Below are 560802 nucleotides of genomic sequence, written 5' to 3'. Positions count from 1 at the left end.
AAAAATCCCTCCCTTTAGTTCAACAGTCTGTCCTTTAGACCATGTTAAACTGTAAGCGAATACTAAAAAGTTTGTGATTAAACACTTCTACTGAGAAAGTGTCTATATTGGCAGAGCTCTACATCATAGCACCTGAAATATATGCAAGAGCGTATACATATATCTTATCAGTGTAGGATCTTTAGTATTTTGTTAATAGAAGTCCACTGTAATCTCCTTTAAGGCATCACACGTAACCCAAAACTCCGATTAGGATTTACGAAAAGAATGAGAGAGACCTCACAGTTCAAGAGGAATTTTAAAAGAATCAAACAAAACAGTGCTAGGAGAGCTAAAATAATAGAGGGTTAGGAAGCTTCTGAACAGTAACTTTCTTCACCACCGGACTAAAATGTGGTGGTTGGGGGCAGGGATAGAAGCTAAAAATAGTAGCATTAACCTGAACTAAAAAAGAAATACCTACTTTCAAATTGGTGTGCTTTTCCCCCTCTCCACAGGTTGTCTCTTCGTTTCCTCGGGCTTTCCACATTTCCCATTAGAAAGGGAGTCATCCTGCCTCAGCTTCAGGACCTGTACCTTATGAACGACTCCAGCGAGTCCACTCGCCCAGTCTCAGTGTCCGGTTTGCCCCAGCAGAGCTGAGTAGTGCACTGGAAACTTGTGTGTGCAAAATGGCAATGGGAACATGGTCGGAACGAAAGAAAAGGGGAACGTACTGCAGAAAATGCTGTGCTGGGTTTGGACGTGAGAGAGCCAAGTCTGGCTCCAGCACTTCTGCTAGAGGCCTCAGAAAGTCTGTCTCCAAGAGTCTCGATTTTCCGTCCCCGAAAACAGAGTGGACCTCACAAGGGCCGTGTGAGGAGCAAATAAGAAAACATAGATAAGAGTACTCTCTAAATTATGAGGTGAAATGCAAATATTAGTAAAAGATGGCGGGTTTTAGGTTTTTTATAGTAACATTCTCCCATGTATTATCCCAGACTTAATTAAAACAAACTCTCAAGCTCTATCCAATGGAATGCAGGAGGCAGCTGACTGATGCTGCTGTTTCTCTTTCTCTCTTTCTCTCTCTCTCTCTCTCTCTCTCTCCCCCTCTCTCTCTCTCTCTCTCCCTCCCTCCCTCTCCCTTCCTCTCTCTCCAAAATCAATAGAAACATTTTTTTAAATAAGATCTTGTCTTTTCATTCTCATAAGCCTAAGAATAATTTCTACCTCACTGTCTTTATACAAATCAGTATTTATTTCATTTAAAATACTCTCCTAGAACATAATTATTATGAGAAGATACCTTAGTTAATGAATTTCTTGGTTGTTACACTTACCTTAAAAAATAGATAGGCACTCACACTTTTAAATAAACATTGATTGTGTGCAGGGGGAAAGACTAAGTACAAAACATAATGGGTAAAAATGGCTGAAAGTCATCATTGAACTTGATCAACAACAGTTTCTCAACATCAAGTTTCCCCCTCAATCATCTGATCATATTTCTGCATTTCTGTATACTTTTTAGTTTGTGTTCTAGACATAAAAGCCATAACTAATTAACTGGAATACTAATATCCTTAGTCCACAAAATACCTTCCATAAATTGAAAAGGTTCCATTAAATAGTGAATCACATTACATCCTTGATCTTGAAAACACTATACTAACATTTAACACCATGGAAAGTTAAATATGTCTTCAGGGTTTCATTGCTAAACCCACACCCTACTCAAAAAGTATTAGCTATCTATATAAATAAAAGCCTAAGGAACCGAACAACCAAACAACCGAACGATAGGGCAACCGGTTGCTATGATGTGCACTGACCACCAGCAGGCAGATGCTCAATGCAGGAGCTGCCCCCTGGTGGTCAGTGTGCTCCCACAGCCAACCTCCCACAGTCCCTCCCCCTAGCCAGCCTGGTCCCGCAATCGGCCCCAATCGCCAGCCAGGCCAAGGGACCCCACCCGTGCACAGATTCATGCACTGGGCCACTAGTCTTATATAATAAAAGGATAACATGCAAATAGACTGAACGGCAGAACAACCAAACAACCAATCAAAGTGTAATCCTATATAATAAAGAGGTAATATGCAAATTAAACCTCATGCCCTCACAAGATGGCTGCCTACAACCAGACCGACAGGGGGGTTAGTGAGGGATGACCAAATGACTGAACAGCAGGCTGCGTGGGGCGACCAGGCCAGCGGGGGGAGCGGGGGGGACAATTGGGGTGATCAGGCCAGCAGGGGGGGCAGTTAGGGTGACCAGGTCAGCGGGGAGGGGGACAGGGGCAACCAGCCCAGCAGAGGGGTGCAGTTGGAGGCAACCAGGCCAGCAGGGGGGGGAAGCTGGGGGCTATTAGGCTGGCAGGGAGGGCAGTGAGGGGCTATTAGGCTGGCGGGGGGGCAGTTGGGGGCAACCAGGCCAGCAGGGGGGAGCATTAAAGGGTGACCAGGCTGGTGGGGGGTGGGGCAGTTAGGAGCAACCAGGCCAGCAGGGAGGGGCAGTTGGGGGTGACCTGGCTAGCAGTGGGGGGCAGTTAGGGGCGACCAGGAAGGCAGGCAGGTGAGAAATTAGGAGCCAGTGGTCCAGGATTGAGAGAGCCAGTGGTCCAGGATTTAGGCCCCCAGAATCGGGCCTACACCAGCAGTCGGACATCCCCCAAGGGGTCCTGGATTGGAGAGGGTGCAAGCTGGGCTGAGGGGAACCCTCCCCCCCCCCCCCGCACAAATTTCGTGCATCGGGCCTCTAGTGTGCTAATGATATGCTAAGGCTGCTCAACCGCTCACTATGACATGCACTGACCACCAGGGAGCAGATGCTTCGACTGGTAGGTTAGCTTGCTGCTGGGGTCCAGCCAATTGGGACTGAGCAAGATGGACCAGACATGCCCTGGAACCCTCCCATTGCCCCTCCCCAGCCCGATCGTGCACCAATAGGGTTCCTCAGCTGGGCCTGTGGGGATCTGGCCGAAATTGGTCTGGTGCATGGATTCATCCAGGGCATGTCCAGCTTGTCTCATCCAATCCCAATTGAGGCCAATCAGGGCCAGCCAGCCAGGGAGGGACCGCAGGAGGTTGGCCAGCCTGGGAGGGCTCCAGGACATGTCCAACCTGTCTCGCCCAGTCCTAGTAGGCCGGACCCCAGCAGCAAGCTAACCTACCAGTTGAAGTGTCTGCCCTCTGGTGGTCAGTGCATGCTATAGCAACTGGTCAATTGATCAACTGTCTGCCCTCTTGTGGTCAGTGTATGTTATAGCAAGTGGTTGGGTGGCCTTAGCATATCATTAGCATATTACATTTTGATTGCTTGAACGGCCAACAGGTCGACCAGACACTTAGCATATTTGGCTTTTATTATATAGGATGTTTGGAGTATTTGTTCTAGCTCTGTGAAATAGGCCATTGGTATTTAAATAGGGATTGCACTGAATTTATAGATTGCCTTGGGTAGTATGGACATTTTAATGATGTTGATTCTACCAACCCATGAACATAGTATATTCTTCCTCTTGTTTATATTTTCCTCTCTTTTTTCAACATCCTGTCATTTTTCAAGTACAGGTCTTTTGCCTCCTTATTCCTAAGTATCTTAATGTTTTTGTTGCAATGGTAAATAGGATTGTTTGCTTAGTTTCTCTTTTTGAGAATTCATCATTGGTGTATGTAAAAGCCATCAGTTTTGGGGTGTTGATTTTGTATCCTACTACATTGCCGAATTCATTTATTAAATCTAGTAGTTTTGATGGAGTCTTTAGGGTTTTCTATGTACAATATCATGTCATCTACGAATAATGAGAGTTTTACTTCCTCCTTTCCAATTTAGATGCCTTTTATTTCTCCTTCTTGTCTGATCTCTGTGGCTATGGCTTTCAGTACTATGTTGAATAAGAGTGGTGAGAGCAGACATCCCTGAATTGTTTCTGTTCTTAGGGAAAATGCTTTTAGTTTTTTCCCACTGAGTATGATGTTGGCTGTAGGTTTCTCATATATGGCCTTTATCATGTTGAGATATACTTCCTCTATTCCCACTTTGCTGAGAGTTTTTAATCAAAACTGGATGTTGAATTTTGTCAAATGATTTTTCTTCATCTATTGATATGATCATGTTTTTTTTGTCTTTCAATTTGTTTATGTGATGTATCATGTTTATTGATTTGTGAATATTGTACCAGCCTTGCATCCCTAGAATAAATCCCACTTGGTCATGGTGTATAATCTTCTTCATATATTGCTGGATGCAATTTGTTAATATTTTGTTCAGGATTTTAGCATCTTTGTTCATCAGGGATATTGGCCTGTAATTCTCTTTCTTTGTAGTGTATTTATCTGGTTTGGGAATTAGAATAATGCTTGGTTTCATAAAAAAAGAGTTTGGAAGTGTTCCTTCCTCTTGGATTATCTGAAATAGTTGAAGGAGTATAGGTGCTAGTTCTTTGAATGTTTGGTAAAACTCCCTTGTGAAGCCATTCAAATCTGGGCTTTTGTTTGCTGGGAGTTTTTTTTATTATTACTGCTTCTATTTCATCAGTAGTTATTGGCCTATTCAGGTTTTCTGATTCCTCCTGATTCAGTTTTGGGAGATTATATTTTTTCTAGGAATTTGTCCATTTCATCCAAGTTTGATGGCATATAGTTTTCCATAGTATTTTCTTACAATCCTTTGTGTTTCTGTGGTGTCAGTGATTACTTCTCCATTTTTGCTTCTGATTTTATTTGGGTTCTCTCTGTTTCTTAATGAGTCTGGTTAACAGTTTATCAATTTTATTTATCCTTTCAAAAAACCAGCTCTTGGTTTCATTGATTTTTTTTTGTATTCTTTTTTTAGTCTCTATGTTATTTATTTCTGCTCTAATCTTTATAATTTCCTTCCTTCTACTTGCTGTGGGCTTTTCTTGTTGTTCTCTTTTTAGTTCTTTAAGTTATAGGGTTAAATAGTTTATTGCTGATTTTTCTTGTTTTTTGAGGTAGGCCTGTAGTGCTATGAACTTCCCTCACACACAGGATGAGAGTGAAGGGATGGAAAAAAATTTTCCATATTTTTGCTGTGTCCTAGAGATTCTGGGTTGTTGTATGCTCATTTTCATTTCTTTCCAGAAATTTTTCTATTTCTTTCTTGATCTCACTGGTAACCCATTCATTGCTTAATAACATGCTATTTAGCCTCCATGTCTTTGAATATTTTGGGGTGTTTTTACTGTAGTTGATTTCTAATTTCATTTCACTGTGATCTGAGAAGTTGCTTGATATGATTTCAACATTCTTGAACTTGTAGATTCTTGTTTTGTGTCCTAACATGCAGTTTATTTCTGTGAATGATCCTTGTGCACTTGAGAAGAATGTATATTCTGCTGCATTGGGATGAAATGTTCTATAAATGTCAAATCCATCTGATCCAGTGTGACCATTAGAGTCACTGTTTCCTTGTTAAGTTTTTGTCTGGAAGATCTATCTAGTGAAGTCAGAAGGGTGCTAAAGTCCCTTACTATGACTATATTGTTGTCAATCTCTCCATTAAAGCCCTCTAGAAGTGTATGTGTGTGTGTGTGTGTGTATACATATATATTTAGGTGCTTCTATATTGGGTGCATATGTTTATCAAGTTTATATGCTCTTGTTGGATCAATCCCTTTGGTATTATGCAGTGACCTTTGTTGTCTCCTGTGATGGCCTTCATTTTAAAATCTACTTTATTGGATATGAGTATTGCTGCTCCAGCTTTTTTTTTCTTTTTCCATTTACATGGAAATTTTTTTCCATCTCTTCACTTTCATCCTGTGTGTGTCTTTTGTTTTGAGGTGGGTTTCTTGTAGACAGCATATAGTTGGGTCATGTTTTTGTATCCATTCAGCTACCCTCTGCCTTTTGATTAGAGCACTTAATCCATTTACATTTAGGGTTATTATTGATAGGTACTTATTTATTGCCATTTTAATTCTGTATGCCTAGGTTTCTCACTGTTTCTTCTCATTACAGCAATCTCTTTAGCATTTCTTGTAATGCTGGCTTGGTGGTGATGTACTCCTTTAGCTTTTTTGGCTGGGAAGCTCTTTATTTGATCATCTATTTTGAATGACAGCCTTGCTGGATATAGTAATCTTGTTTTCAGATCCTTGTTTGCCATTACCTTGAGTACTTCATGCCAGTCCCTTCTGGTCTGTAGAGTTTCTGATGAGAAATCAGGTGTCATCCTTATGGGAACTCCTTTGTAGGTAACAGTTTGCTTTTCTCTTGTTGCCTTCACAATTGTCTTTAATTTTTTGCATTTGAATTATGATGTGTCTGGGCATGGGCCTGTTTGGGTTCTTCTTGCTTGGGGTTCTCTGTGCTTCCTGAACTTGTGTGACTTTTTCCTTTACCCGGTTAGGGAAGTTTTCTGCCATTATTTCTTCAAACACATTCTCTATCCCTTTCTTCATTTCTGCTTTTTATTGCTATTTTAATATTGTTATGTTTCACATTGTCCCACAGCTTCCTTAAGCTGTCCTCCTGTTTTTTGTTTTTCTGGTTCACTGAGTGATTTTTTTCAACCCTGTCTTCTAATTTACTGATTCGATATTCAGCTTTCCCTAATCTGCTGTGTATTCCTTCCAATTTGTTTTTTGTTATGTCATTGTTTATTTCCAACTGTTCTTTTTTCATAGTTACTATATCTTTACTATATCTTTTTTCATGCTGTTAAGAATCTTTACCATCATTACTCTGAACTCTGTTTCAGATAAATTTCTTATCTCTGCTTCATTTATCTTTTCCTCTGGAGAATTCTCGTTCTTTCATTTGGGGGTTGTTTCTTTGTCTCTTCATTTTGGCTGTGTGAGTTTGTGACTGTGTATTAGGTAGATCCTCTACACCTCTCAATCTCTAGTGCAGGATAGTGTCAAATGCTGTTTCTGACTAATTAGATCAGGCAAAGACTCAAAGCCTCCAGAGTCCGCCTCTGCCTATAGACTGGTAAGATTCCAACTTGAATGGCCCCAGGCAATCGTCTTCACGTGTGGTGAGAGTTGTTGTTGTTGTTTTAATCTTTATTGTTCAGATTATTACAGGTGTCCCTCTTTTATCCCCCCAATAGCTCCCCTCCACCCGGATCCCACCCCATCCCAGGCCCTCGCCACCCCACTGTCCACATCCATAGGTATTGCATACATGCATATAAGATTTTTGTCCAATCTCTTCCTGCACCCTCCCACACCCCCTTCCCCCAAGAATTGTCAGTCCACTCCATTTCCATGCCCCTGATTCTATTATATTCACCAGTTTACTCTGTTCATCAGATTTTTTATTCATTTGATTTTTAGATTCACTTGTTGATAGATATGTATTTGTTGTCACTTTGTTGTTCATAATTTTTTATCTTTACATTTTTCTTCTTCTTCCTCTTCTTAAAGAATACCCTTCAGCATTTCATGTAATACTGGTTTGGTTGAGATGAACTCCTTTAGCTTTTTCTTGTCTCTGAAGCTCTTCATCTGACCTTCAATTCTAAATGCATTTTGGCTGCTTCCCAGTGTTTGTTTCTATGTATTGGGTAGCTGCTAAGTCTCCTTGAGTTGATCGAGTGGCCTTGTGTAGTAGGTGTCCTATAGGGCCCAGTGGTTCAGCCTCCCCAGTCACCTGCGGTGGACACTCTTGGTGCACCCCTGTGTGGGCTGTGTGCACAGTCTTGTTGCAGTTGAGTCTTGATTGCTGTTGGTATCACTAGGAGGAATTGACCTCCAGGACAACTGGCTATGAGAACCAGCTGTGTCTACAATGGAAGAGCTGCTGTGAAGGAGACAACCTTATGGAGCAGGACTTGCTTCAGTGGGGCTTTGGTGCTCACTGAGTCTGCCCCTTGAGTGTGTCACATGGATGTGAAGAGTTGTAATGTGTGCCGGGATCTACAAGGAGGTGCAAAGTCACCCACTGCTTGGGGCCACCCAGCAGGAGCTACAGAAGGATCTGCAGATTCCTCCTCTTTGTATTGGGTTTGGAAGTGACCAGACGAGGCCCAGCTATGAAACAAGGCAGGCTGCTGCTGGTGCTGGCCTTGGCCTTCTTTTGATAGCTTTGCGGTTCCCTGACCCAGCTGCAGCTTGTTTGACGGGTTTTAGGCTGAGAAAGAACAGTCCATTCATAAGCAAAAGCCACTGCACACAGCTTGGTTGGGGTTGTAAATTGGGTAGGGTGGGTTCTCAGGGAATCTCTAGGGTGGAGCAAACAGCAACGGCTGCCAGTTGGCCCTTCACCAGGGAGGTCCCAGCACAGGAACAAAAACCATTGCAAACACCTCCTTCTGTAAGAAAGCCACCCCTGTGTTCCTGCCCCTATGCCAGACAGTCCAGTTGCTCCCCGTATGTATCTGGGTACCCCAGAGTCTCACCTGGCACTGGAGCTCAAAGCAAGTGGGAGCTTGTATCTCCCTCCTGATTAAAAAAGTGGCACACCTGGGTGCCAGCCCATTCCGCACCTCCTACCAGTCTCAATGTGCTTTCTTCTTTACCTCTCCAGTTGTAGTAGTTCCACTCAGCCAAATTTCCCATGGTTCTGGATGATAGCTGTTCTGTATTTTAGTTGTAATTTTGATGTGGTTGTGGAAGGCAGCAAGTACAGGCATTTACCTATGCCCCCATCTTGGTTCTTTTTGAATTTTTTTTTCCCAACAGGGTGGGGCAGTTGCTTCTGCCTGGAGGCTGTTATTTTTTTAAAAATATATTTTATTGGTTTTTTACAGAGAGGAAGGGAGAGGGACAGAGAGCTAGAAACATTGATGAGAGAGAAACATCAATCAGCTGCCCCCTGCACACCCCCTACTGGGGATGTCCGCAGCCAACGTACATGCCCCTGACCGGAATCGAACCTGGGACCCCTGAGTCCACAGGCCGACGCTCCATCCACTAAGCCAAACCGGTTAGGGCTAACTGTTATTTTTAGTCTCTTAAGTTGCCTCAGGGCAAGGTGTTTTCCAATAAGGTGGGTCAACTGTCTTCTCCCCAGGCAAGGCAAATGTCTGTATGGGAAAGAAATCCTCCACTGTGTGAGGGGATGACTCAGCACAGGAAACTGAGGGTGTCTACCTTCTGAGCCCTAACACCGGAGTCCCCAATCCTGGCTTCTGTTCACACAGCTCCAGTCCACTCTGCCCTCCCTCTGCTGGAGCACAAGGTGGGTGGCTCCACAGGGAATTTTGTGCATTGGTCCTTTAAGAGGGTCCCTGAATTTTCAACTGTCACTCCCTGGCAGACAGCAACCCTGTTGCATTTCACAGCCAGATGTTATATGGGTACCCTCCTCAGTTTTGGTGGTCTCTGCTGGGAGGGGGGTGGGAGCTTGGGGATTAGATCCCCGAGTTCTCAGGGGCAACTCCCCACAGCTGAGATCTCTCTCCCAAACTTCAGTTGTCATCTATGGGTGCTGGGCCAGCCCTTTCATGCCTCCGCCCCTCCTACCAGTCTCTATGTGGTCTCCACTTTTGGTCCTCGAGTATCAGGGTTCTCTCCTGCAAGTCTTCTGTTGATTATTCCGGAAGTTTAGTTGTAATTCCAGTTTGTTTCTGGGAGCATGTCCATGCAGCATCCACTTACTCTGCCACCATTTTTAAGCTCTCCACCTTAGGTCTCCTTAAAAGGAAGTCAAAGCACTGAACCAATGAAGGTGGCAGGGTTTGGGTTCAGGCTTTTATAGTTTTATTACTGTCCAGGGTCATTTGTGAAGTAGGATCTGGTTGTGGGAACTCAGACTAAAGAGGCAACAGGCTCTGAAATCAACCATCAGAAGCTCTGGAGACTCAAGCTTCGGGTAACTTTCCCTTTCCAGGGTCTCCCCACACACGGGGGAACGCTGTCACTGCCCACACAAACACTATCTGGGCAGCCCCAGACCTATGCTTTTTGATGACTAAATATTTTGCTCTTCAGACTGAGAATCCACTAGAAAGCACAAATCTAATGGTGGACCAGAAGTATCTGTGTATCTCCTGTTATATCTTGAATTATTATACATGTATTAGGTACTGGAAGATAACTAAAGGATAACACATGTCCTACTGCAAGATAGCTTCAAGGAAACTATGTGATTTAACCAATGGAAAACAGATACAAATCTTTGGATGAATGACATGTACAATATCCGAGAAAAGTAGCTCTAAAAGGAACTGTTATATATAAAAGGCTTCTTTTTTAATATTTTTTATTGATTTCAGAGAGGAAGGAAGAGGGAGGAAGACAGAAACATCAATGATGAGAGAAAATCATTGATCAGCTGCTTCCTGCACACCCCACATTGGGGATTGAGCCCACAACCTGAGCATATGCCCTGACTGGGAATCGAACCATGACCTCCTGGTTCATAGGTCAATGCTCAATCACTGAGCATTATTTTCACATAATAATATGAACCCATAAATACCCTTATTCAAGAGTTACCAATGATGGATACTAAAAATTAAGTATTTTACCTCTCAACTAAAAGTTTAATCAAATAAGAACACCGAGGGTGCATGTAAGTTTTTTATTGAGGCACAACAAGGCATTATAACTTGCCTGAACTTGAGGCAGTCAGTTTAGTAAGCTGAACGTTAATACAGTTAAGGGTTAAGTGCAAACAAGATACATTCACAGCTTGACTAGCAAGGCTACATCACAATTTATAAAGTGCCAGATTAGTGCTAATTGTCATTCAGCTTCAAATTTTTCACTTTGGGGAGGAAAACAAAAATAAAGGCCTCCTCCTTCCTCTAGGAATGAGAACATTCCCCTAAACCAGTTAGTCACAAGGTCAAGTACTACCTTTCCTTTAACCCCACTAATATAGAACACCATTCTTTTGTTGTCAATTGTGCATTGACTTTCAATCTTGATAAAGAAGGTAGCCGGAAAATGTAGAGTATTTCCAACTACTTCCATAAATGGCTCCCCTGTGCAAACGTAACCAGATCTGGTCTCCCTGGAAGAGCTGAAGAATCGCGTGATTGCTAGCGGTTTCATGGTCTGGAGCCCCGTCATTGGCATAGGCAGACACCAAGACTTCTTCATTCTTCATGAGGTTAACGTACAGTGGCACATTCACTGCCAGCTTCAGCATGTGAAAGATGAAAACGTAAGTGCCATTCACCGGGCAATTAAATCTACCAAGCTGAAGATCAAACGTTTCTCCCAAGTTGTTCAGAAGAAGGTCAAACACAATAGGTTGGTCTAAAGTTCCAGGGGCGAGATTAGAGGTCCTGGCTGCTGAGAAGGCAACGCGCATCTGCTGAGGCAGGGGATAGACATGTACCGGCAGGATGGTGGCTGCTGGATTTGTCACGGGCACATCCACGGGGGTCATGCTGCGGGAGTCTCCTTGTCCGGAGTCACCGCTGTTAAAGGTTTCGTTGTCTCTTTCTGGGCTGCTCACCTGAGAAGAATCGCTCCACCCTGCTGTTTTATTAGCAACAGTGAATTTGTCATAATGAAGCAGTTAGCTTTGAACACAATATTTAACATTAGTCGGCTACTGAAACACAGAGAAGGACACATTTGCAGTAAATTCCAAAACAAAAGCAAGGAAGTATAGCTACAGTATGCTTCTCAAGGCTTTTCCATCACTAGGCTTTTATACCACTAAGATTAAAAAAAAATAAGGCTCCCAAAAGCTTGGATAATTTACCTAGTTAAGATTATTGGCAAAGTCTAAAGCCCAGGTTTGCACATTCTCTTTGCTTCTTTACCTTTCTCTCATAATTCTCATTGTTCTACATTCCTCAGTGATAAACCTACTCAAAGTTTCTGATGTAAAAACACTCAAGAAAACTGAGATTGCATAAGAGAACCAACTTTTAGAACTACTAGCCATTCAAGGATATTTTGGTATGATACCATGATGAATGCTTGCTTTTTATTTCCAAGTCAATGTGGTATTGTGAAATGTTTTAAGCACAGTACAAACACTGCTCACGTGTAAGGCAAAGGCAATGCAAATACTGGCTACTCTCTTTAAAAAAAAAAAATGTTTTCCTGTAACAAAGCCAGTTAATCTTTAGTAACTCTTGATTTCCTCAGTTACACTGAATCTTTAAATAGTACTGTCCACAATTTTTAAAGTATCACAAGTTTCCTGCTTTTGTTTCAAGTCTTAACTGTGTGTCTTAATTTTAAGTTGCTTATTTCCCATCTTTACTCCTATCTATCAATGTAGTGAAACTAGAGTATGTGCAAGTGCCCATTATTACAAGAACCACCTTCCTGAAACATTCCATGAAACAATCCATTCACAAGTCGGCATTGTGAATATAGAGAATGGGGCAGAAGTAACGTTTACAGTCGTTTGTATGGAAAATGATACAATAAAATACCAGAATAAAATCTGTGTTTCACATACTCACAACTGTAAACCTGTTTTTGCTCCATCCACCCTGTATATCTAAGGTTAAATTACGCTCTGGGGTCAAGAAAACTGAAACACACACACTTACACTTTTAATTAAACTGAAAACTGATTTCCACAGCCTAAGTAGTCTAATCTCTCTCTCAGGTCTCCAGCACGACGATGTAAGCAAACTGAAAGCCACAAGATAAATGCTGAAAACAGTGTATTGGGGGAGAACTTGAGGGAGGAAGAGGTAGGTTGGGCAAATAAACTACTCAGTTAATTGTCCTTACCTCTTGAATTTGCCCGAGGACCACCAGGTGTCCCTCCGCGCTTGTAACACTGCTGGAAATTATCCTAAAATGGCACCAAAAATATAAGACAATAATTAGTTATTACCCAGATGACTGGCTGGTCATTCTCTAAGATTAAAGTCCTCTTAGCCCTTTACTGGCCTTCTCCAGCAACTGAAGAGGCTCAGATGTCTCCAAACACAAAAAATATAAAAAATAACAAAAACAAAACAAAAACAATGGCAACAGTAGCAATACTTGCTTCATCTGTTAATGAACCTCACCAATTGGTTAAGTTAATACTTTTTTTAAAAAAAATTTTATTGACTTGGGGAGGGGGGGGGTGGAGAGAGAAACATCGATTTGTTGTTCCACTTATTTATGCATTCATTGGTTGATTCTTATATGTGCCCTGACCAGAGATCGAACCCACAACATTGGCATATTGGGACAACACTAACCAACTGAGCTACCCAGCCAGGACCTAGATAGGTTAATACTTTCAAAAACTATAAAGCATCTAGAGAACGCTGTTTAAAAGATACAATGCTACATAATGGAAGAAATTTAAAAATATGGCATGGTCTGCCCTGGCCGGTGTGGCTCAGTTGGTTGGGCATTGTCCTGTGCACCAAAAGGTTACTGGTTGAAGTCCTCGTCAGGGCACATGCCCAGGTTGTGGGCTCCATCCCCGGCTGGGGGCAATGCAGGGGCAGCCAATTGACGATTTGTTCTCACATCAATGTTGTTTTCTCTTTCTTCCTTCCTCTCTAAAAAATCTTTATTAAAAAAAAATATGGCATGATCCTCTGTCCCTCATCTCAAAAAAAAAAAAAAATAGAAGATAATAAAGCAAGAACACAGACTATTTAAATCTTGCTCAATTTATAAACCAAACTCTAAAGATAATTACAAAGTATGTTAGGGCTTTGTTTTGTCTTGACAGGTGAATTGATAAGAATTATATTGTGCCGAAACCGGTTTGGCTCAGTGGATAGAGCGTCGGCCTGCGGACTGAAAGGTCCCAGGTTCGATTCCGGTCAGGGGCATGTACCTTGGTTGCGGGCACATCCCCAGTGGGGAGTGTGCGGGAGGCAGCTGGTCGATGTTTCTCTCTCATCGATGTTTCTAACTCTCTATCTCTCTCCTTTCCTCTCTGTAAAAACTCAATAAAATATATTAAAAAAAAAAAAAAGAATTATATTGTACCCTGGAAATGTAATCTATTATCTTCAAGAAAAAATGTTCAAGAGCCAACATTTCAAACTACCTTCCAAGTATGGTAAAAGTCTGCCTCCATCTAACCCATAAGAAGCATACTTATGCCCTAGCTGGTTTGGCTCTGGTTGAGCATCGACCTATGAACTGAGAGATCATGGTTCGATTCCTGGTCAGGACACATGCCCAGGTTGGGGCTCAATCCCCAGTGTGTGTGTGTGGGGGGGGGGGGGGGGGGCAGCCAATCAATGATTCTCTCTCATCATTGATGTTTCTATCTCCCCCTTTCCCTTCCTCTAGGAAATCAATAAAAAAATATTTTAAAAAAAGACTTTGCTATACTTGATATCTAGAAAAGTTAAATTTAAGGCAATATAGTAAAGTTAAAATCATGGGCTCCAGAGTTAAGAAATTTGCATTCTAATCTTAGTTCTACTGTTTACTTGCTGAGTAACCTTAGATGGGTTATTTAACTTGTTTCTGAACCCCAGTTTCTCTCATAGGGTGGAAGAGTAAATGAGTTAATACAAACAACACGATTAATACATTCCTTCAAACCTTCTAGGTTGTCATTTATGGGTTATTAGAAAAGCTTCCAACTTTACTCTTCACAATACTTGCAAGTTAAAACTAAGAGTGCCTTATACAAAAAAGAATCATGACTACGCTATAATTTAATCACCAGCTTAGCATCAACAACTGTACTGCTATTCAACTATGACGACTATTCTTACCCTTTGGGAATAAGGTGTTCCAGGATACTCTCTAGCTTGGAATTGTAGCTGGCTATAATTTCCATTGGAAACCGAAGGAGGTCCTCTATAAGTATCAAAACCTAATAAATAAACAACTTACATAAAATTATGAGCAAAGTTACACTAAACTTTTAAGTAGTCTAACTGTATACCATTTTAAAAGTAAAGCTGATCCTATAATGCCAACATCAGATTTATGCCTTCATTATGCAAACTCTATTAATATTGCTTTCCACAATAAGACACACATTTATAAAACATTGCTGACTTCAAATTAGTCACCTGCAGAAATTTACTATTGCTAGAATGCCGGTGGGGGTGGGAAATAGTGGTAAGGCAAGTAGGTAGTTAAAGCTTCTGTGTAAAGTACTTTGCTAACACCAAGCGTGACTGGAATACTTGGAACTACATTTAAAACTAAAAAGAATATCACTATTACAGTCTCAAAGTTTATGTTTTTATCTGTGGCATACTGATACACAATCACTAGAAAATGGACTTTGTCTAATTATGACACATTTTGAATAATCAAGTCAATTAACAAATGAAAAATTTTTTTCAAATATGAAAATCAGAATAACAGGATGAATCTGCCTTTCATACAAAAAGCTCTCTGTTATAGAGAATAGGGGTATTAAATACTGTATTTTGCAGAAATAGGAACTTATTTACTACATTATAAATAACAACTACAAAAAGAAACAGGTAAAGTAAAAAATAGTTTGAGTCAAGTTAATACATAGACAAAGTAATTCAGTATCATTCAATGTTATCCAGAGCATACCTTTATAAGCTCCCGGGGACCGATATGTATTGGTTAGTAATCTCCCACCTCGAGTGCATCCTCTAACAGATCCCCGGCTATTGACGAATGGTTGAGAGGGCCTGGGAAACACATTCGTCTGTGCTGGGTAAAAGGCAAGGCTACCATTGCTTACTTGAATAGTTCCATCAGGATAACTTGCTGCTGAAAAAAACAGTTTTAAAGTCCAAGAGTTAAATTGTAATAAAGATTCAATATTCTTTATACTAAAAAGTCACTATATATCAAAATCTTTAATACAATGTCCTCCCTTTTAAAAAAATGCAGGTGCTATGTATGTGTGAAATCTCTCTATATATATAGGGTGGGGCAAAGGTAGGTGTACAGTTGTTCATATGGAAAATAATACAATAATCAATAAATAATAATACAAGAATAAATTCTGTTTCGTGTACTCACAACTGTATACCTACTTTTGCCCCACCCTATATCTACATATATAAAAGGCTAAGCAACCATCCGACCGTCCAACCGGTAGCTATGATGCATAATGACCACCAGGGGGCAGATGCTCCAACTGGTAGCTATGACGCACACTGACCACCAGGGAGCAGATACTCAATGCAGGAGCTGCCGAGCTGCGGTGACTTGGCAGCAGTGGTTCTCAGGTGACACACCCCAGAACCAGAGAGGAGGGAGCTGGGGGTGCGTCACCCAAGAACCACCCTGTCACAATCTGGGACCCCTCAGGGGATGTTGCAGAGCCAGTTTCAGCCCGATCCCTGCAGGCCAGGCCGAGGGACCCCACCTGATAGAGGGACCCTGCTCACTCCACAGATGCCCTTCGAGCCACAGTGCAGCCCCAGGTGCAGCCCGCCTGGGAGAGACCACAGAAGGTTGGCTCCAGGGCATGTCCAGCCCATCTCACCCAGTTCCACCCTGCCGGCCACCTTCTAATTAATTTCCATTTAATGTGCACAAATCTGTGCACCAGGGCACTAGTATTTATTTTTATTTTTTAAATATATTTTATTGATTTTTTACAGAGAGGAAGGGAGAGAGATAGAGAGTTAGAAACATCGATCAGCTGCCTCCTGCACATCTCCTACTGGGGATATGCCCGCAACCCAGGTACATGCCCTTGACCGGAATCGAACCTGGGACCCTTCAGTCCGCAGGCCGACGCTCTATCCACTGAGCCAAACCGGTTTCGGCAAGTATTTAAATAGAACATTATTCAGCCTTAGAAAGGAAGGAAATTCTGACACAAGCTACAACACAGAAGAACCTTGACATTATGCTGAATGAAACAGGCCAATCACAAAAGGACAACTATTGTGATAGCACTTACATAAGGTAAGTACCCAGAGTAGTCAAATTCATACAACAGAGTAGAATGGTGGTTGCCAGCATTTGGAGGGAAAGGGGAATGTGGAGTTAGTGTTAAATGAGTACAGAGTTTCAGTTGGAGAAGATGAAACTCCTAGATATAAAGGATGGTGATGGCTGCCCAACAATCTAAATGTACTTAATGCCACAGAACTCAATACATACAAATGGTTAAAATGATAAATGTTACGTTATATATATTTTACCACAGTTAAAAAAAAAAAAAAAAGGCTAACTATTCCAGATCAGGGAGTAAAAGAAAATGAATGTTCATCACTACTGTAATTGAGAAGGCATGTGACAAAAATATCCTTTCAGTAAATTATCTGCCCTACGTCTTCACAGTACAGGTGAGAACAGAATGAGGTCATTTGTGGCTAGGTCCAGGGATTTATATTTACTACCTCTGTGATAAACCAGGTCCCCAGAAAACACAGTTCATCTGATCAGGTTTAAGTTTTAGAAGACTCACTAGGGGTATGACGTACCAACACTAAAAATTTATAAGTACTTCTTAAAATAGTAAATAACTACAAAGTTGCTTATTTTTTCATGATTTACAATAGCATGAAAGATCAAAATAACCTCTCATCTCTAAGCAAACAGTGAAATAAGCATACTAAGTTATATTGTCTGATTAACCAATGCTTTTATTGTAAGACAAAAGGAGAGAGCAAAGGCCAAATAGCCATCTGTCTTTGCTAAAAGAGTTAACAGAATGGTTTCAAAACCTTCATAAAAGCAACTGGACAGTGCCCTATCTACCTCAACCACTGTCTATGGCAATCAACACAATCAGATTTAAAAATATGAGCTTATATATTCATCTAAGTCAACTAATTTCCACTTTTACAAAAGTTAAAATGGTGAACTTAACAGAGGAAAAAGCATCAAATATTTGTCAACATTGAACATGTAAAGAGATAATGCTTACTGCTCGGGAAAGAACTGCTAAAGTATCACTACAGAGTTGCTTTCCAATTAGCTGTCATCTAAGTCTTCAAATACCATACACCAAGATCTTACCAGTCTCTTGAGAAAGAACAGTTTGTTCCACGTGGATGGCTGGCAGTTGGCACTGGAGTGGTGTTTGTGTACTTGCTGTGGTAAAACTTTGATTGTAGCCAGGTGAATAGGTGGATTCTTTTATTTCTTGTTCTTTGCGTGGAGGCAGAGGTGCATTAACATTAAATACCTTAAAAGACAAGGGTATGCTGAGTCATTTGCGAAGTTTCATAAAAAATAATTAAGGGTGACATCCAGCAAAACTCGGCAACATTCAAAAACTTCTATTTGATGGCAAAGGACTTGAATAAACATTTCTCCAAAGAAGATTCATGACCAATAAGCACATAAAAAATGCTCAACATCATTAGTTATTAGGGAAATAGAAATCAAAATTACACTGAGATACTACTTCATCATACCCATTAGGGTGGCTATTGTTTTTAAAAAACAGAAAGTCCAAGTGTTGGCAAGGTTGTGGTCAAGTTGGCTCCATAAAATACCTGTTTTTTTAATGAATGAATGAGTCAGTGAATGAACAAACGAATACCAATTTGCACTAGATAGAATGCAAACAGGTGGAGAAAACAGATTGGCATGAGCAAAAAGGTATTGTGGCAAGAATGTACAAGGCAAGCACAGGGGACTAGTTTGACAGGTTATACCAGACTTCAGAAGTTATTGAGTTTCGGACAAAGGACTTTCCATTTTATTCTGTAATGGATCACTGTTTGCTTTTAATTAGGAATAGAAAAAAGTTAGCAAAACCAATGTGGCAATTCTGTGCAAGATGGGCTGACAGGGAAAGCAAAGGAACTAAGCTGTTCTAAATGGCCACGCAGGAAGTAATAAGATCAGTGAATTCAGGTCTGAGTTCACCATCCTATCTCCCTGCATTGTGCCTATTTTCCATTGCCACTCCACTAGCCCCACTACTGTCACTCAAAGAACCTGGAATGGGACATTAAGCACCATCAGGAAAGGTACTTACTGCCTCAGACTTTTTGTGGGTCTTTTCCTAAAACTGTTTTATACTATTCCATTTTTAAAGAACATAGAAACTTAGTTGTAATAGTACTCTAAAAATATTTAGATTACAATTTTGTGATCCAAAATACCACACATATCTGAATAATTCTCTAAAAACTTACACATGAGATCAAGATTAAATCAAATGAAAGTTTCAACAATGATAGAACACCCCGGTCTGTGTACTCTGTGTCTGGTTTTGATGCAATGGAACATCACTAGTGTGATATTAGAAATGGTTAGTATAGGCCCGGCTGGTGTTGCTCGATGGTTGAGCGTCCATCCATGAACAGGAGGTCATGGTGCGATTCCTGGTCAAGACAATGACCAGGGTGTGGGCTCCATCCCTAGGACAAGGCATGCAAGAGGCAGCCAATCAATGATTCTCTCTCTTCATTGATGTTTCTGTCTCTCTCTCCCTCTCCCTTCCTCCCTCTGAAATCAATAAAAACATTTTTAAATAAAAATAAAAATATATTTTAAAAAAAGAAATGGTTGGTATTATTTAGATGTTCATGCAAAATTATGTTCCTCACCCACACCGTTCATTTGTTTCCTAGGGGTCCTCAGCTTTGCCTGCTACTGATTTTCACACAGGGGGAAATGCTCCGATAAAATACCCATCAAAATTCTTGAGGTTTTACTCAACCAACACAAACAATATTTCCACCGGACAAATGTAAACTCTACCAGCCCGAATAAGAGTAACCCAATGGCAGATTTATTCACCTGGTAACCAATAACAGATGTAAGAGAAACAATGGCTTTTTAACAGGAATAATGAATTGCAATCATCATTCTCGGTTCATACTCACTGTCTGCATGGCTTGAAAGGGCGCTGTGCCAATGGTTACTGAACTACTACTTGCTGGAGGTGACGGGAAGCCCTGTTCAGGGCCCTTTGACATGGGAGAGTTTGGAGAAGCCAGTGAAGACGGCTGTTTGCTTGGGGGAACTGCTGCCTGGGGGGGAGAAATGCAGCATCAGCCAATCACCTCCCATACAGCAAGCAGTTCACGTTCCCTAAACCCAGACCAGCGTAAGTCAGCAAGTTCTACAGGACGACAGCTGGACACAGGAATGCAAAAGAATAGCTTCTGCTTACAACTCCAAACCTCATCTGCTGAGGATGCACACTAGTGTCTGCTTCACCCAGCTGGCTGACTAAGCGAGAGTCTCACCAATGATCAGTCTAACACAGTGGTCGGCAAACTGCGGCTCGGCAAACTGCAGCTCACGAGCCACATGCGGCTCTTTGGCCCCTTCAGTGTGGCTCTTCCACAAAATACCGACTTCTGCACATGGGCCATGAAGTTTCAATCGCACTGTACATGCACACCTGCACGTGGTATTTTGTGGAAGAGCCACATTCAAGGAGCCAAAGAGCCACATGTGGCTCGCGAGCCGCATGTGGCTCACGAGCCGTGGTTTGCAAACCACGGGTCTAACAGATGAGGGACTGGACTTTTCAGGAGTATCTAGTCCTTTTCAAACTGTGAAATGGTATTTTCCATTAAGTTAAAAGTCTAAATTATATCAAACCAATTCAGTAGAATTAGGCTTTAGAAAACCTTGGGTCACTTCCTGAGTTAGTGTTAACATTTTCCTATTTAAAAATCTTATGAGTGGACTTCTAAGTCAGCTGCCTAACAAAATCAAGCTTGATCTGATTTAAATAATTCTTATCTAAGAGAAGGCATAAAAAATTACCAAAATTCAATCCCAATGAGGTTATAAAGCAGACAGCTATGACTCGCTTGGTAACAAATACTTTGTCTTCTTAAAACGAGGAAACAAGTAATTTCAATTTAGACCACGTCAGTACCACAAAAACTAAAGTTCACCTATATTTTCTTATATTCTGTAAAAAATACACATTCTTATACAATAGTTAAAAAAAAAAAACCACATACACAATGAAACCTGAGTTGATATATTAATACCAAAAAAAAGCCCAAAATCATCCTATCTTGCTATATCTATTTAAGGATTTACTAGTACTGAAACTATTAGCAAAACAAAAAATCACTTTAGAATTGAAAGTACAAATATTGTAAGATACTTTTGACAAAATTAGGCAAAAAGAGAATGTAAATCATTCCAATTGAATAAATGCTAATAACAGCACTATAAAGTTATTGAGTATTCACAGTTATATGAATAAAAAGATTTTTCTTCTAAGAATTTCTTCAATATAAATATAGCAAGAAACTTGACCTAATCCTACCTAAAAATTTTCATTTTTTTTGACACTAGCAATTTGGACAAATTTATTGTATCTGATAAAGCAAGACTCTAGTAAGTCTACTTTATAGCAAAGCCACCATAAAGCTACCTGCATAAGTTCCAGGACCACAACACCTACAGAAAGCAATATGGTAGTACAGTATAAATGTCACATTGTTTAATGGATCGTGCATGTAATTCATAAAATGAATTGAGACAATCAAGTCTCTCATTATTACCTCTGGGGTCTCTGTGGGCATAAACTCTGTTTCAGATCCCGAAGAAGCCTGGTCAGTAGTAACCAAGCAAGCACTTGAGCTACTGGTAACTGGAGAAACAGCAGTCTGGACACAGGAAGACATGAAACTTTATAAAAGGCACATTTTGTTCACATTCTATTTCTTGGGCCTTGGGCTTCCTAATATGTTATTGTTATTGAGAGCTCACTAATGCTAAATACTTCACACACTCTAACATCTAATCCAACAGTAAGCTTTTAGTTTTGTTTGTTTACTGTTCTTTTAGAGGTCACCCAAGACTTTTAACATGAATCCTTGATTAAAAATTTAATAGGAATAAGTACTTTTCCCACTTCCTGGATAGTGTGAGGGCTTTGAACACTACTATCCTCATTTTATTGACAATCAGGCAGAGGAAAAGAAAGATTAAATCATTTACCCAAGATCACACAAAATTAAGTGGCAGAGCTGAGATTCAAACCCCAGCAGTCAGCTACATTGCCTTTCCAGGCCTGGTCGCCAAAGGGCACATCTAATCCCATCTTCACTTATCAAGATTCTTGGCACTGGAAACGTGGGGCTAGATTTTCACTCTGGCACTCAATAGCAATTCACTGGAAGATGAGCTCAGGGCGCATTTAACACTCCAGGCATAGCTCTGCCAGGGATCAGAGTAACTATGTTTTTACTCTGAGTACTCTCAGGATCTTAAAGAGGTAGGTAGAAATATAAATAGAGAGGATAAGCTCTGTATAAATCACAATGGCATCAAAATTCTAACAAAAACAATTAAAGCTAATAATAGTTATAAAATAAAAATTAGGAAAAAGCAGAGTAAGAACTAAGGCTGTGACAACTGTAACCAATAGAAAACTAAGAGAGAGCCCTAACCGGTCTGGCTCAGTGGACAGAGCGTCAGCCTGCGGACTCAAGGGTCCCAGGCTCGATTCCGGTCAAGAACATGTACCTTGGTTGCGGGCACATCCCCAGTAGGGGGTGTGCAGGAGGCAGCTGATTGATGCTTCTCACTCATCGATGTTTCTAACTCTCTATCCCTCTCCCTTCCTCTCTGTAAAAAAATCAATAAAATATATTTTTAAAAAAATAAAAATCATCATTCTCCCCTTAAAAAAAAAAAAACTAACTAAGAGAGTGGCTATGAATTCGATGGTACAACAGGTATTAGATATAATGGAGAGAGACCCACAAGGTCTTAAATATCAGTGAATCAACTCCTTTTACCTAAATGCATGGATTCGGTTCTCAGAAGCCCAAGCAATAAAACAGGTGAACTGGAAACTAATTAATGGTAACCAATATCAAACCAGTTATGGTTCAATGACCTTCTAAAAGGAGTCACCATGATATAACACTTCTTGGGAAGGAGATGGGGGCCAAGTTCACAAAAGGCCTTATGGAAAAAAGAAATTATATATACATATATATATATATATATATATATATATATATATATATCCTTTACATTTTATATAACTAAATAAATAGGTACAATTTGGATCTGACCAAAATATTAGAACTATTATGAGACTGGAGAGTTTCTAAAACGGGGCCTTTCTTCTGGCCCTCTCCTAGACAACTGCCCTAAAGAAGTGGGACTGGCTATGGTGGAGGCATACCGAGGCTCTAGTCACAGAAAGATTCACAGATGCTAAGTGAAGGCGACTCAGGCCATTCGATAGTTAAGATTTAAAAGACTTGAATTTTAGTTAAAAGGTTCACTTAACAAAAAGGATAAACGTTTTTGCATTAGTATTTATTTAGAAATGATGGCAATTCTTAATTCCAAATTATTGCTCTTTAAGTACACCAGCTAAAGGTCATTTTAAGTGTTGATGAGTAAACATAATGTTACAGACCAGAACTACTATACCAGGCCAGTGGCTTTCCAAAAAAAAATGTAATTAATTTGTCAATGGAACCCTAATAGCTAAACAGATAAAATGGAGCTCGTTAGTTACAGCAGTGACTGGAGTGAGAGACCTTGCCCAACAAACACAGTTTGAAAATGGAGCCAGACCTTATTAAAATAAATATAAACCAGTGTCACACTGTAAGCAAATGATATGATTTTCTCAGAAATTTTTGAAAAGAAAGATAATTATTGACCCACCTGGTTAAAATATTTAATATACTATCAAAGTAGCTACTATCAAGAAAATTGCCAATAAGGCTTTCAGAGGGATCCAGAGAAAATATTTTAAAAAGATAATGACCAGAAAACTTGAACTTACCATTGATGGAAATGCAATGTGGCATTTACAGACATCAATGATCTGGTCCCTTTATATCTCTAAGTTCTGTTAAAATTAGTTCCTCAGAATGTTAACTATTTGGGGGAGGGGGCAATGGCTAACCATGAATTTTAAAAAATCAGTTTCTTTCTTTAGACACTTTACTATGCTGCTATATTAAGTTACTTAGGTAGCTCAGTAGCAAAGGAAAATTCCCAGACAAGGTACCTCTGGATTCTTCAGGTGTGCTCTTTCCTTACTAAGTCACCTAGCTTCCTCCGTTATAATTTACATCTTCCCCATGGTCATTAGGGAATCTTTTGAGGACTGGTTGTACTGAATCTAAAAACTAGACATGTATATTAGAATCACTAAGTCTGGTCATTCTTGCCAAAGTAAGAGTTTTTTCCCCTAAATACCAAAGAAGAGTAAATGAAAGATTAATTTGGAGAAGTTACCTGTAATGGCTCTTGAAGAAAATCATTTTGACTGGTTAGATTTTGTTCTGTAGTTGCTGTAGAGAGTGAAATCAACAGTAAACCACTGAGCGAGGAGAAATGTTTATGCATATCAACTGGGTGGAAACTAAAGTTTATACTTTACAAAAAAAAAAATAGCTTAAAAGACTAGGTCTCAAGTCCATCATGAGTATTCTATTAGAGCGCTACAAAGAGTCAGAGAAAATGTAGAGGAGGAGGATACTAGTCCCATCTGTGATACATAATATTTCAAGGTTAAATGGGCAGAAGCAGCCTACAAAGGCCTCCAAAAGAACAGAAATAGGACTTTTAAAAATAACGGGTAAGCCCAGCCAGCGTGGTTCAGTGGTTGAGTATTGACCTGTGAACCAGGAGGTCATGGTTCAATTCGCTGTGGGTCAGTGCACATGCCCGGGTTGTAGGCTCGATCCCCAGTATGGGCATGCAGGAGGCAGTCCATCAATGATTCTCATCACTGATGTTTCCATCTCTCTCTCCCTCTCTCTTCCTCTCTGAAATCAATAAAATATATTTTTAAAAAAGAATGCTTATAAAAGATAAATTGCTGGGGTCCAACCCCAGCAGGTCCAGGGGTCCCCAAAGATGTGGACGGAGTCAGCGAAGAAGGAATGACACGGAGAGGGTGTTCAGATGATCATCATAGCGAGGTTCTCTAGCCAAGTTCTGGTCAGGATCTCCAGTGAAGTTCTGGTTAGGATCTCCAGCCAGGTTCTGTGTCCATGTTCTCTTGCTAGTTTCTCCAGCCAGGTTCTGTAGCCATGTTCCCTCGCTAGGTTCTCCAGCCAGCTTCTGTCTAGGTTCTCCAGCCAGGTTCAGTCACCAGGTTCTAGTCAGGTTCTCTTGCCATGTTCTATCCAGGTTCTGTAGCCAGGTTCTGTCTCTAGGTTCTTCAGCCAGGTTCTCTTGCTAGGTTCTGTCTCTAGGTTCTGTCTCCAGCTTCTGTCCAGGATCTTTTGCCATGTTCTCTCCAGCGAAGTTCTTCTGTCTCTAGGTTCTGTGTAGGTTCTGTGTGTAGGTTCTGTGTGTAGGTTCTGTGTCTAGGTTCTGTGTAGGTTCTGTCTTCTAAGTTCTGTCTTCTAAATTCTGTGTCTTGCTGTCTTGTTACATCTGTATTTATACCAGTTGATGATTCAATCCTATCAATCTCTATTCCAAAGGTTAGGGCGTTTCTAATCTCCATTCCAGGGAGTAAAGATTATGTAGCTTAAGCATGATTGTTCATAGTTAAAGTGATTAATTACCCACCTGGCACTTAGTTAAGGGGTTTTATTCCCTCCCTAACTTCAGGGGAAAATCCCTACCTGGGGAAACAACCTTTCTCAGAGAGGAGATCTTGGTTAAAACACATAGTGCCAAGAAGGTGAGCAAACATATTAAGAACAGTATGCCATATATGCCAGGTCCCTTGAAACAGCAAGGATGGACCGGCTCCCGGCAATAAATAAATAAAAATGATCGGTAGTAGTAATCTGAAAAGATAAAATCTGAGCTATCATGAATAGTAATTAATTTATTCATGTAAGTTTCAAAGTAAATCTTAGCTGGGTCCTCTGTCTCTTGAGGGTTTTTTCCCCTCTTTGATCATGCATATTAATGTTCTTTTCAGTTACCTGGTTTCAGTTTGGTTTTTCCTTGTTAATGTCCATCAGTTTTGTTAATTACTCTAGTTTTTCCTTACTTCAGCCAGGAATTGCTGTATAATCTTACTACAGCTGGGCTATGTCTTTGATTGCATCACCCTTCCCCTGAGATAAACTAGTATAGAGCAAAAGGCCTAAAGTTTGAAGCATCAGACCAGATTCAAATCTAGGCTCCATCATTAATTACTACGTTACTCAGTATACTAATTATCACTGAGGCAACTTCACTCATAGTCAGGATCCAAGAGCCTCAAGGCTAGATTTATACAGCTGAAAGGGGTCAAGCAAGTTCTACTCAGAATTCACTCCAAGAACAGAAAAAACTGCAAAAACAGCTATTGTGCATTTCCATTCACCCATCTGGAGACTTTCTCTAAAATGCAAATATCCTAATGGGAATTTACCAATATATAATTGATAATATACGGATACTTAGAAAAAATTAACGTATGGACATAGTTTAACCCTTACAATATCTAGAATAAAATTACTTGTAAAAGAATCAATTGCTAGACCTACAGCTCTTTGTTCCAAGTCTCAAGAATGATTACATACCTGCTGGGTTCCCTGGAGTAACAGAAGGCAGCTGTGAGGATGGAATTGCACTTGAAGGTTTGTCAAAATCCAGAATAGATTCCTAAAGCCAAGTTTTTAATAATGAATAGAAACAAAGGTTATTCATTTAAGAGCTATTGCCATTAAATGATTCATGATGTTGTCCATAGCTTATTAGGTATAGGAATCTAGCTAATAACTATCTCAAAAGGTTAATAACTTAAGACTTTACAGAAGCAGAAATTAAGAGTTAAAATGAAAAACTAAAGTAATTGTCAAACTTTAAGACTGTGTCAAGTTTTAAAACTACAATAGTAATTCTAAGGCCTGCCCTGGAAAAGAAAACAAAACTCCTGACTTGAGGTCTTAAACAATTAGGCATTAATCCTCGTAGAGACTGAACCCTCGTTTTTATTATACCCGAACAATGAGAGGGTCTAATTATCTTGTCTCAACCACTAAACTAGCTCATGGCACTAAATACTTTCATGAGGAGAAGCCATTCTCTTCTGCCATCTGCCTATCTTGGTTCTCCCAGAAATGTTTCCAACATTTTGAATACTTAAGCTACACACTTGTAGTGATCATTTTAGTTCTTTATCTTTAGATAATATGAAGGATAAGCAATTCCCCCATTGTACAAATAAGTAGAGGGGTGGAAGTGAAATAACTTGCCATAGATTCTACAGCTGGTAAACTGGTAGAAGTGGGATTAAAACAGGGACCTAATTCCAAGCTCAAGATCTTTTTACTACACATTTGTCTACTTCATCCCTCAGTAATATCACACTAATTCTGAAATTCTGCAAGAGTCTGTATGACACAATTTAACATTTAACTACTGGCTTAACACATGGACATAGTTTAACCCTTACAATATCTAGAATAAAATTACTAGAAAATTACTAGAATAAAATATCTAGAATAAAATTTTGCAGTTTTTTCACAATCTTATACAACTGGAATCTAAACTCCTTAAAGGCTATGAATGTCTTATAATTTTCTCTATACAAGGGCACTTACCAAAATACCAAGCATAGAGTAGGTTCTCACAATCTCAGTGAAAACTACTGGTGATCCATAGCTATAAAAAGCACTGTAAGCTTTTTACATGTTTAATTCATTTTGTTACAAGAAAAAGAAATAGAAACTATTACCCTAATTCTTAAAGGAAACCGAGGCAGTAGCTTGCCTAAACTCTCAGAGCTAGGAAGTGGCAGAGCCAGGAATTGTGCTCATTCTGGAATGCCAGAATCTATGCTCTTAACAACCTCATTATAATGCTTCAGGTCAGAAGCAAGTAGCCCCATGAATATAATTTAAGATTCATTCAACAATGACTTATACAATAATGACTCATACTTGCATAAAGTTACAGGTTCCTTGAATCTGGGTCATCAGATCCTGCAGTTTTTCTTTCCTCAATACTGGATCCTTTGGAAGAGGAGAGGAAGAACCTACAGGCTGATGCATGGGCTTAGGCACCTACAAGACAACCCGATAATGTATTAAGAGTAAAATTCAAGTTCGATAACCTAATTTAGGAATCTTGGCCTGTCATTACATCTAAATGAAATCAAAACACATAGCAATGCTCATTTATCATATTTATCTCAGGTAAAGAATTTCCACCTAAATGCATTTTCTAAATAATGTAATCAAACTTTAAATACTTTTCCCCCTTTCAGAATAACTTAATGGAAATCTTTCTAAAACATCCTCTTTTTAAAGAGAAGACCCAAGGCCTGGCCATGATGGCTCAGTGGTTGAGCATCAACCTGTGAACCAGGAGGTCACAGTTCGATTCTGGTCGAGGCACATGCCTGGGTTTCAGGCTCTATCCCCAGTGTGGGGCGTACAGGTGGCAGCCGATAAATGATTCTCTCTCATCACTGATGTCTCTATCTCTCTCCCCCTCTCCCTTCCTCTCTGAAATCAATAAAAATATTTAAAAATTAAAATAAAGAGAAGACCCAAAATAACAGGGCTTGAAAGGAAGTTCTTTCATTGTGGACTTCAATTACTGTATGTCTTCTAGGCCAAGATGCCACTGGCTCTGAGACACACCAATGAATTTTTTTTTCCTATGGAAAAAATTACTACTACTACATTAAATATACTTCCCATTTTTAAGATGTATCTTATTTCAGAAACATGAATAATGTAAAAATGTATACATATATCCTAGAATTGAAGAAATACACTATTATGTTTTGTTATAAAGTAAGTATACTTTGAGGGGCTAATGGTTTTTATAAGGTGGTTAGCCCTCATGCTAAGTTGCTTTAGATTGCTGCACACCCTGAATTAAACCTGTTTATAGTTACTTCTTACAGCTGTCAGCATGCCTCTCCCCTCCAGCACCTCTTCTCCAACTTTTAATGTACTAGTATTCAGTAGTCACACAGCTCAATTGATCAAAGTATCCCATAAAATAAGAGTTAATAGACCCTATGTGAATGAATGAAAAGCTCCTTTAGGAGAAAAGTATGAGCATTAGTGTTTAATTTCATGTTATCTAGTCTTTTGTGAACCCTATTTTGCCCTTGACTGTACTTACTCATGTTCTGACAGCTGAGCTTGCAAGACAGATAGAGAGACAAATATTGAATTATACACAAAGGTGTCCTGTCAGACACTGAGAGACCTTGCAACTTCAGTATAATGCTGTGCCATAAAGGCAAATTAAATCAGTTCTGACCTTTACAACTAAACACCCCTGATTTCAAATTATTCTGCAAATGTCATGGTATCAATATTCTGGTATGATAAAGGCTCAACACTGCTATACCCAGTGGAATTTTAAGCTGGGTGTTTTAAATCATCATTGAGGGTTTTTTTAAAAAATATATTTGTATTGATTTCAGAGAGGAAAGGGAGAGATAGAAACATCAGTGATGAGAGAGGATCATTGATCAGCTGCCTCCTGCACACCCCACACTGGGGATCGAGCCCACAACCCAGGCATGTGCCCTTGACCAGGAATCAAACCTGGACCTCCTGGTTCATAGGTTGACGCTCAACCATTGAGCCACACTGGCCCAGCAAAAACTGGGTTTTTAAATATAAGTTTCTCAAAATGATATATTACAATTACTATGGGTGATATCTGATTAGTGAAATAACACTATTTCACTGCAGGGTCCTGACACTGCAGGGTCAGGAAGAAGTGAAAATTAATATTAGCACCTGAAGAAAGAGGAATAGAGGAGAGCAGAAGGAGACAGTAAACTCTAAAATTCCCTTCAAGGGTAGGATGGAGGTAGGGGTAATCTATACTAATAATAGAGAAATATAGAGGAATATAGAGAACAACGTAAGACTGATGAACAGGGACAGATCCAAAGACAGAGAAACAGCGATCAGACTATCAATCCCCAGAGGGGAAGTAGGGGAGGGTGGGAGTAAGGGGAAGAGATCAACCAAAGGACTTGTATGCATGCATATAAGCCAAACCAATGGACACGGACAACAGGGGGATGAGAGCATGAGTGGGGGGAGAGGGAGAGATTGGGGGTTAATGGGGGATGAGGACACATTTGTAATACCTTAACCAATAAAGAAATTTAAAAAAAGAGGATAGGACGGAGGTAGGGGTAATCTATACTAATAATAGAGAAATATGTAAACTGACCATCTCTCTGCAACACCCACAGCCAATCAGGAGTATGCAAATTAATCTGACACATGCGTGCAGGCACCGAGCAGCCGGGGTCCCGGGGATGCCACTGGAGTGTCCGGTCCTGTCAGCCCGGACTGGGGGTGGCTGGACTTCTCAGTCCTTTTGGTTTCTGCAGCCCCTGGACCAGAAACGGAAGCCCGGAGTGCAGGGAGCACCAGGAATGCTAGAAATCGTAGTTCTGGTGGCAGACACATTGTGGGATCTCCTAGACCAGTGATGGTGAACCTATGACATGCATGTCAGAGGTGACACGCAAACTAATTTTTTTGGTTGATTTTTCTTTGTTAAATGGCATTTAAATATATAAAATAAATATCAAAAATATAAATCTTTGTTCTACTATGGTTGCAAATATCAAAAAATTTCTATATGTGACACGGCAGCAGAGTTAAGTTAGGGTTTTTCAAAACGCTGACACGCTGAGCTCAAAAGGTTCGCCATCACTGTCCTAGACACTAGAGCACAGTGGGCCTGGAGCAAGTTACTGTTGCGGTGGGGGATGGAGGGAAAGCAAAGGTGAACGACATAAGTAAAGTCAGAGTATCGAGGAAAAATTAAAAGGAAGATATCCTGCAACTTCTAGAAAATCTCCACCAATGGAGCAAAGAAAAAAAAAAGACCTCTATTATTCTGTGAGTACCAAACTAAACTGGGTTGGGGTCTCAGACAATTCGCTCATATGATTGCAAAGACAGACAGAAACTCCCGGATTGGAGAGGGCTCCCCTGAGGGCTCCCAGATTGGAGAGGGTGCAGGTAGGGCTGAGGGACCCACCCCCTTCGTGCACCGGGCCCCTAATTTATAAAATGCAATGCTTTGATTTCCCCAAGCAAAATGTTTTTCACACTGTTGGAGCACCAAAGGTTTATCCGAAAACTTTTGGCTAAAATGGCACGGAAGTGTAAGGAACATCACTAGAGAGAAAGAACACTGGGAGGATAAAACATTCACACTGCTTAGCAAACAAGGTGGGACCAAGTTTGCATTTAAATAATGGAACATAAATTACAATTTAATAAAAATATAACACTAACTAGCACTGTATAAAAGGGTTGTACATCATAAGTCTTCTTATTTTCCTTTTTCCAACTACAGGATATCTGCAACCACCATGTACCTTCTTCAAAGAGTACAGGCTAATCTGAGTGACTACGAATGAGTAAAAGAGAAGCAAGAGAAGACAGAAAAATATAACTTCTGTCAGAAAAAGTCACCCAGGGACCAGGTGAAAGATAACAAGTCTCCCACCTGGGACATGCATTTACATCTCTCACTTGTTCACATTATGGTCATGTCTCAACTATCCACTATTTTGACGTCATATCATGTCATTAAATTTTTGGCATTAAAACAGTATTTCCTCATTGTGGAAATTTCATCTCAGGTTAGGCTCAACAGACGGACTAGGTCTACTTCTAATTTTCAAGGGAAAACAATAAATTACACATTAAAGAGTTAAGTGAAATACTGTACACATTAATTTAACATGGGTTTTGTTGATTTCTTTCTTTTTTTTTTTTTTTTAAAAGAAAACTAAAGTTATCATTACCACAGCTCCTTATTTATGTCTACATTGCCAGGCACAGACTGATAGAGATCAACTCACATCTTTGGGTTCTGCATTAAACTTCCTGGGCAGCAGCTGGTCATTTGGTATGAGGCTTCCTGCAGCTACCCCCCAGGACTTTGGAGAAGTCTTTGATTGTGGTGTTAAAGGGTGTTTTGGATGCTCCACATTGTTGTCCCAGGATTTGGGAGTCTCTGCCTGCCTTGCATCCTGTTCTTCACACATGGGAGTGGCCCATGACTTGCTGAGGTCCTGTTCGCTCTGCAGGGAAGGTGTCCAAGACTTTGCAGTTTGCTTCTTTGGATTCTGTTCTTTCTGCAGTTGAACTGGCCAAGGCCTTGGTGTTTCCTGCTTCTTTTGTTCCTCTTGAACGCATCCTGCTTTGGGTTTGGGAGTTTCTTGCTTCCACTGGCTAGGAGTTAGCTTGGGCTTAGAGACATCCTGCTTCTTCTGCTCTTCCTGCAGAGTGGACCTGAGCTTGGCTATCTCTTGCTTCCTCTGTTCTGAGGAAACCGCAGGCCTTGCCAGCTCCTGCTGTTTAACAGAAGGCTCCCAGGACCTGAAGGATTCCTGTTTCTTCTCCTCACCAGCGGGTTCAGTAAACTTATCCCAACATTTGGGGAGATTTGGTTTTCTAGCATAATCTGCTTCCCAAGGTTGCTCTTCCTGCTGTTTGCTTGAATAATCTACTTCTGCTATGTAGCGTCTGTTAAGAAACTAGACCAGAGAAAAAAATGTGCTGAGTCACCAAATGTATAGAAGACCCTGAGGGGGATAGTGAACTCTCTTAGTATCCCTATGTCCATTGGTCTGAACCACTCTACTAACAGGAAATTTCCATTATTATTCTACTTGAAAAGACTGTCCTACTTTTTTGTCCATTCCTTTCCCCTCTCAATTAACAGGAATACAAACTTCGATATTTGAAAAGTAACAATCTATATTTGACTGTCAGAGTCAGAATAACCTTGATAAAAGAGCTTGAATCAAGTAAACGTGGCACCATGATGTGCAGTTCTTAGCAGTCTTAGGTGAGTCAAGTATAGATCGCTACTTTGGAAACATCAAAGTTTATATTTCTGACTACTCACCTGACACCCTTAAACATTAAGGCAGAGGACAGTCCAACCAAACAAAGTTATATTGCTTAACCTTAAGCCTTATGTTTTTTAAATTACCAGACTTTTCTTTATTTCCATTATATATCCGTCAATACTGTGATGTTGCCTCTCCCATTCTTTCCAGTTTCTATGAATTTCAATGTCAGTTTGAAAAGAACAAATACCCTCTTCTATTACTAATCTGAGTAAATTTTGGAGAGAGCAAAATTCTACCCATTTTTAAATTCTAATACAAAGGCCAACAACAATAACAGCTAACACAAGCAGTTATTGTGTGCCAGGCCAAACTCTAAGCAATGTAGAAATTAAGCTGCCTCCTGTAATCCTCACAATAACCACATGAGGCAGGCATTACTCTCATCCCATCTTATGCATAAGGATAACAGACATAGGTATCTTGCCCAAAGTCAGTAGGCTAGTAAACTGCAGAGCCAGAATTCAAGCTTAAGTAGTATACCTCCAGGGCAGGAATTTCCAACCACAACGCTACACAAAAGCTCAAAAGCCAAAATCAGCAAATGACCACTCAGTACCTTACCTCTTGTGGTTGTATCTCTGTCTGTGTAAATTCCATAAGAGACTCTGGGAAGATAAAAGAAATATAGGAAAACTATACATTTTCAGACTGATTACAACTAATTCATTCTAGCAACATATCTCAGAGGAGTTATAGAAAAAAAAAGATAGTAAAATTAAGTATATTCATAGCAGGAGTAATTCTATTGTTTGTTAGTCAAAAGCTTGTGGTCCGAGGCTAGCTGAAGCTAATGGCTCACCTCATGTAAAGTCAAGTTACAGTTAAAAACGGATTTCTGATGGAAAACAAGATTATCTCCTTTTACCCCAAACACAGCTTGTTTCAAGCTGGAATTACAGCTCCGGTATCCATGGGGTAATAATTAGTCATCTCAGCTTGAAATATAGCCCTTAAAGGCCTCTTACAAGCCAGTTTAAGATTGGGAGGAGGGTGAGGGAGTGAAGATACTAAAGCACTGGATTTCGTATTAGGAACTAAGAAGAAGTGGCTTCCAGAACCCTGCCTGGACTACCTCCTTAGAAGTGATATTTCATATATATATAGATAGATATGAAATATCTATATATATTTTTTAACTGATATTAGAGAGGAAGAGAGCGAGAGAAACAATAATGATGAGAGAGAATCATTGAGCGGTCACCTCCTGCCTGCCCCACACTGGGGATAGAGCCCGCAAGCCCGGCATGTGCCCTGACCAGGAATCAAACCGTGACCTCCCAGTTCATAGGTTGACGCTCAACCACTGAGCCACAGCAGCCAGGCAGAAGTGATATTTCTTAAATAAATCCAGCTTCAACAAACAAAAGCAAAAGTGCCATTTACTCAAAATATTTCTTTCCCAAGTAAAGTGGAATTTTGAAGAGCATATTTCCTTGATTGGAATTATTATATTTATTTGGGCACTTTTTTCCTTAATCAGTATGTTAATCTTAGGTTATTTACACTCTTATTCTACTCCAGTATTGGATTGTACTATAATTTACAATTTCAAATGAAATTATCCTACTACTAGTTTAACAAAGAGATTCAAACTCCATAATATCTCATTATAACAGCACACTCTCTTGTAACAAAGTGTAACTTAACATTTCTAGTAAGGTTCACTCTTAATAGAAGGTAAATCATGGTAATAAAGCCTAGTGATATTTCCTAAAGTGAGGTAAAGATTTCCTGCAACAGGTAAAAATTTCCATGCATGTACACACTACCAAATTAAAACATGGCAACCATTTCACAGTGATTTGTCTCACTATACAGAATTAAAAATGCAACCGCTATACAGAATTTCAGAAAGCACAACAAACCTGACTCTCTGACAGATTCCGTCTTCAATAACAGTTTTCTCTTCTCTGATTTTATTTCTTCCTCCAGTGATACTTCTTTTTCCTGAGCATTTTTTGGAACTGGGATACTTTCAAAATAGCCTGAGTTCAGCAATTTAGACAGTAGGTCTTTCATATGTTTGTCTAAGAAAAAGTGATGAAGATTAAGTTATCCTATAACCTAAAAGGTCATGGGAAATTATTTGGAATAGAAATCCTAACATAATTTTATCCTATAGTGTCATTACAACATTCTACCTTAGAGGGGATTCAAAGAACTAGTCAGTACCATGAAAAATAAATATGTAGCCCATCTTTATGTCAGGCTGAATCAATATGAATTTAAACAATCAGAATCCCAAAGTTTAGCAAGTCACTTAAGGCCTCCATTTCTACTATGTGAAAAATGACTAAAAATCAGAGATCCTTATCAAAGTCTCAAATATTTTACAAAAATACACATTATTCCCTGAGCTTAAGGAAGTCATTTCTCCCAACTGCTTCCAAGACATCATAACTAACAATTACTCTATCTTCCCCAAGTCATGAAGGCTTTATAGAAGTAAAAGCTCCTCAAACATAACTATTAGAAAACCCTATCTTGGACAATCTCTAAAAGATTTTTAAACTACAAAATTCCATGATTAAGACTTTACTCGAGTTATACTTTATGTCACTCATAGCATATCACCCTTTGATGATCAAGAAAAATCTTAAAATGATGCTAAAGTCACTGCACCATGAATAGGTTTAAAGTCTATTTCATTTTTAATATCTACTAAAACCGTAATTCCAAATTAAGCTGAGTTCCCACACTTGATTTGGGTCTATTATTCCTTTCATAGGCATACTATGACATAGATTTTTGTCTTTCTTTAAAAGAAAATCAACTTTGAGATATAATTTACAAACAAAAAAATTCATCCACTTGAAGTGCACAGAAAATCATGTTATTTCTGGTGTTACTTCCACCAGAAAGAGATACAGAACATTTTTATCAACTCAAAAAGTTCCTTCATATCCCTCTTGTAATCAATCCCCTTCCCCCTCTCCCTGGCAACCACTGACCTGCTCTCACTCTAGTTATGTCTTTTCTAGAATTTCATATAAATGAAATCATATAATATGTGCTCATTTTTTGTCTGGCTTATTTCACTCAACATAATTATTTTTAGATTCACCCATGCTGTTGCATATATGAATACTTCATTCCATTTCTTATTGCTGAGTAGATTCCACTATATGGATATACCACATTTTGTTTAACAATTATCAACTGATGTACATCTGGGCTGTGTTCAGTTTGGAGCTATTATGAATAAAGCTGGTATGAACATTCATGTACAAATACTTATGTGAACATATGTTTTCAGTTCTCTTGAGTGTTAGACGTATATCTGCTTTGTTATATAGTAAGTGTACGCTTAATTTTATTTTTAAAAACTGCCAAATGATTTGTATCATTTTGCATTCTAACCAAGAAATAAATTTCTGTGATCAAAACTTGAAAGGACTTAGAAAGTTCGTGACAGTTATACATACTTAGGGTATTTTAAAAAGGAAGCAACCACTATTAACAAAAATGTTTGCTAGCTTTAAATGAGTTTTCATTACCCTAAGCTAGTACACAAAACTATGTACTTCATGTCTGGCCTTTTGTACTTGGGCACTGGGCCAACATCTATTTAGGAAGCCAAAAGAACTCTTTCTCTCCAGCTCATTTCCAGATCAATAGACAACAATGCATCAGTAGACTATGTAGCCAAACCATTCATATATTTCTTAGGCAAATCTGGTAGATAAGTCTTGATATTAACAACGTGTGGATTTAAAACGCTTAAATAGCACCGGTACAACTATTCAGAATAGAGAACCGAACTCAAAAAGGGTCTCCATTTCTCTAGTGTTAAAGCTAGCCCTAGACCTTAGTTAGCCCTTGTCCCCAAATCACAGTGACTTTCCACTTGAAAACTCTCCCTAGGCTTCATTTTAATGAGTGCAATTATACAACAGCTGCTTTTAGCAGGACTAAACAAAGAGATCATTCTCCCGATGAAGATAGTATTGCAGACAAGTAAGTTCTGATGGACTGCCGCAGTTTCAGCCCTCAGTGTCGTTCTAAACTTCTAGGCATAAAGTTCAGTATTTGCTGCATAAGTCCAGAGTAGAGAAAACTCACATGTCGTTCCTACCACTGCTTTCTCACTGCCTTCCAAAAGGTCCCAAAAGTACAAGGATGACTGCTCCATCTGGTCTTCAACGCTGATAAGAAAAAGCAGCAGCAGAACAATGTGGCTTTAGAGATACATATATATCCTATATAATAAAGGGCTAATATGCAAATCGACCGAACGGTTGAATGACTGGTCACTATGACGCGCACTGACCACCAAAGGGCAGACGCTCAATGCAGGAGCTGCCCCTTGATGGTCAGTGTGCTCCCACAAGGGGAGCACCGCTCAGCCAGACGCTGGGCTCATGGCTAGCAAGCACAGCAGCGGTGGCAGGAGCCTCTCCAGCCTCCACGGCAGCATTAAGGACTCCTCAAGGGATGTCTGCCTGCCGGCTTAGGACTGCTCCCTGTGAGGAGCGGGCCTAAGCTGACAGGTGGACATCCCCTGAGGGGTCCTGGACTGCGAGAGGGCACAGGCCAGGCTGAGGGACACCACCACCCCCCAAGTGCACAAATGGCATGCACCAGCCTTCTAGTCTATATATATGGAGTAGTGCAATTTATACAATTAACCCATAAACAGTCTAGACATTCAATGTATCTTTTTACTCTTTGAAAAATGGAAATTTTACAAAAGATGACTAACTGCCCATTTATGGTTTTCTACTGTAAGCACTTTTCCTCAAAACAACCAAAATAAGGATTTTTACCAAATACAGCTATTAAGGAATAATCCAAAGAGAGCTTAAAACTGTCAATGACATAGCGTTCATTATCAAGCCTATGTCCTACATAAAAGAACATTGGAATGAAAATATTAAGAGCTGTATTTAACTTTAAAGAGAGAAGCTTATTTTTCAAATTATAATCACTTGCATTTCACATATTAAAGCTACATTCCCTGAACCCACCAAAGTGAAGTAGGAGAAAGAAGACAACAAACAGGTAATGATGATGGAGTAGACTATCAGAATAGGAATAAAAAAATATATATATGCAGCTGTCTATAGGTAATTGAGTTTTATTAGGTTTCCTGATACATGATTGATTTCCAATAGCAGTTGAAATCTAACCCTTAGTTAGATACAGGCTATTCCAATGTTGTGTCTAGCTAGCATAGCTAACAGACACAACATTGGAATTGCCTATATCTAACAAAGAAAGGCTTAGAGAGCTGTTCATTAGCTAACTTATTCCTTCAAAGCAAGAATAGAAAATGGATAACTGGGGGGGGGGGGGGGGGGGGTGCGGGGGTGCGGCATGCGGGATGGGCGGGGACTGAGCAGCCTCCATTTGCTGGTTTGGTATTTTTAATTATCAGATTTGTTTCTCAGTATTTATTCGCAGCACAAAAACACCAAATAATTCTCCCTTTAAAATGTTAATGATACTGGTCAAGTTAAATTTTATTTACCTCCACTTTAAGTACAGCAGTAAAAAGGCAAAGACTCTCAGGTAATATAACAGCCTGAGATAATTACAAAAAAAAAAAAAATTTAAGAATGTGCAGAATTAGTATTATGGTTAACACTTGCACAAGGTTAAAACTTGGTGATCAGTCATTACTTTTTAAAATCCGTGTTACGCCCTAACCGGTTTGGCTCAGTGGCTAGAGCGTTGGCCTGTGGACTGAAGGGTCCCAGGTTCGATTCCGGCCAAGGGTATGTACCTGGGTTGCGGGCACCTCCCCAGTAGGGGGTGTGCAGGAGGCAGCTGATCAATGTTTCTCTCTCATCGATGTTTCCAACTCTCTATCCCTCTCCCTTCCTCTCTGTAAAAAATCAATAAAATATAGTTTTAAAAAAATAAAATAAAATAAAATCCGTGCTACAATAAAGAAGTAGGTTAATGAGGTCATTCAAACTCACTTTCCTCCTAATAGTCTATCAACCCTGTCAGAGTCTAGGCAGGCCAACATTTCCCGTGTTGAATCAAATTAATGTTTTCCTAATTACTACACACATATATTTTGTATATTTACAAAAGCTAGACTAAAGTGTTATGTGTTCTATTTCAGAAAAATATTTTCATTGGCTTACCTCAGACTTTCATTTCTTTCAGGGCAGGTCAGTTTTGAAAATTTAATGAGGTAGTCAAGTTCTTTTAAAGGCAAACACACTGCACCATTCAAGCCCTCCTTCAAGTCCTTCTGTATATGTTCCTGTGTCAAGTTCTGTAATACATACTGAACCTGGAGGACGGTGCAAAGTTTTTTCTTCTCAGCCTCAAGTTTTAGCATGTGCTCCCTCCTCTGGGCCTTCTTCTGAGCTTTCAGTAGCTGTTAAAACAAATGCTAATTAAAATGGACAACTCTCACCACCGAGTATTAGCAGCACCATAGTCTAAAAAAGCCTAATCCCAGAGACTTGAGATTAGAAGATAAAACTCATATACAAGGTGGGCAAAAGTAAGTTTATAGTTGTGAGTACCCAAAACACAGAGTTTATGCTTGTATTGTGTATTTGTATTACAACTATAAACCTATTTGTACCCAGCCCTGGATGTAACACTGACTGTGAAACTGATACATTCATTTAACCCTGCTTCCTCCTTCAGCTGAAGAAGTCTCCGAGCAATAAACTGGTTTGTCTCCGGTAACCAGAGCCCAGGGAGTCCAGATTATCTGCCTCTAACTCCAGGCTCTATCTAGTACCTCCAACATCACCATAATGAGAAGCATAGCACCCACTGCTGATACTTGCATCAATCCAAGGTTTTACTCTTCCATATTTAGTATTATCAAGCCTTCTTAGACCAAATACTTTAAGAAAATGCTTCACTTTGTTTTGGGTTATTTTTTTAATCTCATGTTCCAGGAGAAGAATATTTAAACTATAATAGTCAGTTTTCAACCAACCAAAGACAACTGGCAAAAGCGTGAGGAATTGAAAACCAAAAAGAAATAAAATGCCTAATAAATGTAATGGGGGGAAAACAGCCATAGCCAACAGACTTGTTTTAAAAGTAAAAAGAGATATTTTCAGAATTGTGTGCCAGTCTTGATGGAGCTTGTATCTTCCAATATTTAGCTGACAAAACACACATGGAAAATTATTGTCTACTCTAAAGCTCAGAACTGCAACACCTTAAAGTCTGACATAATACATGGCTTCCTGTTAAAAAAAACAAAAAACAATAAAAAGTACTACCTATTTCCACTAAGAAACCTAGAAGTTCTTTTCTTCCCATAGTTGTTTTTCTGGTTGTAATGTTCGCTTCATGTTGGATATTTTCCAAGATATAAAGATCAAGAGAACAACAACAAAAGTCTAAACGCTTTTTCCTATAGGTGGGTTAAATTATTTTGATATAGCATCAGTATTTAAAACTCTACAAAAGAGATGTGTATGTTCATAAATCCTAACAGGTAAAGACTGAAGGAAAAAAACTCAGGAAAAATATTCATTATGGCATTATTAACTAACTTTCTAGATGTTATGAAAGCAACTTAATAAACTCGACTTGTGTTATTCTCAGGGACAGGAGACAAGGGATGAAGATAAAAGTTTGAGAATGAGGCACAGGCTGGTTGGGGGTTAATAGGTAAGCATATTTTCTTCAGGAGGACAAAGGCTCAGAAAATCTTTCCCAAGACTTCAATTTGGACTCACTGCAATACTAATTAACCAAACTACTACAGCAGTGTCTGTTTCTGCTTGAGAGGAGGAAAAAATATGAAGATGCAAGCCAAACTATCCAAGTGGGGTCCTCTGGGATGCAGTCTCATGATAGTGTAAAGAAAGGCAACTGATGCTAAGGGCATCTTCAACATGGTACCACAAGATAACCTCAGATCTCTAGTTAGCCATCTCCCAAGGTTGGATTAGGTGTTCTTATGGGCTCATGCTACCCTGAACTTCCTCTATCCAAGTATCTATTACATTAAATGGTTATCTTTTTATTTATTTGCCATTCCCCCCACCCCTTGGGCTTCAACTCCATGATGACAGAGACTATATGTCCGTTGTTCACCAATATATCACTAGTGCCCAGGACAGAGCTGGACACGACAGACTTCATACATTTGCTAAGTCAATCAAGTATCAAGTAAGAAAGCATGTTGTCTCCTAGATGATAATCAGATGCTCCTGTCATGAACATCACTGACAACAGCCTATTTCTCCTTATTTATATAGAAGCTAAGAAGTCAGGTTACATCATCTTCTCTTCTTCCAGTGGGGAACTGGTTGGCAATAAGAAGGTAAGAAGTATAAACTGCTATCAACCAACAGTCTTGAATAATCAAATTTATTTTCTGAACCATGATGCAAAATGATAAATCCCCAGCAAGGGACAGAGCTCCTATCATGCAGACTAAGAGAGGTGTGGCTGGGCTGAAGGGAAAGAAGAAAATGTTACACAAGCTGCAAAACTGGCTATCACAGAAGAGATTTGACAAAAGAAACAGCTTAGTAAAAGAAGAGCCCAATAATTATTGGGCTGGAAGGTAGTGACAAGCACTTCTAGGATCGTGGTTTATTAAGGCCCACTCCCAAGTACTTTTTAGTACCTCACCTATTGTGCAAATAAGGAAAAATAATCTCACACATAACAAAATCTGGTGGCTTGGAAGCTACCTCTAGACCATGGCAGTGGAAAAACATGTGAATATACAGGTACCATATCTATGGCATAAAATAAAGAAAACAGTTTTTAAGAGTGAAAAATATTAGAGCTCTACCTTCACTCTACCACTTCCTGGACACATGACTTTGAAGAAGTTCCTTTTGTTCTGAGCCTCAGATTCCTTATCTGAAAAATGGGGGCTAATTACATCTACTTCCTGGGTTGCTGTAAAAACAAGTGGATTTTTGTAGGTGCCTGGCACATGGAAAGTGTTTTTTAAAAAAGATTTATATCTTAAAACAAAAAAACATATATTGAAAAAATGAAGTCCTATATGGAAAATTAAAATTTGATAGGGTCTGAGTAGAGTGTCAATGGAGAATTTTTAAGTTTTAAAAGTATACTTCCAACCATCCAAACAGAAGGTAGATATGAATGATCTTTTTAGAGTAAAATGGACCAAAACTAAATAAACTTAACCTATTTGGGGGTGGGGGTGTAATGGAGAATTGATCATACAAGAAAACAAATTGACTTAAAAGTATTGTATCTAAAACAGACTATAAATATTTAATAACTGTGGAATTAACAGTAAGTACTAAAATAAAGTGACTCATGAGTAACAACGAATTAAAATATGTTGTGATTAATAAAAAGAGCTATCATCTTAGGCTTACATTAACAGAAATATCCAGACAACAGAAGGTGGTGGCTCTACACTAGTCTATTTTAGATTTACACACTACCTCTGAGAGTTAATGAAGGCAGACATCCAGAAGAGAGCAACTCCGGACTATGTTACAAGGATTAAGATGGTAGATATCTTCAGCCTAGAAAATATGCTTTGGGGTTTTGGCAGGGTTTTTTTGTTGTTGTTGGTTTTTTGTTTTTTTTTTTTTTTTTGGAGGGGCAAGGTATACCAGTGGTTGATGCCAGAGGAATGGAGAAGAGAATTTCAGTTCACTGTACAAGAAGAAAATAACCAAAAAGTAGAAGACACTATCTTATGAGGTATGCTACCCAACACAGAAATGAATTTACAAAAAAATTTGTTGTTAGAACAAGATCTTTCAAGGGCCTTCTAAGATTCTAAAACAGTGAAGAATACTTCATTAATGAATGCTTAAGATTTCACATTAATTACCGATTCAATTTGCCAGAGATTTAAGTTTAAATCGTCAACATAGAGAACCTAACAGGTGAGACCAGACTAATTCTAACATGAATCTTAAGTCTTTCTGGTAATAACTGCCCTGGTCTCCAGAAGAGTCTCCTAATTCCATGTTTCCTAATACATTACATAATGCTGACCTTAAAAGTCTATCATGTATAAGTGTACAGGCCTATATGCTAAAGTATATTTAATAAATGTACCCATAAACATAGTTTTTATTCCCTTCTCAGTGATTTCCTTGATTCCACAGTGAAATAATACACATTAATTAGATAACTAATACTTTATTCACAATGTCTCATATCCAGACATCATTTGTGTTCTCTGGAGCAGCGGTCGCCAACCTTTCGGACCTCACAGACCACCAGTGATCCATGGACCACCGGTTGGCAACCGCTGCTCTGGAGGCTCCAGAAATCTGCAAACACGAGTTCTGGAGTAGCTATGCTCAACCCCCATCCACAATAAAATATCAGCAGGAATGAGATGGATGGTAACCAAGTGTCATCAGCAGACCCTGACATTTTCTTCCAGATCAGTGGTGGAACTGGTTTTAAGGAAAGCATACTCACATCTTGGCTCAGCCCTGAGAAGGTTTTCTGAAGCTCCTTGGCAAATTCTAAGTTATGCAGCACTTCTTCATATTTCTCAACTGCTTCCTACCAAATAGGAGAAGAAAACACCAATTCTGTGAACTTCTGAGTACTCATATGTCAAAGTAAGTGCTCCTTAAAAACGTAGGAGGAGATTTAGGACTTTATGGATTAGACATTTACTATATCTAATTGAAAAAGTACAAAGAGTATTTAGAAGATATATAAAGTTAAATTTAAAAATTCGAATTTTATACTAGAAATCTGAGCCATAGTAATAATGTTGATGATATCTATAAAGTCAGAGAGGCCTTGGGTTTTTAAGAGCACTGAGCCAACAGGATTCCTGTCAATATTCATTTTACTACTCAAATATATTACACAAGTAGCAAAACTAGGATCACACAGATAAATAAGCAACTTTAAGAAATGTATATTATGGTAGAAGAGACTTGTAAACAATTACCTATGACAGGCAAAATTAAATAAGATTGTTACAGAAATACTGCAAATTAAGACACAATTCAATTTTTTAAAGGTTTCACAGATGAATAAAGATGATAATTAGAGGAGTAGGTTTTTCATAGGACTTAAACTTAAATCCATATGGAAAAACTAAGAGCCAGTATGAAACAGAACAAGAAATGTGTTCGACCAGAGAAAGATATATTACAAAGCCTCCATAATCAAAATAGCATAGTACTCCCTTTCTAGATATTTATCTAAAATAAATGAAGACATCATGTCCAGATAAAGACGTGTATGCAAATTTATATAGTAGCATTATTTATTATAGCCCAAAATAAAAATAATCCAAATATCCAGCAACTGGTAAATGAATAAACAAAAATGTGATATAAACCATACTAAGAAATACTTGTCAGCAATAATAAAAATTGAATTACTGATATAGGCTCTAACATGGATGAACCTTAAAAACATAATTCTAAGTCAAAGAAGCCAGATGTGAAAGAAATACCCAGAAAAGGTAAATTTATAGAGATAGAAAGCAAACAAGGGCACAAAAGGGAACTTGGAAGGGTTTATAAAAATGTTTTAACACTGGACTGTTGGGACAATTACATAGCTCTACAAATTTACTATGACTCATTGAATTCTACACTCACAATGGATTAATTTTCTGTTATGTATATGATACCTCAATAATGCTGTTTTTAAAAAAGTCTGATAATACTAAATCTTTATAAAGATATAGAGCAATAGGAACTCCAGTATTTGATTAAATGGTACAATAATTTTGGAAAACAGTTGGTCATTTTTACCTATGAAGTTCACTAAAGAGTCTGGCACCTGTGTCTCACTTCACATATATAAGATTCATCAAAGTAGCCCGGCCGCTGTTTCTAAATGGTTAGAGCATCAGCCCTTGCACCAAAGGGTCTTGGGTTTGATTCCTGGTAACGGGAGCATTCCTGGGTTGCAGGTTCAGTCCCCAGCCCTGGTTGGGGCGCCTGTGGGAGGCAGCCAATCAATGTGTCTCTCTCATATTGATGTTCTCTCTTTCTCTCATCTTCCTCCCTCCTTTCCTCCCTCCTTCCTCCCTGCCTTCCCACTCTCTCCTCTCTAAAAACCCGTGGTCCAAAGTTGAGCTCTGCATCCCACCATTCCAAAACATTCTTCTTTCCTAGTATTTCCAAGCCCAATACATAAAAGGTTTTGTCATCTATCCAACTGTTCAAGAACTTGCAAACCACGCTTGGCTCGTTCCTCTACTCATACATCCAGTTACCAAGCTATGTTGATTTTACCTCTCAAATCCCACTACTTTACTCAAACCCCTCTGCCACCACCTAGGAAACAGCTCTCATAAATCTCTGACTTAAACTACAGCCAACCCTTATCTGGTCTCCTTACATCCATCTTTACCATCTCCAAAACTTTCTTCACATAGAAAAGGAAAATTTTCAACTACAACATTAAAGATCCTTATAGTTATTCTCTGCTTCAAACACATCGATAATATTTCTGATGCCCTTAGGAAAAAAACAGTCTTTAAATGCCATAAAAGGATCTGCATAATGTGTCTTTCCTCGTCCAGGCTCATCCTTCCATCCATGTTGGCCTTCTTAGAAAGCCCTTTGTAAAGACATTATTTTCCTTCTCGGACCTTTACACATGTTAGCATTTGCCTGCACTGCTCTTTCTTTCTCCACTTTAACTGGCTAAGTAAGCCCTATTCAATTTTTAGGTGTTAACTAAAGCACTTCTTTTTTCAAAGAAGCTGTCCTCAACTCTCCAGACTAGGTTAGATTCCAGATTACACTCTACTGTCATTCTGTACTTTACCTTCACATCCACCACATGTATATTTGCTTATTTCGGGCCTCTCTTCCCCATCACATTATATCTATAAGGACAAGCATCAAATTTGTCCCTTAGGAATTACAACCCTAGCAATAAGCACAGTATCTCCCAGAGTAGGTACTTAATATATTTTTGTTGAATAAATAAAAAGTAGTTCAGAACATGATCTCAGACAGCCTCAAATATGCTAAAAATTCTGAACAGAATTTAAACTTTTCAGTAGACTCATATTGAGATTTCTTGAGACTGAGATTTCTGTTTCAAGAAAAGAACACTAGGAGAAGTAGAGCTGGTGAATTAGAACAGAAGGTCTCAAGACAAGGAGATTAATTAGGAAGCTTATATAACATTTAGGTGGCTTACCTTGACTAGGCCAATAGCAGTGAGACTATAGAAAAGATTCCACATTACTTAATGAGCTTAGCGTTATGCATTAAATATAAAGTAGGGTCAGAGTTTAGCAATAAGGGATGGGCACCAAATCCTAATTCTTTAACAATAAAAACTTTGGTGGAAATGAAAGCATCAAGTACCTCTCTCTTTTTGCTCAAGCATTTACTTGAATCTTGGTTCTCCACTTCAAATCCAGACAAAAACCAAAATCGATACTAAAGTTACAAATGGGACTCTAGAAAACATCATTAAGACATTCTTCTTACTATTTCAAAGGAGAAATCTAGGCTTGTGTGCAATCCTAGTGAAATCTTAGCAGTCTATAGCTTAGTCTTTATAGGTTTACTTAAGAGTTATATTATCAAAAGAGGTTACAACAGCCATGCAGATTATAGGAAGCTTTCCTTACTATATTACAAAAATTGTTGGATTAGAGGATTACAAACTAAAATTATAACATTTCTAGCCAAAAATATTGAAACTACAGTATCAAACCCATAATACACAGTGAAAGCAATACTTGAAGGAAAATTTACAGCCTTAAATACCAATCAGTGGGGGGGAAGAAAATGAATTAAGCACTCAACTCAGAAAATGAAGCAAATAAACCAAGATAAAAGGAAAAGAGAAAAATAAAATAAGTCTAAAATCTGGCTTAATTTTTTTTTTTATTGCTTAAAGTAATACAAAGGGTATTACATATGTGTCCATTTCCCCGCCCCTCCCCACCCCCCCCCGCCCTAGACAGTCCCCTAGCCTCCCCTATCCCCCAGTGTCTTATGTCCATTGGTTGTGCTTATATGCATTAAAATCTGGCTTAATTTTTTTAAACCACTAACTTAAGAGTGAACTGAGGGAAAACAACTACACAAAAAATTAGAAACAAACACAAAGTAACACAGAAACATAATTTTATTTTATTTTGATTTTTATGATTCAATTTTTGTTGTTGTTTACTCATCTTTATTTTTTTAAAGGTATGACTTTTTATTCATTTTTTAAATGTCTTTATTGTTGAAATTATTACATATGTCCCTTTTCCCCCATTGCCCTCTCCCCACCCCAGAATTTTACTTATGTTTTTATTACTTTGCCCCAGTCTTTGCAAATAAATTTTTGAAACTGAATGAAATAAGTAAATTTCAAGGAAAGTTTGGAAAAGTTGACTCCAAAAAAAATCTAAACATAACAATTTCCAAAGAAAAAGTAGAGAATATTACCAAAAAAAAAAAAAACAAAAAAAACTCAAGCCCCATGCCCACCCCCCAAAAAACAGGCTCAGATAGTTTCACAGAACAATTCAACCAAACTGTGAAGACCATGCATTGTGGAAACACTGACCTGATATTAAAAAGGGCGGATAAATAGGTAGAACACAGCGGATTTTTATGGCAGGGATATTTTGTACAATACTATAAGGGTGGGATACATGCCTTCATACATTTCCCCAAACCCATAGAAAGTACACCACCAAGAATGAACCCGAAACGTAAACTATGGGCTGGGAGTGATGATGATGTGTAAACATAGGTTGGCTTTGTGGGTTATTGTTTTTTAATCTTTATTGTTGAAAGTATTACAGATGTCCCCCTTTTTTTCCCCATTGACCTCCTCCACACTGCACCCCCCAGGCCTTTACCACACTGTCTGTGTCCATGGGATATGCATATATGCATAGAAGTTCTTTGGTTAATCTCTCCCCACCCACCCTCCAACCCCCACCTTCCCTCTGAATTTTTTTTAATGTTTTTTATTGATTTTTAGAGAGGGAGGGAGGGAGGGGAGTGAGAGAGAGAGAAACATCGATGTGAGAGAGAAACATGGATTGCTTGCCTCCTATAAGTGCCCTGACCAGGGATTGAACCCACAACCTGGCATATGCCCTGACCGGGAATCAAACCGACGAATGTTTTGGTGCACGAGATGACACTCAACCAATTGAGCCACACTGGCCAGGGCATAAACATAGGTTTAATTGTAATAAATTATAATGATAATAAATGCACCACTCTAGTAATGAAATGTTGATAGTGAAGGAGGTTGTGCAAACATGGAATAATGGGTATATGAATTTCTCTATACTTTCTAATCAATTTTATTATGAACCTGTAACTGCTCAAAAAATAGTCTATTTTTTTTTAAGGAAGAAGCAAAAATAAAGGCCCCCTAAGTATTTATATTAAACTAAGTTATATAGAAAATGGAAAAAGAGAAGGCAGGAAGAAGAATATGTGTTCGTTTATAGAGGCTTAAAGGAACTCTGAACAGATATATAAGAATCTATTAGCAATCATTATTTTGTAAAATGAAAACTGAACAGAGGAAAGACAGGGTGAATAAAAACTGTATCTTCTTTAATCTTTCCTAATTTCTGGGCTATGTAAATTAGTACCAATTTTAAAACCTAAACTTAGAGCTTCTTAATACTACACTATTGACAGCTATTTTCTGAGAGGTCAGATTATAGGTTTTTCTTCTTCTGACTTAAATGCATTTTCTAAATACCTTAAATATACAATGCTTGTATGAGATGTTATTTCTCAAAAGTAACACAAGCCATATGCTTAATCACATCTAGAAACCTAATATTCAATCATCTTATATTTAGTAAATTTATCCTATATAATAAAAGAGAAACATGTAAACTGACTGTCCCTCCACTATGCTCACCAGCCAATCAGGAGTGAGTATGCAAATTAACCTGCATACACAGGCGCTGGGCAGAGAGCAGAGCGGGAGAGCGGGAGAGCCAATGGAGAGTGGAGCAGCTTGGGGAAATTGGCTCCCCAAGCCACCAGATGGAGAGCAGAGAGGGAGAGCTGGCGGCTTGGAGGACTTGGCAGAGTGGGAGGCCGTGGGACAGAGACAGAGCAGGAAAGGAAAACCAAGATCACAGGGAGCACCAGGAATTCTGGGAATAGTAGTTTTGGTGGCAGCCCCAGGACTGGAAGCAGAAGCCCAGAGCACGGGGAGCACCAGGAATGCTGGGAATCGTAGTTCTGGTGGCAGACGGATCTCCTAGACCAGTGATGGTGAACCTATGACACGCATGTCAGAGGTGACATGCAAACTCATTGTTTTGGTTGATTTTTCTTTGTTAAATGGCATTTAAATATATAAAATAAATATCAAAAATATAAATCTTTGTTCTACTATGGTTGCAAATATCAAAAAATTTCTATATGTGACATGGCAGCAGAGTTAAGTTAGGGTTTTCCAAAACGCTGACACGCCGATCTCAAAAGGTTCGCCATCACTGTCCTAGACACTAGAGCAAAGTGGGCCTGGAGCAAGTTACTGTTGCGGTGGGGGATGGAGGGAAAGCAAAGGTGAGAGACGTAAGTAAAATCAGAGTGTCTAGGAAAAATTAAAGGGAAGATATCCTAAAACTTCGAGGAAATCTCCACCAATGAAGCAAAGAAAAAAAAAAATGCCTCCATTATTCTGTGAGCAATAAACCAAACTGAGTTGGGGTCTCAGACAATTCACTCATATGATTGCAAAGACAGACAGAAACTCCCGGATTGGAGAGGGCTCCCCTGAGGGCTCCCAGATTGAAGAGGGTGCAGATCGGACTGAGGGACCCCCACACCCCCCAGTGCACGAATGTCGTGCACCGGGCCTCTAGTCTTTAATAATAAAAGGGTAATATGCTAATTAGACCGATGTCTTCCAGATGTCATTCTGGACATCCTTCCTGACCAAGCCAGGGCCAGAGGGAAGCCAGCCCGGGTCCCAGGTGCCTGTGGGCTGCCCGAGGGAAGCCAGCCCATGTCCTGTGTGCCTGCCAGCGGCCGAAGGGTGGAAGCCCAGGTTCCGGGTGCCGGAGGGAAGCTGGTGCCAGCAGCTGGGGGAAGGAAGGCCTACTCTTGCACGGATTTCCACGTGTCGGGTCTCTGGTATGTAATAACTCACATGCTTACATGCCTACTATATACTGCACACTATTCTAAGTACTAGGAAAACAGCAGTGAACAAAATTTCTAATGGAAATTACACTGCAAGGGAAGGACAGACAGACAAAATTTTACAGCTTGTCAGAGAAGTGCTTCTATGAAGAAAATTTAAGAAATGAAAGTAGCGAAGGAACGTGAATGGGAAAACAGAGGTATTGTGTTGTCAAGACAGGCTTACTGGATGACCTTCCGACCAAAAGCAGGAGGAGGGTGGGAACTGAGCTCCCATCCTTAGCCCCGATATTTGGACATCTGGGGGGCGGGGGGTGATATCTCAGGCAGAAGGAACAACACATGCAAAAGCCCTGAGGCAGATGGGTGCCTGGGATGTTTGAGGAACAGCAAGAAGGCCAGTGGAACTGGGTTGACGGTAACAAGGGAGAGAAGGATAGGAAAGGCAGCAGATGTAAAAGGAAGCAGGGAGCCTATTTTATAGGGCTTTGCAGGCCACAGTAAGGACACGCTGCCACCCTGATGGGAACCAATGGGGACTTTTGAGCAGAGGAATGACCATCTGACCTGCATGTGAACGGGATTACTGAGGCTACGATATTGAGAATAGACTTGGAGAGGGCAGGACAGAAAAACCTGTGAGGAAGCTATTACAGTAATGCAGATGAAAGATGATGTGTGTCGAGTAAGACTCCCTCCACGTTCTGCGTGGAGTAGGGTTCGGTATCTGAAAGAGGAGCCGCACAACAAATGAGAGAAAAAGACACGAGATAATTTTGCAATATTGGGGGACCAGGCGGGCAAGTCCCGAAGGACTTCCTCTGTGCTCAGGCTGCTCCAATCTTTTATTGATCTGGAGTAGCCCTTAGGGTAAGGAGGTTTCAATGACACACAGATCAGCAGACAATTTCCAGGAATAGACAAAGTATCTGATTAGCCCATCAATAGATTTCTGGGAGTATCTGATTAACAATCAAGAAGGATCTACATAAGTATCTAAGGAATTAAGGGAACTAAGGTGGGGATGCTTCAACTATTATTACCTAAATTAACTGAGTGGTTCCTAGATTAACTGGGTGGTGCACAGCCCTGACCTTTGCTAGGACTTTCAAGGGCTACTAGCTTTTGGGGGGTCTCTGTCTAAACTCAGCTAGTGAAGACAATGAATGGACTCCAGCAGATGTGATTTGGGCCAGGATAACAGAAGCAGAATTTATGAAAAATGGTCAGTTCCTAAATTTATTTTGAAGAACTGATCAAACTTGCTAATGGGCTAGATGTAAAATCCTACATAATAAAAGGCTAATACACAAATCGACCAAAAGGCAGAAGGACTGGTCGCTATGATATGCACTGACCACCAGGGGGCAGACGCTCAATGCAGGAGCTGCCCCCTGGTGGTCAGTGCACTCCCACAGGGGGAACACCACTCAGCCAGAAGCTGGGCTCACGACTGTTGAGCACAGCTGTGGTGGGGGGAGCCTCTCCTGTCTCTGTGGCAGCGCTAAGGATGTCCAACTGCCAGCGGCGCCTAAGCCATCACTCGGACATCCCCCAAAGGCTTCCAGACTGCAAGAGGGTGCAGGCTGGGCTGAGGGACCCCCCAAATGCATGAATCTCGTGCACCAGGCCTCTAGTATAAAGAGAAACATGAAAAATTCTCCAAGGTTTTCTGCCAACTCCATCCTTCTAGTCCAGTGATTCTCAACCTTCCTAATGCCGCGACCCTTTAATACAGTTCCTCATGTTGTGGTGACCCCCAACCATAAAATTATTTTCGTTGCTACTTCATAACTGTAATTTTGCTACTGTTATGAATCATAATGTAAATATCTGATATGCAGGATGTATTTAGGCAACCCCTGTGAAAGGGTCGTTCGACCCCCAAAGGGGTCGCAACCCACAGGTTGAGAACCGCTGTTCTAGTCCATCAAGCCATTAACTGATATAGCTAAGATAAAGGGGATAAAGGTTTTGGCGGGTAGGGTAAAATCTGATGTCAAATAAGCAACTGGACAAAGAAATCTAGAGTTCACAAAATTAATCTATTGGCAAATATAAAATTGGCAGTTGGCAGTATATTTCTCAAAAGAGAAATCAAAGTTAATATTATAGAACAAGTGGTTATAAAGATGGTAAGAATTATTGCGATTAAAGTTTTTCTGGCTGGAGCTCTGAAATATAGCAATGTCCTTGATATATTTTAAAGAGCTATCATGAGAACCACCATCCTTACCCCCCAATATTTCCCCCAAATCAACAATACTACCTTATCAGAACACTTTCTTTAAGGATATTTATACAAAGAAAAGGTTTATCACTCTAAACATTATTGAACACTAGAGGCCCCGGTGCAATAAATTTGTGTACTGGGCGGGGGGGGGGGGGGGGTTGTCCCTCAGCCCGGCCTGCACCCTCTTGCAGTCCGGAAGCCCTCAAGGGATATCCAACTGACAGCTTAGGCCCACTTCACATGGGGAGCAGGCCTAAGCCAGCAGTCGGACATCCTTAGTGCTGCTGCAGAGGCTTATGGCTGAGCGGCACTCCCCCTGTGGGAGCACAATGACCAGCAGGGGGCATATCCTGCATTGAACATCTGCCCCCCGGTGGTCAGTGCACGTCATAGTGACCTGTGGTTCCACTGTTCGGTCGATTTGCATATTAGCCTTTTATTATATAGGATACTATGACTACTTAAACAAAGCCATGTTGAGATGTTGGATGTCCAGCTAAGTCCTCTCACAAGCTATGTGAGCACATCATTGTCAGAGCTCACACAATTCAAATCTGCGCCTCAGCAAAACTATAATCTACTACATCACAAAAATTCAAGCCAGTGAATGAGGCAGGGGGTCCCGCGGGGGTGAGGCTGACGGAGTCCTATCGAAGCATGCCCGACTCCGGAGACAGGTTCAAGACGCAGTCTGAACTTTATTGTTTAAGTACAGGGATATATATAACTTTCTGGACCAATCAGAAGTTTACACCATCCTTAGGGCAACCAATGGTAGGAAAGTTAGGGTACTGTGTAGGGGCTCTAGGGGGCTTACTCAGGCGGGCGCTGCCACTTCCCGGTGTGCCGAGGAAGCTTGTATAGGCGGAGTGTGCTCACGCCATTGCATCCGCCACTGCACTGAGGTAAATCTCCTGAGCTCTTCCCACAAGTGAAGAAGAGTCAATGTGGCCAGGGGAAGTCCCTGAATACCAGTATCTATGACACACAACCAAAAATCTTCGTTGAGACGATAAAAGACAACAGATGTATAAGCTAGATCAAATAACTTTTAGATTAATTTGTCCCTTATTAGCCAGGAGATGTGATCAAGTCAAAAAGGTAAACATCAATGAAACATTTTTTTTATTTCCATATTGCAAAAAGTCTCCTCCTCTATATTAGATAAAACTTGCAATTACCAGGTATACCATGGACAAGTTAAACAACATTTTTAAAAATTATAGTCTAATATTTATAGTTAGGTTCAAAAAAAAAAGCCAGATTTCACTGATCTTTTTTGGCCTATCAAATATTTGGTCTCATCTAGTCTATCTACAGTTTTAATAAGAAAAGGAAACCAGTAAGTCTGACCAAATTATCATAAAATCACTTACCAATTGGTCTGGATTAAGTTGCTCTCCATTTTTCAGGCGATCCTTGTAATCTTCCAATTTGAGCTACAAAAGAGAAACTTGCATCTATTACAGTCTGATATAAAATTCTCAAGCAAATAAATACTAGACTTTGTTTCTTATGAAAACAGTTACTAAAGTAATCCATCAATCTGCAAAAGTATCATTTTACTACAAAGCACTCAGCAACTGAGTACATGAGTTCTAGTCAGGGGAAAAAATATCACAAACAAATGAACATTTGTCTGGTATTACAAAAGTAATAAAATGGTTTTTTTTCTCTTAATAGCCTCTCTACATGTTTAGACTACAAAGACTTAACTAGTTAATCATATTCCCTTAACCAACTGGTGCCCAATCAGGGCAACATGTCCCCCAGGGATATCTGGCAATGTCTGGACATACTTTTGGTTATCACAACTTGGGGAATGGCAGACAGGTGGAGCATGCTACTGGCATTTTGTGGGTAGACACCAGAGATGTTGCTAAACATCCTACAATTCATAGGACAGCCCCACACAACAAAGTTTTATCCAGCCTCAAAAGTCATCAGTGCTGACCCTAGCTGGTTTGGCTCAGTGGATGGAGCATCAGCCTGTGGACTGAAGGGTCCCAGGTTCGATTTCAATCAGGGGCACATGCCCAGGTTATGGGCTCAATCCCCAGAGTGGGGTGTGCAGGAGGCAGTTGATCAATGATTCTCTCTCATCATGGATGTTTCTATCTCTCTCCCTCTCCCTTCCCCTTTGAAATCAATAAAAAAAATATTTTTTTTAAAAAAAAGTCAATAGTGCTGAGGCTGAGAAACCCTACTCGAACCTCATGCTTAAACCGTTAGTCACCTGTTGAGTTTTGTGGCATTTGTTGGATAAAAAACTTCCTAATGGAAGTACAGAAATGTAAAAGATTTCTTTTCTAGCATCAATAGTAGCCTCAAACTGAAGCTATTTTTATATTAAATTTGATATTTAAGTAAACACACAACAAATAAATTGCATTTATTGTCCCCATGAAAATTACATGGCCCATGATGGTATTCTGAAAGAACATTTAGACTCCTCCGCATTGGGCTTTACAGCTTTAAAATGTTTTCTCAGAAGCTTGAAACAAAAGCTTTGGTATTGTCAGATAGGTATTCAAAGAGATAGTATCATGAAGCCAGAGAGGATAAGTATACCTACACACATAGTTCCTCCATCAGTAGATCCTGCTTTGAATAGGTCCTGCCCTGACTAGTTTCCAACAGTGGCAGGGAATTTGTGCTGACCGAGGCACACTCACCTTATCACTCTGGTGATCAACTCTATGCATTCAAAAGACAACTGGCAAGAGCTAGCGCTACAGAGAAGCTACTCATAACTGGCCCTTCTTCACTATGTTCCTGGGTATATTTTTTAAAATTTAAAAAAAAAAAAAAACATTTTTAGAAGGAAAAGAAACAGTCAATCAGACTTTTTTTAAAAAAAATCTCTTCTCACTCCTCCATTACAAACAACTTTCCTAAGGTTTAACTAGGTCTTGGCATAAAAATATTGAAGCGTTCCTAGGTTGGAGGGTGAATGACTCACCTTATCATCACGAGCAAAGAGAATCGTGACACAACAAAGCAACGTGCAGCACTGTTCCACAGGCTACATGACTCAGGAAATGAGGACTGATGTGGAGATCTTTACATCAGCATCTACTGTAACCTTAGGCTGAGTATAACCTCAGAGTCCCTTTGCAAGGCTCTCTACAATGCTTCCACCCATCAATCTTAAAGGATCAGCTGGCAACCCAGAAATTAGTGCTGAAACATTTTCTGGCTCCACCATCATTAAAGCTTCCAATGACTGCAGCATCTATACTGCAATATCAACTGCTGCAGAAAGTCACACGGGAAACGAGCTAAAAAAAATCAGGCAATCTCTGAAAAGAAACATTACTACTACACTCAAGGAATTAACCTGACTTAAAGTAGCTAGCTCTTCAAACATTTCAACAGTAGCATGCATAAATGCTACTATGAAGAATATTTGTATTCAGTCATGCTGACAAATCAAACAGAACATGTTTATATATCCAATATTTAGCCTGCTTGTATGTTTTCAGCCAGCTAAATCCCAAGGTTAGTTAAATCTCTGGGAAGTAATCTATGAGCCCTGATAAAAAGCCAAAATGTCAGTTCCTTAACCCTTACCTAAAATGGTGCATATGCCTATATGCCTGGCTAGGAGAAAGGGAAGAAAAAAAAAAGTTACCTTCTTTTTCTCGATGTTTCTAATTTTGTGTTTAAGGCATATGAGTCCATTGTCAATGTAGGTCTCATATGCTTGAGAAGGAGAAGCCGCGGACCGGAGAGGAGACTGCAAGGGGCTCAGGGCCCGCTGGCTTTCCCCAAGGCTGTGGTTCACTTGGGGCTTGGCCGACTTCATAGTCCCCTCCCTTCCCTCCTCCGAATGGCCTGAAGGTGACTGGTAACCAAAATGCGATGAAGAGAACTGCACCATTGAAACAGCTGATCCTGAAGGAGGGAAGGGGGAAAAGTTCAGTATCAGAGTAAATTAGGACTAGAGGGGCCCATCCGGGGTTCCCCTTCCGGGAAACAGACCCACTCCCTCGAAATTCTCCTCCACAGAAGCGAGCTCAGCGCCCAGGGATGCTTCTGAGGCCGCGCCTCCATCTCCCTGCGCGCAAGGCAATCCGCGCCAAGGACTAGCACCTTTACCAGGCAAGACCGACAACACGGGAATGTTTCCAGAAACTCCGTTTTCCACACACGAGGAAGGACTGCTGCTCAAGCAATGGCTGCAGAGCTTTCTCATGACAGCAGTCTGCATTCTGAAGAATGTCTATGGTCCGCTGATGACACAAAGAAAATAAGCTTTCCCCTCTTTACACTATCCCTCACCACCAGCCTGAAGCCCAATCATTGACAACAACAGAAAGAAAGAAAGAAAGAAAGAAAGAAAGAAAGAAAGAAAGAAAGAAAGAAAGAAAGGAAGGAAGGAAGGAAGGAAGGAAGGAAGGAAGGAAGGAGAAAGAAAAGAACTAAAAAAACAAAACAAACAAACCAGAACACAATTTTTTCAGAACTCTCACTAACTGAAAAGTAGCTTCTTGAGCGAGGCTAACTTCCCTTTGCTCTGGGGCCAGCAAGGCAAGTCCGTCGCCACTGCACGTTTGTAGCGAGGAACTTACTCTCTCGGGCTACCAGCGCCCTAAGTTGGTTTTCTGTTTTGTTGAAACTAACCCATAACTACACCCAACCACTGGCTAAGGGGTCATCTTGGGGAGCCTGACACGGCCCCGGTGAGTGGCCTTCGCACACGCCTCGTCCCGCGCATCGGAGGTGTCCCTCCCACCCCCTCAGGAGCATCCCCAAACTAAGGGCAAGACCAGCCCCATGCGTGTCCGCGCTGATCCCCGCCTCCACCCGCCGCCACTAGGCGCCCCGGGGACACCGACCCCCGCCCTTCCCCCAGCCCTCGGGACGCCCAGGCACCAGCCCCGGCCACTTCTGCCGGCGCCCCAGAGGAGGCGCACCCCGAGAAAAACCCAGGACCACCGCCGGGAGGGCCCCGCCCGGGGGATGCCGAGCCGCCCCCTACCTCCCCGCGGCCGGGGCCGCCCAGCCCTGCCCACCCTGCCAGGCCAGCCGCCTCCTCCAGCCGCCGCAGCCCGGCTTCACCTCCGCAGGCCGCTGCGGGTGCCGCAGCCCGGGCCGGCCTCCGAAGTCGGGCGGGAGCCAGGAGAGCTCCGTCGGCGGACCGGCGCCACCCGCCCCGGCGTCTGCTCCCGGCTCCCTCCTCTCGGCTCCCGGGCCAGCTGGCGGCGTCTACGGCGCCCGGCGCTCGCCGACTCAGCGCTCCCTCCCAGGCCGGCGCGCTGAGCCGCGCGTGGCTTATATAGGCGCGCCCTCCCGCCCCCGCCCCCCACGCGCCCGCGCGCGCAGCCCCGTGCGGTCCGACACCGCCCCCTCCCGTGCCCCCGCCGCGGCCGCGGCAGCAGCAGCAGCCTGGCCCCGGGGGCGTTTGTTCCAGGTCCAGCCGAGGCGGGAACGCGATCGCGAGTGGGCGCGGTCTCCCCGCGTTTGCGCAGGTTTGAGGGCGCGAGGTAGAGCCGGTATGAAACCCAGAGCCGACCCGCCGTAGACCCCCAAGGTCCTGCGGGACCTTGCTGATTGCAAACCGGAATCATTGCATGTGCGACCTTGAACAGGTGATTTCGATCATTCGGTAAAGGCCACAGGCCCTTTGCGGAATTGCCAGTTAAACGGAGCTGGAGCCTCTGGTGGTGTAGGTGGGCACTCTTGAAATGCAAGGGTGCCTTTGCCCCCACCTCTGACCCCCCCCCCCCCACCCCCCACCCCCATCAGTCCATCCTTGACAGTAGAATGGGGAAAAGCCACGTGTCCAAAGAAAAGTCTCAGCCTCTAAGAGCAGAACGCCCCAATATTGCCATAAACGCGGAGGGGGAGGCCGTTTTATTTGCTGCTTTGAAACAGAGGAATTGGCACTCAGAGAAAAAAAACTGATAGAAATCTTGGTAAGGTTGCATAAAATTAAGAGAAAAGGCTGGAAATACATCAGTGTTTCTAAAGGAAGGGATGGTGTTTCTCATACCGAATGAATAAGAGGAGGAGGGAGGCAGTACCACCCAGCAATACTTGGGCCCCAATATGTGTCCAGCTATGACACCAAATAGAATTGTTTTGGTTCTGTCCCTGAGACTGATAAAAATTATTTAGACTGGCAAGAGAATAACAGAGAAAACTCAGAACTATAATCAAGGAAACAAAGGTCCAAGTTTCAAAAGTGTTGGCTGAGCCCACACAAAAATCATCACGATGTTTAACATTTCTTGATAGAGTATTTTTCCCGTGATTATCTGTGTTCGTTTCAGTCCCTAGTGATATAATGTACCTTAATGTTGCATTTTTGCTTTGAATCTCTGAATCCCAGATGTGTCCTTGAGGGCCAGGCAAATATTAGATTGTTGATTTGTTTCATTGTTTATAACCAGAGAAAGAAGTGAAGATACTGAGAATGAGGGCAGGAAAACTGTACTCTCACCCTTGAGGAAAATCAAAACAGTGGGCATAGCTTTAAAAAAAAAAAAATGTGAAGGACAACTTTCTCATCGATAAGCCCAAAGTCACAGCACAGGTTATACCTATTGTAGCCTGATTTAATAATGACTCTAAAGAAGGTATTTCAGTTATATTAATCATGAAATGTTTGCCTTCTGATTGACCCAAAAAAACTACCCCTTGGTTCATATAGATCTAGCCATAGACCCTAAATATTCCACTACATAGAATAATTCTGAATAAATCTATACAGATGTATTTCCAAACATAGATTCAGAAAATGAATCAAGAAAGAATGCAAAAGCATGCCTGGCCAGTGTGACTCAGTGATTGAGCATCAACCCTTGAACCAAGAGGTGCCCCAAATGATCCATGTTCTGATCAGGGCAGGTGCCCTGGTTATGGGCTGGATCCCCAGTAGGGGGCGTGCAGGAGGCAGCCAAACAATGTTTCTCTCTCATCGATGTTTCTATCTCTCCTTCTCTCTCGCTTCCTCTCTCTCTCTAAAAAATCAATAAAAACATATTTTTTTAAAAAAAAGAAAGAATGCACCTTTCACCGCCATCGAGGTGCACGCGTTCACTTCTCCTTCACCATGTCTTCCCAGAAGACTTTCAGGATCATGAGGTACCTGGCCAAGAAACAAAAGCAGAATCGGCCCATTCCCCAATGGATTTGGATGAAAACTGGTAATAAAATCAGGTACAACTCGAAGAGGAGACATTGGAGAAGAACCAAACTGGACCTATGAGAAATCACACATGAGAGATGACTCACATGCTGTATCCCGGTTGCCTACACCCTTAAGTGATTGAAAAGATGCTACTGTCTGGACAGTTGGGGCATTTTAATTAGAAGATTAATGAACTTGTGATTTTGCTCTGTTGATTTTTTTCCCCTGAAATAGGTTGGTTCAGTAATAAATGTGTGAGATCTTTAAAAAAAAAAGAAAGAAAGAAAGAATGCAAAAGCAAAAATAATTAAATTTCAAGCTCAATACGGTGAAGTCTGTATAAGCATAGCATAACATTTGTAGGAGATTGTGTCTCAGTAGATAATGTTGCTCTCCTTCCCCTTGTAACCATCCCCACAAAACTGAGGAAATCAAGGACTTTCTGCTCGCAGCCAAGCAAAAGGATGCCAAATCTGTTGAGATTAAGAAAAACAAGAATAATGTGAAGTTTAAAGCTGAATGCAGCAGGTCCTTTTATACCTTGGTCATCACAGAAAAGGAGAAGGCTGAGGAACTGAAGCATCCCTCCCTCTCTTCTCTCCCCACATCCCCCCAGGCAGTGAAGGAGCTGAGATGGGTCAGGCACGTTGCTTTGCACTATATCTCACACACACACACACACACACACACACACACACACCTTTTTATTTTAAAAAGCTGACAATGTCCTCTTTTTTCTTAAAAATAATTACTCATTTAATTTTAAAAGTACTTTTGAGTTAGATAAACATGCTTTTCCATGTTGCTTATATAGACCAATTTTTTCTTTCTAAGAATCTGATAAATTTAAAGTAGCGATTATTGTCCAGCCAGTGTGGCTCAGTAGTTAAGTGTCAACCTATGAACTAGGAGGTCATGGTTCAATTCCTGGTCAGGGCATATGCTAGGGCCATCGGCTCACTCCCCAGTGTGGGGTGTGCAGGAGGCAGCAGATCAATGGAAGCCTCATCATTGATGTTTCTCTCTAAATAACAAGGTGACATCTGCCCTGCTATATAATATGGTAAAATAGCAAATGAGAAAGTAGCACTAACTATGTATTTATTTCATGTACTAAATTACTTAATGCTCATGACCACTATGTATTAGTTACTATTGTTATCCCCATTTTATAGGAAAATAAATTAAGACTCACAGAGGTTAAATAATATCCCTATAGTCATACAGCTATTATGTGACGCCTATTGTTGTGTTTGTTGTTGTTGTTGTCTTATACACATGGCTTTTAAAAAACATCCATTCTGTCTTTGTAAATGCAACAGCTTTTTATCACTTTGAGACCACAAGTTATAGGTCTTCATTTTTCTGATCCCTCTATGTCTCCGTTTCCTTCAAAGCCTGTTATCTCTATGTTTTCCATGCCAAAGACTTTCCCCAAATGCCTGGCAAATCTTGCTTATTCATTTATATTTAAGAGTGAGGCACTGAAACCTAGTAAGAAGCCCTGTGTGTAGACTTGATTGCAGAATGATTGGGCAGCGGCCCAGCCCTTCCCTAGGAGACGCCTCCCACATCTCTGGGTGTTTTCCTGGGTGGTCATTTTCCCCGGGGAGAGATCTGCCTCCGTTCCTTGCCTCGGTGGGTGGCAACCTGGTTGCCAGCATTCTGGGAGCCACGTGAGGGACAGAGGCTCAGAATCTCACTTGGCGAGATATCGACTTCCACTTAATCCCCCACTTTCTGCAGCGCTCCCTGCCTTCTCCCTGTGCCTGACCTCGGAGTCCCTCAATTCAGCGCCCTCCCATGTTCCTCTGGCCTGTGGTGAGGAAAGCGATACAGGGCCCAACTTCTTCATTTACAGGATTTCAACCCATCTTTCTGGTTTCAGTCCGCCTTTAGCGATAACTGGCACCGCAATTCCTGAGATTCCCCAGTGCTCTAAAGCAGGGTTTTACTTCTTGGCTTCCTGTTTGGCAAGCAGTATGGTTTCAGCTTTCCCTGGTCTGCTCCATCAGTTAGCAACTGCCCATCTGCTATTTGGCTTCCAAAATTGATTGACATCTCTCAACGGCTCTTGTACTCTCTACTGTTGTCTGACCTCATGTTCTCTTCTTCCTCAGAGCTTTATGTTTCATCCCTGAATGAGACTCTGGGTGGAGATTCAAGAAAAAGCCGGGCTAAATGCAAGTATCCAGTCTGCCAGGTGGAGTGAGAAGCCTGGGCTTTGGCCTCGCTGCTGTGCTGCCTCTGTGCAGACGCCTGCATGCCTGTCCTCCACACACATGATTGTCCACGCCCCTAGGAAAATAAAACTAAATTAAAAAGTTCCCACACTCCTCAGGAAAGATGAAATGTTCCGTAGTTATGGCAACAAGGAATCACCAGAACCAGTTCTAAACTGGTTTGATGTATCAATGACAGCTTGCCTCGGTTTAATGAATCAGTGGCAACTTGCCTAAGGGAACACACTTCTGAAAGTCAGCCAATGCGCATCCTTCTCGTCTAAACAACCAGGTTTCCACAGCCGACCTCAACCCACTGCTGCCTCTGAACGTCCACCAACCGCTCCCCCAGCTCCGTACTTCCCAAATGCTAAGTAATCAGCTCCCTGCTCTCCTGGGGGAGACTGTGCTCCGGCTAAGTATTAAATTCCGCTTTTTGTAGAAGTATGGAGTGCTGGTCTTTCCCTTTGACAGAGCTCAGAACTACCACCTGTCTGGTGCATGGGAGAGACTCAGTGGGCAGAGCAGGGGAGGTGCCAGGGCAACTGCGCCTGAAATAAAAGGGCCTGGGCTGTTTGCCCGAGTGAGCCCTGTGCCAAGGTGCAAAGCAGGTTCGTACGACATTCACTCATCAGTCCAAATTTATGGGCACCTGAGAGATGAGGGATGTAGGTATCCGCTTGCAGAAGCATGTTCCCTGCCACTTTTGATTCTGTATGGTTAACGGTATGTCACCTAAATGATGACTAGGTTTTAGTCCTGGCCGGTTTGGCTCAGTGGATAGAGCGTCAGCCTAAGGACTGAAAGGTCCTAGGTTCGATTCCAGCCAGGGGCACATGCCCAGGTTGCGGGCTCAGTCCCCAGTAGGGGGGCATGCAGGAGGCAGGAAATCAATGATTCTCTCTCATCATTGATGTTTCTATCTCTCTCTCCCTCTCCCTTCCTCTCTGAAATCAATAAAAGTATTTTTTAATAAAACACAAAAAACAGTGACTAGGTTTGGGTTTGTTTGTTTGTTTGTTGGTTTTAGTACACTGTATTTTCAACCATGTTTTCTTTATCCTAAATTAAAGAAGGAAGGGAGAATCCTCCCTCAACAGAGATCACATTTTCAGTGGCCAAACTGATTCTAACAAATGCTATACAAAGAATACCCTCTACGGAACCCAGTTTATTGCAGGTGGAAACAATCCAAATGCTCATCAATGGAAACATGCTGAAGCATATTGTGGCACATACATATAATGGAATATAATGTAGTCATATAAAGTCAGGGAGTACGGATGCATGCTACACCTCGGATGAAATCTGCAAACATTATGCTAAGAAAAAAGCAGAGACAAAAGGTCTGCTTGAGTGAGGGATTCCTTTTTTTATGATATATCCAGAATAGGCACACCCACAGAGGCAAAAAGCTTAGTAGTGGTTATCAGGGGATGAGAGGAGGGAACGGTGAGTACTTAATGATGGATGTTTTTCTAGGGTGATAAAAAAGCATTGAAGTGCCCTAACCGGTTTGGCTCAGTGGATAGAGCATTGGCCTGCGGACTGAAAGATCCCAGGTTTGATTCCAGTCAAGGGCATGTATCTTGGTTGCAGGCACATCCCCAGTGGGGGGTGTGCAGGAGGCAGCTGATCGATGTTTCTAACTCTCTATCCCTCTCCCTTCCTCTCCATAAAAAAATCAATAAAATATATATTTTTTTAAAAAAGCATTAAAGCTAGAGAGAAGTGGTAGTTACACGACATTGTGAATACACTAAATGCCACTGACTTGTAGACTTTACAATGATTAATTCTGTTATATGTGAATTTCACCTTGATAAAAAAGAAATACATAACACAATACTACATATTGCCTTCTGCTTGGGAGATGTTACTTATGCAAACGTGTAAGCAGTTCGGATCTCATTTACTTATCTTAGCAATGAAACAGGGGTTTGGGTGCAATTTACAGCCAAACTTGCGGCATGAGCAAGTGTCTGTTTCAAAATGGGAAAGTGTTCTAACTCTTTTAATGACCTCTCTAGGGGCAAAAATTATGGGCTGTGGCAACACTGGGTTGTAATTCTAGTACTTGAGTGACACAGGGGAATAGGCCTGATGGGAGGGTTTTCTTCGACAGCAACATGAAATAACAAAAAAGAATGATTTCCGGATAAAGAACGATTTCTCTTAGATTTTTGGCAGAATTTACTTTGTTCTTATCTCGTTTTGCATATCTCCATATGCATGATTTGTCTTATAGAAGAAGAGACCGCGCACACCTTACCGGGTAAGGTACGTCAGGACTGATTTTCTGGGCTCCGTGATCTTTTCCCCCAGGTGGCATTAGACCCAGCCAGTGCTCTTCTGTTTCCAGCATTGCTCTTGTCCGGCACAGACACCCCCAAAGAAACCCTGCTAACCCTTTGAGGAGTGGAAGTTGGAGTTGTTTGCAGGGGTTTCCTGGTGTGTTCGTTAGTTTTTGCTGCATCCTAGACAACCCCAAAGCTCAATGGTTCAAAATAACACCCAGCCTTCAACCTGTGGATCAGCAGCTTGGGCTCCGTGGGCAATTCCTCTATGGCCCTACTCATGCCTTGGCAGTCAGCTGGTCTGCAGGGGGTTTGGCTGGTCCTCAGTGGCCTCACTTGCATGCCTGACAGGTAGCAGCTGGCTATGGGATAGGGCACCTCGGTCCTTCTCCAAACGTCTCTCATCTTCTGCCAGGCTAGCCCAGGCCTGCTCAGAGCTCACTTGGCATCACTTCAATCACATCCTTTTCAGCAAAGAGACTCATAAGACCAGCCCAGATTCAAGGGGTAGGGAAGAGATACTACCTCTTCGTAGTGGGAGATGAATTGTGACCATTTTTGCAATCTATCACAACTGCAGTCTCTGTTCCTGTTATAGTCACCCAGCACTCCCTATATTGTTGTCCCTAGACCCCCTCCCAGCTTTGCCAGCCTCCAGGCATGAGGCCCACTTGGTTACTGATTCTTTAAGATCACACACTTCCTTACTTTAGTCATGTTCTGGGTTACTAGTTCCCTCTCCCATAAGATTCCACATGCGTTCGGCCTCAGAAAATCCTCAGTGTCTGATCCACTGAGAATTGCTTTCTCTTTCTTTTTCTTTTCTAATTTTTTTTTTTAGCATGACACTGTGCACCTAGAGTAGTGTAACCATATGGTTTCTCATCTAAATTCGACGTTTGAGAATGAAATGGGGCACCGTGAATAATTATGTTGGCACAGCAGCATAAGCTGAGATGTCCCTGTCAAAGCCCCAGTGGTAAGAAACAATGTTCTTGGATCCGCCTTGCTTAGATTTGAATACCAGCTCTGACAATTATTTGTGTTACTAACAGTTTCCTCACCTATTCAAAGGAGATTACAATAGTACTTTCTTTATTGGGGTTTTGTGAGGTTTAAATTAGTTAACTTATATAAATACTTAACTTATTATTATATTACTAGCTGCCCAGTGCATGAAATTCGTGCATTGGTAGAATCCCTAGCGGCTGGCAGCAGCTGGCCAGGTACTCCCTCCCTTCCCCCGCCAGCCCCCCTCCTGCCCCCCCGCAAACTCCCGGAAGAACTCTTGGTCAAGGGGACAATTTGCATACTACGCTTTTATTATATAGGATTTGTAACCTCTGCCATGGATAGAGGGATTGCCATCTTCATTTAATGTTATATTTTACGCATGTGTTGTAAAATTATCTCAACATCTTTGTATCTTTCAGTGTGTGTTTTTAATTTTTCAATTGATTTTTTTTTTTGAGAGAGAGAGAAACATCTATTCCTTGTTCTACTTAGCTGTGCATTCATTGGTTGATTTTTGTATGTGCCCTGACTGGGAATTGAACCAGTGACCTCTTGGTACATAACCACTGAGCCACACTGACTGGGCTGTATCTATCAGTTTTAATGGCTATAATTTCATTGATAAATTTCTATAAATTACTTAAGATGTCCTGTATTATTAAATGTTTAGATAGTTTTTCATTTTCCGCTAATATAAATGATAAAACAAACTTTACTGTAGATAATTTTTGTAATAAATTATTTCCTTATATTAGTTCTAGAAGAAAAAAATGTTATACTAAAGAATATGAGTATTTTAAGAATATATTGTCAAATTGCTTTACCAAAGAATTACATTAATCAACACTTGTATTACCAACACCAGGAAGTGTTCACTTTAATACAACCTTACTAACATTGAGATTGTCAGTAAAAAATAAAATCTGTAAACTTGTTGTATTTGTTATGAACATATTCTAACAAACTTGTTTTCAGTGTCCCCAGCCTTCCCAACTTAAAACAAAAAATTAGAAGCAAGACACTGGAGGGTAGGGGAGGCCGGGGAAGGTCAAGGGGAGAAAAAAAAAAGGAGACATATGTAATACTCTTTATAAAAATAAATATTGTCAACCTCAAAAAAAAATTAGAAGCAAGGTAAGAATATTTTAAAAGATGCTTGGATATGTTTGAGGATAAGAGGAAAGACAAAAGTAAATAAATACAAGAAAAAAATCCTAGACATCCCAGATTATTTAATGGACAAACATGTTTTCAGACTTCAATAATCCATGATATTATTGTTTGTTGTAAGATATGGGTGAATGGAAAAATATCCTTGGGTGAGGATTAACAAAATAATAAAATCCTATATAATAAAAGCCTAATATTCCCTCTCCCTTCCTCTCTGAAATCAATAAAATTATATTTTTAAAAACAAAAACAGCCGTGACCGGTTTGACTCAGTGGATAGAGCCTCGACCTGCGGACTGAAAGGTCCCAGGTTCAATTCCGGTCAAGGGCATGTATCTTGGTTGCGGGCGCATCCCCAGTAGGGGGTGTGCAGGAGGCAGCTGATTGATATTTCTCTCTCATTGACGTTTCTAACTCTCTATCCCTCTCCTTTCCTCTCTGTAAAAAAATCAATAAAATATATTTTAAAACAAAAAACAAAAACAGATTCCTGGGAGCCTCATGCCAGAAGCTACCAAGGAGAATCTTCAGAAGAGGAACCAAAGGAATCTGTTGGTTTATTTGATAAAGCTCCCCCTGAGATCTTGGTGTTCAGCAGGTGTGGGGTCCACAGCCCCATATCACCCACAAATGTGCTGAGCACTAGTCAATGTCTCCTAAGGCCTGAACTGGTAGACTGACTGAAACCCAGAGGGCAATGTCCCCAGCTGAGTGAACCCCTTAGAATGCTAATTTTACTTGACTGGTGATGATGGCAATCTTTGGAGAATATCTGTATTGGACTCTTAGCCACATAAAAATGAGCACTTCTGTTAAGCAAGTTCTGACAATTCTAATAGACAAATTCTTAGATTTAGCCATGTATGCCACCAGAATATTTCCATGGCAGCAACATGATGACTTTTTTTTAATGGCCAAATGGAGCTATTGTGAGTTTCTCAGATTTATCCCTTAGAAATAGTTGTGTGTCTGCTTTTTAATCAGAATATCCTAGCAGTCGTGGATGAAAAGAGACCACATACTGAACCTGATAAGCTCAGGGGAGGCCTGCAAGGCGGCCTTACAAACTCGGAGACCTGAAATAACCAGGAAGAATGGTCTGAAATAAAAACTTTTTAACTAAAAGCAGTTTATGGTGGGTAGTCACGTACTAGGCTAGAATCTTCCCTGACAAAGGTCAATTTTCACCTTAAGCCTGTCTGTTATCTTTTTGCATCTAGGATAACATACCGGTGGAATGTCAAAGTTATTTCCTTTTTCCAGACCCCTCAAAGCACAGGCACCGAAACAGAGCAGAGACCACAAATCCCCTCATTGTTATTGAGTTGACTGTTGACTGTTAACGCTCCTGCACCCACCTAAGTTAAAGTTGTACATGTCTACTGTTAGGTCTGATCAAATCATTGAATCCCTCCCCTGGGAACTGACCTTTAGAACACTTCACCACCAACATTCCCTTTTGATTAGACCACATTCCACTTGCTCAAACCACATTCCACTTGCTAAGACCATTATCTCTCCCTTCCAAACCTGCCCAGAGAACTCTCCGTCCGCCCAGAAAAAGCCCACTTAGAGTCCTTTAAAATCTCTGACTCCCCATCCCTGGGTGCTGGTGCCATTTTGGGGCTCAGCCCATCTGGTATCCAGATGACCTAATAAATGTATCATTCCTTTTGGCCTTGTGTGTCCTCCTTAGGTGACCCTAACATCTATCATTTTACTTTTTATCCAATCCCCATCTTTGCTTTCTCTCACCTCCCTAATCTATCAATCTATCACCAATGGATTTCCTGTAACCCACTTACATCTTCTCTTTTTATTGTAATGTATAAAATAAGGTGCAAAACTGACATTCTCTGGAGCATTGGCTCAAATAAACTCACAAAAATTCTCTACAGGTTTGAATGTTTCTTACGTTGACACAGTATAACAAAATTGGTAGCGCATATGCTAATCAAAATTGTAATCAGTTAGATTTTCCCAGGTAGCTCTTTCTTTCTTGATATTCACCATAGGCTGGTTTTTACAAAATATTTTTTTTTTGGTAATAGTCTAAATATTCAGCAGAAAGCAGTACAATTATTTTCCCATTGCTTTTAAGTCTTTTATTAAGTAAAAAGCAGGGTTGCCACTTCAATGATCTCCAACTATAAGTTGGAGATTGGACAATGTTGGTTTAAATTGGGCAATTTCACCCTAGCTGGTTTGGCTTATTGGATAGAGCATCGGCCTGTGGACCAAAGGGTCCTGGGTTCAATTCTGGTCAAGGGCATGGTTAAGGGCAAGTACCTTGGTTGCAGGCTTCTCCCTGGCCCAGGCCAACCAATCGATGTGTTTCTCGCACATCAATGTTTCTTTCCCTCTCTTTTCCATTCTCTCTAAAAGATGAATGGAAAAATATCCTTGGGTGAGGATTAACAAAAAAATAACAATCCTATGTAATAAAAGCCTAATATGGTAAATGTCCAGTCTTCCGGTCAGCCATTCAACCAATCAAAGCATAATATGCTAATGATATGCTAAGGCCACTCAACTACTTGCTATAATGTACACTGACCACCAGGGGGCAGACACTCTGACCGGTAGGTTAGCTTGCTGCTGGGGTCTGGCCAATCAGGACTGAGCGAGATGGGCGGACATGCCCTGGAGCCCTCCCACGGTCCCTCCCCAGTTGGCCAACCTCCCACGTCCCTCCCCAACCCCCATCCTGTACTGGTGGGGTCCCTCGGCCTGGCCTGTGCCTTCTTGCAATCCGGGACCCCTTGGGGGATGTCGGAGAGCCAGTTTTGGCCCGATCCCTCAGGCCAGGCTGAGGGACCCCACTGGTGCACGAATTTGTGCACCAGGCCTCTAGTAATAAAATAAAAATAAACTGTGCAATTTCATCTCTTCTTCATTTCTGTGATGGCCTATCTTGGTTATGGGTCAAACTTCTTGCTAATGAACTTCTAAATTCTGTCCAATCTATTTAGTTGAAGTTTTGGCTTATTTTGGATTGCTACAAATGTAGAAAAATTGGCATGTGGGCTTTAACTCTGAACTGTGGTTGATTTAGAGAAGTTGGTTACTTTATAATTTGTAGATTGAGTATTGAACTCATTTCTGAAATTAGATAATAGTGAGCTATTAGTGACCCAAAAGGAAAAGCACACCCCATATTCATTAATAATATGTAAAACAGAATCTTATCATTCTACATGTGATGACGAAGAACACAAAAGCAATGTGAAAATTAACTTAATTGGAAATATTGTAAAATTATTTTCAACATCATTTGTTAAATTAAGGATTTGCTTAATAATAGAGGAAGCCAAAGTAGCCAGCCCAGTTAGAATTTGTGTAAGTGCTGTACAAATTGCTTATTTTCTAGTCCTGTCACAACACTTAATGATGCTACATTTCATAGGAAGACAGTTCAAGTTGAAGTAGATGACAGTTCAGTAGATGATTTCAGGAAAAACTACAGTTGTTTAAAAACATCTCAAAATGATACATCTTTTGTATCCAGAGAGCTAAAAATATATTCTCCAGGATCTAGTACTTTCCCCAGCACACAGTTGGCAGTCAGAATTTATGGAAGGAAGGAAGGAAGGAAGGAAGGAAGGAAGGAAGGAAGGAAGGAAGGAAGGGAGGGAGGAAGGGAGGAAAGAGGGAGGGAAGGAGAGAGGGAGAAAGATAAGGAGGGAGGGAGGGAGGGAGGGAGGGAGGGAGGGAGGGAGGGAGGGAGGGAGGAAGGAGTCATGGGAGAAAAGCTTTACATCTATTTTTTTCTTACCTCCTTTGTGGGGGGCGCCTGAGTAGACACTAATACTCCTTGGCACTGACTGAAGAAGCCTGGGTGCCAGAGAGAAGAAAACTGGAAATCAGATGTGATTCTTATTTTAGGATTAGCTCGTTCATCTTTCCATCTCTTCGGCCAGCCCAATCCGCCCCCAGGAAGTCTAGACTCCAGCTCATGACGCCTCCACTTCAGGCAGTGCTGCCAACTAGTTAAGACAGATGCCGAAATCAGACAGCCTAGGTTCAAATCTCTGTGCCCCACTGACTTCAGCTGTGTGGCCTCAGGCAACTCACTTTACTTACTGGCACCTCATCTGTGAAATGGAGACAATAATAGCATGTCTATCGTAAGGTGTGTTGTAAGGACTAAATTAAAACGTGCAGAGCATTTACTAGTAGAATAGTGCCTGCAGTAGGCAGCTTCTGACATAGTGATCCCCAACTCTTGCTATTCAGTTCTTGTGGTAATGCCTTCCCCTTGAGTGTGGGCTGGACCTAAAGACTTGTGTCTTGAAACAAATAAAATATGGCCAAAGTGGTTGACTATAACTTCTGTGATTAGGTTATAAAAGATTGACTCCTCTCTAGCCAGCACTCTCTACAGCCAGCTCCTGTGCTGTGAGATGCTGCTCCGTGGAGAGGCCCAGAGGCAGGGAACTGAGAGACACCTCTGGCTGAGAGTTTGTGAGGAGATAAAGCCCAGTCAAACAACCTGCAAGAAAATGAATTTTGCCAGCAAGCACCAGAATCAGCTGGGAAGAAAGTCCTTCCCAGTTGAGTCCTGAGACACCTGTAGCTGTATGAGAGCCCCTGAGCTGGAGGGCTCAGTTAAGCCATAACCAGATTCTTGACGCACAGACACTGTGAGAACATAAACATTCATTGTTTTAAGCCACCGTGTGCGGGATAAATTTGTTATGCAGCAATAGCTAACGAATACAGCCCTCAAGCACTCTATTAATGTAAGCTAATAATAGACATCTCAAATTTCCTCTCTCCTCCCCCAGTCCACCCATCCAAGCTGATCAAACCAAAATCCTACCCCCAAAAACCATCTTAATTCTTCTCTTTTTCTCAACTCCTTCTCCCTCAATAAACTAGCTTTATGAATATGTGAGTAAGAGTATCTTAGGAATAGAGTGTTCAAGGGTCTTAAGACAAAAATAAGCTTCTATTATTTTAAAACAGGGGAGTGGGGAGGTGAGAAAACCTATGTGGCTAAAGCTACCAGCAAGGGAGAGAATGATGTGAAATACAACTCGAGCGGAAAGCAAGGGGCCAGATCACTTAGGGAACTGAAGGTGGAAAGGAGGTTGGGCTTTTCTTTCGAGTGTAATGGGAAGGAAATAAAAGGTAGTAAGCAGAGCTATGACACAGTCTCCCCATTTAGTCCTATTCTTAGTCCGAGTAACACTCTTTGGTGGCTGTGTGGAATAATGACTATGAGAAGGCAAAAGTGAAGCACAAAGACAAATGAGCAAAATACTCTTGTGTTCTAGGTGAAGGATGATGATAAACCTTTAGACAGATTGTGAAAGCACCGATGATGAAGGGAAGTAAACGAACAGGGATATATTTTGGAGGAAAGGCCTATAAAACTGACTGAATAATTGGATGAAGAAAACAGAGCTACCAAGTGCTGATCAACTGAACGCTGTCTCCGTGTCATTCCTTCTTCACCAACTCCGTCCACACCTTTGGGGACCCCTGGACCCGCTGGGGTTGGACCCCGGCATATGGCGCCCGAACAGGGACCCCTAGGTAAGCGCCCCGCACTCGGGACGGATAGGACTCCACCGTAGGAAGAGGGTGGATAGTCTTTGCCCCACAATCGGGACGGATCGAACTCCACCATAGGAAGAGGGTGGATAGTCTTCGCCGACTCCGTCCACACCTTTGGGAACCCCTGGAACAGGATTCCCCTAGGTAAGCCCTCCCCATTGAGAACCCCACACTAGGGACGGATAGGACTCCACCAGGGTACTGCAGACCCCCCTATAGAGGATAAGTAGGGTAAGAAGGTGGATAGTACAGAACTTAGATTGAGAAGATGTGCCACACTGAGTCCAAAGAAAGAAGACTCTGTATTGATGTTTAGATTAAGAAGATGTGCCATACTGAGTCTAAAGAAAAAAGACTCTGTATTGATATTTTAACACATATGCTTGCTAGCAGAGGAATTAAGGTTACTCCCAGTCAGACAGAACGTTTTATACGAGAAGTATGTCCATGCTTTTCTGAGGAAGGAAAGGTAAATGTAAAGGCATGGGAGGAGGTAGGCCCAAGGAGCCTTATCCTTAACCCCACTGCATCCTTTCCACCCCGGGAAAGTGCAGGATTGGCAAGCTCTCCCTGGGGTGATAGATCAGGACTCAGGTAATAGCGGAAAGCGCCAATCCTACTCTTAAAATGGATACAAGAGAGCATTTCGGGTTTTTCTTTTTAATGCCTGCTTTTAAAAAATAAAAAAGGGGGAATTTGCCGGGAGCCGGTCCATCCTTGCTGTTTCAAGGGACCTGGCATATATGGCATACTGTTCTTAATATGTTTGCTCACCTTCTAGGCACTATGTGTTTTAACCAAGGTCTCTGAGAAAGGTTGTTTCCCCAGGTAGGGATTTTCCCCTGAAGTTAGGGAGGGAATAAAACCTCTTAACTAAGTGCCAGGTGGGTAATTAATCACTTTAACTACGAACAATCATGCTTAAGATACATAATCTTTACTCCCTGGAATGGAGATAAGAAACGCCCTAACCTTTGAAATAGAGATTGATAGGATTGGAATCAACTGGTATTAATACAGATGTAAGAAGACAGAACGAGAGAGACAGAAATTGGCACAGAACCTACACAGAACGTTCTCTAGAGACAGAAGAACTTCGCTGGAGAGAACATGGCAAAAGATCCTGGACAGAAACTGGCCTCAGAACCTAGAGACAGAACCTAGCGAGAGAACATGGCAAAAGATCCTGGACTGAACCTGACTACAGAAATTGGCAAGAGAAACTGACTAGGACCTGGTGACTGAACCTGGCTGGAGAACCTGGACGGAACCTGGCTGGAGAACCTAGCGAGAGACCATGTACACAGAACCTGGCTGGAGATCCTAAACAGAACTTCGCTGGAGATCCTGACCAGAACTTGGCTAGAGAACCCAACCATGCTGATCAACTGAACGCTGCCTCTGAGTCTTTCCCTCTTCGCTGACTCCATCCACACCTTTGGGGACCCCTGGACCCGCTGGGGTTGGACCCCAGCAACCAAGATGGCTCATGGGTGTTTAGCTTGACCCACTGAGGAAGACAGGAGGAGGAAAATGTCTAAGGTTAAAAATCAAGATTTGCAGAAACCGGTTTGGCTCAGTGGATAGAGCGTCAGCCTATGGACTGAAAGGTCCCAGGTTCGATTCCGGTCAAGGGCATATGCCTGGGTTCCGGGCATATCCCCAGTAGAAGATGTGCAGGAGGCAGCTGATCGATGTTTCTCTCTCATCGATATTTCTAACTCTCTATCTCTCTCCCTTCCTCTCTGTAAAAAATCAATAAAATATATTTTTAAAAAATCAAGATTTCTCTTTTGAATAGTAAGCCTGAGATGAAATTAGACATCTAGGTGGAAATGTCAAGATATACCCAACTGGAGTTCTGGAGAGAAGTTTTCCCTGAAGATTGGGGGAAATCAACGTAAAGATAATACTTAGCATTGCAGAGGAGGACGAAATATTTTTCATTCTTCCCAAGTTCTCGGCTGTGGCCTCTGTAATAAAAGACAGATTAACGGAAGTTTATTAGCATGTATATCTCATAGAAACATGAGAGAGACATGTGATAGTAACTCAAAGAGGTAGCTTAGAACTCTGACTTACAGAGCATCTTCAACAAAGAACAAAAAATTGGTAGAGAAATGACAGGACAAAGGAAAGTGATGTTAGGCTTCCGAGGCAGCATACAGGAGGACACTAATGGAGTAAGGTTTGCTTGCGATCCCTCTGCTGCTTCTCTGGCTGTAAGTCTACTCTAGACTAATGGTCTCCAGTGAAGGAAAACTTACATCCTGCCTTTAGGCAGAGAGGAGGACAGAGAGCGTTTCCTGCATTTGCCCATTCTTAATTGCCATTAGTTCAAAATAATTCTTATGTTAAAGAGGCATATTTTAGGGTGACATATTCTGGTTTCCTTCAGCATCCAAGAATTGCAAGAGATGATCTAGGGAGGGAGCGTACATGGGGAAGAGAGCCCTGGGCTAGGCCCAAAATGTAGGGTCTAGCAGAAGGGGAGGGGGGCAGCAAAGGAGGCTGAGAAGCAGTGTCCAGAGAAACCAGATGAGTAACCCTCACCCTGGAAAATGAACCTGAACAAACCCCATGGGGGTGGGAGCAGTAGCAAGCCCTAGAGATGACTGAAATTTAGCTTCAGTCTTGGGCAGAATTAGAGCTTAAAGTCAGGAATTTTCCTCTTATAGAAATTTTTTTTAACTTTTACCTCTTGTATACTTGAGTTTGGGGACTGAGATTCATACTCACTAATAATAATAATTACATACAGTTTTATACTGACATAATTAACTAGATTATTTATATGTGTTTACATAAATATTACAAAATAATTAGTGGTCTGAAGGCGAAGAGAAGACTGGGAAAAAGAAAGAGAAGGGGATCCCTTGAGATGGGCCTGCAGGCGAAGCCTCTGCAAAGAGAAGGAAGTTCAAAGAGTGGGTTCTAGTGATGGGAAAGGAAGGAAAAATTTTTGCTGAAGGATGAGAAAATAGAGAGAAAGCTATTGAAAGGATAACAGCCAGTTCAAAGCTTGAGAAACAGAAGGTATGTAAGAATGTCCAAAACCCCCTTGGTGAATTAATCATTGTTTGAAAAGGTGAAGAAACCCCAGCCCCTGCAAGCTCCGCTGGTTAGAGCATCATCCTGAGGTTTCAGGTTCAACCTGTGGTAAGGGCACATACAAGAATCAACCAATGAGTGCATGAATGAGTGGAACAACAAATCTCTCTCTCTCTCTCTCAAATCAATCAATAAATTTAAAAAATTTATTGAAAAAAAGTCAAAGATATAGGTACACTTCAGCTTTTCTCACCTGGAGTTCACCTGAACCTCAGAGCACAACACCTGATCTGAGGGGCTGTCCCTCAGTTCTCACCAGAAGGGTCAGAGCGGGTGGCACTGTTCTGGATGCAGTGGGGAGAAGTTAGTGAGTTCCATAGCGCTCTGGACCTTAACTGCTCTTAGAATCCTGGTGGAGAAAGGCCGCCGACAGGTAAAGGCATGTTTGAAACCCAGTGACAGTAACAGAAAACAAGAAAGAGAGCCTAACCATTAAAACTAAAGTGGAGAGCTCCCCCAGCGGAACCTCAGCCTGAGGTGTGAGAGCCATTCCTCACCCTGCACCCTGTCCTTCTGTGCTGACAGCCAATGGGCTCTCAGCTGCTCCTTCTGATCATTGCACCCACCTGCTTATGGCAATTGAGGTCAGCCACCAGCCTCTATTATTGCAGAACCCTATGCTCCCGGGTACTCTCAGCGAGCCCGGTCTGTAACAGCATCCCCCACCAGCAGCCCTGGCCTTCAGAGCTCCGGGCAGAAGCGGCCAGAGCTCCCCAGGGACACGGCCCCCTTCTCACAGGCCATCATGTCCACCAGGGCACATGGAGAGCCCTCTGTGTCCTGTGGGTTTTCTGGCCTACGGAGCATATTCACTCTGGCACACGCCCTTCTCCGGACATTTCCATTCCTTCTTTCATCGTTTGCCACGGCAGTGTTTCCAGTTCCACCTCCTTTAAGGTGAGCTGATACTTCTTTCAAGAGTCTAGGAGGCCACGTCCAGTGTATTGACGTCATCTCCTGGGCTGCTTGCCAAGGTGTAAATCCTGTACCATGAGAGAAGGCTCTCACATCAACAAGCTCTCCCTTCCCCGATGTTATCTTCTGTGCCCCCTGACTCAGCACCCTCAGGATCCTGTCCCAAACATACGCTCGCAGTTCCTGACAGACTGGGCCCTACAATTGCCTCTTGGCATAATCCCCTTCTGCCTCAGCCAACCCAGCACATCTCTGGCCGGATTAGGTCATGACCTGACCCTAGTTGGGGTCTGATGGCCTGGGGAGGAGTTGGGAATGCATCTGAGCAGGGCACGTGTTGTCTTGCAAGACAGGATCCTCTGCGTCAGCTGCAAATAAACAAGAGGCACTCACCTTTCACAGGGAGGGTGGGTCCCTTCCGCAGGCCCCGGGGCCCTTGGAAATCTGAGATTCCAGACTCATTAGTGCATCGACCCAGATGTCCCCATCCAAAGTCTTAGAGTCTGACTGCTTCCAAATTAGAGTCCTGACCTGGACACAAAGGACCAGCCAGAGTTGCTAAGCCAACATTCTCTGGATCGCCGCTGTGGGGTAATGCATAGATCTTCAGCTTTACTCCCACCAGACTCCAGGAGATGGGGATCTATTTATACACATCCTATCGGTAAGCAATCATCCTCAGCTTCTTATCGCCTCTCTCCAAAGCATCCACGGCCCCCAGCAGCAGCCAGCTCATTCCAAACATCTTACATGATTAATGTCTCCCCAAACTCTCAACCACTGAGATGCTGCACCTGCCATGCATTGCCTCCCATCAGTATACCATCCCGGTTAGCCGCCTGCAGAAGTTTTGTGTGTGTTTTTAATATATTTTATTGATTTTTTACAGAGAGGAAGGGAGAGGGATAGAGAGTTAGAAACATCGATGAGAGAGAAACATCGATCAGCTGCCTCCTGCACACCCCCTACTGGGGATGTGCCTGCAACCAAGGTACATACCCTTGACCGGAATCGAACCTGGGACCCTTGAGTCCGCAGGCTGACGCATTATCCACTGAGCCAAACCGGTTAGGGCTCTGTGGAAGTTTTGACAGCGGCTCTGGCCCGGCATGCCTGGGGCTACTCGTGTTCCCTGCCACCAGCCGCAGGGGCTGCTTCCCATCTGCCAGGACCAGCAACAAAAGCCCATTTTAGAGATGGGTCCTCGGGCGCCTGCAGGACCCGCTGTGGTCACCTGGGGTCACCGGGAAACAGGCCCTGAGACAGGGAGGTTTCCGTGCAGAGGTTACTTCCGTGCAAGCAAAAGGAGAACCTGTGAGTGGTGAAGGCAGAGACAGGGCGAGAAGACAAGTGCAGGTTCAGGTCTCAGGGGGTGGCTTGGGGAGCTCTGGACCTGGGATGCCCCTCCGAGATACCCCAGGTTGAGCCTTTGTGCCTCAGATGAAGCAGAGCTTGGCTACGCACTGTCCTGGGAAGGGAACACAGCCTTGGGCGAGGTTCTTCCTTTGGTGGAGGACAATTCCGGGGAGCACGCAGCTGAGGCGTCAGCCAACAACTGCCCTGGAGCTAGAGGAATAGGGAGCGCCTCAGTCCTGAGGGGGCCAGCGGCCCACCACAGCACCCACATGCTCTCAGCTCTGGGCACCTCACTTACTCTGCTGACACTGTTCCCTGACCTGCAACATAAGGGAATAACACCTACCTCCTGAGATACCCAAAAGAGCAAAGGAAAAAACAACACAAATGAGTGTGAGCAGTGTGTGAACTGTGAACAAGGTTATTCATTTCAGCCTGAATTCTGGAGCAACCTCAGCACCATCTTTCTCTTGTGCCCCACACCCACTTCTCAAGAACAGTCAGTACTTTACTTTTCTACCAAAATCTATCTTTAAATTTCATTTTATTGTGTCTCCAAAATGTTGCAATGATGGTGTTGAGACAGGGCTAATTTGTGTCTGATTTTTTTTAAGTATATTTTTATTTATTTCAGAGAGGAAGGGAGAGGAAGAGAGAGGTAGAAACATCAGTGATGAGGGAGAATCATTGATTGGCTGCCTCCTGCATGTCCCACACTGGGGACCGAGCTCAAAACCCAGGCAAGGGCCCTGGTTCGTAGGTCGATGCTCAACCACTGAGGCATGCTGGCTGGACTCTTTGAATTGTTTTTAATCATAAATTAATTTCTAAAATAAGCCCAATAAAAAAATCCATCAGTCTCTAATCAGGGGCTCTGTAAAAAATAAAATTCAAAGATTTGTGGTTTTAAAATTAAAAATTGTTCTCAAAAATTTGTACCAGGTCAGTTGCAGGCTCTATCCCCAGTGGGGGGCGTGCAGGAAGCAGCTGATAAATGATTCTCTCTCATCATTGATCTCTCTTTCTCTCTCTCTCTCTGCCTCTCTGAAATCAATAATATATATACGTATAAATTTTTTTACCAGTTCAAAGGAGATTCAGAAATGAACCATGCAATTTTAAATAATTTTCACTAGGGGGAGCTAGTTACAAATAAATACTTTTACATGGCCTCAGACACTGTGTATACTAATTGTGTCTAAATCTGGTCGATATGAGCATATTTTTTAAACTCAGAAATACTTTCAATAGACGATTAGACAAACAAAACCTAAAGTGAGCTTAAGAATATCTTGCCAAAACCGGTTTGGCTCAGTGGATAGAGCGTCAGCCTGCGGACTGAAAGGTCCCAGGTTCGATTCCGGTCAAGGGCATGTACCTGGGTTGCAGGCACATCCCAGTGGGAGATGTGCAGGAGGCAGCTGATCGATGTTTCTCTCTCATCGATGTTTCTAACTCTCTATCTCTTTCCCTTCCTCTCTGTAAAAAATCAATAAAATATATTTTTTTTAAAAAAAGAATATCTTACCTCTTTCCAAATATTTTCACATATATACATATATATATTGATTTTTAGAGAGAGAGGAAGGGAAAGGGAAAGAGAAAGAGAAACGTCTATGTGAGAGTGAAATATCAATTGACTGCCTCCTGCATGCCCCCCACCAGGGACGGAACCCACAACTCGCACATGTGCCCTGATTGAGAATCCAACTGGCAACATTTTCATGCACAGGACAACACCCAACCAACTGAGCCACACTGGCCAGGGCTAATCAAATAATATTAAATGCAGACAAAACTTGATGCATAAAGATATTCATGCAGATAATATTAATAATAGTAACACTTTGGAAACACAATATCCAGCTGCCGGGAGCTGGTCCATCCTTGCTGTTTCAAAGGACCTGGCATATATGGCATACTGTTCTTAATATGTTTGCTCACCTTCTTGGCACTATGGTTTTAACCAAGGTCACCTCTCTGAGAAAGGTTGTTTCCCCAGGTAGGGATTTTCCCCTGAAGTTAGGGAGGGAATAAAACTCTTAACTAAGTGCCAGGAGGGTAATTAATCACTTTAACTACGAACAATCATGCTTAAGCTACATAATCTTTACTCCCTGGAATGGAGATAAGAAACGCTCTAACCTTTGGAATAGAGATTGATAGGATTGGAATCAACTGGTATAAATACAGATGTAACAACACAACAGGACACAGAACCTAGACACAGAACCTACACAGAACCTAGAGACAGAACCTAGCGAGAAAACATGGCAAAAGATCCTGGACAGAAACTGGCCACAGAACCTGGAGGCAGAACCTAGCGAGAGAACCCGGCTGAAGAACCTAGAGACAGAACCTGGCTATAGAACCTGGATAGAACATGGCAAGAGAACCTGACTAGAACCTGGTGACTGAACCTGGCTGGAGGACCTAGCGAGGGAACATGGCTATAGAACCTGGCTAGAGGAACCTGGCTATGATGATCACCTGAACGCTTCCTCTATGTCATTCCTTCTTCACCGACTCCATCCACACCTATGGGGAACCCCTGGACCTGTTGGGGCTGGACCCCAACATCTGGCGCCCAACCTAGACAGAACTTCGCTGGAGATCCTGACCAGAACTTGGCTAGGCTGCTGATCAACTGAATGCTGGCTCTGTGTCATTCCTTCTTCGCTGACTCCGTCTACACCTTTGGGGACCCCTGGACCTGCTGGGGTTGGACCCCAGCATCCAGCAATGGAGCTGGTAAAGTATTATGGCATAGTTATACAATGGAATGTCCTTCATTGTGCTCAATTTTTCTGGTCATATGTTCATTAAGTGTTTTATATTATTTTGGAAATGCTTATGCCCTGGTGTTATGCGATAAGTAAAAATTGTTTATAATTATAATATTGAACATTTATAATGCACTAGGAAATGTTCCAAGTGCTTTATAATTATTAACTAACTTAATCCACAAAATAACCCTGTAAAGTAGATCACTAATATTACTCCATACTACAGCTAAGGGAACTGAGCTACGGAGATGGGAAGCACATTGCCCAGGTTACCACAATCAGGAAGTGGAGGAGCCAGGATTCAAACCTAGATTATCTGACATTGTCAAACACTATGCCATATGGCCTCTTACATGTTGTATCACAGTATCATGTGAAACATATATAATTTTCATATTTGTGTATATATTTATATGTATGGAAAAGATGAGACTAAAGCACACTAAAATATTAATGATTAGCTACCTCTGGATAATGGGTTATGTATATATGTAGCACATCAGATATGATCCTCTCCCCTGGCCAATGTGGCTCAGTTGTTTGGAGCATTGTTCCACGCACCAGAAGGTGACAGGTTCGATACCCAGTCATGGCACACACCCAGATTTCAGGTTCAAGCCCCGATAGGGGCATCTGTGGGAGGAAACTGATCCATGTTTCTCTCTCACATAAATGTTCCTCTCTCCCCCTCTCCCTCCCCTCCCTTCCTCTCTCTTTAAAAAGAAAGGAAGGAAGGAAGGAAGGAAGGAAGGAAGGAAGGAAGGAAGGAAGGAAGGAAGGGAAGGGAAGGGAAGGGAAGGGAAGGGAAGGGAAGAAATTAGCCTCTCAAGGAACTATTGGGACATGCTTCAATTCTAGTGGCAAGAAAGAACAACATAAGAACTCATTGATCTTGGAAGAACATTACCAAAATTGCTCCCTTTCAGTCTAAACACACTGCAAAATTATTTTGTGGAAGGTAGATTAAACTAGCCTGGTGCATGCATTGTATGCACAGTATAACAAGAATGACAAGAAATATTTTTAGTGTTTTGTTGAGTTTACAAATCTCATTCACATAGTTATTCACTTAATAAGCCAGCATATTTCTGCAATTAGCACCCTTCCCAGCTATTTATATCACTCTTGAGATTTCTGAAAAATGCCCTTTGTTAACTGGAACTGAACACAGACAAATCCTTCCCGGACGTGAGGTTGTACAACATTCACTGAGGAAAGCGACCAACTGTGTGTGTGTGTGTGTGTGAGTGTGTGTGTGTGTGTGTGTGTGTACAGAATGTGTTTAACAGAACTGAAATGTTTGAGTTGACTCTTTTCTCTCACTGGTAGTTATTTAAACTGGGTTCTTTTCAAGCTTTATTACACAGCCATGACAAAACTGCTGATGGGAAGCAACCAATCACAGATTCTGTAAAGGTGCAGTCACCTTCCCAGGTCCACAGGGCCACATTGCAAGGTCCCGTGGTTTGTGCACAGGACAATGAGAACGTTTGTGGATGAATTTGCCTCGCTAAGTATCTTAGCTACTCAGCTGTCCTCCGTAGACCTTCGTTAAAGGATATATATTTTCATTATTTCTTTTTTTTTAAGTTACTTAATGTCATTTTTAAGATATGTTTTTATTGATTTTTTTTTAGAGAGAGGGGAAAGGAGAGGGATAGAAACATTGATCAGCTGCCTCCTGCACGCCCCCTACTGGGGATCGAGCCTGCAACCCGGGCATGTGCCCTGACAGGGAATCAAACTGGTTCCTGGGTCCATGCTTAACCACTCAGGCACACCAGTGAGCTAAAATACCCAGGATTTAAAAAAAAAAAAAAATTATTGTATTTCAGAGAGGAAGGGAGAGGGAGAGATAGAAACATCAATGATGAGAGAGAATCATTGATAGGCTGCCCCCTGCATGCTCCCCACCGGGGATCGAGCCTGCAACCCAGGCATGTGCCCCTGACTGAAATCGAACCTGGGACCCTTCAGTGCGCAGGCCAACGCTCTATCCACCAACCCAAACCAGCTAGGGCTATTTTCATTATTTCTTGCCAAAATTTGCCCTAGCCGGTTTGGCTCAATGGATAGAGCATCGGCCTGGGTTCGATTCCGGTCAAGGGCATGTACCTTGGTTGCAGGCTCCTCCTTGGCCTGGGCCCTGGTCAGGGCTCCTGCAGGAGGCAACCAGTCAACCAGCAGATGTTTCTCTCACATCGATGTTTCTCTCTATCTTTCCTTCTCTCTTCTACTCTCCCTAAAAAAAAAAAAAAAAAAAAAAAAATCAATGGAAAAATATCCTTGGGTGAGGATTATTAACAAACAAAACAAAACAAAACAAATTTAAAGCAAGCACATTGTATTGCAAAAAAGTAATTTTCCCATGGGGTGGGGAAATGACTACCATAGCAACTATTATATGTCTTCCATTTACTTATTTAAGAAAAGATGAAAAGGCATTGCCAGGTGAGTAGAATGTTTTATTTTGAATCTCAATGACAAAGTAATCTTTTAGAGGGTGCATAATCCAAAAAAAGAAGGAAATATGGGTATTTTTCCAAGGGCTGAAGACGTGGTTATGTGCCTAGGGAAAAAGGAAAGAGGCAGTAATTTAAATTGCAGATCTAATGTCTTGAAAACAAAGAGCACAGTTGCGGAGGTGTCTGGTTGATGTAATGGGAAAACTAATAACCCGGGTTTCAAAGGAGTTTTTTGTTTGTTTTTTTATGCTTGAGTTATCCGGATTGCCTGATTTAACTCTAAATCACCATCTTTCCCCTTTATGTTAAAAAGTGGCCAAGGATCATAGCATGATGGAGAAAGCCTCCTGTGACCCAGAATGCTTTGCTGCAACTTTCATCAACGTGTGGAGTCTCTTTCCCCACCTGTTGGACCTGGACTGGCCTTGTGACTTACTTTGGATAACGGGACATGAGCAAATGTGACACAAGCAGAATCATGATAAGCATTTATGCAGTGGGTCTTCTCTTGCTGCTTTTGGAAGAAAGCTGTTGAATTGGGTTGAGATTTCCCTCCCATTGTGCTCAATCTTTCTGGTCAAAAAATTGGTTAACTAAAATGTTTTCTTAAAGCCCTGGCCGGCATGGCTGTTGGTTGAGCGTCATCCCATGCTCCCAGAGGTCACCAGTTTGATTCGAGTCTGTCAAGGCACATGCCCGGGTTGCAGGCTCAATCCAGTGGGAGGCATGCCGGAGGCAACCGATGAATGCTTCTCTCCCTGTCCCTTCTTCTCTCTCTAAAATCAATAAAAACATTTTAAAAGTTTTTTTTATAGAAGATATTTATATTTATTTGACAAGGAACTATGCAAGGAGATTGGTGAAAGTCATGACAATGAATACATTCCTGTTTATGTCCTGGAGGAAATAAAGTAAGTCAAAAAGAAATAAGGCAACAGCCTTAAATATTTACAAAAAGGTTCCAACTAACAAATAGTTTGTATTGTAACAGTTACTTGCAAGTCAGTTGTCTGAATCTTAGAATATGTATCCATGCACCTAACAGTGACTGGCACATGGCTGGTGCTCAGGAAATAGTTCTGAAATGAATGAATGACGAATGAATGGATGGATGAATGAATGATGAATGAATGGACGGATGGAAAGTATAGATGGCTATTATATTCCCTGACCTACAGCTAGTAAGAAACTGGATGTGCTTTGTGTTGGTTAGTTTTATATGTCAAATTGGCTAGGCCATAATCTAGGTGAAGGTATTTTTTTAGATATGGTTGACATTTACAATCAATTGGCTTTAAGTAAAGGAGATTATCCTTGAGAATCTGGGTGGACCTTGTCCAATCAGTTGAATGGTTTTAAGAGCAAAACTAAGAGGGCTGAATGGAGGGGGGCAAAATGGAGGGGGGGAGGAATGGGGGACATCTGTAATACTGTCAACAAATTTTTTTAAAAACAGCAAGAGAGAGAGAGCAAAATGTCACCAATTGGTGAATCAGTATGAAGGGAATATAGAAGTTTATTGCACTATTACTGCAACGTTTTGATGGTGTAAAATTTTTTTCAAAATAAAAAAAAATTTAAGTCAGGAGAAAGGTAAATGAAGTAAAATTGTTCAAAGTCCTCACACTATCCAGGAAGTGAGAAAAGTACTTACTCATATTAAAATTTTAATCAAGGAATCATGTTAAAAGTCTTGGGTGACCTCTAAAAGAATAGTAAACAAAGCTAAGGGATGGGGGGAGCAATGAAATAATAAAAAATGATTAATCCAAAAGAAAGCAAGAAAAGCTAGAAAAAAAGAACAGAACGCATGGGATAAAATAGAAGACGCTAGATTTAAATTAAATGCAAATACATTGGTGATGACATTAATTGTAAACAGATTAACTTAAAAGAAAATGATTGTGATACCAAATTTTTGGACTGGAACCCAGATTCTTTGTCCACCAGAATCGAAGAATGAATCCATGGACAGAAAGTGGTAGAGCAAAGATGGAGATTTATTGAAGAACAAGTACAGATTCCCATGTAGGGCGGGAGAAGAGTCCCACTGAGTTTCTTTTCCCTATGGCTTATAAAGGCTGCAGATCCTGTGTCCTGATATCCCCTCTGATTGGTCAATATTCCCCTTCGAATTGGTTACTATAGTGATTCCTAAGGCCCTCCTCCCTCCTAGTCCATCCATTCTTCTGGGCTTTCTTCTTTTCCATCTGAATGAAGGGCTTCCTTCTCTTTATTATAGACCTTTCCTGGCTACTTCCAGTTCCCTTGTCTTATGGAAATGCAACTGTTGCTGCTCCCTTGTCTTATGGAGATACAACTGCACCTGGCTTCCTTGTGTTATGGAAATGTACCTTCTCCCAGTCTGTGGGCCTGTGTTTTTTCCATGGACCCCAATTCTTAAAAAAATCCCTAAGCTTGCCTATATCCCCCTAAAATCCCTGCTTCAATTATCAGAGTGGATTAGAAATGATTGTTTTCATAACAAAAGACATTACTTGCCTTTTCACTCTGTTGACATTTGCACTGATGGTGGAAAAGCAATGGTGGGAAAACTGCTGGCACCTTAGACAAGTCCAGTCAGTGACTCCACACTGTAGAGCAGTTACTGTACTCTACAGCCAGGCACCAGCCCAAAACATCAGCTGCACTTACCAATGTCCTTGATGAAGCAGTAAAAGCTATTGATTTCAGGAATCTAATTCTCAAGTACAGTTCCCTTGTAATACAAAAGGAATCTTAACAGTCTTCCCTCCCATCCTGTTTTCATATACAAATCCTCTTCAGGATTCTAATAAATTGGCTTAAATGCTACAAGAATTAGGGAATGTGTTCCTTAGAATAGAGTTTAATGGGAGAGCATCTATTTCTGTTGTCATATTCCTGATGAGCCTCTTAGCACCCCCAGAGAACAGGTGCTCAGTCTGAGCAAAGCAAACAGTGCCCTCTCTGACCATGCTTGCTGCTGAAGGATTCCAGTCCTTAGAAAATGTTTGCTTAACGAAGTTGAAGATGAAGTTTGGTAGCAACCACCTCAGGTAGAAACTGTAGTTTAACTCTAACCCTGTTGTTTGGCTTAACAATAGAAAAGTTATTTTGATTTTCTGAATTGTATAAATCACCCCATTCGATTGAATGACTATCCCATTGATTGTTATCTTACTGGTTTTAGGAAGTACATTCTTCTGTACCTGGGAAACAGGACAGCACAACTGTCCCAAGGTCAGAGGGCTCCAGTTAACGTGTCCCTGTGGACTCAGTGCTCCAGAGACCCAAAACAAAAACTGTAATTTAGATAACATGCTTAAGTCTGACCAGATTCCTCATTCCAGACCCGAGGGCTCTATCTAGATAATGTGTCCTGGCAACTCAGTGGTCTCAAGACCCGAGGGCTCTCGATAATGTGTTCCTGGCAACTCTGTGATCCAGAGACCCAAAACTATAATTAACATGCTGCTTCTGCTTCTGTAAACTGCTTTTTTGCAAACCAGGTTCCTCATTCCAAACCTTGAGATGTAATCAATACCTTTGTGATCTTTGCCTATATAAGTCTGATTTTGCCACCATCTTATCACTATGAGATTTGGGGAATGGCCCCTCATAGTCCCGGATTGCAATAAATGTGACTCTTTAATTCGACTTCTTGAGGCGTCCTTCTGTGATTCATGGGGTACATTACAACAAAGATTTCATGAAAGTTATAAACCTGATAATAGTGAAAGGGCCAGGAGATTACCATGTTTAAGATAATCAAATCCACATATTGTGGATGTGTACATTTCGTTTAACCTTATAATAAACACATAAACCTGGCTGGTGTGGCTCAGTTGGTTGAGCGTCTTATGCACCTAAAGGTCGCTGGTTCAATTCCCGGCCTGGGTTGCAGGCTCTATCCCCAGTAGGAGGTGTGCAGGAGGCAGTTGATCTATGTTTCTATCATATCTATGTTTCTCTCTCCCTCTCCCTTTCTTTCTCTCTAAAATCAATAAAAACATTTTTTTAAAATAAACATAAAAATTAATAAACTACGATGGCTCACTCCACAGTTTACACACACACACACACACACACACACACACACATTTTAACACATCCCCTATATTTACTTTCAGAAACTATAATATGCACATCACTAATGCTAAGTATTGTGGAAAATAAGACTACATAAACAGTAACTGCCCTCAAGTAGAGCACGGTGCCTTTCCTATAGACTCATGGTCACTTTCACTCTGCCCATCACTGAGAAGTAAACTGACTTTCCTTTTCTGCCCAGAGACCATTGTGGCAAGGAAATACCAGCATCTTATAGAGAAAAATAAAAAACAACCAAAAGCAGCCAAGAATAGAACATCCGATACTCTATTTAGATAGACTTGGTATTAGCCACAAAGACTCGAGGAGTCAAATTGTATCCAATGGTCCTGAGGGTTACATTTTTGGAGAGAATATTTCTGACAAAGTTGCATTTCTTACATTCCAACGAATACCAAGGATGTCCAAGGCAAAAGCCTGCCTCACCAGCTTCTCTGGTGAATCTCAGTCATAGAGTGTGCCCCCACCTAAATGGGACATGCTCCGGTGTTCACATTCATCGTAAACAAGCGGTGGATATTTGCATTGCTTATTTTGTGTTGCATTTACCAAAAAGCATAAAAGATTACTAAAATCTCTGCTGTCCAGCTGCACCCATCAATATCCAATAGGTGCTTCCAGGTAGGAAAATGATGGGAATCACATCACAGAAGGTATTTTTTAAATGACTTCAAATAAACAGCCAATAAGCTTGGGAATGACAGAAAAAGTCTAGCCAATCTAATCTCTTAAAAAACTATAAAAGCTGCTAGGCCAGTGTGGCTCACTGGTTGAGCATCGACCCATGAACCAGGTCACAGTTTGATCCCCAGTCAGGGAACATGCCCAGCTTGCAGGTTCCATCCCCTGTGGTGGGCGTGCAGGAGGCAGCCTATCCATGATTCTCTCTCATCATTGATGTTTCTACCTCTCTCCCCCTCTCCCTTCCTCTCCGAAAACAATAAAAACGTATTAAAAAAAAAAAAATCAGAGGTGGAAGCTAAAAGTGTTAACAGCCAAAGCACTGACTCCTTAGAGCTGAAACAGCAAGTCCGTTTCTTAAAGGGCGATCTTTGTGTTGTGCCTCACGGCTGCCACAGTGAAGCAGGTTTTATTGTGATCCCGTTTTTCATAAAGAAAACCAAAGCACGGAGGTTATGCAAATCTTCCAAAGTCATACAACTAGTCAAGGGCGAATAAATGTCTCCTAGTTTCCTTGTGGCTGATCGCAAACATTATTTTATAATTTACTGGAGTTTTTAGAAATGTTCAACTTCCATCAGTCATTTTAAAATGCTTTAAAAATGTTGTTTCATATTGTTTGTACGCCGGCTAAATATACAAAAAGTTTTACTTTAAAATCAAAGTGTGGGAGAATATAAAATATTTAGCCTGTTTTCCTTTTCTCCCCAATCAAAAGGCGCTGTTGTTGTTAATGAAATCTCTGGGCTGCCGTCGGAGGTGCGAGGTTTCAGTGTGGAGGGAAGTTTTAAACATCTGAAAACTGGAATTGCAGGAAAGCGCTCGGAGACCCATAATTACAGTAGCATTCCCAGGTGCGGCCATAACAATTTTATTGTCAACCCGCCAGTCTCTTTGACTTCCTTCACTAGGGAGGTGTGACGGGCCCGAGGACATAGTCCAGCAGCAGGCGGTCGGTCTATCAGTTATAGGTACCGTTTGCCTAATGACATATTTTTACATCGATTTCTTTATTACCTGGAGACCCTTCCCTTTCCCCTTCAATGTTCATGTTCTCCTGACTCTGAGGAAAATGCACCTTTGGCCAGCCAGTCAAAGAGGTGCAGGTCTGCAAAACTTCCAGACTCATCCACTGGCCGGTTCTTGCACACAACTTAGTTATGGGAAAGAGAAAGGGGAAGGGGAGACCTGGGGAGGCAGATTTTAGAGCTAGAGTTAAAACCAACTTTGCCATGAAGAACACTCCTGTGGCTCTTGACCTTTGTTTTTAACATAACTTAAAAAATATATAACATAAGTTTATTGTGGAAAAATCAGAGAACAACAGGAGGCAAAATAAAACTGGCCCAGAACTATCTAAATTTTAGTGTATGCCCTTCCAGTCTCTCACTCTCTAGTGTATTTTGTTTATTAAAGAATGTTTTTATTGATTTTTAGAGAGAAAGGGAAAGAGAGAGAGAAACATCGATGTGAGAGTGAAATATCATTCGGCTTCTGAGTGCCCCCTACCAGGGGCTGAGCCCACAACCTGGGCATGTGCCCTGACTGGGAATTGAACTGGCTGCCTTTTGGTGCATGGGATGACTGACGCCCAGCCAACTGAGCCATACAGGCCAGGGCTGCTTTTGTTTTTGCTATAGTTTTCCAAATATAGGATCATTCCTTAAATATTATTTTATAATTGGTTTTTCTTTACTCAGTATCATGAACATCTTTTTAGATCAATAAATTAATTTCTACAAATTTGTACATATGGCTCTAGCACAATTCAAAGAGTAACCATCATTGAACACTTACGTTTTTTCTTTTTTTTATATTAAAAATAGCAATTGAGCCCTAACCAATTTGGCTCAGTGGATAGAGCATCAGTCTGCAGACTGAAGGGTCCCAGGTTCGATTCCGGTCAAGGGCATGTACCTTGGTTGCGGGCACATCCTCAGTAGGGGGTGTGCAGGAGGTAACTGATCGATGTTTCTCTCTCATTGATGTTTCTAACTCTCTATCTCTCTCCCTTTCTCTCTGTAAAAAAATCAATAAAATATAAAAAAATAGCAATTGATTGAGCAAACTTTGTAGCTAATTTTTTTGTCAATTTTTGAGAGAAAGTTTACAAAACAAAATTTATCACTTTAAGCATGTTAGAGTGTACAATTCAGAAGTTTTTAGTATTTCCACAAGGTTGTGTAACCATTGCCAGTATCTAATTCCTGAATAGTTCCATCACCCCAAAAAGAAACCCCATATTATTAGAAATCACTCCCAATTTCCCCTTATTGCCAATCCCCAAGAACCACTAATCTTCCTGTCTCTATGAATTTACCTATCCTGGACATTTTACATGAACGGAATTACACTACATGTGTCCTTTTATGTCTGGCTTCTTTCACATAGCAAAGTGTTTTCAAGATTCATCCATGTTGTGGCCTGTATCGGTACTTCATTCCTTTTTTATGGCTGGAGAATATTCAATTACATAGATATGCCACTTTTGCTTATCCATTCATCAACTGAGGACACCTGGGTTCTTTCTCCTTTCTACTATTGCGAATAGCGATACTATGAACATTTTTGTTCCCATTTTTGTGTGGGAATGTGTTTTTAATTCTCTTGGGTACAGTGTATACCTGGGAGTGGAATTGCTGGGTTATGTGGTAACGCTTTAACTTTATGAGGAACCACCAAACTGTTTTCACAGTGGTTGCACCATTTTACATTCCCACCAGCAATGTGTAAGGGTTCTAATTTCTCCATCCTCACCAACACTTGTTATTTTCCTTTTAAAAATGATTGTTATAGCTATCCTAGTAGGTGCCAAGTGGTATCTAATTGTGGTTTTGATTTACAATCTCCTAATGACTAATAAAGTTGAAGGTCTTTTCATGTGCTTACTGGTCATTTTTAGATCTTCTTCAAAGAAATGTCTCTTCAAATGCTTCACCCATTTTTAATTGGGCTGTCTGTCTTTTTACAGTCGGTTGTACAAGCTCTTTGTATATTCTGGATCCTACGCCCTTATCAGATATACTTTTGCAAATATTTCTCTCATTCTATATGCAGTGTTTTCACTTTCTCGACAGTGGCCTTTAATTTTTATGATGTCCAATTTATCTATTATTTTCTTTCATTACTTGTGCTTTTGGTGTCATATTTAAGAAACTGTTGCTAATCCAAGACCATGAAGATGTACACCTAGGCTTCCTTTTAAGAGTTTTAGCTCTTGCCGAAACCGGTTTGGCTCAGTGGATAGAGCGTCGGCTTGCGGACTGAAAGGTCCCAGGTTCGATTCCGGTCGGGGGCATGTACCTTGGTTGCGGGCACCTCCCCAGTAGGAGATGTGCAGGAGGCAGCTGATCGATGTTTCTCTCTCATCGATGTTTCTAACTCTCTATCTCTCTCCCTTCCTCTCTGTAAAAAATCAATAAAATATATTAAAAAAAAAAATTTAAGAGTTTTAGCTCTTACATTTAGGTCTTTGATCTACTTTGAGATCATTTTTGTATATGACACTATTTGTTTCCTCCACTGCCTATTAATGGAAAGCCTCCTTTTCCATATAAAGTCCATTTAACAGTATACCTATAACAAAGATTTCTTAAACAGGACATAAAAAAAAAAACATCACCCATAAAGAAAAAAGGTGATAAATTAGTATGAGTGAGTTCAAGAACATCTTGCCAGGCTGGTGTGGCTCAGTGGTTGAGGTAGACCCATGAACCAGGAGGTCATGGTTAGATTCTCAGTCAGGGCACATGCCTGGATTATAGGCTCAATCCCCAGTAGGGGGTCTGCAGGAGGCAGCTAATCAATGATTCTCTCTCACTGATGTTTCTCTCTCTCTTTCTCCCTCTCCCTTCCTTGCTCTAAAATCAATTTTTTTAAAAAACACATTTAAAATCAAGAACATCTGTGCCAATTAATTTGATTAAGGAATCTTTTCATAATACATATAAGTATTATGTTTATCAAGCCTTCACATTGTACACTTTAAATATTTTGTAATTTTATTTGTCAATTATACTGTATAATAAAGAGCTAATATGCTCATTAGACCAAACAGCAGAACGACCTTTCAGATGCCCTTCCGGACGAAGCTGGCGCTGCAAGGACCGGCTGGGACAGCCAGGGCTGCGAGGGCCGAGCCCTTTGCATGAATTTCATGCATAGGGCCTCTAGTCTATAATAATAAAAGTGTAATATGCTAATTAGACCAGATGTTCTTCCAGACGTCCTTTCAGATGACCTTCTGGACGAAGCCGGACTGTGAGGGAAGCCTGGGTCCCGGGTGCCTGCTGGCAGCCAGAGGGAAGCATGGGTCCTGGGTGCCAGAGGGAAGCCAGTGCCGGCAGTCAGGGAAGGAAGACCTACTCTTTTTTTTTTTTTTTTTAATTGTTTTATTGCTTAAAGTATTACAAAGAGTATTATATATGTCTCCTTTTTTTTCTCCCCTTGACCCTCCCCTAGCCTCCCATACCCCCCAGTGTCTTGTGTCCATTGGTTATGCTCATATGCATGGATACAAGTCCTTTGGTTGATCTTTTACCCCCCTCCCCAACCCTCGATGGCCTTCCCGCTGTAGTTTGACAGTCTGTTCGATGTTGCTCTGCCTCTGTATCTATTTTTGCTCATCAGTTTATAATGGTCTTCATTATCCATGAATGAGTGAGATCATGTGGTATTTTTCTTTCATTGACTGGCTTATTTCACTTAGCATAATGCTCTCCAGTTCCATCCATGCTGTTGCAAATGGTAAGAATTCCTTCTTTTTTACAGCAGCATAGTATTCCATCGTGTAGATGTACCACAGTTTTCTAATCCATTCATCTGCTGATGGGCACTTAGGCTGTTTCCAGATCTTAGCTATGGTGAATTGTGCTGCTATGAACATAGGGGTGCATATATCCTTTCTGATTGGTGCTTCTGGTTTCCTGGGATATATTCCTAGAAGTGGGATCACTGGGTGGAAGACCTACTCTTGCACGAATTTTGTGCATCAGGCCTCTAGTGTCAAATAAACCAAGAAAAAACAACATCAATCTCCACCCCAGGTATGTGTTTGAAAGTGTTTGGAATTATATGAAAACTCAGCAGTTCTCAGTTCCTCAAAACCTAGGGTTGACCAAGCCAGACACACCTCCCTACACACCAGCCAAAATTAAAATTAAGAAGATACTATTCAGAAGATGCTATTAAGAAATCTAAAAGGCAACCTACAGAGTGGGGAAAAACATTTGCCATTTATACATGTACACACACACACATCCCTCAAAGGACTCATAGCCAGAATACATATAAAACTCTTACAAATCAGTAAGACAATCTAATTACAATGGAGTATTACGCTGCAGTAAAAAAGGAGTTCTTACCATTTGCAACACCATGGATGGAACTAGAGAGCATTATGCTAAGCGAAATAAGCCAGTCAGAGAAAGATAAATATCACATGATCTCACTCATATATGGAATATAATGAATAACATAAACTGATGAAGAAAAACAGATCCAGAGACAGAGAGCATCAACCAGACCGTCAAACCTCAGAAGGAAGGTAGGGGAGGGTGGAGGTCAGGGGAAGAGTGTAGAGGGCTGGGAAGGCACATGGGCATTTCTTTAATAAATTGTCAGCTGAATCTAGGGCGGTAGGCAGAGCCACATCCTGGATACACATTTTGCCAAAAAGACAGAAGTGTTCTCAGCTTGACCTTCACTTTTGCCCAGGTGTCCGGGAGTATGTTTTATTATGTAAATCCAGCCAAGCACCAGGAATGAATAGGACTCGGTCCCACCCAGAACTGACGTTACTTCCTGGTATTGGAGGTATAAAATAAACACTCGGTTTCGGTGCTTGGTCCCTGTCTCTCCATCAGAAGAGGACGACAGTGGTCCCACCCGGTCCCAGCTTTTTTCTTCCATCTTCGTGTCTGTCTCTTTCTTTCATATTTCTCAAATTCCCAGCTGCCCCTACTCAAAGAACCGGACCACTCTCTTTCCATTCTGGAGGCATGGAAAAGAGAGACCCCTCCAGAAGAGATCAACCAAAGGACTTGTATGCATGCATATAAGCCTAACCAATGGACACAGACACCGGGGGGGGGGGGGGGGGGGGGTGAGGGCATGCGTGGGGGGGGGGGGCAATGGGCAATAAGGACACCTATGTAATACCTTAATCAATAAAGAAAAAATACATAAAAAATAAAATAAAATGTAAAAAATAAATGAATAAATAAACATGAAAAATTACTCAACTGATCAGTCATCAGGAATATTTGGATGAAAATTAAAATGTGGCCAGAATGGCTAAAATGAAGAGATGCACAATACCACATGCTAGCAAGGATGTGGCACAGTTGGACTCTCACTCACTGCTGGTAGAGTACGAAATGATACAGACACTTAGGAAAACCATTTCCCAATAACTCCTGAAACAGAACAAATGCATAGCCTATGATGCAATAAGTCCAGGAGGCAGATACCAAACAGAAATGCATCCATATGATCACCGTAAGACACGTGCTACTATGTTCATCGAAGCTACCCAAATATCTAAGAAAAAGGTATGGTATGTTCACATGATAAAATAACATACAGAAAGGAGAATGGTCTAAAACTATAAGCCACAATGTAGATGACTCTCACAAACAAGGGTTAGCAAAAAAAAAAAAAGGGGGGGGGGGCAGACAGAAAGAAGACGTGCTGTACAATTACATATACATAAAGTATGAAGAAGCAAAATTAATCTATATTTTAATATTTTAAATTTTATTTATTGATTTATTTTAGAGAGAGGGGAACAGGGAGAGAGAGAGAAACATTGTTGCTCCACTTACTTATGATTCATTGGTTGATACTTATACGTGCCCTAACCGAGGACCAAACCCACAACCCACTGGCATATTGGGATGATGCTCTAACCAACTGAGCTACTGGGCCAGGGCGAATCTTTAAAAGTCAGGGGAAGGAACAGAGGGAGCCTTCTGGCAAACTGGTGATGTTCCATTTCGTAAAATGGAAGTTAAATGTGTGCCCAGTTATTAAAATTCACTGAACTGTACATTTATGATCGTGCCTTTCTCTTCATGTATTATACTCGGATAAAAGGTTTGAAAATCGATTGACCCAGGGAAGCTTACATTTTCAATGACTACATTGTTTCTTTTATCTATAAACTAGAGGCCCAGCGCACAATTAAATCGTGCGCGTGTAGAGTCCTAGCCTGTCATCAGGGCCTGTCCGCCGGCCCGCGACGCCTCACACGCTCCGTGGATGCTGCTGGCGCCCCACGAGGCCCCCAGCTCACGCACTTCTCCCATGCACCGCCGCCCCCCCCCCCCCCCCCCCCCCCCCCCCGTGGCAGGAGCACCTCTGCTCGCCACCTGGGGACCCGCGCCACACTCCCCTCCCCCGCCCTCCCGGCACCTGCCTTGCTGAGCCCTCTTCACTGCACGCCCCCCCCCCCCGCCAGCCCCGTGCACCCCCACCAGCACCCCCCCCCCAACCAGTCCCACACAGGCCCCGCCAGCCCCGCGTGAGCCACGAGTCCTGGCCCACAAGAGGTGCTCCATGCACCTCCTGGTGACCGGTTGTTTGGACGTGACGCCGTTACGGCATTATGACCGCAGGCCTTTTATGATATAGACACTCTTTAAATTAGTTTCTATTTTCTTAGATTTGTACTTACAGAGATTCTTGGTATTGGCATCAAAATTGTTTCTTACTAGTTGGCTTTTCTGGGCCCCTGTTTTCTCATCTGTAAAATGAGGACAACCTTAGAGTCCATTAAAACCTTTAGTTTTAAAGTAGAGTCATTTTGCCCAGCTGGCATGGCTCAGTGATTGAGCATCTTATGAACCAGGAGGTCACTGTTCAATTCCTGTCGGGACATGTGCCCGGGTTGCAGGCTCGATCCTGAGTATGAGGCGTGCAGGAGGCAGCGGACCAATGATTCTCTCATCATTAATGTTTGACTCTCTCTCTCCCTCTCCCTTCCTCTCTGAAATCAATAAAAATATCTTGAAAACAATAATAATAATAAAGTAGAATAGTTTTAAAAAGCCAATGTCATTTTGTAAGTGCTGAGCACAGAGCCTGGAACAAAAAGACTCAGTAAATGTAACCTGGCATCTCCCCCTAAACCAGTGGGACTTGTTCAGAAGCGCTTCCCAGTGCTGACACCGCACCCTGCACTCACCCCGCTGAGCACGTCCTACTGTGCGTTCCAAGACTGCAAGGCACCCGAGAGCAGGGGTAGTGTGCAGTCCACCTGGTGTGGAATAAGAATTCAATCTTTATTAAACAGGTGGTTGAACAAATAAATAACTCTGCAACATACCGCCATATTATGGAATCATATTCCTTTTCCCTGAAACAAGTGTTCTCGGTTTCTGCCACCCACTAGCAATTTTTCCCAAAATGTTCTGACTTGATTGATTCTGCTCCGGGAGAACCTCTTTCTACTATTTCCTCGTAGTCTCCGTCGCCTATCCTGTTAGGGCAGGCATGTAGCTTCTTCTTACAACAGCTAAACCTAAATAACTTAGCCTTCCTTCCTTACAAAGCCCTGCAAGCAATTTTATCTGTCCCCACCCATTTCAGCACACGCAATAGTTTGGTCAGTTTGAGCATTCCTACTTATTTTCTATGGAGTTTCAACACGATTAAGAAAATACGATTTGGGGCTGAGAATCGTGGGCATCCAACTGAATGGGAGAGGAAAGGAAGAACCTAGAAGTCCCCAGGTAACAGCAGGGTGTCTTTTCTTTCCCATCAATGCCGAGGCTCGCTGAATAACTTGACTCCCGAGGGAGGACAGCCCTTTCTGAAAAGCACACCACTCCACGCGATGAAGGGGAGAGGAAACATGACCCTGTGGGAGAGGAAGCAGCCGCTCGATAAGCATGTAATATAAGACAGTTCTGGCCGCTGTCATCCTCCTTCCCTTCGGACCGAGGAGGAGAGGTCCGGAGGCCCACTTTCTCTAATATTTCACCAAAATGAGCTCCTGAAAACAAACAGCCCCCACTACCAACCCTCCACGGCTCTACGGCCTCTAGAGCAGCGATCTTCAGGTATTTTTAATGTAAGCTTCTCATTGACATGCTGTACACATACAGAGCAGGACACAACTGAGTACCAAAAATGAGTATCTACACTTAATTTTAAATAATATAGTATACACATATAGCACTATGCCAGTATTATTAAAACGTTAAAAATAAAAGAAAATAGGTCTTAAGAGTTTTCATCACAAGAAAAATATTTTTTGTAACTATGGTGACGAATGGTAACTAGATTTATTGTAGTCATGTTGCAATATATGCAAATATCAAATTATTGCTGTATAACCCAAACTAATATAACATTATGGGAATAGGAATAAAAAAAAGAAAAATAAACAGAAATAGGAGTTTTAATTTTTACTTGCTAATCCTCCATGGAACTAGCCTTGCTTACTACTTGGGAAACCACAGCGTCACAGATAGTAGCCACAGGCTACAGTCACAACCAGATCAATCAGGTCTCCAGGGGAGGGAATGGAGTGGGTGCTTGGTAACTTCTGGCCTCAATTGTAGGACATCAATTTAATCCCCAAAAACACAGAGGACAGACGTCCAGGCTGGCCCTCACCTTCAGGACTATGGCCACAGCATCTGTGATATCCAAGAACTGAGTCCCACAGAAGCATGTTTACCCACGATGGCAGTCTTCTGGAGTAAGGGCATTTCAAGGGGTACACCTGTATTTTCTTTCTGTTTTGTGAGCATTTAAAATTAACTGTGGAAAGCGATTAAGCGTTCACTTTAAGTTTGTATTAAAAACTAAAATTGCTGAAGCCGGTTTGGATCAGTGGATAGAGCGTCGGCTTGCGGACTGAAAGGTCCCGGGTTCGATTCCGGTCAAGGGCATGTACCTTGGTTGCGGGCACATCCCCAGTGGGAGATGTGCAGGAGGCAGCTGATCGATGTTTCTCTCTCATCAATGTTTCTAACTCTCTCTCTCCCTTCCTCTCTGTAGAAAATCAATAAAATATATTAAAAAAAAAAACACAAAAAAACCTAAAATTATCTTGGTGAGCCCTAACTGGTTTGGCTCCGTAGACAGGGCATCAGCCTGCAGACTGAAAGGTCCCAGGTTCGATTCCGGTCAAGGGCATGTACCTCGGTTGTGGGCACATCCCCAGTAGTGGGTGTGCAGGAGGCAGCTGATCGATGTTTCTCTCTATCCCTCTCCCTCTTTGTAAAAAATCAATAAAATATTTAAAAAAATTATCTTGGTGAAAAGGAAATAGAAATGGATTCTCTACTGAGCCAAACCGGTTTCAGCTCTCCAAACATTTTAAATGTTCCTAAGGCTTATACTTAAGTGAAAATAACTATTTAGCTGACTGTGGATAAAGCAATGGATTAACTTCAGTTTCAGCTCCACAACTAACTGGGTAGGTAAACTGAGGGTGCTAACCTGGAGGATCACAGTCTCAGAGTAGCATGTGTGAGTAGCGCCCCCTCGTGGACATTCATATCGTGATATGTATGTGTTAAGGGAAGCGACATGGAAAAGTTGATGTTTATTTAAATAATAGCAAAGGGCTTACTTAGTTCTTCTGACACTTTATATGGCAGCCTCCTCAATAATTCAATTTACTGGGAACATATGAAATGGTTTGAGTTCAGAAGAAAATGGGAATTATGTTGAACTATAACAGATTTCTTCGTTTTAACAACTGACAGATTGGCATCCCCAGGAGGTTCTCTATACAGCCAGATATTTCTGCTGCATCCTCATCACGGGCTTATTGGGAAAAGAAAATGTTACAGAGACCTGAAATCTGTCTAATGGCGAGTTTAAAAAGCAGAGTCTCATCGCCCCCTGCAATCGTGCGCCCCAGCGGCACAGTCTTAGGCGCCAGCCTCAGTGGAGGACGGGGCAGCATTCCTGCGACAAAGGGACTGGTGCTCCCTTGGAGTTGATCCAGGAGGCTAGGCTGGCCGGGTTTAAACTCTGGAGATTGGGGCCTTGAAGCTAAGAGGTATGTTGTGCTATTTCAGCACGCTTTATGAATTGGCTTCACGGTACTGTGACAGCACAGCCCAATTTCACCCTTCAGAGATCAGCCTGAGAGCCTGTGTGGGCCACTCCCTGGATTTCTGCACCCTTTTGTGTAGCTTAATTATACCTGGCATGGCTTCATGCCCTCTCTCCAAGTTCCCATTCCTGGGATTCATGTGCTGCCAGAGCATAATAATTCTATAGTGAATACATTTTCTCCTTTAAACACTGACGCTTCAGAAAGCTTTAGGGTTGTTTTTTTTCCCCCCGAGGGGTTATGTATCTGATGTGAACTGTATGAGACCTCTCCTGTGTCCGCCATAACTATAGATAATAAAAAGTTTTCATTCCCACTATGCCAATTAGACCTCAATGCTAGATTAAAAGAACAAATGTAACACAAATGTATCACTGGGGGCACCCAGCACGGGCCAGGTCCTTTATGATACATTTTCTCGTTTTATTCTTACCACAACTCTATTAATTTCCCCCAGTTTACAGGGAAAGAAATGAGCTCAGAGAAAAGGTATCATCAGAGATCATAAAGCCATGAAGTACCAGAGCCAAGATCTGAACTCAAGTCTTCTGACTCAAATTCATTGTTATTTCCTCTATGCCTTGGTGATATTAACAAGCTCACATGCCCAACATAAACCCCTACCCTCCATTCACATCTTTACTTCTGAATGGAAGCCACAGGGAAATCAAGAAAGTGTAAGTCAAATGCAATGAAATGGCAAGAATAAGCACACAACCTTAGTGAGCTAGGATTCTCAGAGGACTTAAGGATTACAGTTCTCAAGTGTCAGGGACTATTTAGACACTTAGTAGGGCCTTGGACATAGGTGCTCAATGAATACTTGAGTTCAAGGTTATTTTAAAAGTCTCACAATATCACCCCACAGACTATTGATTTACATATATATATATATATATATATGCCGGGAGCCGGTCCATCCTTGCTGTTTCAAGGGACCTGGCATATATGGCATACTGTTCTTAATATGTTTGCTCACCTTCTTGGCACTATGTGTTTTAACCAAGGTCTCTGAGAAAGGTTGTTTCCCCAGGTAGGGATTTTCCCCTGAAGTTAGGGAGGGAATAAAACCCCTTAACTAAGTGCCAGGTGGGTAATTAATCACTTTAACTACGAACAATCATGCTTAAGCTACATAATCTTTACTCCCTGGAATGGAGATAAGAAACGCCCTAACCTTTGTAATAGAGATTGATAGGATTGGAATCAACTGGTATAAATACAGATGTAACAAGACAACAGGACACAGAACCTAGACCGAACCTAGACACAGAACCTACACAGAACCTAGAGACAGAAGAACTTCGCTGGAGAGAACATGGCAAAAGATCCTGGACTGAACCTGACTACAGAAATTGGCAAGAGAACCTGACTAGAACTTGGTGACTGAACCTGGCTGGAGAACCTGGACAGAACCTGGCTGGAGAACCTAGCGAGGGAACATGGCTACAGAACCTGGCTGGACAACCTGGAGAACCTAGCAAGAGAACATGGACACAGAACCTGGCTGGAGATCCTAACTAGAACCTCGCTGGAGATCCTGACCAGAACTTGGCTAGAGATCCTGGCTAGGCTGTTGATCAACTGAATGCTGTCTCTGTGTCATTCCTTCTTCGCCGACTCCGTCCATACCTTTGGGGACCCCTGCACCTGCTGGGGTTGGACCCCAGCATATATGTACACTAATAAAAGGGTAATATGCAAATTGGTCACAACACCCTCACAGTCATGACCAGATATGCTAATTAGTCATGACCAGTATGCAAAGTGACCATCACTCCAACACACAAGATGGCCGCCACAAGATGGCCTTCAGGGGAGGGCAATTATGGGCGATCAGGCCAGCAGGGGAGGGCAGTTAGGGGTGACCAGGGCTGCAGAGGAGAGTAGTTGGGGGCAACTGGATCGGCAGGAGAGCAGTTAGGCGTCGATCAGGCTGGCAGGGGAGTGGTTAGGGGGCAATCAGGTAGGCAGGCAGGCTGCAGTCCTGGATTGTGAGAGGGATGTCTGACTGCCCATTTAGGCCTGATCTCACAGGAGAGGATACAGGCTGGGCTGAGGGATCCCCCACCCCCACCCCCCCGCACGAATTTCATGCACCGGGCCTCTAGAATATATATTTATATTCACTCTGGAATAGAAAGATCTAGCAGTCACCATCCCAACGCAGGGACCAATCTTAGCATCACCAAGAGTGGAGCAACTCAACATTGTGAGGCTCTTGATATGATGCAAGAGATGCACCACACAGCCTGTGTTTCATTCTTGCCAAAAAGTGTCATCCATATCTACTAAGAAAACAACCATAAAAAGTCCAGGATATGGAACACTATACAACTGAATCAGGATACTTCAAAATGTTCAATGTCATGGGGAAAAAAGGGAAGGGGGAAACAACTCTTCCAAATTAAGAGGAGAGACATAACCCACAGCATGCATGGACCTAGATTACATCCTGGATGAGAGAAAAGTTTCAAAAGACATTTTCAAACCATGGGGAAAGATGATCATCTATATATATAAAAGGCTAATATGCAAAGTGTCCCCTTGGGAGTTCAACCGGGAGACCGATCACTCACTATGACATGCACTGACCACCAGGGGGCGGCAAAGAATGAAGGAAGGCCCCGGCCGCAGCTGGCAGCCTGGGAAGGAAGGCCCTGGCTGGCAGCCAGAAGGCCCCAATCGGCCCTGATTGCCGGCCAGGCCTACGGACCCTACCCGTGCATGAATTTTGTGCACCGGGCCTCTAGTATTGAATATTACTGAGTTATTGTGGACATTGTGGGTTTATGTAGAATGTCCTTATTTTAAGGAGATGAATGCTTAAGTATTCAGGAAGTGTCATACTGTCACAACGTTGAGTCAAACAAATTAAACACATCAAATACATGTTGTAAAATGCTTCAAGTTAATGACTTAGGGAAAGGTTAAACCAGGGGTCCTCAAACTTTTTAAACAGGGGGCCAGTTCACTGTCCCTCAGACCATTGGAGGGCCGGACTATAGTTTAAAAAAAAAACTATGAACAAATTCCTATGCACACTGAACATATCTTATTTTGAAGAAAAAAAACAAAACGTGGAACAAATACAATATTTGTACTTGCATGTGGCCCGCGGACCGTAGTTTGAGGACCCCTGGGTTAGACTATTGTACCCTTCCATTTTTTTATATATGTAAAAAAAAATGTTCAAATATAAAACTTTAAAAATTTTTAAAATGCAACAAGCCCTTAGCATAAATTCAACTCTTCTATGAACATGACATCTGAGAATACAAAACTGTAATCAATCAGTGAGTTAATATTTATTATGCTCCTACTTACATACTAATAACCACTGGGCTAGATTCTGGGAGCGATAGTGGTGAAAAAAGAAATGGTCCTGATTTCATGGAACCTACTCAGCATAAAGTTTTATTTGGGGGAGAAGGGGGTATGGTGGTTGCTCTGAAGCCTTCCCAAGACACCTAAACTGAAGCCTAAAAAATAATAGGAGTTGCCAAGCCCTAGGGCAGAGCTGGCCAATCTGGAGACAGGAATATTTATCCCTAGTGTTTCCCCCAATATCCCACCCTTCTTATGTAGCCTGACTCCTGGTTCCATTAACCACTCCCCTCCCCCCCTCCCCCCCCCCCCTCCCGCCTCCATTCTCCAAACCTAATAGCACCTTGTATTACTAGCCCCAGTGTTACACTCCTGGGAACGGCACTCCCGTTGGGTTTCCCTGCACCCTTTGCACAGCTTTGTGAAGTCCCCACATTAAACTTCCCTCCAATTATCCAATCTCAGTAAGGCATCCATTTCTGCCAGCACCCTGCTAGACAAAAAGCCCTGGAGATAGACTTGGGAGACAGCTGCGTGTTCAGATGGTATGTGGGACAGTGCGAAGGGAGATGGTCGGGGAAAAGGGCTGGAGAGGAATCCTCCCTGGGCCACTGGCATCTGAGGTAGGAAACTGCAATGCTATCAGTCAAGAATATTTCAAGAAAGAAACTGTCAGTGGTACAAGCGCTGCTAAGAGGCTGGGGGAGTAAAATGAGGGATTGGATGTCTCGGTGAGAAAGCCAGCAGCCATCCTTGGAGCGGTAGGGGCAGGCAGAATCAACATTGGAAGGGACTGTACTAGTAAAAGTGGTTGGAGGCAAAGAATACACTTGTTACCTTAAAAAAGAAAAGAAAGAAAAAAAAAGACCTAATTGTTCAGGTTCCTATTTTAACTCTACCAGTGACTTGCTACAGAATCTTCAGATTTTTGAGTCTTTAATTTTTTTTTTTAAGATTGGTTTTCAATTGATTTTTATAGAGGAAGGGAAGGGGAAAGAGAAACCATACGAAAGCAAAACACTGATTAGCCGCCTCCTGCCCGCTCCCTACCGGGGACTGAGCCTGAAATCTGGGCTTGTGCCCTGACCAGGAATCAAACCGGCAACTCTTTGGTGCCCAGGACGACGTCCAACCAACTGAGCCACTCCAGCCAGGGCTTGAGCCCTTAAATTTGGAAAGTATAAACATACAACAACCACTCTTCCTTGCAGTTACAGAAAACCAATAGCTGGACAGTGTTACACTAATGTAAGTTATAGCAGTGTGGAGAATGTAGTTCTAAAACAGTCCATTACACCCCCTCCCTTTCAGACACGGAGACCACGGGCAGGCTTTGCCAACATCTGTTGTCTCTCTAAACGGAAAGATTAAGCTCTTTTACACCGAAGCCTGCAACTAAGTATGTCCAAGACCCCCTACGCCACATGCAATACGCAGTTTCTAACCAGGATGCAAGACATTTGAAACCTGAAGCATTCTCTCCAACACAATGCGTAACCAAACTCCACCCCTCGAGAAACTGTTAGGACCCTTAGATCCTGTCCTGTCTTTGAGAACATGAGCCTGTGAAATTATCTATCTTTGATCCAATCTGGCTTTCTCCTCCCTTCCCATTCACGGAATATCACACGGGATGGTTGCGGGGCACAATGATAGATGTGAAGCGTCAGGAAACTGTCCTAGGGACTCTGAACCGAGCGGCTCCCCGGGGCCTTCCCCTCCTCACTGCAGAGCTAGCACTCAGTCTGGCTACCTCCACTTACTTTTAGACTAAGCCCCCCGGAGACTATTTCCTCCACAGACAGTCTATAATGGGTGCTTTCAACATCAAAATTAAGAAACAAAATTTGATTAACTGACTTAGAGTCAAGGCCAAGCTCTCGGCAAGGGTAAAGCTTGCCTCTCATTGTCAGCCTTCGGAAGAGACCCAGGTAACCACCCCCAAGGGCAGGTAAGGGGGCGCCCACCACAGCTACCGCGGGGACAGGGTTCAGTTTGGAGCAAGAGCTTTGGGAAAGCGGACTTTATCTCAGTTGCATGACCTCCTTGCACTCCACTCACCTGCAAACAGGCTTTGTTTTGTTTTACTTTGCAAGGTTATTTAAACAATGTTTAAACTTGCCTGCCCATAGTAGGTGTTTGATCATAGGGGTGTTCTTTTTACTTGCTACACAAAGCACTTATATTTCAAGTAATTCAGTTTAAAAAAATGAGGTGCTGTGGCGGACACAGCTCTAAGGTGTTCCTGGTGACGCCCACATCCCCTCTCGGCGTTCATGCATAGTTCCCTCCACTTGAGTGTGGTCTGTACCCCAGAAGACGGTCTCCCTAGCAGACTAGCTCTGGGGACCTGCTAGCTCCATGCAGAAAATGGCCATGTTGGGAGATGGCAGGTGTCAAGTGAGTGTGGAAGTGGACGATTCCCAAGTCACCTAATCGGAGTGCAACCCAGCTGACACCTTGTTGCAGCCTTGTGAGACCCCAAGAAAAGGATCCAGCTACACTGTGCCTGGACGGAAACTGAGATCAATGTCCTTCAAACCACTGAACGTGTGGTAATTTATTACACAGCAGTAGATAATATAGGTAAGTCATCTTCCCACCACCCTAGGTTAACTTAGTAACTTCATAGTAACTAGATCCATAGCCGGCAAAACCACCTGACTATCCTAAAGCAAATTTAAACCCTGACTGGAGTATAAAAAGTTTGGCCCATAGGATCTACTTTTCCCAGGTCATAGACGATGTTTTCACAACTTTGATATGGGATGCACCCATTTGGATCCCTCAGAATTCAGTGACTCAAATAGCTAATGAGGGCCAGGGCCAGGAACTAGAGAACCCAATGCCAACATCCACCTTTCCCTGTATCCAATTTTATAATTTATCTCGTCTCAACGATGCCTCCCACTATGTCCTTAGACAATAAAGTCACATCAAAAACATTAGAACAGTGGAGGGAAGTGCAATATCACACAGCAATAAAAAAGGGTTAAATCTTGCCATATGCACCCTGGCTGGTTTGGCTCAGTGGATAGAGCTTTGGCCTGCAGACTGAAGGGTCCCGGGTTCGATTCCGCTCAAGGGCACATGCCTGGTAGTGGGCTTGATCGCCGGTAGGGGGCGTGTAGGAGGCAGCTGATCAGTGATTCTCTCTTTCTCTCTCCCTTCCTCTCTGAAATCAATAAAAATATATATATTTTAAAAATCTTGCCATATGCAACAACATGAATGGACCTAGAGGGTATTATGCTAAGTGAGGCAAGTCAGAGAAAAGACAAACACCATATGGTTTTACTTACATGTGTAATTTAAAATAAATCAACCAAACACACAAACAAAGCAACAATTAAGTTATAGATGTGTGGATAATGTAAGTTCTAAAACCTGGGCATGTGCCCTGACCAGGAGTCTAACCGGCAACCCTCAGAAATAGAGACCACAAGGATGGCTACCAGAGGGGAGAAAGTGGGGAGATGGGTGGAAAAGGTGAGGGTAATATAGTCAATAATATTATGTCAAGTTTGCAGTAACAGATGATTATTAGAATTAATGGGGTGATCACACTGTAAGGTATAAAAACATCAAATCACCAGACTGTCTACTTGGAACTAACATAACTAATGTATTATTGCATACCAACTATACAAACAAAGCCACAAAACAGCCTCTTTTATTTTCTATTAAGACTAAATTTATTCAATAACCTAGTAAAAGTTTTGAGTATAAGTATTCAACAGTATAAAAAGTACAAAACAGATTTGTAGATTTCTAATATATTAATACAAAGTGCATGACTACATACAGTACATCCTACAGGCAAAGAGAGGTGGAAGGGAAAAAGAAGACTGTGGTTGACTGTGGTCTAGTAATAAATAAATAAATACAGAAGTAGAGATGATCCATATTATAGTATATTCTACCACCGACACTGTAGCCAAAATGTACAAAATAAAAAAATAAAAAAAAGGACCATTTCAAAGTAACTCGGGAGGAAGAGGAGAATGGCTGAGACTCTTGCAGTACACCTTCGAGGCTGTGGGGGCGCTGCCCCAAACCACTGTATAGTCTGTACAGACGGTGGCTTGTAGTTTCTTCCCAAGGAATATAAAATTCTAAGTTTAGAATAAGAACTATAAAACTACAGGGTGACCATAAAAAGTAGCTCACTCCTTATTGTTATTCATACTATCCAATTTTTAAAATCAGGCTTTAAAAATAAGCACCGAGTCATTTTATTATAAAGATAAGGTCGGAAAATGATCCTCCCTCGTTCTGAAAAAGTGTGAACCGGTAATATTCTTCCTGAATTGATAGAAAAGAGGCAATGAGAGTACTTGGGTTTGAGTTCAAGGAACAGGCTTTTCATAAAAATTTTAGAACCGAAGGGCCCCACGTTCAGGATTTATCATCTAAAATCTCAATGTTCAGAAAACCTGACTACAAAAAGCCAAACCCACTCAGCATTAACACACCTCTTTTCTTTTACTAGCATTTTACTTTAATATAGTGGTGGGGGGAGACGCTAAAACCCTCATACATTAAAACAAGTTGAACAAACACTCTACACAGATAAAACCTTCACAAAGGTCAACTGAAGTAATCCAGAGCTAAAACTGAATTGTGTAGCTTTTCAATGAAGTCACCGGTAAGCAACACGAGCCAAAGTCAATTATTTACACACTCGGCGAGCCCTCTGAGAAGCGTGCCCCCAGAAGCATCAACCTTTGTTATTTTTATGCTATTCTGAAAGCCTGCACATTTTTCAGATATCTGAACATGTTTCATAGAGTGTGTTCTCTCCCATGTGGTAAAATAAAGCTTTGGTACTATCTATATTAAGATTGCTTATCCTGAAGACTTGCTTGACATTTCCCCAAGAGGAGCTTCAATTCTGCTTTAGAAGTTTCATATAAATTAAAATCTTCATCAAATAGCAATATGAAGGAGGTGACACAGGATACAACATATACAGTCCAGTTACCTCTTTGTATACTTAGAAATGACTCCTTCAAGGTATTTGTACCAGAGAGCTTATTCTGTCCTGCTTAATATTCAGTAGTACAGGTTTGAATCCTCAGAACCTTGGCAAGACCTTAATATTTTAAAATTATTAACAACTACCTCGAGGGGCAAGTCCAGGTTACTGGTTTATGACAAATTCATGATCATGAAGGAAAACAAGTGTAGTCAGCCATCTTTAAAAATGCCCCAACCACTGCTTCTCAATATAGAAAGACTAAAAACTACGTACGTTTATCATACAACAAATCCCATCTCTGTCCCCTGAAGTCCCCCTAATTTCATTCATGAGAAGGGGATTTAAAAGAAAAAGACTTAAAGAGCACTTTACAGCAGCATTCAGCTTTCCTATGAAATACTCAGCATCTTAAATATTATGTACATGTCTGTTTTTCCTTTTAGTAAGCTAGACACTGGCTTCAGAGTTGGTGGAACTTGTGGAAGTGGAGGAAAAAATAACCCATTCGGAACTATTCTAGAAATTGTCTTTTGGCAGAATAGCAGGTATCCAAGTGAAAAACAGGAAGGTCATTTTGTTGCTGTGTTTTGGGTTTTTTTCCCCCCTAAAATTTCAATCATTTCCTGTTCCCCTTCTACATACACCTCAGTCACCACTCCTGGGTGGAGATGGGCAGAGGCTCTGGGCTGGGCTCCTCCGGCTTCTCTGCAGCCGCCTTCTTGTTGCTGCAGCAAGGCTTGAAGAGGTGAGTGTCAATGAGGACTTCCCCAAAGCGGCCTTTATAGATAATCCCACAACATATTTTCTGTCTAAAAGAAAAATGGAGAGAACGAAATATATTAATAAGGCAGAAGAACAGGGATACAAAAAAAAACACAAAACACCAACTCATCATAATAGCTAGTACAACATGATCCGAAGGGTCTACTTCCACATTCCAAAAAAGGGCTCCCAAAGCCTGGCCAGTGTGGTTCAATGGTGGAGTGTTGACCTATGAACCAGGAGGTGGACTCATGCCCGGGGGATCCATCCCCAGTGTAGGGCATGCAGGAAGCAGCCAATCAATAATTTTCTCTCATCATTTATGTTTCTCTCCCTCTCCCTTCCTCTCTGAAATCAATAAAAAATACATTAAAAAGGTGAGGGGCCTCCTAGAGAAACCCCACTGGCTAGGTAATGGGAAGTACCCAGGTCCCATACATCCCACACTGGAATCTTACCCGATATTAAGGGGAAAGAAGGCATTCTGGGAGACAGCAGTCAGTTTCAAAGGCTGCTCCCAAACTTGTAAACTGTTTCCTCCAAAAATCACCAACTCTTGAAGAAAAATAGCCACCATAACCAGGCTGACACAGCTGGTAGTTCTATATTTAAATACTTAGTAGATATAAAATATATACGTAACGGCACTCAAAAAATGAGAACACATAACACCCACACCTCACATACTGTAATGAAAAAAAATGGTCACTTCCTGTGAAGCCCCCAGTTTGCCTGCCTCTAACCGCTTCCCACCCCACCTCATTCTCTCCTCGTTTTAGGTTTGGCACTCCTTTATTCTTTTTGTACTTCCTGGTTTACTGCGTTTGCATCTTTAAACATGTTGCTTAGTTATCTCATTCAGACATATGCATATTTTATGTGTATAAAATATAATGATCTCATATATAAAATCAGACATATACAGGGTGGGACAAGTAGGTTTACAGTTGTTATGGAAGATAATACAATAATGCATCCTCACAACTGTAAACCTACTTTTGCCACACCCTGTATATAAAATTAGATCACACTGACTTTATGCATAGTATTTATAGAATGTAGAAATATGGTATCACACGGTATGCCGTAATTTATTTTGCTCAGCATTAACTGAGGTTCATGCATAGTTAGGTAAAGCTTTAATTCATTTTAACTTAGTACAGTATCCCACCACGTGAATATACCACACTTTATCCATTCTCCTTTTTGTTATTACAAACATGCTGTACATTCTCAGTGCATATATCTAAAGGTTTTTTTCTAGGTGATGTTGTCAGGATATAAGAATGGGAATATGCTCAATTTTGCTCGAAAATGTCAATTTGGTTCCCTTTCGATTCCTATTTTGCTAAGTTTTATTTTAAGGAATGTTCAAATTTATCAAAGACCTTCAACCTATCACTAAGATGATAGGCATTTTTTTCCTGCTCATTTAGAAACTGTTGGTGTGGCAAATTATATTAGTTGACTTTCTAATGTTTAAAACAATCTTATATCTTTAGGATAATCTAATCTGATCAGGATATACTGTTTTGATGTCAAAGTTATGTCAGCGTCATAGAATGCTTGGGCCCTATGCCCTCTTTTATCTGTAATCTGGAAAAGCCAGTTGCAAGATCACTATCATTTGTTCCTGATGTGTTTGGGAGAACTTGCGTATCTGGGCATGGGATTGTTTGAGGGAAAACTTGTAACCACCGAGTCAATTTCCTTATTATGAGCTAGTCGGGTTTTTTATTTTTCCTTGAGACAGTTTTGGTAAGCTGTCTTTTTCTACTAATGTATATACTTCACATAAATGATCAAATTTATTGGCATGTAGTTGTTAATGTCTTTTTGGCTTTTAAATTTCTGCTTTAGCTAAGCTAAATCTCCCTTTTCTTAGCTAAAATACGTATGTGTAACACTGTCTCTTTTTCTTGATCTGCATTATCTCTAGTAATTTTTTTGGCCAGGTCATTTTCAGCAACCAGTTCTTAGCCTTATTGATCCTATCCACTGCATACTGGTTTTCTACTCCATTTATTTCTACTTGTTATCTTTAGGATTCCCTTGCTTTTATTTTTTCTTATATTGGGTTTCATTAACCTTTAAATTGGATATATATCACTTCATTTGCTTTTAGTCTTTCATTTATAAAAAGCATTAGGAGGATAACTTTACTTTTCTTTTTACCTTCTTTTATTTTTAATATATTTTTACTGATTTCAGAGAGGAAGGGAGAGGGAAAGACAGAAACACCAATGATGAGAGAGAATCACTGATCGGCTGCCTCCTGCATGCCTCCTATAGGGGAGTAAGCCCGCAACCTGGGCATGTGCCCTTGACCAGAATCAAATCTGGGACCCTTCAGTCTGCAGGCCACTGAGCCAAACCAAACCAGCTAGGGTGCTCTTTTACCTCTTTAATGTCATACCACCTGTTTTGATTTGTAGTATTTTTCATTTATTTTTTAGTTATGAAGATTTTCTATTTTATAATATACTTTCTTCTTTTTTAAAAAAAAAATGTATTTCATTGATTTTTTACAGAGAGGAAGGGAGAGGGATAGAGAATTAGAAACATCGATGAGAGAGAAACATTGATCAGCTGCCTCCTTGCACACCCCCTACTGGGATGTGTCCGCAACCAAGGTACATGCCCTTGACTGGAATCGAACCTGGGACCCTTCAGTCCACAGGCCGATGCTCTGTCCACTGAACCAAACCGGCCAGGGCTCCATTGGTTTTTTTACGAGTGGAAAGGATGGGGGTGGGGGAGAGAAAGAGAGAGAAACATGGTGTGACAGACACATTAATTGGTTGCCTCCCCCACACACCCAGACTCGGGGGAGAGGGGCTGGGATCAGAAATGCTGGGGAATCGAATCCATGACCCTCTGATGCAAAGGCTGCTGCTTTAAACACTGAGCCATGCTGGCCAGGGCTGTTCCACTATTTATGCATTCACTGCTTGCTTCTTGTATGTGCCCTGACCAGGAATCGAACCTGCCTTGGTATACCAGGACAATGCTCTAACCAACTGACCTGCCCAGCCATATTTGCTACTGTCTTTAATTTTCCTTCTCAATATTTCAATATAGGGTCTCTTTATTCTGCCTGCTCTGCTGCAGAATGTTCATTATTGAGGGTCAACTTGGCAGCCACTCTCAATTTTTTGCTAGTCAAAAAGTCTTATGCCCTTATTTAAAAAAGATATTTTTGCTACATGTATACAATTCTAGTTTGAGAGTCATTAACTCTTGGGCCACTGAAGAAAACAACGTATTGTTTTCCGGCTTCCTTCATTCATGTGGAGAGTTCAGCTTTGTGTTTGTTGTTCCTTTGAAAGTAATATCTGTTTTCTCTCTGCCTAAAGGTCTGTTTTGTCTTTCATGTTCTATAGTTTCACTATGATGTGTCTATGGATAAATTTTCTTTACTCATAAGACAATTGGTTATTTGCTTTTAATTTGTTAGTCTTCCTAAATCTGTGAACTAGAAAATCCTTAACCACTTTTCTCTTTGAATATTTTTCTCTTTTCTAGCCTATCATCTTCCTGACTTAGGAGTCCCACATTTACTTAGTATTGACCTGTTTATTCCTTATTAACTTGTCCACTTTTCAATGCCATTTTTAAAAAATTTAAAAATATGTATTTCAAGCCCTTTTACTTTTTTCAGTGAATGAGTTGGTCAGAATGAATACCTAAGTCTACTCCATTACGGGGAAAATTCAGGTTCCCTAACATGATTTTCATTTTAAGTCATTTGAAATAGGAAAAAACACAAAATCCCAACCCTCAGCTCAATTCTTGCTTAATCCACCTCCAAGCATGTGTGCTAACAGCCATTTAATTGCTAAGGAAGGAGGGACCTGTTGCCTGTAATTAAGAAGGCTTGTTGGTCAGAGAGGTATTTTCTATCGCATTTACCTTTTCCAGTACGTGAGATCTAAAAAGGAAAAAACTGGCGTTCTGCTGGAGCCCGAAGCCACCTCTGTGTCTGAGCCCTCATCTGACTGGTTACTGTAGCAAGGGGACTGGGCGGGGGAGGCACTTGAGGTGGTGCTGTGAGCGTCAGAATCTGCAAGGAAGAGAGAACAAATTATTCTTTCATTATATGCGACTGCAACTAAACCTCGGCATAAAACACTGTGAATGAGTTAGTAAAAATAAATAAACAAATAAATAAAAATTATTTTCTATTCACTACTGATACTTGAAGATATTTCTACTAACTAAAGTGTTTCTAAAACAATATGAGAACTTAAGTTTCCTGGAAGGTACGAGTAGACATACTTTGCCCTGTTCCTCCGGTTTTAATAAGAACAACTAAAAGCCGTGAACGTTACCTAAAAAATGAACCTAAAGACCCTGGAAGTTGTCAACAGCTAGAAAAGCTTGAGACCCAAGGAAGGTCATGGTAGTGAGTTCCCTAGTTATTATGGGCTTTCTTGTTGCCTCATAAATAGCCAACCCAGAAATACCTATGGATGCAGACAATTTTTTTTTTTAAGCCAACAAAAGCCTGCTCTCGCTATAGACCAGGAAAGGGGAAGCCTAGCAAGGCAGGAAACTTTTGTTAGACAATAGTTGCTCTACTCCTGGCACACCACAGAAAAAAACGGGCCCAACCCCACCCACCTTGGCCAAGGCCAAGCGGGGAGCCTAGGTTTCCATCCTCACAAGACTGTTCTGAGGCAGCCCAACATGTCCGCCAGCGTGTGTCATGGGAAGCCTATTGAAGAGTCAGGACTTTCACTATGGCCCACCGGAAATAGGGTCCCCCCACCATGTGGGAGCCTCAGTCCCCCACCACCTGGCAGCCATGGGGAGCTCCCACTTCAGATGTCAATGGACGAGGAGTGGAGAACTTGTAACACCACCAGGCAGGAACAAGGTGGCGTCCCTCCCCCACATCCCCTGCTGGAGGAGTATTTAAAAAAAAAAAAAAAAAAAAAAGCCAGTTAAAACAGAAGGTTGTAAATAAGATCCAATCTCAAAACATAATTCTTAAATTCCATGTTTCTATCAAAAATCATATCATATCCAGTACCTGGAAGATCTCACACTGAATGAAAAGGCAAGCAGATGTTAACACCAAAATGACAGAGATGACAAAATTATCTGATGAAAATTTTAAAGTAAACCATGACAAAAATGCTTCAACAAACCATTAGGAACATGCTTGAAACAAATGAAAACAGCCTCAGCAAATACCAGGTCTCAGTTTTTAAAAGATGACACTATAAAGAAAAACCAAGTGGAACTGAAATGTGAACTGAAAAAAATACAATAAATGAAATAAAAAGCTAATTGGATAGGCTCAACAGCAGAATGTAGAGGACAGAGAAAACAACCAGTGAACTGGAAGAACAAACAACAGAAATTACCCAACCTGAACAACACAGAGAAAACAAACGAACAGAGCTTTAGAGACCTGTGGGACTCTAACAAAAAACCAACATTCATGTCACTGTGGTCCTGGAAGGAAGGAGAAAGAGGGCGGAGGTGAAAAAATACTCAAAGAAATATAATGGCTGAAAACTTGCCAAACTTGGCAACAGACATAAACCTATAGGTTCAAGAAGTTGAGCACACCCTAAACAGGATATACCCAAAGAAATCAAAGCCAAGACACATAATTAGCCTTCTGAAAACTAAAGACACAGAAAAATGACGTTACAATAGACCCTGATTTAATAAGTAATAAAGGCAATTCATCAGATACAAACTAAATATGATTTAGTATTTTTGCCCTCAGAAGACTGCATATAAATTTCTGAAGTGGAAAGCAAATTGATAGTCACTGTGCTATAAGGATTATGCTGCTATTCCACAGCAGAGCAATGTCATAAACAGGGTTGAGCCTACCACACATCTTGCCTTTAGTTAAAGACTATCCCCCTCAAACGTGGGGGAGGGAGGGTGGGTGGGAGGTAATCAACCAAAGACCTTTTATGCATATTTGTACACATGCATATATGTATACAGTGGGGTGGTGAGGGCCTGGGGCAGGGTCGGGGGAGAAAGGGTTGAGGGGAGAAAAAAAGGGGACATATGTAATACTTTCAACAATAAAGATTTTATTCAATAAATAAAGACTATTCCCACCCACAGGTGGGTAGAGCAATCCTTCAATTCAAAGAACCAAGCAAATATTTACTAAGTACAGACAGTCCTCGGGTTACAACGGACTCCACATACATCGTTTTGTGGTTATGTCACCATCTCCCATTTATTTATTTTAAAAAAAGTTCCGTCATTTCGATGTATGTACATATGTGCTTTATGTTTTTTATTATTTATTTACCACAAGAAAAGGTCAGGAATCTTTCTTTTAAACTTTTTTTACTGTTTCACTTAATTACTGCTGTGTATGTGCTCCATGTGAGTGACATAGGTGCTTATGTAGGTGGGTTCCGACTTACGGCGAAAAATCACGTTATGTCGCGCTTTAGGAACGGATCTCCAACGTAACCCGGGGACCTACTGTATCTACTAGCCATCCAACCCTGTGTCATATCCTGCATGGAAAGAAATAGACTAAAAAAAACGTTTTTGAATAGAGCTCATAAGTGTTTTGTATTAACAAAAGTTTACATAAAATTAAGTAACTAAAATAAAGAAAGCACCATCAGTGTTCTAATATGCTGATTCATTTCTAATATATGAATAGTTTAACTTCATAAAAATAATTCTCACCTTGCCTGGCCAGTGTGGCTCAGTGGTTGAGCATCGACCTATGAATCAAGAGGTTACAATTGGATTCCCAGTCAAGGCACATGCCCAGATTGCAGGCTCAATCCCCAGTGTGGGGCGTGCAGGAGGCAGCCGATCAACGATTGATGTTTCTCTCTCTCTCTTTTCCTCTCCCTTCCTCTCTGAAATAGGTAAAAAGACATCTATACTAATAAAAGCCTAGGTGGCCCTTGTGCACAACGTTGCCACAAGATGGCCAAACACACAGCTTGGGGGTCCTGTGGCCCGTGGCTCTGTGTGGCACGGAGGAGGCGGGTCGTGGCAGGGGAGGGTAGTTGGGGGTGGTCGGGCTGGCAGGGGAGCAGTTAGGTGTCAATCAGGCCGGCAGGGGAGCAGTTAGGTAGGGGGTGATCAGGCTGGCAGGCAGAAGCGGTTAGGGGCAATCAGGCAGGTAGGCGAGCGGTTAGGAGCAAGAGGTCCCGGATTGTGAAAGGGTGCAGGCCAGGCTGAGGGACACCCCGCCCCACCTCCATGCACGAATTTCGTACACTGGGCCACTAGTCCTATCTAATAAAAGAGAAACATGGTAATTAGCGTACGACCGCTACCCTTCCCATTGGCTAATCAGGGCAACATGCAAATTAACTGCCAGCCAAGATGGCGGCCGGCAGCCAGGCAGCTGGAAGCAAACATGAGGCTTGCTTGCTTCAGTGACGGAGGACTCCAACGTTCCCCGCCTGCCGCTGCCAGCCTCTGAGCTGCAACTCTAAGCAACTATGTTACAAATATAGAAGCTAAACAAAACCCCAGAAACCTGCTTTAGTCCGCCGCCGGGCTTCAGCCAGCAGGATCGCAACATTGTTTCAAATACAGAAGGTAAACAAAGGCCAGAAACCTGCTTTCAGCAGCGGAGGCCTAAGAGCTGGAGCCAAGCCTGAGAGCTAAAACTGGCCCAGAATTTAAAAAGAAAAAGAAAAAAAGGAGCATTTGGGAGCTTCAGTCACCCACCAGCCTGAAAACAGCCCTCAGCCCCTCACCCAGACTGGCCAGGCACCCCAGTGGGGACCCCCACCCTGAAGGGTGTGTGACCAGCTGCAAACAGCCATCATCCCCTCACCCAGGATGGCCAGGCACCCCAGTGGGGACCCCCACCCTGATCCAGGACACCCTTCAGGGCAAATCAGCCAGCCCCCACCCATGCACCAGGCCTCTACCCTATATAGTAAAAGGGTAATATGCCTACCAACACCGGGATCAGCAGAGCCGCGAGGCCTCCCGGCACCGGGATCAGCGTGACAGGGTGCGGCGCCCCAACCCCCTGATCGGCCCTGCTCTGTGTGTGACGGGGTAGAGCCATAACCTCCCCATCGGCTCTGCCCTGAGTGTGAGAGTGGTGGCGCCCCAACCCCGATTGGCCCTGCTCTGTGGGTGATAGAGGGTGGCGCCCCAACCCCCTGATCCGCCCTGCTGTGTGTGTGACAGGGAATGGTGCCCCAACTCCCCTATTGGCCCTACTCTGTGAGTGACAGGGGGGAGCTCCTCAACCACCTGATGGGCCCTGCTCTGTGTGTGACAGGGTACGGAGCCCCAACCCCCCTGATGGGCCCTGCTCTGTGCGTGACAGGGGGCAGCGCCCCAACCCCGATTGGCCCTGCTCTGTGCGTGACAGGGGGTGGCGCCACAACCTCCCCATCAACCCTGCCTTGAGTGTGACAGGGGGCGGTGCCCCAACCCCCCAATCGGCCCTACCATGAGTGTGACTGAGGGTGGCATCGCAACCTCCCAATCTGCCCTGCTCTGTGCATGACAGGGGGTGGCGCCCCAACTCCCCAATCGGCCCTGCTCTGAGCCCGACCAGGGGCTGCACCTAGGGATTGGGCCTGCCCTCTGCCACCTGGGAGCAGGCCTAAGCCAGCAGGTCGTTATCTCCCGAGGGGGTCCCAGACTGTGAGAGGGCACAGGCCGGGTTGAGGGACCCCCTTCCCCCTGTGTGCACAAATTTTTGTGCACCGGGCCTCTAGTATTTATTTATTTTTAAAATATAGTTTATTGATTTTTTACAGAGAGGAAGGGAGAGAGATAGAGAGTTGGAAACATCGATCAGCTGCCTCCTGCACATCCCCCACTGGGGATGTGCCCACAACCCAGGTACATGCCCTTGACCGGAATCGAACCCGGGACCTTTCAGTCCGCAGGCTGACGCTCTATCCACTGAGCCAAACCGGTTTTGGCGGGCCTCTAGTATTTAAATAAAAACACAAAAAAGAAAACTCACTATATTAGGAAGTGCTCAATATCTATGAACCGTTTGAAAGTGCAGTTATTTGACCATTTCCAACCTATAAGAATGACAATTTCATATGGTTTAATCTAATACTTGTGATACTAGGATACAACTTAATTATATACAAACACATTTTGTAAGAAAAACTCTCTTCTAGAATGTAGTTCTAGAAATTCTTTAAAGAACTGCAATTTAAACAAAATTTTTAAACAGGGTTTGGAAAGGCACAAAAGAGTAATTGGATAGCATGGCATGGCGTAGGTAGGTGCAATGAGCAAACTGTGGAAGCAGAACACACTGCGCACATGGAGGCATCTACTCAGTCCAAACATTCTTCTGAAATAGAACCTTCAAGGACTTGTTAGGGATTTTCAACTTTATTCTGTAGCAATCAGAAATCATTGCAGATTTTAGAAAGAAGGATGACAAAAAAATAGCTAACATTTATAGAGGAATTTGTTGCATTTTTAAAAATCCTTTTCTCTAATTAGGAAATTGTGGTTACGTCAATGTTAAGTGACACCGGGGTCACATATTTGTAGGTGTCAAGAACTAGAACTCAGATCCAGAGTTTCCAGCAGCTTCAGGTCCAAAGCCTTTGGAAAGAATGCCTCAGGAAGAGGAATGCAGGTCAGGTACAGGCAGGATGCTCAGAAGCAAATACATAACCTGAGCAAGGAAACCATTCAGAGGGTGATGTATAAAAATTCAAATATGTCACAACTGTTTGGTATGTTGAATACAGGTGCTAGCAATTCACAATGCACCTGGGAAACCCAGTGTAAGTCTGAACCTCCAAAACCCACACATCTTTCCTTTTCAAAGGGACTTACTTTTCAGTTTCCAGCCCCAATCTAAAATTAACTGTGCATATTCTCTAAGTAAGGCAAACGTTAGTCACATGTCACTTTCCCTATAATTAAACAAAGGAGCAAGGAATATATGTATGTGTATAATCAATTCCTCTAACCACTGTCAAGTGGTATAATAAAATTACTATTTCCCAAATGTTTATTAAAACATCTACTGACGGAGGGAGTAGTTTATAGAAGGGGTCAATGAGGGTCGGGGGGGAGAGACATCTTTAATACTTTCAACAATAAAGATTTAAAAAATAAAAGTGGAGAGATTTCAAACAAACAAACAAAAACATCTAGTGAGAATGAAGGGTAGAGTTAGTCATTTTTTTCTCCTTGGAGATAGCTGGTGAAGAAGGGAATATATATAATTAAAACATACATACTTAATGTTAGCAAAATATTTTACTAGAAAGGTACTAAAATATTTTAGCCAAAGATTAAATACAGAGTAGGCAAAATTAGGTCTACAGTTGTTCTTATGGAAAATAAAAAAAAAATACAATATTAAACTGTAAAAATATCCAAGGTCCCAAAAAGCAGTCATTTGTGTGATTAATTTGGTACATCCAAAGCCCTCCTCATCAATGAAAATCTCATATACAGTAATTGAATTAACGTGAATTTTGAATATCTGGACCATTGCTTACATGTTAGTATTTCTTGCATTTTTAACCCCACATGGAGAACAAGCTGGGAAGTGAGGTGTTCAGGAAATCGTATGTGGCAGAGGTGGTGGGAAGAAGACAGTTGAGCTTTTTCCCACTGAGAAACTGCATTTTCCATCTTCCCAGGCAAAACAAATGGGTATTCTTCTCATACCATTTCAACGGTACCTTAGGAAAGTCTTGTCATTTAACAAATATGTCATACACTTAAGATTAATAGGAATGGTTTCATAAAATAGTGTGACTAAAGGAAATCACTATGCCAAACCCAGCAAATTGTTGAAAATGTTAAATGCCAGCATGTTCTAATTGGGACTCATAACTCTTATTTCCTACTGGCTTAGAGTATTTGATGTAAAGAATGGAGTGCAATGATAATGATATATTCCCACTTGGTCATATAGGACCAGCTTCATACTCAATATATTCACTAATGACTCAAACATCTGGCTATTAACATGCCCTAATTCCCCCCTCCCCCTTTTTTTGGTTAACTGCCATGGATCAAATGTTTCTTCTACACAACTGATTCATTTATTTTAATGGCTGCCTTTTAATTTTAGGCTTTTCTTGCTCACTGCCATTATCTATGTATGTAGTCAGTAGAAAACAAAATGTGACCATACTTTTTGGTGGAAAGACTTCACCTTAAAAGTGAAAATTTTGAGCCCTAACTGGTTTGGCTCAGTGGATAGAGTGTTGGCCTGTGGACTGAAGGGTCCCAGGTTCGATTTCAGTCAAGGGCATGTACCTTGGTTGTGGGCACATCCCCAGTAGGGGGTGTGCAGGAAGCAGCTGGTCAATGTTTCTCTCTCATCAATATTTCTAACTCTCTATCCCTCTCCCTTCCTCTCTGTAAAAAATCAATAAAATATGCTTTTAAAAAAGCGAACATTTTGAAAGTTGAAAGAAATAGCTTGGAATAATGCCACCAAAGGCTGAGTGGAAATTGCCCCTTTCAAAGGTGCCATTTTTATGAGATAAGAATTTAGGCCGAAACCGGTTTGGCTCAGTGGATAGAGCGTCAGCCTGCGGACTGAAAGGTCCCGGGTTCGATTCCGGTCAAGGGCATGTACCAGGGTTGTGGGCACATCCCCGGTGGGAGATGTGCAGGAGGCAGCTGATCGATGTTTCTCTCTCATCGATGTTTCTAACTCTCTATCTCTCTCCCTTCCTCTCTGTAAAAAATCAATAAAATATATTAAAAAAAAAAAAGAATTTAGTGTTTACTAGTTCATCTGGAAAGAATAATTCTATATAATAAAGAGGTAATATGCAAGTTGACCGTCACACCCTCACACAAGATAGCCGGCAAGGGAGAGCAGTTGGGTGACCAGGCCAAGAGGGAAGTTGGGGGCAACTTGGGCCTTCAAGGCAGGGCAGTTGGAGGCAACCGGGCTGGCAGGGGAGCAGTTAGGCATCAATCAGGCTGGCAGAGGAGTGGTTAAGGCAGGGGTGGGCAATCTTTTTGACTTGAGGGCCACAATGGGTTCTTAAACTGGACCGGAGGGCCGGAACAAAAGCATGGATGGAGTGTTTGTGTGAACTAATATAAATTCAAAGTAAACATCATTACATAAAACTGTACGGTCTTTTTTTTTTTTAGTTTTATTCATTTCAAATGGGCCGGATCTGGCCCGCGGGTCATAGTTTGCCCACAGCTGGTTAGGGGGTGATCAGGCTGGCAGGCAGAAGTGGTTAGAGGCAATCAGGCAGACAGGCAGGTGAGCAGTTGGGAGCCAGCAGTCCTGGATTGTTGAGAGAGGGGGATCGGGCCTAAACTGGCAGTCAGACATCCCCGAGAGGGTGCAGGCTGGGCCGAGGGACAACCCCTCCACACCCATGCATGAATTTCATGCACTGGGCTTCTAGTGTGTTGTATAATTTGAAATAAAGGTGTATAGTAGCCTTATGAAGAAGAGCATTATTACTGATACAAACCATTGTGAATGGGTGAAATTGTTAAATGGATAACATTGATAAAGTTTTCATGCACAGGCAAAATGTATTCACCAGGTTTCTAGGTAGCAGTCTGCTTTTACTTTGTAATTTGTAGTCCTCAAAAGACTTTAAAAAAAAATAAAGTCCAAAGAAATAAAAATAAAGTCCATCCTCATACTTAGGTTATATAGGTCAGTCTTCTTTATTTTTTTCTAAATTCCATGTTAATGTCCAGTGGTAACATATACATACATATATGTTATATATTGAGGCATCTCTACTATGTAAGCAAGAAATAATTGCTCTTTTCGTCCTAGCTCCCAAACTGTGAACACCTACACAGAATTCTAATGTAGCAGAAACTAAATGAACATTTCTAGAACCAAATCATTGCATGTTACTGCCATTCAAAGAGTACCCTGTTCTGTTATATACTGTTTTTAGTGAAAGAATATATAGTCTTCCAGAACTACATTATGATCTTTGTCTAATCATAGTTTTTTTCTTCATAATGACAAGGTAGTGTTTACTTACCACAATATTATTATAAATGGATAAGTCACCTGTGACAGTATAAAGAAAGGAAATGCTTTCTGAAAAGACTGGAGATGCTCATTTAGAATTTTAAGTGGTAATTTTGGAATTCATTTACCAATGCCAGCCTATGGTCTCAAACATAAAATTCTTTAAATTGATTTTTAGAGAGAGAGGAAGGGAGAGGGAGAAACATCAATATGAGAGCAGAATACTCTGTATAGGCCCCCCACCAGAAGGGATCATCAAGCAGCATCCTGGGCATGTGCCCTGACCAGGAATCAAACCAGCAACCCTTCAGTGCACAGGACAACTCCCAACCAACTGAGCCACACCGGCCAGGGCTATGTAATTCTTAATATAGATGTTAAAATTGTATTTGTATGATTGGATAAAATCATTTATTTCCCTAAGTTGGTGCCAGTTTCAAAGAATAAGTCTCTTAGATACCATAATTAAATTTGTGTTTACAGCTGATCATGAGTTTCTTAATCTTAATTATTCTGGAGTATTGACCTAGAGACATTTATTATGCTGTTCTTATGAAAACTCCAACAGGACATTTTGACAGAGCATAATGATGGTGATGACAGGAAATGCATGTGACTAAAAGATTTACTTCTAATTTCAGTGTTTTTCAAAGCTCATTGTCACCCTTCCCTAGGAAGCCTCTTCAGACTTCTCTAATAGCACCCCAATATATTTTATTATAGATTGGAAAAAGAAAATACAAAATTAATAAATACTAATATAAGAATAAACTGTCTCGCATCTCACATCTGTAAACCTAATTTTGCCCAACTCTGTAAACCATCAGAATAACTAAGGACTGGTAACACCTACTTACCCAAGAGCACAAAGTTAGCAGCAGATCTGGAAAGACTTTGGAGTTCTGAGGTATTGGTTATAGTGCCCCAGACCAGACAGCAGGATGGTATAGAAAGAGCACGAGGCTTTAAAGTTAGACAAACAGGAGGTCAAATTCATCTCTACCACTTACTAAGTGACCTGGGTCAAGGTTAACCCTTTGAGTGCCAACCAATATCCTAGGAACTATGCTAAAATTGCCAAGGCATTTTTGCTGATTTTACAGCAGTTTAGGAAGAAAATTATGAATTGCAAGTAAATGAAGTTACATATTCAAAAACTTAAGGAAACCTTTACTACATTGACATATTTAGCAATATCATCATCACTAATAAAAGCAGACTTAGATCTGGACGCCATTTCGAAGCTTTGATAGTGCTCCCGGCACTTTTGGTGAAAGACAGGAGGAGCGCGATCGCGCTCTCCGGCACTCTAGGGGTTAAATCACCACTGCAGTGCTAATCCCTATCACAGAAATCATGGCGATATCTGTGTATGTGAAGTGCTGGGTAGATATACCAAAGTGCTCGTGAGATGACAGCTATCCTTCCTTTCTCAGTCTACCTAGATCAGTAGATTTAACTGTTTTTCCATTGTTTCAAAACAAGCATTGATTGATAACATTTTGCCTATAGATTTTTTTTAATCCTGAAAACTCTAATACTGACCCACAACCCATGTCTACAATTCTGAAAAAGCTTTGAAAATGGAAAGTGTATTCCTAATCCATGTGGTCACTATATCTGGCTTGACCTGAACTATAATTAAGGAGCCAAACCTGACTAACCTATTTATAGTACAGTTTATTGATTCCAGTTACATGAACACTGTGTGCATATCTATTCCATCTATGTGAATACCGTTTCACTGCAGAAACACAAATGTGTTTGATTTAACAGCACTGCCTCATATCTTCCCCCACTCGGGGAGATGATACAAATGTCACATAATAGCATTATATGCCCTGCATTTCCTTTTCAAAATCTTAAATCTAAATTCCTGCAAACAGAAGTACCACTACAGGTGCCCTACATGCAACAACGACTTCCTATACGAGTTTATGAACTGGGTATTAATTGGTCATTCCTTTGCCCTTCCATCACTCTACACAATACACACACACACACACACACACACACTCCTAAATTCCAAAGTACTGAGGCTGAGTTCACTGCATTAGGTGAGTTATGATTTCTACTGTTACTTTCCAGGGCTTTGGTCTCAGATCATCCACTAATTATTTATGTTCCCTTCTACACATATTCAGGCCTCAATATCCTTATGCATAAAATATCAGGTAAACAAGCTTGAAAAATGTATCTTCTAGAAAATTAAGATGTCAGTAAAGAGAGCAAAGTGGCCTCAGCACAATATGAAGAAGTGGCTGGTTTGTGGAAGAATTTTCATGACATCAAAATCAAGGACAGTGTTCCAAGATTCCATAGAGATGATATCTCTACCAAGTCAACAATCCCCCTTCAAACACTCTTTTTTTAAAAAAGCAATAAAAGTAAAAAAAATGATCCATATACAGCATATGCCACCTCTGGGCAAAATAAAAACAAAACAACTATTCTTGAGTACTTGTGTTTCAGTTTCAAACTTACTATGACGTTTAAATTCCTTCTGTAGTTTGCTGATCTGGTTGCTTTTTATCCTGTTTCCAGATAGAGTTTTCACTTTCTTTGGTTTCAGTGTAGTCTTCAGGCTGGGTCCTGCCCTTGCATCTACCACCTGGAAGAAAATACTGAATATTTAATACCATTTTAAAAATGACACCTCTGTATTCCTTTGGTTCAGACAAATGCCTATTTGAAGGAGCCCAATTTCAGAACCACAGTTTTCTATTAGCGTGTTTGAGAGTCCGTGTGAACCTTTTTTTAATCATTACATGAAATTTAAAAATAGTTTACCTCTAACCATTATGCTGTACACCTGAAATTAATATAATATTGAATGAAAACTGTCATTGAAAAATAACATTTTAAAAAATAAACAAAAATTACAGCACATCAAGGAAAAGTAAAGAATAGTTTATATAGTGGGGGTTTGTTTGTTTGCTTTTTAAGTAGGTAATAGTAGGAGTCTGCTGGACAAAGACATTAAGTAGATTTATATATGGTGAGAATGGCCCATGGAGGTTAAGAAAAATCAAATTTAACAACTATCATTTCTATAGGATGTTTTGTAGTTTATAAAAAGCTTTCATATACTTTTGATTTTTACCTTCACCACAAAGCAGTAAGGGGGATATTTTTGTTACTCCAATTTTAGAGTGAAGGAAAACAAGAGAAATTAAATTATTTACTTCGCTTTATTTCACTAGGCTATTGAAAAGGGCAGAGTGAGTGGGAGGGGGACAAGACTCAAATCAAAGTGTTCAGACCTATGTTGTAAACTCTTTTCACTACCCACCCTTAACCCCTGAGGTCAGTTAAATGACGGCAATGGCATGTTCTCCCCCATCTAGCATGGACACGGGTTCAGCTCGTATGGTCCCATTTCTCATGCACTCACTCATATTTACTAGTTGCAGATTTCTACCCTTATGATGAAAGGTTGCCATCACCTTCGAAATCAAAATTTGGATCTCCTCCAGATGAGGCATTAAAGAAAAACTCCTTTTTTTAGTAAGTTAACAGACCCTCAGAAACCTACCATCATAATGTAAGTCACCAAAGGATAGTGTAAAGCAAGTATACGGAAAAAAGTAAAGAATAAATGACTGCCCGCTTAAAAACAAATAAGTTGTATAAATGTCATAAATCTTCTGAAAGCTAGCAAACAGAAGAATTAACTAAGACTCAGTGCTGTTCTGGTCAAATATATCTTATGAAAAATTCTAGTGAAATTATAAAGTGAAAGGTCAGAAGAACACACATTTATACACCAGTTTGATCTCAACTAGATTTAAACATAGAGGGTAACAACAGCTTTCATCTAATTGAATGATTACTATGTTATACTTTGTCTCATTCAGTTCTCACAACCGCTCTGAGACAGCTATTATCTATCTTTATGCTCTACAAATAAATGTAACTTGCACAAAATTCACAGCTAGGAGGTGATAAATCCAGGCCTGATTAAAAACCTACAGACTCATTAGTACCAACAGGAGTTAGGATAAATGTCATCCTGAGAGGTGAAAAAAAGGCTCATCTGATTAACTCTAGGAATTTCTGGGTTAAACCTAAAAATATGTGAAATGTACATTGTGAATTTCTGGGGGTAGTGGATACAGCCTTAGGGAAATGCCACACCAAGCTATTTTGCCTCCAAACAGACAAAATGTAAAGCAATTTTATCTAAGTGGCAAATGTTTTTCTTTATTCTTTTCATATTTTTCCATCCCAGGAACATTATTATTTCCTACATGGGGGGAAACTAATGTTACTTTAAATATAACAGGTATAATTGAGAAAGATGACAGATGCACTAACGTGATTCCAGTTTTTTTTGGATCCTGCTGGCAATTTCTTCCATCTTTTCACAAGCAGGACACAGGCATTACAGATGTCTCCTGAACGTGTCTCATGCAACCTGATAAGAAAACAACCAAGCCTTTATTGGTCTCCTTTACATTAAAAAATTCAAGCAAGTACATTCCTTTTAGAAAAAAAGTTCATAGATGCTATTTCTAATCATCCAGGATGATCCAATTCCATTGTTTCTGTAGTATATTTAGGAAATATAATTAACTTCCAGATCCAATGAACCAAATTTTTATACGTTGCAAAATAATGTTTTAAAATTTAATAATAGTAAACTTTAGACCTAGAAGAGATCCTGGTCACCAGAGTTTTAAACAATACTGTCCAATTAATCTTTCTTGAAATATGTATAGATGCTTCATAAGCAACAAAATGCCATCCTTTAAAATAACATGTGATGGCCCTGGCCGGGTGGCTCAGTTGGTTGAAGCGTTGTCCCATTCACCAGAAGGTTGCGGGCTGAATTCCAGTCAGGGCATGTGCCTAGGTTTCGGTTCGCATGTGGGTTGGGGCGAGTGCAGAAAGCAACCAATAGATGTTTCTCTCTCAACCTCTCTCACCTCTCTCTCCTCTCTCTCTCTCTCTCTCTCTCTCTCTCTCTCTCTCTCTCTCTCTCAAAATCAATAAAAAACATGTCCTTGGGTGAGAATTAAAGGAGGAAAAAAAGTAATAATAATAAAGGGGAAAAAATGTGTGATGGTATTCTAGTTTCACAACAAACAAAACCAGAGGCACTGTAATTTTTAAAAAGTTATTATGTACAATGGACACAAGACACTGGGGGGTAGGGGAGGCTGGGGGAAGGTCAAGAGGGAAAAAAAAGACAAATGTACTACTCTTTGTAATATTTTAAGCAATAAAACAAATTTCTTAGACAAAAAAAAGTTATTATGTCTGCATAAGGGAAAAAAAATCTATGAAACTAGTCACCAAGTTGTTACATCTCTGAGGAACTTTCATTTATTACATTTATCCTGAATTAAATACATCGGAAAAATACTGATAATATTTATTATGTAAACAATTGGAAATGAAGACATTAGGAGGAAAATGTAATTTAAAAAGGCAAAGTCAATGAACGCTTTTTGACAACCCTGAAATAAATACAAAGTCTAGGATCAATAATAAATAATCAACTAATGTTTGGTAAGAAAAGCAAAGCGGTGAAAGTAATTTCTAACATGGGAACTAGTTCAACATTATGTATTTTATTTTATCCGAGGGCTTGTTGGAAAGTAAATTCTACTTCATTAAGCAGTGAATTACTGTCAAAAGATACCGAAGAAAATTTATATAAAATAAATGCTAACATACCCTGAAAGGTTTCAGGGCAGAACATTAAGTCTTATTACTATCCTCAGCAGGTTAGGTTAAAATATATTCCTATAATTTAGAAAAACAATATACATGACAGAAAACTACTGGAGGATAGCAATTATAAGAGAAAATAAGGGTAATTTTTAAAATCTCTTTATACATGCTGAAATTAATGAACAAAGGGTTTGTTTAGTTACAACTTTGAAGTTGGTTCCAATTAATTCGGTAGATCCTCATAATCTGAAAAAAGGTAGGCTGTCAGTATGTTAGCTTGCCTTTAAGAGCAAGGGCCTTAAAACAGCCTAGATTAGAACATACGTGATTTTAAATATTAGCCACATTGCTCCAATCGCCTTGCTGGGAAATATTTCCATATGCTGTGACCTATTTCACGCTAAGAATGGTACAAACACCCGATGATCTTACCCAAAACAGCTCTGGAAATCCTTCTCATAGCGCTTACTGTCCGTGAATCGAGAACTGGAGGACTTAGCTCTGCAAATACAGCAGCCTTCTATACTTCGGTACATCTTTGGCTTGTGAAAACCAAACATCTTTTCTTCTAGGCAACAGTCTGCAAAGCCAAGGGAATTGACACAGCTTGGTTGAGGGCTAACAAGAAACCACTAAAGGAGAGAGAGCTCTCTGCTCCACCCCACCCCCAGCAACTTGGTATTACACAGCCAAGCCAGAAAGCGGGGCTCTGGGGAAGACCCCTAGCATCTTCCTCCATTCTTGGCACTAGCATGACAAGGGTATAAAACACACAGAACAGCTCAGCTATTTAACAAGGCCTCTACCATCTCCTCCTACCTTCCTGGCAAACACTCATTCTAAAAATAGGGGATGGGAGGCATTTTTTTAAAAATCAAGTTTTAAGTAGAATCTACACCTCTGTCCGCAATCCTATAAAAACGATGGAATCATACGCAAGGAAGGGTGTGCCTTAACATTTAAGCTAAGGCATCGCCCTTTATTTTGCATCTCTGCATTCGTGTGATTCCCCTCTGGGGAAGTTTTGAGCATTTACCATGACCACTAATTATTTGATCCTAAGCATACAAGTAACGCATCAACACACACAACTTCTGCCCTACGGGAGAGGAGAGGGGATTTCTTCTATGATAAATGGGAAGTCCTAAACAGGCAAGTGGGCCCTGAATTGAAACTACAGAAAGGAGGATGTAAAATTCACAAAAATCCAGGGTTGGACTATAAGAGCAATAATTTCATATATCATGAAGATGAATTAAGAATAAGCTCACTGGTCTGCCTCTCAGTTGTTACAGAGGTTTTTCGAGCTTTTACCAGGCTCTGTGCCTGAGCACAGTAACAGTGGGACTGGGCAGGTGTTCAAGAAATGTAGAGTCATATAAATTGTGATTCCGATGATCAAAAAAATCTTAACATCAAGTTAAGGAAGGAAGAAATAGCTCTAGGGCTAGATACAGCAAAAATGTAGCCGGCAATAGTAAATGTGCACCTTAGAAGTAATTTAAAATATCCAAACCAAGGGCCAGCTTTACCAGAACATCTGGACGAAAAGAGGTGATGAAAAGGCAATGAATATAGGAACTAAACCCCAATGGACAAGTCCAGAGGGTGTGGGTGTGTGTAAGAGACCAATTACAAATTATCACAAAAGCATCATATAAAATAAAGTATCAGTAAGAGAGATTATTAATACCAATTAGATTTGTGCCCATAGTTTTGAGACTTATAACCACTCCTCCTTTTAAAGTTCTTTTTAAAATGTGTAAAACAAAAAATTCAGTATTTGTCTTTGAATAATCTCTTGCCTGACCCCATTTCCATTCCAATCCTGGTAACTATACCAGAGCAAATATTTATGGAAGTGATTCAGAGAAATAACCAAATATCCAGGCATTTTGTTTGTGTGTGCATGAAATTGAGGGGTTCTGAAATACAGACAGAGGCTAAGAAAATATTTTATTAGCAATTCATTAGCTCAACACTGGAGCTTTCCTTTTAAGCAGAGACTACTGTTCATCAGAAGTTCATTAATGTTTTTGTTGGTGAGGGACACAGGGATGGAAGGGAGATGGGATGGGGCAGAAGGCCCCTGAGTCATTTCAGTAAGTCTAAACAGTTACTTCAATTTAAGAATTGTTAAAACAAGAAAACAAAATATTCTTAGCTGATTAAGTAAATAGTTGTTAAATGTAATACTTTGGAATTTTATTTTATTTTTTTAGAGGAAAAAAATGAGGAAGGTACTCTATACAAAGCAGGAAAAAGGTATAGTGAGGCCTGTGAAATAAGGCAGATATTTTTCTTCAAACTAACAACCAGGCTTCATGATAAATGAAAAGAAAATGCCCTCCTGAGGAAAACTATTGCTTTGGGGGAAAAAAACAATGTCAAATGACACAGGATCATAGAAATGTTTTAAAAAAAAGTGCTAAGAAAGTGTAAGTTAATGCTTCAACTTGCATATTCCGGTTTTGCAGCAAAAATGAAAACACAACTCTCTGATCCTCACACCAACCTGTGGGCTCTCAAAGTCCCCTAACCCTCCATTACCACCAAGAAGGTCAAAAGTCCACAGTTCCTCTTACGGTTGCCAGCTCCATCAATAGCCCTAGGAAACTTCAGCCTCCCTTCTCAGCAAGGACAAAGGAAGTCCAGCAGAAAGGCCAGTTCATTCCATTAACACACAGACCAAATCCTACTACAAAAGACAGATTCCTATCTCTACCCTCACAATCCCGTCCTCCCACAAATAAACATGCCATCAAAACTGTACAGCATTCAGATCATCTCCAATGTATGAACTACCTTCACCGAGGCTGGATCTGACCAAGAAGCCAGTCATCAGGCTGACACGCTGCTAAGGAATGCAATGGCTCTAGCCTTCTAGACTGAGGAAACACTGAGGTTTCCTTTTTATCATCTGCCTCGGTGAATCGGTGTGTTCGTTTCCAATGATTCCTTTTGTCAGGGGGAATCTCCACAAAATGTGCCCAACTGTTCCCCCCTGCAAGATATTTCATTCTTCAGTTTGAAAAGTCTTTTTCTTAAGACATCCGGGAACATAAAATAGCTTGATGTCTTCTGATTGGTAAACGTTTATGCAGCTCTGTGACCTTAGGTTTTTACTGACAAAATTTCTTCTGTCTAAACATCTGAGGGGAATCTAAATCTTAGAGTTCACCCTCTTCTAGGAAGTGCTAAATTCAGTAAAAGTGCCAGACACATGTCCTAATACAACAGACAAGTAGTGCAAGAACCTTTTAAAGGATGATTATTTAATAAACCCATTACAACTTTTCTGAGCTTATTTTAGTACTTGAGAGGCACCTGGGAATCTGCAGCGAATACACAGGGTTTCACTTTGGGCTTTGTTTACAGCAACCCCACTAAGTAATGGTTGGCTTTAACCACTGTGAGCGTTAGGGAGCCAGAGATTAAATGAAAAATTTTTCACAAAATCTATAGATGCACTAAAGCTTTTTTAAAAATTAAAAACAAAACAAAAAAAACCTTCTACCTAATCTGTGGAAGGAAACCAAGCACACAAAATGGCTCTGAAACCAAGTTACTTTGTGTGTGTCTGTGTATGTATGTATGCACACACCCGACAGATATAGATAGATAGATAGATAGATAGATAGATAGAAAGAAAGAAAGAAAGAAAGAAGGTGGGTGTGGTACAACTTGATTATAAATTTAGGATGTCTGTTATTTCAAAAAACCCATAGTTCTTTAGAATACTTCTTTCCGAGTCCTGCATTTATGTAATATTAAATGATTCCTCCAGAACAATCTATTTTATTCGTTCAAATGGCACTGTCAGCTACTAAACTTACTCATGACTTTTGCATCTTTCTCACAGCATCACGTCACTCAGCCCTATGTTTTACCAGTAATAGAAGAAAGCTAACACCATCTGCTTCCTAATTGATGAACAGTTACACATGAGAGTGGACCCATACAATCTCACCCTTATGTGTGTGCTTAGGCAAAGCAGAAGAAAATGAAGCTTTGAGATAAAGCCCCAAATAAGGAAAGACTTAAAAATGCTGATTAAAAACTGTCATTTGTCTTCTAAAATTCAGATAGTGGCGATGGGTACAAAATTCTGTGAACATACTAAAAGCCACTGAACTGTATGTACTCTTTTAGAGTAAATTTTATGTTATGGTATGTGAATTATTTCTCAATAAGCTTGTGTTTAAAAATAAAAATAGACCGGACTAGGAATTCTTCTGTCTTTATTCATCTTTGTAACCTCAGCATCTAGAATAGTGCCAGTCAGTAGATACTCAATTAACGTTTTTGAAAAGCTGTCCTTTGTATAATGTTCATGTTTTTTGAAAAACTTTCATTGACTTTTTTTTTTTTTTTTGGCTACTGTCATCTAAAGAGCCACAGAATTTTACAATACTATAACAGTTAAAGACAAATCAGCCACACTAAAATTGCTATTCTGTCCAATTTAGTTCAATCTCCCAAAGTTAAAAAGATTACATTTAATAGCTAAGTCAGAAAACACCTTATATTGACAAAAGTGAATTTTTAAAACGTAGCAATTAATTTGAAACATGTTTTGATTGATTCGTTGAGATTTCTTCCACTTTAAAGCTGTAATTTCATAAACATTTAATGATCAACTTAATGAAACTATGGGGAATGTAACCTTAGTGTTGAGACAGGAAAAGGTGTGGTGACTACAAAGATACAAAAGAGACAATTTGAAACAAATCTAATGAGATTATGAAGCCAAAGATCAGGGTCAATGTCGTATTTTACATTTAATGCAACACACATAAGGTGAGTTTACTGAGTGGAATATAACATAAATGGGAAAGAAAAGGAATCTTCACAGCAATAGCCAATACTGAAGGGATATTATTCAAGGAAAAGTCTTGTGATAAATAACTCTAAGCTCAAAGATGATCTCTTATAAACTTTCAGCCCTTAAAAAGAATGCAGTACACATCTACAACACGTGCAGGGAGGGAACTAGCCAGGATATTTTGTCCTGTGCAATAAGCAAGTTGAACCATAGTTATAAAGTATAATCCCATGGCGTGTTTTTTTTAAATGAGATCTCAAACTTTAAAAACCTGACATTTAAAAATGGATTTTTAAAAACTGGTAGCTAGTGGTTGCCTCTGAGGGGTATAAGAATGAAGGAAGTTTACTTTCACTTTACTCCCTTTCTATATTGCTTTTTTTTTTAATACTGCTTTTTTAAAATTCAAGAGTACCATGCCCCAAACCCTTAAGTTACCATCACACCTTGACTTAACTAAAGAGGAACCTGAAAAGGCTTAAACCAACTTCCTCAAAGACCCACAGATGAAGAGATACACATTAGCAAGTATATTGGGCAGGAGAGAATACAAAATAGACTAGTAAGACCAGAATAGACAGAGAGCAGAATGGGAAGGAAACTGCTGAGAAGAGACAAGCAAAAGATTTGTCAAGTGGGAAGGAAGCTGCGGTGAACAAAAAGACAAAAGGAACCAAGCAACCAAAGACAACTTAGAAGTGAAGGAGGCTCATTTCTTTAGGGCTGAACTTTAAATGACAGGATGATGGGAAAGGAAGAGAAATAAACATGAAAAAAACACCGATCAAAAGCTATGAGCAACCTTGAATTGCTGTAATTGACAATGCTACCCTTGACATCATTTTAGTCAATGGTATGCTATCCTTAATCACATAGAAGTACAAGATCCAATAAACACCAACAATGTAACTGGAGCAACACTGCACAAAGGGTCAAACAGGACTGCCGCGTTGTGTGTTCTCAGGCTGCTAGGCCACTTGGTTGCGGTATTCAACAAGGAGGCATGTTTCGTCAGAGCTTAAGGAAAGCCAAGGGGCAATCAAACACTATTGTCCCCTCTTACCTGCGCCTAGATACCAACCCACATCCCAGCATCAGTGGTTCTCAATTTATTTATTCTCTTTTCAGGGACAAATTTAAGTTTCCCTGGAGGCAAACTTAGACAGGGTGGTGAACCCCACTTGTTACCAAAAGCCTCTCCAAACATGTACCCAGTCCTTGAAAAATTATGTGGTAAAGTATGTATAACTGTGGCTGCCTATGGAACCCACACTTTGCAGAAGAGTCCAGAACTCATCCTACAGGAAAGGGGCTCAAACTCAGAAATAAGTCTTCAGCTGAAACAGCATAGGTTTCAAAACTTTCCTTTTTAAAGAACAGTTTATTGTTTTGTTTTGTTTTTTTGTTTTTTTGGGGGGGGGTGTTAGAGAGAGGAAGGAAGAAGAGAGAAATATGGATGGGCTGCATCCTGCCCAACCCTCAATGGGACGGAGCCCTGACTAGGAATCAAATCAGTAACCTCTCAGTGCACGGAACCACAGTGCCCAACCAACTGAGGCACACTGGCCAGGGCTAGATATAATTTTTTTTTTTTTTTTTAATTACAAATCCACCCTGGCCGGTGTGGCTCAGTTGGTTGGAGTGTGGTCTCATACACCAAAAGGTGGTGGTTTGATAACTGGGTCTGGGCGCATGTGGGAGACAATCAATGGATGTTTCTCACATCAATGTTTCTCTCTCACATCAATGTTCCTCTCTCTCTCTACCTCCTTCCCTCTCTAAAATTTTTCTTTTTTTTTTAAATATATTTTATTGATTTTTTACAGAGAGGAAGGGAGAGAGATAGAGAATTAGAAACATCGATAAGAGAGAAACATCGACCAGCTGCCTCCTGCACATGCCCCACTGGGGATATGCCCGCAACCCAGGTACATGTCCCCGACCGGCATCGAACCCGGGACCTTTCAGTCCGCAGGCCAACGCTCTATCCACTGAGCCAAACCGGTCTCGGCTAAAATTTTTATTTCTTAAATCACAAATCCAAGTCTGTGAGTTTTAGATAGTATATATATAAAAAATACTACATCCTCCCATTTTGGTAGTGCAAATACTGGGCCTCCCAGTTCTAGATTAAGAGCAATTCCAGTGGATAAGAAAATTGTAATGGTTGAAGAGGTGGTATTTGCTCTTTAAAATATATATATATATATATATATATATATATAGAAGGGAAAGGAGAGATGGAAACATCAATGATGAGAATCATTGATCGGCTGCCTCCTGCATGCCCTCCAACCCAGGCATGTGCCCTTGACCGGATTCGAGCCCAAGACCCTTCAGTCCACAAGCCAACGCTCCATGCACTGGGTCAAACCAACAAGGATACTTTTTTTTTTAATTCTTCACCAGAGGATGTTTTTATTGAGAGAAACATGGACTGGCTGCCTCCCATATATGTCCCAACTGGGGACTGAACCCACAACCTAGGTATGTGCTCTGACTGGAATCGAACCCAAAACCTTTTGGTGTATGGGAAGATGCTCCAACTGAGCCACCTGAGCAGGGCAGTATTTATTTGCTTTTAAGGGATCACTTAGGAAATGTAACTACAGTATTGTGAATCTGGTGAAAAGAGCACTGTAATTAGTGAATTTGGAATCTATTTCTGCTTTTATCTTTACAACTGAATAGAAAGTCACTTCTAATATTTTATTTGTCCCTTTTGTAATACTAAGGTGAAATCTCACTTCTACTTTCCAGGGATGCTGTGAAGCAAGAGTATGAAAATATCAGTCTATGTATACCACTTTATTTCCTTAAATTAGAGACTTGCACATTATAGAAATATAAACTCTATCTGTCCCAGGACATGCACAACAAATTAAACTGAAGGTAGAACATGATTTCTGAAGGCTTTCTTTTAAAGCCAAGGTCTATGGGAAAAGAGGAACTCAGCCTTTTCAGGGAGAGTTAAGGTCATGAAACTGGACCACACTCCTTCCTGTGAAGCTGTGCTCCCATTAAGACTGACAAAAATGTTAAGAAAGGGGGTATGGTAGCACACATCTGGTCTAACCTCAAGAAAGTTCCTTACGCTCTCTGACCATTCCATTTCTCTTTATAAAATAAGGATAAATCCCTACTCTTTTGAATAATATTTGTAACAAAGCACCAACACAAGGACTGCTAACCTTTAAATGCCCTAAATTATTGATTACCTAATCTTGTCTTCCAGGCGTGCTCTTCCTGTATTCACCTGTCTCAGCATCCATGCTGTCACACAAAAACTATGAACTCTTATATTACAACTGGACTCTCCCTTAGCATCCTGGTCATGGCCCCCCCCATCCACTATGGATGAAGTCCTTACAGATTCTGCTTCTTCACTTCTCTAGTTTCAGGTCCCTCCCACCCCTGCCTGTTTGTCCCCCATCATGGTGCTTGAACTCCTGTCAGAGCCTCATAACTAATTTCCCTGCATTCTTCAAACAGGTGGTATCTTACTCAAGTTCAAATATTAATCATCTCTTCCAAGGTACTAACACTGGCTTCAAGATAATATCTAAAATCCTTGGCAAGAAATTCAAAGCTTTGCAGGATCTGGTCCTGCCTTCCAGCTGCTCCCAATTTGGAATTCTGATATTCCAGGAGTGTCAAACCAACTTTACTAACTGGCCACACATCTCAGGCTGTTTCTTCTGTTTCAGATGGTTTCTCTTCCATCCCCTTAACCTGGGAAATTCTTTCTTTATTTATTTGGGGGGGGGGGTGTCTTTAAGAATTATTTCTTTTTATAAAACCTCTCCATTCCTTATTAGAATACCTAACACGCAGGATTTCACATATTTATTTACTGTATTATCTCCTCTACTCAGTGGTAAACTGTTGTAGGGCAGGAACTCAGGAACTAAGTCTTATATTACAACCAGGTGCTGACTATACACACCACAGAGAAACAGGTGAAACTTACTAACTGCCCTTCAAGTGGTGGAGCCAAAATGGATCTGAACTATGTATTTAAAGGCATGAATAAGGAAATGTGTCTACAATAAAGATGTGTATTAAGGGTGATGTTCTTTTCAGTTGTACACTTGAAACCTGTATTTTAAGAACCAATGTCAACCCAATAAATTCAATTAAAATTTAAAAACATGTGTATTTAAAAACTGATGTCTTTCTTAAAAATATACTTTTATTTATTTTAGAGAGTAAGGAAGAGGGAGGGAGAGAGAGAGATAAAAACATCAATGATGAGTCATTGATCGGCTGCCTCTTGCATGCTTCCTACTGGGATCAAGCCCACAACCCAGGCATGTGCCCTGACCGGGAATCAAACTGTGACCTCCTGGTTCATAGGCCGATGTCAAGCACTGAGCAGCAGCGGCTGGACTAAAAACTTATGTTTTGAGTGGAGTCATTTTTAACATTTAAGAAAACGTTGTAAGAAAAAATTGTTTTTGAGGCTTACAGACTTCCAGGAAATGTAAACCAAATCAATTACTTTAATTACAGAAGATTAGCAGTAAACAATTCAATGCTTTCCTAACAATTGGTAGAAAAAATATTTCTTGCTTATTTCAAGTAAGTATATGGGGAGGAAGAGGAGGCTAGGAGAATAATGTGGGAGAAATGAATCTCAAAATGAGAGCTATTTAAACTCAGCATACATTAGCATCAACCAAATTAAAATAACATTAAGCCAAATCAAACTTATAATAGGTGGAAACAACTAAATACAAGCTGGCAATCAGTTGTTTTAGTTCAATGGAAACTTTGGTCTTGAATATATAACAGTACATGTGCCTGTGACTTCTGTATTTTTAGTGCAAAAAGGAAATCTCCCTCCCTTGAAAACAAACTCCCTTCTTTTGAACGAGGTGCACTTCCAGATTATTTCCATAATACAGAAAACCTTAGTTGCTGATTCAATTAGAGGAGAAACTGGAGAATCAAAGAAAATATTTTCAATTTATAACCCCGAGTCAAAACTAAGTGTGGGAATTCCCGGACACTCTTGTGAACAAGAGAAAGCAGGAAGAAGTAAAATGGCATTTTCTAGATTTCCACAGGACTTTTGGATGTAAAATGGTTGAATCAGAACTGCATAGGGAACCAGGAGCTGAAGTGAAGGTAGTGTCTTCCCAGAACCAGTTCCTGAAGGTGGCGGGCAGGGGACTCATTGTTTCCACTCATCATTTACTGAGTTATTTCCTCAGTTTTGTCTTCTGTAAAATGTCTACTTCCCAAAGTTGAGAGAATAACAGCCAATATTTACCAAGCACCTTCCTTGCTTAATGATTTACAACCCTGTGAACCCCATCATTGCTAACTTTGCAGATGAGATAACTAGACCACAATGGGACTTATTTAGGAGGACAGGGCTTTGGAATTTAGGCATTTTAACCCCTGAGACTTCTGAACAACTAACCTAGTGCCTCCACAAATGTGCTCCCTTCCTTCTCAACCAATTATATTCCTAGCTTCTCTAAAGAAAAAAGGAAATGCCCTATTTTTAAAGCAACCTACCGTGTGCCTGGCATGGTAAATTAATGTCCTCATAACAGTTTAGAAAGTTGGTTTATATTTCAAATAAGAGTAAGCTCTCCCCAGTGAAAAATTTATTTTACATAGAAAATCATTCTCAAATGGCTTTCCTGACATAAATCTTCCTGAGTTTGAGCCTCATGAGCCAGGTTTTCCCAGGGCCTGACTCCCACTTTGGGGAAAAAGTGACTATCCAGGGTCCAGACCTACAGAATACTGAGCAACAGCAGCCTGAGGTTCTAGAATAAACCACCAATTAAACTTTTTATTTCCAACCTCCTGCAAAAGTAACGAAAAAAGGGAAGGCAGCAGAGACCTTGTCTGTGTGTCTTTCCCACTCAGCTCATTCACCTTGATAAACCAAATCTCTGTTGCACATATCCCTGATATTGAAAATATCTGCAATTTAATAGTTTTATTAAGGTCTATACATTGTATTTGAAATGTCCCAGGATATTGAAATCCTCGCCGGAACTTGACTATAAAATACTAATTAAGAAAAAACAAACAAAGAATCTCAGTGTATTTGCAAAGTACTTCTTGTGCATTTTAAGCACATGACCCCAGAAATAACTGCCCAAAGGAAGCCATCAAGTTATTAAATCCAAAGCTTTTCATTTTCTTGACATGCTCTTTGTATTCACTTCAGAAGTTTACTGTTACTGATACTGTTTGCCTTTGGGTATCTGCATTTGGTGAACCAAAACTTGGGAGAAATGTGATTGTTTAATAACAAAACAATGAAAAGCAGAAACTGGATTTCAATTTGTTCAGGTGTGGGGGCGTGGCCTCTGAGGATATTCTTTTCCGGTGATGATTACTTTTGGATTCTAACCCTTGCACGCCATCTAAATGCAGGCGTAATCAGCAAAGAAGCAACAGATACGGTGGCTGCTTATTGGATGTCTAGACTGCAGGCAAACCCCAAATACCAAAGAAGCATCCATGTGTCAAACCAGCATAATTTTTGAGCTATGCCTGGGGTCACATACCAAAAAAAAAGGGAAAGAAAAAAGTTAGCTTGAAAAGAAAATCTAAGAGGGGTAACCAGAAGGTCAACCACAATTCCCAGGAACGGGGAAGAGGCCAGCAGGGACAGCTCAGCTAGCCACAGTCATTCCCAGCAGCTTCCTCCCCAGCCCCCACACCAAATCTCCAAGGCCCAACTCCCTGTGCGCAGGCTTCTTCAAGGTCATCCCAAGATAACACAGCGAACAATCGCCAGACGTAGAGCCAAGCATACCGTAGGGCCAAGAATTATCCTCCTTCCCCAAATCACTATATAAATACTTCAGATGCCACCAGGCTTTCTCCAACTCCACCAGAAACGAACTCCCATACTTTAATTATTTAGACTGAGCAATTAATAAACGTGCTCGGTTTTGCAACATAAATTATTAAAAGGCTTTTCAAGTCTGGCGAATTCCAGCTCAAAAACAGGTGCTTACTGACAAGGTCAAATCCTTTTTCTTTTCTTTTCTTTTTTTTTTAACTATTCAAAGAAAAAGGGGAGAAAAGTGTTATTAACCTTCTTTAGGACAAGATGAGGAGTTGGGGGGATAGGATCGCGGAGGTAAAACTGTCTCCCCACGGGGACCATGCTTGGCTAAGCAGTAATTCTTAGCCTAGCAATCGGACGTTGGAGGAAGAAAATAAAAACAAAGAAACCTAGGGTCATAGTTACCAGGGCCAACTCTGCAGCGCCCTGCCACCCAAAGAAACCACCACCGCCATCCCAACCCAAACAAACCTCGCCCTCCCGGCTCCCCCTCCCACCCGCACACACAAAAGAAAACAGCAGCGCGCACCCGGAGCCCCGAAACTTCCCCACGGTGGCTTTTTTGCGTGTCGTCGGGGCTGGGTCCCCTGAACGTGCGAGCCGAGGCTCAGCTGCTGGGAATGGGGGTGCTGGCCGCACTCGCCTGTTTCCCAGAAAGCAGCAAATTGCCTCCCATGGCAATCGGGTCCCCCCACGGCCCTCGTGTATCCCCAAGCTGCCCCCCCCCCCTCCCCGCCTTGGGCATGCGGTGACCACCAAGCAAGAGGCACCGAGGTAGCACACAGAAAAGCTCCCCACTGGGTCTGTTGGTAAATAAAACAACGCGGGTCGGTTAGAAAGTTGCAGGGGAGAGCTGCTGGCAGGGGCGAGGGCAGCCCGAGGGGCACGGCGTCCCTCCGCCCTCACCTGCGCCGGAACAACGGGCCCCTCGCCGCCGGCGCCCGCCCGCCCGCCAGCCCAGCCCGGCGCCTCCCGCAGGCCGCGCCTCCCTCCCGCACGCCGAGCTGCTGGGGCTTGTTCCTCCTCATGGCTTTGCCCTGACGTAATTCAAACATGGCAACAGTTCGACTTCAAAGGCGAAGCCCCAGACCTCCCAGACGCAGGCTCCGGGCCGCGGGTAACGGGCCGAGAACTCGGGGCCACGCTCTCCCGGCCCCTTGGCCGTGGCCGCACCGGGCGCCGGGACCCCGAGACGCCGCCTCCCTCGCCCGCCCGCTCGCCCGGAGCGCGGAAGCCCGCCGCCTCCCCGCGCACCCGCATGGCACCCACCCGAGCCGCGCCGCCAAAGTTTCCCCGCGAGGGGCAGGGAGACAAAAGCCCCTCCCGAAAGTCGCCCGAACTTCAGGGGGCCCGGCCGGCGCGGCCCTCCGCCCGCAGCCGCCCCGAGCGCCGGCGGGGCCCGCAGGGGCACATGCAGCTCTTTGTTTTCTGTCCAGCCCGGCGCTGCCTACGTGCAGCCTCGGGATGTCGGATGGTGTCCCTGGGGCGACACCCTCGGCGATCACCCCGGGAAGGCTCGGGACCCCGCGCGTCCGGAGCCCCGTCCTCCCGACCTCCCCCCTCGGCTGCAGGCCCGTGTCACCCAAGTTTTGCCCCGTCCTGGATGAGAAACGCCCGGGCGACCCGCCCCGCACCGGCCGCGAGTTGGCGACTTTTCACTCTGCTTTTTAAACTGGCAGGACGCCATCATCCGCAAATCACATGGTCCTGCCGGGCTGCCGGACGCGACAGCGCCCGCATCTCCCTGCTGCCCTGGAGCCGGACACTCCGACGAAAACCAGGTCGCAGCTCCGAGCACGTGGTCTGTCATGTTCGGCACAAAAAAGCAATGTCCCGCGGAGTTCTCCCGCCCCGTGGGCGCGGGCAACGCGGCTGCCTCCATCCCCAGGTCCAGGGGCTCGGACTGGCCATCTTAAGCGTGTGCACACGCCGGCCCTGGAGAGCCCTGGCCGCGGCGCCCACCGCGACGCTACAGGTGACTACACGGCCAACTCCACTCGGGGCTCCCCAGGCACCGCGGGCGGCAGCGCCGCTGGGGCGCGGTCCGGAGGCGGCGAGGCGGGGGGAGCCCGGGCTGCGGGCGGGCGGCCGCGTGCTGCTCTCATTGTCGCATCCGTCTCCCTCCGGAGTTGGGCCAACAACGCCCCGCCGCGTGCACTTGGCCACCCCGGCACCGACCCAGAGGCCGCTTTAAACCCCCCTCCTGCCCGCCAGCTCGCGAGTGCACACGGCAACTTAAGTTTCTCCGCGAAGGGCGTTTAGGGTCCACCTTTCTCGCCCCACGCGCTGGGGGCTGCTGCCATGAACGGAGCCACGAGGTGCAGCCGCGGAGCCCGACCACTCCCGGGCGCGCGCCCACACCACCGCGCACCGGCCCGGGCGCCCCTCCGATATTGCCAGCGAGTCGTTTTCCTCTCGGGCCTTCCAGCCACGGGGCTGCTCGGCGCCCGAGAACGCGGCGGCTGACAAAAAGTCATTGTCACCTTTACCGCGGATGCCCCAACTCCAGCGACTCCGCGCTCGTTCCCAGGCTCCGCTCACTTCCCCCACCCCGAGACTTTCGGTTTGCCTCCGGTCCCCTCCCCAATGAAAAGGGACACACTAACCGCGCGCATACAAAAGGATCGGGGGTCTGGTGAATCACGAAAACAGCGCTCCCCGCAATGCCATCTCCAAGACAAAACTTCCTGTGCGTTTGTGTGTGTGTGTGGAAGGGCTGGGGGAGGTGGGGGCGATGAAATGAGAGAGGAAAAAAAAGAAGCCACTCTGAAATCAAAGCCTAGGGAGAGTTTTGCACCGGAGTAAAGGTTAGAGTCGCTCACCTTCCCAAAACAGCCGATCCACGCGCAGTAACGTTCCCGAGGCGCGGAGTGCACGCCAGGCCAGCCCCCCCGCCGCTCGCTCCCTCCTCCTCAACTGCCTTGTCTAGAAAGATTGTCTCCTGCAGTTCTGCAGTTGCTACCGCTGGCCGGGAAGGTGTAGATTCCGCTTTCCCTCTGCGCACGCGCGGCTCCCGGGACAAAATTCTCCTGAATCGAGCTCATTTGCATACGGGCGCGCGCGCGTCGAGGGCGGTGAGGCGAGGAGGCCCGGCGGCCGCGCGCGCTCCCGGCGCCTCTATTGTCCTTTTAAGGGGAGAAGCGCCGCGGCGCGGGAAACGCGGCGGCCGGAGGCACCCAGGGGCGGGGACTGCTTACTACGGATGACGTCACGTAAACAAACGCCTCCTGGATGGAGGCGGCGGCGAAGGGGGCGTGGCGGGTGGGAAAGGCGGAAAGGTTAGCCACCCGGGCGAACGCCCGCCTGCGGGACGTGCTGGTCACCCCGAAGTTCCCAGGTCGCGCGCAAAGAGAGTTCGCGTTGAAACGTCGTGTTGAAAGCTGTTTTGCAAACTGTTCAGATCACACCTGTGCCCAGGTTCCGGCCTGAGGTGACAGGGGAGGGTGGTCTTGCAAGCACCCAGACTGCATTGATAGGTCTCCTACGTTTCCTAAATTTTGTTTGAAGTTGGATTTTTGAAGCTTTTTTTTTTTAATCCTCTGGCGTCAGCAGAGGTTTATTTTTTCGTGCAGTTTTAATGAGTCGTTTAATAAAGCCCCATTTGATAGTCTATCCATTCACTAACTCCCACCTGCCCTCCTCAAACAGTAACCCAATCCATGAGAATCCAATTTTTCATCTCCACTTCGGCCTGAAGATGCCAAGCCTGTCCGAGTTAAAGGGTTGTTAATCTCCGTGGGACCCGTGTCACTTTCCTAAAAGACTAGTCGGTAGAAAGCCAGTGACCTGGGGCTGTGCACTCCTCCCCTAGCTCCTTGTTAAGGGCGTTTCACTCATCCAGAAATAATACCACTAACTGGTGGTCTTGGGAATTGCAAAAGTAGCCAGTGGAGTGCAGACTTTCCCTTATGGAATATATAAATAAACCAGCAATCTAAACGCTTCTTGCCCCGGGAGGGGGGAAAAAAAAGAAAAATGGAAGTAACTACTCTTCTCAGATTGATAAGTGAAAAGTGAAAAATGGAATTATTGTGAAATACCTTCATACTGAGAACACAACGCCAACGGGCTGGGGAGCTGGTTTAATGATAAATGGAGGGTGGGGAGAGAGGAAGGATGATTTGCCCAGAAACTTGATATTGGTCCCAAGCTACAAAAGTGTGCACATCAACCATAAAACTTAATCATCTGCTGACAAGTTTCACTGCTTTCACTGTAGTGTCAACAATATGGATTTAAATAGACACTTCTGAAAACGCCACTTTAATTCAACAGCCAATCCCTAGTATATACAACTCAAACCCACTTCTGAAACCTTCAGTTAATGCTTCTTTCTTTAGGTTCTGTAACATGCTATTTTTATATCTGTATATGAAAACTATATTTAATACCTGCAAAGGAGAAAAAACCGGACACCTCTCACTAAAATGCCAGCTCCCGAAGGGCAAAAATTTTATATTGTATTCCTTTTTGTGCATTCTAGTGCCTAACAGAGTGCACATCAAATAATAAACTCTAAGTAATTGCTTGTAAAATAATAATTCAATGGACATTTTCAAATTTATTATAGATTTATCTCAGTTCAAAACAACTTTAGAATTTTTGCACTTAATCTAAAATGAGTTTGGAAGTTATAGTGGTCATCTCGACTGATATAAATCCTGTCCTTATAATAAATAAAACAGAATAGGTTTAACAACTTTCTGGGCTTTCGTTGGTGGCCAATTGGCCCCTGAGTATAAACTCCTAATTTATTTTTGAAGAGAATTTTTTAAAGTTTCCTGGATTGTCTTAAGTATTTATTTGGTTTATGACAGATTCTCCAAAAGTAGTTTGAAATTAGTATATATTTTTGAAAGTATGAAAACGGCAAGTACTATAATTTTTTAAAACTACAATTATTGCTTACAGGATATGCCTATATATTTTATATAAATAAAAATACATACATTTACTAGTATATACATATTAAAATGTACCTCGAATGCCTTTTCTCTTTAAAGTTTATGTAGAGAATATATATTTTGTGATCCAGGGATGGAATAGGTTCAAATGTGCAAGCAATTACAGTATTTAGAATATATGGTTCCGGTAAGAAAGTACCTGGAGGCTTCAGAGCTAGCTACTGAGCAACACATCACGCAAGACTTCCTCTGCTCTCAAAGCAGAGGTCAAGAAGTAATCTGGATAATTTTGTAGGAAAGGTAGCAACAAAATCCCTGAAGAGAAATTTGAGTTCCTTAGCCTTTTTTTTTCTTTTTAAACCACCTGTGATTTTCTTAACATCCAGGTGCGTTCCACAGTTTCTTTTGTTCATTTTGTTGCTTGGACACATGGCTGGCTCTACCCAGGGCCAATAGCTCATTTATAGGCTATTTTAAAATAGTTACTTAAATAGCCCAAGTGAATTTTTCATTAGAAAGGAGGAAAGGAAGTAAGGGAGGGAGAGAGAGAAGGAGGGAAAGAAAGAGGAAGGAATTTATCATATAAATTTGGGTTATAGGAGATTGAATTACATCATGTTAGGAAAATATTTGAGTGTTTTTAGTGATTACAGTTTAACTCATACAGAGTTCTCAAAAATATTGAAGTTGAAAATATAGTAAAAATTGAAATTGAAAATAAATTGCCAGATATTCTGGTTAAGCCAATTACTTTGCTTATAACATGTCATCCCTGCTATGGAATTATCCCTAATGTTTGAATGTTCTCATTCATTTAACAAATATTTAATGATCATAACTATGTGCCAGATAGTAAAACCATTTCAGAAGTGGAGAGGCTCAAGTCCCACCTCCCCCTTCTAATTTATTTCTATATTATTTTATTTTATTGGCTACTTTTTCTTCTTGCAGCATTTGTTGCCTTTTGAGACATGTTGACAGCAACTTTACAATATATTATAATATTTTTGAAACAGAGGATAAATTACATATAAAGGACTGAAAAGGACAATTCTTGCTTTGTAATGAATGTTATTATCAGCAATTTAGTAATGTTGGTAATGACAACTCAAACTAATGGTTGTTTTTTAAATGAAGGCTGATACCCTCATCAGAGGCTGGTACCAACCACATCAAAACATTTTTTGCTGAGCCCAGGAAAGAGCTGATTATTATTACTAAACATTGGGTTTGGTTTCTTAGCAGGTAATAGCTATAAGAGTAAACTTTTCGGACCAAAACAAGAAGAGTATTTTGTTACTTATTTGTTTAAATCCCTTTGAAGTTCACCTAGCAAGTGGTCAGAGCAAGTGAGATCATTTTAAACTGTAAGTTATAAAATTGGTTATGTGATCTATGCAATCCTCCAACAACCGTTAACAGCTGCGAGAAAATGGTATCTATTACTTAATCAAAATAATATTTTCAAATTTCTGAATTTAAAGAACCATCACAAATTTATTCTTAGAAAAAGTAACCTCTGAATTTTAGAAATTTTAAGTCTTTTATTACTATTTTATGACATTTGAATAGCATACTTAGAAAAAAATAAAATTACTGATAACAAAAGTAATTTTATTTTAAGAAGGACCTTGACAAACTAAACTGATATCACAGGAGAGTAAACCAGAATGATGAAAGAAGTTGGAAACCACAATATAAAAGCAGTAATTAAAGGAGGGCTGTGTTTTGATTGAGCAGGAGAGCAGCCTTTGACTATCTGAGGGGCCATCATTAGAAGAACAAATGGGCTTATTCTTTTTTATGCTAAGGAACCAAATTAGTCTTGAAAATCACATGAAAGTAGATACTTGCTAAATATCAGAAAAACTAAAACTATGAATAGTCCAAGGATGATGGTTCAGGAGGCAACTTCCAATCACTAATGATGATATTCACAAAACTAAAACCAAAAATTGTATTTCAGTGAATTGCATCATTTACAATATAAAACTTGCTACCTCTAAACTCCTATTAAGTTCTATGAATCTATGATTCCATAGGATAAATGAATGGTACCAACAACAAACGCCTCAAATTCAAGAGAGGGATTTATCACAATGGCTGGAGAAGTTAGAAATGTTTTTTGTAAAGAAGGTGGGATTTGAGCTTGGACATGAATTCATTCATTCATTCAACAAATACTTAGTATGAACGAATTGCCAGGCTCTGATAATAAAATGATAAGAAATGCAGAAACAGTCTTTCACTAAATGTGCAAGGCAGGCAACCCAAATAATCATACAAATATCATTACAAACAGTAAGAAATAAAAGGGGGGGAAAAGGAATGTGAATCTAAACAGGTATGGCAGGGGGTCTGATCTAATCTGGAGGTAAGAGAGAGCACCTTTGAGGAAATGAAGTTAAATTATCGATTAAATGGAGATTTGGAGAGTGGAAAGAGTATTGAACCAGTGGCAACTTCAGAAACAAGTTTTTTGAGACAGCCAACTGCTTGGGGTGGTGGGAAAGGACAGACTAGAAGAACCCCTGTTCTAATATTCTAATCATTAGTGAAGACAAGCATGCCACAGCATCAACATACTGGATTGCTATTTCTAAGAACCTTGGGTATAAAATACCCAGGAATCTAAAAGAATTTAATATTTTGCTTACAGTTAACTTTTAAAATTTTTTAATATATTTTTTTAATTTGAATTCTTTACACGAATTTTTTAAAAAATAGAATGAATTCTCATAGCTCAGATCAGCAAGTAAGAGTTATTCGTTTTGATGTGTCAGACGATATAACCATTAATAGTTTATCTAGGTATACTGTTAATATAGCAGTGCTTTAGTGTTCCAGAAATGGAAATACAAAGTAAAAAGATGAAATAGAGGTAGTGAATGTACCATACTGCATTTGTGGCAATGGTTAGAAAAGATAGTACTAACAGAGAATAGAACATATTGCATGCTATCTTCCTAACAGGCAAGGTTTAGTATATTAACATAATTTAAATTTCTTTGTAGGATTGAATTAAGAAACATATCCTCAGGTTTGCTGAAATTAGGGAGGGAAGGATGTTAGTACTCAATTTATTGGCAACTAAAACACTACTTTAATGGAAACAATATAATCTATACTTAAACTAATAATCTACAAAATAAGATTTTGTGGAAGAGAATAGAGGGCTCTAAGACTATTTCGGAAAAAAATGCATTTTTTAAAATTTTACCTTCCATCATTTTTTTCAATTGCCCCCTGTGTTAGAGTGAATTTCATATACTAAATCATTATTTTTTTGCCCAAATTCTTGATTTGGAGAACTAAAATATACCAAACATAAACATATTCCTATTAACATTTATGATAATGGATGTAAGTAATATGATCAAAAGTGAATATTATTTTTAAAGAATGTTATAATTAAAGGATAGAATTAAAAATGTATATAAATAATTTTTTAATCCTCGAGTGAGGGAACTCAAAAGACTTAAAAGAGTAACAAACTTAACTACATAACATTTAAAAATTCATACATAGGGAAAATTACCACATGGCCAAAGGAAAAAAACTCAAACTGAAAAAAAACCTTGCAAAATAAAGGAATAATTTCTTAATATGAGTAAAAGTATGAAAAGCTAACGCATCTAAAAGTATGTAAAGTATAGATATCTAACATAAAATGTAAAAATATCTAAAAGTATAGATGCAAAAGTTTATGCATCTATAAAAGCGTACAGAAAGATGCTGAACTACGATTATTTATAAATTTTATAATAACTATATTAGTAATTTTAATTTAAATAGAATCAACCCTACTTATCTATATTTGATTGTAAATAAATTTATTTGATAATATCCAGGTTTGATGACCATGTAGGGAAAGAAAAACTCTCATACTCTATTTGGGGAGTATAAATTATTTGTTCCATTAAGACACCAATTTAGCATTATCTATTGAAATGTAAAACTTGTTTTTGTTCCATTTCTGGGAATTTCCCCTAAGAAACATGCACACAGGGCATACATTCCAGCACTATTTGTATTGGAAACAACCCAAATGCCCATCAACAGGGAACTGGTTAAATAAATGGTGGAGCATCCATAAAATGGAATTCTATACTGCTATCACAAAGAATGAGGTTGTGAGTTGTACACTTGAAACCTGTATGGTTTTATGAACCAATGTCACCCCAATAAATTCAGTTAAAAAAAAATGAATGAGGTTGCTTTATGCATACTGGCATAGGAGGATATTAACACCCTAATTGGTGGTTGAAAAGCAATTTCCAGAACAGAGGTTAAAATATTATTCCATTTGAGGCGTAAAAAGGAGTAAGTATATGTATATGTGTGTGTGTATGTACGTATGTATGGAATATACCTATATATGGAATATACCTATTTACATATATGTATGAATACATATCTATATATGTAAAAGCCAAGCGAAGATGGAGCGACTGGAACAACTTCCCACTGCCCCTCCCCACCATTGGGGCAGGCCAGCTGGCCCCCACCTGTGTATGAATTCGTGCACCAGGCCTCTAGTATATGCATTTGTACATGCATCAAAAGTGATTGCAAGCCATATCCCAATATTAATCACCTTTACTTCTGATGATAGAAGTGAGAAAGAAACTGGGAGAGGTGATTTTTATTTTATAAAATATTTTTCTCTGAACTTTTATGATCATCAATTACCTTTATAATACGAAATATATTAAAGTAGAAAACAGCTATTAAAACACATTAAGTACATTAGGAATACAAGCAACATTACTAAAGGAAAAAGTGTCTGTATTAGTTTCACAAATGAATTACTAAAGTTAGCTTCATGAATTCAAGATCTATACTTGTATTGGCTTTAAAGCTTCCAAAACACTATGTATGGTACATGCATATAAATAACTATAAAACCATGCAGTCCTTAAAAGCTCTTCTTTCTTCTGCCCAGAATTCCCTTCCCTCCTTATCTCCCAATGTTTAAATCCTACCCATCCTTCAAGTCATCCTTCAAATGCCAGCTTAGGTTCAGACATAATTGTCATGTATTGATTGCCAGCTCTGGATCTAGGTAGCATCACTCTATGTGCTTCCACGTTTTATCTCTCTTCATTATTTAAAATCTTCACAATAATCCCAGTGACATAGAAGTGAGTCTTTCTCATTTACATATGAAAAAATGGGCCTTAGCAGTTATGAGGCTTATTTAGTGTCATATGTGTCATAGTAAGTGGTGGAGGTGAGAGAGGAAAGCAGGTCCCTTGAGTCCAAATTCCAGATTCATTCCACTTTACTCCTCCAAGAGCTTCTCCCTGATTTCTCAAACAGGAAGTAATATTTTCCTCCTCTTCATTCTACTGACACTTTGTCAGTGCATCTTAAGGAGCACATCAATTTCTGCTTTAAAAACAAAAATTCTGCATTTATTTAAGTTATTCATGTACAACCTTGTGTTTCTGAATGATAAGGAGACCTAAATCTAACAGTGTCAATCGTTGGAGGGCATGAAAATCACCCATGAATTTTTTTCCAATTTTTCTCTTATTGTGGTAAAACACATAAAATGTATTATTTTAACCATTTTAAATGTACAATTCAGTGGTTTTAAGTACATTTAGAAGGTTGTGCAACCATAACCACCATCCATCTCCATAACTATTTTCACATTTTTAAATTGAAACTCTATACCCGTTAAACAACAACCCCCATTCTCCCTCCCCCCAGCAACCACCCTTCTACTAGATGTCTCTATGATTTTAACTACTCTAAGTATCTCATAAAAATGGAATGGTACAGTATTTGTCATTTTGTGATTGGCTTTATTTTATTTAGCATATCCTCAAGGTTTATTCACATTGTAGCATATGTCAGAATTTTTTTCCTTTTTATGGCTAAACTATAGGCCCGGTGCACAAAAATTTGTGCACTTGGGGGGGCGGGTCCCTAAGCCTGGCCTATGCCTTCTTGCAGTCTGGGACCCCTCGGAGGATGTCCACCTGCTGGCTTAGGCCTGCTCCCTGGGGGATCGGGCCCAAGCTGGCAGTCAGACATCCCTCTGGCAGCCCGGCAGCCCTCGGGGGATGTCCACTTACCAGCAGGGAGCAGACCTAAGCTGCAATCAGACATCCTTAGTGCTACTGAGGAGGCGGGAGAGGCTCCCACCACCACTGCTGTGCTGGCAGCCATCAGCCTGGCCTGTGGCTGAGCAGAGCTCCCCCTGTGGGAGTGCACTGACCACCAGGGGACAGCTCCTGCATTGAGCATCTGCCCCCTAGTGGTCAGTATGTGTCATAGTGACCAGTCATTCCCAGTCATTCTGCTGTTAGGGTCAATTTGCATATTACCCTTTTATTATATAGGATAATATTCCATTATATCACATTTTGCTTCTCCATTCATCCATTGCTTTCACATTTTTGCAACTGTGAATAATGCTACTATGAACATAAGTGTACAAATATCTCTTTAAGAGTTCCTTTTTCCTATTCTTTTGCATATATACCCAGAAGTAGAATTGCTTAATGATATGGTAATTATATTTTTAATTTTTTGAGGAACTACCATACCGTTTTCCACAGGAGCTATACCATTTTACCTTCCCACTAACAGTATGCAGGGTTCCAATTTCTCTACATCCTTGCCAACATTTGTTTCTTTCTGTCTTTCTTATATTAACCATTCTAATGGGTGTGAGGTGGTATCTCATTGGACCTTTGAATTGCTTTTTGCTGAAGATTAGTGATGCTGAGCATCTTTTCATGTGCTTATTAGTATACTTGTATATCTTTGTTAAAGAAATGTCTATTCAAGTCCTTTGCCCATTTTGAATCAGGTGTGTGTTGTTGTTTTTTTGTGGCTGAGTTTTAGGAGTTCTAAATATATCCTGGATATTAATCCCCTATCAGATATGTAATTTGCAAATATTTTTTCCCATTTTTGGTTGTCTTTTTATTCTGTTGATACTGTCTTTTGATGCGGAATATGTTTTAATTTTTATGAAGTCCAATTTGCCTATTGTTCTTTTGTTTCCTGTGCCTTGCATGTTGCATCCATGATCATTGCTACACCCAATGTCATGAAGCTTTTGCCCTATGTTATCTTCTAAGGGGTTTACACAGTTTTAGATCTTAAATTTCAGTCTTTGATCCATTTTGAGTTAATTTTTGTATATGTTGTTAGGTAAGAATCCAAAGTCATTCTTTTGTATATGGATATCCAGTTTCCCCAGTACCATTTGTGGCAAAGATTATCCTTTCCCCATTGAATGGTCTTGGCACTCTTGTCAAAATTCACTTGATCATATATGCAAGGGTTTATTTCTGGACTTTCAATTCTATTTCATTGGTCTATGTGACTGTCTTAATACCTATACCACACTGTTTTGATTATGGTAGCTTTGTAGTAAGTTATGAAACCAGGAAGTGTAAGTCCTCCAGCTTTGTTCTTTTTGAAGTCTTTTGGTTATTTAGGATCCTTTATGATCCCATATGAATTTTAGGATGAGTTTTTCTATTTCTGTAAGAAAAAGCAACATTGGGATTTTGATATAGATTGCACTGAAGGCCCTCACCAGGTAGTTGAGTTGGTTAGAGCATTGTCCCGATATGCCAAGGTTGCAGGTTCAATCCCCAGTCAGGGCACATACAAGAATCAACTAATGATGATTTGAAATGACCTCTTGTGCTTTGGTGCAGGTTGATGCTGAAAAATAACTCAAAATAAAACAAAACACAGAGTTTGCCACACCAGTGTCTGCAGTATAGGCTACTAGATATTAGACTACAGGAAGTTACATAGATTTCCTCCGGTCAGCTGCTGTACCCCTGTGCTTTACTGGTCCTGGTCCTTTGTAGACTTGCCTTAATGATTTGTACAAAAGACGGGGAGGAGGGGAAGCTGCCATGTCTTGGTGAAACTAATGAAAATGCCTTCTGAGGCACAATGCAAAGCAAGCATTTGTCTGTACTGTCAGAGCCCAGTTCTGCACTACGAGGAGTTTTCATAATTGTCCAGTTCATGTCATCTTTCAGATGTTATAATCTCCTCTAGATACTTACTTTGAACCACTAGGTTGTGAAATGTATTGGTTTCCTGCCATTACTGGTATTACTGTAAAATCTTGTTCATGAACAATGGATTTCTCCTTTAATTTTTTTTAATTGTTGAAGATTGTCTTTGAGTGTAAGATCTACCTTATCAGAAAAGGAGAGTTTGTAATGTTAAAAAAAATAAAGTCCTCATTCATTTTTTTTAAAAAAATCAACCAATGAATGCATAAGTAAGTGGAACAATGAACTGATCGATCTCTCTCTCTCTCTCTCTCTCTCTCTCTCTCTCTCTCTCTCTGTCTCTCCCCCTTCCTCTCTCTCTCAAAAGCAATTTCAAAAAATAAATACATTGCATTGAATTTGTAGATCACTTTGGGTAGTACTGACATCTTAACAATATTAAGTCTTCCAATTCATGAACATAAGACATATTTCCATTTATTAATATCTTCTTTAAATTTTTTCAGCAATATTTATTGTACAAGTAATTCACTTCACTGGTTAAGTTAATTCCTAAGTATTTCTTTGTGATATTATTATACATGGAATTATTTCATAATTTCTTTTTCAGTCTGTTTATTATTAGTGTGTAGAAATGCAACTGGTTCTGTGGTTTGATTTTTTTATCCTGCTACTTTGCTGAATTCATTTATTAGTTCTAATAGTTCTTTTTGTGGAATACCATCTGTGATGAGGTTCAGGACATGCTCCCCAAAATATGACACCATGGCATATGGAATATTTTAAGCTGGGGAAGGGACTTCAGGAGACCACATCAGGAATGTGGTTGAACAGGAATGATGACATATGCACCATAAAATGTGGTATTTCTTACCAGAGGAAGTGCCTTTTAAGAGAGCCCATTTTTATTACTATCTCTGCCTGTTAGCCTGATACTTTTACAATAACAACAACAAAAATGTGTGTGTGTGTTTGTATGTGTGTATGATTAGCTGATTCCTCACTTTTCTCAATTCTTTATATTAATTATCAGCATAAGAATTTCAAAATATTGTTGGGATTAGATTGGGCCTGAAATAGGCCGCTTCCATTACATAGGGATGATAGAGCGACCCAGAGTTAGTAGAGAATACACTTAAGTGGCTTTTAATAGAGCTTACAATAGTAACTATTAATAAATATCCTATGCACATAATCTGCTCTGTGATAAGGATACACAATGTTATAAAATATACTTCCTTGCCCTTAACGGGCTTCCAGCCCCACGAGGGAGACACAACAGTTACATAAAAAGTGAATACCCAAATACTCAAAACAAAGTTATATGAGGTCTGTATTAAATGAAATATACTCACCACAGTAGCTATATGAGTTCAGATGGTCTGTGCCCTTCAAGAGCTTATAAGGAAACCAGATAGGTAAATAGATAATTTCAGTATAATATGATAAAATATGCAGAAGGTACTAAGGGAGCACAGAGTTGGATTATTTAGCAGCCTGATGTCCAGAGAAAGCTTGGAGAAAATGCTGCCTGAGTGGGTCTGGAAGGATGGATATGAGGAGACAGGTGAACAAGCATGGGCAGGGCTTTCCAAGCTGCAGGAACAGCATAAGCAGAGCCCTTAAGTGTACGAGTACAATAGCATGCCAGGTTGAAGTAACGTGCAGACTTATGACAGTGGCAAGTGCATGATTGGGATTTGGGGGCATAAGTCTGGTCAGGTCATGGAAGTCTGTGAGTCATGCTAATAGAGAGCTTGGACTTAGGCCGTAGGCAATGGGAATCACTAAAAGCATGTAAGCGTGGGAGTGGCATGATTGAATTCATCTTTTTAAGTATCTAATTCTAGGTGCAGTGTGGAGGATGGATTACAAGGAAGTAAGACTTGCCCTAACCGGTTTGGCTCAGTGGATAGAGCATCGGCCTGCGGACTGAAGGGTCCCAGGTTCAATTCTGGTCAAGGGCATGTACCTTGATTGCGGGCACATCCCCAGTAGGAGGTGTGCAGGAGGCAGCTGATCGATGTTTCTCTCTCATCGATGTTTCTAACTATCCCTCTCCTTCCTCTCTGTAAAAAATCAATAAAATATTTTTTTTTTTAAAAAAAGGAAATAAGACTGGAGGCAGGCTTATCACTAATTATAATGCTGTCTAGTTTAGGCAAAATATTGTGAAGGACCATAACTGGATAAGAATGAAGAAGAAGAGGACAGATTTGGGAGATTTCAAGGAGAGAAGACAAGTGCCTAGTTACTGACTGAATATATAAGAAGAAGAGCACGAAGTCTAGATAAGTCCCATGTTTCTAATTTGGATGGTGATCACATGAACTGAGATTGAGAAAACTGGGAAATGAACAAGCTTAGAGAGGAAGAGGATCAGATCTGAATTGAGGAAGGGAAGGAGAAAGAGGAGAAGCTAGAGAAGGGTGAAAGATCAAGAAGTTTGAAGAAGAAATTCTTACCATTTACAACAGCATGGATGGAGCTGGAGAGCATTATGCTAAGTAAAATAAGCCAGTCGATGAAAGAAAAATACCACATGATCTCACTCATTTATGGATAATAAAGACCATTATAAACTGATGAACAAAAATAGATACAGAGGCAGAGCAACATCGAACAGACTGTCAAACTACAGCAGGAAGGCCGGGGAGGGTTGAGGGGGAAGAAGAGGGTAAGAGATCAACCAAAGCGCCCTAACCGGTTTAGCTCAGTGGATAGAGTGTCGGCCTACGGGCCAAAGGGTCTCAGGTTTGATTCCAGTCAAGGGCATGTACCTTGGTTGCAGGCACATCCCCAGTAGGGGGTGTGCAAGAGGCAGCTGATTGATGTTTCTAACTCTCTATCCCTCTCCCTTCCTCTCTGTAAAGAAATCAATAGAATATATTTTTTAAAAAAATAAAATAAAATAGCCGAAACCGGTTTGACTCAGTGGATAGAGCGTCGGCCTGCGGACTGAAGGGTCCCGGGTTCGATTCCGGTCAAGGGCATGTACTGGGTTGCGGGCATATCCCCAGTGGGGGATGTGCGGGAAGCAGCTGATCGATGTTTCTCTCTCATCGATGTTTCTAACTCTCTCTATCTCTCTCCCTTCCTCTCTGTAAAAAATCAATAAAATATATTTTTTTAAAAAAATAAAATAAAATAAAGAGATCAACCGAAGGACTTGTATGCATGCATATAAGCCTAACCAATGGACACAAGTCACTGGGGGGGGGCGGGGGGGAGGGGGGGAGGTGTCGTTGGCAGGGGTAGGTCAAGGAGGGGGGAAAAAAAGGAGACATATGTAATACTCTTTGTAATACTTTAACAATAAAACAAAATTAAAAAAAAAAGAATTCAAAAAAGTATAAAGAAAAAAAAAGTTCAAGAAGTTTGCTGTTTATATGTTCTATTACATTTTAGTGTGTGAAGAACTTGATCATACTCATAGGCTGAGACCCAGGGTTGCATTTTATGCTACATCGTAGGCACTCAATAAATATTTGTTGAGAGAATAGAAACAGTGAATTGAGGAAGCAATTGGAATAGAGAGAGCATGTCTGATAGAGTAAGGTCCTGGGGAAACAGCGAGGAGCAGAATCAGGAGCACAGGAGATGAGTTGGTCTTAAGCAGTAGGATAGCTCATCCTCTGAGACTCGGTGAAAAATGAAGCCACATTTTCAGAAGTGGGAGAAGCTCAGATTATCTGTTGCTAGATGACCCCCCCACCCCACCCCACTGTGCACGAATTTCATGCACTGGGGCTCAAGTAAAATATAAAACCTACCCCAGATCCTTTCTACAGGGGAGGTTCTTTATGGCCCTGAGGGAGATGGGAAAATTACTCAGACCCATATAGACTAATATCACAAACATGCTTATCTCCTGTTTATTCTTTGAAAAATTCATTTATCTTTCCAAAAGGTCATTTGTTTTTCCATAAGTGCCTTTCCCATCCCCCCCGCCCAACCTATTAAGATAGTATATAAGCCCCAAATTCTAACCACTTCAAGTTACTCATGACTGAGTTCTCCTGCTATATATCCATTATGCAGGTAAATAAACTTTTTTTTCCCTCCTGTTAATCTGACTTTGTCAGTTTAATTTGCAGCTCTCATTCACACAACCTAAGAGGGTAGAGAAAAGTTTTCCTCCCCTCCCCTTTCAATGAATTGAATGAGGCCCACCCACATTATCAAAGATGGTCTCCTTTACTTAGTCAATTAGTTATAGATGTTAACCACATCTACAGAATACCATAACAGCAACACACACTTAGATTAGTAAATCTAAGGGTACTATAGCCTAGTCAAATTGACATGTAAGACTAACCATCACATAAGTTTAAGGAAAAATGGATAATGTAAAAAAAAAAAATTTAAGAAAACATTATCAGGATTTGGTGATTGACTGTGTCAATGTAAAAACATCAAAACCTGTAAATAATTTCTGTAAGATTTTATTTGAACCAAACTGACGACAATTGCTTGGCAGCAAGATCTCAAATGCTCCAGAGAATAACAGTTTTGCAGCTTCTTTTATGCATTTGAAAATAAGGAGGGAACATGAGATTACACAAAGGTGGGAGGAAAGCAGGAGGGGGTTGGGTTGCGGGAGAGTTAACAAAACCCTGTGCTCTCTGGAGAACGGGTACTTCAAAGATGTGTTAACTTAGATGAACAAAAACAAAGGACAGGTCTTGCTTAAGGCAACGATTAACCCTTTACTAAAAAAGTCATGTGTCCGGGGTGTGACTATGCACCATGACCTGTCCAGTTAGGAATTTATGATCAGATCACCCTTTGAAGTTACTTTCATTGGAACCTATTTATTGTCTACAACTGTGGTATGGGGGAAGGGGGGGAGATGAGAAAGAGGTTCAAGGTTTTAGGATTGGAGGCAATGGTTTGCAACTATGCATCTCACCCTTGTCCTGCCCCTAACAATGGCACACATGTTTCTAACAACAGATTGCGTTTATAGATGCAACGTGTCACAATGTAACAAAGGTGCGCATGGGCATAATCAATGACCTAAGCCCTTAGGAAAAAGTAATCCCATTGGAAGTATTACCCTGGCTCTTATAGAAAGAGCAGTCTGTTACCTAAGATGTGAACAATCATCAGACAGGATAAGAGAAAAGAGCAAGACCTGATGTGAGAAAATTTTCCGAAACATGAGAGAATTGTCCCTTTCCGCTGGGCAGTGGCAGGCTGACTGGTTCACGGGCAGTGACAGGCTGACTGGTTCACGCGCTTACTTTAATCAGTTGGAATGTAGGCAATTAGTGTAACCGTGATCACTGGTTTACAAGCGTTCTACATGAGACATAAGATTTCTTTATCTGGGTTGGTGTTTTCCTGAGTTTCATTTCTATTTTTAGGTGTGGGTTTCTTTTAAAGTGACACATGCAGACTACTTGTAAATTACAAGCCTGGCCGTTTTGGCAACTGTCATAACGAAAACCTGAAGCCTGAAGATTAAAAACCCTGCCTGGCCAGGTTTTAAATTGAGTCTGGATGCACTTCACTTACTCTGTTAGACTGGTAACCTGTTGCCAACAGAAACTTAAAGAAGCACTCTCTGCAATTAATATGTTAACTATCATTAATGGCTTTGTTTTCTCCAGACAAGCCAAAGGCACAGGCATTAGTCTTTCCTCTTGATGAACTGGTTCTGAGAAATGAAAAGCACATGAGTTCACGAAAGATGACCAGCAAGCAGTGAAACTCGCTGCAAAATGCTTCCGGCCCCTCCAAGGTGAATTCAAACCTTGAACCTAGAAGCTGATATGGCAGACTTTATCTCATGTGTCAGCGGTAACGGGTGACACAAGCTTTATAGCCTGTAGTCCAATCTCACTGAGCAAGCACCCCACTCTTTACAGCCCTCAGGGCCCTGAGCCTCGGGGACACCCACAGCTCCCCAGTCGTCCAGATGAGAGCTTTGTTCACTCTGGAAAAAACGTTTTCAACCCCCCACTGATTCCTCCTCATTTTCTCAGTGTGTCTACTTCCCACTTCCCTGTATTTCAGCAGCAAACCAATGGCTAAGGTAGAGGTTGGGGAGGAAGGGAATTATTGTTTCATTTTGGTCCCTATTACACAAAGCACCAGGCAGTTTATCTACTAGTACTTTCTCTCTGTACTTCCCACTATCCCTGTGAGCTAAGCATTATTGCTTTCATTCCCGCTTTATCACTGAGCAAAAGGAGCCTGAGAGAAATGACGATAGGTCTCACAGTGAGTGAGTGATGCAAATGGGCCTATCCCCTGGTCCTTTGGAACCCAAATACTGCACCTTTAATGAGGCTGCATTACAAACGATTCTTTTACAAGCTGAGCTGACACGGGATCATTTCCCGAGGAAGGGATGCCTCTTCTCGGTTTGTCTCACAAAGTGTGTGTGGAGTCTGTAGCTCACCTACACAGCGGACGTTTCTCACATTTGTTTACTGGCTACACGCAAGCGGGAATCAAGTTGGGCTTCTGAATTGTCCTTACAGTTTCCAAACGATACGACTCACCTTCCATTTTGATCTCCTTGCTGTCATGAAAGAGGGATGGGCCAGTCGGCTGGGGGATGCAGGGAGCCACAGCAGCCTGGATCACCTCCTTGTTGAAGGCGGGCTCACTGGCTCACAGGTCCTGAGCTCTAGGCTAATTCAATGGACTGCTAGTTCCCTGCCAACATCACCAAAAATGCATCCAACAGCAGCATGACTATACTGTTCTCAAAGGGATTTTATATCCATTATCTCATCCCAACTTCAAACACCGTTCTCAGAAAATTAAGTTGCGGGAAACTTTTATTTTCCCTGTCTCTCCGTGAGCTGGAACCAGGAGAGTAGTAATATAAGCCTGCTCCTGGTTAATTGCAGTTAATAAATGCATAATTCCAGTCTGATTGTCACAGGATCCAGATTGTTTCTCAGTCTCATTTTAACGTGTGAGAACATGAGCTGAAATTTATGGAATGACGGTTAATCTGTGAGAGACTCCCAAACGATGAATTCAAGGCACTTCCTAGGGCAGTGATGGCGAACCTTTTGAGCTCGGCGTGTCAGCATTTTGAAAAACCCTAACTTAACTCTGGTGCTGTGTCACATACAGAAATTTTTTGATATTTGCAACCATAGTAAAACAAAGACTTATATTTTTGATATTTATTTTATATATTTAAATGCCATTTAACAAAGAAAAATCAACCAAAAAAATGAGTTCGCGTGTCATAGGTTCGCCATCACTGTCCTAGGGTTTTTCAGAGCCCAACTTTACATTTGTGCCCACAAACAAGCTGCTTCCATCCCTCCTCCCTACTTCTGCCTAAAGGCTAAGGAGTGCTCAGAATATCTGTGACTCTCTTGTCCTCTACATCAATCCCAAGGGCCATGAAACTACATGTGTAAACACCCAGCTAGAGCTCTTTGTGAAATCTGGGGTTTCGACGACCCAGGATCTGCCATTTCTTGGCTATGCAATCTTGCAAATCGCTTCACGTCTCCTGGTCACAGTTAAATGGAGATAATAACAAATCCTACCTCACAGAACTCTTATGAAGATTAAATGAGGTAATATCTGTGAAATTAAGATGCTTATTAAAGGTAACTCCTATACTTAAGTTAATTATTATTAGTTCTTTCTAAGTGATACTTTGGGGCAAGGATAAATTTTACTAGGCTGTTCCAATCACACCACTTAGGCAATCGCCTACAAACTAGAGTTGGTACATGGAGACAGAAAATTTCTCATCCGTATAGTACCTAAGAAAGACGGCAATACTTCCCAAAGGACTAAGCTATAAAATTAAAATGCAATGGAACGAGCACAAAGATATGCTGTCACCTTTTGACAAAATTTGTTTTTATTTTTAGAGAATCAAACCCGTGACCTTTCAGTGCATGGGATGACATTCAACCAACTGAGCCACACTAGCCAGGGCTGCTGTCACCTTTAAAGATTCTGGCTCACAGTTTAAATAAAGAAAGTAACAAATATTAATGTAAATAAAGCATTTTTATATCAATCAGAGGCGTGGGGTAAGGAGGGAAGACTGTTGGTCAGCAACAAAAGCAGAGAGAAGATAGAGGCAGATGTTGAGGTTGCCCACCTCAGCGCTGTCCAGAGGCAAGTGTGTCCTCTCGAGCCTTCTCTAGGGTCCTGTCTTGTACTCCCCACGCATTTTTATCCTCTTGCTCAGTTGGAATTATTCCCATTTGCATTCAAATATGCTCTAGTAATTCCCATAGTTGAATCCTCCCCTTCTTGACCTCACATTCTCTTTTGAGGTACCATCTCATTTCCCTGCCATAAACAGAGGTTTTGAAAGCACTGTCTGCATTTCCCTGACTCCACTGCCCACCTCCCATTCACTCTTGAACCCATTCCAGGCTAGCTTGCAGCCCCACCGCTCCACTGAGAGCACTCCTGATGAGGTCATCAAAGCCCTTCTGTTTGCCAAAGCCAATAAACACTTTTCAATCCTCATCCTACTGACTTCTAGGCAACTGAGACATGAGACCGGTGGGTCCTTATAACGCTCTCTTTTGGAGTCTGTGACACGACACTCTCCTGGTTTTTCTGCCACTGCCCGGCGTTACCTTTGTTTCCTTCGCTAACAACACATGAGCTTGTGTTCTGAGTACAGTCCCTAGTCCCTCTTCCTAGGCAGGGTCATCCATTCCTACTGCTTTCCCCCCCAGGGGATTCACAGATTTATACCACCAGCCCGGATCTTTCATCTATCATATGAGACTCACATGTCCAACTAGTATTGAATATCTCTACTTGGAAGTCCTACCGGCCTAACATGTTAAAAACCAACATAACTCTTTGATCTTCCGTGCCCTTTGCCTTGCAACATCTTTCTTCATTATTTCTCAGTTCAATTAATGGCACCACCAACTACCAGCAGCTCAAGCCAATAACCTGAAAGTCATTCTTAATGCCTCCCACTCTGTCACCTACCATAGCCACACCAGGCCTAGTGCCATTGTTCTTCAGGTGCCGCAGGGAAAAGAATTTCCTGAGACGCCCACGGGAGGATGGGATTTTGTGGAAAGCTTTGTTGACGATGTGAAATTCAGGGGGTTCCCCTCTAAGGTCCCATTTCCACCCGTCTTGCCATGGAAGAAGTCCAATCTTTCTTCAGCAGGGCCAGAATGAAGGCCCCTGCCCAGAATTACTGTTGCATATTGAAGTCCAGTCCAGCATCTGGATAGCTTAGCCTGTGTTCCCAGCTGCAGGCCATTGCGTGTAGGGTTTGCACAGCCATGGGCCATGCTACTGCTATGGCCAAACGGCTACGGTGAAATGACAGGTGAGTGCACAGTGAGTGTGGGTCACAGAGCAAGGGAAGGGAATAAGGAGAACAAGAGAGAGGGAACTCCTGTCTGGGGACTCACATAACCTTCCAAGATTTCGTATCCTTGCAGTGGTTCCACCCTTCTCATCACTCTATTGTTCTCCAGGCAAGCATCTTCCCTACATCACCCCAATTTCACTGCACATGCGCCCATCTCCCTCTTTGCTCAATCCCTTCCCCAGTGATCTGCAGGGAATGGACAGGCGGTTCCCTGGGGAGCGTGAAGCTGTAGCTTCCTGGTGAAGCTGCCCAGATGACCATGCCTACCATGTCTGGCCTCCCCTCTGCTCTCTCCCTATTATTAATATTAATAAATTAGCTAATTACGACGATAACACCATCAGTTCTACCTGCAACATGTATTTCACATCCAGAGTCTCCCAAGCTGTCGTCTTCTCTCCTCTGAACTACTGCATACAGCCTCCTGACTGGTCTCTCTTAGCTCTCGCGTCCTTCTTCAATTTATTCTCTTTTTTAAAAAGGTAGTTTGGAACACTATGATTCTTCAGTGGCTCTCCATTGCAGTTAGGACAGACTCAAGAATCCTTATCTAGAGCCTTTGCCTATCTCTCCAGGCTGTTCTCAAGCCATTCTCTTCCCTCCTTAATTATACTTCAGCCATGCTTCTCTTTCCTTTCTAAGCAACCTCTTTCTGGCTGCAGGCCCTTTGCATACACCATTTTCTTTGCATGGAATTCCCTTCCCTTCTCATTCCTCTCCCCAATACACTTGTTTCCTGGCTGACTTGTGCTCACCTTCAGGTCTCAATTTTCTCTCCTCAAAGAGGCCTTTCCTAACCTTCCCATCTAAAATCTAAAATAGGTTCCTTCATTATACCTGAAACTAATACAAAATAATATTGAATGTAAACCATAATTGGAAAAAATTAACAAATAAAAAATGTTGCCCTGGCCAGTTTGGCTCAGTGGATAAGAGCATTGGCCTGAGGACTGAAGGGTCCTGGGTTTGATTTTGGTCAAGGGCATGTACCTTGTTTGCAGTCTTGATCCCAGGCCCTGGTCAGGGCACCTGCAGGAGGCAACCAGTTGATGTGTCTCTGTCACATCAATGTTCCCCTCTCCCCCCACCCCCCCAAAAGTCAATGGAAAAATATCCTCAGGTGAAGATGAACAAAACAAAAAGTTAAAAAATAAATTAATAAAATAGGTTCCTCATAATTATTTCTCATAACCTTTCCTTTGTGCTATTTACTCCAATTCGCAACTATACCCTTACCAGTATATTTGTTAAATATCTTTTTTTACCGGAGACTGAAAAGCTTCGTGGAGCAGAAATCACCTGTCTTTTGTGTACACTAAATACTCATCCTTACTAAAGTGCCTGAGACATAATAGATGCTTATAAATATTTGCTGAATGATGAATAAATTAATGTCTTCCTAATAGCATATTCTACCATGGAAACAGACATCAGAGCCTGAAGCCAGTAAATATTTAAGTGTAGCTTGTGTAGAGCCCCCTTGCGCAGATTCTAGACTCACCAACTGCTGTTTTCATAATTTGCCTTCTCAATTCTCATTCAAGTGTCTTTAGGTCCCATAAGGGCACAATCAAGTCCAGTTGAACTTTAACACCAAAATTCCTACCTCGGTCCTGAAAGTGTCCCCCAAGTATTTCTCACTGTCCACTCTGCACCCAGTTCCCTTGCTCCTCTGGGCAGATATTATCCTTCCCAAATGGTGAAGCCCTCCAGGATCCACTTAAAGCTCCGTCTTTTCCGTCTTCACTGCGCTGCATGTATCCCTTAGGACTCTTCCTTCCCAGTGATAAAACCCAACTCAAGCCCTGGCCTGTTTGGCTCCGTGGATAGAGCGTCAGCCTGCTGACTCAAGAGTTCGATTCCAGTCAAGGGCATGCGCCTTGGTTGCAGGCACATCCCCAGTGGAGGGTGTGCAGGAGGCAGCTGATTGATGTTTCTGACTCTCTATCCCTCTCCCTTCCTCTCTGTAAAAAGTCAATAAAATATATTAAAAAAAACAAAACCCAACTCAAACCAGTTTGAGTACCTGATTGGTGCTTGTGACCCCTGAAGGACCAGCACTGAGCCCTGTGGGGATCTAGAAGCAGGAACCAGCCTGGCTGGCGTGGCTAGTGGTTGAGCATCAACCACTGAAACAGGAGGTCACAGTTCAATTCCTAGTCCGGGCACATGCCTAAATTGCAGGCTTGATCCCCAGTAGGAGACATGCTGGAGGCAGCAGATCAATGATTCTCTCATCATCGATGTTTCTCTCTCTCTCCCTCTCTCTTCCTCTCTGAAATCAGTAAAAATATATATTTTTAAAAATAGAAGCAGGAACCTGCAAGCTCTCTGGCTCTCATTCTCTGCACTTCATCTCAGCGCCTCTCCTCCTGTACCATAAGAGTCATTTCTCTACCTGCAGACTTCTTCCCATGCAGCAGGGCCAAGATTTCTTTCTTTTCTTTTTTTTTAAATATATTTTATTGATTTTTTACAGAGAGGAAGGGAGAGGGATAGAGAGTTTGAAACATCGATGAGAGAGAAACATTGATCAGCTGCCTCCTGCACACCTCCCACTGGGGATGTGCCTGCAACCAAGGCACATGCCCTTGACTGGAATCGAACCCGGGACCCCTTAGTCCGCAGGCCAACCCTCTGTCCACTGAGCCAAACTGATCAGGGCAGGGCCAAGATTTCATGCCCGAGTTCCACATCCCAGAGAGGAAGAGCTTTCCCCTACCAGCTCTACTTAGAACCATCCGAGAGAAGTAGAGCAGCCCCATGCCCTGCGTGGGTGACATCCAGTCTTATGTAGCCAGGGGTGTGGATTCCCAGGCTTGGCCTGGTGGGGTAGACAGTCCCGTGCACACAGCAGCAATGAGAAATATGTCGTTAGGTGATTCTGTTGTTGTGCGAACATCACAGAGTGCATTTATACAAACCTAGATGGCCTAGCCCGGTGGTCGGCAAACTCATTAGTCAACAGAGCCAAATATCAACAGTACTTCTTCAAAATAGACTCGCCCAGGCCGAAAACCAACTTCTGCGCACGGGCCACGAAGTTTCAATCGCACTGTACATGCGCCCGCACATGGTATTTTGTGGAAGAGCCACACGCAAGGGGCCAAAGAGCCGCATGTGGCTCGTGAGCCGCGGTTTGCCGACCACGGGCCTAGCCTACTGCACACCTAGGCTATATGGTACAGCCTATTGCTCCCAGGCTGTGAGCCTGTATAGCATGTTACTGCATAAAACAACAGGAGAGTAAATCCAGCATGAAAGAAATTATGGGAGAGAACCAAGATGGCGGCATAGGTTAACACCGGAGTTTGCTGCCTTGAACAACTACTTCAAAAGTGAAACTAAAAAACGGAACGGACATCACCCAGAACCACAGGAATGCTGGCTGAGTGGAAGTCCTACAACTAGGAGGAAAGAGAAACGCATACGGACACTCAGAGGAGGCGCAGTGCTGAAGTCAAATTCTGAGGTGCGGAGTGCGTGGAGAGGGCTGGCGGCGGAGGGCGCGGTTGGCATTTTCAATCGGGAGGGAGTCGCAGACTCTGAGCTCCAGATACAGGTGAGTCTTTAGGGACCCAGACTCAAACGGGAGAAGCGGGACTGTCGGGCTTCGGTCAGAGCGAGTGCAGCTTTCTCTCCGAGGTTTGCAGCCATTGCTGGGACTCAGAGAGGCAGAGCCCCTGGGGACAGGACTGAGAGCCGCCATAACTGCTCTCTCTGGCCCACCCTGTTGATCCTGTGCGACCCGCCCTGCCCAAGCCCTGCACAGAGGCATTTGCCGGATAGCCTCAGGCAAACGCCAGATTAGCACCTCCCTAGAGGACAGAAGTTCTCTCACTGCTGACACAGCTGATTCTCATAGCCACTTGGCCTGGAGGTCAAACCCTCCCTGGTATTAGCTACAACAATCAAGGTTTAACTATAAGACTGCGCACAAAGACCACTAGGGGGTGCACCAAGGAAGCATAACAAAATGCGGAGACAAAGAAACAGGACAAAATTGTCAATGGAAGATATAGAGTTCAGAACCACACTTTTAAGGTCTCTCAAGAACTGTTTAGAAGCCGCCGATAAACTTAATGAGATCTACAAGAAAACTAATGAGACCCTCGATGTTATATTGGGGAACCAACTAGAAATTAAGCATACACGGACTGAAATAACGAATATTATACAGACTCCCAACAGCAGACCAGAGGAGCACAAGAATCAAGTCAATGATTTGAAATGCGAGGAAGCAAAAAACACCCAACCGGAAAAGCAAAATGAAAAAAGAATCCAAAAATGCGAGGATAGTGTAAGGAGCCTCTGGGACAGCTTCAAGCGTACCAACATCAGAATTATAGGGGTGCCAGAAGATGAGAGAGACCAAGATATTGAAAACCTATTTGAAGAAATAATGACAGAAAACTTCCCTCACCTGGTGAAAGAAATGGACTTACAGGTCCAAGAAGCGCGGAGAACCCCAAACAAAAGGAATCCAAAGAGGACCACACCAAGACACATCATAATTAAAATGCCAAGAGCAAAAGATAAAGAGAGAATCTTAAAAACAGCAAGAGAAAGAAACTCAGTTACCTACAAGGGAATACCCATACGACTGTCAGCTGATTTCTCAACAGAAACTTTGCAGGCCAGAAGGGAGTGGCAAGAAATATTCAAAGTGATGAATACCAAGAACCTACAACCAAGATTACTTTACCCAGCAAAGCTATCATTCAGAACTGAAGGTCAGATAAAGAGCTTCACAGATAAGGAAAAGCTAAAGGAGTTCATCACCACCAAACCAGGATTATATGAAATGCTGAAAGGTATCCTTTAAGAAGAGGAAGAGGAAGAAAAAGGTAAAGATACAAATTATGAGCAACAAATATGCATCTATCAACAAGTGAATCTAAGAATCAAGTGAATAAATAATCTGATGAACAGAATGAACTGGTGATTATAATAGAATCAGGGACATAGAAAGGGAATGGACTGACTATTCTTGGGGGGGAAAGGGGTGTGGGAGATGCGGGAAGAGACTGGACAAAAATCGTGCACCTATGGATGAGGACAGTGGGTGGGGAGTGAGGGCGGAGGGTGGGGCGGGAACTGGGAGGAGGGGAGTTATGGGGGGGAAAAAAGTGGAACAAATGTAATAATCTGAACAATAAAGATTTAAAAAAAGAAAAAAAAAAGAAATTATGTGGTAAATATGGAGTGTATGAGGCTGCTGCCTGGGGCATAACACAGCATACATACTGTTTTACAGAAAACTTATGTTTTAGAGGACATTTAATTTATTAAAGCTGGGGACAGTGAAGCAAGGAAGGGCCTAGGATAACAGGAGAGGGACTGGGTGGGGAAATGAGCCTCGGCTGGGCTGCTTTGGCGCACTAAGAAGTCAGAGAAAGGGGGACCTTGGGGACAGTTCAGGGGGGTTCCCAGGATGAGCTGCTGGTGCCTATTGCTGCCCTAGTTGCAAGCCTCTGGGGTCCCTTAGAGTTTAGGAGATGCCTGCCTGTGGGGGAAGAACAGTGGGAGCAGTGCTCCCAGGAGGGAGAGCACCCAAACTTTTTATAGTTACAAAGAGTACCCTTTATTTTTTAAAATATATTTTTATTGATTTCAGAGAGGAAGGGAGAGGGAGAGATATAAACATCAATGATGAGAGAGAATCATTGTTTGGAGCCTCCTGCACACCCTCCACTGGGGATCAAACCTGCGACCCAGGCATGTGCCCTGACCAGGAATTGAACTGTGACCTCCTGGTTCATAGGTCAATACTCAACCACTGAGCCATACCAGCTGGGCAGAAAGAGTACCTTTAAAAATAACCAGATAAGTATAGTGTAATGAATACATTTCATTCAGGGTCACTGTTGAGATAGGTATAGGGACCGCAACAGTAGGGTTTTGCAATAGGAGAGAGAGATTGAGCTCAACTTTTGAGTCCAACCAGGAAAAGTGGGAATTTATAGCCCAACAACAGGATGAGGGCCAGTGGATAGAAAATTCCTCAGAGGACACAGCAGGGTAAGGAGGGATTTATTGGTAAACTCACCTAACAGGATTCTTCCTGAAGGCAGGCCAGGGTGGTCAGACGCCCTCTGAGGGATGGTGGGGGAAGCCGAGCCCCATCAGACATTGAGGGTGGTAATCAGATACTGAGGGTAGGGGATTCTGGCTAAACCTGAGTGAATCAAAGAAGGACACGGAACTCCAAAGTCAAGGCCTTGTTTGAGAATAGAGGTCACAGGGACCCGACACCAAGAACAGAGTCCTTATAGGAAGAACACCTTGTGAAGATGGAGGCAGAGATGGCACTGATACATCTACAGCCAAAGAACTCGAGGGTTTCCAGCCGTCACCAGCTCAGGGGCAGGTTCATCCTCAGCACTCTCACGGGAACCAGCCCTGCTGATGCCTTGATTTCTAACTCCTCACCTCCAGAACGTGAGAAAAAAGAAAATTCTATTGTTTCAAGCCACCCAGTGTGTGGAACTCTGTTACAGCAGCTGAGGAAACGAATACATGACCCCTTCCTCAGCTCCAATGGCTGCTGGTCTCCTGGGCTCAGATCCAAATATAGTCCCTCAGGAAACCTCCCTATATCTTCTGACCAGTTTCTTACCGAAGCCCCCTCTCTATGAGGGTTCAAAACCTCGTCTGTGAGTCTGGAAGGACAACGCCATGCCATTAGCAATGCATCTGGTCCCCTGTGCCCGTTTCTCTCCTCCCTACCCAGCAACCATTGCCCCCCGAGGCACATGCCCAGGGAGAGCTCTGGCTACCACAGCACGCCTTGCCATGGGGAGAGAATTCTTTGTCTACACTGACTCAACACCTGTTAAGTTGGGCAGTGATATTTCTCATTGCAAGTCAATAATTTCGCATTCTATTTTATAGATTCCTGTCTTTCATCTTTGTTAGGGGGTTAGTGTTTGTTAAGGGGGGGAATGCTAATTCATATGAGATTCTGTATCTGCAAAGGTGAGAGCCAAACCTCCCGGGCCTATCTGGAGAGGGGCCATCGAAGGCCCGGCGACACCTGCCTCCAGGACATCACATGGTCCCTTTCCACTGCAGTGTCTTCATGGGTAAAGGGGACCCCGGTCACAGCATTCTCCCCTGCCCCTGGGCCGCACCCGTGGTCCTCACTGAGAGCTAAAACTAAATGTGGCTATTTTTCTACTTTATCTCTCAAAGCTGCTCTGATTTTATTTTCTCTCTAATTACTTTTTATCCTATGGAAAGTAAAATACTCCCAGCAGATTAATGCTACTGTAACTCAGTGGTTGCTTCAAATTCCCGAGAATGCATAATGTTTTTATACCACAAAGTAGTTAAGAGTGTCCGCATGCATGCATGGATGCTTGGCTGGCTTCAAATGAGTTGCTTTTACAACGTGATAACCTTGTGCCATATGTTGGGCAAATATCTCGGTCATCACTCACAGGCAACTGACACATTAATAGATCCTCGGCCGTTCTCGCTGCGGAGACTCTGTGTTAGTGGCCTTTGTCTACCAGGGATCTGACAGAGGGGCCGGATTAGCTCACTGACACTGGGAACACGGTTGACAAGGGATTTTGTGAAAACAAAGCCAAACAAACGAGGCTGCTTCCACAGGCACCTGGCTGAATAAATTAAACTTGATTGAAGCCTCTATTATAAAGACGACAGAAAAGGAGGCAAACTATGCCTTTCCTAACGAGTTTCTTTACGACCATTTACTTTTGAAAACTTGTTATTCCAGGAGAACAGCAACTTTGCGAGGCACCTTCGACTGGGTCTTTAAGGCCCTTTGCCGGGGTCTGGGTCCCCAGAGGAGCTGTGCATACTCCCTGCAGGCGTAGCCACTGGACAGCGTTGCTTCAGAGCCAGGGCTAGCAAATGAAGCCAACACTCTCTCCCCTTGGCCTGCCCTGGCCACCGAGTGGCCACATGGGGAAGGGAAATAAAGTGTGCCCAGAAGTGCCCGGCTGGCGTGCCTCAGTGGTTCAGCATCGACCTATGAACCGGGAGGTCACAGATCTGATTCTGGTCAAGGGCACATGCCAGGGGTTTCGGGCTCGATCCCCAGTAGGGGACATGCAGGAGAGAGCCGATCGATGATTCTCTCGCATCATGGATGTTTTTATCTCTCTCTCCCCCCTCTCCCCCACTTCCTCTCTGAAGTCAATAAAAATATAAAATAAATAAATAAATGTGCCCAGAAGAGAAAAGACTAACTGGAAGTAACAGTCTGGAAAGGACTGTGAGAAGAGAGATGACAAAATAAGTCCAGATTCTACATGAAAGAAGAAAAATATAGCAACAAGCTTGGTGTAACGAAGCACTGTATCACTGAATGCAACACTATCTCTGGGTCTTTCATTCGCTCACAAGTTGGCATTACCAGCCAGCACGAGGCACTCAAACACAAAAGTACAAAGGATAAAGGTTTCTCACTTTGTAAAGGTGACCAAGTGCAGGCTCCCATAAGCGCCCTGCGCAAAGGCGAACGTCCGCAGAGTGTGATTTCAATGGAGTCACACCTTCCAAATGGAAATTCCCACCCACCTGCCACTCTCTTCCCACCGAGAATGCCCACCAACAGAGTCCCTCCATAAAGACAGCGATGGAGGTGAAATGTAGCTCAAACACACTGAGATTGAAGAATAGAGTTAAAATACACTGAGATCAAATTGTTACTGGGAGTGGGAGGAGTAACTGAGGTTCGCTTTCACCCACTAGCGAATTGTAGTTGATGAGATGTGAGATTGGTGTTTGATTTCTGCGTGGGATGGGGGTGCCCACCCCAAATAGGAAGTGACCCATGGTCATACAAAGGAGAATAAACAAAACAAGACGAGCGCGTGGAGGCGGTGTGTGTGTCGAGAATACTTACTGAACCCTCTCCAGAAAACTATTATTCCTGCCACTTCCTAAATGGTGTAATGTTTCACCACATTATCTAAGTTTTATGGGCCCCTGTTTGCTCATTTGTAAAACTAGGGTCATAATACCAGTGTCACAAGACTTGTAATAATTAAATAAGATACACATGCAAGTGCAAACATAGGAGACACAGTATGCATTTGAAATGGAAACTTCCGCCAGGCCGGCGTTGCTCAGTGAGCACTGACCTGTGAACCAGGAGGTCGTGGTTCCATTCCTGGTCAGGGCACATGCCCAGGTTGCGAGCTCAGTCCTCAGTAGGGGGTGTGCAGGGGGCAGCCAATAAATGATTCTCTCTCATCACTGATGTTCCTATCTCTCTCTCTTCCTCTCTCTTCCTCTCCGAAATCAATAAAAATATTAAAAAGAAGAAAATGTAGCCCTAACCAGTTTGGGTCAGTGGATCGAGCATCGGCCTTCAGACTGGTAAGTCGCAGGTTCAGTTCCGGTCAAGGGCACATGCCTGAGTTGCAGGTTCAAACCCCTGTGGGGTTGTGCAGGAGGCAGCCAATCGATAATTCTCTCTCATCATTGATGGTTCTATCTCTCTCCCTCTCCCTTCCTCTCTGAAATCAATAAAAACATATTTTTTTTAAAAGAGAAGAAAATGTAAACTTCCTACCTACACTTTCCTTCAGGATAAGCTGCAATTGTGAAGCAGAACAGTTTGGGGTGGGCAATGGGGCACAGAGGGAAGGTTCTAAAGTGTGGCCAAAGCTGGAAACTGCTACCTTAGTTGATTCATAAAAGCCTTTCTTCTTATGACTTAAAATCAGTGCTGGGCCTAAATGGGGCTTTGACAAACTTTTGTAAAAGGCCAGAGAATAAATAAATATTTATGTATTCATTTTTATTGATTTCAGAGAGGAAGGGAGAGGGGGAGAGAGATAGAAACATCGATGATGAAAGAGAATCATTGATCAGCTGCCTCCTGCATGCCCCCTACTGGGGATGGAGCCCGCAACCCAGGCATGTGCCCTGACCGGCAATCACACTGTGACCTCCCAGTTCATGGGTTGATGATGCTCAACCACTGAGCCACACCAGCCAGGCCACAGAGTAAATATTTTAAGATTTGAAGTTCATACACCACTGCAACTACTCATTCCAGGAAAGCAGAAAAGCATCCACAGAAAATACATAAATGAAAGGCAGGGTCTCAATAAAACTTGTTGTTTGGACACATTTCAATTTCATATAATTTTCTTTTATTAAAAAATTTTAGAATTTATTAGAGAGAGAGAAAGAGAAGAAGCGGGAGAGAAATGTTGATCTGCTGGGGATTGAGCCTGCAACTGAGGTATGTGCCCTTGACCAGAATCGAACCCAGGACCGCGGGCCAATGCTCTATCCACTGAGCTCAACCAGCTAGGGCAGTGGTTCTCAACCTGTGGGTGGTGACCCCTTTGGCAGTCGAACGACCCTTTCACAGGGGTCACCTAAGACCATCCTGCATATCAGATATTTACATTACGATTCATAACAGTAGCAACATTACAGTTATGAAGTAGCAACGAAAATAATTTCATGGTTGGGTCACAACATGAGGAACTGTATTTAAAGGGCCAGAAGGTTGAGAACCACTGAGCTAGGGCAAAGAAAAATTTTAAAGTGAAGATAAGAGCCCTGGCCAGGTAGCTCAGTTGGTTGGAGCATCATCCCAATACACCAAATGTTGCAGGATCGACCCCTGGTAAGGGCACATGCAAGAAGCAGCCAATGAATGCGTAAGTAAGTGGAATAACAAGTCAGTGTTTCTTTTTCTCTCACACACACATAAATAAAAATAATAACAATAAAAAGTGAGATAAGAAAAAAATAAATGAAAATTGCTCATAATGCTGTTGTCCAGATTATAACCACTGACATTATTATGTTTTCCAGGTTTATTCTTATCCTTTTTAAAAATATATATTTTTTAGCCCTAACCGGTTTGGCTCAGTGGATAGAGCGTCGGCCTGCGGACTGAAGGGTCCCAGGTTCGATTCCAGTCAGGGGCATGTGCCTTGGTTGCGGGCACATCCCCAGTGGGGGGTGTGCAGGAGGCAGCTGATCGATGTTTCTCTCTCAGTGATGTTTCTAACTCTCTATCCCTCTTCCTTCCTCTCAGTAAAAAATCAATAAAATATATTAAAAACAAATAAAAATATATATTTTTTTATTGATGTCAGAGAGGAAGGGAGAGGGAGAGAGAGATAGAAACGTCAATGATGAGAGAGAATCATTGATCAGCTGCCTCCTGCACACCCCCTATTGGGGATGGAGCCCGCAACCCATGCATGTGCCTTGACTGGGAATCGAACAGGGGACCCTTCATTCCATAGGCCAATGCTCTATCCACTGAACCGACTAGGGTGCAGGTTTATTTTTATCTTTAAACAAAGTTAGGGTGACATTGTACATACTCTTCTGTAACCTGAATCTTCACTTATCAAAGTAATACAGGGTTTCTTGACTGACCTCTGAGATCCGGATCTTGAACTCAGATCTCTGACTTCTATGATCCCAGCTTACCTGTCTCACACCTCGTCCATAAGGGAGACTGGGCTGGCCATCTGGTCCTCTTGGCAGTGTGTTTCTTCCTGTAAAACTACAAATTGGCAGCTGGCTTGCACCTCGGTCTCTTAGGAGTTTGTTTACTATTAGCTCTCACGGTGAGTGAGCCCGAGCGATTACCTCCAAAACAGCAAAAAGGGGGTTTGGGGATCTGCAAAGCTGAGAACCTTGGACTTTATGACCTAAATAAAGCAACACAGTCCTGTTCGCGCTACCGGTCAAACACTGCCAGCCTCCTCCTCTGACATCTCCGCTTTGTCTTCTGTCAGTGCCTTACCAGTTACTATACATGATGACTGGCATCTGTCAGTTTAAGTGGCAAACTCTTCTGAGTGACCCTGGTGGGAGGGCAAGCTCAGACATCATGGATGGAGACTGGCTGGAAACAGATGCCCCTTTGGAGAAGTATTTGAATGGCTGACTTTTGTTTTACCAAGTGCCACCTAGCCCACCATCCAAATGTTGTTTTTTATGCTTCTCCTCCCTGTTTATGCTGGGGGAGGTGGTGTGTAGACTTCAGAACCCACATTTTGATGTGCTCTTGATTCAACTGTTGTTTATAGAACGAGGGTGATTTTTTTGACACGGAGAGTTGAAGTGTTGCAATAATGGATGTTCCGCGGGTACAGAAACTTCTTTCATTGATTTCATTATCTAAAAGTGTCAACACAATGTGTTTGGCTCCTCTTCTGGTTATGTTTAACGTCAGGCACTAACACACACACACCCTAGACCAGTGGTTCTCAACGTGTGGGTCGCGACCCCTTTGGCAGTCGAACGACCCTTTCACAGGGGTCGCCTAAGACCATCCTGCATATCAGATATTTACATTACGATTCATAACAGTAGCAACATTACAGTTACGAAGTGGCAATGAACATAATTTTATGGTTGGGTCACACATGAGGAACTGTATTTAAAGGGCCAGAAGGTTGAGAACCACTGCCCTAGAGAGGGCCTAGACCTGTGGTCGGCAAACTGCGGCTCGCGAGCCACATGCGGCTCTTTGGCCCCTTGAGTGTGGCTCTTCCTAAGCCTTAGGAGTACCCTAATTAAGTTAATAACAATGTCCCTACCTATATAGTTTCAGTTTTAAAAATTTGGCTCTCAAAAGAAATTTCAATCGTTGTACTGTTGATATTTGGCTTGGTTGACTAATGAGTTTGCCGACCACTGGCGCTAGACCAATATCTGGACTGATTTGAAGAGACTACTGAAATCCATGACTTGCTATCCTACCCTCTATGGCTACTCTGGACAATGAAAAAAAAGTTGGATACACTTTGTTTTTATTTTTTTTCAATCTTTATTGTTGAAAGTATTACATATGTTCCCTTCTTCTCCGCATTGACCTCACCTAGCCCACCCGACAATTAATTTTTAAAGACAAGTGTTTGCTGATCTGGAAATTGAGTGATAGACGCAGGCCCTCTGAGCCTGCCTACCTGCCAGCAATGACAGTTTGTGCTGCATGTTGGCCACTGAATTTCCCTTTTATCTGTGCAGAGGCCCAGAGACCGGAATACAAACGGGAAAAACACCTTCCCACCTGGGAGTCGTGGCAGGTTCCGGCACATCCACTCCTCAGGCATGTGAGCAGCTGTTTCCAGATCATTACCCCAGAGCTGCCGAGGCTAACGATGAAAAGCCCATGCAGCAGTCGCACCCTAACAGCACCCTCGACCTCCTCCTGCTCCACCCCCTGCCAAAAGCAAGCAAACAAACAAGCTAACTGGCACTTTGTCAACATTTTGGACATCAAAAATCTTCTTTTGGTTTCTATATTTCCAAGGAAAAATCATAAGGATTGTTAAGGTCCCTTTTTTTATTAAGAAATTTTTTAAGCTTTAAAAAAAAATTAATTGATTTTAAAGAGGAAGAGAGAAGGAGGGAGAGGAGGGGAGAGAGACAGAGAGAGAGACAGAGAGAGAGAGACAGAGAGAGAGAGATCTATGTGAGAGAGAAATAGTGATTGGCTGCCTCCCATATGCACCCTGACCAGCGAGGGAACCCGAAACCTGGGTATGTGCCCTGAGCAGGAATCAAACCACGACCTTTCAGTGCATCGGATGACATGCCAATCAACTGGGCCACACCAGCCAGGGCAGTCAGGTCCTTTTAGAACACATGACAAGAAGCATTTATTGGACACTTTACTACTTCTATATGCCATGCATTTTCCTATTTGTGGTTTTTTAATTTTAATCTCAGAACCACTGGGAAAACAGCTTCTAGCAGACCCAATCCAAGGTGAGGCCTGGGATGGCCAGGTAACAGGGTCAAAAATCGTCAATGGGAAGACTCAAACCTGAAAGCAGATCGCTGGCCCTCACTACAGGTCTCGAGCGCAGCTGATGGGCATAACCTTCTTGGCAACAGTGAGCAGCTGAGCAGAAAGCAATTGCAGGAGGAAGGGCGGGGGGAAAATGCTGAGAGCGCAGGAGCAAGGCAGGAGGACAGAAGCGCGCACCGTAGGGTGCAATGTGATTTGGAAGCTTTTTTTCTTAAATAGACAGAGGTGTGTTCATACCCGGGCATGTCTCTCAAACATTCATTCATCCTACCTGGGCACAATAGACAGGCTGGCAGATTGTGGCCTGGGGGTGGGGGCGGGGCGGGTGAGGGAGTAGGAGGGGAGACGGGGAAGTTGCCACCGTGGCAGTGTACAGCTGGCACAGGGAACAGAAGGGCCACCAGGAGGACACAGCTGCCCTCCCTCTAACAAAGCCCAGGAGAGTGACCCGAGGCAGCCGGACAGCGCTGGTAACCGGTCCAGAGAGAGGTGCCGCCCAGTACCCCAGGCACCCTGCTCCGATGTCAGGGTTAGGTCAGAGAGAGTGACTGGCCTACAGGTTGAGTCATCAGAAAATGAAAGCAGCAAGACGTTCTAACGCTCAGCTCTTTTTTTCTTTTTTCCAGGAACTCACAACAGTTCTGTTAGCAGGAAACAAGGGTGGAGAAACACGGCAGCGGCAGTTCAAAGGCTCAAAGGTGGAAGGCTCAGTCCTGGGTGGCTCTGCCTCCACCTTTCATTCAGAAAAGCCACAGAAGTGTAGCCTGCGGGGGTGTACGGTGGGGGCGAGGAGCGGCTGCACCCACCCTCCTCCTGAGCAAAGGGCAGTGGGCCCAGTGTCTGTGTGTGGTGCGTGCCTGTGTGCACATGTGCGTGTGTGTGTGTGTGTGTGTGTGTGTGTGTGTGTGTGTGTGTGTCGGGGGAGGTGGGGGCGGGAGGCTTGCTCACGCTGGCCTGAGCCTCTTCCTGGGGTCCCAGCGTCACTAGGGACATCCCCTGTGGACACTGTGGGTGGGTCAAGGTGAGGCCAGAAGCACAGCAGGCCTCCAGTCTTGAGAAGGAACATGGTGACTTTCTTTCCTCCCTTCCCTCCTTTCCCTACAGAGCCTACCGTCTGGGGGCCGAGCTATGGACAAACTCCTAATTACAACACTCAGGGCAGGTGCGGGGAGGACAGGGGGGAAGACCATTGGTTCCGCAACGCAGGAGGGCGCTGAATTTGGCGTGGAGGACAGTCAGGGGGCCAGAGTGCTCCTGGTTACCTATTTCCTTGTAACAAACGACCAAGAACATAGCTGCTTCAAATAACACGTGTTTATTATCTCACGGGGGTTGGCCTAGCGTAGTGATGGCGAACCTATGACACGCGTGTCAGAGGTGACACGTGAACTCATTTTTTTGGTTGATTTTTCTTTGTTAAATGGCATTTAAATATATAAAATAAATGTCAAAAATATAAGTCTTTGTTTTACTATGGTTGCAAATATCAAAAAATTTCTATATGTGACACGGCACCAGAGTTAAGTTAGGGTTTTTCAAAATGCTGACATGCCGAGCTCAAAAGGTTCGCCATCACTGGCCTAGCGGGCACCTCACTGGCCAAATGTCTTGCAACTCAGCCACAGGCTCAACTGGCGGAGGACTGATTTCAGGCCCTCAGAGGGAAGCTGACAGGATTCAGTTGGCACAGCGGTGGGCCGCAGGCCTGGCTCTGCTGCTCCCACACGGCCCGGCACAGGGCAGTTCACAGCATGGCAGCCGGCTCACCACAGAGCAAGGGAGTAAGAGAGCCCCAAGAAATAACTGTGGATGAACAGGGGCCACATGCTAACCTGACAAGCTCAGGGGAGGCCTTCGTGGCAGCCTTGCAAACTCAAGAGACCTAAAGTCACCACAAAGGATGGTCTGACATGAAAACTTTAATTAAAAAGCAGTCTACGGTGGGTAGTCATGTCCTGGGCCAGTATCTTCCCTGACAAAGATCAACTTCCGTCTTTACTGAGCCTATTGTCTTTTTGCATCTAAGATAACATTCCTGTGGAATGTCTGGGTAACTGGTAACTTCCATTTTTCCGGACCCCTCAGGGTGCAAGCAGGGTGCCAGGGTAGAGACCACAAATTCCCTCATTGTTATTGTTTTCCTGTTAATTGTTGACTGCTAACTATCCTATGCCCACCTATGTAAAAGAACCATGTGTCTATCATTTTACTTTAAAACAAATTTTTTTAAATTGATTTCAGAGAGGAAGGAAGAGGGAGAGGGAAATAGAAACATCAATGTTGAGAGAGAATCATTGATCAGGTGCCTCCTGCACACCCCACACTGGGGATCAAGCCAGCAACCTGGGCATGTGCCCTGATGGGGAATCAAACCGTGACCTCCTGGTTCATAAGTCGGCACTCAGCCACTGAGCCTTGCTGGGTGGACTATCATTTTACTTTTTACCCAATCCCAGAGGTTTCCCCACTTTGCTTTCTCCCACCTCCGTAATCTATCACCAATGGATTTCATGTAACCCACTTACTAGGTGTACCGGTTAATAATGCGGATTTTTTTCAATAGATGGAGTTATACATATCTATACGAATAAAAGGGTAATATGCTAATTAGACCGGGTCAACTGGACATCTTCCAGTCATCCGGTCCTCCTTCCGGACAAAACCATGGTGGTGGGAACAAGGCAGAGGTGGTTAGGGGAAATCAGGCTGCCGGGAGCCGGTCCATGCTTGCTGTTTCAAGGGACCTGGCATATATGGCATACTGTTCTTAATATGTTTGCTCACCTTCTTGGCACTATGTGTTTTAGCCAAGGTCTCCTCTCTGAGAAAGGTTGTTTCCCCAGGTAGGGATTTTCCCCTGAAGTTAGGGAGGGAATAAAACCCCTCAACTAAGTACCAGGCGGGTAATTAATCACTTTAACTACGAACAATCATGCTTAAGCTACATAATCCTTACTCCCTGGAATGGAGATAAGAAACGTCCTAACCTTTGAAATAGAGATTGATAGGATTGGAATCAACTGGTATAAATACAGTTGAAACAAGACAACAGCAGACAGAACTTAGGAGACAGAGAGAGAAGACAGAACCTACACAGAACGTTCTCTAGAGACAGAAGAACTTTGCTGGAGAGAACATGGCAAAAGATCCTGGAAAGAAACTGGCCTCAGAACCTAGAGACAGAACCTAGTGAGAGAACATGGCAAAAGATCCTGGACTGAACCTGACTACAGAAATTGGCAAGAGAACCTGACTAGAACCTGGTGACTGAACCTGGCTGGAGAACCTGGACAGAACCTGGCTGGAGAACCTAGTGAGAGAACATGGCTACAGAACCCGGCTGGAGAACCTAGCAAGAGAACATGGACACAGAACCTGGCTGGAGATCCTAAGCAGAACCTCTCTGGAGATCCAGACCAGAACTTGGCTAGAGATCCTGGCTAGGCTGCTGATCAACTGAACGCTGTCTCCGTGTCATTCCTTCTTCGCCGACTCCGTCCACACCTTTGGGGACCCCTGGACCCGCTGGGGTTGGACCCCGGCATCAGGCTGGCAGGGGAGGGCGGTTAGGGGTGATCAGGAAGGCAGGCAGAGGAGTTAGGGGTGATCAGGCAGGCAGACAGGCAGGTGAGTGGTTAGGAGCCAGTGGTCCACAGGGATCGGGCCTAAACCAGCAGTCAGACATCCCCCAAGGGGTCCCAGATCGGAGAGGGTGCAGGCTGGGCTGAGGGATACCTCCCATGCACAGATTTCATGCACTGGACCTCTAATGTTGATATATATGCAATTTGATATGTACCCTACTTTGTTGTATTGACAACAAGCTTCAAAACTTCATATGTCAAATTTGCTGAAGGTGTTAACATCATAGATATTTTTATGCTTAAAAATGTCGAATTTCATGCCAAAAAAAGAGCATTTGTGGGAAGTTTTAATTCATTATTATTTTTTTTTTTTAAATATATTTTATTGATTTTTTACAGAGAGGAAGGGAGAGAGATAGAGAGCCAGAAACATCGATGAGAGAGAAACATCGATCAGCCGCCCTCTGCACACCTCCTACTGGGGATGTGCCCGCAACCCAGGTACATGCCCTTGACCGGAATCGAACCTGGGACCCCTCAGTCCGCAGGCCGACGCTCTATCCACTGAGCCAAACCGGTTTCGGCTTTAATTCATTATTTTGAAGAAAAAGTTATCATATACTTCGGGAAGCTTATGATGAACATGCTCCATCTCAAGATACTTGTGAATGCTGGTTTAAACTTTTTAAACGTGATGACTTCGATGTGAAAGACAAAGAACATCCAGGTCAACTGAAGAAGTTTGAAAACCAACAATCACAAGCATTATTGGATGAAGATGCGAGTCAAACTCAAAAACAACTTGCAGAAAGATTAAACTTTGCTCAGAAAATAATTTCCAATCATTTACAAGCAATGGGAAAGATTTTAAAGGAAGGAAAATGGGTGCCACATCAACTGAACGAAAGACAAATGGAAACTGAAAAGTCATCAGTAAAATGTTGCTTCAACAGCATGAAAGAAAGTCTTTTTTGCATCGAACTGTGACTGGTGGTGGAAAGTGGATTTGAGAATCCCAAAGGCACAAAATCATGGTTGATCCAGGTCAACCATCAACATCGATTGCAAGGCCAAATAGCTTTGGAAAGAAGACAATGCTCTGTGTTTGGTGGGATCAGGAAGGTGTGGTGTATTATGAACTCTAAAACCAGGTGAAACCATTAATACTGATTGATACCGACAACAAATAATCAATTTGAACCACACTTTGATCATGAAACGACCAGAATGTTCCAGAAGACATGGCAAAGTAATTTTGCTTCATGATAACACACCATCACACACTTCAAAGCCAGTTAAAGACACATTAAAAGATCTTGCCTGGGAAGTATTAACCCACCCGCTGTATTCACCAGACCTTGCTCCTTCAGATCACCACTTGTTCCGATCGATGGCACAGGCACTTTCTGAGCAGCACTTCAAAACATACGAAGAAGTGGAAAATTGGGTCTCTGAATGGTTTGCCTCAAAACAAGAAAAATTCTACTGGGACGGTATCCACAAATTACCTAAAAGATGGGGAAAATGTGTAGCTAGCGATGGACATTACTTTGAATAATGTAATGTTTTGATGTTTCTCTTGAAATTATTGTGTTTTCTTTGATTACAAAATCTGCATTATTAATTGGTGCACCTAGTCCATCTCCTACTTGGGTGGTAATTTATAAAAATAGGTGAAAAACCACCATTCTCTGGAGCACTATCTCAATGCATTGAGATTCTCCTTCCCTGCCCTTGTCGACAGTTTGGCTCAAATAAACTCACAAAAATTCTTTACAGGTTTGAATGTTACTTATGTTAACAGGAGCCATAGTCTTTATGGAACCTAATGTCAGGGGCCCATCACTGCTGCCATAATCTCCCCTTCAGAGCAACATCAGGAAATCCAGCGCACACACCAGGGCACGACACTCGGAGGCAGAAATCAATGGGGCCACCTTGGAGGCTGATGGGAGAGTGAACAGGAGGGAGGGGAGGGGCGAGGAGGCAGGGGGGGAGGTGGAAGGGGGGTGGGCAGCAGTGCAGTGAAGTGTGGCTGTAATCCAGAGACTGCGCAGAGTGCTTCAGTGGGTGGAGATGTGCTGTGAGAGGCCAGCAGGGCCTAGTAGGTGTAGAACATTTTATTTTTAAAAATATATTTTTATTGATTTCAGAGAGGAAGGGAGAAAAGGAGAGATAGAAACATTAATGATGAGAATCATTGATCAGCTGCCTCCTGCACACCCTCCCCGCCCCCCGCCGCCCCCCACTAGGGATGGAGCCTGCAACCCAGGAATCGAACCTGAGATCCATCAGTCTGCAGGCCAACACTCTATCCACTGAGCCAAACCGGCTAGGGTGCAGGTGTAAAACCTTTCAGCCCAGATTTGTGAAGGTGGGCTTTATCTAAAGGGAGAGTGAAAACTGGAGGCTAAAATTTAAGATTTGGGTTTAGAAAGATTATACTAAACCCAGGGGGGTTTGAACTATGGCAGTGACTGAAGAGGCAAAGTTATGTCTAGAGAAACAAAGAACTAGAATCCATGAGATTTAAAGACTAATTGCTCATCCGCCTCTAGAATACATGTTCAGTGAGGGCAGAGGTTGGGGGGGGGGGGGGTGTCTCTGGCTTTAAAAGAATGAAGTGTTGTCCCCAGGTTTCTGGCTTGAGTCACTTGGCAGAGCCATTCTCCGAGATATCACACACAGAGAACCAAGGTGCCAGTGAAGGAACCAAGGCTGGGCCCCCCCGAAGCCACTTTTTGGGTGATCAATTCTAAGCTGTTCACTAGGAAACAAGACTCAGAGGGAGCCTTTGACCCTCCCCCCTTTCCTGCCCAAGAGATTTGGAGAAACCGGCTTCAGGAAGGGAATCTGAGGAAGTGGCCTCGGCCTAATTTGAATTAAGTGTGGTAAACAGGAGGGCTTCAGGGGGTGCCATTAGCTAGGTACACACCCTCCCCCCTTGTTCCTAAGTTGCCCAGCAAGGACTTTCCTGCCCTGTGTTCTCTTCCTCAACCACCTGTGACTCACCCATTCTCACTTCTGAAATCTAACACCCCCCTTCCTTTGTCCCCCAAATGCCTTATATCCCCAGTGTCACCTCATGGTCTTTGGAATTTTCATGCTTATGTGAACTTATATGTATTAAACGTTTACTTTCTCCTGTCAATCCGTCTTTGTTAATTTGATCGTTAACCCAGCCAGAAGAACTTGGAAAGTGGGAGGGGGGAAAAAAGAAAACTGGAAGGAAAGTATTATTTTTTTAACAAAAGATACTAGAAATATTTGACCTTGAGATGCTTTATGGGACATGCAAGAGTAAATACGTAGCAGGCAGTTAAAAGGTGGGGGCCTGGGGAGCTCCCCAGGGAAGCAGTGAGCGAGGCAGGTTTGAGAATCAGAAGCGCCCAGGCGCCCACTGGGGACGTGGATCCTATGGCCCAGGGTCAGGACACCCAGAGCGGCAGCAGGGCTTTCAAAGACAATAAGAAGAAAGGCCAATTGTCATTCACAAAAGAAAGCCCGAAACATGCTGCCAGAGAGGAAAGCCAGGAATCATGGGAACCCAGAGGCACACGGGGAGTGAGAGCGAGGGGCTCGGACTGTCAGGTCAGGACTGGGAGCCCAGGCAGGGGAAGCCCAGGGTGGGTGGAGAGGGAGGTGGAAGAGGAATGTGTTCCAGAAATGCAAAACACCACTTAATATCTTAGCAGGCACCGCTGCCACCCCCAAACTCCGTTTAAAAACAAACAGAAACACATAGACATTTAGACATCAGTTCCCCGAAGTTGGTCTTTGTAGCAGCAACTTGAGAATCACCTGGGAGGCTTTTTAAAATGCCAGTTCCAGGGTTTGTCTCAGCCCCAGTGAATCAGTCCCCTAAGAGGGAGGCAGGGAAACGGTCATGTTTCAAAAAGTCACCAAATGATTTTTTAAGGGTGATGAGGTTTTGAGTTCATTCATTGAAACCTCTAAGACCTACGGTTGCGTATTTGACTTAAGTCCTTTTAGAAGAATTAAAGGGGCAGAGAACGCATAGGTTGCTGTGAGAGGCTGACTGTTCAACTTCAGACTTTAATAGGAAATGCTAAAGCAATCAAGAAAATAAACTCGCCCCACAAAGTTTAAAAACAACACCCGTAAAACACATTCTGTGTGTTTATTATGGAGGAACTGCTGTTGGCCGCAATGAGGACTATACATTTAGGTGAGAGGAAGGGGGAGTTAGCTTCGTAACTACAGCTGTCTGTCCACATCGGTGCATCAGTCACACACACACACACACACACACACACACACACACACACCCCGCACGGTCCCTGAGAGCCCAGCGCACACCTGGGAGCCGGCGCGGTTCCCGGCGGGCTGGGTGAGAAGTCCTCTTTGTTTCATGGCCAACAAGAGGTCGGCCTCCCAGTCTCCTGGGGAAAGGCCCCCTCGCCCTCCCGCCTCCCCTGGCTCACGCCCCCTCGGCCTCCGCTCCCTCACCACTTCCCTTTGTCCCTGTACTTTCACTTTGATCCCCCAGCGGCCGGGAGAAGGCCCTTGGCGTCCTCAGGGACCCTGGCCCTGTGAGCGGCACACTGCACGCAGCCTCTCCAGGACAATCCCCTGGGCTCAGGGCTCCCCCACACCCACGCTGGCAGCGACCCCCAGGGACTTACCTCTCATCTTCTGGAAATATCCTTCCAAGTTCACCCCTCACTCCTCCTGCTCCTCCAAGACTTGAAGCTGAAGTCAGCCGTTACCCCATTTCTGCCTTTTCTTGCTGTCCTTAGAGACGGGTATGCAGGTGTGTCACGTGTTGGAGAGCATTTAGTTGGCATCAGGAGATGAAAATAGGCTTAGGAAAGCCAGGGCAGCCCGCTCTCCTCCCTGCCAGGGAGGCCTCTCAGGCCGGGCTCAGGTGTTTACAACCTAGAGTCCAACTCGCCCCGCACAGGTGCTCTGGGCCCACACCGGGGCAGAAGGGCGAGCTTCGCTGGTCTCCTGCCCGCCCTCTGGGTTCCATAGAGTGTTTCTTAAACATTAGTTCAATCTCTACCACAAAGAAAGGCCAATAAAATATCATTTTTATTCTGCCGAGATGGTAAAAAAAAATAAAAAGGAAGCCTGATAATACCCAGTTGGGGCCAGTTTGCTGGGACGCAGATTCCTTTGTGAACTGCGGGGGGGGGGGGGGGGGGGGGCGTGTTTCTGAACCAAAAGCCTTACGCATGTGCCCAGCCTTCAATCCAGTAATCCCACTTCTAGGAAAACATCCTAAGGAAATGATCAGGAGATGCAGCCAGGGATTTCTGAACAAAGGGCATGCGTGGCAAAGGCAGAACTGAGACACACTGGAAGGCACTTCGCACGTGTCCCTGCCAGGGCTCGGCTCCCAGGCCGCCTGCACCTCCGTGGCAAACGGGGCAGCCAGCCACGCAGGCCTCCAGGTGGCACAGTCATTACGCACCTACTCGGCATTGGGCACTTGGCCAGGTAAACAAGACAGGTGAGTTCCCAGCCCCCCTGGAGGAGGTACTCAGTAAAATGTAAAGCAATTTAAAAATTGTCCGCATGATGTTTTTGGGGGGGGAAGCAGGTTATACACGGTATCACACCCCCATTCTCTCATCCCCTGCCATAAGCCGTTACTAAACCTGAGTAAATTTCCCTTCCCTGGCTCTCAGGTCGACCTCTTCTTTCCTTTTCAAAAGCAGAGCCTGAGGCTCCAAGGTAACCTGATAACAGTGGAAAGAACGGGAACATGGAAATCTTCCGATTGGTTTATAGTTCCAGGAAGTTGCAGGACTTGGGGCAAATCACTTCACCTCTGGGGCTGTTTCTAATCAGAATAATGCAAGAAGGGGCTGGACCAATCCTTCCGGCCCTCTGAGCCCAACGATTTTTGGCCTGATGACAACCATCCATAGACACCGGGGTCATAACCTGAGGCTCCAGGGAGGGGAGACTGAGCCCCTCGAGGACCTGTGTGTTACAGGACAGAACCAGGCAGGGGACCGTCTGGATAGGCCTGCAGTCGTGGGGAGTGTGGGAGGCCCGCAGGCTCAGTCCCAGGCCCACAGCTGACTTTGGGAAGCAGGCAACATCCTTCCTTCGAATTATTATTTCATATTAATCAGAACAGCTAACCATCATTGGGTGCTTCTAGGTGCAAAATATTGTGTAAGCGATTTACAGTTACCTCAGTTTCTCACAGCAAAAGTATGAGGTCCATTCTGCTCTTCCCATTCTTAAGGCAAAACACAGGCTTTGGGAGGCCCCTGAGGTTATGGGAAGTCACAGCCAGTGGCCAGGCTGTGGGACAGTCTCGATTTTACCCTTTCCCGCTGCGGGAGACAGGAAGTCACTTGAGTTCATCGAGGTAGTCAAGGTGGTCAGGGTTTGTTGGTTACCAGCTGGGAGGCCGAGGTAACTCACCAGAGTGCAGGTGAGCAGGGTTGCGGAAGTTTATAAATGGCCTTAGAATCTCCCCGAGGCCCCAGCTTCCATTTAGAGGCCCCCTGCCCCCTTGGCCTGGTTCCTGAGGTGCCCTTCCCCTTCGGGTAGGTTCTGAAAACGCCCTCTGCCTCCGCCCCTTCGTGGAGAAAGCAGTTTGCATCTCAGAGGAGCCTGGCCCTCACAGCGATTTCTGTAGGGATTTCCTGTGACCCCTTGAGATTTGTTGGTCCAAAACAATAAGGAGCCTTTGACATTAAAGCCCATTTAACTCAGGAATCTGAAAAGTCAGTTTAGTGTCAGGGTTGTGTGAGCTCCCTGAAATGGGACATGAGAGTTGGTGCGTTTTTCTGGGGAGAGTGTTCATAGCTTTTCTCGGATTCTCAAAGGGGCTGACAGCTGCCCACAGGTGCAGAACATCAAGGGACCAGTCCTACTAAGGGCGAACAATGGTGCAAATCCCGTGGCAGGGGGAGGGAGGAGGAAAGAAGTGATTTCACTAACAGGAAGGGGGAAGGGAAGACTTCACAAAGAGGCCTGATTCTGAGGAAGGTGAAGAGAGGGAGCTAACATTTCTTGTGCTCTTACTCTGTGCCATCTAGACCAGCGGTTCTCAACCTGTGGGTCGTGACCCCTTTGGGGGTCGAACGACCCTTTCACAGGGGTTGCCTAAGACCATCGGAAAACACATATATAATTACATATTGTTTACAGTAGCAAAATTACAGTTATGAAGTAGCAACGAAAATAATTTTATGGTTGGGGTCACCACAACATGAGGAACTGTATTAAAGGGTCGCAGCATTAGGAAGGTTGAGAACCACTGTTAGACAATATTTCTGAGGATTAGTTAATTCTTATAACAACCCTATTAGGTAAATAAGATTATTATTCTGGCTTTGTAGATTCATTCATTTAGTAAATATGTATTGATACATATTACTATGTATCAAGCACTGTTTCCAGAGCTGGGGATACAGTCGTTAACAAAGTAAAAAATTCGTCCTTTCCTGCAGCTTACATGCCCATGGGGAGTCAGATGAGCAGCCGGGTTCACAGAGTTAAGGCAAGGGTCCTCAGCCAGCAAGCACGAGAGATTTGAACCCAGGCACTATAGCATCAGAAACTGTTTTTTTTTCTTTTTTTAAAGGAATGGATAATGACTCTAAACAATTGAAAACTAAAAATTTCTGTGCAACAGCAAAAAAAAAACAAAAAACCACCAAAAATTAACAGGAAAGTGAGAAAATATTTGCATTGTATAGAGCAGACAGAAAAGCTTAAAGCATGTTTTCAAACTTCAAATCCAAATATGCACATTATACTGAAGAAATGGACAAAGATTACTAAAATAATTCAGAAGAGAAAATATGAATGATCCATAAATGTTGCCAGTGGCTTCCTGAATTATCATCAAAGCATTCTGTTTATTGCTAGCACATTAAGAAGGATCATTACCTTGATGGAACTTATCAGAGGGCAAAGGGCAAAGCCTGGCTATTTACTGAGGTTTTGAAGACAAGTCTGAGGCAGGTTTTTCTAGAGGGGAGGGAGGGTTGGGTAGGATTGGGTAGGACCATAATGTAACAGTTTAGGAATAATGGACACCGCCGGGAAAGGATTTTTAAAAAGGGAGGAGTTATTATGATAATAGCATGCCATGTGGAAACCTAGAAGCTAAAAAGAAAGCTGGCTTTCTTGGAAGGAGTGTGTAACTGTGGCTGTAGTCATGTGTTTTGAAGGGATTCAGAACAAGTCTCCCCAGAAAAATGCCACTTTGGCTTGTGGACTATTTTGAGCTAAAAAGACAATCAAAGCCCAAAAAGACTGAGGGAGAGCTTATTACCTCTCCTTTAACTACCTAAAAGAATTTGGAGAGCTGGCCTAGCCCAGATGTGGTGGGTGGGCTGGGGAAAGACCTGGAGATCAAAGTCCTCCCTCCCTCCCATCTCTCTGTCCCACTGTTCTCTCTGCACAGCATGGCAAACATTTGTTTACCAAACACTTGCTCTTCCCATCTCCCTGTGAATGGTCTTCCTTCCCTTTGAAGCCCTAGACACCTACCCCTTTCTTAGCCAGAAGGGCATATAAGCTTTTTTTGCCAGGTTGATTTAATGTGGGTCTCATATTCTTATAATTAAATTTGTTTTTCTCCTGTTAATCTGTGTTATGTTAATTTGATTATTAGACCAGTCAAAGAACCTAGAAGAGCAGAATTTTTTCTCCCCAACAGTTTCTTCATACTAGGCATTTCATCATTGACCCGTGAACACTGTATACCTGACATAAGGAAATTTACTGTGTGTGTGTGTAAGACAAGATTAAATGTTAGAATTTGTCAAAAAAATTTTTGCATCTATTGAGATGAACATCTGATTTGCTTTCATTTTTTTCAGTCTGCAAAATTATTGCTTGCTTTTTGAATATTAAACTAATTTTGCATCCCTTGATAAACCCAAATTAGTCATGCCATCATTTTTATCACTGCATTTGAATTGATAACATTTTGTTAAGAATTTTTGTATCTATGTTCATGAGAGTTGTTGGTCTGTATTTTTCTTTTCTTGTTGTTGCTGGTATCAGGGTAATGCTGGCTCAATGAGTTGTGAAGTATTACTTTGGGAAGGGCTGAATTGTGTCCCCTCAAAATTCATACGTTGAAGTTCTAATCCGCTAGAACCTCAGAATGCGACTGTATTTGAAGATAAGGTCTTCGAAGAAATAAGGTAGAATGAGGTCATTAGGGTGGGCCCTAATGTAATATGATTGGGGTCCTTATAAAAAGAGAAAATGAGGACACAGACAGGTACAGAGGGAAGGTCACATGAAAACAGAGAAGACGGCCACCTATAAGCCAGGAGAGAGGCCTCAGAAAAAACCAACCCCGTTGACACCTTGATCTGAGACTTCCAGCTTCCAAAATAGTGAGAACATAAATTTCTGTTGTTTAAGCCTTCAAGTGTGTGGTACTTTGTTACGGCAGCCCTAGAAAACTAACATGTACTTCATCACAGTTTTGAGGTTGTGTAGAATTTTCATTATTTCTCCCTTAGATTTTTTTTTTTTAAGCCCTCACCCAAGAATATGTTTTTATTGATTTTAGAGAGAGAGGAAGGGTGAGGGAGGGAGAGAGAAGGAAAGAGAAACATCAATGTGAGAGAGAAACATTGATCTGTTGCCTCCCATACATGCCCTGGCCAGGGACCAACCCCACAAACTGGGTATGTGCCCTGACCAGGAACTGAACCCAAGTGCCTTCAGTGCACAGGATGACACTCCAACCAACTGAGTCACATTGGCCAGGGAGCTTCCTTAAATGTTTGATAAGATTCACTAGTAAAGATATCTGGGCCTGAAGTTTTCTTTGTGAGAAGGTTAACTACGAGATCAATTTCTTTAATAGACATAGGCTATTCAGGTTATGCATTTCTTCTTAAGTGAGCTTTGATGGTTTGTATCTTTAAGAAACATCTGTCATCTAAATTGTGAAATTTATTGCCAAAAAGTTGTTCATGATATCCTCTTATTATCCTTTTAATTTTTGTAGGATCTGTATTTATGTCACCTCTGTTATTCTGGATAATTGGCAATTTGTATCTTGTTTCTTTTTTCTCTAGTTGACCTAGCTACATGTTTATCAATTTTATTGATTTTTCAGAGAACCTGGCTCACTAATTTTCTTTTTGTTTTGTTTTCTATTCCATTGATTTCTGCTCTAATCTTTATTTTTTTGTGTCTTCCTTTTTTTAGTTTCTTAAGGTAGAAGCACAGGTCATTGACTTAAGGCTTTTTTCTAACATGTGTATTCATTGTTATTAATTTCTCATTAAGAGCTCTTTTATACGCATCTCACAAATCTGGATATGCTTTGTTTTCACTCAGTTCAAAATACTTTCTGCTTTCACTTTTGATTCATTTTTTGACCCATGTGCATCGCTAATTTCCAAACATTGGAGTTTTTTCAGATATATTTTCATTGATTTCTAATTTAATTCACTTGTGTCCAGACAACATCCTGTGCATGATTTGAGTCTTTTAAAATCTACTGAGGCTTGTTTAGTGGCCCCAAATATAGCTGACCTTGGCAAACTATTCTTTGTCTACTTGGAAAAAATTGTACTCTGCTATTGTTGAGTAGAGTATCAATTAGGTCAAGTTGGTTGATTGGGTTGTTCAAGTCCTCTGTGTCGACTGGTTGCCTGTAGAGAAAGGGACGCTGAAATATCCTACTTTAATTGAGAATCTATCTATTTCTCATTGATTCCACTGATTTTTGTTTCACGTACTTTGAAACTGCTGTTTTGAATAGGACGTGAGAAATCGAGAAAAAGTTTGGAGGCCTTTAAGAACCCAAAGTGTGTGTGTGGGGGAATCCAAGTTACACAAGTTATAGATAGGTAAACAGTAGACCTCAAGATTATGTTATAGAGCAGCGGTTCTCAACCTGTGGGTCATGACCCCTTTGGCAGTCGAATGATCCTTTCACAGGGGTCGCCTAAGACCATCCTGCATATCACATATTTACATTACGATTCATAACAGTAGCAACATTACAGTTATGAAGTAGCAATGAAAATAATTTTATGGTTGGGTCACACATGAAGAACTGTATTTAAAGGGCCAGAAGGTTGAGAACCACTGTTATAGAGGAGTTATAGGGCACACCTGGCCCACATGCTCGCTCTAACTAGAGTGATTTATTTTGAGGTATTGCTGCCCAGAGGTTAATAGCTCCATCTAGGTTGTGATATCTATTTCAATCAAAGTATAGTGCATCCAGGATAAAGAATCAAAGGAGTTATCAAATATATTAGGGTGAATCATTCAGAGCTGTTGACATTAGCCTTTGACTTACAAAAATGGCAAGGATGTTTGTTTATTATAATGTTGTTCAGAGCAGTGAAACACTGGGAGCTATCTAGATATTTTTCATCATAGCATTGTTCAGAACAGTGAAAAATCTAAATGTCAAACAATAAATCATGCCACACCCATATGTAGAATTAAAATTGTTTTGGGAGGTTTCTTAATAACTCTCTCCCTTTGTGTCCTCATCCAGTTTTATGACAATAAATTCCATCTACAAATACTGGCAATGCCCAAATTTATATCTGAAGTCCAATTACTCACAAAATCCAGATTCAGACATTCAATTTCCTGTTCACCAGTTCCACCTGGATATCTAACCAATATGTGAAATTTACAGTATCCAAACCTGAACTGATCTATCTCCAAAGCCTTTTCTCCCCACATTCTTACTCATCTCGGTTCATGGAAATTCTAGCTTCAGCCTTCCAGTCGTTCAGGCCAAAACCCTCGGAGTCATTCTTTTTAAAAATTTTTTAAATTTTTTTTAAATATATTTTTTATTGCTTAAGATATTACATATGTGTCCTTATCCCCACATTATCCCCTACCCCCCGTCGGAGTCATTCTTGATTCTTCTTTCCTCGTCTCTCACCTTCAATCCATCAGGAAATCTCTGGCTTTAGCGTCAAAATATACTCAGAACCCGGCACCTTCCACCACCTTTATTGCTACCACTGTGGTGTTCTTTCCCTGAGGTGGCAAAAGCCTCCTGACCTTAACTGCAGTTAATCAAGATTTTCAATTAGTCAGTATTATATTTTCTTAAAATATATTTTTATAGAAAGGAAGAGGAACATAGAAACATCAATGATGAGAAAGAATCATTGACTGACTGCCTCCTGCACACCCCACACTGGGGATTGAGCCTGCAACCTGGGCATGTGCCCTGACTGGGAATTGAACTGTGACCTCCTGGTTCACAGGTCAATGCTCAACCACTGAAGCATGCCGGCTGGGCTAAAGTCAGTATTTTAAAAGGCAGTGATGAAAAATTTATACAGCTGGACCACATTCAAATGAACATGGCAGACAGTCTGCTCTAAACTACTGCTTCACAAAGTATGGACACATTTGCTCTATCTTATCATCTTTTCCACCTGCATTTTCTCACTCATCTCCTCTGTTTCCTCCTTAACTGAATATAAGGAACTAAACAGTTGGGCAGTTATAAATGTACTAGAGGCTTGGTGCAGGAATTTGTACGGGGGTGGTGGTGGTGGTGGTGGTGGTGGTGGTGGTGTCCCTTGGCTTGGCTGGTAATCAGGGTCAATCAGGGCCGAGGGAGGTTGGCCAGCGAGGGAGGGACATGGGAAGTTGGCTGTGGGAATGCACTGACCACCAAGGGGAGTCTCCTGTGTTGAGCGCCTGTCCCCTGGTGGTCAGTGTTCATCATAGCAACCATTCGACTGGTCATTTGTCGTGTAGGCTTTCATTTTTAAAATTTTTTTAAAAAATTAAATCTTTATTGTTCAGATTATTACAGTTGTTCCTCTTTTTCCCCCCCCATAGCTCCCCTCCACCCGGTTCCCACCCCCCCTCCGCCCTCACCCCCCCCCCCCACTGTCCTCATCCATAGGTGCACGATTTTTGTCCAGTCTCTTCCCGCATCCCCCACACCCCTTTCCCCTCCAAGAATAGTCAGTCCACTCCCTTTCTATGCCCCTGATTCTATTATACTCACAAGTTTACTCTGTTCATCAGATTATTTATTCACTTGATTTTTAGATTCACTTGTTGATAGATGTATATTTGTTGTTCATAATTTGTATCTTTACCTTTTTCTTCTTCTTCCTCTTCTTAAAGGATACCTTTCAGCATTTCATATAATACTGGTTTGGTGGTGATGAACTCCTTTAGCTTTTCCTTATCTGTGAAGCTCTTTATCTGACCTTCAGTTCTGAATGATAGCTTTGCTGGATAAAGTAATCTTGGTTGTAGGTTCTTGGTATTCATCACTTTGAATATTTCTTGCCACTCCCTTCTGGCCTGCAAAGTTTCTGTTGAGAAATCCGCTGACAGTCGTATGGGTATTCCCTTGTAGGTAACTGAGTTTCTTTCTCTTGCTGCTTTTAAGATTCTCTCTTTGTCTTTTGCTCTTGGCATTTTAATTATGATGTGTCTTGGTGTGGTCCTCTTTGGATTCCTTTTGTTTGGGGTTCTCTGCGCTTCCTGGACTTGTAAGTCTATTTCTTTCACGAGGTAGGGAAAGTTTTCTGTCATTATTTCTTCAAATAGGTTTTCAATATTTTGCCCTCTCTCTTCTTCTGGCACCCCTATAATTCGGATGTTGGTACACTTGAAGCTGTCCCAGAGGCTCCTTACACTATCTTCGTATTTTTGGATTCTTTTTTCGTTTTGCTTTTCTGGCTGGGTGTTTTTTGCTTCTTCGTATTTCAAATCTTTGACTTGACTCTTGCGATCCTCTAGTCTGCTGTTGGAACTCTGCATAATATCCTTTATTTCAGTCAGTGTATGTTTAATTTCTAGTTGGTCCTTTTTCATAACCTCGAGGGTCTCACTAGATTTCTTGAGGGCCTTACTAAATTTATCGGTGGTTTCTAGAAAGTTCTTGAAAAACCTTAGAAGTGTGGTTTTGAACTCTATATCCAGTCATTTGCTTTCCTCCATTTCTGTCATTTGTGACCTGTTTCTTTGTCTCCACATTTTTATGCTTCCCTGTGTTGGTAGAGTGGCTTTGTGAGCTAGGTGTTCTATAGGGCCCAGTGGCTCAGCCTCCCCAATTACCTGAGGTGGACACTCTTGGTGAAATCCCTTGTGGGCTTTGTGCACAGTCTTGTTGTAGTTAAGCCTTGATTGTTGTAGGTATCACTGGGAGGAATTGACCTCCAGGCCAATTGGCTGTGAGAATCAGCTGTGTCAACAGTGGGAGAACTTCTGTGCTGAAGACACCCTTCTGGGGCAAGACTTGCTTCAGTGGGGCTTTGGTGCTCACTGAGTCTGCTCCCTGAGTGTGTCCCTTATGGATCTGAGGAGTTATAATTGGATGGTCCCACTCTGACCACTGGGTACACTGGCTCTTGGATCTAAGGAGGTACTAATTTACCCAGCATGAGCTACAAGGAGATCTGCAGGTTCCCCTTCCTTTTTTGGGGTTTGGAGGTGCCCAAATGAGGCCCAGCTGTGAAGCAATGCAAGCTGCTGTGGGGCCTGGGGCCTTCTCTTGGAAGTTCTGGGTCTGTCTGGCCCAGCTGCAGTTTGTTGGGTAATTTTCAGATTGCAAAGGGCCAGGGCATTCATATGCAAAAGCCTGTGCTGCAGCCTGGGTGGGCAGGGGTCTCAGGGAATCAACAGGGCAAAGCAAGCAGCTATGGCTGATCTTCAGCCCTGCCCTAAGGGGCCCCAGGTCTCAGTGTCACGGTAATCGCTGCAAGCACCTCTGAGAGAAAGCCGCCCTCAAATTCTGAGTTCTGCCCGCTGCCAGACAGTCCAGTTTCTCCCCGTATGAGTCTCCCAAGAGACTCACCGGGAACTGGAGTTCAGAGCATTTGGGGGCTTGTGACTCCCTCCTGATTCAAAAAGACAGCCGAGTCCTCAGTTGCCAGCCCTTTCCACGTGCACGCCTCTGTACCTCTGCACTTTACTTCCGCACCTCCTCTGAGTCTCAGTGGGCTTTTCTCTGTCCTTCTAGTTGTAGAAATTCCACTCAGCCAGCCTTCCTGTGGTTCTGGATGATGCCCGTTTTGTCTTTTCGTTGTATTTTTGAATTTTTTGTGGGAGACAGCAATTTCCGGTGTTTACCTATGCCGCCATCTTGGTTTCTCCTAATCGCATAGGCTTTAATATATATATATATATATATATATATATATATATATATATAGCCTCTCAGCTCCAAATCTACCCTTGATTGCGTGCTCTGCAACATGGAGTGAGACCCTTTTGAGAACATTTCTCCTTTTCCAGCTGGCACAACTGTGAGTGGACTGCACTGGAGACACTGGAGGAGGGTTTCTTTTCCTGGTTCAGCTCTTCTCCCCTCTGCAGGCTCCTGCAATGTGTAGGGCCTCACTCTGATGCTACTCAGCAGCTAACCTCACGCTCTACACCTTGGGTGGCTCTGGAGTGGGTTTTACTGGTACAGCACTTCTCCATGGACATCTTCCCTAGCACCTCTCCCCCACCCCCCAAGTGGCTTCCCATCAAGTCCTGGGGTGTGGCACCTCCCCTTGGATGCTCCTCTAGCACTTGAAGGCAGATTCCAAATAAGTGCCAGCAGTGCAGCATCTTGTAACTTCTTTGCCATCCAGTGGACCAGCATGGTAACTGCTTTAATAAAGCTGGCTCTCGGCCCGAGGGCAAGGCAACTCTTTGTCTCCCTCAGGCCTTGGGTTAGTGGCTGCTTCCCATATATGCAGTTTTTGTATTTTCAGCATCCATTTAAAAAAAATTTTTTTAAATTTATTTCAGAGAGAGGAAGGGAGAAGACAGAGATAGAAACATCAATGAGAGAGAATCATTGATCAGCTGCCCCCTGCATGCCCTAGATCGAGCCCGCAACCCGAGCATGTGCCCTTGACTGGAATCGAACCTGGGACCCTTCAGTCCACAGGCTGACACTCTATCCATACAGCCAAACCAGCTAGGGGTCAGCATTCTTTTTTATCACTTATTAGCAAGTCACTCATTATTACAATCTCATTATAATTTTGATGGTTAATTTTATGTGTCAACTTGACTGGGCCATGGTGCCAGATATTTGGTCAAACATTATTCTGAATGTTATTATAGTGTTTTCTTTTTTAATGAGGTTAACATTTATATTGGTGGACTTAGAGTACAGCAGATTACTCTCCATAATGTGTGTGGGCCTCATCCAATCAGTTGAAGGCCTTCATAAAGCAAAGACCGAGCTTCTCTGAGCAAAAAGAAATTCTGCCACCAGATTGCCTTTGGACTTGAACTGCATCTCTTCCGAGGGGTCTCCAACCTGCCTACCCTGTAGATTTTGGATTCCTAAGCCTCCACAATCGCTTGAGTGATTTCCTTCAAATTAATCTTTTTATGTTTACATACATATCCTACTGGTTCTGTTTCTCTGAAGAACTCTAATACACTTGCTCTGTTAAAGTCAGTTTAAAGATTCTATAATAACGAAACAGAACAAAGTATCAATCCCACAGTTTTATTTGTAAAGAACAAAGCATGAAAAGTCATATTTAAATGTACTCCAAAACCTGAAAAACCCACGTCAGTTTCTCTGATATGTATGCTAAAGTGCTTGATATCACAATACTGGTCAAATTTTATATTATGTTCAGGTGGGGAGGGGGGAGTCCAGTTCTGATGCATTTTGTTAACAATACAAGGAAAAACAATATAACTTAAATGCAGAAAGGCTCATTTGTTAAAAACATACACAGGTACATTTATACAAGGTTCCAGTGTAACATAGAGGACTTTTTCCATGTGTTAAACACCTTCCGTTGATTGACAACAGGAACTGCTTACCATGCCTCTCTGTCAAGATGTGGTGTTTGGAATAAAGACTGGAGCCATACATAATACATTCAGGTAACTGAATCAAGCATTATTCCCTCCCATATAACCCAAGGATACCCTGGATTCCTTCAAATGAGGGGATTTTTTTCTTCTTCCCCAAAAGAGGGGAAATCTTTTGATGATATTTCACTCTGGTATTAGCTGCTCAATGTGGTATTTTTCTGGAGCCAGTCTCTATTTTGCCCTTGAGAGGACAGTCGGTATCTAGTAAGATTTGAAGGGATGAGGTTCTCCTTGGATTCCTCCGATCACAGGCCAACACCCTCTTCAAAAAGCTTGGAAATCAGTTTGATTCAAGAAACTTACATATAGGAATAAGGGGCCGAATAGCTTATTATCTGTTTCTGTCTTCTTTTAAGCTAAATGGAAATGTAATAAATACTTACATAAGAAGTGAGGATTTCGAAAGATGCAGATGACCTGGAAACAGGATTCACTTTATAGAAAGTAGAGAGGAGCTGAAGACTCCATTCTCATCCGCGAAGGTGCTAATACTGAAATCTAAACAGCGAAGGTTCAGACTGTCCTTCCAGCATGGTGAAAAGGAGCGACTGGTTTCTGTAAACCTCACAGAGAAAATACTCACAGTTCCCAAAATAAAAACCTTCTGAAAAGCCACAATGCTCGGCCGAAGGAGATTCTGTTACTAAGAGCAACACTCTCAGTGCCGTCAAATAAATATTTCCCTGGGGATCGGAGGTCCTCGTCTATTGCCTCATGTTTCGAAATAGCTTAGAGGTGTCAACATACACTACACACCAACTGCTATGCATAGTCTCTACCCCTTTCACTTACATCTATATACAACAGGGATTTATTGCCAAAAAAGGAAATAGAAGCAATTCAGTATTTCCCTTATGTCATTCATAGAGGTTGACAGAGTTCATTAAAGTGATTTTTGAAAAAGCCATGTGAAAGTAAACACCACAGGGTTACAAAAATTTCTGAAACATGGAAAGTAAATTTTAGAGGGAAATCACAAACTTCTACAAGTTTTAGGTTTCTTAGATCCAAGCCTTGCCCCCAGTGGAAAGAGGAGGGGGAGGGCTGGGAGACCCTACTTTACTTCTTGGTGGCCTGTTTTCCACCACCTAGACCCCACTTTAACTCATGGACACTGTACCTCAGTCACTTTTAAGGTGCTACTGAGCCTGGAGCGGGCACAGCTGTAGGGCCTCACACTGGTGTAATGCTACTGGGTCACAAAGGTTGAAGTTAGGAGTTGCAGGACACTTGAAAAAAAATGTTTTACGAGGTGATATTTTTGGCAATTTAATTTTAAAACAATATATTTTTAAGCTACTATGCAAAAATACTAATTATGGTTCCAGACATTAATTATAACTCATTTTGAAGGAGAAAAGTCAATTACAAAATTGATTTTTATTTACTTTAACTTTGAGGTGTGATAATAAAGCAATATACTGATTTTAAAAATAAACAGAAAGGATAGCTTTAAATGGATATGGTCCTTGCAAGTCAGCTTGTGAGGCTATATACATTTATTCTCAAGATTCTGCCATTGTCCTGCTCAAAATAACTTGGTATTGGCTCAAAGACAATTATAAGCCACATAAGAACTAAATTGTATTTCTTTAGAGTTTTGTTTCTTTTTCTTTAGTTTTCAAAATTGATTTCAAAGAAAAAGGGAGAGAGGGAGAGCGAGCGAGAGAGAAACATCAATGATGAATCATTGATTGGCTGCCTCCTGCATGCCCCACACTGGGGATCAAGCCCAAAACCTGGGCATGTGCCCTGCCCGGAATCGAACCATGATCTCATGGTTCATAGGTCTACACTCAACCCTGAGCCACGCCGACTGGGCTAGAGGTGTGTTTCTTATGTGACAAACTCTGCTCGCATCCTTTTTATTCATCAACTTGGATCCTATGGGCTGCAGGCCTTTCAAGCAGCTCTCCAGGGGCCCCCGTGTCTGGAGAACTGGCTATCTCCCTGAATTCAGACAGATGGGCTCCCAAGATGACCACTTTCAAAGGCCTAGTATTGTAGGGGCCCGTCCCTCTTTTTTTGACATGCGTCATTGCACTGCTCTAGTCCTACTTCACAGAGCAGGACAGAACTTTAGGTAGAACTCCTTTGAGGCGTCCCCGTTTGAAGTAATGGTTTTATTCACAGACCCCAAATCCAATGTTCTTCCCCATTTTCACAACAACTTGTGAACAATTTAAAATGAATATTAATCCCTATAAATGAGTATCAGACATGAATATGAATCCTAGTTCCTATCTGTGTGAGTGCATAAAGGTCCAAGGGTGGAGAGACTACTCAGATGAACGCCCCGAGGTCAGTCTCATGCAGCCTGGTGTAATTAAAAATCGTGAATCCTGGACCCTGGGTCATTGCTGACCAGCTGTGGGAGTATGTAATCTCTTTAATCCCTAAGTGTTCCCATCTATAAAATGAGACGGCTGTACTAGATGACTCAATCAGCTATGACGCCTCCCCGGTTGCCCCGAGTGCGTGAGAAGCATGACCTCATGGGAAAGGGAGGGGGAACAGCCCCCCCCCCCCACCCCCGCGGATCAGCGTATGGCTTCTGATCCCCGAAACGCAGTCTGAGCCTAGTGTCAGCAGGTTAAGGATGTCTCCCATTGAAGAATTTCCTTGTCCCTGAACAGCCACGCCACCAGACATGTTAGCCTCAGGCAAGGAATCTCTGGGCCCCAAGTCACACAGAACCATCTTCTTAACCCCTTTCCATGAGTTTCTAGATGCTTCAACCCCCCTTTCCTCCCCGAGACCTGAGCCACATATCACAGGGGGTGGGCCTCGCTGGCTGGCCGCACACACACCGTGTTTATAAAGGGAGGGAGGCACTTGTTTCATTGGCTTCTTCCTCCAGGAAGTAAGGGAGACAACACTGTAGGCTCAGCCCGGGACCCTCGGATCACAGGGTCCTGCGGGCCACGGCTTCGCGTTTCGGCCACAGCTGGGAATACAACCCCCAGCTCTGCCGAGCACGTTCACAGCCAGCAACGTGCAGGCGCTCGACAGAGCAACAGGACCTGCTCTGACGGAGACCGAAGGTGCCGAGCGCAGAGCACGCTTATCTGACTGCCTGACAGAATCCCCAACTGGAAAGTGACGCACAACATTCGGTCTTTCAACACGGCTGCCTCTGGTGTTGTGAGCGTTTTGCCCCTCTGTGCGGCGCCGGCTTCCTACCTGCTCTGGGCCAGTTGTTTCATGTTATCACCCCTCTTACAAAGGAACAGAAAACTTGCCCTGAAACATCCAGAAAGGGACCATTCTTTCTCCTTCTGTTATTTGCATTATCTTGGTCAACAAATACTTTCACAAAAACATTCCAAGCCACACCGAGCCCTCCTCCTTCTCAGACATTCCTTCCATTTCCTGAGAGGGGGCTGGGCACGCGGGAGGGGAGGGGGCGACGGGAGCCAAACAAAGACGGGCAGACGGGGTCCCTCCCTCCGAGGTGAGGGGCCACTGCCGGCTCCGAGGGCCCAATAAAAAGCACAGGATCAAACGCCTGCTCGCAGTTGTTATGACTGTGACATCTGCCCAAAGTACCTCCAATAACATGAATAAAAATGCTAGGAATGAAGTCAGTCTAGGCTAATCTTTCCACAGAGCAAAGAAGTCATAATCCCACCATTTAACACACTTCTTGGGGCTTTGTGTGCTGACTACCCAGTTAAGCCAAGCTCCTAGGGTTCAGTATTTAAAGTATTTGAATTATATCTCCATCTTGTGCCTAAGGGGGCAAAAAAAACCTGCCCAAAAGAATGGGAAAGTGACTCAATTCATATGTATGAAACCATTTGCAACTTAAAAGATACAAGTGCAGCCTGGCTGGTGTGGCTCAGTGGTTGAGCATCGACCCATGAACCAGAAGGTTGCCGGTTTGACTCCCAAGCAGGGGGCTGGATCCCCAGTGTGTGTGTGGGTGTGTGTGTAGTGAGGGGTGGGGGGGGGGAGGTGTCAGGACGACCCATACAGTAGGCAGAGCTGTTTATATTCATTATACAAAGAGTCAGACCCCAGGATGGATGGCCACACCCTGCAATGCCTCTGGGCTCCGCTGTGATACCTGGAGGCAAGGAAGCTGACTGGCTGCACTGTACGTACACGTACTGGCTTCTTCCTGACTAGCACCGCTCTTCCCCGAAGCTCTCAATGTTTTTAAGCTACTTATTTTAAATCACAGGAATATTCAATCTAGGAAAAGTATCTTATTAGAGTAATATAATTTCTTAAAGAAGATAGCATATTTACACACGTCTAACACATGAAAATACTCTATTTTATACTAAATTCCTGGTTCAAATGAACTACAATACAGCATTTTGCCTTGTCTGCAGCGTGAGGATTGTTCAAGTCGGGGCATTCGGTGCACGGCCCCTGCAGTGACTCACGACCGCGCCAGACAAGTCCAAATCGGTCCCGTAGAACGGGGGAGGTGAGGGAGCCAGGGGTCTGGACTGAGCGTTTCTACCAGGGGTTACACGTCCACGCCTTTGATGAGAGATCCCTCCAAGACGATGGTGAAGTCCTGAATGGTCTGCAGAATGCGGATGAGGGAGTTGACGGTCATGCGGTCCCGCAGGAGGGCGCTCTCTTCGTACATTCGGGTGATGGCAGGACACTCGGCTAACAGCGGGATCCACTGTGGGAGCAGGCGATCCCTGCAGGCCCAAACAGACACAGGCCCTGAGTGTGGCTGGCCTCGCGGCAGAATGCAGCACAGGCGGGAGGGTGTGGCCCATGGGGCACATCCAGCCAAGCCCCGAGGTCAGCTGAGAGGAAACTCAAGCCAAGAAGCTGGATCTGTTCTGGTGAAAGAGCTGCAGGAGCGAGACAGTGTAGGCTGACGGGAAGACCCATCAGAGTTTAAGAGGAGGCCATGTTGGCCATGAGGATTTCCACACATTAAGGAAATCCTCCATTCCAATTCTGCCACTTTTAGAAAGAGGCAGAATGTAATTTTATGTTTCTTTTTTACAGGGGTGTTAGACATCCGTGGCAAGGCATGCCAAAGTAGATGGACCTTTTGGGAGGAAAGACTACATTAAATAGTAGGGATTTGCTTGTTTTTGTTTTGTTTTATAACACATACAACATAATAAGGTAAGGAACAAAATCAAAGCAGAGCATTAAGTAGATTTTTATAAACCAAAGGAGAGGTTGCATTGGCCTAATAAATCAGAGTAGTGAAGAGATAAAAGGAGATAAAGATCGTGTTCAAAAGGAACTTTAAAAGCTCAGCTGAACATGGGCCCCTTTTGTTAAGAAGAAATTCAGAACTTAGTTCTATAAGCCAGTTGAAGTCTCAGGCTACAGTGTTTCCTGATTAAACTCGACACTAATCACCTGTCACTAGGTACCGACGACATCCTTACTAAGCACCTCCCAAGGCCTTTTGTGACAAGGACAGCCCTAACTAGACCATCCTGCACCTCTCCTTGGGCCTCCAGGGGTTTATGTTTTAAACTATGTTTTATTGATTTTTAGAGAGGAAGGGAGAGGTATAGAGAGATACAAACAGCGATGAAAGAAAAACATCGTCCATCAGCTGCCTCCTGCATCACCCTACTGGGGATAGAGCCCGAAACCTGGCAAGTGCCCCACCTGGGAATGGTACCAGAAACCTCTTGGTTAATGGTGCAATGCTCAACCACTGAGTCACACCAGCCGAGCAGGACTCCAGAGGTTTAAAAGAAAGCACACACTGCACACACAAAGCTTCTAAAGGTCTCTGTGTTTCATTTCTTACAATTATGAGAGCTGTTTTAAAATGTATAACTCTATACAGCTCATATGTGCCATTTTCAAGAAATAAAGGGGTAGGAAACTGTCTTAAAGACTATATAGCAGTGATGGCGAACCTCTGACACGCGTGTCAGAGGTGACACGCGAACTCATTTTTTGGTTGATTTTTCTTTGTTAAATGGTATTTAAATATATAAAATAAATATCAAAAATATAAGTCTTTGTTTTACTATGGTTGCAAATATCAAAATATTTCTATATGTGACACGGCACCAGAGTTAAGTTAGAGTTTTTCAAAATGCTGACACGCCGAGCTCAAAAGGTTCGCCATCACTGCTATATAGTAAGAATTTGCAATGTTATTAAATTTAATATGGTGGTGTATATACACTATACAAGCTCTAGACAGTACATGTATATGTGTGTGTCAGTGTGTCAATCTACCAACCTACCTGTAACTATTTACCTATCTTTGGATACTATTCACCTGTAACTATTTACCTATCTTTGGATACTCGCTACCTGTAACTATTGACCTATCTTTGTAATGTGTAATGGTTGAGAGCCTGGGCTCTGGAGTGAGACGACATGAATCTTGGCTTCACCTCTTTCTAACTGTGTGAACTTGGGAAAGTCTGCTATCTGTGTTTCATCTATTTTCTCATCTACACAATGGGATACTGGCTGCTACTTCAAGTACTGGTGGTGGTGAACAGCAGGAGGATTCAATGAGATAATGTATGTAAAGTATACTTAGCACAGTGCTTTACCCAACACATGGCAAGTACCCAATAAACAGTATTCTCATCATGAACCTTGGAATGAAAGAAACTCACGGGAGAGCTTTGGAAGGGGCATGGCCTGGTTTAACCCTTCCTGGACCCTTGTTCGACATGTAACAGAGACAGGGAAAGTCAAGAACTGGCTTCATACCGTGTTCCAAGGCATACTAGAATCTGGAACTTGCCGTCCTTCCCGATGCTCCTGGGTGCAGTGTTAATAGCATTGACGTAATGGCAGAAGGTTTTGCAGGAGGGTTTCTGAATAAGGACATCATCTTCGTTGTCTAGAATCTGGTCAGTGGTTTCAAAATAAGCGACGGCTTTCTCTGGGAAAGGAAGTCAGAATCACGTCACAATACACATCAGCACTTTGTCATAGAAAGACGAATCCACTAGGTTTACCTGGAAACACTAATGGTGCTTTGCATTAGCGCCAGTCCTGGAACCCAAATCATCATTTTACCATTGGTTTCACAATGAAGTCTAGAGGTCCATGTTTCAGGAATGTGCTCCCGGGAGTTTATTTTCTAATCTAGACTGCATTCTGGAAGGCTGGGAAAAGCTACTCTCTTTGGAAGGGCTGCTTGAAATGGAAATTGGCAAGAAGAAAAATAAAAACAGACTCCTCTATTGACTGGAACCTTCCAGGAGTAAGCAGCAAAGACATGGTAGCCGCTGGGATGGGGGTCCCGGTTCCAGCTGTAGAATGCCAGGCTTACACTGCAAGACAATTCTGAAATGGAACTGAGCCAGTGAACTGGAGAAAGAGGTATGTGTACACATAGCAGAAGCAGGAGCCATATTCCAGGCATTCTAGAAGGGAAAGAAAAAAATCACTCCTAAGGGCCTGTCAACTTTCCTTTCTTTGTCCAAAAATTCTAAATTAGATGAAATCAACTAGGCCTTATGTACAAAACACGAATGATTAATCACCCTTTTAAAGAAACTGGGAATTCTAGAAGAGCTGCATACCAAAATAAAGACGACCAAGCTCAGCAAGCTGGAGCAGACACTGCAGGGGGCTGTGCCCGAGAAAGGTTCCCCTCTGTAAGGTCCCGCTGATGCTACAGGAGGGCTGGGTGACTAAGGAGGTGCATTTTAAATGTAAATGAGGTCAATTTGAATTTAAATGGGCACCTGTGTCGAGTGGCTACCATATTGGACAGCCCAGAGCTAGTATCATCCTTTTCAAACACGTCACTCCTTATATCCAAACCTTCCAAATAACTTCCATTTCATTCAGGATAAAGACCAAGGTCCTTCCAAAGGCCTGGAAGCCCTTCACAACCTGTCTCTTGTAGTAAATACCTCTTCCCCCCAAATCCTTTCTTTCCCCTCACTGCTCAGTCCGATCCCCCCTACAATTCCACAGGATGGCCAGGCGCACCCCTGCCTCGCACCCCTGCCTCGGGGCGCCTGCCCGGGCCCTTCTCTCAGCTGAGTGCCCCCCTCCCAGGATGCACAGGGCTCACTTCCGAACTCCCTGAAAGTCTTTGTTCAAATGTCACCTTGTCAACAAAGCCTATAACCGCCCATTTACACTCCATTTCCTCTTACCTTGTTCTATTTTTTCCAGACAACGATCACCAAACATAACAGATGAATTGCATATTTATTATGTTGCTTTGTATTATTTGTCCTCCCTGCCCCCACCAGAATGTAAGTTTATCAACCACAGGAATTTTCATGTTTTGTTAGTTATATCTTTTGGTTGTTAATCCTCACCTGAGGATATTTTTTCCATTGATTTTTAGAGAGTGGAAGGGAGGGGGAGAGACAGTGAGAGAGAGAGGAACATCATGTGAGAGAGACATACTGATTGGTTGTCTCCCGCAGGCACCCTGACCCAGGCCCCGATTGAGTCTGCAATCAATGTGCGGCAATCGAACCCAAGACCCTTCAGTCCACGGGCCGGTGCTCTAACCACTAAGCAAGACTGGCTAGGGCTAGTTATATCTTGACATATATATATCTTGAGCATCTAGAAAAGCGTCTGGAATATGGTGGGCACTATAAATATTTGCTGACTGAATGAAAAGAAAGGACAGTGCTTATTTGATATATATATTTTTAAAAAATATACTCCCTTAAAATGAGCCCTTATTACGCCCAATTCCTGGATCTTTGCGTTTTCTAAGAAGCATCTCAATGACCTCACACTGGCATCCACCTGCTTGAATTTACCTATGAAGTCCCAGATGAAGACGTTCTTGTGAAAGATGCGGGCAGACTTGAAGCCGTGGTGGAAAACCTGCTCCAGCGCTGCCACCAGGCCGCTCTCTCCGCACAGCAGCACCGTGAGGCTTCCTCTCTGCGGACACAACACAGTGCCAAACAGTGACCTGCTGCGCCTACGCTTAGGAGCCACGCCAGGGAGACAGGCGCCGAGGCGTGGGGCACGTTGCTGCAGCCATCAGAAAGCCGACGAATGAAAGTTAAAGCACTTGGTATCGCCTTATGGATCGTGCATAAAAGTGGCTTTAAAATCCTCCTGTACTAAGTTTCATAGCTCATCATACCTCTTTTTCAGGTTTGTGGAAATGCTTCACAATGTTGTTCACAGCCTCTCCAATTCCTTCCTGGATCTGTCCGGCATTGGGCTCTGAAAAACAATAAACAGTGGCCGAATTCTCAGGCAAGGGGAATACACCGAAGCGCTATGGGACAGCAACTGCGGCCACCTATGCAGGAAGCACTTCGCCAGCGCAGGCTGGCTTTGCCGGGGGCTCCACCGGACCTGCCCCGGGCCAGTGAGAGGCATCTTGGCACAACGGAAAAGAATACAAGAGACCCTTACATTCAAATCCCAGCCTTACTGCGTGTCATCTAAAACCTTGGTCAAATGTCTTCAATCTAACAGGGAAAGTACACAACATACACTTACCGCATGCATGGGTCACTGGGAATGGGCTGTTAGGTGTAAATCGCCTGGCACGGTGATTTACTCTGAGGAGTGGAACAGGGGAGACCCACAGCTCATCCCTCAGGAACCCCACCCCGTACCCCACCTTCCTCCACGCACCTTCGTGGGCACAGACTGAGGCTTCTGAGGTTCTTAAGGCTAACTTGGAATTTGTGTTTTTTGCTGTTGTGTTTAAAGGAAAGGGGAGATGCCAGGTATACTGGGCGCCCTGCCAGAACGCCTTCCCTTCCTGGCTACTCACTCTACCCGGGCACCGCTTCATCCCTGGGCCAGCACTTGCTCTTCAGGCCCCGAGGGAGGGGGAGGGCGAGCTTGGTGGGCTGTGTGAGTGGCATCTAAACTGCCTTTGCCTCTCAAACCCCAGGAATGGAAAAAATAAAGAAGTGATAAACAGGTTTCATCCAGGGATAGAAGTCAGTAACAAGAGAAAAATGATGGATTTGGTATTTTCTTGGGTAAATTAACTACTATATTGATTTTACATGTCACACCATAAAGGACAAACCATTCATTCTAGTTTTTAAGAATCTCTAAATTCATTTTGTAGGTAACAACAAGTAAGTTTTTTCTACAGCAATGAATAAAAATGGTTAAAATGGAAACATCTTATGACGGAAGCACTGATGTTGTGGCTTCTTCAGCTCTTAGGAGTCTTTTCACTTTTACCATTCTCTGAATATTTTTTCTTCTAAACATGAAGGTCTATTTTGAAAGCTTTTATCCATTCCAAAAGAGCCCTGCACTGACCAGCAGTATAGTAAAACTGATTTAAAACTTGGAGTTCTGCCTGGCCAGTGTGGGTTAGTAGGTTGAGCACCGTCCCAAGCATTAAGAGGTCACTGGTTCGATTTCCGGTCAGGGCACATGCCCAGGTTGCAGCCTTGATCTCCAGTAGGGGGTGTGCAGGAGTGAAACAATCCATGTTTCGCTCTCATCGATGTTTCTATCTCTCTCTCTTCCGCTCCCTTCCTCCCTCTCTCTCTAAAAAACCAAAAATCATTAAGAACATATTTTAAAAAAATATTATTCTCCATTAAAAAACAAAACAAAACAAAACAAAATACTTTGAGTCCGCTAAACCTCACCTTGCACACTCAGTGAGAAAATACTAAGTGACCCATCTCTGGGTTTCAGGTTATTTAAGATTTTATGCTCACTGAGTAAGAAAAGGAAATGTAACCAAAAGTGGGGGAGAAGGCTTCTCACAGCAGTACTACCCCTGGAACTGCACTCATTCAGAAGCTGTAACAATTTGGATAGACTGAGGCAAAATCTATTTTAAAATTTTAAATCGCATAATTAAGGTGTTGCATATAACAAATTCAGCAAATTTAAGTGTGCTACTTGGCAAGCTTTGATAGGTGTATAGTCATGTAACCACCACCATTATCATAATATAGAAAATTTCCGTCAACCCAGAAAGTTCCCCTGTGCCCCCATTGAGTCAATCCTGTTCCCCAGCTCTCAACCCCTGGCAACTGCCGACCTGCCTTCTATCATTCTTACATTGCCTTTTCCAGAATTCAATGAAAATGGAATCATATACTAGTAGTACCTAGTCCTCTATGTCTGGTTTCTTCCACTCCACAGAATATTTTGGAGATTCATCCATGCTGTTAGATGTATCAATAGTTTGTTTACTTTAACATATTGCTGAAAAGAATTCCCCTGAATAGATATACCACAACCTGCTTATCCATTATCCAACTACAGATATTGGGGTTGTTTCCATTTTGGCTACTGTGAATAAAGCTGCTATGAACATCTGAGTGCAAGTCTTAGTGTCAATATATATATATATATACACTCATTTCTCTCGGTTAAATATCTAGGAGGTTTTGGGGGCAAGCATATGGTAAGTGTATGAATCTATTAGTATATATATAAAAGGCTAAGCGACCATCGACCGCCTGACTGTCTGACCAGTAGCTAAGATGTGCAATGACCACCAGGGGGCAGATGCTCAACACTGGAGCTGCCGAGAACCCGAGAACCACCCTCTTGCAATCCAAGACCCCTCAGGGGATGTTGGAGAGCCAGTTTCGGCCCGATCCCCGCAGGCAAGGCTGAGGGACCCCCACCTGCTGGAGGGACCCCACTCACTCCGCAGACACCCTTCAAGCTGCAGTGCTGCCCCAGGTGCAGCTGGCCAGGGAGGGACTGCGGGAGGTTGGCTCCAGGGAATGTCCAGCCTATCTTGCTCAGTCTGGCTCCTCTGGCCACCTTCTAATTAATTTCCTTTCAATGTGCATGAATCTGTGCACCAGGCCACTCGTATCTTTATAAGAAACTGAACTGTTTTTCCTTCTACATTCCCACAAGCAGTGTATGAGCACTGCACTGTTCTCCATCTTTAGCAATATTTGCTATTATCAGTCTTTTAAATTTTATTGATTCTGGTGGGTGCATAGTGTAAATTTTACTTCTGACTACAGAAAGCATTTATGAGTCAGGGAAGTAATTTAAGAAATAAGGAGGGGGGGGGTCTTTAGAAATCATTCTAATCATGAATACTATCTAAGGCAGCGGTTCTCAACCTATGGGTCGCGACCCCTGAAAAGACATCCTGCATATCAGATATTTACATTACGATTCATAACAGTAGCAAAATTACAGTTATGAAGTAGCGACGAACATAATTTTATGGTTGGGGGTCACCACAACATGAGGAACTATATTAAAGGGTCACGGCATTAGGAAGGTTGAGAACCACTGATAAGGAAACTGCTTTGTTAGTAAACTAAGGGCTTCTCAGGTACTTTTGCTATTCTACTATGGTTACTGTCTGTAACGAAAATGAAACTACCTCACTGATCAACCTCTGTAATTTTTCACTAAGTCACACTGCCTTAGTTTTCCGCGGCTCCAGTGATAGATTACCACAAGCTGGGTGGCTTACAACAACAGAGATGTATTCTCTCACAGTCCTGGAGGCCAAGGTGCCCGCAGTGTATGTTGCCTTCCAGGCTCTGTGGAAGAAGGTGCCCTTGCCCCGCCAAGCCTCTGGTGGCTGCTGGCAGTCCATGGCTGTGGCTGCATCACTCCAGTTTCTGCTTCCATCTTTACACCGTCGTCTTCTCTGTGTGTGTGATTTCCCTCTGCCTCCCACTTGTAAGAATACATGTGATAGCTTTTAGGGCCCCCCTCGATAAATCCAGGATAATCTCTCTATCTCAAAATCCTTAACTTAATTACGTCTTTTCCCAAAGAAAGCAACATTTACAGATTCTAGGCATTAGATCTGATATCCTGGGAGACATTATTCAGCCTACTAAAGACCACATTAGTATAAATTAGGAGTTTACTGTACTAGTAAAAATGACACGTGAACACAGTATGCCACCCACAAAACTCACTCCTTTACAGTTTCTTGTTTCATCACTTATATGAAGCTGGAGGGTAGGGACAGGGGTTTTTAGAATTTCTCTTAGAAAAAAGGGCTCTATGTAACTAAATGTGGCTATGTCGGAGTATTGTAATACCAAACAATTTTGTATTCTTCTTTTAGGTTTCAGGCAAAATATTACTTATTCATTTTTCCATCGCTTAATTAAAACAGAGCATGCATTTTTACTGAGTTTTAACATCCGAATTCTCCAGGCTTTTAATTATTTGTAATGTCTTGCCTTATTTTTTCCTCCTTTTTTTCTCTCCCCACTTTTCTGAAGCCCCTTCTCCCAAGTTAATTTTCCTCAGCATTCTTCTTTGTAACCTCCCTGCCATGATTCACTAATGTGAGAGTTTTCTGTGAAATGGCCACATGACGCCTGCACCATCTGCGACAGACTGAGAAATACAAGACCCACTTACTGGTGGCTTTTCCCGTCAGTGAAGTGATGCTCAGCCTCCTGGCCGTGGTGGGCGACTTCTGCTGGGGGGGCGTCCGGCACTGCTTCGCCAGGTCCTCGTCCGCCACGGGCGCCATCAGCTCTCCAATGAGGATCCGCTCCAGGCTCCCGTCATCAACGCCTTTCCCCAGCCACCGCCCGCACGGGAACCTAGCCGGATGAAAACCAACCAACCACAAAACACCACCTTCTGCATCACCAGTATTTCATTTACTCGTTTTAATCAGAATTTAAAAAATAGCACCATGAGTAAAGCCCACCATTTTAGTGCCTGTGGGTTGTTTAATTATGAAAAATTTCAAACACAGAAAAATAGAGAAAATCACAGTACAACAAACACCTGTATTCTTATCACCTAGACTTATCATTTTTTGTTGAAGCATTTTAAAAGTAAGTTACATACACTAGGACATGTAAAACACTTCAGTATAAATCTCTAAATAATAAAGACGTTTTCTCTCTCATATAGCCATAGGTTATTATCACACCCAACCGAATTAAAATATTTTTTTTTTAAATTTGAGATTAAAAAAAATTCATTTCAGAGAAAGAGGAGGGAAGAGAGAGAAACATCAATTTTGATCAACTGCCTCCTGCATGCTCCCTACTGGGGATTAAGCCCACAACCCAGGCATGTGCCCCGACCGGAAATCAAACCAGCGATCTCTTGGTGCATGGGTCAATGCTCAACCATTGAGCCACACAGGCCAGGCTAAAATAACTATTTTTTTTCATACCTAACTCATCAAAATTTTGTGATTACTTCTCAAAAGAATAGTCTCAAACTATGAGTATCGGAGATAAGTTACAGAAGAAAAGAGAATGTTCACAGAAAGGGGTGCTGGCTGGAACTAGCGGAATCCGAGAGATCCTGTCCTCACACTGAAATTATTTTAAGCTTGTTTCTTTCTTCCTTTCTTATCAGAGTTACAGCAATCGTTTTCAACACAACAATCAACACTTGTGAACTAAGCATTAGCCGTGAACACAATGTGTTTTTGTAAAGTATTTTTTGGGGGCAAGTTTGTATCAAACCAAACCAAAACAACCCCAAATAACTAAACTAAGATACAGGGGGCAGAGGGAAAGCTTTAGAAAGAAACAGTTCTTAACCCTTTTCTTGTCCAGCGAGTCTCGCAACAGGAACTCTGAGTTCCTGAGGACGTTTACTCACCGGTATGTGTGTCCCGTGATCTCATTTCTGACCATGACACAATCCACCAGCCACTTGGCCAACAGGCCCGAGTTGTCATGACCAATCTGCACGGTGGTCAGCTTCCCCAGGTTCTGGCACTGTGGGGACAGGAGCACAGGTTACTCAGCACCCGTCCCATCCCACTTCCTCTGGGCTTTCGCTGTGGTGCTGTGGCTCCACCTCCCTCCACTGCAAGGGCCCACCCTGCCGGTGTGCTCTGCTCTGCACTGGAGAAGCAGTCACAGCCAATACATCCCCTCTCATGAGACAGGAGACGGGTGGACTTTGTCTAATGAAGGGACTGCACAGGGTGCTAGACTCACGACGTAAGCAATGGAAGCAGACACTGGAGAAGGAAATTTATTTCTAACCGGGGAACCTAGAAACACCACACAGACAGTGATGTGTGCCTTAAAGGATGAGAAGAGTTTCAAGAAGTGGAAAAAGGGTGCTATTAGGTTCAGTTACAGAGAGGTCAGAAACACACCTATAGATAGAAAAAGAAAGAAATCACTGACCCAGCTATTTTTGTTTCAAATAAAATACTCAGGCAGAACTGACCTTAAACCTCATCTACTAGATAGAGATCTTCAAAGCTATTGTTAAAAAACAACAAGACAGCATAGCTATCAACATCTTTCCTGGCCCTTTGTGGACAAGTACAAAAGCAAGTGATCAAAACAGGAATGGTAAAAATACATGTCACCTAAATGCTGACTTTTAAATTCTGATAAGAGATCACAGACCCCACTGCCTATGTGAGGTTGGGACGATCAGGGCTGGGTTCTTAGGCCCCTGACTTTGTATTGCAGTGAGAAGGCATCACAGTGACGCAGGTGAGGGGGATGGCACCTTAAATTAGCTGTGGCTGCTGAGATGGAAGGAACCAGACAGATGTGAGAGTGTTTGGAAGCAGCATTGATGGGACGTACGGTGCAGTTATGTTCCATTCTTGGTAGTCAAAGAAAAGCTAAGGGTTTTAATCTTTTATATACAGACTAGTGGCCTGGTGCACGGATTCATGCACTGGTGGGGTCCCTCTGCCTGGCCTGCACCCTCTCGCAATCTGGGACCCCTCAGGGGATGTTACACTGCCTGTTTCTGCCCGATCCCCACATGCCAGGCTGAGGGACCCCACCGGTGCGAGAATCTGTGCACTGGGCCAGTTTTGGCTCGATCCCCGCAGGCCACGAATCCATGCCACCAGACTTCTAGTACGCATGTAAGATCTCTGGTTAATCTCTTCCTGCCCTCTCCCTCCCCATTCCCTCTGAGCTTCATCATTCTGTTCCACGTTTCCATGCCTGTGTGTTGAGCATCTGCCCCCTGGTGGCCAGTGCGCATCATAGTTACCAGCCGAATGGTTGCTCAGGCTTTTATATATATAGATGCCTGTGAGTTCACTGGGTAGATAGGGCCCAAATGGGGTTCTGTGTGGAGAGAGCTATTCCTGGGCCGCAAGGAACATGAGAACAGGGCGCTCAGTTAGTAGCACTTCCTTTCAGAGCAGGCACTGGCTTCCTCCAGCATGCCGGGCCCCACCTGCCCGTGAGCTCACACACGCGGGAGTACTTCCCCAAGCCAGACCTGAACGAGGACACTGGAAGGTATTTTCACAAAATCACTTTATAAATGTCACCGCGTGGTCTGCAAGCCATGAGCAGGGACGCGGTTCTCCTGTGCCTGTGGCCAGGGTCAGGCGGGAGCGTCTGCCGTGAGGACGAGGACCGCTGTGGGGAAGCACTGAGTGCTGAGGCCCGGGGTCCTGGAGCAGGACTGGGAAAGGCCCCAGTGCACCGTCACAGACAGGAAGCAGAGCTTAACAATGAGACTTACAACCAAGACACAAAAGCAATTAGCGTGTTTCCGACAACTTGCCCGCAGGTACATGGCCACAGAAGTGATCCTGCATGCCTGACTGCGCCTGTGTATTATCTGACTCCAGGAAAATGAAAAGGCGAAACTGAAATCCTTGTGTGGAATCACATATGACGCTTTCTGCTGGGACCGACCTCAAAGGTCATTTCGAGGAGGTTTTTGGGGATCTGCATCACTCCCGTGTCTCCCAGCTCTCCCGACACACAGATCCAGGGGTTCGAGGTGATGATCGCGTTGCTCAGCTTCTTGATGGGGATGATCACAGACCTATACGGAATCACTGGAGGAAAATGCTGAAATTAGTTAAAAATTACAATACAATTCTCCTGATAACAAAACAAACATGCATTAAGAACTCTGTTGACTTTCACAGATAAGTCACTTAAATATATGTGTTTAACAATATGTTTTATTCATTTTTAGAGAGAGAAAGGGAGAGAGAAACATTGATTGGCTGCCTCCTGAACACCCCACACTGGGGATCGAGCCCGCAACCCAGGCACGTGCCCTGATGGGAGTCGATCTGCCGACCTATTGGTGCATGGGAGGACGCTCAACCAACTGAGCCACACCGGCCAGGGCCACAGATAATTCACTTTTTATGATCTGTCAAGATGTACTTAGACAAAAAGATGAGATCATAACCCCTCCTAGTTTAGAAAAATGAGGTCCATTTTGTAAGCCCTAAGTCCTGATACCTGAGGTGGTCTCCCCAGCATTTACACCACCATGTGCGCATGGCATGCATATCACCTTGGCGATACACATCCCCGCGCATTTATAAACAATCCCAGGCATTAGCACCAGAATACCTGAGGACATGAACACTAACAGTGCTGTAAAGTGTTTTCATTGCTTTAACGCTTTTATTAATTTTGCTTCAAAACCGAGTACGGCTCCTGTCTGGTTTCATATGAAAAAGGGGCTGGATGACTTCTTGGCTAGCATCCCTGTTGCTGACCGTCTTGGGCAGTGCTTTAAGGCACGGCACTTCCGAACGTCCCCATCCCAATTTTACAGCTCAATATGCAAAGCCGAGAAAAATGCACAACGGCACCGCCACTCTGGACACAGCGTAAGGTGTTTAAACGACAACTTGGAAAGCTATGAGGGTGACTCATGACTCACGGAGGGGCCTCAGGAAAAGAATCAAGACGCGGAAACAGCTGGGAAACCTTGTCTTCTGAAGGCTCTTCAAAGGCACACCACTAGGTGTCACTGTCCCACCACTGTCTTTTGCTCAAATGTGAGAACACAATAAGTCAGACATTACCACGCCCCCTCCATTTTCCTTTAAAAAATGGGGGCGGCTCAAACACAGTAGCACGTCCTTATCCTTCAGAGCCATACGTTGTTGTTGTCCCCCCCCCCCACCCCGCCACCCCCCCGCCCCCAAAGCAGGGTAGAATCCATATCTTTTGTTGTAATTCTTGGGATTTCTGTTCACTCGGTTACCAGAGGGCGTATGAGAAGCCCTCCCTGAAAGATGTACCGGGAAGGAGAGAAACACTGGCTGGGCCAGATGCCCAGGTGCCGCCTCCCCATACGGGCTCAGGGTTCAGTGCATTCTTAGGGGAGGAACATGAATGGGACAAACGGTTCGTTTCCCTGATTTCACACAGACCACGTTCTTCACGTGGAGCGGATCACCTCCCCGTCTGTCTGCCTATTTTGGCCGAAGGAGAGGAAATGCTAGAGGAAAGGCCCTACTTGCATGTTTTAGTCATCACAAGAATCAAGTCGTTTTTGGAACGGAAAGCAGAAGAGGTTAGCGCGAGACTATTTTGGGCGCCAGAGGTTTCTCTAATTTCTTTCACCGACAGGATTAGAAGAGCTGCAGAAAAGGGCCTGCAGAGGGCCCGCAGATGCACCACAGTGATTTCATCAAGTGTAAAAAGTAACATTATTTAAACTCAGAATACTTCTTTCATGAAGTATCTCAGTTCCTCAAATTGAAAGACTTTCTTAGCTGAAGAGGAATCTGCAGATATAAGGAGGATTCTAGGAGTCCTATTTCTTCTCTTTCAAAATTGTATATAACATTTTAGCTTTTCATTCCTGCAACAACCTAATAACCCAATGAATGAATAGCAGCTTCCCAGATAGGTTGGCTCAATAACCATTTCAACTCCAGTGCTCGTTGTCTGCCTCTACCAGAGACTCGAAAAACCAAAAACCTATACGATTCTGGCCAGTGGAATGCTAGGGATGTTTATGGTGACTGCTTGGAAAATTATGTTTTTCGAGCACAGATTCTGACGCTTTTTCCTTGGCATTTCTTCCTTCTTCCTGCTGGAAGGTGGACTGAGAATAGCCATCCTGTGACCAGGAGGTGATGAGCACACACAGGATTGTCTAAGAGGAGAGGGACAAAGAGCCCATGTCCACGCCCTGGCCGGTGGTGCCAAGTGGTTAGAGCTTTGGCCTGAGGACCAAGGGGTCGCGGGTTTGATTCCTTGTCAAGGGTACGTACCTCGGTTGAAGGTTCGCTCCTGGCTCCAGCCAGGGCATGTGCAGGAGGCAACCAATCGATGTGTCTCTCTCACATCAATGTTTCTCTCTTTTCCTTCCTTTCTATCTCCCTCCCCTCTTCTCCCCTTCCACTCTCTCTAAAAATCAACGGAAAAAATATCCTCAGGTGAGGATTGGGAAAAAAAAAAAGAGCCATGTCCATGATGGCACTATGGACTGCCTACTACAAGACTTCTTGTTATGCAAGAAAAATAAAACTACTAATTTGTTTAAACCACTGTTTTGCAAGTTTCTGAAACTTGCAGCTGAACCTAATTCCAAACTGATACAAGTAAAAAGTCTATAAACTAGGAAAGGGGACCCACAGCTCGTAAGAATCAGCAATGGTGAAGAGAATATACGCTTTAATTCAGCTTATCCAAACCCATCAGCATCTCCTCCCTCCACAGCCTACACTCCCCAGCAAGATCCTGAAGTCTTTCGGAATCACCACAGAGTAACGATGTTCAGGTAGAAAAGTTTGTTTTTATCACCTACTAATTCTTTGAATTTATGGGTTTTGAATAAGATCTAGAAATATATCCCTTTTCATGTCCATCCCACTCCTGTTGCAGACTGAGTTTCCTGGGAGGCAGACCCTGAGTCGGAAATCAGCACCAGAATGTTGCTTCTGGGATCAACGAGAGAGAAGAAAGCAGGCCTGGTGGAGGGAGAGCTGAGCTGTGAGCTGTCGTGATGACACCAGATGGCCAGATGGCTAGTCCTGGAACAGCCTCTGACCATCAGAGCAGGCTGGCCCTGGCAGGAGGTGCGGCCCTCCCTCCCCACAGGGCCGAGAGCTGAGAACCCTTCATTCCTAAAGGAGAGGGGTGCGGGAGGGGGCGCCACAGTGCCCACCTCGGTGTACTACGGTATGTCTCACTTTAAAAAATATGAACCCTATTCCATTCGTCGCCCGAGCAACTCTTCACTGAACAGCGGCTCCCCAGACTTACTGATGGTGGTGAAGACACTGGTGAAACAGAAGTAGTCCACAGCGTTGAGGGAGAGGAGATGGTAGAGAAACTGTTCTCTTTCTTCTTCGCAACACAGAAAGGCATAGCGCTTATAGAGCTTCCTAGGAAAGAGCAGGACAAGCACACAACAGTGTAGGCTATTTCTCATCATGTCCTCCACGAGGAGTAAACACCTCTGCTTAGACAAACCGGGTAGAAATTCTACTCTGGAAAGAACAGACAATTCTCAAAAATGAACATGTAGACAGTTAACATTTTTAACCTAATCAGTAATTCAATGCGGGGGCGGGAGGGACAAACCACAAATCCATTTTGTCTATGAAACTAATAGAGATCAGAACGTGCTGACCAGTGCTAATGAGGGTGGGGGGCAATGAATAGCTAGCTATTCCGACAGACAGTGGGACTGAGAGTTTCAGGAAAGCAGTTTGTTGGTAGCACTTCTTTTAAACCAGTCAAACCCTCTGACTCATTATTTTACAAGAGGAGCCGTCCTGTAACCATAGGTGATCAGCATATACTGTAGGCTGTCCAGGAGGAGGGGCAAAGAGCCTGCGTCCAGGATGGCACGGGGGACCGCCTCGCCCTGGACTCCTCGTTACGTAAGAAAAACAAAACTACAGTTTGTCAACTTTTGCACTGTGCTTTGTAAGCACACAGGTCCTAGACACCGAAAGACCTCAATCTGTCTCACCTGGTAAGTGGCTGGTTAGACAGCAACTGCTTGAGATGCTGGGACAGGAGCTTCTTCTCTAGAGACAGCCTTATCCACGCCCGAGCTCGTCCGACGTCAGTCTTGATCTCACTCATGTTCTGAATGTGCCTAGGGAACAGCAGCAACAGAAAAGATGTAGATCCTAAGAACTGGAGAAGAACCCAGGGTTGCAGCACTCTGCACAGGAAAGTTCATGTATACTTAAATGAAGCAACAGGTAAGACACAGTTTATATTGATTAAACCTTCAAAGGTTCTATCTTAGTTATGAATCTAGCCCCACATCAGGATTACCCTTAAAACACAAGCATACAGGCTACATCTTAAGACAAACAAAGTGCCGAAACCAGTTTGGCTCAGTGGATGGAGCGTCGGCCTGTGGACTGAGAGGTCCCAGGTTCGATTCCGGTCGGGGGCATGTGCCTGGGTTGCGGGCATGTCCCCAGTGGGAGATGTGCAGGAGGCAGCTGGTCGATGATTCTTTCTCATCGATGTTTCTAACTCTCTATCTCTCTCCCTTCCTCTCTGTAGAGAATCAATAAAATATATTTTAAAAAAAAATTAAAAAAAAAAAAAGACAAACAAAGCATTTGAAACCCATTCATCCTTTAATGTTTCATTATGTTCTTTCAGCTTCACAGATAAACTGGCACCTGGTTATTCCTGACTCTCAGGAAAATAAACTAAACAGGCTGACATTCAGGTTTTTATCCAAAATAATTATTCTATAGCTTAACAAAGTATCTGCCGCAAATTTAATCCACTGAATTATTTGCAGCAGCCCTAGACAACACATGGGAAAGATGAAACCTTACTTCCTATGGCATCAGCAGACACGCTGGACTGCATTGATAAATTCAACATTTAAAAAATTTGCCAAGACTTGAAAAACTGTGTGGCTACAAAGAAACACTGTGTGGTCACACGCCAGTTGAATGTAACATACATGTGGAAATTGGTATTCATGTAGAAGTCAACGCTAACCCCACAGGGCTGTGTTTATCTTCCTAAATAATTTTCCTCCTAAGGGGACGAAGGACAGGCAGGAAGGACAAGCCTATGGGAGGGGCGATTGTAAAACCACCACAGTGAGTCACTGAGGTCTTTGTGCTTCTGATCCGCCTTTGATTTTTTTTTTTTAATCTAGAATGACTCATCCTAGCTGTAATAAATATTGCAACGAAACCTTTTGTCTGATGATTCTAAGCTTTCAGAATAAGGACTAAAGCCTTATTTTGCCACGCACACACATTTCTCTTTTTTCCTGCCTCTCTCTCAATCCTTGGATCTGAACGTTTAGGCCCTCGATCCTAAATGCTGATTTATAATCAAACACTCTTGATAAACAAGACGTAAAGCATTACATCACAGCACACAGACACACTAACGAGGTGGCATGCAGACAGTGTGAATGAGATTTATGACGCACTTATTTTTAAAGGGCTAATACCATTATGTCTGGTCATGAGGGAGAAAGCTGGGGACAAGCAGGCCCCCCCTGGAGCCTGGTTCTTATTGGTGGTGGCGGCGGCAGTGCTGAGCCCTGACAGCCCAGGGGTGAGCTCCTGAAACAGCACTGGCTGTCCCTCAACCCTACCGACATTCCCCAAAGGATGGCACGGCTGACCTGGGGAGGTGCTCAGGCGTTTACCACTTAACTTTCGACAGTATTTACATGGAACCCCGGGAGTGCCGAGCGGGCTCTGAGCTCCCATGATCCAAGAATACCAAGTTAATTCAAAATGAATTCACTGAAAATGAATCTATATGGAGGTTGATAAGTACTTAATGTTTCCCTACATACCCTCCCTACTCTAAAACAGTAAACTCTACTGAAATTAGTGTTACGCTGGCCTTAAACAGGTACCTGCCGACATGGTAGGTGAAGAATGACAAAGTGGAAAATAATTATAATTTGAAAAACAAACTGTGCTTAAGGAAAATGGGGAGAACTGGAGCACATAAAACGAAACGCATTTTATTTAGGTGGCAATCAGCATTCCCATCATAAAAGCATTTGTGCTGGTGTTTTGGGTGGGAGGGATTTGTCACAGCAGTGGCTCCTGCGATGCCGCATTCCATTACTTGCTTCCCTCTGTGATTCTATTCATGTCTGAATCGCAGCTTCTGGAGCGCTTCCCTTGACCGTGACAGCCTCCAACGACCTCTCTAATTTATGAAATTCTGTAGTCTAAGCTACATGTATCGTGCACTGCCTACTACTTTGATCATTTTCTCTTGGCTTATGTTTTTCTCATCTTGCCAAGTTCCCTGAGGACAAGCAAGGAGCCCAATACCTCTGAGTAGCCTTGCATCCTTCTTTGTACCCTATAAGGCCCAGCACATATTAGGAGCTAAAAGAAAATACCACAAGACAGCTCTGTTGCTTTGTATATCACTATCTAATTTTATGCTTAGACATTTATATGTGTTGTGTTATTAAACTTTAATCCAAATCTATTCAATGTTTTTCTGTGTAGCTATACCATTTTTATTAAATTTTCCACTGAGGATATGTGGTATGTGATTTTTTAAAAAATTGATTTTATAGAGAGGAAGGGAGGAAAAGACACACACACACACACACACACACACATACACACACACAGCGAGAGCGAGAACGAGAGCGAGTGCAAGAGATCTGTTGCCTCCCATACTCACCCCCAACTGGGGATGCAAACCTGCAACCTGGGTATGTGCCCTGACCGGGAATGGAACCCACAACCTTTCAGGATACGAAATGACTCTCCAACCAACTAAGCCACACTGGCCGGGGCATGTAGTCATACCACTTTAATGTCTTTTTAGTTGGAATAATTTATTATAGATAGTTATAATGGCATTCAGCATAAATAATATCATATAAGTATTATTTCTAAAACAGAGCCATTACTTCACAGAAAAGCATACATGGTGTGGTTTAAATAACTTATCTACTTGATTTAGTTTTTAACCTTGATACAAAGCTTTCTAACTTAGAGAAGTTTTTATGTACTTTGTCTTATCTGATCATCACAATAACCAGTGAGAGGGAGAACATCATTATTTCACTGTAAAGATGAGAAAACTGAGTGACCCACCCAAGGTCACAGAGACCACAAGTGTTATTCTAGAGGTGCCACCCGTTTTCTTCCCATCACTTCTTTCGGGCAGCCTCATTCCTGGAGAAGCTCCCCTTCCACAGACCCAGGAGACACAACTCCGGGGCCACCGTGACCCACGGCACCACGCTCCTAACCCCTCAGCCTCAACTGACTGGATCTGAGGCACATGCCTGACCTAAGCTGAGCCAATCAGATTTCCTCTCAGCAACTGGGAATTAGTACCAAGTGAGTTCTCACTGAATGCCAAAAATAAGACAGGATGTTAAAGCCAGGGCTTTGGGCGAGCATGTGCACCATACAGCCGGAAGGGAAGGGAGAGAACGGGAGAAGCAGAGAGGATTTGCGTCCTGTGAGACAGAGAGTGACCTATGACAAGACTGCTTCCATTCCAGCTGCAATTCTTGCTCTTGGATTCTGGAAGATACCAGTTCGAATGAGCTTCTTATTGTGCGTCCTGGGCTCCTTACAGCTGCTAAGTAATCTGGTGCCAAGACTCTGTTTCCCCAAACTGAATGATTTCTAAGATTGACAGCACCTAAATAAATGTCATCTACATTTCCTGGTGCTTATTTTACTGCATGAATAGCGAACCCCAGTAATATTTATTAGAGAAATAAAAGAATCAGCCAATTTTAGAATAAGCTCATATCCTGTACAGTCATAAAAATTCCTCAAAATAGTCCTTCCCAGGGGTAACAAAATCAATCATGACTACTCAGTTTTAGTGCTGAATAAAACCAGATGCTCATTAGCACACGTATACACATTATTTATAAAAAGATAAAGTCACTTGCCAATTTACCCTTAAGTAACTTATCCCCGTCTTTATATGTAAAATAGAATATTTCTAGGATTTACTCACATCCTGTTCATTTGTTTACCTATTCAGAATATCTATATTTGGATTATAGTATTCACAATCTCCTAGATCATACAATGTCCTACTATGCCCGGCATCATTAATTATATTTTGTCATTAAGAACATAAGGCCCAACAGCTAGATGATATGCACAGAGCTACTTTGGGAAAAAACTGGTAATAATGGGAACACCACGATAATCCTCCTCTTCTCTATGTAGATAATCAGTCCAGTTATTTGCTCTCCCCAGCCTTTCTCATTTGAACAAAAAGTCTTTTTACAAGTGACAATTTGGTGATATTTGGCAACTCTGAAAGTCTTGGGAAGTGGTCTGAGATACTAAGACAAAGGGGCTCCTTACAGCTGCTAAGCAGTCTAGTGCCAAGACTCTCGCCAAGACTCTCGACATCTGTGAGAACCCAAAGTCCCTAAACTGCCAGTGTATTTGCCTCAAGAGAGAAACTTGAGAAGATGAGGTAAGGACAGAGGCATGTGCCCAACAGAGAGCATGGGCTCAGAGAGATGTACTACCCACGGCTTAGATAATACACTTTTCCTTCAATTGTCCAGATTTAAAGAAATCAGAATTTAGAATATTACTTGGATGTTCTTCTTGGATCTATTACAGGAACTACTTAGGTAGCAATTATGGACTTATGTGAAGTACTAACCCAGAATTTGAAAATAGGGAAATAAGCTGGTCCACTGAGAGCTAAATTCTAAAGTAAACATATCACGAATAAGAACAACAATAAATAAAAAGGCAGAATGGAGCAGAGAAACGAGAGACACACGGGCAGTGCTTCTGCAGGGCTTTTCTGAGATGACATCGGTCCCATGAGCACCAGGATTGCTATTTTGAAGAGGGAAGATCAGGCTTCCACATCTCTGTTCCAGAGCACAATGCCTTCTGACTTTAATCTAGCTTCCCCCCCGAGCCTACCCATATCAGTGAAAGAATATCAAGTCATCGGTTAAGGAAATAATAAATTGGCTTCATAGACAACTGGATAGGAGTGGATCCAGCCCATGATTTCACCATATCTCTTAGATGTCTAAAGTAAGGCTATTGGGTTAGCAAGAGTCAGTATCTGAGAGTCTAATTACATTTTGGTTTACTAATGAGTTGGTATCTGAGCTTATACAGCTGAAGACTCTAGCTTAACATTTGAAGACCTATGGCTATGGATGGCATAAGAAACCGGGAAGTCATACCCATTAGGACAGCTATTGTCCAAACCAACCAACCAACCAACCAACCAACCAACCAACCAACAAAACAGAAAATAACTAGTGCTGGTGAGGATGTGGAGAAACTTAACACTTGCGCATTGCATGTGGGAATGTAAATAGTGCAGCCACTGTGGAAAACAGTATGATGGTTCCTTAAAAAATTAAACATAGAGTTAATATATGACCAAGCAATTCCATTTCTGGGTATATACAGAAAAGAACTGAGAGCAGGGACTCAAATACATATGTTCATAGCAGCATTATTCACAACAGCCAAAAGGTGGAAACAACTCAAATGTCTATTGATGAATAAATGGATAACAAAATGTGGTATGCACATACAATGGAATATTATTCAGCCTTAAAAAAGGAAGAAAATTCTGATATATGCTATAGATGAACCGCAATAACATTATGCTAAGTGAAATTAAACAAATGTAAAAGGTATGACCCTACTTACATGAGGTACCTAGAAGAGTCAAATACATAGAGACATAAAATAGAGTAGTGGCTTGTGGGGAGGGAGAATACTGTTTACATGAGTACAGAGTTTCAGTCTGGGCTGACAAAAAAGTTCTGGAGATGGATAGTGGCGATGGTTGCACAACAATGCAAATGTATTCAGTGCTACCGACTGACAAGTAAAAACTAGAGGCACGCCCTGATCGGTTTGGCTCAGTGGATAGAGCCTCGGCCTGCGGACTGAAGGGTCCCAGGTTCGAGTCTGGTCAAGGGCATGTACCTGGGTTGCGTGCACATCCCCGGTAGGGGATGTGCAGGAGGCAGCTGATCGATGTTTCTCTCTCATCAATGTTTCTGGCTCTCTATCCCTCTCCCTTCATCTCTGTAAAAAAAAATCAATAAAATATATTTTTAAAAAAACTAGAGGCCCAGTGCATGAAATTCGTGCATAGGAAGGGGGTCCCTCAGCCTGGCCTGCAACCTCTCCAATCTGGGACCCCTCAGGGGATGTCCGACTGCCTCTCGCAACCCAGGACCGCTGGCTCCGAACTGCTTGCCTGCCTGCCTCCCTGATTGCCCCTAACCCCTCTGCCTGACTGCCCCTAACCACTTCCGCCTGCCTGCCTGATCGCCCCTAACTGCTCCCTTACTGGCCTAATCGTCCCTAACTGCTCCCCTGCTGGCCTGATCGCCTCTAATCGCCTCTGCCTCACCCTGCACTCGAGCTCCAGGCTTCCCTCCTTCTGGCCAGCTGTAGGCACCCAGGACCTGGGCTGGCTTCACCCGGTCTGGCCGCAGCTGTAGGGGACCATGGGCCGGTGACTTTGCCTGGCCGCAGCTGCAGGCACCCAGGACCGCAGGGCAGGCGGCTTGTCCCTCTCCCAGGCCACAGGCATAGGCGCAGCGCTGGCACCCGGGACCGTGGGGTGGGCGGCTTTTCCCTCTCCCAAGCCGCAGCCTGACTGGTCCCCATTCCTCTCTCCTCAGTGTTGAGTGTCTGAGCCATTATGGCATGATGACAATTTGCATATTAGCTCTTTATTATATAGGATGGTTAAATTGGTAAATTTTATGATGTGTGTGTGTGTGTGTGTATTCAAACTTTTTTAAAAAGCCATAGAAAAACATAAAAGGTAGAATCTAGGTGATGGGTAGATGGATGTGTTTACTATAAAATCTTTTGACTTTGTTGTATTTAAAATTTTCTGTAATAAAACGTTAGGGAAGTCAGCTTGTCTTTTCTGGGCAACGCCCTTTCCACCTTACTAAGCACCTTTTGGAAGTAATCAATCAATCAAGGTTTTATTAAAAGCATCTATCATTTGGCCAAAACATCACTTTAGGATACTTAGGGGAGAGTCTCTCAGATACTTTTATAAGACAAAGTCTGAAAATTAAAAGCCAAAGTACCCTTAAGTGGGAAGTCACAGGACATTAATAACCAATATTGATTATCCAAGGTTATACTGGAGGGGGTGGTGGGTGGGGGGGCCTCAACCCAGCCTGCGCCCTCTCGCAATCCGGGGCCCCTCGAGAGACATCCCTCTCACAATCTGGGATGCTGCATGTACCAGTGACCATACTTTTCATACAGGTGAAAGGCATCTTGCTCTTGTATGGGCAGCTACATTTTTTTTGCCCTGATTATAAAAAGTAGTACATAACCTGATCCTTCTGAGGCAGTAGTACCATTTTCCCCATCTTATGGGTGGAAAAACTGAAGCAGAGAGAAGTTAAGTAAATGGCTTTGTCACACAGTTGTAAGTGTCAGAATCAGGGCTGACCACAAAATGTGCAAGCCAGAGTCCATGCATGTCATTGCTGCATCATCCTGTTTTTTCAGTGTTAGAGTAGCCTTGCTGGGTTTTAATTTTTAAATCTAAGAGACTGTTCCCAATATATAGGGTAGGTTCCCTAGGCCTGGCCAGCGATCAAGGCCAATCTGTGGGGTGACTGGTGGGGCAATTGGGGGTGGGGAGGACCCCCTGCTGGCACCCGTCTTGGCTGGTGGCCTAGCACCACCCACTTGCTGGCCCTGACCGGGGACAACTCCTGCATTGAGCATCTGCCCCATGGTGGTCAGTGTGCATCATAGCGACCAGTCATTCCATCACTAGCCAGGGCAAGTGATCTAGACGTTATTGTAAGATCACCATATATCCAGGGGGAGGATAGAGTAGGGCAAGCACAGAAATATGGGCACCATGATGTAATCCAGGTGAGAAATTTTAGGGGCTTAGACTAGAGAGGTCACTGTTCATTGATCTTACAGTCAATGGAATAAGTGAGCAGTAGTTATAACTACTCCTCTTATGCTGGCCATCAAAAGGAATCATAAGCCACACAAGGACAACTACATGTCATCTACCAAGGAATTTAACAGTTGTTATAAGTATATGAACTCACTCAGATTACAAAAACCAACATTTACTGAACTCTTACTATGAGCCCAGTACTTCTTGAAACTTTTTACAGTAACAGACTATAGACCAGTGATGGCGAACCTATGACACGCGTGTCAGAGGTGACAAACGAACTCATTTTTTTGGTTGATTTTTCTTTGTTAAATGGCATTTAAATATATAAAATAAATACCCAAAATATAAATCTTTGTTCTACTATGGTTGCAAATATCAAAAAATTTCTATATGTGACATAGCACCAGAGTTAAGTCAGGGTTTTTCAAAATGCTGACACGCCGAGCTCAAAAGGTTTGCCATCACTGCTATAGACTAATTCACTTACAATGCTATAAGATAGATAACTTTTTGAATCTCTATTTGAGGGATGGGAAACTGAGGCACAGAGAAGTTACAAAAATGGCTTGGGGTCACACAGCTAGTAAGTGGTGAAGCCAGGATGTGTTACCACTCTACTATGCTGCCACTCATAACAGTTATGCTTTTCAGTCACAAGTATCTGACAAACCAAATAAACATCCTATTAATATTACTAAAGCAATAAAGTTACAAGTGTTATAAATGTTATAATATTCACTTTAAGCCCACATATTTTTAAGAGTTGACTAAGTATTGTACCTAAAATGTTTAAAAGAAAAAAAACCTCTGCCTCCCTCATTCAATACATCTTCTTAGATACACTGATGCCTTCTAATGATTTCTAAGGCCAGTAACTGCAAGTGGTAACTCTCAGATTTGCATTTGCTTCAAATTAAATCTGCTTGGCAACATTTTTTCTGCCAAGTAACTTGTCCTTATTTGCAGATTTTTTTTTTTGAGCTTTATTTGTGGGTAGCAAGTATTTAAGGAGGTTTAAAAAAGCTGAACAAAAGAAATTGTAAAATAATTTACGGCTACTTTAAAACTCTTTTCAGTTGTGTTTCCCCTTCAAATTTAATGTCAGGAAAATACAATAGTGTGAAAGTAAAATAAACAAGGTTATAAAAATGTGTTTTTTGAGAATACATAAGCCAAAAATAAACACAGCCAAAATCATTTGAGCAATTTAAGTGAAAGCCATAATATTTCAAAGCTACCACCCCTTGCTAGCACATACAACACATACCTCATGTCTTGGATAAGGGAGACCCTGAGAGTTGGCAACATAACTCCTGAGTCAGATTTTCTTCTTTCTGGTCCCAGGGCAACTATGTAGAAAAATATCAGCGAAGGATTAGAAAAGTAACAGTAAGAAAAAAAATCTATATGACTCACATTCTATAAATAAATACTTTAAAATTACTTTTGAAGAACAAATTTTGAAGACAAAAGATCAAATTGTTGTCCCTTTATTAATACAGTAAACTGGCTGTATTCTTTCCAGTTCATCTGGGGCTGCGTTTGTAAATTTAAAATGAATTGTAAAAGCCCACTTAGCAAATAATGTAATAATGTGTGCAAATTCTGGCCATAATGGCCAGTCATTTTCTAAAGTTATTCATTCTAATTGAACTGGATAATTACATGAAAGCAATATCTATAAATTAAGCCACTGAGCATGTGGATTATCTCTGGGCTCATGCATTGCAATCACACAATCTCCCTATATACCAGGATTTCAGATTGCATTGTTGCTTTATAACAGTGATGGCGAACCTATGACACGCGTGTCAGAGGTGACATGGAAACTCATTTTTTTGGTTGATTTTTCTTTGTTAAATGGCATTTAAATATATAAAATAAATATCAAAAATATAAGTCTTTGTTTTACTATGGTTGCAAATATCAAAATATTTCTATATGTGACATGGCACCAGAGTTAAGTTAGGGTTTTTCAAAATGCTGACACGCTGAGCTCAAAAGGTTCGCCATCACTGCTTTATAACGTTGATGAGATGCCACAGGAACCTAGCTCTTGTTTATATCAATTAGCCTGTGGTAAAACGGGGTTCATTATGTGTCATTTCACTTCAAGATGCAGAATCTACCAATGACATTAAGTGAGGACTTACTGTACTCTGAAAGAGTGTTTAAAAGGAAAATCTGAGAGTTTGGGCTCTCTAGGCTGGTAAATTTCTACTTTCGAGTTCAGAATCCAAACTACAGTATGCATACTATGCAAAATCTAAATGAACATAAAAGTAAAATGTTCATGAGTCTCTTCTGAAACCTGAACAGCTTACATTTATAAAAGAAGGGAAAATTATTCTATTATACAGCAATGTCTAAAGCAATCAATTATTTGCTAATGTATTATAGCGGGAGGGCTCAATCTCACTGTAAGTGAGATGCTGTTGAGTTTTGTACTCTTCCTTTATTTCTATTTCCCATCTGCAAGTGAAAACAAAATTGCAACACCACAGTTAGCAAATACCATGAACAAACATGGGTTTGAACTGCATAGGTCCACTTACACATGTAGTTTTTCCAATAAATATATTGGAAACATTTTTGGAGTTTTTCTTATTCCTTTTTAAAATTTTTTATTTTATTTTATTTATATATTTGTATTGATTTCAGAGGGGAAGAGAGAGGGAGAGATAGAAACATCAATGATGAGAGAGACTCATTGATTGGCTGCCTCCTGCATGCCCCCTACTGGGGATCGAGCCCACAACCTGAGCATGTGCTCTTGACCAGAATTAAACCCAGGACCCTTCAGCCCCCAGGCCGACATTCTATCCATACTGAGCAAGGTGGCTGGAGGGAGGAATCATGCCTGTGCAGCAGAGGACACACGGCAGACTTAAAGAGGAGCCTCACATTTCAAACAGCATCCACAGTAAGAGCAGCCACAGGCCTGGCGTGTTCTGGGAATCCCACTCTCGGACCCTATATTCCAGGCACCCCTCTCTGACCAATGTTCCCTAAACATGCGATGTGCTCATCACATTTCCATGCAGTCTGCTCAAGTCTTTGGCTTATCCTCTATCACTCTGTATCTCTGTATCTTGCTGCTTGTTTACAGCCTATTTGTTACTTGAGAACAGTACAGATTAATGGTTAAGAACAAGGCTTTTTCAAACCCTACAGAAAATGTAACAGCTCACTGACTTTGGGTAAGTGTTTAAACTCTCTATGGTCTGTTTCCTCATCTGCAAATTAGCAACAGCAACAGTATCTACCTTATTCAAATAGATGTACAGCACTTAGAACAGTGCCTGTCACAAACTAAGTCCTCCATAAATAAACTTCAGCTTAATTCTGCCTCTGTGTGAAAGCCTTCCTGAATATTCTCTCTCCCCTAGGTACACTATTAGATATCATTCCCTCTCTTCAACAGGACCTGTGAAACTGACCATCTACCATAAACAAACCATAATTTAACATTTCTGTTACTCCCATGAAACTATATGCTTCTTAAGGCTTGGTCAGATCCTGTTCTTAGAATAGCCAGAGGGCCTAGCAGAGGTCCCACACAACATACATACTCAACAAATACTCACTGAGGAAGAGGAGATTATTTAGGGCCAGATGGCAGAACCTTAAAAAACAAGTTAGAAATTTACAGAAATCCTAGGAAGGGAGGAGGGGTTTTGAAAAGACATGCTATGCTCCTGAGTACCTTTTTGTTATTAGCTAGAGTGATTGTGTAAAAGAAATGAGAGAGATGAGGTAGGAGTTATGCCAAAGGCCAATGTGTAGCAACCAGGGAGAATAAAGAGGAGAAAGGTGCAGTCGTAAAACACAGGACTTAATAATGATCAGATGTAAAGGGCAAGGAAGACTCAAGAGTCAAAAACAATATTAGATATGGATATAAAATACATATTATCCTAATTATAGCTTTCCTTTGAATTTTTTAATTGTAATTTTGCAGATGAAGAAACTGAGGCTCAATTAAGAAACCTACCCAATCATACACATTCATTAAAAGGGGCAGAGTGTTCTAGGGCATGTCCAGTGGGCTTCTGTTACATTGTAGACCAGGGGTCCTCAAACTTTTTAAACAGGGGGCCAGCTCACTGTCCCTCAGACCGTTGCAGGGCTGGACTATAGTTTAAAAAAAAAAACTATGAACAAATTCCTATGCACACTGCACATATCTTATTTTGAAGTAAAAAAACAAAACGGGAACAAATAGAATATTTGTATTTGCATGTGGCCCGCAGGCCGTAGTTTGAGGACCCCTGTTGTAGACTTTCCAGCTTCTAACCTTGACTGTAAGCTGATGCCATTAAGTAAATTGGAGAGAGAGAGAGAGCCTGGTAGGGACTGGAGGGAGAGGTGCTGAAATAATGAGTTTGGTTTAGGACACCTTGGGTCTGAGGTTCCAAGGGGCCATAAAAAATGGATGTCTAGGTGGTACAGACTGAGAGATGTCAGAGGGAAGGTGGGTGGGGTGGGCCAGATGAAAAAAGGTGAAGAGAAAAGCCAAAGAGCATATATGCCTAAGCCATGGACACAGAAAACAATGTGGTGAGGGCCAGAGGGAAGGAAGGGCAGGGTCTGGATGGAGGGGGGCAAAGGGAGGAAAATGGGGGGCATCTGTAATAAAATGTCAACAGTAACATCCTCCAGATGTCTAGGAACTAGGGCTGGAGAAAGAGATCTGTGAATAATCTGCTAATGGGGTAGCTGGATGATGACACTGCAGTAGGCAATGGTAGTTGTTATGGTTTGAATGATGTCTCCTGAGAAAATACTGAAATCTAACTGCCAATACCTACAAATCTGACATTACTTGGCAACAGGGTCTTTGTAGAGGACCCAGTTAAGATGAGGTCATCAGGATGGGCCCTAATCCAATGTGACTAGTGTCCTTATAAAGAGGGGAAATTCAGATGCAGACAGAGTCATGTGTGGAGAAGAGGTGTGAAGACACAGGGAGAATACCGTCTACTACCATGCAGTTCGTCTAAAGTTTAGACCAGTGGTTGGCAAACTCATTAGTCAACAGAGCCAAATATCAACAGTACAATGATTGAAATTTCTTTTGAGAGCCAAATTTTTTAAACTTAAACTATATAGGTAGGTACATTGTTATTAACTTAATTAGAATACTCCTAAGCTGGCCTTTGCTAAAAACGTCCTCAATCTGATTGAGGTACATTCGCTGAGGTCGACCCCTTCCAACTCTCCCATCCACACTCGTCTTGTATAACTTGTTTCGTGCCGGGAGCCAGTCCATGCTTGCTGTTTCAAGGGACCTGGCATATATGGCATACTGTTCTTAATATGTTTGCTCACCTTCTTGGCACTATGTGTTTTAACCAAGGTCACCTCTCTGAGAAAGGTTGTTTCCCCAGGTAGGGATTTTCCCCTGAAGTTAGGGAGGGAATAAAACCTCTTAACTAAGTGCCAGGTGGGTAATTAATCACTTTAACTACGAACAATCATGCTTAAGCTACATAATCTTTACTCCCTGGAATGGAGATAAGAAACGCCCTAACCTTTGTAATAGAGATTGATAGGATTGAATCAACTGGTATAAATACAGATGTAACAAGACAGCAAGAGACAGAGAGGGAGACAGAACCTAGGCACAGAAACTACACAGAACGTTCTCTAGGGACAGAAGAACTTCGCGGGAGAGAACATGGCAAAAGATCCTGGACTGAACCTGACTATAGAAATTGGCAAGAGAACCTGACTAGAACCTGGTGACTGAACCCGGCTGGAGAACCGAACCTGGCTGGAGAACCTAGCGAGAGAACATGGACACAGAACCTGACTGGAGATCCAAACCAGAACTTCGCTGGAGATCCAGACCAGAACTTGGCTGGAGATCCTGGCTAGAGATACTGGCTAGGCTGCTGATCAACTGAACGCTGTCTCCGAGTCTTTCCCTCTTCGCCGACTCCGTCCACACCTTTGGGGAACCCCTGGACCTGCTGGGGTCAGACCCCGGCATCTGGCGCCCGAACAGGGACCCCTAGGTAAGCGCCCCGCACTCGGGACGGATAGGACTCCACCGTAGGAAGAGGGTGGATAGTCTTCGCCGACTCCGTCCACACCTTTGGGAACCCCTGGAACAGGATTCCCCTAGGTAAGCCCCCCCATTGAGAACCCCCACATTTGGGACGGATAGGACTCCACCAGGGTACTTCAGACCCCCCTATAGAGGATAAGTAGGGTAAGAAGGTGGATAGTACAGAACTTAGATTGAGAAGATGTGCCATACTGAGTCCAAAGAAAGAAGACTTTGTATTGATTCTTAGATTGAGAAGATGTGCCATACTGAGTCCAAAGAAAGAAGACTCTGTATTGATCTTTAGATTGAGAAGATGTGCCATACTGAGTCTAAAGAAATAAGACTCTGTATTGATCTTTTAACACATATGCTTGCTAGCAGAGGAATTAAGGTTACTACTAGTCAGACAGAACGTTTTATACAAGAAGTATGTCCATGCTTTTCTGAGGAAGGAAAGGTAAATGTAAAGGCATGGGAGGAGGTAGGCCCAAGGAGCCTTATCCTTAAACCCACTGCAGCCTTTCCACCCCGGGAAAGTGCAGGATTGGCAAGCTCTCCCTGGGGTGATAGATCAGGCCTCAGGTAATAGCGGAAAGCGCCAATCCTACTCTTAAAATGGATACAAGAGAGCATTTGGTTTTTTTTTTCTTTTTAATGCCTCCTTTTAAAAAATAAAAAAGGGGGAATTTGCCGGGAGCCGGTCCATCCTTGCTGTTTCAAAGGACCTGGCATATATGGCATACTGTTCTTAATATGTTTGCTCACCTTCTTGGCACTATGTGTTTTAACCAAGGTCTCCTCTCTGAGAAAGGTTGTTTCCCCAGGTAGGGATTTTCCCCTGAAGTTAGGGAGGGAATAAAATCTCTTAACTAAATGCCAGGTGGGTAATTAATCACTTTAACTACGAACAATCATGCTTAAGCTACATAATCTTTACTCCCTGGAATGGAGATAAGAAATGCCCTAACCTTTATAATACAGATTGATAGGATTGAATCAACTGGTATAAATACAGATGTAACAAGACAGCGAGAGACAGAACTTGGAAGACAGAACCTACAGACAGAAATTGGCACAGAACCTACACAGAACGTTCTCTAGAGACAGAAGAACTTCGCTGGAGAGAACATGGCAAAAGATCCTGGACAGAAACTGGCCTCAGAACCTAGAGACAGAACCTAGCGAGAGAACATGGCAAAAGATCCTGGACTGAACCTGACTACAGAAATTGGCAAGAGAACCTGACTAGAACCTGGTGACTGAACCTGGCTGGAGAACCTGGACAGAACCCGGCTACAGAACCTGGCTGGAGACCCTGACAAGAGAACCCGGCTATGATGATCAACTGAACGCTGTCTCCGTGTCATTCCTTCTTCGCCAACTCCGTCCACACCTTTGGGGACCCCTGGACCCGCTGGGGTTAGACCCCGGCAGTTTCGTCTATCTCCTTTCCGAAAACTGACTTCTGCGCATGGGCCACGAAGTTTCAATCGCACTGTACGTGCGAGCCCGCATGTGGTACTTTGTGGAAGAGCCTTACTCAAGGGGCCAAAGAGCCGCATGTGGCTCGAGAGCCGCGGTTTGCCGACCACTGGTTTAGACCATCAGAAGCTAGGAGCGAGGTGTGGGACAGTCTCCTTCAGAACCCTCAGAAGGACCGCCCTCCCGCCGACACCTGGAGTTTGGATTTCTAGCCTTAGAATTGTGACACAATAAATTTCTGTTGTGTGAGCCGACTAGCTTGTGGTACTTTATGACAGTAGCCCCAGGAAACCAATACAATAGCTTATTCGTGACTTTGGAGTAAACAGCTTAGAAGCCTGTGAGTAGAAGGCAGATAGGAGTTAACGCTTTGTATGCCATAAGCGTCTATAGACGCAAGCGGCGGACCTTCCCCACACGCCACGCACGTCTATAGCGGCAAAAAAAAGAGAAAGCAGTATTACACTTGGTGACTCCCAGTTACAGGTAATCAGGCAATTAATTCAAAAACGTAAATTAGCACGACCTGAGAAAAGAAAACGCTATGCCACTGACTTGCCATCCAGATTATATGAACGACATTTTTGGGGGAATATCCACCGATTGGGAAAACAAAAACAAAAACTTATGTGGAAAAGGTGTTTTTGGTATGCTCTTCTACTAGTATTGGTACAAAACAGCGAAAAGAAACCAAACACTTTTGTAAACAATGTAATGTTCTGTTACCAGTTGTACCGTGTTTCGAACTTTATCATACACTGAGGCAATTTTAATTTTTAAAATAATCACTAAGTGTAAATAATACTTTTTTTCAACTGTGTATGTGCTATGTAAAAATAATTAAAAATGTTCTTTGGAAGAATTTAAAATAAAGTTTTTACTAAGTGGCAGCCCTGACCAACTTTAAAATCATTTTTTTCATGAGAATTTTCAACTGAAAATATTTAAGAACACCTGAATTGCAATATATTTATTTTTTATAATATTCATTGCAAATTGATTTTTTAAATTAAATTCAAAATATTGTGGCGTGTGGGGATGGTTTCTGTTTTGGACGTGTGGCAGTTAACTAGTTAAGAAGTGAAGCCATACTTTAAATCTAGAGACCTAAAATCTAAGGTTTCCATGGAGTCTACTCCCGAAGAGAAATGTATAAACTACTTAAATGTATGTATACCTCTATACTATTTCTTACTTCAATATACTTAAATGCAGTAGGCTACCCTCTCCTTCAGGAAAACCCTCGCGGGTTGATACTTAGCCACAGGAACTCCCTTTGTGTATCTGCCTGAATCAGTGCTACTGCACAGGCAGCACCTTTGCAGAGACTATGCATTATTTTTACAGAACCATCTACAGTTTACCGGGAGGCAAGTAATTAACAGAAAACTTTAATGAAGATGGGCTAGATCTAGAATAACCACTTAAAAGGAGTATCTCCACCCCTTTCTGCATCCTACCCTACCCCTTGTCAATTGACTGAAAAATCCGTTTAAAACCCTGTCCGGGCATGCAACAGACTGACGTATTTCAGAGGAATGGGGGTCAGGAAGAGATTACTCAATGAACTTATATGCATATATGCATAGCCCATGGACAGATAATAATACTGGGAAGACCTGGGGAGGGGGCAGGAGTGGGGTAGAGTGGGTCAATGTGGGAGGGAAAGGAAGATACCAGTAATACTTTCAACAATAAAGATAAATAAATAAATAAATAAATAAATAAATAAATAAATAAAAACCCTGGCCGGTGTGCTCAGTGGTTAAAACATCGATCAGCCTGTGCAACCACAGGGTCATGCGTTTGATTCCCAGTCAAGGGCATGTACCGGGGCTGGAGGCTCAATCCCGGACTCAGTTGGGGCACGTGCAGGAGGCAACCAATCAATGTGTCTTTCTCACACTGATGGTTCTCTCCCCTCCATCCCTCCCTCCTTTCCACTCTCTAAAAATCAATGGAAAAAATACCCTGTGAAGATGAACAAAAAATAAAATAAATATAAAATAAAAATTATTTACAGTTTAGTGCAACCTTATTTGAGGATGCAAGCCTGTGTCTAAGCTGGCCAACATTTTTAAAAGTAGAAACTTTTGGGCGATGTGTCAAGAATAGTCCCCTTTCTTAGGACCAGCTGCATTCTGAGATCCTTTATCCGTAAAATGACTTCAAACTACTCTGTACAGGGACACAGACGAAACCTGACTAGGTCAAAATCAAGACTGTATGAAAGACATGGAGGAAACTCAAACGGACGTTACTGAGTGCACGAAGTCAATGTGAAAAGGCTACATACTGGTGACATTATACTATATACTAGTGACATTATATATACTAATGACTATATACTAATGACATTATATATACTAAATGACTATATACTAATGACATTATATATACTAATGACTATATACTAATGACATTATATATACTAAATGACTATATACTAATGACATTATATATACTAAATGACTATATACTAATGACATTATATATACTAAATGACTATATACTAATGACATTATATATACTAAATGACTATATACTAATGACATTATATATACTAATGACTATATACTAATGACATTATATATACTAATGACTATATACTAATGACATTATATATACTAAATGACTATATACTAATGACATTATATATACTAAATGACTATATACTAATGACATTATATATACTAATGACTATATACTAATGACATTCTGGACAAGATAAAGCTATGGAAACAGTAAAAAGGTCCGTTGCCAGGGGCTGAGTGAAACTACTCTGAGTGACAGTATAAGGGCGGCTACATGTCATTATATATTTGTTTAAACTCATAGTTCAATGCCAAGAGTGAAATCTAATGTAAGCTACGGACTTTGGGTGATGATGTGTAGGTTCACCAATTGTAAGAAATGTACCAGTTTGGTGGGAGATGCTGATAATGGGAGAGGCTATTACTGTGTGTGTGTGTCGGGGGGAGGGTGTAGGGAGGACAGAGGGTAGATGGGAAATCTCTGTACTATCTGCTCAATGTTGCTGTGAACCAAAAGCTGCTCGAAAATATAAAGTCTACTAAAAAATATTAAGAAAGTCAACCCTGCTATGGTCCTCTTGCTAAGACAAACCTTTTCCATTCTTCTGCAGCTCTTAAAATGTCTCTGACTCCTGTATAGTGCTGCTTTTGAAGGAGTAATGATCTATCATCTAGGCCAGTGGTTGGCAAACTCATTAGTCAACAGAGCCAAATATCAACAGTACAACGACTGAAGTTTCTTTTGAGAGCCAAATTTTTTAAACGTAAACTATATAGGTAGGTACATTGTTATTAACTTAATTAGGGTACTCCTAAGGCTTAGGAAGAGCCACACTCAAGGGGCCAAAGAGCCGCATGTGGCTCGCAAGCCGCAGTTTGCCGACCACTGATCTAGGCTCATCCTGGCTGAATGTTAATAAGAGCAGTGTTCAGCCCTGGCCAGGTAGCTCAGTTGGTTAGAGCATTGTCCCAATACGCTAAGGTTTTGGGTTCGATCCCTGATCAGAGCACATACAAGAATCAACCAATGAATGCATAAATAAGTAGAACAACAAATCAATGTCTTTCTCTTTCTCTCTCTCTCCCTTTCCTCTCTCAAATCAACCAATAAATAAGATTTTAAAAAGAAACCTGTAGAGAATAAAAAAAAATAAGAGCAGTGTTTAAACCCATTGTGACTCTATAAGGAGTTGGAGGATCTTTCCTTAATCTGAAAATGCATTAATTACGAAGCTTAATAGTTGGCAAACAAAAAGTATTTTTTGAAAAAAAACCAAACCAAATAAAACACTCAGATTTAAAAGCAGACAAGTCAATGAACTGCTCATTTCTGTACAATCAGGACACACTGTTTCTCAATAATGTAATATTTCATTTTTAAACTGATGTGTTTATATCTATTTCACACTGTCATATTTTTAAATCTTAACTTCATGGGCTGAATCATCAAAAGTGTTAGAACAATATTTATAAAATCCATTCCTCCAAACAGACAATAATTTGACTTCAAAAGCTGCATGGCTTATATTTATCCTCTTAAGGGTCTGTAAAATTTTTAGCTGATGTTCATCTGTGCTTCATTAGCCTTTCAGCACCTGACAGTGCAGCACAGTGACTGCACAGGGCTCTGACACTTGGCATTTCTTAGTCTTGACTTCAGAGTTTTGCTGGTCCCACGACTGACTGACTGAAGGCCACTGGAAACAGCTGGGTCTCTGGTCTTCAGCTCAACCGCCCAACATTTGACCTGCCAACACCACGAAGCTGCCAGTGTTGCCCAGCAGCTGTTGTCTAACAGCTGGACAGTCTCACTTGGCACAAGAGGCAAAGGCTTCTACCTCCCAGCCTTAACTGAGCTTGGCTTTCCAGCATTTCATCCTAAAAATGGCTATTTTGGCCCTAGACGGCTTGGCTCAGTGGATAGAACATCAGCCTACGGACTGAGGGGTCCCAGGTTCGATTCTGGCCAAGGGCACATGCCTGGGTTGCGGACTCGATCCCCAGTAGGGGGCGTCAGGAGGCAGCCGATCAATGATTCTCTCTCATCATTGATGTTTCTATCTCTCCTTCTCCCTTCCTCTCTGAAATCAATAAAAAGAAATATATTTAAAAAATATATATTTTGCCCCCTAGGAATTTATTTTTTCTAATTAGGGTAAGCTACTTTAATTATGATCTTATGGGCTGAAAAGCTACATTTTCTATGAACAGAGGTAAGTGTTACAGAGTATATGCCAATGCATTTTTACTTTTTCAACAGAAAAAAGGGGCAAAGGGAGATGGACACTAGAGAATGCTTTTAAAGTGGACCCCAGTCTTTATACATATAGTTACATTTGGGTCTTTAGAATCATAACATTCTTTTTAGAGAGGCTCCAGGGTTATGCAGCATCAAAATCATATTCCTACCCGGGCCAATGTGGCTCAGTGGCTGAGCGTTGACCCATGAACCAAGAGGTCATATTTCAATTCCCCATCAGGGCACGTGTCCATGTTTTCGGACACAATCCCCAGTAAGGGGTGTGCAGGAGGCAGCCGATGATTCTCTCTCATCATTGATTTGTACTTCTTTCTCCCTCTCCCTTCCTCTCTCTGAAATCAATAAAAACATATTACTAAAATTTTAAAAAATCATGTATCTATCTGTTTCATTGGCTACATTTAAAAACTACGTTTCCAATAATAAGCACCACATTTAGGGTAGTACTGTGCTCTAGCAGCAGCGAGGGGAATAAAAATAATAGAGCGCTTCAATCATATTTGCAAGGCTTTATTTCTTTTTTCTTTTTCTTTTCTTTCTTTCTTTTTTTTTTTTTTTTTAGCATTGTACACAAGGCTTTATTTCTTAAGCTGGAGGTTGGCTCATGAATTAAAAAAATTTTTTTATACTTCTGAATGTCTAAAAAAATCTGTAATTTTAGAAAAGTTTTCCAAATTCAGTATAAAACATTCTCTCTCTACTAGGCTTTCCACTGTTCTACATTTTGTGAAACAGATGGCTATTTTACATAAAGAAAAGCAAGTGCCTTGTTGTGAAAAATAACCCAGTTATCTAGGAATCCTACATAACTTTAATTAGCTAAAGAAGTATGATGCTTCTAACAATGATGTCCTGTTATAAACTGACGAAGAAATATCACTCCTGAAGATTTTGGAGATATATGTGCACATTGTTTCCCCTGAAAAACGAATGGTGGTTATAAAACTTTTCTTTCAGAAAAAAATCACCCTAATACTGGTGAGAGTAAGGTATTCAGCAAATCTTCACTTAACATTGGTAAATTCTTAGAAACTGTGACTTGAAGCAAAATGATGTCTGACAAAACCCATGTTACCATTAAGAAAACAAGTAAGATGGTTTTCCAATCTGCTTATTCTAGTTCAGGGTCACAGGTGGCTGAAGCCTAGCCTGGCAGAACAGGGGTACGGTGGGAGCCCACCTTGAACAGGATGCCTCGCTGTCTCAGGACACACTCACGCCCACACTGACGCACACTGGGACAACTTAGATGCAACAATTCACCTCACGCACACACCTCTGGGATGTGGGAGGAAACAAGTCGCGGAGACTACTCCACAGAGACAATGGCCAAGGCCAGGAACTGATGTTTTCTTCATCAACATTGTAACGAAACAACTTTGAAAAAATGACATTATTTGAGAACACTGCTGCACTTGTGTGATCCTTTACATGTGTTATCTTATTTGATCAACATTACAGTCTTGGCATAGATACTATTATTTTTTCTGTCTTGTGAATGAGGAAGCTGAGGATCAGAAAGGCTTCATAGCTAGTAAACAATACTGCTCCTTCTACTTCACCCCACTACTGACAAGATGGGGCTAGTTTTAGTGGAGAGAGAGGTAGAGACAAAGCTATATGGTCCTGATTCTTCACGTGGTCTCATGCTGCCTCTTCCGTAGAAACAACCAATGAACTCTCACCTGGTGATTCTGCAAGGTGCTCTTGTTTCTCTTCTCTGTCCTGAAACTGAATTAAATGCGACCACAAAGCCGACTTCCCCTGAAAGTACAAAGGATATAAAATTTTTCATTTTATAAGAAATAACTCATAAAATAATTTCTCATCAAAACCATTCACGTTGAAACAACCATTGTGAAGTATGGCGACCCAAGTTCATCCATTCCTCGTCACGTGTAACGAGGGTCATTCTTTGCCTCACTGAGAACACTGGCAACAGCTGGGAACGGCAGCTACTACGCAAGAGGCCAGAAGTGGAGGCACACAGATCTCTGACCCAGGCTTGGCTGTTCCTTAGTTGTATGTGTTTAGGACTATCTATACTAGCCACACCAGAAACCAGGGAATTAAGAGGCTCTAAGCAGCACCTGATTTTTTTGCACATCCATATGCAAAATATGTTTCAACATATGGAATGGCAACCAGGGAAGAAAGTTGGGACAAGAGGAGAAAGAGAAAGGGGGAAGAAGAAAAGAAATATACACCCAACAGAAACAAAACAGCACAAAACCAGAAAGGGACAGGAGAGAGACAAAAGCAAAGAAACCATCTTAATCTTTTTTTAAAATTTTCCATCCTGAATAACTAGATAACTTAACATGGAAAGAAGTGCTAATTCTGGCTGACTGACGTCTTTGCTGGACAGTGACAGCGGCCCTGAGTGGAATGCACGGGGTAGAGCCTCTGCAGAGAGTGGGCTGCTTCATCCTTTCCTGTTTACCAGGAAAGAGCCCGACCGCCTCCTAATCACGGGTTATGTTTTCTTTTCCTGGAATCGAAACGCCCGTGGTACGTTTCTAGTCATCCTGTAACAAGGAGACAGACCCTTTCATTATGATGGTGTCCTTTTCTCCTCGCTCCGTTTCCTCACAGGGCTAACGGCCATGTAACCGGGGCACGGACGCGGTTACCTGCTTGACCAGCAAGCCGTGGCTCCATATCCTCTCCAGAAGGTCACAGAGGCTGGCGATCAAGGTGTTCTCCTCCAAGCCCGTGATGTTCGCTTCTCCGTGGCCCAGCTCCACTGCTTCGTGGCCCATCTTCTCCACCAGCATGCGTTTGGTCTGAAAACATCACGTGTGGCCACAAGTGTTATTCCAGCAGCGAGGCCAGAGCCCAACCAGTCCGCCACCGGATCAGGAGACCTGGGTCCCTGCGTTATACTTCTAATTGCAGATTTTTAGTCACCTTGGGAAAAGTGTCTGAATCTCTGTGGTCAACTCACTGGAGTAATATTATGCATACTTTTACTATTTTGTCAGAGAAACAGAGGGTCACTAAAGGGATATTTTGAAATGATTTTAAAGTACCCCCATGCAAACATGTTAATGTTTATGCATAACACTCTTCAGATTACTAACTTAACACTGAGGAATTACACCAGACCTAGAAAATGCCCTATCAGAAGCTAAAACCCCATCCTGCCACCACAGCTCACCCACTGCCCCACACCTTAGCAAACGAACAGTGTCTGCACATAATTCTGATTGCACTGAGGCAGAAGCCAAAAGGCAAATCGTAACTCTCTAATTATGAGTGCACTAGGTCTCTTTTTCTCCTTCCTCCTTTTCTGTTTCATTTCTTGTGCGCTCATGAGCATGCACCAGAAAATGGAAAGGAAATGGAAATCAGGTTCAGGTACGTTGATTTACAGCAGTCTTAGCTGCTCTTATAAAATGGAAAGTGAGGGGGAATCCAGTTCCTTTAGGCAGGGACCTTGTCTGTCTGATTCAGCACTGACTGCGGATGCTAAAAATAGGGCATTTATTGCATACACACAGAGAAGGTCCTGGAGAAATGACTGACAGATGAATGAATAAAATTACTGGTTAAAATGTTCTGAGGTTTGCCAATCTGTATTGCTACCTCTGGTAAACACAGATATCAGAGAGGAGACTGGTGTGTAATATACACAAGCCCACAACACAGCTAGCATCTTCTAATGGGTCTACTCACACATGTATGGACACAGATAAGGTTCCAACAGACGCACATACAGTCACACACACATAAATGTGCAGTCTTTTGCATAAGATGACAACATCCCTGACACAACTTCTGACTGGCTTAATATCCATTCATGTCAGAGAGGAAGACAGCCATGGCTGGAAAGGTGACAAAACTGTGCAGGGCTCCCAAGTCACTGGTTCTATGGGCCATGGAGGCTCATGACCTCAGGAGAAAGCACACGAGGTCTAGGCCCCAGGACAAGTTTTCTTCTAGGGAAGCTACGGGCTCAAACGGGGTGACCGCTGCTCATCATAGCCCCACATGTGGAGCAACCGTGAAAGCACACCGTGTCCTCGCATCTGTAATACGTACCTTCATTCTACATTCCTTTAATAAGCCTTCCACAAATTTCCAGTTGGTCTGTGCAATCACGGCAGGAGAGAGGTCTGACAATTTGGGTTGCCTCAGGTTTTTTCCTAAACTTCGTGCCTCTTGCATATATTTCTAAAAATTAAAGAGCATTTTTAATGCATAAACATCAGATATTCTTCTGACCTATTTAACCTTGAATAAAAGCAAGTGTGGGAACAACGGAAGTGCACACGTGCAACAGCAACTCAAGTTTCAGTGTGCCAAAAGGCAGACCTCTGTGCCCCCACCAACCATTAGCCCCTGTGAAAACAGGGGGACAGAAACCCCACCAGGTTAAAATGCATTCAAATGGGATAGAATTTCATCTAGTTAGGTTGCTTCATTGGAAAGACCCGAGGTTGTGATTAGTCAGGAGCACGGCTGGAATGGAAAAACTGGGTGTCTGGGTTACAGTCCAGGTTCTGCAGGAACCCAGTGATTCTCCGGTCACTGGTTTCCCACACCTGTCCCCACAGATCACATGGCTCTCGGGCACTGCTTCCAGCCAACCCTTTCCTCCAATCAAGTCACAGCAGGAGCTCTAGAATCTGGGGGCAACTGATTTTATGACCTCAGGTGTCCTGTTTATTCATAAGATGGGCCTAAAACAGGCCCACCTCCCTCACAAGAAAGGCTCGGAGACACTCTGAAATGTGGTCCACATGCAGGAGGCCGCTCGTTTCTGTGGCATGTTTGTCCTGTGCCTTCTTCCATCATCAAGAGAAAGTGGAAACGTCGCAATACTTGTGATAGCTCAGAGAGTAGCTGAGAAACCCAGTCCACTGAGCTTGAGCTTTGGTTAGTAAATTCCCAGAAAAAAATAAAATAAAATCACTCCATGTGATGTGTGCGGGACGCCTGCTGGCTCTTTCTATGCCACCTGCAAAAGCTCACTCAGGTACCTTATGTTTGCTTCAGGACCACAGGACAGAATCCCCCAAACTCCAAGTATCGTAGGACCATATTTAGAGAATAACTACTCTAAATTATATAGTAAAACTAGCAGTTTGTTGGAGAAGGAGAGAGATTGCTAGCCAGCGCATCCTCCCACAGACACATATGTGAAATCTATCTTACTATCTTAAAGGCAGAATTTGAAATTGTAAGTGAAGATGTGTAAAATCCTTTGCATTCTTTAAATGAAAGGGAGTTTGTACATTTAATGTATTTCTCCTCCAGAAGAAAAATAATTTGATAAATCTGTTATAAATTGTTTTTGTTTTATTTTTTTTATATTTTATTGAATTTTTACAGAGAGGAAGGGAGAGAGATAGAGAGTTAGAAACATCTATGAGAGAGAAACATCGATCAGCTGCCTCCTGCACACCCCCCACTGGGGATGTGCACGCAACCCAGGTACATGCCCTTGACCGGAATCGAACCTGGGACCCTTCAGTCCGCAGGCCGACGCTCTATCCACTGAGCCAAACCGGTTTCGGCGTTATAAATTGTTTTAAAAAATCCCACTGATTAGGGATTCAACGGACTAGTTTACCTGCTATTTTCCGACTCTCCTGATGAAATTCCACATTAATGAAATGACCTGCTTCTTTTCCAGTGCAACCATTTTAAGTACAGGTTTAAAAATCAAATGATGCCAAAACCGGTTTGGCTCAGTGGATAGAGCGTCGGCCTGCGGACTGAGGGGTCCCAGGTTCGATTCCGGTCAGGGGCACGTGCCTGGGTTGCGGGCACATCCCCAGTGGGAGATGTGCAGGAGGCAGCTGATCGATGTTTCTCTCTCATCGATGTTTCTAACTCTCTATCTCTCTCCCTTCCTCTCTGTGAAAAATCAATAAAAATATATTAAAAAAAAACAACAACAGCAACAACAAAAAAATCAAATAAACTCCACAAGCATTAAGTTCCTGTAAACTTGTGTATAGCTCTTTCTGCTTCAAACCATTTTTAGAGGGAAAGCTGAGAATGAGAGACAACTATCACCACTAGGGAACTAAGTGTTAACAGGTCTATTGAAATATCCTGCAGGTCAGTTTTCAAAGAAATAAAAGCAGGAAATAAAGTGTTAGAAAAACTAACCTGAGGTAGAGGCAGGGATCCCATGTGAGAATTTTATCTGCAATTCCTATTTCAGGTTGCACTAATGTTATGTGGAATATTACAAATCAGAGATAGAAGACTAGTAAAAATAAATGTTATCTGGTGAGGTTCTGCTTCTCCCCCATCCTCAGTTCCTCTGCCTATAGGGCTTGTGCAAATGCAGAGAGAACCACTACAAGACTCAATTCTCAAGAAGAGTTAAGTATCAAACTTGGCTTAGGAAGAAACACTGCCTGCAAGAAAAGGAGTGAGGAGCATGGTCAGGCAAGAGGGTAGGAAGAAAAAATAATTGGATTAATAATTAAGCACCATTTAAAATTTGTGTTCTCTTATATAAATGAAAAGTTAGAATAGGGCTGTCCTTTGAGTGGCCATAAATTCTGAGCACCCAGCACTGTACCCATGGGGTGGGGACAGTTATCAGCCAGCAGGGAGCCCCACGAGGCTATGTGTAAAGTCTCCTGAGGATGTCTGTTGGAGGCACAGGACCAGCGACATCCCATGGGCATGCACAGAAAGGAGGCTAACGGTGGCACAGGCCCTTCCTCACAGCAAGAAGAGAGGTGGCCTCCGTATACTGTACAAATCAAGTGATGAGAAAAATGTGATTTGCTTTTGGAAGACAAGGTGTATTTTAAGATGAAAATGGAGGAAAAAGACAAACTTTCACAAGGAATGTTTTTATAATACTAGTAGAGGCCCGGTGCATGAAATTTGTGTGTGTGTGTGTGTGTGTGTGTGTGTGTCCCTCAGCCCAGCCTGCACCTTCTCCAGTCTGGGACCCCTCGAGGGATGTCTGACTGCCCGTTTAGTCGGACATCCTTCTCACAATCCAGGACTGTTGGCTCCCAACCACTCGCCTGCCTGCCTGATTGCCCCAACCGCTTCTGCCTGCCAGACTGATTACCCCCTAACCACTCCTTGCCAGCATGATCGACACCTAACTGCTCCCCTGCTGGCCCAATTGCCCCTAACTGCCCTCCCCTGCTGGCCTGGTCACCCCTAACTGCCCTCCCCTGCCGACCTGGTCACCTCTAACTGACCTCCCCTGCAGGCCTGATCACCCCCAACTGCCTTCCCCTGCTGGCCATCTTGTGGTGGCCATCTTTGACCACATGGGGGGGGGCATCTTGTGTGTTGGAGTGATGGTCAACTTGCATATTACCTCTTTATTATATAGGATAGCCTACTTCACTGCAGTGGAAGTCACCTCAGATTTCTTCTGAGAGTTCTAATATGCCCTTCTTCATTTCTGCCAAAAGCAACGGACCACTAGGAACTACCTATGAACATACATCCTGCTCATTAGTAACCACTGAACCAACCGCTCTTCAGTACAGGCTCTCCCCGAGTGTTCTAATAAACAGCCTGGCACTGAGCTTGTGAAGAGAAGAACACTGTAAAGTTGGGTAAATTTATGCTAATGTCATAATAGGAACAAAATACAACTAAGAATCCTCTTGCCCTGAGGGTGGCTGTTTTGTGCCACCTGGTATGCAGAGTTATGGTAAGAGGACCTGCCTGGAAGTCAGGAGTCCTGGGCTGCAGGCCCGGCGCTGCCTTTGTGCGTCCATCTAACTTTGGACAAGTCGCTTGGACTTCAGTTACATCCTGTCAAGTTAGACAAGATGACCTCAAACGTTTCTCTTAGTACTAAGATTCTATCTTGATGACCAGATTTTATGACCACATTAAATACAGACCAGAAACGGTAAATTAAAATGCTGTGGAGATTAAACCTAACCAAAAAGCTGATTAAAAATAAATCACTTGTGCAAAATGCTTAAATAAAAGGGAGTCTAAATATTTAATATAGTTCCCTTTGGAAGAAAAATAATTTGCTAAATCTGTTCTCCATCCTCCCTCCCAATCACACTGATTAGGGACTTGAAGAATCAGTTTTACCTGCCAACAGTACGGAATTACTCGTGTTAGCACACACCACCACGAAAAGGTGCCAAACACAAGAGGCAGTGAAATGCAGAATGGAGAGGCTGCGCGTTCATGTCTCGGGGTGATGTGGGGCATGCTAGAACTCTGTGCACTCACGCAGTGGGTCATTCAAGGAACACCAAAGACAAGAGTCGGGAACATCTGCAAAGTACTTTCAGGTTAAGAACATACCAGGCAGCACTCAGAGAAGGATTTTTTGGGAAGTCGTGCAGGAGGAGGTGGGCCCTGATCCCACTCCCAGAATGCCATGGAGTTCTGACAGACCAAAAGTTCCCCGGAAGGCTAAGAGGATGGAGAATGCCAGAGACAAAAAAAAAGGATATGGGAGAAAGAGACAAGCAAAACAAGCATGCATACGATAAAGTCACAGCAAAAGAAAAAGGAGAGAGAAAGTATAGTAGCACAAAGAAAAGCACTAGATAAATTCAGTTCTTAAGAAAATGTTTAAAACCATATAGGCATGAACAAAAAATAAATATATATTTAAAATGATGTTTTCTGCTTTATTTTTACACATTTGAGTTTAGACTATAGTTAACAGATTTTCTGATTGCATTTTTTTCTTTTGATCTCAAGAAATAATCAACTTATTTAAAATTACTCAAACATAGAATTATGGTTTTATTTTCAAGTAGTACAAATAAAGCATAGGATCTTAATTTTAAAATAACTTAAAAAAACTTTTAAAATGGTGTCAGCAACACAAAGACAAAGAACAGGCAGATACATCTTTACTTACTATATTTAAATTATGCTTAAAATAATATCTATGCTTCTTATAAATTTTTTTCCCTACAAGAGATATACTGACCAAAAATTTATCTTAAACTTGGCCTTGTAATTGTGATACACAAGGAGTCTTGTATTCGAGCCTTTTTTAAATGTACTAAAATTACAAAAATGGGGAAAAAAGGTGTTGTCTGCTCTAAGTCAGTACAAAAGGATTACTATTTAAAATATAACTGAACTGTTTTTTGTGTGTGTGTGTTTTTTTTAAAGAATGGGAAAGACCCTACACAATGACACCTGCTGGGCTGAGTGAGCCTCGCTGGTGGCTCTGCATTAAGCATCCCAGGAAGGCAGCCCACATACCTCCTTCAAGTCGTTGTCCAGGCCCATGTGCTCGGAATGCTGGCGGAGGCGGTCTTTCCTGCGCTGCGTGGTGGCGCTCCGACTTACCCAGCGACTGAGAAATAGAATCCACAGGTGAAAACAAACCCAAGCAATGCAGTCACTTCACTTTAAAAACAGAAAGAATGAACTGTTCAAAACAAAAGACTGACAATACTTACTTTTCTTTTTAAAATACATGACAGCTTTACTGAGATATAACTTAAATACCATACAATCACCCATTTAAAGCATATAGTTAAGTGGTGTTTAGTATATGCAAAGAGATATGTAATCATCACCACAATCAAGACTTTTGTAAAAAATGTGTAGTTATCTCCTCTGTAATGACCTTTTCCTTTCCATCTTGCCCACCCAACACAACTCCAAACCCTGAGTGAATAATATTACCCTCTCACTTCCTTATTCTCATACCCATGTAGGTTAGTTTTTTTATTTCATTCATGGCTACCCACGAATCACTTTACCTGCCCTTTACCAAGACTCCCCAAACCCCCTCAAAAGACTATTTCCACACCTTTCACTTTATTCTCAAGTACCTCCATGCAACTGAAGACCCACCTTGCCTCCTTCCCCACGCACTCTATTTAGTGATGCACACACAGACACCTCATCTTTCTTCTAATCCCGAAGTATGAAACATCCTGGCCATGCCTCACAACTATTTGTCCCACCTATATCCCTGACCAGTTCTCTCTTGCCTTCTTCAGCCTGCTCTATGAATCACTGCCTTTGCTGCCAACCCTATTTTTCTCCCCCACCTGAATATTTCCTTGCAGCTTACAAGCATGCTGATCCTCTATCGTTATGTTGAAGTCTCTTTCTTCACTCTTCTTATGTAAAACACTTTATAAGTTTAGATGTGAGGCCTTTATTTACCTCTGGCTCTTTAGTTCATCTCAAATCAGCTTCTTCCCATGAAAATGCTCCTGATGGAGCCAGATACCCCCACCTGCCATATGCAATGGCTATTATTCATTCCATTCTTAGCTTACTCAAACTCTCTGCTACATTTAGTACTGCTGATCACTCCTTTTACCTTAAAACCCCAGCTATTTTCAACTGCCTCAGTGTTTCCAATGGAAAGCTCTCTCACATTTGAGCCTTTGTCCATGCGGTGTTCTCCCAACGTCTATTCATCTTCCAGACAGCTTAGAAGGCACGTGGAAAGTGTTCTATGATTCTTCCAAATCTAAATTCTACCCCTCTTATATTCCCCAATTGTAGTTCCTACCAGTGTGTTATTCTTACTTGTCTTTCCTCTCTACTATAAACTCTTGAAGGGCTTGTATCATGTCTATCAGCCATTTTACTGGCAGATCTACTATGTCACCTGCCCCTTCTATAAATACACCTTAAATAAATAATCACAGATGCAACCTAACATTTAGGTTTACAGATGTTCATCACAGTACATATGCAGTGTGTTTCCTTTATTCCGAGACACATTTTGGCTTTTACATGTTCCTGAAACTAGGATATACCTTTCACTCCAAAAGCATGCTGAATGCATACTTTTTGAAAAAGCTTTTGAGTTTATCGCAGATATTACACCCAACAGTTAGAATTAAGTAAATGTGTTCAAAACACCCTAACATTCAACAATAGTAGGTACTATGGAAAAGTGTCCCTGATACAATAATGAATTAAAAAAGCAAGGCACAACATTCTACAAACAATATTCTAATTTTGTAAAAAAGAAAAAAGTGTGAACATGCACATATGTGTGCACACACACCAGGATCCATGCAATGGAAAAACACCACCAAATGTTAACATATCATGATGATGGCGTTATGGGTGGTTTTAAAATTTACCCTATTGCTTTCCAGTAAAATTTTGAATGAATGTGTATCATTTTATATTAAACTATTTTTAAAAATTTCCCAGGTTTGACTATGTACTCATCAAACCATTCTAAGAATATTTACTCTTGAGTATATCCTTGACAGCAGAGATACCCACAATTTAAATTGAACTTATAGCCCTGGCCGGTTTGGCTCAGTGGATAGAGCATTGGCCTGTAGACTGAAGAGTCCCAGGTTCAATTCCAGTCAAGGGCATATGCCCGGGTTGTGGGCTCAATCCCCAGGAGGGGGTGTGCAGGAGGCAGCTAATCAATGATTCTCTCTCATCATTAATGTTCCTTATCTCTCCCTCCCTTACCTTTCCTCTCTGAAATAAATAAAAATATATTAAAATGAACTTATATTTAGCCATTCAGGAAAAGTCATATTGCATTTCTGACAACTTATTACTTTTAATTATTTTATTAATAAAGTATCCAATTTCCAAAAAACTTAAAATGAGAAAGCTGCTTCTTTTGTTTCTTTTAAAATACTTTATGCATGCCTTTGGTTTCAAGCTTCTCAATCATCTCATTTCAGTCTGCTAGAGGAACACTAAATAATTATAAGAAAAATGGTAGCAAGAAAGGTAGCTTCTCTTAATATATATATATTTTTAAAAAATATATAGATAGGTTTATATCAGGGGAAAAAATGTGCAAAGATCTAGTAATAGATCTCTGAAGGGGAATCCTTGGAATCTCCCCAAGCAAAGGATCAATGTAAGACTGTAAAAAGAATACAAAGAAAATTGAGGAACCCTAGCTGGTTTGGCTCAGTGGATAGAGCATAGGCCTACAGACTGAAAGGTCCCAGGTTTGATTCCGGTCAAGGGCACATACTGGGGTTATGGGCTCGATCCTCAGTGGGAGGCATGCAGGAGGCAGCCGATCAATGATTCTCTCTCATCATTGATGTTTCTATCTCTCCCTCTCCCTTTCTCTCTGAAATCAATAAAAAAACATATTATACTAAAAAAAAGAAAGAAAATTGAGGAAACTGAAAAGATCCAGAAAAAACATAGTAAGACTCTGACGAACATTTTTTGCTTGACCAAACGACAATCCGTGCACTTCCCTGTAAAATCCAGTTTTAGTAAGAACCCTGCTGAGTCAGCTGAGGAGGAGCTCCCACCCTCAGGGTACAGGAGCTCTTTTCTGATTGTGTTCCTCATCCTTCACATCCCCTGGGTGATGCCCAATCACCTGGCCAGCCTTCAGCAGGAATCTGGTTAGGACAGTTGAGTCTGAATCCCTCCTTACCCCTAATGTTTCCTCTTAGTAACTGTCCATCTCTGCTCCTTGGCTATAAATCCCTCCTTGCCCATCGCGTGTCTGGAGCTGAGGCCAATCTCTCTTCCCCACTGCGATACCCCACTGTGGTGGTCCCTACACCTTCCACCATGGTCTCTTGAATAAAGTCTGTCTTACCATCTTCAAAAAGTGTCATGAATATTTTTCTTTAACAACTCTGGAGCAGAGTATAAACATCAGCTGATAAAAACTTTAGACAACGAAGGGAAAGAGTAAAATATAAGTAACAAAAAAATGTGTAGCCCTAGTCAGTTGCTCAGGGGTTAGAGCGAAGGCCCTGAGGATGGAAGGGCCCAAGGCTTTGATTCCAGGCCAAGGGGACATACCTCGGTAGCAGGCTCAATCAAGGTGCACGCGGGAGGCAACCAATCCATGTCTCTCTCAGGTCAATGTTTCTCTCTCTCTTTCTCTCTCTGCCCCTCCTCCCTCCCTTTCATCTCTCACTAAAAAAATCAATGGAAAAATATCCTCAGGTGAGGATAAAAAAAAAAAAAAAAAGACGTGGGTATAGATTTTTGACCTGGAGGCCCTGAAAACAGCCCTGTAGAAAAAACAACAACAGTGTAAGATCGTAAAATCTGTTCAGTGTTTTAAGAAATTAAGGCTACTGGGTAGGGTGGTTTCAGTAAAAATCTAAAATAGAATCATGACATCAGCTAAATAAACCTATATAATAAAAGCCCAATATGCAAACTGTCCTCTTGGGTGGTCATTCGCCCGGGAGACCGGGAGTTTGGCCACTAGCTATAACGTGTGTTGACTATCAGGGGGTGGTGCGGAACATGGCGGGCGTCGGCGACACGCTGAAACCTCACCAGCTACCTGGGGGCGGGGGTGATGGGGATGGAGGTGCAGTGAGAATGTGGGGTGTCTGCCGAGCTTGCTCTCACTCCCCCTGCTACCCTCCCGCAGGACACCAGGGCTTGCATGCTGGGGAAGCCCCCATGCTGAGGTGCCAGGGGAAACTACAAGGAGCCCGCCCCACACCCATGCGGCCTCTTCTGGGTGAGTCGAGCTGCAGCCGCCAGGATCGCAGGGGCCAGTAGGGCTTCCCGTGGGTTTACACGGGAGCCGGTCTGTGAGGCTGGCCGGGAGAGAATGCGCTGCCCGCCTGGTTTCTGTGCAGGGCCACTGGGTGGCCCAGAGGCCCATGCTGCGTCCCGGCTCACAGCGTCTGGCTGCACTCACTGCATCGCTGCGTGGCGTCGCGGGCGCTGTGACTCAGGTGGAGGGGGGCACGCAGGGGCCCGGGGGCCCAGGGCCTGGGACCTGCCCTTCCAGGCCAGACACTTGTGCTTCGATCACCGGCCAGGCCTAAGGACTGCACCCATGCACAAATTTCGTGTACCAAGCCTCTAGTTAATATAATAAAAAGAGGGGTAGAATATAAAGAGCAGAACGTTCCCCTTGGCAGACAAAGTAGAAAAGACTTTAGGTAAAGAAAAGGATAAATATTAACTTACATAATATAACTAGCATCTTATTATACACTTTATAGGGCATTAAAATGCCCTATTTAATTTTATTTTCAAAACAGGTAAATAAACACCTGCTTTAAAAAATTACTATAAAATCCACACATTCCTGATCTGGTTAAGTAATTAATTTATTCTTTGCATTATTAAACCTTATTTACTAAGCATAATTTTACCAAAGATAATCATATTTGCTGAATCACTAAGGATTGCTTATTTGTTTTTGCCTTGTAAGCAGCATATTAAATTCTCGCTAACAGTTGATCAACCATTTACATGGGCATGGTTATAAATCCCTTTACCCTGAAATTAGTTCTGAGATATTTTTTCTTTCAGACTACAGTCTATCTGAAAATACAATGCTTGGGCTCTGTGTGGAAATGGGAAACCTTGAGATTATATATAAGATTATAAGCAAAAAATATGGCAGTAAGATTTAAAAACTGAAATCTTTCCTCCTGAGAGCTCCCTCCTTCCCTTCCCTGCTTTATTTTTTCATCATAAGTCTTATCACTGCCTGGCAGGTTATTTGTTTTACATATTAAGTTTCTTTGTTTCTTTTCTCCTACTTGAAAGCAGGGATTTGGGTTGTTTTGCTTACTGCTAGGCGTTCAGTATACAAGACAGTGCCTTACATTTAGGAGGGGTTCCATAAATATTTGCCAAATGAATGAATGAGCAATCTAATGCTATCAAAAGGAAATAAAACTATTAAAATTAAAAGTCTCCCTGTATCAAAGTGATTCAAACAGGATATTTTATAAATAAGAACAGTGAATAAATTGATGACTCATCTGTTCTGGATGGAAAATTCTCACCCATTTCTGAAAAATAGAACATTATATCTAATACCCTGACCTGGAAAGTTTGAACTCCCAATAGTCAGCATCTCTGAGAACATGCATTTCAAGTTCAGTGTTTATGAAAGTAGGGGCAGCTCTAATGGAGGGTAAAACCCTGCCAATTAACTGAACACATTGCAGCTTCTTTTCCTTTAAGAGTCTAATATTTATCATTATAAATCTCTACCCTTTACAAATCTGTCAAAAAATTTGGAAATGTTCATCACTACTTTATTAAAAGCATCCTGGGAAATAAAGAGTTAAGTACCAAAAATTCTGCAACATATATAGTGCAGCAGATCATCTGAAAGGTAGAAACATCATACTGTTATCACAATTAGCTGGTATATTAATATTAATAATAGAAAAAGAGCAAAAGGGAGGCAAGGCATTATAAGCACGGTCAGCTGGGCAGCTTCACCAGGAAGCTACACTTCACGCCTGGTCCATTCCCTGCAAACCACCGGGGGGGGGGGGGCGGGGGGGTCCAACAAAGGGGGAAATGGGCACATGCACAGTGAAGTCAGTGTGATGTAGGGAAAGTGCTACCCTGTCATCCCAATGCAAGCCCACAAAAACTTGGGAATACAGAATCCCTAGACCAGTGATGGCGAACCTTTTGATCTCGGCGTGTCAGCATTTTGAAAAACCCTAACTTAACTCTGGTGCCATGTCACATATAGAAATTTTTTGATATTTGCAACCATAGTAGAACAAAGACGTATTTTTGATATTTATTTTATATATTTAAATGCCATTTAACAAAGAAAAATCAACCAAAAAAATGAGTGTGTGTCATAGGTTCGCCATCACTGCCCTAGACAAAGAGGTCTCTCTCTGTTGTTCTGCTCTTGCTCTGCTCCTGCTCCCTTGCATTCTCTTGCTCCATGACTCGCCTGCCATGTGGTCTTAAGTAGCTGCATGGCCCCTGGCCATGTGGACCCCCCATGCAATAGGCTGCAGCTGGGAACACAAGTCAAGCTAACCAGATGCTGGACTGGACTTAAATATGGAGCAGAAACTCTGGGCAGTGGCCTTCATTCTTGCTCTAAAGACAAGGCTGGACTTTTTTCATGGCAAGATGGAGGGAGAAGGGACCTCAGAAGGGAACCTCCTTAATTTTACATCAATAAAGCTTTTCACAATACCTCATCCTCCTGTGCAAGTCTCAGGAAATACCTTTCCTTCCAACACTGCAAGAATCCCACTTCCACCAGACACAAAGGGCACCCCACTGATAATACTCTTAGGCCATCTCTTAAGAACCTTCATATTACTTATTTCAAGTAGGCCACTTAGGCCAAAAGGCCTAATTCCACCTCTTTTTTATGGCCCTCACTGATCCTACACTTGCCTTCTGAAAACTTAGGCGGCTCAATGCCACGCCCACGTTGTGTTTACTTCAGTCTTCTAGCCCATTTCTTTGCCACAGCCTGGCTTCTTTCCCCCCTTTCTCTGACTCTCTTTAATTAGATCACAGGTGTAAAATGGTATTTTCAGATGAGAAGAGAGGAAAGTGATTCCAATTTGTCCAAAGTTCCTAAGCTGGTTAGTGGTAAAGAATGAAGTAAGTTCCAGAACTGCTGATTTCCCAAAGTTCTTTCAAACTTACTGTATTCCCCATTAATAACCTTCTTTGCATCTTTTCTTGTAAAACCCTTCTTTATCATGCACTTGCTAAAACACTTGTATTCACCTAAAACCAAGGACTCCCCTAAACCCAAGTAACTGAGCCCATTTCTAACCATATTCAGATACTTTCTGAAAAAAAAATCATCTTTCATAAAGAATGACAGGATTTATCTTTCTTTTTGCTTGTTTTGCAATTTTTGCACTCAACACTTAAAAAATATAAAGATGGCGGTATGGGTTGAATTGTGTCCCCCAAACAGATATGTTGAAGTTTTAGCTCCAATACCTGTGAATGTGACCTTATTTAAAAATAGGGTCTCTGCAGATGTAATCAAGTTAAAGTCATTAGAGCAAGCCCTAAACCAACAAGACCAGTGTGCTTATACAAAGAGGAAAGTTTGGACACATACACAGAGAGATGACAGTCATGTAAACAGGAAGACAGAGACTGGAGTTTTGCTACTAGAAGCCAAGGAGTGGGGCTACCAGAATTTGGAAGAGGCAAAGGAGGATCCTCCCCTAAAAGCCTTGCCAATACCTTGATTTTGGATTTCCCTCTTCCAGAACTGTAAAAGAATCAATTTCTGTTGTTGTTAATTAAAAAAAAAATTTATTATTGATTTCAGAGAGGAAGGGAGAGAGAGAGAGAGAGAGAAACATCAATGATGAGAGAGAATCATTGACCAGCTGCCTCCTCCACGCCCTCTACTGGAGATCGAGCCTGCAACCCAGGCATTGAACCGTGATCTCCTGGTTCAGAGATTGATGCTCAACCACTGAGCCATGCCGGCTGGGCAAGTTTCTGTTGTTTTAAGTCACCAAGTTTGTAGTATTTTGTGACAGCAATCCTAGGAAACTAATACAGATAGTAAAATGACACAGATAATGAAAGCACAACTTTTATAATTCCATTAGACAGATTAGCATTATCGTTAAACACAGTCAGTTAAAGAAAAGCTATTCCCAAGTGCACATTACCTAAAAAAGAAAAAATCTCTAGTCTTTGGATTCTTTTACATGAGCAAATTAAAAGTCAAACCCTATCTCAAATGAATTAATTTGTTCTTTGAAAAGGGTAATCAGATTGGTAAAATGTTTAATGGCTAAGCGTTACTCCATTAGAGTTGCAGAGCACACACCCTTCATTCATTCCTCAACCAACTACTCAAGTAAAGAATGTGCTTACTTGTTATTAGTTGGCCCTGTTGCCAAGACATCGGACTGTAACTTTGGAAAGAACCCTTGCTCATATTTGCCTTGACCAATTTTCATATCAAGTAGATGTGGATGGATTGCAGTGTGATCCATTTTCATCAGCCGCTGCTCAACTGACTGGGCTACAAAAGAAATTTGTAACAAATTAGAGACATTGGCTAAGCTGTAAAAAATAATTCTTCCTCCATTCATGCACCTACAAGGAACTCATTCTTTCTGACATTCTAAAACAGATTTTTACTAAAGCTTTTCAATATCAGTATAAGTACAAAAAGGATAATCTTAAGTAAATGCTGGATAATTAATTTTCACAATATTTCTACCTTTGCCAAAAGTAGGGCAGTGGGGATGAAACATCATTAAAAGTTTCCCGTAAGTGGGAAATTCAACATTCTTAATGGATGGCAAATATTTCCCTTGAGCTGAAAGACAAGTAAAGAGAAGGGAACAGCAAGCACAGAAGCCTTATATTAACTGTATTTCTTTGTACAAAGACCCATTAAATAGTCGTGGTTCTTTTTGTAAAAGCAAGGAATTTGTAAAACAAGGAGCTATGTGAAGTTTATTATTTTTAGTAACAGTCACATTCTCATTAGTAGGAGTCTTTTAGGAGTGTTTATTAGATCAAGGGGGTAATGCAGAGACAAATAAAACAAGCAGGCATTTAGAAAATGTCCAGAGGATAAAAAAACTGACCTTTTAAAGAATGGGACAGAGTTAAAAGACAAGAATTACTCAATATTCCTATTTTAAAACCATTGAAAGTTAGAGACCCAAGAAAAAATGAATTATGTCTTTGGTTAAAAAAAAAAAAGAAAAAATCTGGCCCTGGCCGGTTTGGCTCAGAGGATTGAACGTCGGCCTGCAGACCTAAGGGTCCCGAGTTCGATTCGGATCAAGGGCACATGCCCGGGTTGGGGGCTCGATCCCCAGTGGGGAGCGTGCAGGAGGCAGTAAATCAATGATTCTCTCTCATTGATGTTTCTATCTTTCCCACTCCCTCTCCCTTCTTCTCTGAAATCAATAGAAAGATATTTTTAAAAAATCACATTGTCTTTAAAAAAATATCTGGTCTTAAATGTTGTTATTAACTGAATTTTCAAGAGGAAATGTAGAGAATCAAGGCTATGTCTCCAATCCTCTGCCTAGAAATTACTAAAACAGGAGAACGGGCGGGGACTGTGGTTGTGTGATAAATAATAGAACACACTGCGGAACTGCTAACATTGGGATTATTTTGCCTCTTTCAATACCACAGATTTCGTACTGCCAGTTATTGCCCAAACAGTCTAAAAAAATTCTTTTTAGACTGTTTAGACATGGGTCTGCCCATGACGCACTACTCTTTCGAGAAGAACACGCTTAACACCATCTTATGTGAGATCAGTGCTTCACCCAGACCAGATGTTTGTGTCTGACGATAATAGTGTTAAGGTAAGCTCTGAGGAAGCTACTATTACCCTCTATGACATAAACTTCAAAATGTTAAGCTTCCCTAATTTTTCTCCATAGAAATTTATCCAAAATTTTTTTGAACTTCATTTTATTTTTAATGTATAACTTGTAACTTATCTTGAAACATAGTCCCTATGTTCTATGCTGGGCAGAAAGGATGCCAGGTTTCGTTAAAAAATATTTTTTTATCATTGATTTCAGAGATGAAGGGAGGGGGTGGGGAGAGAGAGAGAGATAGAAACATCAATGATGAGAATCATTGATTGGCTGCCTCCTGCATGCTCCCTGCATGTGCCCGTGACTGGAATTGAACCTGGGACTCTTCAGTCTGCATGCCGAGGCTCTATCCACTGAGCCAAACCAGCGGATGCCATGTTTTAATGTGAAATGATATTTAATTATCAACAATGACCCCTGGCACTCCACAGCCCTATTTATGCTCCCAATACTTCCTAATATTTATAAAGCACAATTAACAGATGGTTTAGGCAAAATAATGCTTAGATTCATGGCATGAAGTTCCTGCCAATTTTATGTTCCATGAAATACTACAAAATTCCATCTCTGCCAACTAGTGCCTCTGTCCTCGTGAAAGGAAAATGAGCTTCAGTTTTTTTCCATTGGATTTAAATGACAGAGAAATCCATCTGATACTGAGTTATTCTCCTTTAGCTAGGAATCTTTTTGAAACATAAAAATCATAATTCACAATGAACTATTCTCAGGTTTACATGTAAGGATGCCATAGGGAACATAATGCAAAGTTACTTTTCAGTGATTATACCACCAGTGAATACTGAACATTCAGAGATGATTAAATGCCTGCTTTAAGAGATCAGGGCTGTTATAATTTCAAGGGTTTGTGCCAATATCCAGTTTCTGTGATTGGTAAGGGAAAAGAAAACTGCATTACGATCAACTTGTTGCCTTTCTGCACAGAAATCATGAGGTTCTGGTGCCACAATGTCAACAGCGGAAAACCTCTGCCTAAATAATTCACCTGCAAATCAAAATCCTTTTTAGTTAAGAGGCAAAAGAGAGACAAAGGCAAAAACAATACACAATAAAAATCCAATGTTGACAACAAAATCCCAACCTTCACAGCTCATGCTGGAGGAGGGGGGAAGACAATTTCATCTGTAAAAGAAACAACCGTGCCCTCTTTGAGAAATGGCCAGTCACAGCCAGCTGCCTCCTTTTACTTTTTAAAAAAGTCTTTGATAAATTAAATTCCTGGGAGACTACTGACTGCTTTAGCTGAATCTCATTTTCATATGTGTTAAATCTATCATGGTACATTTTCAAGAGTATTATATAATTTCTGTCATGATAGTGGGAGTATCAAATTCTCTGAGAGGCTGAAAGAAAATCTATGTTAATTGAAACGATTCCTGGAAGGACACAAAGGAATCGGTGCTGAGCTCCATTAAAAAAATTCTGTCAGAAAGGGAAGAGTGAAGTTGGCTCAAAAAGGCAGTATCCGCTTCGGATGGCCTTTAAAGCACTGGAAGTCAGACTAGACTCCGAACAGGCGGAGACCATTCATTCATTCTGCCCCTCAGTTTCCAGAGACACAGCAGTGCTGCTGCTTCCTGAAAGGCTCCAAGGATCTACCCTCAAGGACAATGTTGCATCCAGTTCTACAGAGACCCCTACGGTAACATGAGACAGTATTTACATCCTTCTCTCCTCTACGGTCACATGAGACAGTATTTACATCCTTCTCTCCGTAAATATGCAACGACAGCCTCACAACTCCTTGACTCTGATCTACTTACATAAAGTGAGAAAGGCAAGTAACAGAAGCAGAGCAAAGACACTGCACATTTGCTACCTCCTTTTCCTCCAGACGAAAAACTGCTTTCAAATAGCTCCTACATTTGCAGAAATATTAAATCAAAGGAGGGTGCACTCAGGTGATAAATATGTTTACTTGGCAAACTATTTACAGAGTTAGGAACCAGGGATGAATGCATAAAATTGGGTGGATCGGTACATTTTACGTGTTTCTTTATTAAATGCGTAGCTCACATCATAGTGAGGCTTCAGGGGCTAGAAGAGCCGTGGGCAAACTACGGCCCGATCTGGCCCGTTTGAAATGAACAAAACTATTGAAAAAAAAGACTGTACCCTTTTATGTAATGATGTTTACTTTGAATTTATATTAGTTCACACAAACACTCTATCCATGCTTTTGTTCCGGCCCTCCGGTCCAGTTTAAGAACCCATTGTGGCCCGCGAGTCAAAAAGTTTGCCCACCCCTGGGCTAGAATCACTCTCACCTGGGTTCAAATCACGACTCCACCAATCACAAACTACACAATCACAAGCAAGTGGCTTGACTGCTCAGTTTTCTCAACTGTGTAATAAGGGTAGTTATAAAACAAAAGTCAATGTGCCTACACGCCCCCCCATCATTAAGATCATATGCAAAAGGGCATGTAAAACACACTATAAAATGTTCAGCACACAGTCAGAAGTCAGTAAACACTATTGATATGACTGTTTATTCCGTAGACTACTATATTACACCGGCCCCAAACTCATAATTCTTGGAGGGGGAAACTGGTGTCAGGGTTAGGAAACCGCTAATTTGAATATAAGAATCCAGAGATGTAATTTCTATTTAAAAAAGCCATTGTAATTAATGGCACCACGAAACTAAATATACAGTCATAGTTATGTAAAGTAGGCAACATCTCAGATTTACTATTTTAAATGAGTACTTATCTTTTCCTGGATAAAGAGAAAAGAGGCCAGAAGTAAAAAAAGCAACATAAACAGCAAGACAGAAATTCACATTTTTTTCCATTAAGGTGATAAAGAAAACACGATAAGAATCATAGCAACCTTGTAATCATACACCATTCGATTTACTGTTTTTCCTCTTCTAAGAGAAATGGAATGTCAAGTAGGAATGGGATGGACATAAACTCACAGAAACAGAAGGGAACAAAACTAAAGAAAGTACCTCTTACAAGGACGAGCCATAAAGTCTAAAACTGACAATATTTTGGCTTATAAGGCCAACAATGTATACAAAATAACCATGGATTTTAAGTTAATTTTAAAAGGCATGGCAAACGTACCTGCTTCTTTTAAAGTGCTGCATTTCTGATATATGGATGTCCTCAAGGTGGGTGCCCTTACATTATACAGTCCTATCTTCTCAATCCGAGAGTCAAAGACCCTAAGCAAAGGATCTTTCTCCTCCCACTGAGACATAATTTTGTTATCAATAAAGGTGGCAAACATCTGTGTTTCAATGAAGCGTGAAAGAAATGGCAGGTGTGGCTCAGGCTGGTCACACAGAAAGGAAGCCTGTAATGAGATAATTAAAAAATTATTAGGGCAAAGAGACCCACCTCAATACAACAAAAATATCTGTTGCTAAGGTCATTCTTTTTTTTAAAAAAAAATATATTTTTTATTGATTTTCCACAGAGAGGAAGGGAGAGAGACAGAGAGCTAGAAACATTGATGAGAGAGAAACATCGATCAGCTGCCTCCTGCACATCTCCCACTGGGGATGTGCCCGCAACCCAGGTACATGCCCTTGACCGGAATCGAACCTGGGACCTTTCAGTCCGCAGGCCGACGCTCTATCCACTGAGCCAAACCGGTTTCGGCAAAGGCCATTCTTTTTTAAAAAAATCTTTATTGTTGATAGTATTACAGATGTCCCCCTTTTTTCCACCATTGCCTCCCCCCTACCTGGTTCCTGCCCAGCCCCAGGCCTTCACCACCCTATTGTCTGTGTCCATAGGTAATACATAGATGCATATGTTCTTTGGTTAATCTCTTCCCGGCCCCTCTTCTTCCCTCAGATTCATAAGTCTGTTCCATGTTTCTGTGCCTGTGGTTCTGTTTTACTCATCAGTTTATTTTGTCCATTAGGTTCCTTATTTGTTTATTTTGATTTCTTTTTAAATCTTGTAACACACAAAACTGACAAAATTCAAAAATCCTTAAAAATTCACTTTGCCTTCCATTCTTTCTAATTTCATGGAATTTCAGTCACTTAGGTCTTTATCTCTGATCCTACCTTTCAAACCTGATTTACATTCTGATCCTCATGACCATCATGTAGAAAATAAGAGCATCATTAGTGAAAGATGATAGCTCAGTTGCTACAGGATCATCCATCATCCTCTTCACTGACCATCAAATTTGACCCCTTCCCCCAGTGAGCTATAATTTCTTCTGCTATTTCTAGCCTACGCAATATACCTCCAAGTCATAAGGCACTGAGGTGATTAACTGATACCATAATGATATATACACAATAACCTTAACTAAAAACAACATGGAGTTTGTCTTTATGGGTGAAATCTTTTTGTTCTTCTTCAAGTGGATGTTTTTCTAGGCCCCAACTCTGTCAGAGACTGATGGGTGAGTATTAATCAAGATCAGACTCCTCCTGGACCTGTGCTGACAGAATAGTCTGGGCCTTAACAACTGAAAAAAGCATTCTCTAAAAAACCATCCGAAGCCAACCAAGCCTTCGGGAAACGTGCACAACACGCTCCTGTTACTGGTTTGTCTGCTGCACAGAATGGCCAGTACATTGTAATCAGCTGTTATGAATCATAATGTAAATATCTGATATGCAGCATGGTCTTAGGCGACCCCTGTGAAAGGGTCGTTCGACTGCCAAAGGGGTCGCGACCCACAGGTTGAGAACCGCTACCTTAAAGTTATTTCACACATAAACAGCAAGATTACGTTTTATAGAGCAAAAAGCCTCCCCCCACCCCCCAAATAGGCCAAATGTCTGGCTTTGATATTCAGACCCTCAAGGGCCACAACATTTAAGGTCCACAAAGACTTATCTTGCACCACTAGTATGTGACAGTCCTGTAAATTCTCCTACTGAAAAATTAGATGATTACAAGCCTTCAGGAATCCAACATGAAACTTTCATTTCTCTAGGGGTTATATAAAAAGAATTCCATTTATAGTTTCAAGCTACATAAAGATTAAGGAGGAAGAAAGTACCAGTGCCCGATTTAGATAAGAATTTGAATTACCCCAAGCATCATGACTGTACACAGCAGTTCCAAGCTGAATAGGAAAAAAATGTGGAAAAATGGTTAAGCTTAATGAGAAAGGAACCTGAGAGCACAGATACGTTTGGAGAAGTGAAGGCTTCTTAAATTATTTAAGAAGTTTTCTCAAACATAAAGGGCACCAGAACTTAGCTGTTCGTCATAGTTTATATCCTCCACCTGAAAAAAAATATCTGATGAAATCAGAAAATAATCTTTTATACTACCCACTCTTACAGAATTTTAAAGTTAACATTTATCTGTCAGATGCTCCAAGATTGTAGATTAGGCTCTTAGAATGGGTTAGCCCCTTTAAGGGGTCTTTCACAACAAAAGGATACCATTTAGCGAAAAGCCATAATTCATTCTAATAGCAATATCATGCCCCAGCTACCACAGAGGCAGGAGACGGAACTACACCCTGGTGACCTGAAAGAGTTAATGCCCCTCCCTTAAGTGCTTTTGTCCTGGGGGAAGGGGGGGTGGGGGGGGGGCGGGGAGTGCCTGATGGATATGTCAAAAAAACCTGGCAGAATAATCTGGAGTAAACCTTAGCAAGACTTCAACGCCAGCAGGACAATCAAAAGCTGTTGGTACTTTCTGTTTTCCTTTCTCCAAAACTGAAACAGAACCTTAGGCTTATAGTCATAAAACCTAATTCATTTCTCTTTCTCTCTTTTGATCCTCGAATGAGATAAAAATTAGGCCTCTGAAACTAAACTGTTTGTTACCTTTAACATGGACAAATCATAACTTCATTATATTGGAGACAAAATATAAAAACAGGATTTATTAGAAAAGGAATAGGCCTTATTTAACTATACCTGATCCTAACTAAAATAAGAGTCAATGAAACTCTTACAAGATCAGATAGTGTTAACAGATTTCAAAAACCTGTGAAATGTGAGTTTCTGTAATTCAAAAATTTTCAAGTACAGAACATTTAAAAATGAAATGAAAGGCAATTTAATACAAAATTCAATAGCTGGCTTAATGAGCTACTTGATTTGCTTTCCTGTGTAATTGTTTTATCTAGTGTAAAATACTGGTAAAGAAAAGTTCTTAAGGAAAGGGAGAGAGGAAAATAAAAAAGTCTGTGTTTAAAATAAGTTAGCAAAATCAAGTAAGATAGCCCACTAAGAACCATAAAAGGAAACGATGGCTCTTTTTACTTTGTCAAAGTTCTGCATCTGTTCCCGGTTGGTGAGCCAGGATTCCATGTCCTGGGCACTCTGAATCACAAACGACTCGTAGTCGGCAAACATCTGGGTAAAGCGGTTAGCAAACACCTCTCGGAGCTGTACGTTGAGCTGGTAGTCCCTTAGCTCTGCCTCTTCACACTGCAGCTTCGAATCCTTTTCTTTTTCGCCCAGAGAGGCAGAGAGGTCCATTTTTTCCACGGTCACACCGGTCCGCGTGGCCAGAGCCTGGAGCCGGGCTATGGTTTCGTTGCCCTTCAGGAACTCATACATGCTGATGCTATTCGTGGAGATGTTGCCATTCTTTTTGTCATTGACCAAGTCTTTCAGAACCAGATTCTTCAATCTGGTGGCACTCTCACTGCAGGGCAGGCTGCCCTCAGGAGGGATCCCAAACTGAAGAAGAACTTCTGAGAGTTCCTGGATAAAATCCACTTTATTGGGGAACTGTGGAAATTCTTCAGGCAACTCGATAAAATGGTTGTCAATATCCACAAAACACAAGTTAGCCTAAAAGAAGGGGGGGAAATGGTTTTAGAATAAAGGAATTTTAAGTTCTAAAATAGCCTTGCCAATTATTAGAAACAAAATCACAAATTACACAGCCTTTTATGTTAACCTTCTCAAGGTTAAGGACTTTTAATTCTTTAAAAGGAAATCTGTGTTGCCAGCAGTTTCCCCTTATGTGAGTGTTCTATGCCATATTTAATAGAAACACATAATTTTCCTGGGTCTCATCAATTTATTACAATCAAGACATGCTTCTGTAATACACGGCATCCATTAGGTATTCACAAGTGAGTAAAGGTGCACAGACTGATAGTAAGTACTTTACAAATCGAAGGCACTGGGTGTGCTCACTGAATGAGCTTGAACTTTCTATGCCATTCCACTGCTCTAACACCATTTGTAATTTAGAAATAACAACAACTGCTAAAATTTAGCAGCTACAGTACTCCCTCCCGCCCCGAAAAAAAATGGGATAAAATTGGCAATCCAAATTCACAGCAAACCCACACATTTTTACTTTATCCCAAATTAGCTTCAACCTCTTGGACAACAAAACCATTTCAGAAGTTATTAGATAAGAACAGGAGGCAGAGGGAGGTGGCAGAAGCAGTTCTTAAGAGAACAATAAACAATTAACCTTTGGATAATTAAGAGCTGACTCAGGATCCTGACATTTCTGAGTTGGGGAAAAGAGGAGATAGTAATCAGAGGAAATGTTTTTATGAGTTTGCTTCTACTCTAGTTTCTCAATAAAAAAAACTTTTAAATATTTTTCAAGTACATTTGGAACATTCAAGGAGCCAAGCACTGCATAAAATTTTGATTATCTCTCAGGTACTTGATTATAAGTAGACTCCAAAATGGAATTTTACTTTTACTCTTCAGACCCTCTTAATCTGAACAAGGTTGTGAGTATAAAGGAAGACCGCAACCCTAGTCTGGGGAGGGAAGGGGCACATAAAACTGATTCTGACTGCATTAGGGGCTGAACACAGGGCATAGGGTGCAAGTCAACAAACAGAAGAGGAAGCTTCATCTGTGTTTCCCCATCTCCCTCCCCAGACCCCCCCTCACCCCGGCCCAGGTCAGCCAGGGGAGAATTCACATGGTCCTCTGATCCTGAATGCCGAGGAAAGGCGAAATGAGGAGAGCCAACATTTGGATCTCTGTTTTTCTCTTCGTGTTAGATATTGATGAGCAAGAAGTATAGCAAAGTCCCAAATCAAGCTCAATACAAACTCAAGATATCCCCCACCTAAAAACAGAACCGACAGTAACTTCTTCAAGTGTGGTGTAACCTTCGAATCTAACCCATCAGTGCTGCAGCTGAGGAAACTGAGGCCCAAAAAGGTGGTTGACTTCCTGACACCTGTCTCAGGTATGCATTCTCAAAGGGGCTGGTGGTTTAAGGGATTTTTCCCTACATCTTTCCTCTTCTCCGATGTCAACAGTTTTCTCTAAATGAAGTAGAGCTTGAGTCACACATCTTGCTGAAGACTGTAGTGCTGTTGACAGCTTTCTTTAAAACCACATCTTTACATGTATTTTAGTCTCTAGAAAGCAGGCTAGACTGAAAAGCTTACAGGGAGAAAGTAGGTCACCATAATTCAAATGGATGATTCAATATCTTTAAAATGGAAGAAAAAATCCACTAACTTGCTAATCTAAATGTTAACCAGCAACCTCCTACCACTTACATTTTGTACTGCTTCCATTTAATGCCTTCCTGCTATCCTTTTTTATCCCTCACCTTCTCCTAGGAAAAGAAAAAGTGATGCATTTTGGGAAATTTTAAAGCTTGTTATGCTCATGCCGTCACTGCTGAGCTGGAAGTGTGCGGCCAGGTGGGTGTTCCAGCACCACGGCTACTGGCCTGGCTCTGTTCCCATGAGACTCTCTGTGAATGGAGAGAAGAGCCCAAGTTGGGGCTTTGATTATCACACAGTAGAAATGGGAAATGGGAACTTTTGTTATAAAAATGTATTGAAGCACCCTAGCTGGTTTGGCTCAGTGGATAGAGTGTCAGCCTGTGGACTGAAGGGTCCCGGGTTCAATTCCTTCCGGTCAAGGGCACATGCCTGGGTTGCAGGCTTGATCCCCAGTAGGGGGCATGCAGGGGGCAGGAGATTGGTGATTTTCATCATTGATGTTTCTATCTTTCTCTCCTCCCTTCCTCTCTGAATCAATAAATATATATATTTTTTAAAAGTGAGGTGTCATCCTATGCAATTATTCCTCAGTGCTATATCCTTCCACCATCATCCCCACCCCAGAAAAACACAATACAACAAATGGCTCCCTGTACCCATCATTTGGAATCATGGGGCAAGTGAGTGGGTGGTTAATTCTAAGTCTATGTAGTTACATCAGTCAACTAACAACTAAAGTCATACGTTCTTAAAATAACCATTTCGTAAACATTTTCACAACTATTCTAAGAAGGCTTGTTATTTTTAGTTATTATTTTATTTTACAGTTTTCAGAAAAAGGTGGGGGGTGGTTAGTGTATTAACCAGTAAGTACTTTTTTAAATGGCTATTTTTATACCTATTTCCTCCCGAAATTATGTGAAGTACATTATTTCATCTCATTGTAAAATGATACCAGAGCAAAGTGATATACTTTCTTCTGAAAGCCATGTACTAATTTATACTTTCTATACAGAAGCACTGCTATTGTCACAGCTGATGCAAGTAATTTCATATTATTCTACTCTATGAATAGATAGGCATGTATATTTATTGAATAGTGTTGATTTAATGAATAAAAAATTAGAAAGTCACAGATATTACTGTAAAACTTACAAAATTTTTTAAGTTTATCTTTAGAGTGAAAGGATACACACAGAGACAGAAAGATTTCCCAACTACATCAAGGCAGTATTTTTTTTTAAATATATCTTTATTGACTTCAAAGAGGAAGGGAGAGGGAGACAGAAACATCAATGATGAGAGAGAATCATTGACTGGCTGCCTCCTGCACGCCCGTTACTGGGGATCGAGCCTACAACCTGGCATGTGCCCTTAACCAGAATCGAACCCGGGATCCTTCAGCCCACAGGCCGACACTCTATCCACGAAGCCAAACCAACTAAGGCGGTAGTATCTTAAAATCCTCAACAATTATTACTCATGCAAAAAATGGAATGATAATATTTACATATAAACAAAGGATCTCATAAAATATCATCTGAGTAACACACAAATAGACCAGATACTCAAGAAACTAAAACAGGTCACTGTTTAAGACTTTAAAACAAAATTCATTTGGCCAATCTATTTCTTTTTCCTTGAAAATTTAAAGGAGTTACGTCTTTAAGCCATCACGATACTGAGATCAACTTAATAAAGGAGAAAACAAGAGCATTCAGGTAACAAAAAAAAAGAGGTATAATAAGGAGGCAAAAGCAGAAAGCATACAATGAAGCTTAAAAAGACCAAGACAGTCTGCATGTGTGTTTTGTACGATCTGAATCATGCTTACTTTCCCAGGAACAAAAATGCTAATTTTGGTAGGAAAATGTTCATTATAATAAAGTAAGCAATGGATGATTACAGGAATCAATACTGAGTATAATGGCTGCAGCTTAGTGTGTTATTTTTAAATTCACTTATTAAAATGAGACATTCTATGGGAAATAAGAAAAAAAAGTGAAGCACAGCACAAAAGATTCATTAAGAAAGGTGCTAATTAAATAGATAATAACGTAATTAACCATTTTATGTTTTTTAATAGGCCATGGCATTCATATCGATATTTCATTTCAAAGGCTTAACACTGTAATTCTGAGGACCCTAAACAACAGCTAAAAACCAGATTTAAAATGCTTTCAAAAGTTCCTGTTTACTTTCTCCTTAAACAACATTTGAAAATATAACCCACAGAAAGCACAGTAACCTTAAGGGGCCTAAAAACTAGGGGTTAGAATTCTTATCTCTACCACCTAGCTAAGCTGACATTTAGAAAAAGTTGATAACTAGCCTTAGGCCAGAAAACAACAAATACTAAAGTATTTGATATTTCCATTATCCCCAGCTTGCTGAAAGATGTTACTTTTCATTTGATGGAGGTCAAGAATCAAATTCGCCTCGTTTAATACAATGATTTCAAAGGATGTTAAAATTGGGCTGCATTGTTTTAGAAACAAAATGTATAATGTGAATGGGGAAAAGGGAAGAAAATGTCATTAGAATAATATAGCAATTAAGTAACATTACTATTGTTCCAGCTTCACAAATTTATATACCATCGTCCTGCTTTGCACCAGGTTCAATTAACTACTGTCACAGTAACCCCCAGGAGTCAGGACCTGCAGTCACTAGCTCTGCCCGAAACCTACTTGGGAGATTCAGAACAGAGACAGGGTTTGGACAATGGCAATACTATCTAAGGGAAGTATCCCTGACCTAAATCAACAAACAGCAAATGCTTCATCATTCATGATAACTTTTACCTCTTGAGGAAGTTCTAATTTAGAACGGTCAGTTCCTTCTTTTGACTGAAGACCCATCAGATAAGGGACAGGAGCATCAAGAAAATGTAGCAGAGAAGCAGGGAGGATGGGCACATACACATGCTGCCACTGAAATGGGAACAAGAGTGTGGTGATGCCTTCCGCCACCGTCATCAGGCGTTGGTAATCTGCACAGAACAAGGAAAAACGGAGGGGAAGATTCCAAGTGAAAACACAGTCACGGCATTGAGCTCGAAAATACCAATTTCCAAAAAAATTCTTGTGCTAATAAATAAAAGCTTTCTTTATGACCAGACAGAAAATAGGTCATCTCTACCCCACCATAATTAAAGAGTTAAATGGTTCCATTTGAATGGTTGTAAGGGAGGATGGGAGGTGGGAAACATCATCATACTCTTTGCTTGTGAAATCACCGGTCTGTGAATTTACTTAAAACGTGGAGGAAACAAGAACTAAGTAAACTGCTCTTGGCACTTCTCCCATTAAAACTGTACCAGAACATAGCTATTGATCACTTCTTGTATACATGTACATCTATACAATCGCCAGATTCAGAGGCTTTTATTTCTTGTATATATAATTATCCAGATTACATTTTTATTAAACTTCATTTTGTAAGTACAAGAAATCAACAGATATATGCATTCATAGTCACACTTTCTATATTTCACCCCCAACTACAGAACTATCAAATCTGGGGACAAAGTGAAAAGTTATCAGAAAATTAAAGGTTGGTTTTTTATTTTATTTTATTGTGTTTTGTTTACATGAACTAATTTATCAAAACTAAAAACTGTCTACAATATTAAAGGATCCTTTCTCCCTAGTTCTGAGATATAGCTGACATATAACTCTATTAGTTTTATAAGTACATGGTGATTTGATGTGAGTATATATTGCAAAATGATTATCATAAGTTTAGTTAATCTCACCTCACATAATTACAAATAAACTATCCTTTTAAACCACTCTGTCATCAATGCTTTATAAAGCTTTATTAAAATGCAAGGTTAAAGACAAAGAGAATCCTAAAAACAGCAAGAGAAAAGCAGTTACCTACAAGGGAGTTCCCATAAGACTGTTACCTGATTTCTCAACAGAAACTATGCAGGCCAGAAGGAAGTGGCACGAAATATTCAAAGTGATGAGAAGCAAGGACCTATAACCAAGATTACTCTATCCAACAAAGCTATCATTTTGAATTGAAGGATAGATAAAGAGCTTCCCAGATAAGAAAAAGGTAAAGGAGTTCATCATCACCAAACCAGTATTATATGAAATATTAAAAGGTCTTCTTTAAGAAGAAGAAGAAGAAAAAAGAACAGTAAAATGGCAACAGATATCTACCTATCAACAATTGAACCTGAAAAACAACATAAATGAACAAGCAGACTAGAAACAGACTCACAGAGAGAGAGAAAACTGACAGTTGCCAGATGGGATGGGGGTGGGAGGGATGGATAAAAGGGGTGAAGGGATAAGAACTACAAATCTGTAGTTACAGAATGGTCATGGTGAAATAAAGTATAGGGAATATAGTCAATAATATTGTAGTAAATGTGTATGGTGTTAGATGGGTATGAGATTTATTGGGATGATCATTTAATAACTTATACAATGTCTAATCACTGGGGTGTACACCTGAAACTAATATAATATTGTATGTCAACTGCAATTGAAAAATAAAAAAAAATGATTTAAAAAAAGATATACTTAGTCATCATTTATTCTGTCAATGCTCTTCAGTCAAAAACCCCAAGAACACCCCTGTGTTTGAGTAGCTGGATTTATGTATTACTCATTGCAGAGCGGAAGGACTCACGCCCTGGAGAACTGCAGGATGTCTTAGTAAGAGGTGTAGAGACACCCATTATAGGATCCGGGCTTTGCTGGGTAATTCTGGCCTGGGTCTAGGAAGCAGTAGAGACTTGCTTTGACTTGGATGCTGTCAGAAGTCAGGACAATTCTAACACTGGGCACCTAGTGACTCTGATCTACGGGGAGACTGAAGTGGGGGACAGAGCTGTGACTGGTAAGGAAATGAAGGAGCAGTTACTAATTTAGCAAGAGAGGAGGGTGCTTGGTATTTGGTGGGTTTTTTGCACAGTGGCCTTGTTTAAAGTGGATGTTCTTATGGGCCCATTCATGTTCCGTAGGAGCACATGGCTTAGTTGTGAGCATCTGATCAGTTTGCAGTAACAGTGAGGCCTACCTGTGAGAGCTACCTCAGTTCCAGGATGTCAGGCACTGCTTTTTTATTTCTTTCTTGATTCTATGTCAGACACAGTGAAAGGCTCTGGGTTTAAAGCAGTCAGCTCCTGTACCAGTGACCTATTTATTGCCTCTCAGCTCCAAGTTCACTCAGTACACGGCCTATGACAATGGGCCTGTAAGCATTTCTTCTACAGTGAGCACATGCTGCGTCTCAGCAGTAGAGGGCACTGCAGGAGGAAGGGGTTTCTTCTCGGTTCAGCGTGCAGTGTGGTGTTTGTTCTGGCTCCTTTTGCATGTTGATCAGTAGTGCCGACATGTGAGGTACACAGCTGGTGGAACACTTCCCCAGCCACATGCCCGAAGTAGGCTGTCTCAGAGATGGGCCAGTGGTCACCTTCACATGACCCTCCGTACACGAATACTGCACACTCAGCTCTCACACCCACAGTGGCGCCCTGACACCACTGTATGCCTGCCTGTTCACCACCCACAGCTCACTGGTGCCTGGGAGATGGTTTTCTACTTGCTCGACGTTTGAGGACCAGCTCAGGCCTAGGCAACCCATTGACCTTCTCCACCATCTAACGACCTGCAACCACTCCTTCTTCAACGAGGAATGAACCTCAGTCTTGGGAAGTGGAGCCTCCCCTTCCAACTTTGTCATTCCTAAGGTACCCACCCTTTAGTGTTTCCTTCAAGTCTTTATAGTTGCTTTCCTAGTTAGTATAGCTTAATAATTCTTCATACTACACTCCTTTGTTTAAATTATTGTGTGGTTTAATCTGTCTACTGATTGGACTTAGGCTGAAAGGTAGAGGGTTTTAAGCAGTTGAATCAAACCCCTAACAGCGTGGCAGCTACTTTATTTACGGTTGATGGAAAAAATGTTCAATGTCATAGAAAACACAAATTCCTAAATAATGGAAACTAGCACCCGGGGCTATTTTCTTGCTTTGACTATGAAAAATTTACACATGGGAAGTGAAAATCAATTTTCCCCTCTTTTACTAGACACTGAGAGACTGGTATACAGTATATGATTTATTGTTCCTTCACCAGACAGTAGATCCTCTTGCATAAAGCTAGGACCCAAAGAGAATAAAAACCTCAGGGAAAAGAGATCAAGACAGGAAAAACAAACAAACAAAATGACACGACACATACACAAAAGACCCTGTACCGCCCAGGAAAGCTGTCTGCTCTGCCTTGGCTCTGGGAGGAAAAGAAAAAGAGCCTGCCTGCTAATTCCTCCTATCTCCTGGCCAGCTTTCAAGCATGTTTGGAACCCAAACTTATGCTACCGGCATATCCCAAAGAAACACTAAGCTGAAATTTTTAATTTCAAGGAAACTCGTGTTGCCAGTGAACTCAGATGCCCGGTGAAAGAAAAAACAGAAAGCCTTCATGAAGGAATATATCCTCGATACACAACCCATCAAATACTGAAACTTATCTGAGCAAGAATATAAGATATGTATGTTTTATGCTTAAGGAAATTAAAGGAAGCACTAAGGACTAAAGACTGTTTATAGGGCCACGGAGATTAAAATGTCAAAGGAAGGGTTAAGTGCAAATTAGATCCAGGCAACAAAGAGAATCACCTGGGAGACAGATATGGGGAAATCACCCAGGATGCAGCACAGAGACAGAGGCAGAAAAAGAGGCTGAGAGATATGGGGCGGAGCAAGACAGATTTCCATGTTTTATTCGTGTTTCAAAAGATTTCTTTTTAAAAGAGGAATGGAAGCAATGTTTAGAAAAATGGTTGAGACTTTTCCAAAACTTGAGTTGATGCAGTACCCACCGCTAACTCTGGGACGGTCACAGACGGCTCGCTACGATCCAGACACACAGCAGGTGATCCCTGAGGGAACAGCCAGCCTGCTGGACGGGATGAAAGCTACTGCAGTCTGTTTATCCTGAGAAGGGGGACTGCCAACTTCCCCTACAAACGCCAAGTGCAACACCCCGGAGGAAGCAGTTGATATGATTCATACGTAAGCTGTATGGAATTGGCTTTATGATAATTAGGATATTCACCCACTGAATATGCTCATTATTCGGGTCATGATAAATAGTGCCACGGCACCCGTGTAACTTTACTGCCACAAAATAGGTCAGATTTGCTGTCTCAGCTTCCCCTCATGAATCTTACCGATGCTAATAAAAACATTAGATTATTTAACAAGAAAATGCAAAGAGGCAGGGGAGAGAGTTCAGGGACCCATCCCCAGCAGAGTGGAAATGTTTAAACAGTTATTAAGAAATCAGGTGAATAAAGCAAACATTGATAAGAGCAAATCAAAGAAGAAAAAGGGAAGCGTCAAGAAACTCATCCCAGCAGGGTGGAAATCTTTAGAGGGTTAAGAAATTGGATGAGCCGTGGCCGGATGGCTCAGTTGGTTGGAGCGTCGTCCTGTACACCACACGGTTCTTGTTTCGACTCCAGTCAGGGCACTACCTAGGTTGCAGGTTTGATCCGTGGTTGGGGCATGTACGGGAGGTAATTGATCATTGTTCCTCTCTCACATCAATGTTTCTCTCTCTCTCCCTTCCTTTCTCTCTAAAATCAATAAACATCCTTGGGTGAGGATTAAAAAATAAAAATAAAAAAAGAAATGGGATGAATAAAACAAACATTGATGTGGTTGAAACAAAGGTCTTAATAGACTCATAGAGCACTACTATCGGGTGTCCCAAAATTCACGCAAGAAGTAGTTTTGATAGAAAACACAGGTTTATAATTAAAAATTGTAAATTTTTTATTGATTCATAAAGTATATAGTATAGGGTTATGTATGGAATAGCACATCGGGTAAATGGCCTCCACGGCTTTGCTGGCACATACGCAAAGCTGTGGTCTTCATTGGTCTTCATTGTCCCTGCTCCTGGGCCATAATTGGTACTTGGTAATGCTTATCAAATTGAAGGGATTGAAATCAAAGGGCAACAGATATTAGAATCTGATTCAATAAACCAAGTAAAATTAGGCTTTTATTTTTGTTGTTGTTAATGCTCACGCAAAATTCAAATCTTGCATGAATTTTGGGACACCCTATATATAAGATTGGGTAGATCAATGGGACCCCTACAGATCCCCCTGCATTAAAGGTCCCAAGCAAGTTTAGTCTAAATTTGGAGAAATTTTAAACATAGGGGAGGCAAAGATTCTAATGAGAAACCAGACCTGGAATGGCCTGGGGCAACAATCAGAGAGAGTAATCAAAATAGTGACTGACAAAAGGATCAGGGTCTCTTAGCTCAACCCCCTGCTGGGAACTTAAAAGCCAAATGCACAAAGCGGGTAAAATAGTGGGAGGGGGTGGGGGGCGAGGAGAACAATAGTGGGTAAAATAGTGGGAGGCAGGGAGCTCTGAGATATTTCTGGGACTCCCCGCATGCACTACGCTACCAAAATCCTTTGGTGAAGTAACGCAGGCTACAATTACTTTGATAGAATATAAAAATGTTAAGGTTGATAGGATTAAGGTGGAAGTTTAGGTGAAAACTGGAATGTTTAAACAGCGTTTATGGGAATGTTTTATGGGAATGGATATTATGTCTAAATGGGAACGCTTCCCCCGGAGGTAGAACAGAGGCATGTAAATCACCCTTCCGAGCAACGTTAATTGGACATGCTAAATGGAAATAAGACTGCCTGGGCTGCAGATATAGGAAAGAAGCTGGGGTGTTGGTACAAACTGTTCAGTAGCCCCATGCGGAGCACACACCGGGACGTGTGGCAACAGCCTGTGAGCATCTCCCGGTGACAACTTTAGGGATGTTGGACGAAAGATTTGTCATTTGAGAGGCAATTACTAGCTTGCTATTGAACATTAATCTAAACTGTCCCTATGACTGAGAGACATAACATAATCTTGAAACCTGAATAACCATGATGTCAAGAAAAACACTTCAATGAGGGAAGGCAATGCTCAGAAGAGTTCCATAATAAAACGGAAATGGTTTATATTGGAATCCTGTCACAAGAAGCATGCGAGGAGCTACAACCAGGAGCCGCCTTCCCCACAGGACTGACTCTGGCTGGACCTGAGTGACGAGCTGCTAGATTCCATCATCACGTGGACAGTGCCTTAGAAACACCTCTCAAATGACCAACAGAGAGCTGCTTGGTTGATGAATGACAGTTCCAAGCTGAATGAACAACACCCTGGTTGGAAGGCCACCACTGTGATCAAGGAAGGTAAAATCACATCAGCTCAGTGGGCTGACGTGCATGCTGTTTTCCTAGAAGTGATGGAAGAACTCAGCAATGGTAAAAGCACATATGTTTGGGGTTTTGGTTTTTTTTTACTGACTCATGGGCAATGGAAAACTGGACTTTAAAAGGATGCCTTATAAGGCACAGCCCTATGGGAATCATCCTGGCACGTTACAGTTGGACATGTTGATGCCCCTCCCAGGTTCTGGAGGTGACTGGAACTACCAAGTGCACCTTCTGAAGTGGCCACCTGGATCCATGAAATGAGTAGACATGGGGGGCTACAGCAATGCAGAGATGAGTTGAATCTGTACATATTCCTCTTATACCCTCTGAGGCACAAAATGCCAAAACAGGAACTGTTTTGTCTACCAACAGGAGACAGAGACTACAGATGGCTCCGAGGAAGATTCCTGGGGGTGACCACCCCCCTTGACTGGCAAGAGTATTATGGATGGTGGCAGCCCTGGGGGGGGGGGGGGCTATAAATGAGTCCTAACAGGAATAGACACTCATTCTGGATTTAGCTTTGCATTCTCGGTGGTAGATGCAAATGCTCAAAATACTGTGAGAGGATTGAAACAGAAGATACTCTACCAATTTAGGCTGGTGAGTTACATTTCTTCAGAGCAAGAGACAGACTGCACTTCACAGCACATAGCATTCAACAGCAGGCAAAGAGGTATCACATCAAATGGACATGCCATGTTGCTCATCATCCTCAGAGCCAGGTTTAATAGAGAACTGGACCAGCCAACTGAAACCCACTGTCTTAAAAGGGTGGAGATAAAGGCATGAAGACCTGACTCACACGCCTTCGTGTGTGTGCTCATACTCAACATAAAGGGGCTTAATGGCGGGTCCCCACTAGATAGATTCCTCTGTTTTTCTGGTGCATCTGGGGGAGGGGGATAGAGGGATGCTGGTATAATGACTATGGTTTTTGTCTTCCTCCCTATATTGCCTCAACTTTCTTTTTCCTACCTGATGCAGGCCCAGGACTACAAGTGTCAGAAGCAAAGATGATTCCAAAGCAAGAACTACTTTCTTTTTTAAAAAATTGATTTCAGAGAGGAAGGGAGAGGGAGAGAGAGATAGAAACATCAATGATGAGAGAGAATCATTGATCGGCTGCCTCCTGCACAACCCACACTGGGGATCAAGCCCGCAACCTGGGCATGTGCCCTTGGCCGGAATTGAACCTGGGACCCTTCAGTCCGCAGGTTGACGCTCTATCCACTGAGCCAAACCAGCGAGGGCAAGAACTACTTTTGTAACTCTACTTTTAAACCGTTGTCAGAATTCCTCAGAGCCTGCCTGATTGGTCCTGACTTCACCTCATCTGGCAAAACGGGGTTAACATTGAATGCAGTTGTATGGCCTAGTGGTAAAAACAGCCCACTAATTCTGTACCCATGTAACTTTACCCTATATGAACGGTAGTAAACCATAAAGACACTGAATTGGTACTTAACATCTTCCAAAAAGACCAGTTTACAGACAAGTTTTCTCAAGTAGTCATGGGACAAATAATTCTAACCTTACATAAACTCTTGTCCACTTTACCTTCCAGAGAAAAATAAACACTTTCCAACTCTTTCTATGAAGTCAGAATGACCTTAATACCAAAAACCAGACAAGATAGTACAAGCAATAAAAATTATAAACCAAATCATTAAAAAACATAGATGCAAAAATTCTAATAAAAATATTATCAAATTAAATCAAGCATATATTAAAAAGGTAATAATACATCATGACAAAGTCAGATTTATTATAGGAATGTAAGGATGGAATATAGATTTTTCACCTTACTAAATGATTAAAAAGAGAAAAAAATGATCATCTTGATACACAAAGAGTATTCAATAAAATATAACACATGTCACAATTTTTAAAAACTTTGAAGAAACTAGAAATACAAGGAATTTCTTTAACCTGTTATGAGGTTATTTACTAAAAACATTACAGCAAATGTTACACTTCATAGTGAAACATTAGAAGCATCCTTTTTAAAATCAGGAAAAGACAAAAATGTCTGCTGCTATCAATTCCATTCTATACTGGACTGGAGGGCCTAGTTAGTACTGTAAGGCAAGAAAAAGAAATAAATGTGACAAAGATTGGAATAGAAGCAACAAAGCTGTCATTATTTGCACATTATAATCTACTTTACTTTATAAAACTTTACTGACAGACTTTAAAGAAGATCCTTATAAATGGAGGCATATAACATTTTCATGGAAGGGGAGATTCAATATTGTAAATGTTAACTGTCCCCAAACTAAATTCAATGCATTCAATAAAAAGATGGTGGTGAAGAGAATTGTCCTATCAGATGCCAAGACTTACTGTAAAGCTATGGTAATTTAGAACTGAGACAGAAAGACTAGCAGAATAAACAGAAAGGCTAGAAATACGCTCTCACGTACAGGAACTTCCACGTCTGATGGAAGATTGGAGGGAGGAAGAATGTCTGCTCTCCCATAACTAGTTATGGATATTTCGAAAGTATTAAAATTGATCTTTTCCTCACTAAACAAAAATCAACTTCTTATACAGAGATTAAGGCCTTAAATACTAAGTGTAACTTTAAAACATTTTTTTAAAAAATAGACTATTTTTATGATCTCAAAATTAGAGGACTTCTTAAATAAGGCAAAGTTAAGTCATGAGCTCAAAAAAATTGATAAATTTGAACTCATAAATATTAAGAGCATCTTAATTCATGAAACAGCCCCTAAAGGAAAATTAAGAGCCACAAATTGGAAAAAAATATAATGTGTTACACATAAATTGACAAAGGATTAGTTTCTTGAATATGTACAAAAAATTATTTAAAAATGTCTTAATATTAAGATCCCTTTATCATCACAGAATAAAGCTAATAGTATAAAAATATTGGCCAAAGCTGATCATACTCTGCTGCTTTACAGACAAGTTTAAAATACAGATCATAGGAACCCACTTTCTGCCATCAAAACATCAACTGTGGCCCTGGCCAGTTTGGCTCAGTGGATAGAGCGTCGGCCTGCGGACTCAAGGGTCCCAGGTTTGGTTCCGGTCAGGGGCATGTACCTTGGTTGCAGGCACATCCCCGGTGGGGGGTGTGCAGGAGACAGCTGATCGATGTTTCTCTCTCATTGATGTTTCTGGCTCTCTATTCCTCTCCCTTCCTCTCTGTAAAAAATCAATAAAATATATTTTTTTAAAAATTAAAATATCAATTGTGCCCTGGCCAGTGTGGCTCAGTTGGTTGAACAACATCCTATGCACAAGAAGGTCACCAGTTCAATTCCTGGTCAGGGCACATATCCAGGTTGTGGGTTTGATTACCGGTCCAGGTGCATGCAGTAGGCAACCAGTCGATGTTTCTCTTTCACATCAATGTTTCTCTCTCTTCCTCTCCCTTCTTCTCTTTCTAAAAATCAATAAGAACTTATTTTTGCCCTAGCTGGTTTAGCTCAGTGGGTAGAGCGCCAACCTGTGGACTGAAAGGTCCTGGATTCAATTCCGGTCAAGGGTACATGCCCAGGTTGCGGGCTCTGTCCCCAATAGGGGGCGTGCAGAAGGCAGCCAATCAATGATTCTCATCATTGATGTTGCCATCTCTCTCTCCCTCTCCCTTCCTCTCTGAAATCAATAAAAATATATATTAAAAAAACAAACAAACCTATTTTTAAAAATGTATCAATTGTGCTTTTATGATTTATAAACTCCATAACCAATAAGCTATGGTGTTCAGTTCAGTATGGTCAGCAACTTGTGATTAGAAAACTCTCCCCTTTTTCTAAAAACCTCAAGTAGCTTCTACTTCCTGACAAGGTTAAATTCACGCCCAACTTACAGGAGGGAGGGGAGTGGAGAAGAGGGCTGTGTAGGCACCCAGGCAGGCAGTGCAGTACGGGCTGTGGGTAACTGCTTCTTTCCATTGTGAAGAGTCAAAGGAGGGAAGCAAGGCCCAAAGATGTTCCTGAGACTTTAGTTACTGGTACCAAAAGTTAGACCCTGGTGTTTAGATTCCCCTACCTTTTATTCCCCCACTGTTCCTTTGAAAAGAGAACCATACTCCAATCTTCCCTGTCTTGCTCCAGGTACTTCCAGGTTGCAGAAGAAAGTGCTCTCTTCTGATCTGGGGTCCCAGAGAAGAGCTTTAACCTCCTGGGTGCGTGCTTTCTCCATCTAAAATCTCCAGCTAGTTACCACAGCAAAGTGACTGTGATGCACACGCTCTCTAAGTAACAGTCTGAATCTTTGAAATGGGCTGTGACCAGAATTTCAAATCAGTCTAGAAAGATAATTTCATCACTGAAATGCATCTACTTTGATTCCCTTTGCAGTTTCGTGGTAATATTTCAGCACCTGCAATGTTTTAAAATTTCATGGCACAGCTTTATCCGCGAAGAAGAAATGAAGTATCAGATGTTATTAAAACCCCCTTAACACAGTCAGGAAGAATGAAGGAGGGCACCAGAGCACAAATCAACATAATGACTCTTTTATTTCATTCGTTTAAATGAAATGTCTTTCTCTAATGGGAGAGACATTGTCAATATTAAAATGAGCATTTACACGGAGCTTTCATTTTATACTCTGTAATTACTTAGCATGCTATCTACACTACAGGCCTGCAGAATGTGTTTATAATTTAAAAATAACTTATTGAGACAGAGAAGGCAAGGTTAGGTGCCCTGCCCAACACAGTGAACATGGTGGTTAAGTGCCCTGCAGAAAGGCTGGTCCGAGACCCATTTCTAGCTGCACCACATTATGTAACAGCTTGGATCCCTGAGCCTCCTCCTTGATAAAAGATGGATAACAGTACTAATTCACTGTTGAGAGGATTAAAGGTAGAGAATAAAACCAAAACGAACAAGGCATCTTTATAGTACAATTCCTAACATACAGTGATTGCAGCGAATGATTATAAAATTATTGTATGAGACGTTTTTTGTATGACACTCTTAAAAAAATATATATGTATATTTCTACAATCTCAAGAGTCACTCTTGTTCTAAACATAAGATCAAGTTACCAAAAAATATTCATTTGAGTACAAAAACATGCTCATAAGTAATCATTCTTCATCTGAAACTGAAATAAATAGGTGGACATTAATCAACTATAACTTTTCAACAGACTCCATAAATCAGATGGGATAAGGTAATCAGAGCAGAAAGAAGAGCACTCCGGACAGACCACAAGCAATGAGAGATACAGTGCTACTTAAAACAGGAGCTGTGATAACGGAAGGTTTTTTTCTTTAAAAAAAAAAGCATGACAGCCCTGCCGGCATGGCTCAGTGATTGAGCATTGACCTATGAGCCAGGAAGTCATGGGGTTCGATTCCCAGTTAGGGTATATGCCTGGGTTTCGGGTTCAATCCCCAGTGGGGGGCGTGCAAGAGGCACTCAATCAATGATTCTCATCATTGATGTTTCTATCTCTCTCTCCCTCTTCCTTCCTCTCTGAAATCAACAAAAATATATTTTAAAGAAAAAAGCATGACATTTAGTATAAGAGAACATTTATTAGGTTCTCAACCCTGAAATAAAGGCCTTAACTTTTTAACAAAGTTATACCAGGTACTTTAAATGCAGTAATATATTAGACCCTCACAATTTAAGATATGCATAATTCAGAAAGGATTATGTAGGACTAATAAAACTAATAATGACAACAGCATTGACTGTCATAGAGTGAGCCAATTATGCTCAAACTATTTTGTACAAGTTTTCTTATTTAGCCTTCACAATAAATCAGTGAGGAGAAGAAAAAAACAAATAGTCACCCCCCATAAAAATAAACTTAACACTCAGGAAGATTACGTAACTTGTCCATGGTTACAGTAAGTGACAGAGCAGAGATTTGAACCCAGGGCTGTTATGACTTCAAAAACCAATATTCTTTCTAACCAGAACATTAGGACACTGAACTATATGACCTTGCAAATGACCTGTATACCTAGGACCTAAAATTCTCTTTTCTAATGGGTTACGACTACACTTGAGCATATTAAGCTCCAAGCCCCTGCCCCTCCAGCAACTCTCTAATCCTTACTCCCTTCAGGGAATAAAGCAAGAAAGGAAGAAACAGAAAAGAAGGGAGAATCACTTCAGGTTAAATCTTTCAGACACAAAGGGGTGATCCTAGGTTATGGCGAGCACGAAGAAGGTGAGAGCGCGAGGAAAGGTAAGAGCGCGGACTGGCTATTGGAGAAGAGCTCCCTGACAACAGCACTGAGACGCTGGGACACATTATCGAAGAACATTACGTAGGATAAGCTGAAGAAATACAACCCCGCGGAAGGCTGTCAACACGCAAATCGTGACAACAGACACACAAGATGGGGAAGGACCAAGATAGCCTGCTTGGCTCCGCCTCTCACTTATCATCTGAAACAGAAAAGAAAAACCGGAACGCAGCAAAACGAGCCTGACAGCAGCAGTCAGGAGGCTGGCTGCACTTCCGTTCTGCCTGAACACAAGTTAGCAAAACGCAAACCCAAATATCGGGGCCCCATTCCTCAGAGGGCTCATCAGTGCACAGGTCCCATTTTACGCTCTCCCTCCATTCGTTCCCCATTAAGACTCGGCATCTCCGTTTCCTCTGCACATCCCTATGCAGCCCGGCAAAAGAAAATGAAACCCACGCTGTGTTAGTTTCAATTAAGTGTGTGCTGGGAGAACTCTGAGTGGAAAACATCACCCAGGTACCAGTAACTTCGTTCTGGGATCAAGAACAAAACAAAAGCCCCCGCATAACTCTGGTGGAATTGTCAGACCCAGGAAAGTACAGAGTTTCACAGCCTACCCCTTCTCTCACCACATGGAATCAGCCACAGGCAAAGACCCACAGCTGACTGCCTTAGGACAGCCACCCTCAACCCGGTGCCGAAAGTGTATTTAACATATGCAATACCTGACTCTTTGGTCAGGAGCAATGACCTCTTTTCCCTGACCAGCGGTTCTCAACCTTCTGGCCCTTTAAATACAGTTCCTCATGTTGTGACCCAACCATAAAATTATTTTCGTTGCTACTTCATAACTGTCATGTTGCTACTGTTATGAATCGTAATGTAAATATCTGATATGCAGGATGGTCTTAGGTGCTCCCTGTGAAAGGGTCGTTCGACCGCCAAAGGGGTCGCGACCCACAGGTTGAGAACCGCTGCCTTAGACTGTCAAATAAAAAACGACAACAGTAACAACAGCCAATACAACAATAGCTGTCCTGTGTGAATGAATCAAAATTATACCTATTTTTTTGTCAGATCGGCAAAAAAAATTTTTTTTTTTTTGTGCCACGCAATTTTAATCAATATTTTATGTGTGCCACGAGGTGAAAAGGCTGAAAACCGCTGCCCTCGGGAGCTGCAGAGTCCTAACAATTTCGTTTCTCCCTTTCTACTGTCAGCTGAGTTGTGACGTGAGCCTTTACTAATCTGTAAAAAATGAAAAGTCTACATGTTCCTGGTAGTAACAGTACTCTCTGACTTTCATTATGAAAAGGAATGTTTCTTTTAGGATAATTATGTATTATCAGGACAGAGGGGGAGAGGGGGGATTTCCCATGAAAAAATAGGCTCAAGTCAGCCAAGTTACTGCTTTTGTATTCTTTCCTGCTATTCTCTACAGCACTGCCACCCTAAAGAGATGGAATGTCTCGGCCTCTGGTTCCACCGACACCTGTTCCTTTTACACAAAACAGAAAAGACTTCTGACCATGAGTTATTCATTTCTAACAATACACCCCATGGAAACACAGCAATTGGGAGCATGAGTACTTGTTTCCGGGAGACTCAGAGTCTAGGCAAGACCTACCTTGTGAGTAGAGAAGGATCTGCATCTCTAGAAGGACGCAGGTGAACAGCTGCACCAGGTTCTCCAACCCCAGGAGCTCGAAGGCCTCTCGCAGAGGGTAATCGGAGAGGGGGAGTTCATTGGGCCCAGGCCTCTGGCATATGACGGGTTCATAAACACCATAAAATTTCAGCGATCTCCCTGGCGGTGGGAGGGGTACCTCATAGAGAATATTATGGATGTAGCTCTCCAGCGGCAAGGGTGGTGGCTGCTGCGAGGTAACTGCTCTGTAAAGCTGGAGGAGGAATTTCTTGCAGGCCTGCATGAAAGGCAGTGGTGTGATCAAACATATGCTTTTGGAAACATACAGGGTGTCTCTGCTGATGTCATACGAGTTGTATCGCTGGAGTTTCAAAAGGGAAGTTGTGTCCCCCTCGTCAATGCTGCTGGCTAGCGAGTCCATGCTGCAGGAGGAGGAGGCGTAGACGCTGCTGTAATGCTCGGCGTTGTGCATCTGGTAGAGCGTCTGCATAGCTGTGCAGATCTGCTTACTTGTAACTTCTTCATAAAAAGTGAGAACAAAACCATAGGTGCGAGAACCATCTTCCCGCGTGATTATAAACGAGTGGAACTGAGGGTCTCTGTTGTCAGTCTGTGTTCTGAAAGACAGCCCTTTCGGCATGCACAACTGTGGAGGAAGAGGGGAAGCATCAGAATGCAGTGCTCGAATAACTTCAAACCAGAAAAAGACAATGTTCGAGAACCTCTATCCCATCTTGTGACCTTCAGCAAATCATGTAACTTAGTGGTTCTCAACCTTGGCTGAACATTAGAATCACCTGGGAATCTTTTTTAAATCCTGATTTCTGGGCCTCGTCCTCCGGAAATTCTGTTTCTTTGTTACGGAGTGGGGCCACAACATTAGTAACAAAGAAACAGAATTTCTGGAGGATGAGGCCCAGAAATCAGGATTTAAAAAAGATTCCCAGGTGATTCTAATGTGCAGCCAAGGCTGAGAACCACTGATGTAACTTCTCTGAGCCAGTTTCATTATCTAGAACATTTGCTACATCTGTGACTTGAAGACAAAATACTCAAGGGCACTTTACAGATATTTAATATTTAAGTACTATTTTTAGAGTAGTGATGATAAGGTTTCAAAGAAATAAGGAAATAGATGAAGGCTCACTTGATAAATATGGAATAATAAGTTATTTTATCTATTTTGAACAATATGACACTTCATCCTTGAAAAATACACTTTGAAAGTGGAATGATTTTTGATTTACTGAAGCTGAAGGGGAGAAACCAGACATTTCAGATTATTTCCAGTAGAGATTGTGCTCTGGGTCTTGGGAACTACTCAGGATTCAGTCAAATTTGGGAATAAATTACCTGAGGAGTTAAAGATGTTATATTTAAGATACTTAAAATGCACAAGAAATTAGAACTGAGTCTTTAAAATTCTTCTAAAAATATTTTAAGTAAAAGAAATGAAACAAATTATAGAAAATTTGAACTACACTAAGAAAAACAGAACTTATAATTCAACTACCCAAATAGAATCATTATTTTTATATATTCCTTTTTACTTTTATATTTCAATATGCTTTCTGCATAGAAATAATTTTATCATACATTTTTACATTATATTTTTCTTTCCTTTTTTCAGGCTTGATCACTGATGTGGGTAAAAGTGAGAAGTTCCCCCAAAGCCATCCCCACATTACCAAGAAAACACAATTTGCCTGAAAAGTTACCTGTACTTTGGTCAAACTGTCAACAAACACTTGCTAACTGCCTTTATGAGCGAGGCCCTCGATGGTGACAGGATGGTGAGAGAGACAGACACAAGTCAGTACCTGCTCCTGTGGAGCTTCTAGTCCAGTAAGAATGACAGATGATTAAAAACAAACATAAACACTAAAGTATGAAAAGTACTATAACAGGGTCAACACAGGCTGTTATGAAAGAAAAAAAAAACAGCAGAAGGACATAAATGAGAAAAGGGGTAGAGGAGGAAGAAAGAAGAAAAAGGAAGAAGAAGAAGGAGGAGGAGGAGGGAGAGGAGAAGGGGGGGAGGGGGAAGGGGAGGGGGAGGGGGAGGAGAAGAAGAAAAACCAGGCGGAAACCTAAGCGTAAGTACAGGTGTTAGTGAGATAAGGAGGCAGAAAGGACACCGGGTGCAAAAGCTCGGAAGACAAAGGACGAGGGTGCGAGGAACGGAAAGTCACTGTGGGTGGGGAACAGGATGCAGGGGGGGGGGGGGGAGAGGGCGCAGGAGAAATAATTAGGGGCTGGGCCATGAAGGGCTTTGGTGAGTCACATTAGAAGTCCGGAGAGGGCAACGGAAGCCTCTGAAGGTTTATAGCAGGAGGGGGACAGAATTAGACGTGCCTCTGGGCTCATCACCCTTCCTGCGCGGAAAGGCAGCGGTTTTCAAAGGGGTCCCAAGGAGGCGGCAAGAACGCCTCAGAACCTTGGGGTCATCTCTGACTTCTCTCTCGCTCACACCATTATCCAGTCCATTAACAAGGACCACTAATGCTACCTTCAAAAATATATTCAGAGTGAGCACCAAAGCCCCGTTGAAGCAAGTCTAGCCCCAGAGGGGTGTCTCCAGCACAAGTTCTCCCACTGCAGACACAGCTGATTCTCACAGCCAATTGGCCTGGAGGTCAATTCCTCACAGTGATAACTACAACAATCAAGGCTTAATTACAACAAGACTGTGCACAAAGCCCACAAGGGGGTGCACCAAGAGTGTCTACCTCAGGTAATTAGGACACTTAGCACAGAAAGGAACTCTATCAATACAGAGAAGCATAAAAAATGCCGAGACAAAGAAACAGGACACAAACGACAGAATGGGAGGAAAGCAAACTGCTGGATATAGAGTTCAAAACCACACTTTTAAGGTCTTTAAAGAACTGTCTAGAAGCCGCCGATAATCTTAATAAGGCCCTCGAAAAGACTGGTAAGACCGCCGATAAATGCAGTGAGATCCTCAAGAAGACTGGTGAGACCGCCGATAAATGTAGTGAGATCCTCAAGAAATCTAATGAGACCCTCGATGTTGTGATAAAGGACCAACTAGAAATTAAGCATACACTGACTGAAATAAAGAACATTATACAGACTCCCAACAACAGACCAGAGGAACGCAAGAATCAAGCCAAAGATTTGAAATACGAAGAAACAAAAAACACCCAACCAGAAAAGCAAAATGAAAAAAGAATCCAAAAATACGAAGATAGTGTAAGGAGCCTCTGGGACAGCTTCAAGCGTACCAACATCTGAATTATAGGGGTGCCAGAAGAAGAGAGAGAGCAAGATATTGAAAACCTATTTGAAGAAATAATGACAGAAAACTTCCCCTACCTGGTGAAAGAAATAGACTTACAAGTCCAGGAAGCGCAGAGAACCCCAAACAAAAGGAATCCAAAGAGGACCACACCAAGACACATCATAATTAAAATGCCAAGAGCAAAAGACAAAGAGAGAATCCTAAAAGCAGCAAGAGAAAGAAAATCAGTTACCTACAAGGGAATACCCATACGACTGTCAGCTGATTTCTCAACAGAAACCTTTCAGGCCAGAAGGGAGTGGCAAGAAATTCAAAGTGATGAATACCAAGAACCTACAACCAAGACTACTTTATCGAGCAAAACTATCATTTAGAATTGAAGGCCAGATAAAGAGCTTCACAGATAAGGAAAAGCTAAAGGAGTTCATCACCACCAAACCAGGATTATATGAAATGCTGAAAGGTATCCTTTAAGAAGAGGAAGAAGAAGAAAAAGGTAAAGATACAAATTATGAACAACAAATACACATCTATTAACAAGTGAATCTAAAAATCAAGGGAATAAATAATCTGATGAACAGTATGAACTGGCGATTGTAATAGAATCAGGGACATAGAAAGGGAATGGACTATTCTTGGGGGGGGGGGAGGGGTGTGGGGTGAGGGAAGAGACTGGACAATAATCGTGCACCTATGGATGAGGACAGTGGGTGGGGAGTGAGGGCAGAAGGTGGGGTGGGAACTGGGTGGAGGGGAGTTATGGTAGGAAAAAAGAGTAACTAATGTAATAATCTGAACAATAAAGATTTAATTAAAAATATATATATATATATATTCAGAAACGAACTAGCTCGTTCTATCTTCACTCTTACTACTCTAAGTCACATCTTCTCTTGCCTGGTGACTATTTAACATTCTGCTAACCTGTCTCCTGCTTTTGCCTTTGTCGCCCATAATCTAGTCCCCATATGTAGCTAAAGTGATCCTTAAAAATGTTACATTTTGTCACACTTCTCAAAACCCTCCAATGGCCTCTCATCTCGCTAAAAACTGAAATCCTGCCCCACATGACTTGGCCCCAGCAACTTCTCTGCCTTCATCTCCCACTGCTCTCTAGCTCACCTACTCTGCTCCAGCAACACTAGCCAGATTGCTGTTCTGTGACACACCCAGCCTGCTTTTGCCAAAATTTGCTATTCCCTCTGGCTGCAATCATCTTCCCCTAGGTATCCACATGGTTTGTCCCTGTAGCAGATTGTATTTCTAAAAACGGCTCTCAATTTTTTCTAGTTCCACATGCTCTTCCAGAACCTTGCCACTCTCCCAGCAAGTCTGGGTGGGCCGGTGAGAGTGCCAACATCAAGGACCCACCGACGTTTTTTTGTAAAGATTCAGATGAATATTTTAGGGTCTTCAGGCCACATGGACTTTGTTACAATGACTCTACCACTGTAGTGTGAAAGCAGCTGTTGGCAAGATGAAGGAATGGGTAAGACTTTGAGAAGGGCAACCCTGCCAAACCCTATCTAAACTGTTGATTTATAAACAAAATAATAATCCTGTTTTAAATCAACAAACTACAGCCTTTTGGCCTGTAAGTAAAATGTTACTGGAACACCATCACACTCATCCAGTCCAGCACTCTCTACGGCTGCTTCTGCACGACCATCTCTCTCTCCCTCTCTCTTTCTTTCTGAAATCAATAAAATAAATATATATATACATACATACACACACATATTTTTTTTTTTAAAGATTGTAGGAAGAATGATTTGAAACACTCTAGGCCCAGGCTAAACTCAAGCTTGTTTAGCATAATGCATGGCACATTTGTTGAATGAATAAATTAATGAACAAGAAAACAAACAAAGACAATAGCTGGGAGAACAGGACCAGACCGACTTCATCTCCTGATTCAGTCTGTAGTTATCTTTTTACCTCAAGTAGGCCATAAAGAAACATAGTAACCTCTAAAGTCAACATAAAGATTTAATTTAATCAATAGGCTTTCCTGACACCAGAAACCACAAAATTACAGCTTGAACTGTTCTTGAACAACTGCCAAATATTCCCTTAAGGGTTTGTAGCTTTCTTGAGCACACAGTCAAACATTTATAGAGAAAGCTTGCCAGAAGTTGTGCTCAAAGTAAAGAATGACTTTTTTATGCTACATATAACAGATGTTAAGAATTCTTAAATTCTCTTCCTACAAATAAAAAAAAAGTAAGAATTATATTTCTAATCTGAGAACCATGAACTAGAAAATGCTATTGCTTTTTCATTTTTAAAAGTAAGAATTGTTGCCCGGCCGGCTCAATCCCCAGTGGGAAATTGGGGGGGAGGGGGGGGGAGGAGCTAGCCGATCAATGACTCTCTCTCATCATTGATGTTTCCATCTCTCTCTCCCTCTCCCTCTCCCTTCCTCTCTGAAATCAATAAACAAAATATTTTTTAAGTAAGAATTATTATATGAATTGTCAGGTTTCTTTATTGAAATTTTTAACTTATTTATTGATATGAGAGCGAGAGCGAGAGCGAGAGCGAGAGAGAGAGAGAGAGAGAGAGAGAGATTGAATAAGTCATTATTCCACTTATTTATGCATTCATTGGCTGATTCCTATACCTGCCCTGACCGGGGATGGAACCTACAACCTTAATGCATTGGGAGAATGCTCCAATCAACTGAACTACCCAGCCAGGACATCAGTTTATGTTTCAGAAAATCTGAGATAGAAATCAAGATACTCACTATGGCATTCAACAATCTCTTGTTACTCCCTACTATTGATATATACTAACAATACCCCCTGCCCCACACCACTCTCTCACAATAAAACAACTATTGCCCAGATTGCCAGTGGAAATAAAAATTAATTTAGCAAAAATGGGCTCACAATGTTGTGTACATCTCCTGGTTTGATTGACCAAATGTCCTTATTGTCCCTCTGGACTCTTTAGGAAGTTTGGCTAGAATTTTAGTAATTCCTCTTTCTCTTTTCCATCATTCTATGATTCCTATGCCCTCTCTCTTATTACCCAAATAAAAGAGAAAATTACTCAGAAAACTCTGAAAGAGTTGGTCAGTTTGTTTTGCTTCCTCCTTTCCTCCTCTTCCTCCTTCCTTTAATATTATTTTATAACATGTATTGCATTAGACCTTAATAACTGAAAGACAAGTATAAAAATAATTCCTACCTCAGGGAGCTCACAGTCTAACAGGAAAAAAAGGCATAGTGTAAACCAACAGTTACAAAATGATGTGATCAGTGCTGCTATGGAGTATGTTCAAGATTTATAGAAATAGAGAAGAGAAAACACCTAACTACGGCTTAAGGGATGGTTTTGCACTGAGATGACATCTGAATAGACAAGGATGGGGAAGGGAAGTATTGTAAGCAAGTAAACGTTCCTTCATTTACTCAGTGATGTGAATCCCTACTATGTGCAAAGCGAGGGACATAGCAATGAATGAAAGTGTTTCCTGGCCTAGTGGTGAGATGCAGAGTTATAGTAGGAGACATAAAGTTGACAACTAACTACATAATAATTAACTGCAGTTGGGATAAGTGCTACAAAAGGTACAAGGTGCTAAGGGAACCTGACTGAATGTTGGGAAGGTGGTGGAAGGTGGTCTAAAATGGCTTTTTTGAGGAAATCACATTTAAGTTGAAGTCTGAGGGGTCAATAAGAATTTACTATGTGAAGAAGAGCTTTTGAGAGAACCAACAGCTTAGGCGGAAGCTACAGTGTGAGGAACGGAAAGGACAGGAGCAGGAGTCCAGGTAAGAGAGCTTGGAGGTTTGGACTATGGTGGGTGTGTAGAAACAGAGAGAGGTAGACACATAACTGACTGCCGAGGAGGGAGGGTGAAAAAGTGAGAGCTTTCAAGGATGATACTAGATTTCTGACTTAAGTAACTAGGGAGATGGTTGGACTGACCAAGGTTGGTGGGAAGACTGTGAATTCAGTTCAGATGTGCTGAGTTTGAGATGGCAGTGTGATGGTATTGCTGTGATGTTAAGAAAACAAGTGGGCTACCCCAGTAATGCCTGGATTAGAATCCCATTCTTATGAGTTTACTGTGAGACACAAGCTTAAACTTGGGTTAAACGAGTGCTTGCTTTCATTCGAATGTCAAACCTGCCAATGTAACGAAGGGTTGTCCATTTCAAAGTCTTGCTGAGTCTGTAACGCACACACAGTGCCCTTTTCTTGTTGAATCTTGTAAGACAGGCATCTGAATAGGTTTTTTCCAGCCAATCCTTTACTCTTTGCTCATCATTCCATTCCACCCTTCTTCGTTATTAAAGTAAATAATAAATTGTAAACTTAGAGCTTTACAGATTGTAAACTTAGAACTTTATAATAGTTGTTACACTTTTATTGCCAGAAATATCACACATCAGATGTTTCATTTAGGATATACAAAACAGAATCTTTATACTTCATATAACTTGCTTCAAAGGTATTGACCATATTTTCTTCCTAACAATTTCCAGGTTCACTACATTTTTTAAAAATATGTTTTTATTGGTTTTAGAGTGAGAGGAAGGAAGAGGGACAGGGAGAGAAAAAGAGAAAATGGGAGAGGAAGGCAAGAGAGGGAAAGAGAGAGAGAGAGAGGGACAGGGAAATAAATCAATGTGAGAGAGAAACATGGAGTGGCTGCCTCCTGCACCCACTCTCACCAGGGATTAAGCCCACAATCTGGGCTTGTGTCCCGATTGGGAACTGAACCAGCGACCTTTTGGTGCACGGGACTACTCTCAACCAACAGAGTCACACATTCTCAAGGATAAGATCTATCTACTAGAACACTGCATAAACAATCTGGATGCCAATACCGAGGGCTGAGAGAGATCTGAAACGGGGGGAAAGGCAGGAAAACTTCAACTCTTTTTGCAATGCTTTAAGAGGAAAGGTATGGACCGGAAGCAAATTGTCAATGTTGACATGAGTTAGTTCTGGGTGGTGCGTATAAGATTGTTGTATTGTTCTCTGTTTTATGATACTTCCATTCCCCGCCTCCCCCATAAAAATTTCTGAATTAACAACCAAAAGATATATAAAAAGCAATTAATTCAGAAACAATTTCACCTGTCACTTATATCTATTTTCTATTATATTTGCATTGCACTCATACACGTGGAATTTTTTTTATTTAACGAAGTTCACTGCTTTGGGGTACTTAATTTCTGTGTGAAATTAACCTTATTTCAAAGCACCACTGTTGCTTGTTAGAGGAATGACTGATACCACAGAAGGCGGTGACTCACTCCTTGGAGTGGGATTTTGCTAACGGCAAGAACAAAGCTCTAGACACAGACAATAGTGTGTGTGTCTGGGAGGGAGGGAGGCCTGGAGGTGGGAGGAGTGGTGTGGAAGGGGTCAATGGGGGGGGGGGGCGGGGAGGGAAAACATCTGTAGTACTTTCAACAATAAAGATAAATCTTACAAACAGAACAAAGCTTTATACCTTTTGGTGGGAATAAATTATAGCTTCATACAAATGCACTTACTAATAAATCAAAGAGGAAATTAAGGGCAGTAAATCTATGACCCAAATGCAGACTAGTTTAATGGGATGCTTTTCAGAGATTTTCAAGGAGTGCCAGCAAATCCCTTTAGGTTTGCAGCAATGAACAAAATGCTGTGTGGTGCTTAACCATCAAAATACACACGTATGTGTTTATTCTTCAGAGGGAAACTTGCTGCTTACACAAAATAACCTCAGAGGCAAGGAGAGAGGAAAATAGCAAAGACAGAGTAAGGAAATGAATAATTAATTTAAAATTCATTTTTTGCAGATAGAAGCAAAAGCCATTCAAATGATTAAAAGAAAACACACACACACACACACACACACACACACACACACATCAGTGTGATATTTGGTTCCAATAAAATAAATTGAAAAATATCCTTGAGTGGTTCCAAATGACTGTAGGTTTATATTGTAGTTAAGACCCTAGTTCTGGACACCATTCTAATTTCTCACAGAGTAATTTATACTTTGAAATATCTTACTAATTTAAGTGGATCAAGTGTTATAATCCTTTTACATTCTTGTCCATTTTCCCATTGCTTTATTTTGACACTCTTTTCTTTACTATTTTCCCATTAATTTGCTGGCATAAGCAGCTGATAAATTATTTTTTTGTCACTGCTGCTTGCTGGCTATTTTAGTCAGAAACTTGTCTGTAATTCTCCAACTCCCATAAATACAACAATTGTGTTCTACTTTATATCTATAGTTTTGTCTTCACCAGACAGGAGGCTGGGCTCCACATTATTAACTTCCAGTAAAATGGCATCTCTGGTTATTTTGGTGTTGGGTGACAGTTTAGAGAAATAACTGCACTGGATTCTGTGAAGCCTTAAAGTGCCGGAGGCTTAGGCATCTGTCCTTAGAAAATCACCACGTTAACTCCCTGCTTGGTGCAAGCCCCAGACTGGAATGGGTTCACTGTGATATAGAAATACCACAAAGGTCCAATGTGACCCATACCATCTTAGTGCAGGTCAAAACTAAGTTGCATAGTTTTTCTTTGGGGGAGACAGCATGGGGGGGTGGGGAGTGAGCTGGAGGGAAAAATGATCTGGATTTAAGCTCTGAGACACCCTGCATAACTCTGGACAAGTAACTAAACCTCTGCAAAATATGAGTTAGGGTCCTCACTGAGTACATGCAAGCATGTATGTGAAAGTCACATACATGAAGTGTCTAGCAGGCATCTACTAAACATTAACTTCCTTCCCTTATAGTAACAGGGTCTTTTGGCTCTACCTTTAAATTAGTAAAAAAACAAAGACAAAATAACCCATACCGATTAGTGTCTCAGTCCACCGTTAATCATTTCGGTGCTTGTCATGCCTGATCTCTAATTTGCTCACTTTGGGGCCCCCTGATTTTTATAATAACAGAGTTCAAGGGGGTCTAAAATATTATCCAGGCTTCTAAGCAGGACCCTCCCTAATTTCACAGATATCTCACTTTTAATCCATTCAAATGTTTAAAAGAAAACACACACACACACACACACACACACACACACACACACACACACATCAGTGTGATATTTGGTTCCAAATGACTGTGGGTTTATATTGTAGTTAAGACCCTAGTTCTGGAAACCATTCTAACTTCTCACAAAATAATTTATACTTTGAAATATCTTACTAACTTAAGGGGATCAAGTGTTATAATCTATTTACATTCTTATCCATTTTTCCATTGCTTTATTTTGACACTCTTTTCTTTACTATTTTCCCATTAATTTGCAGATTCCTAAATGATCTGCAAACTATGACCTACTTAGTTAGGCCCAAGAATCTCTAAAGGGACTTAAAATCACCACTGGTAATGCACAACATTCATTCAAAGTCCTTACAAACAAATTCCTACTGTCTGAATGATGCACTGAAGGGCCTTTCGCTCTTTACTCTGTGACTATGGTACATTACAGGCCTATCATACAACATTCCCTGAAATATGAGAACTGTAACCATATTCCTTCCATCAGGATTCTTTCCAGGAAAACAAAGTATTTTCACTGTTTATCAAAGCCATCTATGTGTTAGTTAATACAAACTCACAACACAGCTTAATAGTAGGAAAAGAAAATGGTTTGGAGGGTCCACTGCATATAATTATTTGCTATGGGGACCCTAGACAAGTTACTAAAACTCTCTGAGTTTAATTTTTTACATCTATAAATGAGTATATTATCATATAAAAAATGTATATTTAAAGAATTAAATAATGCCCTAGCTGGTTTTTCCCAGTGGTTAGAGCACCAGCCCTTGGACAGACAGGTCCCGGGTTCAATTCCAGTCAAGGGCATGTACCTCAGTTGCAGGCTCAATCCCTGACGATGGTCAGGGCACAAGCGTGATACAACCAATCGATGTGAGAAAGACATCTTACATCAATGTTTCTCTCTCTCTGTTTCTCCCCCTCCCTTCCCTCACTCTAAAAAAAATAAAATAAGATAAATTGAAAAATATCCTTGAGTGAGGACTAACATACATACATACATACATACATACATAAAATAATGTAAGACATTCAAAATAGTCACTATTGTCATCTCAGTAAAATAAAAAGGCTAAAAAGGAAAAGAAACATACATACCATATTCACTGCATCTTGATCAAAAGGGTTCCACTCTATATTCTGAGGATAGTGGGCCAGAACCTTGGATTTGAATGTTCTTCTCAAAGGACTCTGGTCAAAATTTTCACCTATATCAAATAACAATTAGTTAACATCTAGAATTTCCTCAAAAGCATGCCATAGCTTTAGTTTTATTTTGTAGCCATACTGACTGATGATGCTGAAATCTAATTCAATTTCTACTTCTAACAGTCTGCACCGTAAAATTCTCAATGGACAAATGAAAAAACAACAACCAAACCACCTGTAATGAAAGGTCTGCATTGAAGACTTTAGATTCTGAATTTTAAAATCCTGGCTAGACAACTGATACTAAAAGTCAGATATGATATAATCCTTGCCGTAACCTAATTATTGTCCTCACTGCAATATGTAGTGATAAAAATATCTATTTGGAAACATTTAATTCATTAAAGAAACATCCTGAATTAAGCTGATCATACCTCTTACGATCCTGAAATTTTGTACATGGACAGACCCAATGCTATAGTACTCAAAAAAGGCAATGGGCTTAAGTTTCCACAAAATTCTCTGGTAAACGTGACTGCATCTCCAGGCTTTTACAAGAATTAACAGAATTAGAAACATCATTAAAGTTGTCTAGCTTAGTAGACAAAACACACTGAATACACTAAACCCTGAAAAGAAACAATCTATTCTAAGCCAAATTCATCACCTGTCAAAAATCTGGAAAGAAAAGTAGACTAGTCTTTGATTGTTATATATAAGAAAATTTAATAATAGCTGTCAGCTCAGTTCTTCGATCAAATTAACTCCCATGAGACCTGTTACCTACAAATGCCTTAGTTTCATAAACTATTTTAATGTGGATGGATCTTTAATTCTCAATGTCAAAAAGTTGAGATTGAGAAAGTAGAAGACCTTGGAGTAACATTATTTTTTCTCCTGTGTTTTCTGTACTTTTAAAGTTTACTTTTTAAGCGCAAAACATGAGCTGTTATATCAAAAGATAAATGCCAGTTACCAGTATTTGTACCAGAAAAAATATCATAAAGCAACTTATGAGTCACACTTGGACATGTAGTCAGACTCCGTTTCCATTTTTCATAAAAATATTAAGATATGAATACTAAAACACCTTTTAGTGCAAGACAGATCACAGAAGGAGAAAAACACACGCTAAAACAAACATGTCAAACTCACCACAACAAATATTTTTGCAGCCCATTCAATATAATGGTATGTAAGAAATGTTTTAATAAAAATTTCGTAACTTAGTTTTTACAATATCCTGTTATACATAATTATTAATAACAAACTACAATGTTCGCTAATGACTAGATTACTATAATAGTGTTGCATTCATTTCCCTTACATGCCTTACGCACAGGCGCACCATTTCTCTCCACTAATACTAGCAGCGAATATTTTAGCAGCCGATGGCCACGTCATTAGTCTTGGACTGACTTGTTTGGTGTGTGCTACAGGAAATATTTCGCTTTCAGAGAACAAGAAAAATAGGTTTATTTGCGTTACGCTTATTAATTTGTGCAGTTATTCAGTGTCTGGTAAGTTAATGTTCAAGAAAAAAATATTAATTTTTATTAAAATGTTCTATTATCTTATGTTAACGACTACTCATTTATTGCAGCCCTTTGTATTCAGCATGTCTCTATCAAAATAAACCTACGTTTCTATGAAAATGGAAGCTTTTGTTTTTTTTGCGGCCCACATAAACTTAAACCTTGTTTATTTGGCCCGTGTTACCCTTTGAGTTTGACATGCTTGCTCTAAAATCTTCCTGGAGATTGCAATATAGTATCCAAGAGCTTTTTTGAATAAAGGCACATAACTTAAATAGACCTGCTGCAAGTAAGCTACTGTTTCTAATTTGAACCCTTGGCTAATGGTCGTTTTCCTTTGGGTCTGTTCCTCTTACTTATTGAGGCCAGCACTTCGTCTTCCACCCCATGTCTCTATCTTTTAAGAGATGGAGTGGAGAGTTTTCACGTCAAGAAGACGAAGGTCAAAGGCATCCCTAGGCAAGTCATCCATTTCTGCACCACGCTTCTAAGGGTCTGTAAACATCAAAAAGCCCGCGGGAAACAGTCCACGAGTCCATGTGTCTGAAGAAAAGAGTCAGGGCTCAGAATGGTTTATTTCGGGAGGATGAATGCCATCTTTAAGCTAATACGATATTCTAGATTAGTCACTTCTTCATTTTAAAAAAAAGGTTACTTTTTACTTCACCTCAAGTCAGAGAAAAAAATAAAACAGACACTTCTCCTGATTCTAAAGGTCTATCTGCTGACTGTGCTATTGACACAGCCACAGGATAGCCTCAGAAATATACAGCCACCCAGAAACGCTCTCCTTCGCCCACCCTCAAATTCCCAAAATGCTTGTTTTTATTATCCGTGCATATGAATAAAATATGAAACACTGTGGGGCATAAGAAACCGCACATTCGCAGGACAGAACTCCTTGAAACACTTACCTTTTAATGATTCCTGCCTGAGTTCCGTTAAAATAGTAACATTATCCTCATTCATATATGAAGTTATTAATGGGACAAAAGATAAATCAGAAAAGTCACGACAGTGCCATTTTCAATATAATTGTTCTGCTCACTAAGGAACACCACACCCTCTTGAGGCCCAATTAATCACCAGAAGAGAGAGAAGGAAAACCACCTCCAGAGAGAAAAAATTTCACAAAAACAAAACCCAAAAAACTCATGAAACAGAAACCCAAATCTAACAAAAGAAAAACAGAATCATCGCCGCCATTACCACCACCACCACCACCACCACCACCTCTCATTAGATTGCCCAAAAGGGGGTGGGGGCAATAGGAAAGATCATTGCTATATAAACAGCTGTCTTGGCAAATATTATTTTGAAGGAAATTAGGGGAATAAACAACTACGGAGAAATTCTGGTGACACTGTTAAGGATTTAGAAATGAGTGGGTTCAGCTATTCCTATTAGTACCAGTCAGAGAAGCAAACCTGACTGGTACTAATGATGCCTTTTGGAGATGTGAGATGGGGGAATAATCTTATCTTCCCATTTTGAGCCCAGGTTTCAATAAACCTCTAACTTAGAATCTATTACTAGGACTTAGCAGGAGAAATGAGTCAGTCTAAGAATGTGGATTCCCAGGAACTAGAAATTATATGTAAGCATCCTTGACTTAACTTAAAATCCACCTTCAAACATTATCCTGAAATGAACAAGGATTGTAAATTTGTGCAAATATTAATACCCCCCACTACAACTACATAAAGACTTAATTTCAAGTAATCTCCTCCTAAACGTAGCTGCAATTAAGCTTTTCCCCCTAAAAAATAGGACATATCTGCCAAGAGAGCTTACAGGCTCATGAATAATTTTTTTCAAGGTTTGAAGCAAAGGCAATCTTTAAAAAAAAATTAAGATGCAGAAGAAAGAATAGAAATACAAAACAATACCTATTTTTTGCCTGAGCAAAACTGAATAAACAAACAATTACGATGGGCTTGGGTGAATTAAAATAATGATTTCTAACACCTCAACTTTTTATTTTTACCTGAGGTCGTATTTGCAGCATCTTGGCTCCTGCCATGACGATCTGCTTCTAGCCATTGGTACAAAACTACATAATGTAACAGAAACAAAAAAGCTTTATGAACAAACAAAAAAGCAAAAACTTTGACTGTGAAGAATGGAAAATGAAAATAAAAAAATTAAACAAAAGCAATCAACATGAAACATCAACATCAATGGAATATAATGTCACACTAATAGTATGCAGCTTATAAGCTAGTAATAAGAAAGGAAAGAGAATAGGTAATTATATTTTACTAGAGGCCCGATGACAAAATTTGTGCAAGGGCCTTGGTCCCAGCTCCCGCCCACTGCCGCCGTGGGCCTCTGCCACCTCTGCCGCCTCTGCCTTGGGCCCCCGCCCGCTAAGTCCGGTCTAATTAGCATATTACGCTTTTATTATTATAGATTGTTATAAGTGAAATGCTATTTAAACATCTATAACTGTTATTCAAATGGGGAAAAGCACACATTCTTTTCTTAATGGTAATTTGAAGAGAAATATCAGGAGAAAGCTTATGTTTCTACTACAAGCCCAGTGCATGAATTTGTACATGGGTGGGGTCCAGCCAGCCTGCCCTGACTGGGGTGATCAGGCTGGGCCAGCCGGCGGGGTGGGGGGAGAGGGGCTGTGGGCAGTTGGCTCACTGGCCCCGGCCCCAATCAGGGTGTGGGGGGGCCAATCGGGGGTGAAACCGGCTGGGGGGAGGGGCCACGGGCAGTTGGCCAGCCGGCTCCACCCCCTGGTTGAATTCCCAGTCGAACTCCTGGTCGAGGGGACAATTTGCATATTAACCTTTTATTATATAGGACTAGAGGCCTGGTGCATGAATTCGTGCACAGGTGGGGTCCGGCCAGCACACCCAGATTGGGGCCGAGCAGGCCATGGGGAGGGGACACGGGAGGTTGGTGGGCCACCCTCACCCCCTGGTCGAATGGTCAAACTCCTGGTCCAGGGGACAATTTGCATATTACCCTTTTTTTATGTAGGATAGTCAGAGATAACAAAATATGATAGTATGACTAAGTTAAAAATTATATCCCAACCTCTACACACCTATCAGAATGGCTGCAGTCCAAAAAACTGACTCGCTGACAAGTATACAAGTGACAGAACTCTCATAAATTGCTGGTGGAAATGCAAAATGGTACTCAGCCACTTTGGAAGACAGTTTGGCAGCTTCTTACAAGGCTAAACATAGTCTCATCATATGATCCTACAGCCTCAGTATAATCTGGAGAAAAACATCAAATTCCAAGAGGAGAAATCTACACTCTACCTCATGAATACTTGTCAAAACTGTCATGATTATCAAAGACAAGGCAAGTCTGGGAAACTGTCATCGCCAAGAGGAGTCTCGGAGACATGACGACTGACTGAGTGCAGTACATTAGCTGGGACCCTCCAACACAGAAAGGACACTAAGTAAACACTAAGGAAATCTGAACAGAGTACAGACCTTAGTTAATACTGTATCAAAATTGATTAATTAATTGTAACACATGTATCATACTGCTAGACGATGCTAATGATAGGGAAAACTACATGTGCGGACGAGGGGTGAAGGGTGTAGGAAATATGTACTATCTCCATTTTTCTGTAAATCTAAGACTGCTCTGGAAATCACATCTGTTTTAAAAATTACATTCTAACACTTCAGGTAAGGACAGAAACATATAAGTATATTCGATATCATAAGAAGTCTACCTTCTGTAAATCACTATGCAAGCATAAGCTGAAGTTTGCTCTGTACCAAGATTCCACTTTAATCAACTATCCTCATAAGCACTTTCTACGAAGAAGTGACAACTTTGGGAGGAAAGTTTACTAGAGTGAGGACCAGGCTATGAAAGAATCCACACCAGAGCTCGATAACTGAGCGGCGCTAAAGAGTGTGAGGGCAGGATTGGGGGGATGAGAGGACATTGGGGGGATAAGGACACATTTGTAATATCTTAATCAATAAAGGGAAAATAAATTAAAACAAAAACAAAAACAAAAAACCCTTCTGGACGCCAGGCTGATGTAGCTCAGCGGTGGAGCGGCGACCCAGGAGGCCACTCACTGGTTGATTCCCAGTCAGGGCACATGCCGGGGCTGCAGGCTCAGTCCCCTGTGAGGGGCGTGCAGGAGGCAGCTGATCGATGATGTTTCTCTCTCATCGATATTTCTCTCTTTATCCCTGTCCCTTCCTCTCTAAAAAAACAAAAAAAAACAATGAAAATGTGTTTCAAAAAATTGAGGGGGGGCGGGCTGGAAGGGGTCAATGGGGAGAGGGGGACACATAATACTTTCAACCATTAAGATTAAAAAAAACAAAAACAAAGGAAAAAAACCTTCTGGATGTTTTTATGGGTTACCTAAATGTCTACAGCTTTTAGTCATCTTTGCTGAGATGTCAGAGTCTCCTTTAAAGAGTCCAACAATGCAGGGTCCTCAAGGCTGGGGGAAGCTGCCTACGGGCTCCGGAACTGACGGAGTAAAGAAAAGACTAAAAGCACCCTGAAGTCACCAAGGAGGTTATCTGGATCCTTAGGGACAGTCAACGGACCTCCACCATCAGGGACAGAGGCCCAAAGCAGACAGACCTGGGAACAGCCCCACACATCCCCCCTGTGTCGTCCCTGGCTGAGTGGGCCCTGAGGCACACAAAGTCATCTCCTCCAGGACTCTGCACTCCTCTGGGAGGCAAACAACTGGTACTGGTACTGGCATGAAAGAATTCAAGAAGCACCACACTCATTAAATATACAGTACAGGTGTTCCCTCTTTCTAGTTTGCAGGAATAATGACTACTCGTTAGAGGAGAGCGGAGTAGTATTAGAACATGACACAAAAATCTCCCCATTTGGCCCCAGCTGGTTTGGCTTACTAATAGTGGATAGAGTGTCCGCCTGTGGACGGAAGGGTCCCAGGTTCGATTCCAGTCAAGGGCACATGCCCCGGTTGCGGGCTCAATCCCCAATGTGCGGTGTGCAGGAGGTAGCCAATCAATGATTCTCTCTTATCATTGATGCTTTTATTTCTCTCCCTTTCCCTTTCTCTCTGAAATCAATTAAAAAATATTTTTTAAAAATCTCCCCGTTTGGAAAAGCAAGCATCACTCTCACAAAAATGAGACACAAAGTAGGGAAAATAACCCACTAACCGGTCTAACAGAATAGGCTCTCATCTGAAACCCACTGGGCCCTGTTAAGGGGAAAACTCCTGGCTGTGTTCAGGGTATCACTAGGAATATTACCATTCGTTCCAATTACTTCAAAGAGCCCTTGTTTCTGATTTCATCAGAGAAAAAGAAAACAAAATAATAATGAAAGTCGTTCCAGGTCCATCTGCTCTGACCAGTGATACAGAGAATTGTAAGCAATGACGTTCGAATGCCGAGCATACCCCTCTCCTCACTGTGGCTGGGAGCGTGAGATCTGGCCTTTTGGTGGCTCCATGCTTCCTCTCAACTGGCACTGGGAGTGGGACCCGACCCCAGCTCCCAGCTCCCAGCTCCTAGCCGCTGCTGAGGGTTTCTATAGCCTGTGCGTGAGGCCGCAGGTAGAGAGGGATCTGTGAGATGAGTGAACTTGGAGCTGCTTCTCAGCCAGGCGGCCCTGTTACAGATTTCTTCACTTACCTCCTCTCCGAGCCTTCTCACCCCTAGGGCCCCAGTGAGTTCCCTCCCTCATTACCCATTTCCACCACAGACTTCTGCCACCGTGCTTCTCTACAAAGAAAGGTCAAGTCTCACGATATTTCCCTACGTGCCTGTCCCTGAAGGATACCACAGAAGCCTAGATGTTTTCTAAAAAGTTTGCTGATAGAAAGAAAAGGAAAATAGATGGGAAGTTTTAAAAGGTAATTAATCTCTTCTGCCCTGTCCCTTTTTCATTTTGCTCCTTTTCTCTCTAAAAGGGAAGTTAAAACACATACAAAACCACACACACACGCACACACACACACACACACACGTAATAAGTGGTGGACGAAATATTCAGAGTGAAAAATGTTTCCCCAGCACTTTGATAAAGGCAAGGGGAGGAAATGGAGAACTCTGGATGCTGCCCATGAAGTCCATGCTGAGAGGGAAGGGAGAGGATGTGGTGGTGAGGTAACTCTTCTCCTTTGTATGTCTACCCACACAGGTTTGCAAAGACTCAGCCTGAACTGGCATGAGCTGGAGTTGGGAGACAAAATACTGAACAGCAGTGAGTCCTCTAAGACAGACTGACTAGGGAAAGAGAAAAGGGGAGGCATGCGGAAGGTTACAGGTTGGAAACTAAAATGAAGGGGCATGACTGTGCATTCACCTGTACATGAGTCGTCCTTATATCACAGTGGGCTGTCCTCTTCCAAGCAGATCCCCCCGGAGGCACACTTATCATTTATTCTGATGATTCGGGCACTATTTTTTAAATATATTTTATTGATTTTTTACAGAGAGGAAGGGAGAGGGACAGTTAGAAACATTGATGAGAGAGAAACATCGATCAGCTGCCTCCTGCACATCTCCTACTAGGGATGTGCCCGCAACCAAGGTACATGCCCTTGACCGGAATCGAACCTGGGACCTTTCAGTCCGCAGGCCAACGCTCTATCCACTGAGCCAAACCAGTTAGGGCTTCTGGAACTATTTAAATCATCACTGAGCAGGCAGCATGGAAGTAGAGGCCTGATAATCACCAACCCAGCTAACACATAGAGTTTACTATATGGCATTGTTATTCCACGTGCTCTACATATATCAGCTCATTCCATCATCATAATTATTTGATGAAATCGGTACTATTATTTTCCTCAGATACAGAAACGGAGGCACAATAAGTTTAACTTGTCCAATGGTAGACAACTAGAAAATTCAAACCTAAGCAATCTGACTCCAGAATTTGTGCTCTTAATTCTACGTATGAGGTCATCTCGGGAAAAGATATTTCAGGCAGAAGGAGAAGCAAGTGCAGAATCCCTGAGGCAGAGATGAGCTTGTCATGGTTGAGATGCAGCAAGAGGCAAGCGCAGAAGATGTCAGAGAGGCGGCCAGGAGTCAGATAAACAGGCGCCTTGGAATGGTGATAACTTTAGATTTTATGCTAAGTATTACGGGAAATAACTGCAGCGTTTTAAACAGAGAAGGGAATTTGTTTTAGAGGGATCACCCTGGCAGCTGAGAGAACAGACTGTAGTGGGTCAAAGTGAAATAAAAAGACCTACCAGGAGGCTTCTGCAATAATGCAGGCAAGAGATGATGGCAGAATGGATTAGGGAAATAGAGTTAGGGTGGTGGGAAGTAGAAAGATTCTAAATAATTCTGAAGGCATAAAAGATATGATTTGCTGACAGATTAGATGTGAGAGAAAGGAGTTGTCAAGAAGGATATCATGATACTAAAATTTTCGGTCTGAGCACCTGGAAGAAGTGTAGATATTTACTGAAAAGAGCAACAAAGGAGAAGGTGGGGGTTTTGATTTTGGCGGGGGGGGGGGGGTGTCAGAGGGTTAGAATGCGAATTTATTTTGAATATGTTAGGTCTAAGATACCTATTAGATATTCAAGTGAAATTTTTGAGTAAGCATTTAGATATATGAATTTAAAATTCAGGGGGAGCCCTGGCTGGTGTGGCTCAGTTGGTTGGGCATCGTCCCATGCACCAAGATGTTGCTGGTCCGATTCCTGGCCAAGGGCACACGCCCAGGTTGCAGGCTTGATCCCAAGTAGGGGACATGCAGGAGGCAGCCAATCGATGTTGCACTCTCACACCAATGTTTCTATCTCTCTCACCCTTCCTTTCTCTCTAAAAATCAATAAACTATTCTTTACAAAATAAAATTCAGGGGGAAAGCCAGAAATTCAGGGGTGAATATCAAACAGATGGTATTTAACATCACAGGGTTGGATAAGATCACCTAGGAAATGAATGTAGATGAAGACAGCAAGGCCAGGGTTAGAGCTCTAGGGAGCTCACGTAACAGTAAGAGGTTGGGGAGAGGATGAGGAACTGGCAAAAAGGTAAATGAGAAAAAGCAGTCAGTAAGAAGGAGAAAAAAGAAATGAAAAAACAAACAGAAGCACGGCTATCATGGAAGCCAAGTAAAGAAAATGTTTTAACAAGGAGGAAGCTAATAATACGAAAAGAGGTTTCTGTGGAGTGGTGGGGTGAACACCTGTGTGGAGTTGTCCAAGAAAGAACAAGAGAAGAACTAGAGGCAGAAAGTACAAACAACTCTTCCGAGGGGTTCTGCTGGGAAGACGAGAACTGGAGGATGACACTGGAGGAGAATACGGGGTGGAGGGAGGGGTTCTGGGTTTGTTTTTTAAAGATAGGAGATAGTAACTCATTCAAGTAAATTTCCTGCGTGCCTACAGTGTGCCAGGAGCTCAGGACAAAGACCGTCCAATTCTAATTAGGCACCATGCATCCTACCACCAAGCACACAACAGTGGATTATTTAATTGCAAAAATCACCTCACCACAGTCCTCTGATAAGGAGAAAGAAACAAAGCAAGTGTTTTGCTCCTAATCCGTGCCTGTCATACTGTCAGTGTAGGTAGCTAGATATTAATGAAGGAGAGAAGTAAAGGGGACCAAACAGTATTCAGCATAATAAACTGGGGAACGAAATCGGGACAGTTAGCCTGCTTGCTTCACTAGGAAATTGCAGCTTCACACACTCCCCAGGGCATCCTCCACCCTGGGAGCCTAACCCTCCATAGCCAGCAGGAAGGACCATTATGGGGAGGAATAAAAACAGCAGGAGAGAGTCCTCTGCTGGGCGCATGGGCAGTAGGAGCCAAGATGGTGGTGGGAGGGGAGGGGAGGTCTCCTACTCTGAGGCATGCGCAGTAGGAACTAAGACATGCCCACAGAGGCCTGTCTAACCTCGAAAAAAGATAGGATTGGATAAGGGACACAGCCCCCACCCCTCCCAAGATTTAGGAAATAAATTGGTTAAGAGTAGTCCCAGCGCCAGCCTGGGAAAGATTAGGAAGTTGATGGGTTGGTTTGAAAGGATGCCTGGTTCTTCCCAAGCCTGAGACAACATAACCCAAGTTTCAGAAGGTATTCTCTTGAAAGGGGGAGAAAATGGGAGATATCCGTAACACCATGAACAATAACAAACACATTAAAAAAGAGAGAGAGAGAGAAAGTGTTCTCTCTTCCTCTGGTTTGTGCCATTTTCTCTCCCTAGTGTTAGAAATAAGGCAAGCACCACAAGTCAGGGGTCCTGGTAGAACACAGAACATACTCGTGAGCCGACAGCAAGACCAACATCTTTACTTCTAGGTAGAAGGGTGCGCACACATGGTCCGGAAGCCGGCGCATGGGGCAGGTGGACTGCTCGAGGATTTATAGCCCCCGACACACGTGACCTGTCCCTTGCTCTTGATTGGAGCCCAGGCGCACAGTCTTTCGTGATTGGCTAATTCAAAGGGAGGGAATGGCCTTTGCTGTTTCAGGATGGTGGCCCCAGGGGAGCTGCAAGCCATGTGGCCAACATGGCAGCTGCCAAGTCACGCAGTCCAAAATGGCCCTGTCTACACTGTTCTTTGACAGAAAAGATGGCTGTTTATTCTCACAACAGCACTCATGTGCCCCTAGCAGCTGCCAGGACTGGGCACAGGGCACAGGGCACAGGCACCGGCGGGACAGAAGCTAAGCCAGCTGGGTGAGGACAGGGAGAGACGGGACTGAATGAGCCAATGGTGCACGCGCCTGGGCACTGGCCCTGTTTCCGGGCCTGGGGAAGACAAGGCTGAGCTTATTCAGAGCAGAAGGAGCTGAACTCAGGATAGCGCTTTGGTTCACTTCACCTTCAATAAGCCTTCCCACTACTCCACACCCTCCCTTACCTGGTCTCCAGAATGTTTTCCTTGCGACTCGGTGAGAGAACCCCATTTCCACTGGCAATAATACTATCCCTTTTATAATAAAATAAGAAACAAACTTTTAAAGTCATTGAAGTATTGTAACTGGCATCATGAAACTCTCTACAGTGGTTCTCAACCTGTGGGTCGCGACCCCTTTGGGGGTTGAATGACCCTTTCACAGGGATCGCCTAAGACTATCCTGCATATCAGATATTTATTTACATTACGATTCATACAGTAGCAACATTACAGTTATGAAGTAGCAACGAAAATAATTTTATGGTAGGGTCACAACATGAGGAACTGTATTTAAAGGGCCAGAAGGTTGAGAACCACTGCTCTAAGTGGAAAGGTTCCATAACTTTCTAGGTTAATACTCAAGTAAATACCAGGTGTTCATTAGTGCTTAATAGGTGATTTACATTACTTTGAAGAATATATAAGTGATTTTCAAATAATAATTATAGCCAAGAAAGCAAGGTTCTAGTTCTGGTTGAATACCTGGGGTCTAGTAGCGTAGGACAAATCACAATTTCTTGAAGGTTCCCTCACATATAAAATATGAATATTTCATTACTATAATAACAATGCATTATTAGTAATATTAGATATCTATCTTATGAGATTCACTTATCCAATTATTTGTGTGAAAGCATATAATATTACTATTCATGTTGCACTTTGTGATATGTAAAACAAATCTCCCCTATTGCTAAAGGACTTATGCTCTGCCAAAGAGACTCCCAGAGGGACACCTGTTGCCTTTCAGGAACAAAGGAAAGTCACCTACAAATAAAATATTTATATCTGACAAGTTATACTATAGAGCTAGACTTCTAAGATGATTCAAATTGAAACTTTTCTGCTGCATGACTCAAAGCAGCAGCTATTTGCACACAAGTTAAAACAGACCTTTTCCTCCATTTCCATTCATTACTTTTCGCTGACAATACTCTCTCACACACACATACAAAAAATTTACTGAGGGAGTCAGAAACACAAGCAACTCAATTTAGTTCACACAGGGGTACCAATCAATATGTTTCCTCTTACCCTCTTTTAAAAAATCCTACTTTAGAAATCAACAAAGTTCTCTAAAAGAAAGATATAAATTACAAGGCAGGGAAGGGGTGCATTTATTTCACTAACATGGTCTATGCCAGTGGTAGGCAAACTCATTAGTCAACAGAGCCAAATATCAACAATACAACGATTGAAATTTCTTTTGAGAGCCAAATTTTTTAAACTTAAACTATATAGGTAGGTACATTGTTATTAACTTAATTAGGGTACTCCTAAGGCTTAGGAAGAGCCACACTCAAGGGGCCAAAGAGCCACGTGTGGCTCGCGAACCGCAGTTTGCCGACCACGGGTCTATGCAATTTTATTCTAACAGCAAAATAGGGCAAAATAATGTTAGTAACAAGATTCACTGGGAAGATAACCTTCCTTTAAGAGATCACTCAAGGGGAACTGAGAAGGAATTACAATCTGCGCACCCTCACACAACTCTACCAAGTTCGGGGTCAGCATCTTCAAGGTCCCGACCGAGAGGCTGAAACTCAAGAGAGGCTGAGGAATTCGCCCAAAGTCACACCACTGGGAAGCAGCAGAAATGTGAAGAAACCAGGACCGGCTGCCTCAAAGCCCCATCTCCTCACCCCTGGACTGCTGCCCACAGGACACAGCAGAGCAGCCATAGGGGATCTCTCTCAATTACAGAGCTGACTAAACCCCACGCCCTTGCAGGAGTGAGGTCAAACGCCCAGACACCTCCACATCTACTCATGGAACCAGATTAACCTCTCCAGGAGCACTGAGCAGTGGAGGGTATCATTCAAAGTAAAAATAACTCAAAAGCATAAAGCTCAGAACTGACATCCTATCTAATAAAAGAGAAACATGGTAATTAGCCGTACCTCCGCTACTCTTCCCATTGGCTAATCAGGGCAATATGCAAATTAACTGCCAGCCAAGATGGTGGCCAGCAGCCAGGCAGCTTGAAGCAAACATGAGTCTTGCTTGCTTCAGTGACGGAGGACTCCAACGTTCCCCGCCTGCTGCTGCCGGCCTCTGAGCTTGCAGTTTGAAACATTTTAACAAATATAGAAGCTAAAAAAACCCCAGAAACCAGCTTTCAGCTAGCCGGGATCTCAGAGCTGGAGTCAGAGCTGGAGTTATACATTGTTTCGATTACCTACTTTCAGCAGCGGAGGCCTAAGAGCTGGAGCCTCAGAGCTAAAGCTGGCCCAGAATTAAAAAAAAAAAAAAAAAAAAAAAGGAGCGGTTGGGAGTTTCCGTCACCTGCCAGCCTGAAAACAGCCCTCAGCCCCTCACCCAGACTGGCCAGGCACCCCAGTGGGGACCCCCACCCTGAAGGGTGTGTGACCAGCTGCAAACAGCCCTCAGCCCCTCACCCAGGCTGGCCAGGCACCCCAGTGGGGACCCCAACCCTGAAGGGTGTGTGACCAGCTGCAAACAGCCATCATCCCCTCACCCAGGCTGGCCAAGCACCCCAGTGGGGACCCCCACCCTGAAGGGTGTGTGACCAGCTGCAAACAGCCATCATCCCCTCACCCAGGCTGGCCAGGCAACCCAGTGGAGACCCCCACCCTGATCCAGAACACCCTTCAGGGCCAACCAGCCAGCCCCAACCATGCACCAGGCCTCTATCCTATATAGTAAAAGGGTAATATGCCTCCCAGCACCGGGATCAGCGGAGCCGAGAGGCCTCCCGGCATCGGGATCAGCGTGACAGGGGGCAGCGCCCAAACCCCCTGATCGCCCTGCGGCTCTGTGTGTGACAGGGTGCGGCGCCCCAACCGCCCCCCCCCCACGGGCCCTGCTCTGTGTGTGATAGGGTGCGGTGCCCCAACCGCGCCCCCCCCCCCACGGGCCCTGCTCTGTGTGTGACAGGGTAGAGCCATAACCTCCCCATCGGCCCTGCCCTGAGTGTGAGAGTGGTGGCATCCCAACCCCCTTATTGGCCCTGCTCTGTGGGTGATAGAGGGTGGCGCCCCAACCCCCTGATCCGCCCTGCTCTGTGTGTGACGGGGGGGCGGTGCCCCAACTCCCCTATCGGCCCTACTCTCTGAGTGACAGGGAGGAGCTCCTCACCCCCCTGATGGGCCCTGCTCTGTGCATGACAGGGGGCAGCGCCCCAACCCCCGGATTGGCCCTGCTCTGTGCGTGACGGGGTGGCGCCACAACCTCCCCATCGACCCTGCCTTGAGTGTGACAGGGGGCGGTGCCCCAACCCCCCAATCGGCCCTACCCTGAGCGTGACTGGGGGTGGCATCGCAACCTCCCGATCCGCCCTGCTCTGTGCATGACAGGGGGCGGCGCCCCAACTCCCCAATCAGCCCTGCTCTGAGCCCGGCCAGGGGCTGCACCTAGGGATTGGGACTGCTCTCTGCCACCCGGGAGCAGGCCTAAGCCAGCAGGGCGTTATCTCCCGAGGGGTCCCAGACTGTGAGAGGGCACAGGCCAGGCTGAGGGACCCCCCCCCTTCCCCCCCGAGTGCACAAATTTTTGTGCACCGGGCCTCTAGTATATAATAAAAGCAGAAGAGCTTCTAAGAAAAAAAAATCTAAAGACCATTTTCAGCTCCCACTCTACTTGGCCTTTCTACACTCGAATCCCCTTTTCCCTTGTGTTCTGTGACACAGTCTCTTCATGTTATCGTATGTCAATGACCACTGCAATAGTCTCTGCAGTGGTACGTGTTTTCTATCTTATTCCTTTGTTGGACAAAGGTATTATGAGATGGTTACCCTGGTGGGTAAAGGGTACTGTCTGCCTCTCTTGAAGGAGGTGGACACTCCCACTGTTAATCATCTTGAGAACATACAGCTTATGACATGAGAGATGGAACCTGGACCAACATGAAGGCACTCTTTCCTGTCTCTAGCCCTTACTCCTCTGAGCCTAGACGACAGGCATATGCACTCCAGACATGCTTCACCACTCCCTGCACTTGTGGGAGGAAAAGAACCTCTGCCGTGTGCAGGCAGATCCTGGCTTCAGCAAAGAGGCAAGCCTGCCCGTGGGAACGAACTCAACCCTGTAAAGGGCCCCAAATGGCCAACTGATTCTGTGAGCAGCGAAAGCAGCCACATACATAGTCTCCTAGACTGGTTATGCTACTTTCCATTTAGGATTTCCTCCTGTTAATCTGGAAGAACTCTGTGAAGTCTTACACTCTCAGCTGTAAGAAGTGAGAGGCCAGCACAGTGGAGAGAGAGCTGTACTCCCCAAAACCAGCACAGTGTAGCAGCAATGACTGGTGAGATTCCCAAGTGGCAACAAGATCTGGGGTTGGAAAGTCCAGCTGCCCGTATCCAAGCTGTTATTTCCTCTTTTCCACTAATTCGTATGGACTGAGCAGTTATTAAGGGAGCTTGCTGTTACCTCCATGGGTTCCTCTTTTTCTACTGCTCCCTATATATCTGTGTTCCACTGGGCTCCGTCTGCTCATTTTTTCTTACTCTACGCACTCCAACAGCCTCCACTACCCACCTATACAAATGACTTTCCAATATATACCCTAGCCTGATCAGTCATCTCCCCAGGTCAACATTTCCAAGCGCCTATTGCAAATATTTATCACGAACTGTTAAAAGTCAAGGTACCCTAAACTGAACTCCTTATGTGTTCCTGAGACTACCTCTTTTTCCTCTATTCCTTGTGCCAATTAATAACACCAAGATCCACCTAAATCAAAATTTGGAATTTACTCTCTCTTCTCTTGAAAAAGGCTGAGGAAAATAAAATGGAATGGGAGAAGTCTCTTCTAGCATACGAAGTGTTTTCTGTAATGAGGAGGGTTCAGTATTCTCCAATGTGGAGAATGAGCCTTAGCTTTTCTGCTCCTGGAGCATAAATGTAGAATGACTAAGCCATATGTGACCTTGGGTAAACGACTCAGTCTTTTTGTGTTTCCCAGGAGGAAAATGGCAGTGATGAGTAAAGTTATGCCATAAAAATGTGTCATAAATAGTGTAAAGGTTTTATCAAAATCCTCCTCCAAATGTCAGGAAAAGTGAGCACAACAGCAAGCGTGTTTAACAGCATTCTTGATTTCCAGAGTTAGCTCTCCACTTGCTGGCATCCCTTTTTCATTAACCACCACCCACACCGAACTTCTCAGTCATATGAATCTATTACTAGGTACTGGGTTGTGGTTGGAAGAAATGCCCTTTAGTTACTAATGTAAGACAACATAAGCAGTATTTCCAATAAACACTGTAAAAGCCAGGAAAAAAATATTTGTTCATACATGTGGGGGCATGAGGGTGTCTGAATAGAAGGTAACGCTGAATTAAATACGATACACACATCATTATAACCCAAAGCCCACAGTTTACGATAGGGTTAACTCTTGGTGATGTATATGCTGGGGGTGTTGACAAATGTATAATGGGATGTATCCACCATTACAGTATGGTACAGAACACTTCCACTGCCCCAAAAATCCTCTGTGCTCTGCCTAGTCATCCCTCCTCGCCCTCTCACTCCTGGCAACCACTTATCCTTTTATTGTCTCCATAGTTTTGCCTTTCCCAAAGAGTCATATGATTGGAATCATACAGTAGAAAGTTGTTTCAGGTTGCCTTCTTTTATTTAGTAATATACATTTAAGGTTCCTCCATGTCTTTTGGTGGATTATAGCTCATTTCTCTTTAGCACCAAAAAACGATATCCCATTGTCTAGATGTGCCACGGTTTACTTATCCATTCACCTACTGAAGGTTACCTTGGCTGCTTCCAAATTTGGCCATATGAATGTTGCTGCTAGAAACATCTTTGTGTAGGTATTTGTGTGGATATAAGTTTTCAAATCCTCTGGATAAATATCAAGCAGTATGACTGATGGGTCGTACAGTGTGTTTCGTTTTGTAAGAAACTGTCACACTGTCTTCCAAAGTGGCTGCAGCACTTTGCTTCCCACTTGCAATGAAGGAGAGTCCTTAAATGTTTACTAATTTACTTAAATAGTATATTTATGTTGTCAGCCTCAGTGACAGTGGCTGTCATCATTACAGCTACTTTTTAAGTCATTAATACATGACTATATTGATTATAAAGGCTTATAAATAATAGTTATAATATATAATACTAGAGGTCCAGTGCACTAATTCGTGCATGGGTGGGGTCCAGCCAGCCTGCCCTGATTGGGCTGATCTGGCTGGGCCAGCTGGGGGGAGGGGCCTCGGGTGGTTGGCCAGCCAGCCCCACCCCCTGGTTGAACTCCTGGTCGAGGGAACAATTTGCATATTAGCCTTTTATTATATAGGATATATAAACTCAGGAATGACATATCTATATATTTACCTAAGTGACAGCAAAAATGGTCTAATCTGCAGGATACAGAATGGTTTTTCTTAATTAAGAATCACAAATTCGCCCTAACCGGTATGTCTCAGTGGACAGAGCGTCAGCCTGCGGACTCAGGGGTCCTGGGTTCGATTCCGGTCAGGGGCATGTACCTTGGTTGTGGGCACATCCCCAGTAGGGAGTGTGCAGGAGGCAGCTGATCAATGTTTCTCTCTCATTGATGTTTCTAGCTCTCTATCCCTCTCCCTTCCTCTCTGTAAAAAAATCAATAAAATATTATTTAAAAAAATAAAAATAAAAATCATCATTCTCCCCTTTAAAAAAAAAAAAAAGAATCACAAATTCTTTGACTCACAATAGGCAGAGTTCTTAGAGACCAGAGAGGGAATCACTTCCAACACCCCACCTGGCAATTTCTCTAGCTCAGAGTAGTACAACCATTCACCGTGGCTCACGTCACAATGCTAGAGTCACTCTGACTACTCCTTCCCTCCTACTCCCCACATCTAATCAGTCACTTCATCCTACTGATTTACCCATTTTTCTTAAATCTATCCAACCCTCTCCATTCCCACTGCCACTGTACTAGCCCAATCCAATCTCATCTCTCATCTGAATTATTACAAATGTCATCACCTTTTAACTGCCTCCAGGCTTATTCCTGCCAATTCCTACTCCATAAAGTAGCTAAGAAATCTTTCTAAATACAAATCTGATGTTACTCTCCTTCAAAACCCTTCAATACTGCTTCATTATCCTAAGGATAAATCTCAAATTCCTTAGCATAGCTTCAGAATGTTTCACAATCTAACTGCTATGCCTTAGCCCTTCCCGTGGAATTTTCCATATCCTTTGTATTCTGTGCTCCAGCCATGCAGAAATCACTAGCTGTTCACCATATGTACTAAGCTCTCTCAAATTAGCCTACTTTTACATATGCTGCTCTTTCCACCATAAACATTTCTTCTACCATTGCCGCACCCCTTTGCCTCCATCCCACCTGCAAATTCTTGGCCATCCTTCAGATCTAAGCTTATAGCCATTTCTTCTGAAAAGCTTACTGCTCTATGAGGGTAAGCGTAATATCTTGTTCACTACTGAACCCCAGAGCCTACACAGCACCTAGTAAATAAATATAAATTCAAGGACCATTTACTAAGTAAATGAACAAGTACGAACACAGGCTAGTTGAAAGAGCACGTGATTATTCCGGACTGTGTAAACATTTTTATCTTACGTGTACAAATTCTAGGATAATACTTCTATAGTGGTATGAAGGTCGTCTACTGGTAATAAGCATTTAAGATTTGCAATTATAATTATACTGAAATTCTAAATTAAGATTATCATTACTATTATTGTAAAAATATTTGTTTCTTTTACAATATGATATAGAAATAGCTGAGAAATAAAAAAGGAAGATGCATTATGAATTTGTTCTCCTGCAAGTCCATTCCAGATACCTATTATTTTTCAGATATACTTATATAGTGGATAAATTTTATTGCATAAATATTTGTTAAATTATACTTTTGTGATAGAGAATGTAAGAAGTCAAATTATTTTATGAATTTTTTTCAATTTTTTCTTGTGGTAAAACACACATAAAATTTACAATCTTAACCATTTTTAAGTGTACAATTCAGTGGTATTAAATTCATTCATAATGTGCAACCATCACCACCATTCATCTCCATAACTCTTTTCATCTTGTAAAACTGAAACCCTGTACCCACTAAACAAAGACTCCCATTCCTCTCTCCCCCTACCCTCTGGCAACCACCATTCTACTGTTTTTCTGATTTTGAGTACCTTACAGAAGGAGAATTATATTGTGTCTTTTTGTGACTGGCTTATTTCACTTAGCATAATGTTCTCAAAGCGTACCCACATTATAGCATTTTTAAAATTTTTCTTCCTTCTTAAAGCTGAATAATATTTCATTGTAGTATAAACCACACACACTATGCTTATCCATTCACCTATCAGTGGATACCGGGGTTGCTTCCATGTGATGAATATTATGAATAATGCTGCTATGAACACTGGTATGCAAATATGTCTTCAAGAATCTGCTTTCAATTCTTCTGGGTATATACCCAGAAGTGGAATTGCTGGATCACATGGTAATTCTATTTTTAATTTTTTTGAGGAACCACCATACTGTTTTCCACAGCAACTGTACCATTTTACATTCCAACCAGCAGTGCACAGGGTTCCAATTTTTCCACAGCCTCACCAACATTTGTTGTTTTCTATTCTTTTAATAGTAGCCATTGGTGTGTGGTACTTTTAGGATGAGTTTTAAAGGCCTTTCCATTTTGTATGAATGAATGAACAAAAATCCAACAATTTCAGACTTTGTTCAATCCTATAAAAATAATCAGTAAACTGTGATTTAGAAAACTATGTTACATAGAAATACTTTTTTCACTAAGATTAAACTTATATATTCACTAGAACACAGTATTACTGGTGGTGAATAGACTGTTCAAAATTCTATACTGTCAACCAACAAATACATTCAGTTCTTGCTATGAGCTTAACCAAGCATATTAGGAATACAGGAAAATGATTAGTAATGATTTTTCCTCACTGCTTATAGAAGAAATTCTTGGGAAGGCAATAATTCAAGCTGGCAAAGAGACAATTATATCACAAAATAGAGGCTACACAGTATTTTTTAAATAATTTAAATATATGCATTAAAACCATTCTTTCAGAAAAATAAAGCTTATGCTTACTTTTCGTGTAGAAACATGAGTGTAAAACTAGGTGAGCAGGTTAGCCTTATTTCCTGTGCAGAGTTTCTGAACTTGCTTCTTTTGCTGATAGTACCTAAAATATGTCATTTATTTATATTCATTTCCTACAATGATGTACAACATAATTTCTGTGTTAGGGTACCTCACACCTAAAAAAATGTTGGGCCCAAGCCATAAAGAAGCTTTGGCCTTTTTTATCTTGTCCACTCCTTCATTAATTTGATCTTTCATTATGGATGATCTTAGTCACTGGTCAGTTCTTTGGTTGCAGAAAAATACACTATTTGTGTGTCCTTCAAGAGCCCAATAAAATAAGTGATTGCCACTACTATTTGCCTACTCAAGAGCTGGCTATGGATTTGTATATTACTTCATTTCTTTCCTTTGTGCCCGGTGGAACTCATGCTTCTCTGTGTCTGTCTGACACTGTCTTCTCTGTATTTGCTTTTCTTTCCTCCTTTCCTTTCCTACCTCTCCTTCTTACCCTCAGTTATTTACTTTGCCCCTGCAGGCTGGTGGAGTGGAGGGGGTGAGGATGGAGCGCCTTCCCTCAATCCAGCTTTGCTTGCGCTGGTGGGGTCAGAAGCCTGGCTTCCCAGGGGAGATCTGTGGGCAGGCTCTGCAGTGGGAGCAGTACTGAGAAGAGAGGTAGGGAAAGGAAGCCTGGTAACTGAAACCTAGGGAGTCAGACCTCTTAGGTCAGGTTCTCTCATTACAGAGTTCATTTTACCTTCTCTTCTACATCGGAAGTCTCTCTACCAGAGATCACTGGATAAATGCAGAAAATCCGATTCAAATATTTTAGAAAATAACACTGCATAAATGAATGAGTCATACCATAGTAAACTTAGATAATCTTTAAAACACTATGCTGCCTGGCCAGCGTGGCTCAGTGGCTGAGCAGTGACCTATGAACCAGGAGGTCATGGTTTGATTTCTGGTTAGGGCACATGCCCAGGCTGTGGGCTCAATCCCCAGTGTGGGGCATGCAGGAGGCAGCCGATCGATGATTCTCTCTCATCACTGATTTTTTTTTTTTTTTATCTCTCTCTCTCCCTCTCCCTCCCCCTTCCTCTCTGAAATCAATAAAAAAAAATTTTTTTAAAGATTATGCAGTCCATCCTCCTCCTCCATTTACAGCAAGCAAATCTTTCAAGTTTTAATCAAGCTTTTAGTATAGTATTCTACCCTCCCTTCTCAAACTAACTTAAAATCGCCTGAATTCCACACTCACCACATCATAATCAACCAGCAGAGCTAGTTTTTCCCCCCATCCGTTTTGCTTCATGCTGTGCTAATTTAACCTTGCCTTGGTAAACAAGAAAATGGTCCACGCTGACAGACTCTAGCTGTAGCAACTGCAGCTGGCCTGTGTGCAAACCAATTTTGCTCACTCTTTATCCTGGCAGGGAACCCTGCCCTAGAATTGGTTTGGGACTAATCAGCATTAAACCTGTGTCAGAAAGGTTGCTGAAAGCAGGCACAGAGCAAGGCCGGGTAATGAGGCTGTTTCGGAAAGGGATTGGGACGAACGCAGCTGCTGTGTACAAACCTAGGCATTTTGCTCATGACAAACGGGCCCAGCGTCTTCTCTGTGTCTTGGCATTTCTCTGGAAATGACTTGGAAAGAGGACTGGAGAGAAAAGAGATGCACCAAATTTGCTTCTGAGATGATGGGGGCTTGGTGACTTGCCAGAAAATGTTACTTACTTCAGATGGTAGCAAATGGGAAAGAAATAAATGCATCCTTCGCCACTCTCTGTATGGCTTTCCTTTGGGTATCTGCTGAATTAGATGGCATGATTTTCTACAGGAAAATCTGAGGTACAAAAAAATGGGAGATGTGCCTAACAGGATCCAGAGTAGATGTAAACAACTCTAACTTTGTCTAAAAACTTTGTTAAATAATAAATTCTTCAACATCAAATGATCAAATACTGGAGTGGTTTTGTTGTTGTTGTTGTGTGTGTTTTTTTCACTCACCTGCTGGATTCCGTCTACAACTTTCAGTGTTTCACACTCATTTTGTATAGAACTTGAATGAGAATGAAGTATACTCAACCTTTCAATCCCATTGGCTAGACCCGTGGTCGGCAAACTGCGGCTCGCGAGCCACATGCGGCTTTTTGACCCCTTGAGTGTGGCTCTTCCTAAGCTTTAGGAATACCCTAATTAAGTTAATAACAATGTACCTGCCTATATAGTTTAAGTTTAAAAAATTTGGCTCTCAAAAGAAATTTCAATCGTTGTACTGTTGATATTTGGCTCTGTTGACTGAGTTTGCCGACCACTGGGCTAGACAAACATTGTTGAATAACTTCACAAGTACCCACCAAAGAAGGTCACAAGGCTTCCCTACATGCCATCAGATCTGTGGGGCTGGTATGGCAGTCAAAAGAGTACAGCCCATTTTGTCTGATCACAAGGATTCTTGAAATAATTGCTTTTTGTAAGTCTGCTCATACAGTTCTCATTAAATGACTAGCAAGTCAGTAACTGTAACAAATGTGCATGTAGAGATTGAGGTCTTATATAATCACTTTATCAAGATACATTTCATATACCTTAACATTCACCCTTTTAAAGTACACAATTCCGTGGTTTTTAATATATTCAGAGTAGTGCAACCATCACCACTATCCAATTTTAGAACATTTGTTCACCCCAAAAAGAAACCCTGTACCCATCAGTAGACAGAATGTTTGATACAGCAGCTATCTCTATCTGCTAGGAGTGCTAGCTACCTTGTACAGTCATTTCTTGGTCTTTGTCAACTAGAACATGCCCCCCACCAAAAAAAAAAAAAAAAATAGAGCATTTAGACAACACCTACAAAGTCTCAAAAATGTTTTCCAAATAAATTTTTTTCTCTAGTTCAATCTTATCCATGTAGCAGCTTGGGAAGATTCATTGCAAAAATAATTTATTTGCCGAAACCGGTTTGGCTCAGTGGATAGAGCGTCAGCTTGTGGACTGAAAGGTCCTAGGTTCGATTCCGGTCAGAGGCATGTACCTGGGTTGCGGGCACATCCCCAGTAGGAGATGTGCAGGAGGCAGCTGATCGATGTTCCTCTCTCATCGATGTTTCTAACTCTCTATCTCTCTCACTTCCTCTCGGTAAGAAAATCAATAAAATATATTTTTTAAAAAATAATTATTTGCAGAAGAGTAAATTAACATTATCCAACTTACGGATTTCAGAACACATCGTGAACTCATCTGCAAAAGCCAGTTTCTTGCAGATATTCTGTATTGAGGCTCTTATTAAGAAAATTAGCTATAAGGTCCTATCAAACTTTTCGACCTTGTTTCCCGAAGATATGAAAACACAATTTGGCATTATTGCAGTTTCAATTTTGAATTATTGCAGGCACCTATTACAAATGAAAATGAAATACTTTTTAGTCAAACAGGCAGCACAACACTAGGCAGGTAATTGTAGTGAAATGAATTTAGTCTCCAATAAAAAAAAAACACAGAAATATAATGTGAGCTATATATGTAATTTAAAATTTTCTACTAGCCACATTTTTAAAATAGTAAAAAGAAACTGGAAAATTAACTGTAATAATATATTGTATTGAACCCAATGTATCCAAAATATTGCTTCAACTTGTATCAATATACAAAAATTGTACTGAGATACTAACTCTTTGAAATCTGGTATTTTACAGCACAACTCATTTTGGAATAATCAAGTTTCAAGTGCTCAATAGCCACATGGGGCTAAGTGGCTCCAATACTGAGCAACACAGTCTCAGATTACTGAAGTTCCTCTTTCAATTCATCATAAAGAGTTGCCTTGGTTTAGGTACTTATCATCTCTTGTCCAAATTATTCCAATGACTCTTAACCAGTCTCCTTGTCAACCCAGCCTCTCTACTGCTGCCAAAATCATCTTCTTAAAATGCTAATATGCTAGTTTGATCATTACAATCCCCTGCATAAAAGTCTTCGATGGTTCTTTATGGCATCCAAATTCCTTAGCTTATAATATAAAACTTGCATTTGGCCTTTGACTACCTCTCCAGTTCTACTCCCTACTTTCCCTGTTCTCACCCATGTTGGCTACAGTAAGTTACTTGCTGTCATATGCTTACCCCTTTCTGCCTTTACAAGTGTTTTCCCACATTTTAAGACATCCTCCCCTCAATCCTTGCCAACATCACAAACATCTGCTCCTACTTCAGCGTTACATAGTCTGTGACACTTTCCCCATTTCCCGCCAGGGCGAGTTAGATGCGCCCCTCTAACCTTCCTTTTATAGCATCTATCACATTTTCCAGTAGAGTCCAATTTTCTGAGGGTTTGGCTCTAACGTGATGAGGTCAGGCTAAAATCAGACTCGAATTACTTTTGGAAATTTCTTACAAGAGCATGGATATATTGGGAACGAAAATGTGCTGTAGCTTGCAGTCCTAAATGAATCTTCCTCTGGGAATTGGGCAGATCTCCATTTCACAGGTAAGACAAATGTCAAAAAAGTTATGACTGGTATGGAATTTTAATTAGTAAGGTTGCTAACATTATTTTTAGTGTTAGTCTATCCCATAATCACTCCTTTTCCAACTCTCCCCCCACCCCTCCAAATCACTGGGATACTACTATCTAAGGAGGTTATTTTCTCTTTAATCTTCTTGCTTCTATTCAGTCCCATTCTCATTATTAAGATGAATGTTGTAATGATCAATTCTTCTGGACAGAGTATTTCTTTTTCCTCCCTCACCCATCCTTCCAACCTTCTTTAGGTCAAGGAGGGTGGTAGCTAATTCTTGAGACGGTTGTAGGTGTGGGAGGGAGAGTAGAGCAAAAAATTTTTTAAGCATCTTGAAGTCTCTAATAACGTACTGTATCTGTTCAGTTCTTACCTGACCCCAGCAAAGCACCAATGACAAAAACATCTAAATGCCTTTCTATCTGGGAGGGAAGGGACGGGCAGGGATTGCATGCAGCCTGCAATGTCCAGTTTACTGAGAGTGACCTCAGCCCTTAGGACAACTTGTGCGTCAGTCATTCTGCAGGTGTGGAAAAGGACCAGCAGAGGCTAATGAATGGCCACAGTCTCTGCTCGCAGGAAAATGGCTGTTCCCAGGTTTGTGAAAGTCCCAAGCCTTGGGGTATAAAAGACCAGTTTAATAGATCCCCTGAGGATGCTTACTAACCATAGAAGAAGAGGAAAGGTAAAATACAAGTGATCTATTTTTGCAATTTTGGAGGACTTAGGAATCTGGCAGGAGGCAAGAGGGAGGTTGCTTAGGCCATCCTGCTGCTGACCGACATACACACTTACGTGGGGATGCAGTGGCCCCCGTGTGCCATTCCACCAAACACATGTTCTTTCTGAGTCAATGTTTGGACATCTTATTAGTCTGTTTTGCAATAATTTTATTTTTCTCCATTCCTGTGAAAATAAACTCTTTCTTTAAAAAGTATATGAGGAGCCCTGGCCAGTTGGTTGGGATATCATCCCATGCACCAAAAGGATGTGGGTTCAATCCCCAGTCAGGGGACCTATGAGAAGCAACCGATCGATGTTTCTCTCTCACTCTCAAATCTCCTCAGATGAGGATGAAAAAAAAGTTGTACAAATTGTGAATGTACTAAATTTACACTTTAAGATGGTCTATGGTTAACTTTATGTTTATGTAACTTTTGGCCTCAATTTTTAAAAATAAAAAGTATATGATGAAAAAAATACTCCAGGATCACAAAGGCCATCATATTTTCCTTCACTGTGTGCACATGACTCGTTTGGTCCTAAAATGTTGCCCAGGAATAGATCTGAATCCTAAGACTACTGTGATGGGCTCTGGGAGAAGAGATTATAATGTCAGAATATTTAGCTCCTAGGATGTGATTAAGCTCATTTTGTTCATCAGTGAAGTGGCATCATAACATTCTTTCCAGCATATTAAAGGAAATGAATCCTAATTAACATCTATAACAGCTCAGTAAGCCTCCTTGTTGTCTTTTAAGTGGAAACTACTGAGCCTTTTTTTAATCTCCAATTTTGTATCGTGTCTTCGAAATACTAGTGACAGAATGTATGTGATAAGGAATAAACAAATGCATGGAATAAAAAAAGAGCTGGAAAGATGCTTAGCCATAAACACAGGACTAACTTTTAAACTATCTACTTTTAATGAACTTATCTTTTATTAGGAAATTCTAAGCGTCTATTCCCCTATGGTAAAATGTCACACAAAAAGGGACACCAAAAATTCTTCCTTCCCCTGTATGTGGCCAGATGCCTCTTCCACCAAGAGGAGGGGTCTATTTTTCTCCCCTTGAATCTGAGCTGGTCCAGAAACTTGCTTTAACCAGGAGAGAAAGACAGAAGTGTCACTGCCGGTTCTAGGCCTGGGCCATACGAGTCCGGGCAGCTCCTGTTTTTTCTTAGAATCCAGCCACCATTTAAAGAAGCTTTGGCTGAACTATTAAGTAATAATAAGAAGACATGGAGAAGCGGAGAGAGGCCTGCCTGGCCCCTAGTCATTACGGCCGCCCCAGTCAAGTGAGAAAAGCTTTCCTGGACATCTAGCCACATTAGTGACCCCTGTGAACACCACGTGAAGCGGAGTGACTGCCTAGCCAACCCAGGAAACTCTAAGACATAATCAATCACTGGTATTTTAAGCCACTATGGAGTAGTTTGTTACACAGCAATAGGTAACTGGTAAATCCCACGTACCCCCTGATTTTTTTTCTACAACCCTAGATCTAGAGTTGGAATTACATTTCTGCCAATTACAAACTGACCAATCACTCTGATCTCCAAAAAATCTTGAAACCTCTAAACTGAGTATTTTTCTAATTTTCAAAATCAAAAGTCCTTATATATGACCAAAGATTTGTCACCAGAATAAAAAAAATTCCTATAAATCAATAATAAAAAAGACAAACAACCCATTTTTTAATGGACAAAAGATCTGAACAAGAGAATCAATATGACATATACAAATAACCAATAAGCAAATGAAAAGGTACTTAACATCATTAGTTATCAGGTAAAATACAAATTAAAACCACATGAGACACCACCTCACACCCACTAGACTGATCAAAATTAAAAAGACTTACAATACCAAGTGTTGGTGAGGATATGGACCAACTGGAACTCTTATACATTGTTGGTGGGAGTGTAAAATGGTAAAACCATTTAGGAAACTGTCGGGCAGTTTCTTATAAAATTAAACATGTATCTAACTCATAACATCTACAACTCTCCTTAGAAAGCATATATGTAAAAACTGATTTGTACAAGAATGGCAGCTTTATTCATAATAGCAAAAAACTGGAAAGCCAAATGTCCACCAAAAAGCAAAAGGATATACAAATATTTGTGGTACATTCATTCAATGGAACACAACTGAGTAATAAAAAGCAATAAACTACTGGTGCACACTACGACACGGATGAACTTGAGTAATATTTTGAGTGAAAGAAGCCACAATATTCCATATGAAGGTTAAGAACTAATCTATGGTTCTCTCAGCTAGAACCACCATCTCCCAGTAATTTGTCAAAATGACCAACACAGGGGGAACATACCTGCTCTATCCTCTCTAGTCCTTTTAGAAAACACAGAATTGTTCCTTGGGCCACATACATGTGAATCAATAAGAAAGGTGATATTGTTGCTATCAAGGGAATGGGCACTATTCAAAAAGAAAAGCCCTAGCTGGTTTGGCTCAGTGGATAGAGGATGGTCCTGCAGGCTGAAGGGTCCCGTGTTCGATTCCGGTCAAGGTACCTTGGTTGCAGGGTCGATCCCTAGCCCTGGTTCGGGGCATGGGCAGGAAGCAACCAATCAATGTATCTCTCTCACATCGGTGTTTCTCTCTTTGTGTCTCTCTCTACCTCCCTTCCACTCTCTCTGAAAATCAATGGGAAAATATCTTCGGGTAAGGATTAACAAAAAAGACAAGAAAGGCCTCACAAATGTTACCATGGCAAAACTGGAAGAAGTCCACCTGAAGAAAGCAAAGGAAGTACATAAGCAAGTACAATATAAATGTATTTTTTTGGAAATTAGGCAAAGGGGAAAATCATTTTTATAGCTATGTATCATATATTTGGGATAAATAAACAGTGCAACCTTGGTATTTGAACCAAAATACTTTTGATTTATGAACATTTTGTAAAACAAAAAAATAATTCCTCAAATGGGTGCTTAGTTTTTAAGGACTCGAGAAATTTTCCAGCCTTTTAACAAATTTTTATTGAATAACTTATAATAATAAGATATTCTTACAGAACCTAGACACAGAACCTACACAGAACCTAGAGACAGAAGAACTTCGCTGGAGAGAACATGGCAAAAGATCCTGGACAGAAACTGGCCACAGAACCTAGAGACAGAACCTAGCGAGAGAACCTGGCTGAAGAAACTAGAGACAGAACCTGGCTACAGAACCTGGATAGAACATGGCAAGAGAACCTGACTAGAACCTGGTGACTGAACCTGGCTGGAGAACCTGGACAGAACTGGCTGGAGAACCTGGAGAACCTGGCTGGAGAACCTAGCAAGAGAACATGGACACAGAACCTGGCTGGAGATCCTAACCAGAACTTCGCTGGAGATCCTGACCAGAACTTGGCTAGAGATCCGGGCTAGGCTGCTGATCAACTGAACGCTGTTTCCATGTCATTCCTTCTTCGCCGACTCTATCCACACCTTTGGGGACCCCTGGACCTGCTGGGGGTGGACCCCAGCATAACTCCAAAATGAAACAATTTAATTTTGCTCTTGACTATGTATTATATGTTAGCATTATTACCAGGAGATATTAGAATACATAAACTCAAAGTAGATAAAAAAAAAAAAGATATTCTGCCAAGTGCTATGACAGATATGAGGCAGCAAAGACTCAAAAGTCCATACCTCTACAGTACTATATCATAGTTATATTTCACAGACTTATTCATTATATTATGCATATTCATTACATATCATAAGCAGGAGTGTAAGGGCTACTGCACCCAACAAACTCAATAGTACTGTCAGCAATCTAATGCCAGATTATTTCACGCAACCATCTGTATCACTAATGAATGAAGCAGACAATTAGAACTTTTCAAAATCTATCTGATTTTCAAACACCAACCCATCAAAAGTACTGGACTATAAGGATGCCATTAAAAAAAAATCTTTTACTGTAATAAGATACAGTATCTGTTTTCCACCAAACTTGAAAATTAAATGGGGAGGTTAAGAAATTTTATTTCTGTTTAAGGCCATAAAACCTATATAATTTATATGACAAATGATTAAGAATATTAAGGCTGTGGAAGACAAATAAAAGGTTACTATTCACAGGATCTAGATTAAAATTAATTTTAGAATTTGTCTAGACATCTCAGACAAAAACTTGTATTTTTACATCCCTAAAATAAGTAATTAAACTTCTGTTCCAGTGACTCATGAAATAAGACATTCTATTTTTTAATGGTCTTAATAATTTTTTAAAAATTGTAAAGATGCAATCTGCTTTCCTAGAACACACTCTCTATTCCCTGTTCAACTCTACAGCTGAATGAGGTCCACATTCTCTTCTATATGACCAGGCCTCAAATTTTCAAAATTGGCTGATTTCCTCTTCTAAGGAACCATACTCTATTCATTTTACCATTTCTCAAAAAAACCAGTAAAGAACCTTCACCACGCTGCTCTATATTCCCTGGATTCAGTAATTTTTTAAAATGCAATGAGCCCCTGTCTGCTAGGCATTAATATTCTGCATCACAGGTACTAGAGATGCAGCAGTGAATAAAACATACGTGTTCTCTGCCTCACAGAATTAACATTTAGGGGATGTGCTCCAGTTCATCGATGTGTATCTTAAAATCTATCACCCCAGCCCAGCCGGTGTGGCTCAGTGGTTGAGCTTCAATTCATGAACTAGGTAGTCACCGTGCAATTTCCGGTCAGGACACATGCCTGAATTGTGGGCTCAATCCCCAATAGGGGGCATGCAGGAGGCAGCTGATTGATGATTTGCTCTCATCATTGATGCTTTAACTCTCGCTCTCACCTTCTTCTCTCTAAAATCAATAAAAACATTAACAAAACAAAACACAAAAACTTTTTTTTTAAAAACCTATCACCACAGTTCAGCACAATATGAATATAATGGAATTATTCTGAACAATGCACACAACTAATGCAACCTAGGAATCACACTAAACATTTTTTGGACAGCCTGGTCATATTACTAAGTTATACTGAGCTTGCAGTCAATTCATTTTTTATAGGGAATATATAATTATATGCCAAGCATATACTAGGACTAACCATGCATATAACAACAGAGTATACCCCTGACCTCAAAGACTATGAAACCCTAAAAGTAGACAATTACATAACACTGAGGTAATTGTCATACAAGAGGTATCTACAGAATGGGCAGAGAACACAGTGGAAGGGTACTTAACTTGGAATATATAGTAGACGCTTTCCTAAGCAATCTCTTTAATAACCTGGACTGAACTAATGTTTCCTTTTTCTCCTGTAAAACACAATGGCTGTTACCCATCGTTGGCCGGAAATGGTCATGGCCAGTAGCACTTCTGCTTCCACTACCTGAAATTGCTTGCTACAGACCTATTCCCAACCTCGTTATGCAGTTGTACATGACACTGAATTTATAATTTAATTAAGTAGACCTATGAAATATGATTGTGGAAAGAGTTGCAATTTCTATGAAAATGAAGCTGAATATGTATAGAGATAGACAAGTTGCTAAAAAAATAAAACAGCTGTCCAGTTAGAAATAGAAAGTAAAAATTAGGGTAGAAAATCATAAAAAATCTAAAAGGCTTTTACATTCAGGTTTCTTTGGAATTGCTTTACATTCTCACTCCACTGTAAAGAAATGGAAACTAAAACAATAGAAGATTTCATTACATGTGGAGTTTATATAAGAAACATCATAAATATTATAGTAAGCAGATCTTTATTCAAAGGAAAAGCCTTGGTCCTAAAACAAAAGATTTATGAAACAGAGATATGTATGTATGTTTTAAGAGAAAATGTTTAAAATATGCATGTAACTTTTCTTTATAGTTTATCAGACTTTTTAATTTATTGGTACCAAATACAGTGGAAATAAAGGACTTCACCTACAACCGTCCCCAAAAGAGAAACAAGGATGCCAAGAGGAATTTCGGGCTGCTGCTGTAAGGGGAGACTGAGGATTAAAAATTAAGTCTGAAGAGGTGAAAATCCATAAAATCAGCAACAGTATGAACAAAGGAGACCTGCTTTGTTTACCAAATCCTGAAATGCTGGGATAAAGCCTCTAACTAGACTTTCTTATTTATACAAAACCATCCCCATGAATAAATGAGCTCCATGAAAGGCCAGGAGCTTGTCTGTTTTTGCTCACTGGTCCACACCTCTGACTAATGGGCCTGGAATGCCTGGAATGAAGTAAGCCCTCAGTAATTCTTATTTAAGGTTGAATGGATCTATCAAATGAGCTAGCTACAACACACTCTGACATTTACAAAAGAAGGAATATCCATGAAATTTGAGCAATGTAAGCTTCAGATAAGCAAAGGACAGTGTGAGCTGGCGCATCAAAAAATAAACATAAGGGCCAGACAATGTTCCAGCGTCCTCCCTCACTCCCTTCCTCTGGGGACTCTACTCTCTAGTTTTACTGATTGTCTCACCATTTCTCAGGCCCCCCTGTTCTCTTAGGCTGAAGTGTCCCCTTCCCTTTCCTTTTCTTCACATTTTAAAATTCTATGCCTCAAAAGAAGTTACACAAATGGGACATGAAAAGATGCTCAACATCATCAGTCATCAGGGAAATGCAAATCAAAACCACAGTGAGCCCTGGCTGGGTAGCTCAGTTGGTTGAGCGTCATCCTGTGCAGTGAAAGGTGGCTGGTTCGATTCCCCACCAGGGCACATGTCCAGGTTGTGGGTTTGGTCCAGGTCGGATGTGTGCAGGGGCAACCAATCAATGTTTCTCTCTCACACAGAAGTTTCTTCTTCTCTCCCTCTCTCTCTAAAATCAATGAAAAATCATATTTTTAAAAAAACTACACAGTGAGGCCCTAGCTGGGTAGCTCAGTTGGTTAGAGTATCGTCCAGATATACCATGGTTGCAGGTTCGATCACAGGCCAGGGCACATACAAGAATCAACCAATGAATGCATAAATAAGCAGAACAGCAAAAATCAATGTCTCTCTCTCTCTCTCTCTCTCTCTCTCTCAAAATCAATAAATTTAAAATAAAAAAAAAACAAAACGAGAAACCACTTCATAATTCACTAGAATTATTCTGAAATGAAAACAAAAACAAAACAAAACAAAAAAAGCCCAGTAACTAATGTTGGCTAGGATTCAAAGAAACCGGAACTGGAATCCTCATACATTGTCCAATAGTATAGCTGCCCTGGAAAACAGTCTGACAATTCCTCAATTCAGCAACTCCACTTCCAAACTTCAATACCTGAGTACTGAAAATATATCCACACAAAAACTTATACAGGAATATTTATAGTAGCATTACTCCTAATATCCAAAAACTGGAAACACCCATATGTCCATCACCTAATGAATGGAAAAACCAAAATGTAGTATTTTCATACAATGGAATTATATACGGCAATAAAACAGAATAAAGAACCATATGTACTACAACATGCATGAACTTTAAAAATATTAAGCTAAGCGAAAGAAGTCACACAAATATTGCATGATTCCATTTATATGAAATGTCCAGAATAGGCAAATCCATAGATAGAAGATTTGTAGCCCGGCCAGCATGGCTCAGTGGTTGAGCATCGACCTATAAACCAAAAAGTCACGGTTCGATTCCCAGTCAGGGCACATGATAGGGTTGCGGGTTCAGTCCTCAGTGGGGGGCGTGCAGGAGGCAGCTGATCAATGATTCTCTCTCATCATTGATATTTCTACCTCTCTCACTCTCTCTCTTCCTTCCTCTCTGAAATCAATAAAAATATATTTTAAAAAAAGAAAGATTTGTAGTCACCAGGGACTGAAGGGAGGAGAGAATAGGGGGTCAACACAGGCACAGGGTTTCTTTTATAGGATGATGAGAATGTTCTTAAAGTTGATTGTGGCGGTGGTTTCACAACTCTGTGAATATATTAAAAGCCACTAAAATTGTTTGCTTTAAATGGTATGTTTCGTATGTGTAGGGTATGTAAACTATATCTCAATTAAGCTGTTTTTAAAAGTTCTGCACATACTTTAAGGTAAGTTCAAATGTGATCCTCCCTCATTTTCCACCTCCCCCGTTTCTCACCTAACACAGTCAAGATGAATAATTTCCTCTATGCTGTCAAACCAGCTGTTACTACACTGTTACATATTATCAATACTATATTTGAACCCATGCTACTGAATGGTAAAAAAAATTTTATTCTTCCTTACATCCACATTCCCATTAACCTAACAGCAGTGCATTACAGACAGACAGTAGGTCCTCAACATATCTTTATTGAATCACAGAATTAATTACCCTCAGAGACTGATATAGGCAAATAAAACGAAATCAAATTTATTTTATAAAATTTACCTATGAAAAGGACACAAATGATTAATAGTTATTCTAGGATTCATCTCTTTAAGTGGTAACATAGATAGGATTGAGAAGTTCTGACGGCAGGAGAGAATGGACTAGACGTACTACTGTGCATCTAACCCCGAAAATATGTCAGATCCTATAATCTTCTTGTCTAAAGTTCAACCGTGTGTAACTGCACAGAAATTGCCTTTCCTCCATTTTTGTTTTTTTGTTAATCCTCATCCAAGGATATTTTTTCATTGATTTTTACAGAGAGTGGAAGGGAGGGGGAGAGACAGAGAGAGAAACATCGATGTGAGAGAGAGAGAGACATCAATCAGGGTTTCTTTTTTTTTGTCTGTTTATTTTTTGCTGGGTTTTTTTTTTTTTTTTAAATATATTTTATTGATTTTTTACAGAGAGGAAGGGAGAGAGAGATAGAGAGTTAGAAACATCGATGAGAGAGAAACATCGATCAGCTGCCTCCTGTACATCTCCTACTGGGGATATGCCTGCAACCCAGGTACATGCCCCTGACCGGAATCGAACCTGGGACCTTTCAGTCCGCAGGCCGACGCTCTATCCACTGAGCCAAACCGGTTTCGGCAATGGTTTTTTTTTTTTTTTTAAATCTATTTTTATTGATTTCAGAGAGGGAGAGGGAGAGAGATGGAAACATCAGTGATGAGAGGGAATCACTGACTGGCTGCTTCCTGCACGCCCCCTATTGGGGATGGAGCCTGCAACCCAGGCATGTGCCCTAGACCGGAATCGAACCCAGAACCCTTCAGTCCACAGGCTGACGCTCTGTCCACTGGGCCAAACCAGCAGGGCTGTTTTTCTTTTTTAAGCAGACTCTAGGCTAGTGTACCAAAATGTTATCAATAGGTGAATCTGGCAGAAAAGTTTATGACTGTTTATTACACTACTCTTTGAAAATTTCTGTATATTTGGTATTTTTCAAAATAAGAAATTGTAGAAAAAGAACATTTCTAAAAAGTATATACTGAGGTTGTGGGACAGGGCAAAGGTAGAAGTGGACAACTGTGGAAACTGTAATCTAGGCGAGAGAGGATAGTCCCTCTGACCAGGGTGGGTGAACAGTATAGGAACTCGGGCCTGGTGATGGAAAAGTATCGAGTGCCCAGGAAGCCAAGTTAAGACCTGATGGCTAGAAGGATCACAAAAATGTCACCAACCTTCCCTCCCTACTCAAAAATGCAGAGGTAGCTGATTTTATCGCTCTTCTAACTGCTTCCTAAACTACTGACCCGCAAGCAGGATCTGACCGCTATGGGGCCTCCCTAGGGTAGTGGGATGAGCAGTTCCATCTTGCCCCCACAAGCCCAGGTGCAACACAGTTACCAGGGAACGCAGCAGGAGAAGGAAGCCACCCTACTCTGAAATGGAAATTCCTGCAAGCCTGCCTTTTTCAAAACGCCCACCCGTTCAAGTAAGCCCACTTGGACCCCAGCTGATAAAAACAGCCAAGCAGAGCCAGCCCCCAAATCAGTTCAGAGGACCTTCCTTTCCTCTGTGCTGCCTCCCTGGTGCTCAAGCACAAGCTTAATAAAATCTGTCTCGCTATTTCTCTGGGGCTTCCTCTCAATTTCTATCTTAGGGAACCCAAGAATCCCAATGCCAGTAACCGTCGCAGCGGAGTTAGTGAGATGTAGTGGATTCAGGATATATAACAAAAATTGAGGCAAACATTACTAATAGACTAAACAGAAAGAGAGGAATCAGGAATAATGCCAAGGCTTTTGCGAGGTGGACTATCAACTGAAAAGGGGATGATTCTGGGGAGAAGTAACAGGAATCCAGTTTAGAACATATTGATTTTGAGATGCTAATTCAAAATGGAGCTGTTAAGAAGGCAGTTAGTTTCCCACTGAAGTCTAGATTTCAGGAGAAAGGTCTAGCCTAGAGACATAAATTTATCACTCATCAGTAGAGTGCTGATGTTGGATTACATTAAAGTCATGACACTGGTTAGATCACCAAAGGCAAAGACGGTGTCAGGAGCCTATGAAATCACAAGGTGGTGGGTATCAGGGCAGAGAAGAATAAGAGAAAATTTTATAACCTCCGACATCCCAAGACCAGCATTTCTTTAAAGAACTGCACGCAGACCCTGAAAGAAGCCCAGACTACTGAAAGGTCTTGAAATATCTGGTTCCCCCACATTTTAAAAGATATACAGCTAGTCAAAGGGCAGATCCAGAATCCCTGAGATGGGGGATTTAGGGGAACCTAGATTCCACTTAAGCATTCCACAACAGCATTCAAGACCCACAAAAATAATCAAACAACCAGCATTTAAGGAAATGCCCCTCCCCCCCCGCAAATTACATGTTTGTTTTTTTTTTAATTAAATCTTTATTGTTCAGATTATTACATTTGTTCCTCTTTTTTCCCCCCATAACTCCCCTCCTCCCAGTTCCCGCCCCACCCTCCGCCCTCACTCCCCACCCACTGTCCTCATCCATAGGTGCACGATTTTTGTCCAGTCTCTTCCCGCATCTCCGACACCCCTTTCCCCCCCAAGAATAGTCAGTCCATTCCCTTTCTATGTCCCTCATTCTATTATAATCACCAGTTCATTCTGTTCATCGGATTATTTATTCACTTGATTCTTAGATTCACTTGTTGATAGATGCATATTTGTTGTTCATAATTTGTATCTTTACCTTTTTCTTCCTCTTCCTCTTCTTAAAGGATACCTTTCAGCATTTCATATAATCCTGATTTGGTGGTGATGAACTCCTTTAGCTTTTCCTTATCTGTGAAGCTCTTTATCTGACCTTCAATTCTGAATGATAGCTTTGCTGGATAAAGTAATCTTGGTTGTAGGTTCTTGGTATTCATCACTTTGAATATTTCTTGCCACTCCCTTCTGGCCTGCAAAGTTTCTGTTGAGAAATCAGCTGACAGTCGTATGGGTATTCCCTTGTAGGTAACTGAGTTTCTTTCTCTTGCTGTTTTTAAGATTCTCTCTTTATCTTTTGCTCTTGGCATTTTAATTATGATGTGTCTTGGTGTGGTCCTCTTTGGATTCCTTTTGTTTGGGGTTCTCCGCGCTTCTTGGACCTGTAAGTCCATTTCTTTCACCAGGTGAGGGAAGTTTTCTGTCATTATTTCTTCAAATAGGTTTTTAATATCTTGCTCTCTCTCATCTTCTGGCACCCCTATAATTCTGATGTTGGTACGCCTGAAGCTGTCCCAGAGACTCCTTACACTATCCTCGCATTTTTGGATTCTTTTTTCATTTTGCTTTTCCGGTTGGGTGTTTTTTGCTTCCTCGCATTTCAAATCATTGACTTGATTCTTGCGCTCCTCTGTTCTGCTGTCGGGAGTCTGTATAATATTCTTTATTTCAGTCAGTGTATGCTTAATTTCTAGTTGATTCCCCAATATAACATCGAGGGTCTCATTAGTTTTCTTGTAGATCTCATTAAGTTTATCGGCGGCTTCTAAACAGTTCTTGAGAGACCTTAAAAGTGTGGTTCTGAACTCTAGATCTTCCATTGACAATTTTGTCCTGTTTCTTTGTCTCCGCATTTTGTTATGCTTCCTTGGTGCACCCCCTAGTGGTCTTTGTGCGCAGTCTTATAGTTAAATCTTGTAGCTAATTCCAGGGAGGGTTTGACCTCCAGGCCAAGTGGCTATGAGAATCAGCTGTGTCAGCAGTGAGAGAACTTCTGTCCTCTAGGGAGGTGCTAATCTAGTCTTTGCCTGAGGCTATCCGGCAAATGCCTTTGTGCAGGGCTTGGGCGGAGCGGGTCGCACAGTATCAACAGGGTGGGCCAGAGAGAGCAGTTATGGCGGCTCTCAGTCCTGTCCCCAGGGGCTCTGCCTCTCTGAGTCCCAGCACCCGCTGCAAAGCTCGGAGAGAAAGCTGCACTCGCTCTGACCGAAGCCAGGCAGTCCCTCTTCTCCCGTTTGAGTCTGGGTCCCTAAAGACTCGCCCGGATCTGGAGCTCAGAGTCTGCGACTCCCTCCCGATTGAAAACGCCAACCGCGCCCTCCGCCGCCAGCCCGCTCCGCGCGCGCACTCCGCACCTCAGAATTTGACTTCAGCACTGCGCCTCCTCTGAGTGTCCGTATGCGTTTCTCTTTCCTCCTAGTTGTAGGACTTCCATTCAGCCAGCGTTCCAGTGGTTTTGGGTGATGTCCGTTCTGTCTTTTAGTTTCACTTTTGAAGTAGTTGTTCAAAGCAGCAAACTCCGGCGTTAACCTATGCCGCCATCTTGGTTCTCCTCTACATGTTTTTTTTAAAAGAATTTCTATTACATTTTTTAAGTAAAGACAATAAAAACAGATATAGCTATATTCGCATTATCAGTAGCCACTACTTTGAATTCTGCACCCTCCAAAATCATCTAGTACAACTGTCCCTCCTTTGCTTTATCATTTCTTACAGAGGATCTAGAACTTTTGTGTTATATAAACTAAACATTACAGCACTGTACTTCAATCTAACGAAACTGAAGACAATGGGACACATTACCTAAATGGAAACGGACTAATAATTATCTAAGAAGGAGCAGCAGTTTTTACAAACAATAAATGGATAAGTTTCAGGATATTCGTGAAAAGTCTGAAACTGTATACATTTTGAATGCACATACATATTTCTAGAACAAAGGTTCACATATTACACTCTCAATGGACCAATGATCTCAACATAGTTTAAACCCTGAGGTTTATAAATTAACATTGCTAGAGACCTGAAAATCCAAATAAACCACAAACAAAATGTCAGAATTGAAAAATTTTTAATTTAAAAGTGGAATACGCTTTTACTCCTTTCAAAGCAATTACATTGGCAGTAAGAGGGGAAATTTGTCAAGTTCAAGTTATAAGTTCAGAAGATAAAAGTTCTCTAATGAGAACTTGCTTCAAAGAATTTTCTTAACAGAATAAGTACATTTATTCCTGAAAGCTTTAAACCTTAGAGGAACACAAGCCTAGGACCTTAAATTTAAGTTGCTACTTTCAGTTACCAGTGAGGTTAGGAGCTAATTCCCCCTGCTTCATCATTTTATTCCAGGCATTGAAAAGAAAAAGCTTTTAAACGAAAGAAATGTGTAAAACTGAGGAAGGCCCTCAGTTAAATTGGTAAAACATGAACGGGAAGAAGAGGCAGCAATAGGCTTAATCATTATTTTCAACTTGGTTCAGCTTATTCAGTATTCAAAGAAATTCACGCTTTCCTGAATTTAAAAAGCTCCGAATACACTTAACAGCAGACATAAAAGTTGCCTGAAAGCAGCGGTTCTCAACCTGTGTGTCGCGAACAATGAAAATACATCCTGCATATCAGATATTTACATTACGATTCATAACAGTAGCAAAACTACAGTTATGAAGTAGCAACGAACATAATGTTATGGTTGGGGGTCACCACAACATGAGGGACTGTATGAAAGGGTCGCGGCATTGGGAAGGGTGAGAACCACGGCCTGAAAGTCTCTTCAGTTCTACGCCCTGTACCAGATACTTACATTCTTGCTACGTGGTAAGAACTGTTCTGAGCACGTTTGTATTAATTCACGTATCCATGTGTGGGCACGTATATTTTTTGTTTTGTCCTTAAGGACTACAGTCAACTTGTCCTTAACGTCTATGATGTTTGCAAGACTTGAGCTCCCTGGACTGACAAGAATTAGTGGTATCATATCCCCATTATTCCTAACGGGTCACTTTGGGTTTGATTCAGAAGTGTGACTTCCATTAGAGCGTTCAGAGTCCAGAATCCTGGCATCAGAGCTAGCCCAGGTCTGGACTGCAGGTTTTATTGTGGTTCTGTTCAATTTGGGATTGAATCTCTTTCCGGGATAAATATAGGAGTATCATTCCATTCAAAATGTTCTCAAATATTAGATGGACCCGGCAACTAACTTGGTCTCTCCAGCAGAAAAAATGACTTCCAACCTCTATTCTACTCACCATAATGGACAACCTGGTCCTGGCCTAAAAGTAAATCAAAGCGGAAAGAGACTTCGGGACTACCCTTTTGGGGACTATGAAGATCTTCACCCAGACCTGACAGAGAATCATTTCACTCAGGTAATATTTATAAAAGAATGTATAATAATGAAAAGTACTTATTTATAATTTTCAACGGGAGTGGGGGGGCAGGGAACACCACAGGATAAAAGAATATATAAAATAGGTGAAAAACCACATACAGCCACACTAAAAACTGAAAGAAAAAATAGCGAAATTTTTTTTTGGGGGGGGGGGGGGGGGCGCCATTCTGTTTTATTTCAACTCTCAAACAATATAAAGAGGTGAGAACTTCTAATGCTGAACCATGCAAGTAATAATAAAGAAAAAGATAAAATACTAACAACAAAAAGACAACCATTTAAAAGTTTTTCATATTTCACAGCAGTACTAACAAGTGTTTCTGGACAACTGCTTCCAACAACAGGAGTCTGAATGTACCCTTAACACAGCGGTTCTCAACCTGTGGGTCGCAACCCCTTTGGGGGTTGAACGACCCTTTCACAGGGGTCGCCTAAGACCATCCTGCATATCAGATATTTACATTATGATTCATAACAGTAGCAACATTACAGTTATGAAGTAGCAACAAAAATAATTTTATGGTTGGGTCACAACATGAGGAACTGTATTTAAAGGGCCAAAAGGTTGAGAACCACTGCCTTAACGGAAGAACCAGCACGTTTCCCGGTAGTTCACACTTAGTCATTGCATACCACATGCTACACGCACCAGACTTCGGTAAACCACATCTTAAAATGTGTAACAAGGCGCCCGGCTGGTGTGGCTCAGTGCTTGAGTGTCAACCTATGAACCAGGAGATCGCACTTCGATTTCCAGTCAGAGCACATGCCCAGGATGAGGGCTCATCCCCAGTGGGGAGCATGCAGGGGGCCACCGGTCAATGATTCTCTCTCATCACTGATGTTTCTATCTTTCTCTCCCTTCCTCTCTGAAATCAATAAAACTGCATTTTTAAAAAATGTGTAACAAAGTACTGTGCATGATCACAACAAAACTAAAACCCAAGGAGTGTGGCAGGAAAGTAAACTCCAACGCTTCCAGTAAGACATCAGGGAAGCACCGCTGCTGGGCCCTTCCTTTTACCAGTTTAAAGAAAAATTCTGATTTACATTATTCAGCAAACTCAATATTCAGAAGCTTAAACAGCAGGCTCAAGTTAAAAGTTATAATACAGGCCACTTCTTTTTTTTTTTCTTGGTAAATGTTTTACATAAAACATGAAATCAAGTTGCACTTCACTTAAAAACGGAATATTTCAATAGTAAAAATATGTTTATATTTCTCTTTTTTTTAAAGACATTTAATAACAATACAAGAAGACTGGATTTAACTCCCCACCCCCCGTCCTGCCCTCCCCCCTGGCACAGATATGTCAAGGCAAGGCTCCCGGAGAGGCATGTCCACCTGGCTGTGGGCTGGGGACTCAGGGGAACACACTCCATTCCTGGCTGGGTCAACAGAAAGGCTTCTCTCAGTGATTTTTACTGTAATAACACCAAGTTTACATTAAATAATACTGGAATATGGTGTAATACTGAAATTGTAGGCAGAATAACTTTGCCTGAAGTTCATAATACCTATGATAATATTGATACTGAAAAACCAATGTATTGGGAAACTGAACTCAATCCTCCCCATGAAGTCATTTCTATGGAAACTAACTGGCCAGAAGAAAATTAGAGCTTCTAGATAATGCAATAGTAGAGAGTCTTAATTCATCTGGCCAAACGTATCATAAGGTACAAATGACAGTGGATGAAGGAGGAAAACATAATTAGCTTAATAAAAAATTATGATAATACATGGAAAGGGTTTTTCAGTTGGCTGGGATGCTTGTTCCCCTTAGACTTTTCCTTGTCCAGTATTAGACATTTTCTGTTCCTAATCGGTGTTATTGGTTTAGTATAGTTACTTTTGTTCCTGATATGTAAATGATATAATAGATGCAGAAAAACAAAACTTGACATACAGCAAAAAGACTCGGATCATGATGGCTCAAAAACTAGAAATGATCCAGAATACTTTTTAACAAGGACATATAGGATCTGACTGCCTCCCATTTACCTGCCCTTTGTGAATAATAATCATTCGATCTTAAATGCCATCTGAGGTTATGGTCTTGCCCCACCCCCAGTGGTCCACCTGTTCAGCAAGACATGCTGCCACTGAGACATCCTAGGAATGAGCCTTCCTAGCACCGTGGGACTCCATTATCCAACCAAAAGGTTGGTCATCAATGCATCCTTTGGATTGATGTATGACCAAAAGGGGGATGTGTGGACGAAAGGGGCCACATGCTAACCTGACAAGCTCAGGGGAGGCCTGCATGGCGGTCCTGCAAACTCAGAGACCTAAAGTAACCACAGAGGATGGTCTGAAATTAAACTTTAACTAAAAGCAGTTATGGTGGGCAGTTACGTCCCAGGCCAGTATCTTCACTGACAAGGTCAAGCTTTACCTTAACTGAGCCCATCTGTCTTTTTGCATCTATGATAACATACCCTTGAAGTGTCTGGGTAACTTGTAACTTCCCTTTTTCTGGAGCTCCTGGGGCACAGCCAAATGTGCTGGGTGCCAGGACAGATACCACAAATTCCTTCATTATCAATTGTCCCTGCACCCACATAAGTATGTGTCCATCATTTTACTTTTTATCCAAGCCCAGGGGCTTCCCCACTTTGCTTTCTCCCACCTCCTTAATCTATCACCAATGAATTTCATGTAACCCACCTACGTCCCTCCTTTGACTGCAATGTATAAATACAGATGTAACCCACCATTCTCTGGAGCATTATCTCAATTCGTTGAGGTTCTGCTTCCTGGCATATGTAGACAGTTTGGCTCAAATAAACTCACAAAAATTCTTTTTAAAAAAAGAAAGAAAGGCTTCTCTCTCATGTTCACTGAGCGACCTGCATCCCGAAACAGACTCTCAGCGCCACGTTGATGAACAGGCCTGTGTCCATCATATCTGGGGTCATTTTGATACATGTGTTCACTTCACTCCCGTTTGTGGATAAGATTCCCACTATCCCTCACCAGGGGACCTGCCTTGTTGCCGCCCTTCTAAGTTCAACCATACCCCAAACTTTTGAGTCCCAGCGCGGCTCACTGGGACATAAGCCATGGCGATGACCTCCCTAGGGATTCCCTTGTGCCACTGACCCCAAGGTTCTTTGAAACTTTCCTAAGTCAGCAATCACGATGAGGGGCTGGCACAGCCCGTCACAGTCTCCTCCTGGGTCAGGTGGCCCCCACCACCCGTGATGAGATGGAGGTCAGCACCTACTTCATCAGCACCATCGAGGGTGAGGTGAATCTTGGGTGTCTGTCCAGGTCACTGAGCCGTAAGCCCTACTGCAGGGTGAGCTGATGGGCCTGGAAGGAGGTGGGAACACACAGGCGGTTCTGGTCCTCCTGCTTCACTCTTTGGGCTATTCAGGCGCAGCATGGGCACTGGCAGAGCCACTTCCAATTCCCAGCACTTGGTTATTCCTCACGTGACTCTCCACCCCCCGCGGCGGACTCCTGGCCCTGAACATCGTGGAGGGACCGGGCAGACGACCTTTGGACATTGTGGAGGGGCCGGGACGATGCTGCTGGATTTCCTAAAGCTGGTGCTTGATTGCACCAGCGCTGTGAATCCCCAACTGAGCGGCTGCTCGTGGGAGCCCAGGAAACCCCAACTGTCCCCACCCCCTCCAGACACCACGCCACGCCGCCCACCTGCCACCCCCACCTGTGGGGCAGTGGGGCCAGGACCTGCCTGTAGCAGCGGTTCTCAACCTGTAGGTCGCAACCCCTGAAAATACATCCTGCATATCAGATATTTACATTACGATTCATAACAGTAGCAAAATTACAGTTATGAAGTAGCAACGAAAATAATTTTATGGTTGGGGGTCACCACAACATGAGGAACTGTATTAAAGGGTCGCGGCATTAGGAAGGTTGAGAACCACTGCTAGAGGGTACTGCATCCCGATGCCTGGCTCCAGTCTCAGCTGAATCTCCAGCCTCAGTCGTGGTCCTGTCCTGGGTTCTCCGGAAGTCTGGTCGTCACCTACAGGACTGGTGCCCACCGAAGAGAGTGAAATATTGACAATGGTTGTGGCTGAGGATTATGCTTCTAAAATGTTTTCTCTTTATTTTCTATTTTTCTAAATAACCTGGCATTCATCTGTGCTTTTAATGTGTTATTCTCAAATTATGAACTATACAGATGACCTGCATAATTAATCTAGATAGGTTAGCTTTATATTTGAGCATATTTGTTTATCCCATATCAAAATGCTACTTCCTAAATAGGATGTCATTCTATAACCATTTTCTGATCATTTTCCCCAAATCCTTACTAAAACAAAGCTCTCTGAGCTACATTCTTTCTCCACTTTGTTTTCAATTCCTTCCCTGAAAAAATACATATTTAGTTGGAATCAAATTTTTATTTCATAGAGTGTAAAATCATCACTCTGGATTTTAAAACAGCACTATAACCCCACATCTAAAAGACCCCTGGAGCAGTGGGAAACATTTGTTGTATATGCATTTCCTATACCCTATTTTAAGTATTTTCATCCTATTAAAAAAGTTCATCCTAGGGTATATATTTCCTATACCCTAGGTTAAGTATTTTCATCTCAAATGTAATATTTGATTGATACATTCAGCAACCAAACTCTATTGTGAGTTTACAGTTTGCAAAGTGAATTTCCAAAAATATCTCACTCACACATTCACATTTAGTTGGCATAGACACATGTGCAATGTTTAACGGAAACAACCCGCGTAAGTCTCACACATGGAGCAGGGCGTCTCTGAGTTTCTCTCTTTCCAGCAAATGTGCTCCATCAGCCATTATGCTTTTTTTCCTTCAAAGCGTTTCTCTCAGGTCACTGCCACCTGGCTCCCTATTAGACAAGTTAGCATTGAGAAACCACTTCTGAAGGGAGGGGGGGGAGAGAGAGAGAAAATATGTATGTAAATACCTCAGTCTGTGACCCTGGCAGTTTCACATTTATTTTTGTGTTTTATATTTCTTTTTTAAAATATATTTTCAAATATAAGGATAGGAAATAAGGGAAACGTATAATGAACTCCTATGTACCCATCACTCTGCAACAATTATCAGTATTTTGTTATTTTCACTTTAACTATTCCTCTCCTAACTTTTTAAGGAAGACAGTGAGTGCTGGAATATTTTCAAACAAATCTTAGACATGACCAGAAAACAATTTCTCACTAGCAAACTTAAAAGTTGTAAAATTGCTTGTCTTCTTACACTTAATGATATTTAAAAAAAAAAAAAATTTAAGTTAAGATATTGAACATAATGTCTAGGATAGCTTAAGTTAGAATCAGACTTTCAGAGCTAGAAGGAAACACAGATATCATCTACTTCCTTGCTATTCTAATTGCGACACCAGGGCCAGCAGCATCGGCAGTACCCAGAAGCCTGTGAGAAATGCAGAATCTCAGGCCCAGCCCAAACCTACTGAACCAGACTCTGCATTTTAACAGGATCCCCAGGCCATGGCATGTTCATTAAGGTGTGCAAAGCACAGCTGAGGAAACTGAGGCCTGAAGAGGTCAAGCAGCTCTCCCAGTAGCAGTAAAACCCAGAATATCTATCTGAGAGCAGGTTTTTCCCTTACACGACCCACTGCCTCTCAACAAACCTAATTCCCATCACAAGGCGCTCTTAGGCTCTCGCGTCTTTCTGGAAGCTAATTCAATTAACAGGTGAATTTCCCATATGACAACTTCTTTTAATTCATGAGAGCCTGACATTTTTCCAAATACTATATTACATGCTGAGCAGGCCTGTAAATAAATCAAACCCTTCCTTCTTTGGGTAAAAGGACAGACCTTTTCAGCAAGAGGACCTTCAAGAGGGCCCATTTAATTAATTAATGGCTATGTATTTTTTTCAAAGGTCAGTACGATAGACTCCATATGCAGAGAATATATCGTTGGGTGCAGCTGAAAACTTGGGCCTTTTAACACAGGATCAATAAACACTATACTGAAAGCCAAGCTCATTTTCTAATTGTGGCTTCAGTAAGAAAATTCAGAAATGAATTAAAATGTACCACTGCTCCCATCAGCAATGATAACCAATTCTTGTTACACTAAAAGGGCACTGCCTTTTTTTCTTATTTTTAAAAAAGAAATTATGAGTTTTTAAAGGGAAACTATAAATGAAACCTAAGATTATTAAAATTCATGTAAGAGGCTTCCACTCTTATTTTCAGAAGAGAACTTAATGACACCTGGGAATTACAGAAACGTTGCAGAACACTATTAAGAAACCTACTGTTTATAGAACAGAGATTCGGAATCTTGCGGTGGGTGTGTTTTCTTAACAAAGTACACAGTGGAGGGTTTTTAAAAAATGTCAAAGCAGCCAGAACTGGTTTGGCTCAGTGGATAGAGTGTCGGCCTGCGGACTCAAGGGTCCCGGGTTCGATTCCGGTCAGGGGCATGTGCCTTGGTTGCGGGCACATCCCCAGTGGGGGGCGTGCAGGAGGCAGCTGATTGATGTTTCTCTCTCATCGATGTTTCTGGCTCTCTATCCCTCTCTCTTCCTCTCTGTGAAAATCAATAAAATATATTTTTTAAAAAATTAAAAATGTCAAAACAAGTAATAGTCCTTCAAGAACACTGGTAGAAGCACAGGCACAGCTTTTATGGAGGGCAGTTTGGCAAAATGCAGTAAAAAATAAAGTAGTCCTGGCTAGGTGGCTAAACTGGTTGAAGCATTGTCTCGTGTGCCAAAAGGTTGCTGGTTCGATCCCTGGTGGAGGGTGTGTATGAGTGGCAACCTATCAATTTTCTTTCATATACTGATGTGTGTGTCTCTCTCCCTCCTTCTTTTCTTTTTCCCTCCCTCCTTCATTTCCCCTCTCTAAAATCAGTAAAACACATCCTTGGTTGAGGATTAAAAATAATAATGAAATAAAATAAAATAATAAAAATAAAGTAAAATAAAATAAAATAGGCATGCTGCTTGACTCAGTAGTTCCTCCTTAGAAATGTGACCCTAAAGAAATAAATTTCAAATGTGTGCAAGGATTTTCCTACTAGAAAGTTCTGTGCAATACTGTTTATAATAAAAAGGTTAAAAATAACCTAAGATTGTAAAGAAAGACAATATGTAAACAACGAAGGGTGGACTATAAAATAAATGATGTTCTACTATTAAAAAGATAATGCCAAAACTGGTTTGGCTCAGTGGATAGAGCGTCGGCCTGCGGACTGAAGGGTCCCAGGTTCGATTCCGGTTGGGGGTATGTACCTGGGTTGCGGGCACATCCCCAGTAGGAGATGTGCAGGAGGCAGGTCATCGATGTTTCTAACTCTCTATCTCTCTCCCTTCCTCTCTATAAAAAATCAATAAAATATGTTTAAAAAAAAAAAAGATAACACACATCTAAAATGAAATCATCTCAAAACTATATTTAGAAGTTTAAGACAGTATTTGTATATACTGAAATCATATTATAATTATTGTGATTTAAGTTAAAATATTTAAATAATACATTTTCAAGTTACTTATTACATATTAAATAAATAAGTTACCTATAATATGTTGTATCTTTATGTATATACTAGAGGCCCGGTGCACGAAATTCGTGCACTGGGAGGAGGGGGGTCCCTCACCCTGGCCCGCACCCTCTCGCAGCCTGGGAGCTCCATAATTGATAGCCCCGCAGAGGGAGGCCCCGCCCACCCACTGCAGCCTGCTGGTGTGTGGCCTGGGCCTCCCTCTACAGGGCGTTCATGGAGCCTCCCAACTGATTGCCCCACTGGCCAGTGGACTAGGCCTCCCTCTGCGGGGCAATCATGGGGCGATGGTGGGGACCCCCACCAATTGCATCACACTCACCTTGGCTGGGCTGGCACCAGTGGGTGTCATAGTGTGGTGGTCCAAACAGTCATTCCACTGTTCGGCCGTTTGGTCAATTTGCATATTACGCTTTTATTATTATAGATAATAGAGAGATGATGTCCATTAAAATGCATCAGTAGTTACATCTCAACAGTTGGGTTGCTGTTCATTTTTACTTCTTTTTTGTTTTTTAATATATATTTTATTGATTTTTTACAGCAAGGAAGGGAGAGGGATAGAGAGTTAGAAACATCTATGAGAGAGAAGCATCGATCAGCTGCCGCCTGCACACCCCACACTGGGGACGTGCCCGCAACCATGGTACATGCCCTTGACTGGAATCGAACCCGGGACCCTTCAGTCCCCAGGTTGACACTCCATCCAGTGAGCCAAACCGGCTACGGCCATTTTTACTTTTTATGTTTTCCTGTACTGCTTGAATTTTCCACAAAATCACATGATATATTTACAATCATTTTAAAAATACAATTATGTTATTTTTTAAAATAAAAGTAGAAGTACAAATTCAAGGCTTAAGCAGAATAAGGAAGTTTAGTAATGGGGGAAAAAAATTATGAAAGCGAAAAAATCTACCACCTATGACATTTCAGGTATTTAGGGAAAAGGAGAAATGAGAAAAAGAGCTTAAAGGGTGGGAACAATCCGTAATTTGTTAAAACCAGAGAGATGCTCACCACTTCTGCCACATCAAAAGCAGTGCAGGGGGAAGCTGCTCTTACGTCTACCAACCCCCAAACAATACCAACCACATAGACTAGACTTAGGAGCTCACTGTCACGATAATCTAGCTCTTGCCATACTGAGCACAGAGCCCATTTTAAAGTAATGGGGAAGTATGTCACAGAGCATTTTAAAGTAATGGGGAAGTATGTCACAGAGCACAACATTTTACTGTTCTTTTCAGTAATTCCTCATAGAGGACTTTTCTAAATTTTCTTATATGTCATGTTCCGATATGGATCAAAGCTCCCCTGCCTCCTTTCTTTCTCTTGGGCTTAGAGCTGAAGGCAACTGCACTGGTGACACTTCACAGTAACATGAGCTCTCAGTTTCCCCACCGAAGATTACTGCAGTGAAACCGAAAAACAGCAAACTACAAAAACGGAACCCCAGGTTTCTAATATATGAAGACTTATAGACCTCTGGGGTCCAAAGACTTTTCCCTGAACTCCTAAAATTTAGATGTGAGATCCAAATAACTTACTTTTCTAGTCTTTTAATTTGTACCAAATGTCACAACTTTTATTTACAAGGTTTACTCTGACTTACAAATAAAATTGGGGCTCTCATTAAAACTTGTCTGAACCCAGAGACCCAAGATGGCAGCATAGGTAAATGAGGGTACTCGCCACCTTCCACAACCACATCAAAATTATAACTAAAATACAGAACAACCATCATTCAGAACCACCTGAAATTGGGCTGGATGGAAGTTTTACAACTAGAGGAGTAAAAAAGAAAGCATACTGAGACTGGTAGGAGGGGCAGAGGCGTGGAATGGGTTGGTCCAACACCCATGTGTGGCGTTGTTTTAATCAGGAGGGATATCTAAGCTATGGAGGCCTCCCGTGAGGAGTAAGGGGTCCCAGCCCTACACCAGACCCTCAACCCAGGGTTCCAGAACTGGGAAGAGACATCCCCATAACTTTGGGGTGTAAAAACCAGTGGGGATTGTGGCCGAGTGACACAGAGGCTGCTGGAGACCAAGGCAATTCCTCTTAAAGGGCCAGTGCACAAACTTACATGGACTCAATCCCTCTGAGCTCTAGCATTGAGGCAGGAGCTTGGGGGGACAGGATCTAGATTGTCTGGCATCAGAGCAAGAACTTGGGGGCAGCTTTCTCCCAGATAGGGGTGCTTTCAGGGATCATTGTTCCTATGCTAAGACCTCCTCCTTGGCAGAGCTGACTGGCAGCCATATTTGAGTTTCCATCAGCCTGGTTCAAACTGTTTGCTCCACCTTAGTGATTCCCTGAGACCCCACCCCACCCAACTTGCAGCCCCACCCAAGCTGTTTACAGCAGCTTCTCCATTAGAATGGCCTGTCCTGGCTCAGGCTTCAGACTTTCCTAAAATCTCTCAAACAAGCAGCAGCTGGAGTAAGCATGCCCCATACTTATCAATATCAGGCCCAATATCCGGCACTAGCAGCAGCCTGTCTTGCTTCACAGCTTGGCCTAGCTTGACATTTCCATGCTCAAAACAAATAGCAGCCATCTGCAAATCAGTCTTTAGCTCCTGCCAGGTGGCCCTGGGCAGTGACAGAGTCCCCAGAAGCAGTGCACCTGGGGTACAGCTTCAGACCACACCAGATTACAACTCTACATATCCACAAGCGACACCCTCAAGGGGAAGACTCAGTGAGCACCAAAGCCCCACTGATGCAAGACACCATAGTGGTATCTCCTCCACAGCAGTTCTCCCACTGTAGTCACAGCTGGTCTTCACAGCCAATTGGCCTGTAAGTCAATTCCTCCCAGTGACGCCAACAGCAATCAAGGCTCAACTACAACAAGACTGTGTACATAACCCACACAGGGGAGCACCTAGAATGCCCAGCTCAGGTGACTGAGGAGGCTGAGCCACTGGGCCCTACAGGACACCTACTACACTCTATGAATTCCAGGAGACATAGCAGCTCTACTTAAAACACAGAAACAACACAGGGAAGCAGCCAAAATGCAAAGACAAAGAAATATGTCACAAATGAAAGAGAAATCTCCTAAAAAAGAACTAAATGAAATGAAAGTAAACAAACTCTTAGATACAGAGTTCAAAACAATGGTTATAAGGATGTTCAAGGATCTTAATGAGAGCTTTAAGGGACTTAGTGAGAATTTCAAGGATTTTAGTGAGAATTTCAAAGACATGAAAAAGGACCAGTCAGAAATTAAGCATACACTAAATGAAATAAAGAATAATTTACAGGAATTCAACAGTAGAGGATTCTGAGAATCAAATTAACTATTTGGAATATAAGGAAGCAAAAAACACCCAACCGGAAGAGCAAAAAGAAAAAAAGAATTCAAAATATGAAGATATTGTAAGGAGCCTCTGGGACAGCTTCAAGTGTACCAACATTCACATTATGTGGGTGCCAGAAGGAGAAGAGAGAGCGCAAGATATTGAAAACCTATTTGAAGAAATAATGACAGAAAATTTCCCCTAACTGGTGACAGAAATAGGCTTACAAGTCCAGGAAGTGCAATGTCTCAAACAAGAGGAACTCAAAGAGGCCCACACCAAGACACATCATAATTAAAATGCCAAAGGTTAAAGACAAAGAGAGAATCTTAAAAGCAGCAAGAGAAAAGCAGTTAGTTACCTATAAGGGAGCACCCAGAGGATTGTCAGCTGATTTCTCAACAGAAACTTTGCAGGGAATGACAATAAATATTCAAAGTGATGAATAGCAAGGACCTACAATCAAGATTACTCTACCCAGCAAAGCTATCATTTAGAATTGAAGGTTAGATAAAGAACTTCACAGACAAGAATAAGCTAAAGGAGTTCATCACCACCAAACCAGTATTACTAGTAGATGAAATGTTGAAGCATATTCTTTAGCAGGAGGAAGAAGAAAAAGAGGAGGAGGAAGAACAACAAAAGTATGAGCAATAAAATGGCAATAAATACATATCTATCAATAATTGAATCTAAAAGCCAAAATAAATAAAGACACTAATGAACAAAATAAACTGATGAATAAAATAAAACCAGAGGTATGGAAACATGGAATAGACTGACAAATCTCAGAGGGAAGGGGATAGGGAAGGGAAGAAATTAATCAAAGAACTTATATGCATACTAGAGGCCCAATGAACGAAAATTTGTGCAAGAGTAGGCCTTCCTTCCTCCGGCTGCCGGCACCGGCTTCCCTCTGGCACCCAGGATCTGGGCTTCCCTCCGGCCGCCGGCAGGCACCCGAGACTGGGCTTCCCTTAATGCCCCGGCTTCGTCCAAAAGGTCGTCCGGAAGTACGTCTGGTCTAATTAGCATATTATGCTTTTATTATTATAGATATGCACTACCTATGGACACAGACAATAGGGCAGTGAAGACCTGGGGCAGGGCAGGAATCAGGTGGAGGGGAGCAATGGGCGGGGGGGGGGGGGGGGAAGGTAGACATCTGTAATACTCTCAACAATAAGAAATATTTTTTAAATTAAAATTAATAAAACTTCTCTGAACCCATTACTCCATCAATAAAACAAGATAACTACTCATACTGATGGAGAAAAATACATTTTGCAGAGTACTCTAAATCAACTCACTGCCTCTAAAGAATTGGCTTAATTATAGCAGTAAAATCCAAACACAAATCAATCTAATAACTAGGAATTGACTACGCATCCATTTAGCAATTGGAAGTTTATTTTAGTATTTGAAACTCTAGTTCTTCAAAATGGAAACCTCATAAATACAGTCTGATATTGATTTTTTTTTTTATTAACAAATGCAACTAACACAATTTCATCCCTCCTAAGGAGTGATTTAAGACTCTTCAGATTGCCAATTTATTCAGCATTATTGAAGCATTATCTGTATGGAGAGGAGAAAAGTATGGTTGTCCTTTCAAATATTAGTCATTCAATCACCAAATGCACCTTAATTCAATAGTAAATGCCACTTGAAACAAAAGCTTTAACCACAGGTGAAAAATGAAAAGCAAACTTTCTACCATCCCAGCACTCATAATCCTTATTACTGAAGGAAGGGGGGGGGAAATCAGTCTCCAACCTATTTTAGGCAAACTTTTCCATTAGTAGAGGAAATTAACTGATAACAAATGAAGCTACTCTCCATAAGTTACTTTCCCTCAACATATCAAATTCAAAGACAAGTCTAGGAATTGGGGACACAGCATGGAAGAAGAGAAGAGAAAGGAGGTCATACTCTCCTAAACCACATTACAGTTCAGAATCAGCTCCATTAATCTAATTGAAAGTACCAGCAAGGATTTTCCATCAGCTAGATAAGCTACCTCCTATCATTCATTATGATGTATTGCTTACGCATATAATGTTGCTAAAACACAAATATTTTGGAATTATCTCAGGCAATGAGAGAAAAAAAAACACACAAAAATAATATTTTAAAGCCTAGTATGTTCAACAACTAGTCATTTTCAAAATTCATAATATTAATATATTATTAGCAGTAAGAATATCTTTCTGCCTATATTTTGTTTCAATGTTCAGCTTAATAAAAGGGAAATGGAAATGTAAGACTCTGATAGTACTTACTAATACCTGTTTAGCAAATATATACTTGAAGTTTAATCAAGGAATTAAGCACTTCAAGCCCTGGCCAGATAGCTCAGTGGGTTAGAGTGTTGTTCTGATATGCAAGGTTGAGGGTTGGATTCCTAGTCAGAGCACATACAAGGCTCAACCAATGCCTGGCAGGTATGGCTCAGTGGTTGAACATGGACCCATGAACCAGGAGCTCAGGGTTTGATTTCCGGTCAGGGCACATGCCGGGTTGTGGGCTCAATCCCCAGTAGGGGGCGTCAGGAGGTAGCCAATGAGTGATTTTCTCTCATCATTGATGTTTCTCTCTCTCCCTCTCTCTTCCTCTCTGAGATCAATAAAACTATATAAAAAAAGGAATCAACCAATGAATGCATAAATAAGTGGAACAACAAAAATCGATGTTTCTTTCTCTCAAGTCTATAAATTTTAAAAAAATGTTAATTTAAAAAAAGAAAAAGAACTTCAATGAAATAGTGAAGGAACAAAAACAAGAGATGTGAATCCACCAGGAAAAGGGCCAGGTGTGTGTTCACTCTGATCTTGAGTTTACTACCAAATGAAAAATTCTAAGAATTATATAAGGGAAGGAAAAGGGGAAGAAAAGAGATACTCTGAGTGTTGCTGCCCTCCTTCTTTAGTATTCTTTTCCTTACAAAATACTCATAATGTTTCCTCTAAAATGTGTTAAATGTCTTTATTGACCAGTCTGTAGAGTATTTATGAGCTATATTTGGCCCTTTTCCTCTTCTCCATCTACATTCTCTCCCTTGGTGATCTTATCTGGTCTTAAGAACTTAAAAAATGTCTGATTTTTAATTCCTGCTGTCTTTTCTCCTAACTCCAAAGTCATATATCTAATCACTTTTTTAAAATCTTTATTGTTTAAAGTATTACATAGGTCCTCCTTTTCCCCCCCATTAACCTCTTCCAGCCCACTCCTATCCTTGCCCCTCCTCCCCAGGCCCTCACCACCCCACTGTCTGTGTTCACAGGTTATGCATATAAGCATACAAGTTCACTGGTTGATCTCTTCCCACCCACCTTCCCCTATCTTGCCTCTGAAGTTCAACAGTCTGTTCATGCTTCTATGACTCTGGGTCTATTTTTGATCATCAGTTTATTTGGTTCATTAGATTCCACATATCTAATCACTTTCTTAACTATGATATCTACTAGGCACCTCAAACTCAGCATGTCCAAAACTGAATTCTACACCACCCTCCCTCCAACCTGTCTTCCCTATTGAAACTGACACAACTCCATGTGTAGTTGTGCTCAATTCCAATCCCCCCACCTTGCTCTCACATTCCACATTTGGTAATAAAATCCTATTGCTTCAATTTTCCAAATATATCCAGAAACTGATCATATCTCACTGTCCATTCTGAGTTGCCACAATCTCTGACCTAGATTACTGCAAGCTTCCTTACGGATCTCCCTGCTTCTACCCTTTTACCCTACCAATTTAGTCTTCACACAGCTGCCAAATGACCCTTGTAGAGCTAAGTCAGCGGTCTCGCCTCTGTTCAAACCCTGAAATGGCTCCCCATCTCCCTCAGAGTCAAAACCAAAACCCTTTCAATACTACAAGGCCCTTTTATGATCTGGCCCCTGTGACTCTTCTGCCCTCCCCTGGGGTTATTCTCCGCTGCCGCCCCCCCACCCCTTTCCCCCTTAGGGTTTAAGTCATCAGACTACCACGGAGACCCCACTGAAGGCTTTTGTCCAGTCTGTTCTCTTAGCCTGGAAGGCACTTATCCTGAATATCTACTTGGCTAACTTTCCTACTTCCTTTAAACCTTTGTTCCAAGACCACTTTCTCTATCCACTCTATTTAAAATTTAATAACAGCCCCTTCCTTCACCACAAAAACAGAAAAGAAAACCCATCTCATCTAGCAAAGACTAGAAGAAATTACTAGAACTAGAGGGAATATATTCCCATAAGAAAGTGGAATAGGAAATTAGCTGAAACCTTTTGTCAAGACCGCAGTAATGTTTAGGGACTTGAAAAGAGAATTCTATGTGCAAAGGATAAAATAAAGAGATCAGTTACCAAAAAGGAACTATATTCATAGACCTCACCTGGGTAACAAATATACAGTTGTTACACACTAATATAAGAGTCTCAGGGGGAAAAAAATACACAAAACAAAACAATGTAAAGCATAGCAAAGCATTTCCTTACCCACATTAGGCAAAAGAGAAACAGCAAGGAAATATATCCCAATTCCAGGTATACGCAAATAAACAATTTCTGCTCCATATATCTGTCCCAGTTTGTCTCTAAGAAAAGAGGCTTACCTGACATTATGCTATTTTAAAATCAAGAACAAAACAAAAACAAAAAAAATCATCATTTTGAAATCTGATTAGCCAATATCTAACTTCCTACATTTATAGCTTCAGTTTTCCAAAAAGGATACCTAAAACTCCGATTTGTTTAGGAAAAGTTAAAGAGACAAACAGAAAAAGTTGCCATTTCAAAGGGGAATGAAAAATCAACAATTTATTCAAACATGTAATGGAGTGTCTCATATTGGTCAGGCCTATGATAGGACCTGATAGGACCTCAAGAGTATAGTGACTGCAGTCAAACTGAGTCACAAATATCAAACACATAGGCTTTTTTTTTTCTTTTCAATATACTTATCAGTTATATTGATAATGGCTACATATTCTGGAAGTTTTCCTGTTCAAACTATATACCATGAGCATCTATTATGTGCATGGCTGAGAGGTTAGAAAGGTGAACAATAGGTTATATTTATTGTTTCCTATGTACCCCAGACACTGCATATTCTCTCATTTATCAATCCAGCAACTTCACAAGTTAAATGCATCCCTCCTTCAGAGATGATAAGCTAAGGCTTAGAAAGTTTAAAAGGCAAAACTGGAAAGTGGTAGATTTAATCTGAGGCACTTTTTTCCCCCTATGTATTTCTTTATTGATTTCAGAGAGGAAGGGAGAGGGAGAGATAGAGAATCATTGATTGGCTGCCTCCGGCACGTCCCGAGCCCGCAACCCAGGCATGTGCCCTTGGCCAGAATTGAGCCCGGGACCCTTCAGTCCGCAGGCCAATGCTCTATCCACTGAGCAATACCAGCCAGAGCAATCTGAGGCACTTTAGAAACTCCAGAACCCTGCTCTTAACTACTATGCTAAATGGTTTTGTTCAAGTAACTTCAAGTCTAGAGGACAGAGAGAGGTGCTTAGAAATAATGTTAATACACAGAGCCAGCCCCACCTCCTTAGTACCCAAAAGTCTACCTGATAAATAAAAATGGTAAATTAAATACCCACAGGTAAAAAGTGCACACATTTTCTATTACAGAATTACTCCCCAAAGGGCAGATTTAATTTTAAATAAATAAATGGCTTGTGGTGTATGATCTAGATAATGATAGCAATTTTATAAGAAGAAACTGATCATATCTCACTGTCCATTCTGAGTTGCCACAATCTCTGACCTAGCAACTAATGGACCAATTCCCAGCTCCTTCCTTTCTACTCTAAAAAAGCTGCTCTGTAATACCTTAATTTAATTACTTCAGTGACAAGACTTCTAATTCTGTCCAACTCGTCTCTTCCTAATACATGGGGACAGTCAGGTGACTTGTAGTACAGCACATAACTAAATACCACTGTAAGTATTTACCTAGAAAGTGTGTGTGTGTGTGTGTGCATGTGTGTGTGTGTTTTGTGTTTTGTTTTGTTTTTTTACAAATTCTGAATACTTATCTAGAAAAGTCTTCCTTCTGCCTCTGAGTAAAACTCCTTTTTGCACATTAGCCACACAAAGCTTCCTAAGACAGATGGGCAGCCTGCAAGGCCTTCAAATCCTTTGTTTAAAAGGTGGCAAATACAGTCAGCCAGGCTTCTGGGAAGCACTGACCCCAATAAAGCCATTATGTTTCTTCATCTTGTAAAACCAGAGCAGACAAAGGAGCCAAAAGCTAAAAGAAGAGGAACCAAAGGAAGATCAGACTTACACATTAAAATCCGTATCATAAAAATCTGTGACACAAACCGGCCCTACTCTTCCAATACTACTGTGACAATGTAAGACTGCAAAAATGGAAAGACTGACCCCACTCTGCTTTTAAAATCTTAATCTATCATTCAGTTACGGGGAAAAAAAAAATCTCGGCAGTTGGTATGAACACAAACTGCCAACCTCCTTTTAAAAAAAAAGAGGGTTCTCTTCCCAAGTGAACAGGGAGCTAATGAAAGAGAATCAGATTTGAACACTGAAGACATTCCTAACGGTGCAAAGTTTCTTCTCAAATATAAAGTGGGAATAACTAGGTGAATCTCAAATTACTATTCAGTGAAAAAGCGGTCTCATGAGCTTCTACCTAAATTTACCACCAATTTTCAGAATTCCTGGTTCTGAATGCTAAATAATAATCCTAGTATCTATGATCTGAAGTAAAGAAGTTAATTTTAAAATATAAAAGGATCATTTATGATCTCCCTTGATCTGCATATTAAATGATTTCAAGAAATCTCTGAGAAAATAAAAAGAAACTCGTACCTTTTAGTTAATTTTATAAATAAAAAACTTTAAGTTTACTAATCTTATGCTCTCTAAATCAAAAATAAAATTTCTTTAATAAAAATGAAGGGTACTGCTTAATGATCAGAGGAATTCGTAATTCAGAGATGTTTAAAGTATTATAGTTACTTTTTAAAATATATATATTTTATTGATTTTTTACAGAGAGGAAGGGAGAGGGATAGAGTTAGAAACATCGATGAGACAGAAACATCGATCAGCTGCCTCCTGCACACTCCCCAGTGGGGATGTGCCCGCAACCAAGGTACATGCCCTTGATCGGAATCGAACCTGGGACCCTTCAGTCCACAGGCCGGCGCTCTATCCACTGAGCCAAACCAGTTAGGGCTATTATAGTTACTTTTAAAGCATAATGAACTATAGTGGGATGGATTACTTCAGCCATTGCTTGTTCTCAAATCTTATACTGATTTGCCCCATCTCCTAGTTTGCAAGAGAATTTCTGAGTATGCACAAACTTTTCCTGGTCTTTTCTTTATTGATTACATCCACAGACACAAGGAAGCAAAACAAGGACAACCCACTGCAACTCCAGAATGGCTACCGGACAACGAGAGTATGTGAGGATCTAATGGAAACAAGGCAGGGGCTGTTGGAGCCCATGAATATTTCAGCAGAATAATGAAAAAGTGTGCCAGATGGGTTCGCTTGCAGCTGGCTAACAACTAAATTTCTGACCAAAGCCAAAAGCTTCCTTACATAATTTATCAAGCACTTTTCAGTTCATTCTTCTTTTATTCATTTTCCTTTTTCAAAGAGCAACATCACCCTAACTTCTCTTTCAAAGTGGGACTTTTATTTTTAAAAAACGTTTTTAAAAGAAAAAGAACACCTGTGTGCCCGATACTGCTGAGTCTGAAGCATGAATCCAGGTGTTAATACTGAAGCAAAAATGGACAAAGGAAGTGCTACAAATGCCTAACCACTCTTTTTAAACAAAGTAGTTTAAAATAAGCACTAATTGCCAAGGGTTAGCAACAGCACAAATACAAATCAACTCTGCTTATGAAGGCCCACCCTCCCCACCGCACACTGGTCTCTGCCATCTCTGCACTCATCTGCCAACTTCCTACCCGATATTCCAGACCTGAGTTCACCTGTATTCCCGAGTTCTATCAGCAATGAAAATAATAACCATGTAACACTTCGGAGCACTACTATGTGCAGGCACTGTTCTAGGCATTTGACCAGCAAATCCCAAGAGGAGTTAGAGTTCTAACATTATTAGGTAAAGAGCCTTTAATTAACGTGCCCAAAGCAGCCCAGCTTCAGAGCCTGCACTCACACTCTGACACTGCCTCTCTAAAACACATCTGTGTTATTCATTCAAGTGCAGATTGCATCAAAACCCTGCACACTACCAGAGTTTGGGTATATTCTATTTAAAATCATTACTAAAGATTCTAAGTCCTAAATCAGAGGTTTAAAAGCTTTAACACTGCACCCCCACCGGGTGGCTCAGCTGGTTGGAGCACGGATCCATGCACCAAAAGGCTGCGGACTCGATTCGCAGGGTCAGGGCACATAACTAGGTTGCAGGTTCAATTTCCAGTCAGGGAATATAATAACTAGGTTGCAAGCTCAATCCCCATATAAGAGGCAACCGATCAATGTTTCTCTCTCACATCAATCTTTCTCTCTCTTTCTTTCTCTCTCTCCTTCTCTCTCTCTCTCTCTCTCTCTCTCTCTCTCTCTCTCTCTCTCCCTCCCTCCCTCCCTCCCTCCCTCTCTCTCTCAAATTAATAAAAACATATCCTTGGGTGAGAATTTTAAAAAAAAGGCTTTAACATTGCCAAAATCAGCATGGTGGCCAGCCTCCAGGATGGCTCTCAGTGATCCCTGCCTCCTGGCCGTCACAGCCTTGTGGAGTGCCTTCTCACAGTGTACCAGGGTTGGTCTGTGTGACCAATAGCACAAAGCAGGAATGATGGCATGTCACTTCTGAGATTAGGTTATTTGAAAATATGGCTCCCCTCTACCATACCCTGTTCACTTGCTCTGAGGGAAGCCAGCAGCTATATCATTAGGACATACAGGTGACCTATGGGGAGACGCAAGGGCTAAGGAACAGAGGCTGCTAACAAACATACAAGTGAGTTTGGAAGTGATTCTTTAGACATGGATGGGCCAGACTCTGAGATGACTGCAACCTCATGAAAGACTGAGACAGAACTACTCAGCTAAGCTGCTTCTGGATTCCTGACTCTTAAGAAGTATGCAGGATAATAAATGCTTACTTTGAGTGCTGTATTTTAAGATAATTTGTTCCAAAGGAATAGCAAACTAATACAATCAAGCAGCCCTATTGACAAGCTTGTTTGTAACAATGGCGTTAAAAGAAAGAGCCTTCTGATTTCAGGAGTAGCTTTTTGAGGTAGCCCACAGCTTGGTGTGGTCTTGGCGTACGTGACCAGGACCAACAAGTACAGCCCATCCACCTCACCTTCAGATAGATGCAGAATAGATCTCGGACCCAGGTGTGGTTTTATGAGCAAGTAACTATGAGGATAGAGGTCTGTATCATTGTTTTTTTTTAATCTTTTTTTTAAAGGAATAAAAATCCATTGACTTTTTTGTTTTGTTTTGTTTTAATACATTTTTTATTGATTTCAGAGAAGGAGAGAGAGATAGAAACATCAATGATGAGAGAAAATCATTGATCAGCTGCCTTGTGCATATCACCTACTGGGGATTGAGCCCGAAACCTGGGCATGCGCCCTTGAATGGAATGGAACCCGGGACCCTTCAGGCCTCAGGCTGATGCTCTATCCACTGAGCCAAACCCGCTAGGGCTATATCATTGGTTTTGATGAGTACATGAACCTCATATTAGATGATGCAGAAGTGATGCATTGTAAAAAAAAAAAAAGTCAAGAAAAGAACTAGGTTAGATCATGCTAAAAGGAGATACTACTCTGGAGCACAGTAGGTCCAACAAGAAATGACCAATAAATGAGAAACTGCTGAGAAGCAATACAGTTTGTGTTTTTTAGGTGTCCTTTGCTGGAAGCATAGTTCTTAAACATTTATTCATATTGCTTTGATTACCCTTATGCTATTATCAGATGATAATAAATGTGTGGGATTGTTTTTATTAAAGAAAAGAAAAAGCCTTCTAAGATTTCTAAATTTCCAAGTTGGAATAACATTCATGCTTTTAATAACTTACTTTCTCAAAATCTATGTTAATATAACTTTAAAAATGTTAAAGGCACACATAAGACCCTGGCCAGGAGGCTCAGTTTGTTAGAACGTCATCCAGATACGTCAAGATTACAGGTTCGATCTCTGGTCAGGGCACATACAAGAATCAACCAATAGATGCACAGATGGGTGGAACAACACATCGATGTTTCTCTCTCTCCCTCTTCCTCTCTCTGAAAAAATCCAATTAAATTTTTTTTGGAAGAATTTCTTTAAAGCACACATATGACTTCTTTTTTAAAAAATATATTTTATTGATCTTTTACTGAGAGGAAGAGAAAGGGATAGAGAGTTAGAAACATCGAATGAAGAGAAACATTGGCCCTAACCGGTTTGGCTCAGTGGATAGAGCATCAGCCTGTGGACTCAAGGGTCCCGGGTTCGATTCCAGTCAAGGGCATGTGCCTTGGTTGCAGGCACATCCCCAGTGGGGCTGTGCAGGAGGCAGCTGATCGATGTTTCTGGCTCTCTGTCTCTCTCCCTTCCTCTCTGTGAAAAATCAATAAAATATATTTAAAAAAAAAAAAAAAAGAGAGAGAGAGAGAGACATTGATCAGCTGCCTCCTGCATACCCCTTACTGGGGATGTGCCTGCAACCAAGGTACATACATGCCCTTGACCGGAATTGAACCTGGGACCCTTCAGTCTGCAGGCCGACACTCTATCCACTGAGCCAAACCAGTTAGGGCCTTACTTCTTGATTTAATTACTGCATGTGGTTAATAAGCCTAAGACATTTCATATTGTTTATTCAATACAAAGTTAATGAAATGACACAAAATCTGGAATTTATTTCAAAACAATTCTGTAGTGATAGGTAAGGGTGAGGATGGAGTAAGGTGAATTGGCCTTGAGTTGATAATTAGTTGACGGCCACAGGAGGGTTCAATACACTATTCTCTCTTCTTTATGTAAGTGTAAAGTTTTCCATATCAAAAGGTATTTGTTGCTGGGAGCTGGTCCACCCTTGCTGCTTGACACAGGCGCTGCAGGGAAGAAACATCTGCACAGCTTATGTTCCAAGGGACCTGGCGTATATGACATATGTTTGCTCCCCCTCTTAGCGCTATGTGTTTTAACCAGGACCACCTCCCCAAGAAAGGTTGTTTCCCCAGGTTAGGGGTTAACAGGACTCAGGAAGAGAATAAATCAGTAAATCCCCCTAGTGTTACAGAAATACCATGTACTACTAATGAAGAACTTGGACTAAGACTGTTGGCAATAAATTTGGGACTTGTTGGGCTCACATCCCCAGGGGTCTGCCCACCAGGGAAAGCACCAAAGCCTATACCCCTGGAGGGAAGGCAAGCAGGGAGGCTGGGAGGTCATAACCTTTACTGGGTTGGAGAATCTCCTTCAGTCACTTCCTTGTAGCTTATCAGTAGAGCAATAGAATAGTGCTTAGAATAGCCTTTATAATGAAACACAGAGATTAACCTAGACAGGATTAAAATCAACAGAACTAGACAGAGACAGGATTATGGAAATGAAACTAGGAACTGTAGAAGGTTTCCCGAAACATACCATGATGTAATTATAGAGGCATGCTTATGGGATCAAATAGTATAAATATAGATGTAATAGAACAATAAAGAGAGAACCCAACCATGCTGATCAACTGAACGCTGCCTCCGTGTCCTTCCTTCTTCGCCGACTCTATCCACACCTTTGAGAACCCCTGGACCTGCTGGGGCTGGACCCCAACAATTTTGTCTTTTTAAAATTTTCTAAGCAGACAAAATAAAACATATACACTGGATAATTTCCTACTCTCCCATCAAAACTTCCACTTAGCATAGTAAGACTCCATTAAGTCAAGGGGATATCACATAATTTATAAAAATGTACCTTACCAAAGAAAAAGGTTAATTAAACCAAAACATGTGTTCTGTATTCCTTTAGATAATAAAGTATGTGTGTTTTTTAAGTAAAACTCTTATTAATGCAACATGTACAGTTGCCCTTGTGGATGATTTTCAACTATTAAAAGAAAGGATTATATCTTCTGAGTCTGGGGAAAGTGATTAGACATTTTTAACTACCTTTCATATCTTCTGAAAATGATACCACATGAATGTGTTATCTATTTTAAAAATAATGAATAAAATTAGCCTTCAGTACAAAAAGGACACAACCCCAGGGTATTGTCTTTGAACGTGTAAAGAAGAGTTCCAGCAACACTTGAAATGTCATCCAAGTGCCTAAGGCTTAATCAAATCAACTGTGTTAACAAGGATGTAGCTGATGTTTATGGAGCAACTACATCCGCACTACTGTGCATTATCAGCCAGTTGATTTACACAGGTGTCAAGTGGTACCAGATAACTTGAACATTCTTGGTGGGAATGCCCAGAACCCAGTGCAAGCACCAGCACACGTTCAAACTGGTTAGACAGTTGTCTGCTGTACAAACTCCAAAATGTTAAAGAGCATATGGTTCACTGCCTCATGGCTGATGCATTCTAAATACACCTCCAGAGCCTGCCACAAAAACAATTGTGCATTTTAACTACAAAAGGAGGCACTGCAGAAAAAAAAAGTAATCTATTTACTAATTAATGTCCAACAAATTATCCTAACTCAAAAATAAATCTCAGCTTGTGTCCAGGGCAGTTTTTATATTTTTCTTAATGATGGCATTTTTCTTAATTATGGTATTTTTATACTTTATGTTTAAAAACACAGATTTAAATTGATATGCACACACAAAATACTAGGAAATTAACATGCATACATTCTTGGTTCCCTTCAAAAAGGAAGAGAGGGAGGGAAGAAAGGAAGGAGGAAGGGAGGGAGGGAAGGGTAAGAAGGTGGGAGGGAGGAAGGATTATGTCTACAAATAGAGATAAGTGTGACATTATGGAAAAAATATAGAGCTGTGCATCTAAAGCCTTGAATTCAAGTTGTAGCTCCACTACTGCTTGTACACATCCTTTGATATAGTTGATCACTACTATCATGATAAGATGTGGAGAAAATGGGTTTACCAGCACCATCACTGCCACAAATTCAAAATTAACCTAACCACCCATCCTCTGAAATTAATTCCCTCCTGTGTTTTTTCCTTGTATGAGTGACACTACCATATCCCTGTTGCCTTGCCCATGATCTCAGTCATTGTGTCTCATCTTCTCTTTGAACGCACATACAATAAAGTTGTCAAGTTCATTAATGTCCATCTTATCTCGTATATCCATCCTCTCTTCTCTACTTCCATGGCCACTGTTCAGGCCCTTCCCCTCTAATTTGTTTTACAGAACAATATCCTAATTGGTTTCCCCACTTCTAGTCTCTTCCCAATTTGATCCCAGTCCACACCCCTCACCCAGAGGGATATTGCTAATGCACAGCTGTGAGCATGCCATCTGCTGTTCAAAACCTTTGAGGACTCCTTTATGTCTTTCGAGGGGCCCTCTTCATAGCGTAACCTTCAGGGGAATAGCTTCCCAGCAGCCACTTCCTTCCCTTTTCCATTGTGAGGCAGTCCCGTAGTTGTTATCACAAACTGGTCTCTCAACAGTCACTTAATCCCATCTTCCTTGCCACATTAATGGTTCAAGGATGGGCCCCAGGGAAGTGTGACCCTAAAGTGGCCGAATCATAACAATGACCCAGATTTTTGTTTCCTGGCATGCATGGGGAGTGGATGAGGATGGTGTCATGTGCAAATGTGACTCCTCAACTACTGCCACCACTGTGTTACCTGACGGAAGCCAACCTGAAGAGGAAGCCAACACTGGGGCAGTGTTTTAAAAAAATAATGTGTCTCAAGTACTAAAGACTTAATTTTTATCCCTCAAACACGTGAGGTAGACAACTCCATTTTATTTATTCATTCACTCTTTCTGTCAACAATTACAGAGGTCTTTCCAGATATCATATACTAACTAAATCAGTGGCAAAGACTTGGACAAAAAAAAAAAATCTTACTGGGTTTCTTGGGTTGTTGCTCAGCTCATTTAACCACAACACCTCAGTAAAATAAATGGCGATTCTGCCCAGCCGGCGTGGCTCAGGGGCTGAGCATGCATCTATGAGCCAGGTGGTCATGTTTCGATTCCTGGTCAGGCCACATGCCCGGGTTGTGGGCTCAATCCCAGTATGGGGTGTGCAGGAGGCAGACTATCAATGATTCTCATCATTGGTGTTTCTCTCTCTCTCTCTTTCCCTCTCCTCTCCTCTCTGAAATCAATAAACATATATTTTTAAATATATAAATTTTTTAAAATGGTCATTCTGGCTTCTAATGACCAGAAATCTAAACTTGTTTTTATTTATTTATTTTTAAGATTTTCGAATTGATTTTTAGAGAGAAAGGAAAAGAGAGAGAGAGTGAGAAACATCGATGTGACAGCGCAACTCCGGTTGCCTCCTGCACGCCCCTACTGGAGATGGAGCCCCAACCTCTCGGTGCACAGGATGACATCCTACCAACTGAGCCACATGGACCAGGGCGGGGCTTGTTTTTATTTTAAATTCCTCCCCTTTGGGATAATAGGTGACTGTTGTTTTCTTTAATGCAACCCTGCATGGTCCAGATTTTCAACTAAGCCCATATTAGTTTCATAATTTAAAAACCACAATTTTTTTTAAAAGCAGTTATTGAATTTTATCTATCCTCACTCCTGGTGGAATATTCAGTAGCAGGAACGTGCCATGTAAACCAAAATCCTAAAGCTTCACTATTATAAATCCTTCTGACAGTGTATACAACAGACATTCTTCAGAAAGTCCTACTAAAAGTTCTGAAACAGAGCCAATGCTTAGTTTTCTAGATAAACTTGAAGGCAATATTCAAAAAAAAAAAAAAAAAAAAAAAGATACATAATCTCCAAACCCTCGTTTTGACACTAATATTTCCCTTTCCCAAAAATAAATAAATAATAAACCATTAAAAAAAACAACCACTCATATAAATTACTAACAAGTAGCAAATTAGTTCATTTCCTATTGTCTGTCTCTGGTTCCCTTCCTACCCTATTTTAGGCATCTGATAAGGTATCTAAAAAACTGTTTGCTATAAGATCAGCAGGTTAAAATGTTGATTCTCTTTGCAAACGGTATTCTGTTTGCTGCTCTGGCATGACACCTTTTGAACCCAGATTTTACCTTCTCATACCTGCAGAGACAACAATGGGGAATAAACAGTTAGGTCTCTCTGAGCTCCCTTATCCTAGAAGCTCTAATTTTTAGTCTCTCCTTAAATAAGCAAAGTTACTTTAGAAGTTTTACTCCAAAGGAAAAATAAATCTAGACATACACACACCCACAAAACTTGGAAGCTCCTGTTAGAAAATATATAAATACTTTGGACAGTATTAATAAAAAATTTAGAGAATAAAATTTACAAAAAGTCATGCCCACCATTAAATCTGAATGTTCTCCTCAATTCTAAGAACATCTTTTAAGGAAGCTTAAAGCTTTTATGTGGCTGTGTAAGGAAACCTGGGCAGACTGGAGAAAAATTCAACGGCCCATAATCTCATCACAAAGCAGTGGGGTCAAAAGGTAGAGGTCAGGGAACAGGGTGCAAAATAGTTCCCACACTTGAGAGGAGACTATATCTCATTATTTCAGGAGACATTCAAAAACTATTCAGTTGTGTTTACTAAAATAATACAACCATTTACACTCTCCTTTATGCCCCAAGGCAAATCTAAATTTTACCCCCCAAAAATTTATTTTTAAGAGCAAGTATTTAAGAACTTACTTTCTTTCCCCTACATTTGAAGAAAAAAACAAAACAAAACAAAACAAAGAGAGACCTATCTCTCTCAGGCACACACACCAATGTTTCTGCTGTCCCTCAAAGCCTGCCTTTCAACAAAATAGACTGACCTATTCAACAGAGTTCAATGGGGCACAGAAATAAATACTAAATGTGCATACATGTCAACACGCATCTCACACCAAGGCCTCTTCCCCCCAGTGATTCAACAAATTCAGTCTACTGCTTGGCCTTATGGCCACAGTCAAGAAAGCGAAATTCTTACTCCTGCTTAGAGATTTCATTCCAGGGAAGAGTGAAGGCAATTTTGTTAATTTTGTTAAACTTTCAGTAGGCACAACATTTGTGCAGGGGACTCTATAATGACTCCTCTGGTGGGCAATTAAATCTGTGAGGACTCCACGGTCTAGGACCTTTATATGGATATCTCTGGGCCATTTCTCCTGGTCTAACCATAAAACGCTGTTTGCCAACTAAAGAGAAAATGAACAAATGGGACTACATCAAAATAAAAAGCTTCTGCACAGCAAAAGAAACCATCAACAAAACAACAAGAAAGCCCACTGCGTGGGAAAACATATTTGCCAATGTCATATCTGATAAGGGCCTAATCTCCAAAATTTATAGGGAACTCATACAACTTAACAAAAAGAAGATAAACAATCCAATCAAAAAATGGGCAAAGGATCTAAATAGACACCTTTCAAAAGAGGACATTCAGAAAGCCAAGAGACATATGAAAACATGCTCAAAGTCACTAATCATCCGAGAGATGCAAATCAAAACAACAATGAGATACCATCTCACACCTGTCAGACTGGCTATCATCAACAAATCAACAAACGACAAGTGCTGGAGAGGATGTGGAGAAAAAGGAACACCCGTGCACTGCTGGTGGGAATGCAGACTGGTGCAGCCACTATGGAAGACAGTATGGAGTTCCCTCAAAAAACTAAAAATGGAACTCCCATTTGACCCTGTGATCCCACTTCTAGAAATATATCCCAAGAAAACAGAAACACCAATCAGAAAGGATATATGCACTCCTATGTTCATAGCAGCACAATTCACCATAGCTAAGATCTGGAAACGGCCTAAGTGCCCATCAGTAGATGAATGGATTAGAAAACTGTGGTACATCTACACAATGGAATACTATGCTGCTGTAAAAAAGAAGGAACTCTTACCATTTGCAATGGCATGGATGGAACTGGAGAGCATTATGCTAAGTGAAATAAGCCAGTCAATGAAGGAAAAATACCACATGATCTCACTCATTCATGGATAATAAAGACCATTATAAACTTATGAACAATAATAGATACAGAGGCAGAGCTGCCTCAAACAGATTGTCAATCTGCAGTGGGAAGGCCGGGAGGGTTGGGGGGCAGGAGGGAGGAGGGTATGAGATCAACCGAAGGACTCGTATGCATGCATATAAGCATAACCAATGGACATAAGACACTATGGGGGTAGGGGAGGCCAGGGGATTGTCAAGGGCGGGGGGAAAAAAAGGACACGTATGTAATACCCTTTGTAATACTTTAAGCAATGAAATAAAATAAAATAAAACGCTGTTTGCCAAGTAGAAGAGAGGGCGAGAGAGACTGACAGGTCAGGAAAAGAGGATGTTAGAATAACAAGTGTGGTTTTAATGTTTGGTTTTCCACCACCTTCCACGCACCCACCTTTGAACACTCCCCCCACTAGCCTCTTCCACCAGGGACAAGAATTTTACAAGTGGTTCCCAGTGAATGAGACCTGTCGGCCCCTCACTATGAGGAATACACCAGATTTTACATTCAAGCACATGCAGCTTTCAAGTATTTATTTAAAATCAGACCGCAGCCAGGGCTGCCAATGGAAAAATAAGCACTGCCAGACAGGAGTGAGAACAACTAAACAAAATAACCTATTTTGGCATAATCACCTCAGTGGTACCAACGCTTGTGTTTTAATAACCTGTGGAAATCACAGTCATTGTTCTCGTGAACAATGGCACAAAGCAAATGAAGTCAAGTACCACAGCTCATTTCCCTGGATCCCTGGAGCCGAGCCACAATATTTTGAAATCCAGACAAAAGTTTATTTATTTAAAAAAAAAAACAAAAGAATACACTTGAGACAGTAGATGGGAAACCTTTTTAAACAATCTGTTATCTTTCTACCCCAGCCACTGAAATTTCCTTAAACTGAAGAGACACGAACCCAGAAAAATCAAACAAAACACTGTGGTCCGGGAAGCTTTAAACCTATTGCCAGTCCTAAATTCCTACTGCTCGCACTGTTCTTGACAGTCCATGGCTCATCCTTATGGAATTCCAGTTGATAGGCTGGGACTGATTCCTATGACAGGGAGGACATTCAGTTCGAGATGCTCAGGCCCCCTCAAAACAACTCATATCTCCTCTGCCTCGAGGGAAACAATCCCTCCTTGCTATTTTAGTCCCAATCTACAGAAAACAAAAAATAAGTGATATAAATTTAATATATTGGGAGAATATTGTCCCTCTAGAGAGGAATGTCCCTGTTTTCTCAAAAGGAAGGAAACTGAAGGGATATTAGAAACAGAACATATGAAACCTGAAAAGCTATGAGAAATAAGACACTCTTCCCAGTTTCTGCTGGGGATGAAGGGAACTGGAGACTCAATTAAACATTAGAATCTCTTCACTATGAGGTTTTTTTTTGTTGTTTTTATTTATTTATTTATTTATTTTAATTAAATCTTTATTGTTCAGATTATTACATTTGTTCCTCTTTTTTCCCCCCATAACTCCCCTCCTCCCAGTTCCCGCCCCACCCTCCGCCCTCACTCCCCACCCACTGTCCTCATCCATAGGTGCACGATTTTTGTCCAGTGTCTTCCCGCATCTCCCACACCCCTTTCCCCCCCAAGAATAGTCAGTCCATTCCCTTTCTATGTCCCTGATTCTATTATAATCAACAGTTCATTCTGTTCATCGGATTATTTATTCACTTGATTCTTAGATTCACTTGTTGATAGATGCATATTTGTTGTTCATAATTTGTATCTTTACCTTTTTCTTCCTCTTCCTCTTCTTAAAGGATACCTTTCAGCATTTCATATAATCCTGGTTTGGTGGTGATGAACTCCTTTAGCTTTTCCTTATCTGTGAAGCTCTTTATCTGACCTTCAATTCTGAATGATAGCTTTGCTGGATAAAGTAATCTTGGTTGTAGGTTCTTGGTATTCATCACTTTGAATATTTCTTGCCACTCCCTTCTGGCCTGCAAAGATTCTGTTGAGAAATCAGCTGACAGTCGTATGGGTATTCCCTTGTAGGTAACTGAGTTTCTTTCTCTTGCTGTTTTTAAGATTCTCTCTTTATCTTTTGCTCTTGGCATTTTAATTATGATGTGTCTTGGTGTGGTCCTCTTTGGATTCCTTTTGTTTGGGGTTCTCCGCGCTTCTTGGACCTGTAAGTCCATTTCTTTCACCAGGTGAGGGAAGTTTTCTGTCATTATTTCTTCAAATAGGTTTTCAATATCTTGCTCTTTCTCATCTTCTGGCACCCCTATAATTCTGATGTTGGTACGCCTGAAGCTGTCCCAGAGGCTCCTTACACTATCCTCGCATTTTTGGATTCTTTTGTCATTTTGCTTTTCCGGTTGGGTGTTTTTTGCTTCCTCGCATTTCAAATCATTGACTTGATTCTTGCGCTCCTCTGGTCTGCTGTCGGGAGTCTGTATAATATTCGTTATTTCAGTCCGTGTATGCTTAATTTCTAGTTGGTTCCCCAATATAACATCGAGGGTCTCATTAGTTTTCTTGTAGATCTCATTAAGTTTATCGGCGGCTTCTAAACAGTTCTTGAGAGACCTTAAAAGTGTGGTTCTGAACTCTAGATCTTCCATTGACAATTTTGTCCTGTTTCTTTGTCTCCGCATTTTGTTATGCTTCCTTGGTGCACCCACTAGTGGTCTTTGTTCGTGGTCTTATAGTTAAATCTTGATTGTTGTAGCTAATACCAGGGAGGGTTTGACCTCCAGGCCAAGTGGCTATGAGAATCAGCTGTGTCTGCAGTGAGAGAACTTCTGTCCTCTAGGGAGGTGCTAATCTAGCCTTTGCCTGAGGCTATCTGGCAAATGCCTCTGTGCAGGGCTTGGGCAGGGCGGGTCGCACAGGATCAACAGGGTGGGCCAGAGAGAGCAGTTATGGCGGCTCTCAGTCCTGTCCCCAGGGGCTCTGCCTCTCTGAGTCCCAGCACCCGCTGCAAAGCTCGGAGAGAAAGCTGCACTCGCTCTGACCGAAGCCAGGCAGTCCCGCTTCTCCCGTTTGAGTCTGGGTCCCTAAAGACTCGCCTGTATCTGGAGCTCAGAGTCTGCGACTCCCTCCCGATTGAAAATGCCAACCGCGCCCTCCGCCGCCAGCCCGCTCCGCGCACTCCGCACCTCAGAATTTGACTTCAGCACTGCGCCTCCTCTGAGTGTCCGTATGCGTTTCTCTTTCCTCCTAGTTGTAGGACTTCCACTCAGCCAGCGTTCCAGTGGTTCTGGGTGATGTCCGTTCCGTCTTTTAGTTTCACTTTTGAAGTAGTTGTTCAAAGCAGCAAACTCCGGCGTTAACCTATGCCGCCATCTTGGTTCTCCTACCACTATGAGGTTTTAATAACACTGGAAATTTTTGCCAAAAGATTATTTCTTCTACAGGTTTCCATAGAAAAGAGACGATCAAAAGAGCAGGTAGGAGGTGGCTTCATGAGGACTAAGGTAAAAACAGGGGTGATCTTTGAAAAAGGAATTAGGAAGAAAAACGTATAAAAGCCTGGTCTGAGCAAACCTGTGTCAGGCTGTACTGAGGAATGAAGACTATCAGAAGCTTAATCTTCGTATCACTTCTACACTAATGTTTCTTCAAACTATAGAGTAATTTTCTGTGCTACTTAAATGACAGTAAAAGTGTGTTGTACTAGGAAAGAGGAAACCAGGCAGGGCAAGAAAACATGGTCTTCAAAGCAGAAACCTGGATTCTCCAGGCACAGGCAGGAGAAAATTACACAAACAAGTGTATTTACATCACCAGGCCTCTGAGATCTAAAAACAGACTACTTACAAATACCTTTGCCTTGCCCTAGCTGATGTGGCTCAGTTGGGTGAAGCATAGTCCAGTACATGGAAACGTCGTGGGTTCAATTCCCAGTCACGGCACATACCTAGGTTGTGGGTTCAGTCCAGGCTGGGACATTCACAAGAGGCAACCCACTGATGTTTCTCTCTCACATCAATGTGTCTTTCTCATTCTCTCTCTTTCCCTTTCTCTCTCTCTCTCTCTGTACCCTGCCCCTTCCTCTCTCTAAAATCAGTAAACATATATAGGAGTGAGGATAAAAAATAAATAAGAAAAATAAATAGTAAGTTTAAAAAAATAAAATCTACTTAAAAAATCTTTAAACTGGGTTTCACAGTGTAAAACCTAGAGGTCCACACTGTATCTAAGTTTTAGGATGCTCATCCTCACAGCTCTAAAATTCTACCCCATATTTTTATTGCACTTTCTAGTTTACAAGCTCTTGCCAAGACATCATCACATTTTATAATTGAGAAACAGTATCTAGGAACAGTCTAGATAAGCATTAGTGTTAAAAAAAAAAAAAAACACACCCCTACCCCCCATATATGTCCTCAAATAATGAACAATTTTTAAAAAACAACATGTAGGGTAGGGAAGCATATGGACTACTTTTGCAGTGATATTCCTAATAAAATATGAACATGTGAAAACTACTCATAGCTCATCAGTAACAATAGCTTAGCCCTAGCCTTAACAAAACAGACTTCCCGTTATGTATGGGCTATCCACAATTACTGGTGTGGTGCATATAATGCCACCTCTCTTTCATACATATATCCAATATAATAAAGAGTTAATATGCTAATTAGACCAGAAGGCAGAACAACCTTTCAGATGACCTTCCAGAACAACCAGTTGGGGGGTGGGGGGAGCTACTCTTGCACGAATTCTGTGTGTGTGTGTGTGTGTGTGTGTGTGTGTGTGTTTATATCTATACTAGAGGCCCGATGCATGAAATTCATGCAAGAGTAGGCCTTTGCAGCCCCGGCTGCCTCCCGGCCCTGGCTGCCTTGTGGCCCTGTCCCCACCCACTGGTCATTCGGAAGGTCGTTCTGCTGTCTGGTCTTATTAGTATATTAGCTCTTTATTATATAGGATATATATATAAAATTGTTTTCAGAGAGAGAAAGGTAGAGAGAGAGAGATAAAAACATCATCAATGAGAGACAATCATTGATTGGCTGCCTCCTGCATGCCCCTTACTGGGTTATCGAGCCCACAACCCGGGCATGTGTCCTGACTGGGAATCGAACCATGACCTCCTGGTTCATGGGTCAATGCTCAACCACTGAGCCACACCAGCTGGGCAGCACCTCTTTCTTTTTCAGCCAATAAAAGCACATAGGAACGGGACTGAGTGAGAGTGACATCATTAATGGGAAGACCTTGAATCCATTCCACTTATTTAAAAATGTGTATCATTTACAACCTCAGTATTCAACTATCATTAATAATTACTTGTGACCCAGCTCATAAATGGCAGGCCCACTACCGTGTCACCACCACCCAAGCAGTTGAGGAGAGCTGGTCCGGAGTGCCTGGAGGGGCAGCGGGAAGGGCCACTGCGGAGTCAGCTTGGAGTGCAGTACCAGCTTTGGCGTTCATTGTCTCTGTGAGTCTGGGCAACACCTAACTGCACCTCAGCCTTCTCATCTTTAAAACGGAGAAAATAAGACCTTCAAATTATTGTAAGGATTAAAGATAATGTTTATAAATCACCAACCACAGCCGATGACACAATAAATGTTTGCTACTTACGCAGCTTCATCATGTAAGGGTGATTTCCTGGAGCGACCTCCAACTAAACAGTGCTAATACAGAACCTGGAAAGTCATTTTAAAAAAGCATTATTTCAGCCCTAGCCAGTTTGGCTCAGTGGGTAGAGTGTCGCCCTGCGGACTGAAAAGTCCCCGGTTCAATTCCAGCCAAGGGCACATGCCCAGGTTGCGGGCTCGATCCCCAGTAGGGGGCGTGCAGGAGGCAGCTGATCAATGATTCTCTCTCATTGATGTTTCTCTCTCTCTCTCCCTCTCCCTTCCTCTCTGAAATCAGTAAAAATAACAGTATTTCAAAAACAGCTTTCTGGTCCTGGCCAGTTTGGCTCAATGGACAGAGCATCAGACGGCAGACCAAAGGGTCCTGGGTTCGAGTCTAGTCCAGGGCATGTACCTCGGTTGCAGTCTCCTCTCCAGCCCAGGCCCTCTTCAGGGCACGTGCAGGAGGAAACCAATTGATGTGTTTCTCTCACACCAATGTTTCTCTCTCTTCCACTCTCTCTAAAATCAATGGGAAAATATCCTCGGGTGAGGATTAAAAAAAAATTTTTTTTTTTTTTAAGAAAAATAGCTTTCTGTACCAGTGATGTATACAAGAAAAATAAAAGTATTAATTCAAGAAGTCCATGTGAATTAAAATAGTTACAGTATTAATTTAGGATAGTTAATAAATGTCATGGGTTCTTAGGAAAGGTGCAGGGATGTCTGAGAAAACAAATGTCTCATGTTCTTCTATCCTCTGGGTGTGCTGTCCCAGCAGCATATAAAATACGTCTACTTTTATTCGTAAAATTTGCAGTTCTTATCTCCTGACACTCAGCCAACCATCTTTGCATTTTGTTTGAAAAATAATGTGGAAAAAGGTAGTCTCATACTAAAAATTTTTGGAATCTCTGGCTAAAAGGTCATTAGATGGTGTCATCTTAAAAAGCCAAGCCTAAGGCGGAACGGAACATTACACAAGATACAATGAAGGCAACATATAAATGGAAAAACACACATAAAGAATTAAACTTTACAGAAACAAAGAGAACTATACTGGCCAACCATGCCCCAAATGGAGGTAGATGCCCATGAAGACGGAAACTGTGAATGCAATTTCCTCAGATATTCCTCTAAAACCACAAATGAATCTCTGAGTGCTCTTTAACACAAACACTTCCTGAAATTCCATAAACACTACCCACTATTTATGTGCTCCTCCCTTGGAACTAGTTTATAAATAAGTAAAACATGCTATTTGCTTTAAAAATATCAAAGCTTTGCTGATACCTACATGCTTGCTTGCATAAAGCTGATAAAGAAAAAAAGGTTATTAATTTTATCACAGCTTATTTCAAGAGAGAAGGAATAGGCTCATAAATATTACAGACAGACTTTTAGTAGCTCACCACAAAGCTGTTATATACCTTTTTAAAAAGTTAATCACTCATCCACACTTTTGTTTTTTCATGAATCTCAAGCTTTTCATTTTTAGAGATTAAAAAACCCACACATAAACATAGTAACTTTTATTGTCAATAGCAAAAGGAAAAGTTATATTTTTGTCCATTTCAAATTATCTCATTCATTTAGCCAAACAATCTATTTGAGTCCCTATTATGGGCCAGGCACTATTTGGGTCTTTAAGATGAGACCATCTAATGACCTTTTAGCCAGAGATTCCAAAAATTTTCAGAATGAGACCATCTTTTCCAAATTATTTTTCACTGGGTACAATGTTAAACGAAAGAGACAAAGGTCCTGCCCTTTAGGATCCAACAATCCATTGGGGAAGATTGACATTAAAAAGCAAAAGTAACGAAATGCATTTATAATACATTGTCAGGTACCAGACCAGTAAGTGCTATGAAGCAGGGTGACTGGCAAGAATGGGGCAGGCAGGGAAAGGAAGGGCATTATACAGGAGGGTCTGGGACGGTCACTCTGAGGAGGATGCAGAGACCTGAATATGGAGAAGACAAACCCGCAGAGATACAGGCTGCACTGTCCAACGGGGCAGCCAGGAGCCTAGTCACATGTGGCTCCTGAACACCTGAAATGTGGCTAGTCCAAACTGAGATATGCTGGATTTTTAAGATTTAGTAAGAAAAATAAAATGAAGTATCTCATTAATAATTTTTATTGATTAAATGTTGATATAGTATCCTAGATGCATAAATAAATCACTAAAATTAATATCATCTGTTTCTTTTTACCTTTTTAGATGTGGCTACCAGAAAATTTTAAATTGCAAATTATCACATATTTTACAGATGCTGGTCTAGGAAAAGAGGATTCCAGGAAGAAAAAAAGAAACGAACAGGCCATGAGACAGGAAGCAGCTTGATGTGTGTAAGGACCTATAAGAAATCCAACGTAGCTGGAGAGTGATCCAGTCAGAAAAGGTTGGAAAGGTAGGCAGAGACCAGGTCATGAAGAGCTTTGTAAGCCAGGGTGTTAGACTAAATATTTGTGCATTTGTGCTTCCCTCCCTCCCCCCACCCTCAATTCATATATTGAAACTTAATCCCCAATGTGATGGTATTCAGAGGTGGGGCCTTTGGGTGGGGCCTTTGGGAAGTGCTTAGGGTGGGGCCCTCACAAATGGGATTTGTGCCCTTATACAAGAAACCCCAGAGATCACCCTCACTCCTCCCACACAGAAAGGCTATCTATGAACCAGGAAGAGGGACCTTCCCAGACAACGGATCTGTGGGGACCTTGATCTTAAACTTCCCAGGCTCCAGAACAGTCAGAAATAAATTTCTGTTGTTTATAAGCCACCCAATCTATGGGTGGCAGGCAGCCTGAACAAACAAAGATGCAGAGTAAAGTTTGAATCTTAATCTAAATACAAAGGAAGCTACTGAAGTATTTTAAGTAGAAAAAAGTTATTCTAAGATCTCATCAACTATTTTGTGGAGGACTGGCAGTATCATCCATACTCCTAGAATATAGACTTCTAGAGATTATTTAATGTGGTAATTTCAAACAGGGGCCCCAGGGGCCCCAAGAGTCAATGTAGGTAATAATTGAGAGTCCATGAACTGATATTAACATTTTTTTAAATGTTTTCATTGATTATTTTTTATTTTATTTTTTTTTAGAGAGAGGAGGGGAGAGGAATAGAGAGATAGAAACATCATTGATCAGCTGCCCCCTACACACCCCCTAATGGGGATCGAGCCCGCAACCCGGGCATGTGCCCTGACTGGGAATTGAGCCGTGACCTCCTGGTTCATAAGTTGACGTTCAACCACTGAACCACACTGATCTGGTCAAGCTGGTACATTTAGTTTTTTCATTCAAAAACAATTTCAGGCCACTGGAAGAGAGGTGTGGTATGTTTGGAATTCAGTACTCTCATTTAACCCCTTAGAGACAAGAAAACGCTGAGGCCCACAGCTGTGCTAAGCGCCCAGCCAGGTCTGTGTGTCCAGCTTGGACTACTGTACTCACTGCCCTGCTAGCTACGGTTCCACAAGCAATCATACATTCCCTTTAAAAACTACCAACTTATCTAAGGACACGTAACAAATCATGCTAAGAAAAGATAGATGAGAAAACCCAGTAAGAAGAACAAAGAGGTTAAAATAAATTGAAAGTGGTATTTGTACTTACTGGTATGTACCTTACATTTATACAGTAATATCTTATCTTTATAAATATTCATAAAAACCAATGTCGAATACAACTCTTCTAATTTTCTGATGAATAAGTAAAGGGGTGCATGCAAGATATATTATTAGTGCTGGTCTTTTTCTACATATTTTTATTGATTTTAGAGAGAGAGGAAAGGAGAGGTGTGAATGCCACATCCATTTGCGGCTAGGGTTCAGGATCTGGAAAAGGGGCCATGCACAAACGAATACACTAGATAAGAAATATGAATTTAGAAGGCAGGGGGGGCCAGGTGGAAAACCTTTCTCTAGTGGAGAGGCTCCCCGAAGCCCTGGCCCTGTTAGCTTTTATTCAATTTTAGAATACACATCTTGCCCTCAGTTAGGCAGGCAATCTGGTAGCAGACAGACTATCTTAAAGGTCAGTAAATATTAGTAAAGATTTACTTTGAGACTATTAGGTCAGGAAATTGCTTGAGCCATCATTATCTTGACAGAACAATCGGTGCATAGCTTTAGCCCTTGCTAAGGCTCAAGGTCCATCAGCCTTCCAAAGTTCCCTGTTGCACTTTCATGATAGTGTTGACAATGGATAGCTTCCAGCAGAGAGGGAGACAGAGAAACATTGATTGGCTGCTTCCTATATGCCCTCTACTGGGGAGGGAGCCTGGTAACCTAGGCATGTGCCCTGACCAGGAATCAAACTGGCTACCTTTTAGTGCCTGGGATGATGCCCAACCAGCTGAATGTGCACACCAGCCCTGGCCATTAGTGCTGGTCTTAGGAGGAGACAAGTGAGGTCAGGTCACAGTCTCCCTCTTAACTATCTCTCCTGTATAGAGGAGTTGAAAGATAACCTCATTTGATTATAAGGTTATCCAATGTCTGTTCTTACAGAGGCAGCAACTGTAGCAGTTCTGGGCACGATGGATCACAACAAACAATTCGCAGGCCAGGCCTCTCATTTATTATACGAACCTGGGTGAAATACTTAAACTCACAAGCTTCGGTTTCCTCATCTGCTAAACAAACAAAATAGTGCCACCTCCTACGGGTGCTTTCAAGATTAAATGAGGTAATAACTACCAAACATTTAGCTCAGTGCTTGGCATGTAGAAAGCACCGAGTAAATGTTAGTTATTTTATTATTGCTATTTCACTGCAGATTCTTACAGACTGGCGACTCGCCAACATACCCCACAAACTGGCACACCATAAGCATTCTACACTGAATAATTAATCCTAAGTGTAGTGGCTAGTTATAGCTTTACCGAAAACATTAGGTCATTATCCATCAAAAATGTTAAGGATCTGGACATATGGCACTTGTTTCCTAAAGTTACCTTATGTAGGAACTGTCTCTATCCTCCAGTAAATTATAAAAGAGGAAAATGTTTTCTTCCGAACGGATCTTCATGGAAATTATGACTACCAATGCAGTGTATTCTAGACATTTATTTTTATTACTCCAAGAGTGTCTGTGACCAGCAGTGGAAATACAAGCAATGTCAGAACAGTCTGCCATCACACCTTAGCAGCAGATATGACTTGCACTCTTCCAGCTTCCTTTCTCTCTCCCCATGCTCTATCTTACCCTTCCTCTATTTTCTCCTCCTCCAAAGACACTGGTCCCCCTGCCTCCCACCACCCCTCCCCTCCCTATCATCTCATCTTCTCTGGTCTTTTCTGTATCAACAAATGGAGCAGAAGCCTGAGCCCTGGGGTTATCACAGGGAGTTTAGCTGTACTCACTTTGGTCCAATCTTCAATAATAATAAAAGCATAATATGCTAATTTGACCAAATGTCCAACCAAACATACTTCCAGATGAAGCCAGGGCTTCGAGGGAAGTCTGGGTCCCGGGTGCCAGAGGGAAACCAGTGCTGGCAGCTGGGAGAAGGAAGGCCTACTCTTGCAAGAATTTCATGCATCGGGCCTCTAGTTTCACCATAAAGAGTTTTATTCCCAGTGGATTTTAAAAATCAAGCAATCACTAGACCACAGCAACTAGACTTGAATTTTCTTTGGCCTCATTAGAATAGGGGCTGATGTTTGCATTACTCCTCCAAACCCCAATTACTAGGCCAGGCCTTCCAAACTCCCAAACATAATCTATTTGGGCCCAAGGATGTCAACAAAGCTAACAACTGAGGCATTACCTATGGTGGTCAGATCTGGGCCGCTCCTACGCCACCCGGGCCTGTACACCTGGCCATCATTTTTAAAAAACAATCTTGACTATGACATTCAGTCTGGAAAAAGGGTAAGCCTGAAATTCTTGCTCAAATCCAAACTCATCTTTTTTCTGAGCCGATATAAAATAACTATGGAGCATAGTGTAGTAGAACAAGTGGGCTGCACTCTGGTGTCTGCTGCTGGTCATGTGATCTCTGACAAGGCCCTTAACTTCTCAGCCTTGGTTTCTTCAATGCATAATGATACTCCATCAGTCTCAACTACCTTGTGTATCTGAATTTAGACCATGGTCTCCACTGTCTCTAAGCTCTTCTGGAAACCACACCCACGATCACCAAAGCTAAAAATAAATAGACAGAGGCACCAAGGAAGAGAGCTAAACAAAGGCCTGTGGCAGGAATCCCACCCACCAGACTTCAATATCCGCAGGACTGAATCCAGGCTACCATGGGAATGCTTTAAGAGTATTTTTGTCACCACACAATTTGTTGACTCATATGTAAAATTTATATTTATTCACTTATTAAACACTGTGTACTATGTATAAGGCACTATGAAAATGAGAGGCAAAGACCCTTTCCTCTTGAAGGCTTGCATATTTATGTTACCTAAACAAAAGTCTAATTATATCCATTTTTCCACTGCCTAAAAGATTTGTTGCTGTAAATCAAGCCACGTAAATTCCCATAGTTAGGTCGTAGAGGAAATGAGCCATAAAAGAAAATTTCAGAATGACACCTGCCTTCCTTCACATCAACCAATTCCAACAATATACTCCTATTTACCCTTTCTTCTGTAGGCAGTAAAGAATCAGTGTGGAAAAAAAAAAGAATCAGTGTGAGCCTGGAAAGTGTTGCCAAGTGTTTAGAGTGTGGGCCCAATGTGCGGAAGGGTCGTGAGTTCGATTCCCAGTCATGGGCACATACCTGGGTTGCAGGTTATCTACCAGGAAAATTTCTAGGTCCTCCATCAAAAAATATTTTAATTTACATATTCAAATTATGTTCAGCTGTTAAAAGACCTATTTGAGATTAAAGAAATCTTTTCCATTGTTGGTAAAGCTGGGCTTTATTGGGAGGAATGTCTAAAACACAATTAAAAGTCCTGATAACTTTATTGATTTTAATAGGTCTTAGTCTATTTTATTTTTATTATTATTTCATCATATGGTTTGTGTCCTGAATTTCCTTTTAAATATTTTTATTAATTTTTTTAGAGAGAGGAAGGGAGAGGGAGATAAACATCAGCTGCCTCTTGCAAGCCTTCCACCAGGGCTCAAGCCTGAAATCCAGGCATGTACCCTGACCTGGAATCAAATCCGAAACCTTTCTGTGCATGGAACAGTGACCAGCCAACTGAGCCGCATCACCCAGGGCTGTCCTTAATTTCATTTCAATGTCCCACCACCTGAGGAGTATAAATTCTAGCAACATGCATATATTAAGAAAAAGTCCATAAAGCAATTGGTAAAATTTATGTTTAAAAGTAGTTAATTGCCGAAACCGGTTTGGTTCAGTGGATAGAGCATCGGCCTGCGGACTGAAAGGTCCCAGGTTCGATTCCGGTCAAGGGCATGTACCTGGGTTGCGGGCATATCCCCAGTAGGAGATGTGCAGGAGGCAGCTGATCGATGTTTCTAACTCTCTATCTCTCTCCCTTCCTCTCTGTAAAAAATCAATAAAATATATTTTAAAAAAAAAAGTAGTTAATTAAGACCTTCTACAGGCAGAGTAACCACTTGCTAAAAAAGAGTCTGATAAAAATAGATCAGTTCCAAAAAAGTAAAATAGAAACTGTCATTAACTCTGAAATTAAAGCAGCAAAACAGAAACAACCTCCTGGCTAATTTGCCTAACTCACTAGCCCTGTTTCCTCATCCCCAGTTGCAGTTCTGTGGAAACAGTCAAGATTGTTAATTGGGAACATGATACTACATTCTCCTGCTTTCCTCTCATCTCACTGGGCACACTTCTTACTCTCCTCAGTAATGTCCCCTCTTCATCCTCCCTGCCTCTAAATGCTGGCTTGTCACCAGAACTCAATCCTTAAGCCTCTTTTCTTATCTTCTCTCACTCCCTGGGTGATGTTATCCAATATCATGGCTTTATATCTAAATACTAGTGGCCCAGTGCACAAAATTTGTGCGCGGGACGGGGGGGTGGGGTCCCTCAGCCTGGCCTGCACCCTCTCCAATCTGGGACCCCCTCGGGTGATGTCCGACTGCCAGTTTAGGCTCAATCGCTGTGGGATCCGGCCTAAACCGGCAGTTGGACATCCCTCTTGCAATCTGGGACCTCTGGCTCCTAACCGCTCACCTGCCCAATCACCCCTAATCACTCTGCCTGCCGGCCTGCTCATCCCCAACTGCCCCCCCCCCCCGCTGGCCTTCTTGCCCCCAACTGCCCTCCCCACCCTCCACCAGCCTCATGGCCCCCAACTGCCCTCCCTGGCTGGTCTCCCGGAAGGTCTCCTGGTTGAATTAGCATATTACCCTTTTATTAGTATGGATAAATTTAGACCCCTGAAAGATGTCTTTGCCTGCTTGATTATCTCCATTTGAAGGTGCAGTTTCCTCTGCCTATAATGCTGTTTTCCAAGAAAATCCCTGTGGCTTGCTTCCTTGAATCCTTCAGGGTTCTTGTCAAATGCCAAGTTATCGGTAAGGCCTTCTGTACCACCTTATTTAAAATTGCAACCCCACCAACCCCACCATTCTGCTGGCACTGGCCTAGTCTTGTATCTCTGCTTTATTTTTCCTCATAGCAAGCATTAACATCTGGCAAACTATATATTTTCATTATTTTATACACTAGAATGTAAGCACTATAATGGCAAGGACTTTTGACTGCTTTGTTCACAGTTGTCTCCCATACCTAGGACACACCTAGAAAAAAATCTACACCTAAAGGCTTTCAAAATCCTTTCATTCAACTATTTGTTGATACTGCAATGTTATCAGACAAAATTGTTACTTCAAAACACCAAGCATTATAAGGAACAGAAATCTTAATCACCCACACTTATGCATAGTGTTGCAAAAGCAAAAGCCAGTTTGTGTCTGAAAACGAATTAAAATTATTTTTTTACTGTTTAATTTTGTGGAAGTCTTAGCACTATGCCTAAAGAGTCCCAAGCCACACCTACAGGTGTTGTTTTAGCTTTACTAGGCATACTGACTTGAGACAGAGGAAGAAAAAAAATTACAGGCTTTTTCCTTTTATCAGTCACCACTGACAGAAGGCCTCCAAGTGACCTTGTGCCACAAACGTTTAGTATGTTTAGGGAAGAAGGGATTCTAGAAAATAAAATAATCCTTCCACCAATCCCAAAAGAGGAATCTCTCCAAATACCTCTGCAGACATTTTTTTCTAACTTTGTATCCCTGAACAAAGACATTTTTAGTATGTACCTGAAATCTTGGTTGAAGAAAAAACATGATTACCTAATTATACATACAGAAAAACTGGTACTCATCCTCTTTTTTTAAAAAAAAAAAATTAACTAAAACTAAACAAGAGTGTTTGTTTAAAACGTTTTGCTGTGAAAATGACTTTAAAAGATGCTCACTTAGCTAAGACGTGGGTTGACGGGTACTGTATCTTAAGGCTGAACAGTTTTGTTTACTATTGTTTATTATTTAGTGGATTATTATTCCTGGTTCCCACCGACCCAAAAAGAAAAACAGAACACACACACACACACACACACACACACACACACAACGCGCGCAACACATTGGAATGCAATATCCAAAGGAAGCTGCTCGAAAGGCTATGACCTAAGTGTTTAACACTGACACAGATAAAGTTCAGGCGGTAGATGTCACTTGTCTCATCCATTAAAAAAAAAAAAAAAATCAAGCTTCAGATCCAAGAAAGCAAGCAGAAAGAGGCGTGAAAAATGAAGTCAGTCGCCTCTCCCCGGCCTCCTCTCGACACTGCGCACCGGTTACCCCCCTCCCCACCCACCCACCCACCCACCCTCCATCCATCCTTTAAGGGCGCCTTTTCCCAGCGTCAGTTCCCCAGCTCAGCCCCGCACTGCGCCATCCAATGAGTCAAGAGGCGGCACCGGAGCCCGTTCCAGGGAAACCCAGGCGGCAGCACACGGTGCGCCCGGCACAGGGGGAAACATCCAACTCCTGAAACTCGGGAGCGGGATGCGCAGTGTCAACAGAGCGTCGTGCCGGCCCCGAGCGTTCAAAGGTCCTCGCCAGCTCCGTGACTGCCCAATCGACAGGATTGCAGAAGGTGGCTGGCCGTCATCGCGGAACCGGGAACGTTCTGGGAGGAAGTCCAACCAGCCTCCCGCCGGCGCTCGCCCGGAGCCCAGCCAGCTCCCACGCCCCCTCCCCCAGGGGGGCCGAGCGCCGCGTCACGTGCCGGGGCTGAAACTTCGCGGCCGGGCACGGAGGGTGGGAGGGGGAGACGCGGGATCGCAGCGAGGCCGGGGAGTCGCCGTGCCCGGTGACTCACTGGCCGCCTCCGCTGGCAGCTGCGGGCAAAGGGACCGGCGTGCGGGTACGAGCCGTGCCCTCCCGGCCACCTTCGCCCCGGCCTGGCCCCCACTCCCGTTATTAATCACCCCGCGCCCCGCAGACAAGCCCGCGGGCTCAGGAACACACCCCGCACGCGAAATAAATAACCATGTCAGTAAATCGCCGCCCGAGCGCCCGTCCGGCCGGGGAGCGGGAGCTGCCGGCATCTGACTTTGTCTGGAGCCCGCACCCCGCCTCCCGCGCGTCCCCCGCGGCGCCGCCACCGCCTGGCCTTACCCGCCAGCTCGTCGGGCTCCAGCCCGCTGTCCGCGTCGATCCCGCACAGCACGAAGTAGTGCGCGAAGCGGCAGGCAGCCGGGGAGGAGCCCGGGCCGGGCGCTGCGCCGCTCCCGCTCATCCCGGCCCCGCTGCGCCCGCCGCCGCTCGTAGGCTCGCTGCCGCTCCGCTGCGGTCTCCGCGCGCCTGTCCTAGGGCGAGACCGGCGCGCCCATGACCGCGCAGCCGCCGCTCGTCACCGCAGCCTCGCTCCTCTCGGGGCGCCGGAGCAGCGCCGGGTCAGTCCCGATGCCGACGCCGGAGCCGATGCCGGTCCGGGTGGGGGAGGGGCGCGCAGGGGGAGTGTCCGCGGGAGAGGCTCGCTCCGCTGCAGCCGCGCTGGCCCGCCGGGAGCCCGGCGTCTGGCGCCCGTAGGTCAGCTGAGCGGCGCTCCCGCGGTGGGAGCGCGAGGAGGGCGGGCGCCCGGGCCGGCGCGTGGGGTTGGCGGAGGGAGACGGGGGGAGGGCGCGCGCGAGGAGCACGCGTTTGGGCCGTGCGCGCACGCGCCCCGCGGGCTCCGGGAAAGCGCAGGGCGCGGGCGGGGTGCGTGCTGCCAGCCGGGCCTGCGGCGCGGGGGGCGACCACACACACACACACACACACACACACACACTAGCGCCTCCTGCGCTCCGCCAACCAGCAGCGTAGGTTAGCCCGAGCGCGGTATCCTGCCTTCTCATTTTTTAATGCAGCTTTGGGCAAGGTGAGGAGCCACGCTGAGATCATTGCCCCACAATGGTCTGGACCATCAGCATCTTTGAAACTGTGACATGGGCAGATGCCTATCTCAAGTTAAGATCCTCGTCCTGAATCCCCCTCACCCTCATTCGCAAGCCATCCTTCCTCAGGGAATTGGTGAAGCTCTGCGGGAGGTTGGGGGGGGGGGGGCGGAGGGGGCGGGGAGCGGACAACTCAATAGCCGCAAAGCATTGAGACTTCCCAAAGAACTACAATGGCCAACTTCTCTTCCCCGCCCCCGCCCCCTATTCCCTAACCTGTCCTGCCATTTTCCAGGTCAGTGTAGAATAGCCTAGGCGCTCCAGTTTCCCTGCTCTGCACTCATTTCATATTATCAGCTCTCACTGCAGGAGACTGATAAGGCAACAGGAATTCGACCCTGAACTCCGCTCCTCACGCGGCCATGGCTTTCTATCTTGCTCTTTCCTCTGATTATCCATTCTTCAGAAGGAGCTCGTCAGCCAGTTCTTACTCTTTAAAAGGTGAAAAACTGAATGGATATCATCTCCACATTGTCATCTCTTTCAGGATTTGGGTGTAAGGTGGGGTGGGGTCGGGTGGGGTGGGGGCACCATGAACACACAAGCAAACCTTCCAGGGAAGTGGACTGAGAACAAACCTCAATTATTTGACTGAATAATGTTCTTCCTGAAAGATACCATCATTTACTGTAGCTTCTATCCTCATTTCTCTCTCTTCAATTCGAAATGTAAGAAAAATCAGGAAATCAGGGTGAGCCAGCCTGGATAATTGACCTTTATCTTCTGTTGCACTCTGCCCTTTCCCTTCAAAACACATGTAATGACTTTTCCTGTGTGTCTTCTTAGCTGGGTTGTAAGCCTCACAGAGCAGGAGTCATGCTCCCTGCTTCCTCATGTTTCTAATAGCTAGCAGAGCCCTGGTCCCACATCGCCCCTCAACTTGTATTTATTGAATGAATGGTAGAAGGGTGGTTATCTAGGTAGTACCATGCTACTAGGAAAATACACAAACTTTAATATCTGTAACATATTAATGAACACGTGTAATTGGTTATGCAATTACTGCTTTTCCTCATATAGAGGGCACTAAAATGTATAAAGCAAATTCACTAATAAGAAGGGGAGGGAGTGCCCTGGTCAGGTAGCTCAGTTGGTTAGAGCATTGTCCGGATACACCAAGGTTGCAGGTTTGATCCCTGGTCAGGGCACAAAAAGGATCAACCAATGAATGGATAACTAAATGGAACAAAACGATGTTTCTCTCTTCCTTCCTCTCTCTCTAAAATCAGCAAATAAAAAAGAAATAAAAGAAAAAGAAGGGGAGCCCTAGCTGGTTTGGCTTAGTGGTTAGAGCATCAGCCCACAGACTGAAGGGTCTCAAGTTCGATTTCCATCAAGGGCATGTACCTGAGTTGCAGACTCCATCCCCAGCCCTGGCTTGAGGCTTGTACAGGAGACAACCAATTGATGTGTCTCTCTCACATCAATACTTCTCTCTGTGTGTCTCTCCCCTTCCCTTCCACTCTCTAAAAAAAAAAATCAATGGAAAAAATATCCTCGGGTGAGGATTAACACACAAAAAAGGGGATTGAAGAAGAAGGGGAGGGAGTGATGGAGGTATATGTGTTTCTCCTATTTTTGTTATAGCTTCTTACAGAATGTTTGTTAAATTCTAGACTAATCAAACAAAGAACAACAAAAAACTAATTTGCTGTTTTCACTAGCCAAGAGATATGTTACTTTTTGTTCATTTGAAAAGTAACTGCCGAAACCGGTTTGGCTCAGTGGATAGAGCGTCGGCCTGCGGACTGAAGGGTCCCGGGTTCGATTCCGGTCGGGGGCATGTGCCTGGGTTGCGGGCATATCCCCAGTGGGAGATGTGCAGGAGGCAGCTGATCGATGTTTCTCTCTCATCGATGTTTCTAACTCTCTCTCTCCCTTCCTCTCTGTAAAAAATCAATAAAATATATTTTTTAAAAAAAAGAAAACTGATTTATGAGCTTGAAAGCCCTACATTACTGTTTTTAAGATGATGAACTAGAATGAAGCCCAAACAAACAATGTATTGAAATATGACCTATAAATCTCATTAAAATAGACAAAATCTTTCCTAAAGATTTCAAGAAGACAGTCACACATTGCAGGATTCCACACTAATTTGAAAATATCTGCGTACATTTCTAATTATCACTTCAAATAAACACTGTGTAGGTATAATCTGCAGTAAACTGCAATGAACAGTTGAAAGAATTATCAAGAATTAACTACACATCATTGCACACATGTTTTCCTCCAAAATAATGACAGAGATAAATTAGTGTAGTGAACACAAATGACTTGAAATAAATCCCCCAAAATATTTAAATTGTATTGAGGAGGAGAGAGATCATATCCTGTTCCCACATTAAGACAACCCTTGTCAACCCCAGTCTTCAGCTCCACCATGCCATCCACACATGCACACAAACAGGAGAAAAGGGGTTGCTAAAATAACTCTTTAGAGCCCCAGACATTCATGGGACCACACTTTTCTTGTAGTCAGCCACCTTAAGCCACCAGATTAGCAGTGCTATCAATTTCTACTCTTCTGTTTCCCGTAGGCAGCGGCTGATGGTAGAGCTCAGCTAGTCCAAGTGTAAGTCATGCCCTCCATCTGCGGTTTTACTGCAGTCCTTCAAGGGCAGCAGATCGCTGCTCAGATGCTTGGAGCGCTGTCTTGCATTCGGCTGTTGCTCCTTGTGCATTTGCTGCCTGAATTGAATTGAGAATTTATTGCAGTGGAGGCAATAGTCCCAACTTTAACCTCTGCATAACACAAAACGTGCCAAATAATCACAATTCCAATTGAAGAAAATCTTGAGTGACATTTTCTTCCACCAGGGTTTTAACTTTCTGGGAAAATCTTATCGCAATAAAGTTATTTGGAAAATCAATAAAGATATTCCCTTATCATAGTTTCAGAAAAAGGGTCAGTTTATGCCAAGAAGAGTTTGGTACAAAACAGATGACTCACAATTTCACATAAATCTGTTTCTACCTTATACAATAAATCCAACATTATCTCCCCAAAAATCTCCTGTATAAGTCATTGTGTTATGCTTTGAGCACCTGAAACTAATAAGATATGATGCCTCTTCTTCAGGAATTTGTAGTCTAGTAGGAAGGAAAATACTTTTCAGAAATAATTAAAATACCCAAAAGAGATGATAAAAATAAAATGTGGTATATTCCACATGACAAGTTCAGAAAGTGATATGGAATTTAGTGAGCAGAGATGTGAAATCTTGTTAAGAAATCCAGTTAAATATTATGAAAGTGCTAATATTTGTGATGGGCCTTACAAGAGGAGTAAGATTTTGTCAGGTTGATATAGAAAGGAAGACATTCCAGGCACAGAAATAACTGGGGTATAAAAAGTGTGTAGAGAACAGTAGTTAAGTTGGAGCCAGATCATGCAAAGCCTTGAATGCCAGGTAAGTAGGGTTGACTCACTTTCTTATACTCTTACTAGAGGCCCGATGCACAAAATTCATGCAGTGTGTGTGTGTGTGGGGGGGGGGTCCCCTCAGCCTGGCCTGCACCCTCTCGTAATCCAGGACCCCTCAGGGGATGTCTGACTGCCAGTTTAGGCCGGATACAGGATCCGGCCTAAACTGGAAGTCGGACATCCCTCTCACAATCCGGGACTGCTGGCTCCTAACCACTCACCTGCCTGCCTGCCTGATCGCCCCTAACTGCTCACCTGCCTGCTTCATTGCCCCTAACCACTCTGCATGCCTGCCTCATTGCCCCTAACTGCTCTCCCCTAACTGTCTGCCTGCTTCATCACCCCTAACCACTCTACCTGCCTGCCTGATTGCCTCTAACCACCTCTGCCTCGGCCCCTACCACCCCAGCTTCATCCAGAAGGACATCCAGAATATTGTTCAGCTTTCCGGTCTAATTAGCATATTACCCTTTTATTATTATAGCTACCTACCTTGCTGGTGCCTGGAAAGCTAGTCTTAGCTAGCTTTGAGTGTGTTTAACACAGAATATTTGAGATCAGCTAAGCCAGCCCTTCATTTTACAAATAAATATCTAAGTCTCACAGAACTTTGGTGATACACAAGTTATTAGTGAACCAGGAGCAAAGCATAAATGACTGGATAATAGGACATCTTAAAGGCCCTTTTAATTCTAATGTCTATAAACCTATGAAATCTCTTTACTTGGCTTGACTAATCTTTCCTCTATATGCTGCTTATAGCTTCAGAGATTCATTTTGGATTTGATTTTTTTCTTCGTATAATGAAAAAATTTCAAATATAAAAAAGACTAAAATAACAAGCACCTACATACCCATCACCTAATTTTAATATTAACATTTTGCCACTTTTGTTTTATCTATTTGTTTTTTACTTAAGTATTTGAAAGTAAATAAGGCGTAACATTCATCAACATTTTTTCAAACAATGTTTAAAAACTGTCTTAAAAAAACTTCTTTTTCTCCTCTTGGTAGATTGTATTTTGTGTTCAAAACTCTTAATATTACAATGTTTGCAATACACATATCTGACAAGAAATTTTTCTACAGAGTATTTAAAGAACTCTTACAACTCAATAAGACAACCCCATTTTTAAATGGGCAAAATATTTGAACAAACACTTCACAAATGAAAATTTTCAAATGGCCAAGAAGCACAGGAAACGATGCCCAACATCAGTCACTGTCAACAGATAAAGATCAGGGATGACTAAATCACATCAGGGATGACAAAATCACCAAAGGATACCACTTCCTGTGCTCCAGGATGGCTGGAATTTAGACCGACAGTATCGACAGTATCAAGTGTTGGGGAAGATGTATATATTGCTAGTTGGAATGCAGTGATACAACTTGGAAAGCAATTTGGTAGTGTCTTATAAAGTTACCGTATGTCCAGGCAAATTCCACTCGTATGCTTTTTCCCAAGAGAAATTGAAACATATGACCATGAAAAGACTTGTTCCCACAAATGTTCATAGCAGTTTTGTTCATAATCCCAAGCCAGAAGTCACCTATGCTAGTTATCAAGTTATTGTCTCGCAGATTCAAATCCACCTTTCTTTGCCCTGCTTTGTGACGCCGGAGCTGGAGCCTGTAAGCATGTCTTCTCTGCCCACTGGCACAATGTCAGGCCTTGTCAGATTGAGGATCCTGCAGGAACGCTACAAGGTGATATCAGCAGGAAGGCATTTCCCTTCTGGGTTCCAGTCTTCCCATATTTTTACTCAGCCCAGGGACTAACACTTGGTAGCCCTCCCCTCCACAGCCCTCACTGGCCAGTTCCAGCCACAATCTCAGGCCTTGTTCTCCCCGCCCCGCACCACCACCCCACAACCCCCCACCCCCACCCCCGCCCCAGGCTGCTATCAGAGACCAGCTCCAAGCTGCCCGTATTACCTGGGAACCCTGGGCCAACTATGGGCCAGGTCCAGCCTGTATCCTTTGGCAAGTTTCTTCATCACAGACAAGCAGCTGTGCATTCCTGTGGCAGCCACGCTCTTTCCAAAGAGGTCTGCACCAAAGCCTGTGAGGGGCAGGGCATCCCCCCTAAGTCCTTGGCTCCTTCAGAGTTCACTCTCCCTCGTCCTACTTGCTACTTCCAGGCTCTCTTTTACCCCTTAAGTCATTAACCACCTTTCACTAATTACTGATTCTATTAAATTTTCCTGTTCAAATGAATGGTTTCTGTCTCCTGATATATAACCTAGATGTCCATCCTCAGGTCAACGAATAAATTTTTATGCTTATGCCCTAGACTACTACTCAGCAGTAAAGAAGAATGAACTTCTGATACATTCAACCAGGTGATGACTGTGTCAAAAATATGCTGAACAAGAAGATGCTGGATGCAAGAGTCCATAGTGTGTTATTCCATTTATGTGAAGTTCCAGAGCAGGCAGAAAGCAGAGCAGTGGCAGCCTGGGGCTGCGGAGGGGTAGGGAATCGACTATGAAAGTGAACTCTCTGGAGTATGAAAAAATGTAATGTCTTAATTATGGTGGTGATATCACAGGTACTCACATTTGTCAAAACCCATTCAATTATGTTCATAGAATGGGTGCATTTTAATATCTGTACATTATAGCTCAATGAAATCTACTTAGAAAGAAAAAAAGCAAAAATTATGTCAATTTTTAATGGCATTTTATGTTTCAAAACTTTATAATTCCTAATATTCTACTCATTTTGGTTGATTGACAGAACGGATTCAAATTCTTATTTTAAAAAGCTTGTTGCATCTTCATTTTCTCAGCTGGCATGTTTTGAGGCAGTTTGGTCTGCATGCAAGGTCACACTGCCTGGGTTCAAAGCTCTCTTCTTACCCATAAGACCACCTGCTTAATGTGACTAAGCTCTAAGCTCCTTATTTGTACAATGGGGATCACACTAGGGCAGTGGTCTGCAAACCGCGGCTCTCGAGCCACATGCGGCTCTTTGGCCCCTCGAGTGTGGCTTTTCCACAATATACCACGTGCGGGCGTGCCCGTACAGTGCGATTGAAACTTCGTGGCCCATACACAGAAGTTGGTTTTCGGAAAGGAGATAGACGAAACAAGTATACAAGACGAGTGTGGATGGGAGAGTTGGAAGGGGTCGACCTCAGTGAACGTACCTCAATCAGATTGAGGACGTTTTTAGCAAAGGCCAGCTTAGGAGTACCCTAATTAAGTTAACAACAATGTACCTACCTATATAGTTTAAGTTTAAAAAATTTGGCTCTCAAAAGAAATTTCAATCGTTGTACTTGTTGATATTTGGCTCTGTTGACTAATGAGTTTGCCGACCTCTGCACTAGGGTCATTGTGAAGTTCAAAGGGGACAGTACAGATAATGTGCTCAGCATAGCGCCTGGCATACAGCAAGCATAGAATACATGAAAGGTATTGAGCTAACTAGTTTAACATACAAAATCTCATTATTTGACTCTTAGCAGAAATTATGGGATCAGAAAACCAGTGCTTGGATATTGCTATAAATATTTGAAATTCTTAATGAAAATTCCAGAAGGTCCGTGCTTCTTATGTAGCCCCTCAGAATACAGCAGGGCATGGTCAATTATAATCAGACAGGGCCAGTGGGGCTATCAAACCCTAGCCCTGGACCCACTCAATACAGTGTGATAGACTGGGAAGTGGGGGTGAGGATAACCCAGAATGTGTGCTGGTGCCAATAGCAGAGGTTATATTTGGGGGTCAAACTTGGCATCCAAGGTGGGCCACAATCTCTAGAAGGTATCTAGACGTCCTCAAAAGGGGTCATAAGATTTATTTGTTGCCAAAGGTGGCAGAAGAGAGGATGTAATGCAGGTAGCCTTCAGAAGGCTGGGCAAAGGGTCAGCCTCAGGAAGTCATAGGAGTCACAGCTTCCACAGTTGGATTAAAAAGTGAAGGGTTGCCCTGACCGGTTTGGCTCAGTGGATAGAGCCTTGGCCTGCGGACCGAAGGGTCCCAGGTTCGATTCCAGTCAAGGGCATGTACCTTGGTTGCAGGCATATCCCCAGTGCGGGGGGTGCAGGAGGCAGCTGATCGATGTGCCTCTCTCATCGATGTTTCTAACTCTTCCTCTCCCTTCCTCTCTGTAAAAAATCAATAAAATATATTTTTTTAAAAAAGAGTGAATGGTTGTGCCTGGCCAGTGTGGCTTAGGGATTGAGTGTTGACCCATGAACCAGGAGGTCATAGTGGTTGAGTGTTGACCCATGAACCAGGAGGTCACCGTTCAATTTCCAGTCAGGGCACATGCCTGGGTTGTGAGCTTGATCCCCAGTAGAGGGTGTGCAGGAGGCAATTGATCAATGATTCTCTCTCATTGATGTTTCTATCTCTCTCTCCCTCTCCCTTCCTCACTCTGAAATTACTTTGTTTTTTAAGTGAAGGAGTGAATTGTGTCCTCCCAAAAGATATGTCCCAGACCTAATTCCTGGCACTTGTGAATGTAACCTTATTTGGAAATAGGGTCTTTGCTGATACAATAAAGTTAAATATCTCAAAATGAGGTCCTCTAGATTTAGGATGGGCCCTAAACCCAATCCTAGTGTCCTGATAAGAGAAAAAGAGATTTGAGATATAGAGACACACAGAGGGGAAGGTCATGAGAAGACAGAGGCAGAGATTGGAGTGATGTTCCTACAAGCCAAGGATTGCCAAGAGTTGCCTGCAGACACCAGATGCTAGGAGAGAGCCACGGAATGGAGTCTCCCACACGGCCCCCAGAAGGAACCAACCCTGCGGACACCTGGATTTTGATCTTCTGGCCTCCAGAACTAAGAAAATACCTTTCTGTTCTTTTAAGCCACCAGGTTTGTGGTAATTTGTTGTCCCAGCCCTGGGAAACTGACACAGAGGGAAACTGGCCAGGGCCCGGTCTGAGAAAGGAACTGGAGACCTAGGTAGGTTATCAAAGTTGGACCCAAGATACGTAAGGCTCAGGGCTCATCAAAGGAGTGTGATGTTTGCATATAAGATAGGATTGAATGTCAGTAACCTAGGCACAATGACAAATTCTAAATAGGAAACACAGGGAGTAGATTTGGTAGAAGATCTAGATTTGAAGCAGGAAATGGGGCAAGGAGAGGCCTGGAAAATCATATTCAGGTCATCCATGTATGGGAAGGAAAAGCCCTAAAGAGGCCCAAACCTGAAACAGTGTAGTGTTGGGTTTTAAAAGGCCAATAAGCCATTTCTTCTCTCTATCCTAAGTGAGAGCCAGTTCAGAAATAAAACAGGACACCAAGAGATGGGGATCAAAATACAGACTCTGCTAATAAAGCTGATTAGAGGAGAGAAATTATTTCAGTGGACATAACAATTTGCTTCATTACTCCACGTCTCTCCAACCCTCTCTCCCTTACGCCAGCCCCAGCACAACACACAGAAAGGGATATTTGAGGCTGCAGAACATCCACGTTTGTCTTATATTGCTGTCCCATACAAGCTCCAGGTCCAGGGAAAACAGCTGAATCTTCAGTGCTTGCAAACTTTAATAAGAGTAGCTTCATCCATGGAGAAATGAGGACCTTGAATGTCAGACTTTGCCATCCACAGTCAAGGAAGGAGTAAGAGGTGAAGGAGGGGCCCAGAGTGCTGCAGTAGGGGGAGTCCCTCTGTCTGGAAGCAGAGGCAGGAAGAAAGGAAGTCCCGCCCTAAGAGGCAGTGGTTTAATCTGAATCAATTCCCCCCTCCTTCATTGTGAAGCATATATGTTGTTTGACATTGGCCTTACTCCTTGCTCTAGGGTGAAGCTTTGGGAACCTATGTCCCTTGTAAGAGTTAATTGATTTAGGGGTGGACAGTTGTCCTAGACTGGTCTAATTAGTGTGAGGCTCAGGAATTTTGTATTATGCTTGGAGGAAGAAACACCCTCTTCCTACATTGGATATAAACAAGGAAATATATGGTTCTGTGAATTGTTGGTAGCCCTAGAAGGAAAGCCCAGCCAAGAATGAAGTCAACGTGTAGAACAGGACAGAGCCAAGAGAAACTCTAAAAAGCAGATTATGTCATAAACTCTGACCAAGTCACACAAGAAGCCTGCTGATATCTAGAATTTGTCAGTTAATGTGAGCCAATACATTCCATTTATTGTTTCAGCCAGTTGGAGTTATCTCTTTTTTTACTTGATACTGAAAGTACACCTCTAGTTTAAGGAGGTTGAACTCTAAATTCCCTTTCATATAACAGGAAAGAAATCTAAATTCTAAATCTAAAAGGAAAGAAATATATAATTCCATATTCTAGAAAAAAAATCCCAGAGCTCTCTTTTTAAGGAGATAACAATGACATGCCACTAGGGCCTCAGGCAGCTAAGGCAGGCCCCCCACCCCCACCCCCACCTTGGGAATCAGGGCCAATGACTTCTGTAGAAGTCATTTTCCTGGTTGGCTGGGTTCCTTCTCACTAAACCAAGATCAGCAATGTAAGAATAGCTATTAAAATGCAGCTTTTCGCCCTGACCGGTTTGGCTCAGTGGCGAGAGCATTGGTCCAAGGACTGAAGGGTCCCGGGTTCAATTCTGGTCAAGGGCATGTACCTTGGTTGCAGGTTCAGTCCCCAGTAGGGAGTGTGCAGGAGGCAGCTGATCGATGTTTCTCTCTATCCTTCTCCCTTCCTCACTTAAAATCAATAAATTTTATTGATATATTTTTTAAATGCAGCTTTTCTATAAGAATTTAGAACACTCATACCCTTTGATTTGTCAGTTCTGCATCTCAGAATCACTCTTATGGAAATACACAAGTGAGGGATATGTGTACAGTGATTTCCCTGAAACATTGCTCATGATAATTAAAAAGTGGTGACAATCTTATTTCTTCCAAGAAGAAACAGTTGTATAAATTCTGGTATATCTATGCAATGCAATGGTAAGAATGAGGAGGCATTGATGAAAAAAATGTATCTAATATAGTTGAATAGAAAAGTCAAGAAAGGCCCTAGCTGGTATGGCTCAGTGCATAGATCGTCGAACTGAAGGATCCCAGGTTTGTGTCCGATCAAGGGCACATGCCCAGGTGATGGGCTCGATCCCCAGTAGGAGGAGTGCAAGAGGCAAACATCTCTCATTGATGTTTCTATCTCTCTCTCCCTCTCCCTGTCTCTCTGAAATCAATAAAAATATATTTTTAAAAAAGTCAAGAAAGAAAAACCTATAATACAATTCTACTGTTTGTGTATTTAAAAAGTATATACAGTATGGAGCTTCCTCAAAAAACTAAAAATGAAACTCCCATTTGACCCAGTAATCCCACTTGTAGGAAGCCAGAAACACCAATCAGAAAGGATATATGCACCCCTATGTTCACAGCAGCACAATTCACCATAGCTAAGATCTGGAAACAGCCTAAGTGCCCATCAGCAGATGAGTGGATTAAAAAACTGTGGTACATCTACACAATGGAATACTATGCTGCGGTAAAAAAGAAGGAACTCTTGCCTTTTGCAACAGCATGGATGGAACTGGAGAGCATTATGCTAAATGAAATAAGCCAGTCAGAGAAAGATAAATACCACATGATCTCACTCATTTGTGGAATATAGAGAACAACATAGACTGATGAACAGGGACAGATCCAAAGACAGAGAAACAGCAATCAGACTATTAATCCCCAGAGGGAAAGTAGGGGAGAGTGGGGGTAAGGGGAAGAGATCAACCAAAGGACTTGTATGCATGCATATAAGCCAAACCAATGGACATGGACAATAGGGGGATGAGACCAGAAGTGGAGGGGGGGGGGTAGGGGGCTAATAGGGGGTATGAGGACACATTTGTAATCCCTTAACTAATAAAGAATTTTTTTAAAAAATTACACCATGTGAAAAGTTTTAACAGAAAAAAAAATTATATACATATGTTTGTGCTTAAAAATGAAAGGCTTCTACTTTTTATTTTTCATATTTCTGTATTTTAAATAATTTGTACAATGGGCATCTATTACTTTTTGTAATTCAAAGCTTTTCTTTTTTAAGTATGTATTTTCCTTTGAGAAAAGATTATTAACTTTGTGAATCATGGTTACTATATAAATATGATATAAATAACTCAAACTTCTGACTATTTTATTGACTTACTAGAGGGCCAGTGCACGAATTCGTGCACAGGCGGGGTCCCTCAGCCCGGCCAGCAATCAGGGCCCATTGGGGCTGGACCGGCTGGGGGGAGGGGTAGCAGGAGGGGTCCGGCCAGCTGGGGGGGAGGGGCCAAGGGAGGCTGGCCTGGGGGAGGGGCTGTAGGAGGTTGGCTGTGGGAGTGCACTGACCACCAGTAAGAAGCTCCTGCATTGAGCATCTGCCCCCTGGTGGTCAGTGCGCATCATAGAGAATGGTCGACCAGTCATTCCAGTCGTTCCAGTCATTTGGTCGTACCAGTCGCTTAGGCTTTTATATATATAGATTCTTGACATTAATTCAAATGACTATACATATATTCATATATGCATATGTATACATACACACATGATCATTCATTATTTAACAATTCTTATTGTGTGCCTGCTATATGTCAGGCAGTGTTCTAGGCATATGTCAGTGACTAAAAGTCCTAGAGATAAATTGTGTTGCATATTTATAGACCCCCAAGTAGTCTCAAAAAATATAAGTAACTATAAATATTGAGATGGAGCCAAATATATATGTTTATGTATGTATAATTTTCAAACATCAAAAACATTTAATTTGGCTACTCAGTGATGAACTTGATTTCATGTCATAAATTTGTATCTTTCTCAATTTCATCCAAAAACCTTATGGTTGAAAGCACTGAATTGGATAGCCAACTAAATAAAACTATCAATCTTGATCTGAGTATATTTTGTATGCAGCATCCTTTAAAAAAAATTTTTTTTTTATTTCAGAGAGGAGTGGAGAGGAAGAGAGAGAGATAGAATAATCAATGATGAGAGAGAATCATTGATCAGCTGCCTTCTGCATGCCCCACACTGGGGTTCAAGCTCACAACCCGGCCTGTGCCCTGACCAGGAGTTGAACCATGTGTGACCTCCTGATTCGTAGGTCAACGCTCAACCCTTGAACCACACTGGCTGGGCAATACCGTATCTTTGGACCTTAGCCACATGGCAGAATTTGAACCTGAATTCAATTTTAGAAAAATTAATATCAGATTCCAACAATCTTTAAAGAATTTCTAACGCCTCCTTTAAATCACAGAAATCTTATTCATTTATTCTCTCCCACTCTGATTCAGAAGCACTTGGCATTAGTCTGACACAAGTTAGTATTGCAGTGCTAATTAATTCAGGTGTGTAAACCTCTTCTTCCCAGCTTGTGCAGCTGAGAGCTCCTGGAAGTCAGAATCTGTTTCCCTCTTCCTTTACATTCACACATCACGCGGTTTACTTTCTCAGAAAATTGATCGAGTAAATGAATCCCTCCGCTTCCTCAACAAAGAGCTTTCATTTAAACTAAAATTAGAGCACAGATCCTCGGTGCTTTTCAGGCATAATCGATAATACCATTCATGAGGCAATTATTTTAAGTTTAGCCATTTAGATGTAATCCCCATATTAAATTAGGCTTGAACTCGTCAAAGGAAATTTTAGGATACTTATTCATCTTAGCTCGCTTCTAAGCAACTACCTCCCAAGTTTATATGATCATTCATTATTTAACAATTCTTATTGTATGCCTGCAATATCCCTCTTTTGGGGGAGCAATTTCAGCTTACATAGTAATTTTTGGAATATACTATGGAAAGTACCTTTTATGTTTTAGGGAAAATATGGACTCTCTCTTTTTTGTTTAAAGAATTCTTCTTCTATGACTATTTCCTTAAACTTCAGAGTTTAACAATAATTAAAGTAGTAAAAAAAAAAAAATGCCGGGAGAAAAGCCAATTTAATTGTACTATGCCACATAATTGTTTCTAAATTCCAGCTTGCCCATTGTGATTTTTTTTTTTTTTTTTGGAGAGGGGGCAGGAAAAAAATTAATATCAGACTCCAACAATCGTCAAACAAGTAAAAATTATAATCTGGTGGGTGCCTATTTAAAGTAACAGAATCCAAGGCAACACAAGAGGCTTAAATTTAGATGTGCATGTTATTAACTAAGTGTAGGAAAGAACATTATCTAGTAGTGAAGAGCCAGGAGCATGGAACAACCATGTTAAATTTATACTCCCATTTCTTCAAGGTTTGAGATGGATAAAATAACTACGATTCTCTGTATTTAGCTGCTCTGCCCTTAACTTTAGTTAAGTTTAACTCTTTATCACTTCACAAAATTGTTGACACTCTGGGCTTATAAAACACCAAACTTCTTGTCTCAGTTCAGGCTGCTGTAGCACTAGACCAGAGACTAGGTGGCTTAAACAATAGAAATTTACTTCTCACATTTCTGAAGGCTGAAAAGTCCACGACCAAGGGGCCCAGAGATGGGGTGTCTGGTGAGGGCTCTCTTCCTGGTTTGCAGCCAGCCAACCTCTTCTTATGTCCTCACATGGGGCACAGGGGAGGAAGCAGTGAAAAAATTTTTAATAGATACAGTGTGTCCTCCCACACTTTAACAGCTGACAGCTATAGATTCCATTACATTATGAAAAGAAAATGTATCTTAATAAACACTGTTTTCAAAGTGCGTATGCATTTTTTTCAGATACCCTGTAATATATATAATTTATAGCTAGAAATGTTAAATATGGTAGGACCACCTCTTCAACATTGTTGGGTAAAAAGTGAATTCTGGAGACTCTTCTAAGGCAAATATGGCCAGATTATAATAAAGAACTAAGCCAATAACAGAATTAAGGTTTTACGCCTGATCCCCCAAAAATAAATTACTAAAAATGGAAAGCTTGCTCAGTTAATATCTGAACTAGACACTAAAATGTCTGTCTTATCTAGAAATGCACTTTCAAATGTTACCACAGGCAGGCAGTAGCTACATAAAGGTAGCAATTAATGTGACAGCAGTTGAGTGTTGAGACCAAATCAGGGGTAATTATTTACTCTCATTGCTATAATTAGAAATACATGAGGCACACAGAAGCTACTATAAAGGAGGTTATAGATAAATACACACTACTATTTATATTCATCTTGAAATAGACAATTTCACAAAATCCTTTTAAAAAATTAAATAGCCCTGGTTGGTGTGTCAGTGATTAGAGCATCAGCGCTCACACTGAAGGGTCTCGGGTTCAGTTTCCGGTCAAGGGCATGTACCTGTGTTGCAGATTTGATTCCCCAGCCCTGGTCAGGATGTGTGTGGGAGGCAACCAATAGATCTCTCTCTCTCTCCCCTTCCCTCCCTCCCTCCCATCTACTCTCTCTAAAAAATAATATCAATGGAAAAAATATCCTCAGGTGAGGATTAACAAAAACAAAACAAAAAATACCTAAAGCAAATGAAATATGAAAAACAATTTATAGCATTGTATCCTGTGCATGCTTTTCTGAACAGCAGCCATAGTCTCCAAACATTGGATAAATATTGAACTCTTTTCTTAAACTTTTGTTACTAAAATTTCCAAACATACAGAAAGTGGAAAGAATAGATTAATGAGTACCCATGCATCTGTTACCTGGATTCAACATTTAGCAACATATGGCCAATCTTGTTTCATTTATAACTCTACTAGAGGCCTGGTGCACGAAATTCATGCACAGGTAGGGACCCTAGGCCCAACCAGCCATCAAGGCTGCTCGGGGCCTTCCGGCTGCCAGCTGGGGCCTTCCTTTGTTCCGTGCCACCCCCTGGTGGTCAAGACACGTCATAGCAAGCAATCAAATTCCTGGTCTCCTGGTCGAACTTCCGAGGGGACACTTTGCATATTAGCCTTTATATATATAGATTGTGTCCACCCCTCCTTCACACTACATTATTTAAAATAAACTCAGATATTAAAACATATCATTTCACCAGAAAATATTGTAGTTTAACTATTTCTATGTACTATTTTGTGTTGAAAGTATGTTAAAATGAATATACCTTTTTTTTTTAAAAAATCCTCACCCAAGAATACTAGTATGTTTTTTTGTTTTGTTTTGTTGATTTTAGAGAAAGAGGAAGGGCGGGGGGGAGGGGGGGCGGGGAGAGAAACATCAATGTGAGAAAGAAACATTGATTAGCTGCCTCCTTCCTGTAGGCACCCCGACCGGGAATCAAACCCACAACCCTTCGGTGTACAGGGTGAGCTCCAACCAACTGAGCCACATCAGCCAAGGCTAAAATAAATGTATCTTATAAATCACATTTCCATATTTGGTAAATTGGTTGGTTGACTGATTGTATCCAAGGACTAGAAATGAAGCAAGTTAATTGTTTGCAAGATAAGAAACAGAGCAAAACTGAAATCCAACCTCTCTGCTTTTGAAAATAATTTCTCTGAATCCAGGATGGACAGAGAACTGTTTTGATATCCTCTTTCCTAATGCCAGGGCTCACTTTCAGCTGGTGTGTACTGCTCTTGTTGCACTGAGTGTGAAAATAGTAAAATTCTTCGTAAACGGTGGGAACTGGTGCTCCCACCCACCTTCTTCCCCCCCCCAAACCCTGGCTGCTCTGGCCCTGGGCTACAGTCAGCCTGGGCTCTGGTGGGCAACTTTGCTGGCACTTTGGTGGGTGTGCTTGGTGCCCGTTTGGTCCCCTCACCCTGGCTGGCCCGCCTACCATCCCACAAATAACCGTGTGGCTACTGTGGGAACTGTGGCCTCCACAAGATTCCAAAGTTGATTGCTAAATATTTTAAGTAACACTTTTACCCAATCTCTTCATTATTTCCTCTTGTTTGGGAATTTAGGTGAATTTAATTTAGGGCTACTGAGATGAATGGGGACTTCAGTCAGGCCTGGTTTAGACCAGAATCCATTGCCAGTGTTCTAGGCAAACTGTAAGAGGAAATATTAATAATATCTAACTCAAAAGAAATAACACCTAACTCATTGCATGGTGGAGAGATGGAATGAGATCGTCTTTCAATGTCTAAATGTCTGCATTTCTGGTGCAGAACTTGATTTTCTCTACCAATTCTCCTCTTCGCACAGTTCTTCCCCTAACAGCTCATGACACCGCCATTCACACTTGCTGAGACCCCGAACCAGAAGTCATTCTTGCCGAAACCGGTTTGGCTCAGTGGATAGAGCATCGGCCTGTGGACTGAAAGGTCCCAGGTTCGATTCCGGTCAAGGGCATGTACCTGGGTTGCGGGCATATCCCCAGTGGGAGATGTGCAGGAGGCAGCTGATCGATGTTTCTCTCTCATCGATGTTTCTAACTCTCTATCTCTCTCCCTTCCTCTCTGTAAAATATCAATAAAATATATTTAAAAAAAAAACAAAACAAAAAAACCTCTCCTCAAATCACTCATTAAAAAAAAAAAAAAGAAGTCATTCTTGTTTTTTCTTTCCCTTATCACTAACATCCAACCCCCCAGCAAAGGGGACAACATTCAAATATATCTTAAATCCAACCACTTTGTACCACCGCCTAGTTTAGCAATCCTCAAAAGTTTTGGTTTTAGGATCCCTTTACACTCTTTGAAACTATTGTAGATGCCAAAGACCTTTTTTTATGTGGGTTACATTAATATTTATCATTAGTATTAAAAACCAGAGTGGAAACAAATTTAAAATATTTACTTTTTTTAATATTTTATTGATTTTTTTACTGAGAGGAACGGAGAGGAATATAGAGTTAGAAACATCGATCAGATGCCTCCTGCACACTCCCCACTGGGGATGTTGCCCGCAACCAAGGTACATGCCCTTGACTGGAATCGAATCTGGGACCCTTCAGTCCGCAGGCCAATGCTCTATCCACTGAGCCAAACCAGTTAGGGCTAAAATATTTATTTATTCATTAAAAAATAATAAGTCCATAGCATATTAATATAAATAATACATGTGTTTTAAAGTAACCATATTCCATATTTTCCCCAAAACATTTAGTGGGAAGAATGGCATTGCTTTCTTTTCTTTCCTTTTATTTTCTTTTTATTTTTGCTGATCTCTTTAATGTCTGGCTTTAAAAAAAAAAAAAAAAGGTTAGATTTTAGTAACTACTTCTGCATTCAATCTGCTGCAGTATCACATATCATGTAGCCTCTGGACAGCTCTACTGTATACTCATGAAAGAATGAGAATAAGGAAGGCAAATAAGGTCCTAGTGTAATTAGGAACATAGTTTTGACCATGCAGACCCACTAGAATGTCTCAGGGGTTCCCAGGAATCCCTAAGCCACAATTTTTAACATTTTGTAAAAACTGAGATATCATTTACATACCAAAAACTTTATCCTTTTAAGATCAAAATCACCATCACCTAATTCCAGAACATTTTCATCACTCCATTACCAGTCATTACCCATCCCCCTCAAACCAGCCCCTGGTAACCACCAATCAATTTTCTTATTTTACGGAGTTGCCAATTCTGGACACTCCATAAAAACGGAACCATACAAGATGTGGTCTTTTCTGTCTGGATTCTTTCACTTAGCATAATATTTTCAAAATTCATGGTGTAGCATGTATCAGTACTTCATTTGTGGTATGGCTGAATAATATTCCATCGTATGGATATATCACATTTTATTTATTCATCAGTTGATGGACATTTGGGCTGTTTTCGCCTTTTGGCTATTATCAGTGAAGTCGCTATGAACATGAGTGTACAATTGTGTGGACATACGTTTTCAATTCTCTTGGGTATACAGCTAGGGGTAGAACTGCAGGGCCATATGACTGCTCCATGTTTCACTCTGAAGAACCACCAAGCTGGCAAGTCCACACTGAGAACCACGTCCCTAGTCTGAGCCATTCTCACTTACTTCCTGGACTATTGCCTAACTAATGTCCCTGACGGGTGAGAACTTCCCACCAGGGTGGCCTGCTGCCCCTGTAGTTTTTATTCCACACCTTCCAGAACCATCTTTTTAAGAGCTCCCATTCTCACTCTATTGCGTAAAACACCCTGATGGTTTCCCATGACCCACAGAATGAAATCCAAACACCACCATGGCCCACACATGCCCGAGTGCCTGCCAACCTCTGTGCCTGCATTTCCTCACCACCCTACCCCTCACTCCCTATGGTCCACCCGGCTTCTGCTTTTCAGACATGCCAAGCCCCTCCCACCTCAGAGCCTTTTAACTTGTCAGCTATGTCTGGAATTTGCTGCCTTCTAATCCTGGGTTGGGTGGCTGGCTCCTTCTAGAATCTAGATCATTCAGATCTCAACTTGAATGGAACATCCTTAGAAGGGCCTTTCTTGACCCCCTGATCTAAAATAGCCGCTTGCATCAAGCGCTCTTTAACTAGCTGTATTTTATTCAGAGTAAACATTGTTTACTTATTTGCCTAATCGTTAACTTTCAGCACATATCCAGTTCCTAGAACAGGCGCACAGTAGATATTCAATACGTATTTTGGAACGAGTGCATTAACAGAAGGCAGAGCCTCCCGGTGCTCCAGTGTCCTGTTGCTGCATTACACACTATCTAACCCAAAACAGTGATTTAAAACAACTGGTTATTTGGGCTGGGTCCTCTCCCACTCTGCATGGCCCCTGCATGGTCTCCACGCAAGGCAGCTGCATGTCTTACATGGCAGCAAAGGGCTTCCAAGAGAAGAGCAGAAGCTACTGTCCTTTCAAGACGTGAGCCTGGAATAAGCACAGCATCACTTCTACCATATGCTATTGGTCAACAGACCCAGCCCAGATTGAAGGGACTACGGGGGGGGGGGGGGGGGACATGAAGACCAACAGGAGTGTTCCACGGGGATGAGTCCCCAGGAGGCAACCAGTGAAATTGACAAGCACACCATGCAAAGCTCAATACATTTTACCTATTGTTATCCTGACTGTCTGGTAGCTGGAGAGGGAGGAAATCCTCTAAAGGTTTTGGCTGTGTTGCAAATTATGGAACTCTTTTCTAGTGTAGAGTGATATGAACAAGGTCAGAGAAAGCTTATGAATTATTTTGAGTATTGGACTGTTTGCTGCAACTTGATCAAACAGCGTACACATAGATATGGCAGTATTTTATTAAAGACTCTTTGTGGAAGAGCAGAAAAACAAACTCAGATCAAAAGCTGAAATAAATGTCACTGAGCTAATAAATAAAAAAAGAGTCTTTGTGGCGATATCTAATGGAATTCTAATGGCTTGCTAACCCAGGGAGCACAGTCTAGGGCAGTGATGGCGAACCTATGACACATGAACTCATTTTTTGGTTGATTTTTCTTTGTTAAATGGCATTTAAATATATAAAATAAATATCAAAAATATAAGTCTTTGTTTTACTATGGTTGCAAATATCAAAAAATTTCTATATGTGACACGGCACCAGAGTTAAGTTAGGGTTTTTCAAAATGCTGACACGCCAAGCTCAAAAGGTTCGCCATCACTGGTCTAGTGGTTAAGTACAGGACTCTGGGGCCTGATTGCTTGGGTTCAAGTCCTGACTAGGCTGCTTACTAGCTGGTGATATTACACAAGTTTCTTGAATTCTTTGTGCTCCCATCTCCTCATCTGGAAAATGAGACTGGTGATAATAGTACCTGTGAATGAGAATTAAGTTTGTTAATACCTACAAAGTACAGGAAAGGCCACCCAATGACTGGCAGGTAAGCATTTGTTAAATAAAACGCTAATTTCAAGGGGGGAAATATGGAAACATTAATTCTTTTTTAAAAAATTGATTTTAGAGAGGAAGGGAGAGGGAGAGAGAGAGAGATAGAAACATCAATGATGAGAGAGAATCATTGATTGGCTGCCTCCTGTAGGCTGCACACTGGGGATCAAGCCTGAAATTGGGCCTATGCCCTGACCAGGATATGAACCATGACCTCCTGATTCATGAGTTGACGCCCAATTACTGAGCCACTCTGGCTGGGCAGAAACAGTAATTCTAATAACATCAGTGGTTGCATTTATAAACCAGTAGATAGACTCTTTTTTTTTTTTTTTTTTTTAACGTGCCAAAAGGCAATTGAACTAAATCAAAATAATTTACCAGACATTATCTAAACCCTTCCCTCCTCCAGGTTTTCTCCAATCATTAATTGTATAAACACAACCAGTGGTCATGCCAAATAGCTCTTTTTTAAAAATTTGTTTCTGCAATTATTTAATCAGAATTTCTTAAGACTTTGAGCTTTATTGCACTTTCTTTCACCTTCCTTAATAACTTTTTAAAACTCCTGCAAAAAAAAAAAAGACACAATAATGACTAACAAGTTAAAGTAATATTAGAAAGCAATGCTGTTCAAAGGTTGGGTTTGATGGTGAAGGGCTGAAGGTCACCCATAGCGAGGAGCGTCATAGTCCCACGAGGGCTGGTCCTTGGTCCTTGGAACCCAGGTTAAATTCAAGGCTATTCCAGGAATTCTGCTTGCTGTTTAATTAGGATAGGCTATTCCAGCCTCCACAGCCTCTTCACCTACAGAACAGAGTCCCCAGGCAAATGGAGGCTGTGAACAGGGGGCCTAGAGCTTGTCTAGTTCTCACCGCAGCATTCTAGGGTAAATTCCCAGGCCAAATGGCCAAAGACAATTTTAGAAACCATGGATAAGATGGACTCATGTTGAAAAAGATGAAAATATCACCTTATGTTTCCTAAAGTTTTTTCAGTGTTATATCGTGAACTGCCTTAGGCACAGAGAAAGACTAATACAACAATTATTGTTTCCATGAAAATCAGCATTGCAAAGACGAGGGGGACAAAGCAGAAGGTGAATTATGGATGAGAATATCTGTGGACCCTCTGACCTGGCAGTCCGTCCGAATCTGAGTGAATTGTAGGAAGAACTAGGGTCCCCTTTGTCTTCCCTGTGCTTCTTCAGAACATGTTCTCGCCAGGTTCTGAGCACTGACAAAGCTTCCATTCTCTTACTTTTGTCTAATTTTCACTTTTTTGTGTGTGGAGCTCTAACAATAAAGGGGGAAATGGAAGGCATTCATAGTCTTACCACTTTAATGCAATTATCTTCATTTCTGTATATTTCCTTCCAGACTTTGTCCAGATGCAGGCAGGTTTTCAGGTAATTATCATCAGAGTGCACATCCTTTTAAATTTTACCTTTTCTTCTTTTATAGCAACATTTGTTCCTGTTGCTCCATAATCTTCTTAATTATTGTGGCTTCATATTTCTAGTTGGAACATGTGTGTTATTATGTGGTAATTTACTTGGTCATTTATCTATCAGTAGACATGTAGGCTGTTTCCACTTTTTTTGTCGGTGGTGTTACAAAAATTGTAATGAACTCTCTGTGTGTATACCTTCTTTGGCATTATTTCCATGCCATAAATTCCTGAGGAAAAGATTATGGGCTGTGGCAGATTATATGTTCTAAAGATGACCATAACAACTTCTCTTCCAATCTCATTGCTCTTCTGCAACGCGACCTTTACACTTCCCCTTGAACCTGGGTGAGCTCTGTGACTGATCTGACCCGTAGTGTATGGCCATAGTCACTGTTTCAGGTAGAACCTTTAACTGGCCTGGTAGCGTCTATTTCTTGCTTCAAGAAAGCACTGCTATCCTGAGCCCGCTGTGCTGTGAGAAACCCCAACCACACGAAGAAGCCCTGAGGTCTGAAGCCTCAGGTGGAGAAGAAGAAAGTACCAGGAGCTCTGAGATACCAGACATGTAAGCAAGATGCCTCCTGGAAGTGTATCCTCCAGACCTGGCTGCCCACATGAAGCCAGGTGGACAAACGGCCCAGAGCAGCCCTCCCAACATTCCTTAGCCACAAAACCGCATGCAAAATAAATGTACTAAACCACCAGGTTTTGTGATCGTTACCCAGTAATAAGTATTTGAAACATGGGTCAAAAATGAAAAATTTCCCCAAAATGCTGGCAAAAGCAATTCTAATGGGATTGAACCAGTTCGTACCATTTGCAGTGTCTTAAAAGTCTATGCTTTTCGAGATGCAAGCCTTATAATGACCGTGCTTTCTATATATACTGTTTCTAAGTTTCTTCATTTTAGAGAGATCAATAGCATCCCACTCCTTGGAGGGGTTTTTATTTTGCCTGTCTTCTGAGAAGACAATGACTCACGTTGGAAGTCCTCCACCAACTTTTTTTTATCCTCATTATCTCTACTTTGCTTCCTTCTTCCTTCTTGATCCCGCCAAACTTTAAGCTCTGCTCATCTTCAAACAGAAGTAATATCTACTACTCACCTACTTTGAACTGAAACACATGAAGCTCTTTGAACTCACTTGAAGAAAGGAACAAAGAAGGACTGAAATGTGTGTGGGTACCTGCAGGGTACTTTAAAAACAGATGCTTGTGAGGAGGAGGAAATTTTCCTCTCCCCTCCTAGGCTCTTCCAGCTGGTCTAATAATCAAATTGACAGGTGACAGATTAACCAGAGAAAAGAATCAAAGTTAACTACATGTGCGTGTACTGGAACCCCATATACATGAGAGGATCAGAGACACAAAGGTAGCATGAAGTGTATGTGATAGTCTGAGCTAAGGGTGAGGGAAGTCACCTAGAGGTTTCAGAGCAGAGGGTCATTCACAGGTTGGTGTAATTAGAAGTGTGCCCTGCCCTACAGATAGGTCATAAAAGTTATTTCTACTGATAATTCTTATTATGGGCAAGGTTCCAAATACGAATTCTTTAAAGGAGGGGTAAAAGTTTCTCTTGAACCCACAGGGTCTTGATCACTTTCAGCTCAAAATAATCCACATGCCTAAGTGGCTCATCTTGGAGTGGCTTGTTCTGAACCCCTTCACTTGATTCATAAATTGATTCCAAAACCTTTTTGTGCTCCTATTATCCTATATAATAAAAGCCTAATATGCTAAGTGTCCAGTCACCTGGTCAGCTGTTCAACCAATCAAAGCATAATATGCTAATTATATGCTAAGGCCACTTAACCGACCACTATGACATGCACTGGACCACCAGGGGGCAGACGCCTTGACTGGTAGGTTAGCTTGCTGTTGGGGTCTGGCCGATCGGGACTGAGCGAAATGGGCCGGACATGCCCTGGAGCCCTCCGGTGGTCCCTCCCCAGCTGACCAACCTCCCACATCTCTCCCTGGCCCTGATCGTGCACCAGTGGGGTCCCTCGGCCTGGCCTGCGCTCTCTTGCAATCCAGGACCCCTCAGGGGAACTGGTTTCGGCCCGATCCTGCAGGCCAGGCCAAGGGACCCCACCGGTGCACGAGTATGTGCACAGGGCCTCTAGTGTAGTAATAATATTTATTCTCTCAGGTAGGACTCTGAGTATCCAGTGATAGAAACGAATTCAAATTGGATTGAGGTGAACAGGAATTTATTGGCACATGGAACTGAGGACTCATTTCAGGAGAGGACTGACTCAGGACTCAAACAATGTGAAAGAGAAAGAGATTTCTCTGTTTCTTGGCTGACACTGCCTTCCCCTGTGTGCTGGTTCTGTTCTCTGGCTCCGAGTAGTTGGTTGAAGAAGCAGCTCCGGCCCTGGCCGGTGTGGCTCAGTTGGTTGAGCATCGTCCTTTGCACCAAAATATGGCTGGTTCCCAGTCAGGGCACGTGCCTAGGCTGCAGACTTGATCCCCAGCAGGGGATGTGCAGAAGGCAGCAGGTGAATGTTTCTCTCTCATTGATGTTTCTCTCCCTCTCTGCCTAAAATCAATAAAAAACATATTTTTAAAAAAGAAGCAGCAGCAGCTCCAGCCTCACTGTTTGTCAGGTCCAAGTTCAATGAGAGAGAGAGACATTCTTCCAGGGAGCTGCCACGCAAGTCCCGGGATCCAACGATTGGACCATCTTGGATCTCGCGCTCATTTCTGAACCAATCCCAGCGGCCTGGGGGAGGAGGATGTGCTGATTGGCTTAGGCTGGGCCACCTGTTCCATCCCTAGTGCTGACTCGGTGTCACCGAGAGCACAGGGACTGAGAGGCGGCAAGGGGAAGCAGGGGCGCCCCGTCCAAGACGGAGCTGCCAACATCACACCCGCCTGTCCTCCTGCTCCTTTGCAGGAATCCTCTGCAGACGGTGCGGTGTCTTGGAGAGTAGCAGTGCACAGCCTTGTTTGACCAAATCTTTTGCTCATCCTCACCCCAGTGTAATCAGTGCCCCCCTCTGAGAGTGTGAGGCCATACCCCAAGTTCACACCCCAAGCTCATACCCGAAGTTCATACTCCGCTTCTTCTTCTTTTTTTTTTTTGCCCTGGATACAATGATATTTCTAAGTGTTTTGCCGTTTCTCCTCGGAGGTGCCACACAATACCCTTCTCTTCCGGAAGCCGCAGCCTTTAGGGGAAGGAAGCAGGACAACAGGTGAAAAGTGACTGCTTTCCTTCCGCTCCTGGGCTAATGCATAGTTAGAATCTTCCAAGATGTAAAGGAAAAGGGCTAGAGCTGGATTTCCAACTGTGGAGGGACAGCATCTTCCTTCCTTCCTTCCTTCCTTCCTTCCTTCCTTCCTTCCTTCCTTCCTTCCTTCCTTTCTTCTCTCCTTCTCCTTCTTCTTTTTTTGTGGCATTATTTTACAAAATGAAGAAGTTGGAGTAGAAACTCACTCGAGTTCCCCCTAGTTAGAGGACTCGATGATTCACACCCTTTCTTCCCCCCAACGGGCAGTTTTTGGTTTTATCTGTAAGAAGGGAGAAGGCCTTGGATTGGGAGAGAGGAGCCTCTTCAGCAAAGAGGAAAGGGCGGGGGGGGGGGGGGAGGGCGGGGGGGGGGAGGGCGGGGGTCAGGGAAGGGCAGGAAGGACACACAGCACCCATTTCCCAGTTGTAGTTGTCAAGCTGTTGCTCCTGGCTTCCCACTAGGATTCTGAGCCTTCCCACCAGTCCTCAGAGTCCGTTCAGATCAGCTTGAACCTGACAGCCTCATTCCCTCCGCTCTAGAAAAGCAAAGCAAAGCAAGGCTTGATGGATGGCTCAGAATCGGGCAGGAACGTTTCATAAAGATGTCCATCGAGGGGAGGGAGCAGGCTCGAGGGCCGAGGCTATTGCTTGGGGTCAAGTTCAGTTCCAGGCTGGCTTCCAGGACAGTTAGCAGGTAGGAATTAGAGGGCAGGAGGCTATGAAAAGCAGAGGGTAAGAGGAAAGAGGGAGGTGTTGTAGGTGCAAACTGGTGTAGAAAGCCCTGACACGCCAGCAGAACATTTGAATTCTTTGAAGGGAAGCAAAGTAAGCAACACAGGAAACCGTCCGGCCTCCTGGGGGATGCAGCAGGAGCTTTGCAGGGGAAGCAGGCCAGTGAGCAGCGTTTCAGGCCTGAGCTACAGGCAGGCACTTGCATCCCAGAAAGAGTGAGGCTGTCAAAGGGGTGAACTAAAGTGTGGTCTCAGCATTGGTGCCGATGTTGCTTCATTTTATTTATTTTTTTTTAAATATGTTTTTACTGATTTTAGGGAGAGAGAGGAAGGGAGAGGGGTAGAGAGATAGGAACATGGATTGGCTGCCCCCTGCACGCCCCCTACGGGGATCAAGCCTGTAACCCGGGCATGTGCCCTGACCGGGAATCCATCTGTTGCCCTCTTGGTTCATGGGTTGACATTCAACCACTGAGCCACACGAGCCAGGCCTGTTGCTGCGTTTTAAGTTTTATTTCTCCTTGGTTCACTTGCAAGTCAGAAGAAGTGCAAGAGCCACACAAGGATGTGCCCTGCAGTCCGGTGTGCCAAGGGCGCTACAAATGAACAAGCCCCAGCCCCCCGCCCCGGGGACCTGCCTCTGTCCACAAACCCAGAACCTCTCAGGTCACGTTAAAGCCCACACCTCATCCTTTATCGGAAAAACAACAATTTGAGAAACAGAGAACATGGACTTCTATCCTGACAATGTTGGCTCTTACCTGAGCCCAGGGATCCTGGACAATAGTAACCGGGATTAACCCCCAACTCCCTGTGTTCTGGAAAAGGGTTCCTGCAAGGCCACACCCTGCCCAGGTGATTTAGATAAGACTCCCCCTCGTTTGCCTGTGATGAGGCTAGACCAGACCCTCAAATCCCTTTCTTTGCTTCATAAATGATTAACTGACCTGCTTGCCCCCTGATCAGTTCCAACAATATGCTGTTAACCCAACTTTGATTAAGTTTGTGTCCTTCCTCCAGGCCCCTGAGCGTGGACCCACCCTTCCCTCAGCCAGAGTCAGCACACAGCCCCTTCTGAGAATAGCGGGGCCTCAGGGTCAAGCGTTCTCTGACCCACTATTGGTCATGCCCCTTGTGCCTCCCACTTCCCCAGTCTGATCCTCCCAAGCCTTGTGCACTCTGGCCTACAACAGAAAAACTCCTTTTGCCTAACTCTGGAGACGCTTGCAGACCTTCAGGTCACAGCTTTCTCCTATTGTGGTAGTTCCCACCCCCACCCCACCCCGCGATAATCCTTTTGCATGCAACTCTCTTCTTACCAAATCTGGGATGTTTGTTTTTTTTAAAATTTGGCGATCCTTACCTAGCGGTGTGGCTCAGTGGTTGAGCGTCGACCTGTGAACCAGGAGATCATGGTTTGATTCCCGGTCAGGGCACACGTCTAGATTGCAGGCTCAACGAACCCCAGTGTGGGGTGTGCAGGAAGCAGCTAATCAATTATTCTCTCCTCATTGATGTTTTTCTATATCTCTCTCCCTCTCGGAAATCAATAAAAATATATATTTTTAAAAAATTTGACAAACCAGAAATGAAAGACAACCCATCAGCTCCTTTTCTGAGCTCCTTCTATCAAAACAAGCTTTATTGGAATCAAATATTGTTTGATCATTCAAACCCAGGGCTGGGTTTCCAGAGTGTTGTGGTTTGCCAAGGCAAGGTGACTTCTGACAAATGGTAAACAGAGTAGAGGGCCTGAGGGAAATGCTTATTATGCGACAGGCGCTGTTTTAGTGGTTTACATATGTCATATCACTTAATTTTCCCAGTTTCCCTCGCTTCAGCTTTGTGTTAGGAATGAGGAAACAGACACAGAGAAGGTAAATAACTTACTCAGGGTCACATAGCCAGTGAGAGGCAGAGCTGGGATGCGAAGTCAGGTCAGGCCAGTCCAAGGTCCTGGCGTGGGAATCTAATCACCACGCCAGGGCTTTCCTGAGGGGTGGCTTCCTGGGGTGCTCCCTCTCGTGCTGGCTCCTCCTACTTGTGAATAGGAAGCAGGTGAGAAAGAATACGAGTTCTGACAGCTGTCAGCTGGGAACTGCTCTGGCACAAACACAAGCCACTTCACAGAACAGAAAAGCACCATGAGCCCTAGTCGGTTTGGCTCCGCGGATAGAGCGTCGGCCTGCGGACTGAAGGGTCCTGGGTTCAATTCTGGTCAAGGGCACATGCCCGGGTTGCGGGTTCCATTCCCCGTGGGGGCGTGCAGGAGGCAGCCGATCAATGATTCCCTCTCATCATTGATGTCTCTATCTCTCTCCTCCTCGCCCTTCCTCTCTGAAATCAGCAAAAATATATTCTAAAAGAAAGGAAAACCTAGGCAGCTCACTCCGGCCGCCACGGAGCGAGACATAAAAGAGACCACTTGCCACTCCTGTCTTAGCCCAAGGACAAGAACACTGTGTGACCCTCAGAGATGACCAAACGTCGCCCTCTCCTGGCTAACCTGAGCAACTGCTGCTGCTTTATCCCCTTCCTGCCCGCTCCGCAATAAAAATTGTCTCCAGATGACGCCCACTTTCTGCCAGCATCCAATTCAGAGCAATCCTCACTCTGCCGAACCTTTTCAAATCCATCCAACAGGAAGCCTAGCCTATCATAAGCCCCGTCTAATTTCCTCTTACCTGGGTGCCGCGCAGTTCCCGAGGGTATAGTCACGCTTACTGTCTTTGACCCAGCGGACTGCTGAGCTAACACAAACAAGCCTGTAGTTCAGATTTAAATTTGATGCGTTCTTATGCGCCACCTGGTGGTTATATATTGTAATAGCAGGAGCTCCTACCTGGGCTGATTCTGGAAAGACCACATCCTGGGGTTGTTAGCCCCTTTTTACCCAACACTCAGCTTCTCCCATCTTATCCCCTCCCTCCCCCTCCTCTCCAGCTCCCACCTTCCCCTGGAAAAGGCTTTTTTCCTTTTGGGGGTAGTGTAAATGGTCTACCATACTGAAGAGATGTCCGAGTTATCTTCAACTCAATTTCACCAGCTGGGGAAGGGACCTCAAGCCTCAGCCTTTACGCATCCCGCATCCCGTGGTTTGTCAGTACACCTGACCCTGGAGGAGAGGGGTCCGTGGAGACCTCTGGTGGGAAACTTAGGTTCTCTCTGTGGGAATAAACACCAGAAGCTCTGTACCCTGGCTCCTCCTCCCAACGTTTATGCCTTTGAAATGCAGGGTAAAACTGTTCAAACAGCTCAAGTATCGTTCTTCTTAATATTCCCAAACACTAACCACAAAAGTCAGAAAAAAATTCGTTCCTAGAGGGCCGAACATAGACTCTAAATGTAAAAGCTTATTTGAGGTGTAACTTTCTTTTCTTATCCATTGGCACATCCTCCATAACTTAGGGCTGTGGCCCTGATGGAATAGCAACAGCAGCACACATCTGGGACTTCTTTTTGGTCACGTGAATGTACGTTTGTGATGCGGAAACTCAGATACACAGGGCATGACTGCCCCAGGCTAAAGGCAATCACCAGTCTACAAGGCAGCGAGGTAATGAAATAGATAGCATTGCCGCGCCCTTACCTTCTGCTGTAATTACAGCACCAGCGATCTCTAGGATGCGGCGGTGGGAGCACATCGATGTGTTTCTATGACACTGCTTTCGTCATTTCCTAGAGCAACAATTTCCCGGGGCAAAATCAATATGATTTTAAAAATCAGATGTGTATCTTTTTTCTAGAAAATACAAAACCTGACCCTAGCAGCTGTGGCTCAGTGGATAGAGCGTTGGCCATGGACTGAAGGGTCCGGGTTCGATTCTGGTCAAGAGCACATACCTCGGTTGCAAACTTGTCTGTGGCCTTGGTTGGGGCACATGTGGGAGACAACCAATCGATGGGTCTCTCTCACATAGATGTTTTTCTCTCTCTCTGTCTCTCCCACTCCCTTCCACTCTCTCCAAAATCCTCAGGTGAGGATTAACAACAAACAACAAAAATAAAGTTGATTTAAAAAAATAAAAAGGAAAGAAAGAAAATACAAAGCTTGTATTACTTTATGAAATGATAGGTGTTTTTATTATATAATGGGATATTTTCTAAGAGTGCTGCAATGACCATCCATACCTATACATCACTGTTACAATTCCACAAATACTACATTGATCCATACATTCTTACTGTAAAAAACACAACCCAGAAGTGAACAGTAGGTGGAATAGTTACCCACATTCCCAACCCCTCTTCCCAACTCTCACTTCCCTAGAATAACCACTATTGCCAGTTTTGTGTGCTTCTTCCAGATTTTTTTTGCATTTACATTCATGCTTATGCACATATTTAGTAGGTAATAGTAAACATTTTTCTGTATTGATGTGTTTAAGATACATTGTTATCTTACTTAATCCTCATATGAGAAGCAACATTTTACATTTACCTTCAGCCTTTTGACTGGGCCTGAGGATTAAATTGACATAAAACAGATTAACGGGAGAAAAGCATATACATTTATTTAATGTAAGTTTTATGTGGCACAGAAGCCCTCATAAAGACCCAAAGAAGGGGCCAGGCCTACATGCTTTTACACTGGGTTGGACAAGGAGAGGCAATGGTGGGAAAGGCCAGATAGAGGAAGATCAGGATTATTTTATCAAGGTCCGTTTGTACAAAATTCTCTCACCTTTCAACTTCCTGCCCTAAATGATAAGAAGGTCGCTTTCATCTTGGTATAGGAAGGACATTTTTTCCAGATGGGGGTTTTATCTCCTGCTTTTTAGGAAGAAAAGACTCAGAGCACCCTTCTTGTACCTGCCGTGTTTGTAAATGCCTTAGCTCAAAATAACCTTTATGTCCCAGTGGCCTATTTGCGGGGGACATATTCTGCCACCTCTCATCTTCACAACAACGTTTGAGGCTGGTGCCAATATCTATCCATTTGCAGATGAGGAGCCAGAATCACAGAGGAGGTCACGAAATGGTTCAAGCTGCATCACAGGCAAATAACAAAGCCAGATTTTGAACTCAAGCCGTATTCAGTGTCCCAAACTCTCAGCCACTGTATTGTACTGCCTCTCATTGGCTAACTCATATCCTCCCAGGAGCTGCGTGGACGACATGCACTCTATGTAGCATTCAGGGGTGGCTCATGAGACAGCAACTTAGGGCAGGTAAACCTGGGCTGTTGGGCATAAACACACAGGAACACAGTGAGAGGAGCTGCTTGATTGAAGCTACAAAGGCAGCCAGTCTCAGCCTTTATGCGTTGTCAGAAACTGGGGCCCAGCCAGCGGCGGACTCAGTGGTTGAACGTCGACCTATGAACCAGGAGGTCATGGTTTGATTCCCAGTCAGGGCACATGCCTGGGTTGTGGGCTCAGTCCCCAGTGTGGGGCATGCAGGAGGCAGCCGATCAATGATTCTCTCTCAATACTGATGTTTCTGTCTTTCTCTCCCTTTTCCTTCCTCTCTGAAATCAATAAAAAAATAAATAAATAAAACAGGTGGATTGCTCAATGACAGCTCAAGATTTATTGAACTATCTTAGCTTGTCATTTGGGTAAAATTAAATATTCTATCAAAGCCACTTTCTTGCCACATTCCTGACCCCCACGTGGGTTCTGCAAACTCAGTTTCCATTTATCAAGAGTGAAAGCGTAGACTAGCCCTCGGACCTCATTTCCGCCCCCGTCTGGGTTTCATCTGCGGACTGAGGGTCATCCTGGCCCTGTTCCTTCAGAGCATGATATTAGAAGACGTGCAAGTGAAAGCGCTTTGTAGACTGGAACTCACTTCCAGTCGGCCTCTGCCTCGTGCCCCATGCATTTCTCTCTGGGCTGTGAAAGTGGATGAATTAGCTCTTAGCATCAATTATTAAGAAACAATTAATGAAAGTACCCAGACATGATGAATGCTTTCTAAACAGCATACAACCAGCACAGACGCTTCCTCGGTAACCTCTTGCTATGAATACCGGTTTGCAATAACCTAACCGGCAGAAAGCTGCTCTTCCCTGCTAATGTCAGTGCACTCCCTCCTGGGGAACACGGAGCAGTGACCTCAGAGCTGCATTAGAGGCTGGCACCCAGCGGGCGCGCACAGATCTAGTCAAAGAATTAAATGGGAACGCTGGTCCCAGTCCAGCCCTATTAAATGTCGGTACATGTATCGCACTTTCCATGCGCATTCGTTTTTCTCATCTTCAGGTGGAGAAAGTAATTTCTGCCATCTTCTTAGCCTCTCAGAGATGCCATGAGACTGAGATGATATATGAAGCATTTTATCTCTGTGGGTTTAAGAGATTTTTATTTTTATAGACGTATTTCCCTTTAAGGCCCACATAGGTAAGAAGAGCTTATCAGCGTCCGCGTGTCCCCAGGGCATCCACAGGAAAGGGGGCTGGCAGTCCCCAGGTCTGGGAGTCAAGCAGGCGGGAGGCAGTATGAGAGGCAGGGAAATGGGTGTGAGAAGAAGCAGCTAGAGATCATGACGGGGAAGCTGCATTCAGAGTTCGGGAGGTCTCGGAAAGGAAGTAGAAGCTAGTTAATATTGGGAAGAAGATAAAAGGCAAAGGGCTCTTCAAAGTTCAGCCCCCGCAGGCAGGGGCCTGGTACGCAAGGAGGGTACAAACAGGTCACTGCTGCAAACAGGTCACTGCTGCTGGTCCGGAGGCAAGAGTTACTGCCTTTGCCCTCACTTAACTGTGTCTGTGCCGGAATCCCTTTCCACGTTTTGCTGACACATGGAGCTGAAGGTTGACATCAGCCCTTGAGAGCAGTGGTCACCATCTAATCAGTCAGTGTTGACTGCGGCTGTTCTGTTTTATAGCTGCGTATTCATGGCCCCAAACGTATTGATAAAATAAATATCAATATGTTTACATGCATGATCTACCTTGTGCAAGTCCTGTGTGTGGTGCTACAAGAAATAACACACTTGGGAAGCAAGATAAATGCTCAAGTTGGCAATTTCTCTATGTGATTCTGGTAGGGCTGTTAACCTTGCTGCTATATCTGCATGTTACATTACTCAAATACTACATACGAATGTTCCTTCATGGTTTCTCGGGGTTTCACTATTCTCTATAGGCTACAGTTGTTTGTAATATTTCCAAACTTAATATTTATTCATCACTAAACAAATTTGTTTTGGATATCCATAACAATGAATAAAAAGTAGAAAGAATGTTGGCAGTACTTTTAAGAGGAACTTACTGTTTCTGGAATTCTTGGGAATTCTGATTTCTCCTTCCTGAATCCCAAAGATTATGTCAGGAACTTGGGAACATTACTCTAGTTTAATGTTCTTCTTTGTGTATGTTAAGTCTTTGCAACTGTGGAGAAGCAAGACCCTACGAGTAGTTGTAGGTTCTAACTGTCACGTGGGAATGGTGGGTAAGGGGGAGCAGGGTCAGTGTTTGTCTCTCTGTGGAGAGTGCTTTATAATTAGAACTAGAGGCCCGATACATGAAATCTGTGCAAGAGTAGGCCTTCCTTCCCCCGGCTGCCGGCATTGGCTTCGCTCTTACACCTGGGACCCAGGCTTCCCCCGCAGCCCCGGCTTCATCCGGAAGGTCATCTGGAAGGTTGTCTGGTTCTAATTAGCATATTACACTTTTATTATTATAGACTAGAGGCCCGTTGCACGAAGAGATTTGTGAAATAGGCCTTCCATCCCCTGGCTGCCGGCACCGGTTTTCCTCCGGCACCCAGGACCTGGGCCTTCGCTCCGGCCACAATGGAGAAGCCAAGCCTTGAGGCTTCTCTGCTCCGACCACAGCAGAGAAGGCAAGCCTCTTCAGTCTTCAGTTGTCTTCAGTCTTCAGTCTTCGCTCTGTGCCTGCATATGCAAATTAACATCCATCTTTGTTGGATTAATTTGCATGCTCATCCTGATTGGCTGGTGGGCATAGCAGAGTGACACCAATTTGCATGTTTCTCTTTTATTACTGTAGATATTCTAGGTTAAGTGAAATCTTATATAGATTAAAATAGGTAGGCAGGTTAAAATGTATTTGAGCCCTAGCCAGTTTGACTCAGTGGATAGAGCATCGGCCTGCAGACTGAAGGGTCCTGGGTTCGATTCCAGTCAAGGGCACATGCCCTGGTTGTGGGCTCAATCTCCAGTGGGGGGCATGAAGGAGGCAACCAATCAATGATTCTCTCTCATCATTGATGTTTCTATCTCTCTCCCCTCCCTTCCTCTATGAAATCAATAAAGATATACTTAAATAAATAAAATCAGTTTGAAAAAACAAACAAAGGAAAGGGCTGCACAGCTCCCAGCCAAGGGGACACAGGATGGACAATGGCAGCACCAGGAGCTGGAATGTCATCCTCATCTGCAGTCGCTGGCGGGAAAGTTTTGTGGGCAGTGGGTCTGGGGGCTGAGCTGGTGAGCTTGGAATGCGGCGGGAATGCAGGTGTGCGATCAGGTGCCTCCGGGAAGTTTCCATTCCTTGTACAGTCTGCCTCCTGGTGTCCAGCGAGTTTTTCCTGGTCTTTTGTTCTCCTGTGAAAGGAAGCTTACAAATGGCCATCAGGACTATATTGCCCTAGAGTCCTAGCATCGGTGACCTCTGAAGGCCTCCCTTTTTATTTGCTATTTATTTCCCAGAGTTATGAGAGGCACCTGGGACTTTTATCTTGACAAGCCCCAAGACTGCTGCCTTCTCTGTTTAGGGAGTGAAATAAAACTGCTCCCCCACCCCCAAACCCCCAATTTTTTTCCTTTCCCAAAATGGCTGGCTTCTTTGTTCAGTGAGACAGGCTTTTAACGCCCCCTCTTCTTTCCTCGCCGCTTCCTACCTTAGCAGTTCCAGGTGATTTACATTATGTTTTCTCTGGTCAGAGAGAGACAGGGCATTAAAATCCCCTCTCTGCCCCCCTTCCCTTCCCACATTCTTCAGTGAGGAGAGGGATTGAGCCTTTTGCTGTCAATGTCCTTGGCTGGGGAAGATAATGGCTTATTATTTTGGAGCTAGCTGCAAGCTCCCCAAATTGTTGGGCCTTGTTTAATGTTCTTGTCTCGTTTTCCCTATTCCACTTGCTTGGGAATTTTCCTAGCTTCTCACTATCGTGTAACACTTTTATTAGACCTTGTCTATGTCTAGACACACAAATACTTAGCGCTGTGTCACAATTGCCCACAGGACTCCATTCAGCAACGTGCTGTGCAGGTCTGTAGCCTGGACAGCCTGGGCGTGGCACTACCTGGTCAGTGTGCGTGCTCGCGGTGACGTGCGCACAGGGACGGAATCTCCTAACGTTTCACTTTCTCGTCTCAGTTTCCCCATTCCCCTTGCCCAGGGATTTTCCTAGCTTCTTACTATCCTGCCTCACAGCTACGTCACTGTTTGCCCCAGTTCTGCCAGATGGGGTGCAGGCTCGCCCTGATGCAGGGACAAAGACCAAGTAAATATTTTTCATGATGTCAACGTCTTTAACAAGCCTTTGTGAAACACCTTCCCTCAGAGTTCAGAGGATACCTCTGGAATACGATCCATCCGTCTGAACCGCCTGAACCGTAGTCCCGGGAAAACTATGAAGATAAAACATTGATAGGAGCCAACATTTTTATGTCCTTTTAAAGCCCCTACAAAGGGATTTGATTGGGTTTCTTCCTCGTGGGGTTGTTAATATGGTTTTGCTACTCTTTGTGTTCTGGCTGAGTAGAGGCCTTCTCTTGTAAAACAACTGCTCTGACAGTAGCAAAGAAAGTTAGTTCTCTGCTTCTGGAAAAATCCACCAATTTGGGTAGTGATGGAGGAACCCAATTCACTGAAATGGTGATCCAGGAACTCTCCAAGGCTCTGTCACTCATGACCTCAGCTGCCCTAAGTGTCCCCAGCCCTCAGAGAAAGTTGAAAGAATAAATGATAACTTGCAAAATGACCAGAGGGACTTAGCTTGGCCACAGTTGCCTGGGGCGGGGACCTTTCAGAATCACCTGAAAGTCGGATTAAGATGAAGATAAAGAAATAGAGCAGCTGCTCAAGTCCTGGAGGAGATTGTGCAAACGCTAACACTGAGGTGCAATGAATGCAAGAATGAAGACATCTTAGAGCTGGAATACGGAATGCGGAATAGAATGGCTTTCACATTGTGTTTAAGCGCCAGTGTTGTTTGCCAAACCTTTGGGCTGCTAGCCATACATTCCTTGTAAAATAGATTTCAGGGTTGCATCCCCAAAACTTCTAAATCAGCATCTCCCAGTCATGGCCTGGGAACTGGAATGTAATCAAGTGGCTTAAGTTCTCATCAGAGGAGCTGGGAATACCGTGCCCTAGAACTTTGTACACAGAACTGGCACTTGGAGCTTTTTAAGTGACAGCTCCCTTCGTTCGCTCTGAAGATTCTGCGCCTGAACATGCAGTGAGGGGTGGCTTGTGTAATGCGAAAACTCTCTTCAGATGGCACCAAAGGACTGCACTGCCTTCCCTGGGCGCTTGTCAGAAATGCAGACTCTCGAGTACCACCATGATCCGACCGGCTTTTACCCAGATCCCAGGTGAGGGTTTGAGGGACACTGTCTTGCAGTACCGAGGTGCAGGTATTTCATCTGGTTCCCAGTGTAGGACAAGCGCAGGCTCCCTCCAGCGGGGGCGGCACAGGCACCTGGGGTGACGTCCTCCTGAGTTCTGGGTAATATTGCATTTCGACAACAGTTTTTGCTGATGAGAAAATTGGAAATAGGCAAAGGTGAAGCACTGCTTTGGAAAGAAAACTGAAGTGGGAGTAAGCAAGGTTTGGGGGCAGCCTGCCCGGCATGGCTCCGTGGTTGAGTGTCGACCCATGAACCAGGAGGTCACTGTTCGATTCCCAAAAAGGGCATTTGCCCAGATTGTGGGCTTGATCCCCAGTGTGGGGCGTGCAGGAGACAGCCAATCAATGATTCTCTCTCATCATTGATGTTTCTCTCTCTCTCTCCCTCTCCCTTCCTCTTTGAAATCAATTTTAAAAATTATTAAAAGACATAAGAGGCCATGACTATTGAAGACCAAGTTTCTGAGCAAATATCACCTCAATTATCTATTCACAATCTGACCAGCTTGATCAATCAGTAAGCATGTGTACGTTGGGGAGAGGGAGAACAATAAAACGAATTCTGGTTATACCAACTCACACTTCTGCTACTAAAGATCCTCTTCCTGTTAATAATGCACCTAAGTGTACCACATAGAACTGAATTAATAAGCCTTCTTGTATGGTTAACTACTTCTTTAATTGATTGACCAATTATTTCATTAAAGGATAATTAAGGGTAAAATCATTACTCCCATGTAGATATGAAAAAAACCCATTAAAGATTTTTAAAAAGTCATTAATGAAGAAACTTGTGTTAAAGAAAAACCAAAATGAAGGCCACAGTTTGAGTATACCCTTAAGCCAACCATCCATCACCACATAACCAAAACTTCAACTGTCCTGATCTCCCCCAAATGCTCACACTGACCTTAAACAAAAAGAATCTTGAGCTTTCTACAAGTCAGCATGAATATGCAGCTTCCTAGCCAATCAGCCGCGAACAAGGAAGCTTAGTGATGCTGCTACTGGCAGAGGAATGTAAGCTTCGGCAACCAATCTCCACAGAGAACAATGCACTTCCCGTGCTCGCTTTCCACGCTGAGCTGTCACTGCTGGAGCTGAGCTGCTCACCGCTTGTGGTTTTGAAGGCTCCCAGTCTGTGAAGTTTGTTTCTTGATCAATGAAATATTCCTATCAAGAGGAGCTCTCTGAATTTTCTTTGCACACTGGTCAGCTGGTACAACCAGTTCAAAGGGGCTGCCGACAGATTCATTCCTAGATCAGGAAGATTGCAATGAATCAGCAAATGGAGGCAAAAGCAACATTGTTTTCTATGGAGCAGAAGAGAAGGAATTTGCATGTCAGTAGTCAGGGTTTATTTAGGATTGCTATTAGCTAGCTACAATTTACAAACTTGTAAAAACAGTTCCCAGAGAATCAGAGGACCCCGGGGCTTTTGGGGTGAATGTTAAACAATGCATAGTTTTCCACTGACGCATAAAAATTTCCCCAAAACCACAGACAGAATTTCTAACCACAGAGATCCTTATAGTTAATATCTCTATTCCCAGACTAATTTTTTCTTTATTAAATAAGTTAATAGTTCATGTGAAAGTTCATGCACTATCAGTCATTACACTTTAAGACTTCTGAGCATATTAAGTAAGTGCTCATGGAGAAAATAAAAACCCCAGAATCATTTCTAATCAGTTACATACATTTTATTAAAAGTTCTCACTTTTTCGCTGGGCTGGTGTGCTCAATGGTTTGAGTAGCGATCTGTGAACCAAGAGGTCACTGGTTCGATTCCTGGCCAGGGCACATGCCCAGACTGCAGGCTCGATCCCCAGTAGGAGGCATGCAGGAGTCAGCGAATCAATGTTTCTCTGTCATGAATGTTTCTATCTCTCTATCCTTGTCCCTCTCTCTCTCTCTCAAATCAATAAAAACATAATTAAAAAAGAAAAACCCTCTCATGAGACAAATCACTTAAGATTTGTGCATTTCTATGTATGTGAATTAGACCTCAATTAGGGAAAGAAAAAAAAAAAGGAAACATATCCCTCTCCTCATGGCAAGTCCCTGTCCTCATGAGAATTCAATAAGCAAAACAAGTGATGAATGTCTATGGAGAAAAGGAAGGTGGGGAAAGGAAGGGCTGTGACTTTAAATAAGACGGTCAGAGCTCCTTGAGATGGTAGCATTTGAACAAAGACTTAAAGGAGATGAGAGGTACTAGTCTGCAATGAAATATTTGAAAACCACATTCAGCAGCATATTAAAAGGGTTATACATCATGACGCAGCGGAATTATTCTTGGGAGGCAAGGATGATTCAACATATGAAAATTCATCAGTGTAAGAACAGTATGAAGGGAAAAATACCACATGGTCGTCTCAGTTGACGCAGAAAAAGCGTTTGACAAAATTAAAGGGGCTGATGGGGTTAGTCGTGCACGTGTCTGAGGGACGATCATCCGTGAAAGACTGAAGCAGGAAACAGCCAGATGTGTTTGTGAAACAACAAGACGGCGGGTCCAGAGTGTGTGAAAGCTTGTTGTCAGGAGTGGTAGGAGTAGAAGTCAGAGATGCGATGGCAAGGCGCAATGCGTGCAACTGGAGGTTTTTCAGTGGAGGATGGACATGACCTGACTTCCTTTTGAAAGGATCCCTCTGGCTTTTCTGTTGAGAATAGGCCACAGGTGAGCAGGGGTAGAAATTGTGAGGTCAGTTAGGGGACTATTGCAACGATGCAGGCTCAGGTGGTCTTGTATTGGAGGGAAGCAGCGCAGGTGGTGAGCAGTGGGCAGATTCTGGATACATGGTGAAGGGAGAGAGAGAGAAAGAGACAGAGACAGACAGGGACTATGTCACGAATGATACCAAATCTTTCTTACACATTAGGCCTTAACTATTACCAGTGATAACTATTTACGCCATATATTTAAAACAAGCACACCACTATATACCTGAAACCAATACAAAATAATATTGAATGTAAATAGTAACTTTAAATATATATGATTTTTAAAAAAAAACAAGCAGGCCAGGTCCTAGCTGGTTTGGCTCAGTGGATAGAGCGTCAGCCCACAGACTGAAGGGTCCCAGGTTCGATTCCGGTCAAGGGCACGTACCTGGGTTGCAGGTTCAATCCTTGCCCCGGTCAGGGCTTGGGTGGGAGGCAGCAAGTTGATGTGTTTCTCTCCCAACAAATTGATGTGTTTCTCTCACGTCTATGTTTTTTTCTCTCTCTCCTTCCCTTCCACTCGCTGAAAATCAATAGAGAAAATATCCTCGGATGAGGATTAAAAACAAACAAACAAAAAGAAGTTAAAAGAAACAAACAAACAAACAAAAACAAGCATGGGAGTGCGTGGTAACACTGTGGGTAAGAGTCTTTGCTCTTTACACATAACTGAGTCTATTTCACAGTTTCACTTTTTGTTTTTACACAGACACACCTGGAGAACAGTAAGCTAACTTATCACTAGATGGCAGTATAGCTTTAGTTTGTTGAAGATTTTACTGCTTAGTGGGAGCTCAATGGCTTTTATAGCAAACTCTTAAGGGGCCAGAAATCAGGATTTTCAGGCATGACTTGGAGACCTGTAATTGCCTAGTGACTAACTAGATCAGCGGTTCTCAACCTGTGGGTCGCGGCCCCTTTGGGGGTCGAACGACCCTTTCACAGGGGTCGCCTAAGACCATCGGAAAACACATATATAATTATATATTGTTTTTGTGATTAATCACTATGCTTTAATTATGTTCAATTTGTAACAATGAAATTGGGGGTCACCACAACATGAGGAACTGTATTAAAGGGTCGCGGCATTAAGAAGGTTGAGAACCACTGAACTAGAGGAACTCAGCTGTAAATAGCAGATAAGAAATCAAATAGGAAACCTACAAATTCACTCAGAGATGGCACTACAGATTTGTTGCTAGGGCAGTTTGATGGAGAGAAAAAGCTAGAAGGAAGCTGCAGCTCTAGAAAATGCAAAACTTCAAACTTGATTCAAAAATCTGAGGACAGCCCCGCTGGTGTGGCTCAGTGGTAGAGCATCGACCTATGAACCAGGAGATCACGGTTCAATTCCTGGTCAGGTCACATGCCTGGGTTGCAGGCTTAATCCCCAGTAGGAGGCTTGCAGGAGGCATCTGATCCATGATTCTCTCTCATCATTGATGTTTCTATCTCCCTCTCCCTTCCCCTCTGAAATATATATATATATATATATATATATATATATATACATACACACACACACACACACACACATATATATATATATATATATATATATTTTTTTTTTTTTAATAAAATTGTGAGGGCAAACACATTCTGGGGTTGCAGGGGCAAGTCACACTTGCTTGGGTACAATTTATCTGTTGTTTGCCTCTCACTGCGGATTTGAAAACTAACTGAAGTGGCACTATTATCAGAAATATATTAACAATTTTATGTAGGATTTATATTTATAACCATTTATAAATTATGTTATATTTATAACTAATATTCTCCAAAAGTGGTAAGGAAACTTTTTTTCATCATTCCAGATAATTCCCATTAGTGTTTTGTTTTGTTTTTTCTCCCAGCACTTAGGAAAAACAAAGCCCTTACTTTTTTAAAGTACCTGAATTATGTAAGATCAGAAAAATAATGCAACAATTTGGATTTAAAATGAGACACAATTCAGCTGGAGAACCAAGATGGCAGCATAGGTTAACGCCGGAGTTTGCTGCCTTGAACAACTACTTCAAAAGTGAAACCAAAAAACGGAAGGGACATCACCCAGAGCCACAGGAACGCTGGCTGAGTGGAAGTCCTACAACTAGGAGGAAAGAGAAACGCATTCGGACACTCAGAGGAGGCGCAGTGCTGAAGTCAAATTCTGAGGTGCGGAGTGCGCGCACGGAGCGGGCTGGCGGCGGAGGGCGCGGTTGGCGTTTTCAATCGGGAGGGAGTCGCAGACTCTGAGCTCCAGATCCGGGCGAGTCTTTAGGGACCCAGACTCAAACGGGAGAAGCGGGACTGTCTGGCTTCGGTCAGAGCGAGTGCAGCTTTCTCTCCGAGGTTTGCAGCCATTGCTGGGACTCAGAGAGGCAGAGCCCCTGGGGACAGGACTGAGAGCCGCCATCACTGCTCTCTCCGGCCCACCCTGTTGATCCTGTGCCACCCGCCCCGCCCAAGCCCTGCACAGAGGCTTTTGCCGGATAGCCTCAGGCAAAGGCTAGATTAGCACCTCCCTAGAGGACAGAAGTTCTCTCACTGCAGAAACAGCTGATTCTCATAGCCACTTGGCCTGGAGGTCAAACCCTCCCTGGTATTAGCTACAACAATCAAGGTCTATAAGACTGCGCACAAAGACCACTAGGGGGTGCACCAAGGAAGCATAACAAAATGCGGAGACAAAGAAACAGGACAAAATTGTCAATGGAAGATATAGAGTTCAGAACCACACTTTTAAGGTCTCTCAAGAACTGTTTAGAAGCCGCCGATAAACTTAATGAGATCTACAAGAAAACTAATGAGACCCTCAATTGTATATTGGGGAACCACCTAGAAATTAAGCATACACCGGACTGAAATAACGAATATTATACAGACTCCCGACAGCAGACCAGAGGAGCGCAAGAATCAAGTCAATGATTTGAAATGCGAGGAAGCAAAAAACACCCAACCGGAAAAGCAAAATGAAAAAAGAATCCAAAAATGCGAAGATAGTGTAAGGAGCCTCTGGGACAGCTTCAAGCGAACCAACATCAGAATTATAGGGGTGCCAGAAGATGAGAGAGAGCAAGATATTGAAAACCTATTTGAAGAAATAATGACAGAAAACTTCCCCCACCTGGTGAAAGAAATGGACTTACAGGTCCAAGAAGCGCGGAGAACCCCAAACAAAAGGAATCCAAAGAGGACCACACCAAGACACATCATAATTAAAATGCCAAGAGCAAAAGACAAAGAGAGAATCTTAAAAACAGCAAGAGAAAGAAACTCAGTTACCTACAAGGGAATACCCATACGACTGTCAGCTGATTTCTCAACAGAAACTTTGCAGGCCAGAAGGGAGTGGCAAGAAATATTCAAAGTGATGAATACCAAGAACCTACAACCAAGATTACTTTATCCAGCAAAGCTATCATTCAGAATTGAAGGTCAGATAAAGTGCTTCACAGATAAGGAAAAGCTAAAGGAGTTCATCACCACCAAACCAGGATTATATGAAATGCTGAAAGGTATCCTTTAAGAAGAGTAAGAGGAAGAAAAAGGTAAAGATACAAATTATGAACAACAAATATGCATCTATCAACAAGTGAATCTAAGAATCAAGTGAATAAATAATCTGATGAACAGAATGAACTGTTGATTATAATAGAATCAGGGACATAGAAAGGGAATGGACTGACTATTCTTGGGGGGGAAAGGGGTGTGGGAGATGCAGGAAGAGACTGGACAAAAATCGTGCACCTATGGATGAGGACAGTGGGTGGGGAGTGAGGGCGGAGGGTGGGGCGGGAACTGGGAGGAGGGGAGTTATGGGGGAAAAAAAAGAGGAACAAATGTAATAATCTGAACAATAAAGATTTAATTAAAAGAAGAAAAAAAAGACACACCAAATAAAATAAAATAAAATAAAATAAAATGAGACACAATTCAAATAAAAGATGGATGGATGGCAAAAGAGCCCATGGAAAAATGCCCACATAGTGTTAGTCATTGGGGAAATGCATACTAAAACCATGATGAGAATGAGCCACAGTTTCATACCTACTAATGAGGCAGAACAGTGAGAAACTAGGGAAATTCCTTGACAAGTGGAATAAGGGAAACTGAGACAAAATAATTAGACAAGAACCAACAATCTGAGCAATGTAACAGCCGGCTAATAAATCACAGGCTTTATCTCCCCGAACCAAGGACACGCAGGAGCGAATGGTTTACACATTCCGTCCGTCAGTCCCAGGGCAGCCTCGCCTTGGTCTCAGTCCCTCTTCAGTGATGTTTTTCTTAAAACATTAAATTGTACACTTTAAATTTGTGTAGTTCATTGTATGTCAATTATACCCTCAATGAAACGGTTAAAAGTTTTTAAATGAGACACCGATATGTGATATTTGTCAATTTATTCATTTATGTGCTTTTTCTTTCGTTTAACATAATTCATTGAGTGTCCAACGAAGTCAGAAGATACAAGAGGAATGAAATGGTCTGTCTCTAAGCCAGTCCAGGAGGCCGGCGATGACAGTTCCGCAAAAGTTCTTTCTTTTGAAGACACCCACGGGAAGCTAAGAAAATGTCAAGATCATTGTGTGGGTTGGAGAAGGCTTTACAGAGGACCTGAAGCCTGACTGTGTCCTGAAGCTAAGAAGGCGGTTAGGGGCAGTGAGGAGGGGAGTGTATGCAAGGTGGTGGCAACTGTCGGTCTTAAGCAAGGCCTTGGTGACAGAACAGGTCCAGTGCAAAACAAAACCAAACAAAACAACAACAACAACAAAAACCCAAGCAAATTGTAAGGGAGAAGAGGAGGGTTTTGAAACAAGGCAAGATAGGTAACTTGGCCCGGGAAACTGCGATTAGTAATTTGGCTTTGATACTGAAGGCCTGGGGAGCTAGGGAGGATTTTAAGCTAAGGAGAAGATAATCAGATAGCATGGTGGGTAAGAGCACAGGTAGGTAAAGTTGAAAAAGAAAAACTGACATCTTGCCCTTTGTCTATCATTACAATTAAGCAAGCATATTTAATTAGTCTCCAATTCCTGCTGGTAGCTTTTCTTGCATCATTTGCAGATGTGTCTAATTCTTTCCATCTGGACTGCAATTGCCTTAGTTCTTAATAGAGGGGGACTTATAATCTGATAGATGGAGCACCTGAATTAATCTGAAAAATAATCATATTTTGAAATCCTAAAGTACATATACGTATGGAAACAGAGGGTTGAGGGTTAAGTTTCTTACATGGGAACAGAGGATTAAGTTTTTCTTTTCTAAGTTTCATTTCTCAGGCCTGTACACCTGCAACAAAGTGATTGAGGAGGTGAGTCAGCTTCAGACAATGTACTAGTACACTGTACCCAGCAAGCAAGCAGAACCGTTAAACATGACCAGGCCAACCCCACCAAGAGCCAAGACATCATCTCATCGCCTGACAACCAAGAACAATGGTTGAATTCTGCTGACCTCCAGGACTGCATGTAATCGCATTCTGTTCCCAACCTCACCCCAGTCCATTTTTCCTATATAAACCTGCTGTAAGACAGGTTTTGGGTGCGTGTAAGCTCCCTATCTTCTTGGTTGGCTGGCCTTCTCAATAAATGCCTTATATGATTCAACCCTGCCTCTGTTAGTGGACATTATAGCAGGCAGCCTGACCCACCCAGGGGTTTCCCGGTAACAGTTGTGATTCCCATTGTTCCTTGCTTGGATTACCACAATATCCTTGAACTGGTGGTCTCCCTGTCTTCATTCCTGCCTCTCTCTAAACTGTTTGCTACCTGCAGCTTAAAATATTTTTCCAAAACTCAAATCTGATCCACTTAGTTAAAAACCTGATCTTCAGCCTCCAATCTTGCTCCTTAACCAACACTATCTCCATAATTCCAATCATGATAATCACAGTAATAGTGCACTTATCAAGCATGTACTGTATGCCAGGAACTGTGCTAGGCATTTTACTTTTGTCTCATTAAATTCTCCAATACATCATCATCATCATCATCATCATCATCATCATCACTATTTTACAGACAAGAAAAGTGACTTTTAGTGTAGGGGAGGAAAAAGTTTCCTCTGCCCTCTCATTCTCTGATTCTCAGAGAATCAGTGTCTGGGACATGTGAATTAAACTGACAAAAGACTGATTTATGAGGGAAAAACCAGAATTTTCAGATGCAACACACATACATAGAGAAGAATTTAGTGATGAGTATTTCAAAGGGGTAGTTAGAATTTGGCTAATATACTTAACTTAGTAGCTAATGGGGAAGAGGAGAAAAGGCATTTATGGGAATACCTTTTTGGAAAGATAAAGGGAGAAAGCGATAAGTTCTTCCTAAGGAGAATAGATGGGAGATAGTCGGGTGAAGACATCTGTTTGGGTGTGGTACCTACTTTTCAAGTCAACAAGATAAGAGTTGCTCCTGGACAGAAAGGTTATGATAACTGAATTCTTTTGGGAGGCCCTGTTTTAGGCAGATAAGGGATTTCAGGAACTCAAATGTCTTCAGTTCAAAATAATTCTTATGCCAAAGTAGGAAGGTTTAATAATGTACTTGAGGTCATACAGCTAATAAGTATAATTGAATAACTTGTCCCCTCCTCCAAAAAAACCTTTATAGAAAAAGTTGAGTATGAAATAAACTTCTTTTTACTTGCACTTGCAAGAGAGATCAGTTATCAGAGAACTGGCTCTCTGAACAAAAATATAGGCTGATGTTTAAAGGCAAAAATCTTGTGGGGAAGGAAACAAGCTTTCCTCTACCCTCAAGGTTCTGCCAGCTGGTCTAGTAATCAAACAGACATGACAGAATTTAGCAAAAGAAAATAACCAAATTTAATACACACATAAGAATGGGCCCCAGCTGGTTTTGTTCAGTGGATAGAGTATTGGTCCAAGAACTAAAGGGTCCTGGGTTTTATTCCAGTCAAGGGCGTGTATCTCGGCTGCAGGCTGGATTCCCAGCCCTGGTCAGAGTGTGTGCGGGAGGCAACAAATCAATGTATCTCTCCCACATCCACATCGATGTTTCTCTCTCTGTCTCTCCCCCTCCTTTCCACTCTCTCTAAAAGTCAATGGAAAAATATCCTCTGGCAAGGATTAACAAACAAACAAAAAAAGAATAGGAACCCCGCATACATAAGAGAATCAGAGATCCCCCGCATGCATGACAGGTTGAGACACAGAAAGGAAACATGAATATATGACATCCTGAACTAGGGATGAGGTAAGGGGCCTTGAGGGCTTCAAAGATCATTGCAGGAGGATAAGAACAGCAGGCCTTTAGTAAATAGTTTGCCTGCCCTAAGATAAGTCAAAGGAAGTTATCTCTGATAATCTCTTACGGGCAAGGCCTCTAATTCAAATTCTTCTCCAGTGGTTGGCAAACTCATTAGTCAACAGAGCCAAATATCAACAGTACAACGATTGAAATTTCTTTTGAGAGCCAAATTTTTTTAAACTTAAACTATATAGGTAGGTACATTGTTAATAACTTAATTAGGGTACTCCTAAGGCTTAGGAAGAGCCACACTCAAGGGGCCAAAGAGCCACATGTGGCTCGAGAGTCACAGTTTGCCGACCACGGTTCTAGGCAATTAAGAAGTTTCTCTTGAGCCTGTGGCTAAAGTTGCCTTTAGCTCAAAACAATATGCATACCACAGAGGGACATCTTGGGGTGATTCCTCGTAGACCCCCACAATCACAAGGTCAGAAGATGGCTCAAATAATCAGGTAATAAGTCTGCTTCGTTGCATGTAGGTCAATTTTGATAAAAGCAATTAAAATTTTATTTCAATTTAAAAACAGCAATACACCAACACCAAACAACAGAATCCCAGGTGTCTTATTTGGGACTATAGGAATGTAAGGCCCTTTTTGGACTGTAAAAATGTAAATTCAGGAAAACACACATATTTGAGCTTCAGTATAAAGCATGTGTTAGAGGAAGGCGGGATTGAAGAGGGAGACCAGTTACAGGAATTCAGGCAAGCTCTCACAAGGAGGAAATAAGACAATGGCACAGACTGTGTGTGGGGCAGGAGGGGGGAGATGGAAAGGGAATCAATGAAAAAGCTAGAAAGAAGGGGAAAGGATATTTAGCAATCTTTTTAGTCTAGTTCCAAGTTTTAGATAAGGTGTCTTCACATTATTAAATTCATCTTCAGTGATGAGCACCAAAACTTCTATTGGAAATACTCTTGTTGAAATATTAGACCTGCCTCCTCTTTCTGGTTTCTTGGGCAATAACTGAATGTTCCTGCCATTTACTGGGATAGAACACAACCTGGTTAAAAACAAGTCTTAGGTAAATCGATCTTGAATATGTTTTATGGTTTATTGCTTGCAAGAGAATCCTCTATAATAAAAACCCAACTTGCAAATTGTCCTCTTGACTAGGAGTTCAACCACTTCCTATGATGTGCGCTGAACACCAGGGGGTGACGTGGAACATGGTGGGTGTTGGTGACACAGCACTGGCAGCCAGCGGCATGGAGGCACTGCAGGGCCCTGATGAGCGCGGGACTGGGGTGGGATGGTGGAGCAGGTGAGTGGGGGGCACCAGGCCAAGATGGGTGGGAGCCACTGGTTGCCAGGTGGGGGCCGATCGACCCGCAGATCCAAGTGCAGGGTGACCATCAGCAGCAGCAGCAGGGGGAAGGTGGCCGGGGGAAGGGAGGGAGTACCCAGCCAGCAGCCCTACCAGTGCACAAATTTCATGCACTGGGCCTCTAGTTGGTGAATACTAGTATATGGGAATGAGGACTTACAGTTGAGAAAACAAAGATTTGCATCAGCAGCGATTTTTTTTTAAAAGCAGCTACTAAATTAATGAACACAGTTTTATACACAGTCATAAAAACACCATACTGGTAATTATAGAGCATTGGTTCTCAACCTGTGGGTCGTGACCCCTTTGGGGGTCGAACAACCCTTTCACAGGGGTCACCTAAGACCATGGGAAAACACATATATAATTACATATTGTTTTTGTGATTAATCACTATGCTTTAATTATGTTCAATTTGTAACAATGAAAATACATCCTGCATATCAGATATTTACATTATGATTCATAACATTAGCAAAATTACAGTTATGAAGTAGCAACGAAAATAATTTTATGGTTGGGGGGTCACCACAACATGAGGAACTGTATGAAAGGGTCGCGGCATTAGGAAGGTTGAGAACCACTGTTATAGAAGAAATGGAGAGCAGAATACTCTGAAATACCACGTGTGCAACCTATCCCTAATAAACATGCCATCTAAGAAGCAGATGATCAGGATGCACCTGGGACTGTTAATAGGATAGTAGTTTCGTTCTGTGTACAGGGAAAGCAGAAACCATCTAAAGGCAGAAGCAGAGAACCCAAGCGACAGGTGACTGCCAGTTCATTTCTGAAACTACCAAGTAAGAGGCAGAAACATGGTTTGCCTAGTTCTTGGTTTGGGACAATTTTTTCCCCCTTTGGCAGGTGCGACGCAAGTTTTAATTGTTATCAGATGAGACAGTGAGTTAATTTTGGAATGTGTTGAATTCAGGGGCCAGTGGGATACCTGAGTCCAGTTGGGAAACGGACACCTGGGTCCAGAACTTGACTGATTTACATTGCAAACAGATTTAGATGGTACATTTATTACCATTACCATTATGGCTTAATCGCAGTTCAATGTAGCATCATCAAGGGTGCATACTCTATTTGGCAAGCCGCTCTGTCTGGCGCCTAGAAGTGTGAATGGCACTAAGCATCCTAAAGGGCTTCCTAACTTTAGAAATCAGAACTTGGCCGTTCCCTGACTTCCAACGCGAGGTCAGGGCGCCCTCTGGCTTCGCCCCTCCTGCCCCTTTAAGAAACGCAGGGCGGGTGAGCGGAAGCGCGGTTGGGAAGGAGGGCGGCGCCCGCACCGGGGTCACCGCCGCCGGGGCCGCCGCCACGGGGCCCGCGCTTCTCCAGCCTCCGCTCGGGCGGCGGGGCCCGCGCGCAGCGGGGAAAAGTGCAGGAATAGACGCGCACGGCGAGTGGCGAGTGGCAGACGCGCCCTGCGCGCTCGCTTCCCGGGGCGCGTGAGCCAAGCCAGGTAAGCGGACGGGAGGACTGCGCGCTCCTCCTGGGGGGACACACGTGGTCACGGACACTTGGGAACGGACCCTGGTGAACGGTCGCATTCCCCGATCACTTAGTGCACGTGCTGTCAGTGTCGTCCCCATAAGCACATACTCATAACCGATCGGTGCTGGGCGGGGAGGGGCAGGTGTCCACCCCCAAACCCTCGCTCATTTGCTCTCCCTAAACCTTGGGCTGGTGCCGTTCAAGGGCTAACCCAGTCCCTCCGAACAGGATTAGTCCAATGGGGCCTCCGGCCGCGGGCGGCTCCCCAGATATCGACTCCCCAGATATCGACTCCCCAGATAGCGTCAGTTCTGACTCCCCCCTCGGAAGTCCAGCCTCCGTTCGCAGGCATTTCGTCCTGCCTGGTGGTTTGATATCCTGATTAATCGCAAACGTTTAAAAGTGGGAGCTTGTGCGTGAGTGTCTGGATTATTTTGAGGAACGGGAAGAGCTGGCGAGGCTTGCTGCCTGGCAGCACTTGGCTGCCCTCAGTGGGCCAGTGTTGGGAAGCCGTCTCCACTTGGCACATCCCCTCCGTTCCCCCACCCTCCGCCTGCACCCCGCGTTCAGCGCCAGCCAGGCTCCTGGAAGGCATTTGAGTTGCGGACCTGCTCTAAATACTTAGGTCGGCGACTTTCGGCCTTTTTCATCTTCTGGCACATATAAGCTCATTACTAGAAGACTTAGGCACAACAAAAAAAATACATATTTTGCCCAAAAAGAAGAAAATGACAGACACACCGAAAGCCTGAGGCGCAAAGTAATTATACCAAAAAATAGGTATAATTTTGATTCATTCACACCAGACGGCTATTTTGTGTTGGCTGTTGTCATTTTTTAAATTTGACAATCCGAGGAAAAGAGGTCAGGTATTGATGCTTTAAACATTCTTGAGGTGGACCAGTTGGAAAGCGCTGACGTTGGTGAATATAAGACTATTTAAACCGTGTTTGCAGAACAGAGCAGAGGTCCCAAACAACTACGTGTGTAATTTGGGTTTAAAACTGCTGTTTCTGTCGTGGCGCTGCAGGGGAAGAAGTTGGTGATTCGCCTGACCCTGGTCCTGAAGACAGGTCCGGCGACCCCTGGCCCTTCCTGCCTCACCCCCGCCTGCCTTTTCCCTCTATCTTCTGCCAGGATGACGCACGCAGGCCTGGGCACAGGTGTACCTCCTGGCAGCTATGGGAACTATGGCTCTGCTAATAGTGGATATAGTGCCTGTGAAGAAGAAAATGACAGACACACCGAAAGCCTGACGCGCAAAGTCAAGGCTGTGAAAGATCTTTCCATTGAGATAGGCCATGAAGTTAAAACTCAAAATAAATTACTAGCTGAAATGGAGTCACAATTTGATTCCACAACTGGATTTCTAGGTAGAACTATGGGAAAACTGAAGATTTTATCCAGAGGGAGCCAAACAAAGCTGATGTGCTATATGATGCTGTTTTCATTGTTTGTCTTTTTTGTCATATATTGGATTATTAAACTGAGGTGATGCAAGTAAGTGTGAGTTTGCAATTTGTTCCAACTTACGTGGCTTGGGGTACCATTTTGGTAAAAAATCAGCATCAAAACATTCCTCATTTTCAAATACGGCTTTTTCCATCGACAGTTACAGAATTTTACCTGTTTTATAAATCACATTACATAATACAGTGCTCTTTGAATGCTGTTTCTTAATGACTCATTTTGCCCCTGTTTTCAGGGGTATTGAGATAGCCAAAAGTCAGCCCAGCCCTAACCATTTCATTGTTTTTCTACTGTTTGCTATCAGATTAAGTAGCAGGATAGTGTTCTGTTATAAACGTAGGTTATGTTCCGTGTAAAGAAAAGTAGAGGGAGAATAATAGAGTGGAGAGCCTGGTCCTGAGCTCTTGCAGTGAACAGGTTTGTAATGGTAAGCGTATTTTCCCGAATGACATCAACCCTAACGCTGTACTCCCGTTTCCTCCTTGATTTGGTTACATTGTAGGCAGATTTCTTTTTACCTACGATGTTTTTCTAATAATTTTTGATTATCTGACTCCTCTTCCCCCTTTGCCCAAGGACCTCATTCTTTAATAAATCTTATTATTTTGGCATATTTCTAGTAGGTGCAAAACAAATGTGAACCAGTATACTTGTTATTTTATATTAACTTTATACATACCATTGGCTTGGCTTAAAATAACTTTATGATTTTAGCTACTTAGGCCATTTGGTTATCATTTGTGACAGAATAATGTGAAGCTAAAGTAATTGCTAAGCTCTAACTGGAAATAACATGTTCAAGTAAATTAATTGTCTCTGCATTATTATGTGCTCAAAATAGATCATTGAAAGCACTTAGCACTGAATGTAGGGGTAAGAGTATTGTTGTCTTAATACAGTATATTTGTTTATAGAAAGCAAAACAAAGGTAGAATGTTGAGTAGAAATATTAAAATGTTCTTAAATACAGTGGGGCCTTGACTTACGAGTGTCCCGACTAACGATTTTTTTGAGATACGAGCCATCTCTCAGCCGATTTTTTGCTTTGAATTGTGAGCTAAAATTCGGGTTACGAGCCAGCTTCAGATACCCCACCGCTAGTTGGCGCAGCGAACGTCACAGTGAACGCCACAACATCAGCCCAGCATCACCTGTCATTGTAATGGTGAAAATTGATTTGACATACGAGTAATTTGAGTTACGAGCTCAGTCACGGAACGAATTAAACTCGTAAGTCAAGGCCCCACTGTACTCTGTATTGCTACTTTGGAATTTACTCATTTATGAGCGCTAAAAATAAATTTTTAATGAAATAAGTTGGAAAAAAAAAATAAAACTCTTTCTCATTCCTACTTTTTCTTTTCAAGGTGGTTTTCTTTTGGAACAAGTCTTTTCAACCCAGGCTTGGTAACGATGAATCATCACATATGTATAGAAAGAGATTTGGGAGTTGATATTCTTTTATTACAATGAAATCCTTAATGTTTTTATTTTTTTTTTGTTTTGTTTTTTTAAGGAAAAAGACCTGAATCTGTTCACATAGATGTTTTATGCTATGACAATCATTATTGAAATAGAGTGTGGTAAGTATAATTTGTACAGTTCTGCCTACAGAAAATTATGCTTCATTAGCCTCCATGACTCTTGGCTAGACTTCATAAAGGCAAAACTATGTTTGCCTGTTAATTAGGCTTATCCCAACTAAAATGCTAGCTTCTTAGACTTTTATTTTGTTCAGAGTTGCCAAGCACAGTGCCTGCTTAAAGGTGACTAAAGGTATGAAAGAACTTCATTATTTTTTAAAATTTTTTTTTATTGATTTCAGAAAGGAAGGGAGAGAGAGAGAGACAGACATCAATGGTGAGAGAGAATCATTGACTGTCTGCCTTCTGCATACCCCCCCCTACTGGGGATCGAGCCTGTAACCCAGACATGGGTTGACCTGAATCGAACCAGGGACCCTTCAGTCCACAGGCTGATACTCTCTATCCACTGACCCAAACCAGCTAGGCTTTTTTTTTTTAAATTACACTTTATTTATTTATTTATTTTTAAATCCTCACTCAAGGATATTTTTCCATTGATTTTTAGAGAGAGTGGAAGAGAGAGGGAAAAACAGAAAGAAATATCAATGTGATAGAAACATGGATTGGTTGCCTCCTGCATGAGCCCCGACCAGGGCCTAGGCCAGGGGGGAGCCTGCAACCAAGGTACGTGTCCTTGACCGGAACTGAACCCAGGACCCTTCGGTCTGCAGGCCGATGCTCTGTCCACTGAGCAAAACTGGCTAGGTTATGTATGAAGGAACTTTAAAGGTATACCTTATTTTATGTAACAGGCATTGTTCCTGAAGATTTCTCTCAAAATCAAATGCTTGTACATTTGTCATTTGAAATTACTAAAAGGATTCTGTTGTAAAAAGACATGCTTTTAAAATATTGGATTTTCCTAAATTGATGTACCAATGCTTTCATCTAAAATGAACTTGTGCTGCCCATTGGGTTAGAGTATTGCCCCATTTGCCAAGGTTGCAGGTTCAATCCCTAGTCAGAGCATATAAGAATAAACCAATGAATGCATAAATAAGTGGAACAACAAATCAGTGTTTCTCTCTTGCTCTCTTCCTTCCTCTCTCTAAAAATCAATACATTAAAAAAATAAAATAAACTTGTGCTTGTGGATCATCTGCTACAGAGCTTACAGAGCCTACCTACACTGTAATATTTTATTATATAACTAGAGGCCTGGTGCACAAAAATTTGTGCACTCGGGGGGTCCCTCAGCCCGGCTGGTGCCCTCTTGTAGTCTGGGACCCCTTGGGGGATGACCACCTGCTGGCTTAGGCCCGCTCCCCAGGGGATTGGGCCTAAGCTGGCAATCAGACATCCCTCTGGCAGCCTAGGAGCCCTCAGGGGATGTCCACTTGCCAGCGGGGAGCAGGCCTAAGCTGCAGTCGGACATCATTAGCGCTGCTGAGGAGGCAGGAAAGGCTCCCACCACCACCGCTGTACTGGCAGCCATCAACCTGGCTTGTGGCTGAGCAGAACTCCCCCATGGGAGTGCACTGATCACCAGGGGGCAGCTCCTGCATTGAGCATCTGCCCCCTGGTGGTCAGTGTGAGTCATAGTGACTAGTCATTCCCAGTCGTTCTGCTGTTAGGGTCAATTTGCATATTACCCTTTTACTATATAGAATAGAGGCCTGGTGCATGGGTGGGCGCCGGCTGGTTTGCCCTGAAGGGTGTCCCGGATTAGGGTGGTGGTCCCGCTGGGGTGCCTGGCCAGCCTGGGTGAGGGGCTGATGGCTGTTTGCAGGCTGGCCACAGCCCCTAGCCACCCAAGCTCCCCGTGGAGGCTGGCTGGAAGCAGCTATCTGGGATTTATTTATCTTCTATAATTGAAACTTTGTTGCCTTGAGTGGAGGCCACAGCTGGCCAGGGCAGGCAGGAAGCTTGGCGTCCTCCATCGCCGGGGTAACCAAGCCTCCTGCTTGCTCCAGCACCATGGCTGCCGGCTGCCATCTTGGTTGAGTTAATTTGCATGTAGTCGTTCTGATTGGCTGGTGGGCGTGGCTTGGGCTAGCGGAGGTGTGGTCAATTTGCATGTTTCTCTTTTATTAGACTAGAGGGCCGGTGCACAAAAATTTGTGCACTGGGGGGGGGGGGGAGGGGCGTCCCTCAGCCTGGCCTGTGCCCTCTCGCAGTCTGGGACCTCTCGGGGGATGTCCACTTGCCAGCGGGGAGCAGGCCTAAGCTGCAGTCAGACATCCTTAGCGCTGCTGAGGAGGCAGGAGAGGCTCCCACCACCACCGCTGTACTGGCTTGTGGCTGAGCAGAGCTCCCCCTGTGGGAGTGCACTGACCACCAGATGGCAGTTCCTGCATTGAGTGTCTGCCCCCTGGTGGTCAGTGTGTGTCATAGTGACCAGTCATTCCCAGTCGTTCTGCTGTTAGGGTCAATTTGCATATTACCCTTTTACTATATAGGATAGAGGCCTGGTGCATGGGTGGGGGCCGGCTGGTTTGCCCTGAAGGGTGTCCCGGACCAGGGTGGGGTTCCCGCTTGGGTGCCTGGCCAGCCTGGGTGAGGGGCTGATGGCTGTTTTCAGGCTGGCCACAACCCCTTTAGGGTGGGGGTCCCCCCTGGGGTTCCTAGCTAGTCTGGGTGAGGGGCTGAGGGCCATTTTCAGGCTGGCCAGCGACTGAAGCTTCCAGCCTCTCCTTTTTTTCTTTTTTTTTTATTCTGGGGTTTGTTTAGCTTCTATAGTTGAAACTTTGTTGCCATCACTGGAGCTGAGAGCTGTTCCTGCTCATTCCAGCTCTGAGGCCACGGCCTGCTGAAAGCAGGTATCTGGGTTTTGTTTAGCTTCTATAGTTGAAACTTTGTTGCCGTCACTGGAGCTGAGAGCCGGCTCCTACTCGCTCCAGCTCTGTGGCCATGGCCTGCTGAAAGCAGGTATCTGGGGTTTGTTTAGCTTCTATAATTGAAACTTTGTTGCTTTTGGAGCTCAGAGCTGGGCCGCCGCAGGCGGGGAACCTTGGCTTCCTCTATCACTGGAGCAAGCAAGCCTCCTGCTCGCTTCAGCTGCATGGCTGCAGGCTGCCATCTTGGTTGGGTTAATTTGCGTATCACGCTGATTAGCCGATGTGAGGCGTAATGAAGGTACGGTCAATTACCATGTTTGTCTATTATTAGATAGGATAGGATATGGAAGTGTTGGTGAGCCTTGGAATTTTCAGTATTATTTCTGTTTTAGAAATCTAGAGATTCCAGTTGGGATCAAGTTGGCAGCCAGATCCTTATACTTTGCCCCTGAGGAGCAGCTCTTACCAGCGGTGGTGACAGAGCCTGTGGCTTGGAAAAGGACGGATGGCTTTGAGCCCAGGTTGGAGGACACTGGCACTGTTTCCAGGGAACTGCTGTGGTGTCTTTCAGAAGGCTGTGAGAAGCAGCGGTCTCTCCTTGTTTACCCGGGGCTACTGTCCCCGGAGAGGGAATGGGAGCTTTCTGGACCCTGAGATGAAGGCCTTCTTGGAGGAGAACACTGAAGTCACCAGCAGTGGCAGCCTCACCCCTGAGATCCGGTTGCGGCTTTTTACCCCCAGATGCAAGTTTTGGTGGGAAAGAGCTGACCTGTGGCCCCACAGCGATCCTTACTGGGCGATCTACTGGCCAGGAGGCCAAGCCCTGTCTAGGTACTGCCCTAACTGAAATGGGAACCTTTTAAGTTTGCAACAGTCCTTTCTCTTTTCAGCCCTTTCAACTCTACATTCCCCCCCCCCCCCACACACACACACACACAAACAGAAAAACCCACATTCTTCTTTTCTGAATTTTGAGCAGGTTAAGCAGTTTTGGGGGGTTTTTTTTGGTTGCTTTGTTACATAGTTTTACCTTCTACTCCAAGCTTATCAAGATATTTCCCCAAATACAGTCCTTTTCCCAAGAGAAGTCCGAGGGTCAGCCATCAAGACCAGAGGTAGCTCTAAATATCCAGACCTTACACTGTTCTCAGGTTCATGGTTCATAATGTATGGCCAGTGCAGGGGTCCCAGATAGAACCTAAGGCCCCAGTCCTTCAGCTCTCCCAACCTGATCCTGTCAGTGTTGCCCCTGAGGCCTCGCACCCCTCCATCATTGCCTCTTCTCAGTGTCCTAAGCAGCGGTTCTCAACCTGTGGGTCGCGACCCCTTTGGTGGTCAAACGACCCTCTCACAGGGGTCGCCTAAGACCATCCTGCATATCAGATATTTACATTACGATTCATAACAGTAGCAACATTACAGTTATGAAGTAGCAACGAAAATAATTTTATGGTTGGGTCACAACATGAGGAACTGTATTTAAAGGGCCAGAAGGTTGAGAACCACTGTAAGGAAAGGAGACTGTGAATGGGCTGCTCAAGGACTCCCTCTTCACTAGTGGTTTATTGACATCGCAGGTGAACTCACGACTTGAATCTGCATTGTAAGGCCCCTCCTTCCACCTCTCCACACTGCAGAGCTCTTCTTTAGGAAATTTTCTCACATTCACACTATGCTTTTTATTAAAACACAGCCGCTGAAACAAAGACTAGAACTTTCAGCTTTCAATCTAGTCTTTGCTCTTGGATTGGTAAATGATTTCATCTGTTTATGCCTTGCGGTTACAGGGCTGGAAAACAAAAAGGCTAAGGACTTCTCTTTCACATGAATGGTATGGCCAAACCGAGTTAATGCTATACATAGTTTCAAATGACAAGCAAAATGCAAACATAGAGCTTTTGGGAGAAAATTGAGGACTGGAAAGCTTTCCAGGCGGCATCAAACAGTTTCAATTTTCTGATTGTTGTGTTGCCAAATTTCCAAGCTTTACTCCTCACATCATATTTAAAAAGTACTGGCATTATAAGTGACTGTTTTCTATTAAAGTTATTGTTTATCAACTCCAAATATACAGTCAAATCCTTAAGAGGCTGTGTGAATCAGAACACAAACTGGTGACCCACAGATGTATTGTTTCGCCTTTACTTATTGTGATGAGAAGAGAGTTGCTGCCTAGGTGTTTTACAGTGTGATAACCCTGCTGACACTGAACATGGGCATTTTTAAAGGATCTGAGTTTAGGATACCTGCTGTAAGTTCCCGATTTGCTTTTCCCAGATAACCTTTTAGAATAACCACTTAGAGTTAAGTCCTGGAAAAGTTAGTGACCTCTGCCCAATTCACCTGTGCATCTATCTCCACTGTGACCTGAAACAGAAGACTGCCCTCCCCTCAGCTCATTGTACCTCCTTGCTTCTGGGATCTGGAAGCAATAAATCTTGTGATTCTATTTCCTTTGTGGGTGTATTGAAACCACCTTCAGTCAAAATGACCCCTTGTTTTCACCTCCCCAAAGTGGAAGCTGCCATGCAGAGGGAGCTAGCCACCTGCTGCTCTGCTGTGGATGGCTTGGGTCTCTTCATTCACCGGGCCATACTCTGCATGTTCTTAATTCGATACACCAGCTCTGGCTTCTCAACACACTTCCTTTTAAAAGTCAGTTGCTAACATTTAAAACCTGAGAGATTTCATGTAAAAATATGCATTGATTTGAAAAACAGGAATCATCTCTGATAACATGGGATTTCTGTGTGGCAACGATTAGCTGAAGATGGGTAGCAGCTGTCCCTTTAGACACGGCATGCACACCTCTACTTTGCCATAGTCCCCGCTATTCTTCATTATTCTAACACTAAGATCAAGTGTCTGTTGAAATTCATTATGTCAGTGTTTCCCACTCATCTTCAATTGTTTGGTAACTACTTGGCCCTGGTCCAAATCCTTTGGTTGAACTGGACTTTGGTCATTATAAGACAGTTCAAGCAATGTGAAACCACTCTGATGATCAATCAAAAGGAGATGTTAGATTTTGGCTCTAGTGTACTGAGTCCTGATGATAGTCGTATTTTGTCAGTCTGGATTCTTAGTTCTTGATCATTTCCGGGTCACAGTAAGTGCTCAAAACTTTTAAATGGTTGACTTGAAGCGCCTGATTAGTAACTGTGTGGTACTGTTCTTCACACATGCTGAAGAACAATCAAATGACTAGGTCCTCTCTCTGCCACCTCTGTCCAGCTCTTAAGATTGACGTTTTCTCTCACTCTGGTCAGGCCAAACTTGCCAAGATCAGACCAAATTCTTCTGCTAAGTTCTATTATTTCTTTGTTCATTGAACCCAAAGAAATTACTTTCTTTTTGAACAGCTCTACTGAATTTCTCCCATGCTTTCCCCATTTTTTCTAACTTAGGTATCTTTTGGATAATCCTGATGTTGTCAGAGGAAAATCTGTGTTAGATCTCGGGAGTGGATGCGGAGCTACGGCTATCGCTGCTAAGATGAGTGGGGCATCGAGGATCTTGGCCAATGACATAGACCCTAGTAAGGATTTCATATTAAAAAATCTGTGAAGCTCATCCTGTTTTTTCCCTTCCAGGATAAATATCTATGATGCCTCAATAGCCTATACCAGACAGATAAGCTTTAATTTTGTCTGATTTTCTTCTAGTCTTTCCTTTCGCTGAGGATCTAGTCCTTGAAGATCCTTATTTTATACAGGGGGCTCAGTTTTAACTTGCCATCTTGCTCAAGCCCAAGGCTTGTTTCCCTGTCTCCCAATAACCAGACTTTGTGGTTATTGAGATCAACAAATGTTCCTTCAAACTCCAACATTTCCAGGTGTGTTTTTGTTTGTTTTGTATTCAGGATATCCAGTCATATATTTGAAAATCACAATAAATAGCTTACATTGGCATTAACTTTAGGCTTTCTTACCTAAAAACATCTTTCAACAAAAAAAGGAAACCTGGCCGGTGTGGCTCAGTTGGTTGGAGTATCGTCCTGTACACTGAAGGGTGGCCTGTTTGATTCCCAGTCAGGGCACCTACACAGGTTCGATCCCTGGTCAGGGCACATGCAGGAGGCAACTGATAGATGTCTCTCTCTCTCTCTCTCTCCTTTCCTCTCTCTAAAATCAATTAATACACACATACATACAACTTTGCCCTGGCCAGTGTAGCTCAGTTGGTTGGGTCATCCTGTGTACCAAAAGGTTGCTGGTTTGATTCTTGGTCAGGGCACATGCCCAGGTTTCGGGCTCAATCCCTGGTGGGGGCATGCAGGAGCAGCCAATGGATGTTTCACTCTTACATCAATGTTTCTCTTTCTCTCCTTTTCCCTTCCTTTCTTTCTAAAAAAAATCAATAAAAATATGTTTTTGTTTTTTTAATATATTTCTTTATTGATTTCAGAGAGGACGGGAGAAGGAGAGAGAGATAGAAACATCAATGACGAGAAAGAATCATTGATCGGCTGCCTCCTGCACGCCCCTGGGGATCAAGCCCGCAATCCAGGCATGTGCCCTTGGCAGGAATCAAACCCGGGACCCTTCAATCCGCAGGCTGACGCTCTATCCATTGAGCCAAGCCAGCTAAGGCTAAAAATATGTTTTAAAAGAATCTTTTTAAAGGGAGAAAACATTGTTGAGATATTATAAACCAAATTAATCAATAGGGAATTCAAACAGTCTAGTACTAGTATATACCAATTCATCATGTCCTTTTTTAAAGTTGCAGGAATGGCTATCACACTAAATTGTGAATTGAACCAACTGAAACCTTTTCCCATTTTAACCAAAAACATTTTGGATTTGGAACAAGATAAGTGGGACCTTATTGTGCTTGGAGATATGTTTTATGATGAAGACCTTGCAGATAGTCTTCATCGATGGCTGAAGGATTGCTTTTGGACTCACAAAACTCGAGTACTGATTGGTGACCCAGGCCGGCCCCAGTTCAGAGGACACAGCATTCAGCATCAGCTGCACAAAGTGGTAGAATATTCGCTTCCAGAACCTACTAGGCAGGAAAACAATGGACTGACAACAAGCACCGTGTGGGATTTCCAGCCCTGAATTGTCAAAATGCTTCCAAGTGTGGATACACCTATGTTTGAAGAATGCAGTTCCTGTGAAATGGCAAATCTTGTTTCCAAAATATGAAGATTTAGACTTTTGTCATGTAACTAGTTCTGCATTATGCCAAATATACAATTCTTTATCTGTAATTTTTTTCTAGTTTTATTGCTATCAGAATATAATTATAGAAGGCAGTAAGTGGTAGCAATAAGTAAATTGGGGAGAGAATTAGATATTGTAGCTGAGTCGGTTTCTGTAGTTGAGGACAACTATGTGATGTGTTGAATTAAACAAACAAAAATATAAAATATAGAAGACTATAGTATTTAGTACATAATAGGGTCTTAATGGACAACCAGGGATACCCCAACATACTCTGTACTGACACCATATGCCTCTTTATGGCTTACTAAGGTTAGTTAGAAATTGGTTATGCCTCCACTACATATCCCAGGTTTATAGAATCTTACGTATTAAAAAAAACAAACCATTATGATATAAGAGAGGAACAATGTGAAGGAGAATGTGTATAGAATACCACTGTGCAAAAAAGATGTATGTATATATTGAGGAAAAGAATGAAGATAGGGCCCTTGCCAGTCTGGCTCAGTGGATAGAGCATTGGTCCTGGGTTCAGTTCCATTCAAGGGCAACCAATCGATGCAATGCTTCTCTCGCTGTCTCTCCCTGCCCCTTCCACTCTCTCTAAAAAAAAATCAGTGGAAAAATTTCCAATAAATAAAATTTGGGAAAAAATTTTTAAGTGATTTAAAAAAAAAAAAAGAAGATAGGGAAAATACAAAATGGAGTCACTTTAACAGTATGAAGGTGAGGCATAAGGAAACAATTCTTTTTCTTGTCTTAACTAGCCTAGGAACTTAAACTTTTGAATTTTCCCATCCTATATCAATGCCTGGACATTTATTTACCTTTGGATAACCCTCCAACTACTCCCTAAGGACTCAGGATGCCCATCCTCCAGACGCCCTGGCATCCAGCATCCAGACCACTGACATCTGGCTGAGAACCGTCCTGGACCAATCCTAGAGCTAAGAATGCAGGGCTCATTATTCTCAAGGATGTGACCAAAATATATTTATCCAATGTATTTGGTCTGCATCCATAATTCCTGGCTCATAGTACTCTAAACTTTTGGAATTTCCTAAACAATAAGCATCTTTTATTTAAATGCGGTCTCTTGTTCTCAGTTCCTGAACCCAGAGCCATAAAGGTGAAAAGGTGTCTTGTTATTCATGTGATGTTAATTAAGGTGACTTTTGCAAAGCACCTAAGAATGGGGGGTGGTTGTCCCGAACCAACCATGAATACAAGGTTGGAATTTTCAGTCCCACCCCTATTTTCTGGGGAGGTGAGAGGGACAGCCAGTTGAATCAATCAACCCTGCCTACATAATGAGGCCTCCATAAAAACCCACAGGGAGGGGGTGTGGAGAGCTTCCAGAAGCCTTCCACCTGCCACCGCCCTGGGCCCTAGCTCTGTGAGGGTAGAAGGCTCCATTTTTGTGACCTCTCTGTGTATCTCTTCATCAGGATGTTCATTTTTATCTTTTAATATCCTTTATAACAAACTGGTAGGTAATTTAGTGAGTAAACAGGTTTTCCTGAGTTCTGTGAGTCCTTGTAGGAAACTAACTCAAGGAAGGGATCCTTGGTACCTCCAATTTGTAGCCAATAGATCAGACGCACAAGTAACAACCTGGACTTGCAACTGGTGTCTGAAGTGTGCTGGGTGGGCAGGGACAGAAGGGGGGCAGTCTTGCAGGACTGGACCCTTAACCTGTAGAATCTGTTTCTACCTCCAGAAAAGAATAGAGTTTGATTCTATCCCCACCCCATGTTGGAATTGGGTCTGGGAACTATTTTCAGAGAAAAATAGTCATAAAAATCAATGAAATAAGTGACTGGGCAAGGGCCTCAGTAACATTCATATGCTGAATGGCTAAGGTGTATGACATCATGGATTATGACATTAACTGTTATGTTTCTTTGTTTCACTGAAATATTAAATTCTATACAGAATTTATAGGCCAGTGTTCAGCTTAGCTTTTGGCCAATGGGCATTTAAATACTTCAGGAAGGTCGGAGCCAGAAAATAGCTAAAAAGGTAGTTATACTTTTAGAAATACCTTTACTTAAAATTTATCCACACTGGTACATTTCTTTTACAACAGCTCAAATATTTAGGTAGGAAAAGGAAATCTCCAGGGAAAACAGGTAATTTAAAATCTTTGTTATTAAGAAACAAACACAGTGCCTTCTCCCCCTACCCCCAAATCTATCAGAGGGGCATGCTAGGATTAAAATTCTAAAACAATGACTCATTAAACAAACACAGAATAATAGCACTATTAAAGCATTTAGAGTCTGGTAAGTCACAAACCATATTACATGTTGGAAAGCCAATCTCCAAGTCCATCATTTCCTGACAGTATGAAGAGCATAACTTGGATAAGCATCAATAAGCAGTCCAGGTCACTTGCTTTAATTTGTTTGGGCCTACTAATTGCTCCAAGACTTCTCGTGAATGATCTATAAAAGGAAACATTGACAATACATTAATTCACAGTAATCAGAGATATTTCATGTGTCTTTAGGAAACTGTTCTATTGGGGAAAGAATTAGAGACTGTGGATCAGGTGACTTAGGTTTTGACTTCCAGTTCCATTTTTTTTGTAATCCTCACCCAAGGATATGTTTTTATTGATTTTTAGAGAGGAAGGGATAGAGATACAAACATTGATGTGAGAGAGAAATATCAATTGGTTGCCACCCGTATGCGCCCTGACTGGTGATTGAACCCGCAACCTATGTATGTGCCCTGATGGGGACTGGAACCTGCAACCTTTTTGGTGTATTGGATAACACTCCAACCAACTGAGCCACCCAGCCAGGGCTCTGTTCCCTTAAAACAAGGGAGTTATTTACATGTCTTGTAAGGAAACTTTTACCATCTCTCTAAAAATCTATGACTAACATAGATGGAGACCACTTCTTTTTTTTTTTTAAATATATTTTATTGATTTTTTACAGAGAGGAAGGGAGATAGTTAGAAACATTGATGAGAGAGAAACATCGATCAGCTGCCTCCCGCACATCTCCCACTGGGGATATGCCCGCAACCCAGGCACATGCCCCCGACCGGAATCGAACCCGGGACCCCTCAGTCCGCAGGCCGACGCTCCATCCACTGAGCCAAACCGGTTTCAGCTGGAGACCACTTTTAAAAATATATATATATATTTTAAATTGAATTCAGAGAGAGGAAGGGAGAGGGGGAGAGAGAGAGAAGCATCAATGATGAGAGAGAATCATTGATCGGCTGCCTCAGACACCACCCTACGGGGGATCGAGTCCACAGCTCGGGATTCAACTGTGACCTCCTTGTTCATAGGTTGATGTTCAACCACTGACTGGGCTGGAGACCACTTTTTGAAAGAGATTCATGGCAGGGGCTTTTGAAGCACCAAGAGAAAGAAACAAGGGAAATATAAATTAATAAACTAACTTTTTCAAATGATCAAGGAAAATGTAATTTAGACATGTTTGTAGAATACACAGTCAAAAAAGTTAGGCTGGGCACATTTTTACAAACAATGATTAGAGTTCTAATGCTTCATAAAGAAGCATTCTGTTGTGTTGGATTAATAATGAATGAATTAATAAGGATGAGGTAACAGAAACTGAAGCAAACTACTTAGGTCTTAAAATACTTTTGTTTTGGCTCTTTGTCATAAATCTTGACAATGTTATCATCTAGAAATCTATGGAACTTGCTTATAAAGTAACCATTGAAACAAATCCTCAGATATCACTAAAATTCCAGTCAATTTAAAGCAGCAGGTTTCCTGTTGAGTTTTCTGCCTTTCAATGTAAACATAAGGACGCTGGTACTGTCTAATTGCTTTATTGCCCTTCTAAAATCTAAACCTCAGTGCCTATGAATACTGTGAAATATGTTTAAATAGTTAAGAGAAACTGAAATGCATGTATACTGTAGGAGATTAACAAAAGTATATGAGTTGTACTTGGTGATAATCATTGCAGATATAATTAAATTAAAACTTAGTAAGTTTAAAAATTACTTTCCTGATTTACAATATTTTAAAATAGCAGCTTAGTTTTTTGTCTCTTCAGCAGAAATAAAATCAGAGTGCTTCTAACAGTTTCAAGACCTAATTTATAACATGGAGTTCTCTTATAGTCTGACAGTAAGGTTAGGAAATTTTATAAATATTTACAAATATAATAGAGAAGATAAGCCTGTTAATTCAGGTAATCTGATGGCTAACTACAGTGGGCATTGCCAATATGGGGTCAAGTTGCTGTGAGGATAACAATATTAGAATTGTACAAACATATGTGTATATATATATATATATATATATATATATATATATATTCTTCTTATAGAATATAAATTGTACTGTCTTAGTCATATATGAGCAATCACATGAATATAGATATAAGAGGAAACATGATAAAAATATTATCAGAGAAAATAAAGTACTTGGGAATCAATCTAAAAAGGGGGCACAGACATGTTATATGAAAGAAGAAAAAAGATTTTTTAGGGGAAAAAAGTATCTTCTTTAGAGAAAAAAAGTAAAAATTAAATATAAGGTGAATATATTAGCCTGAATGTACTGGACGATACTCCAACCAACTGAGCCACCCAGCCAAGGCTCTGTTCCCTTATCTGTTTTTATTCAATGTGGTAGCAAAAATATACATATAGCAGTGGTGATGGGAAAGGAGGAAGAGGACAGATGATCTGGGTGGTTGAAAAACTTCAGCTTTTTCTCTTTAAGAAACTTTATCAATAAAAATAATTGTGGCCTTAGCCAGTTTTGCTCAGTGGATAGAACGTTGGCCTGTGGACCAAAGGGTCCCTGGTTCGATTCCGGTAAAGGGCACATACCTTGGTTGCAGACTCCTCCACAGTCTGGGCTTGGGCCCTGTCCCAGGCACATGCCGGAGGCAACCAAACGATGTATTTTTCTCACATCGATAATTCTTTGTCTTTCCCTCTCTCTTTCACTCTCTCTGAAAATCAATGAAAAAATATCCTCCGGTAAGGATTAAAAAAAAATCATTGTGTATAAACTCTTGCATTTTTATCAGATTCCCTAATTGTATGACTGCCAGTTATTCATAAGGGAAAGTTGAGGTCCATAAAAGATAAATTATTCAGTGTTTGGAGAGATGGCATGATATGGAAGAGGGGCTTATTTCACTACATCTTGAGGATTTTAGATTTATTCTTGGCACTATTATTAAAAACAATGGGCAAATAACATTTCAGTATTTCATTTTTCTATTCTATGAAATCAGCAATCAGAAAAATAATATACATAGTATTCTGTGCTAAGAGAATTTTGAGAAATGCTTGGATTAAAAAAATGTTTCTTAGCTATAATATTTTCCAGAACCTCTGATAAATTAATATTTGTTATAGTGGTGTGTTGCATTTTGTAAACTTTTTTTGACATATAAACATTTTTTGTTTTATGCTATACCTCTGGTGCCTTCTAGAACACCATACCATGTCATCTGTTGTTAGTGAATTCAAGGAATTTGGGGACAGATCAAGGAAAAAGATGTGACCACAAGGTGGCAGTAGGATACAAGCTTTATTTGAGCCACACTTTGATAGGTTTGCATGCAAAGGAAGTCCCTCACAACATGAGACCTTTCAAAGGGGTGTGTGCATATATGCATGTGGGGGGACACTACTCGAAAGGGGAGTAGGAGAGCAGGGTAAGGGAATTCCCATAGGCCTGAGGAGAGGGTTTATGTGTCATGATGTCACTGAGCAGCCGATAAGGAGTCTTGGAGTTAGAGAGCCCCAAGATCAAGAGTGGCTTAGGGCCCTGGATGATGTGCTCAGTGGTTAGAGTACCAGCCCACCCATCGAAGGGTCCCAGGTTCGATTTCTGGTCAAGGGCATGACCCTGGTCGGGGAGTATGCAGGAGGCAAACAATCCTGTCTCTCTCACATCGATGTTTTTCCTCTCTCTCTCTCTCTCTCTCTCTCTCTCTCTCTCTCTCTTTCTCTCATTCTTCCTAAAAAATCAATGGAAGCCCTAGCCAGTTTGGTTCAGTAGGTAGAGCACTGGCCTGCAGACTGAAAGGTCCAAGGTTCGATTCCAGTCAAGGGCCTGCAGACTGAAAGGTCCAAGGTTCGATTCCATGCCCAGGTTGAGGTCTTTTTCAATCGGAAGGGAGTCACAAGCTCCCGACTGCTCTGAACTCCAGTTCCGGGCGAGTCTCTGGGGACCCAGACTCATATGGGGAGAAACTGGACTGTCTGGCTTTGGGCGGAACTCGAGGGCGGCTTTCTCTCAGAGGTGCTTGCAGCAATTACCAGGACACTGAGACGCAGTGCCCCTTAGGGTAGGACTGAGGAGCAGCCATAGCTGCTTGCTCCGCCCTGTTGATCCCCTGACACCCCGCCCCACCCAAGCTGTGGCAGAGGCTTTTGCATATGAATGGCCTGGCCCTTTGCAATCTAAAATTACTTAACAAACTGAAGCTGGGTCAGAGAGACCCAGAACCTCCAAAAAAAGGCCCAAGGCCCCACAGCACCTTGCATTGCTTCACAGCTGGGCCTCATCTGGGCACCTCCAAACCCCAAACAAAGAAGAGGAATCTGCAGATCTCTCCATAGCTCCTGTTGGGTAGCCTCAGGCAGAGGCTAAATTAGCACCTCCTTAGAGATCCAAGAGCCAGTGTACCCAGTGGTCAGAGTGGGACCATCCAGATTACAACTCCTCAGATCCATAAGGGACACACACAGGGGCCAGACTCAGTGAGCACCAAAACCCCACTGAAGCAAGTCTTGCCCCATAAGGGTGTCTCCAGCACAGAAGTTCTCCCATTGTAGACACAGCTGATTCTCACAGCCAATTGTCCTGGAGGTCAATTCCTCCCAGTGATACCTACAACAATCAAGGCTTAACTATAACAAGAATGTGCACAAAGCCCACATAGGAGTGCACCAAGAGTGTCTACTTCAGGTAATTGGGGAGGTTGAACCAGTGGGCCCTATAGGACACCTAGCACAGAAAGCCACTCTATCAACACAGGGAAGCAGCTAAAATGTGGAGACAAAGAAACAGGTCATAAATGACAGAAATGGAGGAAAGCAAACTACTGGATATAGAGTTCAAAACCACAGTTATAAGGTTTTTCAAGAATTTTCTAGAAACCACCAATAAATTTAGTGAGACCCTCAATAAGTCTAGTGATACCCTCGAGGTTATGAAAAAGGACCAACTAGAAATTAAGCATACACTGACTGAAATAAAGAATATTATACAGAGATCCAACAGCAGACTAGAGGATCACAAGAATCAAGTCAAAGATTTGAAATACAAAGAAGCAAAAATCACCCAACCGGAAAAACAAAAAGAAAAAAGAATCCAAAAATATCTGTGGGACAACTTCAAGCGTACCAACATCCGAATTATGGGGGTGCCAGAAGAAGAGAGAGCAAGATACTGAAAACCTATTTGAAGAAATAATGACAGAAAACTTCCCCCACCTGGTGAAAGAAATAGACTTACAAGTCCAGGAAGCACACAGAACCCCAAACAAAAGGAATCCAAAGAGGACCACACCAAGAGACATCATAATTAAAATGCCAAGAGCAAAAAACAAAGAGAGAATCTTAAAAGCAGCAAGAGAAAGACAGTCAGTTACCTACAAGGGAGTACCCATCCGACTGTCAGCTGATTTCTCAACAGAAACTATGCAGGCCAGAAGGGAGTGGCAAGAAATATTCAAAGTGATGAATACCAAGAACCTACAACCAAGATTACTTTACCCAGCAAAGCTATCATTCAGAATTGAAGGTCAGATAAAGAGCTTCACGGATAAGAAAAAGCTAAAGGAGTTAATCATCACCAAACCAGTATTATATGAAATGCTGAAAGGTATCCTTTAAGAAGAGGAAGAAGAAGAAAAAGGTAAAAATAAAAATTATGAACAACAAATAAACATCTATCAACAAGTGAATCTAAAAATCAAGTGAATAAATAATCTGATGAACAGAATAAACTGGTGAATATAATAGAATCAGGGGCATAGAAAGGGAGTAGACTGAAAATTCTCAGGGGGAAAGGGGTGTGGGGGGTGCAGGAAGAGACTGGAAAAAAATCATACACCTATGGATGAGGACAGTGGTGGGTGGGGTAAGGGCAGAGGGTGGGGTGGGAACTGGGTGGAGGGGAGCTATGGGGGAAAAAAAGAGGAACAACTGTAATAATCTGAACAATAAAGATTTAATTTAAAAAAAAAAAGAAACCATAAAAATCCTAGCAGAAAACATAGGCAGTAAAAGCTCACACATCTCTTATAGCAATATTTTTGCCAATATGTCTCCTAGGGCAAAGAAAACAAAGGAAAGGTAAACAAATGAGATTATATCAAACTAAAAAGCTTTCGGGAGAAAGTAAGATGGTGGCATAGATAAACACCGGGAAATTGTCGCCTCCCACAACAATTGAAAAATACCTCAAAGGACAGAGCAAACATCGTCCAGAACAACAGGAAGGCTGGCTGAGTGTAATTTCTACAACTAGAAGAAAAGAAAAGCACGCTGAGAGCCAGAGGAGCTGCGGAGGTGAAGTGCAGAGGTACGGCGGCGCGCGGAAAGGGGGTGGCACCTGAGGACGCGGCTGTCTTTTTGAATCACAAACTCCCGACTGCTCTGAACTCCGGTTCCAGCAAGTCTCTGGGGACCCAGGACTCATACGGGGAGAAGCTGGTCTGTCGGGCAGCGGGCGAACTTGAGGGCGGCTTTCCCTCAGAGGTGCTTGCCGCCGTTACCGGGACACTGAGACGCGCGACTCCGGGCGGAGAATCAGCCATAGCTTCTTTCTCCGCCCTTTGACTCCCTGAGACCCCGCCCCACCCAGGCTGCGGCAGAGGCTTTTGCATGTGAATGTACCTAACTGCAGCCGAGCCAGGCAGACCTGGAACTTCCAAGAGAAGGCACAAGGCCCCGCAGCGGCTTGCATTGCTTCACAGCTGAGCCTCTTTGTAGCTCCTGCTGTGTGGCCTCAGGCAGAGGCTGAATTAGCACCTCCTTAGATCCAGGAGCCACTGTACCCAGTGGTCAGAGGGGGACCATCCAGATTGCAACTACTCAGATCCATAAGGGACACATCAGGGAGCAGACTCAGTGAGCACCAAAGCCCCACTGAAGCAAGTCTTGCCCCAGAAGGGTGTCTTCAGCACAGAAGTTCTCCCACTTCAGACACAGCTGATTCTCACAGCCAATTGTCCTGGAGGTCAATTCCTCCCAGTAATCCTACAACAACCAAGGCACCAAGAGTGCACCAAGAGTGTCCACCCCAGGTAACTGGGGAGGCTGAGCCACTGGGCCCTACAGGACACCTTGCGCGCAGGGCCACTCTATCAACACAGGGAAGCAGCCAAAATGCGGAGACAAAGAAACAGGTCACAAATGGCAGAAATGGAGGAAAGTAAACGACTGGATATAGAGTTCAAGGCCACGTTTATAAGGTTTTTCAAGAATTTTATGGAAACCGCTGATAAATTTAATGAATCCCTCAATGAGTATAGTGAGACCATGGAGGACATGAAAAAGGACCAACTAGAAATTAAGCATACACTGACTGAAATAAAGAATAATTTACAGAGATCCAACAGCAGACAAGAGGATCCCAAGAATCAAGTCAAAGATTTGAAATACAAAGAAACAAAAAATACCCAACCGAAAAAGAAAAAAGAAAAGAGATTCCAAAAATATGAAGATAGTGTAAGGAACCTCTGGGACAACTTCAAGCATACCAACATCAGAATTATAGGGGTACCAGAAGGAGAGAGAGGGCAAGATATTGAAAACCTTTTCGAAGAAATAATGACAGAAAACTTCCCCTACCTGCTGAAAGAAATGGACTTACAAGTCTAGGAAGCGCAGAGAACCCCAAACAAAAGGAATCCAAAGAGGACCACACCAAGACACATCATAATTAAAATGCCAAGAGCAAAAGATAAAGAGAGAATCTTAAAAGCAGCAAGAGAAAGACAGTCAGTTACCTACAAGGGAGTACCCATCCGACTGTCAGCTGATTTCTCAACAGAAACCATGCAGGCCAGAAGAGAGTGGCAAGAAATATTCAAAGAGATGAATAGCAAGAACCTGCAACCAAGATTACTTTATCCAGCAAAGCTATCATTCAGAATAGAAGGTCAGATAAAGAGCTTCACGGATAAGAAAAAGCTAAAGGAGTTCATCACCACCAAACCAGCATTATATGAAATGCTGAAAGGTATTCTTTAAGAAGAGGAAGAAGAAAAAGGAACTCTTACCATTTGCCACAGCATGGATGGAACTGGAGAGCGGATAAATACCACAGGATCTCACTCATTTGTGGACTATAATGAACAACATAAACTGATGAACAAGGACTGATCCAGAGACGGAGAGGCATTGATTGGAATGTCGGGCCTTGGAGGGAAGGTAGGGGAGGGTGGGGGCAAGGGGGAAAGATCAACCAAAGGACTTATATGCAAGCATATAGGCCTAACCAATGGACACAGACAACGGGGGGGTAAGGGCATGAGCGGGGTGAGGGCATGAGCGGGGGGGGGGGGTAGAGGGTACACATATGTAATATCTTAATCAATAAAAAATATATTAAAAAAAAATATTACAAAGAAAAAAAAAAACTAAAAAGCTTTCGCACAGCAAAAGAAACCATCAACAAAATGAAAAGGGAACCCACTGTATGGGAGAATGTATTTGCCAATAATACATCTAATAAGGGGTTAATTTCCAAAATATATAAAGAACTTATACCCTCAGCACCATGAAGACAAACAACCAAATTAAAAAATGGGCAAAGGACCTGAATAAACACCTCCAAAGAGGACTTACAGATGGCCAATAGACATATGAAAAAATGCTCAATGTCACAATCATCAGAGAGAAGCAAATTAAAGCCATAATGAGATATCACACCTGCCAGAATGGCTACTATCTATAACTCAACAAACAATAGTGCTGGTAAGGATGTGGAGAAAAGGGAACCCTAGTGCAGCCACTGTGAAAAACAATATGGAGTTTCCTCAAAAAATTAAAAATAGAACTGCCTTTTGACATAGCGATCCCATTTCTGGGAATATACCCTAAGAATCCCAAAACACCAATTTGAAAGAATATATGTACCTTGATGTTCATAGCAGCATTATATAGCCAAGATCTGGAAACAACCCAGGTGCCCATCAGTAGAAGAGTGAATAAAAAGCTGTGGTACATTTACACAATGGAGTACTATGCAGCTGTAAAAAAGAAGGATCTCTTACCCTTTGAGACAGTATGGAGGGACCTGGAGAGTATTTTGCTAAGTGAAATAAGTCAGTCAGAGAAAGACAAGTATCTCGTAATCTCACTCTTATGTAGAATCTAATGAACAAAATCAACTGACGAACAAAATGGAAACAGGGGCATGGATACATGAAAGAGACTGACAGCTGTCAGAGGGAGTGGGACTGGATGAAAGAAGGTGAAGGGATTAGCCAAAGAACATATATGTATACTGCATAGACACAGACAACAGTATGGTGATAGCCAGAGGGAAGGGTGGCATGGGTCTGGGGTAATACAAAAGAGGTTGAGGTGCTGTGTTTTCGGGAGCATGTGGTATCATGGCTCTTATACAGGCCAAATGGGTTGTGACTACTTTGTTCCTCTTCAGTGAAGTATCACATTACAAATGTGATACTTCACTGAAGCCTGATGAGAGTATAGATAACAGGTCATTTAGCTTATTTGATAGATGTGGTATTATAAATTCTTTTATTATCTAAAGCATTGTTTAGTATCATGGCCACTACCACCATTCTCATCCTCAGCATAGTTAACATTTATTAACACTTATCACCATGAACACCACCACGACTAACATTTACTGAGCCCTTATATTAGGCACCATGTAAAGTGTTGTCAGATAATCATCGTGACCAAGTTTTTGAGGTAGGTACTGTCATTATACCCATGTTACAGATGAGGACATGGAATAACGGAATGGGTAAAATAATTTACTCCAGGTCACACAGTTATTAAAAGATAAAAACAGGATTTGAGCCCAAGCAATCTATCATACTAACCTGTTATCAGGGGGCATCCATGGAACAGTAATATATGTATCTGAGGACAGCGCGTAAGGACAGCTTCTACAGACTCATCAGTCAAATTCACACAATGTCCCATATGAATCTCCTATTTAAAAATGAAGGGTAATCAAAAGAAAAAAATAGGTTTATAGTAACAGTATGAAAAAACTTGGGATATACTCTGATACAAAAAGAACCAAATGTCCACTTGTAAGAAAAAATCTTACAGAAAGAACTAATGTAAGTCTGCAGGAATTTGTAAGGTATAGCAGCTTTATAAGTTAAATGCCCAACCATTTTATAAAGCTATTTGGCAATATCTATCAAAGCTAAAGATGAGTATACCCCAGAACCCAGCAATTCCAGCTGCTGATCTCCATTTTATAGAGAGAAACCCTTGTACATGTGTACAAGGAAACAATTTATAAATACACCCATTGCAGTATTATTTATAACGGTAAAGAAGTGGTGACTGGGTAAATGGTGGTTCATTAATATAATAGAATAAGATAAAAATATCTACTTGTATTAATAGACATACATCTCAAACATAATATTAGCTCAGACTCTTTGGAAAACAGTATGGTAGTATCTTATAAAGTTAAACATGTATGTACTATATGACTCAATAGTTCTATTCCCAGGTGTTTACCCAAGAAAAAGAAAAACATATGTCTACATAAAGACTTATATGCAAATGTCTACAGCAGTATTTATAATAGTGCAAAATGAAACAACCCACATGTCCACCAAATGGTCAATGTAAAAACTAATTGTGTCATATCCAGACACAGAATACTACTTAGCAAAAAAAGAAAAGGAATGAAATAGTAATGCATTCAACAACATGGGGGAATCTCAAAATCATTATGCTAAGTGAAAGAAGTAAAAGAAGAGAGTAAAAAATCCCAAAAGACGATATACTTCATGATTGCATTTATATAAAATTCTAGAAAAGGCCGAAACCGGTTTGGCTCAGTGGATAGAGCGTCGGCCTGCGGACTGAAAGGTCCCAGGGTCGATTCCGGTCAAGGGCATGTACCTGGGTTGCGGGCACATCCCTGGTGGGGGATGTGCAGGAGGCGGCTGGTCGATGTTTCTCTCTCATCGATGTTTCTGACTCTCTATCTCTCTCCCTTCCTCTCTGTAAAAAAATCAATAAAATATATTTAAAAAAAAAATTCTAGAAAAGGTAAAACTATAATGACACAGTAAATCAGTGGTTGCTTGGGGCTATGGCAGGGGGCTGACTACAAAGATACAGGAGAAAACTTTTTGGGGTGACACAAATGTTCTAATCTTTTTTTTAAAATATTTTTTTTTTGCTTTCAGAGAGGAAGGGAGAGGGAGAGAGAGATAGAAACATCAATGATGAGAGAGAATCATTCACTAGCTGACTCCTGCAAGCCCCCTCCTGCAGATTGAGCCTGCAAGCTGAGCACACCCTTGACCAGAATCAAACCTGGGACCCTTCAGTCCACAGGCTGACACGCTATCCACTGAGCCAAACCAACTAGGGCAAAAATGTTATAATCTTAATTATGGTGGTGGTTACAGGGATGTATAACAATTACCAAAATTCATCACACTGTATACTTAAAATGGGTAAATTTCATTGTGTGTAAATTATACCTCAATAAAACTTGAAAACTTTTATAAAGTAAATTTGAATAGAAAAGCAAACTGTTAAAAGAGCACATACATTAGGAAACTACCATGTAAAATTTTAAAACAATATTACAGAGAGAGAAAGATAAAGTACCCAAATACACAAGGAAAGATACATAGGAATCTTCAGAATACTGTTTACCTCTGAAGGAAGAAAGCGGAAAGAAATGAGGGAGGATATTTAGATGTTACATGTAATTTTTTTAAAGAACTGAAGGCACCCAGCCAGTGTGGCTCAGTGGTTGAGCACTGACTTATGAACCAGGAGGTCACGATTCAGTTCCTGGACAGGGCATATGCCTTGGTTGCAGGCTCTATCCCCAGTAGGGAGCAAGCAAGAGGCAAACAATTGGTGATTCTCTCTCATCATTGATGTTTCTATCTCTCTCCCTCTCCTCTCTGAAATCAATAAAAATATATTTTAACATAAAAAATAAAAATTTAAAAACACTATAAACTGGGAAAGAAGAACCCCAAATCCTAGGACAAAAGGCTTCTAAATATATTTAGAAACAGATTATTGAATCCAAAGACTGAACACTAATCCAAGATCTTTTTAAATGGCTGTACAATGTGGTTACTGGGAAGGGGAAAGCTTTTCTTTGTTCCTCTGACATTCTGTTTTCGGAGGCCTGAAAATTAAACTGACAAAACACAGATTAGCAAGAGAGAAAGAAAGACAAAGTTTATTCACATGCATGCTCATGTCTATGCCTCAAAAGAAAAAAAAAAAAAAGAGGCTAGAATTTAGAGTTTATATACCATCTTAATAAGGGAAGGGCAGGGTTGGGGGGAGAAAGAAAGGACCCTTCGAGAAAAACAACAGGTATGATAGTCTTGTGACCATTTTTGTTTATGCAATTTCTCATCTGACTTCTCCGTGATAGGAGGGGCCTCTGCAGTATGGGAAGTCTTCCTTGGAGGGGGTTTGATGGCAAGTGAATCCTTTTAGAAGCTCTGCTTTCAGGCAGATGGAATGAGGGTGGTAGTTCAAAACTTTTCTTTTTTCTTTTTTTGCATTGGTTGGTTCTCAAAAATCTTCAGCTAAACACAATTTTATGCCATAGTGGTGGCCTTTATGGATCCCTTTGAAGATTCAGGAAAATATGATGGCAAGAGAATAAGTAGTCTGGGTGGAAATGTCAGTCAGACATGAAAATTCTAAAGACTAAGTTTATATTGATAAATTTTCAGTCTTCATCCAAAATAAGACTATCCTTAAATATGTTAGAAGCTAAAACTTCTGGAAAGTAAGAAGTTTCATCAGAAGTAAAATGGGTGTTTGCTTGTTTTTTTATTGACTTTTTTTAGAGAGACAGGGAGGGAGAGGGAGGGAGATAGAAACATCAATGTGAGAGTATAATGTGCATTGGCGGCTGCCTCCTGCATGTCCCTTACTAGAGATTCAACCCACAACCTGGGCATGTTCCCTGACTAGGAACTGAACCAGCAACCTTTTGGTGTATGGGACAACCCCTAACCAACTGAACCACACTGGCCAAGGCAATAGGTTTTTATTTTAAAATACACTTTATCTCCTACTTTACCAATTTTTCTTTACTCTGGGAAGAAAGAGTTAGAGACCCCAAAAATTCATGGAAATACATAATTGAAAATGGTTGTCTGCTAGGTTTAAAAAATAATTTCTGAGGGTAACATAAAATTTTTATTAACATCTTTATAGATATTTTTACGTTACCTCTAATTTCTTGGCACAAGGTCCACTAACAAGCGCAACCACACCATTGTCAGATACCTAAGCAAAGGGAAAAAGCAACACAGCACATAAATGGGACAGACCTAAAATTTTCTAAAAATTGTTAATCATTTAGATATAACTTTATTGCCTCCCCTTCAGCAAATATGTGTTTTAGCTACACATACCTCCCACCCTTACTTAAAATAACTGAGCAGAATGTGCCAAATTATACTGCAATTATTTAACCACCAAAGCATGAAATAGTCAACAATTTCAATAAAAATAATTACGTTCTTCTAATGAGTCACTGAAGAGACATTGGAAAACCCCATACAACCTCTATATTTCAAGTCTATATTTCATTTACCTGAGTAGCTGAAAAATCAACAGACTGCAGAAAAAAGCAGTTTTCTCCTAATGCGTGTAAGGACACGTCAGTAATACCCAAGCAGCCACCTAAATCAATGACCTTTAGCAGCCGGCAATTGCGCGCAAGAGCAAGGACTCCTTCATCAGTGAGACTGCAGCATCTTTTCAAAGAAGCTTCGTGCAGGTATGCACAAGATGAAGCCACAGCTTTTATTCCTGGGGGGAAACACAATTATGTATCAATGAGCTATAAATGTATATAGATGAGAAATATGACTAATTTTCATTTAACTGAACACTAGTACTGATATATCTACTTATATGACAGCCCTTTCAAAATAGTTCATCTGTGAGGATATACTTATCTATCAGTGACGATGCCATTATTTAAGTCTTTGGACTGTTTCAGGAATTCTCTACACAGCCTGTAGTATATTCTTCAGAATATCTGCCATTAATGGTCAGCTTTTGTTGTTTATGACTAGAGAGCAGATTTGCTTTTAGGAAATAGCCAAGTCATTCAGAACCATATTAAGTAATTAAATAGTACATGATTCTCCTTTTTGTTAAAACAAAAGTTTTAAAGTCAATTTTCTTGTGGCCTCTAAAGAAAAATCAAAGTTAAATTGCCCAAATGTCTTGAGTAATGTTTCCATGCTTATCCTTAGGAATCATACCTATCTATATATTCCTTCTCCCCTCTTTGACTCTGCCCTTTTCTACCACCACACTCCTTCTTTGTTAGCCTGGACCAATCTTACTAATGACTGATGCAAATGCACACTGGAGACTGGTACATGATAATGTGCCACATAAATAAAAGAGTACTTCAGGATTCTGGGCCCTTCAGTCCACTGTGAAAAGATACCTTTATGGGAAAAATACACAAAATAGAAGATGGTAAATGTGTATGTAGGTTATCTTTATTGTTTTCATATCTTAAGAACTTTTCTTTTATTCATCATTGTACAGAATGAAAGTTATTTTTAATGAGTCATTATTTGTACAAACATTTAAAAACTTATACTTCTTTGCAATATTGTGATAATCCTAACTTGCTAACTGAGATGATTGAAAACTATAGTCAACAACCCACAAAATTTTCCAGAAATTTAGCCAATAAGTCCCTCTTTCTTATAGGAAAGAAAACGGTAAAAATCCTATTTTGAAAAAAAATTATAAAAATCCACTAATTCATCTCTAAATTCAATATCTTTAAAAACAAAAACAAAATCCACTAATTCATGTAATAATGACACTGAAAAATGCAATTGTCTGGCTATATTTAAAAACTATGCATTGTACACACTGATAGGAGAGTTGCCTGGTAAGTTTAATCTGATAATTTAGCTTTCTGTTGTAATATTGCATCCAAAAAGCCTTAACAAAGTATAAACTAGTCATTTCTTCTTCCACTGTATCAGGCAAAATATTTAAAATATAGAGGTATCCACCCATGTTTATTTTAAAATGTCTAAAATAGTGACTTGCCCAGTGTGTTTCTTATCTTTCAGCACTGCTTATAAACAAGAATTCTAACTTGAATTCTTTATCTTAGTTTGAATATTTTTGTTCATAAACATAGTTCCTATTTCTTTGACATCTTCATACTTTCTTTTGACATATTTCCGTTTTGTTCCTAAATTATACCAGATGGTGAATAGTAATCTACCAATTCATTCAATGTTAATAAACATACCTTTTGTAGTTATAGAAACTCTGTTTTCTTTTGAGGAATTTAAATTTAATTTCTTTAGTTTTCTGCAGTTACCCAGGTGCAGCAGAGCAGTATCTGAAATATCACAGCTCTGTAGATCTAGAGTCTGGACTTCAGGATGTAAAATCTGGAACAAATACATGATTTTGAAAAACAAATTTTTCCGATAAATATAAATGTCTATTCCATATTCAGTGTTTTGGGGGTCATAACAGACAACTGGAGGATGGAAAATACAGCAAGGAATATAGAACGTATCTGTGTGGAGATAAATACATAAAGCAGGGGGGAAAAACAAGCCTATTTCCCTCTGGAGGCACACCTTCTAGTGCTTCTAATGTCTTCACAGGAACAAAAGTCCTGCTGAGAATACAGGTGGGTACAAGGTCCCACTAGACCTGAGAAGCAGAAGCCGCACGGTGGAGATGCTTCTTCTCTTCCAGTAGTTCCTGCCTGGTATTAGACATTCTAGCTCTGCGTCTCTCACACACCAAATGCCTACAGAGTACCAATACTGCTTCTCTGGAACGTTTACCTCCTTCATTCTTATTTTTGGGACCTAGTACAAACAAACCCAGTATTAATGAATATTCACGTGAGGGCAACAAATAGCAGATCCATTTCAAAGCATTCTGAGCTCTCTCTCTGGAAATATTTTTCTTTTCTTTATTCCAAAATAGAAATGGCTTTACTTTTCTGAATATAAAAGTAATGCGTTATTATTGTGAAACATTCAGACAATTTAGAAAAATTACACAAATTATAAGAATAAGTATTTCTATTTATTGGACACTTACCAGGAAGGGTACTAAGTGTGCTGTATACATTGTCACTTAATATTCTGTCTCTTGTTCTCTCTCTCTCACACGCACATATACACACACCCTTGAGAGACTGGTCGTTGTCCTTTTATTAATGAGGGAATTGATGCATCCAGAGCTTAAAGAGCAGCACAAACTACACAACCAAAAAAGGAGCACAGCTAGGTTTGGAAACCAGTTCTTCCTAATTCCAAAGTCTATGCTTCTAACCACTACAACTAGAGTTACCCATAGTACCAATACCCAAAGAAAAACTTAAGATTAGTTTTGATGTTTCTTGAGTAAAAAAAAAAAGCCTCTGAGGAAAAATGAGATCAGATCATATATACTTATGAGCACTTTTTACAAAAGTAATTGTGGTTGCGTACTATTCCATAACTCATTAAATGCATTTTATATGGCAAAACACTAAGTTGAACATTTAGGCTGATTTTTCCTAAATAATGTTATGTTGTTTATATATGCTGTATATAACTGTTGACTTTTTAGGTTATGATGAGCATACTTGTATGCTTTCCTGATTATTAATTCCTTGAGATTAATACCAGAGGCAAATGTTAATTATGTGAGGTGATGGAGATGCTAACTAGCCCTATTGTGGACCTCATTTTGCAATAAATAAGTGTATCAAATCAGCACGTGTTTCACACTTTAAGTTTACACGACATTATATATCAATTATATCTCAGATTAAAAACATACCAGAAATAAAATTGTTGTGTCAATGGTAAGCAAAATTTTAGGACTTTTGATAATGCTAAACTATCCTCCTAAAAGGCTATCATCATTTCCACTCTCATCAGCAGAAGATAAAAGTGACAGTTCCCCACACTATTGCCAACACTGGGTATTACTATTCTTTTAAGTTTCTGCCAAACTGAAAGACAAACTGTGACTTTTCTTTCTAATGAGGTTAAATATCCTTTTATTTGTTATTGGTGATTTATATTTTTTTTCCTTTGAGTATTTTATGATTCTTCTATTTTAGTATTTGTTTTGATTTTTCTTGTCGGTTTGTGGGGATTCTTTATATTAAGATTAAAAAATCATAGAATTTCATACATATTGCAAATATTTTTCCTAGTTATGTGACTTTGCTTTTTTTAAATTTTTGTCATAAAGATCATATTTTGATGTAATCAAATACACCAATCTTTTTCTTCTTGGTTTCTAACTTTAGTGATTTGACCAAGAACTGCAAAGCAAAAAAAGTTTTATTTGGTGTCCTTGGAATTGCAATTCTGATACTACAAATTTGGGTAGAAACCCAACTGTGTTCTTAGGGGAAGAGAGTTAGTTTATGAAGACAGAAAGAGTGGCGCTGCCAAAGGGTGACACAGTTGTTGTAAAAAGCTGTGATTGCCCTAACCGGTTTGGCTCAGTGGATAGAGCATCGGCCTGTGGACTGAAGGGTCCCAGGTTCGATTCCGGTCAAGGGCATGTACCTTGGTTGCGGGCACATCCCCAGAAGGGGGTGTGCAGGAGGCAACTGATCGATGTTTCTAACTCTGTATCCCTCTCCCTTCTCTGTAAAAAATCAATAATATATATATATATATATATATATATATATATATATATATATATTTTTTTTTTTTTTTTTTTTTCTTTCCTTAAAGAAAAGGCTGTGATTGGTGCTGTTAAGCAGACTTACACTGTGCCATCTACACATGATTGTTGCCTTGTCTATTGCTAGGTGAAAAATTTTTTCTTAATGGAGAATTCAGTGGTGCAGAACCAGTTCCATTTGTGGTTTAGCTTAGTTCAAAAGTTCCTTTTCACATGGGGGGTGGGGGGCGGGGGGTGTTAGCTCAGCTTTCTAGAGGCCTTTTGATGGCTCTCTTGACAATATCAACTCCATTTTGCTGTTTTTCTTTCACAGTTCCCCCTTTTAGTTCGAGATTTTTCCTTATAAAGCATCAATGATCAATCATTAGGAAGCATCCCTGGTCCATCATTGAAAAAGCAATATGGATCCCATCCACCAGGAAGGCTCATTCCTGGTATGTCATGTCCCATGTAGTATGCAAAGTAGTTTCCTGAGTGTACAATAGGAGAGTTTATGGCCACATGTGAGCAACAAGGAAGCTTACTGGAAACTGAACTAAGTCATATTCTTCAGATTAAAAGTTCTTTGTAAAGGTGGTCTTAGTCAGGATTTATTTGTTGTAATATCTCTGGGCATTGGGCTACTATTATTCTGGTAGTGGCTATTAGTCATTGTTCAAGGCACCTAATAAGACACCTAATTAAGGTAGTGAACAGTATAATCACAAAAACCAATATGGTTAAGGCCTGGAATATAGTACAAATCCAGGCTCCTCTTCCTGCAGGGCACCTAGATAAGTCCGTCCAATCCCAGTTTATAGGGTAATGTTCAGCCTATTTGAGGATTTTACGTATTTTTTCAGAACCTCAAGCTGTTGTATCACTTCACCTGATTTGCTGACATAGAAACAACATTCTTCTCCCAATAGCCCACAAGTACCACCTTGTGGGGCGGCTAAGACATCTAGGGGCCTGGTTTTGTAGTATTACCTCTGCCAGACTGTCAATCATTTCTTGTTGTTTTTCAAGGGCAATTACAGTAGTGTTCTACGTTGTGCTACAAAAATATAAAAATTTCTGATAGGCTTCTAACTCAGTTACTCCAACCTAGGGGAAGAAAGCTTTAGCACAGGAATGCCCAAAGCCTCACTTATCTATTATAGGGTTTCAGGGGGAGAGAGGACACCAAATCCCAGTTCCATTTGGTTTGTTTTGGTCAAAGTTTATAGACAAAAGAGCCTAGATTGGGGATAATGGCAGAAAAATGAAGACAGCATCTTCCTGGTGACAGCATCAGGTACTAACATAACAATATCATATCCACTTCACCATTGGGTTGGCAAGGTGACATATATTGGGTCCCACATAAGAAACATCCAGTGCCCTCAAGCAAGAGCATATAATTAGGCCCTTCAACCCAGACTCTGAGGGGAGAATTAAGTTCTATTTCTGAGACAGGGACTGCATATCCTTTGTATGTTAGATAATCATAAATAGTCATTAATGCAGAAGACATTAAAGTCATCATACATAAAATTAAAAGAGCAACTGAAGTTTCTACATATTTGTGTCAGAATTGAAAGATTATCATGGATTTGGTTGTTCCTAGTTATTTTCCACCAAATACCAGATTTTTTTTATCTTGTCCCCAAGAGTGAGAAGATATATGATTTTCAGGATTGAGTGGTGTTATTGCCTGAATTTCCCCATATTAGAGAGACATTGTAAGAAGTAACACTGTAGTCACTTAAGTCTCATCAAGGTGTGAACTCATGGTCACCTGAATCATACAAAAGGCAAGTTATACATTTTAAAAGTGACAAACCCAGTATTTTGCCTGAACCATTTATATTTTCGAAGTAGTTAGATAAGTTATAAGTCCAGATTGTATTTATGGGTATTCCCTTATAGGTAGGGAAGACCTTACAGATAGATTTGGCTACAGGAAGGTTAAATGATCCATATGTCCAGTTAGATTTTGTAAGCTTTCAAGGCCTGGTCCAGGGTCTTGGGAGAGCTGTTTATATCTGTTTCAATCCAGAATGAAAATTCTAGTTGTGGTTTTGGATTATTTAAGAATTTTCAGCTTAAGATCTCCAATAGGCTGAGAGGCCCACTCAGGTGTGGATATTCTTTTTAAATGAGAAACATGAATCCATGAGTCAATACCCTTAAGTTCAGCATTACTAACCTCATATGCTCCTTTCCACTGGGTATGAGGGCATATTTTTGGAGATGGCATTTCCAATAGACATAATCTCTGAGTTGGAGATAATGATGTTGTAGATCTCCTGGGAGCACACTATGGAAATTTTGCTCTATGAGTTGTTATTCTTAAAAGCCCCTATAAGTTCCTACAGTAGAGCAGGTCTCCTTTTGGCAATGCTGGTGCATAAATTCATTGACCTAATTTTGTGGGTTACCAATAATAATTTCAAAAGGAGACAGCCTATGTTTGCCGAAGGCAGTAGATCTAGGTTGAGCAATATCAAGGGAAGAGCCTTATGTCTAGGAATATTAAAAGTCTCTATAAGTTTTGCCATTTTGAGGTTTTTAAATTTTATTTTATTGATTTTTTAGAGAGAAATATCAATTTATTGTTTCACTTATTCATTGGTTGATACTTTTTTAAAAAACAGTGATTCTTTTGTGTTTTTTTAAAATATATTTTTATTGATTTCAGAGAGGCCAGGAGAGAGAGATAGAAAGATCAATGATGAGAATCATTGATCGGCTGCCTCCTACACGCCCCCCACTGGGGATTAAGCCCACAACCTGGGCATGTGCCCTTGACTGAAATCAAACCTGGGACCCTTTAGTCTGCAGGGAGACACTGTATCCACTGAGCCAAACCAGCTAGGGCTATTGGTTGATTCTTGTATATGTCCTGACTGGAGATCAAACCCACAACCTTGGCATATTGGGACAATGCCCTAATCAACCGAGTGACCCGGCCAGGGTGCCATTTTGAATTTCTATTGTTCTGTTAGTCCATTTTGAAATTGACCAATGCAACTGATGTCAGTGGCATTTTTTGATCAAAGTTCATTTGGAATGGAATCTAAAAGAGGGTTTGAGTCGATTAAGGTGACTGAAAAACTGGCATAGTTATGGATGAGTCCATAGACAAGTCCTCTTGAAAGTCATTAGTTAGAAGCTTAAGATGTAAGAATATCTCCCCCTTTTGAAAGAAGGAAATATGGGCTTTATGAGCTTCAAGAAAATCTTGTCCTAGGAGATGAATAGGGACAGAATAAACTAAAAGAAACTGATAAGTTTGAAAAGATCCAAGTTGAAAAGGAATTGGAAGGAATTGGGAGACAGTCAAAGATTGACTGGAAACTTCCACCATTTGTATGGTTTTGGTACTCCAAGAAAGAGAAAGGGAGGCTGGTAGGGTTAAAAACTGATAAGGTGGCTCCCATATCCACCAGGGCCCTAGTTTCTTCATTCCCAATAGATCATTTTTCCTAAGGAATCAGTTAAGAGCATGGGGAAAACCCTTTTTTGGTCATTAGAGCAGCACTACTGCAAAGAAAACTTCGATTGAATCCCTGAGAGGGATTCACAAATTCTATAGATTATAGGCCTTCTGAACACTAAACAACCTTTTTTCCAATAATTAGGCTTTTTGCAATAATTAAAAACCCCTTTTGCCTGGCCGGCATGGCTCAGTGGTTGAACATCAACCTATGAACCAGGAGGTCACGGGTTTGACTGCTGGTCAGGGCACATGCCCGGGTTGCGGGCTCGATCCCATGTGGGGTGTGCAGGAGGCAGCAGATTAATGATTCTCTCTCATCATTGATGTTTCTCTCTCTCTCCCCCTCTCCAAAATAAAAATTAAAAAACAAACAAAAGATGAATAAAAAAGCACTGAGGTATCTTCATTGGCTTCATCTATACTGGAGTATTGCATAAATCTTTTTCAAATCTGTCCTATCTAATAAAGAGGTAGTATGCAAATTGAGCATCACTCCAACACACAAGATGGCCAGGAGGGGAGGGCAGTTGGGGGGGACCAGGCTGGCAGAGGAGGGCAGTTAGGGGTGACCAGGCCAGCAGGAGAGGGCAGTTAAGGGCAATCCAGCTGGCAGGGGAGCAGTTAGGCGTCGATCAGGCTGGCAGGGGAGTGGTTAGGGGGTGATCAGGCTGGCAGGCAGAAGCAGGTAGGGGCAATCAGGCAGGCAGGCAGGAAAGCGGTTGGGAGCCAGTAGTCCTGGACTGTGAGAGGGATGTCCGACTGCCCATTTAGGCCTGATCCCACCAGGGTCCCAGATTGGAGAGGGTGCAAACTGGGCTGAGACACACAGCCTTCCCTGTGCACAAATTTCATGCACCAGGCCTCTAGTCACAGTAATAAAAAACAATTTCATTGTGTTTTTTAACACACTTAGAATTTTTCTTTCAATCAGCAACTTGAGGAAAAGCATCAGTATCTTTTCATGAAGTTGTTTAGCCAGCTTTGAGACTTTACGCATGGCCTCTTATCCTAGATGGGAGAAGTCGTTCATAGGGTCTTTTCATTCACCTTGTTTATCCATTCTCTAGCATGTCCTTCTCCTACTAGCCTGTGGATAAGCTGGCATATTTTCAAAAAACAAGTACTCACTAGATAGGCACTTTATGTCCCATAGGGAAGGGGGGAAAAAGCCTGTAAGAGAGGAGGCCCAAATAGAGCCTGAACCTCAACCCATGTAGGAGATTCTGATCCAGGAGGACTTGCCACAATGATCTGGGACCACTGGGAAGACAAGAGAGTGCAGTGGACTCTTTTTGGTACCTTACTCAAATCCACGAAGGAACTGAAAGGAGAGGTAAGTCACTCTGAATCCCACTTTTTGACACCATGTAATGTCAAATAATTTTGACCAAGAACTGCAAAGCAAACGGAAGCTTTACTTGGAGTCTTTAGAAATTGCAATTCTGGACACACAGATTTGGGTAGAAACCCAATTGTGTTCCAAGGGGGAAAGAAAGAGAGTTTATAAACACTGAAAAAGGGGAACTTCAAAGGGATTACACAAGTTGTTTTGAAAGAGCTGTGACTGGTATTGGCAAGTGAACTTATACTGTGCTATGCATAATTGATTGCTGATGTCTTTCCTTAAATGAAAATTTTATTTCTTAATAGGGAGTTCAGTGATACAGAGCAGTTCCAGAAACTATAGCAGGATGTAGCCATTTGTGGTTTAGCCCACTTCAAAAATTCCACTTCATATGGAGGGGTTGTGTGAGTTCAGCTTCCCGGAAGCCTATGGCTCCATTTTAGATTGCTCTCTTGACAGTATCAACCCCATTTTGCTGTTTTTCTTTCACAGTGCCATGTTAACAAAGACCTTCTCCCTCCAGGGACTATAAAAGATTCAGAAACTATTTCAAGAAGAGCTATCCAAAGATGTGTGAAACTTTGCAACAAAAGTTAGATCTAGTTTCATGAGCAGTACTCTTGCAAGGATGGGGAATAGTGGAGAGCACCAAGGGAAATCATACTTTTGTTTTTTCTCTCTCATTCATCCCCTTAGCCCATTTTTATTCAGGTGAAATTAAGTTTAAAAGAATATTAAAGATTGCCATAAAAAATGTAAGTCAGTGAAATATAGATGAAAGAAATAGAACAAAATGGGGATGGTGGGGAAGAGAGGAATCTCACCAGTTTTCTGCAGTGTTATAATGTTTCATCTGAGAGCCACACATAAGTTATATATCCCACAGAACCATCAACGTTAAAAACTTGGATGTTATTCTACCTCCATAGAGTTAAGTAGACTACAACACGAAAATGTCTTTGTTCAAATGCAAGCTAACAACAAAGAAAATAAAGCATTAAAAGTACATCAGGTTGATGCAGAAGAAACACTAAGACACACTGAAGCACAGTTACAATGTGAAGTCCCAGTCGTATGCTGGAGTGCTAAATCACAGTTTGCTTCGTTTTGATCACAGGCTTGGGGGAGAATGTGTGGTAAAGACATCAATTTGTACAGTAGTGCTCCATTATCTGAAGTTTCACTTGCCATAGTTGCAGGTACCCGTGGTCTACCATGGTACAAAAATATTAAATGGAAAATTCCAGAAATAAAGAATTCATAAGTTTTAAGTTGTGCGCTGTCCTGAGTAGCATGATGAAACCTTGCACTGTCCTACTCCATCCTGCCTGGGATGTGAATCATCCCTTTGTTGAGCATATCCACACTGTATACACTACCTGCCCGTTAGTTACTTGGTAGCCACCACAGTGATCAAAATGACTGCCATGGTGTTGCTGTGCTTATGTTCAAGTAACCCTTATTTTACTTAATAATGGCCCCAAAGCCCAAGAGTAGTGATGCTGGCCAATCAGATATGCCAAAGAGAAACCATAAAGTGCTCCCTTTATGTGAAAAGGTATATACATATTAGTATATGACAAAACATGGTATATATATATAAGGTTCAGTACTATCCACAGTTTCAGGCATCCACTGCGAATCTTGGAATGTATCCCCCACAGATAGGGGGGACTACTGTAGTTCTAGTCTCTGTAGACAGTGATGATGGTTACAACCCCAGAGACTCTCACTTACTGCCCCCCAAACACACACACACACATAAGGGACTTCGGAAAACTGTTGTCTTGGGGATGGAAGGTAGGAGAGGGGAACTTTTTTTTTTTTTCAGTATCCTTTCCTGTTTTGATTCTTATCTGCCTTCTTTCTTCTCCTCTTCCTCTTTTCTTCTCTAATTCAAATAATAATAATAAAGTTCTCTTTTTTGTTTTAATATATTTTTATTGATTTGAGAGAGGGAGAGAGAGATAGAAACATCAATGATGAGAGAGAATCATTGATTGGCTGCCTCCTGCATGCCCCACACCAGGGATCAAGCCCACAACCTGGTTCACAGGCTGATGCTCAACCACTGAGCCATGCCAGCTGGGCAAAGTAAAGTTCTCTTAAAAACAGCCCCCGCCCACCACACACACACACCTGAGGCTCAATGTCAGACAGAGTGGCAAAGCTAGAATTTTAATTCAGGTTGGAGACCCTTACTATATTTATTACCTTAAAGAATAGCCAATTTTAGCTTAGTTGTAGGGAGGGGAGTAAGTATAAATTAGTAGGAGTGAGGTATCTAGAAAAGAAATGTGAAGAGTTTAGAAAAATGATCTTTAACTGCTGGTTGTTATCCATGAATGGACAAAATCAATTTAGTAGGCTGTGGTCAACATTTTTTAAAGGAAATAAGACATAACAGAATAAAATAGAGAATATCCAAGTATAATGCACAGAGTACATTGAGTCCTCACTTAACGTCATTGATAGGTCTTATGACTCTAAGCCAAATGACATATACTGAAATCAATTTTATAGGCTAATTGATATAAACAAGAGTTAAGTTCTTATGGCATCTCATCAACATTATAACAAAATGATGTTATTGGAGGGCCTGCTGTACTGTCACGGTTAAGTGTGGTTTGTGTGCTAGAGTCACGATGTGACATATATTTCTTAGTGTGGATCTTTTTTGACCACTTATTTATTTACCCTGCACTTAATGTTTCACTCCTTCCAGATTTATTATGGTATAATTGATTAAAAAGTTTAAAACTTTTAAAAAACATGGAGATTAAGGTGCTGGTACTATGAAGACAAGGGAAGCAACTGAAAAATGGTAGGAGAGATTTTTTAGAACTATTACACATGAACATTCTGGGTTTCTAGAGAGAAAAGAAACCCTGATGCTTTATTATATCTTAAAATTATTATTAATCCTACCATATCCCATTGCTCCAGAAATCTGAAACCATATCCAAACAGTAAAATATAATATGCTTGCTTTATAGTTGTACATACTCTTACCTCACTTATATTTGAATCTGTTATCTGTCCCTGCAGGCTCATCATTCTAATCAGTCTATCTTTTATGTTGGGAGGCAAAGGCTTAATGTCTGTGATATATCTGGAAATATTCTTCGTGAAGCACCAAAGGCATCTGAAATACAAATGTGATATAGTAAATTATACTGTACCAGTACTGAGTCTTAACATTTATTTAATGCTGTTTGTTAGCACTTAGTCCTTTCATAAAGAGAGTACATTTTTAAATTTTATTTTTCAATTACAGTTTACATTTAACATTATTTTGTATTAATTTCAAGTGTATAGCAAAGTGGTTAGATAATTATATACTTTACAAAGTGTTCCTCCCAATATTTCCAGTACCCCCTGGCATCATACATAGCTATTACAACACGTTGAAGAGGGTGTATATTTTATACTAATATTTATAGCTTAAACTTCATAAGATTCCAAAGCTTAGTCTGTGCTCAGTAATGGACAAGTTTTTCTTCATCGTAGAAAAGTGATTTTTAACTTTTTCTCTTGCACACCTCATTTACTAAAATACATTTGAAATGGCCAAAAACAGTGTTTTTTCTAAGTCAGTCTAATTCCTAAAGACACAAGATTTCAGTCCCATATTCCTAAGTAAGCATTAAACTAGGGCCTACTAATAGAAAAGTTCTATCTGTTAATCCATCAAACTCATTTTCACTATTTTTCTTAAAAATTATGCAGGTAATGAAATCATTAGAGAAACTATAACCACAAAGATTCCACAAATAGTACAAATCATATAGAAAACAAACTTAGTGCCAGGATTGTATATGCTTAAAGCAGAGTTTTCAGAGCATGCAACCACCAAGATGCATGTGACCAACATACCCATATGTGGCCTAAAATTCCAACTATATGAGAAACCCACACTTTAAACAAATAAATATAAATCTTATTTAATTTCTGCCTAAAAACACCCCAATATACATAATGTTACATTCACGAATAAATGTGGTCATTCACTTGAATTTTTTTAGTGCAATCTATTTTTTCTTTTCCTCTTTGGGTAGCCTCTGTCTTTCCCTCTTATCCTTCCCTCTTTCATTAGTTTAATTCTTCATGCTAAATTAGTGTACAGTCTTTCATATTTTTCTCTGTGCTTGTACAAACATGCACATACTCACATACACTTAAAGGGTGAGAGGAGGATCATAGTTTCCTAAAATGTCAGCATTCTACACTCACTTTTCTACACTTTATTTTATTTAATATCTTAAGAAATTCTTTAAAGCATCAAGTACAAAGTGTTCCCCCCAATATTTCCAGTACCCCCTGGCACCATACATAGCTATTACAACACTGTTGAGCATCAAGTACAGTTTTATGCCTTAGCCGGTTTGGCTCAGTGGATAGAGCATCGGCCCGTAAACTAACGGGTCCCAGGTTCAATTCCAGTTAAGGGCACATACCTTGGTTGCAGACAAGGCCCAGTCCTGGTTGGGCACATGCAGGAGGCAACCAATCAATGTGTTTCTCTTACATCGATGCTCCTCACTGTCTCTCCCCTTTCCCTTCCACTCTGTCTAAAAATCAGTGGAAAAATTTCCTTGGGTGAGTATCAACAAAAAAGAATAATTTACCAAGAATCGAACCAGCAACGTCTTGGTGCATGGGGCAATACCCAACTAACTGAGCCACACCGGCCAGTGCCATTTGACAGCATTTTATCCACTGAAAACTTCTTTTAAAATTGGAGTGGCAAAAAAAAAATTGGACTCAATCCTTTCAAACCCTGCTGCTGCTTTAACTAAGTTTATGTAATATTCTGAATCCTTTGTTGTCGAAAAATCTTCACCAGAACTCAATTCCATCTCAAGAAACCACTTCCTTTGCTCATCCATAAAAGAAGTAACTCCTCATCTGCTGAAGTTTTTTCATGAGATTGCAGCAATTCAGTCACGTCTTCAGGCTCCACTTAAAATTCTAGTTCTCTTGCTATTTCCATCCCACCTGCAGTGACTTCCTCCACTGAAGTCTTGAACCCCTTGAAGTCAACCATCAACTTCTTCCAAATGCTTGTTAATGGTGATATTTTTACTTCTTCCCATGAATTATGAATGACATCTAGAATGGTGAATCATTTCCAGAAGGTTTTCAATTTAATTTCCCCAGATTCATCACTATAATCTACCATCACTATCCTGGCAGCTATAGCTTTACAAAATGCATCCCTTAAATAATAAGACTTAGGAGTCAGAATTACTACTGACTCATGGGCTGCAGAATGGATGTTGCGTTAGCAGGGTTTAAAATATTAATCTCATGTACATCTCCATCAGAGCTTTTGGGTGACCAGATACATTGTCAATGAGCAGTAATATTTAAAAAGGACGCCCTGACCGGTTTGGCTCAGTGGATAGAGCGTCGGCCTGCGGACTAAAGGGTCCCGGGTTCGATTCCGGTCAAGGGCATGTACCTTGGTTGCGGGCGAATCCCCAGTGGGGGGCGTGCAGAAGGCAGCTGACCAATGTTTCTCTCTCATCAATGTTTCTAACTCTCTATCCTTCTCCCTTCCTCTCTGTAAAAAAAAAAAAAAAAAAAAAAAAAAAAGTCAATAAAATATATATTTAAAAAAAAATAAAAGGAATCTTTTTTTCTGAGCAATAGGTCTCAATAGAGGGCTTAAAATATTCAGTAAACCCCACTGTAAACAGATATGCTGTCATCCAGGCTTTGTTGTTCTAGCTATAGAGCACAGGCAGAGTAAACTGAGCATAATCCTTAAGGACCCTAAGATTTTTGGAATGGTAAATGAGCATTGGCTTCAACTTGGAATCACCAGTTGCATTAGACCCAAGTAGGAGAGTCAGCCTATTCTTTGAAGTTTTGAAGCCAGGCATTGCCTTCTACTCTCCAGCTATGAAAGTTCTAGGTGGCACCTTCTTCCAATAGAAGGCTGTTCTGTCTACATTGAAAACCTGTTGTTTAGTGTAGCTACCTTCATTAATTATCTTAGCTAGATCTTATGGATAACTTGCTGTAGCTTCTACATCAGCACTTGCTGCTTTACCTTGCATTTTTCTATTATGAATTTGGTTTCTTTCCTGAAACCTCCTGAACCAACCTCTGCTAGCTTCAAACTTTTCTTCTGCAGATTTCTCGCCTCTCAGCTTTCATAGAATTGAAGAGAGTTAGAGCCTTGCTCTGGATTAGGCTTTGGCATAGGCGAATGTGATGGCTCGTTTGATCTTCTATCCAGACCACTAAAACTTGCTTCATATCATCAATAAGGCTGTTTCATCTCTTATCATTCATGTTTACTGGAGTAGCACTTTACATTTTATTCAAGAACTTTTCCTTTGGATTTATAACTTGGTTATCTGGAGCAATAAACCTATCTTTTGACCTATCCTGGCTTTTGACATGCCTTTCTCACTAAGCTTAATCATTTTTAGCTTTTTATTTAAAGAAACCTGTGACTCTTCCTTTTACTTCAATACTCAGAGGCCACTATAGGGCTATTAATTGACCTAATGTCAATACTGTTGGATCTCAAGAAACAGGGAGGCCCCAGGAAGGGGAAAGAAACGGGGGTGGGGGTGGGGCTAGCCAGTCGGTGGAGCAGTTCAGACCACACACATTTATCAATTAAGTTTGCCTTCTTATGTGGATGTGGTTTGCAGGGCCCCAAAACAATCACCAATTACAATAGTAACATCAAATATCACTGATCACAGATCACCATAACAATAATAATAATAATAAATTTTGTAATATTGGGAGAATGAACAAAATGTGACACAGAAATAGCAAGTGAGGAAATGCTATTGGAAAAATGGCACCAATAGACTTGCTTGACCCAGGGTTGCCACAAACCTTTGATTTGTAAAAATTATGAAACACAATAGTGAGGTATACGTGTACAACATTAGTATGTAGCTGCCACCACATACTCTTTTTTTTTTTTTAAGCAGCTATTAACCTGCTCATAAGCTCGTGTTGAAACTGAATGCCTGAGCATGAGACCTTGTGACTGACTGTACGGTCTGATATCCTTATTTTGACATGGATCAACTTGGACTCTTATAAGTTTAAGTTATAAGAGAAGGACCAAAGGCCTTGCTGACCATATGGAAATGGTATATTCAAATTGATAAACTGGTACAGCCACTATGGAAAACAGTATAGAAGGTCCTTAAAAAATTAAAAATAAAACTACTATATAACCCAGCAATTTCACTTCTGGGTATTTATACTTTTGAAATGATATATGTCCCCTATGTTCACTGCAGCATTATTTACAATAGCTAAGATATGAAAGCAATCTAGGTGTCCATTGATAGATAAAAGGATAAAGAAGATATTACTCAGCCATGCGACAACGTGGATGGACCTAGAGAGTATTATGCTAAGTGAAGTAAGTCAGACACAGAAGGACAAAAACTATATGATTTCACTTACAAGTGGAATCTAATAAACAAAAGTGAATAAACAAAATAAAACAGAAATAGACTCAGAGATATAGAGAACTGATAGTTACCAGAAGGAAAAAACGGTGAAGGGGATTGAGAGGTACAAACGTCTAGTTATAAAATAAATAAGTCACAGTGATATAATGTACAGGGATAGGGAATACAGTCAATACTATAGTAATAACTTTGTACAGTGACAGATGGTTACTAGATTTATCACGGTGGTCACTTTGTAAGATACACAGGTGTCGAGTCACTGTGTTGTACACCTGAGACAAATATGATGTAGGTCAACTATAATTTTTTTTAAAGTCACATTTGGCCTGGCTCTAGAGCAGTGGTTCTCAACCTTCTGGCCCTTTAAATACAGTTCCTCATGTGTGACCCAACCATAAAATTATTTTCATTGCTACTTCATAACTGTAATGTTGCTACTGTTATGAATCGTCATGTAAATATCTGATATGCAGGATGGTCTTAGGTGACCCCTGTGAAAGGGTCGTTCGACCACCAAAGGGGTCGCAACCCACAGGTTGAGAACCGCTGCTCTAGAGGGATCTTTGTTTTTTTGTGGAAAAGTGAGTTTTGGGCGATACTTTATCTGCCACTCAGACCACCTGAAGCAAAGCCATTGGCTCAATGAGACTCTTAATTCACAGAAGTTTCCCTAAGTGTCTGGGCCTAGTTCAGTGATGGTTCTGCTCAGTTGAAAGCTGATGGTTTCACTGGTTGTCAGTAGCTGTCCAGCTGAATCAGAACTTTGGAAGATAGGCTGCAGTATGGGCTGATCAGGGCAATGTGTGAATAAAAGCTGTTACCCTTACCTTAGACCAGGGGTAGGAAAACTATGGCCCATCAGCCAAATCTGGCCTGTTGCCTACGTTTGTAAATAAAGTTCTCTTGGAACACAGCCATGGCCAGTCATGTATGTTTTGTCTATAGCTGCTTTCACACTATAATGGCAGAGCTGAGACCACAACAGATCATGAAGACAATATTCATACCTACTTCTCTGTGGGCCACTCAGAAAGGTCACCAGAACACCTAATGATATCACCAAGGACATTCAAACTGCAAGCCAGGAAAACTGCCACCCTCATTCCACCATCTAAAGATTCAAGCTCAAATCCGGACATTTTCTTGACTGGCTGCTCTCCAGACTCAGAAACTGAGTTTATAATTGCTCCAACTATGATTCTTTGTCTTTTTTGTTCCATAGAAATGCCTCTTATTAAATACCTGATTGCTTATCTATAATAATAAAAGGGTAATATGCTAACTAGACCAGAAGTCTTTCAGATGTCATTCCGGATGTCCTTCCTGACAGAGCCGGGGCTGGAGGGAAGCCAGCCCGGGTCCCGGGTGTCTGCGGGCAGCTCGAGGGAAGCCAGCCCGGGTCCCGGGTGTCTGCGGGCAGCTCGAGGGAAGCCAGCCCGGGTCCGGGGTGTCTGCGGGCAGCTCGAGGGAAGCCAGCCCGGGTCCCGGGTGTCTGCGGGCAGCTCAAGGGAAGCCAGCCCGGGTCCCGGGTGTCTGCGGGCAGCTCAAGGGAAGCCAGCCAGGTCCCGGGTGTCTGCGGGTAGCCTGAGGGAAGCCAGCCCGGGTCTCAGGTGCCTGCCAGTGGCCGGAGTAGGGAAGCCCGGGTCCCGGGTGCCGGAGGGAAGCTGGTGCTGGTAGCCGGGAAAGGAAGGCCTACTCTTGCACGAATTTTCATGCATTGGTCCTCTAGTACCATATAAAGGCCTATCTGAGATGGAAACTTACCTGTAACACTGCCCCCTGAAAGAAGACATCCTCATGTTTATCCTGCCCTGAGCAACGATGACACAGTTCAGTGCAGTGAGGCACTAATGCAGTACTGAAAGCCTTACTTCCACCAGGTCCAAAAGCTTTCTGTGATTCCCTCCCAAAGGAAGGCAGTGTGCTGCACACATTAGAACCTAAGGAGTTTACTGGAAAGGACATCGACAGAGGACTGCCTCATTAGAAGAGACCTTATCCTCTGCAAAATCTCAACACTTACAGCAAGAATTTATAACTCTTTAGCCAGAGTTATATGAGATAACCGCATAGCCTTAGACATCCTAACCACCCAACAATAAGGTGCTTGTGCTGTAACTGGTAACAAGAAAAAAAGTTTTATGTTAATAAATCAAGAATTGTTACCCAAATCTTAAAAGGTCTTACTTAAAGATCAGATAACAATCTTTCATCAAACAGGCAACACTTCTTTCACTGATTTATTTAATTGATTACATTTTGGCACTGGGGAATCTCTACTCTAGGGAATTTTTCAATCCTTGGCTATCATTCTCATAATCACCATATTAACCTTCCTAGAGCACTGCATCCTCTCAAGAGTTGTAAATGCCTTTCAACAACCACTCACATCCAACGTTATCACCAGGATTGGACAACTTGAAGAATTCAGTGATCCCACCAGCCATGTCCAGATGACTTGGCACCTGTAGGGAACACAGTAATCGTATGGCCATCCATCCCAATGACTACATCAACAGTGGTAGCGAGAGTAACACTATACTGGTTGACACCCTTAGCCTGCTGAATGACCAAAAGGAAGGATTTAAAAAATAAAATAAAATAGATACCAGGCTTGAAAATCCCTCAAGCAGAGCAAACCAGTTTGGCCACATAAGCAAAAGTTACTCTAGTTTATTTCATGAACAAAGTGATATTCAAGAGATTATTTCTTATAAATGCCTTTGATAATCAACTTAAATGATCTCCCTAAAATTGTATAAGATAATCACTTTTAACCAATCACTCTCACTTTAGAAGCCATCCTGACAGGGGAGGTGCATGTCATAGAAATAGAACAGTTGTTTTACAACTATTCACACAGAAAAGACATTTTTCTTACAGACCCTGGGAAACCAGACCCGTTACAAGAAGAACATGGCCTAACGATAAGGCAGCCTTGACCCCAGATGAGCTCCTCAGGGAAAAGCAGATACATTTTAAGCGCAGATGGAGGACAGAGCCTATCTGAAGGCAGACAGCGTTCCAGGGCTAATCTTTGCAGCGACAACGATGGGAAGCAGACCCTGGGAACTCACTAGTTTTAATCCCCCACCTGACCCCCACCCACCCTCTATCCTAGCTAATAAAAGCCGCGGTGGCACAACGCCCCAAGATGGCAGCCCTCAGGTTGTCACAAGATGGCCGGCAGGGGAGGGCAGTTGGAGGCGACCAGGCCTGCAGGGGAGGGCAGTTGGACATCCCCCAAGGGGTCCCAGGTTGGAGAGGGTGCAGGCCGGCTGAGGACACCCCCACCCCTGCACGTGCACCGGGCCTCTAGTCCTTACACAGTATAAACACTGGCTTGAAATGAAACGTCAGAGCGGTGCTTTGGGGGTATTGCACCTGTCACTCTCAGATCGCTGGCCATCTGAATAGTGAAAATCACCGCAGAGATTCACCCTCGTCTCTACCTATGTGCCTCTGGTAGCTCCGGGCACCAGGACTCCTCCTGTCCCGTTTCCCAGCCACAGGCTCTGAAATAAAACTCTCTGAAAGCTCTTCTGACACTAGGCATCCTTCTACATGAGGCCTTCCCATGTGAAGTTTATTGCTCACTACAGTCCCAGAGGCGGGCACCGTGACAGAACTTTGTGGGTCAAGCGCTCGGCACCGGGGCAGCTTGTCGCTCGCCCACCTCACACAGCGGTGACGCGGGTCACCCCGCCTGAGAATCGCCCCGCGCCCGGCACAGGGACTGGGCGGAGCCTCGCGGAGCGCGGCGGTCGCGCAGCCCCGGCCAGCGGTTCCTTCCCCCAGGGCTCCCAGCCCGTCACAAACGGGCCCCGCCGGGAACGCGGACATCACGTGGGGACGTCCCGGGCGGCGGAGGGAGCGACCCCCTGCCCCGCGGCCCCCTGGGCACCACTGTCACCGACGCGGAGACGACAAGTGAGGAGCCCAGTGGAGAAACACCGGCGGGGCCTCTACGTGGGTCCGGCGGAGGAAAGGGGCGGGAGGGAGAGCAGCGCAGAACCGGGCCGGGCGGGGGAGGTGCTGGGCCCGGGCGAGGAAGAGGAGGGGGCCGAGCGGACTCACAGATCCAGGAGCTGACTGACCGGCTCCGGGTGGAGCATCGCGGCGGTCCCTCGAGAGCCTCCTCCGCGGTCCCAGGGCCGCTTGTACCCAGCCAGAGACCGTCCTTCAACTCTTGCTCCCCACACAAACGTAGGACCTCGTGACGTCACACGGCGTCTTCCGAAGACTGGGACGGCATCGGCGAGGAGCACCCTGGGGGCGGAGTCTCTGAGAGCTTCGCGGCAGGGGCTGGGCGATAAAATATAGACTAGCCCTAAGCTCGCGTGAAGCACCATGGGAGTTGTAGTTCTTCCACCGCGCGGGCTCCAGCTCCTGGCGGTTTCCCCGGGAGATGCAGTCTCACGCGCAGCCCAGCCGGTGCGCCTCTGGCCGCGGTTTACTACGGGGCCGCATTTGATGCTGCGACATACGTTTAGCGGTGCAGAGTCTGGAGAGCTCTTTGGACACGGGCTCCATTACCGTTAAACCGAGCATTTTAGAGGATCCGGGGATAACTGCGGTTTACTGAGCACTTTCTGTGATGTGCGCACTGCGCTCTGTGCCTCCAATAATTAACCATGCTTATTAATCCTGTGAAGTTGGAGTTATTGAGACTTATTTTACAGATGAGAGCATTACATGCTAACAACAACCAAAAAAGCTCCGTAAGAACGTCCTCACGGAGGTAGAGGTTTTATGTTACTATCAGAAAGAATTCTAAATGTCCACCCAGCAGTGTCATGAGGCTCTGGCTTGAAATAAAGGACAAATAATTATTAAAGGATCTTAGGATATTCAGGTCAGAAGCACAACGAGGCACTACTCATAGTGTTGCGAAAAAGAGAAGCTGAGAGGTATTATTATTATTATTATTATTTAAATTATAGTTGGCATATAATAGTGATTGGACGTTTATGTACTTTACGATGTGATCACCACACTAAGTCTATAACCACCAGTCACTGTGCCAAGTTATTTCAATCTTGAGCTCAGAGTTTTTATAATAAAAAGTCACATTCCTGAGAAAAATCAGTGCTGCATTCTCAGCCTTTGGACTAGTTCACGATGGTCATCAGCCAGATGTCAGGTGGCCTGGAGACTAAACATTCTTTCCTGCTCTCCAGCGGGTTGGACGTAGACAAGCTCAGGGGAGGCCCTCGGGCCTCACAAACCCGGAGACTGAAGGCAGCCAACCGCCCGGGGTGGTCTGAACTTAAAATTCCTAACGAAAAGCAAAGGGGTGGGTAGTCACATCATAGGCCTGCAGCTTCCCTGACAAAGGTCAGTCTTTACCTTTGGAATTGTCTGTTGTCTTTGTGCATCTAAGATAACATACCTTTGAAATGTCAGAGTAGTTTGTTTTTCCAGACCCCTTTGCAGGCACCACCTCGGGCCCCAGAGCAGGAGACCACAGAACCCCTCTTGGTTATCTTATTCCCCTGCATGCCATTGAAACAGGCATTTTAGGGGAATATAGGCAGGTTTAGGGAATTTTTAGAATTGGGGTCCATGGAAAAAAACAGGGCTACAGACTGGGAGAGGGTACATTTCCATAACACAAGGAAGCCAGGGGCAGTTATATTTCCATGAGACAAGGGAACTGGAAGTAGCCAAAAAAGGTCTATATTTACAAAACAAAGAAGGAAGAAAGCAGGGAAGGAATAGGAGGACAATGAGGGAGGAGGGCCTCAGGAGTCACTATAGTAACCAATCCCAAAAGGAATATTGACCAATCACAGAGGATGTCAGGACATAGGAACTGCAGCCTTTATAAACCATGGAAACAGGAAGTCGGTGGGACCCTTTCCCCCTCCCCACATGGGAGTCCATTCTGTGGGGGTCTTTCCCTCTCCCCAATGGGAGTCTGTACTTGTTTTTCAATAAATCTCCACCTTTGCTATTCTACCCTCTGTCCATGGGTTCATTCTTCGACTCTGGCGGACAAAGAATCCGGGTTCCAGTCCAAAAATTCCATTTCACCATCTCTATGAGCTGTAAATGTTAATTATTAACTATCCTGTACCCAACCAATGTAAAAGAAGTATGTGTCTATGTTTTGCTTCTTATCCAGTCTCAGAGATCTCCCCACTTTGCTCTCTCCTGCCCCCTCAGAACTATAGATGAATTTCACGGAACCTTCCTTTTGGCTTTTTCTTTGAGTCTAATAATGTATAAAATAAGCTGCAAAAGTGCTATTCTCTGGAGCGTTTTCTCAATCTGTTGAGATTTTGCTTCCCGGCAATTGTCTTATTTGGTTCAAATAAACTTTCTCTTAGGCTGGATATTCTATCACCGACAATATATATATTTATCTCCAGGCACAACTGAAATGTTCAAAAATTTAAGTTCCCAAGCTAGTTAAAGCAAGAACAGAATAGCTTTGTCATACCTCAGCCTTCTTGATTGTAAAATTTAGCAACTTGACCATAGTGATTCCATTTTGTTTCTTCACTCTTTTCTCATAAAGAAGGAGCACCTTTCCCCAGGTGGAATTCTCTCTCGTTGGACATGCTGCAGAGTACATGCTACTTTTTAGTGCTTTTTCATTCTTCCTTGTAGGTTAGTTTATTGTTAACATTACTGTCTTCCCTTTGCAAGCTCTTGAAAGTTGGAACCCAGTCTTTTCATCTCTTCAGGAAGCTGCTCATTCATCAGAACATGTTTATGAAGCACCGAAGGAGGGCAGGGGTGGTGCTAGTGGCTGAGGACTCAGCAGTGGACACTTGCCCCAGACAAGTAAAAGGACAATCAGAATAACAGTTAAATGCTAAAATGGAGTTAGTTCTATGACAGCACCCATGGAGGGGTGGGCTGAGCAGGTCAAAGAGAAAAGGGTGATCTGTTAGGGACTTCAACTAGTTTGGGATGGCTACATGGAGAATGCTGAGAGGTAAGTGTAGAGCAGGGGTTGGCAAACTTTTTCTATAAAGGGCCAGATAGTAAATATTTTGGAGTTTGTAGGCCATACTGGCTTAGTCACAACTACTCAACTTTTATCTCAAACACAGCCAAAGACAGTATGATATGGGGCAGAATAGAATATTGGGGAGCAGCTAATTGTAAGAAGTATTCATCATGCTCTGTTAACTGTGATTATTGTGCTCTGACTAAAGAAAGCATAGGGGACCTGGGAGCTCACCCGGAAATACAGCCCATCCTCCCCATTTGGAGCTGCCCACAGACAGTGCTCAGATTACGTCAGACTCGAAGTAGGTGGTTTTGTGGTTACGTCGCCGTCACCCATTTATTTATAAAAAAAAAAAAAAAAAGTTCCGTCATTTATGGTTTTTATTATTTACCACAAGTAAAGGTCAGGAATTGTTATCTTTCTTTTAAATTTTTTTACTGTGTCACTTCATTACTGCTGTGTATGTGCTCCATGTGAGTGACGTAGGTGCTTACGTAGGTAGGTTCCCACTTGCAGTGAAAATCGAGTTTCATTGTGCTGTAGGAACAGATCTCCGACCTAACCAGAGGACCTACTGTATTATCATGAAAAGATTAACAGTCTTGTTGCAGAAACCAGAATGGCAGCCCATTGAAGACTCCAGTCCTTTTGTCTGGAGCCCTTTGAAGACCTCTGCCCTTGCTTATCACTAAGCCCTTTGAAGACCCCAGGCCTCTGTTTACCTGTTAAGTGCCCATTTGGCTGGATTCCCAGTAGGGGGTGTGCAGGAAGCAGCCGGTTGATGATGTTTCTCATTGATATTTCTGTCTCTATCCTTCTCTCTTCTTCCCTCTCTAAAATTCAATAAAAACGTATTTTAAACAAACAAACAAACAAGGGCAGGGCCCTGTGCAACTGCACAAGTGGCCTACCCATGAAGATGGCTCTTGGTGCATCCAAGCTCAGTACTTCCCAAAGAAAGTTAGTTCCAGCTACTGAGTGCTCAGGAACTCTCTGCCAAAATAAAATTCAGTGACAAATAAGAATACAGGGAGACATTTTTACTAGCTGTGAAAGGGAACCAGACTTTCAGAAGTAGTGGCTTATCAAATACAATAAGAAGAATTTGTAGATCACATGATATGAGAGAGATTTATAGCCCAGATGTGGCAGTTGACAGTTCAGATTGGGTAAGAACAGGATGTTCCTGTCTTTTGGTAAGGAAAACAGGATGTTATTATTTTTGTGGTTTATCTTGGAAGCAAGGCTTTTAGGATTTCCTGTTAGTCAAGGCTTTTAGGAAGTTCCTGTTATTCATGGTTTATCTTGGAATGCAAGGTTATTAAGAGTGAAAGTCTCACCCTAGCCGGTTTGGCTCAGTGGATAGAGCACGGACTGAAGGGTCCCAGGTTCAATTCCGGTCAAGGGCACATGCCCAGGCTGTGGCTTGATCCCCAGTAGGGGGCATGCAGGAGGCAGCCGATCAATGATTCTCTTTCATTATTGATTTTTTTTTTTCATTAATTCCAGAGAGGGAGAGCGCGATCGAAACATCAATGATTGACATTTATTGAGTGGTTAGAATAATGCTTTGTACACAGTAAACATTTTACAAAGTTCTAACTTATTTAATCCTCAAAGCAACCCTGATTGGTAGGTATTTTTACCATTATAGCCCATTTTCCAGATGAGGAAACAGAGATGCAATGAGATTAAGACACATCCCAAGCCCACGTGGCTAATCTGTTGTAGAGCTGGGATTTGAAACCAAGCAATTAGGATGCAGACCTGAATTCTTAAGCATGACTATGTAAATTGCTGACTCCACATTTTAAAAATAAAAACTTCACTGTCTTCACAATTACAAATTATAAATATCAAAGATTTAGAGCTAATGGATATCTTAGCTATAATTTATTCCAACATCTTAATTTTGTAGTTTGAGAAACTTTCAGAAAAGTTTCTTTTTTTTTTTTTCAGAAAAGATTTCTGGCAAAGAGGGGACTAGAACCTCAGTTTGCCAATCCCTTGATCAGTATATAATTATAAACCTGAGCCCGGCCAGGGTGACTCAGTGATTGTCGACCTATGAACCAGGAGACACTGTTCGGTTCTGTCAGGGCACATGCCAGGGTTTTGGGCTTGATCCCCAGTAGGGGGCGTGCAGGAGGCAGCCGGCAAATGATTCTCTTTCTTCATTGATGTTTCTATCTTTCTCTCCTCCTCTCTTCCTCCCTGAAATCAATAAAAATATATTTAAAAAACAAACAACAAACACCCAAACCTGAACTTTAGATTATAACTTTAAAGAGGGCTGAAGATAAACAGCATAAAGGTAATAACGTACTATGTACAGGTTATTTCCAAATAGGAGTGCCCTTAACTCATGCCAACGTGAAAATAACATGCTCTTTTTAGTTAATGTTTTTATACATCATATTATGTTTTACTCTAAATTGGAAACAATAGTGCCCATGCTCATGAATTCTTGTGCACTGGCTTTTTTTTTTTTTAACTTAATTTATTTATTCTTATTTATTTTTTCAAGCCCTGCCCATTTCTTCCTGTCTTCAACTGACAATGTCCCCTCCCAATTCCTTGTCCTAAAACGGAGGCCAGTCCCACTTACCTCACCCTAAGGTTTTTTTCCCCCTTATTATTAAATATATGTTGGTTATACTGGTTAATAAAATTATGCAGGTTTCTACAATACGTTATCTGTAAATGGTATTGTGTGTTCACCAACCCAAGTCAAGTTTGCCATCTATCAAAATTTATCCCCACTGTACCCTTCTCCACCTCCCCCCAACCCCTTCCCCAGGCAATCACCATACTGTTGTCCATGTCCATGAGTTCTTTCTTTTTTTTTCTTTTGTGCTCTATCCCTCCACCTCTCCCCAGCCTCACCCCCACAACTATCAGCCTGTTCTCTATCTATGAGTCTGTCTCTATTTTGCTTATTAGTTCATTTTGTTCGTTAGATGCCTCATATGAGTGAAATCATATGATACTTGTCTTTCTCTGACTGGCTTATTTCACTTAGCATAATGCTCTCCAGGTCCATCCATGCTGTTGCAAGGGGTAAAATTTCTTTCTTTTTTACAGCTGAGTAGTAAAACAGCTGTGGTCCATTTACAATGGAATTTTTTGCATTGTTAAAATTTTCCATTGGCTAAACCTTTGATTTAATTTAGTTCTAGGCTATTGTGAGGGCTAAAAACATTAATACTTTTCCTCCCATTTTCTAAATTCTTCTAGCTGGGCTAGTCAAATTAAGAGAGACAGATGAACAGGCAGCCTCAGGGTGGCAAAACTTGGGTTCCCCTCACCATAAACCCGTGTCTTTCAAATTTCCAGGAGTTTGAGGCATACAATGTCTGACTCAGGATCCAAGCAGGAGAAAACTGGGCAAGTTCAAACGGGACAAACAAGGAGATATTAAAAGAAGAGGCTGTTTACAAAGGAATGGGCAGAATGAAGGGAAAGCAGGGTTAGGGATGGTTCAATAACCTAGGACTAGCAATAGTAGGAAGCCCTTACTTCTCCGGGTCCTAAAAGGGTAGGGAGAGAGTAGTTACCAAACCCTGGAGAGAGTGGCCACTTAAAAGGAGCTATGGCTTTTGGGTCGGTAAAAGGACATAGATAGTCTGTGGCAACCCAGTCAGGAGGGAGGTGGAAGAGCAAATATTCTCACCCCTTCTCCCTCCTCCTTTTGCTCTCCTACTGGTGCCTCTCAGAGCTTCAACAGAAACCAGAAGTTAGAGGTCAAGGGTCCCAGTGTATGCAGTTAGAGCCCAGAATAGAAAAGGACAGGAGTGGACAGGAAATTTCCAATGCATAAACAGACCTCTGATTTTTAGATAAAGTAATTAAATCACAAACATTTTGAAAATTAGTAATAATAATACTCTGAGGCCAAATAACAACATATTCTCTTGGAGTCTACATTTAGCACGAGAGTTAGAAAACAAATATACAAACAAAGCTATGTAGAGAGGAAGACTATAAAGAAAAAGGCAGGCCCTAACCGGTTTGGCTCAGTGGATAGAGGGTTGGCCTGCGGACTGAAAGGTCCCAGGTTCGATTCCCGTCAAGGGCATGTACCTTGATTGTGGGCACATCCCCAGTAGGGGGTGTGCAGGAGGCAGCTGATCAATGTTTCTCTCTCATCAATGTTTCTAACTCTCTATCCCTCTCCCTTCCTCTCTGTAAAAAATCAATAAAATACATATTTTTAAAAATAAGGCAGGATTGGGAAGAGAGGTGGGAGGGGGAGATGAAGCGGGATTACAGGTGTGTCTTGTTTTATTGTGCTTTGCTTTATTGTATTTTACAGGTGTTGAGGTTTAGGCTTGAGCCTTACAAAATCTAACAAATGTCCAAGGGTAAGCTCGTTCTGTTAGCCTAAGGCTTGCACAAACCCGCTCCCCTTGAGTGGTTATTTTACAGAAATTCCTGAAATCCATCACCCCTGCACAGTTCCGCCCACCCCCCACCCCCTGAGAAAGGATGTGGCCCCACCCCATAACAAAGAAACAGACTTTCCGGAGGATGAGGCCCAGAAATCAGGATTTAAAAAAGATTCCCAGGTGATACTAATGTGCAGCCAAAGTTGAGAACCATTGCCCTAAGTGTTTTGATATTGTAACCTTGAGGCATTTACAGGCTTAGATTTTGGGCTGCTTCTGTAGGCAGCCACGCATTAGAGCCACCTCAGTCTAAAGGCCTCCTTCCTTTTTTTTTTTCCTCTTTCTTTCTTTTTTAAAATATCCTTATTGATTTCAGAGTGGAAGGGGGAGGGAAAGAGAGAAAAAAAATTAATGATGAGAGAGAATCATTGATTGGCTGCCTCCTGCACATCCCCTACTGGAAATCAAGCCTGAAACCCAGGCATGTGCCCTTGACTGGAATCGAACCTGGGACCCTTCAGTCTGCAGGCTGAAGCTCTATCCACTGAGCCAAACCAGCTAGGGCAGCGGTTCTCAACCTGTGGGTCGCGACCCCCTTGGCGGTTGAACGACCCTCTCACAGGGGCCGCCTAAGACCATCCTGCATATCAGATATTTACATTACGATTCATAACAGTAGCAACATTACAGTTATGAAGTAGCAACGAAAATAATTTTATGGTTGGGTCACAACATGAGGAACTGTATTTAAAGGGCCAGAAGGTTGAGAACCACTGAGCTAGGGCAAGGCCTCCTTCCTTAATTAATTTAACAGATATGAAGGATTTAACAGATATGCAGAGACCTGGGGACAGAAGGAAGAGAAAGATTCTGAAGCAAAAAAAAATGTGCTTGCCCTGACCAGTTTGGCTCAGTGGATAGAGTGTCGGCCTGAGGCCTGAAGGGTCCCGGGTTCGATTCCAGTCAAGGGCATGTACCTTGGTTGCGGGCACATCCCCAGTAGGGGGTGTACAGGAGGCAGCTGATCGATGTTTCTCTCTCATCGATGTTTCTAACTCTCTATCCTCCCTCTCCCTTCCCTCTGTAAAAAATCAATAAAAATCAATCAATCAATCAATCAATCAATAAATACATAAGCGTCTTCCCTCCAACAAACAAAACCCCCCAATTGCCTTGGTCCTCTCAAGAGTTAAGTGCTTCTGCTCTCTTTAAAAAAAAAAAAAGTGCTTGGTAGTCCAGTGGGTGTGGCTCAGTGATTGAGCATTGTCCTGTGAACCAGGAGGTCACAGTTCGATTCCCGGTCGTGGGCTCGATCCCCAGTGTGGGGCGTGCAGGAGACAGCTGATCAATGACTCTCTCTCATATTGATGTTTCTATCCCCATCTCTCCCTCTCCATTCTTCTCTGAAATCAACAAAACTATATTATTTTAAATGTGCTTGGTAAAGTTTAAAAGACTGAAGGAAATCCATATGGCTGAATGAAGGCTGGAATAGTGGGAGATAGGGTCAGAAAAGCCAGATCAGGTAAAACGTTGATGATCAAAGGACTGAATTTGAATGTTATTCAAAATCAAATGGAGGGAGAACCAAGATGGCGGCATAGGTTAACGCCGGAGTTTGCTGCTTTGAACAACTACTTCAAAAGTGAAACCAAAAAACGGAAGGGACATCACCCAGAACCACAGGAACGCTGGCTGAGTGGAAGTCCTACAACTAGGAGGAAAGAGAAACGCATTCGGACACTCAGAGGAGGCGCAGTGCTGAAGTCAAATTCTGAGGTGCGGAGTGCGCGCGCGGAGCGGGCTGGCGGAGGAGGGCGCGGTTGGCGTTTTCAATCGGGAGGGAGTCGCAGACTCTGAGCTCCAGATCCCGGCGAGTCTTTAGGGACCCAGACTCAAACGGGAGAAGCGGGACTGCCTGGCTTCGGTCAGAGCGAGTGCAGCTTTCTCTCCGAGGTTTGCAGCCATTGCTGGGACTCAGAGAGGCAGAGCCCCTGGGGACAGGACTGAGAGCCGCCATCACTGCTCTCTCCGGCCCACCCTATTGATACTGTGCGACCCGCCCCGCCCAAGCCCTGCACAGAGGCATTTGCCGGATAGCCTCAGGCAAAGGCTAGATTAGCACCTCCCTAGAGGACAGAAGTTCTCTCACTGCAGAAACAGCTGATTCTCATAGCCACTTGGCCTGGAGGTCAAACCCTCCCTGGTATTAGCTACAACAATCAAGGTTTATAAGACTGCGCACAAAGACCACTAGGGGGTGCACCAAGGAAGCATAACAAAATGCGGAGACAAAGAAACAGGACAAAATTGTCAATGGAAGATATAGAGTTCAGAACCACACTTTTAAGGTCTCTCAAGAACTGTTTAGAAGCCGCCGATAAACTTAATGAGATCTACAAGAAAACTAATGAGACCCTCGATCGTATATTGGGGAACCAACTAGAAATTAAACATACACGGACTGAAATAACGAATATTATACAGACTCCCGACAGCAGACCAGAGGAGCGCAAGAATCAAGTCAATGATTTGAAATGCGAGGAAGCAAAAAACACCCAACCGGAAAAGCAAAATGAAAAAAGAATCCAAAAATGCGAGGATAGTGTAAGGAGCCTCTGGGACAGCTTCAAGCGAACCAACATCAGAATTATAGGGGTGCCAGAAGATGAGAGAGAGCAAGATATTGAAAACCTATTTGAAGAAATAATGACAGAAAACTTCCCCCACCTGGTGAAAGAAATGGACTTACAGGTCCAAGAAGCGCGGAGAACCCCAAACAAAAGGAATCCAAAGAGGACCACACCAAGACACATCATAATTAAAATGCCAAGAGCAAAAGACAAAGAGAAAATCTTAAAAACAGCAAGAGAAAGAAACTCAGTTACCTACAAGGGAATACCCATACGACTGTCAGCTGATTTCTCAACAGAAACTTTGCAGGCCAGAAGGGAGTGGCAAGAAATATTCAAAGTGATGAATACCAAGAACCTACAACCAAGATTACTTTATCCAGCAAAGCTATCATTCAGAATTGAAGGTCAGATAAAGTGCTTCACAGATAAGGAAAAGCTAAAGGAGTTCATCACCACCAAACCAGGATTATATGAAATGCTGAAAGGTATCCTTTAAGAAGAGTAAGAGGAAGAAAAAGGTAAAGATGCAAATTATGAACAACAAATATGCATCTATCAACAAGTGAATCTAAGAATCAAGTGAATAAATAATCTGATGAACAGAATGAACTGTTGATTATAATAGAATCAGGGACATAGAAAGGGAATGGACTGACTATTCTTGGGGGGGAAATGGGTGTGGGAGATGCAGGAAGAGACTGGACAAAAATCGTGCACCTATGGATGAGGACAGTGGGTGGGGAGTGAGGGCGGAGGGTGGGGTGGGAACTGGGAGGAGGGGAGTTATGGGGGAAAAAAAAGAGGAACAAATGTAATAATCTGAACAATAAAGATTTAATTAAAAGAAAAAAAAAATCAAATGGAAAACATTGAAAGTTTAAAGAAGGAGATTCATACCACTTGGGCTTGTCAATATAAGAAACATTAAAACCTGTAGAGAATTTTTGTGAGTTTATTTGAGCCAAACTGACAATTGCCAGGAAGCAAAAACTCAACAGATTGAGAAAATGCTCCAGAGGATGGCAGTTTTGAACCTTATTTTATACATTACAATCAAAAGAGAAGACATAGCCAGGCCGGTGTAACTGAGTGGTTGAGCATCAACCCGTGAACCAAGAGGTCATGGTTCGATTCCCGTCAGGGCACATGCTCAGGCTGAATCCTAGTAGTGAGCATGCAGGAGGCAGCCAGTCAATGATTCTCTCTCATCATTGATGTTTTTATCCCTCTCTCCCTCTTCCTGAAATTAATAAAAAAAAAGAGAGAGAGAAGACATAGCCCTGGCCCCGTGGCTCAGTTCATTGTAGCATCGTCCTGTACACCAAAAGGTTGCTGGTTTGATTCTTGGTCAGGGCACATACCTAAATTGTGGGTTTGATTCCCAGTCGACAAGTACAGAAGGCAACCAACTGATGTTTCTTTCTCACGTTGATGTTTCTCTCTTTCACTTCCTCTCTCTAAAAGGTCAATAGAAGCATGTTCTCAGTGAGAACTTTTTTAAAAAGGGGAGAGAAACCATAAGTGGGTTACACAAAAAGTGGGTTGGGGGGCAGAGGGGAGGGACCTCTGGGATTGGATAAAAAGTAAACTTTTACACAGGTGAATACAGTATAGTTAAGAGTCAACAATTAACATGATAACAATAACAATGAGGGGATTTGTGGTCTCTGCAGAGCGGTGCCTGTGCTTTGAGGGGTCCAGAAAAAGGAAATTACTTTGACATTCCAAAGGTATGTTATCATAGATGCAAAAAGACAATAGACAGGCTCAATTAAGGTAAAGATTGACTTTTGTTAGGGAAAAATACTGCCTTAGGACTGACTACCCGCCATGAACTGCTTTTATTTAAAAAGTTTTAATTTTAAAGCATCTGTCTGGTTACTTTTGGTCTCTGAGTTTGTAAGGCCGCCTTGCAGGCCTTCCCCGAGCTTGTCAAGTGTAATATGTGGCCCCTTTTCGTCCACAGGCTGCAGTGTTAAGAATGGAGGGGCTTGCCCTAACCTGTTTGGCTCAGTGGATAGAGTGTCAGCCTGCGGACTGAAGGATCCCAGGTTCGATTCTGGTCAAGGGCATGTACCTTGGTTGCAGGCATATCTCCGGTAGGGGGTGTGCAGGAAGCAGCTGATCGATGTTTCTCTCTCATCGATGTTTCTAACTCTCTATCCCTCTCCCTTCCTCTCTGTAAAAAATCAATAAAATATAAAAAAAAAAAAAAGAATGGAGGGGCTGTGAGGAGTGACTCACAGCATGTACTGAGCAGAGCTGAGCCTGGTGGTGGCTTCCCTCAAAAGCTACCCCTCTCTTTAGCACCTAGCTCCCCCACCTAGCTACCCCACCTAGCACCCTCAGCCCCTCTCCTGAGCAGGTGGAAGGTGCCCTCCTGGGAAAGAATCTCTGCTGGTGGCAAGCAGCAGGTGCATCTATGGGACCTCCTTGTCTGGGGCTCTGCCGCCTTCAGTCCTGGACTGCTGTCATGGCAGCCTTAGTGTTAGGGGCAGAAATAGGATATTGGAAACTAATCCTAACAATAAGAAATATTAGCCATGCTCTATTAACCATGATATATATATAAATAAATGGGAGATGGCGACGTAACCACTAAACTATGTACGTACGTCGAGTCTGACGTAACCTGAGGACTGTCTGTAGTACTTTTACCGGCCCTACCTGGACACAGTCTGGTCTGGGACCTTCCTCGTGTCAGGTGACCTCCAGTTTCTTGACTTTTCCAGGAAAAATTTCGAGGATTAGTCAGAGTGAGAAAAAGCATGTTTTATTCAGGTAAAGAAAAGGACCCCAGGGTGCAGGCACTGCTGTGAAAGAAGCAAAAGTTTCCATCTGAGTGACCGTGGGCCAAGTCACCAGTGAGTTGCACACGTGGTCAGTGAATTCTTAAGATTTTAAGTGTTTCCAAAGTGGTGGGGGGCGGGGGGGAGGGTGGAGGGGAGTTTGTTGCTGAGGTTTGTGGCACCAAATTCTCACCCCTCCTTCTGGCTGGGAGAGGGTCTTGTTCCTAAAATGGCCCATTCAAAAGTGTTGTGGTGGTCATCCCCCTGGCGTGGGCCCTTCTGTTTGTGGTGTCAATTGTCATTTTAATGATGGTATAATGTGCTTTGGGGTTGTTCTCTGGTCAGTTTTGCCTCTATCTTGGATTGGTCTGGATCTAACGAGTTTTCGTTACCTACCTCCCTGACTCTGGTGATTTAAACCATCTGCAATTAGGCATTTCAGTTAGGGAGGATAGAGTCTTGTGATTTATTAGCCGGCTGTTAATTGCTCAGCTGTTCCGGCCATTTGTTTAACCATTTGTCTGACTTCTCATTCCACTTGCCTGGGACTTTCCTAGTTTCTTACTAACTTATCTCAGTACCTTATCCCAAACCCATGAAGACAGCCCTAGACGGTTGTTCAGTGGTTAGTGTTGGCTCTCGGACTAAAGGGTCATGGGTTTGATTCCAGTCGAGGGAAAGTACCTCGGTTGCAGGCTCAATCCCCAGCCTGGTCAGAGCATGTGAGGGAGGCAACCAATCAATGAGTCTCTCTCACATTGATGTTTCTGTCTCTCCCCCTCCCTTTCACTTTCTCTAAAAAAAAAAAAATCAATGGGAAAAATATCCTTTGGTGAAGATTAACAAAAAGACAAACAAACACAAGGACAGATATGTCTCAGAATTTTAAAATTTCAGGATTTTAGAAAGCTATCAGAGTGCATATACCGGGTATTATGAGACCCCTTCATGAAAGTCTAGGACATAATCAAACATTAATATTCCTGCATTGGAAGATATCATGGAAGACGCAGACTCATGAGGTGGCCCCCGGTGTTCACTTCTTTATATGCTCTTGCCCTTTCAGATGTGGGAAGGACCTGTGAGTTGCTTCTAACGAAAAGAATATAGCAAAGATAATAGGATGTATGTGATGACATGGGCATGATTACGTGCTTATGTTGCATAAGCGTGTAGTATCCACCTTCTTGGAGTCTCAGTCTCTCTCCCTCTTCCCCCTTACAGGTTTTGAGGAAGCAGATGGCCATGGTAGGGGACCTCACACAACAAGAAATGTGGGCAGCTTCTAAGAGCCAAAGGCAGCCTCTGGCTGATAGGCAGGAAAACACACACACACACCAAAAAGCAATGGGAAGCCCTCATTCTGCCAATAGCATGAGTGCGTTTGGAAGAAGATCCTTCCCCATTTGAACCCAGATGGGACAGCAGCCCCAGCTGACACCTCGGTTGAAGTCTTGTGAAACCTTAAGCCAGTGGTTCTCAACCTGTGGGTCGCGACCCCTTTGGCGGTCAAATGACCCTTTCACAGGGGTTGCCTAAGACTATCCTGCATATCAGATATTTACATGACGATTCATGACAGTAGCAACATTACAGTTATGAAGTAGCAACGAAAATAATTTTATGGTTGGGTCACAACATGAGGGACTGTATTTAAAGGGCCAGGAGGCTGAGAACCACTGCCTTAAGCAGAGGAACCCAGCTTGGGCTCCTGACCAACAGAAACTTCGAGGTAGTAAATGTATGATGGTTAAGTTAATATAGGAAAAGTCTATTGTTTTTTTCAGAGCTTTTGGGGGCTTCCAAATACAGATAAGGGATTGTGGGTTTGTAGCATATAACCTTATAGGATTGCCGGAAGATGGAAAAAGATACTATGTGTAAAGGGCTTGGAACAGGATTTAGCACATAAGAAATGCCCCACAAATATTGGCCATTATTATGGTTGGAATCAGATGTCCTGGGGCAGGTCAACCTGTCTGCTCTGTTATCCCTTGAAAGTCATTTTTCAGTTTCCCCATCTCTAACAAAAGTGCCTCTCAGAGGAGCCCAGAAAGGGAGGTGGGTGAGCAACTCCTACATATTGAGCCTCTGTTCTGGGGAGGCTGGCTGGGTGCTCAGAAAGCTGTAATGTGAGCTGTTCCTGAGCAAAAAGATATTTGGTCTGCCTGTGGCCTTACTGTTAAGAGATGCACCCTGGAGAAATGCTTCTCCTCAATTTCTCTATTTGCCAGCTGGTGTTGGCTGGTCCCTCCCTCCTAAATAGGGAGGAGAGGTATGACAATGTGTACTCTCTCTACACTGAGGAACTATTTTTGTTTTTAGAATCACTTGAAGGGAAGAACAGATGCAAGGGTTTGCTTGGCCTCTCCTTCTATACCCACCCTGATTCTAACCCCCACCTCCACCATGCACAGAGCATAGAGGAGTGGCTCCTTCTGATAGGGGCAGAAATGGAATATTGGGAACCAGCTGTAAGTAATAGTCATCATGCTCTGTTAACTGTGAATGTTTAGTTCTGATTAAAGTGTTGGGGTCCAGCCCCAGCAGGTCTAGGGGTTCCCAAAAGTGTGGACGGAGTTGGCAAAGAATGAAGGACACAGAGGCAGCATTCAGTTGATCAGCATAGCCAGGTTCCATCTTTATTGTCCTGTTACATCTGTATTTATACCAGTTGATTTTAATCCTATCCATTCTATTCCAAAGGTTAGGGCTTTTCTTATCTCCATTCCAATGTTACTCTATTGTTCTATTAAGCTACAAGGAAGTAACTGAAGGAGATTATCCTAAGTAAAGATTATGTAGCTTAAGCGTGATTGTTCGTAGTTAAAGTGATTAACTACCCACCTGGCACTTAGTTAAGTGGTTTAACGGATTTATTCCCTTCCTTAGTCCTGTTCATCCCTAACCTGGGGAAACAACCTCTCTCAGGGAGGTGGTCCTGTTTAAAGCACATAGCGCTAAGCAGGGGAGCAAACCATATGCCATATACGCCAGGTCCCTTGAAACATAAGCTGTGCAGATGTTTCTTCCCTGCAGCGACTGTGTCAAGCAGCAAGGGTGGACTGGCTTCCGGCAAATTCCCCCATTTATATTTATTTATTTATTTATTTAAAAAATATTTTTATTGAATTTTTACAGAGCAGAAGGGAGAGGGATAGAGAGTTAGAAACATCGATGAGAGAGAAACATTGACCAGCTGCCTCCTGCACACCTCCTACTGGGGATGTGCCCTCAACAAAGGTACATGCCCTTGACTAGAATTGAACCTGGGACCTTTCAGTCTGCAGGCCGACGCTCTAGCCACTGAGCCAAACTGGTTTGGCCCATTTTTATTTTTTAAATGACAGCGCGAGTAAATCAGCAGCCACCTCTCGGATTGGGTTGTTTAAGACTCGGAAGAAGACTTGTTTGTGACTTTACCAACAGGTCAGTCCGAGGCTTAACCATATGTCAGCTCCCCACATCTCACCCTTCTTTTATTTTTTAAGCTACTATAATGACAGTTTTTAAGCATCAAGAACAAAAAGCTACCATAATGAGAGTAAAGCTTAAGCATCAAGAACAAAAAGCTACCATAATGAGAGTAAAGCTTAAGCATCAAGAACAAAACTCTGGCTATTAAAACAATAACAAGACAATGCCAATGCAAAACCCAAAACATTTTAAAACTTAAACATAGCATTTTTAAAACTAGTAAGAGTAATAAAACAATGGCAATGCAAAACAGCAATAAGTGAGTTTCTGCTAAATGATAGTTTCTTTTGCTGATTTACTCAGAATCCTCGGACTTGGCTAAGAGAGTAGCTTCCACTTCTTGCTTTTCTACCATCTGCTGGGCATCAGTTGTTTAACTTCTTCAGCTGACCCCATGTTGGCACCCCAGTCCCTTGCATAGCCTTCCTTTTCTTCTTTTTTCCACTTTACTGTCATCAGGGCAACTCTAAGTCTTTGGAACGATGGGACAAGGAGCTTCTCTGGGTTCATTGTGGTGACGCACGTAATGTTCTGGTACCCAAATTATCTGCACTGCTCCTTCTGGAAAGATACAAAACACAACCTCTTCCCCACATCATTACTAGATCTGATAAAACTCTTGTCTGGTTTGTGTATCCTTCTACCAGGCTGAGTTGGCAGAGGCTATTGTACAGGAGGCCCGATGCCTTTTGGCTGCTGTACAACCCTCTGCATTGTATTTTTTAAAAATTTAACATATAACATTCTTCTCCCCCTTGTTTTTATAGAAAAGGTTTATATTGATGGAATTGTCAGTTTTTATTTTTGTGCCAAGAGCTAACTTTGATGTGTTAAAACTAAGTAAAATACATTTACTTAATCCAGAGCAGGCATTAAAAAGAAAAACCCCAAATGCTCTCTTGTATCCATTTTAAGAGTAGGATTAGCGCTTTCCGCTATTACCTGAGTCCTGATCTATCACCCCAGGGAGAGCTTGCCAGTCCTGCACTCTCCTGGGGTGGAAAGGCTGCAGTGGGGTTAAGGATAAGGCTCCTTGGGCCTACCTTCTCCCATGCCTTTACATTTACCTTTCCTTCCTCAGAAAAGCATGGACATACTTCTTGTATAAAACGTTCTGTCTGACTGGGAGTAACCTTAATTCCTCTGCTAGCAAGCATATGTGTTAAAAGATCAATATGGAGTCTTTTTTCTTTATACTCAGTATGGCACATCTTCTTAATCTAAAGATCAATACAGAGTCTTCTTTCTTTGGACTCAGTATGGCACATCTTCTCAATCTAAGTTCTGTACTATGCTAAATGATAGTTTCTTTTGCTGATTTACTCAGAGTCCTCGGACTTGGCTGAGAGAGTAGCTTCCACTTCTTGCTTTTCTACCATCTGCTGGGCCTCAGTTGTTTAACTTCTTCAGCTGACCCCATGTTGGCACCCCAGTCCCTTGCATAGCCTTCCTTTTCTTCTTTTTTCTGCTTTTCTGAGAGCTCACCTGGAAATGCAACCCATCCTCCCCATCTGGAGCTGCCTATTATCATGGAAAAATTTAACAACCTTGTTGCAGAAACCAGGATTGCCAGCCCTTTGAAGACCCCCAGCCTTTGCATACCCGCAGGCCTTTGGAAATCTCCAGACATGTAAGCTGTCCATTCGGCATACCCTTTTGCCTACTTCCCCATGTAATCTTTGCCTTCTATTCAATATAAGCAGCTGGCTTATGGTGGGGGGCAGAGCAGATTTTTGTGGATGACCTGCTGCTCTCCTGTACTGCTGGCAGTATTGGAATAAACACTCATGTATGATTCAATCCTGTCTCTGCTTAATTGGCTCAAGTAGTGACAGGCAGCCCAGTCCCATTGATTGTCCAGTTACACTTATTTCTTGCCTAGTCTGCTGCATAATTGGAGCAAAGACTGCGGGTCCCCATCTACCCAAACCACTATACCCACCTGTGCATCCCCATTTCTTGCACAGTAATGATTTGTATCAGGATCCCTCTCTCACCTCCTCCACTAGACTGTGGGTTCATGAGGACTGTCCAGTGCCCTGCAGGCACCTACATAAAAATGGAATCAATGAAAACAGGAAGAGAAGTGGGAAGTTTACTAGGTGAACAGGAAGGTGAGGCAACACTTCCAACCTGGACATGGTGCGATGATAGCCCCACAGATGCTTAGAATAGATATATTTTGCAGGTTCAACCAATGGACTTACTGAAGGATTGGAAGTGAGGAAAAGAGAGAACGCAAGGCATTGTTCGTTTATTCATTTTCGACTAAAAATTATTGGCTACTGACAAGATACCAGGTACTGTCTGCGGTGCTTCAGATACAGTGGCAAACCAGAGAAGGTCCTTAATCACAAGAAGCTTATGTTCTACTTGATGGAGTCAAGCAATAAACAAACACGGTATTACAGAGAATGTTAAGTTCCAAGAAGGAAATAAAAGAGGACGATGTAATAGATTATTTTGTAGGATAGATTTGGCTGACACCCCAATTCAAAATAGCTTTAACATTAAGGTTTTTATCTCACATGAAAAGTCAGGGTAGGATCACCTCTGGGTTGGTTACTCAGTGGTTCAGTGACATTATGACTCCAGTCCAGCATCTCTGTGATTCTCTTGAGTTTTCTTCAAATGCTTGTAAGATAGCTCTAAGGTCTAAGCCAGCGGTCGCCAACTGGTGGTCTGTGAGGTCCGAAAGGTTGGCGACCACTGGCAATACATCCTTGCACTAAGGTATCTGGAAGCAGGGAAAATGTACCTGGTTTTTTTTTTCTTTTTCTTTTTTTCATGTCTTTCTTTTTAAGTGCATAAAAATCTTTGTCTACAAGAACCCCCAGCAGTAAGTTCCCTTAGTATTGTAGCACATGTCATGACTAAACCAATCACTGCCAGAGGAAATGAGACATTATCTTTGGTTTAGATCAATTGTGATTTATCCCATGGTGTTGGGAATGGACCTGACCCACCCTTTAGCTCTTGATTCCTGGATGCCTAAACAAAATCAGGATTCTGTTAGAAGAGGAGGCAAGAGAGAATGACTATAAGGAACAAACACTGATATCCGCAGAGAGTCGTGGAATAAATAAAAGGGGTGGTAAGGTGACATCCCTAGAAATGATCATGTTTTACTTGTCTTGTCAATAAGTAATTGCCAGTATTAGAAAATCTGGAGATTCAAGTTCCAGGTGTAAAGAAGAGCAAATACATTGCTTATGGGAACAGGGCTTCTTTTGGGGGTGATGAAACTGTTTTAAAATTAATTGTAGCGCCCTAGCCAGTTTGACTCACTGGATAGAGCATTAGCCTGGGGACTGAAGAGTCCCAGGTTCGATTCTGGTCAAGGGCATGTTCCTTGGTTGCAGGCACATCCCCAGTAGGGGGTGTGCAGGAGGCAGCTGATCGATGCTTCTCTCTCATTGATGTTTCTAACTCTGTATCCCTCTCCCTTCCTCTGTGTAAAAAATCAATAAAATATATTTTTTTAAAAATTAATTGTAGTGAATGACCAAATGGGATTTAGTCCAGGGATGCAAGGCTGGTACAGTATATGCAAATCAATAAATGTGATAAATCACATAAACAAATTGAAAAACAAAAATCACATGATCATATCTGTAGAGAGTGCCTGGGAAGGCACATGAGCATTTCTTTAATTATTGTCAGCTGAGTCCAGTGGCGTTAGCAGAGCCACATCCTGGAAATGTACCATGCCAGAGGCAGGTACGTTGTCAGCCTGACCCTTAGCTCAGGTGCCAGGGCAGCCGTGGGCAAACTACGGCCCGCGGGCCGGATCCGGCCCGTTCGGCTGTTCTATCCGGCCCGCGGAGCCGAAAGAGCGGAGGGTTCTCTTGCTCTCCCCTCCGCTCCTTCACCAGCAGCAGTGTTAACATGTATTAGTTCACACAAGCACTCCATCCATGCTTTTGTTCCGGCCCTCCGGTCCAGTTTAAGAACCCATTGTGGCCCTCGAGTCAAAAAGTTTGCCCACCCCTGTGCCAGGGTGTGGGTTTCATTATCTAAGTTCAGCCAGGCACAAGGAACAGGCGCAATTATCTGGGCTTAGCCAGGAGTGACAATTACAAAGAAGCCACAAGAATGAAAAATTATAGCTTAATCTTTACCCATGATTTCTCATAATTTCCTTTGTTTTAAACTTTAGTAAAACTTCCTGGAATCATGCTATATATAATAAGCGCGCTGCACCGGCTCTGGGTCACTGTCTCTCCATCAGAGGACAGCTGTCCCACCTGGTCCCAGCTTTCCCTACTGTTTCTGCATCTATCTCTTTCATTTTCTCAATCCCCTGTCACCCCTACTCAGGACTTGTGTCCACTCTCTAGCCACACTGGACGCGGTAAAGAGAGAAATAATTATACATATCAATAGATTCAGAAAATGCATTCGACAAAATCCAACACCCATTTTTGGTAAAAACTCTCAGAAAAGTGGGAATAGAGGGAGCATATCTCAACATGGTAAAGGCCATATATAACAAACCTAGTGCATATCATACTCAATGGACAAAAAGTAAAACCATTTCCCCTAAGAACAGGAACAAGACAGGGATGTCCGCTTTTACCAATCTTAATTCAACATAGTACTGAAAGTTCTAGCCACAGCAATTAGACAAGAAGAAATAAAAGGCATCCAAAATGGAAAGGAGGAAGTAAAACTCATTATTCGCAGATGACATGATATTGTACATAGAAAGCCCTAAAGACTCCACCAAACCCGAAGAAATCTGAGGCATTTCTATACACCAATAGTGAACTTTCAGAAAGAGAGATTATAAAAACAATCCCGTTTACCATCGCACCAAAAAAAATAAGCTACCTAGGAATAATCTTAACTAAAGAGGTAAAAGACCTCTACTCAGAAAACTACAGGACGTTGAAAAAAGATATAGAGGAAGACATAAACAGATGGAAGAACATACCGTGTTCATGGATTGGTAGAATCAACATCATTAAAATGTCCATACTACCCAAAGCAATCTATAAATTCAACGCACTTCCCATTAAAATACCAACGGCATACTTCAGAGATCTAGAACGAACTCTCCAAAAATTCATCTGGAATAAAAAAAGACCCCGAATAGCTGCAGCAATCCTGAGAAAGAACAAAGTAGGTGGGATCTCAATACCAGATATCAAGCTGTATTACAAAGCCACTGTTCTCAAAACTGCCTGGTACTGGCACAAGAATAGGCATATAGATCAATGGAATAGAATAGAGAGCCCAGAAATCGGCCCGAACCAATATGCTCAATTAATATTTGACAAAGGAGACAAGAACATACAATGGAGCCAAGATAGTCTCTTCAATAAATGGTGTTGGGAAAATTGGACAGATATATGCAAGAAAATGAAACTAGACCACCAACTTACACCATACACAAAAATAAACTCAAAATGGATAAAGGACTTAAATGTACGACAGGAAACCATAAAAATTCTAGAAGAATCCAAAGGCAACAAAATCTCAGACATATGCCGAAGCAATTTCTTCACTGATACAGCTCCTAGGGCACTTGAAACTAAAGAGAAAATGAACAAATGGGACTACATCAAAATAAAAAGCTTCTGCACAGCAAAAGAAACCATCAACAAAACAACGAGAAAACCCACTGTGTGGGAAAACATATTTGCCAATGTCATATCTGATAAGGGCCTAATCTCCAAAATCTATAGGGAACTCATACAACTTAACAAAAGGAAGATAAACAATCCAATCAAAAAATGGGCAAAGGACCTAAATAGACACCTTTCAAAAGAGGACATTCAGAAAGCCAAGAGACATATGAAAACATGCTCAAAGTCACTAATCATCCGAGAGATGCAAATCAAAACAACAATGAGGTACCATCTCACACCTGTCAGACTGGCTATCATCAACAAACGACAAGTGCTGGAGAGGATGTGGAGAAAAAGGAACACTTGTGCACTGCTGGTGGGAATGCAGACTGGTGCAGCCACTATGGAAGACAGTATGGAGTTTCCTTAAAAAACTGAAAATGGAACTCCCATTTGACCCTGTGATCCCACTTCTAGGAATATATCCCAAGAAACCAGAAACACCAATCAGAAAAGATATATGCACCCCTATGTTCATAGCAGCACAATTCACCATAGCTAAGATCTGGAAACAGCCTAAGTGTCCATCAGTAGATGAATGGATTAGAAAACTGTGGTACATCTACACGATGGAATACTATGCTGCTCTAAAAAGGAAGGAACTCTTACCATTTGCAACGTCATGGATGGAACTGGAGAGCATTATGCTAAGTGAAATAAGCCAGTCAATGAAGGAAACATACCACATGATCTCACTCATTCATGGATAATAGAGACCATTATAAACTTTTGAACAATAATAGATACAGAGGCAGAGCTGCCTCAAACAGATTGTCAAACTGCAGCGGGAAGGCCGGGGAGGGTTGGGGGGCAGGAGGTAGGGGGGTAAGAGATCAACTAAAGGACTTGTATGCATGCATATAAGCATAACCAATGGACATAAGACACTGGGGGATAGGGGAGGCTGGGGGACTGTCTAGGGCGGGGGGATAAAATGGACACATATGTAATACCCTTTGTAATACTTTAAGCAATAAAAAAAAAAACAAAACAGAACTTAAACCTAAAAAAAAAAAAAAAAGACTCCACCAAAAAACTACTAGATTTAATAAATGAATTTGGCAATGTAGTAGGATACAAAATCAACACCCAAAAATTGATGGCTTTTTTATACATCAATAATGAATTATCAGAAAGAGAAACTAAACAAGTAATCCCATTTACCACCACAACAAAAAAAATACTTAGGAATAAACTTAAACAAAGAGGCAAAAGACCTGTACTTGGAAAACTTCAGGACGTTGAAAATAGAGATAGAAGATATAAACAAGTGGAAGAATATACTATGTTCATGGATTGGTAGAATCAACATCATTAAAATGTCCATACCACCCATGGTAATCTATAGATTCAATGCAATCCCTATTAAAATACCAACAGCATATTTAACATATCTAGAACAAATACTCCAAAAATGTATATGGAACCAAAAAAAAAGACACCAAGTAGCTGCAGCAATTTTGAGAAAAAAATATCGAAGTTGGAGGAATCACAATACCAGATTTCAAGTTATACTACAAAGTCACCGTAATCAAAATAGCTGGATACTGGCACAAGAACAGGCATACAGATCAATGGAACAGAACAGAGAACCAAGAAATTGTCCCAAGCCATTATGCTCAATTAATATTTGACAAAGGAGGCAAGAACATACAATGAAGTCAAGACAGTCTCTTCAATAAATGGTGTTGGGAAAATTGGACAGATATATGCAAAAAAAAAAAAAAAATGAAACTAGACCACCAAGTTACACCATACACAAGTGCCGGGAGCCGGTCCATCCTTGCTGTTTCAAGGGACCTGGCATATATGGCATACTGTTCTTGGCACTATGTGTTTTAACCAAGGTCACCTCTCTGAGAAAGGTTGTTTCCCCAGGTAGGGATTTTCCCCTGAAGTTAGGGAGGGAATAAAACCCCTTAACTAAGTGCCAGGCGGGTACTTAATCACTTTAACTACGAACAATCATGCTTAAGCTACATAATCTTTACTCCCTGGAATGGAGATAAGAAACACCCTAACCTTTGGAATAGAGATTGATAGGATTGGAATCAACTGGTATAAATACAGATGTAACAAGACAACAGAACCTAGAGACAGAACCTAGACACAGAACCTACACAGAACCTAGAGACAGAAGAACTTCGCTGGAGAGAACATGGCAAAAGATCCTGGACAGAAACTGGCCACAGAACCTAGAGACAGAGCCTAGCGAGAGAACATGGCTGAAGAACCTAGAGACAGAACCTGGCAACAGAACCTGGACAGAACCTGGCAACAGAACTTGGCAGGAGAACCTGGATAGAACCTGGCTGGAGAACCTAGCAAGAGAACATGGACACAGAACCTGGCTGGAGATCCTAACCAGAACTTCGCTGGAGATCCTGAACAGAACTTGGCTGGAGATCCAGACCAGAACTTGGCTAGAGATCCTGGCTAGGCTGCTGATCAACTGAATGCTGCCTCTGTGTCATTCCTTCTTCGCTGACTCCGTTCACACCTTTGGGGACCCCTGGACCTGCTGGGGTGGGACCCCAGCACACAAGAATAAATTCAAAATGGATAAAGAACTTAGATGTAAGTCGTGAAACCATAAAAATCCTAGAAAAACCATAGGCAACAAAATCTCAGACATCTCTCGTAGCAATATGTTTACAGTTACGTCTCCTAGGGTAAAGGAAATCAAGGAGAAATAAAACAAGTGGGACTACATTAAAATAAAAAGCCTCTGCACAGCAAAAGAAACCATCAACAAAATGAAAAGGTAACCCACTGTATGGGAGAACATATTTGCCAATGATACATCTGATAAAAGGTTAATATCCAAGATATATAAGGAACTCATGCAACTTAACAGAAGGAAGATAAACAATCCAATTAAAAAATGGGCAAAGGACCTAAATAGACACTTTTCCAAAGAGGACATACAGAAGGCCACGAGACATAAAAAAATGCTCAGTCACTAATCATCAGAAAGATGCAAATTAAAACAACAATGAGTTATCACCTAACACCTGTCAGAGTGACTATCAACAAATCAACAAATGACAAGTGCTGGTGAGGATGTGGAGAAAAGGGAACCCAAGTACACTGCTGGTGGGAATGCAAACTGGTGCAGCCATTATGGAGAACAGTATGGAGTTTCCTCAAAAAATTGAATATGGAATTTCCATTTGACCCAGTGATCCCACTTTTAGGAATGTATCCTAGGAAACCCAAAACACCAATCAGAAAGTGTCAGGGCCAGCCTGACAGGTTGAGCTGGGCTGAGGTAGGGAGGTAGGAAATGAGAAAAGAAAGAAAGACAGGAAAGCGGGATCAGGAGGACTCCAGTTCTTGAGGAACTGAAACAACTTTATTAGCCAGACAATCCTATTTATACACAACACACTGAATAGGAGGTCGGTCAAGAGGAATGTATTCTTTGTTCCTCTTAATCTCTAAGGGAGGGACAGAACAGAAGGACAAGTTCTCAGTACAGCATATCTCAGTAAATAGTTACAGACTTCTTGGTAAGCCATGAAAGACTGTTCTCATTGTACAAAGGTTGCTCTCATTCTACTGATAATCGCCATCCAAACAAGTCTAGGAAAACTGTGTGGGTAAGGGTCCCAGCCTTGCTAGCCCCTTCAGGTGCAAGGACCTTGCCAGCTTACATGTGGCCCCCAACAAGAAAGGATGTAAGCACCCCTATGTTCATAGCAGCACAATTTACAATAGCTAAGATCTGGAAACAGCCCAAGTGCTCATCAGTAGATGAGTGGATGAAAAAGCTGTGTTACATTTATACCATGGAATACTATGCAGCAATAAAAAAGAAGAATTTCTTACCCTTTAAGACAGCACGGAGAGACCTGGAGAGTATCATGCAAAGTGAGATAAGTCAGCCAGAGAAAGACAATTATTACTAATACTAGAGGCCTGGTGCACAAAAATTTGTGCACTTGAAGGGTTCCCTCAGCCCAGCCTGTGCCCACTCGCAGTCTGGGACCCCTCGGGGGATGACCACCTGCTGGCTTAGGCCCGTTCCCCCAGGGAACGGGCCTAAGATGGCAGTCAGACATCCCTCTGGCAGCCCAGCAGCCCTAGGGGGATGTCCAATTGCCAGCAGGGAGCAGGCCTAAGCTGCAGTCGGACATCCTTAGTGCTGCTGAGGAGCAGGAGAGGCTCCCACCACCACCACTGTACTGGCAGCCATCAGCCTGGCTTGTGGCTGAGCAGAGCTCCCCTGGTGGGGGCACACTGACCACCAGGGGGAAGCTCCTGCATTGAGCGTCTGTCCCCTGGTAGTCAGTGTGTGTCACAGTGACCAGCCATTCCCAGTCTTTCTGCTGTTAGGGTCAATTTGCATATTACCCTTTTATTATATAGGATAGAGGTCTGGTGCATGGGTGGAGGCCTGCTGGTTTGCCCTGAAGGGTGTCCCAGATCAGGGTGGTGGTCCCGCTGGGGTGCCTGGCCAGCCTGGGTGAGGGGCTGATGGCTTTTTGCAGCTAGTCACATCCCCTTCAGGGTGGGGGTCCCCACTGGGATGCCTTGCCAGCCTGGGTGAGGGGCTGATGGCTGTTTGCAGGCTGGTCACACCCCCTTCAGGGTGGGGGTCCCCACTGGGATGCCTGGCCAGCCTGGGTGAGGGGCTGATGGCTGTTTGCAGGCTGGCCGCACACCCTTTAGGGTGGGGCGTCCCCACTGGGGTGCCTGGCCAGTCTGGGTGAGGGGCTGAGGGCCGTTTTCAGGCTGGCCAAGCCCTCCGGCGATGGAAGCTCCCAGCTTCTCCTTTTTTCTTTCTTTTTTTAATTCTGGGATTTATTTACCTTCTATAATTGAAACTTTGTAGTCTTGAGAGGAGCTCAGAGCCATCCAGGGTGGGCAGGAGGGAAGCTTGGCTTCCTCCATCACCAGGGGCAACCCAAGTCTCCTGCTCGCTGCAGCTCCATGGCCATGGCCAGCTGAAAGCAGGTATCTGGGGTTTATTTATCTTCTATAATTGAAACTGTTGCTTTGAGTGGAGCTCAGAGCAGGCCATGGGAGGCGGGAAGCTTGGCTTCCTCCATCACTGGTGCAACCAAGCCTCCTGCTTGCTCCAGCTCCGTGGCTGCTGGCTGCCATCTTGGTTCAGTAAATTTGCATATAGTCACTCTGATTGGCTGCTGGGCGTGACTTAAGGCATAGCAAAGGTATGGTCAATTTGCATGTTTGTCTTTTATTAGTGTAGATGTGGAAGCTAAGTAACAAAATAAACTGATGAATGGAGCAGATTCAGAGACATGGAAGCATGGAACAGAGTGCAGAATCTCGGAGGGAAGGGGGCAGGGGTAAGGATGGATGGGTGGGAAGTAATCAACCATGAACTTTGTATACATATATGTATGACCCATGGCCACATACAATGGGGCGGTGAGGGCCTGGGGTGGGGGGTGGGGGTGCGCTGGATTGAGTCAATGGGGGGGAGGGAGAAAGGGGACATATGTAATATTTTTAACAAGAAAAAATTATTTTTAAAAATAAATAAAATGAAATTAATTGTGATGGTTTCACAACTCTTTGAATATACAGTGGGGCCTTGACTTATGAGTTTAATTCGTTCCATGACAGAGCTCGTAACTCAAATTACTTGTATGTCAAATCAATTTTCACCATTACAATGAATTGAAATGCCATTAATCAGTGTGGCATTCATTGTGACGTTCGCTGCGCCAACTAGCGGTGGGGTATCTGAAGCTGGCTCATAACCCGAATTTTAGCTCGCAACTCAAAGCAAAAAATCGGCCGAGAGACGGCTCGTATCTTGAAAAACTCGTCAGTCGGAACCCTCATAAGTCAAGGCCCCACTGTACTTAAAATCTATTACATTATAAACTTTAATGGGTGAATTGTTTAATAGATGAATGATACTCCAAAGCTGTTATTTAAAAAAAAAAAAAGAACAGCAAATGCCTTGAGACTAGACAATCTTGGTATGAATCACAAGAATTGTTTAATTCATTGGGTCAGATTCAGTAGAGATTTTTCATAGCAGACCTTAGTCATAGCTCATCTATTAACAAAGGGTATGGGACTCAATTTCAGAACTTCTAATAAAAGACAGAGAAATACCCTATATTTTCAGGTGTGATAGCCCGTGTTGGTATTTCTCTCCCAGGAAGGCACAGTTTTCCTAGGTTTCAAGTCAGTCAGCATGTATGGCCTCCAGCAAACCTGCAGGCCTTAGTAGGTGGTATCTTGTTTCATCTGAAGGGCTTCTTCGGTTTCTTACATGCGATATCTGATCTACTACTTAAACTGGTAATTTTCCATTGGATATAAGCTTTAACAATAACATCAATCAGCTGCCTCCTATGCACACCCTACTGGGGATTGAGCCCACAACCCGGGTATGTGCCCTGACTGGGAATCGAACTGGTGACATCTTGGTTCATGGTTCCAAGCTCAACCACTGAGCCATACTGGCCTGGTGACCACTCATTCTTTTTTATGAAGCAATGTATGAGTTGGCTTTAATGTGCACCCTTTATTGTTACATGTAATTAGCTGGGGTACCATCAGAATTGAATCCAGCATATCCTTTGCAGTCTATGTTATAGCTCACAAAATAATGATGATCTAAAAACAATATTTTTTTCCTGTAGCATTATATATTAATAATGAGCAGAAAAACTCCTCTAGTACTTCTCTTTCATATACCACATATGTGCCAAGAACTGATTCATGTTCTGCACATTAGTGATTAGTGGCTTCATTCAACTCTAAACAGAATATTTGCTAGCATAGGACAAGCATTCCTTTTTCACATTGAATTCCATTGACATTACACAATGACAAATAAGCTGACAATGGAATTTTGCCAATACCTTGTTTTACTTTTTCTCTGAGCATATTTTCAATAACTCTGCAGCTAATTGTTGCAGACTTTTTGACAACTGTGAGAACTACTTGTGTTAGCCTATAAGGAGTGCAAGTTTGAATAAAATATCTGTAGTTTTGGCTTCTTTCTGACTTTAGCAAAGAGAATTATTTAATTTTGTACCCTGTTGTTTATTTTGGTAATGAAAAATGAAATTGAGTTGCCAGAGGTCACAGTGTCTTGTTAGAAGTTGAGTTGAAAACGTATTTGACTTCATGCCAAAACTTGACAGAGTTACTTAGAAAATAGCACAACAAGAAAAAATAGCTGTATTGCTAATTTTCAGAATTCTATTCATCTTCTATTCTATTCACTTCTAGTCATATTTTTCTTTTTCACTTGTTTTTGTGAAATTATCACATTTGCCTCTTCACTATCTAAAAATGGAAGTCCTGTTCATTTTTTACATTTGACATTCTGAACTTTAATATTTACATTTCCATTTCCTCATTATGCTTTTGCTTTAGTAAAACACTTTCAAAGTCCTTGATAACATTTTTTTAAACATTGGAGATATAAGACCACACAGTGAAAACCACACGTAAAATTAAAGTGTTATGAAAATATTTTAAACAAAGATGAGTTGCACCTGGTAGTTGAATGTTAGGGGAAACAAACTGCCAAACATCATTTTTGGTTTTTAGAAATATTTTAATAGATTTTTTTTTTGAGAGAGAAACATCTATGTGAGATCGAAACATCGATGGCTGCCTCCTGCACATCCCCTACTGAGGATCGAGCCCACAACTCAGTCATGTGTCCTGACCAGGAATTAAACCATCAACCTTTCAGTGCATTGGAAGATGCCCAACCAACTGAGCCACATCAGCTAGGGCCAAACACAATAAATGCATGAATGTAATGGGATTTAAGATTTGAAGACAGTAGTGTAAAGTTAGAATTTTTCCTTTTTATTTTTTTTTTGGTGGTGGTGGCGGCGGGGGATAACCACCCAAAAGTAACAAAGCAGAATGAGAAGAAAAAGCTATGAGACAAATCTCTGGATTATGAAAGAAGCCTAAGGGTTGAGTAAGGGAGGATGTTAAGAGTGCATATTTTAGGAAGATCTCATTAGGTTGAATTCGGGATTGAATTTGAGTTAGGGATAGGGCTAAATAGCATAATATATAGCTTCAAGGTTAAGGACATAATTTAAATCTGTGGAGAGCCTAAATCTTTTGTTTCAAAGATAGGAATGAGATTCACAGGCTGGTTGTGGGAGCTTCCTTGGACTACATAAGGTTCCAAGAAGCAGGGAGAGTGCAGCAACAGGGACAAGTTGTATTTGCAGAAAACAGTCCACCCCTGTGACAGTCAGGGAGAACAGAGTTTGCATTGTGAACATCCCTGTAATGTCCCATCTCCATTGGCTGGGGAGAAGTCAAGGTCAAACTCACACACAAAGTTTTGGTCAATAGCCAAATTTCTGCTGGCTTGGAAAACAGTAGAAAGCCAGAGTTAAGAGGAAGCTACTTAGATGGGCAGGAAGCCAGGATATAGTGTTGGCCTGAGAAAGTGTTCCTAGCAACACAACTGTTGTGGGTAGTAAACCTTGGCACAGCAGCTGTGTGGCCAAGCTGAACATGGAATACCCTAAGCCAAAAATCCCAAGGAGGAAATGGTCTTGGTTACTGGCAAAAATAGAAACAGACTTTATATGGAGGAAAGAACTCCAAATTTGGTTCAGAGGATTCCCACAGATTATGATCAAGCAATGAACCCATAAGGATTACCAAACACACAAGAAGATTAGAACCGTGAGTGAGAGTCAATAGAAACAAGAAACAACAGATTTAGATTCCCCAATGATGTCAAGTATTGGAATTACAATTACATACATAAACTTAAAATAGCTATGTGTGAAATCCTATATAATGAAACCCTAATATGCAAATCGACTGAACAGCTGAACAAATGGTCGCTATGACGCACACTGATCACCAGGGGGCAGACGCTCAATGCAGGAGCTGCTCCCTGGTGGTCAGTAAGCTCCCACAGGGGGAGCGCCATTCAGCCAGAAGCCGGGCTCACGGCTGGCAAGTGCAGCAGCAGTGGCAGAGCCTCTCTCGGGGGTCCTGGAATGCGAGAGGGCCCAGGCCGGGCTGAGGGACTCCCCTCACCCTGGTGCACGAATGTCATGCACCAGGCCTCTAGTGTTTAAATAAAGCATAAAGTGAACGTTCAACTAGAAACACTTTGGAAATGAATGAACAGAAGCATTATGAAAACAATTCCAAGGAAACCAGAAATAAAAGATACCCTAGTAATTGTTGTTGGCAAAACAAAAAACCCACAAAAAAACCAGAAAACCTCAGTAAAGGGATTAAGTAGATTAGATAATTCAAGTGAGAACCAGAAGATCTATCTGAAGAACTAATCCAGAAGTAAAGAGAAACAAGAAAATGGAAAATATGAAAAAAAAAAGGTTAAAATATGTGGAAACTAAAATGAGAAGATCTGCCCTAGCTGGTTGGACTCAGTGGATAAAGCATTGACCCGAGGACTGAAGGATACCTGCTTCGATTCTGGTCAGGAGTACATACATCCCCAGCCCTAGATGGGGTGTGGGAGGCAACCAATCAATGTGCCTTTCTCATATCCATGTTGCTCTCTCTATGTCTCTCCCCCTCTCTTCCACATTCTCTAAAAATCAATGGGAAAATATCCTCAGGTGAGGATTAACCAAAATAAATAAATAAAATAAATAAATAAATAAATAAATAAATAAATAAATAAATAAATAAAATGAGAAGATTTAACACTTAGAGAGAATTCCAAATAGAAATAATAATGAGAAAGGAGAGGCAATATATGAAGAGATAATAGTGTGAATTTGCCAGAACTGAGGAAAAACATAGCTCCATAGATCTTGGAAGCAAAGAAGAAAAATAAATTATGGAATAGAAAAAAAATTAAAAATATAACTCAAGAAAAAATGCAGAAATAGGAGGCTTCAGCCTGAAAATGTAAAAGGAATATACTATTTTAAAAAGTGGTCAACACCAATATATATGCTCATAAATTATTTGATTTTAAAAAATAAAGCAGTCAAAGAAAATATATCACTTATAATAAGGAACACTTAGACCTACTTCAGATTTCTTCTCAATTCCTTACTAGAAGACATTGTAGACAGAGCAAAAGAGACAAAATCCTCAAGGAAAGTGGGATGACTCAGGGATTTTATATCTAGTCATACTGTTGCCTAATTATAAAGGCAAACAGTTTTGAAAACACAAGATCTTAGAGCTAGTTTTCATTAAGTCATTTGAAGAATATGCCAGTGGGCACATTTTATCAGAGAAGAGATGACTGGATAGCATAAGGTAGATAGTATGAGGACTGCTGATAAGTAGGACTAAAACTAAAATAAATGTGGGAGTTATTGCTATTAAACAGAAAGATAATATAATTGACTACAACTGAGAAGTTATAGAGAGAAAGGAGAGGTGGAAAGAAGAGGAAGCTACTCATTTTATTATTGTTTATTATAGGACATTTATAATATTGACTAAAGAAAAGAAGATTAGACATTTGACAAGAATACAAATGTTTATAATCATCAGAAGAAATCCTATATAATAAAGAGGTAATATGCAAACTGACCCTCCCTCACACCGTAAAGCCATCACAAGATGGCGGTGCGCATAGCGGGGGCAGGGCAGCAGGGGCGGGGCCAGGGGCGGCTCTACGTGGCTCCCACCAGGGTTTCTGCAGGCCCACAGGGGCATGGGGGTTCAGGCGGTTGCTCTGTGCAGCTACTGCCGGGGTTTCCGCGGCCCCTCGCGCGCACTGCGGGGGCGGGGCATCAGAACAGCACTCCAGGACTCAGGGCCATCCCATGGCACGCCAGCCACACGGGGCAGGACTCTGGGACTTGGGGTGGTCCCATGACACGGGGTGGGGGGGAGGAGTCCTGGGTCTCGTGCGATTTGCGCAATGGGTCACTAGTGCATATATAAACAAGCAAAATCTCACACAGGTAATTATTTTTTAACATTGAAAACATGACTTGTCACACAAGATAACATAAGCATGACAAAACATATCTTTCATATAAATTATTGTAAACTAGGGGCCCAGTGCACGAATTCGTGCATTTTAAAAGGAACTGTGGGCTGTGAGGCTGTGGTGAGCACAGGGGTGGGTCTCAGCCCATCCTCGTGCCCCTGCCTAGCCCTTCCCGCCACAGCCCCTGGTCCCCTGTCTGCCAGCAGCCCCCTCCCGCCGCCGCTGCTCCCATGTGCTGACGGCACCGGCCCCACTCACACCCGCTGATGGTGCGGAACCACTGGGGCTGGCACCAGCAGTGGGTGTGAGCAGGGACCGGTACTGTCAGTAGGTGTGAGAGGCAGCTGCTGCCCTGATTGCCCCTAAGGAGCAGGGGGAAGTGGAGAAGCCCTAAGGGTCAATTGGGGCTGGCAGCCGTTGCTTGCACCTGCTGACAGTGCCAAGTGATTGCGGCCGGCGCTGGGCACTGACAGTGGATGCGAGCAGCAGCTCCGGTGTCTGCAGTGGGTGCAAGCACAGGGCCGGACCGAGGGTGCGTGGGAGCAAAGAATTTTCAGTAACCACCAGGGGCTCGCCCCAATGACAGCGACTGGAGCCCCACCTTGGTCTGGCGCCCCTGCTCATCTGCTCCACCATCCCGCCACAGCCAACGCCCACCATGTTCCGTGCGTCCCCCCTGGTGGTCAGCGCATGTCATAGCAACCAATTGTTCAGCTGTTCAGTTGTTCTGCTGTTTGGTCTATTTGCATATTAGGGTTTTATATCTATAGATGATTGTAATAATTATAAATGAGTCAAACTCACCCATTAAAAGGGAAAAAGTCATACTGGATACCAAAAAAGAAAAATATTCTACACTATATAAAGAGAGAAACCTAAAACAAAGAGGTTCAGAAGAATGGAAAATGAAAAGAACAAAGGTGATAAATGAATGGGTAAACTAGACTAGGCAAACAAAGTGGTCACAATCTTAATTTCAAATGTTTCTGAGTTCAGAACAAAAAGCATTAAATAAGACAGGGGCACTTCATATGCCAAATTGTGAAATTCACAGACATAACAGTTATGAATGTCTATGTACAAATAGCAGCAATATGGAGTCCTTAAAGCAAAAGTTAAGATCTACACAAAGAAGTAGATAGAAGCCCAGCCAGACTGGCTCAGTGGTTGAGCGTTGACCTATGAACCAGGAGGTCACAGTTCGATTCCTGGCCAGGGCACATGCCCAGGTTGCAGGCTTGATCCCCAGTACGAGATGTGCAGGAGACAGCCAATCAACGATTCTCATCATTGATGTTTCTCTCTCTCCTTCGCCTTTCCTCTCTGAAATCAATAAAAATAAATAAATAAATATGTATTTATATAAATATACATATTTATATAAATATATATATATATATATGGAGTAGACAGAAACACATTAGTGGCAGGGTACTTTAATTCACCCTTAGTCCATGACAAAGCATAACCCCCGCCCCCCCCCCCCAAAAAAAAAGAAAAAAGAAAAAGAATATAGTGGACTTAACATAATTAATAAGATGAAGCTAATTAGTGCATATCAAACTCTGTGATTCTGAAAACAGATATACCTCCTTTTTATATTCCCAATTAAAAAGGAAACCTCAAAAAAAAAAGGAAACCTTAATACATTAAAAATATATAAAATAAATAGTCCAGACAACTTTCTCTCATAGCAATGTAATAAAATAAAAGCATAACAGGAAAACAAAAGTCCCTACCCACTTGGAAATAAAATACTTTGGGTTAAACAGCTCTTAGGCTCAAGAGAAAAATTCAAATAGAATTGTAGACTATTTAGAAAATGATGATAATAAAAATATTACATATCCCATGTGACATTGCTTAAGCAGTGTTTAGAGGAAACATTATATTTTAAATACTTATGTAGCCTTAACTGGTTTGGCTCAGTGGATAGAGTGTCAGCCTGCGGACTGAAGGGGCCCAGGTTCGATCCTGGTCAAGGGCATGTACCTTGGTTGTGGGCACATCTCCAGTAGGGGGTGTGCAGGAGGCAGCTGATCAATGTTTCTCTCTCATTGATGTTTCTAACTATCTCTCTCCCTTCCTCTCTGTAAAAAATCAATAAAATATTTTTTAAAAATCTTAAAAATAAATAAATAAATAAATAAATACTTATGTAATATGCCACAGTAACAGGTTTATTGACCTGGATTTATTCAGAATTTCTAGAGATTGTGGTAGGAGATTCCAAAAATAGCTACATTTATACATATAACATGTAATAAGAAAAAATCACTAGCAGCAAAATGATAATCTAAAATCAATGGTATTTTAGGAATCAAAGTGTCTTTCAAACGCATTGTATCAAGCAAAATGCAAGTCTGGATAGTAACAAGGCAAGACTTTATTACGGGAGACTATTGCAAAAAGGAGACATTCAAGACCTAAGCTAAAAACATCTTTGAGAAGGAATGAGCAAGGGTAACTTTTACACGCAGAGACCATGGGACAGGTGGCTGTACAAAGAGGAAGGGTATACTAAAATTGCTGGGGGAGTCTTGAATTTAATGAACTGTGTCAAATATTGCAAAAACAGTAAGGTCAAGGCAAGCTATTTTAGCTGGTGTTAGGCACATGGGGTGGAGTTTGGATTTGAGTCAGAGCAAACAAGTTACCATACAAAAAGTTTGTATAAAAGTTCAGTGCCTATCTGTCCTTTGCCAGATCAAGGTTATGTCATGCACTAAGTTTGACCAGCCTTGTCATTGGTTATCAGTGCTTGTTTAAATGATTTTGGTTTTTAATCAGATATAAATTACTTATATTCCAGGTCATAGTGACACAAACATAGTCTAGAAACTGGCTCTACAAATATTCCAAACTAGGTCTTATCCAGAGGTGAATAAATCACAAATCAGCTGGAAAACTTTCATAATACTAACTAATAAGAAAGAGTGAAAACAAATGAAGTAAGCACCTAAATGAAGTTAAACAAAAATCAGCAAACTAAATAAGAAAGCAGAGACAAGAGGTTAAAAAGATAAAGGTAGCTTGGCCGGTGTGACTCAGTGGTTGAGCGTCATGGTTTAATTCCCAGTCAGAGCACATGCCCAGGTTGCTTGCTTGATCCCCAGTAGATGACATGCAGGAGGTAGCTGATCAATCAGTCTCATCATTTATGTTTCTATCTCTCTCTCCCTTCCTCTCTGAAATCAATAAAAATATATTTAATACAAAAAAGGAAATAAAAATAGAAACTACTTAATTAGAAAACAAAAATGGTAGAATTAAATAATCCAAGAGCTAGCTGCTTAGGAAATCCTATATAATAAAACCCTAATATGCAAATCAACTGAACGGAGAAATGACTGGTCGCTATGACGTGCACTGATCACCAGGGAGCAGATGCTCAACGCAGGAGCTGCCCCATGGTGGTTAGTGTGCTCCCACAGGGGGAGCACCAGTCAGTCAGAGGGAGTCTCTCCTGCCTCCGCAGCAGCACTAAAGACCCCCTCGGGGATGTCCGCCTGCTGGCTTAGGCCTGCTCCCTAAGCTAGCAGGCAGACATCCCCCAAAGGGCCCAGACTGCTAGAGGGTGCAAGCTGGGCTGAGGGACCCCCCACCCCCACCCAGTGCATGAATTGTGCACTGGGCCTCTAGTAAATAGATAAATGTTTAGCTAAGTTAATTAAGAAAAAAAGCAAAAGATAAGAACCAAGATGGTGGCACAGGTTAACGCCGGAGTTTGCTGCTTTGAACAACTACTTCAAAAGTGAAACTAAAAGACGGAACGGACATCACCCAGAACCACTGGAACTCTGGCTGAGTGGAAGTCCTACAACTAGGAGGAAAGAGAAACGCATACGGACACTCAGAGGAGGCGCAGTGCTGAAGTCAAATTCTGAGGTGCGGAGTGCGCGGAGTGGGCTGGCGGCGGAGGGCGCGGTTGGCGTTTTCAATCGGGAGGGAGTCGCAGACTCTGAGCTCCAGATACAGGCGAGTCTTTAGGGACCCAGACTCAAACGGGAGAAGCGGGACTGCCTGGCTTCGGTCAGAGCGAGTGCAGCTTTCTCTCCGAGCTTTGCAGCGGGTGCTGGGACTCAGAGAGGCAGAGCCCCTGGGGACAGGACTGAGAGCTGCCATAACTGCTCTCTCCGGCCCACCCTGTTGATCCTGTGCGACCCGCCCCGCCCAAGCCCTGCACAGAGGCATTTGCCGGATAGCCTCAGGCAAACGCCAGATTAGCACCTCCCTAGAGGACAGAAGTTCTCTCACTGCAGACACAGCTGATTCTCATAGCCACTTGGCCTGGAGGTCAAACCCTCCCTGGAATTAGCTACAACAATCAAGATTTAACTATAAGACCACGAACAAAGACCACTAGGGGGTGCACCAAGGAAGCATAACAAAATGCGGAGACAAAGAAACAGGACAAAATTGTCAATGGAAGATCTAGAGTTCAGAACCACACTTTTAAGGTCTCTCAAGAACTGTTTAGAAGCCGCCGATAAACTTAATGAGATCTACAAGAAAACTAATGAGACCCTCGATGTTATATTGGGGAACCAACTAGAAATTAAGCATACACGGACTGAAATAAAGAATATTATACAGACTCCCGACAGCAGAACAGAGGAGCGCAAGAATCAAGTCAATGATTTGAAATGCGAGGAAGCAAAAAACACCCAACCGGAAAAGCAAAATGAAAAAAGAATCCAAAAATGCGAGGATAGTGTAAGGAGCCTCTGGGACAGCTTCAGGCGTACCAACATCAGAATTATAGGGGTGCCAGAAGAAGAGAGAGAGCAAGATATTGAAAACCTATTTGAAGAAATAATGACAGAAAACGTCCCCCCCCTGGTGAAAGAAATGGACTTACAGGTCCAAGAAGCGCGGAGAACCCCAAACAAAAGGAATCCAAAGAGGACCACACCAAGAGACATCATAATTAAAATGCCAAGAGCAAAAGATAAAGAGAGAATCTTAAAAACAGCAAGAGAAAGAAACTCAGGTACCTACAAGGGAATACCCATACGACTGTCAGCTGATTTCTCAACAGAAACTTTGCAGGCCAGAAGGGAGTGGCAAGAAATATTCAAAGTGATGAATACCAAGAACCTACAACCAAGATTACTTTATCCAGCAAAGCTATCATTCAGAATTGAAGGTCAGATAAAGAGCTTCACAGATAAGGAAAAGCTAAAGGAGTTCATCACCACCAAACCAGGATTATATGAAATGCTGAAAGGTATCCTTTAAGAAGAGGAAGAGGAAGAAAAAGGTAAAGATACAAATTATGAACAACAAATATGCATCTATCAACAAGTGAATCTAAGAATCAAGTGAATAAATAATCTGATGAACAGAATGAACTGGTGATTATAATAGAATCAGGGACATAGAAAGGGAATGGACTGACTATTCTTGGGGGGGGAAAGGGGTGTGGGAGATGCGGGAAGAGACTGGACAAAAATCGTGCACCTATGGATGAGGACAGTGGGTGGGGAGTGAGGGCGGAGGGTGGGGCGGGAACTGGGAGGAGGGGAGTTATGGGGGGAAAAAAGAGGAACAAATGTAATAATCTGAACAATAAAGATTTAATAAAAAAAAAAGAAAAAAAGAAAAAATACACTTCATGCAATCATTTGCAAATTCTAGACAAAATAGACTTTTTTTTAAATTAAATTTTATTTGGGTGACACTGGTCAACAAGAACATATAGGTTTTATGTGTGGCTCTCTAAGTTACAAAATCTGTGTAAATCACCATGTGCCCACCACCCAAAGTCAAATCTTCTCCTGTCTCCTCATATTAAGATCCCCTTTTCTCCCCACCCGGCAACCACCACACTGCTGCTTGTGTTCATAAGTTTCAGTTTTATATCCTACACTAGAGGCTTGGTGCACAAAAATTTTTGCACTCAGGGGGTCCCTCAGCCCAGCCTATGCCCTCTTGCAGTCTGGGACCCCTCAGAGGATGTCCACCTGCTGGCTTGGGCCCGCTCCCTGGGGGATTGGGCCCAAGCTGGCAGTCAGACATCCCTCTGGCAGCCCGGCAGCCCTCGGGGGATGTCCACTTGCCAGCAGAGAGCAGGCCTAAGCTGCAGTCAGACATCCTTAGCACTGCTGAGGAGGCAGGAGAGGCTCCCACCACCACCACTGTACTGGCAGCCATCAGCCTGGCTTGTGGCTGAGCAGAGCTCCCCCTGTGGGAGTGCACTGACCACCAGGGGGAAGCTCCTGCATTGAGCGTCTGCCCCCTGGTGGTCAGTGTGTGTCATAGTGACCAGTCATTCCCAGTCGTTCTGCTGTTAGGGTCAGTTTGCAAATTACCCTTTTATTATATAGGATAGAGGCCTGGTGAATGGGTGAGGGCCAGCTGGTTTGCCCTGAAGGGTGTCCCGGAAGAGGATGGGGATTCTGCTGGGGTGCCCGGCCAGCCTGGGTGAGGGGCTGATGGCTGTTTGCAGGCTGGTCAAAGCCCCCCCCCCCAGTGGGGACCTCACCCCATGGAGGTTTGGCCAGCCTGTGTGAGGGGCTGAGGGCCGTTTTCAGGCTGGCAAAGCCCCCCGGCGATGGAAGCTCCCAGCCTCTCCTTTTTTCTTTTTTCTTTTTTATTCTGGGATTTATTTACCTTCTATAATTGAAACTTTGTAGTCTTGAGAGGAGCTCAGAGCCAGCCAGGGCAGGCGGGAGGGAAGCCTCTTGCTCACTCCAGCTCTGTGGCCACAGCCGGCTGAAAGCAGGTATCTGGGGTTTATTTACCTTCTATAATTGAAACTTTGTTGCTTTGAGTGGAGTTCAGAGCCAGGAAGCTTGGCTTCCTCCATCATTGCGGCAACCAAGCCTCCTGCTTGCTCCAGCTCCGTGGCTGCCAGTTGCCATCTTGGTTGGGTTAATTTGCATATAGTTGCTCTGATTGGCTGGTGGGCGTGGCTTAAGGCATAGCAAAGGTATGGTCAATTTGCATGTTCGTCTTTTATTAGTGTATATATGAGAGAAATCGTATGGTTCTTAGCTTTTTCTGTCTGACTTATTTCACTTAGCATAATGTTCTCAAGATCTATCCATGTTGTAAATGACAGTATTTCATCTTTTCTTATGGCTGAGTAGTGTTCCATTGTGTATATATACCACATCTTCTTTATCCAGTCCTCTATTGCAGGGCACTTTTGGCTGTTTCCATGTCTAGGCCATCATGAATAATGCTGCAATGAACCTAGGGGTGCATATATCTTTGCATATAAACGATTTTGAGTTTTTCGGGTATATACCCAGGAATCAGGTTGTTGGGTCATATGGTAGCTCTATTAATTTTTTGAAGAACAGCTAGACCACTTTCCATAGTGGTTGTACCAGTCTACATTCCCACCAGCAGTGAATGAGGGTTCCCTGTTTTCCACAACCTCTCCAACACTTATTAGTTGCTTGTCTTGTTGATATTGGCCACTCTAACAGTTGTAAGGTGGTATCTCATTGTAGTTTTTTTTTTTTCAATTGTAGTTTTAATTTGCATTTCTCTAATTGCCAGTGAGGTTGAATATCTTTTCATATATCTATTGGCTGTTTGTATGTTTTCTTGGGAGAGATGTATTTTCAGGTCTTCTGCCCACTTTTTGATTGGATTGTTTATTTGTTTGGTGTTAAGTTTTACAAGTTCTTTATATATTTTGGAAATTAAGCCTTTGTTGAAGATACTGTTTGAAAATATCATTTCCCATCTGGTTGGCTGCCTGTTTGCTTTGTTGTTCATTTCTTTTGCTATGTAGAAGCTCTTCAGTTTGATATAGTCCCACTCATTTATTTTTGCCTTTACCTCCCTTGTCTTTGAGGTCAAGTCCTACCCCCACCCCCCAGGTCAAAAAATTTGGTACCTATATTTTTTTCTATGTAACTTGTAGTTTTGGGTCTTATATTTGGTCTTTGATTCCTTTTGGATTAATTTTTGTACATGGGGATAAACTGTAATCCAGTTTCATTTGTTTCCATGTGGCTTTCCAGTTAAAATGGACTTTTAAAGAAACTATAATTTACTAAAACTGATCTCAAAGGAAACAGAAAGTATAAACAAATCACTTACCATAAAAGAAAGTACAAAGAACTGTCCCACAAAAAAAGCATCAGGTACTTCCTTTATTTTTTGCATCAGGTACTTCCCATAGCTAGTTATGTGCAGCTTTAAAGAACAGATAATTTCAAAACTATTTAAGCTATTTCAGTACTTAAAGAAAGAAACCTTCCAAATTCTTTATCTGAAGCAAGAATGATGTTGATAATAAATCTGACAAAGGCTCTAATCTCACTTGTAAATATTGACAGAACAATACTAAATAAAATATTAGGAAAAAGAATCCCTCAATATCTTTAAAAATAACATGACAAAATGGCGTTTATTTCATATATACAGGAAGGATTAAATATTAGGACATCTATTTTATGAATAGATCTAAGGAAGATCAACTCTATGGACTTTGAAAAAAGTTGATAAAAACTTTTAACATCTACTTTTGAATAAAAAAATGTTCATTAGAGGATAAGAATATATTACACAAATCTATTTCACCTCCAGGTCAATTTATGTTCAATAGGAAAATAGTAAAAGCATTCCAATTAACAGAAAGTTACTATTACCTTCTACTATTACCACTAAAATTTTCCTAGCTAATGAAAATATCTTTAGAATTTGGGGAAAAAATAGAAGTTAAAAAATAGTGGGAACAAGGATGCCTGCTTTTGTCACTGTATTCAACATTATACTGGAGGTTCTAGCCAGGGAAATTAGGCATGAAAATAAAATAAAATAAATCAAGATTAGAAAGGAAGAAATAAAACTATCTTTATTTGTAGATGATATAATCTTATATATAGAAATTCCTAAAGATTTCACACAAAAATCTATTTGGACTAATAAATGAGTTCAGCAATGTTGCAGAGATATAGGATCAGTATACAAAAATAGTTGTATTTCTATACACTAGCAATAACAATCAAAAGATAAAATTAAGAAATTATAATAGCATAAAAATAATAAGATACTTACAAATAAATTTGAAAAAAGTAGATGATTCATACTGTAAAAACTAAAACACCATTGAAATAAATTAAAGAAAACTAATCAAAAAGATTATCTGTGGTCTTGATTGGGTTGCTTAGTGGTTGGAGCATTGTTCCATAGACCAAAAGGTTGTGGGTTCGATTCCCGGTTAGGGCACATACCTAGGCTGCAGGTTCAATCCCTGGTTGGTGTGCGTATGGGAGGCAGCCAATCAATGTATCTCTCTCACAAAGATGTTTCCCTCTTTCTCTCTTTCCCTTCCCCATCTCTCTCCCTCCTTCTCTAAAATAAATAAAAACATATTTTTTAAAAGGGTTCAGACCTAAATCTAAGAACTCAAATTACAAAACTCTTATAAGAAAACATAGATGTAACTCTTTGTGACCTTGAATTAGGCAATGGTTTCTTAGATATGACACCAAAAACACAAGCAACAAAACAATAAATTGGACTTCATTACAATTAAATGTTTTTGTGTTTTGAAGGACACCCCCCAGTAAGTGAAACAATGAGTTGCAAAAGGGATAAAGTATTTGCAAGTCATATATCTGATAAGGGATTTGTATCTAGAATATATAAAGAATTCTAACAGCTTAACAATAAAATACAACCCAACTGAAAAAAATGGACAAAGGATTTGAATATACATTTCTCCAAAGAAGGTATACAAGTGACTAGTGAGTTCATGAAAGATGCCTAACACCAGTAATCACTAGGGAAATGCAAATCAAAACTACAATAAGATACCACTTCATACCCACAATGTTGACTATAATAATTGTTTTTTTAGTGATTTTTAGAGAGAGAAGAAAGGGGGGGGGGGGAGAGAGAGAGAGAGAGAGAGAGAGAGAGAGAGAGAGAGAGAGAGAGAGAAACATCAATGTCAGAGAGAAACATCTATGTGAGAAACACTGATTGCCTACATCCTGTATGCTCCCTTCTAGGGGATCCAGCCCAAAACCCAGGCATGTATCCTGACCAGGAGTCAAACCAGCAACCTTTTGGTGCATGGGACAACACTCAACCAACCGGTCAGGACAACTATTATACTCTTTTAAAAAGACAATAACAAGTGTAGGCAAGAATTTGGAAAAATAGGATTCCTCATACATTGCTGATGGGAATAAAAATTGGTTCAGTGGCTATGAAAAACAATTTGACAATTTCTTAAAAAGTTAAGCCTACAGTTATTATATGACCAAGCAATTCTTCTCCTACGTATATATCTTAGAGAAATAAAAATATATAACCACATACAATCTTGTACACAAGTGTTCATAACAGCATTATCCAAAATAGCCCCAAAGTGGAAACAATCCAAATGTCCACCAACTGATCAACTGGTGAATGGATAAAAAATATGGTAAATACATAAAAACAGAGTATTGTTTTGCCATAGAAAGGAATGAAGTTCTATTACATGCTACAACATGGATGAACCTCAAAAACATTATGCTAAGTGAAAGAAGCTTTGCACAAGAGGCCATGTATTGTATGATCCCATTTATATGAAATATCCAGACTAGGCAAATCCATAGAGATAGAAAGTAGACTGGTGGTTGCCAGAGGTTAAGGGGAGAGAAGAATAGAAAATAACCATTCATGGCTATGGGATTTTATTTTGGGGTAACAAAAATATTCTAGAGTTAGTGGTGATGGTTGTATAATCACTAATTTACACACTTTAAAATTGTGTAGCAGATTTTATCATATTTTAATTATAGCTCAAAAATTATTGCTAAGCTTTCAGCCTATTATGTAACATTATATTTAATAAACTTTTCAAAATAAGAAAAAATTATTTGTGGGAATGATACATTTATAAATTATTTGCAGATGTTATTATATACTTGGAAAATATAGGAGAAAAACACAACATTTTATAGATTCAAGAGAATCAGGTAGATTGGTATGAAGTTAGTATTGAGAAATCATTCATTTCATACATACAAACATCAAGGACTTGGAAATTCTATTTACAATAAAAATAAGAAAGAAAATTTTCTGGGAATAATCTAGCAAGAAAAGTAAAAATCTAACTAAATAAAACTTTTAGCTCACTACTAAGGGAAACAAAAGAATTTGAACAAATGGAAAGGCAAAATTTAACCTATGATAGGCTGACTTAACATCATAAAATTCTTTCTAATCCTTAGAACCTCCCCAATTCTAAGGATTTTCTGAAGTTTGTACAGAAAAAATTAAAAATCAGAACAAGTCTGATAAAGAAATGACAGAGAATTAGTTGAACCAGAGAGTAAAGTTTGTTATTTTTTTCTTTCCTTTTAAAAAAATTAAATGTATTTGGGTGAATCCTATATAATAAAAGCCTAATATGCTAAGTGTCTGGTCGGCGGCTGTTCAGCCAATCAAAGCGTAATATGCTAATGATATTCTAAGGCCCCTCAACTGCTCACTATGACGTGCACTGACCACCAGGGGGTAGACATAGGGAAGTGGGCCTAAGCTGTCAGTTGGACATCTCCCAAGGGCTCCCAGACTGTGAGAGGGTGCAGGCTGAGCTGAGGGACCCCTCCCCCAAGTGCATGAATTTTGTGCACTGGGCCTCTAGTTGTTAATAGGATTATATAGGTTTCAAGTATACAATTCTATGATACATCATCTTTATATTGCATTGTCTGTTTACCACCCAAAATCGAATCTTCTTCCATTATCAGATATTAGATGCCCCTTTACCTTTTACTAGGCCCCACCTTCCTTCCCTCTGGTAACCACCATACTATTGTCTATCTCTGAGTCTTAGCTTGTTTTCCGGGTTTGTTCATCTGTTGCTTTCAGTTTTATATCCTTCATGAGTGAAATCATATGGTTCTTGACTTTTTCTGTCTGACTTATTTCATTTAGTCTGATTTTCTTAACATCTATCCGTGTTGTTGCAAATGTCAGTATTTCATCTTTTCTTATGGCTGAGTTGTATATGTGTACCACATCTTCTTTATCCAATCACCTATTGAGGAATATTTTGTCTGTTTCCATATCTTGGCCACCATGAATAACACTGCAATGAACATAAGGATACATATGTCTTTGCTAATAAATCTTTTCAAATTTTTCAGGTAGATATCCAGAAGAGGGGTTGCTGAATCATGTGGTAACTGTAGTCTTACATTTTTTAGTAACTTCCACACTGTTTTCCATAGAGGCTGTACTGGTTTACATTCCCACCAACAGTGAATGAGGGTTCCTTTTCTACACAGCCTCTCCAATACTTTGTTATTACTTGTCTTCTTGATGATAGCCATCCTACCAGGTGTGAGGTGGTATCTCATTGTAGTTTTTATTATTATTATTATTATTATTATTATTACAGGCCCAGTGCACAAAATTCATTCACTTGGTTGGGCGGAAGGGGGGCAGGGGGGGGGGGGAGTCCCTCAGCCCAGCCTGCGCCCTCTCGTAGTCTGGGACTCCTACTAGCTTAGGCCTGATCCACAGGGCTGAATCATGTGTTATTACCTATTGGAATGGCCGAAGACATTTCCCCAAACCTGAAAAGGATGCATAAATGATTGCTTGCTGCCAGACAGCTGAGGGCATTTTAATCTACATGTTATTGTCTCCTGCTGGCCAAACACCTGAACAGTCAAAGGCAATTCCCCCCAAACAGACAATGCCTACTATATACTAAACCTTAACCTTTGATATGTATATATGCTTTGCCTTAGGACAATCTACACTAAAAAAAGACAGACATGCAAATTGACCGTACCTTTGCTACACCTTAAGCCATGCCCACCAGCCAAATCAGAGCAACTACATGCAAATTAACCCTACCAAGATGGCGGCCAGCAGCCACAGAGCTGGAGCAAGCAGGAGGCTTGCTTGCCCCAATGATGGAGGAAGCCAAGCTGCCGCTGCGGCTCTGAGCACCACTCAAAGCAACAAAGTTTCAATTATAGAAGGTAAATAAACCCCAGATACCTGCTTTCAGCCAACTGTGGCCACGGAGGTGGAGCGAGCAGGAGGCTTCCCTCCCGCCCGCCCTGGCCAGCTCTGAGCTCCACTCAAAGCAACAAAGTTTCAATTATAGAAGGTAAATAAATCCCAGAATAAAAAAGATAAAAGAAAAAAAGGAGGGGCTGGGAGCTTCCGTCACTGGAGGGGCTTGGCCAGCCTAAAAACGGCCCTCAGACCCTCACCCAGACTGGCCAGGTACCCCAGTGGGGACCCCCCACCCTAAAGGGGATGTGACCAGCCTGAAAACAGCCATCAGCCCCTCACCCAGGCTGTCCAAACCTCCATGGGGTGAGGGTCCCCACTGGGGGGGGGGAGCTTGACCAGCGTGCAAATACCCATCAGCCCCTCACCCAGGCTGGCCAGGCACCTCAGCGGGACCCCCACCCTGTTCCAGAACACCCTTCAGGGCAAACCAGCCAGCCCTCACCCATTCACCAGGCCTCTATCCTATATAATAAAAGGGTAATTTGCAAACTGACCCTAACAGCAGAACGACTGGGAATGACTGGTCACTATGACACACACTGACCACCAGGGGGCAGACGCTCAATGCAGGAGCTTCCCCCTGGTGGTCAGGGCACTCCCACAGGGGGAGCTCTGCTCAGCCACAAGCCAGGCTGACAGCTGCCAGTACAGCAGTGGTGGTGGGAGCCTCTCCTGCCTCCTCAGCAGTGCTAAGGATGTCTGACTGCAGCTTAGGCCTGCTCCCTGCTGGCAAGTGGACATCCCCTGAGGACTGCTGGGCTGCCAGAGGGATGTCTGACTGCCAGCTTGGTCCTGATTCCCCAGGGAGCGGGTCCAAGCCAGCAGGTGGACATCCTCTGAGGGGTCCCAGACTGCAAGAGGGCATAGGCCGGGCTGAAGGACCCCCTCCCCCCCCCCCCCCCCCCAGTGCACAAATTTTTGTGCACCTGGCCTCTAGTTTATGTTAATAAAGAGCAAGGGGTCTGGAGATTGAAAGAGAACTTGGTTCCTATAGCTAAGCTTCCTCTGGCTCCCCCATGGATTACAAATTTATATTTATTTCTAGTCTCTTTATTAATTTATGCTACAGCGCCTTCTCCAAATTCCTGAACGCTTCTAGATGCCAAGGAACACCCACCAGCACATAAGTTTGGTACCTATGTTTTCTTCTATATAACTTATTGTTTCAGATCTTATATTTAGGTCTTTGATCCATTTGGAATTAATTTTTGTACTTGAGAACAAACTGTAATCTAGTTTCATTCTTTTGCACATGGCTTTCCAATTTTCCCAGCACTATTTAGTGAAGAGGCTTTCTTTTCTCCATTATATGTTTTTGGCTCCTTTGTCAAAAATCATTTGCCCCTATTCATGTGGTTTTATTTCTGGGCTCTCAATTCTGTTCCTTTGTTCTGTGTGCCTGTTTTTCTGCCAATATCATGCTGTTTTGATCACTCTGTAGTATAATGTGAAGTCAGGTAACTGTAATCCCTCCAGCTTTGTTCCCCCCTAGGATTGCTTTGGCTATTTGGGATCTTTTGTGGTTGCATATAAACCTGGTGACTTTTTGTTCTATTTCTTTAAAAAAATGACATTGATTGCATTAAATATGTATATTGCTTTGGGTAATATGGCCATTTTAACTAATTTGATTCTTCCAATCCATGAACATGGACTGTCTTTCCATTTCATTGTGTCTTTTTCAATCTTTTTTAATAGTACTGTGTAGTTTTCAGTGTATAGGTCCTTACATCCTTTAAGTTTATTCCTAGGTACTTTATTCTTTTGGATGCAATTGCAAAGGGAATTTTTTTTCATTTCTTTTTCTGAAATTTCATTGTTAGTATACAAGAAAGCAGTGGATTTTTGTGCATTGATTTTGTATCCTGCAACTTCACTATATTTGGTTATTGTTTCTAATATATTTTTTGGTGGAGTCTTTAGGATTTTCTATATATAGAATCATGTCATCTACTTCATTCCTAATTCGGATGCCTTTTATTTTTTTCTCTTGCCTGATTGCTCTGGCTAGGACTTCCAGAACTATGTTGAATAAGAGTGGTGAGAGTGAGTAGCCTCGTCTTGTTCCTAATTTTAGAGGAAAAGCTTTCCGTTTTTCACCATTGAATATGATATTAGCTGAGGGTTTGTAACAGATGCCCTGTATTGTGTTAAAGTACTTTCCTTCTATCCCATGTTTTGAGTATTTTCATTGTAAATGGATGTTGTACCTTATCAAATGCTTTTTCTGCAGCTAGGGTTGAAGAGCACTGGTCTAGCCCAGTGGTCGCCAAACTGCGGCTCACGAGCCACATGCGGCTCTTTGGCCCCTTGAGTGTGGCCACGAAGTTTCAACCGCACTGTACGTACACACCCGCACGTGGTATTTTGTGGAAGAGCCACACTCAAGGGACCGCAGTTTGCCAACCACTCGTCTAGCCGAACTATTGTGGGGGTGGATGTAATTGTTCTTCTCTATAACTTAAAGTTCTCTCTGTGTGTGTGTATGTTTTCCTTTTCAATAAAAGTTTAAAAAATATTTTAAAAATTGACCCTGGCTGGTTTGGCACAGTGGATAGAGCGTCGGCCTGTGGACTGAAGGGTCCCGGGTTCGATTCTGGTCAAGGGCATGTACCTTGGTTGCGGGCACATCCCCAGTAGGGAGTGTGCTGGAGGCAGCTGGTCGATGTTTCTCTCTCATCGATGTTTCTAACTCTCTTCCCTCTCCCTTCTTCTCTGTAAAAAATCAATAAAATATATATTTTAAAAAATTTTTTTTGAAAAAAATATTTTAAAAATTGATTTCAGAGAGGAAGGCAAAGGGAGAAAGAGATAGAAGCATCAATGATGAGAGTGAATCACCCATCAGCTGCCTCCTGCACACCCCCTAGTGGGGGTTTGAACCTGCAATCTGGATATCTGACCTGTTGGGAACCAAACTGGTGACCTCTTGGTTCCTGGGTCAACACTCAATGCTGAGCCACGCCAGGTTGCAGGTTCAACCCCCCGCTAGGGGGCGTGCAGGAGGCAGCTGATGCGTGATTCACTCTCATCATTGATGCTTCAATCTCTTTCTCCCTTTCCCTTCCTCTCTGAAATCAATTTTTAAAATATTTTTAAAACTTTTATTGAAAAGGAGTCAATGCTGAGCCACACCAGCTGGACTCAATGAAACTTTTTTATTTTGAGATAATTGTAGAGTCACATGTACTTATAAGAAATAATACAGAAATCCCATTGAGCCTGAACCCAGTTTTCCACAGTGGTAACATCTTGCAAAACTTTAGTACAACATTGCAACCAGGGTATTGGCATTGGTGCAGTCAAATACAGACTATTTCTATCCCACAGGGATCCTTCACATTGCCCTTTTATAGGCACGCCCGTTTCTCCCCGCCCCCACCCCCCCTCCAGGAAGGTTCATTTTAACTATGCTCTGCTCTTTTCATAAATGGCAGATTTCCTCTGCTGCATTTTCTTCCTATTAATACAAAGCAAGTAAAGACACCTGTTTTCAGCGGGAAGGCTGGGGAGGTTTGGGGGGCGGGGGAAGGTAAGAGAACAACCGAAAGACTTGTATGCATGCATACAAGCATAACCAATGGACACAAGAGACTGGGGGCGGGGGGGTGGGGGGGGGCGGGGGTGGGAGAGGCCAGGGGAAGGTCAGTGGGGGAAAAAAAGGAAACATGTACTATTCTTCATAATACTTTAAGCAATGAAATAAAATTTTTAAAAATACACCTGTTTTCAGTTTTTTCTAGCAGTGAAACTGTCTTAGGCACCTAAAGCCTTTTGCCTCTAGGCCAGCAGTTCTCAACCTGTGGGTCGCGACCCCTTTGGCGGTCGAACGACCCTTTCACAAGGGTTGAAGTATGGTACCTATTTGCTTTGTTTAACAATGGACAGGTTACTTTGATTTTCTGAATTGTATAAATCATCTCATTCGATTGAATGCCTTATTGATTGAATGACTATCCCATAGATTGTGATCTTACTGGTTATCGAAGCACATTCTTCTGTACCTGGGAAACAGGACAGCACAATTACCCTAAATTGTTTTAGTGGCCACAGGTGGTGCGTTCCAGCTGACTTAGTGGTCCCGAGACCAGAACAGCACAATTACTCTAAATTGTCCTGACAACTCAGTGGTCGGGAGACCCGAGGGCTCTAGATAATGTGTTTCTATCAACTCACTGATCCAGAGACCCAAAACTGTAATTTAGATAACATGCCTAAGTTTAACCCAGGTTATCCACGGGCTCTAGATAATGTATTTCTGTCAATTCAGTGACCCCGAGACCCGAAACTGTAATTAACATGCTTAATTCTGCTTCTGTAATCTGCTTTTTTGCAAGCCAGGTGCCTCATTCCAAACCCTGGGATGTAATCAATACCTTTGTGATTTTTGCCTATATAAGTCTGGTTTTGCCACCATCTTATGGCTATGAGATTTGGGAATGGCCCCTCATAGTCCCGGATTGCAATAAATGTGACTCTTTAATTCGACTTCTTGAGGCGTCCTTCTGTGATTCGAGGGGTACATTACAACAGGGTCGCCTAAGACCCTCCTGCATATCAGATATTTACATTACGATTCATAACAGGAGCAACATTACAGTTATGAAGTAGAGACGAAAATAATTTTATGGTTGGGTCACAACATGAGGAACTGTATTTAAAGGGTCAGAAGGTTGAGAACCACTGTTCTAGGCTTTGATTAACACTGTTGTTTGAGCAGATTACCTGGAGTCATAAAACAGTTCTTTTGGGGAAGGGAGTGGGTAGAACAATAAGTTTGTTCATAAAATATTCCTCGATGTTCTCTTAGATTGTGAATGCCATAATCAATATAGTTTTCTTTGTTCAACACAAACCCATAAAATCTCTGGAGCAGCTTTTATTTTAAAGATGGCTACGGTCATTAACTGTCTCCCTCTGGCTTAAGTTTTCAATAAACCAAATAATTAGTGCGCTTCTGACTCTTTCAGAAGCTAAAACACAATTGGAACTTTACTCGTTCTTTGATGACCCTTCATGACATACCTCAACTTCCCAGGACACGTCCCTCCCTTGGTTTAAATCATAGAATTTCTAGCATCATCTCAAAAGTTTCTCAGGAATGTCCTTACCTCAGATCTTACCACCTGGTTCTCCTGGCCTCACTCTCTTCCCTAGTTAGGAGGCCCCTATCATCCATCATTATTTCCAGTATTCTCAACTCTCTCCCATTTTTACTCTTCTGTTTTATTTGTACTATTACCCTCACCCCCACCTCTCATGGATAAAACATGAGTTTGTTCTTGTAGTCCCTGGCCAGTTTTATGGTAAACCCGAGAACAGCAGTAACACTGTTGACTGGTCTCTGCGCAGTCTCTGACTAGATGAGCTTGAAGTACAAAGGAGGTTTCATCAGTCTTAGAATGGAGGCTCTGGAGAGGCAGCATGTGGAGAAGTTCTGAATGCGCAGCCTCAGTACCAGAGATGTCACTGGCAAAAATAACATTCATGGCCCTGGCTGGTGTGCTCAGTGGTTAGGGTGTCAGCTTGTTCATCAAAGGCTCTCTGTTTGATTCCCAGTCAGGGGCATGTACCTGGGTTGCAGTTTTGATCTCCTACCCCAGTTAGAGCATGTGCAGGAGGCAGCCAATTGATGTGTCTCTCTCCCATTGATGTTTCTCTAGCTCTCTCGCCCTCTCTTTCCCCTTCCATTCTTTATAAAAAAACAACAACAAAATCAATGGAAAAAATACACTCTGGTGAGGTTGACCAGATCTCTGGTTTTGCTCTTGAGGAAGGGCACATACCAACACAAAAATGTTAAAACTTTCTGATCTTCTATGTATAGAAACAGCAGGCTGCTGCCTGGGGGCCTTTGATTGGGCATTCCAATGCTACTGAACATGTGAACTCTTGCCTACAGCACATTTACAGGGTAGAAACATGGGGGCAGCAGGAGTAGCCCTGGTAGTAGCAGCTGCAGGATGTGGACCAGTGTCTATGCTAACAGCGTACTGTGGGGCATGACTCCTAGACCTTGGTCTCAGGACAGTGGTTCAGGAGAGGTTTAGGTCTGAAACCCGAATGTTTCAGGGAGACATTGCTCTTAGTAGAGCATTTCTGTCTAGAAGGACAGAATATGGCAAGTCTTAGGGCAGCCATCATGAAGTGTCTGAAGAAGGTGGCAGTTAGAAGTTGATTACAAAGCAGCTGCATTTATCATTCTCTGCATAAACTGATTTTAAGGGGAGCCTCCTTCTCTTCTTTATGTTGAACTAAAATCCTATATAATAAAAGGCTAATATGCAAATAGACCAAACAGCAGAACAATCAGAACAACCGAACAAACAACTGGTCGCTATGACATGTGCAGACCACCAGGGGGTGTGAGCAGACCATGGCGGGCATTGGCAGCGGCAGAATGGTGGAGCAGGTGAGTGAGGCGCGGTGCCAGTTGCTGTCATCAGGGCCAGCCTCTGGTGGTTAATGAAAATTCTTTGCTCCTGCGTGCCACAGTCCTGCCCAGTGCTCGCTCCTGCTTCTGGTGCCTGGCGCTGGTCCCAATCACGGCACCATCATCTCTGAGGGCTTCTCCACCTCCCCTTGCTCCTGAGGGGCAATCGGGTCAGCAGCTGCCGCTAGCACCTGCTGCTGGTGCCAGCCCCAATTGCTTTGTGTCTTCAGTGGGTGTGAGTGGGGCTGATGCCATCAGCACCTGGGAGCGGCAGTGGTGGGAGTGGGGCTGCCAGCAGACAGGTGATAGGGGTCGTGGTGGGAGGGCCCGGGTGGGGCACGGATAATGGGCCAAGACCCGCCCCTGTGCCTACCGCAGCCTCACAACCCAAAGTTCCTTTCAAAGTGCACGAATTCATGCACTGGGCCCCTAGTGATAAATAATGACTTGGTGGATATATTGGTGGCTTCCTCTGGGGAGGGAGGGAAACTTTTGTTGCATTCATATTCCATTATGCCTTTGCACTAAGGATTGTACCAAATAGATAAAACTCTTTGGAGATAAGGTGTTTTTTTTAAGAATACTTAAAAAAAAAGTTTTCTCTCCCAATTAGAAGTTCTCAGAAGTAAATGATCCCCTCAAATTGAGCCAACACATCTATCAATTGAGAAACTGGTGGGCTTTCACACTCTTTTTTTTTTTCCCTTTTAAATATATTTTTCTTAATTTCAGAGAGGAAGGGAGAGGGAGAGAAAGATAGAAACATCAATGATGAGAGAGAATCATTGATTAACTGCCTCCTACATGTCCCCCTACTGGGGATCAAGCCCACAACTCAGTCATGTGCCCTTGACCAGACTCAAACCAGAGACCATTCAGTCTGCAGGCTGACACCCTGTCCACTGAGCCAAACCAGCTAGGGCGCTTTCACACTCTTAAGCAAGGAGTTGGTTATAGTGTGGAAGTCGAGAAAGAGGATTACTTTGGGAATTTAGGTTTCTCAGTTAGCAGCATACAGATGGTAGCTAAAGCCACTCATATAGAAGAAACTATAAAGTAAAAGTTTTTAGAATAACAAAAAACAGGTGAGGGTTGAATTGTAAAGAATACCGATATTTCTAGAGAGGTAAAGGAAGAATTTCAGCAATGGAGGCTGAGAAACAGCCATGAAAGGGTTAAGACAAAAGGCAGGGAAGAATGGTATCACCCCGGCCAAGGGAAAAGAGGTGCATGGAGTGTTATAGAGATTGAGGGCTGAAAAGACATTGGAACTTCCAACCACAAAGCTCTTGCCAATGTCACAGTGACCTGGGGATCATAGTTACATCGGGATGCAGGTCAAACTGTTGTGGACCAAAGAATGGAGAAGTGGGGAAGTGGAGGTGTTTGTGGCCTTCAAGAGATGTAGCCCTGAAGATAGAATGGTGACTCGGGCAAAGCCTATAGTGTAGGAAGAGTTTTCTTTCTTCTTTTTCCCCAAGAAGGTATAAAAGTGAAGCATCTCAGTAGCGTTTCAGAGTCTCTACAACCAAGTGAGGGAAGAGCTAGTAAAGAGGAAGTAGTCAAAGTGTGGGAGCAAAAGGCTGCTGGATGGAAGTGGGAGAAGGGAAGTCGGGTAGCCAGGCTCCAAGACAGCCCCCAAATAAAAAAAAATAAAAAAATAAAAAGACAGCCCCAGCGGCCTGCGCTCCTGGTGTTCACACACTAAGTCATCCCCGCCCAGGTTGTCCCTGGGATGGTCTGTGTGTCTGGTTGAATGTGGCAGAAGTGGTTGCTTTTGAGATGAGGATATCAAAGACACTGTGGCTTTTCTCTTGGTGGTTTGCTGGCTTCCTCCTCCCCCCTCCCCACCCCCAACATCTTCCTCACCCCCACCCTATCATTCACTAGGGGATGCCAACTGCCATTTCGTAAGCAACCCTGTGGAGAGGCACGAGTGGTGGGAAACTGAGGCTTCTTGCTGACAACCAGGTGAGTGAGCCTGGAAGTAGATCCCCCAGCTCAGGGAGCCTTCAGATGACGGCGGCCCTGCTGGCATTTTGGCTGTAACCGCATGAGCTACCCTGAGCCAGACACACTCAGCTAAGCTGCTCCCAGATTCCGCACCACCTGAAGTTATCTGAGATAATAAATGTTTATTGTTTAAATTGCTACGTCTCAAGCAATTCTGCAGTGTAGGGGAGGAAAAAGTTTCCTCAGACCTCTTAAGGTCCCTGGCTGGGTCTGAAAATGAGACTCACAGAGACAGATTAGCAGGAGAAAAGCATAGAGACTTATTTCATGTAAGTTTTACATGACATGAGACCCAAAGAAACAGTTAAACCTGAGTATTTGATGCTAAGTGTGGTGAAGAGTGAATAGCATTAGGGAAATGATAGGCTGAGGAATATGAGGTCATTGTAATCCGGAGACATTCGGCAAGAGCTGTTGGTTTGGATTTCTCTTGGTGCCCCTTGTCTTTGGAGATAAAGATGCTGCCTGCCTCTGGGTATAGAAAGGGCACCTCTGACGTAAGGGTTCTATGACCAGTTTCAAGGGAGAAGGACAGGGTCAGAGTGACCTTCTTGCTTTTGCTGTTTTTTTCACATTCCTTCGGCTTAAAACAGTGGTTCTCAACCTTCTGGCCCTTTAAATACAGTTCCTCATGTTGTGACCCAACCATAAAATTTTCGTTGCTACTTCATAACTGTAATGTTGCTACAGTTATGAATCATAATGTAAATATCTGATATGCAGGATGGTCTTAGGCGACCCCTGTGAAAGGGTCATTCGACCACCAAAGGGATCGCGACCTACAGGTTGAGAACCGCTGGCTGAAAATATTTGATATGCCAAGGCGCCATATTTGGGGTTGCGGATGCTGAACCCTACCAATAGGTTGAGTAGTAAAAAAGTCTAAATTTCTACTTTCATGATTCCCAATGTGCTAATTTTACTAAAACCATGGACATAAGATATCTTCATAGCTATAATGCAGATTTTTAAAAAATGTTTTTATTGATTTTTTAGAGAGCAAAGAAGGGAAAGACATAGAAACATCGATGAGAGGGAACTAGATCAACTGCCTCCTCCACATTGGGGATCGAGCCCAAAACCCAGGCATGCGTCCTGACCAGGAATCTAACCATGAACTCCTGGTTCATAGGTTGACACTCAATCACTGAGCCACACCGGCCAGACTATGATGCTGATTTTTAAAAATTATGTGCAGTCCTAGCTGGTTTGGCTCAGCGGATAGAGCATCAGCCTGTGGACTGAAGGGTCCCAGGTTTGATTCTGGTCAAGGGCACATGCCCGGGTTGCAGGCTCAGTCCTCAGAAGGGGGCATGCAGGAGGCAGCTGATCAATGATTCTCTCTCATCATTGATGTTTCCATCTCTCTCTCCCTCTCCTTTCTTCTCTGAAATTAATAAAAATATATATTTAAAAATAAAAATGAAAATTATGTGTAGATTATGAATTAGGCTGAAGTAATTAATATCTTTGTAGTGGGGTTAATATCTTTGTACAAGATAAAGAAGCAAAGCCCTATGTATCGATTGAGGCTGAGCCTATTGGCAGAAATAGATAAGTGATACCGTAAGGATTAGCTTTGGGCAGGAGGATGGACTATGCTTCTTCTGAAAAGCTATTTTTACTAGTTCTTATTCTTTAAACAGACCTTTTAAAGTGATTAGCAGAATGATAGATGAGCTATTTGCTAATATATTCCAGTTGTCCAGCAATAAGGCTTTTCTGGACAAAGCAGTGTGGGTGTTAGCATAAAAGAATGAACAAATACTCAAATAGTGAGAAGGTAATTATCCAGGCAGAGGAAAAATAATGATGCATTTAAAAAACCCATGCATGCATGAAGAGCAATCTGAGAATGTATAAATCAAAATTGTGTTGAAAGCAAAAATCATGCTTGCATGACGAACGGTAGAGTCTTGGTGAAGACAAATGAACAACCTGATCACAGAACTAGGAGAAATTCTTCCTGCCAGGGGATGTAACTGCCAAATGGGATCATATAAAAGAAGTATGAATGGAAAACTAATTTTGAGGTTATAACCAGGTAGAACTGAAGTTCTGCTTCAGGTTGTCCAAGAGAGTGGTACTCCCCTTTTAACCATTTATGATAAGCATGAGATTCATGCATAATAAAGTATTCTGTTGGTGGATGCCACTTATTGTAGTAATAACTTGTAAATTTTTCAGTCATTTCCATTATTTATCGCAGACCTTTACTCTTATATTCATTTTAGGAGAACATATGTGCAAACCATTGTACAAAGTTAAAAATGTCAAAATATGCCTTAAAGAAAATATCTTTTGTTTTTTAACCAAAGAGTTTTTAATGACTTTCTATTCTCCTTTGTTGTATTTTGGGTTTCACAAGGTTGGGGTGGCTGGACCATGGTGACAACCTGGAGCTTGACCAGGTCATGGGTCTAGGCAAAGGTGGCAAGATGAACAGGCCCCACTGTCAGCACAGAGGCAGGGCTAAACCTGTGGGCAAGGCCTAGCTTTCATGGTTTCCCATTCAAAATCTGGAGGAGAAATTGGAGTCCTTGGAAGTGGAAGACTTTGATGTGAATTCTTGTTTTACTATTTAGTCGCTCTGTTATACTGAGCAAGAGACATTACCTCTCTGAGTCTCAATGTCTCCTTCACAAAATAGAGCTAAAAAAATTCTGCCATTATTACATACTGGTGTTGTCCTTTTTTAAAAAAATATTTTTTATTGATTTTTTACAGAAAGGAAAGGAGAGGGATAGAGAGTTAGAAACATCGATGAGAGAGAAACATCGATCAGCTGCCTCCTGCACACTCCCCACTGGGGATGTGCCCACAACCAAGGTACATGCCCTTGACTGGAATCGAACCTGGGACCATTGAGTCCACAGGCCGATGCTCTATCCATTGAGCTAAACCGGTTAGGGCTACTGGTGTTGTCTTAAAGGTTGAATAAGACTCATATCAAATATATGTGGAAGCCATTTTTTAAAATTCTTTATTGTTTAAAGTATTACATATAGTATTGCATATGTCTCCTTTTTCTCCCATTGACCTCTCCCTGGCCACCCCCACCCCCAGCTCATGCCCTCACTGCCCCCCCTCAGTGTCTGTGGTTATGCTTATATGCATGCATACAAGTTAGGTGGATGCCATTTTTAAACTTTAAAGTACTCTAAATAAATTATTTTATTGTTGATACTATTATCATTCCTTCTTACCTTGAGTCTTTATGTTCTTGGCAAAAGCTCAGATAGGCTTTAAAGCTTTTTTAAAAAATTTTTTTTACCAGAGGATAGGCTTTTATTGATTTTGAGAGAGAGAGAGAAAAGGAGAGAGAGATGGAGAGAAACAAAGAGAGAAATGATGATGTGAGAGACACCAATTGGGAGACCTGTACATGCCCCAATCTGGGATCAAACTGCAGCCTAGGTATGTGCCCTGATCAGAAATCAAACCCAAAACCTTTTCATGTATGGGATGATGCTCCAACCAACTGAGCCACCTGGCCAGGGGTAGGCTTTAAATCTTTTTCCAAGCTGCTTTCACTTTATTTTTCTATTTATACACTAGAGGCCCAGTGCATGAATTCATACACAGGTGGGGTCCGGCTGGCCCACTGCAATAGGGGTAGGGTGGGCAGATCAGGAGAGGGGTGGGGGGAGGATCTGTGGGCAGTTGGCCAGCCTGCCCCATGGTCGAACTTCCAGTTGAACTCTCGGTGGAGGGGACAATTTGCATATTAGTCTTTTATTATATAGGATTCTCCTGCTCCCAGATTTGGAAGCAGACCATGACGTAAGCTTGGCAGTCCTGCTCAGATCCTTTACTGGATTCTATCTGTTTCCTTTTCCCCATCCCCCACCCACCCCAACTCAGGCTCCCTGTCCGGTTGTTCTGGGGGTAAGAGAACAGAGCAGAGAGAGAAGACTGAGCTGAGTCTCCCCACCCCTGCCCCCAGCTATGAGAGCGCAGGCCTGGATAGAAAGGACCGAGGTTCCAATGAGGGACAAGGGCCTCTTTCCAAGGCACAGAGGCTACCTCAGCGTGGCCACTGATTTGTTCAGATCTGGACAGTGTGCTGGCCTGGAGCTGGGGGGTGCAGTGCCTCCAACTGACTGAGGAGGACAGGGATATGAGGGCGCTGCTGGGTCTGCACAGGCAGTCATCACCGAGGCCAGCAGCTGCCACCATGCTAAAGAGCACCCGGGGCTTTGCGGGATGCAGAGTTGGTTCTGTACGGTCAGGGCCACGCTGTCACCCTTCTGGAACACCATGCCACAAGGCCTTCCCCGAACATCACAGCCCACAGCACTCAGCCTGGGGACGGCAGGGCCTGAGCCTGGCGGGAGCCCTCCACGTGGATGCGTGCCTGATTCATGGGACCCGAGTCCATTAAAACCGGCTGCCCCTCATCTCCAAGCAGGGCAGTGTGTTGGTGGGCCTCAGGTTGCTGTGGGCATAACCCTGGGCATGACTGGCTTCAAGGCCTCTGTAGACACCCTGCAGCAGCTGAAGGGTTTGATCTTCAGTCAGAAAGTTGCCTTTGTCTCTCAGCCTTCCTATCTCACTCCACAGCGTACCCCTCTCGGTTGCAGACTCCATCCCAGGCCTCGGCCAGGGGGGTGCAGGAGGCAACCAATCGCTGTGTCTCTCTCATGCCGATGTTTCTCTCTCTGCTTCTCTAGAATTTTTGTCAATTTGGGTTTTTCTCAATGTTTCCTCAGGTTTAGATTCCATCTTTTTAGGCAGGAAAATACATACCTGATATTGTATCAGTATTAGAAACTCAAGGTTGGTTGAATCATAAAAAGAGTAATTCGCTAATTTCTTAAAGGAAGATTATGTCCAGTCAGAAGCTATGGTGGGTCTGAAATGTTAGCCTACGTGCACGGAGATAGGTAGGTAGGTAGGTAGGTAGGTAGGCTGCAGAAGCATCAGGTGTGCATGAGTGGTCAGAGCTTTCATTATTCACAGCGAAGACACCAGGCAGTTACGTTGCTGCCTTGTCCATCAGGGGGGCAAGCCTACATGCAAGGGGATCACACTGCAGGAGAGGGACCCTAAAATGTGGCCCTGACGTTTAGATAGGGAGAGGTAACCATTCCTCTTTCCCTGGAAGGAGGAAGAGAAGTCTTTGCCGGTAAAGTACCCTAGTCTTCCTTAGGAGCAGAAGGCAAAGAAGCTTGGAGTCTTCCCTTTTGGAAGCTAAATTACTGGTATTTTTTGAACCTAAATGTTCTAAATTGTCTCTAGAAGATAAAAACAGCCTCTTTGGATTACAACCAGGGCTTCCTCCTCCTTTGATGTGCAAGCACCTACGGAGCCAGTCCTCTCAACCCTCTGGGCTCTGCCTGGGGAGGAGGGAAAGCAGCCCCTGTCCTGGAATGGAAGGCAGTGATTCCAGGTAAGATAGAGACGTTTTATTGCCCTGTAAGTGCTAGTAAATGGCTCCACTGGAGCAGATGCTCCTGGGGGGCATGCAAGGAAACTTCCTCCTTTCCCCAGCCCATCAACGCCCAGGCCCCGCAGGCTGGGGCTCTGCAGGAACACAGAAATGCAGGGAACATGGGCTTCCCCACAGACTACAGGGCACACTTTCAGAACGGGTACAATTTGTCTTTAGGAAACATGTGGACATCCTGGCTGCACTCTTCCCTTCCATGTAGGGCATCTTATCTTTGACCTGTGGTGCTCTTGTGGCCCTGTCCCCTGTCACTTTAACTGTGGAGTATGGGCCTCTTCCCCAAATGCTCTATGGTACGTTACTTTTGTCCCATATCTTCACATTTAAAAGACACATTTAGGATAGCGACTCTTCGCTAGTTGCTAGAAGGAAAGCAAACTAACTCAACATAGCCATTAATGAATGATGTGCTCTCAATATTGTGGGAGATTCTTTCCCCCCAAGAGTGGCAATGCTTATCACATGGAGGTAGAGGAATTGAAAAAATGAAATAGGATCAATTTTGTGAAAGCACATTCATCATTTGTCAGTTACCACATACATGAATGTCAGCTTGTAAAATAGTGATTACTAATACTGCCACACTGAGGCCTGGGTACACAAAGACACTATTTTAATTCACGGCCTGTGTTGACTTTCCCCGTTCCAGTGCACAGGACTCCATTTTCCTGCTTCCTGTCTCATGGCCACAGGCGCCTGCGGCTGCACCTACACACTCCTGTTCCCATATATTCCTGGCAGAAAGAAGGCTGTGAAGTAAAGGGGGAAGAGGGCAAAGTAAGTGTTGTCTTTTTATTCAGAAAGGGACACTATCCTCAGAAACTATTAGCTTCATCTTATTACACTCAATGTGTCACATGACCAGCCAGGTGCCAGGGAGGATGGGAACTTTTTTTTTAATTGAGGAAACAGTTACTTCAAATCAACTCAGGGCTCTATTAGGAAGAAGGATTGGGCAGGGTTTGGGATGGATATTGTTTGATTGGCAACAAGCAACGTTAGGCCCATATGGCAACTTTACTTCCAGGAGTTTATCCTACAGAACCTGTTGGTGCCCTCACCTAGGCCCCTGGGGATCCCTACCATTTTGGCACGCTCATGCCCCCAGCAGTTGTGGGTGCTGCTGGGAATGGCTCCCACCTGTGACCCCAGAGGATTGCCCTTGGGTGATTAGAGCCACCTGAACCAGAAGTGTCTGGAATTATGTGCTGACCCCCCATGCCTTTCCCCCCTCCCCTCCTTCTCACCAGAGATCAGTCCATAGCCAGTGACAATCCAGGGATGGGTGTAGGTTGGGGGCATGTAACCAATGTTCTGCCTGTTGTTCTGTTTATGCTTCAGAGATCCCTGCAGGGGCAGACTGAATCCAGACTTCATCTGAAACTTCGCTCTTGCTTTACTTCTTCCCCTTCCCTGGCCTGCTTCCCTCACTCTCCTAGGCTTCTCCTGAGAAAGCTTTCGTGATAAATCACATGCACAAGACTCTCGGCCAGAATCTGCTTCCGGGAAGACAGACCTAAGACACACAGCGGTGAGATGGCACAGAGTTATTCATTGCCTCGGGATGTGTGATAGTGGTGACCGGGACGGGAAGGTGAGCCGAGGTGTTTTTCCCGGGGCCAAAGAATGAGCCCCGTGAACCAGAACATTTAAGCAAAAGTGTGGAAAGTTTATTACAAGCAGATTCAGACTCCCCAACGGGGAGGGGCCCCAAAGAATGGGTTGCCAGCAAAGCAAGTCGTTCTAGGAGGATATGTGTGCTACAAGCCGGCTCCGTGTTTGTCTATGTCACCACCTGATTGATTCCCTCATTGTTCTTGCCCAGCAACGGACCTGAACTTTCTCTGTTTCTATGTGTTCGTACATCTTGTAACTGTCATAACTGCAGGCCCTCCCTCCCATGCCTCCCATTCTGTATCCAAAAACATTTAGTTTTTTTCAACATGGTTGGTTTCTGTGATTAGGCTGCTCAAACTGTTGTGCCTGACCCTGTCTCTGTTCCACCTGCCTTTGTTTCCCGCTGGACTCTTGCCCTATCTGCCTGCGTTTCAAGCTAACGTCTCTCAATAGCAAAAGACTGTTAACAAGCCAACTGTCCATCAATAACATTCTGGTTAAACAAAGCACAATAATATATATAGTTGAATACTTACCATTATTAAAAAAAAATTCAACTGAGTAGATTTCAAGATCAAATTGGCTTTAATTAAGCAATTAATGAATCAGTCAGCATCCCATCTAGCAACTAGAGTTGTTCACATGGAAGGTTTTTATAAGCAGAAAGAGGGTGGAGGAAGTTAAATGAGTGGGTTATGGTCAACCTATGAACCAGGAGATTACTGTTCGATTCCTGGACTAAGAAGTTAAGAGTGGGTTATTTCAGGCAAAGATACCTTCCCTGAAGGCTGAGGGTCTTATCAGATGGACTATCGCACTAGTGCTATCAGGAAATTCCAGGCTGATTGGCTGAGATTGTGTTTCTGGGAGAGGCTGAAACTGCAATTAGATCAAGTATTAAATCTAGGTTTGGTATCCTGAACTTTCAGCATGAGTGGTGCCATTATGGGCCTGTGGTTTTTCTGTGTAGCACCACCAGCTGGGCTATTTTATTTTTTTAAAGAGATTTTTCTTTTTGTATTAGAGGGAGAGAAAGAAAGAGAAGGGAGAGCCCGGCTGCTGTGGCTCAGTGGTTGAGCATCGACCTATGAACCAAGAGGTCAGGGTTCAATTTCCAGTCAGGGCACATGCCTGGTTTGTGGACTCCATTCCCAGTGGGGAGTATGCAGGAGGCAGCTGATCAATGATTTTTTCTCATCATTGATGATTCTATCTCTCTCTCCCTCTTCCTGTCCTCTCTGAAATCAATAAAAATATATTAAAAATAAGTAAATAAATGAGGTAACTTAATTCACAATATAGGTTCCTCTGGGGAAAAAGCTGGGGGGTTGAGGGACAGAAGGGAAATTTGAAATCATTTCGATGCATTGCATATTTTTTTAAAATAAAATTAACATCAAAAAGTAATGTGAGCCCTAGCTGGTTTGGCTCAGTGGCTAGAGCATCGGCCTGGGGACTGAAAGGTCCTGGTTCAATTCCAGTCAAGGGCACATGCCCAGGTTGTGGGCTCGATCATTGATGTTTCTATCTCTCTCTCCCTCTCCCTCTCTGAAATCAATAAAAAAATATTTTTAAAAAGAGTAATGTGGAAAATAAAGCAAGTAAATTTGATACTTAAGTGAAAAGTCCCAAGGAACATAAAATTTATTAAATGACTGTAAAAAAGCACTAACAAAAACTGTTTCTTGAGAGATTACTCCATGGCCTATAGCTTCTCCTTTTATATCTATATTTCTCAGACATCTACACTCTCTGCCATCTCATATTTATTCCTCCATCACTGCAATCTGGCTTTGTCCTCTCCCTCAACCTGATCCTTACCAAAGTTATCAGTGACCTCCTGGTCTTTAAATCCAGTGCCTGATTTGTTTGTTTCTCTTCTATCACCCCAAATCCGTAGATTTATTACAGTTCCATCTTGGCCAGTGGCTGCTTTTCAATCCTCATTTTCTTTTTTCTCACCAACATTCTGTGACATTATGCTCTCCTGGTTTGCTGTCTACATCTATACTCATTTCTTCTTAGTCTCCTTCATCAGGTTATCCCCATCAGGCAGTCTTTAGATCCATATTCCTCACGACTCAGACTTACGCTGGCTTTCCTTCTTCCTTCACGCTTCCTTCTTAGGCATGATTACCCACATCCATGGCTGCAGTAACTATGAACAAATACATGCCCAGTTTTATAAAATCTCATCTGAGCTTCTATCCTCAACTGCATATTTTACCATTTCTACTTGGGTATCCCAGTGAATGGCACCACTATTCACCCAATTTCTTCTTTCAGGAGCCTAGGGATCCTTTTTCCTTTATTGCTCACATCTAGTCAATTACAAAAGTAATCAAGTTTGACTTTTAAGTATCTCTCTAATATGTTCATTTCCTTCTGTCTATACCATTGCCACCTCTTCTAGCTGTTTCATAGTGTTTCACCTGGAATAGTGCCAAAGCCTTTTACTTTCTTGTCTGCTTTCACTCTTGTTTTCCTCTATTGTTTTTAAAATGCTGTACACAGAATAATCTTTCAGCATCTAAATGTAAATGTAACTCCCTTCAATAAAACTTTGCAACAGATTTTCAATGCAGCCTATATAATAAAAGGCTAATATGCAAATTGACCAAACGATGGAATGACCTGTCGCTATGATGCACACTGACCACCAGGGAGCAGACGCTCAATGCAGGAGGAGAGCCGCTCAGCCAGAAGCTGGGTTCATGGCTGGCGAGCGCAGTGGCCATGGCAGGAGCCTCTCCCACCTCCATGGCAGTGCTAAGGATATCCGGCTGTCAGTTTAGGCACACTCCCCGGGGAGCTCCTGGGCTGAGGGACCCCCCTGAGTGCACAAGTTTCATGCACTGGGCCTCTAGTTTCAAATGAAATCCGAATTTCTCACCCGAGGATATATTTCCACTGATCTTCTAGAGAGAGTGGAAGAGAGAGGGAAAGACAGAGAGAAACATCGGTGTGAGAGAAACACATTGATTGGTTGCCTCCTACACACGCCCCGACCAGGGCCCGGGCCAGGGAGGAGCCTGCAACCAAGGTATGTGCCTTTGACTGGAATCACACCCGGACCCTTTGGTCAACAGACCGATGCTCTATCCACTGAGCAAAACTGGCTAAGGCCCCATGGTACTTTATATTACAGAAGAAACTATTTATTTTCTTCTCAGCATTTAATACAATATGTAATTATGCCCACTTATACATGCTTATACATATTTACAATTATAGATTAAATATGTAACTATTTGTGAGTTTGTTTACTTCTATCTCCAACACCTACCTCTACCCAAAATGTCAGCTCCATTAGGGTAGGGACTTTGTTTGTCTTACTCACTAGTGCAGTGGTCGGCAAACTCATTAGTCAACAGAGCCAAATATCAACAGTACTTTTTCAAAATAGACTCACCCAGGCCGAAAACCGACTTCTGTGCATGGGCCACGAAGCTTCAATCGCACTGTACGTGCTCCCACAAGTGGTATTTTGTGGAAGAGCCACACTCAAGGGGCCAAAGACCCGCATGTGGCTTGCGAGCCACAGTTTGCTGACCACTAGTGTATTCCTTTTAGCTAGAACAATACCTAGCACAGTAAGGAATTAATAAACATTTGTTAAAAGACTTTCACATCACTCTTTCTATGTTTTGCCGCTAGGCTTTATTTGAATTCTTAAAAAACACTATGCAACTTTCTCCCTCAGTACCTTAGCATGCTCATTTGCTCTTCCTAGAAATTTCCCTGACACCATTTATTTAGTTAACAGCTACCTATTTTTTAGGTCTACACTTTTCAGGTATAAATGTAACTTCCTCAGTTTTATTATCCCTGATATTCTAGACAAGATGAACAAGATAATCTCCTAATATCCATATTATTCCTTCATAGAACTTCTCTGTTCAGTTTTTAGTTGGGAATATTGCATTGTATGGTTGTTAAAGTCAAATGATTTCTAAATTTATATGCCACCAAGAAATAGTGAATTCACCATTACTGAACATGTTTAAATAGAGAGGAAATGACTAGTTAGCAGAGACATTATAAAGGCAACATATGTGGGTTGGAATAGATGTATTTGAGGGGTTCAAGGATCAACCCAAGTCTGATGATTTGCCAGAAGACTCAGTAGCAGGTTAAAGTGACAGCTAAAGTTTACTCCAACATAGGCTATAGAGCAAAATCAATAAGAAAAAGCATGCATCAGGTGGTATAGACGTCCAACACATATTCTGAGTCCTACCTCATCTGAAACCACACAGGACATGCTTTCTCTCTAGAAGCAAAATACAGGGGCATATGTAGAATGTCTCTGCTCAGAAAATCCCATTTGGGAGTCATGGTATATGGCTTTATGAGGGACTGGTCATATGGACATGTCCTGCTATGCTACCACAGATAGCAACCAAAACTCAGCACCTCAACTATGAAACCATGTGTACATCATCTGGATTTTGTGCTAAGCAAATTGACAAGCTGGCATGGCACTGCACATTGCTCCAGGTGTACACCATAAATCATGAATCAGTTAATTACATAAAGAATATTCTCACCCTAACCGGTTTGGCTCAGTGGATAGAGCGTTGGCCTGCAGACTGAAAGATCCCAGGTTTGATTCTAGTCAAGGGCCTATACCTTGGTTGTGTGCACATCCCTAGTAGGAGGTGTGCAGGAGGTAGCTGATTGATGTTTCTAACTCTCTATCCCTCTCCCTTCCTCTCTGTAAAAAATCAATAATATATATATATATATATTTTTTATTTTATTTTATTTTATTTTATTTTTTAAAGAATATTCTCAGGACCATATTCCTGCAGGTTGGTTAGCCAAAGGTCTGTCATGGTTTCAGATGGCCTTGGCAATGTGAGAATTTAGCAACTAGACCTGCTGATTGACTTACTTCACAGATGGTATCTTAAAGACAGTTATCATTCAAGAATATTATTTATAAACAAGATTTATACACTAAAATTCAATATACCCAAAGAATTGAGAACAAATTTATTGAGAAAACTAAGACTGTAAAAAAAATAATAAGGAAGTGAATGGAACCCATCATGAAAAGTACCACATGAATAACAAAGATGACAAAGCAATTTTAAACTATTTGCTTAGGGGAAAGAGTGGTAAGTAGAGCTTAGATGTTAATAATGAGGTGTTTATTTTTATTCATTTTATTTTATTTTATTTTATTTTATTTTATTGATTCAGAGAGGAAGGGAGAAGGAGAGAGAGAGAGAGAGATAGAAACATCCATGATGAGAGAGAATCATTGATTGGCTGCCTCCTGCATGCCCCCTACTGGGGATCGAGCCCGCAACCAGGCATATGCCCTTGACCAGAATAGAACCCGGGACCCTTCAGTCCGCAGGCTGATGCTTTATCCACGGAGCCAAACCAGCTAGGGTGAGGTGTTTATTTTTAATTCAAGATGACATATCAAGTCTATTCATCTCCTAGAGCAAGAAGGTTAACTTCTATCTTGGGATGAACAGAGAGATGACTCAGTAGGAGCCCAGTATTGAGGCATTCAGGACTAAGAAAAATGAGCATACAATCAGTGCCATAAGGGGGAAACAGAGACTAAAGATATTGGAACGCTAACTTTGGGTCAGATATCAAAGTCAAACTGACCCTTTTAGGAAAGGGAAGTTCAAACAGCTGAGAGTGAAACTACAATGTATTTGAGGAAGTAAAAATGCTTAGTAGAGGGAAATAGTAGAAGCAGAAAGGGAAACGGGCTCACAGGATTGCTTTTTATGTTTCTTCCCTTTTCTTCTTCCTCTTTCTCTCAACAAATACTATATAATAAGCAGTAAGAACACTCATAAGTGCTTATTATATGAGCACGTGATCTCCAAGTAAGGCTGGGTCATATGTGTCTAGATGTTTTCCTAATGTGTGTAAAACCCCTCAGTTTGCTGAATTTGTGCCAAGGGATCTTAAAGGAAAGGACATTTATTGGGACAATAGGTTAATATGTAACTTTGGGGAGGCCTGGATGTTTGGCTTTTGACTCTTGGCCCATATAAGGGCAGTGAAAGGTAATGATGTGCTGTTTAAAATCTGAATCTCCACTGGTTAACCCCAAAGTTAGTTTCTTTGCTGATGGTTTTTGACGAGCCTACCCAATTAGATCACATGACTTGATTATGTGACCAGAGGGACAAAATCCCTTCTGGAAACTTCTGCTTTTGCCTCTTCTGAAGCCAAGATTCTCTGCACATGTCTTGATGGTTTAATCTAGTGATGAAGCCCCATTCCACCATGAGTGAGGACCCTGAGTAACATGTGTTTATTATTGTTTTAAGCTTCTAATTTTGGGAGTAATTTTCTATGCAGTAATAAATAGCTCATTAGTCAAGGTATAAGTTGCTCATTTTGGAATCTGAATAAAATAAGGCTCAATAGTTCCTTTATGTTGTGTTTCAGAGAACATTTTTACAGCTTCCTATCCCCACAGTTCACACACCATACACATTTTGGGATGGGTGAGAGGTACTTGTTTTGTATATTGGGAGAAGAATGAATGGAATACTAGCCAATCATAGATATATTCCCAGGCAGGTCAGTTTTATGAGGGTACAATGGAAGTTGAAACTCAGATATTGGTTCCTTTAAAGCAACTTGTTCTCATTATTCCACATTTTCACCAACACTTGCTATTATCAGATTAAAAACTTTTTGCAAAAACAGAGGCTTGAGATTCCAAAATGGCAGCAGAGTAAATGGCTATAAGTGGATGCTACAATGACAGGCTCCCAGGACAAAACTGGAATTACAACTAAAACAGAGAAAAACCATCCTGAATAATCAACTAAAGACTAGCTGGAGAGAACCCTGATAACCAAGGATGGGAAGTGGAGACTGCATAAAGACTGGTAGGAAAAGTGGAGGCACGAAAGGGCTGGACAAGCTCCCACAGACAGCAGCTGAAGTTCTGGAGGGATATCTCTGAGGGGGTTTCCCACCGAGAACTCTGGGAATAAACCCCAAACTGGGCTTCTTAGCCCAGAGCATCAGAACTCAGAAAGGTGCCCAGAGAACATCTGGCTGTGAAAAATAGCAGGATGGCTATCTTCCAGGGAGAGACTAGAAATGCAGGCACCCTCTTAAGTGCCAACACACAAAATTTTGTGTGCAGCCACTTGCCTTGGGCTCTGGCAGAGGGAGGGCAGAATGATCTGGAGCTGTGTAAGCAGAAGCTAGATTTGAAGGCTCTGGGTTAAGACCTTAGAAGACAGCCACCCTGGTTTCCTGTGCTGAGTCATTGCCTCAGGCTGTGGAAGTCATCTTTCTCAAACAGAACTTTGTTATCCAGGTGGTTTTTGCCTGGAGGGGAGGCAGTTGCCCCACCCTATTATAAAACCCCTTACTCCACCCTGTGAAGTTTCTGAGGCCCATTAAGAGACTGAGAATAACAATCAGCCTGCAGGCAGAAGCAATTGCCCCACCCTATTGGAAAATCTCTTGCTCCACCCTGTGGTCGATAGCCTGAAGCAAATCAAGACTGCATACAATCAGAATGCAGGTAGAGGCAGGTCTCTAGAGACTTTGAGTCTTTTCCTACTCAAATTTGGGGCCTTAGACTAGTAAAAGCAGATCCTGGTTCATATCTTGGTTCTTTTCAAAGGCACCCAGCCCCAGCAGAGGGAGCCACAAGTGGTGGATTGCTGATAGCTCCAAACAAGGTACACAGGGCCAGTCAAAAACAACATCCATTGAATTTTAGAGTGGCAGAGAGAGGGAAAGACAGAGAAAAACACTGATGTGAGAGAAATATCAGGAGCCATCACCAGGGCCTGGGCTGGGGAGGAACCCACAACCAAGGTATATGCCCTTGATCAGAATTGAACCCAGGACCCTTTGGTCCAAGGGCCAACACTCTATCCATTGAGCCAAACTGGCTAGGGCTAGGTATTTTTTTAAAAAGAAAAAAATATTTTATTTTTGCAAATTCAGTGCCTAAGAAATGCTATCTTGTGTCTTTAATTTTTACTCTTTCATTTGTAATGGCATTAAACATTGTTTTATATATTTACTATGGTTCCTATTAAAAAACCTTTTGCCCATTATTTTATTTATTTATTTATAGAATTTTTGTGAGTTTATTTGAGTAAAATTGACATATGCTGGGGGGGGGGGGGGCAGTTTCTTAAATCCTCTACCTTATTTATGTACTTATTTTTGCAGTAATCCTTTATATGTCCTGGATATTACTCCTTCCAGTTACATGATTTACAGATTTTATTTTTACTTACTCTATGGTGTTTCTTGATAAATAGATGTTCTTCATTTTGATGTTGTTCAATTTGTCAATCTTTTGCCAAGTGTTTTTTTATGCATTTTTAAATAGCATTTGCCTAATTTGAAACCTTAAAATATTTTGTCTTCCAAGTATTTTATAATTTTGTCTTTCATATTTGGGGCTTTAATTTACCTAGAACTCTTTTGTTTCAGCAACAGTGACTCAAAAGCCATCTACCGATCTGTAGGGCCATTCTATCATAAGTCATGTTTCTATATACGCAAGGGACTTTTTTCTCAGCTCTCATTTATGTTCCACTGATCCATTATTTAAAAATCTACAGCTAACACTATACTTTTAAAAACAGTAATGGATTGTGATTTGCCCTTTGTTCTTCAATAATAATTTTATTTTATTTATTTTTTATTTTATTTTTTTATATATTTTATTGATTTTTTACAGAGAAGAAGGGAGAGAGACAGAGAGTTAGAAACATCGATGAGAGAGAAACATCGATCAGCTGCCTCCTGCACATCTCCTACTGGGGATGTGCCCGCAACCAAGGTACATGCCCTTAACCGGAATCGAACCTGGGACCTTCCAGTCCACAGGCTGACGCTCTATCCAATGAGCCAAACCGGTTTCGGCTTCAATAATAATTTTAGAATCAGTTGGTTAAGTCATGAGTTAATCTTGAGAGATTTTAGAGATATTGGCTCTTATCCTAAAAAAAATGGTGTCTCTACTTCTTTAGGTTTTCTTTAATGTATCTCAATAAGCTTTTGTAATTTTTTCCAAAAAGAATTTATACCCTTTTGTTAGATTTATTTCTAAACACTTGAAATTTTTTGTAAAATGTGCTGTTTTAGGTGTATTTTCCCCAAGTTTTCTTTTTTATTAATACATTTTTATTAATCCCCAACTTTTCAAAAAACCTTTTAAACACACAGGAAAATTAAAATAATACAGTGGATATCTATATGACCTAGACCTGGACTTAATCACTGTTAATGTTGTCATATTTGTTTTAATGTTTGTGTGTGTAATTTTTTGTTGTCTTTTTTTTTAATCCTTACTCGAGGATATTTTTTCCATTGATTTCTAGAGAGAGTGGAAAGGGAGAGAGAGAGAGAGAGAGAGAGAGAGAGAGAGAGAGAGAGAGAGAGAGAGACATTGATGTGAGAAAGACACATCAACTGATTGCCTTCCATATTTACCCCCACCAGGTCTGGGAAACTTGCAACTGAGGTACGTGCCCTTGACCTGCAATCAAACCTGGGACCCCATGGTCCGCAGTCTGATGCTCTAACCACTGAGAAAAATTGGCCAGGGCTTGTGTCATTTTCACAAACTTTGCAAGTCTTGTAGTAAAAAGTGATGGAGTCATCATTTAAAACTAGGGAATCTACACCGCCTGGCATGGCTCAGTTGTTGAGCGTTTATCTATGAACCAAGAGGTCATGGTTTGATTCCCATTCAGGGCACATGCCCAGATTTCGGGCTTGATCCCTGCTGTGGGTTGTGCAGGAGGCAGCCAATTCATTGATGATTCTCTCTTATCATTGATGTTTCTATCTCCCTCTCCCTTCTCTGAAATCAGTTAAAAAAAAATATATATATATATATATATATTTTTTTTTTAAACAACAACTAGGGAATCTATTTTAAGGTCATATTAAGACATTCTAAGCTCACCTTATATTTTCTGACCAAGTGTTCCCAGTTACCCATTTTTTCCCCCTTTGGCAAACTTTAGTCAGATTTCTTTTTCTCCTACTGCCCCCTGAACTCTGCTTGGCCCCAAACCTCAGCAGTCACATATACAAGAAAGTGAAACATGCCCCCTTATCAGCTTTTCCTGGGAATTGGCTGACAAGAGCCAGACGCTTTTCCTGTCAGTTCCCCACTGATCCTTTCTTTTGTTTATCCAGCTTCCCCTTTATCAGATTCTGCTCATCTGTTTCCCTTCCTTTAAGATAAACCTTTTTCTGTTTGAAATTTAAATGCTTGCAGATTCCTGAGATCAGAGTGTCTCCCTATTGCAATAGTCTTTCTTTCTAATTAAGTCACTCCTAAAGTCTAGCTTTGTTTTTATTTGACATCTCCCTGCCCCACACTTGGAACCAGCCATTTTCCCCTTAAAAAGGAAATTATTCTATTTAATGTATTTGTGTGTGTGTGTGTGTGTGTGTTTATGCTTTTTAAAAAATCTAACCATTAGAAAGTAAGTCCCAGATACCATGACACTTCACCTCTAAATATCTCAGCAATTACAGGTATCTTTTAGAAGAGTCTACTCATAAACACAATCTGTTATCCCACCTGAGAAATTAATTATAATTCTATACCATCTAATATCTAGTCGAGAGATTTTCAGACTTTTTCATCTCATGACACACAAACTAATTACTAAAATCCTGTGGCACACACAAAAATATATTTTTGCCGATATAGTGACAAAAAATAGGCCCCCAAAAAAGGTAAGTGACAAAACCATGACAAAAAATAGGTATAATTTTTATTGATTTACCAAAAAAATAATAATAATTGTAATAACCTACCCTTTTAACCCAAAGTGACTTTTTAAAAAATCAAGTGCCACACAGGCCCAATGCGTTTGGATTGAGGGGCCAGAAGGGAAAAGCTCCGTGTGCCTCTGGGTCTGCGTGAGCCAGAAGAGTTGTGCACACAGATTAGCAGGCCAAGGTCTGAGCCTAGGAAGCATTTTTTTTTTTTTACTTTTGTGTCATCATTTTATCATTATTATTATTACTATTATTATTATTAATCTTTATTGTTGAAAGTATTACATATGTTCCCTTTCATGGCAGCATTTTTATTTCAAATTTCGATAACTGTGAAACAGAAATTTTGGACTGAAACCTGGATTCTTTGTCCACCAGAATCGAAGAATGAATCCATGGACAGAAGGTGGTATAGCAAAGTTGGAGATTTATTGAAGAACAAGTACAGACTCCCTCGTGGGGAGTGGGAAAGAGTCCCACAGAACGGACTCCCACAGGGGAGGAGGAAAGGGTCCCACTGAGTTACTTTTCCCTATGGCTTATAAAGGCTGCAGATCCTGGTGCCTTGATATCCCCTGTGATTGGTCACTATTCCCTTAGACTGGTTACTATAGTAACTCCTGGGTCAAAGGTTGAACCTCACATGGGACATGTGAGGTTCTCCCCGCCTCCTTCTTTATTGTTTTCCTATTCCCTTTGGGCTGCCTTCCCTTTATTTTGTAAATATAGACCTTTTGCTGTTCCCAGCTCCCTCATTCTATGGAAATGTACCTGTTGTAGCTTTTCAGTTTCCCTATTCTATGGAAATATACCTTCTGCTGCTCTGCAGCCCTGTGCTTCCTCCATGGTCTCCTTAATTTGTAAAATTTCCTAAACCTGTCCTATTTTATCCCTAAAATTCTTGTTTCAACTGTATGTGTTGAAAACCAAAATGACATCTTTCTGAAGCTTGTCCATAAAAACAGATGTCTTTTATGGTGGAAAATCATGTGGGGGAAAATCATCTATTTTGATGCAGCATTTGATCATGATAAAATGCCTCACTCTTCATAGGGCACAGAGTGAATGAGGTCTGGGCTAGGTAGAAAAAAGGTCAATCCTGTTTTTGTTTTCTTTTAGAATCATTGCCTTTTACCAGCTTTTAACCATCTGATATCTACAGTAGACACACTATCATAGTACACATAGTTAAGTTCTGCACTTGTCTCACTTTAATGTGAAGATTTGCTTCTGTTTTTTCTACAGGCAGTCTCTCTCATTCCTCATAGTCCCACTGTGCAGGTGCTATTGCTGCTCTTATCAATATTTTCAGAAATGTTATTCAGCCTGCACTTTGATGTCATGTGTCCCCTTTGTCTTTCAAATTCCCAAGTTTCCCCCCTGGCTGCCTCCTTTCTCCCTTACCCCAGGAAGTCTTATTGGAGACCTCTTTACCCCTACCTGTTTGATTGTATACTTTAAATAATTTAACTATCCATTATTAAAAAGCTTTATCATTTTCATAATGGGTTGTTAATTTCGTGGGGTTTTTTGTTTAGATAGGGCTGGGCAAGGAAAAAGACAATAAAGACAACCACATTTAGCAGTGCAGTTGAGTTGTGTGTGTAATCATTAGACTCCTTTGTGAAAGGGCGAGGACTACGCCCTCCATCTTACCCTGGGTTCTCCATTTTTGGGCAGAGCCATGTGCTCAGCAAGGCTTCGTCCGGGAAGCCCAAGCCTCTGCTAGCCACACCCAGGATTTCTCTGGACTAACCAATGATAATCAAGGGAAGTGCACGCCATCAATATGACCACATCCTGTGTAACGAGACACCGACTTGCGCCTGGCCAATCGGCGGGGCCCACAGTCCCCTCTCCTGCCCTTACCCCACCCCCCTATAAAACTCCTCTTCCCATTGGGCTAGGTCTCTCTCTGCCACCTGCTGATGTGTCAGTAAGGAGGGTAGGGGAACCAGACAGGGTTTGAAATAAAGGACTCTTTGCTTTTGCATCGGACAGGACACGGCTGGCTCCCTCGCGTGGTCTGTTGGGGATCTTGAAATCTGGGCATAACACTTTGCAAGCAGCACTTATAACAACTTTCACTGGTTCTATATATGAAGTGTACCTTCTTGGTCATAACAAGGTCTCAGCATATACTTACTTGTTCTTGTGCTCTTCCTGTGCCTCAAAAGTATTTTATCCTTGATTGTGCTGTTTGAGTGGAAGAAATTTTTTGAAGTAGATGTGTGAAAAACTGCATGCCTTTAGAAGCCCATTATTAGAGCTTGCTACTGCAGGTGCTGGGTGTTAGGGTCGACAAAGGAGGAACACATGAGGCCAAAAGGGATAAAGAATTATACATTTATTAGATCGTCTGGAAAACCAGATGTGCTGAGCTCCAAAGTGGCGCCAGCACCCAGGGATGGGGAGTCAGAGATTTTCTGAACAGATAATTCTCTGGGTAAGTCCTGAGGGGAAAGATAATGGTCTTAGCTAGTAGAATGTGGTCTAAGCAAAAGAGAGTGTTGGTTGTAAAGTTGTGTGGTCTAAAGGTAACTTCTGAAGTATGGTAGCAATCATCTCCGGTAGAAACTGTAGTTTAACTCTAACCCTGTTGTTTGGCTTAACAATAGAAAAGTTATTTTGATTTTCTGAATTGTATAAATCATCCCATTCGGCTGAATGCCTTATTGATTGTAACTTGACTATCCCATTGATTGCTATCTTACTGGTTTTAGAAAGCACAGTCTTCTGTACCTGGGAAACAGGACAGCACAATTATCCTAAATTGTCTTAGTGGACACAGATAATGCGTTCCAGTTGACTCAGTGGTCCCAAGACCAGGACAATGCAATTACTCTAAATTGCCTCAATGGCTCTAGATAATGAATTCCTGGCAACTCAGTGGTCTCAAGACCTGAGGGCTCTAGATAATGTGTTCCTGTCAACCCAGCGGTCCCAGATAATATGTTTCTGTCAACTCAGTGATCCGGAGACCCAAAACTATAATTAACATGCTTAATTCTGCTTCTGTAAACTGCTTTTTTTGTGAACTAGTTTCCTCATTCCAAATCCTGGGATGTAATCTATACCTTTGTGATTTTTGCCTATATAAACCTGGAGTTGGGACCATCTTTTTCTATGAGATTTGGGAAATGTCCCCTCATAGTCCCGGATTGCAATAAACATGACTCCTTAATTCGACTTCTTGAGGCATCCTTCTGTGATTCGCGGGGTACATTACATTTCCCAGGGGAGAGGGTGTTGATTCAATTATTTGGTCATACCTAACACTAGGGACTTAAAGAAAAATATAAATTCATTTCTGAGCCCAGGTAAATTATTTCTGGTTTCATTTTATTTTATTTAATTTATTTTTTTAAAATATATTTTATTGATTTTTTACAGAGAGGAAGGGAGAGAGATAGAGAGTTAGAAACATCGATGAGAGAGAAACATCGATCAGCTGCCTCCTGCACATCTCCTACTGGGGATATGCCCGCAACCCAGGTACATGCCCTTGACCGGAATCAAACCTGGGACCTTTCAGTCCGCAGGCCAATGCTCTATGCACTGAGCCAAACCGGTTTTGGCTCTGGTTTCATTTTAAATTACTCTTGACTGAGTCAAAATGTTGCTCTTGTGTTGCTTACTTTGACTTTCCCAGGTAAGACAGTTGAAGAGTCTGCTAACTACCATGGAAAGTAAATGGAAGGCAATGCTACTCCCATGGCATTCATTTGCATCACTCACCTAGGGATGGAATTTGGGACGATTTATTCAGGTGAACTTCAGGTGCTGCCATTTTGTTGTATCTGTATAAGATGGTGAGCTGAGAAGCCTTTGTCACGAACCTAGAGTACCTATTTCAACTGTCCCCTAAATTTCTCCTTCCCTGGGTTTGCTTTACATGGGAGCCAGGGGTGGATTGTATGATGATGTCTTTAATTTTTTTAAAGACAAATAGACTTTGAAGATACAAAAGTTAATTGCAAGAAATAAAATTGTGAATGAAAAAAATTAAAAATCAGGAGCCTATACTTGTATTTAAGGATTTTTGGTACCAAGAATTAACCAATCAGACACAATCTTATTATACAACATGGCCAATAAGATGCAACTCTATTATATGATATATATATTTATAATTCAAAACAAGGCATTCACACTAGATGGTTGTTGTGTTGGCTGTTTTTCTTTCTCCTCCTCCTCCTCCTCCTCCTCCTCCTCCTCCTCCTCCTCCTCCTTCTTCTTCTTCTTCTTTTCTTCTTACAGTCTGAGGGAAAAGAGAGCAGTTCCTCTGATTAAATAGTCAAGTATTGCATGTTTTAAAAATTCTTGTGGCATACTGGCTGAAAATTGCTGATCTAGTCCATATTCAAATTTTCCCAAGTGTCCCCAAAGCCTTTTATTACTGTTTTGTTTCTCTCCTAACATTAATCAAATCAAGGTTTGTGCATGATATTGGGTTGTCTGGTCTTTTTTTAGTCACTTAATCTAGAGCAGCGGTTCTCAACCTGTAGGTTGAGACCCCTTTGGGGGTCAAATGACCCTTTCACAGGTGTCGCCTAAGACCATGGGAAAACACATATAAAATTACATTGGGATTAATCACTATGCTTTAATTATGTTCAATTTGTAACAATGAAAATACATCCTGCATATCAGATATTTACATTACGATTCATAACAGCAGCAAAATTACAGTTATGAAGTAGCAACAAAAATAATTTTATGATTGGGGGTCACCACAACATGAGGAACTGTATTAAAGAGTCGGGGCATTAGGAAGGTTGAGAACCACTGATCTAGAACATCTGTCCCACCATCTTTGTTTATTTATTCTTCATGACATTGACTTTTGAAGATTTTTCTATCTAATAATAGACAAACATGGTAATTAACCATACCTCCCCTACGCTTCCCATTGGCTAATCAGGGTGATGTGCAAATTAACTGCCAACCAAGATGGCGGCCGGCAGCCAGGCAGCTGAAGCGAACAGGAGGCTTGGTTGCCTGCCTGCTGCCGCACAGCTCTAAGCTGCACTCTAAGCAACAATGTTGCAATTATAGAAGCTAAACAAAGCCCAGATAACTGCTTTCAGCCAGGCAGCCTCGGAGCTGGAGCTGCAACAAAGTTTCAATTACAGAGGGTAAATAAATCCCAGAATAAAAAAAAATAAAAAAAAGGAGAGACTGGGAGCTTCAGTTGCAGGTTTGGCCCACCTGCAAACAGCCCTCAGCCCCTCATCCAGGCTGGCCAGGCACCCAAGCAGGACCCCCACCCTGATCCGGGACACCCTTCAGGGCAAACCAGCCGGCCCACACCCGTGCACCAGGCATCTATCCTATATAGTAAAAGGGTAATATGCAAATTGACCCTAACAGCAGAAAGACTGGGAATGACTGGTCACTATGACACACACTGACCACCAGGGGGCAGACGCTCAATGCAGGAGCTGCCCTCTGGTGGTCAGTGCCCTCCCACAGGGGGAGCTCTGCTCAGCCAGAAGCCAGGCTGATGGCTGCCAGTACAGCGGTGGTGGTGGGAGCCTCTCCTGCCTCCTTAGCAGTGCTAAGGATGTCCGACTGCAGCTTAGGTCTGCTCCCCGCTGGCAAGTGGACATCCCCCGATGGCTGCCGGGCTGCCAGAGGGATGTCTGATTGCCAGCTTAGGCCCAATCCCCTAGGGAGCAGGCCTCAGCAAGCAGATGGTCATCCCCCGAGGGGTCCCAGACTGTGAGAGGGCTCAGGCGGGCTGAGGGACCTCCCCCACCCTGAGTGCACAAATTTTTGTGCACCAGGCCTCTAGCATATTACACATGCACACACACACACACACACACACACACTAGGATAAAGCATATAAGAGAATACATTAAAAGTAAAGTTTAAGAGCTTTTTTCCCCACCTGGTTCCTGATCTATTTGGATCATGCAACCCTGCAGTGCCTATGGGCCGGATGCCAGGCTTTTCTAGCACATAGGTAACTGTAGATGAACGTTCAAGTTCTTAGCTGTCATGTTTATAAATTCTCCATTGCCTCCGGGGTGTGGCATCCACTGTTTTGGAAGGAAAACAATGACTCAATCTGGATGACATAAATTGAAGCAAATGATGAAATTTAATATTGATCAATTCAATAAATTATGTAGAAAATACATGTTTGAATATTTTTAATTGTTGGGCAATAAAATCTGTTTCCTTTAGAACAAAAATAAGAGTAAAGTGTAAGAGAAATAGATACCAAAATAAAATAAGAGAAAACTATAATGGTAAATTTGAACTGATGAAATATCAACTTATGATTTTAAAACAATATAATTTCTTGCCCTGACTGGTGTGGCTCAGTTGGTTGGAGCATCATCCCATGCGTCAAAAGGTAGTCAGTTCGATTCCGGTCAGGGCACATACCTACGTTGCGGGTTCGATACCCGGTAGGGGTGCTTACAGGAGCCAACCAATTAATGTTTCTTTCCCTCTCCATTTCTCTTTCTCTAAAATAGCTTTTTCAAAACATGTCCTCAGAGAACATAGCAGGTACTCAATCAACATTTGTTGAATACATAATTCTTCTTTCATTTAAGAAATGGCATTACCACAACTCCCTGTGAAGATAATCTAGTTTCTGATTATTGTTTCTTCAGAGTTACTTTTCTAAGGATAATTCTTGAGCAAAACAAAATTTCTAGTCAAAATTTATATAGAAACATCAACAAATATTTTTGTATGGTAGACATATCTATCCGACATATCTATCAGAGCTAGCATGGACATTGGTCTCCTGCAGTTGGGATGATTTGAGATGATAGGAGATATGTCCCCATGAAGAAGCTCATCAGTAGTGGGAGAGACATTGCTTACTGACACAGAGAAAAGCAGAATACAGTTATGGAAGGAAAAAGAAATAGAAAGGATGTTTGCAAGAGCAATTGCAAATAGTAATACTGGTTGAGTTCTTGGATTATGAAGTATCTGAAACTAGATCTACCAATGGAATTTCCAGTGTACTAAACCAAGCATGTCAAACTCATGGCCGGAATATTTTTGCAGCCCAGCTAATATGACGGTATGTAAGAAATGTTTTAATAAAAATTTCATATCTTAATTTTTACAATATCCTGTTATACATAATTATTAATAATGAACTATAATATTCGCTAATGACTGATTACTATAATCGTGTTGCATTCATTTCCCTTACTCGCTTTATACGCAGGCACACCATTTCTCTTCACTAATACTAGCAGTGACTATTTTAGCAGCCGATTGCCACATCATTAGTCTTGGACTGACTTGTTTGGTGTGCGCAACAGGAAATATTTTTCTTTCAGAGAAGAAAAATAGGTTTATTTGCGTTACGCTTATTAATTTGTGCAGTTATTCAGTGTCTGGTAAGTTAATGTTCAAGAAAAAATATTAATTTTTATTAAAATGTTCTATTCTTTTATGTTAACAATTACTCATTTATTTCAGCCCTTTGTATTCAGCATGTCTCTATTGAAATAAACCGACATTTCTATGAAAATTGAAGCTTTTGTTTTTTTGAGGCCCACATAAACTTAAACCTTGTTTATTTGGCCTGTGTTACCCTTTGAGTTTGACATGCTTGTACTAAACCAATACATTGCCCTTGTAATTAAACTAGTTTGACTTGGATTTCTGTCATTTGCAACTAAAAAAATTCTAATAAATACAATTTTACACTATGTGGGAAGTTCTTTGAAGTGAGCTTGAAAGTATTTTAGCAACATATAAGTTAAACAATACATTTGTAGTCAGATAAAGGTTGTAATACTGAGCAAAACATAAGGATTTATATTTGTTCACAAACGTGGCTGTCTACCAATGAGACCAAGGAAGGTAATCGTGCGTAGGCAGAAGTGTTTTACTGAGCCAGTGTTTTGGAATAAACATTCTCTTTTCTTATGTTCCAGATGTTTAAAGAGAAAAGTTCAAATTATCTCTGGCATGCAGAAAGCTTGGAGAGCTTTAGAAGTTGGTCTTACTGCTTTATAAATGTAAGTGGAAATGCCTATACCATTTTTTACAATTCACAGACATAATATACTTTTCATAGCTAAATCAATGTTACATTAAGTGTTTAAAAATGTTAAAATTCAGCCCTGGCCGGTGTGGTTCAGTTGGTTGGAGCGTTGTTCTTGCACCAAAAGGTGGCAGGTTCAATTCCTAGTTGGGCACATACCAGGTTTTAGGTTAGATCCGGTCAGGGTGTGTGCCGCAGGCAATCAGTCAATGTTTTTCTCTCACATTGATGTGTGTGTGTCTCTCTCTTTTCCTCCCTTTCTCTCTAAAATCAATTTTTTTTATGTTAAAATTCATTTGAAAATATTGAAGCCCGGCTGGTGTAGCTCACAGCTTGAGCATTGACCTATGAACCAGGAGGTAACAGTTCAATTCCCAGTCAGGGCACATGCCTGGGTTGTGGGCTCAATCCCCACTGGGGGCATGCAGGAGACAGCTGATCAGTGATTCTCTCTCATCATTGATGTTTCTGTCTCTTTCTTCCTCTCCCGTTCTCTCTGAAATCAATAAAAATATATTCAAATTATATATATATATATATATATATATATATAAAATTAATTTGGGGTGCTACCTAACACCTATCTTTTTATTCCCTGCATCACTGGTTAAAGAGTACCCTTTATGACCCAAATGATGTAAAGCATTTAACTTTCTTGTAACAAGTAAATTCCTAGCCAGCAGGCCCTGATCCTTTTCTCAAGTGAAAATTATGAAAAATCTATTTCTGTGAGGAGAAAATGTGATTCCAATCTGAAAGCCTCTTTTGCCTGAAATCATAGCTTCTTCTTAGTCTCTACGAGGTATTTAGATAAGCTAGCTGCAAAGCACATAGCCATCAGTGTGCTAGAGAAAGACACACCACTGGCCTCTCACGGTAAGTGCAGTCCTTACAAGCTACCCCCAAGCATGTTAAAATCATCTTAACTCACAGATGAACTGGGAAGCAAAAACGACCCCTTTAGTGAAAACATCTTAATGAAGACAGTTCACCAACTTGGAGCCATTCGCTAGAAACGTGACAACAGGTTTAGGATACCCCAACAGTGGACCTAGAAGTTGTATGAGCACCTGGAAGAAAAAAAAATTCCATATTATCCTGGATATCATATTGTAGAATATGAAGAGGAGGAGATCAAACATGGTCCACACTATGAAACATATTATAAAAACTATTATAAAAACTGCCTACAGTGCATATTATAAAAACTATTGACTACCCAGCAGTTAGAGATGCCTGGCACATGGCTGATTTCCAACCACTTGAGAATCATGGATTTGCCCCCCTTCCCCTGCCTCTCTACATGGCTTGGATCTTATTACTTCCACCTCCAACCTCCAAGCACGGCCCTTATACCTGGTTTCTCTCTCCCTTCCTCTCTCTCTAAAACTCAATTTTTAAAAACATATTTTTAAAAATTACATTCATCACTTCACACTTACTAGGAGGGCTATAATGTCTTTTAATGGAAAATAAGTGTCGGTGTAAATGTGGAGAAATTGCTATACATTGCTAATGGGCATATAAAATAGTACAGCCAAAACAAAAAATAGTTTGGCAGTTCCTCAAAAAGCTAAACTTATAATTATCATGTGACTCAACAATTCCATTAATAAGCATAAACCCAGCCCTGGCTGGTTTGGCTTAGTGGATAGAGTGTCGGCCTGCAGACTGAAGGGTCCTAGGTTTGATTCAGGTCAATGGCACATGCCCGGTTGCAGGCTTGATTCCCAATGGGAGACATGCAGGAGGCAGCTAATCAATGATTTTCTCTCATCATTGATGTTTCTATCTCTCTCTCCCTCTCCCTTCTGGTCTGAAATAAATTTTTAAAAAAATTTTAATAAGCATAAACCCAAAGGAACTGAAACCAGATATTTCTCTCTTTCTCTTCCCCTTCCCCACTCTCCAATACTCATTGCAGCATTATTCACATTAGCCAAAATGTGGAAACAGTCTAAATGGAAAAACAGATAAATGAAGAAACAAAATTTCAGCCATAAAAGAAATGAAGTTCTGATACATGCTACAACATGGATGAGCCTTGAAAACATTATGCTAATTGAAATAAGCCAGGCACAAAAAGATAAATATTATATAATTCCACTTACATAAAATATCTAGAGTGGGCAAATTCATAGAAACGAAAGAGTTTCTGTTTGAGCTCTGGTGGGTGTGGCTCAGTTGGTTGAATGTCCTCCCTTGCACCAAAAGGTCACAGATTTGATTCCCAGTCAGGGCACATACCCAGGTTTCGGGTTCCATCCTGTCAGGTGCATGTGGGAGACAACCGATCGATGTTTCTCTCTCACATGGATGTTTGTTTGTTTTTCTCTTTCTCTCTCCCTTCCCCACTCTAAAAAAATCAATAAATATCACATTTAAAAAAGAGTTTCTGTTTGAGGTAATAAAGAAGTTATGGAAGTAGATAGTGGTAATGGCGGTATAACATTAATTTCAATTAATGCCACTGAAGTGTATACTTAAAAATGGTTAAAATGGCATCTTTTATAATATATCTATATATATTTTATTATTGATTTCAGTGAGGAAGGGAGAGGGAGAGAGAGATAGAAACATCAATGATGAGAATTATTGATTGGCTGCCCCCTACTGGAGATCAAGCCCACAACCCAGGCATGTGCCCTTGACCAGAATCAAACCCAGGACACTTCAGTCCACAGGCCAATGGTCTAGCCACTGAGCCAAACTGGTTAGGGCATATATTATATGTATTTTAACTACATTGTAAAAAATGAATAATGTAATATTCCAAAAACCATTGGATTGTACAATGTAAATAGGTAAATGGCATGATATGTTAATTATATTTTTATAAAGACTGCTTTTTAAAAAGGATACTAAAAATGTTAACCTTGCTGAAAAAGAGACAACTTTGCGTATGCTAGTAAGAACAGTTAAGATGCAAGATAAGGTTGACATATTCTTACTTAGTAAGTGCATGTAAGCTAGCCCATCTTGAAATCCAAAAAAACAGTAAAGGAAATACAAAACCAGAAACTAAGGATAGAACTGTTGTTTTTTGTGTCATCCGTCAACTCTTCCAAAAGACTTCTAGAGACACCTGTTAATCTGGCAAAGCTTTGTTTATTATCTTTTTAATTTATATTTTACTGCAGTGAGCAAGAATACCATTTTGATAGAGTCTTGGTAATGTTTCAGAAGACTAAAGTCAGAGGGAGAGAAATATAGGGTGTTGGGGTCTGAGTTCAAGTGGCTTAGATGGGCCTGTCGAGAAAGGAAATTGCCTGGGATTCCGCAAGGTTTGTGACATAGGATTTGTGGACACAGTGAGAGGAGGATCTGGAAGTGAGTCATGATCAGCAAATGGTTACTTGAGAAGTAAGTTTCTGTCAAGGTAGGTGATCTATTGTCCTAATAGAAGAGTTCTTGACCTGGATGGCCAAATCGTTTACCTAGATAACATTGGTTTGCAAAAATTTCCCCAAATGAATAGAGAAGTTATCTATTGATTTCTCATCTTATCTTTCTGGAAAAAAATTTCCTGAGCCAAATATTATGGTTTTCCAGCCCAAGAGTTAAGCGATATTAATGCAGATACTCTCAATTATCACCTAGGGAGAGTGAACAATTCCTGCACAGAGGGGTCTCAGCACTCTTCTTACCTGATTTCTTTCTTAATCTATATCAGTGATTAGCAAACGATAGCCTGTGAACCAAATCTGTACAACCTATTTTTGTACAACCTGTAGCTAATAATAGTTGTTATATATTTTTAAAAATACATTTCCATTGATTTCAGAGAGGAAGGGAGAAGAAGAGATAGATAGAAATATCAATGAGAGAGAATCATTGATCAGCTGCCTCCCACACTCCCCCAACCACCCCCGCCCCCCCCCCCCCCCCCCCGCCCCACTGGGGATCAAGCCCACAACCAAGGCACATGCTCTTGACCGGAATCAAACCCACGACCCCTCAGTCCACAGGCCAACGCTCTATCCACTGAGCCAAGCTGGCCAGGGCAGTTTTTATATTTTTTAATAGTTGGAAAAATTAAAAATGGAATAATACTTTGTGACACTTGAAATTATAAGACAATCTCGATGTCCATACTAGTAGATAAAGTTTTATTGGGATGCTGTCACATTCATTCATGTATTATCCATGGCTTTTTCATAATACTGAGAAGGCTAAAAAGGGCTAAATCTAAAGTAACCCTGATATTTTGGGGGCTAGCAATTGGAATCCATGCCAGCAAGCTCATTGTACATTCTTGTTAACCTATAATTAAGTCATTACCTCCTTTCCAGAAACTGGTCTTGCAAAACCTGTTACAGAGGCCATAAAACTGTGAACAGTGCACTGCCCTGGAGGGAGGGTTATTAACGCTGGCGCCAGGCCAAACCATCAGATATGGCCCGGAGACCCCCAACACCTGAGGGCCTTCCTGCAAGGCCTGCGAAAAAAACTGGAAGCATAATCCATATTTGCGGGACAAAGACCACAGGGAGATATAAAAAGAAGTCCCCTGCATGTTTCGGTACTCAGATTTGGAAAGCTATTCCCTGAGTCCGCTGGCGTAATTAAATGGTGTCCCTCCATTTCTTTAAAGCATCGCTTGTTTTACTTTGGTCTTCTGCAACAATACAAGGGCAGAGCTGAGTAGTTGCAACAGAGACTTGATGGCCTTCTACACCTAAAATATTTGCTAACTGGCTCTTTATGCTAACCTCTTCCTTGGATGGGAGAACAGGAAGCATATTACCGAAGGGAAACCAAGCTGTTTGAGAACAATTGGAAGAGGGAAGTGAATAGGTTGAAAAGTAGGAAGAGCCCTCGCTGGTTTGGCTCAGCGGCTAGAGCATAGGCCTGCGGACTAAAGGGTCCCGGGTTCAATTCCAATCAAGGGCACATTCTGGTCAAGGGCACGTACCTTGGTTGCATGTTCCCAGCCCTGGTCAGGGTGCACGTGGGAGGCAACCAATCAATGTGTCTCTCTCACATCAATGTTTCTCTCTCTCTCTGCGTCTCTCCCTCTCCCTTTCACTCTCTCTAAAAATCAATGGAAAAATATCCTCAGGTGAGGATTTAAAATAAATAAATATAAAATGGTAAAATTATTTTTAAAAAAAGAAAAGTAGGGAGAAAAAGAGTGAAAGAAATTCTTCCATGTCTGATTGGGTAACCAAAGAAAAGGCGACTGGACTACAGCTGGCAGCGTGACTCCTTAAAGAGAAATGTTCTTTCAAATATAAAACTTAATATAGCAAATCAAAGCCAACTTTTGAGCCGAAACCGGTTTGGCTCAGTGGATAGAGCGTCGGCCTGCGGACTGAAAGGTCCCAGGTTCGATTCCGGTCAAGGGCATGTACCTGGGTTGCGGGCACATCCCCAGTAGAAGATGTGCAGGAGGCGGCTGATCGATGTTTCTCTCCCACCGGTGTTTCTAACTCTCTATCTCTCTCCCTTCCTCTCTGTATAAAATCAATAAAATATATTTTTAAAAATAAATAAATAAATAAATAAAACCAACTTTTAAACCTCAGAGGGGAGGCAGGGGAGTGGGTAAGAGATCAACCAAAGTACTGTATCCATGCATATGAGCATGACTAATGGACATAGACAATGGGGGGGGGGGGGCATGTACTGGGAGGTGGAGGTGAGCGGGGAGAGGTCAATGGGGGAAAAAGGAGACATATGTAAAACTTTCAATAATAAAGAGTTTTTAAAAAAACACATAAAGTTAAGTTGCAAAAAAAAAACCCCAATTCTTGAATGTCTTCATATTTAAAACACAAGACACTTACTTTTCAATAATTCTCTGCATAGTTAGGCAAAGACACAACAAATGTAAATTTTTTTTTTGGGAGGGAGAAAAGAGAACAATCAAGGGGAATATTTTCCAATTTATTCTTCACTGCATATACACACATACCACTTGTATAAACTCACATTTACCAAATTAACTAACAAAAAAAGCAAAAACAAAAAACTCCCTCCCCAAATAAAAACAATAATAACAAAATAATCCCTCAAGCCATATCTACACTTCGTATTTAAACAGAGATCCTGGGAGTAAATACAAAATTTAAAGTTAATTGATGGGAAAATAATAAATAAACAACATTATTAATATGGAAAAAATTCTATTACATAAGTATTTGTGGATGATGTTCTCTACAACTTTAGAACCAGAGAGCTGGATTGTTACATCAACTCCATGTGAGCTTCAAGAACCAGAAAAATCTTTACAGTCATCCTTTGATGTCACATCAAAAATGGCTAGAGTATCTAGACTGAGAGATTAAATATAAAAGCTGAAAATAAGCAGACTACGCATAAAAACAGAACTCTGACCCACATTCTACAGCAACCAGCCAGGGTATCATGTTTGTAGGAGTTATATTTGTAGGAAGTCAGATTGCTATCTCTAGCAAACATTCCGGGGAGCCAAATAACCCTGTAACAATTGGCTCCAAATGTCTAGGACTTGATTAATACCTGATAGCCTTCCTTATTTTTGCCCATACCTCCAACTTAAGACCAAGTAGAAAAGGACAAATATGTACCCCTCACCAGCCACATAGGATATTCCACTTCTAGGTATGAAACCAGACACGAAAGGGTCCTATTGTCCATTGCTACCAGAGTCAAATAAGTAGAGAAGAGGTTGAATCTTTGTGGTGCTTTTTATTACTCAGACTAGTAGCCCGATGCATGAAGATTTGTGCAAGAATGGGCCTTCCCCTGGCTGCCGGAACTGCCTTCACTCTGGGACAGAGCTGCCTTTCTGCCTTCCCACACTACCCAGAGGCCCGAGCAGCTGGGGCTGTGTGGAATGCCTGTGTTGTCACCATGGCACCTGTGTATGCAAATTAGCCCACCATCTTTGTTGGGTTAATTTGCATACCCACTCCTGATTGGCTGTTGGGCATCACAAAGGTACAGTTGATTTGCATCTTTCTCTTTTATTAGTGTAGATGGCCAGTGATCTGAGAGAGCAACAGGTATAACCCTGAAAAGACCACTCTGACATTTCATCTTAGGGCTAGAGGATGGGAAAAAAATCCTAAAAACTAGTGAGTTCCCAGGGTCTGCCTTCTATCATTGTCGCTGCAAAGATTAGCCCTGGAATGTTGTTCACCTTCAGATAGGTTCTATCCTTGATTTGGGCTTAAAATGTAAAATTATCTTCTATACTCTTATTGATTTTAGAGAGAAGGGACGGAAGAGAGATAAAGAGATAGAAACATGGATGACAGGGACACATCAATCGCATGCCCCTCACTGGGGATCAAGTCCCACACCGGGGGATCAAGCCCAAAACCAGGGCATGTGCCTGACCAGGAATCAAACCTGGGATGTCTTGGTTCCTGGGTCAGTGCTCAACCACTGAGCCATGCCAGTCAGAAGATACACTTTGTATCTTTTGAGTGACAGGCTCATCTGGGCTTCAAGGCTACCTTATGTTTAGGCCCTATTTGTTCTTTTTGCAACACATTCTCAAGTTTCCCAGGGTCTGTAAGAAAAATCTCTTTTCTATGCCAATAGTTATAAAACAACTGTGATTCTATTTCTATTATGTGCCCTTCCCCCATCAGTTAGTCCACCTGAAGCTTCCCCACACCAACTACCTCCAATGAGAGCACACCCAAAACCCTTTTCTTTGTTCCACTATTAAAGCTTTCCCACTATTAAAGTTTCCCAGTACACAAGTGATGGTGGCTGACTCTGCTATGGTGAGTTCCTAATAAATAGCATCGCCTTTACTTGTTCTCACTTGGGTAGTCTTTGCTTATTTCCACAAGACCCTGATTATCTTCATCGTCAGTATCTTCTAGTTTTACTTCTTTGCTGTTCAACACTTGTTGTGGGAACGACTGTTTCCCTAACGTCTTAGACCAGTGGTTCTCAACCTTCCTAATGCCACAACCCTTTAATACAGTTTCTCATGTTGTGGTGACCCCCAACCATAAAATTATTTTCATTGCTACTTCATAACTGTAATTTTGCTACTGTTATGAATCATAATGTAAATATCTGATATGCAGGATGTATTTTCATTGTTACAAATTGAACATAATTAAAGCATAGTGATTAACCACAAAAACAATATGTAATTATATGTGTGTTTTCCGATGATCTTAGGCAACCTCTGTGAAAGGGTCGTTCGACCCCCAAAGGGGTGGTGACCCACAGTTTGAACCATTGTTTTAGACCATGGATACTCAGTGCCCAGCTGCCTTCATAGTCCAGGGAGCATTTCTGAGACTCCTTTGGCTTTTGCCAAAGGATGAATAATTATAAAGGTGGTTGAGAGGAAAGCCTAGGTCCTGGGATTCCCCCCTTCACTTTTTTAAAAAAAAATTATTTTCTTATTATTTTAATGCATTTTTATTAATTTCAGAGAGGAAGAGAGGGATAGAAACATCAATGATCCACTGTCTCCTTCACACTCCCTACTGAGGATTGAGCCTGAAACCCAGGCACATGCCTTAACTGGGAAGCCACCCTGACCTCCTGGTTCATAGGTCGACCCTCAAACACTGAGCCACACCAGCTGGCCCCCCTTCACTTTTAATTAGGTTTATTTCTTCCACTCTACTAATATTATAGCTATTTTTTTAAAAAAAGAAAACTGAGGGATTTTTTTTGTGGGTTTTTGTTTCTTTTTTGTCATTTGCTGTGACTCGGGTGTGCATCACCTTCTTTCTGTAAGGTAAGGTGTACCCCTGTCTCCATTCCTGAGCTGAGCTTGAAGTCTGCCCCCTTTTCGTGATTCATATTATTGGTCCACCTGAAGCAGGAGGCTCTGTAAACACTAGCAGGGGGCAAGAGCAAAATGGCTGCTTTGGTGAAGATAGAGAAAGGAGACAACTAGTTTGAAGAAAATGAATTTCCAGATCCTCAACTTCTGTATGTGCTTTTTCTCTCTCTCTGTCTCTCTCTGTCTCTCTCTGTCTCTCTCTGTCTCTCTCTCTCTCTCTCTCTCTCTCTCTCTCTCTCTCTCTTTTTAAGTGGATATCAGTAGACTTTTAAAAAAATTGTTATTGATTTTTAGAGAAAGAGGAAAGGAGAATGAGAAACATTGATGCAACAGCAAAAAATCGATAGGCTGCCTCCTGCACACCCCCTACCAGGGATCAAGCCTGCAACCTGGGCATGGGCCCTGACCAGGAATTGAACCGGCAGCCTTTCCATGCATGGGACGACCCCAACCAACTGAGCCACACCAGCCAGGGCTGTAAAGGCTTTTTCTTAAGCTAGATCTGCCGGAGAACTTGGCTGGAGTCTAGGCATGATGCTGGTTCTCAGTGCTTTACAGGTCCTACCTTTCCAGCTCCCCTTTAAGTCCACTCTCCTCCCACTGACAGAACATGCTGTGGGGCATTGCTAGAGGGACAGGAAGGCTCCAGGGCAGGGGAAGGAGACACCTGGAAACAGCTATCA

At 42.1% G+C, this 560802-nt stretch overlaps 7 protein-coding genes and 2 pseudogenes across 11 annotated transcripts; 3 read left to right on the top strand and 6 right to left on the bottom strand.

Moving 5' to 3' along the window:
* Window positions 1–10465: 10465 nt before the first annotated feature.
* Window positions 10466–57022, bottom strand: CAPRIN2 (caprin family member 2). The gene is made up of 19 exons (XM_081082706.1): window positions 56838–57022; window positions 55408–55670; window positions 53150–53212; window positions 42894–42980; window positions 38621–38859; window positions 36588–36670; window positions 34391–34552; window positions 33087–33130; window positions 31467–32144; window positions 27541–27663; window positions 26179–26260; window positions 23942–23997; window positions 21232–21336; window positions 19582–19728; window positions 17759–17927; window positions 15365–15547; window positions 14560–14660; window positions 12608–12671; window positions 10466–11386 (listed from the first exon to the last, which is right to left on the bottom strand). The coding sequence occupies exons 2-19, from the start codon at window positions 55654–55656 to the stop codon at window positions 10818–10820; spliced, it is 3204 nt and encodes a 1067-aa protein (XP_080938832.1). The 5' UTR covers window positions 55657–55670; window positions 56838–57022; the 3' UTR covers window positions 10466–10817.
* A 1811-nt stretch (window positions 57023–58833) lies between these two features.
* On the top strand, window positions 58834–58989 carry LOC308514284 (large ribosomal subunit protein eL39-like; the record flags this gene model as incomplete). The annotated part of the gene is made up of 1 exon (XM_081084373.1): window positions 58834–58989. The coding sequence occupies one exon, from the start codon at window positions 58834–58836 to the stop codon at window positions 58987–58989; it is 156 nt and encodes a 51-aa protein (XP_080940499.1).
* Window positions 58990–104666: 45677 nt separating this feature from the next.
* Window positions 104667–140009, bottom strand: SINHCAF (SIN3-HDAC complex associated factor). Its single transcript, XM_081084646.1, has 6 exons — window positions 139834–140009; window positions 125796–125943; window positions 124002–124101; window positions 122169–122295; window positions 110642–110792; window positions 104667–106776 (listed from the first exon to the last, which is right to left on the bottom strand). The coding sequence occupies exons 2-6, from the start codon at window positions 125921–125923 to the stop codon at window positions 106617–106619; spliced, it is 666 nt and encodes a 221-aa protein (XP_080940772.1). The 5' UTR covers window positions 125924–125943; window positions 139834–140009; the 3' UTR covers window positions 104667–106616.
* A 56721-nt stretch (window positions 140010–196730) lies between these two features.
* Window positions 196731–374556, bottom strand: DENND5B (DENN domain containing 5B). Its single transcript, XM_081083696.1, has 21 exons — window positions 374428–374556; window positions 290185–290294; window positions 278765–279431; window positions 264485–264672; window positions 259495–260031; window positions 256364–256595; window positions 251791–251941; window positions 243457–243550; window positions 238312–238443; window positions 236901–237053; window positions 235953–236031; window positions 223204–223285; window positions 214000–214128; window positions 213285–213406; window positions 209952–210097; window positions 207919–208037; window positions 206707–206894; window positions 202493–202575; window positions 202158–202284; window positions 200125–200299; window positions 196731–198107 (listed from the first exon to the last, which is right to left on the bottom strand). The coding sequence occupies exons 1-21, from the start codon at window positions 374546–374548 to the stop codon at window positions 197924–197926; spliced, it is 3819 nt and encodes a 1272-aa protein (XP_080939822.1). The 5' UTR covers window positions 374549–374556; the 3' UTR covers window positions 196731–197923.
* On the bottom strand, window positions 331418–333849 carry LOC308512373 (ribose-5-phosphate isomerase-like; annotated as a pseudogene). Its single transcript has 2 exons — window positions 333164–333849; window positions 331418–331444 (listed from the first exon to the last, which is right to left on the bottom strand). The product of its transcript is annotated as a ribose-5-phosphate isomerase-like (transcript).
* Window positions 374557–411921: 37365 nt separating the features above from the next.
* On the bottom strand, window positions 411922–471456 carry AMN1 (antagonist of mitotic exit network 1 homolog). 3 transcript variants are annotated; one of them, XR_013995556.1, is made up of 8 exons: window positions 471330–471456; window positions 462808–462940; window positions 452580–452724; window positions 450879–451096; window positions 450512–450568; window positions 447139–447250; window positions 437381–437529; window positions 411922–412517 (listed from the first exon to the last, which is right to left on the bottom strand). XR_013995556.1 is itself a non-coding variant. In XM_081083698.1 (7 exons), exons 1-7 carry the CDS (start codon window positions 471365–471367, stop codon window positions 437456–437458), a joined length of 777 nt encoding a protein of 258 aa, XP_080939824.1. In that variant the 5' UTR covers window positions 471368–471456; the 3' UTR covers window positions 437109–437455. The 3 variants fall into 3 exon arrangements, 1 of the variants encoding a protein (XP_080939824.1); XR_013995557.1 differs by lacking the exon at window positions 411922–412517 and adding an exon at window positions 412599–414054; XM_081083698.1 differs by lacking the exon at window positions 411922–412517 and having other exon boundaries at window positions 437109–437529.
* On the top strand, window positions 423848–435129 carry ETFBKMT (electron transfer flavoprotein subunit beta lysine methyltransferase). Its single transcript, XM_081083697.1, has 5 exons — window positions 423848–424043; window positions 427062–427128; window positions 430301–430739; window positions 433316–433446; window positions 434634–435129. Exons 3-5 carry the CDS (start codon window positions 430414–430416, stop codon window positions 434975–434977), a joined length of 801 nt encoding a protein of 266 aa, XP_080939823.1. The 5' UTR covers window positions 423848–424043; window positions 427062–427128; window positions 430301–430413; the 3' UTR covers window positions 434978–435129.
* On the top strand, window positions 425150–425575 carry LOC308513566 (BET1 homolog). Its single transcript, XM_081083699.1, has one exon. It carries the CDS (start codon window positions 425214–425216, stop codon window positions 425568–425570), a length of 357 nt encoding a protein of 118 aa, XP_080939825.1. The 5' UTR covers window positions 425150–425213; the 3' UTR covers window positions 425571–425575.
* A 58091-nt stretch (window positions 471457–529547) lies between the features above and the next one.
* LOC308512362 (serine/threonine-protein kinase 16-like) lies at window positions 529548–530089 on the bottom strand (annotated as a pseudogene). Its single transcript has one exon. The product of its transcript is annotated as a serine/threonine-protein kinase 16-like (transcript).
* Window positions 530090–560802: the final 30713 nt, after the last annotated feature.

This window comes from Myotis nattereri (genome assembly GCF_964212035.1).
Source record: "Myotis nattereri genome assembly, chromosome: 2".
In the NCBI taxonomy this organism is placed as follows: Eukaryota; Metazoa; Chordata; class Mammalia; order Chiroptera; family Vespertilionidae; genus Myotis; species Myotis nattereri.
The sequence above is the reverse complement of the archived record's forward strand: the minus strand, read 5'-3'. Positions and strand labels throughout refer to the sequence as shown.

Coding starts and splice junctions, on each gene's coding strand:
- CAPRIN2 (XM_081082706.1), bottom strand. CDS start 55,656: ATGGTGCAGTTCTCTTCATCGCATTTTGGTTACCAGTCACCTTCAGGC. Junction 53,213..55,407: donor GAAACATCGAGAAAAAGAAG/GTAACTTTTTTT, acceptor TCTCTTTTGTAG/CTCAAATTGGAAGATTACAA. Junction 33,131..34,390: donor GGAATCTGTCAGAGAGTCAG/GTTTGTTGTGCT, acceptor TTATCTTCCCAG/AGTCTCTTATGGAATTTACA.
- SINHCAF (XM_081084646.1), bottom strand. CDS start 125,923: ATGTTTGGTTTTCACAAGCCAAAGATGTACCGAAGTATAGAAGGCTGC. Junction 122,296..124,001: donor CCAAAAAAAACTGGAATCAC/GTTAGTGCATCT, acceptor ATTTTCTTCCAG/GTGGTAGATGCAAGGGCAGG. Junction 110,793..122,168: donor GAAGGAATTTAAACGTCATA/GTAAGTTTGAAA, acceptor TCTTCCTTGCAG/ATTCTGACGCTCACAGCACC.
- DENND5B (XM_081083696.1), bottom strand. CDS start 374,548: ATGAGCGGGAGCGGCGCAGCGCCCGGCCCGGGCTCCTCCCCGGCTGCC. Junction 206,895..207,918: donor ATCACGGGACACACATACCG/GTGAGTAAACGT, acceptor TCATCCGGCTAG/GTTCCCGTGCGGGCGGTGGC. Junction 202,576..206,706: donor ACTGACGGGAAAAGCCACCA/GTAAGTGGGTCT, acceptor ATTGTTTTTCAG/AGCCCAATGCCGGACAGATC.
- LOC308513566 (XM_081083699.1), top strand. CDS start 425,214: ATGACGCACGCAGGCCTGGGCACAGGTGTACCTCCTGGCAGCTATGGG.
- ETFBKMT (XM_081083697.1), top strand. CDS start 430,414: ATGGCTTTGAGCCCAGGTTGGAGGACACTGGCACTGTTTCCAGGGAAC. Junction 430,740..433,315: donor GGAGGCCAAGCCCTGTCTAG/GTACTGCCCTAA, acceptor TTTCTAACTTAG/GTATCTTTTGGATAATCCTG. Junction 433,447..434,633: donor GGCCAATGACATAGACCCTA/GTAAGGATTTCA, acceptor CCTTTTTTAAAG/TTGCAGGAATGGCTATCACA.
- AMN1 (XM_081083698.1), bottom strand. CDS start 471,367: ATGCTCCACCCGGAGCCGGTCAGTCAGCTCCTGGATCT. Junction 462,941..471,329: donor GTCAGTCAGCTCCTGGATCT/GTGAGTCCGCTC, acceptor TTTGTATTTCAG/ATGCCTTTGGTGCTTCACGA. Junction 450,569..450,878: donor TTGATTTTTCAGCTACTCAG/GTAAATGAAATA, acceptor CCCTTTGCTTAG/GTATCTGACAATGGTGTGGT.